Raw genomic sequence first — 503,704 nt, 5'->3', positions numbered from 1 at the left:
GTAAGAGCGTGTCGCTTAGCTTAGGATGATGTCAAAAGCTCACACGACCAGAAGCTTTATTTAATTTATTTTAGTCGACTACAATAATTTTCCAGAGTGTTGGCTATCAAACCACATGAATTTTTTAAATTCATGAATTATTTATTATTCTTGGACCTCCTCTCAGCTCATGTTTTTATTATTTTTATGCAGAAATGAACGTACCTACATATTTACATATATATATGTATATATGATTACAAATATGTTCAAATAAAGGATAAGACTAGAATAGGTATACAACTTGTGGATAACGGATACATTACTTTAGATACACTTTGAAATAACATTTGAGGTTAAGTTGACTTTGGGACCTTAAGTTTCAGTATAAGTTTCGAAAAAGCTGTGGACCGAGTTAGAAAAATGAGACAAGTTTCTTTTTAGCTATCACCTTTCAGCATTTCATTCTTCGAAGTCGACTTAAACTTGCATTTCTCATAAAAAATCTAGGAAGGAACCATAAAGGGAAAGTAAGTTCGTGTAAACGTACTCTACTACAATGAAAATACAATATCTGTCGACGATTCCATTTTTGCCTTTGGAAGGGAAACCGAGCAGTGAAAACAAAGATCGCTTGATCTTCTAATTCGGTAGTCACAGATGCCGCAAAAATGGCAGCCGCGGAAGCAAACGTTTCAAAAGACCACGATATCATACTGCGGTCCGCCTATTAAAGGTTCGCAAGATAGCTGATACAGTAGGCAGTAGACCATAACCGAGAAACCACAGTTTAAACGCAATCTGAAGGATAATAGTTATACAAATGAGAAATTTCTTCTACCAGTTTCCAATTATTTGTATACAGCTGTACGCTTTTATCTCAGTTCAAACGCATAAATAAATAAAATAAAATCAGAACCATTGCAGAATTGCCATTGTCACTTTGCTTTACAGATTTCAGCAACGAGTGGCTCTCAAGCACATTATAGTATTGATTGACGTAAATGGGGATGGAGAAGAGTAATTTGGCGCCCATGAGTCAATGGTAACTCCCAACCTGTTGGCATAAAGAGTAGTTGTGCAAATGTGTATGCATCGTAAAAGTGTGCCGAGAATAAGGAAACCCCCATTTATTCACGCATAACTCACATTCTTACATTTATGCTTACATGTGTGAGAGTATGTGTGTGTAGCAGTTGATGCTGCATACAACGTCGTCACCCAAGCTATGACGTTGGTGTTTTAGATAATAGGTCTTAATATATAGGGTGTTCTTATAAGTCTTATTGTATTGTTTGTATATATTTTTTTATTAAATTAAAGAAGTTTTTTATATGTTATTTGTTTATAAAATGTATATAAATATAACCTGATCAAGGTATATTAAGTTAGCCTTGAAGTCTGTTAAGCTCAGCAAGAAACGTTCGAGATCCTATAAAGTATGTATATACATATGTATGTATATTGTATAAATGATCAGCGTTGCGAGCTGTGTCGATTTAGCAATGTCCGCCTATCTGTATATACTCGTATACGAACTTGTCCTTCAGTTTTTGAGATCTTAAATTTTGCACACGCACTTTTCTTTCCAAGAAGTCGCCCATTTGTCGATATCGGATCACTATAGCATATAGCTGTCATACGAACTGATCAATCGAAAACAATGCGTTACATCCAAAACATTTTTTTTTTGACAAGATATTTTCACGAAATATGATTATTCGATTATTATGCAACCCAACATAACAAACTCCGAACAGATTCAGATTCAGATTGGATCACAATATCATCTGCATATTTATAACTTTTTTGAAGCATAATTAAATTTCAATATCTCAAGAAAATAAATTCTCTGTTATTCCAAATCAAATTTACATTAAAGCTCGAGTTTCACATTGAAACACGCTTTATTTTCTTGCAAATGCAGACTCATAATGTTTATTTACGAGTGTATGTGTAAAAACGGCATATTATATTGATATATACTCGTATATACAAGTATGTACACTGTATATATGTATGTATAAAACTAACGAAGCTAATGAAAATGGTTAGAAGCAGGGTGAAGTACAGATTTGATACCAGTTGTTGTAGCTATTATTATGTTGGAAGCTGTTATCGTGTATTCGTAACCGTTGAGATTGCGTCAGACAGTGGGCAATGTTTGAATTAAAAAATTAAACATAAATTAAGCTAAATAAATAATGAATGAAAAATAGTTTTAAACATCGAGATCAGAGAGTCAATAAAAAAATATTATATGATATGTTTGGGTAAAAAAAAATAAAAAATTTGAAAATAAATATTTAACCCTTATGTTAGTAACCGGGTACCCATCGCGGTGTATTTGTGTGAATAGCTTAAAAAAATTCAGTATTTCATTTTAAGCTCTCAAATCGTCGTTTTTTAACTTAAAATAAAGCTATTTGTGAGTTCATTTTTTTTTTTTTATTCTACGTTGTTATTTTTTGTTTCTTTAAATTGTCACTGACTATTAGTATTTTTAATAAAATAAACAAAATAATAATAATAATACCGTACCCGGTTGCTAAAAGACGTCGGTAAAGTTGGTTACTAACATAAGGGTTAATGAAATTAAATTTCAATTTATTCAAAATGGTATTTTAATTTTTGGCATTTAGTGTTGCATAGCCCATAAATAAATATATGTATATACCATATAATATTTTTTTTTTATTAACAAATTAAAAAAAAAAGTATTGGTACAAATGCATGGTTAAAAAAAATAAAAAAAAGGAAAGTAAATATTTAAACAATTTTTTCTGTATACATGCATACATACACACATATGTAAGTATATGCCTGTTGTTATATTGTATATGTATATTATTTTAATCTGGAAAAAGAAATAATTTTACACTATTTCCTGGGTTTGCTAACACTGAAATATTCTAAGAATGTTGATGAGTTTATTTTCAAGAAATTAAAAGTTATGGAAATGATTGCTTTATATTACAATTAAAACACTATTTTTCGCTGGATGAATGCAACAAAAAACAATAGGTCACTTTAGCTGCACCGAGGAGCATTTTTGATAGCATACAGGGGTATAAAAAGATATTTATCTTGATTTTGTATGTATTTGTCATGTTCGATCAATGAAGGAATGATATTTTTGACAATCTTCCTTTTGCCATTTCGCCATTTTGTCAAAAATTAAAACTTTGGCTTGCCCTTCAGCTATAAAAATATTTTTTTTTTGGGTTTTGGAATTGAAATACTTTTAAACAGAAAAATCGTTCTCTCCGCCAGACATTTTTTTTAGAGGTTTTCTTGTTGATCGGCGGCGATATCAAGGGAATCCAAAACTTTTCAAAATGAATCGCAGATCATTAAAGCACATTTAATTCTATAAATTTACGTTTTTTTTTATTTATTTATCAAATAAAACGCCTCTTAAAAATATCACAAAAATCTTTTTTTCTGACTTGCAAGTGGGTATAAGTAAATACATATGTATGTATGTAACTCCTTAATTTCAAAGTTGAAATGGAACACACAGCGGTTATATCACTTGAATAAAGGATCCACATACTCCCTTGTATTGAATTTATTTAGTAATTTTTTGATCAGAAGGGGGAGCTTAAATTTAGCGAGCAGAGAAGTGGCGAATCGAACACGCGCCATATAAAATTAACATAGTCATAATACGGACATGAGACAGTAATTTTTTCAGAAATATTCCGATACGTTGTATGTACATACATATGTACTTTTCTTAAGGCCTTCAAATGGCAAAAGTAGTTTTCGGTACTTACAAATGCCTTAACTATGTACATACATATTTATTCTTCAAATCAGAGTAACTTTTTTAGTTATTGTATGCTTGTATGCATATTCATATATGTATGTACATATGTATATTTAAGCACGCTTCAAATTCTATACTTTAAATATTGCTCCACATAATACATACATACATATGTATGTACCCATAAGCACGCGTCACTAACATCGAGTCGGCGCTTTAACAGTTCATGAGTTTCCTTATACTATAATTAACTAAATAACAGTTTTACGAAAAAACAAAACTGGTCGAAATCGAGATTTAAGCGTTTTATGATTCACTCATCAACGAACGGAATCGATACCAGTTCCGAAGAAAAAATATTTATTTAATTAAAAGCGTTTGTTTTTCGATAGGAGCATCTACCTACATATTTTTGTTTGTATGTACATAAGTATGTATCTGTGCACATATTATATTTATGTATGTAAGTCATTTTCGCTTTTATAAAAGCAAATAAGACTTTAAATAGAACCACATTTGTACATGCATTTGTATTTACTTATGTACTTATATTCATAGACACACGACTGTTATGCATCTGCAAAACTATGTAAATATGTATTGAATTATGAATTGATATTGTAGCACAATAGTTAAAAGTGAATGTTATACGTTCTTAACAACGGCACAACGGTTAAATACAAACGTACAGGCAAAGCTCATGCTTTCCTAGATGTATACTTCCAGGGCTATTTCACAGGGCCGCTTTATGTGGAAATAAAGGCCAAAAAATTTTGGATATTTTATTTATTATAAAATCTTTATATCTCGGGGGTTATCACACTCATTTTACAATATGATGGCCGTTCTATAGTAAACTAGTAGCTCATTAATAAGTATATACTTGTAGATACTGTCAAAAATATCCATTCGATAGTTGTTGAACTTTGCTACTTGAGGTTACAATCGCAGATACCCGACTAAGTTATGTTAGGGTAAGTTATTATAGTTGATGGAGATATTATAACATAATGAATCTGATAAACTAATTTTAATACTACATAAATTAACCCGACAAGGTGTTACAGCCTATGCCATGCAAAAGTGTAATAGTGTAGAAGGGCCAATTCGATATCACCGGATAATTTTCAGAGCACTTTGACAATAGGAATAAGTCATCATTCTCAAGCATACCGCATGTGTATCAATCGGATGGTGACCAGTCAGATTTTCACTAGATTATTGGAGGAGATCACATGACTGGAGGAGAATTACATAATATAAAATATGACATTATACGACAAATCTGAAAAGGCTTTGTCGTGGTAAATACTATCTTCTGATACTTTTTATTCACTTAGTTTTTAGGGAACTTGGGTTCTACTCTAGGTCAAGGGAAACTTAATAAGAGAGCTGAGCTGTTTTTTTGGATAGCAGTGGATAGTGGTCTCCATTAATTCTGGGCCGGCCCACTTAGTTTTTAGAAAAATTATTTATTAGGTAGAAATAGTGCGTATAGTGTTTAAGTAACAGCAACAAAAGATATGTAAGCGACAAACAAACGAATAAATTTTTAAGGATAGATAAAAAGTTTCACTTTAAATAACAAAAAAACTGAAAATTTCATACACTTGTGTCATAAGTGTGTTACGAACCAAAAACTCTATGAGTTAAGCATTACAAAAGCCTTCTACAACTACAACATCTATTACTGAAATAGAGCATTACCAGTTTTCAGCACCATTAGTGACCGTCACTTGAAACTAAATGATCCATTTCCGAGAAAGGTTCACTGTCACCAACATAAAATCGCACGCATCACCCTTAAGGGATGTATGTATGTATGCACATGCATACCGTGCGTATAAAGAGTCTGCATATGCGTAAGTGTTGGTAAAGTTCGAACTTAATGTACCTTTTATTTTCATAATAGATAATCAATAGACACATACATATATGTATACAAATATTCACTGTAAATCTTTAGTATATATTTTTGTTTAGAGTTCTCATGAGCTGCTGCACTTGGTTTCCACCTATGCAGTTAGTTCCGCACAATTCGTCCAATAAGATGTTGTTTTAGCTTTATTTGTAGTTGGGTTTTTCTGATAAGACTTGCTTGCATTTAACGCTGATTAAAACGCTGCGAACTGCATTCATAGAATTAAGCAAACATACTGCGGTAGATATTTGTACAAATATAAAAGTGTATATATGTATGTTTATATATGTGAGCATTCAACCAACCACTTGTTGTTACAATATCTCTATATTATGTATATTTGTATGTATGTATATTTAGAAGGCACCTGCGCATTTTCGTTGCTCCGCTTTTGCTGAACCGGTCCTACGGGGCTTTTTGCTTTAAATTTCGCTTCAATCACTGAAGTCTTTTCAGTTGATAAACGCTCGTGCTTTAGTTAACTCGAACAGTAGTGGACAACATTGCCGCGAGCTCACTCGTTTTGTTCTGTATAAATAAATTTGTTTAGAAGTATTATAGTGCTAATACGTTTTATTGCAATTTATTGTTGTGCGGCAGTTTTAATTGAATTTGTTGCTCATAAAGTTTACTTAGAATTACAAAGTGTAAAGAAGTGCAAACATCAATATACAAAGTTAAATTGTGGTGAGTGCGCGAAAGGAAAATTTTCATACTTCGATAAAAAAAAAACGAGTAGAAAAACACAGAACTATAATTTTAAATTTACATTTTTAATATACATTTTTTTATTAAAATTTTTTTAAATGAAATATTATAATGTAAAATTGTTTTCCCCACATTTGTTTTTTTTTAATTTTTAATTTAACATTTTTCATGTAAATTTTGTTTTTGAAAATTTTTTTATGTAAGAATTTTTTTTTATTGTTTTAATAAAATTGTTTAAAACAATTTTGTTTGTTAAATAGAACTTATTAGTAATTTTACGCAACAAAAATATGTTACCAAATTCTAGTTTTGTACCTTTCCTAATCATAGTGTGCTACTAATACGTATAGGTACATACAAATTCATAAGTGTATTTTTGAAGTGGTTAGTAAGTGCATGAACACAAATTCTTTTGCTTTGCTACATATGTTATGTTATGCTAACTACATTGCTGTTAGTTAATTTTTAAGCTAAAATATACGTACATATGTATATACACCCTCCCATACCATATACCAGCAACACTTTTTTTTATTAATGCTTGTTCTTTTAATTACCTACCGATTCGATACACAAATAACAAGGCTACCAATATTTCATAGTATAAGCTTTTACAGTGCATTTGCATAAATCGCATAATATACACATAAGCACATACCTGAATGTATGTCTCAAATATTTACATTGAATCTTTGCCAATGGGTTTCGGAGCCATAAGTCAGGGGCGTAACATGAAAAACAATATGCAAAGTGTTTTTATACTCATTTGTTATCAATAATTGAGTTTTTTTTATGAAATACATAAGTATAAATATTCCAACCACTTTCAATTCAAAAACAGCAATTTCAGGGATACACCTACATTCTAAATAAAAAAGTAAAAAAAAATTTAAAATATCATACATACTAAAATTTAAAGATCAGTCAGTCTATCTTTAAAAGCGTTTTTCTCAAAACTTATTTATTATATATTTCTTCGTACAATTACCAACCAGTTTTTCGATTTTATGAGAAATGTAGTTTTGGCGATACAAAAATCTCTAATTTTTAAGCAAAGTTAAAAAAGTAGTTTTGTAATATTATATAGACAATACATTACAGATTTATAGTTGTTTTTATTTTTCAATCACGGTAAAAACCGCAATCACTGCAGCAATTACTCGAGAAATAGCTAATAAATCGATAAATATTAAATTTAATTTTTTTTAATTCCCCTGTTATATTCACTAATTGTGTATATGTAAATATATCCCCTTTAAAACTTGATTGCTTATAATTGAAGATCTTATAAAAATGCATAGAATTGATCTAAAGCTTTGTAGCATGATTAAATATTTTTTATGAACTTATTGTTATCAATTTACTTACCGATCTTCGCAATATCAGCTCTTGGTGTATTAGTCACGTCTGGTAAAGTAAAACTAGCTGTTGTCATTGCCTATTTTTAGGCGTTTAAGCCGACACACTACTGATATAATGAAAATAACTTTAAGAACTCATTAATAATTGTTAAAATAAGGATTACATTTTTTTTTTATTATATTAATTGTATTGCTTATTAAAATTTTAGAAAATATATACGAAAATTATGCAAATATGTTTGTATTTTTTTAATTATTTAGAGTTGGTTAGGGAACCATTATACTTTTAGTAACTATTTTACATACTTACTCACATCATTATTATATAAGCCTTCATTTTTTTTTATCATATAAATTGTTTTATACTTATTTATATATATGAATAAAAATTATGATTATCAGACACCTTAAGCAAAAATAAATATATTTATTATATTTTTTTTTCAAAATTCTTGATTGTTAGTTTACTGTATAATGTGTAATCAATATACATATATTATATTAAATATAACCATATGTATATGTAAGTGTTAAAGAGTGATAGAAACTAGTTGCGAGGTTCTCTTGCGTTAAATAAAAAATAAAAATAATAATAATAATAATGAGTTAATTGTTGCAATCAGCATAGTTGTGAAGTAGTAGCTATGTATCTATATACTTATAAATACCTACATATATGAATAAATTTATAAAAATTACTAACTATTGGAACACCTGCTTATTAACAAACTTTTCATGTCTATTACTGTGGCTGCTTTTACTTAACATATTTCTTCCTCTCCTATTTCTCTACAAAGAAGAAAAAATCACTCAAAATTTATCAAACACTCTTCAATAAAATGAATAATAATTTGGAAAATTTGGTGAAGGGTATTTCTGATATAAATATGGATAAGCTTGACCCTAACGTGTCGGTAAGTTGTAAATATAGTTTTTCAAAATGTGGTTTGTTTTATTATTAAGAAACCATCTTTAACTATAATTATGAAATATAATATATATAATATATATATAATTATGAATTTATGAAAATCTTTGATTTTATTTTTTTAACCCTTAGATCGACATGGAGGCCCCTGAGTTCAAAGATTTTGCTAAATCTATGGTTGATTATATCGCCGATTATTTGGAGAATATACGCGATAGGTAAGCAAAGCAGGGTAAAGAAAGAATTATATGAATATACAGGCTTTGAACTTTTGGCTCCATGCTGAGGAAGAAAATAGACATGTAAGGCATGTCACTCAGATACTACTAATAATATAGATTATTTACCTAAAAACTTGCCTAAGTTTGGCACTATCTGTTGAATGTGCTAACTGATGAAATATTATCTAATCTGTGTCAAGCCACTTACAATTGAATGTAAAGAGCAATAGAAAGCAAATCAGCTGATTTACTTTCCACAATTAGTTGTATAGGTTTATAAATATGCAACGGCAGCAAAATTATGTCTGAGCATAGCTAAATTCTTAATTGTAACTCTTCTGATTATAAATGAAAATTTTAAAATTTCCCAAAAAATGCTTCATTTAATTAGTAATAATTCTGAACCGAAATATCTTGCTGATGGATAATTTTAGCTTGCTCAAACTTCTTTTTATATTAACTTTAAAATGTTTACAGAAAAAACATACATATAAAGTACCGAATAAAAAAAAAATAATATTTCAATGTTGAAACATTTTACTTTCAAACTTTATATACAAAAACTTGTTTTTTACTTAAAAAAATTAACCAAACAAGTTGAGAATTGGTTGCAATTGTTGTATGTACACATGTATATATGTCTGTATATATTGACATTTGTATTTTAACTCAGTTACGTTCCATTCTATCCATAATTCTCACTTTCAAATACCGACATTGAAATGCAAAATAATAACAATAAGCAAAAGCATAAAATCACGAAAAAACATTCGGTACATTTTCTCAGTCACGCCTTAAGGCCAAACCGAATGACTGGTTCCGCACTTTCATTTCTTATTGCAATATAATTAGCATTTAAGTCTTCAGTTACAAAACTAAGAAAAACGACCAGCCTGATGAATGAGTAAAACTGGCAACAAACACAATGAGCAACACGTGTGCTTATTCTTCAATGAAACTCAGTGAATGTACCTATGTACATATTTATAGACTCACTGCGAACCTATGAACATATATAAGTATAACTTAATGTACATACATATGTGCGCTGTTAATCTTAACTTCAAATAATTAGCTAACCTTGTAATTATATAACTAATTAAAAGTGAAATAATAATATGAACGGCATTAGGCTACATTCATTGCATTGTCACGTTTGTAATTGTTTCACAGCTGAATTTTACTATTACGGCATTATTTAATAAAAAAATCCTTGTCTGTAGTTACTATTTTGAATAGATTGGCTAATTTTTGAAAACTTGAACTAAAATGGGGGTGAGAAATTTGCTGGATGTAATTTCTGGTCCAGCTCTATTTGCCGTTTTTAACAGCTGTAATAAACTATCACAAAATGATATTTTGTTTCGGAAGTTTTTCTGAGCTTCTAATTTTCCGCGGTCGTATAAAATTTTGTCGTGCGTAGTCTAGTTGTCGCTTTCGATGGAACGGATATCCGGTCCAACTTTATCTACCGCTTTTGACAACTGAAATATATTAACACAATATGATAACTCGTTTCAAAAGCTTTCCAGATATTCAAATTTTTAAATTTTCCTGGGTGGTGACGAATTTCGTTTTTCGTGTCGATATTAACTTCGATGTCACGGATATCCGGTCTAGTCCTTTTTCAATTTTTTGACTGTTAACAAAATTTTACTTCGCTTAATTTTTTTCATTGTTTCATTTGATCCTCCGTGTTTGATAAAAATTGAGAGTGTTCAGTGATTACATACTTAGGATCCACTGTATTCAGTTGAATGACTTACATTTTTCTTCACATGTGCACACCATCTACATTCCGTAATATAAAACTGAAATATTTAACGTTTTTATATAATTTCAGACGAGTCCTTTCCGATGTAAAACCCGGTTATTTGCGACCACTGATTCCTGATGCTGCACCGGAGACGCCAGAAAGTTGGGAGGATGTTATGAAGGATATCGAACGTGTTATAATGCCTGGCGTCACACACTGGCATAGTCCCAAGTTCCATGCTTATTTTCCAACAGCCAACTCATATCCAGCTATTGTAGCAGATATGTTAAGTGGTGCGATTGCATGCATCGGTTTCTCTTGGGTAGGATCAACGGCAATATTATTCATTTTTAAATGCGACAAATAACAATTTTTCTTTTAAAAGATTGCTAGCCCCGCATGTACTGAGCTGGAAGTAGTCATGTTGGATTGGTTAGGCAAAATGATTGGTTTGCCCAAAGAGCTATTGGCCTGCTCGGGTGGTAAAGGCGGTGGTGTTATACAAGGAACAGCCAGCGAAGCAACTCTAGTGGCACTTTTAGGTGCTAAAGCTAAGAAAATCGAAGAGATTAAGAAACTGCATCCAGACTGGAGTGAAAATACAATCATTTCAAAATTGGTGGGCTACAGCTCTTCACAGGCGCATTCGTCGGTTGAGCGTGCTGGTCTACTTGGTGGTGTTAAATTGCGTGGCGTTCCGGCAGACAAAGACAACCGGCTTCGTGGCGAGGCTTTGGAGGCGGCAATTAAGAAGGATTTGGAGGATGGACTTATACCATTCTATGTACGTATAAACAAAATTCTTGATTATGGAGTTCAAAAATATAATTTTTATTATATTTAATGAAGTTAGTTGTATATTCGAGTAGGTAAATTTGTTACTTTTTTCAATTTATATTTTTTGACATAAGCTATTCTTTTTTTCCATTTTCATATATTTTATTCTGGGTAACTAAAATTTTAGTGTTACCGACTAGAAAACGTGTTTTACAATAATTTTTTTTCAATACAGAAAAGTTGAAGTAGCTTAGAGAGAGCTTATTAAATTACAGTTGCAAAGCGTATTGTTGTACAAAATGTTTGAAATAAATAATTTTGAATTTCTTAATACAGCATTAGATTTCGACACTTACGAATATATCGCCTAATTGTTTTTGTGTTATGATAATTGTGTATATTTTTACTTTTTTTGGGCAAATTTATGTTCATATAACATATGGATATATACGCCTACTTTTTATAAGAATATCTCCGCTCTAATATTTTCAAATATATTTCTACTATATTTTTTATTGCTATTTGTAGGCCGTTGTCACGTTGGGCACTACAAATTCATGTGCTTTCGATTACTTGGACGAATGTGGTCCTGTTGGCAACAAGTACGGCGTTTGGATACATGTGGATGCTGCTTATGCGGGTGCCGCTTTTATTTGCCCCGAATACCGTCATCTAATGAAAGGCATCGAAACGGCAGACTCGTTTAATTTTAATCCACACAAATGGATGTTGGTGAATTTCGATTGCAGTGCTATGTGGCTCAAAGATCCCAGTTGGGTGGTGAATGCTTTCAATGTGGACCCGTTGTATTTGAAGCACGACATGCAGGGTTCAGTACCCGACTACCGACACTGGCAAATTCCATTAGGTCGTCGTTTCCGTGCTTTGAAATTGTGGTTTGTACTACGCTTGTATGGCGTGCAAAATCTACAGGCACACATACGTCGTCACTGTAGCTACGCTACACAGTTTGCTGATCTCTGCAGAGCCGATAATCGTTTTGAAATTGTTGGCGATGTAAATATGGGTTTGGTTTGTTTCCGTTTAAAGGGTGCTAATGATAAGAGTGAGAAACTATTAAAACTTATTAACGGACGCGGTAACATACATATGGTGCCAAGTAAAATAAATGATGTATACTTTTTACGTATGGCGGTTTGCTCCAGATTTACCAAGCCAGAGGACATGGAATATTCTTGGCATGAAGTTAGTGAAGCTGCTAATGACATCTGCAAGGAATAAAAAAAGAGAAAACCATTTGTATTAATAATGAAGACTTAAAACTAAAAGAAAGAAAATGACTTATTTAGGGAACGAACCTGAAGTTGTACTTCAATTGGTTCAATGAAAACGAATGCCTGCTAACATTCTCTCTACCATATATATTCCATTAGTACATAAATGCTTAAATATATTATTGTTGTTGATATTATAGCCAAATACTATTTACTTAATGCTTTTAACAGTTTTGCATTGATGTTGTGTGTTATATGCTAATAAGTAAGCTATTTATAAATTTTAAATCAAAATTCATGTTATTAAAACGTAATTAAAAAAATATCACATTTGTCATTTCATTTCTTCGGCTTTATGAATTAAACAGCCGCGTGTTTGTTGTAGTGATCGATTATGCGTTGCGCCTCTCTAATGCCACTCTTGTGCGCACCATCTACTGTGCCAAATCCTTCTACTATGGTTGCATCGCCAGCAAACAGTAGACTTGACATGGGTCCAAGCGGTTCGGCAAGTGTTAAAACGTCATTTATTGTGCTGCCCGTAGAAAAGTAAGGGCGTCCACCTAAATAGCATGCCAGTGAACTCCAATTAGAACGCAACATCGTACTAGGATAAGGAATATTTTGATTTTTCAACAATGTACGCAGTAGATTTGTTACTTCGGTTAGCATTTCCAGATCTGGTAATTTCTCAATTTTTTCGTAAAATTCACCGCCAATAACTACTTCAACCACTCTATTACTTTTGGGTAATTTCGATATTTCGACTACTTGTTTCGTCCATGCCATATCTGAGTTAGGAGCGCCAGTGTGCCATAATGGCCTCAAACTATTCTTCAGCCAGCTGTCTATATTTCCTTCGTATTCAAAATAAATTTTTACTGGACTTCCAAAACCAAGTTTTTTTATGGAATTTATTTTGTTGCTTGGTAAAGACGGTCTGAACATATTTTCCGAAAATATTTTAAGTACACCCAATGGCACCGTACAAATTATGTGATCTGCGCGAAAAACGTCACCATCTAAGCACGCAACACGTTTTTCACCAATTTCTGGCGGTATATACCAATTGATTTCACCAACCGGCTTGCCAATTCTCAACTGCGTATTGCAGAGATTTTTTGTTAAAACGCTTAAAATGTTGTCTAAGCCAGTTGGTATGTAAATGTAGTTGGCAAAATTTACACCATTTTTCAACTTTGTTATATGTTCAATATTAACATATTCCAGCGAGCAACCTAACAAGCTGCCAAACTCTTTGATCAGTGAATTGAATATTTCATTTGCAGTTTTTCGTTCGTCTCCATTGAAAACGGATGTTAATAATCTTGATTTTTCAGCTTGAAAATATGTGTGTAAATTATTTAAGTCATCCATAGCGCCAGTTCTGTATTTTTCATCCAACTGTATATGTGAACAAAGCCGCTTGTAGAGTCTATCTATTAACTCGGGTAGTTTCCGATCAACTTTTTCTCCAAAGGCATTTACATACATTTTGTCTTTGTTTGGTATTACTTTTTTCGGTAGTCCTCGCATACTTTGTAGTATGTTGTAGACCGTATCATCTTTTGCATTTATGGGCACAAATTTCGCGCCCAACTCGCAATATGCATCACCGAATTGCTTGGATATTATACGTCCACCATATCGATCAGTAGCCTCTAATACTATTGTTTGTTTGAAACCATTTTTAATTAAATGATTTGCAGCCGACAGACCAGCAAGTCCTGCGCCAATAACGACTACGGCTACCTCATTCCTGGGTTTATTCAAAATGTTTGTTGGATATATGGTTTTAAACGAGTTATTAACTAGGTTTGTACCATGTAATTTTCGCCCAACACAACGAATGCTGAAAAATTTGTGTTTAATAAACATTAGAAAAACTAAATACTAGGCTCTAGAAACTAAATGTCAATTGGTCTTACTATCTCATTGCTCTTCCTTTATTTGCCGCAAATTAAAATTTTAAACTTATTATTAAAGAAAACTATTTTCTTGTAGTTTTAAACGGAAATTTATTTTCACTAAAATATTTGACTGGAAATTGTGACCGAAATATTTTCTTATATTTTGTTATGATTTGCTGATATTGCCACATGTTCATTTTCTTAGCATTTTAGGGTATTTGGCAAATATATCAGCTGGGCAAAATGGTGCTGCCACCCTTATCTATGAGGAGGGAAACAGTCACGTCGAAAAAATTGATTATATTTTTTACAAAAGTATGCTATATCAACAACAAAGGATGATAAATAAATAATACATATTAATATATAATATAAAAAATATTTAAAATTAATTTCCAAATTAACCACATATAATATTATTTCATCATCTACACAACTATAATCGATTGTAAAATTGAATTGCTAACTGAAAAGACATTATATTTGAAATTTTCAGTAAAAATAGAACTTTTTACAATATGGTATATACAATATATATATTTGTTTCAATTAAATCCTACTTATATTTCTCAGATGAATTGCATAAATACATATCACCCAAATTTAAAGACTTCCGTTTCCCTAAGGCTTCCAAACAAATTGCATTTATAGCACTTTCGCATTTGGCAATGCCATCTGGTATTTTAAATGTTTCCTGTGTCACGCGCATTTCACTCAGTTCATTTTGAATTTCAGTCCAGGCAAAATCCACGTCTCTATCTTTAGTATCCATTCCACATATAACAAAACGGAGGAAGATCTTTGCGCCATGTATTGATTGCACCATATATATTCTTTTCCTGTCCAATAGTCTTTGCAATAATCGTGTTGTCAATTTGTTTTCACCTCTAACTCTGAAGCAAACAATGCCAAGTGTGCATTTGGCCACCAATTCAAAGCGATTATCAGCTAAAATATATTTTTCGAAACGCGTCGATAGTTTCATATGCTTGCGTAGATTGCTTCGTAAACCTTCAGCACCCACTGTACGGAAAGCGATCCAGACTTTAAGTGCCCGAAAACGTCTGCCTAACGATATTTGCCAATTGCGGAAGTCAGGCAAGTCGTGTTTATTCGTTTTTTCATTGTTTTCCAAATAGATGCGGTTCACTTGAAGAGTTTCCACAAGTTTCCTGGCATCTTTCAGCCACATTACAGCACCATCGTAATTGACCATTAGTAATTTGTGCAGATTTATATTCAAGGAATCAATATCGAGCAAGCCGTCATGCAATTGTGCGTATTCATCCAATGCCAAAGCAGCACCTGCATATGCCGCATCTACATGCAGCCAAATTTGATAACGCTGGCAGATTTTTGCTAGTGCTTTGATGTCATCATAAGCGCAGGTGCCAGTTGTACCAAGCGTAGCTATACACATAGTGGGTATTAGTCCTCGGGATAAATCTTCTTTTATTGCTGCTTCTAACTCTTGTGCGCACAATACATAATCATCTGAAGTTGTGAGCAATTTGATTGGTAAACATGCTAATTTACATGCCTTTTCTATACAACTATTGCTCTGGTCACTTGAATATGCAATCAATTTTCTTCTTATCATACTTTCGCTCATTTCCAAGTGTTTTGCCATGCGTCGCACCATTTGCTCACGCGCAGATATAACAGCAACTAAAATCGCTTCACTTGCTGAACTCTGAATTACACCACCGCCAGGACCTTCCGCAGAGTGTTGAAAATGCAGAGGTAATCTAAGGAATTTGGCAAGCCAATCCAAAACGACCACTTCAAGTTCAACGCAGGCTGGACTGCAATCCTGTGGAGAAAATTTGTTAATTAGCAACTATGCTTATCCAACTATATTACACAATAGACTCACCCAATTTAAACCCAGGACGCCAAGGCCAGCTATGAGTAACTCTCCGACAATAGATCCCATAGATGAGCCTGATGGATAGAAAGCATGAAAATGTGGCGACTGCCAATGTGTCAAAGCTGGCATTAAAATATTTTCAACGTCATTCAAAACACTCTGCCAATTTTCAGCTTGCTCTGGCATTTCATCGGGTAATGCGTGAATTATTGAAAAAGGCTCGACCGATGGCAGTACATCGCTGATTATAAAAATAATGTATGTAAGTAGTTATACATAAATTTATATATTTTTTACTAATTTTTAAAAGCATATTATTTAATGGTTAAAATTACGTTCAAACCTTACAATGACATAAATAGACTATACTAGCAGTCGGATTTGCTAAAATGTGTTCTACAGAATATCTAGGCGGGATAGTACTTAAAGTGCGAGAGAGAGAAAAAGTGTGACACTTTTTTATGGTTACTATACCACAAGTAGACTTTGAAGCACAAAAGCGTTTACTTAGTCTTTGTAAAGAAGATGATGCTTAACTACTACCTGATAGTAGAAAAATATTAGGATAATTAAGGAAAAGCTAAGTTCGGGTTAAATCGAGCATTTTATACATTCACAATTTGAAAAAATCAAAGGCGTGGATATACTTTCAGGTGTTGGCTAAAATTTATATTAAAATAATTTGCGTAAGAATTCAACATTCATTATTCGAAGAAACCGAATGGATTACAATCAAATTTGTCATCTTTTAATCTTATCTTGTATTTATGTTATAATGCGTAGACTCACTTATTTATATATTTATTTTAAAATCAAGTTTCTTAACTCAAATACATATGTGATTTACCAAACTAAACCAAAGAGGCAAAATTGAATATGATATACTCGTATTGAGTATATGGGAAAATAGTCAACGCAATAATCGGAAGTCATTATACTAGGGTATAAGGTTAACGTTAAGGTCTAGAGAAATTTGATTCATATTCAACACTAAAACATATACTTTTAATTTCATTAAAAAGCACTCACATTTGGCAATTAATCTGTAGTATATCCAATTTTATCCGTTCACTTAATTTCACTAAGGCTTATGGATCGATATACTACTGTGATTAAAAAGTATAGTGAATTTGTTTTTAAAATGTAAATTCTTTATTATATATTCATTTTCCAGTATTTGGAGGCTATACCTTCTTCTATTTGGGTTTTATCTCCTCAGTCGTGTCAAAACGACGTCCCAGCATTGCCCTTTTGAGTTTGTTGAATAACCAGAAGTGGCACGGAGTCAAATCAGGCGAATACGGAGATTGCGGAACGATATATGTATGTCGACTTTTTGGCAAAAAAGTCGCGAAAAACCAATGCAGTATGGCATTGCGAATTATAATGAGGATCAAGGAATCAAGAGTTGTTCGTCAAAAATGGCTATGATTATTATTGGGCCGATTGTATCCATTTTAGATACAAAGACACATTGTTTTTAGAGCGAGACGTTATCTTTATTTCTTTAACATAGCTCATATATTGACGGGTATATACCATATAAAGTCAACAAGAAGTTCGGAAAGATTTCTATATATATGGAGGCTAGGAGAAGTATTGAAGCTATATTTGCTGTTTTTGATATATTTCAAGAAAAATATGCTCTCTGACTTTCGTTAACGTTCACAGTATTCGGTACCTGGGGACTTGAAAAGGTCCTCTTTCGACAATTTGTAACTGTGAGATCGCATACCTTAAATATAGAATTTTCGGTTGAAAATTAGGGTGCTTTTTCGATATTAAGTAAAAATAAAGAGTGTTTGAGATATAAAAAGGTAAGTTCACATCGAATTTCCTAAAAACAAAAAATTGTAACAGATAAAAAGCAAAAACCAAAAATTTACATATTTTAATTCTGATGTTATGTGAAAAAAGTGTAAATACAGAAGTGGTAGATCTTTTTATAACCTACAACATTGCTATTTAGGTTTGCCGGAAATTGATATAAGAAGTTTTTAACCTTTAAAAATTCCACCACTCTCTGCTATTCCTCTTCCCGATCTTAGGTAGCCCTTAAATTATTATACTCTCGCAATATGTTGCTACAGAGTATAATAGTTTTGTTCACCTAAGTGTTGTTTGTATCACCTAAAACTAATCGAGTTAGATATAGGGTTATATATATATATAAATGATCAGGATGAAGAGACGAGTTGAAATCCGGGTGACTGTCTGTCCGTCCGTCCGTGCAAGTTGTAACTTGAGTAGAAATTGAGATATCTTTATGAAACTTGATACACATGTTTCCTGGTACCGTAAGACAGTTGGTATTGCAGATGGGCGTAATCGGAACACTGCCACGCCCACAAAACGCCATTAATCAAAAACGAATAAATTGCCATAACTAAGCTCCACAATAAGATACAAGACTGTTATTTGGTATACAGGATCACATTAGGAAGGGGCATCTGCAGTTGACATTTTTTTTTAAAAGTGGGGGTCCCGCTCCCTGATAGGTTTAATGTGCGTATCTCCTAAACCGCTAAAGCTATAATAACGAAATTCACTGAGAATAAATGCTATTATCACCTCTAGCGACAGTGTGAAAAAAGGTGAAATCGGGTGGCAACTCTGCCCACTCCCCATATAACGGTACTGTTAAAAACTATTGAAAGCGAGATAAATCAAGCACTAAGCACGCCAGAGATATTAAATTTTATCTCTGGGATGGTATGAGATGACTTTAAAGTAATCGCATTCAAAATTAGACAGTGGGCGTGGCACCGCCCACTTTTAGCTGAAAACCCATATCTTGGGATCTGCTTAAACCGATTTCAACCAAATTCGGTACATAACATTCTTCTCATATTTCTATGTTATAGTGCAAAAATGGGCGAAGTCGGATTACAACCACGTCTATTTCGCATATAGCACCATTTTAAATTCCATCTTATTCTTTCAGTTTCCACCATGCAAACCAATCAAAATATATAAAGAAATCTCAAACGAGTATACCGTTTGACTTTGCGAGAGTATAAAATGTTCGGTAAGATCCAAACTTGTTTTTCATTTCAGTTATGTCGTAAATTCGTAAAATGCGGAATATAAAAATCTTACGGGTAAAAGCAGTTAGGTATTATATAATTTCCACAATATTACCGTTTTCGAATATCTCGTAAATAGCGTATCACCAGCTCTATTGCACTATTACCAAAATCACGAAACTCATTAAAGTCCATATTAAGTGTTAAAATTTTGATTTACTACAATCTTTTTTTAAATACAATAAAATCACTGCTGAAAACTAGACGACTTAACGGTACAAATAAGTATACGCTACTAAAAATAAGTTCGAAAGCGTGTACGAAATATATGTAGGTCAGTTACTGATATACATTTTATAAATAAATAAGTTGCGAATATAAACATGTGTATTGTTTATTTTATACAAAAACAAATTTTATAAGTATAGTTTTAATATGTGTATGTTTGTATAAATTTACCTACCCAGTAAGGAGTTTCTTAGTAAATTCTATACAGGGTGGTTCGAAAATAATTTGAACTTCTCATCACTCTCAATTAAGATAAATGAACGAAACATTACGTTGGGATGTGTTTCTCTTTTTATTTCACACACTCTTGATTGTTTTTATGTGATATGTTCTGATATGATAGATTATTCTGTAAAATAAAGTTGAATCATTGTGAATAATGTGATTTAAATATAATTTTGACATATTCCAGCGAAAGCCTTCTTACTAGTGCAGAGTTCAGTTCGATACTCTTTACGGTTTTAGGGTAATTAACTATACCTATTCTTATATTGGGTATATGGTGGCAATTTACTATACAAATACTACCCGTATTGACCTAATGTAATACATTTTTGGTGGATATTTTTGGACATATTAATTCATGAAAAAGATGCTCTATAAGTTTCATTAAAAAACTTAAAGTCCGCCGGAAATTTGTAATCTTTATATTGGGCTAATGGGGCTAGGGGTAGTATTGATCTGATTTTATATATTCTTAATATCATTACGCTATATTATTACTAGAAAAACGTATTCTATGAATATTATTGGGAAACCTGACAGATTGACCAATATACACGGTATGAAGTCAGCCAGAAGTTCGAAAATCTTTATATGAGGCTAGAGAAAATATACGCATATTTTACAGGATGGTACATTAATATAAGGAAAAGATTTTCTTTGATTGACCGATATTTTCGTTTAAAAGTCAGCCATGGTCCAAATATTTGGTATCTGGGGGCTTGAACAGTTATGGTTCGATTGTAATCAACATTAGACTTGAAATAACTTATCATAACAGCACTATTTGTGTGAAAATGTTAGGTACCAAATTCCAATTTTTTATCTCAATTTGGAACTTAATTATAGCACTTTACAGGTTTTTGCCTAATGGCATTTTGTGAGCGTGGCGGAAGTTCGACTATGACCATCTGCAATACAAACCTCTCTTGGTTGTGAAAAAACCTTAGTACCAAATTTCCTCAAGATATCTAAATTTTTATTCAAGCAATCGCATATACGGACAGACAGACAGTCACTCGGAGATGAACTCGTCTTGTCAACGTGATCATTTATATACATACATAGCCCTATATCTATCTGGATTGGCTTTAGGTGATACAAGCAAGCGTTAGATGAACAAAACTATTATACTCTGTAACTACATGTTCCGATGGTATAAAAACGATATGTATATTTTAGTTTGTTATATCCCTATTGTTGCTCAATTAGTTCATACTTGGCGTTGTATAGGAAGGAAGACTCACTAAGGCAATAATAAGAAATAAATATTATACAATAACATATATTCATATACAAGTATTATACAAACGATACACAATCAAAAGAACTTTTGTTTAACAGAACAAAGTAATTTCTGCCCGTTAAACCTTAATATGAAGAGATCAGAGAATAAAATAAATAGCGAAATTATTGTAAAATATCATAATACATTATTTACTACCAAAAGTATACATACCCAAACCCTCTTCTTATATGTTGAATACATTTGCATGTATTGTACGTATGTATACATCGAATATCTAGACAATAATTGCCAAACCTTTCATAGATAGTAAGTGATTTGGAAAATTATGGCTCACTCAATGAAGTACCATTTCTGAAACGGCTTGTTACCGCTGATAAAAAGTGGGTCCCTTACGACAAAGTCAAGCGAAAACGGTCGTGGTCGAATCGTGGGTGCCGGCGTAAATAGTGGCCAAGCCAGGAGAGAGGTAAGAACAGGAGTTTGGTGGAATTGGCAGCGAAGTATATATAATACTATGAACTGCCCTCTACGTCGATATCTTAATAAGGACCATCTGAAGAAAGAAAGTGGCCAGAAGCGACCAGCTTTGGCCAATAGGAGATGAATTTTGTTTTATCAAGAACAAGCCAGACCACGCACATCTATAGTGACTTGCAGAAGCTCCGAGAGCTTGGTTGGAGGGTTCTTATGCAATCAACTTATAGTCCGGACCTCGCACGAAGTGGTTACTACCTGTTCTTGTTTATGGCGAATGATTTTGCTCGTTGAAAATGCGCCTCAAAAGAAAGTTGTGAAAGTCGCCTGTCCCAGTTTTTTGCCAAGCAAGGGTTTCTCTGAGAGTGTTCTTATTAAATGGCAACAAGTTATCGAACAAAACGGTGCATATTTGACCTAAATCGGACTATTGTAACTATACTAATATAAATAGTGATAGACCTTATATGAAGAAAAGAAAAATGTACTAATATTCAAAAAAATGTATTTTTTGAGTATTATAATTATATTTTTTAAATTAGAAAGGTAGTTATAGTATATGTAGTTATTTTATATAATTAATGTTATTCTTTGCAATCTTCGAGTCCACGTCAGCTTAACCGTTATTTACTCGCCATGCACATGTATGAATACATACAAATATACATATGTACAAGTTAATATATATCTGTCATCCATAATGTTTTATAATATTCTACTTATATGTAATTAATTGTGATGCAAATTAAAATATAATTTCCTAGGTTAAGCTGCTTAGTAAAACCAAAAATGTGTATATTATTGATTTTGTATAACAGTATTTATGCATACGCGTAAGAGTAATAATAAAGCAATATTTTCGTACTTTTACGTAAGACCACACACACACACACCTACATATACATACATTACCTTCGAAAGTTAGTAAATATTTGTATTTATGCACTCAAGAAGTTATGCGCGTGCATATTTATTTACATACATATGTACACACACATACACGCGTATTTGATGTTGTCAAATATGGGAAAAGAAAATAGTTCATTTTGAAGTGTTTTCACGCAGCCCCTTCGGGTCTCAAGTACTGCCCGTTCGGGGAAGCCTTCCAGTGAGCTGCCGCTTTTCAAATTGCTGAATACACGCTTGCAAAATTTTCAGCTGTCGACGTGCCTTCGATGAATTTGTGTTGCTGATAATGGCCGTTTGACGGTGGTGACGGTGATGTTGTTGTTTTTGTAATTTGCTAGCGAGCAAGTATACGCAACGTCTACTGCGACGGCGCTGGAAGCGTGCGTTTTCCATTGGCTTTGCGCTGGAGTAGTCTGGAGAATCGGAGAGTGACAATGATAAGATAATTTTGTATTGTTGTTGTTGCTGTTATTATTATTTGTTTTACTCAAAATATCAATATGGCATTTATTTTCCCCACTGCCACAAAAGGGGTGGAGTCTAAATATGGAAGGTATTTACAAACTGCACAGACGCACATACATACATATGCATGTAATAAAGGCGTCTGTGTGTATCACTCATTTTTCCCGCCTTTGTGACACAATTTCTACTTGTTCTCTCTCTGCACTTTATTATTTACATAGACTGCACTTATGGTGCGTTGGTCGCTACGATTGCAAACCGGAAAGGTTATAACTTCCGATGACTTGGGAATAAGGTGTCGTGCAGACTTGGCGGATAACGGTTGTCAGTGTATATATTTATGTATTTATTTATATATATGTATATTTACACAAGTGTGTGTTTTTGTATTAGCAAGTTGCAGTGCACATGAAAAAAAGCACTTAAAGTATATACAAACATACATTCACACATCCATTGCTATATAGTACATATATACAAACAAGCATATGCTCATATGAAAATAGTTGCGTATGAAATATCTCATTTGCTTCTTCTTTTCTCCAGTGAATTTCATACATGCATGCGTACTTATGTATGCACATGTATGTTTATGCAGCTGGACGGACATTAATGCTGAAGCAACAGCAGCACCAACAATATCGCATGTCTTATGTAAAACAAAAAGAACTATAATTTGTGCATTAGATGGCACATGCGACAAATAGCGAGATATTTAAACGCTAAAATAATGCGCCGACAAAAAACTAAATCGCTGAAAAAGCTTAAATGCATAAAGCTGGCAAAGTCAGTAACTGTTAGCTTGCACAAAATAAAGTCGCTTTGACGTATTCGTACTTGTCGGACAATTAAAATGCTATGAATTGCGAAAGATTCTTGGTAGGTGCCAAATATAAGGGGCACACAACAACAAGCCCAAGTTGCTTATCATTTGGTTCGCCATTTCTATTAATGAATCTTGTCAAAAGATTTACATGTGAAAAAAACAACAAAGTTGTTTACTTGAATGCATTACAATAGAATTTACGATTACTTTATTAGCATGGTATATTTTTGCTCTGCTGCTATGTATTTTATTTATAACAATTGTTTGCTCGATTCGTTACTCTGCAAGTTTTGACGGATAACGCATTTTTTCTTCTCACAGGTGCTGTAAGTTAATACAAGGCTTTTCAATTTTTATCGAAATTTCAAATATTATATATAAATTTATCAAAACGGAAAACTACTATTTTCGAAATATAACAGTTCTGAAGCAGAAAATTAAAAAAAATTTCTTTTTTTATATAATTCGATACATTTACCTTATAAAAAACATCTCAAATCGTTTTTGAGTTATAGCCTTCTAAATGTAGCCGCTCAGTTCTTTCAAATCCATCAGTTTATCTGTAAATGCCTTTTTTTTCAAAGCTACATTTTTTAAATTTGCTTGAGTGATTATTTGATGGGAACTTTTTTTGCGTGTTAGTATAGTTCTCCATACAATGGCTTGCCAGTTTTTTAGTCTGATCGAAAATCAAGTTTTTGCAGCCAAATCTATCAAAATTTTTGGTAAAATGCAACTTTTTTAACTTCCCGCTAAGAAAATGGAAAATTTTCTAAAAATCGGGAAGATATTGGTTTCACCCCATTTTGCAAAAATCGAGTTCTCAACAGATCTCGACGTTCTGAGGGTCGAGGAGGCTTCCCCGAACATTTCTACGATGATGACCGTATGTCTGTATGTATGTGTGTGTGTGTGGATGTATGTGACCCTCTTATAACTATTAAACTGCTCAACCGATATGAATAAACTAAACGGCATTCCAAAGGGTTTCATTGCACTTGAATTTCGTGTAAGTTTGGACCCAATCGGACCAGTAGATTTCAAGAAATCTCAAAAATAAAAATTTTTAAAAATCGTTTTTTTCGAATTTTTTCCAAACGACTTGACCGATCGACACCAAAAACTAATCAGTTCTAAACCTTGAAGAAACACATCGTTTGCCGCAAACCGGGTCGAAATCGGTTGATTTACTTGCTAGATATCGAAAACGAAAAATTTCGAAGAGCTCAAAAGCAGTGAAAAAAGCGAAATTTGAACGTTAGCGTATGAAATTAGAGGGAAGTTGCAGGGATGGCCCTTGAGGCCAACCGTTTTCCACATTTTTTTAAATGCTGTAATTTTTCTTTTCTTCCGTAGGTCATTGTGCGAACAATATCATCTGATGGAGATATTTTTTAAATTTCATTCACAGAGAAAGCTGAAATTACTACAGCAATGAAGGAACTTTTTTCTTCAGTGCCGTCGGAGATCCCGTGTAATTCGTAAAAAATTTAATGTTTTTCTTCAAAAATTTTAGTTTATTTTTAAAATATGTAATAGTTAATTTTTTTTTTTTTAATTCCCAGAAGTCGATGTTTTTTAGGCTGTCACACTATATGTGCCTCTTAAATGATTAGGCCAATCTCTCCTTAAAAAAGGCTTTATTTTGACGATTTATTCTGTGAGTAAAAAAAGAGAAAGTAAAAAGAAAGCTTAATAAAACATGTATTCGAGTGTATAAAAAATATTTTATTGACATTTCGATACAAATAAAGCAACATTCAGAAATATCTTTCTTAACTGGGAACTCGTGTTTTCTGAAACAAAATAAAAAGTAAGAACCTAATCTACTTGTACATAAGAATTGCTTGTAAAGTATGTCAGCTTTTAGTTTTACAAAATTTTTAAGAAAAAATGGCGGACTTGTGAAAACAAGGTTAAATTTGTGCCAGAAAAAAAGACAACACATTCTTTATTTAAAAAAATTGAAATGGTAACGAAAAAAAATTGGACCTAGTGTACTAAATAATATAAATAAATGGTAAAAAAGTTGAATTATAGCCAAAATTTTGGTCGTTTTTTGCCTGCCAAAATTGTATTTTCATCGGACCGAAAAACAGTTAATATATCTACTATGTACGAAAGTCTCCGAGTACCATCGTCGCCCGAATTGAAAAATGCAGTTTCGAGAACAAAGTCTTTAAATGTTGAAGCTGCCTAAGGCGATTCCTTCGACACTACAGCGGATTCAACAAAGAACTTCTTTTCGCCAATTGAAACATGTTTTAGACCCTAAAATGTACTTGAAGACAAATAAAAACGATTTTGTGAAAATTAAATTCTTAAGTCGAATAACACGTTTAATATCATATTGTAAATGCCAGATCCTAATACTGGACTAGTAGAAAAGAAGCTACGTTAGACTGCTTGCAAAATTGTTAGCACCATGTACATTAAAGGTCAGTTTTTTTAAAAAGTCCATTTTTTCACTTTCTAAAGTAGAATTATTATTATACTCTGGCATAATGTTGCTGCATGATATAATAGTTTTGTTCACCTAACGGTTGTTTGTATCACCTCAAACTAATCGAGTTAGTTGACCGATTTCAACCAAATTTGGTGTGTATAACAAACGTCTAAATTCCGTTTGAATCTTTCACTCTACATTACACAAATCAAACATCAATAATGTCATTATAACAAAATTTTGCACAAATAGCGCCCTCAAGGTATTTCATCTTACGCCCGAAAATCAAACTATAACTTGTGCCAAAAATGGGTAAAATCAGCTCAACACTTCCCTTAACCCCCATGTACCTAACATAAATATTTTCGAACATCCGGTTTATTTTATACCGCTATCAGTCAATGTGTAAGAAATCCTTATGAAATTCAGAAAGAATCTCTTTCTAATAACAATGTATCTTCTTTCCTTAAATGGATAAAATCACGGCGATACTTTCGTTAGTTTGCAAGTTTTTATCCTAGCAAGTTGCAAGACTATAAAATATTCGGTTACACCTGAGCTTAGCTCTTCCTTACTTTTTTTTGTCATTTTAGTGATAGGTTGTAAATATTATACTCTCGCGAAGCAAAGAGACATACGGGATTTTCGTATATATTTTGATTAAAAGTTGAAAGTATTGTAGGGCTTATTTACAATCACAGGCAAGAAGATACACTACTTGTATTATTAGAAATATATTCTTTCGGAATTTTCTTAAGATTTCTTACATGTTTGCCGAAAGATGCGTATAAAATCAATCGAAAGTTCGAAAATATTTATATTAGTTATTTGGGGGCTAAGGAAAGTTCTGACCCGATTTTACCCATTTTTGCCACAAGGGCTTGCTGTAATCACTAAAATGTTCACCCCGAATCTCAATACTAGAATTCATAGAGTTACTGATATGTTCGTTAAAAAATCAGCCATACGCACAGTTGCCCACATATTTGGTGTCTGGGTCCTTGAAAAGTTATAGTCCGATTTCGAAAATTTGTGCAAAGTTTTACCCTAATAACTTCACTGCCAGAATCAGATGCAATTTACAAATTTGTTCAATTTCCTATAGCGTACAATAGAAATAATTGGGTAACCTAACACACCAAATTACGTAGAAATTGGTTAAGTAGTTCCTGAGAAAGAGGAGTAGGCGTTGCAACGCCAATTGTCCAATTTTTGGATTGGCTCTCATTAAGCCCTTCCCCGCCATCCTGGCTGAGATTTAATGCTTGTGGCTCTTTTATTCAGTGAGTTATCGCACTTTTGGTAATTTTTAAAAATAACCGTTATATGGGGAGTGGGGGTGGTTATTATCTGATATTCCGCATTTTCACAGTATAACTAAAGTTTCATTTGAAGTAATACAGTTATACATACCATATATCAATAAGACAACGAGATCATATTTTTATAGAAGACGGAAAATAACTTCGAAAGTAATTCTAATTTGACATTATCTGCGCCATTATTTAATGAACTCAAGTTGTTGCAATCTTATCGCCGATCAACTTCGAATTGGAGCACTTTTATAAACATAGAAGCAGCGAAGCACAGTCGCGTCAACACATTTTATATACAAATTGAATGCAGTTGCGTTCGGACATTTATATTTTAAATACTAAAAATAATTTACCACTAAAAATCAATTTTTTTTTAATATAGATCAAAATGTGTTAAACAAATATTGAGCAAATTTTGGGTAGTATCTAGAAGTTTCAGGTTAATTTCCAACATTCACTTGAAACAGTAGGAAAATATTGTAAAATTTTTGTTTTTTTTTAACTTTACTTTTACTTTTTTAACAAAGTTATTCCGAAACATTTGAAATCTTTAAATAAACTATTCTTTCATAAATTAAAGCATTGTTAGGCGATAATCAGATAAAGACAATAATTGAAATAATTTCAGGAGCCTACCATCCGGGTTGAAATGGAAAATAATTAATTAGTTTTAAAACTGCGTAATAAGTTCCATCACTTTTTTTTTGGAAAAATTTGGACATACCTTATAATTATCACTTAAAACAAGTCGAAAGGCCTGGCATTCGGAAGATAAACCACATATTTCATTTTAAAAATAACTTTTTTGTTATCTTTTGATTTAAAATATTTTTTGTTTGTTTTAAAAAAATTATTTATTAATATTTCAATAGGAAAAAGTAAGGTTTTAAATTATTTTCTTCTTTCCATTTCAATTTCAAAGTTGTTGAAATCATCTTTTCAGAGAGATCAAGTGTTATACTAATTTGTGTAGTATAAACACGAACATATCACTAAATGTTGTTTGGTTGAGAGCAGGAGTGGATCTAGGAAAATTTTCTAACAGTTACTAATGAAAAATATTATTCTATTTTAATTTAATAACAAATTTTTCAAATGTTTGTGATTTGTTTAAAATATGTACATATAGATAATGCTATATTATACATTTTATTCGAAGAAAAAATTTAGTATTTAAGAGAACTCAATTTTATTTTAGACGGTTCTCTGATCCAATTCGGTACTGTTGAAAGCTAAACAATTTTAACGCCAAAAATTAAGAAGGACGCCTTGTGTGAAATTAAAAAACAAATCGAAAAATATTAAATCCATATCTCATAGCATTATTTTACGGAGAATATCTTCAAGTGAGAGTTTTTTTCGGACGGAGTAGGCCGGAATCAATGCAGCGAAGGGGGACCTTTTTTTTGTAGTCGCTGCCGGAGATCGCGTGGACATCAAAAAATATTAAATTTGTTTCTTTAAAAATTTTACCACACATTTTAAATTTTAAAATAACAGACATTCGTTTCTTTTAATTCCCAAAAATCGCTTGTTGTACGCACACTAGATGTGCCTATAACTCTAATGGAACCGGAATTCAAAACATAAATGAAGAACGAGAACTGGGTTCTTATATAAATTCTTTCGACGCCTAACAATTAGGAACTTCGGTTTCTGGGATCCTAATGGAATCGAAATTCAAAACATACCTAATTGTTTAAACGATTTTTATACTGACAAATTTAGTTTTGATAAAAAGAAAAATTCAGTACATACCTGAGTGTATATTTGACTTTTACAAAGTTTTTTGACACATTTCTGAGTTACGGGATGATGATGACCTATTTAGCTTTGATAAAAAAAGTTAGACATTAGTTGCAATAAAATATACTGCTTGGACGTAAGTATTAGGATAGTCACGTGATAAATAATTCCAATCATATTATAAAATATCCGTCTCTACTTTTATCTTACCCACGGTGGTTAATTAGTTTTTAAACACTACCTTAACATTTCGTAAAAACATTACATATTGTTTATACTTGTCGGCATATAATTATCTTTAGTAAATGGCAACTCTCGGGACCCATCTGTAATAAAACAACTGATAATCTTGAATTTGCTTGTTTTATTTTTTATTATACATTATATTAAGTTTGCCACGAAGTTTATAACACGCGGAAGAAAACGTCGGAGACTCTACAAAGTATTGTAGATCATATATGTATATGAATAATCAGCATTACGAGCTGAGTCGGTTTAGATGTGTCGATTTGTTTGTATATATGTATATGCGCGAATTAGTCCTTCATTTTATGAGATATCGATCTGAAACTTTGCACGCATCCGTTTCTTTCTAAAAATACAGCTCATTTGTCGAAATTGCTGATATCGGACTACTATAGGATATAGCTGTCATACAAACTGTTCGAACAAATTTAAGTGCTTATATGGAAACATTTTTTATTTGACAAGATATCTTCTTGAAATTTTGTATGGATTATTGTTTAAGGCAATCTCTGCAGATTTTAACTGTCTTATAAACTGAAGTATTAAAATCATGTCCTTGTATAGAAAACTTTTTATTTGATAAGATATAGTCATTAAATTTTTCATGGTTTATTACTGAAAACAACATTACAGTCTCCAAACATATTGTTCAAACCGGACCACTAAAGCATATAGTTGCCATACAAACTGACCGATTGAAATCAAGATAAGGATCTTTTTATACCCTTTTATGTTATATGAAATGCATCTTTGAAGACTAGTATAGCTTCCTATTTCAATAATTGAGTTTACCTAAACAATTTTTCTTTCGGTGTTAAAAATGTTCTGTCCAGTTTGCGAAACCCTGCATTCATATATTATGTGGCATTGTACTTATATATACTTAGTTATATAAGCACACAAGCATATGTGTAGTTAGCTTAGTGTGCTACACTTGTGCGTATGTTCACAGTTATGTATATACATATATATATATAGCTGATACCTTGTTGCATAGACAACAGCAGGATGGAAGAAAAATACATAAACTGTTAAAACAAAGTCAGCGACAACTACAAATAATCTCACTGCGTTTGTCTTTAAAGCTTACTTGTACGATATTCTACATTGTGCTGCAAATACTTGTAAGTACTATTAGTGGCTCATATGAATGTAAATATGTATGAATATGTGCATATGGACGGGTATACACATGCTTACTAAATATGTTATATATTATTATTTCATACTTACGTGAAATAAGTATACATATTTGTGTGTGTTTATATAAGCGTTCTTGAACTTATATATGGTACATTGTTGCTGGTGTATATTGTAGGTCTGTATGTATGAGAGTATATAAGCAGAAAAACATTTTTGATTACTCTATACGCATATACATACTTGTTCCTATATATATATATATGTGTGTGTATGTATGTATAAACATTGTATATAAAACAATATGCCGAAAAGTGAACAGCATTTATTTGCTTCATCTCTGCCGTTGCCGACAATTACATATTTACTATCCGCCATTTATCGTTTAAACATAGTGCAAATGTATCACACACCCACACATACATAGATATGTACATGTATATTTGTTTGCCATTCGTAATACTGTGCCAATGTGTATACGCTCTGTCGTGGCATATCATTTGTGTCACATTAAGATCAATTGTAAAATATACAAATATGAACTTGCTGACCATCCTGTAAGACATAAATAAAACAACTTTTGACGCCTCTTCAACTTTCTGCCGTCTGTCGTCACCGCCACCATTTCTATGTCCACCACAACCATCCCACCATCAACAACAACATTTTACACCGCTTTATACATTGTACGCTTTCGTAAGTGCGGTGAAAAGCATTGCGCCTTGTCGTCGCATCCGCAAACGCGTTGCATATTCACCCACTCACAGCGCTGCAGCAAACCGTAACCGAATAACCGTACAACCGGAAGCCGACGCAAAAATCGTGTAATTTCTTTCGGCATCATAGTATGTGTTCGACCGTCGGTGAACTCATTGTTGTGTTGTCAAAATATTTGCAGTAGCCAAAAATTCTAAAAAAATAATGAAATTATAGAGTATTCTTAGTGCTGTTCGCGACGAGGCGGCAAATAGTAAATATAATAATGTGGAAGAAATAAATATAATAAATAAATGTTAATAAGTTGTGATTTAAGTGGTTTAATATACTATTTTCTAATAATTGCTTTTGCAATTTTGAAACACGCGACGTAACGCGGATAAACACAACTTTTAATACATAAGCAAGGCATATTCTGGTGCAAATCAAAAAAGTTTGGGTATTTTGTGTTATTTTTGCAATAAAGAAGATCTCCAATGGTACAGGAAGTGCAAAAAAACTTTGGATTCTACATACAGCGGCAGTTTAATTAAATGATAATATAACGAATCCAAACCAAAAAATTAAAAAGCAAGTAATGTCTTTGAACAACTATACCATATTGTCATTTAACTAGACTAAAAAGTTTGTAGCTGTTCTAGGAGATTGCGTCGTTAGAATTCAGTGAATATTTGTTGTAGTTAGACCGCATTATCAGAAGAGGCGTATTTTGAAATAAATATGTATTTTACTGCAAAAATAATATCGAAAAGTTAATAAATAAGGTTATTTAACAATAATACTTAGGGAGTTCGAAAGTAACGCTATTCGTCAATTTCGGGTATTTACGGAAATAACTTTTAGTAGGATTTTGAAAAAAACAAAAATCGATCGATACATACATATGTACATATGGTTATACATATATGTATGGTATATATGGATATGCATACCTATGTATATAAGGACATAACATACTAATTTATAGAGCGAAAATATTTTATTTATTATAATTGTTAATCCATCTATAACAACGTCGATATTAACTTCTGTTTCACGATGAACCAAAACGACCCGATCCGACGTATGATAGGTAGAAATAAAGCTGATGACATTTCTGATGATCATGAACAGGATATATTAACTTTGCCACCAAGGTTGTAACACCCAGAACGAAACGACGGAGACCCTATAAAATACATACTTGTACATATATAAATAATCAACGTGACGTTTTTCCCCTAATAATCTGTTCACTTGTCGGTACCGTCGATATCCGACCGCTATAGTATATAGCTTCCATACGACATGATCGAACAAAACCAAATCTTTAGATGGAAATCTTTTTGATTTGATAAATAACTGCCTTAAAAACTGATCGATCAATATCAAGATTAATATTTTATGCCATAAGAAATGTACCTGTGAAGGGTATTATAGCATCGGTGCAGTCGAATATAACGTTTTGAGAGCAAAATATCAATTGAAGGTTTGACAGTGCGTTTTGAAGTAGCGTGTCGCAAACTTGTTAGCAATAATTTTTGAAATCGTCCAAATTATCTAGGTCAAGATCTTGCGACACGATACGTTCAGATTAGAAAATTAGTAATTGACACGCAAAGTTAATACTTAATTTTTTATATTAGACAGTTATAAGTCTGAGGACAATGAAATTGGGCATGGAGAAGACTTCATAATGAAATTAGCATTACTGTAGTTATAAGCTTTTTGTGTTTATTTAAATTTCAATATTTTCGTACCTTTTACCAATAATATTAATTACTTTATTTAAAGTTTTATTTTGTTTTAAGAAATGAAGAACTACGACTTTTATGAAGATATTTATTATATTAAATTTTTATTGGACTTATTTTGCGTGAATGCTTAAAACACATCGATATGATCCGCGTTAATAGATTTCTACAAAATGTTTTCCTTAACCTTTTGATATAAAAAACGTGATATCTCTGCCTTGCTGCATGTTTATATTGAAAAGTCCACGTCTTTAAATTGGTAAAATCTTTGCACGAATATTGAGGTATGAGAAATTGTGGCAATTGAAAGCTTATTATCCTAAAATTTAAGGTAACAAGGTATTATCCTTGTTAACATTTTTCTATTATCATGTGCAGTTCTTGGCGTTATGAACTGTTTGAGGGATACTGTTAAGATTGGTGGAAAAACTCGTCCATTATATAAAATATATCTTGATTTAATTTTCTAAAAATTGATGAACTAGTCAATTTCGAATGATTATCAAACGGAAGCTACGTGAAGTAGCATTAGATAATATTCTATTGTATTTCTAAATAGTTGTTGATAGATACCAAAATTTATAAAAGCATCAGTTTATCAAACTGTTAACATTATGGCGTTCCAATTTTTTTGCACACACCGGAACGATGAGGACTTTTAAGATTTCTTTTAAAATTATGTTTTGAGCAATTTTGTAGAGTTTCAGCTTCTTATGAATTTTTGTAACCTTGAATGTGTAAACTGACCGGACTAGATAAAAACTTATAATAATCTGTAAGCAAAAAAGGAAACGCGAATGACTATACGTAGTCATTTAAGAAAATTGTTAATATAGCGAACTAATTTCTCAGTATTTGAGATATCGGTCTGAAGTTTTGCACTCGGCCTATTCTTACCAAGAAGCTGCACATTTGTCGGAACCCGTATATCGGACAGCTATAGCATATATCTGCCATACAAACTGTACGATCAAACCCAAGTCCCTGTATTGAAAACTTCTTTGTTTGACAAGGTATCTCCATGGAATTCGGCAGAGATTATTATCCAAGGCATTGCTACAATCTCCGAACAAATTGTTCAAATCGAAAAACTATAGCATTTATCTGCTAACCGATTAAAATCAAGTCCTTGTATGAGAAACTCTTTTATTTGTCAAAGTATCTTCACACAATTTTTCATATTAATTAACCAAGGCATCGCTACAATCTCCGAACATATTGTTTAGATCGGGCCACTATAGCTTATAGATGCCATTTAAACTGACCGATCGAAATCCGAATTAAGATCTTTTTAAAGCGAAGGCGAAGTTCACGTTTTTTTCTGTTAACAAAATATTAACAATTTATTTTATTAATTACACTGGCTTACAAATTAAAATAAAGGTTCCGTCATTTCTAAGGACTTCATATCCTTTTAGATATTTAATAGTAATACCTAAATGCAAACATATGTATATGCACATATTTGTTTAATTATTATTTATTCAGTTAAATATATATATTTTTTGAATGTCAAAATGGTTTTGTAAATTGCATCCGGATCTTGTTTTTATGTTTGTGGTGAATTAAGAATATCTAAAAAAGAAAATCCTATGACAGAATGCATGACTCTAAGCTCTCGGACTGCAGGTGGAAAAGGAACCATCTTACCACGACAATGGCTATTACTTTTATCCCACTAAGCTGGATAAACATTTGGCATTACATTTTAAATATGATTTCTGGCATATGACCGCCACGGCTGGCTCGGATGTAGTCCAATCTGGACGTCTAATTTTCGATGACTTTTTCCAACATTTGTGGCCGTATATCGGCAATAACATGGCGAATGTTGTCTTTTAAATGGTTAAGCGTTTGTGGCTTATGCGCATAGACCAATGACTTTACATAACCCAGGTCCAAAACGTGAAATTAGGCGGTCACCAAACGTGTCTTTCAATAAATCGATTGTGGCACGAGCTGTGTGGCATGTTGCGCCGTCTTGTTGAAACCACAGCTCCTGGACATCATGGTTGTTCAATTCAGGAATGAAAAAGTCAGTAATCATGGCTCTATACCGATCACCACGCATTGGCTGTAACGTTCTGGACATAATCGTTTTTGAAGAAATACGGACCAATGATTCCACCAGCCCACAAAGCGCACCAAACAGTCAGTTTTTCTGGATGTAAAGGTGTTTCGCGTTACGTGTTCGGCACAGAACCATTATTTTCGAAATAAAATTGTACTATTTGCAAGCGTTGTTCAGACGTGAGTCTATTCATGATGAATTGCCAAACCAAACTGAGAATAAATCACTTGACAGCTGTTAACTCGGTCGCCATCTTGAACAGTAATGCCAACATAAAGTTCTATACCTCGAAAAAAACACCCTTTATATAAATGATCATTGTGACAAGCTCAGTCGATTTAGCCATGTCCGTCTATCTGTCTGTATATACACGAACTAGTTGAGGTTTTGAGATATCGATCTGAAATTTTGCACCCGTCCTTTTCTTACCAAGAAGCTGATATCGGACAACTACAAGTATATGTATATACAAAGCTGCCATACAAAATAAACGATCGGAATAAAGTGCTTGTATGGAAAGCCTTTTCATTTGACGAGGTATTTTCACAAAATTTGGCATGGGTTATTACCTAAGGCAATGATGAAATCTCCGAAGAAAAGAAAATCAGATCGGATCACTATAGCATGTAGCTGAGATATAAACTGAACGCTCGGAATCAAGTGCTTGTATGGAAAACTTTTTCATTTGACGATATCTTTATCAAATTTAGAAGAGTTATTGTCCAAGATAACGGTGCAATCTCCGAAGAAATTGTTCAGATCGAGTCCCTACAGCATATAGCTGCCATACAAAATCACCGATCAAAGTTCTTGTAAGAATTCTTTTGTATTTGTGAAGGACATTATAGCTTCGGTGCAACTAAAGTTAACGTTTTTTCTTGTTATAAATTACAGTCGAGTATTTAAGTAAATAAAACTGTGCGTGCAGACTAAATCGATACAATTTTGTTTCCAATATTAAGTTTGCCACGAATGTAACACACAGAAGGCAACGTCGGAGACTACATAAAGTATATACATATGTAAGTGATCAGCGTGACGAGCTGAGTCTGTCTGTCTGTATATGCGCGGACTAGTCCTTCAGTTTTTAGGACATTAATCTGAAATACGTTATTTTTCTCAAGAAGCTACTCATTTGTCAGAACCACCATCCAGTTCTTGTATTTAAAATTGTTTCTTTGATAACATACAACTTGTATCTTTACGTACATAATTTGGCAGCAATTACTTTTTCAATAAATAGGGAACCAATTTTTTCCGAAATGTAATATAGCCTATAAATAGCGAACTGTTTCCGTTTGATGCGAACCGTTGGCCGGTTACGTTTTCAGATTTAGTTATACACATAGTTGCATTAGTGAAGGGTATCATACTTCGGTGCAGCGAAGTTAACGGGTTTTCTTATTTTTAATACCCTTTTATAAGCGTGGGTTGTATGTATGTAGTGGAATCTTAGAGCTCAATTTTCACCGGTTTCCGGAAGTCTGATCAACTTGAAGCTTTGCCAACGTGTCCAGGACCGATGACAATGCAATAATTTGATAACAGTTTCCCATTACTTTAAAGGTGGGCGTAACCCTGCCCCTAAATGGTTTAATGTATATATCTTCCAAGCCGCTAAAGCTAACTCAATCAAATTTGCTGAGAAGAAGTCCTTTTTGGCCCATTTTCATACGCTGTGAAAATGGGAAAAACTAGATAATAACCACGCCCACTCCTCATATAACAGTTATGTTAAAATATACTAAAAGTGTGATAACTGACGAAGTAAATGCGCCATAAGCATTAATTTTCAGAAATAAAATGGTAGGGAAGAGCTTTATAGGAGGAGGTTTAAAACTATAATTTTTTAATGAAATATTACCTTACAAAAAATCGTGAAGATACTTAAAACACAAAAAAGGAAAAAACATTAGTTCATATCTACTAGATTGTTAGGGACATAATTTAACTTAGACTGTATTTAAAGTTTTGCAGTTCATTTTAGTTATCTGAAGCTCTATTTTGTTTAAATTTCGTATTTCGTCTACGCAACGTATATCTTTTCCAATTTTAAACTCGTACAATTTTTTTTACCAATATTCTCAAAAAATACTCTAATTTTTTTTGTACACTTTTACGCACTATCTTCGACTATCAATAGCTGACTGCTACCCAACATACACGCATAAGAATAAGGAGTATGAAAGCTCTTTTTTGTAAGCAACAACCTTTTAATTTCGATACGCATAGTCATCATATTTATAAATAGTAAAAAATCTGTACATACAAACGGCACTTGCATAAGAATGGTAGTATGTACGTAAGTCTGTATATATTTATATTTGTACCATAGATGGGTGTGTGGGTAGGCAATAAAAGGTATTTATCGAGGGGCCACGTTGTTGCACAGACGTAAGCAGGTGATAGGGTCTTCTAAACAACTCGAGCGGCAACTGATATAGAGAACAAACAAACCCAAAGAGGAGCAAAACAGATATTTAGATAGTAGCACTCGAAAGAAGTGGAGAAGGTGTTTTAGAATTGCAAGGTAAACGTGCATGTATGTATGTATGCATGTACATATATGTATGTTTGTATGTATCATATACACAAACGTGTGTACTTATATGTGATTCATATTGGTGTGTATATTTGTAAGTACCCAATAGCAATATCATGAATACCAATTCCAATTCAAGGTGATAAGAAGCGACTACTTTAAATCGTCATATCTTCAAGCATATGTACGAGTATATACATATATACAAACGTATACACGTATATGCATTAATATCTTTTGAATATGAGACAACCTTACTGCCACCACCTCCTCGATAGCGCATCTGGACTTGGGTCGACAGAAAAGCGGTAAACATTGTGGTTTTACCGTAAAAGCTGTGCGGTTGTGCTATTAAACGGTTCGGAGTCTATTAGTGTAAATATACCATATAAGGAATACCATATACATATATGCTTACAAAAGAGTTACTACATATGTATATGTGTATGTGTGTATGTGCAAAGCATTAACGTGCAACGTTTAATTAAATAAATTATTTTGCTTTGAAGCGCTTAATCTGATTCTATATACAACAAAAAATATAAGACCAAATATATTTTATTCTTAAGCAACAATAAATTGTGGTAGGGTGTGCAAAGTGAAGAAATTTTCTAAAGCCAAATTATAGCAATTCGAAGACACGTGCAACTGTAAAAATATTTAAAATTTATTTATTAACTAAAAAAAACCATAAAAAATTAAAAATAAAAAAAAGTAAAAATTAAATGAAACAAACGTTTAAAATAAATAAGATATAAAAATAAATTGAAAAAAAAAAAATAATAATTAAACAAAAATCAATTAATCGAACACGCCTCGAAATACCGTCGGCAATTTCACGTATATATGAGCACACGCAGCACCGTCGGCATATACAGTACATATTCGCCAATTTGTGTGTGCGTGCAGCATTCGAACGCCATTAAAACCAGTGCCAAGTTAGCCTTAAAGGCTACAAATTGAATACATACCTGCATACTTATATACATACACACATACATATGTATATACATAAGTTTTAATCTTATTGCTGATGCTCACTTCCGTGCGCGCGTGCGGGTGTGTGTGTACGTCCGTGTATGTCAATAGATGATTACAAAATTTGTTGATGTTTGTGTGGAGTTGTCTGCATTATATTAGCATTACAATTGTAAACGTGTTGCATTAGCAATGATGCAAACTTTGAAACCGCCACCACCACTATTACAACACCACCATCAACACCAGCCGCCGCCGCAGCCACAGCCGCAGCCTCATTCGTCATTGGCCTCGTCATTGTTTAGTAGCAGCAACATTTCTATTATGAATAATCATATCCATCAGCAGCAACAGCCACAGCCACATCCTTTGCTGCATAATCATCAAAATCCACAAACGATGATGCAACAACCGCAGCCCAGTCACCTAGTACCTCCTTTGCCTACGCTGCCAACTCTGCCTATATTGCCGCCGCTGCCGCCTACACTGACGCCACAGGCTCCCACAATAATGAATAGCAGCATAGGTAAAGCTATTGGTAGTAGGAGTATTCTACAGCATAATCACAATTCCACAAGTCAACAGCAGCGGCAAGACAACAATAACCTGACTGTTGCCGGCGTTCATCTTGAGGATGAACCAAATCCTGAAATGGTGCTCGCTTTGATCTCAAGGAATCGTGCGCTTGAGGGTAAGTCATTCAGTTTGAGCAACTAAATCGCATGAATTAGACCACCTGTCCATCAAATGGATACAAAAGAAACAACACAACACAAAATAACAAAAAACATAAAGTAATTCCATTAAATAGTAATCCTGTAGTTACAGTTGTGCGCACATAAGTTGTAGTGCCGTTGAAACTTGACTAACAAGCAATGAAGTCAAGTGAATTATGGAATTAATGAAAAATTTAATAAAATTATAGCTCTCGGGCAGAAAAGGACGTGTGAAAAATTTCAGATCGATTTCTCAAAAACTCGTGTATGTAAATGGTGGCTAAAACGACTCAGCTCGTCACGCTGATCATTTCTATATATTTATATTTTGTATAGGTTTTCCGACGTTTCTTTCTCTGTGCATACCATAAGCAAGGTACTGACCACGTTGAACATGGCTTAAAAGCCATGGTTGTCAAATAATTTTTCCATCGCCCATATATTTTGTTTGAGATATAGGTTCATGGACTGTTTCAATCAAGACAATCAGTTTTGTAGAGCTTGACCAGCTTCCTAGTATGCTACCGATAGTCTGAAAAGGTCATAGGCCTCGACGATTTATTTTGGGCGAGCATTTTCTTGAGCTCTGAGAACTGAAAAAAGTCGCTGAGGTTCAGTTCTAGAAATAATAAGTAATGCGACATCTATTTAAAGAAATTTCGCCATATTTTTAATATAATTGGAAGCAATGCAATCAGTATGCATTTTAGGGCATCAGAATATATTTAGTTTGCTGCGAAGCTTGTAACACCCAGAAGGAAACGTCGGAGACCCTATAAAATATATATAAATGATCAGCAAGACGCGCTGAGTCCTTTTAGACATGTCCGTTCGTGACCGTCTGTTCGTACGTCTGTCTGCACACGTTATTTTCTCTCTAAGAGGCTCAGTTGCCGGAACTGCCGATATTGGATTAGTATAGCATATATCTGCCATACAAACTGGACGATTGGAATCAAGTACTTGTATGGAAAACTTTTTCATTTCACGAGATATCTTCAAGAATTTTAGCATGGGTTCTTATTCAAGTCAACGGTGCAATCTCCGAAGAAATTGGTCAGATCGGATCACCATAGCATATAGCCTGACCGATCAATATCAAGTTCTATAAGGAAGCTTTTGTATATGTGAAGGGTATTATAGTTTCGGTGCAAGTTAACGTTTTTTCTTATTTTTCCAACAGTCTTCGTCTGATTCAACAAACAAAAAAAAAACAAGGTTCATAAGTTTAGACTATTTTTACTTCTCGACTAAGTACTCGATGGGCTTAAAACCATCATAATTTATGATTTTGCTACACTCCTCAATTAGTTACGTTTGTAGAAAATTGAAAAAACATTAGAAATAAATTTAAAGAGAGGGCTAAGAATTGTTTTAGTTTATCCATTCTGAAATCTCAAAATCATTTTTTTTTTATGTATAACTCTTCTAAGTTCGAAGTCAGTGCAACTTGCATTGCTATTTTTACGAACTCAACTGCAGCTATATAACTTAGGACTGATATAAGAAAATCTTAGGAAGCAAATTTCTTTAATCCATTATTATGGATTCAATAGTATAGCGATACTTATATTGCATAAAATAAATTCTGCTTTAAAAATGCGAAACACAGGGTGATTAAAAAGCTATGTAATGCCAATGAAAACCAGAAATGCATAGCAAAAGTTGTAAGCAGATTAACTTAAGATAGTGATATTATTCATATAAGTAAGTATATATCTTATTTTTCAAGTACTAATTCTATTTTGGTAACACTTATTGGAACTATCAACTGAATTTCCTGCCTTGTCAGCAAGACGTTACTTTTTTCTCGTCCACCACAATATGTTGTACTGGGTGGTCGTTTAGTGAATTACTTGCACGTGCTTGTAATACTAGTATAATAGAACTCTCTACTTCGAGTTGTTTGTTATACAACTGCTTGAGTTAATTGAAGCACTTTATGTTTATTTTATAAAAAATTTTATTTGAAAATATTGTTGTAACTTATCTAAATGAAACTCTTTTATTTATAAGTTTTACATTCGTTTTATAACAGAGGCAAGGATGTTAAATCTGCAGAAATTGCTGATTTCAGGTATACGTTTTGATGCAGTTTAGTTGAGGTAATTCATGTTGCATTCACAGTGTAAAGACTTCATCCGTAGCGCTAGATGATTCATACATTTTCCAGCCTCCAAATGCTCCCTTGTTAGACGTCTAACAGTACTTTTACTAAAGGCTGAAATCGAGTGTTTTATTCACCGTCAAACGGCTTTAAGTCTTTTATACATCCGCAAGATGTGGCTCAGCATATAATAGGTTTGTTCTGCTAACGATTGATTGAAACTGTTAAAACCAATTGAGGGTAGATTTAGGTTATATATTATATGTACATATAATATATTAAAATAATAAAAATGATTACGCAACAGCCCTAAAACTGCTCAGTAAAATGTAAATTTTTAGCTCAAATTTCATATCCAAACACTACTTAAGGATGTATTCCAGTCGAGTACAGCTGATATATTTACTATCCGTTTTTATACTCTCGCAACCTGTTGCTACAGAGTATAATAGTTTTGTTCACCTAACGGTTGTTTGTATCATCTAAAACTAATCGAGTTAGATATAGGGTTATGTATACAAGTATATAAATGATCAGGATGAAGAGACGAGTTGAAATATGGTGACTGTCTGTCCGTCTATCCGTCCGTCCGTCCGTGCAAGCTGTAACTTGAGTAAAAATTGAGATATCTTTATGAAACTTGGTACACATGTTTCTTGATGCCGTCAGACCACTGCCACGCCCACAAAACGCCATTAATCAAAAACAAAAAATTGCCATAACTAAACTCCACAACAAGATATAAGACTTTATTTGGTATACAGGATCACATCAAGGAAGGGCATCTGCAGTTACAATTTTTTTTAAAAGTGGGCGTTGTCCCGCCCCCTAATAAATTTGTGTAATGTGTATATCTCCTATACCACTGAAGCTATAATAACAAAATTGACTAAGAACAAATGTTTTTAGCATCTCTATCGACGGCGTGAAAAATACTAAAAGCGCGATAAACCAAGAACTAAATACGCGAGAGACATTAAACTTTATCTCTAGGATGGTATGAGATGGCTTTATAGGAACCGCGTTCAAAATTAGTCAGTGGGCGTAACACCGCCCACTTTTAGGTGAAAACCCATATCTTGGGATCTGCTTAACCAATTCGGTACATAACATTCTTCTCATATTTCTATAGTGCGAAATTGGGCGAAATCGGATTACAACCACGCCTATTTCCCATATAACACCGTTTTAAATTTCATTTTTCACTAATTTATTAATTTCCTATATATTTTTAAAAATGGTAAAAATTTTCGATAGTTCATAAGATATAGATATTTTAAGAATATTTATACCAAATAAGTAAGTAATTTGAGATCCTTTTAGAAAGATATTTTTGAATATCTAAACTATAGAAATATAAAAAAAAAGAATTTTCGATTTTTTCGAAATTTTAGTATTGTAGTATCTTAAAGGATTTCTTCCAATATTTGTATTATATTCTCATAGAACGTTGAAGTGTTCAGTTCTTTCTCTCGAATACTTATTAAGAGTCACTGGATTACTGTTTAAACTTTAAGCCTTAAATAATCTTTTTCTGATTAATACTTTTGACTGAAAAAATTCACGAACTACATTCAATGGGTCTGAAGAACTATAACATGCTTTACCATTTTGATAAAAATCCAGATCGCTCATTAAATTTACTTAAATAATGCAGTGGTCGAGCTCCAAAAGTATTCATTGTAATTCAAAAATATATGAATCGATGATGTCTCTTGCTAAAAAGGTTGCTTTTTCTGCAAACTTAAATAAATAGAGAAGGACGTTGATGGTTGAGTTGAAGAGTATTGTCACTCTAATTTTTACTTCTTACATGTCCATTCGGAGAAATAAATATTAGAACATATATATGATGGTTATCCCCTGTAGAATCCCTTAAAAAAACTGAAGATTGTTAGCTACACATTTTTGAATTATTCTCAAATGGAAATGTCAGAGACGCTATAAGGTATGTTACATACAAGTAATCAATTTAGCCATGACCGTATGTCTGTCTATACGAGAACCAGTTCGCCAGTTTTTGAAATATCGATTTGAAATTTTGCACACTTTCTTTTGTACCCAACAATCTATTTATTTGCCAGTTTCAAGTCGTTGTATGGAAAACTCTTTTATTTGTCAAGATAGCTTCACAAAATTTGGCGCCCAAAGCAACGCTGCAATCTCCGCATAAATTATTCAGAACAGTCCTTTATAGCATATATTCAATCAAACTGACCGATAAAAGTCAAGATATGGATCTTCATAAAGAAATATATTTTCTTATTCAGTAACCTTTATTCGACTTCAAGGTCTGTCACTGCTTATCTACCACATATTTGTCAAGTTTAACTTTTGCAGTCCGTTATAATTTTTTTTTATAATTTTCTGATATTCTAGCCGAGACGACTTAAGCCTACTGATTGAGACGCCATTTTATCGGAATACCAATTTTTGCTTCATTAGATACTTTCAAAAAAAAAAAATGCTCAACAATAATTATATGGATTTTCTGCTCAGCGTCTTAGTTGAAGTACCGTTGACAAATCACGTGTCTTTACACAAGGGAATACCATGCGATCGCACATAAAAGGTCTCCGAAAATTGATATTTATGAGTATAAATATTGTTTCGGTTGGAAAATGTCATATCCGTGTAACGATTGTGATTACAAGCAAATGAAAACTAAATCAATTTCTAGTTAGCAATTCAATGCTAATGCGGCAAAACTGTAACGCCACGTGATTGGGCGGTAAGTGGTGAAGGCGCGCTCGCACTTCAAAGGCTTAGTTTAAGTTGAAAGACAATTGCAACTTGCAACATTAAACAGTGCCCCTATGTGCACGTGCCGCTTAGTCCACAAACAACAGCTGAGGACACACGCCGTCACTTTTACGCCTTCACCGCAGCGGCGTACACGATACATGTGGGAGCGTACAAGTCCATACGTGGGCATGTAAGTGCGTAGCACGTAGAGAGTGTTGCAGGTTGCACCGTGCATTGAATAGACGACAATCAGTTTGCACAGTACAGCGCATATATTTGGTCACGCTTTTATAAAGTTATATGTATGTATGTAAGTTTTCATTTTATTTTTGTTTTGCTCACTTCGTGTACTACGTACATCGAAAAGATCAACAGGCACGAGGCATTAATATTTCCGTACGCTTTATATTCGCTTGACTTATGTACTATACTATGTGTATATATAAGTATGTGACGAGCCCGTTCCCAGCAGTATATCCTTACAAAATGCATAATCCCAGCGGAGATGACGCACGTTGCGACGCCTGCTCTGTTGTTTTGACTCGTTATGTGTTCGTTTCGCAAAGCGAGCAGAAAAAATTGAATTATTTGCTTGAGGCTTTTGTGTAACCGAAAACCTGTAACCAGAAACAAATATTTTATTAACACAAGTACCTCGTGTCCGCTTGTCCGCATTCAATAAAACTCGACACAACCCCCGGGCAATGGTAACGGTTGCTTCCTTTTACAATTGTGCTTGTACTTATTTATTTGCTCGTGTATGTGAGTGTATAGTTACGATTTCGCTTATAAAATTCACCAGTAGTTGTTGTTGTACTCTCTAGTTGTTGGCATTTGTGGTGGTGTTGCTTCCTGCCGCCGTTCGCAGCCCAAACCGGATCCCACACCCACACCCTTGTTGTTGTTTGCTGATTGAGAGTAATTGTTTGCCCACTGTCAAAAATTGAGTAAATATGTTTGTCATTTCACTTGCTGCACGCACTTAACGAATTTAAACCGCTAGTTGCCTGTGGATACACGCGCGTCGGTCGCGCATCCATAACTTGGCTTTTAGGCATACGTCATTGCGGCCGCGTGCCGTTATATACAATAGAATTATCGCGTCAAACTGTGTGATACATATGTACATACGAGTATACCATATGTGCATACAGATATGTCCGCTATATAAATGTGCAAGTACGTACTCAAAATAGCACTAGGTTGAGCAGCTTTGGCCTTGTGGGTAATATAAGTTGGACCGACATAGATGTATGTATGTAGTGGGTTCAATGTTGATCCTTAATATTCGAGAGCAGACGACACAAACAAAAACTATTTGACACTCCCGACATATTCGCTAACATTCTATAATTTAGAAATAAATCGGGATCGGGACATGAAGTAATATGTAGAGATAGATTTGGATGAAAGTTTAGAAGTGTCGAATAAAAGGATTAGACAAAATAGCCGGTATTGTACTTGAAACTTTAGTACCACATCCACTTCGAAGCGCATATAAAACCACTAACTAACTGATATGAACCAACAACTTATAAATTTCATTAGCCTTCCGGAAGTTGTTGGCTCTAAGTAGTTATATTTGTATCTCGATTGCGGTGATCCTAGCCTCGATCCAAAAAAAAAAAAATAGTCTGAGTTTCGCCGGCAGTTAAATAACATTTGTAAACGAAAAGTAATTTAAGAATATAATATATAATATTAGATCCCTCTTTGATAAAATATTTAATAAAAAATATAGGATCTCTGAGTTATTAGCTCTGTTTCTCCCGCTTACCGGGTTGATGTGTTAATTTGAAGGTAAAACATGTTACTCTTTCAAAAATGCCACAAATCTGTACTTCGTCCATTTGTGTACGGAAAAAAGACTGTGTAGTTATGGAATTCGAATATATAAAAGTGGAATGTTTTTATGCACTTTCTTCTTAGTTTTATTGAGCGAGCAACACTGTGGATGTTTCTTTATGTAAAGCCTTTCTATGACTGAAATATTTTCGCAGTTTTAACTTATTGCCACGAGGTCAGACGGCAAGTTGTGGTCATTGAGGTTATTCTAGCATTTTAGATTATTATACTATTATTTTTAAATTACATTTATACCATATAAGAATTCATTATGGCAAATTCATAGAAACCTTCGTCCTTATTGGCAAAAAACCGGTACAGTCGATTTCACAAGCTTCCTTGAGGCGAACTTTTGATCAGCCAAATAATTTTCTAAAGACAGGAATAGGTAGTAATATATAATATATATTTTTTCAGTATAAAAGTAGTTTGAAATCAGCCTTTTCTTAATTGTCGATAAAAAAATATTTACTCCATCTCTTCTGAAAATATTGCATATTTTTGGGTTTCCGGTCGTACTAGTTATTTTGAGTCCCACGGATCTCGAACCCATATCTAGTATCTTTTTCGCTAAATTTAGAACAATTTTCCTGAATAAAGTCCTCAATTACCTTTACCTAGAACTCTAGTTGCAACTAATCTAAAACATAACGTTGAATTATTGATCACCCTAGTGTTTATACACCCCGCTGCAAATACATCGTAAGCACTCACAAATGAACCAGTGCTCTGTGCATCTATATATATATATTCATAAGTATTTCATGTGTACTTTGCCAAGGGTGGACCGTAATTTGTTTTATGTCAACATTGCATTGTATCCTTATGCGATTTCGACTTTTTTCGCTTTTTTTTTCTACGAACCATTTGGACCAGTCAGCAGGGTTTCTTCTATTTCGAAAAGCTCCGTTACCGCATTACCCACTTTGAATAAATGTTTATATTAGTAGCGGATGCATTTACGCGCGTACCTTCGCCTGCTCATTCGAATGTGTATCGAGTGGTTAGATACTTGAGTTAAGCCAACACGCACTCGAGCATAGGATTTTATTTATTATTAGTATTATTAGAAGTTATTAAATTAAATTAGGATCAATTTCCGCTGAGTGCTTTCGAGTACAACGCCAAGTGCCCTGACTTACGTATGCACTTCAATAGCTAAATACTATAGGTATATATACTTATGTATGCCCGTCTGTTAAGAAATATTGTAAATACAGATGTAATAATTTCTATGTAAGCTGATGTATTTCACTTTCTATTCATCGATGCAAATATTTACTTTTCATATGTACATGGGCATAAGCTTATGTTTGCAAATTTTGGTTTTGGACTTAAAGGGCTGAGTGAGGTAAAGATAAAGATTAAATCACGGGTATAAAGAATTGTGTTACTTATTTTTTGTTGCGGAGGCAATGTATCACTTACTTTTGGTAGATCTATGGAATAGCTTACCGTCAAAAAGGACGTGAGTTGAATATATAGTCTGCTAGTTCCGACCAACTCTCAGATCTATCAGACACCTTGAAAATTAAAAGGAGAACTCTTAGGATCCCTCTCTCCTTTCTGTTTAAAACTATGAACATAACTAAGTGTGTTCCTATTGTTCATAACGGACATTCCATAATTTCCGGTTCCGCTTCATCAGAGAGGTTGCAGTGTTGCCTAAGTTACTTAGTTCCGCAAGTCGTTTTTTGTTGTTTCAGGATTATATTTAAATGTTTTGACAACCACCGCGCAATCTTCTGAGTGCTTTTCCAATGTACATTTGTACATATATTTTCAGTCGAGGTTTTGCTTAAATCACATTCAAGGGAAAGCCTCTGCCCAAAAGTTGTACGATAGCAAATTAACTATTTTATAATTACCTTTTTCTAATACAAAATGCTCTGAGACTTTCGGCTTTATTCTGTTGAAGTGAAAATTATGATTCGTCGAGCTAATTTGTAGTAAGGTCTAGATGTTATCCTACAAAGAATTATGACCGCTATTAAAAAAAATTATTGAAGCAGAGATTGAAACAAGGAAAGTGGTATAAGTCAATACCTCTAATTCACATAAAATTACTAATAAGATCTTCAATATTTATTATGAACTTTACTCTTGTAGCCATGCGTGTTAATTACCATTCGCACAATATGTCGGGAGTAATTTTCAGTGTTGGCCACCGTCTCTTTATATTGTATAAAATTATGAATGAAAAAATCTTTCCTAGAAATTCACCAACTTTTTGAGGAAGTCTAAAAAAGCAGTGTTGTTGTGTTCTATCAAGTTTGCAGTTCTTGAGCCCTTTTAAGCCGACTATCCAGGAAATGGAAAGAGCTTCTATTTGTGTTGTATTCAGAACTCCATCGTTATCGAATCGGCAGAGAGGTCGGATAGCAAGCTTGTATACCCGAATTCCGATATTAATAGAGAAATTCGCCCTAAACGAAACGAAGTGTAAGCACTCAGTTCTTATAATTGAAAAATTATCAACCAAGTTAGCTTTTCTTCTAATAAAATAATTATATTCTTAAACCACGAAACCGGAAAATTAAATACACATCGAAATCTAATCTCTAATTTCACTGTCTTGAATTTTTCTAAATATTCTTCGTATTTAAATCACATTACCATTTACAACAGCAGAGAAATTCAGCATTGATGCGACATAATATTTGTGCCGTAACTTTTTTTTTTGTACAAATTTGCCTCTTCTTCGGCCTTTAGCAGTAACATGCTACAATTCAGCCATATGGATTAGCTGGAAAGTATCCAACCGAATATTTACAGTACGTTCCATAAATGATAGCATGAGTGAGTTACCAGCAGCAGTTATAAGGGTGAAAAGGCAGTATCCCGCGGCGAACTTTATTAAATTATTTTATTTTGACGTTCATTTTCTTGTATGCCATTTATTTATTATATGTAACTGTTATAAATTATTCTGTTTATCTTATGTGTCTCCCCTGCAGCCAAAGAGCTAAAAAGGCTTAGTAACGTAGGAAAACACATAAATTCGAAATATTGCAGCAAATGTTAATGCTGTGCACTGGAAGTATTGTTTGGCATCGTTACAAATCCTTTTGGGGAATTGTACAAACGAAAATAATACATAGGCTTGTGCATACTTGTATAATGCCATTGAAAATATATATGCCTTGAGTTTAAATAAAGATATACTTGTATATACTATTATATATCATGGCTAAGCTGAAATTACACCTTGTTAAATTTCAATAAATTATTTTTTAAAATTTTTTCTGAAGAATTCATAGATTTAATTTCATAAGTTAAAGACACCTAGTAAAAATTAAAAGAAGAGTACATTTAAATAATGAATTTAACTCTTTAAACAAATGTTTCGTTACAAAAGGGCATAGGAACATACAATACTACTACAAAAGTACCCGGTATTTTATTCTACTAATCGACTATATTTTTATACTCTTGCAATATGTTTAATAGGATAGATATCTATACATACATATGTATGTATAAATAACAGGATGAAGAGTTGAATTGAATTCCGGGAGACTGTTACTAGTGTTAGTAAAAATTGAGCAGAATATATTAGTCAATGTGCGAGTTATATCCATAAAATTGCGTGGAAACATATTCTTGAGTATACTTGGGCAAAAGTTAATCCAATCAGTCGAAATCTTGATCTAGCTCCAATATACCCCACACAGATTTCTGACTTTAAACTGTTTATATTGGTCAATATGTGTGATATTTTAATGAAATTAACTGGACAAGTTTTCTTAAAAACACTTGTAATGTGCTTTACCGATGAATATTAATGATAAATGATTTCCGATCCTCTGGCTTACGTATAATATAAAGTATTGCCAATGGCTGAAAGTATTTTGCCGCTATAAGCCTGGCAAATTGCGCGAGTATAAAAGCTTTAATGGCTGTCGAATTTCTTCTCTTATTAATAATTGTCAAAAGAACACTAGCTAAATTAAGGAAATACATACAGAAACAACATGAGTTCGATTATTTTATCGAGTTGAGGGAGGTTGATTAACTATGTGTTGCAAAAAATGAAAGTGCAATTTTGAATAAGTTTTCGAAAATAATTATATATTATGCGGTGCATATTCAAACCAGTTTCTATTGACACACAATATAAATAAATATAATCCAATAACGATTATAGAGTAGTGCAGTCTCGCTACATCTCTTAGATTAGTTTGGGAAGTCATGAACGAAAACTGGAGAAGCCTTTGTTAACAGTTACTAAGAAAGTTAGACCGTTCGTTTCGCTTATGACGTAGAGTGTCGCAATCTTATACCTTGTTTTTTATTTTTTAATTTTTTAATTTAAGAAGTCTTTTATAATCTCCTTTTATGTAATCAACTATTTTAATTAATTAACTGTTTATCAAAATATACTCGAATTCTTTACTTTTATTTTAATTTTCAAACAAGGAGCAATTTATAACTACGTATATAACAAGTAAGGAAGAGCTAAGTTCGGATGTAACCGAACATTTTATACTCTCGCAAAGTCAAATGGTATACTCGTTTGAGATTTCTTTGTGGATTGGCTGATATTTTCGGTAGAAGGTCAACTATAGGCACTGGGGTCCACATATTTAGTACTTAGGGGCTTGAACAGTTTTGGTTCGATTTAGACAATTTTTGGTGACATACTTTAAACGTATTATTCACGCAAAGTTTTACCCCGATATAATCATTGTTGCTTGATATGCATAGTCGAAAGTGAAAGAATCACCATTTTCGCACTATAATATAGAAATGTGAAAATAACGTTATGTACCGAATTCTGTTGAAATTGGTTAAGCAGATCTCAAGATATGGGTTTTCACCTAAAAGTGGGCTGTGCCACGCCCACTGTCTAATTTTGAACGCGGTTCCTATAAAGTTATTTCATACCATCCCAGAGATAAAATTTAATGCCTCTGGCGTGTTTAGTGCTTGATTTATCGCGCTTTTAGTAGTTTTTACCAGTACCGTTATATAGGGAGTGGGCAGAGTTGCCACCCGATTTCAACTATTTTCACACCGTCAATAGAAGTGCTAAAAACATTTGCTTCTAGTGAATTTTGTTATTATAGCATTAGCGGTTTAGGAGATATGCACATTAAACCTATTAGAGGCGATACCACGCCCACTTTTAAAAAAAAATTTTAACTGCAGATGCTCCTCCCTAATGTGATCCTGTGTACCAAATAACAGTCTTGTATCTTATTACGGAGCTTAGTTATGGCAATTTATTTGTTTTTGATTAATGGCGTTTTGTGGGCGTGGCAGTGGTCCGATTACGCCCATCTGCTATACCAACCGTCTCACGGTACCAAGAAACATGTCTACTAAGTTTCATAAAGATATCTCAATTTTTACTCAAGTTACAGCTTGCACGTACGGACGGACAGACAGTCAACCGGATTTCAACTCGTCTCTTCATCCTGATCATTTATATATACATAACCCTATATCTAACTCGATTAGTTTGAGGAGATACAAACAACCGTTAGGTGAACAAAACTATTATACTCTGTAGCAACAGGTTGCGAGAGTATAAAAATTACGTTTCACGTTTTTTCCGGCGTAAACTCCTAAACTACTGAATCGATTTTAGTAAAATTTAGCACACTGTGTTTGATCCAATTTAAAGTATAGAAGGGTGTAATCGAACATTTTACACTCTCACAGCTTGCAACGATCAAAGCCGGGGAAATACCCTCAGGTGTTGGTAAAACTTTCATCGAAAGTATTGCTCTGATTTCATCCTTTTTAGGCAAGAAGATGTACTGTTATTAGAATGAGGTTCTTTCTGAATTTCATTGAGATTTCTTACATATTGACTGATAGATGCGGTATAAAGTCAGCCGAAAGTTCACAAATATTTATATTAGGTATATGGGAGCTAAGGGAGATTGACTGATTTGAGCCATTTTAGTCTGTCATCACAAAAATATTCTCCCTGAATTTCGATACTAAACCTCACAGATTGATTGATATGTTCGGTAAAAAATCGGCACTGGGGTCGACATATTTGTTGTCTAGATCCTTTAAAAGCTATAGTCCGATTTAGGCAATTTTTGATCGTAAGATGAACTACCTTGAGGGCACAAATTGTGCAATGTTTTTTTCTGATACCTTCATTGATATATGTATACCGTAAAGTGAAAGAATCAAATAGAATTTAAAAGTTTGTTATATGAAAACTAGGCGTGATTATAATTCGATATGGCCCATTTTATTTATAGGATTTCACCTAAAGGTGTGCTATGCCACACCCTTTGTCTAATTTTTACACTCTAAATTATAAAGCTCTTCCGTACCATCTTGGTTTCGAAATTTAATGCTTGTGGCGCATTTATTCAGTGAGTCATCGTACTATTAGTAATTTTCAATATAACCAGTATAAGGGGAGTGGGCGTGGCTATTATCTGATGTTATAGCGTATGAAGAAGTGCTAAAGGGACTTCTTCTCAGCAAATTTGGTTGAGTTAGCTTCAGCGGTTTGACAGATATGTACAATAAGCCATTTACAGGGCGGGGCCACGCCCGCTCTGAGAAAGTTTTTTGCCCACAGGTGTCCCACGCTACTGTGATACCCTGTATAAAATTACAGTTTTGTATCTTAATTTAGTGCTTAGTTATAGCACTTTATGTCTTTTATATTAACGGCACATTGTGGGCGTGGCAATGAATCGATTCCAGCCATCTGAAATACAAATTTCTCTTAGGAGGCAAGAAATAAGTGTACGAAGTTTCATCAATATATTTTAATTTTTAATCAAGTTCTCGCTTATAGGGACGGACAGACAGATATTCACTCGGAATTCAACTTGTCTCATCAACCGTTTTACTACTATACCTAATTGTATATATTATAATGACTCAATATTAAGATTTAAGAGATTTTGAAATTTTATCGCCAAAAAATCATATGCCTCAAACTCTCCATTTACTATTTACGAGGATTTCTATTTATATTTCTGGCTTTAAAAAGATTGCGGAGTTGGAGTACCTTTAAAATGGTAAGGAATGTTAGGATTTAAAATTATTTGCGATTGTTTTGGCAGTTCTCGACGGGGAAAGAGATATATGCCGATTCAAATATTATTAAAGGGAGTATTCCAATCTAGAGGCGTGACTATCAGCCATTTTTTTTTTTGCTCGATATTGACATTTACTATCCAAGTTACATAAAAAACGTAGATTTTCAATTAAAATAACATTTTGGCGGGAAGCTTGGAAAAAAGTCTTCCAAAATGGCGGCTACTTTAAACATATGGATTTTTCAGTAATTTAAAAAATACTTGTAGTACCAATTAATTCCCCATATGAAAGAGTAACATAACGAAAATGCTAGCAAAATCTCAACTTTTTAACAACTCCGGTCAAAAAAAAAAAGGTTTTATTTTGGGTTTGTGTTTTCATGCTCAAATTCTAATTTCAGACATTGAAAAACTCTGGAATTTTTATTTTTAGCTCTTAAAGTTTGCATTTTCCTGTTATGTATGGGGCTGATTTGAATATACGAATATAGAAGAAATACGAAAAAAATTCTACAAAAGCACACTTTAATCAAAAAAGATGTTTTTCCCTTATTTTTGGTATAGGAGAAACTGAAATTTAACATGCAGAAGTCGAACCCAAAAATCATACCGACCGGTGCAATTGATTCGACATTTTTTGTGTTGAGAAAAATACGTTCAAAGTTTTATGTTAACTTGCCACGATACTAAAATAACTGTAACTTTTGACATAGTTTGAATTTCGAAGATACCTTAGAGTAGATATTCTTAAATATTTTTTTTTATTATTTTTTTTTTTAATTCAATCAATTCCAAATAATATTTTTAAATAAAGTAATGAAGGAAAATATATAAATAAATTTCGTTAATTTTCGGTATTGACTGGAAAGAAAGAACAATTTTTTATATTTTAGTTGTCAATTATTATTGTTATTACTTTTATTTCTCCATCTTCGTCATTTATGTTGGTCCAAGTTTCTTTAAAGGGATCTCAACAACTCCGCCGTCACAGACTGTCGATGCAGACAAGCCATCATTAAAATCATTATATATGTACGTATACTATAGTCATAACCTAAAAAAAAAAATGTTCCGCTAATTTTTTCGACAGTTGCAATCGGAAAAAATTAAAAAAATCAGCTAGCGAACTCATTCGGTAGCAAAAGCAGTTGCATTATTATTGACACATTTTGATTGGAATGCTTCTGATATGAACACAAAAATTTTGCTGTGTTCGCATTGAAACATTTTAAATGTAAAACAAACGTTCAACCACTATCGAAGAAATTTTTTCACATTATCTGAACATTGTTGGTACCATTCGTTTTTTTGAGACCTACAACTTTTACACAAAGCTCTGACTAATTCTAACTTTTTCAATTTGTTTCCTAAAAGTCACCGTTATGCAAGACATTACATACATGTACATTTATATCGATTCCATGTTTTAATATCTTCTGTAAGTGTAAATTTTCTATCTCAAATATTGTCGTATGCGCGTGAGTTACTAAAACTGTTTTGACATTTTACAATATTCATCGTTATCTTTTAACAATCAGTGCAGTCTTGTACTTTTTATCATTAGAAGCACCCGCAGCAGCATTGAAATGCCTATCTACATCGCCGCCAACAATGTACAAGCCTCCTGACCGAGGCATATTTTTAAACTTAACAATCAGCAATCGATTCATAACATTAGAGGTATTCACGTCAAAATCATCAAATTAGTAAAATGGTTTTTGATAGCTCGGTAAACCGTTGACTTGAAATTTGATGATAAAATTGTTTTGCCAATCACAAACCCTTGTAATGTTGACTATTCCAAAAAGTTTAAGAAGATTTCAATGAAGAACATCCGAACTTTTAAAACTTCAGAGAAGTGAAGGAAATATTGTTAAAGAAACGTAAAAATATTATTAGACGTTAACGATGTAGACATCTCAGTTTTAAATCTACAAGTATTATTATTAAGCATGTCACGAAGTCTGTAACACCCAGAAGGAAACAGCGGATACCCTATTAACTATATATTGGTCAAGTAAAAAGTTCGTTCGTTTTTGTTTTTTATTGATTTTTCAAAAGATGATAACTTTGTGTCAACATTTGTCCGTTTTAAGTCAAATATGCGCCTTGATCGAAGAAAAATTGTAGAATATAGCGAATTTTCTCTTTGCTGGTGTCCATCTTTGACGAGCGCTCACAACGTACTGAGTTAATAGTACTATGGACAATAACGCCATCTCTTAGATAAAAACCGAACGACGTTTTTACTTGACCTAATATTATATATATAAATGATCCACGTCACGAGCAGAATTAGTTTAAGCATATTCGACTGTTCGTGAACTAGTCGCTTAGTTTTTAAAGTATTGATTTAAAATACATCCATATGTATATCCTTTATCACCGCCGATATCGGACCACTATTGAATATAGCTCCCATACAAGCTGATCGATTATTATCAAGTGCTTGTATGAAAAGCTTTTTTATTTGACAAGATAACCTCACCTAATTTGGCATAGATTATTATCCAAGGCAACAATTTCCGACCATATTGTTTAGATCGGACTACTATGGAATATAGCTGCCATACGAACTGATACTTCTAATTCAAGTCCTTGTATGGAAAATATTTTAATTTGATAAAATATCTCGGTACAGATTATTGTCCAAGCCAAAGCTACAATATCCGAACAAATGGTCCTACTATAGAATATATTTAGCTGCCATACATACTGACTGATCAAAATTATAATAAAGATCTTTTTATACAAATACACCTTCGAAGGGTGTTATAGCTTCGGTACAGCTGAAGATAACCTTTCTTCTTATTTTAAAGATTTCGGACACAAAAAGTGAGTCCGAGGGCTTTGATTTAAAAATACTTAATTTTAATGAAAGGAACTTGGACATAATTATCACTCAAAAGCTATTTGGTTTGCGAACAACCAATAGTCACTGGGATGCGGCAGTAATTCAAAGCACAATGCATGCATTTTTTCATTGTTTTGATTGACTTGTGACACGATGCGTTGTCTTGATGAAACAAATTGTTTTTCTTTACTATATGCGGTCGCTTTTTTACAATTTCGGAATTCAAATGTTTCAATAACTTTATATAGTCGTCACTATTGATAGTTTTCCCTTCTCAAGATAGTCGATGAATATTTCACTTTTCCTATCCCAAAATACAGAGGCCATAACCTCTCCAGCTGTTTGTTGTGCTTTCGTTAAGAGTCAGCAAACCAACGTTTCATTGTGGTTTCTGATGTTGCGGAATCCCCATAACACTTTTCAAGCCAGTGCTGCGGCAGTATAAAATTAAAACACAAAATCGTTTATCATTTATTGTTGTTAAAATAACAAAAGTAGCGTCACTCTTAGCACAATAACTCACAACCTATTGAATAGAATGTCATGAAATTTTAACAGCTGTCTTTTGAAGTTTAGTACCAACTGAAAATGAGGTGAATTCAATAAAACTAGCGCTATTTATGTGTGAGGCCCATGTGTTAGATGCTGTATAAGCATTTCGAAGCACAATTCATCAAAGTTCGTCACCGTTTTGATAGCTTTATGGCAAAGTGAATTGGTTGATTTTGAGCTTTCCCATAACCAAATTTTCATGTAAGTTATGTCCAGCCCGTTCTCTTGATCAATTTTAAAGGTTTTCGTTCGTAACAGTCTTCTTTGGACGTCCACTGGGTCAGTAGTTCTCAGTGCTCATATGGCCTGCAGGGAATTTATAAAACCATTTACGAATTTTTGGGAACAGTGATGACAGTTGCTTGGGACCGTACGGATCCCCTAAATTAGGACATTTTTTTTCTAATACACATTTATGTACTTCACGATTATAAAGGTAAACACAAATATCTTTATAACTGTATGGGTTGGCATTAAACAAAACTAATAAAAAATCAGTGCCACCGAACAATAAAAAGATCATCATTATAAAGCAATAGAGTATTCTATATGTCAATATTAATAGTAATAAAGGTGATTATTTACCTTATCACACGGTTGCGATATGACAGTTTGCTCTACTGGAATATACCCAGTAAGAAAATCAAGATATTTGTTTGTGTTTTTTTTTTAAACTCTTTGTTTGTTTATATGCAATATATTTAATATTTTTGTAGATATGTGTATAATTTTACAGCACATTCGGCAAGTTGAATTCAACCAAAATTGTTTATAATCTCCCGTTTTATGGGTTTTCTCTTTACTTTTGTGATTATCAGCGTATATTCAACTGATAACGACTTTTCAGTTAGCTATTTGAAAATATTTAAGTGTTATGCTGTCTTACGAAAATAAGACAGTTTTTATTGCTTAGCAAAGAAACGTTGGACATCTAAAAGCACTTACCATTTGCCGCCTTATTCTAAATATGTACATACCTACATATCTTATATTTACTTTCTGATAAGGTAACGAGTGTGCCGTCGAATATATGTGTAAACAGATATGGTGAGATATATGTATAAAAATATATATGTACATCATTTGTATACATTTATGTATTAGTAAACTTTAGGTATGTATCTACACTTTTGCTCAAAGTTTTTTGGTACAAAATTAAAAATTTCACTAGATAAATTAAGTTTAAATTTTTAAATAACTTAAAAAATGAAATTGAAATACTTTTGTTAAAGTCTTGGGTATGTTTCAAGAATATCTTTTTCAATTAAGTTAGATATGGTAGATAAATAGGCGATCTCTCGAAATACTAATCGTAAAAATTGTATATTGAAAAATAAAATTGAGGTTAACAGGAAACCAGTGCTTTTCTCTAATACGATATGAAATTGTCAACTTTTATGTTTAATTAAAGTTAAAAAAGCATGTTTCGCCTGTAGGTATATTTTTTATACAAATTTAAAATTGAACAAATAAGAAAGGGTGTAACCGAACATTTTATACTTTTGCAGCTTGCAAATAACAAGGGCGAAGTAAAACTTTCAGGTTTTGACAAAACTTTATATCAAACTAAGGATAGTATTACAGTGTTTTCATCTACATATTTAAGAAAAGAGGATACACTGTTGATGTTTGATATGTATATTATGTTTGTTATATAGAAAGTAGGAGTGGTTGTAATTCGATTTTCTCAGTAATGGAAATGTTAGGGTAACCTCACTCACCAAATTTGATTAAAATCAGTCAATTAGTTCCTGAGATATAGGATTTCATCTAAAGGTGGGCGATGGCACGTTCCTTGTCCAATTTTCACATCAGATCCTATAAAGCCCTTCTCTACCATTATGATTGTGAAATTAAATGCTTGTGGCTTATTTACTCAGTGAGCTATGGTACTTATAGTAGTTTTCAATATAACCGTTATATAGGGAGTGGGCGCGGTTTTGGCAGAGTATGAAGAGCTGATAAAACGACTTCTTCTTAGAGAGTTTTGTTGAGATCGTGGCTTGGAAGATATGTACAATAAACCATATAGAGGCGGAACCACGCCCATTTGAAAACATTTTTTATCTTACAAGTATCCCTGCCTACTGCGATCTTCTGTACATAATTACAGTTTTGTATCTTAATTTGCAGCTTAGTTATAGCTCTTTAAAATTTTTCGTTTAATGGCGTTTTGTTGGTGTGACAATGGTCCGATTCCTCCCATTTGCAATACCGACTTCCCTTGGGTGCCAGGGAATATGTGTACCAAGTTTCATCACGATATCTTAATATTTACTCAAGTTATCGCTTGCGCGGACGACCGGAACTCATCTCATTTCGTCTTTTTTTAGTTTTAAATATTATAAACGGAAGGAAGGCGAACAAAATTAGTATACTCTCTGCAATATGTTTCAAGTTATAAAACCAAGAGTATGTCAGATGTAAAACTTGATAGCCTTGCGATCTGATTTAAAGGCTCCAATACTGTGCACTAATAAACTGCCTACATTTCGCACACCAGGCCAATCATGATTGCAGTGAAATTCCTGAATGCACCTGAAAGTATGAAGACAAATATATATATATATATATATATATATATATGTATATACGTATAAAAAAAATTGTTGCTCCTGCTTAGTTTGGAAGTCATCGCTTTCGCAAAAACATTAAACAACAAAAAATAGGAATTGTTTAGCAAGTGCAAAAATACAAAAAAAAACAACAAAAAACGTTAGTTTCGTTTGCACCGAAGCTATAATACCCTTCACGAAAGCATGCAAAAGATTCCTTACTAAAACTTTGATTGGTCAGTTTGTATACAGGTATGTGCTATAGTAATCCGATCTGAACAATTTCTTCGGAGTTTGCACCACTAATTTTGGCAATAATCCATGCCACACTTCGTGAAAATATCTATTCAAATGAAAAAGTTTTCCTTAAAGCACTTGATTCCGATTGGTCGGTTTGTAAGGCAGCAATAAGCTATAGCGGTTCGATATGGGTCGCTCCGACAAATGGGCAGCTTCTAGGTGAGAAAAGCACAACATTTCAGATCGATATCTCAAAAACTGAAGGACTAGTTTGCATATATACAGACAGATGGACGGACATGGCTAAATCGACTTAGCTCGTCCCGCTGATCTTTTATATATATATATTTTATTGACACTCTGACGTTTAGTTTTGGGTGTTACAAAAATATAGGCAAACTTAATATACCCTGTTTAGGGTATAAAAACCATACCGCCGATTGAAAACGCTTCTTTGAACTAACAATTGCACAATGCAAACCGTAAGTCATACAAAGCACTGTACATACATTCATATGTACATACAGATGTCGACTTTTGTGTGATTTTACTGAAACACAACCAAATGAAGGGTTTGAACAAACGCACGCTGAGACCACCTGTTTAAATCCGATCTAAACAATGGACACAGCCGTGCGGAAAATGATCGAAGGCAGATAAAACATACGATGGGCGATGGACGATAGACGGCTGAATGGTGGCAAGTGAAAGCAAAAATTATGGGTATAAGATGTGAAAACAAACACACAAAAAAGCAAATATGTTATTTTGATTTTACGAACATGAGGGGAGGAATTTTAAAGGTATACGTAAAGTATAAAGGTTTAACAAAAAAAAGGATTTATCCTTACCGTTAAATTTAATGTTTCTGACGTTTTTTGTTCGAGAGTTAACGCACTTTTGGTAGTTTCGGACATAACGATTGATGGAGAGTGGGCGTGGTCATTAGCCGATTTTAATCCTTTCGCACTGTATCACGAAATAGCAAAAAGAAATAGTTCGACTGAAACTTTGCTATATGTATATATTTTTCGTGTACTAGATATGTATAACAGCGAATAAATAAACGAAAAAATTTTGTATATGCTATATTATCTTAAAAATGTTTCAGGTTTTCAGCTAATGACTATATGTATATATATAATCCTTTACAGGAATATTATACTTTCAATGTTGTTTGCATCAATTCGAAAACCATGTCCTAGCGAGCCTAAGTGCAGACATTTAGTTTGCTGATAACTATATTATGCGATATTCGTCTTTTACAATGCTTTAAAGTTCAGAAATCATTCCCAGAATAATTTTCTCAAAGATTTCAAGAGCAGTCTTAATCAATTCGCAATAGATTACTTAGCTCACGCATTAGGATGGTGAGAAAAGTTATTCTACATTGAATTTAATGGCGAAGATTGGTATCGGTGGCTTCGAAACTAACGGTAGTTGTTCAACTTTTCTAACTGAGATAATTGTGTTGCTCCACGTACTTTTAAAACCATGTAAGCTTTTCAGCGATCGTTCACCCATAACACCTTAAAAAGAACCTCACAAAAGCGGTCATGATTCATATAAGTAGATAATTCCTTCATGCTCTTAAAGTCGTTGAAATTTATTTAAAAAATTAATAATGACGTTACCAAGATTTTGGTTTTTGATTCAGTGAAAATAAGAGGCAGACTACTATTACATTACTGTTCCACAGTTCTTATTAACGGTATCAACTTATCTTTCTGAAATTATCGGATAAGGCTCATTCCCATTTTTGGAAACAGTAGAAAATTTAATGAATTGAAGTTATTCTCAAATTTTTTAAACAGTTATCCCACCTCCTCACGATCCGTATTAAAATTCTTTACCACTTTTGGATTTTCATTATTTGTTATAATAAATTTATTTATATATTTTAATTTAATTTTGAATATTTAGTCAGCTAGAATGTTCTTCTCCACATAGTATTTGTAAAATTTTGTATAATTTATACAAAAGCACAATTTTCCTGCAATTTTAAAAACGTGACTCGTACGTACTCGAACAACGACGAATAAGAGTATAAAGATCATAACATCAAATCTGTTTGACAAAAAATTACGGTATTTAGTACGTGAGTGCATCAAACGTCTGCATGTTGGCAATAAAGATAGAAAGTAATATAAATATGTGCTGATTATGACTTGTACATGTTGCAATCGTTATTAATAAAAGCCAATAACTAAAGAACAGGATTCGGTTGCATTTCCCGCAAAAATACCAGAATTTTTACGATATATGCAGAAGTACGTGTAAAATTTTTCAAATGCAAGCATGACAAATCTCTGGCAATAAGTGCACATACATATCATACTTAGGTGTCTTTTATTATGAGCATAGTAAATAAATTGTTTGAAATTACAGTTTTTTCGAAAAATTTACTTTGTATATTGGATTTTGGATTAAGAAAAATAATATAACGGGAGGTGGATCGAAAACTTTTAGCTTGAGAGAAGATAAACTGACTTATCCCGTTAGTGGGATTGATCTAAGGGGTGAGACTTTCCTACTCTTTTATTATAAAGCGAAATCTCGAATACAGAAGCAACAACCTGCATAGAAAATAATATTAATTTTATTATTATATAAGTATATTTATCTATTGCTCCATACGATAATATCATTAATTTTTACACTCCTGAAATGGTGTATCAACTCTTTATTTACGATGTCAAATTTTCTTCTAATATGATAGATTTGGGTTTAGTTTGGGTGTAAACTACGAGAAAAATACTTTTAAAATCCGTCGAAATGACGTAAAAGATGAATTTGAGTTCCGTTTGTGACCGATTTGTAGAGAAATTTCTTTTATTTCTCTAGTAGTATAGATTTAGGCACCGTTTCCAGGATATTGTTGTCTACTTAATTAAGTAAAAATTATTTTTAAATTCTTATATGATTAAGTCGTTACCATAACTATTAGGAAGTGGAAAAAATGATTGAGAATTACAAAGTATTATCGGCGACCGTCTCGATGTAGTGCTTAGAGGGGCGCACTACCACCACATAGTACCTTAGTTGGATCTCTGTTCTAGTTAACATCGAAAAGTTTTTCCTAAGTGATTTATCTTTGGCAGTCAATACTATCGTACATTTGACATAAAAAAGCTTCTAAAAATTAGGAATATTCATTCGAAACTTGTACCTTCAATTTGATATCAACATTGTGAAGAGAATATATATATAAAACGTTATTTCAAAAATTTGTGTCTAAAACTAATGCTATCCTACGAAACTAAAGAAACGCTATAAAAAAAATTTCAAATCTTCAGTATGTTACATACAGAGTCCGTCATATTTGAATTATTCACCTTACACACTACGACATAGTAAATCAACCATGGTTAGAAGCCTTACTCTACTACAATATATTTTGTTTTTAGAAAAGTATACATAAGTTCCTATTTATTTTCACCGTCAAATAACCTTCAACGATAATTTTCAAATCGGAGTTTTGGTGAAAACCCTTGAAAAAACTATCTAGGTTTTTTAATATCTAAAAAATTAATATCTGGTCGGCCTTGCAGAATATTTTTGCGCGCTGAAGTTTCTTATTTTCATATGTATGTTTTCTCAAAATACGATAAAAATAAGAAAAAAATGTATATGTTTTATTTCAGAAATTTGATTTCATTGTTTAAAAAAAATTATTAAGTCCAATGTAGCTTAGTTATTAGTAACTAAAACTTTCAGTATACTTACGTCCTCCCACAGATATGAGTATTTAGTGCTTCCCAATATCTAATCCTTGCAAATTTTCACAATCACTGCTGAACCCTCTTAGCCGAGTAGCATCTGCTCACAAGCCCCAAAGGTGCACTCAAGTATATGATTTTATATCACTTGGCCATATGTTGCGAAACTTAGAGACGCGCCCTCTATGGCTACCACAAAGAGTTTACAAAACAATAGGGTACCATTAGCTGCTTAACTTTGTAACGCTAGTTCTACGAATTGTCACAGAGTGGCAAATTGTTTTTTATTATCTCCCATTGTGAAGAGGGTTGAAAACTACCCCCACTGAGGTTGACAATTGCATGTAGTCGCCGTATGGGTATTAGTTACTTCTGAAATTTATACTTTGAACTCACTTTACGTAGTAGACGTGGTAAATGGACAAAACGGTTACGGCTATGACTATTTAATCCCCTATACGGAAATGCATATAAAAAATTTAATGGAACGACAAATCCGGTTGTTAGCGATAATGTAAGTAATTGAGTGCGAAAATGCTGTCGCATTCTCAACATTGGATGTCGAAGAATTTCCTGTGGTTACGAAACGTTTAGGAAATTGAAATGAGTCGGGTGAAATAAGCTCGGCTAATTATTCATACAAGGGGTGTTAATTATTTCATCAATATTTTTAACAACATAATTTGTATAAGTAATATATAATAAAGCTAATAATAACATTATATTACATCTAAAGATAAATTTGAGTGATGCAATTGACCTGCAAGTTGAGAATTAGTAAGTAGTGTTGTTGCTAAAGAATACTAGATAGGATTATAGATTGTTCAAATAAAAGACCGAAGCGTCAAAACTTAAGAAATCTTTAAGATAAATGCAATTGTTCCTAATCAGTATTGCCGCAGCTCTATGTTTAAACTAAGGTTTTTCCGGAAATCTTTCCTAAGTAATTAATGTTTGGCATACATTTTTATACTCTCGCAACCTGTTGCTACAGAGTATAATAGTTTTGTTCACCTAACGGTTGTTTGTATCACCTAAAACTAATCGAGTTAGATATAGGGTTATATATATATAAATGATCAGGATGAAGAGACGAGTTGAATTAGGGGTGACTGTCTGTCCGTCCGTCCGTCTGTCCGTCTGTCCGTCCGTCCGTGCAAGCTCTAACTTGAGTAAAAATTGAGATATCTTTATGAAACTTGGTAGACATGTTTCATGGTACCGTGAGACGGTTGGTATTGCAGATGGGCGTAATCGGACCACTGCCACGCCCACAAAACGCCATTAATCAAAACCAAATAACTTGCCATAACTAAGCTCCGCAATAAGATACAAGACTGTTATTTGGTACACAGGATCACATTAGGGAGGGGCATCTGCAGTTAAAATTTTTTTTTTAAAAGTGGGCGTGGTCCCGCCTCTAATAGGTTTAATGTGCATATCTCCTAAACCGCTAATGCTATAATAACAAAATTCACTGGAAGCAAATGTTTTTAGCACTTCTATTGACGGTGTGAAAATAGTTGAAATCGGGTGGCAACTCCGCCCACTCCCCATATAACGGTACTGTTAAAAACTACTAAAAGCCCGATAAATCAAGCACTAAACACGCCAGAGACATTAACTTTTATCTCTGAGATGGTATAAATTGGCTTTATAGGAACCGCGGTAAAAATTAGTCAGTGGGCGTGGCACAGCCCACTTTTAGGTGAAAACCCATATCTTGAGATCTGCTCAACCGATTTCCAAACCAAATTCGGTGCATAACGTTCTTTTCATGTTTCTATGTCATAGTGCAAAAATGGGCGAAATCGGACTACAACCAAGCCTACTTCCCATGTAACACCATTTTCAATTCCATCTGATTCTTTCACTTTCCACTATGCAAATCAGGTAACAATGATTATATCGGGGTAAAACTTTGTGCGAATAATGCAATTAAAGTATGCCACCTTGCGGCCAAAAATTGTCTAAATCGAACCAAAACTGTTCAAACCCCTAAGTACTAAATATGTGGACCCCAGTGCCTATAGTTGACCCTCTACCGAAAATATCAGTCAATCCACAAAGAAATCTCAAACGAGTATACCATTTGACTTTGCGAGAGTATAAAATGTTCGGTTACATCCGAACTTAGCCCTTCCTTACTTTTTATACTTATGTTGCTTTTTTTTTAAATTTACCTTTTATATATTACATAGACTGAAAGGACTTTCTCGCCTCGTCTCTCTTGTCTAACAGATATTAATATCAAAATTAAGCAGTTGGTACCTTTCTTGATATCGAGAGGGCCCACAACAATGTATAGCCGGAGGCGGTAATTAAAGAGGCTGAGTCTGATGTATTTGAGGTCGAATTAAACCTCAAGCATGTTACTCAAGCATGTTATTCACAGCCTTCCTTACGACAGAACTCTTGTGCACGTGCTATTCGGAAAGCCAATAGGCAAACCCCGCACGGTGTGGTTCTCTTCTCCTCGCTTAATATCATAGTGGTGAACGGACCTATTGAAGGAATTCGTAGACTGCGGAAAATTCTTAAATACCATCTACGAAGTAATACAAAGATACCTTAATTTTGCGACAAAGCGGATGTTCTGGTTCTATGAAATCTCAGATAAGCCAATAATTTTTATGTGGTTGTCGTCTGGGGCCGGCGCCCAGAAATGCCGCCCTCGTTAAGCATGAACGTTTTCAACGATGACTCCTCATCGGAATCTGAGTGACTTAGAACAAAACCAACAATAGCATCCAATAGAATTCAATACGTGGTACCTATAGATTAACTTGTACATACTTAGATGGCAGGTGCTTTGCGGCGAAGGCTTTTAGGCTATTTGACTCAGGGAAGCTGAGTACATAAAGGATCTCTAGCAGTGTTATTCCAGAAACCTTCCATGTTTCGATTGCATCCCTGATAAGTACCTTCTCCTGGAGGTTTCTTCCTAGCAGCTGTGAGAAATATGTGGGCGAGCGAAACCGCTGGAATCGAGGTTCAGTGGGCCCTTGCACGGTTTAATCGAAGCTCGGGCACGTAAGAGGTCTTCTCAACTACTTGCCGCAATTCTAGGTGTTCTGTCTGGATACCGTGAAATAGGCATATAATATTATATGCATGCGTTGAGGCTAAAGTCTTGTTGAATGCTAATTGCGAAAGTTGTATGGAGGAAAGCGAGTTGGAATCATCTAGGTAATTTCTCCTCTACTGCACCGCTGAGGTTGAAAGATCTCGGTAGATATACTTTGAACGAACTCAGTGAATATGCTGAGATTAATATAAGAAATTTCTGGTAGGTTCAAAATGCTTGGTCGAACTATGAGGGTCCAATGATCCAGGTCTAGGAGTTTTGGGCATCACAAATTACCAGCGGTCCCAGTTGTCCAAGTGGGATCATCCCTCTATCATTCGTGCAAGAAACAGCCTACGATCTAACCTAAACTAATAGCTATGTATAGTCTTTGAAAAGTCGTAATTTGGTAGTAAACATTTTTGGTTTCGACCTTTTGACATAAGTAAATGAGAATATAAACAAGTAAGGAAGGGCTAAGTTCGGATGTAACCGAACATTTTATACTCTCGCAAAGTCAAATGGTATACTCGTTTGAGATTTCTTTGTGGATTGACTGATATTTTCGGTAGAGGGTCAACTATAGGCACTGGGGTCCACATATTTAGTACTTAGGGGTTTGAACAGTTTTGGTTCGATTTAGACAATTTTTGGCCGCAAGGTGGCATACTTTAATTGCATTATTCGCACAAAGTTTTACCCCGATATAATCATTGTTACCTGATTTGCATAGTGGAAAGTGAAAGAATCAGATGGAATTGAAAATGGTGTTACATGGGAAGTAGGCTTGGTTGTAGTCCGATTTCGACCATTTTTGCACTATGACATAGAAACATGAAAAGAACGTTATGCACCGAATTTGGTTTGGAAATCGGTTGAGCAGATCTCAAGATATGGGTTTTCACCTAAAAGTGGGCTGTGCCACGCCCACTGACTAATTTTTACCGCGGTTCCTATAAAGCCAATTTATACCATCTCAGAGATAAAAGTTAATGTCTCTGGCGTGTTTAGTGCTTGATTTATCGGGCTTTTAGTAGTTTTTAACAGTACCGTTATATGGGGAGTGGGCGGAGTTGCCACCCGATTTCAACTATTTTCACACCGTCAATAGAAGTGCTAAAAACATTTGCTTCCAGTGAATTTTGTTATTATAGCATTAGCGGTTTAGGAGATATGCACATTAAACCTATTAGAGGCGGGACCACGCCCACTTTTTAAAAAAAAATTTTAACTGCAGATGCCCCTCCCTAATGTGATCCTGTGTACCAAATAACAGTCTTGTATATTATTGCGGAGCTTAGTTATGGCAAGTTATTTGGTTTTGATTAATGGCGTTTTGTGGGCGTGGCAGTGGTCCGATTACGCCCATCTGCAATACCAACCGTCTCACGGTACCATGAAACATGTCTACCAAGTTTCATAAAGATATCTCAATTTTTACTCAAGTTAGAGCTTGCACGGACGGACGGACAGACGGACAGACGGACGGACGGACAGACAGTCACCCCTAATTCAACTCGTCTCTTCATCCTGATCATTTATATATATATAACCAGCAACAGGTTGCGAGAGTATAAAAATTCTGGGTTATTCAAAAGTTGAATTAAAGCTTAAATTTAGTGGTCTAGTCACATCTTGAAGCATATAAGAAAAAAAAAATATATTTGCATTAAACATTTAACATTCTTAAACAACAAACATTACGAATATGGATGCAAAAGAAACGGTGGTGGTAAAATGTTTACTAATGCTGCTTGTCAAGATCTTAATAAAGAAAGTCAAGTCATTGTCTATGAATAATATGCGAGCGTACAACAACCTATACATATACAGACATATCAACTTATATGTATATATGTACAATATATTGAAAGTTTGTGCACTTATTTCTAGAATTTAAGCACGTGGAAGCTGATATTAAGCAAGGAAACCTTTCACTCGTGGAAGCAGATAAAAAAGCGCTGGGGACAAAAGGAAACGGCAACGCATGGTTGGTGCGTTAAACAAATGTAAATGCCAACTCAAGCGTACAGTTGCCAGTCGAAGCTAAAAATTACTAGAGACTGCTCTACTCTGTTCTACTGTTCAAATTAAAAGAATCCACAAAAATTGACGCAAGAAATGAAATGAATTCAAAGGAAAAACATTGATTATGACTCTTTTATACATATTTGCTATGTAAAATCCTTGGTTTAGCTTTGACAGAACAATTGTGGGGGCGGTCTAACTGACTGGCATTTGAATAGAATGTGAATGTATTTGCGCACAGATGTACTTGTATATAGCAATGCTGGTGTTATTATGTAGATATGTATTTTATATGCATGTATGGCTGTATATTTACTAGTCTGCACAGTATTAAGCGTCATACACATTTTCTGTTGGGGATTTTAAGCTGTGAAGCATTCCAAGTATATTTTTGCCATTTCGGCCTAGTTGCGAAAAATCATCGCTATTGTAAGTAAAATAAAAATGGCTTCCGATTTATACCCAAAACAATTGTGCAAAATAGTGTGTAAAACGCTTTGAGTTGCTTGATTGTGAAAAGTGCTTCATGGCAGCCATAACAAGAAAAACTGTAAACTTTAGCTGCACCGAAGCTTACACACCTTTTACAGGTGCATCTCTTATAGCAGGCGTTTACTTCCGAGTGTTATAAACTTTGAGGCACACTTACCCTGTTCATGGTACAAAAAAAAAATTAAGAATACTAGGTAGCGGTAAAATTTCACCAAACAGTTATGAAAGCAATGGTTTCTGTTTATACATTCCCTACCGACATGAGCATCCGTATCCACTTTGGACCATATTAATGTACATATGTAGGTCTGCTGTGGGGCCGCGCAATATCTAGTCTATATGAGTATCTATAAATCGGCAAAATATTCACATATTTTGCTCGAACCAGTTTCTTGGAATACAAACATGTACGATATCGGTACGTGAAGCTCCAAAAATGTATTTATTAACCTCTTAGAACTTTCGAAGGAAAGACTTGTACCATACAAATATACATATCTGAAATGATTCAAAAACTTTCTGGATTATGGAAGCTTTAAGACCAAAGTCAAAACTAAAAGGTCAGGCAATCATTCCTTATACGAGTAGAGAGTGCACAGTTCGCTAAGTAAGCTAATTATAAATAAATTCTTTAAATTCTCAAGACATCACGATGTTAATCTCAGTCATAATAAATTCAAAATCCAATTCTATACTTGCAATGGAGTAGCTCCAGTTAGAGGTGAAAAAATCTATTTTATGCTAACGAAACTATTAAAAATACCGCAATTCATAAAGGGTATAACTATATATATACATACATATGTACCTGTATTTACGTATTTCCTGTTTTTGTGTAAACCGTAATCCTCCTCCCACACCTCATGCATCAATAAGGTTTACAATAGTCAGAACAATAGCAGTCGCTAACAAAAAGGATATGTTTGCATATTTGTTTGTATGCTCTTGTAGCATACACATATACACACATATACATTAACCGAATACCATTGACAAGTCGACCAGTCACCCTCTGAATGAGTTTCTCATAACGATTACAATAAACTTTTGAAGTCAGAGATGAATTCAAAAGGATAACTTTCACATCCGGTGCAAAAAACGTAAAAACAGAAAAAGCAGAAAAAACAAAAAAAAAAAATACTTTTAGTGCAACCATAAAAATGCGGTAGATACCAAGCATTGTAAACGATTTATTTACATACATTCATACATAAATGCATACATACGTACCAAATCTGTAAGTATAAACTATTAAGTTATATGAAAACAATGAATACTTAAAAGTTGTTTTTTTTTTGTTTTTTTTTTTTATTTGTTAGTGTTTGCAATTGTGGCCCCTTTATGATTAGAAAGTGTGGCATATGAAATAAAAAAGGCGCTTTCTAACTATCCAAATGATGTCGCAAATAATTTGTCCAGAAAAAGTTAACCATGCCAACATATTAATTTATATACAGACAACAATTAAAACGACATAAACTCGTTTCTAAATATTATTTTATGGATTTCTATTTACTATCTAAAGCATGTGTCACAAGATATCGCTGGTGAGGTTTATGAAAGTGGTGTGACCAATATTGTAGCGTATGAGTAGCGAAGGTTATTATGTGTCTAAGTCAGCTGGAACTAAATAATTTGGTAGAGTTTTAGAGTATGTGAAACCTCGCTACAATACCGAGAATATTCTACGAAATGGTCATGTGTTGTGTTAGTTTTCATATATCTGTTACATGCCCTCTGAATCATATTTCGGAAAATGTATGTTTTAGCCTACTTACAGATTATTCAAACACATCTTGTTGTGAATTTTGATATAAAGCCAACCGGAAATTTGAAATTCTTATATTAGGCATTCGAAAGCTACGGTTAGTATTGAACTGATTTTATCCATTTTTAGTAGTATGACATAAATTGCCAGGAAAAAATGCTATCTGAATTTCATTAAGATTCCTCTATTTATTGACCAATATATAAAGTATACTGTCAACTGAATGTTAGAAAATCCATATTTAGTTATATTGGAGCTATGGCAAATTCTCATCGGATTTTATTTATTTTATTCAATAAGATACACTGAAAAGATATTCTCTCTGAACTTCATTAAGATAACTCAGTCAACTGGAAGTTCGAAGATCTTTATATTAGGTATATTCTGGCTAAGGGAAGTATTGAACCGATTCCACCCTACTTGGACAGACAGGCATACCATTATCATTAAAGTAATCTCTCTGAGTTTCAATGATATATTTGACAGATTAATCGATATTTTCATTAAAAAGTTAGCCATACTCACTGGATTCCACATGTATCTGGAGGCTTGAACAGTTATTGTCCGATTTTGACAATTTTTAGTCATGAGAAGGCAAACCTTAAAGGCACATTATGTTCAAAGTTTTATCCCCATATATTCGCTGTAGCTTGATTTGTGTACTGTACCATAACGTCAAAGGATCAGATGGAATTTAAGGAATTTAAAATTTTGTTATATGGATTTCGAATATTCTCACACTGTAACATAGGAATGTCAATGTAATATTAGGTACCGAATTCGGTTGAAAGTGGTGGAGTAGGTCCTGAGATGTGGGATTTCATCTAAAGGTGGGCGGTACCATGACAATTGCTTAATTTTGTTTTGCCATATACGATGTGAAATTTAATGCTTCGTGCGTATTTTCAACACAACCTTTATATGGGATGTGGTTGTTGTTATTGTCGGCTTTCATCCATTTTAGGTACTGAAAGGTATCTTCCACAGCAATTTTGATTGATATAGCTTTAGATGTTTTTGAGATATATACAATAAACCTATTAAGGGGCGGAGCTATGCCCACTTTTTAAAAATTTTCAGCCCACATGAGACGCTTACTTCTGGTAAAAAACTCCAGTATTTTGTGAGCGTTGCAATGGTCTGATTATGCCCATCTACATTAGGGTTGCTGACCTGACAATGCGTAGTGTATTAGAGTATGGTATATACATACTTGTATGTATAAGACTACTGTTAGAGTCAGCGGCTACTGGAAATAGACGACACAAGAACAACAAAATCAAGAACTTCTTGTTTTTAATTATTATTATTTAAGAAGTGGGAATTATTCGCTACAAGAAAAAACTTCTACACAAATAAACCTGATTAGGACTTTCCTCTAAATATCACATAATTATGAACTTAAGCGTCAAATATCCTGCCTATTTACTCATACACTACTGATCGAGGGCTTATTCATAAGCTTAGCATCAATATGAGTATATTGAATAGACCAAGGATTTGGTAGTTATTTGAGACTAAATCTAATCTTACTCAGATTGCTGTTAAAAAAGTATTTCAATGAAGCTCCGTATAAATGGAGTACCGCTCATGAATAAATTTTACTTTTTTACTATAAATATACATAAGCAACAATACTTACGTGAGAGTCAGTTTATAGGTGTGCTTCGTCTGTAAAAATTTTGCATTTTACATTTTTCACTCGCTATGTTAAATGGCTTTCAGTTCATAGAAATTCACCCCTTAAGGGTTAATGGCGGCACACCGCCTCCAACAGATGGTCCTTTCGGTAGCGCGCCATTCATCGTTTTTTTTTTTTTGTGTGTTTGCTATGATGTGGAAATATTTGTGCCATCAGTGCGCGCCTTTACGACGGATTGCAATACAATTTCAATGGAGCTCATTGAATTTTGGCCCAAAACAACCACCAATAGTACTCCCACTATCCTCGTTAGACGCCTCTTCAGTTTTGACCATTGCAACAAATGACGGGTTGTCTGACTGTTTGCTCTTCCCTTCTGGTAATGGAGATGCGGCTCTTTACATATTTATTTATATGTCTATCGTATGGTATATGTATACAAGGTATTTTTCCTACCAGTAAATATATTATATTATATTAATCTGAGCAAAAAATTAAAAATCCAAAATTACTGTTTAGAGGAAGACGAATTTTGAGCAAATATAATTTCTCTTATATATGTATATATTTATGTTTTTATTATAGATAAAACGTACTGTTAAATCAATCAGTCTGAATTAATCCTACAGCAGTTACATTGGACTTTACTTTTATGTTTTCAATAATACTCCACTGCAATAACTAGTTCAGTTTTGCTTGATATGCTAACTGAGCTGCTAACTTCAAGAGGCACGCCTGCTTGAAATTCAAATAATTTGAAGCTGACATAATTCCTATAAATCAGCCTATGTCTAAGTCTAAGTTTTTATTAAAACAAGCAAAAATGCTAAAGTAATCTGTGGAGGAAGAATGTTCTCAGAAACAATCTAAATACATATTTTCAGAAAACGTTTTTTTTTTCTCAAAAAGCTTAAACGAAAGGCTTGCTTTATTGCTCAAATTCTTATACATGTATATCTGTCTATGTTTCTCTTTAGTAAATGAAGAACAAATTTTTAAGGCAATCAGCAAAAATCGTTATTTTGTCTCAATAATGTATCAGAACTGTCTTGGAAATGAAAAGCCTAAGCAGATGAGTTCCAATTAATAAGGTTCCTTAGTTTCCCAAAAGACTGTCTATAGCAGTCCAAGTGTGATCCACTTCTAACATAATCAGGTCATATCGTGATCTGAAGATGATTTAAAAATACTGTTATATATATCATGTACGAAGATTTTTAAAAAATTTTGCATACCGGTATACTTATCCAGATCACAATTATAGAATTTACTGGAAGTCACTTAAGTAGACTTTGGAAAAGCGAAATTACCGAAGATATCATAGAGTTAAGATACAATTGATTAAAATTTACGAGTATAATAACCACACTTTGAGTAAATAAGTGTTGTAGATTCATCCTAAAATTCAGATATTTTTTAAAATATAGGTAACGAAGATAATTTATTTCAGATTTCTAGTTTCTGAACTGTTACAGGCAATACGTAAGAAATGTCAATGAAACTATATTCCTTAGTGTTGTTAAGGAATTAAACTAAAACACCAATTATGATACGAATATACGTATATGGAATAATAACCTTTAAGTTTCTAGATTCAACCTAAATTTTACACCTATTTTTAGTTAAGTAAATTCAAGAACAACCTTTTATCAAGTGAAAATCCAAAAGATATTTTATAAAACTTGTAAAATTTCGAACCAACTTAATGCCACACAGAAACGAACGAGTATATATGTAAGTCTATATACACTTGTATTATTTACATCGTGCGCTACAAACCAAAACCACACGACTTTAACCTTCTTTGGCAGGGTTGAAGTTTTATGAGCCTTCGGTCCTATTCCCACCGGTGATTCACTTTGTATTTCATTTTCAATAAGGTGTGGAATTCACCATTTACCTTCGTGTTTTTTTTTCTGGATGGTCGGTAGCAACATGCGTAACGCAAACGGCTGGTTTTTCACGGTAATGTTCAAGTATTAACCAAACTATGAAAGTCAACTTCAGTCAGACCAAATGACGGAGGGATGTTTTTTGAAGAGCCACAAAAGCAAGGATAAATGTGTTTGTATAAATAGATATGTATATACGTATATAGTTGCTCGTATATTTGAATATTTAGAAAACGTTTTTGAAAGTGGTTTAAGTGGATGCAACAGATTGCTAAAAAGATATTTTCGAAGGAATCCGTAGGGTACATTATTTGATTGTGCAACTATTAAACTGAGTCTAAAATGGTGAGTGTATTAGTATATTGATTAAACCTTTCAAACAAGATCCCTTGCGTATAATCATTTACAAATAGCGCAAAACAATAAAATGCCAAAATTTTTTGATGTAAAAGGGAACGTTTGTAATTTTTTTTGTCGCTAAGCGTATGAAAAATATTCTCTTTTACAGAAATTTATACAAAAGTGGATGTGGAAATTATTCAATTCTTTATTTGCTACTTATTTTGGATTGGTCTCAAACTATATAAAATTTGTCAAATCTTTATAATATTCTAGTGTTTCTTTAAGATTTATTGTTCAAATTTTTAACACGGTTAATATTTTTTAATAGTATATTCTAATATATGTATTTTTAATAAGACAATAAATGAAATGTCCGATGTAAGTAAAGTAAATTTATCAGCATCATAAAATAGATTTCCTTTTTCGAACACCCTGTTCAATTGAAAAATTTAATAGTGTCTCTATACAATTTTCTTGAGATATTTAATGCAAAGATGAGGCAAATTCATTTGTCGACGTTACTATAACACTATGTTTTCTATACCCTGGACATGAAGTTTGTAACACCCAGAAGGAAACGTCAGGGGCCATGTAAAATATAATATTGGTCAAGTAAAAAGTTCGTTCGGTTTTTATCTAAGAGATGGCGTTATTGTCCATAGTACTAGTGTTATCATCATGTCATACTATAAGGTGCTGAAAACGTGTTTATTCGCGCAAAAAGTTTGTCTTTGACAGTTTTTCGATTGATTTACTCAGTTCGTTGTGAGCGCTCGTCAAAGATGGACACCAACAAAGAGAAAATTCGCTATATTTTACAATTTTTCTTCGATCAAAGCGAAAAAGCAGCCAAAGCGGCTGAAAACATTAATTTAGTTTATGGGCCCGATACTGTAAACGAACGTGTAGCACAAAAGTGATTTGCTAGGTTCCGTTCCGGTAATTTCGATGTCAAAGATGCACCACGCGTCGGGAGACCTGTCGTCGAAAATTGTGATGAAATCATGGAAATAGTGGAAACAGACCGTCACGTGAGCACTTATTTAATTGCTGAGGAACTAAAGATAAGCCAGAAAACCGTTTGGAACCATTTGCATAACCTTGGATTCAAAAAGGAGCTCGATGTTTGGGTGTCACACGAACTAACGCAAAAAACATGATGGACCGAATTTCCATCTGCAAATCGCTGCAGAATCGCAACAAAATCGACCCGTTTCTGAAGCGGATTGTGACTGGCGATGAAAAATGGGTCACTTACGACAACATCGAGCGCAAACGGTCGTGGTCAAAGCTCGGGGAAGCGGCCCAGATGGTGGCCAAGACCTGATTGACGGCCAGGAAGGTTTTGATGCGTGTTTGGTGGGATTCGCAAGAAATCATTTACTACGAGCTGCTCCCCTATGGCCAAACGCTCAATTGAGCCCTCTACTGCCAACAACAAGACCGCTTGAAGGCAGCACTCATCCAGAAGAGGCCATCTTTGATCAACAGAGGCCGAATTGTGTTCCATCAGGACAACGCCAGGCCACACACGTCTTTGGTGACTCGCCAGAAGCTCCTGGAGCTCGGATGGGAGGTTTTAATGCACCCACCTTATAGTCCGGACCTGGCACCAAGTGATTACCATCTTTTCCTGTCCATGGCGAACGCGCTTAATGGTGAGAAGTATGCCTCAAGAGAGGCCTGTGAAAATTGGCTCTCCGAGTTTTTTGGCAATAGGGACGCAGTCTTCTACGAGAGGGGTTGGCATCTCGTTGGCAACAAGTTTACGAACAAAACGGCGCATATTTGACTTAAATCGGACAAATGTACACAAAGTTATCATCTTTTGAAAAATCAATAAAAAACCGAACGAACTTTTTACTTTACCTAATATATACATGATATTTTTTTAGACATGGGCTTTTCAAGAAGGAATAATAGTCATATAATGTAATGTTATGGCCAAGAACTTAGCTTTATTATAAAGGGGTGTAAAATCGCACGATTAATAGTTTATTTCCTTGGGTGTATGACTCATTCGGGTCTTCTTTGACACTCTGCTCCAATAGCGTCTTCGGTGCGAACTGTACGGCGTTTCTAAATATCCGCATTATCTTCTCGAATTGACGACTCTGCTGGGCGATTATTGTATGTAGACCGAATGTTAGACGCATTCGAATCATTATTTTGGTATTCTCGTATGTTCTAGAAACCGAATACAATTGATGTGATTTAGTTTTTAAAAACCGAATGATTTCTATTAAGGTGTTCTGCAAACCGAATGATTTCATATATATCGAAGTCTTTCTACAATATTTCACATCAAAACAACTGTTTTAAGCAAATTTATTTTCAATTAATATATTATTTTTCCAACATTATAATTTTCTCGAACTCTTTTCTAAAATATTGACTCCAAGTTGCAGAAGATTAGAACAAGGCTTTTTAAAACCATTTGAAATTGCTGTTGTACTGTTTAAATACTTTTATTGATTCCTTTAACTTTGTAGTTAATTTTGAAGCACAATTCCACTTTATCTGCAACAGGGTGCCATGAAAATTCGAAATGTTTCATTAGGAAGAAACACCGTATGGAAAGTACATAGTTGACTAATAGAGCGGACATTGTATTGGAATGAAAGCAGGTCAGATTATTACTTCAGTATTGCAGTGGCTATTGAGTTCAGTTGCACGTTTGTTCGACAACAAGGATGTACCGCGTGAGATCCAATAACACAGTATCCAGTGAGAACTCCTATCATTGTGATAGTGAGGGCAGACACTTCTGCACAGTGAGCGAGCTCAATACTAGTATTATCGCTGTCAGAGTGAATGCTCACCTCCCTGAAAGGTGCTGTACCTCGGAGCAATACATCTTCTGCTACCTTAACTGCATCCACTTCTGCTTGAAAAATAAGACAGTGTTTTGGTATCCTGAAGCTGAAGTTAATGGAGAGCTCTTAACAGAAAACTTCCTTCGCCCATTTATTCCTTATTGGCATGAGAAGAAATCACACGTTATAAATGTTTCGTTTTAAAATTACATTTTAATATGTGAATTGCATTTTCAGAACAAGGCATTTCGTATTGAAGTCACATAAAAAAATTATTCGCTTTCTGGAACAGGCAAATTCGATCCGAATCACTTCGTTTGTATGTGTAAGTGGAATATGAACGATTTGCAAACGTTGTTCCGAAGGAAATCTGTTCATTATGAAATAGCAAACCAAAGTAAAGCAACAGCTATCAAAAAGACTTACTCCGAAAAATGTATTGCCTCATTGATAACCACATGTCTAAAAAAAAACACCCGTTAAATATAAAAAATAGTCAAGTCTGTATATACGCGAATTAGTCCGTCAGTTTTTGAGATACCAAGACATACAAACTGATCTATCAAACTCAAATCCTTGTATAGAAAAGACTTATATTTGACAACATATCTTCACGAAATTGGACAAAGATTATTGTCCAAGTCAATGCTACAATAACCGAACAAATAGCATATAGCTGGCATTTAAACTGGCTGATCAAAACCAAGACAAATATCTTCGAAAAGAATCGGTTTTCCGTATATAAAATCCTTAATTTGACTTGAAGGTTATTTGTATCAAAAAAACTAGCAAAACATTTTCATTTGATGGTTTCGTTTTCAGATTTGGTTATACATATTGTTGCTATAAGAAATACACCCGTGAAAGGTAATATTAGGTGTAGTAAAATCGCCGAGCCCAAACATCGATTACGATTGTCCAGGACCTAAAAATTGCACAAAAACCGTTTGGAACCTTTGAATAAAGCTGGATAGGAAAAGTAATAATTAAAGCATTCAATTTCATGCAAAAATAATGGATTTCTTTTTACTACACCTAATATATGCAGCGCAGCCGATGTTAACGTTTTTTCGTGTTTTTTGTAAAATACTAGCCGTGTTGTTAAAAGAAACAGCGCCTCTAGAACTAAATATAATATATTTTTTTACATTTTGAAGCAAAAACCAATCGTAGTACAAAAATGGTATCGAAAAAGTAAATCGCTGTACCGCCCTCTATAGCAACTATAATAAGAAAAGAAATCAAGTTATGCAAAAAAATGCCTTTCTTTAAAATACTATAAAATTGTTAGCGCAATTGTTATACGATAGCTATCTTCTATTCCTCAAAACATGGAGAGTACAGTCGAGTTCAAAAATAGCGAGCAATGAAATTACATATAAACTATTTACTTATTACCTTTAGACAATTCTTAAGCTATATGTACGCCCTGTTTTACGTTGAAGGGCATCTCGAGGTTAAAAGCCGCAGGAGCAATGATACATGCTGACTGCCTAAATGCACTATAGTTGACTAGTTGAAGAAAAATAAAATATCCATATATACATGAACTGACCGGTTACATTTTTGAAAACTGTAATTCAAAAACTATTTAAGATATCGATTTAAAATTTTTGTTTTTTAAAACATCAACTATCAAAATAATAAATTACAATTTTTTTTTTTAAATTCACACTAAATGTGCCCCTTAACTGATGACTTTTAACTAAACCCCGTTAAAGAAAATGAACGATGAAGTTTTACCAGCAATCTAGAGAGTTTGTTGAGGTATTTACATAGAACTTCCATAAGTCGTAGATTGAAATCAATTGCCAAAGAACCAGTTTTAAAAGTTCGTTGTACGCAAAAAAGGATTTGTTTTCGTACCACAGCGGGACTATAAAAATTACTACTCACTTTGTTTCTACAACAACAATCAAGTGAGACAATGGCTCAGTGTTGCCACCTGCAAAAATCAACTAAACTTTTATAACAACAATATAAAAGAAGATGTGTCTGTTAACCTCATTATAAGTTGTTCAGAAGCTCAACAGGTGTATAAAATCGTGAACCGCGATTGTTTTTGTACACAAGAGGTTACAATGAAAAAATTACTTGATTTTACGGTATTCTTTATATAATTAATTATGGACAATAACGACGACGGAGAACCAGCTGGCTTTTATAGCACTCAACAATGCAGACAGTAGTAACTTTGAACTTAGTCAAATGTATTTATGTGCATATAGTACATATATATTTACTTAAATATATATATATATATCGCTTATATGTTTCATGTATACGTAGATATGTATATTAGGGTCAGCCAATATCAAACTAATATCGAATTTATAAGTTAAAATAACAGAGAAAAAATATTCCAGCAAGGCAAGAATTTTACCTTAATTGTAAAAGGTGATGAGCATTAAATGCTTCCAATATAAATAGCACATACAAAGTAATATTTCATTAAAAATAACTTTTGAACTGTTTAGAATAAAAATTTTTACATCTCTGGTTCTGGTTCTTTATTATTTTTTATATCAAAAACGGGAATGAAAAAGAATCAAAAGCAAAAATATACATATATTAACTGAAATACTATAATTGAAAGTAATTAAACGTTAATACGGCAGAATAAGCTTTCCGTTTCAAAATTGAACTAAAATGGTAGAACACGAAGTACGAAAACGCGAAATAATTTAAAATTCAAAAACCCTATTTTTTAATTTTTATAATTATAAACCTAGGATTTACATTTTTTTATTTTACAATATCATAATATTTGGATTAGGATTAATTTAAATCCGTTTTTTTGTAGTTAGCTTTTTTTATTTATCAATCCAATATTTGGAATTAAAACTTAAAAATGAAGTTACAAAATAAATAAAAAAATTTAATATACATGTGTACTCAATTGTCTTTTTAATGCACTATTTACATTAATATTTTGTAGACCTTAAAATTTCCTAAAAAATCTACCTCTGGGGAATTTTTTTCAATTCAATAACTCGTACATTTAGGTTGGCTCACCCTAATGTATATAAATATTTTATGTTTGTCTAATGCCGAGTCATAACAATTTATATAAGTACTTACTTGTGAGCACCCATCTTGACTGACTTTCTTTCAGACTTTTATTTCACAATACTCGTACAACAACAATGGAATCCAGTAAATGATATTGCAAGACAAGCACACGTTTCTCACATATCCTTATGAGTCTCAGCTTAGCATACCTTAAATGCCCAGGTTTTAGCTACCTACTTTTTTTATACAATACAGTTTTCTATGCGACAGTTTTGTTTTTGCTCTTGTTATTGCTTTTTCCTTTCTTTCTGTTCCACCAACTTTGCATTTGCCAAGTGCGCCATACATCCGCAACTCTGTTACTCGGCACAAAATCTAAAGGTGGGTTAATATTTCATGGCCAACGTTTTTAATTACGCAACACTAAAGTGGCAAAGTGTTCCTTTTTATGGCAACGGCAAGCTCTTTCGGTTAAATGCCTGTTGTACTCATTAACTTAAACGTCTTTTTGTTAGCAGGCAAAGAGCACATCTTCACCTCACCTTTGTGTCGTCTCATTAAGAGTGCGCCGCCCTAAGTTTATGGGTGTGGGCGTATGTGCGGTGACCTCACTTACTTACTCGCCACTAACGAAAAGCACCTGCGCAGGTTCATTCATGTTCACCCACACATACACCCAAACCGGAAGTATGGCCGTGACATTCGGTTCGGAGGCAAGTTAAGGCACAAATGGCAAATGATAAGTAGAAATTGCACTTGTTTAACGCATTTCGCTTAGCCACACAGCGTTGGAAGTGAAGCGTGATACTTACACGACCTACTCATCTTCAGCGGCGACGCGTCGTAATTGGTAGTGGCTTCTTTTTTGCCAGTATTATCGCATTACGATTATTTGCAACGCCACGCAAAGCTGCGCCATGTGTGGAACTCTAAAGGAAGTAGTCGTCGATGATTGGGGTTGAGAAATAATACTTAGCCATTTACATACGCAGGTTTGTTTGTGTGTGTGTGGTGTGTTTGTGCTGACTTGAACGCTTGGTTTCCTCGATATTGAATTACTTGCTAGCAAAGTGTTTGGCACGTGTGCTACTTAATTGCAGCATTTAGTTAAAGTGCTTAACTTAACTAAGTTTATGCACAGAAAGTAAGTATGCAGTGGATAGCCTTTTACGGCTTTTTTAAACACTACGTGTAAGATTACATAAACTCTTGCATATGCATGAAATCAAATCGGTTAGCAATAACGCTTACATACAAGTAAGTACGTGCCGTATAATTCTTTCTTCAACTCCTCCTTGTAGTTCGTCCTCATTACTGTTCATTCCTTTTTAGTTGTTGTTTTAAAGAATAAAGAAGCTTACAACAATCCTGCGGTACTTAGTGAACTTGCTAAGTGGTGTCATATTTGAATATTAGTACGGATTAACCCTTGACACATATACATATATGCATATAAGCCCAATAGTATGGATATCCAATTCATGTTCATTTGTTACAGTATCCTAATTTATGAAGATCCGGTCAATTACATTCACATTCTAGAATTTTTTTCTTCGCCCCTTTTGGATTGCGTCAATCGCTATTATCCGGATAACCAAATATATTCAAAAATTGGGATTATTATCAATTATAAAGAGATATCCTATTTTTCGTTTATTTGTACGGACATTGAAATATTCTGCTTATTTATACAATCTGACCAAATTAATCTGAAAATAAAATTCGCTGAAGGACACTGAAGGCCATTCCAGCCGAGGTTTTTACCAAGAGTATGGGAAATCGGATGCATTGGAATTTGAAGGCGATAAAAAATATTTGTATTAAAGAATTATATTTTTTAGATGGAATGATTGAAAAATTCTATAGAAATGAAGCAAAGACAGGTATCAAAAGAAACATCACTCGATAACGCGACGACTTAAATTTCTCTTTCTCAAATGACATTTTTCTCTTATCGCACGAACATTCCGGTATGAAAGGAATTGTTAATAGCCTAGTAGAGCTGGAACACACAGCTGGACTTGATATATTTATCATAAAAACGAAGGCTTTCAATCACTCCAGCAAAATTGAAATAAGGATTGACAATCACGAGAATTAAGTTCTTCGACAGCTGTTTCCAACTGACTGAGCCAAATCGAATGTCAACTGCACGATAAGCAAAGCGAGGATGGTGGCCGAATAACTTCGGCGATTTTTGGGAATTTTCAATTTTAAGGGTATATTTACACATATTTTAAGAATACAGGTGATCGTAAAAACTCCACTCTCCACTCCGTAGATGAAACATAAAAAAAGCAAAAAAATTCTCTCCTAGACATTGCCAAAATGACGGCGTTTTTAAAAGAAAGTTTTACTAAAGATTTTGATCGTTTCTGGCCTGCCAAAATTTAAGTTTTGATCAGATCAAAAAACTGGTAAGGAGAGCTATATACAGAACATGTAGAAAAAAGACAAGAGGTTGCTGCCAATATTGTCTAACCTCGTTATCAATGACATCGAGTCATTTTGGGATAAGGCTAGTATGGGTGCCAGGCCGCTGCGAAATCGCAAGTAACTTTCAAGCTAAAGAGGTGGCAAGGAAGGGCACACTAAACCTGCTATCAATGGAATGGAAACGGGTCGGTGCTCCACTCTCCTCTTGTATTCTATTACTGGATAGCTGGGCATCACGGGAGTGTAGTCAGCGCTGGGCAACCATCGGTTCATGCAGTGAGCTCTTTGCCCTCAATAAGGCTTAGTTGAAGGGGTTTCAACAGGCCATTATGCTATCGGTGTTTACATTATATGGTTGAGAATCTCACAGGATACCAGCTGCAGAAACTGTATGAGAAAAGACGAGGTGGAAACATCTCAACACTTCATTCTTGATTGTCCCGCGTTTGCGAGACCAAGGCTTAAATACTTGGGAGCTCACACTTTCAGATATCCCACGAAACTAGTGGGTATTTGAAATTAAACGCCTAAGCAAATTTGTATAAGCCACAAGACGTTTTGCCATCTTACATATAAGATCGGATACAGAAGATCTATTTTTATGGCTTCACAAAGGACTGCATATAGTCGTCCAAGTGCGATCCCTGGATCAGCCATCAAACATAACATAGCTTAACCTAATCACTGCAGCAAATTTGGAAAACGTTAATCAGTGGAGCTGTTTGCGTTAAGCGTCAACACTCTAGTGAGCTGTAACTCAAAAAATATTTTTTTTAATTTTAATTTTTACGATCTTATTTTGCTTATGCACACAAAGTCTCACTGCGTTAGGATTAATTGTTATCAATAGACTCAATTTGGGTCCCGAAACACGACAAAATAGATCAATGGTGTCTAGCAGTAAAGCAAGATATAAAATTGCACCAATTAGTGAAAAAATATCTTTTACACATACATATGTATGTATAATCACAATTATTGATTTATGCTAAGGAAGCTGGTAACAATGCCACAGGTTTTCTGCCGCCCTAACGGAAAGCCTACTAAAAGTAAGTTCAACACAAATGCACATATACATAAGTATGTAGGTATTGGCTTAGGCTAAATTGAGTTAGGCCTTTCAATGGATTATTATATTTAACATTAACTTTTTCAATTGAACGTTTAGAATAACTTAATTCCGCCTTTGTGTCGATACTCAAATCACGACTCAAGCCCTAATAATATAACATAAGATTCTCCAACAATAACAATATCACCTACATATACAAAAACAACAAGTGGCATCGCAAAATACAAATAAAAAACAACAAAAACTCAGTATTTCGTCAAAGTGATTTAAGTAAACAAAGCATAAAAGCGAAACGGCGCTCGACCGACACCACCCCATTTCGAATAACTAACGAACCAACATGAACACATACATAAGTATGTATGTACATACGTACCAGCCGTGAGTGCTAAAATTGCTGGTGTGCGCATCTGTTATGAAGCATTTATCAAAATGTCAATGCAGCACTTAAGCCGAATCCATTAAATAACTTACACTCATTCATTGGCCACGATGACAAAAACGACGACGTCGACGAGCATTTACCGTTGCCTGCATTCCTTTTACCAACTGTATGCATGAGTGTATGTATGTATGTAAATGCCCGCTGTTATGCGATTTGGGAAGGACATCGCCGCAGCGAGTGGGTGTGGTGTAGCAGCGCACCCAATGCATTATCGCACCCGTCGCCAGCTCACACCAGCCGCTAGCGTTTTGATGGCTAATGGCATAAGGACACTAAGCACGCAACACAATATTCAACCATGTAATCCTTTAAGTGTATGCAAGTGCAATAATTTGTTTGCAGTTTCCGCTAAGTGCTCTATTTACTTCAAATGAAAGCAACAAATATACAAACACGCATAAACAGTACAACAACAACAACGAAAGCAAAAACCTCTACTAAATGCGGCCAATGTAACAATAGTGCTTAAGGAGTGTACTAACAACAACAACATCAAAACCAACAACAACATAAACATATCGCTGACGTTTCGTTGGTAGAGAAGCGGGGACGGCTTGCCGGCAAACGGTAATAATTCAAAAGGGTGTTAACGTTTTCCCTAACAAAATCATTTCGAAACTTTAAATGTTGTGTGGGGGAAGCAGCGCGTAGGCGTGTAAAACGTGAAATGTAGTGGAGAAAAAAGTCAGAACAACAACAACAATCGACAAAACTAAAGCCTGCAGGGATATTTAGTGACATTATAACAAAATGTGCTACCGGGGTAAATCTACATAGATACACTCATACCTACTTAAGCGAGACATAGGCACGAAAAACGCAGGACAAGCACGATGACGCGTACAATACTTGCGTTTCAACTTGCAGATGGTCGAAATGCGGCGCATTTGACTCAATTTTATTGTCTATAGTGATAAAATCCACAAGTTCCCAGTTTCGACAGCGCATATTTCATTAAGTAGTAAAATTTTTGTCGCAAATCCGTCTGGCAGGCATTAAGTCGTTTTAAGACTATCGATTTTTTTTTTAAACGACGTCGCAATTAAATTGCTCGAAAGATATTGAGTACGGCAATTATGAGGATGGTTTGTATTGCTGTTGTTGTTGAACCGGCAGACAATATCCCTGAAGTAATTTGAAGAAATGCTGTCAAGTTAACAGTCATTGGCCGGATAAAAAGCCGGGTCTGTTCAGTTTACGTTGATACGCCTGTCATGGGTCTATACCTTCAGAAAATAAAATTTTTGTATTCTTCGTACCTTACGGTTATAAGATTTGTCTATGACAGTTCATTTTACTTAATACTGTATGAAAGTTCCCTAAAAGCACTAATTTTCGTAAATACGGCTAGATTTTGTTACCCTTGAACTCGAAAAAGTCAACTTCGTTTGTTCTGATTACATTTTATAATATTTAGCGGACCTTCAGCCTATATTCAATATGAGGGCATGGCGAATGATCGCTTTGGTCTGGTGATTAGAAGTGCGGTTGAATTCGTGCCCTATTCTGTTCAATACAAAAGTTTTTTTATAACCCCTTAGTAAGATTATACAAATCTCTAAAAATATTTCGTAATGGAAAGCATCATATTAAGTTCAGTCGTCGTTGGGGGTCTTTCTTAGTTCCTTCACCCTTTTATCGGAGAGCATCTATGTACACGCAACAATTGTAATAATAATTCGGCCAAGTCTCAACCAAGATGCAGAGGTGATATAATTATAAAGCTATTGGAGTTGATCGAGGGGCTCCCCACCTTATAAGATACTAGGTTCCTCTGATATCCGAACAATTGCAAGCAATCAATCAGGACGCTACGAAATTTTTCAAAAAATCTTAGATTTTAAACACATTTTGAATTGGTGGTGAAAAGTGCTACGGTTTTATATTGTTGTTGTCTCAACTATGGTGTTTATTAAATTCTTTCAGAGGCGATGATGCAGTTATGTTCTGTCGACAAGGTCATATTATGACATCCAGAAGAATATATAACTACATATTATATATGAAGAGTATATCAGATTAGACTAGTTAAGTGTTAATTTAATCTAAAACAACATACAAAATGGGTTTTTTAACCGTTCAACATTCAGTTCTACTGTTAAGAGCTGAATGCAAATGTCATCTTCAGATCGAATCTACGTTAGTAAAATATAGCTGTTGCATACACTTAGGCGCGCATATGTTTTTCAGAGCTTTTGTACCAATGGAGGGATCTACTAAATTTAAGTACCTCAGGTTATTAGACAAACAGTTACTGCACTTTTATGAGTAGTTTTATCATACATGATATTCATTCGGAGACTTTGCCTATCAAAACCCAAAAAACGCTGTTTAAATTTTTTTAGTACTACAAGTATTGAAGAAGAGAAAACACATTATTTAAAAACCTCACTGCTTTGGATGTCGCCACTGATGCTAACTTTTTATTATTCCGACTTAGAGTTTTGTTTTCTTCCTCGCATTATATGGTTTTTTGAGTTTGACAAACATCAGATTTTCAAATAACAATAAAAAAAAGTGAATTTCGGCTGAACCGAAGCTACAATAACCTTCACAAATGCATTTCTTATGGGATAAAAGGGTATTAAAAGATCTTTATCTTGATTTGATCGGTCAATTTGTATAACAGCTGTATACTATAATAGTTCGATCTGAACAATTCCTTTGGGTATATTCGACAATAATCAGTATCAAATATCGTGAAAATAATTTGCAAATAAACAAGTTTTCCGTACAAGAACTTGATTTTGATCGAACATTTCGTATAGCGGCAATATGCTATAGTTATCCGATCTAAACAATGTGTCTGAAAAATACATTTGTCTTCGATAATAATTCATTACAAATTTCGTGAAGATATCTTGTCAAATAAAAAAGTTTTCCATACAAGAACTTGACTTTGATCGTTCAGTTTGTATAACAGCTATATGCTATAGTGGTCCCATAACGGCGGTTCCAACAAATGAATAACTTCTTGGGGAAAAAATACTGTGTGCAAAATTTTAGATGGATCTCTCGAAAACTGAGGGACTAGTTCGCGTATATACCTACAAACATGGCTAAATGGTCTCAGCTTAAAATAATCAGGGTATAAAAACAGTCCCAAAGCTTTATAGTTCCCTGCTGGGTATGTATGATATATTTATGTATACATCTCACTTATATTATTGGTGACTTCATTTGAATTTTTTGTCAGATATTGGGCCTTTATTTACATTTGGTATAAATACTGCATCTACAAACGTACATACGATACGTATATCCATACTCACATACAGGCAAGCGAACATCAGGACATTAGTTGGCGGAAATCCCACTTTTGGTTTCGATGTTTGTATGTCTGCTTATTACCGCGCTCTATTTAATTCATTCACCCTTCATTCACATTAACTGTTATGTAGTCACAAAAAAAAGAAAACAAAAACAACATAAAGTACTTGTGCGATGTAATGCCATTAAGGGCGACCGCCCAGACCGCTACTACCACGACCACGTCGATATTATGCATAGTTTACGAGGAGTCATCGCCGTTGTCCTTGCAATTAATGAATGCCACTCGTAAGTGCTTCTAACTTTTACTCGGATTAGATTCAATCAGGTTGCATAAAGTCAATACATTATTGGAGATTATTATATTTTTGTTATATTCTCTTCGAATCCTATTTTGTTATTGGCAATTAGTAACTTATTTTAAGAAATGATGACTTTGCATGAGTCTTTTTCACTTTTAGCTGGTTTTTCGATATAAATTAAGCAGTAAAGCTAAGCCAACGAATTCCTTCCATCTAGAGCTTCCGGCGTAATGGAAAATATAGCAAATTAATCGCGGTGGATGTGGTCCCGCCCCTTAATAAGTTAATAACCAAATAAATAAGTAAATAATAAGTTAACCATATTCAACATTACACCCACGCCTACTTCCTATCACAATTTTAAATTCCAACAGATTTTTTTCACTTTGCAGTGCATAAAACGAGAGCCAATGATGTTAGTGCTGTCTAAAAATTGTCGAAATCGTACCATATCTTTTCAAGTTCCAAATACGTGAACACCTGTGCTCATGGCCGAATTAAAATAAATACTTAAAAGATCGGCCAATTTGTGAGATACATTGATGAAATACGTACAGAATCTGTTTCTGATAATGTTGTGCTCTTGCGTCAAAAATGTGTAAAATCGGGTCGGGAGTATGTATATATTTACAACTGATCATTTATATATATATTTTATATGGTATCTCACATTTTCTTTTGGGTGTTACAAACATCATATGAAACTTAATATACCCTGTTCGGGGTATAAATATGTGGTTTACGCTGAATAAGAATGAATTGGTCTAGACCTTGGACTAAACGTCATATTCCTGATATAAAAGTTTTGGATCCTCTAGTTGAGTTTTTCCTCATATAAAAAATACATTAAATTTTGTATCTTTGGTTGAGTTTATATCACATATACTTACCATATTTGAGCTAAATATCTGAAACATTAAACAAAATGTAATAATGAAACTAAGTTAGCCTAACTTATACTATAGTTAATAAGATACCATATATACTTGTAATCCTTTCATAATTGGAAAGGATTTGTTGAAACCACCGATATCGGACCACTATAGCATATAGATGCCATACTAATTGAACGATCAGAATCGAGTTCTTGTAAGGAAAACTCTTTTATTTGACAATATATCTTCACAAAATTTCGCAAGCATTATTATATTATATAAGTCATTACTACATAATACCATGTAAATTTTTCAGTCCGAACGGCTATAGCAAAACCAAGTTTTTGAATGGAAACTTTTTTATTTGTGAAGGGTATTCTAGCTTCGTAGTAATAAGAGTATAAAGTGTTTGGTCACACCCGAACTTAGGCCTACCTTACTTGTTTTTTATTTATATTAGTGAATATAATAAACTAGATTAAAACGTATTCAGTGATTATATAATAAAAAGAGCGGTATTCTTGCAAACACGACCATGAAGACAAAGTTGTGAAAATGCCAAAATCGAGATATGACACGTTCATAAACATCTAACCTAAACAACAGATGTGTTCAAAATTAGAATATCTTTATACAGATAAAACCTACAAATGCAGACCAACTGTTAAATGTACAAATATATTATTATGAAAACGCTATGCGAGTGCACCTAAGTGGCCAATAGTGTTTGTAGTACCTCATGGTGAGTGTCGGATAACGTGCAGACCCATCGTTAGTTTGACCACACGCAATGCATTAAACTCCATTTAAAGTTAATTTCAGGTCATTTATTCACGCTTGCACAATATTCGGTCGTTTCTGCGCGCATTGCGTAAGCCCATAACGCACCCTTCAGTGGGCGCAGGTGTGTCAGTGTGTAAGTATAATGAATATTTAAGTAGAAAAATGTTTAGCACGCGCCAGCATTTTGTTAACTCTCATTAAAAAGTCGCTCACTGACCAAAATGAGCAAAATTTAGTTGCCGGGCGCTTATCTCACTTTCATGATATTTGCAATTAAAACAATGCCGACTAACAAAAAGTTTTGCCATTTAGGTTCAAATCGTAATTTCCAAACGGCCTGTTAAAGTTAAAGAGCTTCCTACAAATAAGTGTACATACAAATTAGGAATATATAGAAATGTTTTCGCAAGCAAACGAGGATTTGGTTGTGAACAGATATTAATAAAGGAATTTATTTTTTCGCAAGCTCTTTATTTAACAACAACATATTGCTTTATATTTTTTTGAACGAACTGTCTTTAAATATATTCAAGAGAATACGTTTTAAATTATGTTCTAAAAATTAAGAATTAATTAAATTTCATTTATTACATACTATTAACATAAGAATTAAATAATTTTGTTGGTTTAAGTTGAACTGATTTTTTTGTCTGTAATTTGAAATCAAAAATAAAGGTACAGTTAAATTCTGTCAAAACATTTTTTCTTTTTTATTAGTTTTATACTCAAAATAATATAGTAGTACTTATACTGGGCCCACGTTTATTTCCAACATCACGTCCTGCCTTTTGAGGTTTGCATGCTGAATGTATTGCTTATCCATACTCTTAAAACTGAACTGCCGACGTCCTCCTCAATGATGAAAGTTACAGACAAAATGATTCGCAACTTTTTGGTTAACGAAGTCAACTGATGCTGAGATCTAAGTTCCAGTAGTACGATGCAGCTTGCTATACTCTAAAATCAAATACTCAATTTATTGGTACGAACCTTCGGGGACCGAGCATGTCAAGAAAATAGGCTGCTAATTGATAAAATAGATCATGTTATTTGACTACCTTAGACTACCTTTGGTGTTGTTACGATAGTCTATGCTGATGAAGCTGCAATTTAAACCCACATTTTACGCGTTTTTTTCGAAATAAGGCTGGCTTTACTCGAGGAGTGGTAGAAAATCGGACGGACTGTTCAAACTACAAACGCCATTAAACGTAAGAGGCAAAAATTGGACATTTTAATAATATTTCTGTGTATTATTTCAAATAAAAGATTAAGATCTAAACAATGTTTGTATCTAATCTCATGTGAATCTAACGCAAACAGTTGATTTTTGTTTAATTCTGGGTTGACATGCGTTTAGAAATTAATCTTCATCTTGATTTTGTTGCACCACAATCGTGTTCTTGTGCTTTTTATTCGGTAAACATCATATAAAAATTATATGGTCCTGACAGTCCATGACAATGCTTATGACCAGAAATATAAATAGCAATTTTTGTTTTATTGGTCAGAACAGGGATTGGACTAAGGTCCAGTGTTGTGATGGGAAGCAGGTTGATATCGAAAATGCTAAGACCTGAATGTAGGACCTGAACCTAAACTTACAAAAATGATATAAATATATTAGAGATATCCTTAAATGTTAAAATGAAAAAATTCCTCTCCTATGTGATACTATTGTGATTGAAAGAAACGCTTTTTAATTTTGTATAAGTTCAGATATTTTTTTATTCTAAAATAAAAACAAAATTGAAATAACTTCACAAGAAAATTTGGAAAACGAATAGTAAAATGTGTTTTTTTATAATCTCGCAACCTGGAGCTACAGAGTATAATAGTTTTGTTCCACTAACGGTTGTTTGTATTACCTAAAACTAATCGATTTGAATATAGGGTAAGACGGCTAGTATTGCAGATGGGCGTAATCGGACCACTGCCACGCCCACAAAGCGTCATTAATCAAAAACAAATAAATTGCCATTATTTGGTATACAAGACCACATTAGGGAAGGGTATCTGCAGTTTAAAATATTTTTTTAAAGTGGGCATGGTCCTGCCCTCTAAAGCTATACTAAAAAAATTCACTGGAAACAAATGTTTTTAGCACCCCTATCGACGTGGTGAAAATGGGTGAAATCGGGTGAAAACCCCGCTTACTCCCATATAACGGTACTGTTAAAAACTACTAAAAGCGCGATAAACACGCCAGAGACATTAAATTTTATCCCTGGGTCCCTGGAATGGTCTTTATAGGAACCGCTTTTAAAATTATACAGTGGGTGTCGCACCGCCCACTTTTAGGTGACAAGATCTTGCGATTTGCTTAACTGATTTCAACCAAATTCGATACGAAATCGGATTACAAACACGCCTACTTCCCATAGAACACAATTTTAGATTCTATCTGATTCTTTCACTTTCGACTATGAAAATCAAGCAACAATGATTGTATTGGGGTAAAACTTTGCGCGAATAATGCGTTTAAAGTATGCCACTTTGTGACTAAAAAATGTCTAAGTCGAACCAAAACTGTTCAAGCCAATAGGTACTGAATATGTCGACCCCAGTGCCTATAGTTGACTGTTTACCGAAAATCTCAGTCAATGTGTAAGATATATAATTGAAATTCATATAATAAAATAAATAAATGAAACTCTTGATAATAGTATGAACTTACACTTAATTACTTATTTTATTTTGCCTTCGATGGGAAGCCCTACAAAAATGACATGACTTAACAATCATCACTGTGATTATTCCGTATGTGACGTGCGGTTACCTGTTGCGTTTTTAAACAGTTAAAATCCTTTGTGTGTTTCTTTAAGAACCCCCTTAATGTTCAGATACTTATATTTTAACCATTCTTTATCTAGTCTCCAAAAGAGAATTAAAGTACTTACTAAAAGTATTACAGCTTTTCCTATAAAAATATCTACAAAATGGCAGCAACTGACAAGTTGATATGTCAAAACAACTGAAATAATAATTGACAGTTGAGAGGGATAACAAATAGCAAATATATACTGTTACAAAAGTTTTGTCGCCAAATTATATTTTGGGAAACGAAATTTAGAAAATACGAAATGTTTTCTACGTATGTGTGTAGACTTAAAAACTTTCTACGCATAATTCGAACTACATATATACAAACATATTTTCAAGTACTAGTGCATCCATACAAGTATGTATGTACATCTTATTATACAATATATGAATAAACGGTTGTATGTATTGTATATGTGTATTGGGGTAAATGTCTCACTTATTCCGTATACGAAAGAGAAAAAAATATAATTCCACCCCAAAACAAGCAATGAGTCCACCCACCTTTTTGCAACTACTCATACATAAGTACATACATATTTATTTACATACAAGAAATCGCGACTCCTCTGCACTTGCAGCGTTTACAACCCCTGGACATGCGTCGATATGAAGTCAACTAGTGGGGAGGCATTTGCGGCACGCCCTTTTTACATAAGTGTAAGGATACGATTACTCGGTTGGATTTTTTTTACTTCTCATCCTAGACATTGTTGACTTGTTTACTTTTAACGAATGGTTGCCATTTTATTGTATTTAATGACAATTCATAGGTACTCCCTCGGTGATGTTGTCACCGAGTTTTTGTAGTTTTATAGACACTGTAACAATATGCAACGAATTTATAGTGAGCATATATTATATGTTATGTCAGACACGCTGACTTTTTGTATCCCTAAATTATAGTTTCAAATGCATGAGTGTATATACATAATATATATGTATTTAAATTATTTCAGTACCTACATACTTGCACATACATATATGAATGTAATACTAATATACAGCAATAACCTGCGGTCGGTGTTGTAAAATTCATGACAGAATTCGGAATATGTAGTACATGATGAACTCAAATTAAATGTAAAATTACTACTTCTATATATTGTACATAGTTAGATGTTTGCATTAGTGTGCTGAAGCTCGCCGCAAAAATTATATTATTAAGTCGCATTTTCTTCACGGCGAAACACCTGTATCACAAGGATCTAAAGAGATCAATTAGCATTAACAATTAATAGGAGGATCCTTCATCATCTAACAGTATATAGTTCCACATGCAACGACGTTCTTATTATAGACTAGCATAGTACCACTACCATACAATCGCTATAATTGTCAAATTTAAGTCCTGACTCTATGAACTTTGCGGCAAAGTATACAAACTCTAATTGTAAGTTGAATTGTCACAAAATAGGTTAAATCTTCTATACGGCTGCACCGAAGCTATACCCTTTGCATTTGCATTTCTTAAAGCAACTATAGTAAGTATAACTAAATCTGAAAACATAACCCCCTAACGGTTTGCATCCAACGGAAGATGTTTTGCTAGTTCTTTCTAGCCCATTTAGGGTAGAGGACCTTATATAGACGATGATATGAACCTCGAACTTTTAATATTATTTAAATTCAATTTTGCACACGACCGCTTCGTAGGAAGCCAACTGGGCGTGTGAGCCGCGCTGTACTTTATTTCTTGACAATAACTTCCCTCCCACAAATGACGCCTACATCGCATATTATGTGTCAACCTAGACGAGCGAGGTGAACGGCGATCAAGCGACCAAAGCTTTTACAGAGGAGACATTTCAATTATTTTTATAAATAAAAGAACATTTATTGTGATGTAACTATAACAGTTAGACATAGTACACATTGGAGATAATTATATGTTCTGTAAAGTCGCAGTGTATTATTTTGTTCTATTATCAATATTAATCGCAGCGCACGCGATGTAAGGAATTTTTTAGGTTAGTTTTTTACACATTTGGTTATATTATTGGTGTTCTAGTAAGAATGCCGAACTTAATATATTCAGGGATTCATATGCCGCAGATTAAAGGGGTAATTTGCACCTACAAATTTTATTAGGTAAGATTTAAAAAAAAAGGAAGGTTATCCTTTATTGACATAAAGAAATACTAAATTTATTACCAACAAATAACCCTAATCGCCATACTTCAAGATTTGGCGAATCGAATTCAGCCAAGAAGTAACTATAAGAAGTATAACCAACTAATGAAAGGCTATAATGTTATATGTAAAGAAATCATTATAAGTGGTACAAGCTATTTCTAGAAGAACATCTTATAGGCTAAACACGTTCCAGACGCACCACTATGTCAACAACTAGCGATAACGTTAAAGAAGTAAAGAAGATAGCATTGGGGAGTACTCAAGAAAAAAGTTTATGCCTAAACTACTTAATTTCGATAGGAAGATAATGCTACTGATGACCCTGAATTACTCAAAAAGGTTTTACCTAATCCGAGATCCCAATCATCCCCATGGAAGAATTTAACTGAGCCGAGAGCAAAGAAACCAGGTTTGAGCAAAAACTTTGTTTGTTGTTTTTCGATTACCATGGTGTTGCGCTAATAATTTATCACGACAAACGATTTTTCTTATATCCAAACTGAAGACTTGTATACATTGAGTGGATAAATACTAAAGTATACATCAAATAGAACCTATGCTTTGGATTGTGTCAGAGCAAACGACTAATTTTTAACACTTTTCGTTTATAAAAAATTTCTAAGGAATTCATAATTGAAAATTAATCAATTTAATTTGAAATTGAAAATATAAGAATTAGCACTAAAACATATTGTGGAGTCATAAAATATTTACAATATATCCAAAAATTCTTCAATAAAATTTGTTAAACTTTAAACTTAGTTAAATATTCGGCAGAATTAATAATTTACCAGTTACAGATACACGACAAAGCTTTCCAAAATATTGTAATTGCAACAATAAAAGTATTTAATATGTATATAGAGCTTAGGTATATACATAATAATATAATTACAATCATCACCGTGAAAGGCATATAAAAATGTATGTTTTACAAGTATTAAAGATGATTTACAAAGGAGGCATTTATTATATACATACATATGTACTTACGCAGTATGTGTACATACAGTTATGTTCATATTAATAGCAGCGCTAGTTTGGATATACTTCAATGCACAAAAAAGTGATCTATTTGCAATAGCTTAAAACTTTTCAGATTAAAAATCTGTGTAGAAAATCATTACTTACTTGAGGTAAGCGTAGCCCTATTTTATAAGTACATTTCACCTCGATCGATTTTATGAGTTGTTCATAAAAATGGCAAGACAGCTTTAACCTTTCTAAGTGTGAAAATTAATATAAAATTTACCTACGCTTTAAGCGTCTCACTATGGTTAAGACAACTCAGTTAGAATTATTAAATACAAAAAAAAAATTAAGTAAAATAGAATTTTCCTTTCCAAGCATTATTACCAAAACGTTAAAATTTTTAAAGAAAAAATGCAAGGATATACAAAAAATAAAAAAAAATTTTGTTTGACGAAAACTGTGTCCAGTTTCCTAAAATTGAGAAAAAAATAACAATATTTGGCGAAAAAGGACAAATAAACTTTCCGAAAAGTCATTGAATTAGTTAGAAGGCAGCCAAATATTAGCTCTCAGAAGGTGAAGGATGACTTCAACCATAATGTGAGTATATGAGCAATCAGAAGACCAATTTAAAAGACAGCAACCCACACGCTAACAAAACTTATTTCTGTTTGCAAATATCCACATAAAGTGGTAAAAAGCAAAATAACGAAATATTTTATGAACAGATGAAGGTGAAGTATCACTTCCTAAGCTCTAATCATCAAAACTGATCTGAATATATTTGTATACTTTTTGCACCGAGAAGAATACATAACCTTAAGTTATAGCTAGCTGCTTCTCATAGAGTGGTCGATGGCCTATACATATAGAATTTAAGGCATTGTAGACCAACTGCAATATTTTCGACTTATCGAATACGAAGAAATATCGCATATATTGGCTTTTTAATACGGCGAAAGAGTCGAGAAATACCAGGAGGTCTGCAAAGACTTTTTTAAAGACAACAATAATGACGAAAGAGAGTTGCCAGCTTAATTTTGTGACATCGAAAATGTGTATCATGTAATATGTTTTTGGAAAAATACGGATTAATAAAATACTTTTATATTGCACAGAGTATAATAGTTTTGTCCACATAACTCATCGAACTAGATATGGGGTTATACATATATAAAAGGTGATGAGACCAGTTGAAATTCGTCTGACTGTCTGTCCGTTCGTCTATCTGTCCAAGCGATAACTTGAGTACAAATTAAGTTATATTGATGAAACTTGCTACATATGTTCTTTGGCACCCAAGGCAGGTTCGTACTGCAAATAGGCGTAATCGGGAGCCAACCAACTTAGCCCTTCCTTACTTGTTTTAGTTAACTATTGACATTTTTGGTTTTTTTTCGTGAATTGTAAGTAGTTTGTGGTTTTACTGATAGTTTTATGAATCTACCTTTGAAATAAATATAATGTTATTTATATACATACATATGTTTTCTGGTATTCGTCTATGTAGTAGTATCCGAAAATACGTTGATTTAAATTTGTATTGTACTACTTTTTGAAAACATACTACCTCTTCTCATTCCTAAATATGCACTGATATTTTCGTGCGCATAACTGTATATACTATGTATATATTTGTATTTGGTAAATTGTAATTATAAGTCACTGCATTTACTGTCAAACATTAAAAAATATATGATTTATATATGCACATAGATATGTATGTACATGTACATGTATATATATGATATAAATAATTGATATATATTTACTTACGAATTTATTGTTAAACTTATTTATAGACATCTATATGTATCTATGCATGCACATTAATAACCAATTTAAGGTCACTTTAATGCCTAAACCAAACAGGCATAATAAAGATGACAAAAGTCGTTTTAACTTCAAAGCAGTCGCTCGGTTCGATAGTTATGTACAAAGGTATAAGCTTTAAGTGCTTGATAGACTTATACATACATATACCTATGTACAGAAGCATAGATAAGCATACACATTCACATAGATAGATATATGAGTAAATACGACATATAACGATGTTAAAGTATGTAACTGCAAGCTAAAGCAAATTCAATCCAAACACACTAAATACGCACCCGCGTTTCAACAACTAACAATATATATGTATATGGGTATATATTTACATATCAACATGCAAACGTGCAAATAAATATACACATTTAAAAGACCACTCCCTAAAAATGCGAACCCACAAAACAACCAATCCAGATCAGTTGAAAAGCGCTTCAACGCGCTCTCGCAATAGAAAACATCTCAATAACACACACACACACAAACTCTCTTCGTCGACCCTTCCCCGCCTTTCCAATTGGAGTCTCACAAAGCTGCGTGCTTGAAGCCGCAAAAGCACTTTGTATCCTGGCAAAAGTTGGCACTGCATAGAGCAAGTTGAAAGCACAGAAGGACCAACCCAAGCAGCCCATACACATGCATACATACATGTAGGTATATATATATATGTGTGTGTACGTTGTATGGGTAAAAACGAGCATTCGACCCGACTGACTTTGCTGGAGCTCAGCAACAACTCCAGGAAAATGCAACACTTACCCCGAGCAGTCAAACAGCCAGACAGGCCGCCAGCCAGCCTGTTAGTCAGCTAACCATCCAACGAGTCAGCCATCCATCCGATATAAAGTGTTGAGCGCACAATCCGCTCACGATGTACCGAAAGTCAAACGGGTACGAACAGCATTAAACCGTACCAACAAACCGAATGTACAGAATGTCAGCCAGCCAACCTCACGCCCACCAACCCCAACGTTACCTTGCAAGTTCATAGCAATACACTAACAAAACTAAGTACATTTGTACATATGTATGTGTGTGTATGTCAAATGTGCCCCTTGTGTTCAGTGTGCGCTGGTGGTTGCTCAATAGATTCAGCAAAGCGCTTTCTTCCATTTTCCACTGGAAGCAACAATTTTCAGCTTGATTTTGAGGGTAGGGCCACCGCGCGATTATGTCAGCAACTTTATACAAATCTGACAAGAACAGCAATAACAAGAAAGGAAACAATACCAGCATAAAGTTATCAACTTGGTTTGTATTTAGTTCTTTTTGTTTTTGTTTTTGTATTCGTATTTGTTATTGCATTCGTTTTGCAGTTATTTGCTTGTCGGCGTTGTTGTTGTTATGGTTTTCATAGCTACAACTATTCATTGTATGGATGTGTGTATGTATATTTAGCTGTTTACCGTTTTTACCCCTGAATTACCGAGTGCACTTGCAGAGAGCACACCTAACCTAACCGTCCATCCGTAAAGATGGGCTTGTAGTGCAACGATTCGGTTAGCGTCAGTACGGTACGAGACGCACCTTTCGCGACGACTACTATTCTCTACTATCCACTTAGTGTACGGTGTGGCCGATTTTTGAATGTACTTTACACTCGCGCTGACGTTTCGCCGTTGTTCGAGAGTCGATTTTTACTTGTCCGTTAGAGATCTCGTCAGTGTTTTTGTGTGCCACTTTTTTTGTTTAAGAAAAGGCTAAATTAATTAGAATTATATTACTTTAATTTTGTGTCCTAATGCAATTTTGTATTGTGTAACGGTTGTGCGCGTAAGGCCTAAAAAAGTAGGCATTTTTTAATTGCAATTAATATGGATTATGTGTGAGCGTTGCAAACACCGCACGGTCGTTTTTTAGTGCTGTGCTGTGCCGTGACGCTTCGAAATCAACAGGATGGAACTTTTAAAACTTATGATGTTTAAAAGTGACTTTCTGTGTTCCGGTGGAGGAAAATGTGATGATCGTGTACCACCAATCAATTTGAGTCAATTGCCAGAATTTTTATTGTGTAAGTGTGCCAGACGAAATGCATGTGGTTTAAAAAATGCAAGAAAATATATTTTAATAATTATATTAAATTATAGTGAAAAATAACAATGTTGCCAGCTGTAAAGTTTTGTGAGGTATTATAACAAATATATGGGAACAAAAGGAAAACTCCCAAAAAAATACACACTATTTTTCATTTACCGACAGATCCAGCCTGAATATGTAGAAAACGTCTTTCAAAACAGCTGAACTCGATACTGCAAAATTTGAGACAATGTAAAATATTGTAAAATTTTAATACTACACGTTTTTACTTCTCAAGCGGCGGCAGATAAAAATTTCGGATGCAGCATTTGCAATGCGGCGGTTAATTTTATAGTAATAACTAAATAATGATAATGCTTTAATTTTTGATACGAGCAAATAAAAAAAAATAAAACCTTAACTCCAGCTTCACCGAAGCTATAATACCCTTCACAGTTACATTTTTTATAGCCTAAAAAGGGTATTAAAAGATCCCTATCTTGATTTTGATCGGTCTGTTTCTATGATAGCTATATGTTATGATGGTCGGATCTGAGTAATATGTTCGGATATTGTAGCATTGCCTTAGACGTGTGAAAAGTTTCAGATCGATATCTCAAAACTCTAGTTCATGTATACACAGAAAAACAAACGGACATGGCAAAATCTCGAACGTTTCCTTCTGGGTGTAACAAAGTCAGGCTTATAACATGCCAGCAACAAATATTGAATCCAACTTTGAAATCTAAAAAAACAGTGATATAACATTCTATTATAATTCCGATTGTGAAACTGTAATATAAACAGAATAAATGTGAAAACTATAAAATTCGAGGAAACGTAAGAAAGACATCTAAAGTTCAAATGGTTTTATTTTATATTAATAAGTGATTTTAACATTTCTAATTATTTAATACAAATTATACATTTCAAAATCATCTTTGAATGCACTGAAATCCTAATAAAGGCTTTTTTATAACCGGCATACCGGAAAATATGGATGTAGTGACTCTGGGTACATGCGACGGAAGAAAATAATTGACTATAACCAAAAACCATAAAAATCCACACACATGCCAAGTTTGCCAACGGTAGATTACTTCATAACACAAAAACGGATTATTAAGGAGTCTATATTATCTATATAATTCAATTATTATTTTTTAAAATTTATTAAATTTTATTTAAAATAAAAAGCGGTAATTGACTATTAGCCGAACGTTATTGTAGGAATTCGTAGCAAGAAAAGAATTTCCTACAATAATGGATGTGCAAATAAAATTTTTCCAATTACAAAAAAAATGGTATTTTTTACATGACATTTATGACAAATTAAATATGAAACTTATCAAATAATTCTACGTCAGTCTCTAGTTAACCTCAATTGATAAACATGGTCCATATCTCAAATTAATAGCTACAGGATTGAGGGAGTTATACCTTCGACCGTGTTGATAAAACGAGTTTTGAGAAAAACTTATATAAACCTCTTCATCCATATGTTCACTGTTAAGAACCAAACCGAAGATTCTTATAAACGAAAATATTAATTATTGTTGAATTCTACAGTGGTGTAATCGTTAATGCATATTTATTTTAAAAAAAGTTATCGTTAGATGTTTCCAGACTCTGATTTGTATAAAATTGTTCCACATTAAATAAAAATATTCATTTACTTTCAATGTTTTAGTATTATATTTCGAAATTGTTATTTTTTTGATGTTTATCCCGCTACATTCGCAAAACTTTTTCTATTGGTTTTTAAAAAGCTTTAAGCTTAGAAAAAGTTGATATAATAAAAAATTGTATTAATCATTTTTATACAAAGATATTAAAAATAAGAAAAAACTTAAACTTCCTCAGCATCGAAACTATAATACCCTTCACAGGTGCATTTCATATGGCAATTATGTGTATAACTAAGTCTGGAAAATTAACCGGCAGACGGTTTGAACCCATGGCGGTTGCTAGTTCTTTCTAGTCGCGTTATTTGATGTTAACAAGCTTTAAATCGAATTAAGGACATTCTTTTATGAACATCTTATCTGAATATTTCTACAAAGAAGAAGCATTAAAGAACATACAAATAGGACTTACCCTCGACCTCGCATTCCTGGATATCTAAATCTACAGTTTCGCCGTTAAATCAATGCCGGCGATTTAAAATTATTAGGAAACTGTGGGCGCGCTAAAATGGAAAATAGTTTGAATTGCAAACCGCAACTCATATGCATATATTGAAAATCGAAATATGTAAATAAATAACTAATGCAATAAAAGACATGTTTATTTTTTATTTTGGTTATAATAATAACCCAACGATTACACTGCTTCGCCCAACCGTCGCGAGGAGCACAATCCGCATATGTGAGAAATTAGCCGAGTTAAAAATGGCAAGAGAGTTTTTTTTTAAAACAAGATTAAAAACTGATAGGATTTAAAATTACGTTATAGTTATTATTTATGATTGTATTTATTAAGAGATATTAATATAGTTTTTTTTAAATTTAAAACTAATTCAGATAAATCAAATTTGCAGGAATGAGCTTTTAAATCATGACATATGAGGCGAAATAATTCGTTTAGTTCAAAATTAAATTTGCAAAGTTTTATCAGCAAAGGTCTGAACTGCCTCGATAAGTGGGCCGGGATCTTCAATTTAACTTGAGACCAGAATAATATGCTAAGCATTTTTCTTCGGTTAGTGAGTGTTGGAAGACGAACGACTTAACCTAGAATGGATTTAGTAGCTAGGGTTTTATTCCACAGAGCCATATTCCAATATAGGCCCAACCAAAGTGGTAAAAAAGTGGTAAAAAGAGTTTAAGTATATATATACGGGTCTTAAAATTTTTTGGACCATTGTTTAACTCTAGCTTTCAAAACCATGGTATAAAGGCTCCCAACTTTCCTTAAGCATTTTAACTCCCAAATCTACATATTGAAATATTAGTTCTAAACTATAGTTTTTATTACATAAGGAGAGGTCTGCACTGTTCTACGGGAAAAACACATTGTCTATTAAAAGTAACCAAACTATTTGCAACAGACATATTACATCAACCTGACTGAATGCTTTACTTTATTGAAAGCTTTACTAAAGTCAGTGTGTCTGGCTAATTCGTAACTGGAATCGTGTGAGTTAGTTGAACTTTTGGATCTTGTTCGGTTTTCAAATATAAATAAGTAGCAGCAGCAGATGAATCAGTACAAGAAATGGGCTTTTTTAAAACAAAATAAGGAAACTTAAAGAAATGTAGGCTTTTAGAGAGTTATCGACTTATTAAACTTAACTCTTGTCAACTTTAAGACCAATCAAATTACACTAGCACTTTTTAAGATGTTTTTTATGGCAAATCGGAAAATAATAAGAAATAGAACCATATAAAAAATACCAATCATCAATGTATTAACCTTAGAAAAAATCGTTCTAAGAGACTCAATATTATTAAGTATATATCAAGCAAAAAATCATTCATACACTCCAATACTCTCATCAATATTACAAAAGCCATAATACTCTCCAAGATCGACTATGACTTACCTATCTTTGGCTGTTGCGCCAACACAAACATCAAGCAACTTGAACCCATCTATCACGCCTCAATTCGTCGCAGTATTAACGCTTTCCTTACATCTCCTATAAAATGCATCCTAAATGAGGCTGGGTTTCCGGCATTGCGACAAAGAGTATACGATACCACGATTCAACTCATTCCAAAAGTTATACATTCTCTTAACTATGAACTTCATAAGACTTTAATAGCTGCCTCCAGACACAAAAGAAATTTCCGGCTAAAGTCGACTCTTCGTCGATACATCAGATATTGTCAACTTTTGAAAATCAATGTACCACCGAATTTTAATAAAACCAATACGCAACCTGATTGGCTTATAAGCCAATCCATGATAGATACATCATTTCACATCTTAAAAAAATCAAACACAAGTAACACAACATTTCAACAACGATTTCTGGAACTAGTTGACACTTACAAACAAAGAAACTTTACACCAATTTACACAGACGGCTCCAAAGCAACAAATACTGCCTTTGCAGCCACCTCATCCAATGGAACTATTATAACAGGGGGTATTCTTACGCCTCACTCGTCTGTATTTACGGCCGAAACTTTTGCTATCTACAAAGCATTAACAGCAAAAAGTTGCTTTGCTCTGGGTACCTGGCCACGTCGGATTTCCCGGCAATGAGTAAGCCGATAATGCAGCGAAATATTTCGAATCAACGCCAACCTTTCAATATGAGCCCCAGGACCAAAATGATGTTAAGAAACTGCTTCAAGAACATAGTCGCAATAAAAGTCTTATGGAGTGGAGACGCTTTGAACACCGATACACAAATCTCAATCCTGCTCGGAACAAAGTAATTTACCCCACCAGCATCAGTCGCCTACAATCAACCATCTTCACACGCCTAAGGATAGGTCATACTCAGTTAACACATCAACACATTCTCATCGGGAGGCAGCCACCAAATTGCTCTTTCTACGGGAACAACTTGTCCATCGATCACATTTTCAACAATTGTTTGGCTTTAGAGAGTATTAGGAATAATCACTTTATCACTGATCAGTATCATAAATTATTAACTACACCATCTCATGATAATATTACAAAGATTTATAATTTTCTAGTAGAATGTAACTTGCAAAATAGAATATAAGTTTTACTTTAGCTTTTTCTTTATGTATTAACATTCGGAGCCGATGGCCACCGTTGCTTGTGCTCCTCTATGTAATTCGGTCTAATATTTGTTTATTATTCCTAATAAACAATAATAATAATAATAAAAAATACCAAGTAATACACCTTTTAATGGTTTGAAATTTAATCTGATCTTAATGGATGATTGATATGAAATAACAGCAATACAAATTTATTAAACAATTCATGTATCTGTATTATATTTATATGTTAATAAGTAAATTACTAAACATTAATGCATAGATAAGTCAATAAAATAAAATCAATGGTTATTCAAATATTCGAACTACTTTTTATGAAACTGTATGATTTGAGAAAATATGCATTTTTGATACACCGCCACTAATAATATCACTGCTACTGTTCTATCTATCAAGAAATAGAACTTGCAAAAATCCTTTAAAAAAAGTTTGTTGTTCATAAGAACAGCATTGGGCAAAACATATGCATCAGTAATTACGAACTTGTTTTACAGAAATCCAAATAATATATTTATATGCTACCAAAATCCTTTTACAACAGCTAAGATCGTTCCAGTTGTAGTCGCGGCTCTGATCAAAAGCAGTTTTAAAGCATAGCTGTACAAAACATATGATCCGTGTTTGTTAATTCGTCACGTGTTGTGAATCGCATTAAAATACAAGTTAAAATTTTGTGAAGTTCATGTCGCACGCTTCAGTTACAAGTTTATACGTTTTATTTAAAATAAGACGGCAACAATTAGACAGTTTCTATAAAAAATTTTAAAAATAACGAAAGCACTGAGGAAGAAATCAATTAACAAATACCTCCTTAACTGACTTTTTAAACAATAAAAAAATTAGTATGATTGATTTTCGCATACTCTCTCGGAAAGATATGGCTGAATTTGTGCAAGTGTTACAAAAAAGAATTATGCAGGGTAAAATCATACCTTTAGGTGACAAATTCGCATAATTGCTGCAAGAGATATAATATAACCTTAATAGTCATAGTATGTGAATTGTGTATATAAGCGTGCGGTAAAGCTTATGGCTTGACTACCTAAGGATCATTAATTTTTTAACTCCATATTAGAAAAGTATTAATTACATATATATATATATATACTTGTATATATATAATATTAAAAATCTAACCCAAACAAATTTGTGTATTTTAGTTTTATTATTTTAATATGTATTTGCGAATATTTCTCTTTCCAGCTACTATACCGAAATGCGGAGGCTGTCATGAACTTATACTAGATCGTTTTATATTGAAAGTGTTGGAGCGAACGTGGCATGCGAAATGTTTGCAATGCAGCGAATGTCACACCCAACTAAATGATAAATGCTTCTCGCGGAATGGGCAGCTTTTCTGTAAAGAAGACTTTTTTAAGTAAGTTAAGCTACAAAATTATTATTTAAAAAGTATGCTGTTGTTGTAATATAGTTTTTACTCAGGCACTTTCGTTATTCATATTGACAACGAAATTTGAGTTTAATATATTTCCTATGGGGATAAAATAGTCTCACTGTTTCCAATTTTAAACGTTTCTAAGTGAAAAATAAATTTTTAAAACCTATTAAATCATTGGCTTATTGTAATGGAACAAATTCATTTTCAGTTGAAAAATATTTTTCATTCCGCCGCCAAGCTTCCAGTTTATGCAACTTGATGTCTTAAAAACTGACGGGGGAGTTTGCGTACGAGTATAACAGACAGACAGACATAGTTAATTTGACTCAGCTTGTCACGTTAATCATTTATATACTTTATCGGGTCTCCTTCGTGTCCTTCTAGGTGTTACAAACTTCGTAGCAAATTTTATCTACCATCAAGTAGATAAAGCTTTAAATTTGTAATATATTTAAAAAAAATCGATAAGGCGCCATTTTTATTTTAAAAACTTTAAAGAATCCGTTGTTATTTTATTTTTCCCGCCTCTACTTCAGGGACGCATAACTTTATGAAAATACATTTTTAAAGAATGAATGAAATTCTTGAAATATGAATAAACAAATGGAAAAGAGGATAGTAAACAAGGAAAGAAGTGCTAAGTTCGGTTTCAACCGAACGTTTTATACTAATGCACCATGCATGGATCAAAGCAGGGAAAATACCTTCAGGTGTGGCAAAACTTAAGATTAAACAAGTAAGAAAGGGCTAAGTCCGGGTGTAACCGAACATTTTTTACTATTGTTACTTGCAAGAGTCAGAGGAAATATAAAAAAATGTTACAAATTAATTAAACATCCATTAGTTAATAATGTATAAAAAATCTAAATTGCCAAAGAAAGGCTCGGACCCCTAGACTAGTATACATCCTTAAATCGTCGTAACAGCTCGACGTAATCATGCCTGTAGCTTTCTTAGCCTTAACTAATTAAAAGCGCATTATCAGTGAACTCGAAACTAGTATCGCTACCCTGGTATTGGTTGAATTTCGTTGCGAAGATCAAACCTATCATTTCCTTTATCGTGATCTTACCTATAATTACATATATGATCTAGGCGGTTACTGTAGTTATAAAAGCGATTTCGCTAAGTGAACATGTGGAAGAGACTACGGCAATAAAGGTAAAAAAAATATTCGTTCCTCACAAATCTTAAAATACTCTCAATCAAAAATCGTTCGAGAATTAAACTTATTATCTACTGAATGCATGCTTTTATCAGAAGTTATTCCTCTGAGTGTTCATACTTGTAGTCTGCAATGGCCTAAAGAGAAACCGGTACTTTTCAGCCAGAGGTGCCCTTAGCTATATTTCTTCTAATTTGAGAAATTTTTCAAAATATTTACTAATATCTGACTGGGTGATTAAATAAGGTTATATTATATATACTGTGACCTAGGGTATAATTGTTTGTCCAAAAAAATTTCGAGATTCCGGTTAAACCAAAGCTATAATACCCTTCACAAATACAAAATATTCCTTGCAGCAACTTGATTCCGATCGTTCAGCTCGTATGGCAGCTATATGCTATAGTAGTCTGATCAGAACAATTTCTTCGAAGATTGCACCGTTGCTTTGGACAATATGCCATAAATACAAAAGTTTTCTATATAAGCACTTGACTCCGGTCGTTCAGTTTGTGTGGCAGCTACTATATGAGTCTATGCTAAAGTGGTTCGATAACGCCTGTTCCGACAAATGAGCAGCTTTCAGGGTAGAAAAGGACATGTGCAAAATTTCAGATCGATTTCTCAAAAAGTTAGGGACTAGTTTGCGTATATACAGACAGACAGACGGACATGGCTAAATCGATTCAGCTCATCGTGCTGATCACTTATGTATATATATATATATATATACATATATATTTATAGCGTTTCAGACTTTTCCTTCGCGGTGTTACAAACTTTGTGGTAAACTTAATATACCTGTTCTGGGTATAAAAAAGCAACAAATAGACTTTTTCGATAGCACGACAATAAAAAATTTCTTGTTGAAACTACAGAGATATTTATATCCCCATAATTAATACACCTTTATTTTTTAAGTTATAAATACAAATAGAACAAATAAACTGTACCAAATTAAAATAAGTAGCACTAATTAAAACTTCTGCATTTCCAATGTTCGGGCCTACTAGACGATATGGAACAAAGTGTTCCGCATGTGATATGGGAATTCCACCAACGCAAGTGGTACGGAGAGCGCAAGACAATGTCTACCATTTACAATGTTTTCTATGTACAATATGCTCTCGAACACTAAATACCGGTGATGAATTTTACCTTATGGAAGATAAAAAACTAATATGTAAACGTGATTATGAGGACGCGAAGGCGAAAGGTGGGTGTGTGTTCAATAAACTTAGTATAATCGCCACAAAAAATACATACCCCTCAGAAAATTGGAATAACTTAATAAATCTTTGCGTTTGCCCTACTCATAGGACTCTACTTAGATGGGTCATTGGACGGTGATCAACCAAATAAACGACCTCGTACAACAATTACAGCAAAACAATTAGAAACACTGAAAACAGCCTACAATAATAGCCCTAAGCCTGCACGACATGTACGAGAACAACTATCACAAGATACCGGACTGGACATGCGAGTCGTTCAAGTTTGGTTTCAAAATAGGTAATTTCCAAAAACGAATACCAAAAAGATTTCGTAAAGTTACTATTGCAATATTATTTAAATTCAATAGGAGAGCGAAGGAGAAACGACTGAAGAAGGATGCTGGACGAACGCGATGGAGTCAATATTTCAGATCAATGAAGGGTAACTGTTCTCCGCGTACGGAAAAATTCCTCGATAAGGATGAGTTGAAAGTAGACTACGACAGTTTTAGTCACCATGGTAAGTGCTTAGATATTTATATATATCATATTATTCTACGAACCGTTTGCTTTTAATGGAATAAAATTTATAATATACATATAATTTTAAAAATAAAAAATATTTTTTTCGTTTTTTTTTCTTTCTAGATTTAAGTAACGATAGCTACAGCACGGTCAATCTAGGTTTAGATGAAGGTGCTTCACCACATAGCATAAGAGGATCTTATTTGCACGGTAGTTCCAGTCCACCGCAATATCCTACTAGTCGATCACCACCTCCTGTGGGGCACAATCACTCATTTGGTTCATATCCCGATAATATTGTTTATACAAATATAGGTAAATAATGCACTTAAAAATATGTGCCTAATATGATATGAAAAAAGGATATTGTCTTCAATTCTCTAACCCTTCGAAAGTATAGAATCGAACAAACTACTACCATAAATCGCATAGGTTCGTTTCATGTGATGATAGTTTGTCGATGTACATATACACAAACTCTATTCTATGGAATCAATCTTAATTTATTATATACAAAGTATTAGTATTAATTCAAGATTAAAGGTTACAGGCTTATCTAATTTGGACCGGACTGACAAAAAAACTTTATTATCGTTTTCAAAATAGGCTCCATTCAGAGAATACCAGCATGCCAACACTTGATCCACTTTTCCATGCACTTCTTATAAGCCCCGGCTGGGATGGCCTTCAGTGCCTTCAGCGAATTTTTTTTTTCGGTTTCGCTAGATTATTGAACGACCAGTCCTCAGCTTCATTAACATCCAAAAATTTAATGACCCCTACTCGACGTCGGTTTTGCAAAAGATGCAGACCTTTTTGCGCGAGTCTAGCATTAACACGCTACATAGCCAAAACATTAACCAAAATGTGTAAAATGTGTTAAGTGGATCCATAAGAGATTTTTAAATCCTCTGCTTTCTCTTTGATGAAAAACAGATTTCCATTTATTTTTTATATAAAATAGTACATTCCGATTACAACTCCCACGGGACCAACTCAAACTTATTTTTAAGTCACAAAACATTAATTTGGTTCCAGCTTTAAGAGACATACATACATCCAACACTATGGTAAATTACAAAAACTAATTATCTGCGATCTTAGACCTTCATAGTAATCCACGCCCAGTGATATTCCTCCTTAAACTGAACTTCATTCTAACAGCTTAAAAGCCAAATAATAGAATAAAGATTAATATATTAGTGTATAATACAACTAATAATCAAATATTAGTTTAAACTCATTAAGTAGAGTGAAAACTTCCTGAGAGAGTCGGGTGTATATAACGAAAAGACTTTATATCAACAACTAGCGAAATATAAGAACTTCTTTCAAGAAGTCGAGCGTATTAAATACAATTTGATTGAAATATATTATAATATACTATTTTCTTCTTAGGGTTATAAAGATTGGTTTCCTTTTTTGATTATGGTTTAAGAAGCTTATAATCTCACACTCGTCTCGACTAAACTGTCGTTTAAGGAATTTCTTAATGTCTATTTCCTACAATAAAACCTAATTTCATGTTATTTATTTCAGAAAACCATGTACAATAGTTTTATTGCCCATCAGAAGCTATAACATTTCCTATCTTTCTGACAATTTGTGGGTCACATCCCAGAAGAACTGCTCCAGCTTGGCGGCAAACCAATTTTTGATATCCTATTCTGATATGAACATGTTCGACATATTTGAGCGAAAATAAGAAAATACGGTAACTTCGGTTACACCAAAGCTATAATTTCGTGAAGATACCTCGTCAAATAAAAAAGTTTTCCATGCAAGCACTTTCCTATCGTTGAGTTAATATGGCATCTATATGCTATAGTCATCCGATCTATACAATTTTTTCGAAGATTGCATTATTGCCTTAGACAATAATCCATGCCAAATTTCTTCAAGATACCTCATCAAATGAAAGAGTTTTCCATACAAGCACTTGATTCTGATCGTTCAGTTTATATGACAGCTATATGCTATAGTGGTCGGATATCGGCAGATATTTCAGATCGATAGCTTAAAAAGTTTGGGACTCGTTCGTATATATACAGACAGACGGACAGACAGACATGGCTAAATCAACTCAGCTCATCATGCTGATCATTTATGTATATATTAAGTGTAGTAAAAATAAATTAATTATGTTTGTTTGAAATTGAATGCTTTAATTATTACTTTTCGTATCCAGCCTTATTCAAATGGTTCCAAACGGTTTTTTGTGCAATCTTTAGGTCCTGGCCAACGTAATCGATGTTTGGACTCGGCGATTTCCATCTTTTGATCGATTTTTTTCATAATTGGTCTTCCACTTAGCGTGGTGCAGCTTTGACATCGAAATTACCGGAACGGAATCGACGAAACTAAAATTGCAAATGATTGGCTGTTACAGTATCAGGACCATAAACGCTTCACATTTTCTGCCGCCTGGCTTGCACCAGAAAAACTGTAATATATAGCTATTTTCCCTTTGCTATAGTCCATCTTTGACGCGCGCTCAAACAAAACTGAATCAACCAATCAAAAAAGCTTTTTTAGTACGAAATGTCATCTTTCTAACGCCATCTAGCCGAACCCGATCAGACTTATACAACGCGCGATACAGATAAATAACGCTATCTATTGGAAAAATGATGGATTTCTTTTTACTACACCTAATAATTTATAGGGTCGCTTCCTTCTGGGTGTTACAAACTTCACGGCAAACTTAATATCCCCTGTTCAGGGTATAAAATTATTATTGTGGTTTATGCTTCAATTGAATGACATATACTGAAACAGACGCACAAAGACAGTAGCTTTCTAACGTATGCTCGGAATATTAGAACGATGGACTAATAATCAAGTTACGCCATCTTTTGGCAAACCGCACGAATATAGTTGTAAACCCAATATATCTATAGATTCGACAACACTATACCAAAGTGATAGCTGTTAAGAAAAAGGGAAGAAATTTCAAATCTTTAATTTAAATTGTTTTTCTAAAGTAAGGCTATGTAGATTGTTATGACTTTTACGAATGTTTACAGGGGATCTAATTTTCTCTGTCATTTTAGTGTAGTGGTTAAACCCACAAGACCTCAGTTTGATTCCAAGATCAAACTAAAAGACATTTTTAGAATAACGGATGTCTCGTCGGAAACAATGGCACACTTAAAAGAGTGCTGCCATGAAAAGACATCTCATAAAATTGAAAAGCCATTCAGAGGCAGTTTTAAACTTTTATAAGCTCACATTTTTGCACCATGCGATAAAAAGTTTCTAGAAAAGAAAGCGCCAACTATACTCGTATAAGTATGCTACTGCCTGAAATCCAAAATTATCTTTTAAAATTATTTTTTAACAGTTTGAAATAAAAAAGCGTTTATGAACAATCATTTATGACAAAAAAGAAATCTCACAAACATGTATATTTTTTTTAAATTTACAGAACACAATACATCATCGAATAATGTGAGCGCGTCAAAGGCACATCGAGTACATGGCAGTGCAGTTTCGGATTTGAGCAATGATTCTAGTCCAGAGCAGGGCTATCCTGATTTTCCACCAAGTCCTGACTCCTGGCTGGGCGACTCAGGGAACACATCGAATCCGAATTCGCAAACACCGGGCGTTCATTACTGATACTCGTACACACGCATATTGCTTAAGTACTTGCAAATGCGCAATTACTCGTACTGGCGCGCCAAACAGCATGATCATCAATACAAATACACACACAAAATCCTATAACATTAAATACTAATTGCTATATAAATTAATTAAATACATATATATACATACGTACGTACATATGTATATATATGTGTGTGTATGTATAATTGCGTATTATCGCATTTACGGCAAACTTTATTATAGTTATTTATTTACACAGTGTTTTTGTTTTTTAATATTATATATGTATGTATATGTACATGCATATGTATAAATATGTATATGTAGATGTGTTTTGTATGTAAGTAATGAAACAAAATGTAATTGCTCAAAAAGCCGTAATTTAATTTAAAATCTATTCATGTTAATTTTTTATGTACATATGTATGGTATTTTTCATAAGAAATCAAGTGATTTCGATTTGTTTATGACTAAAAAAAAACTTCAAGGAAAATGTGTTACAATTTGTTCGAAACAATAAAAATCCACGTAATAAATAAATAAATGTAAATATTGTAAATACATATAAGTAAACATTAGGTATTCGTGTAAAATAGAAAGCATTTAAACATAATGAGAATAGACAAATTATTTATTAAAACATATGCTTTATACAAACTAGTAAATATCATTTACGAGAAAGTGATGTCATGTTTATATCTACATGATTACCTAAAAACTATTTGACACACAACAAAAAATAAAGAAAACTGTTAAGAATAATGCATTTTTTCATTTACTTAATTGTCGAAACAATAAAGGTTTGTCATTTTAGGTGCACGGGGGGAAAGTGTGCATAGCAGAAATGTGGATTCAATGTAGCTTCGAAATTATGATATACATAAGTACATATGGTACAAATGTACAGACACACACAGTAAAAAAAAAATTCTTAATATAATAATAATTAATAAATTTTTAAAATATATAAATTATTAATAATAATAAATTTTTTAAATATTTTTTTATAAACTCATTTAAAAGAGTTTAATTAGAGTAATTTAAATTATTAATTAACAATAATTATTATTTAAGTTATGAACATTTTTAAGTAATATTAATTAATATTAATAATCGATTTTTTATATTTTTTTCTAAACACTGCTAATTAAATTTTGAATTTGCCATTAATTTAATAATTATTAGTAATAATTAATGTTTGTTTTATAATTATTAACATTATCTTTAATAAACACTTTTTATTTATACAGTTTTTTATTTAGCTGCACTAACACAAACTAATAATTGGACACTTTTTCATAGACACTTAAAATTATTAATATTTTGCTTCCAACACCAGATTACACAATTTTCGTGTAAAATTTGGCGTATTGTGCGAAACTAACTTTTTCTTCAAATCAAAAATAACGATTTATAAACACCTAAAAATACAACAAAAACACAACTAACCTTTTTGCACTTGAAATTTATAATTCAAATACATTTGTAATAAAGATATCACCAAATAACTGATTCTATTTACGAGAACTGTGATTTCGAAAAGTATGTGTATATTGACATTCGCCATGAAGTTTGTAGTGTGTACAGAAGGAAACGTGGGATTTGTCGGTTTCCCGATATCGGACCACTATAGTTTGTATGTCAGCTCTCATACAAATTGACAGGCGCATTTCGAGTTTTGCGAAGAGAAAGAACGGTTTCAAAATACATATTAGAATATATTACTATTTCTAAGTAAAAAATCTTCAACATTATTAAACAAAATAAACCTTTTTCTAATAACCATAAATAATTAACACAAACTGTATATATAATTGGGGAATTTTTAGCCTTAATTTGTTGTATCATTTATTTCAATTGATGAGCAGATTTTTCAGAAAGAATCTTTTTCCCTGGAAAAGAACCGTTATTTGATAGTATTTCGAAAACGAAAATAGTTTTGATGATTTTCGAACTAGGTCACAAATTATACATGAGTATTGTGATAAGGTTAAAATTTTTTTTTATATTTTGTAAAGCCGCTTACATTTATTTTACATATTTAAAAGTTTTAAAATTGTTAAACAATTGTTATGATTATGTAACTGAAAATTTATTTATACTTTGTTCGTTTATTTATAGTTTAAATATGGTATTTTTTAAATTACAATTTATATATACGATAAATAATAATTTTTGCACATAAATCTGCAGTTTATCTATTCTTATTCTTAATATTTAGTACTAAATGACAAACATTTCGATTTCTCTTCACATTTTTATTTACATAACAAATTTCGAAAGCTAACAAAAAAACTCAAATAATTTTTGAAATTCTAAAACAATCAAAATTTAAAAACTTTAAGCAAATATCATCTCAAATTTCTCTTAATGTTTTTAAAAAATTATTGGAAATATAACGAAAATAACAAGCAAAAAAATTTTTAAACAATCACCATTCCTCACTTGGCATCTCATAACCCAAAAAGTCGAGTTAGTGAGACAAGTGAGATTTTTTCCTCTCTCTCACTTAAATGCTAGACTTCTTGAAATTGTTCCGCAGTTATTTTAACAGACTGTTATTTGAACATTACCAAGTTGAGTATCAAAGTATGATTTTTGATGCAACTATTTTTAAGTATATCTAAAGTCAAATATTATAAAAGTTACCCAATATTAGCTCAAATTAAATTCTTCAGTTTTCCGAAGTGGATTTTTTAGTTTCGAAAACAGAAAACAGAAAAAAGTCACAGGAATCCAAATGTGGCGAATTCGATGGCTGAGCGATGACACTCGTTTCATGTTCACCAAAAAAATCAGACCCAAAACATTAACCAAAATGGTTGGAACACATTTCAAGCAAACTCATTGCTCAATTTTTTTACCATCGTAAAAATTGCCAGACAAACGTTTCACGTTGCAAACTAACAGGTGGCAAACACACACTAATTGACATATAGAGACTTCACAGTTAAAATGGACCAGTCTTAGTCAAGTTTGATTTTGAGTGTAAGCTGGATTAAAAATAAAACGTGACGCATAAGTTGCATATAGTTTTCTTCGATTTTAAAACTGATCAATGTGATTTAACATTCAAATCATAAAAAATTCATTAACTTTTGAATAAACGTCACTCGATTTTTTCAATAAACTTTAATATTTTTATTTTAATTGATGTATGTATAAGGTCCAAGACTCAATTTAAGGCTTTTCAGTTTCGCGTATTTATGAAATATTCAATTTTTATTTTTAATATATTTTTTAATGAATGGATACTCAATAAAAAATAATCCTAGTTCATCTATAAGTGGTAACAACAGGTCATAATATTATCAACTTATGATCAGAATATCGTATTTTTAGAGATTCATTAAAACTTTTACTTAATTATGTACTGGAGTAAAAAAAAAACAATTTTAACATCGTCTGGGAGGTGAACTTTATATCAAAATTGGAATGAATTTCCAGTTAAGTGATTAAGTTGAAAATATTAGTATATACATATGTCAAATAATATGTCAATGTAAACTGTGACATAAGCATTTTTCAAAATTGTTATTTTAAATTTAAAAATATGCACCGGATATTACTCATATGAGAGTTAGACTTAACTTTTGAATTTTCTTATGGCAACTCTTTTCAAACATTTTTTCATCAATCTAACCAGCAATCAAATGTGGCGAACCCACTCTTTGTGTATTAGGGTGCCCGTTATTTCCCAAGATTATTTCTTTGCAGACGCCCCAGAAGTTTCAGTTTTTACCATTAACAATTATTTAACCGAAATAAGTTCTTATTTTCAATTTAATTTGCCCCTGAATTATGTTTCATTTCCCATGTATATAACATGAATTTTTTTGATATTTTGCAGCAAGCAAGTCAACATAGAACTTTGATAAAATTATATTTTAATATATAATTTTCTGCGCTACAAAAAGGTCCTTAAAGGAAATAACGGACACACTAATGCATATATATAGATACTATATTACATCTAGAGCTCTGTAGTCGCTATGCCCCAATATTTTTTCATGCGATCCTCCTGTTCATCGTACTCATCATCTTCCTCGTTGAACGCTGTACGATCTTGTGTAACTGTGAAGTCATATTCCAAATTATATGGCATTAGACGTTGTAATGAACCGAAGTAGGCAGCATTCGGACCACCACTCCACTTCGAGCTGAGGCCAACATTAACCGAATTTTGACTTTTCGATTCAAAGAGGTTATAACGGGATTGCGTTTGAAATGAACGACAGCTGCCGAAATGTTTTGACAGCAAGGATACTTGCTGTTGATGTTTCTGTTGTTGCTGTTGTTGACGCTGCTGCTGACGTTTCTCCTGATGTTTGTGTGCAAATGTTGTTAAGGGTTTTTTAATTTCACTGTACAACAACTGCGGCGAACTATGCGATATAAAGCGATTACCAAAACTTTTTATTAAATTACTTTCTTTATATTCACTTTTATCCAGACTGATATTAAGTTCCGCCGGTAACTCATTATTATGACCTTTCGTTATCGATTTGGATATTGTATTGAGTTCTTTGTCGAAGAGTAGTTGTGTATTTTGTTCCAACATATATTCCCAACATTTGAATTGTTCCTCTGACAGCACTGAATCGGTTTCATGTAAAATTTCCAATTCATCATCGTCCTCTTCAAGTACATGTTCGGTTGCAAAGGCATACTCTTCGCCGTGTACACCTTTATTGAGAAAATTTTGTACTTGATCGCTTTGGCCACTTGGAGAGGAGCGATCACTTTTCAGCACTGCGCCCATTAAGACCTGACGCGGCGAACAGCGACCAATTAAACGTTGACTACCGATTGAGTGCTTATCATCGCAATTTATATTTTGTGTGATGGGATTCTTGCGTACCGTTTGCTTTAGCTCTTTCAAAAGATCATCCACATCGGTGCCAATATATCTGAAACGTACAATTATAATGCTCAGATTCTCATTTGCGCCAAAACTTTGTGCAATATCTTGTAAGCGTTTGGCAGCTAAAACTATATTCTCTTCACGACGTATCTCCTGTGTGACGCGTTCGATATCCATAACACGCCAAATGTTCGCATTACAGATCACTAAGAACTCATCGTCGTTGCTTAAAAATGTTTCGTGTATTGTGGGATCAGTAATAAGCGTATTTGCTGAGTCCTTAAAATTATTAGCTTGCGTCAACGTCGCATTGGAACTGTCACTTGTCAGACAAATTGTTGACGTTTTGCGCACAAGATGCGCCTCAATATTACCAATACTGGCAACGCGTAAAATGAAACGTTTACTACGCTTTGGCCTCATATAATCTTTGAAGCCTGCGTTCTCTTTTGCGATGTGGCACAGCGCAATATGTAGATCTTCACAGCCTTTCTCATTTGCTAAGCGCTGATAGACCGACAATAATGTATATTTCATATATTCTTTAGCTGTTTCTTTGACACTACGCTCGTGTAATAATATTTGTGGCACTAAATTAACGAATGCCGTGTTGAGTGCACCCAAAGTGGCCGATTCGAGCATACCGAAAAGGCCTTCATCTTCTGCAAAATTACACAGACGTATTTGTTTAACTAACAGTTTTCGACATTTACCAGTCGTCTCGGTAAATCCGGTCGTCCAGGGTTGTCGCAATACATTACTGTCTTTCATTTCAGCCAATTTGTTTGTTGGCAAACAAGCGCGATTTTTACCGCTCACATCCACTAAACTCATTTTCTTCAAAGACTGACACATCTGCACTTGTCGCTCATCGAATTGTAATTGTAGGTTGCATGACAGATCCAAGTATTTTATATTCTTTGGCATAATACTCAAGAGATTTACGTGATCCAAATGATTATGTGCCAAATCTAAAACTTTTAAATTCGCTAATTTCGTAAGACTTGGTGTTGTGTGTAGCAGATTCGAATGTAAACGCAAAACTTCCAATTTCGTAAGCACGCAAATATTTTCCGGTAGATTTTGTAGCTTATTCCCCGATAACACGAGCACCTCTAAGTCATTCCAATTTCGTATAACATTTTCAGGTAGTTCACGTATATTATTATAAGCTGCGTGTATGATGCGTAACTGTCTCGCACCCACAAAGGTGGAGAATATATTCTCATTTAGATTATTATTCGATAGATATAACTCTTCCAAGCACCAGTTATCCTTGGTCTCTTGATTATCTCCAACCGCACACAGGTTATTACACGAGACATTTAGCAACCTCAGTGTTTTATGTGTAATTGCAAAGAAGTTGTCTGGTAGCTTTTGCAATTTATTGCAGTGCAGGTATAAATGTGCAACAGCGCCGAAAATTAATGTTGAAACATTCAAGGTTGTTAGCTGATTGTAGGCCAAACTGAATGTATGCAATTTGCGAAATCCGTCTGTAGCGAATATATTATCAATGGTCCAGAGACGATTGTGTTCGACATATAAATTCTCTAAGTTACAACATGCGCCCAACCAATCCGGTAGTTCCTCGAAATCATTATACGAAATGTCAATATTTCCGAGCTGAGTAGGCGCAGAAAGCGTTTTTATTGTAGCGAGCTCTGCAAATGAAGAATAAACTTAGTTATGTAAAACAAACGAGTTCTGCCCACAGCAAAATCTAGCAACAGTCGAATTATAAGAAACAATGTCAAACCTCTCTATCTACGAGTTTTTCAGAGAAAAGGCTGACTGCCACAAGATGCTTAAAAAACATCTCGAATCATCTCTAGCTCTGAAAATAATATTAAAGTGCTAGTCTTCGTTCGTCTAATAGCAATTACGAGGTCACCCCATGAAAACTGCCAACTTTTGCTTCTCGTCTAGTGAGTGTTTTATGAATAATGATCAGTAGCTATTCTTTTTACAGTAGCCCATAGTATATTCTAACACCATCTCAAAAGAAACTTTTAAAATTTTCATACAATATCCGTCCGTAAATTAACATGAACACAGCGGGTGACAGCCTACATATACATACTTGTATGTTTTAAAGGCTACAGTTTTATCAAACTAGACCCTCTTCCTCCCTTGAAGTCCCCGTAACAAGAGAAGCATTGTACATACAAAACTCGATACCTACTGTTTTTAGGTCAGATTATAATGACGGGTGTGTCTCTTTCCATGTTATATTATATTAAATGGACATACGCTGGAACCGAATGCTCTACTCAATGGTTGGCTTCCCTCTCTGCTTATATTTAAGAAATTAATAATACTTACTGTTGTATCTGGCCGTTAATGTTTTTAAACTTTTTCCATTCATTATCAATTCCTTCAATTTGTTATGATTGCAAGTGAGGGTCTCAAGTTGTGCCAAAGAGCTCAAATCAAGTATATCCATGCCATTATCAGTGATTTCCAATTCTTTTAAAAACTAAAAGAAGGACAAGGTTAGAGATTAATTTTGACTAAAATGTTTCTCATTAAAAATTATTTTTGATTGGTCATTATAGGAGATGTGTGCAAGAAATAACAGAAATTATCTTTTTTTGAAAAAAAATATTTATTAATTTGTATACACAAATGTTGTCGCCTTTAATGTAGTTCTCATACGATATTATACTTCTTCCAAATGTCTTCTTCTTCTCTCACTTCTCAAACTGGATTTTTGGGATAGCCTGTGTGGACGTATAGTTAATGTGATACGTATGATAAAACATGTCTTTGAGAGTCATCCAATGGAATCCAAGCAGAAACTTCTACTGTATAAATTGTGGTAGGGAACGTGGGAGTCGGTGGGAGCGGGTGGGAGACGCTTCCGGCTACCAAATTAACTTAATAGGAAAATATTCCGATGCTATTAAGAAAGAGAGGCATTCCCAATTAACCTCGAATCTAAATTCATGGCCATTAAATAACTGATAGTCACTTATGTAAGCTACATATATATCATCATAGATTTTTAACAGAGACTTAAAAGTTAGTCTAACTCTTTCCTAAAGCCCATTACCTTAACTAGAAATATACTGCAGTTATCGACTACATAGCTTAACACTCCTATAGAAAGAAAAATTCTTGAATTGGAGTGACCACATTTTAATCAGCAAAATCTATAGATTTTATATTTATAGCAGAAGTGGTCGGTTATTCTTCTTTGGTTCCCATTAGAACAGTATCTTACAACCTTAAAACCATAAAATAAAATTATGGTTTAGTTTAACCAAAAAATGTCTCTAATATTAATAAAAAAATATAGATTAATTCTGCTTTAAATTGAAGGTTTCATTTAACTAGTTAGAATATCCGATTTGGGTCAAATATGCACCGTTTTGTTCGATAATTAGTTGCAGTTTTGAAGGTAATTTCATAACGGCACTCTTATATAAACCCTGATCCCCATTGGCAAAAAACTGGAACAGTCGATTATATAATTCTTATTGTAAAGGGAATTTTACATCAGCAAAATCATTGGACATAAACGGGAGCAATGCAATAGTAATCTTTTAGTACTAGGTTCGAATCCACCCACCCAACACATAGCAAAACCTTTCTTACGGTTAATCCTGGCTTGGCCACCATTTACACACCACAACTGTTTTCGCTTGACTTTGTCGTAAGCGACTCACTTTTCATTACTAGTAACCATCCGCTTCAGAAATTAGTGGCGGCTCTGCATCTAAACTTTGAGCAGGAGTTTTAATTACTCAAGGGCAATTGTATAAAAGCCAAAGCTTTGTATTTAATGCGGAGTGCTTCGGGTGGTTATCTTGATAATACTGGAAACTCTTTTTTATTCTTATTTAAATGGCCCCAAATGGATTTTAGTTATTTATTCCATTATTTTATAATCGATATTTTCGGAAACTGGGCTTACAGAGTGTGGTACATGTTTGACAACAAAATCACCAGAACAGAATCGACGAAGCCTAAATTGCGCGTAATTGGCTTTTACAGTATCAGGAGCAAAGACACGATTCACATTTTTAGTCGCTTGGCTTGCGTTTTCGCCTTAATCGAAGAAAGACGCGTTCTCAAACAATACTGAATCAATCAATTACAAAACTGTCTATGACTATTTTGTCTATTTTTATTGCGAAATCTTTAGATACATTTAGATTACTAAAGACATGTATTAGAAAAAAAATAGATTTCTTTTTACCGGACTTCTATTTGCCAAGGTGTTCTCGGTATGTACTTCATAATTTAGATTTTCCTAGTCTACTTAACAAAACAACAATAAATTGATTGAAATATCATATAATTTTAATAAATAACTGTTTGCTTTTCCGATTTCAATCAATTTATACTATTTAAGAAAGGACAATGCAATTGCTAACTTCGAGGTCCAAAAAAACACCAGATTTAGCAAGAAAATGCAACAGACCGTGAAATTACTCAATATTCATAAAAGCAGTTTTCTTTTTTTTTTTCAACACTTACATCATAGTTTCCGATTAATATATTTCCCCCAAGCTGAGTTTCGTCGCAGCCTATTTTCTTTTCATTTGAATTTAACTCCTTGACATTCGACTGTTCTAGAGTGTTTGTTCTTATTTTCAACTTTGATCCCGTCATTTCGATGCAAGCCTTCTGCTTAGCAGATTTAATCATTTTCTTTGAGGTACTTTACTGTTTTCGCAACAACTAAATAGCCACGCATCAGCGATTTCGAAATCACACACAATTTACTTTTACTTGAATTTCGATTATTTTTAAAACACAACAATTTTGAACTTAACAAAAAACACTTTTATATTTTGTCTTAAAGATAGGAGAATGTTTATAACTTATTTATTACTTATTTATTACTTATTTATTAATATTTATATTTTTTATACTTTCTGTTTCTTGAAACACTATTTGTGCTTCCAGGTCTTTCAGCTGATCGTACTTTACTGAAAATGTCTAGAGGTAAATAGTTACGCATGGAAGAGCACGCACTTGCATACACCTGTCTTGCCAAGCTAACTTTGATGAACACTTTGTGGTGGAAAACGGAAGGCACAAGCAAAGAAGAAGATGCACTGAAAAAAAACAGGTGTTTTAAAACTTTCCATTTTTACATTTTTCAGTATTTGGGTTCTTAATTTTCCGTTTCTCTTCTTCTTTATTAGCGTTGCAATAACGCCCCGATAAAAAAACCAAGTAGATCCAAGTCACGAAAATATTTTGTTAAATAAAAAAGTTTTCCATACAAAAACTTTATTTTGATCGACAGTTTTGTATGGCAAATATAGGTATGCTGTAGTAGTCGGATATCGGCAGTTTCGACATAAGAGCAACTTCATAAGAAGAAAACGACGTGTGCATAATTCCAAATTGCGTATATACAGATAAACGGACGGACAATCGCTTACAGGGTCTGCCAACAAGAACGACGAGATGTACACAAAATACTAAAATTTGGTCAAAATGGGTTCTGGTTTTTTGTTATGCAGATAATATGTCATTGATGATTTGAACAAAATGTCGGCCAAATAGCCCTCCTGGGGCAAAATTTCGATGACCCGGTGCAGCATCACGTCTATAGTGCGCTGAATGTTGCCTTTGAGTTCCTCGAATGTTGCTGTGTCTAATACCAGGAAAAAAGTCAGTAAACATCGTGTTTTAACGCTCGCTATTGATGGTAACGGGATTTCCTGCCTCATTTCGAAGGAAATAAGGCCCGATGATGCCATACCTCAATCCTCACCAAACGGTCAATTTTGGGTATGCAATTGCGCTTCCTGAACCACAGGTTTTGACTCATCCGAATAGCATTAATTAAAATTTGACACAAATAATAAACATACATGGTCGCCCGAGCTGTCAAATTCACGGCATCCCTATTGATAGACCCTTTATATATATATATACATATTTTAGTTTTCTTCTAGGTTTTCTGGGTGGGTTTTAGTTCGTAACGTTATGAACGAAAGGAGGGGAAGAGTTTGTTAACAAATTATCTATGGAATATTGAGCATGTGTCACAATCTTGCCTATATTACTTTTAATCGACACACAACATACTAATATCGAAGCTACAGGCTTTTTGAGACTCAGGCTAGAACGCTCTAATGGATGATGTAAAGCACATCATCTTGTTATAAAATAAAATTTTGTATTACTTTTCGTTCAATTATCAATAACCCACTTTTATATATTGATTGAAAGAGACTCCTTACGAAGCAAATATTTTTCTTTTCATCTACTGTTTCTATGATCAATGTAACCATAACGAGTCCCATAATTTAAAGCAATTGCACGAATAAGTCAAGGTAACACCATCTTTCGTATTCTTCTACTAAATTTTACTACAAGCAGATCGTCGGCATACGTATAAATACATATACCTATTTATGTGCTAGAGAGAGCTCTCTCTCCTTATTTGTTGCCGTTCATGTGTATCCACGGGTAAAGTAAAAAAAACTGCAACGATAAGTAGTCACAAGTTTGGACTAAACATCAACCTAAAACAATCATCGTCCCTTTTACTAAGACCTACGAACCCATTTCCTTGGTGGTAGAGAGTTAAATGATGACTAATGAGGCCAAATATCTAACTTTGGATTCCACTTTTCGGTGAAACAAGTATATGGATCTACCCATGGTTAAAGCTACAAAAGCACTTATGTGAGGCGTGGATTCGCTTGGCCAGCAAATTTTGGTGCTGCTGCCAAGGATTATCAGTTGGGTATATACCAATCATTAAATGCTTCACATGTCAGCAGAAAGGTATGTAAGAGAGAACGTAATGTCGTCTCAACTATTGAAGGCCTTAAGTGATAAGGCACCACTGGCTCTTCTCCCGAGGGATGGCATTAGCAAAAATTTTAACTCCACAAAGTAGTTTAAAGTTATCCTCGGCTGTAAAGCCGAATGGAGTAACCCCATGCTCGACCTACTACTGAGGAATAGCGCCATTAAGCGATACACTGACGGCTCGAAAATTCTATGAAGAATTATGTAAAATATGTACTTCGAAACAGTAACAAATTTCAAAATAAATAGTTTTAAGTAATATCCGTAAGAAGAAAGTAATGGATGCACCAAAAACTAATAAATGTATTCAGCCGAACTATCATTTATGAATCTTCATTCAGATATGTAACGTATAGAGTAGCATAGCAGTATGAATGTTTAACCACTATACACCATACACATATCTATAGTCGTCATAGTTTAAACTATACTTATGCTATCTTAGAATCTGATCTCAGCGCCAACTACCAGGCGCAACTAAAACTCAAATATACTTTTGAATATCAGACACCAACAACAATTTATAAATAAATAATCAATTGTTGAAACATTATCTAGTTGACCGAATTGTGAATCTAAACCATTCTTAAACCTCCTTGAATACGCACACAAAAGTTCATCCGAATCCGTTTAGGAGTTCAATTACAAACACACCTACAGAAGATTTACACATAATATATAAAGATAAGTAGTAGAAAGAGACTGCGTCAAGTGAACTAAAGCCATCATTTTTGGAATAATCCGTTTGACTTTAAAGCCATTCGCAATTTATAAATTTCTGTTTTTTTTTTACACGGTTCATTCTCTTTTAGTACCTTTCTAATAGAAAATTATCATTTTTGCTATCTATGTTAACTCGTCAGTGAGAGTATTAAAACGAAATATTTCGCACATTTTTATGTAAATTTTCAAATGCGCAGTTTTTAACAGTTTCATGCAATGGGCATCAGCCAACATAAAATCAGCAGTGCACACTGTGCAGTGTTGCCAGTATTTACGGCATTACAGAAAAAGCCCTAAATCTTCAATGCAACTATCGCAATGAAAGTATTGCCATACTCAGCAATAGTCAAGCGGCGCTTTAAGCGATCTCAGCTTACGAGATTAAATCGCTGGTAAACATAATTAAACTGTTTTATGAAGTTTGTATACTGTATCTTACTAATTTGACGTCGCTGATTGCAAATCAACCCTCAGTTTCTTTGTAGCAGCTCTAGTTTTAGTGATACAGGTACTTCTTAAAATAACGTTACGCGGCTTAATTGAATTCATTTGTAGGCCAAACTATTACTAAATTTCATAAATAAACCGCTATGTCTACATTGAGAAGAACTTGTTTACATGATCCGAAGAGTTTTTGTGCTGTTTGTGGTGACTATACACATAGCCAATAAAGTCTGCGTTCACCCGACACTATTTTTTAAGTGAAGTAAAAACACATTGTAAATAGGTAATTCAGTTCAAATTTTCTACATGTATTTCTCTTTATATATTTATTTAATTTCAACATGCAAAAACAAAAATGTATATTCCTATTTTCATTTTTTTGATAACGGGATTTTAGTGTAAGTAAACATAGGCATAATTAAGTCTGCGTTCAGCTTTAAAATTAGTTACAAAAATATTAAAAATGTTAAAGAAAAATTATATACAATATTTTGTTGGATAGCCGCGTTGTCTAAAACCTCTTTACTTTACTTGTTATTGTATGCCGACGAATTCTTTTTTCCAACAGATCCCATAGATGCTTAATAGGATTGAGGTCAGGTGATTGAGGGGGCGTTTTAACTTGTCTAGGAGCATTGTACAAGAGCCAAAGTCTAAGTATTTCCGCAGTATGCTTCGGGTCTTTATCTTGTTGGAACCAAAACGTCGAAGATAATCCAAGATTCTCTGCACTTTGTTTCAAATTGTTTTTTAAAATGTTCAAATAATCCCCATTTATCCATTGTGGATTCAATAAATTCAAGCTGCCCACCCACCAGCCGTCATGCAACCCCACACCATAATTCCGCCACCTCCGTGTTTAACTGTACCAACAAGATTTTGCTTTTCAAGGGCAGTTCCTGATTTGCGCCACACAATTTGTCGACCTTTTAAGCCAAAAATTCAAAATTTGCTGTCATCCGAAAATATTACTTGTCTCCAGAATTTCGGCGACTTATTTATAAAAGTCTGAAAAATGAGTAAAAATTCTATGCGCTTTCGCCTGTTTACAAGTGAAGTATATGGTTTCTTTCGAGCGACTCTACCATAATATCCAGCTTTTCGTAAAATTTTTCTAGCAGTTTCGGCACAAATTGATTTTTTAATGGTTATCTTTACGTTTTCAATAATCTTTGTGGACGTAATTCGAGGGTTAACTTTCACCATATTTATTATTGTCTGTTCTTCCCGCGCTGATAATATTTTCGGACGGCCAGATCGCGGTTTTGACGTTAAAATACCGGTTTACGACGCGCTAAACAGAAGAACACGTTCTTCCAATAGTTTGCCCAATTTTTCAATGATAATTTTTCTTTCCGACAGACTAATTTCTTTTCCTTTGGTTTCCTTTTTTTTATATATTATTAAAACGCGTCACGAGCTCTTTAAACGACTAATAAACACAATAGAATCTACGCAAAAAGAACGAACAAATTCATGAGAAGTAACAGTATTTCCAATTCAAGCTAACTGAACGCAGACTTCATGGTGCCTATGTTTACTTGTTCTTACACTAAAATCCCGTTATCACAATATTGAAAATAGGAATATACATTTTTGTTTTTGCATCTTGAACTTAAGAATATAAAGACAATCAGAAAATTTGTACTGAATTGCCTATTTACATTGTGTTTTTACTTCACTTAAAAAAATGTGTCCTCAAATCAGGGAACTAATAAAAGACCAACATTTTACTGATTGTTTGACAGATAAGCAGAAATCTGCATGGGTTCAATTTATTTGGGTTGTGCATATTTTCTTTGGAATTAAAAAGTCTCCAGACTACATTCAACACACTGAGCAGCTCTTGTTGCACTTCCAGAGACTAGGATGTAACATGAGCATCAAGATACACTTCCTCTGCAGCCATTTACACGGCTTCCCAGAAAATTTAGGCGACTTAAGCAAAGAACAAGGAGAAAGCTTTCATCAGGATATTCGCACTATGGAAGAGCGATACCAGGATTGTTGGAATGCAAAATGATGGCTGACTACTGCTTGTGGTATTTTACATTGGTCACTGCAGGCTCGAGAACCATCCACTAACGTGGGTATGTGGTAGCCTCTTGTGCAAACTGCCGATTTTGCGATACAATAGACCTTAGGTCGCAGTGCAAGCCTATCATAAAGACTTCAAAAAAATCCAGGAGTACAGCTAACAGATAACTTCGATATGTTTCACATGTGGAAAAATGTAGCCCTCATGCGAAGATTGTGTCTAGATGATCGGCCGGTCAATCACTTCTTAGCCGTCAGCAATGTTTCTTTGCGTTTTCCCATGCGTTGGCAGCTAGCGTTTTAAAGATATTGTAGCGACACTGCTCTTTAGTAGTAGTAGTTCTTTCAGGCTATTAATAATTAGAATCGAATTATTAGATCGATTATATACTTATCAGGAATATTGGTCTAAAGAAGCATTTTACACATTATTATCGCCCTCATCAGCGTATGAGGGAAGTGAAATTCCTTTAGGAGCTTGAAGGAGTTTCGAAATAGAAAGCACCACTGAATGGTACAACTTGTTTAATAACTGAGCGGAGAATAATCGGAACGAAACTGGATTTATATCCGATCGAAGGCTGTTCACTCGGCAACTCTTCTCAGTGTTGGCTGTCGCTACAATAACAACATAGATCGTCATTCAATAAAGAACTGAAAAAATAAAATTTTATTTTTTTGTCTTTTTTTCTTTTATCAAAGGAGTTAAGAAAAAAATTTATTTCAAAATAAAACATAATACATGTTTTAGTTCAATGTCCTTTATATTATATTTAATCTTATATATGTACATACAATTTAATAATTAAATTAATTAACCAAGTAATTTATGAATATAAAGTAGACGGCTTAAAATTTCGAAAGTAGGAAATAATATATATCAGTTAAAAGAAGTAGTCAAGAATATTTAGCTTTGTTCGCCTTAACTTTAAGCAGGAGAGCGATTTACATGTACAGGTTAATTGTATTTGTATATGTATGTTGTAGTATATATATATATATTTACTTTCCGACTGCTAAATCTGTGCGAATATGTGTATGAGTATATATATATACTTGTAGTATGTTCTTTGCAAATGCCAATGACAGTAAGTTGCGAGTGTTTGTTCAAAAAATTGGTTTTAACACTACGTACATAAATACAAAGTCCGAATACCAACAATTAGAACAAAATATTATGCTGATATACACTAGAACTTCCTTTGATCCTGCTACTCGAATCGCACTTACTTATGGTACATACATATGCATTTGAAAATCGTATGTTAGCGTATTTACTCAAATTTATTCGCAATATTACGATTTTGCCGTCTTTTCACTTCACTTTTCTACGTTTATTCATATATGTATGTATGTATACAGAAACAGGGATATCTCTAGTCGGCGTTTGTTTACATATTTAGAGAATATCTGTAATTAATATGTATTGGATTAATATACTCATATATGCGTATTTAATATAAATGTTTCTCATTGCTCTCATCATCTCCACCTACTTTCTTTTTTCATAGCTTACTACTTAACTCTTTCATATCCTTCATTTAACAATAATTATTTTTTACTTAAATATACATTTATATATACTACATAGAAGAATGTGACTACTGTAAAACACAAATTATTAATTCCTAATTTGATTCATCTCCATTTTTTTTTTTTGTTATCTGATCCGAACGTACGAGTGTTATTACTACTTTCACGCAGCGATGAAGCTTTCTTAGTGCATGGCACGGAGTATATATACTAATAGGCGTTTTCACGGATTTTATATATATACATATATGCTCACACATCTTTCATGTACAGTTATAGCAATGCGAACACAATATTTCAACAGTCAGTTAACGCACATGCAAAAATGCATACACATACTACAAACTTATAAATCATAAATTATGTATGTGGAGTTATTTAAAAAAAAGAAAATATTATTAAAATTTTTAACATGCAGCGCGAATTCTTATTATATAATTTAGTAGAATATTTTAACGCATCAAATTTACAAAAAAAAAAAAAAATTATAATTTGTTCTAGATGTGTTGGCTTGCAAAGCTAAGCGCGCATAGCTAACGTTTTTAAATGGAAATTTAATTTTACTAAATAAATAAATACAGCTGACCTAATTACATTTTTTTTTCAATTTGCTTACGAATTTACATTGAGAAACATTTTAAGAGTATATAATAATAGTTGCTTATAATAAATTGTCATACTACATAATACATACAGTCCGAATTGAGTGTGTAGTAAAGTGTTTAAATTTACATGGACGTACAAATCGAGTATTTTACCATTATTTGTTCGCATTCCTATATCCGTATAACAAGTTTAGCAAACTTTTTACATTTGTTAAACCTCTATAACTCGATTTCGGATGTTACACGCGATAATTAATTAATTAAGTCTTATTCAACATTGAAATATGTATATATTAATCATTTGTTATTAAAAAGTTTCACTAATTTTAAATCTTATGCGCTAGGAGAAGCGTGAAATTTGATTTCCGCCAATCATAACTGTATAAACCTCTATACTGCAAGCACAGCAAAGAGCTGGCAAGCCTCAACTATTATTACACTATATTTTCAGTTTGTCTTCTCAACCCGCCATAACTTTTTTTTAACTTAACTAACACTTTTCGGGAGTGATAATAGTTAAGTTTGAATAACACATACGAGTTACAGACATGCTGATGATGAGTGAATATGTTTTGTTTCTGTTTTTCAGTTTTCAAACACCGCACTCAAAAATTTGCCAATAATAACTTCACTTTGTGTTCACTGCACTGACGGCGGGCGTGGACGAATGTAGTGTGGTCGCACTCGACTGTGTACCAACTAATGTTGCACCAGTTACTTCCACAGTGTGTTGTTTTTGATGGTGTTGTGGTTGTTGTTGTTGCGGGTGATGTTGTATTTGCAAAGAGTCTGTTATAGCTCCACCACCACCACTGCTACCGCCACTACCAGCACCACCTGCAGCACCACCAGCAGCAGCACAGCCAATACCGCCAATACCGCCAGCGCCTGCACTACCAACGATCGCACTATTCGCACCCGATGACACAGTTGGTGACGCACTCGACGAGCCGGAATAGTCTAATTTATATATGGCGCTGCGGGTAACATCCTCCATGGACGCTTCTTGACAATCGGGCCCGCTGTGACTTTGAGAACCACAGTTGTAGCACGATAAATGTTTATTACTGACAATTGGCGCTGCCTGCGTGCTGTACGGCGTACCACCAGTCAATATCGTAGGACTGGCGACAATAGTTGGATTAGTTTGAAGCGCCTGCGCAGTGGGCTGTTGTTGCTGCACCTGCAGCACACCAGTAACACCCGACGTGACATTCGTATTAGGTGGGGGTGGCAACGCATTAGTCGGACGTAATGCGAGGGGCGGCGCGCCGGGTGGTGCCGCACCTGGTATTTGATAATATGAAAAAATGTGTTCGTTCGGCATAAGTCGCAATTGTGGCGGTGCTGGACCGCCGGTATGACTCATCAAACGCTGATGTTGGGCAGTAGGCGCTGCATGATATGGGTAGGTTGCGTTATATTGCTGTTGATGTGGCGTGGGCAGGATAAGCGGATTCGGTGTCAGATTGGATATAATGCTACCACCACCACTAGCGACACCTGGCGATGGCGAACTCATTAAAACAGGATTAGTTGCTAAATTATTATTACTGGTGCCAATATTTGAAGTTGTATTCACAACTGCAATATTATTGCCAATACCCGCGCCACTATTATTGTTATTGGCCAGTGATGTTTGCATCAAACCAATGCCACCCGCATTGCCACCGGATGCTAAAATAATTTCAGCACCGTACATTGGTTGTGACTGTTGCGTTAGCGCCGGATGTGTATTCATCATTGGTGTGGTATACATGCCACTTGCGGCTGTGCTAACGGAATTTACAACATTCGCCGAAATCATTTTATCTGAGCGACCGTTAAGCCTTGGATTCCCCGTCTGTTTATTATAGCCCAACTGTTGGTGTTTTTGCAGTTGATTTTCACTACCGAGTCGTAACCCCGGCACATTTGTAGTGCCTGAAAGCGTTGGCGTTTCTGGCGGTGAAGCATCACCACACGAACCATTGGAACTACCTGTATCACTGCCACCACTCTTATTCGCGTTCAACGATCCCGGTACTAATGTCGTATCTAAACCAGTACCAGTGCCATCAGACATTGACATATTCTGCATTGAATAAGCTAGGGCAGCGAAATTTGTAACCGGTTGGAAATGTGGATTTACCGCTAATTGTTGTTGCTGCTGATGAATAAGCGGTGTATAATTGCCTGACTTATGCCGGCGTGGATAACCATTGCGAATCAACGCCTGGAGAGGATTACCGGTACCTTCATTGCTTGCTACACCCTACAATGAATAAATATGTAAACCGATTATTAATACCAAATGTTGAAAATAAAGTAGAGTTCATTTAACAAAAAATATTTCAACTTAAATAAAAATGTTAAAGGATATATTGTCTCATAGAGATTTATGCACGCAGCTGTGTCTAGTGATTGATACTTACATCATCTATATTCTTTATGTTGGTTGTCATATTAATGTCATGTATCAGTTGTTGATGCTGCTGTTGTCCCATTGGTGGTGGTGTAGTTTCAGCCGATGGACGCCTAACATTTTTCAATGAGGCACTCATTCTTTGTGGCATATTTCGTGATTGCAACTGCATGCCAGGCAGCATCATATTGCTACCTGGATTCCGATTTGGGCTTGTGGTTCGGCTACTTGATGGAGAGGATTGTTGGCTAAGCATCGGCGATGCCGACTGTGGTGGATGCTAAATAAATTAGGAAAAAATTATATTAATTTCACTAATTAATTTACATTTAATAAAGATATATCAAATATACAAATATTTCCATAAATCAACTCAAAAATGGTGTAATTTCATTTTTTACAAAATTAAAAAGTAATGTAAAAGTAAAATGTTACAAACAATAAGTAATTTAATATTTACCTCAACCGTTTGGGGATACATCCGTTGCCATGTTGGCTGAAAAATTGGATTAGATTCAGTTGGAATGACATTTAATGGAATCATATGGGGATCAACAGGAACAGGATGTTGCATTGTTCCATCTGCCTGAATTATCTGAAATACATACATATGTTTTAGATGTACCTATATATATTATATGCACTTAGGTATTTATTGAGATTAAATACATGTTAGTAACTAATTAATTTATTAAAATCATATGAGATGTTATTTAGGTGGAAATAAATCATAGCCACAAGAGTATGTATGTGATACCTAAAAAAAATTATTTGACGAAGTAAGGCCACTTCAGCAGTATTCCCCAAAATATAAGTGAAAATTTGTATGCTTAAAGAAAAGTAAAAAACCGATTCAAACATTATATGCATTTTTAATTTGTTTATTAAACTAGCCAATTTTTATATTTATTCATTAAAAATAAATTTTTAACTTTAAAAGAACAGGAAAAAACACTTCAACTGAAAAATTCGGTTGATTCATATCGCAAAAGTATTTGCAAAAAAATTATATATTTAAACCAAAATTAATTATATGGCAGCGTATTCATTCATCTTTTTAACTTCTTTTAGTCTATTTGGCATTGAAAAAACTAATTTTTTTGTTCGCTCCGCAATATATAGCCGGTGATCCATTTTATCAGTAATAAACTGCATATTTTCCATCTTTTCGAACTTTAAATATTATTTTTCTTCGAATGTGGTTTCTTTTGATTTTCTTTCCATTTTTTAAACAATTTATCATATTTTTTACAAACAAAAACAAAATGACCGGATTTCACAAAATTTTTTTTCAGACTAACTTGCTACTCACAGCTTAGAACGCCAGCGATAATAACGGAACTTTTGCAAGTTATTTAAGGTAATAAATATCAAAATAAACTTCTTAAAACGATCTTTTGAGTTTTTTTACTAAAATTATATAATTTCCGAATACTTTTGTGAGGCACTGTACATAAATATACATATATGTTTTATAGGGTCTCGGACGTTTAGTTCTTGATCTTACAAACTTCGTGGCTAACTGAATATACCCTAATCAGGTATAATAAAGGTATGGTATTGTCTACATTGTTTAGCGAAATTTCGAACTTAAAATGTTTGCGGATCCTAACCGAACAACATAGAATACATCTCAGAGTATATCTACAGCCCTAATTAATATGATTTTTGTAAAACACTCAACTTTTCGGTACCCCTTTACCTTAACAGCAAGTTTTCAAATTTGTTGCATTGATATGTTTATAACTAGTATAAAACTTTTATTTAAATGAAGTGTCCTGTCATATAATTATTTGCAGATGGAAATCCTAAATGTAGTAAACGTAGGTACAAAAAGCACAAGATAAATAGTTAATTAAATATAAATTATAAGCATTGGATAACTAATACTACCTTATGAAGACCCTGTGGAAATGTCATTGGCATAATGTTGACGGGAGTTAATATTTGTGGATGCGGTTGTCCAGGGATATGCATTGCATGAAGTAACTGTTGTGGAATTTCTTGGTGGGACGGAGGCAAATGTTGACGTGGCTCTTGCTGATGTTGAGTATGAACCAGCGTTGGGTCAATATTCGGCTGTTGAAGAAGCGGCGACTGAAAATCCGCCACCAACTTGTTTTCTTTAATTTTCTCAAAAATTTGAGTACATTTGCATTGCTGATCAAATGAAAAAACCGGATGATTGGCTGCCATGGTATAAACCAATAAAAGCTCCTGCAAAGTATCTGAGTCATTCATATTCAGAAAGTCTCTGTCACCCCAACCATCCAACGTTCGAAATATCTCCGTCACACAGGTACGATTGCAAGCTCGTATTAATGCTAAATAAAGCGCCATTTTCCGCCTTATTTTCTTATCAGTTGGTTCGCCTTTCTGACATGCAACCATATCAGATGCCAAATCTTGGGGATTATTCACTCTCAATTCCATGCCACGCAACTCTTGCGAATCTCGCCGGCCCAACTCTTCCAGGCATGTGCCTAAGAACCGCAACTCAAACGGTAAACACATGTTAAGCAAAGTACACATCGTGTCGATCCTTTTATAACTCTCGAGTTCTTTAAACCATTGGATAACGTCCTTTTTACAAATCATTTCCGCTGATACATTTACTGTCGCGCATCAACCAAGTGAAAATCTGTTACAACGTTCTCTTTTCTCCTTTTTCTTACAAAATTCGTCTTTTTGATGTATATTTGTGTAGTTGCAATACACTGCAATCCTACACTAAATCTAGAGGCGCGTTGTTGCAATGCTGCCTCCGACAGCGTTTAGATCAGCCAACTCAACCAAATATTATTTTTTGCTATTGTTAATAAACTAGATTTTATACTTTAAGCACAATTTTTTAATTTCAATATTTGGCTTAAGATAGCCCGAGGCCAGAAGGTCGCACCACACATTGGCACTTGATTCTACGGTGGCAACTCGTTACTCGTTGAGCTATACTGGGCCTTGCAGCTCGTTATTTTGCACAATATTCTTTTTGATTTGCTTGTGCTGTTGATAGTCGTCGCTGCCGTCACTTTACTTATGGTTTATCTTTCTTTTCCTTTAAACTTTTCTTACGTTGTGCAGATTTGTAATATCTTCTCGCTATAACAACGAAAAGAAAATTCAACACATTTGCCAATGCAAAACGGCATATATAACCTTGCTACTAATGCTTTCACTTTTTAAATATTTATAGAATCGTTTCTTTATATTAAATTACTTTGAAACACAATAACCAAATGTATAGTCAATTTCATTCACGACAAGTAAAAACAGTGTTACCGCACACCGACAACAAAGAACGCACAATATTGCCAGGACTTTTGAAAAAAGTGTTGTTTAAATTAACGTAAGAAATATATTATCTTTTATAATAAGATTTTTAAATTTAAAATTTCTTAAAATACATACTGCAAAACATATTAAATTGTGTGCATAGCACAAAGAAGATACCAGTAAATCTAATCATTTTGCCGAAAATATGTTTGACAGTTCTTATATTTAAAAATGCGTTTTCTGACAATATTCTTGTTTACAAAAGATGTCTGCCTGACAGTTTTTTGTTTACAAAAAATGGCTGCCCCGCAATTTTTTTCTTTTCAGCTATCTCTTATTCCATCAAGAATTTCTATTGCTAGCCTGACGTCTCAAAAAATTAGAATTTATACTTTATACAAATTTATATTTAAAAATTTGTCAAAAAAGATTGAGTAATTTTTCTCAACCAGTTTTACTTTAGGAAATGCTAATGTCCCAGAAGTACATAAACATCGCAAATATATATAGAAGTATGTATGTGTTTAATAAATTTTATTTATTTCGTTGTTTTTCACATTGATTTATAAAATCGTTTACATTTTCCATTACTGGCGGCATATCTTTTAAATATCTATATAATTTTGAGTATTTAGTTCGCAAGGAAAACTACTCAAAAAGAAACGGATTGAGAAGTTTTCGTTATTAATCGAGACTGGAAATTAGGAAAACCTCCTGGTATTCTTATATGTACATTAATTAGAAATTTTTTAGAGCCCAACACATTGACCTAGTCTCCCAACAATGGGGAGCGAACCCGAATTCCGGCCAAGGCTGTCAACTTATGGCATTCCTCAAAACCATGTGAGGCATATTTGCCACCGCTACAAAAACTACATAGTCTATGCTGACCTTTTTCACTTCAGGAAGAGAAACACAATTTTTTATAAGAATTATTTTGGGATTATATTTAAATTGTTGCGCGACAACGCTTTCGGTTTATATACTTTTTTAAAACAAACTTCTTAAAAACCATCTTCATCGTCTTCGGCCATTTCTTTAGCCAATTCTAAGTCCTGTTGTTCACGCTCACGCCGCTCTTCGGCGCTCTCCAGATCTTTACCATATGATTTCGGTGGATAGCGCATAGCTTTTACACTTTGGTTGTGCAAGTCAAGACAAAATGTGATACGTTCATGGAAAGCAAGCTGCGGTTCGCGTGTACTATATACATCTGTACTTTCCTTGCTTCTCATGTAATTTTGTTCTGGATCTAGAGTTGCTTCTATAACTCCATCTCGAATAGCTTTAGACACAATAAATTCAGCATCTTCGGCTGAATCAAGCATTAAACGTTTAGCAATATCGTTTGGTGATATGCGTGAATAAGAAAGTCCAATTGAACGAATTGCAGTTTTTATAACATTGTGTCTTAGACGAATGATCAGAGTGTAAGTATGATCTTGTTGAAATTTCGGTCCAAAGTTTTTTACCACTTCACCAAATCGCTGGAGATTACCTAGACGTACAGCTTGTGTAAGCTGAAAATACGGTGCCAAAGATTTACGCAATGCCGCCTGTCGGAAAATCTGTCGTTCTGGTATGTTTCCCAATAGCAATTCGACAACTATAATCAACTTTTGCACGGTTTGCCTAAATCCAACGGCCGCGTTTTGTGGAGCTTTTCTCAACGCTTGTACCAAATGCTTATGAGCATCACTATATTCAAGCTTTGCTGCCTTTATACGGCCTAAATAATATAAAAATCGTGCCCATTCATTGTTACTTGCTGATACCGGAAATACAGACTTCTTTACTAATTTGTCAGCCTGATCGTAAAGTGAATAATGCAAATAATTCCGTAGTAAGCAATTAATTAGTACAGCTTGACCTTCGAAATCATTTCTCAATGTAGCTGTCCGCAGACGAGCATGAAGAAATCCTCTTATGGTTTCTAAACAGTTGTTAAGCTCAATAACTCGCGAGTAGTAAAAATAAGATTTTGCTCCAATCAAATCTAAAGTGCGACGATTTTGCCCAGCAATTTTGGACATTAGTGCTTCGGAACACACAACTGCACGTTTTATATCTGCTTCATCAATTAGCTTAACCAACAAGAGTAAATAAAAGTATGCATCTACTTCAGCAATTGGAGGTTTTGTGGCTGAACGACTTCTCGGTATTTCAGTTTCTATGACTCCAGCTGGAGTATTCGGAATCAAACTATTTGCAGTTTCGCGATCAGTTCCGGCTGGATATATTGATTGAGCTATATTTCGGAAAATAGCAGCGCTTAGCTTTCTACGCGTATTGGGAAGTGAACGAAGCACCCTTAAAATGAATCTACAATTCAAACATTTAATTAATTATGTACATATATCAAAAAAGAAAACAAAGTTAATAATAGTACCTAGATTCTTTTGATGCTACGGCCCTCTCAATCTGACGTATTTGCTCACGAATTTCCAATATTGTTGAGACACCTTGATCTTTTTTCGTGTCTCCTGCATTTTCACTAGATGGTTCCACCTCCATTTCAACGTCCTGTCCTGAAGTTTCCACAATGTTTGTCATTTTTCGGATTTAATAATAAATTTCACAAATCACAAAATTCACGGTTAACCAAAAATTGTCGAGTAATGCAAAGCAGGGAATATAAATGAAATGTCAAATAAGAAAAACGCAGTGTTACCACACATTTTAAACTTGCATTCGTACTTTTAAAGCATGGCAGTGAGATAGACTAACCATTATAATAGCACTAAGAGATATTTGAAATTACTTGTAATTTTTTATTAAACTTAAATTTTCATAAGAATTATGACATTTTCTTAGTGATTTTATGAGAAGATCAAATATTAGGGTAAATAATATCATATGGACATTTGTTATATCTGTGCGAAATGTAATAAAATATGTGTATCAATTTAAGTCATTTGCTAATAATTTTCTTTATGAAATTAATTATACTTGTAATGTATATTCAAAAATCAAAATATAAATTTTAAATATATGTATAAAGATATCTATTATTTTTAGTTTTCTTCATATTGTGTAGTTCCATTGGCATAAATACAAATTACTGTATCAACACAACTTTTCAGAATAATTAATGTGAGAACCATTGTCAACCTACTTGGCCATATTGCCTCTGATAAGAACATCCACAAGACTACAAAACGTAATTTTACAGCACCATAATAGCACACAAAAACAGCTGATTTCAATTTAGGTTAACTTGAATATTTACTTATTACATATTTCAAATATCGTAATATTAGTTTTTATGTCAAATAACTATATATATATTACAAAAAACATAAAATTAGTTTAATACATTCAAAAAAATGATGAAGAGCATGACATTTATACAGTTATTAAAAATTAATAAGTTTTGCCGACCGGCTTTGATAAGGCCTTTCAGTGATAATAATTCTGATCAACCACATCCAATTAAAAGGACTTTAAAACTTTTGAGGAATGATATGAGAAAAGTTAAAACGTTTTTCACTCCCTTTTTTGAAAAAAGACATGAAGGTGTGGAGAAAAATGTTGAATCTTCAAACAGAATGGATGACAAAGAGTTTCAGACACATTGTGATGTACTCATAATAGGCGGAGAAGGTGTTGGGTCAGCTGCTGCCTATTGGTTGAAGAAAAAAGCTCGTCAAGGCTTAAATGTTGTTGTTATTGAAAAGGATTTTGCGGTAAGAGTATATCTACTATATAAATAATAACGCGTTATTAAATAAAAGTAATTAGTGAATTTAATTAGATTCAGCATTTACTTTAAACAGCATTTAAATACCAGGAATTGCTTAACTTTACCTATGGGAGGCTTGCGGCAGCAATTTCTTTTACCTGAAAATATCGAAATGGCACTTTACGGAGCAGAGTTTATGAGGAATGCAAAGGAAGAACTTGGTGTTGATATTAAGTTTGATCCTCACGGATTCCTTACACTGGCTTCTGCGGAAAATGCGGAGACACTTAAAACGATGTCGAAAATACAAAATGAATTTGGCGCCCACACCGAAATACTAACTCCAGAACGTCTAAAAGTAAAATTTCCATGGCTAAACCTTGAAGATGTAGCAATTGGTTTGTAAATAATTTAAAAAAAAAAATAGACGAATTTGAATAACAAAACAATAATTAAAGTAATATATAATTATTTACAGGTTGCCAAGGACTCGAAAAACATGGATGGTTTGATTCGGCTAATTTGTTATTAGGTCTTAGGAGTAAAGCTATGGAGTATGGCGCACATTTCATACAATCTGAATTGATAGACTTTAAATTTCAAAATCAACCAGATGTTGTCATTGAAGGAGAATCTACAACCAGTACATATAATGCTTTGCAAAAAGCAATAGTCAAAATGCCCAATGGCGAAATACGTTCTATAAAATTTTCGATTTGTGTACTTGCTGCCGGCACAAGTTCAGAGAAAATTGCTAAACTAGCGAAAATAGGGACGAGTTCCGGAATTTTACAAATTCCTCTGCCAATAATCCAACGAAATAATTACGCTTACATGTTCAACAGTGATGATATCAATGCATCAGGTCTTGGTACACCATGTGTGGTAGATTTGAATGGTCTATACTTTCGAAGAGATGGCCTAACTGGTAACTATATAACAGGTTTCAGTACGTCCACAGACACAAAAAATGGGCTAAGCGAAAACAACTTTGAAACTAAGGTTTTGCCTTCTTTAATGCAGAGGATCAAAATGTTGAAGAAACCAAAAGTTATTGACGCTTGGGAGTATTCTTATGAGTATAATGTTTTTGATGAAAATGGTATTATTGGCCCACATGCTTACTACAATAATCTGTATATTGCAAGTGGATTTTCTGGTTTAGGCTTACAGCAATCGCCTGCTGTGGGTAGAGCAATTTCTGAACTAATAATCGATGCACAATTTCGAACTATTGACTTATCTAGACTTGCTTTCGATCGAATTATTGTAGACAGGCCAATTTTTGAACACGCTTTTATGTGAAGAACATACATGCATATGCTGTTATTTGTAAATAAATACTTACATACATATATGTATTGTATATAACATACAACATATATATATATATAATATTTATGCACATAAAGTCTAAACACTTTTTAATTAATAATTCTAATGAATGTATTTTTTTTAAATAAAAAATACACAAAACTGTTATTAATTTTTATGTTTATTTAAATTGTCCCGGCGTGGGTCCAAATAATCCTCCGCCCTGTTTGCTAGCTGCTCTTGAAGGTGCGAAACCTAAAAGCTTTTGAATATTCTGTCTAATAGACATTGTGCAAAGTATATAAAGGAAGATGAAAGAGCAATCGGTGTAATCATCGCCAGACAAATTTCTGTGGCTCAAACCTTGAATCCAAGAAATTGGTGTGAAGGGTAGCTGTGCTACGACGCGACCATCAAAGCTGGTGTGGGATAATAGTAATAATTAGTTTTTAATAACACATATATTTTTAAAGCTGCAACTTACATGCTGTTGAACATACTGAGGAGCGCTGTAAATGCGAAGCCCGTCGCGAACATAGACTTCATTTTTACCAACGACAGATCCCTGTTATTATTTTTCAGTTTCTCTTCATCGCGTTCAATTTTCTTTTTCTGCGATTTATCAAGAGATTCTCCATGGATTTCCTTACGTCTTTCCACTTAAATTTGTTAAAGAAATTATAAATGTCAATGTTATATGTTACATAAGTTTTACAAGTGCTTTTAAATGCCTAACTACTCATAAATTGTCAATAGAATTTTTTTTTTTTTTACAATTTTAATTATATTCCCCTATTTTTAATACATATGTATATACATTGGACTCCAAAATACCAAAGAGCAGCCACACAAACTTGCAGTCATTCTTCCCACAGCTGAAGTGTCTATGGGACAATATTTCCGAGGAAATATTAGAAAATTGTCAAAACGTCTTCGAGCAGTAATCCAGAGCAAAGGCGGGAGCACTAATTATTAAATTTATTTTTAAGATAATTTTTTTACATTTTTTTGCAATTTTATACTTTTATTTTTGGAAAAAGATATATTCATATATAATTTGTTATTTAACAACCATGGAAATATAATAATATTGTATGATTTTTTTACCTACTTATTTTAATAAATCTGCAATGAAAAAACTAATATGAAATTTATACTTTCATTTGATGCGTAGTGTACATATGTATGCACGGTTTTTTTTGAGGGTTTGAACCAATGCTTTGGCAGTAGTTTAATAATGAGGAAACTTATAAATTCATAATTTAATGATGATTCGGCAATTGATTGATGATTTGTTAGCAAAAATAAATATACGCAAAAGGCTTTGGTTAAAATTGGTATCACATTTTGTAAAGCCACACTTCAATCTCATTTGTAATACAATTAACTTTATCTCTTAGTTTTCATTAAAAAATGATGTATCGTTGCTTTTCTTTTAATACTTACATTTTTTGCTCTGTTTCTCAACTTCACCTTTCAACTTTTGATATTTTTCGGTTCTATATACCAATACCCAAGTAAGACCTTAAGTTAAAAACGATAATTTTTACTAATTTACACGAATTATTGAATGAGTTTACAAACCTTCTCCCAAAAGCGCAGTGCAAATGGAAATAAATACTATTAAAATCGTATCACTCCACATAATTACCAGTTTAGTTAAATAGGTTGGAATTGTTGATAAAAAATTATCACGACAATTAGATATGGAAGAGATATATCGATATTCGTGTAACTATATTAAATTTATCGAGTAAGGATGAACTCACCTAGTACAATTCAAGCACTCAATGTTTATGATATACCAGTACTGCTCAGTCGGACTTATCAATAAACTATACTGAAAAATATGGGACTGAGTACCTTTTGTTATATATTTACTAGCTTTTTCCGCTCGCATTGAATCCCTCAAATAAATATCAAAGATTACTAACAAAAAAAACTAAATACAGAATATGTACACGAATACTATACAGCGATTATTTACGCTTTTGATGCATTTTGGTTTTTTTACATTTTGAATTTTATCGGCAATCATTTCTGCCAAATTTTTTTTTTATTTATTTTACAAACAGATATGATCATCCAAATAATTTTTTGCACAATCCGTAAAAAATGTATATATTTTTTATATATTAATAGTAATTATGATATGTCCTTTCTAATACCATAAGGAATGTGTGTAAAAAGTTTCAGTGATTGGTTAAGTGGATTCGGCGTGAAAGCGTAACAAACATACTAACATTCACGTTTATAATATTATTATGGAAGTATGGATAACTTAATTTTTAACCCAAGACGTTTGATTTAAAAATAATCATCTTGGATACAAAATAGAGAAAATATTTTTTAATTTAATTGGAGCAACAAACAAAAAATTATTTTTCAAATTAAGCCGTAATAAAAAGGGATAAAAAAGGGAAAGACTAACTGACACAGTATGATTAAAAGTAATTAAATATAAATAAGACAAAAAGAACTTTTCTTTTCAAAAGATAACCAAAATGAGTAAAATGGAAGTACACAAACGCGAAAAATTGTAATTCCAAAATAATTTCTTTTTTTAATTTTTAATTATAAGCTTGGGACGAATTTTTTTTTCAATTTAATTTTTGTGATTATATCTTGTTTTATTTTTCATTTTAATATATGGATTGAAATATTTCCCATTATTTAGTATAGGATTAAAACTCAAGCCGGTATTTGGTTAAAACAAAATTTTTAATTTGTTTAAATTAAAATATTTGAGATTACAAAATAAAAGAATATTTAATTCAGTTGGTAAATAAAAAAAATTAATTCAATTGGTAATTAAATTATTTTTAGTTAATGTATTAATTTCAACCCTGATAAATACTTACAAATAAAACCCAATATTTTTGAGAGAACTTATTGCCTTTTATTTAAATATTATCATTGAATTGTTTGTGTTAAAAATTCGTGGCCAAATGCCACTTTACTGTTGAAATAGAGTCCTAGCGCCGAGAACACTTGTTGATTTCAACCGGGTTGCTGTTCCTCTCCACTTGAAAGAACTCTCCCAGAAAGGTTTATAACGGATATTCAATTGTATAAATTTTTTTTTAATCGGTTCGTTTCCTATAGTATTGTTTTGCAGCAATTGCAAAAAAGAAATTGAATACCCAATCTAAACTTTTACGGGTATAAGAAATATGAGTTTTTCACGACATAATGAAAACAAAATAAATTATAAATAATCTTGTTAGACCGTTTGAAAATAACGAAATGCTTCAAAAAATAATTTTAAAAAAATTTTAAATGTCACCATTTATCTAAAAAAAAAAAAAAAAAAAATTGATGGGCTTTTGAAAACTACTTTGGCGATGATTTTTTTGTGAACGTAAATTCTTCGAATTAATTTTGTATGTGAAATATCATAAATATCTTCGCCAAAGGCTAAGGGCATCCGGAAACGATTTCTAATATTTTTGCTAGAAATACTTGCCATTTTTTAATTTAAGAACGATGCCAAATGAAATTTATTTTCAGTTTTCGTGCACCATGCATTCTGTTTTGCATGTGTTGAAAAGTAATAAATTTCAAATGCAACGACGTCGACGTAATGATAATTTGGTTATACAATACCAATATTTTTTAGTAACGGCGTCGATCGCGACTACGAGAGCGACGATCACTGGATCTATTGCGTCTTTGATCCCTTTCTTTTTCACGATCCCTTCGTTCATTGATCCGATTCCGTTCTTTCTCTCTTTCCTTCCCCTTTTCCAACTCTCTTTGCTTAATACGCTGCTTATGCTCTTCAAGTCGTTTCTGTCGGAATGCCTCTTTTTCAGCAATCTTAAGAAACAAAAATAAAGATCAAAATTATTATTGTTATAAAAAAATATTTTTTATGATTCTATATTTACTTGTTCGGGCGTTAAAGGTAGCCAGTAAATACATGGCGTACTTTTAGTTTTGCGAAATAGATCATCTAGAAGCCTTAGAGGTGGATCATTTTCCTTTTTCTTGACTTTTCGTGCTGTGAATAATACAATTTTTGATATGAATTGTGGAAATGATGTAATATGTTAAATATTTAAACTTCCAAATTAATTATTTACCTGGTGACCGGCTACTACTTCTCGCCTCAGCTCTTCCTTTCGACCGTGGTCTTCTCTCCTTGCCATTTCGATCGGGTTCCCGATTTCCAAAAGTAATTTCCCTCTCTCTGCTTCGCCGTTTTAGAACTTCCCTGGTCTTATCACGATCTAAACTTTCTTTCTTTCCAACATCCCATTCTCGAACTGGTCTCAATGTCTGAAATATATTACAAGCCGCTAATAACCCGAAATTCTTCTTTGTCTAGCAATGAATTTAAGGTTTTAAAGAAAAAAATTCAATTAAAATGGAGGAAGCGTACGAATATTATATTATTAATAATATCATTTATATATATATATAAATATTTATATAATATAATTTCTGATTTTTTTTTACGAAAATGCAGTTTTGAGGATCTGCCATATTTTTTTAGAATTTTTTTTTCTAAATATATTTATATTGCAAATAAATTCTCTTTTTTAGAAGTTTGTTATATTTTTGCTTTCATGAGAGCATAAAACATTCACTAAATTGCAAGTACTGCCAAGGGTGTCAAGCAAATAGTCTTTGACCGGATATAAATTGCGTTGACCCGGTTATTGTGGAATCAGGAATATGCTTTAATGGGAGAGTTTACTTCAAAAATACTATGAACTGAATACTATACACTGAATAATGAGATTTGACATCAGACGATATGCAGTACCTCATTAGTAACGCTGTACAACACTTTGCTTTTTCAAGAGACAAGTAATTTCTTGGTTTTTCAAAGTTAGCCTCAAAAGCAGAAATATTTGCCTTCAAATTTCGAAATTTAATATTTGACCGTTCATAGCATAGCATTAAAATGATAAGATAACGTGAATGATGCCCCTTTTTTATATTTTTGGAAAATTACATGTTATAATTAATAATTATGGTGTCAGTAATCCCAATTTCAAAATTCGATGGCAAACGTTTCAATCTGCCGCTCTCACGAAAGTCAGGTCTACGTAACCGGAACGGACCCAGATTTTTATCAGGCCAAGGTCAATTCGGTAGCATTCCTCCAAATTATTTCAGACAGGCTTTCTGCCGCTACAACTTTTTAGAAGCTAACTCCGAAAAAGGGGCAGTCTTTTATATTTAGGAATGTAATTGATTGCAACAATATATTTTTTTGAAAAACTTATGTATACTAAATAATTGTTGTAGTTTTTTTTTAAATTTTTCGTCAATAGAAACTTTTTTTTCTTTTAGTTCTAAGCGATATTAGACAGACATAATACTGTTAGCTCCTCATTTTACTTACCCGTTTCTCATCAACACCATTCCTGTCTCTATTCCAACCCATGCCTATGAGTACATTATCTCTGTGATTCTCTTGGCCAAAACTAGTTTGTTCTTCTTTGGTAGATTGAATGGCCCTATCCATATCAGCTCTCTTAGCAAAATCAACTATTAAGCATTTCGGATTTGAAACTGGCCAACGTACTCCATGTAGTGCATGACGGGTTTCAATAGCTTCACTAAAATAAAAAAAGTATAGTTTAATAATTCATATAACTAGCTAGATATAAAAAAAAAACTTACTCTTCTGTTTCATATTGTACATAGCATTTTGATTTGATACGATCAATCCAAAAGCCATCCTCAACAAGTTTGCCTGTACGGGCTAGCAAACCTTTCAGTTGTAATACCGTGAAAGGTCTCACAAGATTTGTTATGAAAAGTACATTACTCGCTTTTTTATTTCTCGGACTCGGGGAACGGTGTTCAACTTTTATATTAACTTTGCTAACAGTTCTTGGGGCAGAAGTTAATTCTATTTGATTACGTATAGGTTTTTCAGTACTATTAGTACTGGTTCTGTGAACTTCTCTTTCTGGAGACGGAGTCTCCTCGCCTTCTTCACGTTCCGAGATTATTTCTTGTATTTCTGGTGAAGACCGTATTTTCTGTTTCGGTACAGAGTGCACATCTTCAGGGATCGATGTTTCAGTAGTTATGACAAGCAATGGACTACGATTTTGAACAGTCCTCTTTGTAATCCACTTACGTTTATTAACAATTTGATCCGTTTTTTCTTCGGTAACAGTTACTTCGTCTGTAGGCGATGGATCCGTCTTTTCATTTACAGCATTTTTGGTAGAGCCTTGCATTTCTTCTTGATCAACTTTATTTAATTCTTCATTTATGCTGTTTTCATCATCTTTTTTCTCTGACCCTACAACATTTTCTAACATTTTTTCATTTTTACTTAACACATCTTGCGTTTGTAACTTTTCTTCCTCATTATCTTCTGCTTGAATTTCCAAAACATCTAATGGTTTCATCATATCAACATTCGTTTTTGGGCTTGATGATACTGCTGCCTCTGTTAAATCTGTATTAGTTTTTTGTGCCTCTTCAACATTTTGATTATCGTCATTTCCAGTTTTATTATCAACTGGACAATCTTCTTTTACGGAGATATTCTCTTCAGGAATAACGTCAATTTTGGGATCATTGGTAATATTTTGAGCTTTGCGTTTGGCGGGACTGCTTCGATCCTTTACCGGTGTTCGATTACGTGAACGACTCTTAGCAGTTTCTACTGCTGGTTCCTCGTTAGTACTTTCTTCCGGGCAATCTGCCTTCGCGATACACTTTTCTGTAACATCATCTTGAGTAGACATTTCAGGATGTGCGCCTTTTTCACTAGCAGTTTCAGATGTTTGGCGAGACCGTCGACTTGTACGACGGGACGCCAGAGCTGGAGACGCTACATCAGTCGACTTCTTTCTTTCACTTCGTCGCCGCATTGCGAAATTAATGCTTATTATTTATCAAAATATTCACGTTTATTTTGCTTAATGCTCGATACCTATTAATGGTAAGGAGTTGTTTCCGTAAAATATCCACGACTTTTGAAAATTCGATACAACAAGCACCACTCTGTAAAGAATGAAAGGGAACCATCTTGTTTTAAGAAGTACGTTCAGTATATGAAATTCAGATGTTGCCAGACTTAGATAACATTATCACTTTATAAGCTCCGTTTACACTGTTCAATATCTAAAAATGAAATATCTTCCATTCGACAAGTTTACTCTCCAGCGAATCGAACAAACTAAACCAGATACTCAAACAAACTGGCAGCAATACTGTTATGATTCTTTCTTTACAGAGAAATTATTTTTTTCGCATTAAAAAAAGTTGCTGTAACCATATATTTTGGTTTTCTTTAAATTCATATAATTTTTTTAAGTCTTATTTATTAAAAATACAAGAAATACAGAAATTTATAATTTCATTTGCCATTTGAACTATTCATCATCAGTAAAAGTGAGCTAAAATATGTAAAGCCAAACTTGGCAGCATTGAAGGTAGAAGTTATACCAGAGAACTTAGAACTATACCACATATCCGCAGCCGCATGTTGTTGTTGCAGCTGCATTATCTCCTGCGCCATTTCAACTCGACAACTTTGTTGTTGCTTTCAGATGTAAACCTTTAGACAAGAAAGCTTAAAAATTACCAATCAAAGACAGCTTATAATGCTTGAATAATATATAAGATCTTGATTAATTATGTAGATATACATTTTATTTGAAAACAAAAATTCATTTTATGTATGTTTATAATGAATTTCAAAACAAAAGCGTTTCGAATATACAAGAATATAAATCTAAAATTATCACATTTGGATTTATTAAATACTTAACAATTTTAATTCGTTACTGATTTGCTTTTTTAAAATAATCCAATACATATTGATTAATAACTTAAATAATCTGAAAATATTCTAATTGAATTATTGGATTATCTATTTATTATTTTTTTTTTATTTGAGCAACTCATTTGGTTTGTTTTCGACTACTGAAACTGAAACTTATCGTTTTTAATACATGTTTAAATTGATTACAAAATAAATGTATGGCTGTTATCGATAAACTGTACCGGCCAAAACCTCGAGGCTTTTTGTTTAGAAAAGTTGCAAAGTATTTGTTTTATGTGAAAAACATTAAAAAATGTTAACTTTATTAAATAGAAGGCTGAGGTTTTGCATAAGATACAACTTAGTTAAGAATTACGTCTTACCGACGAGTACTGACAATACTGTAGACCCAAAGGTTATGTACGAATTAAAGAAACATTTAAGGAATCAACGGCTTAATTTTAAAGATGGTCCAACATGCCTACTTATAGAATGTCATTTATGCAACAACATGTCTGGAAGTGAAGCATTTGTAAATAAACGAACTGGTGTGTAATTCATTTTGTTTCAAAAATATTTTTTATTTTATTAATTTTGCTAGGTCTCTTCCTGTGCCCAAACTGTAACCTCAAGAAAAATGTGACAGACATTCTTCATTTATACGAGAAAAATTGCAAAGGTGATGCGAAGTGCAGAGATGTGGAATATGAAAGTAAATTTACGAACTTACAGCCAGTTTCACAAAGTGTTTGTGACAAGCTTGGAATGAGAGGCCTTCAGTCTTCAGACTTTGTGCACTTAGGAGCACAATATGAACCTAATATAAATTGCTTACGTTTCCCCATAAAAAATGTAGCTAATAAAGTTGTTGGAGAGAAAATTCTTTACTTGTCCGATAGGAGAGAGGAAACAGTAGAAAATTATAACCACTCTGGTTTGCTATTGTCTAATGCTCCACACAAATTTTCGCGAGTGGTTTTAGTGTCTAATCTTATGGACTTCATCATTTTATCGATCCAGCGTTTGAGTAACAGTAGGTAAATTTGACTTGTTTCCAAATGTGATATTACTTAAAACATTTATGTTCATTATAAATATGCAGATTTTTTCTTAATTTCATTTTTTTTCAACTTTTAGCATCAATTGCATGTTTGCCCTATGGTTTGAAATCTCTTCCTCAGGAATGCCTTCCATGCCTTGAAAAATTTAAAGAAGTAGTTTTTTGGTTTAATTTCGAGACAACGGACTGGGATGCTGCAAAGAATTTTGCCAAGAAACTGGAAGAAAAACGTTGTTTTTTTATTAGACCCACTGACACAGAGCCTGCTCCATTTGAAGCTCATAAAAAACGGTTTAATTTACAGCATATTCTAAACAAAGCCACGTCAATGTGCCACAAATCTATAACTACGTTCAGCGCCCTTAAAAATGATATCCTCAGTGAGCTGCAAAACATAGAAAAAGTCAATGGAGTAAAATGGAAACGATATCCCATATTGAATAAAATACTGAAAGGCCACAGAAAGGGAGAATTAACAATCTTAACAGGGCCTACTGGCAGTGGAAAAACAACCTTTATGAGTGAATACTCGTTGGACTTAGCTTTACAAGGAGTTTCAACTTTATGGGGATCTTTTGAGATACGCAACTGTCGTCTAGCAGCTACATTATTACGTCAGTATGTTGGTTATTCGCTTGAGGATAAACTTAACGAGTTTGAATATTGGACTAGTGAATTTGAAAGATATCCCTTATATTTTATGACTTTTCATGGACAACAACCGCTTAAATTAGTAATGGAGGCGGTCGAACATGCCCAGTATATTCATGACATTAGCCATGTTATTATAGATAATCTTCAATTTATGATGGGCATGTCAATCGCACAGAAAAGCGATAAATTCTGGGAACAAGATTCAATTATATCTGCCTTCCGTTCCTTTGCCACGAAGAATAATGTTCATGTAACATTAGTTATGCATCCGCGCAAAGAACGTGCAGACGAAGATCTTACCACAAGTTCGGTGTTTGGAACAGCTAAAGCTACACAAGAAGCGGACAACGTCCTTATTATCCAAGATAAGCGTCTAACATCTCTTCGAGGGAAAAAATATTTGCAAATTGTAAAAAATCGATATAGCGGGGACTTGGGAATTATGCCTCTGGAATTCGATAAAGAATCCCTCAGTTATTCTACGTCAAATAAAAAGAAGAAAACTAGTAATTCTTAACTAAATCTATTAACATTACAAAAATTATGTTAAGCTCTAAATGTACATTTTTTGTAAACATTAAAGCGTGTAATATATACATTTGTTCTAAGTGGAACTTTGTTTATAATTTTTGGTATCGAGCAGCTTTTTTCCACACATGGCACAAATAGCTTTTTTGTAGGCACATGCTTGACAATAATGGGAGCCAATCTGATGAACTTTCTGCCTACATATTCTATGTAAAAAAAAGTTTAATACATTCGAATCAAACATCTTTATTACCACAAACTTATACTAACCTACATGGTGCTAAACTTTTAGCAATGGGATTTTGTCTATCTCTCGCGGTAGACAAAAATTTGTTTTCGTTGATTTTTCTCTTTCCTGCTCCATTTTTCCATGGATCAGGTGTTGCAACTTTGGACAATTTCGCTTCGCACCGATCACAAACCATTCCGGACAGATAATTTGTTTATTTTGACTAAAACTAGTGATGGGAAACTACTACATATGTTCTAATCTCGATTAATGATCAAATTCATTGCCATATCGATTACCATACGTTAATAAACGTATAGAGTATAACATTTGTAATAAATGAAAAAAATTCACCGGAACCAGCAGTGGTGAATGAGACAGATAGAACAACGAATGGTATAGAAAATCTTCAATCTATAAATAATATTGTGGCGGAAAGATGTATTTCATAGCTGCTTTAATTGTTGTGACAATGCTGACAGATTGACTACTTGTATTTATTAATTTCTCTAAACTCATTATCAGAATCATAAGCCGCGGCAAAGTATATGTATCCTCGCAAAGTGGGTCGTTCTTTTCAACACTTGGTGTTTTTTTTCGACAAATATTTTCCGGGCTGTGAAAAGGGCAGGTTGCCATACGAAGGTAAACTTCGTCGTACGTTTATTCTGGTCATCCTGAGTTACCTGAGTGCTAATTTCGCCAACTGTTTTGTTGTAATTTTAAGTTTTCAGTATATTCTGAAAGATTTGGAACATCTCTTCATCTGCCATCTTGTTTATTATTTTATTACTAATTCCATAGATTTGCGAAGTTATGCCAGTTAATTAATGGTGACCCTATCAGTGTTAGCCATAGGGTTGGTTGGTTTAACTGTTTGGTATGGTTATGTTACTATTTAAAAATTATATGAAAGATTTCAATATATTTTATTTCTGAAAACCACTAATTTAACCTTAAATTATACGCTTATACATTCAAGTGGAACATTGCACTTGAACTTCTTATACTTTGTATTCATCGCTCAAATCGGAATTATAAATTATTCATAAGTTTTTTATTTCATAATATTATATATATTATAATTATTATTTAAGACTTTTATCATACAATAAAAATTAAAATAATAGTTTCAAATTCAAAGTTACAGATTCCCTCAAAGAGGAACAGGCTGACAGTCAAATAATGTGTTACCGTTATACATCAAAACTTACAATATTACTTATCAATATTTAAATGGTTTCTGTTTTTAGTTTGCCGCTTCTGTAAAAGTTTTTCTATATGATTTATCTTATGGAAAAATTGGTACCAAATTATGTATTTTTTTCATCCAACAATTTAAACTCAGGTATTTGTTCATTTTGTCTCAACCAAAGCGGACTCACTAATATTTGCGATTTTACAAACTCGGACGCTTTGAAACACTGAGAGCTACAAAACTTTTTACGATCCGTTATATCGTAAACCTTGTTTATAGTTGTCGATATTTGATATTTTTTTGAAGGCACTCTATGTAAAAGTAATACTAATTAATGTAAAAATAGTATTTAGCAAAATTTAAACTTACTTTTCCAATAGATTTCCACATAACGGATACCCACATATTAGAAGAATGTGTCGTTCGTCTACTATGTCGTCGTAATGACATTGATTGATATCTTTCAGCTTGATCAAAAAAAAAAAAAGAATTATGATAATTAAATAATATATTATAAGATATATGTATGTACATTTCGAAAATGTATTTATTTTTGATATAAGCTTTCATCGTTAAGACACTTTTGATAGTTTTTGTGCACTAACCTGAGTCAGGAAATAGTCTCTTGCAATGTTTCTTTCTAAAAACAACTCAACTATTTTCTGGGCCTTTGCATTACATTCTTTTTTCTTCTGTATAGCTTTAAGTAGCTGCTCCTCACTATATACAAAATCTTTAGTTACGTAGATAACTTATTGTTGCTGAATTTGTTTACCTGAGCCGATGACGATTTGACTTCTGCATGCTACTTATTAGAGATGTGGATGTGGTATACCAAATACTAAAAATTAGTCGATGTTATAAATGTATCGGATTATTAGGGAAGCAAAAATAACACAATTTAGGTTTTTTGGTTTAAGGCCATTGTATAATCCTAAAGCAATCCGTACAAGTGGAACATTTTTTTTTTGTTACTTGTAGATTTATACATTGCTGGCTTTGAAAGTATATTAGGTTAGAGGGTCGTTCCTAAGAAGGATCACACTTGGACAGCTTAAACGCCGGTCTGTTGTGGTACCCAAAACTCTTATGAGCCGAATTAAAAGACCCTTGCATGTCGACAAAGCGCTTTGTGCCTATGACTCACTTGTTGAGACGGCCAATATCTGTTTCGGCCAAATCTTCTGGTCCGCTAAAAGTGTGATTGCCGAGATGTTTCAATCTCAACCTAGCAAAAGCCGGACAGTGGAGGAGAAAGTGCCGGGATGTTTCCACTTCACTCTCCTCCATACAGCTTTGACAACTACCGGGTAGTATTCTAAGCCGCACCGCATGAGTTCCCATTGGACAGTGTCCAGTGAGAACTCCTACCATGGCGGCGAGGTGAACTTTGTTCAAGACGAGAAGATCCCCCGGCCTCCTGCGGATCACTCTCCGCCAGAAGGATCGCGCAGGAGCTGGTCGTCGGCCGCTATGCTGTCGGAGTGAATGCTCACCTCTCTAAACGAAGCTGCACTTCGTAACAGTACTTCTACCGCCACCTTGATCGCGACCACTTCCGCCTGAAAAACGCTACAGTGGTCCGGTAGCCTGAAGCAAAGATTGACGGAGAGCTCTACAGAAAACCCCCCTCCAACTTTCCCTCCTAGCTTCGACCCATCCGTGAAAAAGTTCACCGCGCCTCTTCTCCAGCGGCTTCTTCCCCTCCACATCTCCCTCGTCGGAATATGAGCAGAGAAAAAGCCGCCTCGAGTGGCCGCTGTGAGGCAGTGATCCAAATTTTCAGGAATGCAGCTGAAGGAGGAGGGAATTGTGGCGTGTCCTTGTTCGGACCTCTTCAAAAGCCCCGCTTCCCTGAGCCTAATAGCACACCTCGCAGCAATGCACCTACCGGCAATGTCCACAGGTGCTACGTTTAATATAACGTTGAGAGCTATCGTTGGTGTGGTTCGCAGTGCACCGGAGATTCCGATGAGCGCCGCTCTTTGGACTCGCTCAAGCTTTTTGCCTGGGTAGTCTTTTCGAGCGCCCCCCACCAGACGAATACACCATAGTACGATATTGGCTTGACTATGGTTAGGTAGAGCCAGAGCACCACCTTTTCCCTATAGCTCCCCTGCAGCAATATAAAGCGATCGATGCCATTTTGACTCTCTCCTCGATGTTCGGCCTTCAAGAAAGCTTTCTATCAAGGATAAGCCCTTGGTATTTCACCTTATCAACTTGGCACTACCCCACTCCGCTACGACAGTTCTGTCACAAAGAAGACTGAAAATGAGGTGTTTGAGGTTCGATTCCACCTCGAACTTTTCGAGGGCTTGAAAATATATTAGAAAGTTTAAAATTATTATTACTGCAAAGTCCACTTTTTATTAACATATCTAAAATTATTAAAATGCATAATATACATATAATGCATATCGATATGTTTGTACATCGGTGCTTTGTCACTCTGACAAATAACATAATATACATATACACTATGAAATGATGACCCTAAGTAATGTGAAATAAAATACGCTCTTATATTATTATTTATTTAATTTTATTAACTACACCAAATATTTTCAATTTCAATTTGCAATTTATTTAAATCATAACAATATTATTATCGCGTTCGAAGGCCAAATCGACTTCGCGCTTTGCGTCTTCATCTGTCCATTCACCACATTTCGTTAAAACATCAGGTTCAGTACTCGGTGTTGGCTATATAAAAATTTACAAATCACAAGTTACTTAAAACGAAAAACAAATTGATATTATAAATAAAGGTTATTTGTTTATAAGTACCTTTGACTTAAACTATATTTTTCTTTTTCAATTATAGTTTGTCTATTTTACCTGTTTATCAGCTGCAGATAATTTTTTGAACATATTTGCATAAATTTTTCTTTCTTTATCGTTAGCCTCCTTAATTCGTTGTTTGCAAATTTGTATTTGATTTATGGCAGCTTTGTTTGTAGGCTCCAATTCGATTACCTGCATATAATAATTATAGTCCTTTTAATCACAACATTTTTTTTTACTCATTTTTGCACATACCTTTTCAAAATCCTCAAGAGCCTCATTAAATTCATTTATAGCTAGATTACATTGTCCCCGACGGTAAAGTGCTTTTATATTTAGAGGATCTAATGTAAGAGCTTCAATACACTAATAAAATAGGGATACATATGCACATTATTATTTTCTTAAATATTAAAATTTCTAAAAATTATACCGCTTGTTTTCCTTCGAAATAATCATTGGTTTTCTGGTAACACAAAGCTATATTGCTGTTTGAGGCTATCTTCAACTTTTTCGATACATCATTGTCTGCAAATTGATTAAAAATATTAAAGGATTAAAAAATTGTTGGTAGTTTTTTAAATTTTTTCTATACATAGTAACCTATTTACGATTTTATGGGACATACTTATGTATTTATATTAAATTCTTACCAATTTTTGAAATAATATCCACGCAGCTCTTATACATTTTTATAGCCAAAGAAAAGTTTTGTTTAGTGAAATATTTTGTTCCTTTAGATTTATATAATTCAGCTTGTTGCAATCTTTCCTCATCTGACAATTTCCATTCTTCTATTCCCTTAAAGTAAAAAGTAATACCAACAACATTGATAACAACCATGATCTCAAATATAAAAAAAAATATATAAAAACGTACCTTTTCACAATCAATAAGTTTGACGATATATTCGACAGTAGAGTTTGGTGGAATTTTAAACGCATCATTTCCTTTACTTCCAAACGCATATTTTGCTTGAATTTTTATTCTATAAAAATATGTATACAGTCATATTTATGTATTTTTAGGAAGCAAGTTGTTATAACTTTATATATATATATGTAATAGTATAAGAAGAACCTACGAGTTTTTATCATTGTTTATTCAAAACCGCAACCTTCTTTATCATACAATATAAATTTTTGGCGCATTGTGGTTTACACAAAAAATATATTTATACCCTGAACAGGGTATATTAAGTTTGCCACGAAGTTTGTAACACCCAGAAGGAAACGTCGGAGACCCTATAAAATATATATAATAATGATCAGCATGATGAGCTGAGTTGATTTAGCCATGTCCGTCTGTTCGTCCGTCCGTCCGTCTGTATATATGCAAACTAATCCCTCAGTTTTTAAGCTATCGATCTGAAATTTTGCACCTGCCCTTTTATCACCAAGAAGCTGCTCATTTGTCGGAACAGCTGATATCGGACCACTATAGCATATAGCTGCCATACAAACTGAACAATCGAAAGCAAGCTCTTGTATGGGAAACTTTTTTATTTGACGTAATATCTTCACGATATTTGGCATGAGTTATTTTTTAAGGTAACAATATAATTCCCGAAGAAATTGTTTTGATCGGATGACATAGCATATAGCTATCATATAAACTGAACGATCGGAGTAAAGTGCCTGCTTGGAAAAAAAATTTTTTGTTTATTGCCGATTCACGAAATTAGATCTGAATCAAGTTATTGTAAGGAACCTTTGTGCCTGTAATACCCTTTATAGCTTCGGTGCAACCGAAGTTAACGTTTTTTCTTGTTTTTTTATGTTAGAATCCGACAAACTTAATACTTATTAATTTATGAATAACTTTTAATTAAAAATATAAAAATTAAAATTATATCTAATAAATATTAGTTACCTTGACATTTCTCCAACAGCCATTCTCTCCAGTGCTATCTCAACTCCTTCTATAACAGCACAATCACAACCTTCACCATAATCAAATTCTACATCGCGCTCCTCAAAAGTATTTCCATTATATTTTCCAATCAAGTGAACTGTCGAAGGAAATTATTGAAATATATGTTATAACGGAAAAAAATTGGAACATTTACAAAATTTTAAGGAACGCATTACCGATCGGATGCTATAAGGTTCAAATATTAAATTACTAATAAGTTCCCGATGACAGAATTTGTTTTGTTTTCATTACGTAGTTATTAGTTATAATTGTATAAAAATATATATAATATACATACTTATATTTGTATAAATGTATATATAATTTACTTTACCTTTAACAAGAGAACCTTCGGCAGGTGAACGTTTCTTATCACTGCTCTCCATAATAAACCTCTCTATGCTACCATCCTTATTTGGGCTAACATCCTCTCCTTTCCAACCAAGGACTTCCAGCTACATAAAAAAAATCAATTACATTGAATTTATTCGTTATGAATAATCAAACACTAACTTTATATATACAATATATTCATACCTCAAATATTAATGTTGAATTCGGAGGAATGCTCGGAGGACTTCCAGCCGCACCATAAGCATAGTCTGAAGCACATGTTAGTAAGCATTTTTCATTTAATTTCATTGTCGCCACACCCATATCAAAAGCCTTGATAACTTGACCTAAAGGCAAAATATAATTAATTTATGTGCGTTGATAGAAGCTTCTAGAAATTTACCTTTTCCCAAATCGAACTCAAAAGGTTCGCGACCTACACTTGAGTCGAATACAGTTCCATCGACCAATTTTCCCGTATAGTGCAAAGAAACTTTGCAACCATTTAATGGGTATTCTTCACCCTGACCTTCATTTAAAATTTCTTTCAATACGCCACCGTCTCCAGATAAATCAATTTTCTTATTTTCAGACATATTAAATTGTTTATTTCAAAATTAGCTACCCAAACGTTACTATCTGCTGAACAAATGTGATTAAGAAGCTTCTTCTTATTTCAATATAATATTCACAATCCGTGTTGTAATCTTAACCCTACAAAGACGAAACATATAAACGATATTATTTGAGATCTGTGTAATTTTCACTATTTGACAACAGGCGAATTTTATATTTGCCTCTAGAAGACGTTACACATAAACAATCGACAATACGATTACAAGTACGTTACGATCGAAATAGATATCAACGGCCGTTAGTTTATTAATGCCCATTCACATACAACTTTCCTCGCTTTGCTTGACAATTCATACTTTTACAACGAAACGAAGAAATCAAAGAATATGCCAGAATAAACGCTTAGCTTCCAATGTTTTTCTTTAATAAAAATGGCGACTGTTGCTTGGCAAAGCATAAAAAGATCAGAGTTGCCTACATTTTGTTTCGACTTGCTGCGCTTTCGTATTCTTTCAAAAGCATATATCAAATTTTTCTGTCAAAATAAATGTTTGATGCAAAGCGAATGTTCTATGTGAATCGGCCATAAGTCTACCCACTATTACGTGAAAATCACCCTAGGAGAACAGTAACAATAATTTACTAGTAATTTGGCAGTCACAATTAAAAAATTTTATCAGCGTGTACACAAAGTTTTTTTTCAACTATTACTGATCTAAATTTCGGTAAACTATGTACTAATAACAAATTTGAATCTGATGCATCACAATTCATCATTAAATTTTAATGAAAAAGCTTCAGTCAGGAGTCTCACACGTATATTTGCATTTATTATTTAATTTCATTGTTTCTTCAGCAACTTTGGTCCATACAAAAGTACATAGGCACAATGCCAATCTCCACCTCCTGATAGGCGTAGTATATCATCAGTAGTTACGGAAGTAACCACATCGTCATCAAATTTAAACCAGATATCACCGGAGTGTTTTACCCAAGCTACATAATGACCAGAAGAACTTGAACGTCCTTTATGTGTTAATACAGCATGAAGAGTATAGAATCCTGAATTATTGCTGCCTGGATCATTTTCGAACCAATAGTTTTCAGTTTCTACATTTTTTTCTACTTCAGTTGGAATAATTTTATCTTCAGCGATAGCTTTAATATTGCCTTCCAAATTTTTGTCTTCAACTTCTTTAAACTTAGCTCTCATAGGACATAACTTATTTTGCAGTTCCGGGGTACATAATTCAAATGCATCAAATTCGATTGGAAATTTTATGTCTTTCAAAACTTTCGCGTTAATACCCTCTTTTCCTTTGTATTGAAAACGAACAAATTGTATCGTTAAATATGCTGGTAGGCGACTGATTAAAGACTGAAGAAATAAAAGATTTATTAATTGTGAAGAATTCGAACAAAAAAAATTGAAAAAAAATATATATAAAATATATCATAAAGCAGTAAAAATGAGTTCTCTTTTTTTACATACCGTTCTAATATAATTAGCATCTCGTCCCAAAGATTCGGATCGCTTTACCAATTGCTCCTTCATTCGCTAAACATTGAGAATACAATTGTTTAAAATAAAGTTCGGTCATATCTTTAAATTTTAATTATACCGATTTCAAACCGCTATGCATATATTTTACTTCCGTTGATATAAAACAGCTAAGTTGAAGGAATTGCTCTTTAGCTATAGTTGGCTCCTCATCTTCGGTTTCGGCACAGCTCATCTTAACTTCGAAGGAACCACCAAAGTATTGTTCTATAAATGAACTTAAAAAAAATTCAGTAATGGCAATTTTTATACCGACGTGTCAGTTAGGTTGAAAATTTGTTTGACATTAATTCTTACTTGTACTTTTTAACGTCGCTTCCTTCAATTGCTTTGTCATTAGAAGCTGGAATTTTTTGCTGCAACATTTTCAGTAATTCTGACCAACATTCATTGGCATCCTGCTGCCGATAGGTGCCATTCTCACCAACTTGTGAAAATTGTGGCGATGCCCGATGTAACGTTTGTAACAAAATTATTGGCGTCACTGTACTGCCCCGTTCCATTTGCTTAAATAAAAATTTCATAGCTGATGCCATTGCAATTGACATCGAACCGGCATCTTCACTGTCCACTCGGTATTTATCAAGAGCGTCACGTAGCTCAGGCACTGCATGTAGACATTGTACGGTTGCATTCATATAACAAGTATTTCCTAAATTCGTAAGACCAGCAGGCAGTTCCATCTTAAGAATTTTATCACATATTTTATCATTCAATTTTTTTATTTTACTTGATAAGTTACTTACTGCTGTTGCCATTTCTGCATCATTCATATCTTCTATAAATTTTACAGGAGTTACTGGTTCTTCGGGAACCTGCTCTTTAGATCCCAAGAGTAGCACAGTTGCACCCTTTTATATATTCAATTTTTAATATTAGTAATTACTTTATTATATTTCTAATAGAAGAGAAAATATGTTTGCCTACATCTTTCAATTGAAGGTTCCATTCATTATCCTTTAAAATACCTCCTTTACACATTACTTTTTGACGATCGGGATGCACTCCGGTTAATGCAAATAATTGGGCTTTGAATAACAATGGTTCTTCGTCTGTGTTTGCTTCTATGTCCGGAAAAAGTTCACGTCCCCATTTTACTTTTACTGTAGAACATATTATAGAAAAAATTTTTTTTCAGTAATATGATTGCTTTAATATATACTATTTACCTTTATATGCAGGCATTTTCACTTAAACTTTTTAATTATAAATTGTTCAACAATCTCTTCGCTCCGTTACTAGTGGAATTAAAAAACCTAAAAGTCATTTGGCATATATGTGATAATCCAAAAACGTTTAGAGAAAGAAAAACAGGGTAGTTTTGCGTGTTTAGTTTATATTTGGTATACAATTTAGGAACACTGGGTGACATAAAATATTGTATAAAAACGCTATAAAAGATATTGTAAAATATTTCATAAGTTAAAACTGTATTATATGAAATATTTGAGTTTATTTATATATATTTTATATGACATTGAATAATATGACAAAAAATTATAAATCAGCTGATAGATATTCAACAACTCTGACCAACACTATTTTAATGTTATTGGTTATATTAAGTTCGGCAAATGTGTATTGAATGTCTATTTATCTGTAAATTATATTTAGTTCATATGTATCGAGTTAAAATGCTGTAAGTTAATAAAAACCATAATACAACTTCAATCATGTATTTTAATTATACTTTTACAAAAATAGTTACGATTACCACTCTGTCGCAAAAATGTTAACGAGTTTCGAGCGATAACTTTTGCCAGTTTGACGTTTGTAGGAATTGAAAAATATCGAGTTGTATTTATTTATGTATGTAATCACTATAAGTGAAATTACATTTATTAGACGTTTAAGAAAATTTATAAAAAATATAACATGGAATTGCAGCAATCACCTGAAGTCGATGAATTACAAGAAAGGGTCAAACTTAGGCGAGAGGCAAGAAGGAAAAAGATTCTTGAGAATGCCAAAAGTCGGTTAGAAAAATTAAGCTTGAGGCAAGGTGGAGATGGTGACAATGATTTGGTGCATCAACGTTCTGGTAAGCTTGATTACATGTTGTATATATTAACATAGTTATATTTTCATTTTTTTAACTAAATTTTTAGGTCATCAGATACAAGAAACTTGTGAATATTCGGATCCAGAAGTTGAACCCGATATTCCAGAAAGTTTACAAATGCCGTTTCAACAATTTCAACAATTTGAAAACACATTCAAAGGGTTTGAAAGCAGTTTAAATCAAGAAGATATGCAAGAAAGAGAAAAACCGTTCTTAAAATATAAATTGCATGTGGTGTTAGCTGTGACAGTTGCATATATTACATCCATAATACTAAATGAAAGTGAAGGGAAAACGTTCTTTGTGATAATACCAGTTGCCTTGGTTATTTTATCTGATCTTACAATATTTCGGCAACAAAAACAGCGTAATCCAATGATCAATATGTTAGTGATCTTTGGGTTACGATCCAAAGAAATCGTGCATGCATTAGATATTGTCACAAAACTACAAAACATTATGGCAGATTTGTCAATTTTCATTTTTTACTTTTGCTTAGCTACATGTTTTGGTAATCAATTTGTCCACCTAGCTGATATTAAATAAATTTCAAAATAAGTATCAATATTTTATTGTGTGAAACTCAGTGTATATGTATAGATTATATGAGTTGTAACACACGGAAAATTAATGTAAATGATGAAAATAAATATAAATTGATCTTAATAAGGTTTTAAATGTCGCAATATATCTATATACTTGTATAATTACGCTAACGAAAAAGTTTGTGTTTCCTTTTTGACTACCGTTGACATACATACATGGATAAAATTTCTACCGTTGGAAAGGAGCAGACGTGTTATTGTTATTTTTTCGCATGTACGTCAACAGGAACACAGGTAAAAATACGTTGGCGCAAATTTAGCGAACTACAATCTCGGTAGCGCATTTTCATTGGTCGATGTTATTTCTTCTTTACGCGTCACACTTAACACAGTCGTATACAGAAATACATTTCTGCTATTCTGCATAAGTTGTAAATACCTACATATGTATATCGGATAATTGTGTGATGTTTACGGCGGATTTGTGGTTGCGATTTTTTTCACTTTTAATTGTATTTGGACTTTGCGTGTTGCAACACTGAATTCTGTTACAATTACATTTTTAACGCATATTAAATTTCAATTATTGTTTGTGAAAAAAACACATTGAAGTGGAAAAAACCTTTGATATCATTCCATTTATTTTTGTGAGTTAAAATTTTTTGAATTAATTTCAAGTGCATTGTGTGATAGTTAATTTTTTTAAGGTAGTTGGTTGAATCGACAATGTCAACAAGTAAATAGTAAGTGATTGAATTTTTTCCCATTTTCTTTGCATGAGGTTAGTTTGTTGCCACTTTTAAAGAAAATTTAATTGTCAACGTACATTTTATTTTGGTGAGTTAGAAATATTTAGGTTAATTTGAAGTGCATTGTTCGATAGTTAATTTATTTCGAGAGATAATTTCTTCGCGTATTTTGTCGATATCCCATTACTTTCTCTATTATTGGTAATTTTGCACGAGAATAAATTATAAATAAAAAATTTATTTTTGAATTTATTTTTGTAAATTGTTTTCTACAACTTTTTTAGATTGTTAATAATTTTTTTTCTATGGGTAGAATTTCGACCACTGGCGACCCTAGCTCTAATAGCTCCTCGTTTAATTGACTTTTTGTACACATACATCCATATACTATAACTGATACTCGTCAAATAAAAGAGTTTTCCAAAGAAGAACTTGATTCCGATAGTGAGCAGCTTCTAGTGAGAAGAAGGACAGGTGCAAAATTTCAGATCGATAGCTTAAAAACTGAGGGACTAGTTCGTATATATACAGACAGATAGACATGGCTGAATCAACTCAGCTCATCATGCTGATCATTTATGAATATATTTTATAGGGTCTCCGACGTTTGCTTTTGTGTGTTACAAACTTCGTGGCAAACTTAATATACCCTGTTCAGGGTATAAAAAGCCCAAGTAATATATGGTCTACCATGCGTCACCGCGATTGTAGCTTCATATACATGTATGTACATACATACATACACTAGGTTGAAAAAGTATCCGCTCACTGGGTACAAAATCTTTTGAACTAAAATAAAAGTTTGACCAATTGACCAATGAAGAAATTTTTTTTTTGTTATTAAATCATATCTTTTCGCTTTTTTTTCAAATTATTCAATAAACAAAATTCACAGAGTTCATTTTGATTTTAAAAACAATTAACCTAAACAGAAAAAGTCTCCGTTCATCAACCAGAACACAAAAATATCAAGTAATTATAAAAAGTTTAATAGCTGGTGGGGTAGCCACGAAATTTTAGAGCTTCTGCTAGACGTTTAGGCATGGAATGTACTAATTTTCTCGTATCTTGGGCTGACATTTTACTCCATTCGTCCAATATAACGGTATTGAGCATTTCTTTGCTGGTAATCGTATGTGTGCGAATTCTGCGCTCTAATAGAGCCCATAAATGCTCAATTGGATTGAGGTCAAGTGATTGTGGAGATGAATGTAGCTGTTTTGTAGCATTGTAAAAAGGCCAAAGGCGAACAAGTTCCGTTGTATGCCTAGGATCATTGTCCTGTTGGAAACAAAACACGTTTGGCAATCCTAATTTGTCAGCATCTACTCCACTTGCTGCCATGCACCCCCTCAATTGAACTCCACCCCATGCTTTACGGTTGAAGTAAGATTTCGTGCTTCAAAGGCCGTCCCAGTTTTTCGCCACACCATTTGTTTTTCTTTTTTTCCAAATATACTATATTTGGTCTTATCCGTCCATTAAACTGATTCCCAGAAAGATATAGGCTTGGTTATATGTTCGTTTGCGAATGCAATGCGCTTCATGCGGTTATTTAGTGAAATGAATGGCTTTTTGTGTGCCACTCGCCCATGATATCCAACCCTTTTTGATATTTTTCTTGCTGTGTCGCTGCATATTGTTTTTTTAAATGGTATTTTTACATCTTCTGCTATTTGGGAAGAGGTTAAACGCGGATTAACCTTCACAAGAGATACAACTTTGCATGTCTCCCGATCTGTCGGACGTCCAGATCGAGGCTTTGAAGTAATAATTCCCGTTTTTTTGAAAGTCTTGATGACGTATCGCACTGATGACTTCGTTCTGTTGACAACTCGTCCAATTTCACGAAAGCTTTTACCGTCCTCCCTTAATTTTAATTATATTTTCCGCTCATCAACACTTATTTATACTTTTTCTGCTTATTCTCCATTAGTATAATTCAAAAAATGCCGTTAACTATGCAAACACACATAGGAATTCCATGAAATTCGGCGACTGTAATGCTATTAGCATGCGTATATGATATTCTGAAAAGAACTTCAAAAACGCATATATTTTATTAATATTTTTATTGAAACACATTCCACGGATTGGTGAGTGCAGATTTTTTCTACCTATAATATGTCCACATATATGCTATCCATTGCATACGCATATATAATTTTTATCCATACACAAAATAAGTAGGGAGTTTACAAGTCGAATTATAGTTCACCCTTCTATAAACATGTTATGAAGTAATTAATATTATATAATATTATACTTGTATTTCTTTTCGCAAAGTAAATAGGTACATATGTATGTATGTATGTAAATCTGGAATTTTAATGTTGTAATTGCATTTGATAACTGATCAGCTGATTTTGTTTACCTAGACATTAGGTTTGTTAAGCTATCACCAGTTAAGGGAAAGATTAAGAGTTACTCTAACAAGGAGCGAAATAAGGAATAAGTAAAGTAACGGAAAACAAGCAGAAACTATCAAGAAAGTATCAAATTGTTGTTTTCACATCATATCAACATTAAAAATTAATCAATAGAATTTTCGTTTTCACAATTCCAATCAATGAAAATAAACAAAATCAAAGCATATGCGTTAAATATCGTTTCTTCATGCCAACGCTTTTCCAATAACTTTGCTAGCTAGCGATAGTTAGCAGTTAAGATACAAACCTATATTTAGCAATCAATTGCTAAACTTTAGTAATTTTTAGGGATATGACCTATTTGCTTTGATTTTGTTCATTTTAATAGTTTTGAATTGTGAAAATAATGTGTTAATATGATATGATTTTTAAAAAGAACATTTTGGTATTTCCTTACTAATTTTTGCTAGTTTTCCGTGTCTTTACTTTTCCGTTATTTTGCTTATTGTGAGAGTAATTGGTAAATTTTCGCATTCTTTTCTTCCTGATAGCTGCTACTAGCACTTCAAAAACAAACCTATTTTTAATAATTATTAAAATTATGCAAATACGAATATTAAAACAATCATATTTCAAATGTGATCAAATAAGAATTAAAATCATGAAATTTATGAAGTAAATATCGAATCGTTTTACACAAATTATCATTTTAAAATCTGCACTACGACTTTAGAATCACGCAATTTAAATAACAGACTATTAAAGTACGAAAAATTATACGATTCGTGAACTACCTACAAATATCGCAGCAACACCACTGCGCGAAGTAAGCCATTAACTATACACACTCAAAAGAAATAACCAATCAATTTAAGCTGCAGCCATAGCAGAGTTCTGATTGGCTGATTGTGCAAGTGCGTGGAATTATGTTCCGAACACTATTTACAGTTCAAACAGCACAATTTACCTACCCGTGACGTTAGAAGTAAATTGTTTTTTCATTCGTTTAAGAGCGTTTGAACACGAAGGTCGAGAAATAAGCGCAAATATGGACTTCTAAAACAAAAAAAAAAAAAACTCTGCAGTGAAAATTAATTTTGCAAAATTTTACTAAAAGTATATACAAAATTGTGTTAAGTGAAAATAAATGATGGCGCGTTACGATTCCCAAATATGTCGAGATTCACCAAATTGTTACAATAATGAGAATATATATTTTAACGATCTGCGGCTTAACGATGTTTCAATTATTGAACGTACGTGGTGTTAAAATTGTTAATTAAAAAGTAGTGGTTTTTAGTGATTTTTTAAAATTGAATTTGAAATAGTAAAATATTTGTGATAATTTAATTGATTATATACATATGTATTGTATATACATTTCTAAATTTGTATGTATACTAAACAAATTTGGAAAAACGATATTAGTGAAGTGAAAGTGTTTAAACTTTTGAAAAACTATGCTGAAAATATTTATTGCTTATTTGTATAAATTTGCATGCATTTTCTATACAAGAACTTAATATTGATAAGTCAGTTCGTATGGCAGCTATATGCTATAAATTTTGTGATTATATCTTGTCAAATAAAAAAGTTTTCCATACAAGAACTTGGTTTTGATCGTTCAGTTGACATCTATATGCTATAGTAGTCCGATTTAAAAAAATTCAGTCGGAGATTGAGGCATTACCTTAGAGATAGAAATTTCGTGAATATATCTCATCAAATAAAAAAGTTTTGATCCATACAGAAGTTTTGATTTTTCGGTTAGTACGGCAGCTATGTACCATATATGCTATAGTGGTCCGGCGGCGATTCCGACAAATTTTCAGATTATTGGAAATAAAAGGACGTGTGCAAATCTTCAAATCGATATCTCAAAAGCTGAAGGACTAGTTCGCGTATATACTGACGGACAGACAGACGGCTTTGGCTGAATCGACTCAGCTCGTCACGCTGATCATTTATACATATATACACTTTATAGGGTCTCCGATGTATTCTTCTGGGTATTATCAGTTTCACGACAAAGTTGATATACCCTATTCAAGGTATAAAACAATTGTATAATGTGTTTTTTTGAATAGTTACATTATGATTCTACTGTAGGAAAATGCGAAATAAATTAAAATTCAAATGACGATATTGTATTTAACACAGGTTTTTAGTGTACGATATCACATATTATATAAAATATTCAAGCTTATTCAGTTACTTAAACTTAAATAAATTGTGCAAAGTTTTGTTTTGAATAAACTGATTTAATTAAAATTTTCGAAACCCAAAACAATTCGAATCCTCAACTTGTTAAATACCTCTTAAATTCATAGATAACCAAATGCTTTGGTGTTGAAACTTCAAATGTTAATTTTCGATAACATTTTAAATGTAATTGTTACTTCCGCTCACGAACAACCAAATTTAAACATTTCAAACAGAGAAGTGTTGTCTCTACTGCTTCAGACAGCACGGAATAGGACGTTTTTATACCTTGAACAGGGTATATTAAGTTGGCCCTGAAGAAAACGTCGTAGACCCTATAAAATACAAGGTACAATTCAAAAGTTCCAGGACTTTTTAAACAACGCGGCTTCTAGTGGCGCCATCTGTCTGAAATTGTTATCCCTCAATTGTGTATTCTTCAGTGTTGTTGTATAAAATTTATATAACAGCTGACTTATATAACAGCTTAGATATCGCGCTACATGTGACATAACATTTGTAGTGTCGGTCGGAAAATGAGCATCGAACAAAGAGCCAACATTAAGTTTTGTTTTAAACTTGGTAAAACTTTTACCAAAACTTAGCCGTATTCACGAGTGGGTTAAACGTTTTCAAGAGGGACGGGAGGACTTAGAAGACGACGAACGTTCGGGCCGGCCGAAAGATGTTGTAAACGAAAAAAACACGGAAATTGTGCGTGAATTCATTAAAAAAGAGCCGAAATCATCGCTTAAATATATGGAATCGGAATTATCAATATCCGCAGCGTCGATTTATCGTATTTTGACAGAAAATTTGGGCCTCAGAAAGGTTTGTGCTCGATTTGTCCCGCACATTTTGAAACAAGACGAAAAAGACCTCAGAATTCAACATTCAAGACCAAATTTTTAACCAAAAATCGCATTCATATCATCAACCATTCACCCTATTCGCCTGATATGGCACCCTGCGATTTTTATTTGTTCGGAAAACTACATTTGGCAATGAAAGGAAACCGCGATGCTGACGTTGATGCCATCCTCAACGCTATACCGACAAATGACCTAAAAAAGTCATTCGATAACCTTCTTGAACGTGCAAAACGTTGTAATAAAAGTCCTGAAACTTTTGAATTGCATATATATATATATAAATTATCAGCGTGATGAGCTGAGTTGAACTAGTCCTTTAGTTCTTGAGATATTGATGTGAAATTTCGCTCATGGATTTTTCTCTGCAAGAAGCTGTACATTTGTCGGAACCGTCGATATCGGACTGGTATAGCATATAGCTGCTATACAAACTGAACAATGAAAATAAAGTTCTTGTATAGAAAACTTTTTATTTGATAAGATATCTTCATGGAATTTGGCATGGATTATTGTCTTAAATAATGCCGCAATCTCTGAATAAGATTTTTAGATCGAACTACTATAGCATATAGTTGCCATACTAACTGAATGATCAAAATCAAGCAAATTACACGGAGAGGTGTTGTGGGCGATCAATATGGGTTGCAGTTTGAATCTACAATTTAGTCGACGATATCACTGCTGAATATTTTATGTTTTTAAAGCTCTTAAATCCAATTATTAGTTTATGATACTCTAAGCTACAACCATTAAAAACAACAATTCTTGCTTAGTTTTTAAAAATATAATTATTTTTGTACATATGCTACATATGCAAATACGTAGTGAATAATCAGTTTATATGTGTGTACAACATCTATCTCGTGTGTGGGACTTGTATAATTATTCGTTTTTGTAATGATTTTAGAACAATGGAGTGCTTCATATTGTTCTGACTCGAGTAACAATCCAGGCTGCTATATATCAAACGCTTGTTCGGGAGCAAACTTAACTTCCAACTCATTTTATCGGTCGTCACAATGTTGTTCTGAATCATCACCCAAATTTGATGGTAAGAAATACTTTAAGGAAGTAAGTTATGTAAAACCAACATACAGATTTTTATCAGAAAGCACTTCGAAGAGTTTCCTTTCGTCTTTTGTAAATCAGATCCATTTGCTACTTTAGATTTCGAGAATGGAGGAATCCATATTAAAACTTGCCAAATAATTTTTTTGTCGCGTTGAGGAAAATCGCAATGGCAATATCTCCTTTTTAATTAACGTCTGCTCTACAATTTGCCATAAAGACAACTTTCTTAAAGTATGTATATATAATATAAAAACTTTAAAGTGGAGTCTCAATATATGAGAGATCGGCTGCGTTTGGTTAAAAATCGTCTTCACCTAGTCAATATCGCAAAAAGTTTATGAAAAATTGTTTAAATATAGCCAATATTTCATCTCCGATTAGTCAAGTTAATTGTTTTTTAAGTTTTACTGCAAATAGAGTGTAATAAAAATTAATATATCTTTGTTTTTGCATTAAATTGAAAGTTTTATTTGGCGTAATTAGAATTTGAGAAATTAGAGAATGACCAATTTAGGTCAAATATGCACCGTTTGTTATTTTATGCGTAATTTTATAATGTCACTTTTATAAAAACTCTCATCCCTATTGGCAACAAATTGGGATTATCGATTATCACAAGCTTCTCTTAGGCAAATTTTCCACCAGCAAAATCATTCGCCATAGATAGGAATAGTAATAATCACTTGGTGCCAGGTCCGGATTATAAGGCGGATGCATAAGAGCTTCCGAACCAAGTTTTCGGAGCTTCTGACGAGTCACTATCGATGTGTGTGACTTAGCGTTGTCTTAATAGAACATACTTTCTCTCTCTCTTAGGACAATACCCAAAGCGGCCGGGGTTTGCCGATTGCTTACTTCAGAAGTTCCATTGTTGACGGTATATGTAAGTCCGAATTAAGAGTTTGAATGTAGTAGAGCAGATTCCCTGCCAATCCCACCAAACACATAACAAAACTTTAGCCGTTTACGCCGACTCACAGCGATTGACGTTTTCGTAAGCGACCCACTTTTTATTGCCAATAACATTCTGCTTCAAAAATGAATCAATTTTGTCGTGCTTCAACAGCGATTCACAGTTGGAATATTATATTGTCTCCATTATGACAGCTGCTATTTTTACAAGCTTAGCTAAGTTATCTGTGCCAATTCGCTCTCACAAAGGATAGTATTTTTTAGTTACTTTTATAAATGCGGTTAAAGTTTTCTGATAGAGACTGCTCTATTGATCGCGGGATCGCCGGCTTAGCTATGACAGCAGCTCCCAATCCTTTTATCAAATTTGCAAGTGTCCAGAACGATATGTCCCAATATAGCTAAAATATAATGAAAGCAAAAAAAGAAATATATTTATATTTGTAAATTTCCAACACAGTTTCATAATGTACCACGAAAATGTCCTACAGCCATACTAATAAATGAACCTTTTAGAAAATTATATTATATTCATGTAGCAATTTTAATGTGTCACTATTCGTACCGGAAACAATTGACTTTACTCGTATATACATTACAATTATAGTTCTTAATATTTTCTTTATTCCAACATTTATTTCTAGAAACGGGAAAAGACTTTCATGAGATTTTACTCACACCCACTTCAACGAAAGAAGTTACTGCTGTGCCTGCAGTGCGTATAATTAAGAAAAGAAATACGGCCAACAAGAAAGAACGAAGAAGAACACAAAGTATCAACAATGCTTTTACATGTTTACGAGAAAAAATTCCCAATGTACCATCAGATACGAAATTATCCAAGGTAATTATAATACATACTTGCATATAAGTGTCTATACTATATCTTCTAGGACCAACAAAATTATGGAATTAAACTTATTGATGCAAATACGCGTATGTGTATGTGTATTCGCAATTACAATGCAGTGCATTACTACAGCTCTAGATTCGTCTTAAAGTATCCACTTGAAAGAGGCAAACCACTTTTGTTAATATCTACGACTATATACATGCGAGTATATACAATACAAAAATTGTTTACCTGAAAGTAGATCTAATTTGTATATTTCAAAACATGAAAGTGTATATACAATACATATATGGAAGGTCTATAAAATGCACAATCTTATCTACATGTACTTGTATGTATGTACATATCTTTTAGTAGAAACGGAAAAGTGTTATTGAACCCAACCTCGTTCGTACCTATTATTAAAATCGCCATTTTGTATAGAAATTTTTGCATACTAGTTATGTATATCTATAATAACAATTTATATATTATATAACTCCCTCGAAGAATCCAATTTAAGAAGTTTTAATAATTTATTAGTAATTAAAACAAGGAAAACGTTTACTTATGCTGCACCGAAAGATTTTGAGACAATATGTAAGAGTATGTTCGGAGATTGTAAAATTGGAAAATTATCCATGCCAAATTTCGGTAGATAATTTGCCAAATAAAAAAGTTCTCCATACAAGAACTTGATTATGATCGGTCAGTTAGTATGACATTAGCATATGCTATAGGGGCCGGATCTGAAATTTTTTTTCGAAGATTGTAGCGTTGCCATAGACAATAGTCTAAGCTAAATTTCGTGAAGATATCTTGCCAAATAAAAAGTTTTTCATACAAGAACTTGATTTTGATCGAACTGACAAAAGAGCAGGCTTTTGAGAAAAAAAAAACGCATGCAAAATTTCAGTTTGATATCTCAAAAACTAAGGGACTAGTTCGCATATATGTAGGAATTCAGGCAGACAGGCGAATATAGCTAAACCGACTCGTCGCTGGTGGCAGCTGGTCACTTATACATAGGTTTACTTTATAGGGTCTCCGAGGTATGCTTCTAGGTATTACAAACTTTGTGGCATACTTCATCTACTCTCTTCAAGGTATAAAAATTAGTCAATGCAAAAGGATGTAAGCATGTTTTGTATGGTATGTTCGTGATTTGTTCGACATATGTACTCTCTAAGGTGTATTAATTTTAATTTATCGTTATAATATACATATTTTTATTTTAAGATTAAAACGCTGAAATTAGCTATACTGTACATTAAGTACCTTGTTGAAGTGTTGGATGGAGATCAGGATCCGAAAACAGGATTTAGCGCGGATTTAAGGCCACTACACAGAAAAAGTTCCAATGACAAGAGATCTTACTTAAAACATGATTTAAAGGTAAGATTTATTGAAAGTGTGATTTATAGCATGACAAGTCAAGTTATAGAAATATATATACAGAATACACCGATTATAGGGTTCTTGCAACTTATCAACACCATTCTTGTCAGAAGATTTGTGTTTTCTAGTGAGCATTCGTTTGAAGTCTGAGAACAAGTGAAGGTCGCTGAGGGCCAGATCATCCAAAATAATTTTGCAGATTTTTTTTGATGTATTCATCCGTAATAATGCTTTTTATACGTCCACTGGTTGCTAGCTATATCTTCAGTGCTCATATCAATGGCACGGTATTTAGCAAACAACTTACGAATGATGGATTCACCTGAAGCAGAGTCTGTGGTTATCGATCGAACTCTTCTGACTAAAGAAATATCCCATGTTAGCTTTCACTTAGTAAATTAGAATATATCTTTCCTAGGTTAGAGGAACTAATAAATAATAATTTTTTCAAAGTTTCGTTAGAAAGATTTGATTTTGTATTAATAGCTTCTCAAACAGTTTTATGATTACTTGACTCAGTATTATTTGAGAACGTGACAAAGATAGAAACCAGCAAAGAGAAAATACGCTATATCTTATCATTTTTCTTTCATAAAGGGGGCAGAAAATATGAATAGTGTTTATGGTCATACGTAATTTTTGTTACGTCGATTTAGTTCCGATAATTTTGATTTCAAAGATACACCACGTTCTGGAGGGCCAATTGTCGAAAATATTAGTTAAATAATGGAAATTGTGGAGTCCAATCGTCATTTAAGAACCGTTTGGATTACCCAGAAGCTACACATTGCACAAAAACCGTTGAGAATCATTTAAATAAGGCTGGATATAAAAAAAAACTCGATGTATGGATGCCCCACGAGTTTACAAAAAAACTTCGTGGATCGAATTTCTATCTGGATAGTTATTGGCAATAAAAGGAGATTCGCTTACGACGACGTCAAGCGAAAACGGTCATGGTCGAATCGCGATAAACCGGCCGCAAATGGGGGCTATTGGAGGTTACAAAACTTTTACTTTGTGTTTGGTGGGAATGTCAGGTTATCATCTACTATGAACCGCTTCCTAACGACCAAACTCCTAATTCAAACCTGTACTGTCAACAATTGAACCGTCTTAAAGAACCAATCGTCCACAAACGGCTGCTTTCACCAATAGAATAGGAATTGTATTCACCAGGACAAAAAGCAAGGTCACACACATCGATAGTGACTCTCCAAAGGCTTCTGGAATTTGGTTGAGAGGTTGTTATGCATCATCGTATAGTCCGGACTGGCACCAAGTGATTACTATCTGTTTCTGTATATGGCGAATAATTTTGTTAATGAAAATAATGACACAAGTGAAGCTTGTGAAAATCGACTGTTATCGAACAAAACAATGCATATTTGATGGATTTCATTTAACTAGACCTTATATGCAACATTGAACATAAAGCATTTATGGTCTATGGACGATAGTTACCAGTGATAAAAAAAAAGAATTTTATTCAGTACAACCGACTTTATCTCGTAAAACTTTTTACGCTAACTTTATTAGTTTAAAATAGGCGTGGCTTCCATACCTTGTAACAACGAAATGCGAACAGAAAGCTGTACGAACGAGCAAATATTTTGCATAGTTGTATGTATGCGTGTAGAAATGAACATATGAAACGTGTAATGGTGTCAAAAAGTAAATGCATATGTAAATAAAAACATGTAAACACTTATTACACTTGCGCCTCTTAAAACGGTTCTACTCATTTTTATTATTAAGTAATTTAGTTAGTTTGTAATTTCACAACCTTAAATGTCGATAAAGGGCAGTTACTGATTTCTGGAGGGTGTTATGAAGTTAATGTTTATGCTATACATGGTTTGTCCATAAATTCGGCGAATGGCTGGTACATTAATTGCTGCTTCATTACAGTAAAAGCATAAATAGATAAGCTGCACACACTTGACACTTGCCCGGCTTGTTGTCAGCCAGCGGCAGATGCTGTTCCGCATTGCTGCTTCATGGGAGTATGGCGTAGTGAAAGGGGCACGTAACAAGTGCATCTGTGTTTCGTTCGAATTTTTTATACATACCCACATATAAACTTATTTCAGAATAAGTGTTGCGGTTAACTCAATTGTGCACTCCCACAAAATTCAAAAAAAATCGAAAACCAAAATAAAATTTTTATTGATATCATTTTAATGTGTGTGTGCGTACATGTGAATATGTATCTGTAAATGTATATATGTGTCTATTATTGATTATTTTCTTGTTTAGAATTGATATTCAATGCATTATTTGTTCGAAGATTCCAAATTACTTTCAAGAGCTTAATGGATTCATTTCACAACTAAAGCCCTGTATTCAAGTACTTAGATTTGAAATACGAAAGAGAATAGCGAAATTTATAATTAAATTTGATATTGGAATTTATATTAGACAAATTTATGTATTTGTATAATATTATATGAATAATATAGTAAATAGCGAAATCAGTAATTAAAATGAATATTAAATGAATAACAGAATAAAAAAACGTTACTTTGGTTGCACCTGCACAGTTGAAAATGTAACTAATCAAGGGTTTGTATCCAATGGGAAACCTTTCACTGGCTTTTTCTAGCCACGCTGTTTGTTATAAGCAGCTTTAACGTCGAATTATCGTTATGTAATACGGAACGAAGATCTTTATCTTGATTTTGATCGGACAGTTTGAATCTTTGCCAAATGAACAAGTTTTCTACATAAAATTTTGATATTGATATATTATACATATTAGCGGCTATAAGTATAGTGGTCCCATGTCGGTTGTTCTGACAAATGGTCAGCTTCTTGGGGAGAAAAGAACGTGATCAAAATTTCAGATCGATGCCTCAAAAACTGAGCAAGTTGTTCGCATATATATAGACAGACAGAAAGTCATGACTAAATCGACTCGGCTCTTCACGCTGCACATTTATATACATACATACATATATGCTTTACAGAGTCTCCGACGTTCCCTTCTGGGTGTTACAAGCTTCGTGGCAAATTGCATGTGCCTTGTTTATGTGTTAGAAACATATTTGGCAAATGTAAGGGTATCATTCCTAATATATAATAATAAACTTATATAATAATTCTTAAACAATATACCCTTTTAATAAGCAAATATTATGCTCGACATAAAAACTACCAGATAGGCTGAAAAGATATCAAAGTATCAACTCGGATGTATAGTTCATAAGCCGCGATTCAACCAAAACCATTTTTGCTTGACGTTGTCGTAAGTGGCCCACTTTTCATCACCAGTAACCATCCGTTTCAAAAAAAGATCGATTTTGTTGTTGTATCCAGCATAATTTGCCTTCCAGAGCACGGTGCATTTTGAACGCAACCCAAATCCAAATCCAAATTGCGCATAATTTGCTGGCACAGTACTCGTATCAGGACTATAAACACTGTTCACATTTTCAGCTACCCCTGTTGCGTTTTCGCCTTTTTTGAAGAAAAACTGTAAAATATAGAATATAGAGATGCTCTCATCTTCGACGCGCTCTCAAACAATACTGAGAAAAATAATCACAAAACTGTGTGAGAAGTTTTTTTTTTAATACGAAATCTTTTCGTTCTAACGCCATATAGCGTAATCAAATCGCAGTTATACAACCCAACATACAGATTACTGAAGTCATCTAATGGAGATATAAAGGATTTATTTTTAGTAGTCCTTATATTTGAGTATATGAAAGCTCTGTGTAAAGTGGGTGTCGCGCGAAATTATCAACGAGACAAGGCTTCTTGTCTCAAGTCAGTGAAAACGAAAGCAAATTTGTTTCAAATTGCTTCCGGATCCACTGAATTCTCTGGATCTAACCTCTTACAAATTTTGACTGTTTTCAGACTTCAAGAAAACTATCTCTGGAAAGAAATTTAGCGAAAAAAGAATTATGATTTGTACCTCAGATTTTGTGAAGACTTATTTGCTTCATTTTCTTACTTATTGCTACATTTGTCCAATGCAAATCAAGTGATGGAATTTGCAATTCCTTTATATGGGTAATGTGTTTATTACGATCCAAATTTGCTTATTATATTCTGAACAGGATGTATTAAATTTGCCATTATATTTGTAACACCCAAAATGAAACGTTGGAGACCCTATTAAGTATAAAAAAACTGATCAACGTGATGATCTGAGTTGATTTAGCTATGTCTGTCTGTATATACGTCATCAGTTTTTGAGATATCGGACATACGACGTTTGTCGGAACCGCCGATATCGGAAAACTATAGCATATAGCTGCCATACAAAATAACCAATCAAACTCAAGTCCTGTTTGGAAAAGTCTTTAATTTTTCAAGGTATCGTCACGCATTTGGCATAATGCCCCTGTGAAGGATATTATAGCTTTGGTTCAGCCGAAGTTTACGTTTCTTGTTTTCAAACAAGGCTTAGTATATTATGTACCGAATAATGTTCAGATTGGTATGCAAAGTATTGTATTTTTTTAACTTATTGATGGGTCGTGCCACGGTGACAATAATTTTTGTAACTATCCTGTAAATAATCCTCATTATGTCTCCCGCTAAATTGAACGATTTAAGGATTATTGATGAGGAATTTAGAATTTTTTTTTTTTCAAGAATAGCGTTAGCAGCATTAATGTAATGTTTATTTAAATTGAAACGACGTTATAATTCAATATGCTTAGTATACCAGCCTTTGTTCTTATATATACTTGCATATACTTTTTATAGTTAAATTAATAATTTTGAATTTACATGTGTATATCCATTTACAGAATATACAACGCTCAAATAAAGGACGCACCGGTTGGCCCCAAGATGTCTGGGCTTCCGAATTAATTCCTGATCAAGAGTGAATGAACGTTTTGTGATTTCAACCGAACAATTGTATTGCTTGAAGTGCTGTTTGGTGTAATTTTGTTTAATTAGAATAAGTGTAACTTAAATAACAATGTATTTATTTAAAAAAAAATTATTACTTTAAAAGAGTATGTATTATGAATAGTAACCCAAAAAATAGTTGAAAATAAAAAATATTGTGTTTCTGTTTTCATAAATAGCTTAATAAAATATTAGTATATTTAGAACATACGCGTTCTTTCAAGATGACACGGTTTTATTTTTCGGTCACTAAAAAAAATTTCAGAAGTTTTCGCGATGATTTCTTGAGTTATTGCTTCGTCTGACCTTTTTGACGGGGTAATTTCTACAGGCACCCTTAAAATGAAATTTGGCAAACCAGCGCTTAACCGGTAAATATGCTGAGGCTGATTTGACGTAACACTGTTCAAGGTATTGCTCTGCATTAACGGTATTTTTTCCCTATCATGAAACAATGTTTTTTCAAAACATGGTATTCACTTGTTCCATTGTATACAAAAATAGCAGAGATACCGTCACTTTGCGATCAAAAATTTGAGAACGATTGAGTGAAATATCATGGTTCTAGTATATATGTCACTATTTTAGTTAAGGTTAGTACTTTAAGAATAGAGATTTTTGTTTGGCGCGATCTCTCGGTCAGGTCAAATGCTTTTTAGGGCATGAAGTAGATATGTACTTGTGTACATACAAGTAAATAGGTGTCAATATGAATATTGGCACAGGTATTAACAGAGTTTAAATTTGAAATAAACCAATTTATATACTTATGTACATATGTATATATACTTAGATTCATATATATGTACGTGCTTCGAACGTGTTGGAGTATTTTTAAATGTGTTTATTCACTGGTTAAATAGGTTGAAATTTTCAAAAATAAATTTGTTTATTAGAGTATTTCCAATTTTAAGGGTTAGAGCAACTCAATCAAAACAAATCTTTAATTTCAAGTGCTCAAGTGCATGTGAACACGTGTACATAGGAAACAAAATTCATTTAGGGAAAATCATCCTAAAAAAATATAAACACTATAATGCTATTTAAGATTCGTTTGGGAATTGAGTAAATTTTACTATATATACCTACGAGTAATGTGTTTATATGCATTGATATTCATTGTGTTTATATATAAATACTTACATACATACACAAATGATAATACAGAGCCTTACATATATACATACTTATATGTTCTTACTACATGGGCGGAAAAGTCTTTGGTCTGAACGAGAGATCGCACCAAACAAGGAATCTCTCTCCTTGTCTTAGAGTACTAACCTTAACTAGAGTATTGACATACATACTTAAAAGAATCATGACATTTCACCCAATCGTTCTCAAGTTATATGCCTCTAGATGACGGTACCTTTATTTAGCAGGCGTATTTTTGTTAGCAGGCGTAAAATAAAACTGAATCAGTTAATTAACTTCATTTGCTCTCTCTTGCAACCTGCAAGGATCAAAGCCGGGGAAATACTTTCTGGTGTTGACAAAAGTTTATATTAAGAAATCAAGCGAAAAGGTTCAACTTCATTGTTCGACGAAATCGTGAATGCTTACAATCGAATTTGGTATGATATTAACTTATTTTCAAGCAATTTTATAAATATATACCCTAAATAGAAACATATACGGAGTAGTCAGTCGGACGTTTCAAAATAGTAAATATCAGTTATATGGGGGCTAAGGCAAGCTTTCGCCCGATTTATCCATTTTAGGCACAAAGATACACTGTTAATTAAAAAACAGCCTTCTCAATTTGGTATGTGGTATAAAATCAATTGGAAGTTCGAAAATCTTTTATCTTTTATCTATTATCAAAAAAATATTTTCCCCAAGTTTCAATTATATATACAAAAGTCAGCCATAGGCTTTGCGGTCCACATATCCGGTATCTGGGGGCTGAAATACCTGAGATGGAATACCTTAAAGGAATTTTTCGTGAAAATTTATTTTTATTACTTAATTTGTATACTGGAAAGTTATTATGTTGTACTTGTATGAGAACTATGCGTGGTTACTGTCCGATTTCTCCTTTTTTTGATACTGTAACATGGGAATGTCAAAATAATCTTATATACCAAATTTGGTTGCCCCGATTACACCCATCTACATTACCAATCGTCTTACGGTACCAAGAAACATGTGTACTAAGTTTCATCAAGATATTTAAATTTTTGCTTGCATTTGCGCCTTCTCTATTTATTAACATTCTCTTGTCCAACCGAGCAGGCCACTGTAACAATGTTGTTATACTGTTGCAACATGTTGCTACAGAGAATAATAGTTTTGTTCACCTAACGGTTGTTTGTATCACCTAAAACTAATCGACTTAGATATAGGGTTATGTATATGTATACATATAAATGATCAGGATGACGAGACGAATTGAAATCCGGGTGACTGTATGTCCGTCCGTCAGACGGTCCGTGCAAACTGTAACTTCTGTAAAGATTATGATATCTTGATGAATCTTGGTATACGTGTTCCTTGGCAAAAAAGTAACGACGAGTTCGTAGATGGGTGTAATTCGACACAACAAATCACATTAAGGAAGTGCACCTGTGATTTGAAAATATTTAAAAAGTGGGCGTGACTCCGCCCGCAAATTAGTTTAATGTACATACATATATATCTTCCAAACCAATAAAGCTATATAATCTGAATTTACACAGAACAAATATTTTTATCTCTTCTTTCGATAGTGTGAAAATATAATATGTGAAATTGGATGATTTCCGTCCACTCCCCATATAACGGTTTTGTTAAAAGTGTGATAAATCAATAACTAAATACATATGTATGTACGTCAGAGACTTTAATTTTACATCCAGGATGGCACGAGAGGGCTTTATAGGAGCCGGTGTCAAAATTAGACGATGGGCATGGCACCGCCCACTTTTAGGTGAAATCACATATCTCGGAACCTGCTAGACCGATTTCCACCTAATTTGATGCATAACATTCTTCTAATATTCCTATATTACAGTATGTGTGTGTTCTTTCACATTCCAGTATACAAATAAAGCAACAATTAATATAACGGGATCGACCAATATTTGAGAATTACAATAAAAATTAGAGAGCGTGTCTAACAACAGTATATCTTTGTACCTAAAATGGATACAATTATGTGAAAACTTGACCTAGCCCCTATATAATTAATATTAGAAATTTCAAACATCCGACTGAGTTTATTCTATATCTTGTAGATTGGTGATGGTATGTGAGGCACCTTAAAGAAATTTATTAGTACGTGGGATGTTGATAGTACAGAAAAAACCGAGTAAAAATAGGCATTGATCGTTCACATAAATTTGTGATATTTACTCAGACCAGCTTGTATCCACAAATTCCGATCCTCTGGTTGACGTTTTCCACATCAACTTAATATCTACTTCTCTTCGGTTGAGTTGATATCATATACATATATACACTATGTTTTTATAATAACATTAAGTCTAAGTTAATGATCTTCAATATACGTAAGTCAAGAAGATACCAAATTTGATTGTAATTTATTCACGATTTCTTCGAATAGTGGATGCAACAGGGGTCGCACTGCCACATAACTCTTTCAGATATATTTTTATTAATCGAATTTATTTTAAAAACATTTAAATAAGTACGACTTTATGGGTGTTTATGTATATTTTTACGTCAATATTATTATATTACGTAATTAAGCCATAAGTTATCCGAATTTTTCGATTCAAATTAAGTAACATAATAATAGGATATAAATCCTATTCTGTGTATGGTGATATGCCATTGAAGTAGCGGCGAGCTCGCTCGGAGAGTGGGCTGAGTAAAAAATTAAGTTCAGACAAAAAGTTAAAAAATGTGGAAAACGGTTGGCCTCAAGGGCCATCCCTGCAACTTCCCTCTAATTTCATACGCTAACGTTCAAATTTCGCTTTTTTCACTGCTTTTGAGCTCTTCGAAATTTTTCGTTTTCGATATCTAGCAAGTAAATCAACCGATTTCGACCCGGTTTGCGGCAAACGATGTGTTTCTTCAAGGTTTAGAACTGATTAGTTTTTGGTGTCGATCGGTCGACGATTTTTCAAAATTTTTATTTTTGAGATTTCTCGAAATCTACTGGTCCGATTGGGTCCAAACTTACACGAAATTCAAGTGCAATGAAACCCTTTGAAATGCCGTTTAGTTTATTCAAATCGGTTGAGCAGTTTAATAGTTATAAGAGGGTCACATACATCCACACACACACACATACATCCACACATACATACAGACATACGGACATCATCGTAGAAATGTTCGGGGAAGCTTCCTCGACCCTCAGAACGTCGAGATCTGTTGAGAACTCGATTTTTGCAAAATGGGGTGAAACCAATATCTTCCCGATTTTTAGAAAATTTTCCATTTTCTTAGCGGGAAGTTAAAAAAACCAAATAACAACTTTGCCGACAAACAAATGTACATACGAGCTCGCATACATATTAACTTTACCTCTGATATTTACGCTGAGAATTGAGCCTATTCGCAAAGTTGACAAAATTTGTCGACAATCTCGCGACAATGTCGGCTATGTTGACACTTTTGTTAATTTTGCAGTGATTTGTTGTTGAAAAATTACCTATGTTGCTTTTGAAGTGATGCGATTACCGATTGGGCTGCATTTTCATTGCGTCCTATATAGATAAAATGAGCTATATCGAAAAACTAAGAAATAATGATAATAAGTAAACATATAAAAGTACCATAAAAGGGGGAATGATAGGATTTTCAGTGGCTGTTCAATTGTGAAATTGAATTTTTGGCTAATTTCTTCAATTTTATTAAAATCATTCAATTAATTTTATTTCAACTTAATTTTTGTCATTCTCTTGCGTTTTGCGAGAAATAATTTCATATAATAAATATAGTTTAAAACAAGTAAGGAAGGGCTAAGTTCGGATGTAACCGAACATTTTATACTCTCGTAAAGTCAAATGGTATACTCGTTTGAGATTTCTTTGTGGATTGGCTGATATTTTCGGTAGAAGGTCAACTATAGGCACTGGAGGCCACATATTTAGTACTTAGGGGCTTGAACAGTTTTGGTTCGATTTAGACAATTTTTGGTCACAAGGTGGCATACTTTAAACGTATTATTCACGCAAAGTTTTACCCCGATATAATCATTGTTGCTTGATATGCATAGTGGAAAGTGAAAGAATCAGATGGAATTGAAAATGATGTTATATGGGAAATAGGCGTGGTTGTAGTCCGATTTCCCCCATTTTCGCACTATAACATAGAAATATGAAAAGAACGTTATGTATGAATTTGGTTGAAATCGGTTAAGCAGATCCCAAGATATGGGGTTTCACCTAAAAGTGGGCTGTGCCACGCCCACTGTCCAATTTTGAACGCGGTTCCTATAAATTCATCTCATACCATCCCAGAGATAAAATTTAATGTCTCTGGCGTGTTTAGTGCTTGATTTATCGCGCTTTTAGTAGTTTTTAACAGTACCGTTATATGGGGAGTGGGCGGATTTGCCACCCGATTTCAACTATTTTCACACCGTCAATAGAAGTGCTAAAAACATTTGCTTCTAGTGAATTTTGTTATTATAGCATTAGCGGTTTAGGAGATATGCACATTAAACCTATTAGAGGCGGGATGCAGATGCCCCTCCCTAATGTGATCCTGTGTACCAAATAACAGTCTTGTATCTTAATGCGGAGCTTAGTTATGGCAATTTATTTGTTTTTGATTAATGGCGTTTTGTGGGCGTGGCAGTGGTCCGATTACGCCCATCTGCAATACCAACCGTCTCACGGTACCAAGAAACATGTCTACCAAGTTTCATAAAGATATCTCAATTTTTACTCAAGATACAGCTTGCACGGACGGACAGACGGACGGACGGACAGACAGTCACCCGGATTTCAACTCGTCTCTTCATCCTTTACATTTATATATACATAACCCTATATCTAACTCGATTAGTTTTAGGTGATACAAACAACCGTTAGGTGAACAAAACTATTATACTCTGTAGCAAAAGGTTGCGAGAGTATAATAACCAAAACAACACGCTTTTAAAGCACTTCGAACTAAAAAAATTAATAATAATTTCTTATATAAACTGGCAGTAATATTGACCGAAAAATACTAGTAATATTGTGCGAAAAGTGTGGTATGCTCGATATACGAAAAATTTGGCACAAGCCATCACCTAGCGTGGTGAATGTTCCTTCATGACGTGGTGTAATTTCATTTTCGAACTTATCTCATAATAATTTACATATTAGAACAGCTAACATTTGCACCTTCTCTATTCATTAACATTCTCTGATTCTAATGAAAGCATAAATTATATAAAACCAATTTATACCAATTAGTTTGTATATCTGCGAAACTTATGTCGTCACAATTTCAAAAGCACATTAGTGAAATGTTAATTAAGTAATACATAACAAAAACACACCGAAGGTTTGTCGTACGTTCGTCTCAAATAAAGGTTTTCTATTAATATAATATTAAATAATAATAATAATAATAGTACTAAACAAATAAGTAAACGGATATCAGTCTCAACCTAAACGCACCTTAACAGTAAACGTAAAGAACCGATTTCATATTACGCTGCATCTCCGCAAGCAATGTACATACATTTCTAGCCATCTGTCAAATATTGCCATTGAAGTTGGCAATGTTCTTTTGTGGGCATATGCTATCATGAAATAATCATTCTCGAAATGGCATCGCGTAGGTATGTTCGAGCTGATATAGCGCATGTTTGAGCTCTAGAACCGTGTAAATGTATTTGAAAGATTTGAAAAATCTACTTGTTCTACAAATGTATATTTTGAAAAAATAAGATTTTATATTCTAAGACTACTTAAATATTGTTGCCTAAAATTTATTTAATAATTGAATAATTAAGTGTGAGTAATGATATTTACATATGCTAACAATTATCATGAAAATTTATGTATGTATTTAATTGCTATTTTCCATGTGTTGTTAACATTTATGTTATGAGTATGACTTTGCTAAGTTGTAGTTTACGCAACAAAATAAATTGCTAAACATTAGTAATGTACATGGGCAATATTGCTAGCTATTCAGATTTTAGAAATCTTTCATTGCCTGTCGAGACACCCCTTCAATAAATATCGCAACACGAAAAATAACCGGATATATATACTAGAGAAAAGTAATCACAAAACAGAAACGACTAAGAAGTGAGCCATTTTATTAATCGTATACCAAAAGAATTTCTAATTGCGTTTCCTTTGTTAGGAAGACAAATCATTTATGCTAAATCGATTGCAGTGAAAACACAGAAAAATTGTTGGTGAATTTTAACGAAAGAAAACCCGAAATAGAAATATCACATGCATATGTAATTTTACTTTCCTGGTTATATACATATATTTGTTCCTGGTAATGTTGGTGTCAATATTATATGCAAAAATGAGTGATTCAGGTGACTTTGAACATTTATAGAAGAAGTGGAATCGGGAAGAAGGAAAGAGTGCTTATTTTTAATAGGTTTGAGTACTACATATTGGAAAATTTGTATACTAAATCTAAAAACAAATACCTGGTATCAATAGTATACAAACAAGATCCAGTGTACGCCATTTTGAATATTTTGACATTTTACTTGCTTGCGACTTGTTTGGTTTTCGTTCTGAACAATTGAACTCCTACAGTGCTGTTATTCAAATAATAAAATTATATAATACACCTCCGAAAAATATATGTGCGGATCGCTATATAAATAGAATAAAGACATTTTGTTGCCCAAGGTGTAATGTTTACTAAGCAGTGTGATCAAATTAAGTTGTATAACTCAAAAGTAAAGCGCGTTATAGTTAAAAAAAGAATAATTGTTCATCCATCTACGATGTTTAAGAACACAAACATATGTGGAAATCTGATAACGGCAATGATAGTATACCCAAAACAACAATTCAGAATCCGAATTGCTAGCCAACCGGCGAGAATAAGAGTTTGTGTTTAGATTGACCATTGCAAAGTATTTGCGTGAGTCTACAACATAATTAGGCCTATAAGTTATATGCATCGTTAATGTAAAAGATTTCAAAACGGGAAATAAATACGTAAAGCCTTCAGGATCAAAATAAATATACGGAATACGCTATAATTATAACTATTGCAACGGTCAAAATCATCATAACAGTTTTATTAACAAGTTGTGGGGATATTACTAATAGTTTTGCAAAATGAAGTTGTTGGAGAGTTCTCGCTTTGAAGCGATTAATAATGCATTATCTATACAAACTGGTGGGAGTACAATCTTTGGTCGTATTGAAAGCTATTCCTGCAAAATGGTAGCGGCTGATAAAGCTCTGTATAAAAGATTCACCGCTGATACACACGGTGTTGGACCACATGATCTACAAGCACTTTCACCACCACAAACTTTAGCTGACCTTTCACCAAACTTCCATCGCAACAATAGCCAGTCGGGGGACGAAGGAATAATCCTTTGCGATACTATATCTCGCAAGACTCTTTTCTACTTGATTGCTACATTGAATGCTTCATTTGAACCAGATTACGATTTTTCTGATGCCAAGGTAGGATTTATAACAAAAATTAGCATTTCAAAGACAAAAATATTTTAACTATTTCAAATTATATCTATATATATATATTCTTAACTGGGGAACCCCCTGTATCCGCCCATACACATTTTATCCCCGAATTCGTGGGACGGCATTCTAAAGCCCAACCAATATATATAATATTTATTTGTCAAAATATTCTGTTTTTCCATTACAGTCTCACGAATTTAGCAAAGAGCCTTCGCTACAGTGGGTGATGAATTCAGTTCATTCGAATTTATCGGCTTTAGCTGGAGACCAATATCAAGTTTTACGTCAACCCTTATGGACGGCTATAGATGATGAAATTAATTTATCTGATTGTGACATTTACAGCTATAATCCGGACTTGAGTTCAGATCCCTTTGGTGAACCCGGTTGTTTGTGGTCTTTTAATTATTTCTTTTATAATAAAAAGTTAAAACGCATCGTCTTCTTTACATGTCGTGCAGTAAAGTAAGTTATTTTACATCCTTTCGAAATCATAAAAATAAATTTTCTGTTTTTCAGTTCAATTTACGCCGGAGAAACATCTGATTTTTCCATGGAAGATGATGTTTATTAAGGACTATGCAAAATTCTCAAAAATTACGAGAACACAGTTCGAATTTTTCAATTAATAATCTTAACATTTAACTAACATAAATAGTTACAAAATGATTAATGGAAAACACTGCTTGTTAGTTGAATGTAATACTACAATTACTCCATTACTTACAATTATAAAGGATTTACAAGATAATAACTCGTGGGGACTATATGAACCGTAGGCGTATTCAGATCCTGCAAGGTTAAGAATAAATAGTGTATTTAACTGTATGTATCTTTTCAAGTATATTTATTGGCATAAAGGCAGGTGAGAGCTGCGATGTGAGAATTTGTGCCTCTAAATATACACGATGCCAATAGTTTAGTTTAAAACTTCGAATTTCAAACTTAAACATATTCAAGTATTTTACCAGGAAAAATACTTCATTTGAAAAATATCGGAGAATATTGATATTTTATGTAGTATTCAGTATTTGTACACTTTAAATGTTTGGATATGTTTATCCTTGAAGTTCGCACTCCATGCGTTAGCATTCAATAAACGATATGGTTATTGAAGGCAAATAAAATTTGCTATGGATTTTAAATGTATCGTTCTTTTAGTAATAAGATTATATTTGCTAGTATTACTCTATTAAAAAAACAGCATATTCGTTGAAACGTGCGTTTTAGCTCTTAAAATTTAATATTCAATTTGAACTCAAATAAATATGTAATACTAGTATGTAATGAAAAAATAAATAAAACGCAGATTTAAATTGCACGTTTGTGTCTTATTTATTACATGTTTCTTTATTTTGAGAATATTGTGTACACTTTTTCACAATTTCTTCGCTCTTATCCGATGAAGCCAATGATTGTAGATACAAATTGAATAAAGGATGGTTCTTATGTGCCAAGCAAAGCACTCCGTACTGGAATTAAATTATATGTATATGTAATGTTATAGTCTGTCCATTCTTTAAATTAACTAAGTTTGATATAAAATAACTTTAGTTTTAAACAAACTACTACAAACAATTCAACTATTTTTGAATGTTTTCATTAGATTACCTTTACACAAAGTGGGTACCATCTGGCATCTATACGTCCGCCACTCGGAGTAGTAACAGTGAGCACCTTTGCTAGGTTTTTAACATCCCGCTTTAGTAAACAAGTTCTTGCTAAAGACATCTTTGTGCAAATGTCTGCTGATCGCATTCCCCTTATGTTATTTTCTGAGCTACGATGAATAGCTTTCGCGCAAGAATTATTTCGGTCAGCCCATACTGTGTGTTGCGGATTATTTATCACTTCTAATGTTTTTTCAAACACACTTTTAGGAATTTTTATGACATTGTTCGTATTTTTATTCTGTTTGTTTATTTTTCCACTCTTTCTGGCTGATGCAGACATAATTCCGGCCATTTTAGTACAACTCAAAATATTTGGTCGCAATATCGCACTTGTTTACTGAATATTCAATAACAAATAAAAAGAAAAACAAAGATTGACATCAGGAACAAAGTGAAATGAAGAACAGAAATACAGGATGAATTGTATAAAAAAACTATTATTTAGTTTTTACGTTACAGAGTTTAAAGTAATACAAAGTGGTTAACATTACATAAAATATAAACTTTCTTTTTTTATGTAGAAAGAGTATTAAATTTAAAACCGCTTTCGTCATATTATTTTTCTGTTCCCTATGTGAATTGACCAAGATAACTATTTTAATTAAAAAAATTCAAACTGATCCCAAATTTAGTGTTGCGGCTTGTGTATTTCTATTGTAATACTAGAAACAGTCACCGACGTTCCGCCTTGTCGTACTTACCGCCCGGATTAAACGAAATTTGTCAAGTTTGCCCGTAGTGGCATCGTAGAAATCAATTGTTCTCTTTTGTTTTTATTTCACCAATGTTGCCATTGCTCACTTTGTATACATGATTTTGCACAAATTTGGCTTTTAGTTATAATTTTGATAATGTAAAAGCTCAAAACTAAAATCCAACTACTAAAAATGTATTCGACTGTGATTTTGAGTTAGTTTAAGAATATTTTAAAAGTATTCAAGTTTATTTTTTTATTACTACAAAATATCGAGACTGGCAATGCTGCGTTGCAAGAGAGCAATCAGCTCACTCGTTTCTACGGGGAAAATCCAACTTTCGCGGATATCCCACCGTACGGTTTGTAGAAGCGGTGGTGAGTGTTAATTTATATTGCGCTCTCATAAGATAGGTCGTATCAGCTGATTCGGTCTACGGTTTTGCGTCGGTGGCTGTTTCCAGCATAATGCAAGTTGCTTATGATAATTGGATTTTTAAATAGTCACTGTGTGTTTCATTCCACATATTCACATTGACATGAATAAAGAGATCAGCAGTAAACATTATAAGATGAAAACATTTGTTTGTCGATGGTGGAAAATATTTATTTTGTTATCATAAATCTTTTATTCCAATATTAAACAATAGCTAAAGGACGATAAGAAAAATATGTGATTGCGGAAGTTCACATTTGGTATAATACATTGTAAAATAATGAAGCGAAAAATTGTGTTTGATATGTAATTTTTGTATTCCAGCAAATGTATAATAAATAAAACAAAATGTCAAGAGATATCGATCAGGAAGTGTCCGATACTTTGAGTACTCTTTTGAGTTTCGATGAGGATAATTTTCTTAGTCAGGAGGAAGTTGAGGAGAATTTAAGGAACTGTCCAAACATTGAACATGTTTCATCTATGGAAAAAATATTTCAGAATTATAATGATCCAAATACCAGTGTTAGAATAAGTGATACTAATGATGATGAAGTTGGTGTCACCAATAATGTTTGTGAAAAGGAAATTTATTCGCTTACTGAAGACGTAGCTGCTGTGAATAAGGAAATTGTTTCGCAAACATTAAATGAGGAATTCACTGAGGAAGTAGTTACTTGTCTATCTAAATATCCCAATGATTTCCGAATTGAAGCTGTTCATGAATCTAAGGAAATTGGTAAAGACAATTTACAAGCAACCAGTGTCATTGCTACAAAGGATGCATTAAAAAGTTCCATAATGCATCCCAACGACATTAAAATGGAATTTACATGCGAAACCGAACAGATTTCAGAAGAACAAATTGGTGATTATTATATAGAAGAACAGTACAAAGATGATATAAATTTAAATTGTGCTGCACCAGAGGTAGAAATAGGTAGTGTAAATGAGATTACTGATAAAAATGATAACGATAGCAACAATCCATGCAACGAGATACTCGACAACGTAATCCTGGGGCAGAGCTCACATTACACTGCCACTGAAGAATTCAATGTTGATAATGACCGCGACATTTCACATATAATGAACGATCATAATTACACTTCTCAAAGACAATTAAATAATGGCGATAGTTTGCGCAAACTTTTGTTCAATCATATTTTTAGTAGAAAGGCTTCCTCCTCTACTGCCGTAAATCTTGTCAATGATTTTGTAGACAGAACTTTAGAAAGTATTAATACATTTAGTACACAAGAAGATAAAGATAATAAGATTTCAAAGGGTGATACATTAAACTTAATAGATATTTTTGTCGATGGAAAATCTTCAAAAAGCGCAATATTTGATGAGGGTTTGAAATCTTTAGCTCATAAAAATACTATTGAGTCAATGGAAACAGATGAAACTAGTACGAAAAATACACGATTTGATGATGAAACCGATTCAACTGCTTTGTCTAAAACAATAGCTTATAGTAATGAAAATATAACTATGAGTATATCCTCTATACCTTCGCCACTAGAAATTTGTTCAGAACCGTTAGAACATGCCATGCATGGTGATTGTTCACAGAAATCAAGTACTATTACAGATAATGAGTCAAAAAATAAAATTTGTTTTGATAACTTCCATAAAAACAGTCAACGTAACACAACAAATAATGAAACATTACAAAATTTGGAATCGAAAATGGAGGCTGAATTAAAAATTTACTCAGTTGGATCGCCGTCAGAAAAAAATTGTTTGAAAACATTGAATAACATAAAAAGCGAAAGCAATGTGGAAAAGAAAAATACTGTAGCACCTATGAAGCAGATATTGGAAAACACCACAGATCAAATGCGGTTCGCAAAGCCGGCATTATTTTGTGCTGGTTTGGAAAAATTTAATAATCGTTATGCTGAAAATGATGACGTAGATATTGATACCACCACTGAGGAATTTGCTGTTAACGAAAAATCGCCAAAGCAATCGACTACGGATGCCAGCACAACCACAAATGAAGTTAATAAATTACCAACTGAAAGTAAGGAAAATGACAATATCGATTTCAAAACGATTAATATTGCATCCGTACCGTCACCAGTAGAGAATTGTTCGGAACCAATGGAACACTCAACTTTCGATGAAGCATTCGATATTAATTGTAATGAAAAACTGACTGTTATTCATCATTTAGAGACACTGAAGTCGTTTGCTAAAGCTTTGCAAAACGATTGTGACACTTTTACTTCGTCTACAACAACAATCGAAAATAAGCTTCAAAAATATTTACAGGAACAATTCGAAATATTTAAAAGAATAGTAAAGTCCTCTGCTGCCGTTCGTTGTGAGGACAAGTCGATACAGACAGACAGTAGATTATCTAAAAATAAATTACGCAAACTTAATCAAAGCAATAAGCAAATTTTATTAGATGCTACGGACTCAGACAGTTCAAGTGATTCCAGTCAGACGGAAGCTTTGATGAAATTACCAGGAAATAGATTTCGCACAAAATGCTCAACAAAAAGTTCGGAAGTAAGTGCGGCAACGCAAATGCTTAGTGCGCATAAAAAAGAAAGCATTGCAGCTGAATATGACGATGGTGTACCTTTGGCGGAGTATACGCAATCTGAAATATTCGAAACTGAAACATTTTGCAATGAGAGTTTCACTAACATTCGAAATGTAAATAAAAAAAATAACTTAAGTGATAGCGATGAAAGCGACGAACGAGATACTTGGCAACGTAAGAAGAGTAGCACGGATGCAACTTCGGTGCGAAATGGTGCACAAAATGAAAGCGACAAAGAAAATTCAGCGGGAAAAACTTTGAGCAGTAAGAATTCTCAAAATGATGGGGACAAGGAAATTGAACGGTAACAATTAACTGTGAAATTATATTGCTGCTTTAATTAAAGTGTATTTAATTATTTGAAAACTTAGGTTGATTAATTTGAATGGCCTGATAAAGCGAACAAATCTTGGAGCACCAAAATCAGCAGACTTAAATGAAAAAGTTAAAACAAAATCAACTACCAGTAAAAACAAAGATATAGCTGATGATTACATTGATGACGAAATTCAGACAGAAATATTTTCCGACGCGAGCATAAGTGAAGTAAGTAATTTTTTGATAAATAAGGTTAAGGTTTTTTAACTTTGATTGCACCGAAGCTATAATACCCTTCACAAATAAAAAAGCATCCATACAAGAACTTAATTTTGGCAGTTTATATGGCAGTTATACCTATGCTACAGGGGTCCGATCTGAATAATTAGTTCGAAAATTAAATCGTTGCCTTGATCATGCCAAATTTCGGGAAAATCTGTCGTCAAAAAAAAAGTTTTCCATAAAAAAATTGATTTTGATCAGTCAGTTTGTATGGCAGCTATGTATGTATATGCTATAGTGATCCGATTGGTATAATTTGTTCGACGATTTTATCGTTGCCCTGAAGATATCTTTTCAAATAAAAGAGCTTTTTATACAAGAATTTAATTTTAATTGTTCACTTTGTATGGCTGGTCCGACAAATGAGCAAGTTCTTGGGGAGAAAAGGTCGTGTGCAAAATTTCAGATCAATATCTAAACACTGAGCGACTACTTCGCGTATATACAGACAGACAGACGGACATAGATAAATCGACTCAGCTCGTCACGCTGATTATATATATATATATTTTTTATATGGGCTCTGATTGTTACAAACATAATATACCCCTTATTATAATTTCGTGTAACACTGCCTGACACACTTCTTTTTGTATATGTTTGTTTCCGAAGAGTGAGGAAGAGATTATAACGGAAAAACAGTTTTTGAAGCGATGTAATGAGAATGTAAAGCAACAATTGCTCAGTGAATCGGATAGCGATACGTCCGAATCGGATGCCAGTGATAATATAGAGGAGATACTATCTAGCAATGAAGGTAGTAGCTCACCTTTAGTTGAGAGATTTCTGAAGAACTTCAATGTCAATGAAAGCGACGAAGAGACTGAAGTATATGATAAAACGGTGGATACGAAAACACCCGCAGGACAGGAAACTGCTGATGCTAAAAATACAATAATTGATAAAAACAAGACGAATTCATCGGAAAATTCTGACTGCGAAGTACTCGATGAAATGGTGGCGTCTACACAAAAACAAAGTAAACCAAAATCCTTGGAAAAAATGCTATCAGTTGTTGAGAAGAGAAAGAAAATGAATCGACTTTGTGACTCGATAAGTCTTAGTTCGGAAAGTGAAACGTCTGATGTGGAAGCAGTAGATGAGTCTAAATCACGCATAAAACCAATGTTACGTCCGGAGCAGTTAGCAACGGTAACACGTGAAGCACAACGCAACGAAACTGAACGTATACGACGTTTGGAGAGAAAACACAAAGTACTGGCAAAATTACTAAAGGAGCGACCCGATGTACAAGGCGACAACAATTTAATTTTAGATTACAATGATGAAACGAAAACCTTTATTAAAGTACATCCGGATATAGTGAAATATTTGAAACAGCATCAGCGTGACGGTGTGAAATTTATGTACGATTCATGTTATGGCGGTGTTGAGGCGCTTAAAAAAAGCTCTGGCTCTGGTTGTATTTTAGCGCATTGCATGGGTTTGGGAAAAACATTACAGGTAAAGTGTTAATACTAGAAATCGCTGTAATAATAAATAAATAAAATTATGCAACTAATTTTACGTTACAGCTGATTGCGTTACTGCATACAGCTATTTCATATAAGGAATTGAAGACATGTAAAGTACTTGTATTATGCCCTAAAAGCACAGTCATGAATTGGGCCGATGAAATTGATCGCTGGCTGGGCCCATTAAAACCGAAATATTATACATTTCATGATACGTCGTAAGTAAAATTCAACATTACTCTAGAATTTCCAGTTTAATATTATTTATTTATTCACTTATTTTCCAAAATTTTTACAGTGACATCAACGATAAAATCCAAATACTGAAAGATTGGTCTCAGGCAACTCCGAATGCAGCCGGTATATTGCTAATTGGCTACGAGGCTTTTAGAACACTGGTTTTCTATCATTCGTATAAGAATCGCAGTATTGCTCAGTCACGCTTGGAAAGCATACGCAACGATGTCGACAAATATTTGTTAAGTCCAGGTATTTCCGTTTTTTCGATTTTCGATTGTTTTGAAGTAAGTTAATAATTGATATTTATAATAAAATAATCTAATTCAAGGCGCCGATTTAGTGGTTTGCGATGAAGGTCACATTATTAAAAATAGCAAATCAGCAATCAGTTTGGCTGTGTCACAAATTAAAACCCAAAAGCGAATCGTTTTAACGGGCACACCCATACAGAACAATTTAAAAGAGTGTAAGTATAAAATAAAGAATTTTGTGCACGGTGGGGATTTAATGTATAATATGCTGACAATTTCTAACTTAAAATTTTACTTAAAATTCTAAAGTAACATTTGAAAAATTATTTTTTTTTACAAATCAACAAAACAATTTTTTAATTACAAAATATATATTTTTTTTTAATTCTAACGTACAAGTAGTATTTAAAATTTAGAAAAAATTGATGGTTTTTAAATTCTAACGTAATATTTAAAAACTAGTAATTTATTTTTTACAAAAACTTTTGTATTTACTTTATTTTTTTTTACAAAAACAAACCGAAACTTTCACCTTTTTAAAATAAATATAAACTTTTTTAAACTTTGAAAGGGGTGTATTAAGCTTGCCAGAATGTTTGTATATACGCGAACTAGTCCCTCACTTTTTTATCTACACTATATCGATATGAAATTTTCCACTTCTCACCACAAGAAGCAGCTCATTTTTCAAAATCGCCGAAATCCGACTCATCGAAATCAAGTTCTTGTTTGGAAAACTTTCTTATTTGATAAGATGTCTTCACGAAATTTGACAAAAATTATTTTCCGAAAAAGTTGCTCATGTCGAAGCACTGCAGCATTTAGTTGCCATACAAACTGACCGATCCAAAACATTTTCTAGTATGGCCTTTTATATTTGACAATATATCTTCACGAAATTAGGCATAGATTATGGTTCAAGCAACGCTACAATCCCCGACAAATGGTTCGGATCGGATTTAGCATATAGCTGCCGTTCAAGCTGACTGATCAAATCAGAATAAAGATGATATTAGTAATGTACATGTTCAGGATATGAAAGCTTCGGTTCAGCCAAAGTTAATGTTTTTCTTGTTTTTTACTAAAAAAACAGTCGTTTTTTAAATTTATTTGTTCAGAATAATTTGTAGTCCATGGTTAAAAACTGCGTATTTACAATATTGGCTTTTTTTATCTAATCAGCTCTTACGTCCTGCTTGTACAGGAATACATAGAATATATTTTCATACTTATTTCATAATTCATACTTAAATATTTCTACTACTCTACTTATAGATTACAGCATGGTGAATTTCATAAAACCACTATTTCTGGGTACTGAAAAAGAGTTCGCTAACCTATATGCCAATCCAATTAAAAATGGACAGCACAAGGATTCAAGTAAAAGAGACATACAAGTAATGAAACAACGGTCCTTTGTATTACATAAGAAACTTTCTAAGTTTGTGCAGGTGAGAGGAATGCACCAAAATTAATAGTCAATAATTGTTGTACATGTATTATGTAATATTATTTGTATGCTTTGTTACAGAGAAAAGAAGCTGAGCTCCTAAAAACCTTCTTGCCGCAAAAATACGAATACGTGCTGTTCGTGCCAATGACAAAAGTTCAGGTAAGCGTATACTGGTTTGCTGAATTTCGGTGTAATATTTTCAGCACTTTTCTTAAATAAAACGAATTTAATTGAAAACAAGCAAGAAAATACGTAAAAAAGTCCGGGAGTAACCGAACATTTACATACTCTTGCAAATTGGAAGTATCAAAGCTGGCTAAATACCTTTAGGTGTTGACACAACTTTATAAAATTTAGAAAAAATTTTAATTTATTTTTAAAAAAGAGTTCAACTTCATTTTTCGACGAAATCGTGAAAAAAAACAACCTGATTTGGTACTATATTAGGTTTAGTAGAAAGAAATCCATTATTTTTGCATGAAATTGAATGCTTTAATTATTACTTTTCCTATCCAGCCTTATTCAAATGATTCCAAACAGTTTTTGTGCAATGCTTAGGTGCTGGACAATCGTAATCGACGTTTGGACTCGGCGATTCCCATTATTTTATCGATTTTTTCCATAATTGGTCTTCCAGAGCTATTTACATTTTCAGCCGCCTGGCTTGCGTTTTCGCCCTTCCCTTTGCCAGTGTCCCTCTTTGACGCGAACTGAATCAACTTATCTTAACTGTCAGAAAACCTTTTTTTTTAGTACGCAATGTCATCTCTCTAACGCCATCTAGCCGAACCCGATCGGACTTATACAACGCGGGATACAGATAAATAACGCCATCTATTGGAAAAAAAATGGATTTCTACACCTAATACTAATTTATTTTGAAGGTCATAGATTCCCTTAGTCTTAGTACTATATTTTACTTCCCTTCTGCGAAAATTTTACTAAAATCATCCTCAAATGAGATATATGTGATGTAAACTCAACCGAAGAGGCTAAATTTAATATATGGAGTAAATACAGCCGGAGGTTTCAAATTCCTAAATATCAGTTATATGGGGGCTAAGGCAAGATTCGCCCGATTTGATTCATTTTAGGCGCAAAGATACACTGTTATTAGAAAAAGACGCTCTCTCAATTTCATTAAAATAACTCCCATATCTTCAATATACCACACAATTTTGACATAAGCCTTTATTATTATCAAAGAAACATATTGCCCGAACTTCAATAATATACATACCTCACAGTTGATCAGTTATGGTACGATTTTGACAATTTTAAGACTCGAGATGGCACACCACAAAGGAACTATTTGTGCAAAGTTTTATTCGAATATACTCATTATAATTATTCATAGAATTTAAAATTGTGCTATATGGGAAGTAGGTGTGGTTGTAGTCCGCTTGCGCCCATTTTCATTTATTATTATTTATTTTTACTGTCACCTGTTTGCCGATCAAAAAAATTCGTTCGGCGATTGCCCAAATAAAAAGTTTTCATTACAAACTTTCAGTTTGTATGGCAGTTATATGCTATAGTGGTCCGATCAAAGAAAATTGTTCGGCGATTGTATCGATGTCTTAGCCAATAGTCCATGTCAGTATTCGGGAATATATCTTGTCAAATAAAAAAGTTTTTCATACAAGAAGTTGATTTTGACCATGTCAAATGGCTTGAAATCTCGTTGAATAAAAATGTTTTCATACAAGGATTTATTTTGATCGATCAGTTTGTAAGGCAGCTGGTCCCTGTATCGGCGGTTCTGACAAATGCACAGGTGAGAAAAGAACATGTGTAAAATATCAGACGGGCATGGCTAAATCGACTCATCTCGTCACGCTGATCATTTATATATGTATATTCTTTATAAGGTCTCCGATGTTTCCTTCTGATTGTTTCAAACTTCATAAGTTTAGAGTATAATAAATGAAATCATCTACCATAAATACCAAAAAAATTTTACTCACATTTTACAATTGTTCAAATTTGGTTTTACAGACGGTGCTTTATGAACACAGTTTAGCTATAATTTCGAAAAAGGATGATAGAGGCAAAGGTTTGATCACAGATTACACATGTCTACGAAAGGTGAGTAAGTTTGGAGTTTAATTTACCTAAGTTTTCTCATTATTACAAGTTTTTATAGATTTGGACTCATCCAAAAGTCTTGGAGGACGCGTGGAAAAATGCGACAGCTGTGAGTAATGCAATAATCATTTAAAAAGTTTAAAACTTATATAAATTTAACTTTTAGCAAAAGCATAAAAAAGATCCGCGAAAAAATCAAGCTGTCAACTCAGATGACGATCAGCCTGACGATGTATACGACAGTCAAACTGGCGTTATATCTGTGACGAACGATTGGTGGCGTAGCTTACTTACAGAAAAAGATTTAGAAGCCATATTGCCTAGCAATAAGCTGCGCACAATGTTTGAAATACTACGCATGTGCGAAGAGAAGGGCGAGAAATGGCAAGTTGTCTGTCTTAAATTTTAAAACTATATGCGAATTTTTGTTTAAAATGTAACAAATACTTGCAGTTTGATATTTTCGGCTTTTGTAGCAGTATTAAATGTTGTGGAATACTTTTTCAAAAAAATGAATGACAAAGATCCAGATACCTTGAACGAATTAAGTATGTAATAAATATGATATGACATTATGACTATGTAAATATAAATGATATTCCAATTTTTTGATGTAGAAATGTCGCAAGGCTATCAAGTCAAAAACACATGGATACTCGGAAAAGATTACTATCGTTTAGATGGAAAAACGCCGAAGTTGATACGCCATGAAATGATTGAACAATTCAACTCGATGTCGAATAAACGAGCGCGCGTTTTCTTGATATCATCGAGGGCAGGTGGCCAAGGCATTAATTTAACTGGCGCTAATAGAGTGATCATACTCGATACATCATGGAATCCATCGAATGATCAGCAAAATATTTTTCGTGTATTTCGTTTGGGCCAAAAGAAAAATTGCTATATTTATCGGCTACTAGCGATGGTAAGGTTACATTTTTGTATGTCTACAAAAATATTGAATTTTAGCATTATGATTTTCTTTTTAATTTTCCCAGTATTTAATACTCTTCCACTATATATACAAAATTTTTCCATTAAACTGTTAAATTATTATATTTTTTTCAACTATACATAGGGTACAATGGAAGAAAAAGTATACTCGAGATCGGTAACAAAGCAGGCCATGAGTTTCAGAGTTGTAGACGAACAACAAATCGATCGACATTATAGCATGGCTGAGTTAACCGAATTATACAGGTGAACTGTAATTTTCATATAAATCGTGTACATGTATTTTAAACAATCAAATTCTCTCATTCTAGTTTAACACAGCCAGATTACGAAAATAGGCCAATGCCGGATTGCCCGCAAGATAGCATCCTAGCTAGTTTGCTGTTAAATTATCCTACGTTGGTGTATAAGTATCACGAACATGATAGTTTACTCGAAAATAAAGTGGAACAAGAATTAAGTGAACAAGAGAAACAAGATGCTTGGGCCGCATACGAAAGAGATCAGCAATTAAGTACTGGTATGTAAAAATTTATTTAATTTATTATTGTAGTTAAAAGTAAAGCTAATGTCTATATATTTTGCAGAAACTCGCGAATTGCCAAATCCGGATGAGTGAGTAATGAACAAGATTTTTGCACTAATATAAAGAGCTTTTTTTATTGTCCAATACATTGCAAAATTTGTCTTTTATAGCACAGTGGTATAGCCATAGAACTGGTTTTTGTAACATAAAACATTTTTTGTTTTTGTTGAATTTTTTATTCTTAATTATTAAAAAATTTAGCAAATATTTTCTATATTTTTATAAACATTAAATCAGCATGAGAAAACTTTGAAGAAAATTGTCGTCCCAAACGAAACCCAAATATTAAAGTTTCCTCGTAATCATTTAAAGTTTATAAAATAAAAAAATTATAAATATGTAAATATTACATCAGTTTATATATAAATACAAATTTAAATTTATATTTGACAGTCTGCAAAACAATCTCTCAGCACCAAAGTTTCCTTCGTATATGGGTTCTTTAAATGCTTTCAATGTAAGTGGTACTAATGATTTTTGAAAATTTATATATTTTCTTATTGTTTATATAAAATGATTTCACAAATGTCAGTTAATTAGTAAGAAGTTAGGTTAAGTTTAACGGTTTTTTGTTGCGCCTAAAACTAATCGAGATAGATATCGATATATGTTTATATAAATGATCAGGATGACGAGACGCGTTGAATTCCGAGTGACTGTCCGTCCATCCGTCTGTCCGTGCAAGCGATGACTTGAGTAAAAAAAATGTTTGATGAAACTTAGTATACATATTCCTTGACACGCAAATTGGACTACTGCCACGCAACCAAAACGCGTAAACGTAAAACTTTAAAGTGCCATAACTAAGCACTAAATTAAGACGGCAATTTCGTGTAGGAGAACGCAGTAGCAAGGGACACCTGCTGACTAAGAAATTGTTAAAAATGAAAAAAATTGGTCTATGGGCGTGGCACCGTCTACCTTTAGATGAAATCCTATATCGCAGGAACTACTACCGCTTTCAACCAAATTTGATGTGTAAGATTACCGAAACATTCCTATTAGATACTCTAGGAATGGGGAAATTGGATGACAACCACGGATATTACTAAAAAACAAACTTTTAAATTCCATCTGAATCTTTCACTTTTCAGTATATAAATCAAACATAAACGAATATATTGTTTTGAAAATATACATATGTAGGTATGTATGTTGCAAGAATTGCAATTAAAATATCCAAAAATAGCCTTTAAAATAAAAAAATGATCATCCAATATGCATAAAATCTTCTCAGAAACTCAGAAGAAATCACTTTCTAATAACAGTGGAACTTCTTGTCTTTAATGGAAATGACGATACTTTCCCTAGTTTGATATAAAGTTTTGCCAACACCTGAGGGTGTTTCCCAGGCTTTGATCCTTGTATGTTGCAAGAGTATGATATGTTCGGTTACACGCGAACTTAGCTCTGCCTTACTTATTTTCAATTTCAATATTTTGCAGAGGGAGTATGAATTTGCTCTTCACTGATATTTCAAGCTCTTTTTTGTAATTATAAAATACTAATTTTTTTCCACGACTAATACATACATTTAATAGATTTTTTTTACAAAAACTCGCATTACTTACCTAAAAGATTTTTATGACGTTTCTAACAAACGGATTGAAATTGTTAATTGATCAAAATATTTAACTCTAGTACATAACAGTCTGTCCTTCGCTTGGACTGATAAAGACAGTACTTTGTGAAATAAAAAATCCAAGCAATACTTGATTAAGTTTATTATGTATTTACTTTCGTCAATTTTAATTCGCCAATATACTAAATATTCCAAATAATCATTATGCCTCCCTGATTAATATTATTTATTTTCTTTTAGCAAATGTCGGCACTCTTCAATTATGGTAATTATTCGCCTGCGGCGCTTTCATCGTACTTGCCATATCTTTCGCATTTAGGAAATTACACTACCAATCAGCAATATTTGGAAATGCGAAAGAGAATAGCCGAGGGCACATTTGCCTATCCTGACATAAGTACTTCACTTGGCGCTGCAGCATTCGGCACACCATTCGCACAAAATCCACCGAAATCAATTGCCACGAATCCGCTCATACCCGACTTGAATATGCACAGCAATCCATTGCAAACCAATCCGCTCAGTGCGCTCGGCGATTTGAGTATGTTTGGCTTGGGTGCGGTTGGCAATCACATGTCACACAATGTAAACACACCAACATTACCGCCCAGGCAACATAACTCGCCTACCTACCCATCAACAACGCCGCCAACAGCGAGTAGTCTGCAGGCGAATTACGACTATCAAATGTATGAGAATAGTTTGAAAAGCCTAGTCAATTACAGGCATGACTTTTCGGGCAATGGCAATAAATCAAAGGGTGCTACTAACACACCCTTAAACCAGTTTCGTAATCCGCTCTATCCGTCGCCCACCAATCTTAGTTTTGACAAAAATGCTTTAACAAGCTTAAATAGTCCTTCGCCAAAGGCTATGGAGCCGCCAGCACATAAATCACAAACCGATAAAACAACACCAAAAACAGCAACAGATTTGTCGTTGTCCATTTCAGCTAAGAGTAATTTTTCGGTGGCAAATTCGAGCGGCGCTCGTAGCTCACCACTGCCGCAGGTTGCTTCCAAACGTAGTTTTCCCAGTGATGTGGCGCACACAACGCATGCAACGAACCTAATCGACGAACGTTTAACACCCAACCAAAAATCTGCGAAAGAAACGCAACAGCAACAACAAAGCGGCATGCCAACTTTGGCAAGTTTTCAAACATCTTTCAAAACCAGCAGTGCGCCCAGTGGCGCAAGTATTTTTACAAATAAAAATACAAGCGTTAAAATGCCAAGCGATAATAATATGAGCACGAATCCTGAAATGCAAATAATACCAACGACCAGCTCGCCTGGCTCCACGAGCATCCCAAAGCAATTTAGTGATATCTCACCAAGCATTTCACTAACTGCCGTTACAAACACCAATACCAGTAGCGCGCACAACAAGCCGACTTTCAATCAAATCAAGTTGCAAACGAAAAATCCCACCAACAATAAAGTGGCCTCAAGTGCTAACAACACAAGTGAATCGCCCACACCCACACTACCCTATACGGCGAGTAAATTTTTTGAAAACAACAAAAAATCCCTAAATCGTACCATATCGAAGCCCACAAATACAATGACCAAAACGAAGTTAACGCCAAACGCCGAGTCAATATTGAAATCCGCTGCAACGTCTACATCTGCGCAAAGCGCACACAATTCCTTTCAGCCGAGCGCAGCCGAACTTGCAGCGAAATTATTGACGATGAAAAATAAGAATATACTTCAACGCAAACCGCAAAGTGTGCAAATCCAACCAGTAAAATCGTCAACGCCAACAACAACAACTACACAAAACTCACTACCGACAACCCTTGCCACTGTCAAAGCTCTCAATGGTAATCCGAAAACGCCGCCAATTAAAACCAGCATGCAAACGTTGCAAAGTGATGCCCGCAAAGCAGCACTCGCTACGGACAAGCGTTTGCCCACACTCATTACACCAACACAATCTGCTACAAGCGTTCAAGTGCATAAAGCGCCCTTAGGTGCCAGTACACTTAAAATACAGCCCAGTTCTTCGAAGCAATCTTCCTTGTCGTCGTCGTCCAGTGATAACAAGTACATTCTGGAGACTTGTATTAATCAGAAAAAGTTTGTGATTGGGGCTCCAACAAAAGGGTATGTTGTTCACAGGGTTGAGATTTTTTATTTTAAAGAATTTTGGATTAAAAATTAGATTTTCAATTTCTAATTCCAATTTTTAATCCAAATTCCAATTTTTAATCCAAAATATTTAAGAATTTTGGAAAATTTTATTTTCAATTGCAAAGTTGTTATAAAAAATTTTTTAATTAATTTTTAATCCCAAAATCAATACTAAAATTTGATAAAATATAAATCGTTTGAATGTGTAAGTTTACCGATCACTGCTCTAGATTAGTGAAGATGCTGGCACTGTGCGAGTTCTAGTTCAAAGTGGTAGAACACGAAATACACAAGCGTAAAAAAATGCAAATTCAAAAACAATTTTTTTTAATTTTTATTATAAACTTGGGATTAACATTTTTTGTATTTTTCAATTCTGTATTTGGGATTAGAAATTTAAAAATTATTTTAATAATTACTTTTTTATTATAATTTTTAAAATAGGTAAAAAATTATTTAGATGTAAATTCTATTAATGCATTATTTGCAATCCTGGTTGTCCACTTAATTTTAAATTTACTTTAAGCAACTTTTATAAAATAATTGCACCAACGAATATTAATAGGATATTCGTACCATCCGGATTTCATACATGTCAACAGATGGATGCAAACCGTTCTACAACAGATTCTACAGATTTAGTTATGCAATAGTTGTTATAAGAAAAACAACTGTGAAGGGTTAATGGTAAAAAAAACTCCGATTGGGATACTAATTTGGGGTTTTTAAAGATGGAACGTTTTTGGAGCATGTTATTGTTATATTTAGTGACAGTGGGGGCTCAAATTGAAAAATGTGACTTTTTAAATGAAACAAATCTGTATTAAGACCACTTTAATAGAACAACTAGCAGAACGGTTCTAACTGTGGTTCTGCTCTGGGCAGAAAATGACATCCGAAACCAGTTTATTTTCTTTGGTGTCCCTCTGGTTCACTTCTGGAGTGAGGCCAGCTGTGATGCATTTTTTTTAATATATTAAAGCTGTACTGCAAGTAAGAAAGAGTCAGAGAAGTTGAAAGTGTATTGTTGAATTTGCATCAATCTCGTTTCCCTCACGTCATTGCTTAGCGTTTTGTTAAACCGAATTTATACTTCACCTGCAATTGAGCTCAAATTTTTGTTTAATAAAATGTATTAATAATTATTCTGCTTCTTCTTTTAATTACTAGTGGCGGCGGAACGACTGTCACCAGAGTGCAACAACAAGGAAAACGAAAAATGACAGAAATTATGTCCAAAGATATGGGTTCGAATGAATCGAAACGCTCAAAATAAAGAAGTTTGCAATATACAAATGAGTGAATTTTATATCTTAGTTTTTTATTACATAATAAGTATTTATTTGATTAGCTTAAATATTGAAGTTATGAATTTAAATAAATGTTTTTTATCACAAAAATTATAACGGTTAAGTTAATATATACTAATACGATCATTTTATTGAATGTAAATGATTTTTATGCAAAACAAAATATTTAAGTTTTATTTTATTGATAATTACTTAATTAAGAAATACTCTTAAATTATACTTGTCTGTAATAGTTAATTGGAAAAATAAAGTAAATATATATGTGTGTGTACATATGCTAAAGGATATACATATATAAAATAACTTTTATTTGTTGATCAAAAATCATACTCTTGTTTTTAAGCGGAATATGATATAACCCAATTGGCTTGTGTTGCGTCTTACAATAGTGTGTCATTTTATAGGACTTCAAATCGAGAAGAATGAAACTTATAAATAAAATGGTGGTATTCAATAAGATTGTATGAAATATAAGTTTGGGTGCCTCGTTTATGCGGAATTGTTGGAAACTACAAAATCGATGAGCTGGCTAGAAGGGATACGCTTGTCCCAATTACATCGGGTTGGAAACTAACTTGATCGCCTCTTGCGTTCCAGCGCTAGACCTTTAGATCAATCAGCTCCTGTAGGACAGCGAAATCCTTCTGGTCTAAGCAAGAACGCAAGAGATCCACTGAACTGCTTGCTCTTAGCAAGGTTCGTCTTGTCTTGATGGAGGAACTTCAGGTGAAAACATCCAAACACCAGGATATAGCCGAAATTTATATTAGCCACCTTAACAAATTTGAGGAATGTTGTCGAGTTGACCATTCTTAGTGGGTTCAAAATTAGGATCCTTTCCGTTAACGTAGATTCGACTATTGTTAGAACGGCATTGGTGATAGTATATCGAAAAGACTCAATGTTTAGAAAGATCATTAAATACGTGAAACGTTTGCTTACTCCGGACTACAAGCGCAATGGTGTTTGACACTGATTAAGCGCAATGCGAAGTAGTTTTTGTGGCATTTCGTGACCGTCGGAGCTACTATCAAGGAACAGTCGCAATAGTGGGCTTCACCCAGCGAATCTACTCCGAAGAAAGCGCAGGCCAACCTATCAGTCGGAAAGGATATACTTACTGTTTTTGGATTCATAAAGAATAATTTAAAGACAAAACGATCACCGGACTCCGTTTTTATTGTGTCTATTCCACCAAATTGGAGAATACTCGTTTGGCTCGCCAAAGACAAGTTATTAGTTCAGACCTCCTTTGTCGTCACGGCCAAATCCGACAAATTAGACTACGAAATATTGCACATCCACTTTTGAAAGTCACTCGCCCGACAGAAATTTGATTTGATCGATCTTTGGGTCAAGTGAATCGAGCTAAACGGTAACTATATTGAGAAGTAAGTTACAATTTTTCTAAAAGTTTCGTTTTTCTTTTGTAAGCTAAAATTGCTGAAAAGTTTTGGAAAAATTAAAAAGCAAACAAAAAATTTTGTATTTCAAATTGGAATTTTTTAAATAATATTTGCTGGTAATTTATTTCTTAAAAAGTTGTACTTTATACATTTATATGTATGTATGTTAATGCTGAAAAACATACACCTACACTATTCTTAATAGCATTTATTTATTCACAAAAATTTATTGCGATTTCTAAGTAATAAATTTTAAAATAATAAAAAAGAAAATAAATTTTTCAAGTTAAAAAATTCACAGAACTTATTTCACTTAAATTGCAATTTTAAACAAATATGGTTGTTTATAACATGAATATAAATTTAAAATATATTAATAAAAATCTTAACTATTTGCTTCAATATAATCATCATTGAATTGAATGTATAACTCAATTAATACTACCAGACTATTACAATATTTTTGGCAATATATTCGACCACAGAATCTTACATTCGCTTGACATCTATAACATAACTTAACGTAGTAAGGCATCTTGATTTACATAGGCTTAAAAAACTATAAAACTTAAAGTGTTTGCATTTAGTTTTATCCATGGTAATCTCTTGAATATATACTAGTATACAAACTTAATTTAGTAAGTGGTACATGCCTAAGAAGAGTTATATTTTTTATTTATCACAATTATGCCATGGACGTAAAGCCTTATCTCTTTCATGGGTGTAAATTTTGGAGAGAGTAATTGTTGTTCGGAGAATGGTCTATAAATAAAAAATATATCATTTTATTTAGTTGTTACATGTATAAAAAGATGCTAAAAGTTAGTGGAAATTTTAAGCATAATTGGAAATTTAAATACTCCTTGCCACACTACTCAAATAATAAAATAAAAATTCTTATAATTAAATAAAATTAAAATATAAATATTCTCAGCTTAATGAAGATTTTTATTTTTCCCTCAGCAGCGGTAAGAGTCTAAAGGTTCTTCATTGAGTCTATAAACAACCGTGTTAAAAATTAAAAATAAATTTTTATTCCCCATGGCATTGAATGGAAAGTAAAAAAATGTATTCCAAAAATCGGATTAAAATTTAATATTGAATTTTTATGAACCCTAAATATTAGATTGAAAAAAATGTTATCCTAAGTTTTTAATTTAAAATTAAAATATAAATTGTTTTAGAATTTAAGTTTTTCGCGTTTGGGTATTTCGTGTTCTACCATTTCGGTGTTTTTTTTTTTAAAGGAAAGCTTATTTTAAATAAAATATTCACATAGATGACGACTCATTGTCATGTCATTACTTTTAATTATAGTGTTTCTGTTAGAAATATGTAAATCTTTCCTTTTTTATCTCTTTCAGCTTTTATTTGTTACTAAAATCTTTAAATTAAAGAATATTAACTCAATTTTTTATTTCGATTTTGGGATTAAAAATTTGTGAGAGTAACTTGTTAAGTTTTGCAATATTTTTCTTTCTGATAGCTAGTAGCTACAAACCTAATCTACTTATAATTAATTTTCAATATACAATTTTTCTACTTGAAATCATTTTTATTGTTATAGTTTTAGCGGTTATATAACCCTCTTGGGTGGTAAGGGGTCGGACCATAGAGAGAGGTGTTAAATGAGTGGGCTTCATTGAGCATTCAAAGGCAATATTCATGCGGGCACTCGTTGCTCGCAGGACATGTATTTTTCATGTGGGGTTCAATTCTGGATAAGTAGGAGTGTAACCTGCTACAATATTGAGAACGAAGTTGAACAAGATTCACTTGAGATTCTCGAGGCAACTCGAGCTCTTCGTCTGCTATGAAGGGTGATTTCTACGAAAACATACCAACAGAAACGGATTGGTGCTGTGTAATTAATGCCCGTCGGGCCGATTGCCGTGTTTTGTTACTGCTCTGTACTTTGTGAAATAATCGCGGTCGTATGCGGAGTGAAAGAGCACAAGCTGACAAGTGTAACGCTAAAAAGCTTAAGGTTGTTGACAGTGGAATTTTAATCCACTGTGAAATTTAGATCCAGTCTGTACGCCTTCGTCCAGTTCGTGAATATGGTCACTGTAGTTTCAGTGGGGTCTCCTTGCAGACAAGAAGCGAGAAAGATGGGTGAGATAGCTGTTTACGGACCCCGTACTTAATTCTTCTTAACTTAGAATTTTGACCTCGAAATAGTATGGATGATTGTTGACCGCTCAGATAGTTAATGGTCCAACCCTTCAGCCCTAAAGGGAACGTAGATTGTTTGATGTCTTCTAGTACCGTTGTAACATTGACTGTGCCAAAAGCTTTTGATTTTTAATTTAGATCACGAACTATCTAAATGCTGTGGTGGTGCTGTACTGAGTCAAGGTCACGAGTAATAAGGCCTCAAGTGTCTTTACACTTTTAAATTCCCTCACACTCAATTGTCGTGAGAACATTACATATTTATAAATACATATAAGAATTCGTCTTTGAATCCCTAGCTCATTTCTATACATTCTATTGAATAAAACTAGTTTCTTACCCGTGGCATTTATAAAAATTTCAATAGGCCTGTAATTGCAGTCACCGGTGAAATTTGGATTTTGGCTATGCATTGCTAACCGCGGTGTAAATAAAGGCGTGTTTGTATTTGTTACGCCCGTCGGGTAGAGGTGTCTCGCTTGAGCCACGAACTGTGGAATGAATTGTGACTGTAGTTGCAGTTGTTGCTGTGGCTGTGTCTGTGATATTGATACAGCAACTGGCAGTGGTGGTTCTGGCAATGTAAGCCTTTCAAAACTAACGTTATTTTTGTGCTGACTTTGTAGGTTCGCAACATTCACACATCTAATTGCTGGTGAATCTGTAACTGGCAGTGGTGGCTGTTGCGATGCAAGCTTTTCAAAACTAGCGTTATTTGTGTGCTGACTTTGTAGGTTTGCCACAGTCACACATCTAATGGCTTTAGGATTTTTCTGTGTTTCGCACATATTCACATCATTAGCGATGACAATATCATCGTCATTAATTATTTCAATATCACTATCCGTATCAATATCACAGGGTTCTTGCTTAATTACTTTTACTACGCCGAGTGCATCATTAACATTTGATTTCATTATGAGCTTGAATGGCATCACGCTGTCTATAGTTATTTGAGTGTTAGTAGCAATTTGACAGCGTATTCTTAACGCTGCTGTTGGATGACAGTTGGTAAAATGCACATCACATTCTGTGAGTTTAAGTGACTCGTCGCATATTTCACAAAAATATTGCAATGTCAAATGGTGAGCCTTCTTCAAATGTATGGCTAATGCATGCCATGCATTACTGTTTTTATCACAACAAAAGCAAGTGTTTATGGTAGAAAATGTTTTTCTTTGCTGTGCAAATACAATGGCTAACGAAATTTGAGTATTCAACGACGAACGTATTAGCGTCACAATCGGCACATCTCTAAAGCGATGCTCTTGCGATAAATGTGCACGTATTGCTTGTCGATCATGATGATAATATGAGCATACCGAGCATATGTGTATGTTTAGCACATGCATTTTTATGTGATCTATAATGGGGTCCCAGTTGTTGCACGCTACATGAAAATCACATTTGGCACACACAAATTTACTATTATTAACCTGATGACTTTTTCTTAAATGCTCATAAAACAATTCATTATCATACGCTTGGAAGGGACAATGTTGACAAAAGCACTTCCGTTTGATCCGTTCATTAGTTTTGAAACTGGGAAAGTTCTCCAACCACGTCGCGGTCACCGGCACAATCCACTGTGTTTTTAAAGATTCATAGTACAACTTTTCTATATATTTACAACGATTTTGTACCACTTCTTGCAGCTCCAACAAAAGGCTGTATCTCTCCTTTTCTTCTCCCGATTTCAGCAATATATTAAATGATTGATTGAAATAAAGTGCCACCTTTGCTGTTTGTATCGTCGCAGCGTCTGTATTTATATCTTTGTGAGCAACTGATATGTGATCTCTTGTTGCCTGCTCATTAGAGAATGTTTCACCGCAATGGAAACAGCCATATAGATGACAACAGTGTTGTTGGAAGTGCTCTTTGAAATCGACCAATGGCAACTCGGTCTTCTTATCATTGGTACAATGTGGACAAATGCTTAAAAGACAACAATGCCGTAGGTTCATGTGCCTATACCACAAGTCGTAGGATGAGAAAAATCCACCGCATGTAGATTGTGGGCAATGATAGAGTAAATTGGGTGAAATGCCCGTATTTTCGATCAATTTGAGCAAACTCAGTTTGACGCTCTCTTCAGCTGTTCGCACTAATTGCTCTAAATTTGGCTTGGTGTCAAACGCACCCTGATTTTCTGCAGTAACTGTTCTCGTTAACAAAGACCTGTCATTCGTAGAGTTAAAACCGAATTCTGGTTTAACCTTTACATGTCTGATATTTTCAGCTGGTATTGTTGGTAGTGACACAAATGTTATCGTTAAATTTTGTAATAAATCCTCCTGAAAAAATATAAAAGTTTCAATTAAGTAGGAGATTCAAATAAATTAATATATTTAAAAAAAGTAAGAAACGACCAAGATCGAAAGGGGATACTAGAAACATTGTCACATAATTTTGTTACAAATAAATCATTGTAAAACAAATTATTTCTTTAATTCTTAATTATACATACACCTAATTTCAAAAAAAATTATTTTTTTAATTCTTAATTATACATACACCTAATTTCAAAAAAAAAATTTTTTTAATATGGTAGTTGGACTAACTACTAACTAACTACTTTTCATGTTTGGAAGTTTGGTCCTAACATTCTTTAAGTAGTTAGTTGATGGCTATAACCACGACCAACTAAATAGCTAAGTGCTATAGATTAAAACATAAAGACAATATTACCTCTTTTTCTGGAAGCAAAATTCTCTCGCAAACGTAAGGCTGCCGGTCGGGATGGTTCGTAGCCAAATGATTATTGACCTTCTCCAAATTATAAAAATTCATTGTACAATATATACATGCATATTTTTCCAGCCCTGTAATAAATTCACTTTTGATCGGCAAAGAGTGCGTATGCATGAGATGATTTTTCATCCAAATCACGCTCTGGAAACTCTGCACACAATCTATAGTATAAAAATAAGAGTAAAAACAAAATGTTCGTACTATGCCAAAATGAATTTTATAATGAATTTTACCGTTAAGCGGACAAACGAGCGGTTCCACATTTTCTTCCAGCAATTCAGCGATATTTGTTGGTACACTAGTGTCTAAATTGATATCCAACGCACATTTAAACACAAATTGCAACTCTTGTTCTGAGTGCGCATGCTTAAAGTGCTCTGAAACATGACTTGGTGAGATACCGCGATAGCAGCAAAGGGAACATTGAAACTGCGAATGCTGATGATTTTGTTGTATATGTGCAATCAACTCTTCAGGTGTAGAGCAATTCTCTGCATCTAATTGACAGTAAGCGCATAGTAGACAGTCTTCGGGTGGGCATTCGCTGCTCAAATGTTCCTGCAGGTGCTGTAATATTTCCTCTTTAGCATCCGTTGAGAATAGACAATCCATTGCCATGCATTTGTATAAGCCGAAATAAGAAACTTCATTAGGATATTGGCGATACAAAATGTTACTGGAATTTTGCGTTAGTTTCTTACAACTATAATTTTCTTTTTGTATCGGTAATAGGTCCGAGCATTCCGTTTTTATGTACTCCAAACACGGCACAGCACTTGAATTCACAAAATTTTCCACTGATGACATAACTATAGGTCCTTCATCATTCTGTTGCACCATTGTTGGATTTTTATTTAGTACAGAGGAGTATTTGTAGTACTTGGTACTCGGAAGTTCTACCATTGCTAAGCCGTTGCTAATCGAGGCTTTGAAGTCTTGCTGCCTACCAGGCAATTCATTTGCCTCTAACTGCTCTTTTTCCGCTTTTTGGAAATCGGTTATATCTTCTGGTATGGCCTCATTTTTCACCGGTATATCTTCAACATCATCATCTTTCATTAGTAATTCATAGTTTGTATCTAATTCAGCGGATTTCTCGCAAGTCTCCTCATCATTTATAGCTGTGAGTATATATTTTTTTATGCAACTCGAATCATCTTGCCGTTTGTCATGGTGATCACGCAAATGTTTAAATGTATTGGCTTCATTTAATTGCACGAAATTGCATATTTTACAACAATATAAATATATGACGAGCACGTTTGGTGGATATTGGTAGAGTGTTCGTATGGCGGCATTGCGACAGGACTTCGAATGACATTTGTGCGATTGTATGTCAAATTCATAGGGTTTTTCCAACTTGCAAATATCACATTTAAAAGCATATTCCCCGGTATGTATAGAGAAATGCTTGTAAAAACTTATAAACTTATCTTCGATTTCATCCTCACAAAAAGCACATTTAACTTTATACTTTATAACATTCTGTGATGTAGTTTTTGCTAATTTTTGTGCAAATGAAATGTTGTTTTCCAAATATTGTAAGGCGGATCTGCTGAGACGTGCCACATACGATTCGGTTTTGTGTACCCTTTTGTAGTGATTCGTTAAATCGGATGGTTTTGATTTACACAAAACACAAAATTTCGTGTTATTATTGGTCATATTTAGATCGATGTTTTTATATTTAACATTTAGTTTCATCGGTTTCTCCTTGACAAAATGATGCACGGTTTTCTTCGTCCTTTTGACGTCTTCTACTAAAAGTATGTTTATAGTTTTGGACTCGTTTACTAACGGCATTTTCGTGTATTTTGAAATAGTTTCCGCTGAAAGTCTTCTTAACTTTATAATTGGCTCATAAACCAATGGTTGATTCTCTCTTGCTCTCTTACTATTACCAGCTGTTGTAGAGCTGGTTGAAGGCTGTGTTGTTATCGTCGATGCTATGGACGACGATTCCCATTCCGATGTTGTTGACGAAGAAGAGGAAATACTACGTATTCTTTTGAAAGCAGTTTTTGCTTTATTCTCTTTTTCTTTTCGCCGACGCTTATTGCTCTTTTGTGTGTACTTAGAATAAAGCTCGCATTTTGTCTGCTTTTCCAAACTGTTTTGTACATTATTTGCACTTTCGGTATTTTGGTTACTCTCATTAACTGCAGCATCAACAACAGATAATATTTGATGACTTACTGAGGTTGTGTTAGTAGCAGTTTTTTTATCAGTAAGTTCTTGCAAATCGTTGTCTTTTCTAAGGACATGTAGTATTTTGTCACCATATGGTAGAATAGTATTCAAAAGTATACTTCTGAAATCAGTTTGTTGCTCACCAAATAAGTTTAATTGATTGTTTCCATTTGACAATGCAGTGCCTCTGTTCGTTTCTTCCATTTTTCTCAATTCCTTTGTTATTTTGGCTTCTTCTTTACTCCTCACTTCCTCTTTCGTTGCTATCTTCCTTTCCTCTATTCTCTGTAGTTCTTCACCTATTTCCGCTTCCTCTATTCTCTTTAATTCCTCTGCTCTTTTCGCTTCCTCTATGATGATATTTGATATTTCCTTTGATCTTTTGGCTTCTTCTTTACTCCTCACTTCCTCTTTCTTTGCTCTCTTCCTATCCTCTATTCTCTGTAATTTCTCTGCACTTTCCGCTTCTTCTATTCTCTTTAGTTCCTCTGCTCTTTTCGCTTCCTCTATTCTCTTTAATTCCTCTGATCTTTTCGCTTCCTGTAATCTCTTCAGTTCCTCTGCTCTTTCCGCTTCTTCAATTCTCTTTAGTTCCTCTGCTCTTTTCGCTTCTTCTATTCTTCTTAATTCCTCTGATATTTTAGCTTCCTCTATTCTTCTTAATTCTTCGGCTTTCCTCGCTTCTTCTCTTCTCCTCAGTTCCTCAGCCTTTTTCGCTTTCTCCGCTTTTTCCCGTTTATAATCACCATATGTTTTTGGCTCAGATTTCGGCAATTCCGTCGATGTAGTTACGTTTCTTATGGGCATGCCCATTGAAATCATTTGCAAAGTATTACTTTTTTCTAATAATTTAACGATTCGCGGGTCTTTTAAATTTAATCTAAGCGGTGTCTGTGGTGGCAATATAGGAGGTCGTATACTATATATATTTGGTTGTATTACGTTTGAATTCACTACAGGATAAGGAGTCACAGATACACCTGTATTTGTGTAGTGGGTTGAACTAATAAAATCCTCATACGGTGACTTATTTGTGCAATTTGGTGAACTATAAAAATCATCATATGGCAAATTATTTGTATTATTTTCTTTTTCCGTGGAAGTCAAGTTTACACTTTTCAGCAATTGCTCGACATCAATTCCAATTTCCTTTGTTAAATCCTCATAGATATGATTCAACTTATCTGTATGCATGTTCTCCAAATCTAAATCCGCCTTCCGCATGTGGTGCAATTGAACAACCTCAATTGGTTTACCCTTATCTTTGCTCAATTCATTTGGTTGATTCGCATACCTTTGAATAATTGCATCTATTTCATTTTCTTTACTTTCTTCTTTCTCTTCAACACTGTCTATAAAATCTCCCCTCCGCTTAAAAAGTTGCTCCTTCTTGACACATAATTCATCATCGTTTGGAACTGTATCAATCAATACTTCATCGTCATCCGAATCTAAGCATATTGTATAATATGGTTCGTCAATTATGCAAGGTTCTAAAGCGGGCTTGGAAGTCACTTCCTGTTCTTTGGTTTTACTACGAGCTGAGGATGTCTCTTCATCATTGCTTTTAACACATTGATTCGGTTTTTCTGTTGGTGACTGCACTTTATCTTGTTCATTTGGTGATATGGACACGATAATAACATCATCGTCATCCTCTTCAATATCCGATGAGTTTTCAGCGTTATCTTCGTCATCGGAGCACAAATTTACACTAAAGCATTTAACATGCGCATGTGTATTAAAAATATCCATAATATTTTTGGGGACTTTCTGTGAAGTACAATTATAGAAAAGGTGTTACAAAAGATATGTTATAAATGAATTTAAAATAAAATATAATTTTTATATTTTGTATTTATGTGTAAGGAAAATATTTCAAAACCATACAATGGAAGTATACACTAATATTGATTTCGATTTCATAACTTAGGTATGCTCAAATAATTTCATAAATTCCGAATATTGAGAACATATGTATTATCTATCTTTTGTGCTATTATCTGGTATTTACACACAACCTGCATGACGTTGGTCTTAGTAACTTATGATGGTTCATAGTTATATCTCGCTCTGTACTCCATTAATGTGTATTAAAATCACGTAAAAAATTAATTAAAGATTTATTTTTCGAGCTTTGCACTAATTCATCAAAATTTGAGTGGGTTGAAAAATAATATGGTTTTACTAATGCTAAACATTTAAATGGAAATTACTGTATCGTAGAATTAATGGGCACACCTAGTGTGAAATTTTGAAAAAATAAATTGTTTATTTTTTGCATATTTTGATAGTCTACATTGTTTTCTTAAAAAATGTTACTGTGTATAAGACCGGGTTGATTTAAAGGAAGCCAAAAAAAGAAAAAATCGCATATACGGGGAAAAATATAACAATTTCTTCGTCGGTTTTTAAGATATCCGAATGAAATTCAATACGTAAATGCATTATGGTCATTTGTCGGAATTTTATCAGATCGGACAACTATATCACATATCTCCCATACAACCGATTATTTAGTAATTTTACTTTCCGGCTGCCTGTCTTTAATTAAAAAGCTAAGAGCTTGTAATTTTGGAGAATAATTCTCTAACATATACTTAATAATGACAGTGAAAATAAAGAAAATCGGACAATTTTGTCTATCCTGAGATATTCAGGTTATTCCAAGTATGCATGTAATCTGTCAAGATGTTTCCAATCTCACGAGGATTGCATTGGAGCGCTATTCTCTAAATTTTTCTACTGAATGAATTTAACATTTTTATATTGCAATTATCAGACAGTTCTGATTCATCAGATATTTAAATATTTTTACTATTGCTTTTTGTAGATAACTAATCTATGTAATACTAACAAGTGGAAGATTACACTGTTCATGATTTATTAACTCAGGCACATCTTTCAAACTTAATGCCAGAATAAAAATTTGTTTTTCGGAAAATTAATAGCGCCTATTATTTGAAGTTCCTTATAGATTTCTGATATGATTATACTAGTATTCTCTCTTACTGCTTTCGGGATCACTAGTTATAAATATTTTTTCAAACAGCGAATTATTCCTCTTTCCTGTTATTTTTTGCTATCAGAATGTAAGTGACGTTTTGATTTGAATGAGATCGTCGTGCTTCAAGAGAGTTAGCGTGATAATTTCAGCCTGTACATATTGGAAATAAGTGGATCTTTTAACGTTTCGTTTGAAAATTTCATTTTGTTTTCATAGGGCGCGAGTATTTTTGATAAATTCGTTATATGGCAAAGAAAAGAAGTATTTTGATATATGTAAACTGGGTCATATGTATTTAGGTTATTTTTGAGGTGTGAATGCGAAAAGGAACATGTTCCTTAACATACTCAAATTGATTTATGACACACTTTTTATACTCTCGCAACCTGTTGCTACAGAGTATAATAGTTTTGTTCACCTAACGGTTGTTTGTATCACCTAAAATTAATCGAGTTAGATATAGGGTTATATATATATAAATGATCAGGATGAAGAGACGAGTTGAAATTTGGGTGACTGTCTGTCCGTCCGTCCGTCTGTCCGTCCGTCCGTGCAAGCTCTAACTTGAGTAAAAATTGAGATATCTTTATGAAACTTGGTAGACATGTTTCATGGTACCGTGAGACGGTTGGTATTGCAGATGGGCGTAATCGGACCACTGCCACGCCCACAAAACGCCATTAATCAAAAACAAATAACTTGCCATAACTAAGCTCCGCAATAAGATACAAGACTGTTATTTGGTACACAGGATCACATTAGGGAGGGGCATCTGCAGTTAAAATTTTTTTTTAAAAAGTGGGCGTGGTCCCGCCTCTAATAGGTTTAATGTGCATATCTCCTAAACCGCTAATGCTAAAATAACAAAATTCACTGGAAGCAAATGTTTTTAGCACTTCTATTGACGGTGTGAAAATAGTTGAAATCGGGTGGCAACTCCGCCCACTCCCCATATAACGGTACTGTTAAAAACTACTAAAAGCGCGATAAATCAAGCACTAAACACGCCAGAGACATTAAATTTTATCTCTGAGATGGTATAAGATGACTTTATAGGAACCGCGTTCAAAATTAGACAGTGGGCGTGGCACAGCCCACTTTTAGGTGAAAACCCATATCTTGAGATCTGCTTAACCGATTTCAACCAAATTCGGTGCATAACGTTCTTTTCATGTTTCTATGTCATAGTGCGAAAATGGGCGAAATCTGATTACAACCACGCCTATTTCCTATATGACACCATTTTAAATTCCATCTGATTCTTTCACTTTCCACTATGCAAATCAAGCAACAATGATTATATCGGCATAAAACTTTGCGGGAGTAATACGTTTAAAGTATGCCACCTTGCGGCCAAAAATTGTCTAAATCGAACCAAAACTGTTCAAACCCCTAAGTACTAAATATGTGGACCCCAGTGCCTATAGTTGACCTTCTACCGAAAATATCAGTCAATCCACAAAGAAATCTCAAACGAGTATACCATTTGACTTTGCGAGAGTATAAAATGTTCGGTTACATTCGAACTTAGCCCTTCCTTACTTGTTAATCTTAAAGTTGAATATTTATAAAACTATGAGCTGTGGTTTTGCATTAGTTCATAAAACAAAATTATGAAAGCAAAATACAACATGTTAGGATATGATATATATAAGATAAAATAATCGTATTATTTATTTTTTTAATTTTGCAGTTAGAACTTACCCCATCATCCAAAAACAAATTTCTGTACTGCGTTATGATCGACTGCTCAATCTTTTGTAGTACATTCATCGGGTACCTATTTAGTTGAATTAAATTTTATAAAAAGAAAGGGGATAACAAATTAGTTTACTTACCTCTTTCTAGATATTATCCAATGTTGTATATCTTCAAATTTTTTGTATTTAACATTATCTAATTCCAGCAAGTATTTAATGAATGGCACATAGTTGGTCAGACTGTCTAATTTTTCATCGACCTTTTTCTCCATCTTATTCTAAAATAAAAAAAATATATATATATATGTATAAGATTTGTAATATAGTTAAGCTAATTATTAATTAACAAGCTGCTACGAATGCTCGATACTCGAGTCTCTGGCACACGATTGCGACGCGTAACGCTCAGAGCTCGATTCTTTGTATAAGAAAAACACAATACGGGCGACGAAGAATATTGTTCTCGGCGACGCCGTCGGTGATTAGAATACATGATTGTATATGAAGATGAACACAATACGCGACGGCGGCGAATTTCGTCCACCATGATGATTTTTGAGATAGAGCTATTCCAATTTTATCGACAAAAACGGCATCACCATATCAAAGAAAGATTATTTTCAGTAACAACCTTAAGAATTTTCAAAAAAAAATTAAGAAAATGTCTGAGTTGGCAATATTAAGATTGTTTATGTTTGGTTTCATCATTTATTGTGATATTTTTGAGCGCGGAATACACTCTAGCTGCAGCGAAAAGCGTCCGTATTGTGTTTTACACGGCGGCAACACTCGGCGAAAATTCATCGGACGGCGTCGCCCGTATTGTGTTTAAGCTATTACTTGTATATTTCTAATATTATATTTTGCTCTTCGAGCCGATACAAATATTCCGTACTCGACTCTCGCGCGAGTTAACATGGTTTACACGATATGAGTCATTAAAAATATACTTTTGAGCTGCACCGGAATATGTACTCTCTATTGATATTCTTAAGACTGACTTGTTACATACTGCTATTACTGCGTTTACATGGGGACTCTATTGACCCTCATTATCTCTTTTGGTGTCGCTCTGTGGATTCACACGAGCAAAAAGAGTCCAGCAACTCAAATCGAGTTTTTCTGTCATTTCATTTCATAAAATCTTCGCAAATATTTGTGCGGTTCGGCTACGCAACACTTTACAATTTTTCAAAATGTTTCTTTTATTCTATGCATACATATTTTCATAATACATACAAAAATTAGATAACATAATTCAAATTTCTGAAGGAATGGTATATATTTATTTGAAACCGAGCGCTCTTGCAACCATTCAAAGAATTTGAAAGTGAAAAGCAATGCTGAAAAGGGTATCAGCGAGCTGCTACGAACAAGAACACAAAGCGTGCCACCCGAACACGAGTGGTACGAACCCTTCGTCTTTCCTCGTCGTCCCCTCGCCCACAATAAACCAGTTTGGGTTACAAAAGAGTCTGTGTATGAACTGGGACTATTTATACTAACTAGTGTGTTTACTTATTACTAGTTGATAGTTGGTTTACATATAACATATTGTTTGTTTAGTTGCATATCCTTTGCTCTAAGATAAGGAATATTTTGGTGATATCCATAATGTGATAAGAAATACGTTTCTTAAGTTCTCTCTGACTTGCAAAAAGATTTTCAATTTCTAAAGAAGATTCTGCATCACGGCGTCTTTTTGATGCCCTTGCCTGGGAACTATTTCTAGAAAGTTGAGATCTGATTTTTTGGGCATTTTAAAATGAAAATAAAAATTATCAGCTTTTATGCTAAATTATTTTTTTAGCTCTTGAACCTACATAATTATTTAAATACTAATTTTATTAAAACTGAGCTGTTAAGGTGTTTGGATAGTTAAATGTACAATATATATCATATTTACTATCAATTAATACCTACTAAAAAATAATAGAGTTACGTCTGAGGAGAGCTGTTGTTTAGCTTTGAAAATAACTGATTTTTGTTGGGTTTAATTATCTGGTACACAAATTTAAAGCATAAAATATATTCGAGCAAAAATTATTAAATTCCGCACGCGACCGACTTATTGATATTGATTGTTGAAAGATCTTTTCAAATCCGTTCAGTAGTTCCTTAGCCTATTCGATACAAACAAACAATCAAATCTTTCCTCTTTATAATATTAAGTATAGATAATCAGTACATTGATTTAAGTACTTCGTAATTCCGCAGATTTTTTTCTTTTTATTTCTTTATTTTCCGATTCGATTAATAGAGTTGACAAAGTTTTATTTTACTATTGCACTATCACTTTCTTTACTATTAAGAAGCAATTTGTTTACACATGTGTGTAGACGTGTTTTCGGTTGCAATGATCATTTTTATTTACATACATATATTATATAACTGTTTTGATTACATTTCATTAATAATTTTTTTCATTTATTAAATAATTGCTCCTTATACTCGCTTGAATACCTTTTAAGCTCTTGAGAATTCCCGTCAATACTGACATTTATTTTGAAGAACAGCTCACTTTATATAAAAATTGTAAAATTCCAAATACATACATAAGTATGTATATTATATTTATTTGTTTTTCAAATTACAGGTTGTTTGTTTGTTTAAGTTATCAATGCACGACGCGGCGATGCAAGTTCAAACATGTTCTTTTGTTGATGTCAGTTAAAACTTTGTTTACGTTCTTCAATATTACCTGATGCACTGGCTTTAGACGAATTGAATGACATGAAAGAAAGTGTGTGAATATTAACGCCTATTAAAAATTATGCACTGCATACATAAAATAAATACTTATATAAATATAAGTACATAAGTAAGCAACATTTTTACATTCCGGAGATGTCCGATTGACGCCGTTACCATTGAACACTAAACACAAAACTGAGTGTACTTAAAAATTGATTCTTAATATGAAGTTAAACAACCAAAAAACAAAAACAACTCCACTCTTCCGCGCTGACAACTGAATTTTGGTCAAAAATACTCTCACAGCATTTAAAGTCATTACTTTAGTTTGATGAAATTATCATCAATGGAACTATTTGAATACGGAGTCAATTAAACATTTTTGTTTACATTATTAAAGAGCGTTGAAAACTATGTTACTAATTGTCCAAAGTAATTGCAAAATTATTAAGAACTTTTTGTTTATAAATACTGTCAATATGTTATGCTAAGCGCATACTTTACTACACATACTTATCTATATACAGATTTGTGCATAAATGTACAAATGGACATGTGTGCATTCATCCCCTAAGATACATATGTGTGAATGGTATGCCTCTACAAAAAAAACAGTGAGCGTCACGATACGTGAGTATACGATTTGTTATGACCTATTCGATATAAAGAAAATTTGATGAGCCAACATATTTCAGCTCGCATTTATGATTTTTAACATATCTTGAGTTCTTATGCAAGTACATACATATGTATGTGTGGACATAAATACATAAGAGAGGTGCTGATATATAAAGCGGTATTTCATGAGGAGCCAAGTGCACGAACGAGCCGCTCTGCTCTTGTTTGTCAGCATATTTTGACAATTTCCTCATAATTTGGCACTTAATGGTTACCTAGGAAATTTTCGACTATCAACACAAAACTATTACGAGATTCACTTTTCAGAACAGTCATAACTTTGATAAAATCTATATCTTTCAGTAATTGCAATATATAATATTCTATACCTTTTAACTTTTCCATATTAAGTTGAGAAATTTTCTACAAATCTCAATTAAACAATATCCTTCAACGTCCAACGCTTTGACAAATTGTTTTCCTAACTTGATCACGTATTAGATCACTAAGTTCGTTTTGAGAAAACAACGTTGGTGTCTCTCTTATTCACATCCATTCTCTAGGTATTTAGCGACTCATTGTTTCTGAGTGGAAGTGAAAGCGAATTACTTTTGAAAAGAAAGCGAGATATAAAAAATTTTTGTATACGCGAAAAAGGTGCGCAGAATCCTAATCATGACTGAAAAAATAAATTTTATTGCAACCAAGCGGATAAATGATTTAAATATAAGATATGCATTCATTTTAAAAACAAAAGCATATTTAATATTATGAAGAAATTCGTAATCTGGGCATTTGAAAGCATCAAAATTTGTAAAAATAACCAGGGCAAAAATTTTTTGTTTTGTTTTGTAGAGCTTTGTTACATATGTATATATGGTACGTATGTATTCCATTTTTGTTTCGAGTAACATTGACTTCCCTACAACAACATTTTATATTTTATAGTAACACATATAGTGATGTGCAATGAAATAGAGCCAGTACTATATATATCTTTTAAATCAATATATTTCAAGAAATTTGGTTTTTTCAGGTTTTTTTATTGGTAGAAAAGAAACAACGCATGGAGTATATATTAAGATACCAATTAAAAGTTGTAAGTCTAAAATTAAAATTATAAAATTTAAAAACTCATTAGCATATCCCGTTTTGGCTGTGCTTTAAAATAGAGCCAGAAGACCTTATTTAAATTTATTTGTTTCCGGTGATTTGAAATCTGTAATTTTTAATAAAATAATCAATAGAAAAGATAAAGAATAATAACTGTTACATTAATATTTAGTGCAGAATCCATTGTTTTTTATAAATGCTGTGCAAAGTCTGGGCATATAATTCACTAAATTCTGGTACATAACAGCCGGAAGTTTATGGCATGCGGCCTTCACTAGCCTCCAAAGATCCTCTTTATTGGATGGATTTTGGCCTCTCAGAGCCACTTTAATCTTCCGCCATAAATTTTCTATAGGTTTAAGGTCTGGTGATTGCGCGGTCTAGCTTAAAATTGCGATGCCGTTTTGTCTCAACCATTCCTTTGCCCGCTTCGATGTGTGAAGGGGCATATTAAACTTCGCATAAGGTAACCTTCCCAGCAACTTAAGCTTTCAAATTGTTTTTGATCAATAACATTCGAATGGTCAAAGCATTCACATCCAAAGGATATTGCTTCTTAACGGCTGAAGACATCACAAACGGATTTTCTTTCACCTGACTCAGGATTCGCCTTTGCAAAACCGCACTGATTCTGGATTTTTTACCTCTATTTTTTGGTTTTTCTTTATAATTTATTGCATTCTCAACTATTAGCAGCCAACTATTCGAACTATTTCCTTTTGGCTTTTTGATTGTAAACTCAAAAGTTTTTATCAGGACTGTGGTGCTTGGCTCTTTCCATTTTTATACCAAATTTATATAAAACAACAACAACAATTTACATTAAATGTATAAAATTAAAACCCTTTATTACGTTTTGTTGAAAATTGTATCAAATTAAGTTTTTTCGCTTCGCAAAATGTTTAATTTTATCGTTTGGCTCTATTTTAACGCACACGTCATTACACAGTCAATAGCACACTGATTTGCAAATAATGAACTTCACAATAAACTTTTAAACGAAGTAACATCGTCAGCGATTGTGTGGCTTTATTTTATCGCACATTACTGTACGTACATACATACATAGTATAAACAGGGTTGAAGTTTTTTTAATTAAAAAATTCTATGGGGACTGTCCGTCAATAGAGGTGCTAAAAACATTTGCTCCCAGTGAATTTGGTTATTAAAGCTTTAGCGGTTTAGGAGATATGCACATTAAACTTATTAGGGGCGGGACCATGCCCACTTAAAAAAAAACATTTAACTGCAGATGCCCCTCCCTAATGTGATCCTTTGTACCAAATAACAGTCTTGTATCTTATTGCGGAGCTTAGTTATGGCAATTTATTTGTTTTTGATTAATGGCGTTTTGTGGGCGTGGCAGTGGATTACGCCCATCTGCAATACGAACCGTCTTACGGTACCAAGTTTCATAAAGATATCTCAATTTTTACTCAAGTTACAGCTTGCATGGACGGACGGACAGACGGATGGACGGACAGACAGTCACCCGGATTTCAACTCGTCTCTTCATTCTGATCATTTATATATACATAACCCTATATCTAACTCGATTAGTTTTAGGTGATACAAACAACCGTTAGGTGAACAAAACTATTATACTCTGTAGCAACAAGTTGCGAGAGTATAATAATCCCAAACATCTTTGATTAAAAATTAACTTTTTTAACTTAAAAGTTATTTTAATTAAGATTATAATTTTTATTGGCTTATTTCAAAAGCCAAAAAAAACCCAATAAAACATTTTTACCAACAAATGTTTGAATCACTTGTCACTATGCAACAGATAACAATGCCATCAGTGAACCGGGTATGTTCAAAGGAAAAAGTTAATTTTGAATTTTTTTTTAAATATATTTTTACTCATAAATAGATTAGATTAGATGAATTTTGAGGTATGCACCGCGACCTATGATCTATTGTGCCCTCTCCTAAACTATCTAGGCCCAGCATGTTGATAAATTCCAAAATTTTGCTGGGTGCTAGTGAGGCGATACAATCCCTGTGTGGAAACATGGATCCCAGGGCCTTGATTCTGCGTCTGCAGACTGCTGTGCAGTTCATCAGCAGATTTTCAGGGGTTTCCGGCTCTATGTCGCAGAACCGGCAGTTTGCAGAAGAGGCTATACCCATGTTGAAGAGGTGCTTCTTGAACCTGCAGTGGCCGGTGTAGAACGCTACCAGTAGCCGGAATTTGTTCCTTAGGAGATTAATTATGGCTAATCTACTCATAAATATCTATTTTGGCCCCTTCATAGTAATCCCGCTCGGATATAATACACTTGTGCCAACGCTTTTTCCAATCCACGAAGCACTTCTGAAAAGGTGCAGAGAGCCAAATCTGGTAAATATGGTGGTTGAGGCATGATTACGGTTTTGTTTTTGGCCAAAAAATCACGAATAAGCATTAATGTGTGAGCTGGTGCATTATCGTGATGCAGAATCCACGACTTGTTTTTCCACAATTCCGATCGTTTGAGCCGTATTGCTTCACGCAAACGTTGTCTAACTTCCTTGTAGTATTCCTTATTAACTGTACGATTTGGCAGAAACTCATGATGCACCACACCATTGTAATCGAAGAAAACAATGATCAATTCACATTTGATCGAACTTGGCGTGACTTTTTCGGTTTTGGCTCATGTGGCAGCTTCTATTGGGATTATTGGGCCTTGGTTTCGACGTTAAAACCATATACCCACGTTTCGTCGTAAGTTATGACACGTTTGAGCAAACCAGGATCGTTGTTAACGTCACTTAACAACTCCTGAGCGATACTAATGCGACATTGCTTTTGCTCAAAATTTAGCAATTTTGGAACAAAAATCGAAGAGCACACAAAAACTAACTAACCAACCTTTGCTGTTGTCGAAAACCAACTACTAGTCGAAATTGGCTCATGATAAACATATGTGTCCGATTATAACAAAAACAAAATAACAATAATCGAATGTACATAGCCCGCGAAAAATGAAAATTCACCATTTTCTTTGAACACACCTCGTATATCCGGTATTTGGAATTAGAATTTTAAAAACTATTTTAATTTTACTTTTTTACAGTTTTCGGTATAACAAAAAAAAAAAAAAATTTTAACTATTTTTTTAATGCATTATTTGCAACCTTGCATATATGATACACATACACACATATATATATTTATCTATGTACATATATAATATTATATAAAGACAAAAAGCAATGCATTTACATTTACCAAAAATATAATATTTAAATTCCTGGTGCACCCACTTCCGCCACTAAAATTTTAATATCTGTTTTTAGTAAGCATAATAAAATATATGTACATATATATATATATGGTATATAATAAAATACAAATCAGTCGTAATTTCAATAGAATAGATATATTGTACATAAAAACCTTTTTGATAAATTTTAGTTAAACGGAAACTAGGTAAGTTTTCTAGTTACGTATTCAGATGAATGAAAACATATGTATTTTCCATTTATGGTTTAATTTCTCATAGGCTGGACTTTAACAACAACCAAAATTAAAACTAAACTCAATTTAATTTCGAAACAGTTTACTTCCCCATTAAGTCCAAGTTGTTCAGATGGAATTAAGGATGAAAAAGACTAAATCGTCATATAGTTATATTAAAAAGTTGTATTGCAATTCGTTCTTTATTTCAAATTTATTATTTACCGAATATGCTAATTACAAGTATAACAAAGAAAGGAAAATAGTTAATAGAGTATACTTAGTAGTAATTCTGGTTCAGGTTTTTGTTGTCTTCTTGTAATGTCAATTAAAACTTTGTAAACGTTTTTCAATATTACTGATGTACTGACTTTAGACAAATGGAGGAACTTAGAAAACTTAAAAACTAAGCACTGCATATACATACATGTGTATATGGTAAATATACAGAAGCGAGAATTTTACATTTCGGAGATGTCCGATTGACAACGTGTTGCCTTCACACGTCTTGTCTGGAATAATTAGACATGCCTTGTAGTTGGCGAAATTGTCTCTTTCATACTATCGTGGTTGTGACGTGATTTTTATAACTGATCATTTTAAATACTGATTCTCTTATTTCAAATGTAATAATTTCAGAAGTAGAATATTTTTATAACGGCGTCTTAATTCTATGACCGTAAAGTCTTTATATTCGTGGGTCAGACTATACTAACTAGTGAATGATCCAGTAGCTCATGTTCATTAATTGGATAATATTAATTGTCCGCATAGAAATTGTATGTATGCATATGTATATCCGTTCTGCATATAATTTCTAATGGCACAAACAGTCACCGACGCAAAACCGTGGACCGAATCAGCTGATACGACCTATCTTATGAGAGCGCAATATAAATGAACAGGCACCACCGCTTCTACCGTCCGCTTCAACAGACCATACGGTGGGAAAATTTAGTTTTTTCTGTAGAAACGAGTGGGCTGAGAGTGAGAGAGCAGTAAATATAAAACTAAACTTAAATATATTTGAAATATTCTTAAAATAACTCAAAATCACAGTCGAATACACTTATTTATAAATAGGTAAACTATTTTTAATAGTTGGATTTTAGTTTTGAGCTTTTACATTATGAAAAATTATAACTAAAATACTAAATGTGTAAAAAATCGTGTATACAAATAGAACAATGGCAACTTTGGTGAAATGGAAACAAAAGAGAACAACTTATTTCTGCGTTGCAACTACAGGCATAACTTTTGACAAATTTGATTTGTACGATTGGTAAGTATGGAAGGGAAAAATGTCGGTGACTGTTTGTGCTATAATAGTCTACGAGTTAGCGTTTATGTGTTGAATGTATGTATGCGCGTTATTCGATAGCAAGTGCGTTATCTTATGTACATATGTATTTGGTTGTAGGCTCGCTGCTCGTATGTATGTTATCTTTTAGTATGTTCGTATTAGGGTGTCCGTTATGTCCAAAGTTGATTTTTTTTTGCAGACGCTCCCTAAAGTTTCAGTTTTTGCCCTAAAAAAGGATTCAACGTAAATTAACTTTTTATTTACAATTTCAACCGGGTCTAAATCATTTTACTTATTCCATTATTCAACTTGGGATGTTATTTGATCTTTTATAAATAAGTAAACCGAGATGTGGTGACTTTCGATTTTCCAGTCAACCAGATTTATATCGTTTATAATGGTTAATATGTGTGATACTTTAAGTAAAGTAAGTAGACAGTTTTTTTTTTAACGATATATGATTGAAAACGGTTAGACCTTTCTCTGCACTGTTGCAAAACTAAACTTCTTGAATATTGATATTGATATTAAAAACATTAAAGAGTAGCTCGGTTAGGTTGCAGCAAGATAACATCCACAAACACCCTACATTTACGGACAGGAAAAATTGAAATGAGTGCAAAAGCCGATTTTTAATATGTGCATGTTGTGCAAAGTATAATTGCTTTATTCACCGTACGGTCGTTTGAACTAATTCAAATAAAGTGTTATATCAAAAAGGCCAAGATGACGAAACGAATTAATATCTGGATAACTGTCTGAAGCGTTAACTTGAGTAAAAACTGAGGTAACTTGATCAAAGTTGGTACACGTGTACCTTGGCAATCTGTATTTGTATTTGTATTGCAGATGAACAAAATCACACCAACAAACAGCCGTTAAGCGAATTACTATAAAGTGTCTAAACTAAGTCACAAATTAAGCTACAAAACTCAGAAACAGACTTAAAAATTGTTAATCTTGCCTGAGTTAAGGAACGTACATCACTTATGGTACACACAAAGAAAAAACAAAATTGGTAAGTATAACACAACAAACAATAAACGATTAAACATAAAAACAACATTATCCGCCACAAAAAATATTCAAACAAATTAATGGATTCTTGGTCTTTCTTTTCGCGCTCTTTTAAAGAACAAAGTTTGTTCACACATAAAATATTATTTTTATGATTTTTTGTTTGGATTAGTGGTTTAATTGAAATAATTAGGTAAGTATTAAAATGGACAAATGTGTTTGTGATCTGTGCTTGATGTTTTAGTGATTAATCGCGGTTTTTACCCAATTTTCTGTGGAATAAAAGTTGGATGGATTCGACCGGATTCGCCATATTGTTTGGTTTGTTTGTTAATATGATCTATTAGATATGTCAAGTTCAAAAATTAGCTGCTGGTTTTTGCAACTTTTGGATTTTTTAAAAACAATGTCAATTTTGAAACGCACCCTTTTTTTATTTTGGCACAGTGAACCGGTACCAACAAACAAATTTTTGGCGGTTTTCTAATGTTATTGATCCCTCAAAATTTTACGAAGTGCAATACCAACAAATTCAAAAACAATTAAGAAACTTTGCTGGTAAATTGGTGGATAAGTGGGAAACGAGTCACAGGATAATGGCATTGTTTGAAGAGCGAATGGTTAGATGGAGATCAAATTTTTCCTGAAGCAGCCATTGATCAGCGTAAACACAAACCTTTTTCAGAGTGCGCAACTAAGACTCAAACAAAAACATATTTAATCTGTAGTTGATAAAATAACGCACAAGGAGTTAAGGGTAGCAACGCGCGTAAATATTTACAAGGCTAGAAAATAGAAGGAATTTGCAATGTCTTGTTGAGTACACTTTAGCACGTATAATAATAAGGGCCTTTTCACCAGAATTTGAGAGCCTTACTTAAAAACCATGTTTATCATAGAATTTGTCGAGACAAAACATATGTACATAAAAACATATGCATTTACATAAAATACGCAAGAACTCAAAAATGCATATAGAATTATAAACATACATCTTAACGAGATGCATACATATATACATTATAGCATGTGATTACAAGAATTGTTAACTAAATGGGTACGTTCAAAAATATATTAGAAAGACGGCTTTCACACACAGACTCTTTTAACCCTCGTTTTCGGCAAATTCTCTTTTGGTGTCGCTCTGTGCATTCACACGGGCAAAAAGAGTCCAGCAACTCGAGTATAGTTTTTCTGCATTCCTTTTCACAAAATTTTCGTAAATATTTGTGCGGTTCGACTGCGCAACACTTAGAGCGTGTTGTATATTTCATTTGTATGTTGGGATGATGTTCTCACATTTTGCTTGCAATGAATTACCATGAATATGGTAGAACAATATGCATAATACCTACCCGCTTAATAGTTTCAAAGAAATACTTAAGTCGGGAATTCCCTAATCCACCAGAATGTATTGAATACCCGCTACTAATCTTTTTAAGGCCAAATTTATAACAGGAATTTCCTAATCTTCAAGTATTAAAATCCCATAATTTTATTCTAACTAAATTCTTTGCGGTTATGCGGTATGTTATTAAAAATTAAAATTGAATTTTGAGTATCTTAATTTTGTCCTTATTCACAATTTTTCAAAATATTCCTATTATTCTATGCATACATATTTGCATATCACATACAAAAAATAGATAACAGAATTTAAATTTGTGAACGAATTCATTTGAAACCGAGCGCTCTTGCAACCTTTCAAAGAATTTGAAAGTGAAAAGGAATGGTAAAAAGGGTAGCAGCAAGCTGTTACGAACAAGAACACAAAGCGTGCCACCCGAACACGAGTGGCACGGTCCCTTCGTCTTTCCTCGTCGTCCCCTCGCCCACAATAAACCGGTTTGTGTTACAAAAGAGGCTGTGTGTAAAAGCCGTCAAAAGAAACCCATATCAAATATCACATAATAGATAAAATACGAACACACACACACGCACATGGATTGAGTTGAACAATTAAATTTTTTTTCCTTTTGGGCCATTGGTCCGTCACATTGTGAATTAGTCCATTTTGAATGCAATGCTTTAGGAAATTTTCTCTTTTTATTACCGCCACAATCATTTTGGCTCACTTTGAAAACGTACTACTGCAAAGTATCGATACAGTATTTATACATCGTCAGTATACAACGTCAAACAACATTGCAAAATAATGTGTTGTATAATTTGACGTTACAGAACACTTTTACTGTAAAGTTTACTTTCGCAATAAACTGCTTTGTTTTTGCGAGCGTATAAAAATAAAAACCAAATACTTTAATTAAGGAAAAACGTATCGGAAATATATCGGACAAATAATAAAGATTGTTAATTATTTTGGAACCATCGATTTGATTCTATTTTATTGTCAGTAACTGTATATGTTTTGTACTGTGTCGGCATTGTCGACGATAAGCATGTTCAAAAGTATTTGAGCAGCCAAGAGAAATAAAGAATTATATAAAATTACTTTAGGCAAAAAAGATATTTGAACAAGTATGTATGTATAAGGAAGCTGGGGTAATTTGGTGAGCGATTTCACCTATTATGGGCAAAAACTAATGTAAATCCAGTGTTATACATTTACTTAATGTTCGTAAGATGTCTTACATATTTACTGATATGCATGATATATATATATATTATATTATATTATGTATATATATGGGGGCTAGGAGGAAGTATTGACACAATTTTACCCATTTTTGGTATAAAGACAACTCACATATTGGCCGGTATATATACTTGTATGGTATAAAGTCAAAGGGAACTTTGAAAATTTTTATGTTAAGATATGGGCGCTATGGGAACCAATGACCCGATTTTACTCATTTATAACACCAGGAGATATTATTACCAGGAAAAGACGTTCTCTAAGTTTCATTGTTATATCTTAGAGATTGACCGGTTTTGTCGGTAAAAAGTGAGCTATGGGCGTTCAGGTCGACATATTCGTTATCTGGATACTTAATAAGTTTTGATCCGATTTCAACCATTATGAGATATTAAATGTCATATCTTAAGGATACTATTTGTACAGAACTTTCTTCCGATAACTTCATTTAATTTAATCTGATTTGTATACTGTAATATGAAGGAATTAGATGGAATTTAAAAATTTTTCGGTTTTGCGTATTTTCAATCTGTATTATATTCTAACCAAATAAATTTTAGGCACATCTGCTACGAGTATTCTGTGTGCTCTTTCTAAATTGAGTTTATAAGGATCCTAATATACAATGGGGTCAGATAAGTACTTATACAACAAAAAAAAAATTTTTATTTTGAAAATATGTTGATTTATTTCTCAACATAGATCACGACTTGAAAATCTCAGAAAATAGTGTCCACCGGACAGTTAGGAGACTTCGTCTTCTTCGGGGTTGGTTCGCCTAGAAACTATTCCTATATCGACTGCTCCTTTGTTTCTGCGGTGTACCAATGATTTCATGTTTCGCCGACAGTCTCGAAACGACACAAGAAACTCATTCACCGTACTAATTTTTGATTTTGTTCCAAAAATAATAAAATATATCAACAGACGTTTTTGCACTAACCGACAGACACGATTTCAAAACGCGCTAGGCTTTTTCGATAGCAGGATGTTAAAGCATTAATTTTTTGTAAAGTAGTCCAAAAATATGGTTTTCACGGCAAATACTTTAATAACATACCGTGACTTATCGACATCGTTGGTTTCCTGGTTTTTAGTAGCAAGTTATTGAATATATGTGGATCTGCAAGAACACTTGGTATGATGAGCAATGTCATCAGAGAAAATTCGCTGCATATTCTGTTACGTTTTATTAGGTGAAAGGGAAGCATTGTCCAGAATTGGAAAGGAAGAGAAGACAATTAAAAAGAGAAAGAGTTGATAAGATAATCGGATATTAGAGATATGGGGTTTAGACCAATGTCTACACCGAGTCCATTCATATTCAGCGCAAAACCATTTAAACAAAATGTCCACCTGATTCCATTAAATTATCTAATCACCATATCAGATACATTGGGACTAAGGGCAGATCTCGACTGATTGAGACACTGGCCGACATATTCGGCCTATGGCCTGCTAGAATAAAGAAAATAATTTTATATAGTGCATCATTATATTGACCGATTACACATATATGTGGCATTAAACTAGTATATCCAATATTATCCGTTCTCTCAATTTTGTTAAGATATCTTACATATGAGTATATCAATATATACGGTATGAAGTTTAAATTCTTATATTAGGTATGTGGGAGCTGGGGGAAGCGATTTTATCCATTTTAGGCGAAAGGATACACTGTTATTACAAAAAAACGTTCTCTGAGTACCATTAAGATAACTCACATATTGATATATATAAGGCATAAAGGCAACCGGAAGATCAAATATCTATACATGAGATTTATGGGAGGAAGTAAAAGTATTGATATTGTATGATTTTGTCAATTTTTAACAGAAGGACATACTTATCATAAAACAATTCTCTCCGAGTTTGAATAATATATCTCACATATTGGTTATCATCCGATTTCATCCATTTTCACTGTTGGAGGAGGTGTCCTGTCTAAATTTCATTGATATAACTTTAGTGGTTTGTAAGATATTCACATTAAACCTATTACAGGGCGATAGGGTACGGGACCACACCCACTTTAAAAAAAATTTTAGAACTACAGATGGCCTTCCCTAAAGCGATTCCTTGTACCAATTTCATCATTTTAATTTGCAGCTCAGTAATGGCACTTTCTGAGTTTTATAGGCGTGGCAATGTCCGGTTCCGCCCATCTCCTCTCTCCGCTGCGCTCCGGGACGCTCGCTCGCCTACGTCCCCCCCGCCGAGCGCGAGCTAGCTCGCTATTATGTTAGTTGATTCTCGACAGCAGCAGAAAACTTTTATATATAATAGAGAGATAGCCAATAAAGTCTGCGTTCACCCGACACATTTTTTTAAGTGAAGTAAAAACACAATGTAAATACGTAATTCAGTTCAAATTTTCTACATGTATTTCTTCTTTATATTCTTAAGTTCATAATACAAAAACAAAAATATATATTCTTATTTTAATTTTTGTGATAACGGGATTTTAGTGTAAGAACAAGTAAACATAGGCACCATTAAGTCTGCGTTCAGTTAGCTTGAATTGGAAATACCGTTACTTCTCATGAATTTGTTCGTTCTTTTTGCGTAGATTCTATTGTGTTTTAATATAATTAGTCGTTTAAAGAGCTCGTGATGCGTTTTATTAATATATAAAAAAATGGAAACCAAAGGAAAAGAAATTAGTCTGTCGGAAAGAAAAATTATCATTAAGTTGTGGAAAGATGGCGAAAGTCTCAGAAAAATTGGGCAAACTATTGGAAGAACGTGTTCTTCTGTTTAGCGCGTCGTAAACAATTTGAAAAAAACCGGATTTTTACGTCAAAACCTCGATCTGGCCGTCCGAAAATATTATCAGCGCGAGAAGAACGGAAAATAATAAATATGGTAAAAGTTAACCCTCGAATTACGTCCACAAAGATTATTGAAAACGTAAATATAACCATTAAAAAACAATTTGTGCCGAAACTGCTAGAAAAATTTTACGAAAAGCTGGATATCATGGTAGAGTCGCTCGAAAGAAACCATATATTGCACTTGTAAACAGGCGAAAGCGCATTGAATTTGCTCATAATTATATAAATAAGTCGCCGGAATTCTGGAGACAAGTAATATTTTCGGATGAAAGTAAATTTTACATTTTTGGCATAAAAGGTCGACAAATTGTGTGGCGCAAGTCAGGAACTGCCCTTGAAAAGCAAAATCTTATTGGTACAGTTAAACACGGAGGTGGCGGAATTATGGTGTGGGGTTGCATGGCGGTGTGGGTCAGCTTGAATTTATTGAATCCACAATGGATAAATGGGGTTATTTGAACATTTTAAAAAACGATTTGAAATAAAGTGCAGAGAATTTTGGATTATCTTCGACGTTTTGGTTCCAACAAGATAATGACCCGAAGCATACTGCGGAAATAGTTAGACTTTGGCTCTTGTACAATGCTCCTAGACAACTTAAAACGCCCCCTCAATCACCTGAACTAAATCCTATTAAGCATCTATGCGATCTGTTGGAAAAAAGAATTCGTCAGCATACAATAACAAGTAACGAGGCTTTGCGAAGTGTTATAAAAGAAAAATGGTCCCAGATTACAGCTAAGGAAACAGATAAGTTGGTAAGATCAATGCCAAATCGATTGAGCGAGGTTTTAAAGCAACGCGGCTATCCAACAAAATATTGAATTTAATTTTTCTTTATCATTTTTAATACTTTTGTAACTAATTTTAAAGCTGAACGTAGACTTCATGGTGCCTATGTTTACTTCTTCTTACACTAAAATCCCGTTATCACAAAAATGAAAATAGGAATATACATTTTTGTTTTTGTATTTCGAACTTAAAAATATAAAGAAGAAATACATGTACAAAATTTTAACTGAATTACCTATTTACACTGTGTTTTTACTTCATTTAATAAATAGTGTCGGGTGAACGCAGACTTTATTGGCTATGTGTATAAGTTATATTTTTATTAAATTTTACTATTCCTTTATTCGGTAGCGACGGTGTTGTCGAGTACCCACGAACTATTTAAATAATAGTTATTTTTTTATTATCACTACTTTTACTTTATTCGGTAGCGACGGTGTTGTCGACTACCACGGAATTATGTTATTTTAAATAAACACAACTTGAGTTCCGTTCTAAAACTGATTTATTTAAATAACATTTCTCTTATTTATAACCTACTATTACTATCGCCGCTACTGCCATTGACGCTGCTTTTCTAAGTTTCTGCTGACGCCTAAGCTTGTGTAAGGCATTGCGTTACATCCGCCTATCACACGGTCGGTGGCTACTGCAAGGTGTTGAATTGCGGCTGTCGGTCATTCAGAAATCCAAACTGCATAGGTTGCAATTTTGGCAGTTCAAGAGACTGATTTAGTTAACTATTGTTAACTTATATATATAACTCTATATCTATTTCGATTACTTCTAGCTTCCGTTAAAAAGCTCACTGCGCCTCTACTCCAGCGACTCCGCCCCACCCACATATCTATGATATGTGCACGGAGAAGATGCCACTAGGCGTAGGTTCCGCGGCGCAGTGGTCCAAATTATTAGGGATGTAGTCGAAGTGAGAGAGAGTTTCGAAATTCCCCTCTCTGGGATCCTTTATGTTTCTAGTTTCCCAGAATCTAATAGCAACCTTCGCAGCAATGCATCTGCCGGTTATGTCCACGGATGCCACATGTAGAATAGCAATAAGTGTCATCGTTGGTGTTGTACGTAGTGCACCACTGATGCCAATGAGTTCCGCTCGTTGAACACGTTCTAGCAGCTTAGCGGATGTGGCTTTACCAAGCGCCCTCTACCAAACAAATACACCAATATTGGCTTAATTACGGTTTCAAAAACCAAAGCACAACTTTTGGTGAGAGCTTCCTAATAGCTCTTTTACATATAATGTAAGGCAATATAAGGCAACCAATGCTATACACAATATCTTAATATTGCATCTTATTCTAATTAATCTCCACCTTAGCAAATTAGCTTCTCCAGCCCTAATTAACCGCATGGTGACAGAACAGCCTGAATTCGTCCAAATTCAGGAGCCATGAGTTAATAAAGGGCGCGTTTGCGGGCGCAGGGTACCGCACTACAAACTATAAAAGGCTAATTGCGAAGATAAGGATAGGACGTGTATATTGGCTAAGAAAAACCGTAACGCTTTTATGTTAGATATAACAACCAAGACACCACAGCCATAAGCTGGGAGACGGACACATATAAATACCGGCTGGTGTCATGCTATATGCCATACGAAGACGAAGAAGTACCATCGCAACTGATTAAAGAGCTGGTAAAATTTTAGGCATTACGACAGCCTGTGCTTCTTTACTCCTCACACGACCGCGTTAACTGCCAAAGTACAGAGCCGCAACAAAATCCTCAAAACGCTTGCCGTCAGCTCTTGGGGAAAAGACAAAGAAACGTTGCTGGGAACTTACAAGACAATCTGCCGGCCGGTCTTAAACTAATAGAACGAATGCTTCCGGTTGAGGAACATAACGAACTCCTTTCCAAGATGTTTCTGCTGGAATGTTTTCGTAGAAACCACCTTTGAAGTCCTCTGCTTGAAGCGGAACCGCCTCCTAGGAACATCAAGAGATCCTTCCTACGTCGACGACATTGGACAGTACGCCGATCAGACTTCGTACGCAACGAACTTTAGACATGCACTGACTGCCATTCACAGTACAGCCATCAACACCTTCACCGACTCCCTTTCAGTGAATGGCGTAATACGAGTCAAACCACCACCCATTGCAGACACAGAGCTCGAGTTGCCTCGCGAATCTAGAGTGACCCTCGCGCAACTTCCTTCTGGATACTGTAGCAGGTTAAACTCCTACTTATTCAGAATCGTCACCGACATACCAAATATATGTCCTGCATGCAATGAGTCTCCGCATGACACTAACCACCTCTTTGCATGCCCAACGAACCTCACTCATCTAACAGCCATTTCCCTGATGACCTCGACGACAACCAAATTGAAACTTACCTCCTAAGCGGGGATTAGATAACCGTTACAACAACTACAGGTAGCACTGACATTAACGAAAGGAGTGACTTGCTCTTTAATTACTTACTAGGAACTAAGCTTTTGTTGTGCAACAGAGGAAGTATGCCAACATTTATAACAAGAAACCGACAGAAAATATTAGACATAACACTTGTGTCGGAAGAACTGATAAATAAAATGACTTATTGGAAAGTTCTTGAGAAACACTCTTTTTCGGATCACCGCTACATTGAATGTAAATTTAAAGGAAATGTAGGCAGGGTAGAAATTTTCAGGAATAATAGGAAAGCGACCTGGCAAGTGCATCTGCAAGAGCTGAAGATGACTCCCCGATTCTCACCCAAAAACAAAGAGGGCCTAAGCATCTCTGTGATCAATTCACAGTATCGTGTCGGCAAACATTAGAGATGGCTTGCCAATAACTCGTAGAAGGGGAAGAATTACGACCCATGGTGGTCTCCCGCTCTCAAAAAATTTCAGATTGAGAAGATGAGTGGGTAGATATTACAACCTCTTAAGGACATACAAAAAATGGGTTAGGAAAAGGCCAAATTAAAACCGAAAAATGGCTGTTTCGCAGCATGTATATTCTAAAGGAAAATTCACAGAAACAGCACTTAGCTCGGTGGTAATAGAGATTGAAAAACTTTGGACGTTAAAGAATACACCCTAGTAGCATTCTTTGACATAGAAGGCGCTTTCAATAACATCCACCCTACTGACCGCGCTTAAGGATTTGGACATCTTTGAACCTCTCAGAAAGTTTATTGAACAGATACTCACAAGCACGTCAATTATTTCAACGCTGGGAGCATCAGCGATGTGCAGATCTGTCCTAAGAGGTACACCCCAAGGAGGCGTGCTATCCCCACTTCTCTGGATCCTGACAATGAATAAGTTACTGTTGGATCTAGAAGAGAAGGGGGTACATGTTGTGGCTTACGCTGATGATGTGGCGGTTTCGGTTAGAAGTAAATTCCCGAATACCCTTATGCAAACAATATTAATGACAATGGCAAGCTACTTAAAACTAATTTTAGATAGGAATCTGTCATGAAAATGCTAGGGTGACAGTTTTGAAGTATAATAATGGAGAATAAGCAGAAAAAGTATCCGATCACTGCTTATTACATTAGTTTATTGTAGTTTCTACGCATTTAAGACCTGATAATTTTTTGTGCGTTGTTGTTAATAATACAGATTTAGATAATCGAAGGAAAAATCTGCAATTTGTGAGTAAATTTTTCGAATTATTCAGCTTTAATCGAAATTAGTGCAAAAGGCAAAGAAATAAGTGTTGATGAGCGGAAAGTACTATTAAAATTAAGGTAGGAGCTTTCATGAAATTGGACGAGTTGTCAACAGAACGGAGTCATCAGTGCGATACGTCATCCAGACTTTCAAAAAAAAACGGGAATTATTACTTCAAAGCCTCGATCTGGACGTCCGACTGATCGGGAAACATGCAAAGTTGTATCTCTTGTAAAGGTTAATCCGCGTTTAACCGCTTCCCAAATAGCAGAAGATGTAAAAATACGATTTAAAAAAAGAATATGCAGCGACACAGCAATAAAAATATTAAAAAGGGTTGGATATCATGGATGAGTGGCACGCAAAAAGCCATTCATTTCACTAAAAAACCGTATGAAGCGCATTGCATTCGCAAACGAACATTAAACCAAGCCTATATCTTTCTGGGAATCAGTTTAATGGTCGGATAAGACCAAATATAGTATATTTGGAAAAAGAGAAAGACAAATGGTGTGGCGAAAAACTAGTACGGCCTTTGAAGCGCGAAATCTTACTTCAACCGTAAAGCATGGTGGGGGTGGAGTTCAATTGAGGGGGTGGAGTTGATGGCATTGAGTTTATCGAAAATATAATGAATAAATTTGTTTATCTAAATATTTTTAAACGACAAATGAAGCAAAGTGCTGACAAATTAGGATTGCCAAACGTGTTTTGTTTCCAACAGGACAATGATCCTAAGCATACAATGGAACTTGTTTGCCTTTGACTTCTTTACAATGTTACAAAACAGCTACATTCATCTCCACAATCTCCTGACCTCAATCCAATTGAGCATTTATGGGCTCTATTAGAGCGCAGAATTCGCACACATACGATTACCAGCAAAGAAATGCTCAAGACCGTTATATTAGACGAATGGAGTAAAATGTCAGCCCAAGATAGGAGAAAATTAGTACATTCCATGCCTCAACGTCTAGCAGAAGCTCTAAAATTTCGAGGCTACCCCACCAGCTATTAAACTTTTTATAATTACTAGATATTTTTGTGTTCTGGTTGATGATCGGAGACTTTTTCTGTTTAGGTTAATTGTTTTTAAAATGAAAATGAACTCTGTGGCTTTTGTTTATTGAATAATTTGAAAAAAAAACAAATTTTTTAAGCGAAAAGATATGATTTAATAACACAAAAAAAAAATTCTTAATTGGTCAATTGGTCAAACTTTTATTTTAGATTTTGTACCCAGTGAGCGGAGACTTTTCTACCTAGTGTATGTTATATCGGTATGCTGGCCAATATTGGAAAAGAAATACGCGGTAAGGCGTATGGAAAGCATACAAAGTATACAAAAAGCTCTTAGAACAACGCCAAGTCAGACACTAAATGTCATTTTACATTTACTGCATACAGACTTGTTCTGTAAGCAACTGGCAAAGAAGTCAGCTCTAAGATTAAGGGAATCCTTCCAATTGGTCGTTTGTAATAAGGGGCATTCTACGATACTTATTAAGTTCCCATTTCTACCCATTACCACGGATTTTCGAAATCTCACAGAATTTAAACTTAATTCGGTCCCCAATATTGCTTTCCCTTTCAGAGAAGAGTGAGAAAGTGGCGAGGTGGACAAGGATGCAGGAATAAGCATCTATACGGATGGGTCCAAACTGGATAATCAAGTGGGAGGTGGTGTCTTTTCAGCCAAATCAGATACCAAAATCGCATTCCTTTTACCAGACCACTGCAGTGTCTTCCATGCGGAGATCACAGCAATCAAAGAAAGTATTGTTGTTCTGACAAGGAGTGTGCCTTGATCTCTTAGTGGATCTAACATCCTATTTCACGATGAACCTGCAATGGGTTCCAGAACATAGTAACATCCCTAGTAACTGTGAAGCAGATGAACTAGCCAGAACATGCACCACTCATCAATTGGACTCCGGAAAAAAAGGAATACACATGCCTCAAGCTAATTGTAGATATTTAATAGACGAACTTGTTATAAAATTAGCTTAATCTGGGTGGAGTCAATCACTGACTTGCTCCACAAGAATGCAAACGTGGCATGAATTGGACAGGGGCCGCATATGCCGACTATTAAAATTCAAAAGGAATTACATAAGAACTCTAATAGGGATGCTAACAGGTCACTGTCTAATTGGCACACATGCAAGCATACTAGGTGCCCCATACAATGACTATTGCTTGGTAGAAGCTGTCAGGAGGTAGAAGAAGCAAGGCTCTTTACAGGAAAATATTCGCTACTATCGGTCTATGATTTCATTACTACGTTTTAGAGGTTGCACAAATACAAATTTTTGTTCCGATGAACTTCACCAGAAGCGGAAATTCAAAAGGAAGACAATTGAATGAGGGGATATTAGTCAGTCACTATACCTACCTACCTACCTATCGGTCAATGTATGAGATATGTACAGCTGTGTTCATAAAAATAGCAGTGCTCATGAGCTGCAACTTTATACTTAATTTTATATATCAAAAAGTAAATGAATGTTCACAAATTTAATTTTGTTTTAACTTTGTGATTATTTTAAACAAAAACAAGTCAATTTATTATTCGAAATGTTAATTTTTTTTACATTATTAATTTAAACAAAAAAGTGCTGTTTACAGCTGTTCATAAAAATAGCAGTGAGTAATGAAAACAGTGGAATTAGTTGAAAAAAACATTGTTGAACTCTAAAAAAACTATTTTAATTTGTTTGCTTGGGTTAGTACCTAGTCGTGTACCCATTATTTTTTATTACGTCTTGGCATCTGCGAGACATAGAATCCACCAAGGCAGCGCTTGACAGGGATTCGCTCCCATGATTTTTGAACAACCTCCCAAAGCTGTGATCGAGATGTTGGATTTGCATTTGCAACATATCGTTATCTTGTTGAAACGTCCATTTTAGTGGCATTTCCCAATTGGTATAAGGAAACATAACATTTTCTAATATGTTAACATATACAGATCGATCCATGATCCCATCAATCATGAATATAGGCCCCACTCCACTGTAAGAAAAACATGCCCATACCATAATACTCAATCCGCCGTGTTTAACTGTCTTCAAAGTGTACCTAGGATCGTACTCTATGTTAGGTGAACGTCTGACATATTTTCTAGAGCCCTTTCCACCAAATAACACAATTTTACATGCGTCACTCCATAAAATATTTCGCCACTTTGTAATGGGCCAATTAAGGTGACTTTTGGGCGAACTCCAAACGTGCTTTGACATGTCTGGTGGCTAACAGTGGAACTTTTCGTGGATGGAACGCTTTGAGATTTTGTTCTTTAAGACGTCGCCGAATAGTAACGCCACTAACATTCAAGCTTTAGTCATTTTTTATCCTGCTGGACGATGCAAAAGGCTGCGCCCTGCTATATCGCACAATAGATCGGTCCTCATGAGGCGTGGTTTCACGTCGGATACCACGATTTTCGAGCATTTCTTTAAAGTTTAAAGCATTATGAATCATTTTAGCAGAACATCCACATATTTCTTGGATGTCTTTATATGTTTTTCCCAGGTTTCTTAGTAGGAGTACAATGTTTGCCCCTGCCCACTAAGTTAAAAAATATAAATTTATTTTAGTGTTTTCTAATGTTAATAATAGTCACTAACACAAAACCACTTACTTTTTATCAATTAAACGTCTTAACAAAATTTTTTTGGCTTATCAAGATACGCACTGCTATTTTAATGAACAGCCAAAGACTGGTGCTTCTGGCAAAAAGAGTTGTTCATTTGCTTAAATCTCGCAAATCTAACGGGATTTTTTCGTTTCTTCCTTATACACATTCCATTCTACAACAACAATGCGTAGACGTTGGAATAATCGTAACGGAACTTGAAAAAAAAATAACATTACTTGATTGCATTTCTCGCACTGCTATTTTTGTGAACACAGCTGTATATTATCAAAATTCATAAATAATCTCTTCATGGTATTTCCTTATCAAAAATTTATTAAATTGGATCAATACTTTCCTTACTTGAAATTGGTCTAGAATATTGTCTAAGCCCCTTATTCCTAATATAATGATTTCCGTTTCACTAGTTTATTTTTTTCTCATATACCCAAGATATAAAATTTAGCCTCTTTGGTACAGTTCTATATCTTATTTGAGTTAACCAGGTTGATTTTAATATCAATATCTTGGATATGAAGCAAAATAGGGTAATGAGACTAAGTGAGCTGACGTCCTATAATATAAGTTAATAAGATACCAAACATGATTCTAATCCTTTTACCCTTTCGTCGAATAATGAATGTTGAATTCTTTCGCACCATTAATATAAAGTTTTGCCAACAATTGAAACTATTTCCCCGGCTTTAGTCCTTGCGAGAGTATAAAATGTTCGGTTATAGCGGTAGCAAATTTCTTTCTCGGCAGCTAAATTTCGTCTTGCGATGATTTATTCGCTTACTGTATTAGTTTGTCTATACTATCACATTACTTTTCACAGTATAAAGATCCATGAAACAGGCTGTGAGACACTGTACTTTACCATTATGGTAGCCCTTTGGTTGAGCCACGATGAAACAATGAACTTCACGGCGGCGTCGGCATTTTTCCTCCATTTGGTATTAAAACCTACCTGCTTTTATTGTTGGCGTTTAGTTTGAAACTTTCGACGTGTACGACGTACACGCATAGCAGGTTGATGTATCACACTTCTGATTTTTTTTTTTACACTCTTATAATAAGTATGTGGTATGTAAATATGTATGTGTAGATGCTATTATGTGCAAATGAAATATATGAAAGCTATGTTATAATAATGGTATTAAAACAGTCCAAATGATCTTATGACGTGCAACAATAACCAAATAAGAAAAGTTTAATAATCGCCTGAGTTAAACACATGATAAGAGTTTTCATCATAACTAACAGTAACCATTTTTTAACTTAAACTCTTGAGTACATCTATCAACATCTCGTGAGTAGATGGGTGCGTTCGAGATGGCACTGACGACAGCAGTGATGCGAATTTGTCAAAGTATCACGTTCTGTGTGGATTTCTGACAACACTTGCAATAGCATTACGTTCAAATGTCACTTTTTGCGTACATATTATGTAAATAATCGACAACACTAAATTTTTGTCTGCACATCAGCAGAGGATCAGCACATATGCAACACTGTTGCTATACTGCTGTAATTATTACCATGAATAACATGATACGAAACTCTTCGAATCGAGAGAGCGCTGTCAAATTTCACATTTTTTATAACATTTGTGAGTGGTGCCGCTAAGGAAATAAATAAATTTTCAGATTTTTTAATGTATTTCTTGAAAATTTGTTTGTTTTAATCGAAACGCACCCTATATCGCACACTAAATTCAACAGATTACTCGAAAAATGGCAAATGGTCAGGAGCAAAAAAAGTTTCTGTGAAAATTATGGAAATTTTACATACAAATCGTTGTCCATAATGTAGAATATCTTCTTCAAAGAGCGTCTTACTTAAATATTATTGATTTTCTAGTTTTGAAATTGTTTGAGTTGTGACTCTTTTGTATTTAGTGTGCGATATGCTGTTATCCTTTCCATGCTGATGATGTATAAAAACTATAATCAAACTGTATCCGTACATTGCAATAGTACATTTACGAAGTCAACCTCAAAGTGATTCCGCTATGACCAGGCACTCATACAAGACTTCTAAGGAATATGACTCTTAAATTCAAAACACAAATAATTTGTAACCAATGACGTATTGCGGCATTTTTTAATATTTTTCCATAAAAATTTAACGGAAGATTCTTCACATGTCAAAAAATAAAAAAAACTATTGGTTTCTAAAAATAGATTTTAACTGTTTCAAAAATTTTCTTTTTAAATGCGCCTTGTTTAACACGAAGTAGTCCTATTCCCTTTGTCATCTTTTCGCTGTTGCACCTTCTCGTTCGTTTACCCTTAACTTCACGACTAACAAGCATATGGAATCGAAACAATTCAAATCGAATTTACTTCTATCATTCTAGTATACCAACTAGAAGTATGTCAGCCAAGTATGTTCTTAACTTTATAAAACTACGTTATAACCAACTCTAGCAATCAAAAATATCGCTTACAAACTGCCATTATATCTGACCAACTATTGTATTAGTGAATGTATGTATATGCCAATTTTATATACATATGTAGCAATGCACATATGTATGTATGTACATATACATATGCATGATTATACGTCTGTGTATGTGCATAGGTATGAATATACACATAATTTAATGCAAATATTATCGCGTATGTAAATTGAATACGCCTTGTGTTAGATTTCAATACAATTAAAAATATGTAAATATTAGCACTATCAAATAAAATGTACGGTATTTACAATTTATAACTCACTGCACGGGAAACCTCACTGTTTACTGCATATCAGAGGACTGTACTTTGTTCTAACCGCAACAAATAACGAAACCTAATGTAACGTACATAAGTAAATATATAATGTTTTACAAACATACATACAACATAACTGCATAAATAGAATACACATTGTCGTTGTTATTGTGGAACATAACCACTTCTATTACAAAGAGTTGCCATTTTTGCTTATTTCTATGCACTAACAAAATTTTATTAACTAATCAGGGTTGTTGTTGAATACAAGACAGATTTGCTTAGTTGTGAGAAATCAGATTGGATTTTCGTAATTTCGAACATATACAAAAACAATATTCTAATCAGCTGTTTGCTAATGTGACAAAACTTGCAATTAAATAAATTTGGAACCAACCAAAAGATTAAAAGAAAGATTTTAAGAGATCACAGTAATCCACTTGATGTCCGAGAGGAATCCTGAGTCAAATTTAGCTTACATTTACTTGTATGCTTATATGTATTTACTTGCTTACTTTACAGATTTATATTACATTATGGACTGAATAAAGATGCATTTGTTATGGTGTTAAATTACGTTTTGTAAATGCTCTCTTAATATATATGGATTTTTTTCCATATACTCCATAATTATGACATTTTGTGTTTTATTCTTATTTTATCTCCAATAGAAATAGAGATATGTTGATTCGTAATAATCACATACATTTATTTCTTAACTCAAATTTCAAATCTGTCAGCTATAAACTGCTTGCTTTGTTTCTGATAACAAAACCGCTAAAATTAATTTCCGTAATACCCAAAGCCGATACATTGTTTCTTTTGAACATCAAACCAATAATATCTGAATTCATGACACCTATTAAATTTGTTTATCGGTATCAATTCTGATTCCGACAACTATCAGATTCTACAACAACCCTGATATTATTATTATTTTGATTCCAAAATCAATATTCTTTGTGAAAGTTAGAGAATTATTTGGGCTAAGATTTGGCAAATTAACGGTTAGAATGGTGGCAACATCGAAGTTTATAGAGTGGAACGCTTTTATTCACCGCTACAAGGATGACATGATACGAAACCCTTCGATTCAAGGGAGAGCTGTTAAAACCCACATTTTTTATAACATTTGTCAATCATGCCACTGTCGAAAGAAAATGAATTGAGTATTTTAAAAATAACTTTGGGTTATTCTGCATTTCGATAATATTTTGAGCTGCTCGGTTCCCGAGTAGGCTTATATCACGCATATATATCCCCAAAATACGTGTATTCATATTATAAAATTTTTAGAACATCATATGACGTTCTTCATAATCAGGGAAAGAGAATGACAGAAAAATTAGGGAAATATGACGTTCTTCATAATCAGGGAAAGAGAATGACAGAAAAATTGCCGTACACGACATACGAAAGTTTCTATGGGTTCCTCAAGGTCCAGTTAGTTGATAAAACCACCTTAACTCATGTGTACGTGTGATCGTTCAACTCTTTCTTAATGCCAATTCATATAGAACTTTTGCGTCCGACATATGTTTTGACAGAACATTTTATGTACCCTTTTGTATAAGTATTTTCACATAAAAAGTTATTGACGCAATGCCAAGCAAAATGATGGGCAACTCTGATATTTTTCCCCATATTTATTTCAGAAATTTAACGTGGTTTTTGTTTACAATTTTAATACAAATTTGACTTGCATAGGAATTCTCTCTACACTAAATCTTTTTCTTATTTGTTTATTGTAATTTGCACATCACATGTGGTGGTATATAAAAAAAATTTTTTTGATGATAAAAACCGTCACGAACCTTATAATATTTGTAGATGTGTATTATGTGTATACATAAGTACATACAGTTAAGTCCAATATGGTTTCAAATAAAATGCCAATTTAACACAAACACTGCATATCAAGTCGTAAAACGCTTCGTACTTAGCTTAATTCAAAGTTTGTCCGAATTACCGCGAAAACTTACCCTAATATCACTAGGCAACATAATTATTTAACGATATCGGTGCATATATGTACAAACGGCAATATTTTACTAGAAAACAAAAGCCGAAAGTAATTATGGATGGGCGATATTTATTTTTATCGATGTATGCTTTTCCGTGTGGCCACATATATACGTACATATGTTTTTAAAATTGTTTTGAGTTAGCAAATTTATATATTCGTTTTAAAGAAACTACTGAATGTAGTAAGTTAAATTTTCCACTGAAGGTAATTATGTTCAACTGTAATAACAACTTTGTATTTAAGTAAAAACTCAATGCTATAAATTGTATATTGGAAGTCCGGTATATTAACTATCACAAATTCCTCAATATATGCGCGAAGTTATCATTTCTGACAACACTGAATGCAACTCTGACGTAGCAGCACAGAGATAAAAGCAGTGGAAAGTCGTGGAATTTGACAGTTGGAAATTGTTCGTTAAGTGTAGTGTATCATTTGGTGTTCCTGTAGTTTTTGATTGTTTTTGTAAAGTAGAGAAGTGAATTTTACCAAGTTATTTAAATAAAGTTTGTTAAATAAAAGTTCAAAATGCAAATACAAGCAGAAAAGTCATACAAAAGCCAAATACGGACTAGAAATAAACAGTTTTTACAGAAGAAGGCATCCAAAGGCTCAAATACCTCTTCGTTTCGGTGTTTAGCTTCCTCAAGTGGTCTACTAGCTCCAGAGCTATTGCTGGGGTCCACATTGTCGAATGAAAAAAGTGGAAAATCAATGTTTCAACATTTGAATAGCAATTATAGTGCTCCAACTTGTCCCTTTATACACTCAAAAATTCAAAGCCTTCCCATACTTGTACTGTCTTTAATTGTTCTCTTAGAATGCTTTTGTATTGGTAGCTGTGCACAAATCAAAAGTAAAAGTGATTTATTAAGTGGAGCAATATTAACGCCAGTTGACGATGTAGTGCCTAGAATAGTCGAAAACGTTCCTACAGAAAACAAGGGCAATACCACATTTACATACTCTTCCGACTCTACAAAACTTAAGTAAGTACATGCAGTTATATATAAATATGTAGGTACTTAGATATATGCTTAGTTTTAAATATTGATGTTGTTAATAAACTGAAAATAAAACTATCTGATATGCTGAAAAACTTACGGACAATAACTAAGAAATATTATTAAATTTAGTAGCGCGCATGTCGGTTGGCAAATTGCCAAAAAAAAGGTTGTTTTAAGACAAAATGCAGTAGTAGCTCAATGTAAGTATTTCTCGGTTGTTATCAATTAATATGTAATGTGGAGTCAGTAATAATACAACGTCAATGGTATTATTAAAATTAAAGAAAATGTGTTATTAGACGGTTCTTTCGGTCCTAAAATATGTTATTTATAAAGAATACATATGATTTCTAAAGTCTAAATTATTAATTTATATGATTAAATATAAATTACATATACATACAAATGTGTATGTGTAATATACAAGTGCATTATTTATACAGTAAAATATTTATATTAAAGCATTAATGATTTATTTATGAAGAAAATATATTCGTTAAGGATAGTTGTTTTGTTTATATAATGTATGAATTTGGTCCCGATTCCACGACAGTCCTTTATCCGTTCAAGTAAAATCAACTGGGCAGCATTCTAATGGAACTTACAAATATTTTTACGTTACTAAAACGACAATAACTTTACTTAACCTTTTCAGTCATTAGATCGTAGAAATTTTAAGTGTCGGTAAAAATCGTGATTTCTATAGTATTTCAGGCAAATTCATTTATAATATGAAAAAAATACATACAGCAGATAAATTTTATTGAGTCCTACACTTGTATAACCATGTGTACCAGAAAATAAATAAGGTTTTACTTATACTTAATTTTTAATGCAAAGGCATCGCGATGACTCAAAGTTTTTTGTAGCTCCATATATCAGATTTCATTGTTTACATTGACTCGACGTTATTAAAATGCGTACATACATATGTATGTATGTAGTCGCGGGGGGACAATGAATTTGTTTACGAATATACTAAGTAAATTCTTTATACTTCTTATTTTCTGCTGAAACTAAGAAAAATTGCAGATATTGCAGTTGTGAATATTGCAATAATTGAAGTACCATATCTAGATTAGTCAACGATTTATTTTGCAAGTCATTAAAATGAAATTCTTACTTGCTATATGTACTTATCAAATCAAATCTGTCAAATTTTATTTAAGCAATTAAATCACATAACCGCTTTGTGTGCATACAAATTTCTTTAAATAATAATTCAATTATATGTTTAACCCATGTACCCTACCGCCAATTAAGTGTCCAAGTTGCAGAAATTTCAAACTGGTTTCTGCCGGCTTTCTGCGTTAATATCTACAACAATTACATTTTTGTTGTATCTCCAACAAAAACAAAACATAAATATATAATCATGCATACATATGTACATATCTACAAATACACTGGTGGCAGAAATAATAGAGACAAACCTATTGTTTTACTTCAAAACCCAACGTAACTTTTTAGCAACATAGGTTTGAATCACTAATCACTAGGCAACGATGCTTGATAACAGTACTTTGTGGCTATCTCTTTTCTGTCAATTATTTGTAGAATGTCATCATAAATGCTATTATGTTTCAGTTGCCAACGTTTTGAGCTGGCAGAAATAATAGGTCCTGAAAGACCGTAGCTTAACCCTAAATACACAATCAAGACAGTTAAGAATGATAGTGGTTCGATTATGATATGCGGTTTCTCCTCATCATTTGGATAAAGGTTAGAAAGTGCTCAGTAAAATATTTAAACAATTTCAAAACGTTGGTCCTGCAATGTAGGACTTGTAACTGCATCATTCAATTCCATTTTCAAGTCAATGAAAGTTTTAAATGGATTTTTCTGGGCGTAACGTACCAACGTTTAGTTGAAACTGGTTAAGGTTTTGCTTTTCTTTCCTCTAGCTGCCATTTCTGGTTCACGTGGTGAAGAATATTAAATACCATGTGTTTGGTGTAGTCCATGATATTGGCTTTTTCAAAATTGCTTTTCCTTTCTTGTATAGTTTTGCCACCATTTCCTGTTCAAACGGGTTACAAGGCACTATATTTTAGTTTTCTTCCAATAATTTTCAAATTTAAAACCCAGATTTTTGTCTATCAATAATGTATCCATTAAAAAATTATATTTTTCGACTTGTTTTGATTCGATATTTTACTTTTTAAACAAATTTACGTTGAGTGTCCCTAATATTTTTGCCAGCTTAAAACTTTGGCAACTGAAACAAAATAACATTTACACCGACATTCTACAAATAATTGTCAGAAAACGAGATTAGTTCTAAAAAAAAAAGTACTCTTGTCAAGCAACGTTGCCTGATGACTAGTGATTCAAACCTATGCTGCTAAAGAGTTACCTTGGATTTTGAAGTAAGCCAATGGGGTTGTCCTTATTATTTCTGCCACCAGTGTATATATGTCTATGTGCAAATAAAAAAACGAAAATATATACCCATCGATATACTAATATTGCTTTTGTTTCAATTTTTTCGGGGCTTCAGAACGTTTATACATTCTTTATATAATTACCGAAGCTTTTCGAGCTTTCTGTGAATTATAAATGTGCGTATTGTATATTCGTTTGAATTTTAGCAAATGGAATTTTTGAGCTTCTAAAATTGCAGATTATCTTTGAGTTATATATGTACATATTAATAAATATATATACCATATTTATATATACATATATATATATATACCATATATATATATATATATTCTCTATAATATTAAATCCTAATATGAAATTAATCAATAATTTGCTAATTTGACAAAAGATTCAATTTTAACATTTGGTGTTTGGTGCTCTAACGTAAGCATGTATGAACACACAAATGTTTTCGTAGCTATACACATTGTGTACAGGAATATATATATATCTATAAGAAAAACTTTTTTTATAAAAAATATTCGCTATAATATTAAATTATGTGTATATATATATATACATGTACTGGAGTTGATTATAACTACAGAAAAATTTTACTGTGGCTGTGTAGAGTTTATTTTGCTTCAGATTGCTTTGCGATGAATTCTGAAAAAAAATCTCTAAAACAGCCTTCGCTTACTTTTACAGTAGCTTACAGTGGGAGGGGAATTCAATCAGCATTATTTAAATAATTGCGACAAATAATTTTAAATAATTATGTGTGTTTTAAACAATTCACATTTTTCCTACTGTCTACAGGCAACTTATTTGCTTTTTTGTCAATTTATTTTTTAAATTGTTTTCGTCGCCAACCGCATTAGATTTTCAATTAAGAAAATAAACAACTATATATATATAAATATGCATGTATAATGTGTGGTATTTACATATACATATTTGAATACCTACTAGCACTTATCTAGATATATGTACATACATACATATGTATGTTTATAACAATAATCTGCCCATTGGCCACCAGTGCATGCCTTAATCTTTCCTCTGCATGCTTTATTGGCTTATGAGTAAGACTGAGACTGTTTTAAGCACATACATAAATGAAAATACAACAATATTTACAATTTGCAAAGCTGCTATCAAAGTCAAATTTAAAACAAACAAATATGTAAGTATGTTGCCATATCCGGTGATGACAGCCTGGCTGTGATAATTCTCTATACAAAAATACAGTAGAATTTTTATTTCTCACAAATATATGAATCAAAGAATGGCAAATTGTGCCAAGTCGGCACATTTCGTCTATATCACTGCAAATACTTCGTGCTCATACTCACAACTATACATTTGTATGCGAAAACATTTCAAAATACCATACATACCTACTTGTAATCATGAAGAGCATTGAAAGAGCGCAATCAAGTATTAAATGACTCTCCGATGTTCTGATTTGTTTTTATTTATTTTTTATTAGTTATTCATTGCGAATAAGCAAAGCCAACTTGTTATAATAGTAAATAAGAAATAGAAAATTTGCTGAGAGCGGGTAGAAAGCGTACACGTTTACCGGCATAAAACTGCTCTTGTATTTTTACACATACAAGCATCTTATGAACATACATATACATATGTATGTTTACTTAGTAAATGATTTTAAGCACATGAGAGAAATTCAAATATCGTTATTACCGTGAAATCGAGCTAGTCCGGCTTTGGTTGAAATGTGACTCAAATTTTTAGTTAGCGGACCTAGTTAAACATATTAAAGAAATTAATGAAATAAAATGCCCAATGTATATACGTATGGCCACCGCTACTGTGTTAAGAAGACCGTCCAATACGTCCAATTCTACCCCACTTGTTTCATTTTAGCCGGCTTTATCCTTCTAATGACTAGCTAACTTGGTTTCCAATTGGTCAGTTTTCAGCATAGACCACTACGTGAAGTAGTCTAACGGAGACAATCCACATGGGGCCAATCCTCGCCATGCAAACCAGGAATACTTCTGGCATCAAGGATGTTTGTTTATCAAATGTTACGGTGTAAAATAGAGAATCATTTAATACCCTGTAATATTACCTAGCAATAAAGTATATTATGCATCTCACTCTCTGACTGTCGAGTTTACAACTATAATTACTCCGTTGAACCACGCAGTGTTTTGAGTTTAAAAAATCACAACAACTACTAGGACCTAAAAAAGTATCTTAAAAATTAAGTTTTTTTTTGTAAATTCCATCTGATCAATTTTACACCGACTCATATTGTTATGCTCTTTTTATGTTCGTGCGAAGTTTGATCTCCATATATCAATTAGTGCGTGTTTGGCAGCTCTTTGTTTACGACGCGAACAGTTTGTCTGAATTTTTACCATGAAAAAAAAATGTAACATCGAGTTGTGTCTTCACTGGAATCACTGCTACTGAATCGCAAAAAATGTTGCAGTAGTGTTTTTGGAGTCTACTTCTCGCAAACACAAGTATTTGAGTGGTACAAAGCATTCACTGAAAGGCATGAAGTCGTCGAAAACTTGTCTCATGCGAGTCGTTTATCCATCTCTGTTAATGACTATAACATCGAAAAAGTTTAAGAAATAAGGCTGGAAAATCGTCGTGGAGGATTTCAACATACGCTAGGGATCGAATCACATTTTGCTTGATTTTTTGGGTGTGAAGCGTTTCACTGCTAAACTCGTACCAGAAGAACTGAATCTTTTGCAAAACCAACGTCAAGTAGATGAGCAAAAGAGATGCTTGACAACGCAGCTGAGGACCCTACATTCATCAAACGCATCATTACTGATGACGAGACGTGAATTTATGAATGTAATGTCTGAACTATTTAACAATAGCGAATGGCGCTCTAAATATGAGCCGAAACCGAAATAACTAAAATTCGCTAAAGGCAATAAAGTCCATCGCAACCGAGGCTTATTATTTGATTAAGCATTTGTTTCTTGCATTGGCTCAGAAGCCTATTTTGAAGATGATAATAAAAAAAGATTCGTATTAAAATATGTGAAAATTAATTTCTTATTTTGTCAGATCGGTTCATATTTGATCAGCTGGTATTTTAGTCTAACATTTTTTAGCAACACTGTTTCCAAATATAGCACATCGTATGTACCTGTGTGTATGTATATATAATGTACAAACAAACTTTGTCATCTTTGTGATTATAGAAGTTATTAGCAGCTATCTTATGAAGCCACAAGCCTTCAAGAATTCTACAAATGTGAGTACAAGTATATATATTGTATATGAATGATAAATTTTAATTTGCATATAGATGCAATATTATGCATATACCTATGTATACATATGTATGTATATGTAGCTTTATAGAAAGTGTTTGCATTATTGTGACAACAACAATTTATGGCATTGTTGCTGGTTTCTCTGATAACGGCTAAATTTAACAGAATCAAAAATTTCTTTTAGTTAATTAATCAAGACATTTTTCCAATTTTATAGATACTTTCTGTAGCAGGTATAGAAATAAAATAAAAAAGACCTCTTTTCGATGCTAATTGCATTAGAATTACAAACAAATATTTTGTTATAAATTGTTTATCAATGAAAATTCGAATTAAACATATTGTTATGGGACCAACATTATATGATATTTTACTTTACAAAAACTTAAGGTTCAAATAATACGACTTTTATGCTTTGTGTTGTTAGGTATTATAACTAATTCCCAATATGCATATCACATTTTCGCAATCACAATACTTATGATTTAGGATGCCGAAAATATTCTCGTTGCCGAAATATGTATAGCGACGAAGCGTTTTGAACTCATCACAAATTTGTCAAGGTATTTCCTTTCGAATATTTTTCTTGAATGATAAAAGGAGTTCTAAGTACAAACTCTCTAGATCTCTTTCGTTTGACAGAGAACATTGCGAGCGCTGTAGTGCAAGAGTACATCCAAACTCCCACCCGTTCACAGACGACTTAAGTGTTAAGTTAATTCCTTTAAAACAACTGATCACCCTTCTAGTTACCGACAGTTCCGTTAAAAGCAGCCAATTTATAATCTATCTAAAAACTTTATGAAATGTTTTTAGTTATCAGTTACTATAATGACGATACGAAATTCGAACTTTATTATACATAACTATAGGTATATAAGTGACAGTATTGTATTTGCAAATACTGAAGTCCCACTTAACCCCATTGTAAAGTTGGCCTTCTTGCCAAAGGTGTGCTCCTACTGATCTCTAAACATATTGTAAGTATAAATTTCATTACCAGGTTTTTCCTTCTCACTTGTTTTTTGAGATATGTAACCAATACTTAAGTACTTATGCGGACGCTTATAATATTTATGTAGAGTATGCAGGCCTATGGCACAGTGTACTACATCTTTTTTTTAGTAATCACACTCATAAGTATGTTAGCAAACAAGATAAATATATATTTCTATATATGTATATATGTGTTTTGTAAACTGTTTACATTGGCGGGGCACGATAAAATGATTGTTATCAATTTTATATGAAAATTTAAGCCGAATTTCTTATCGAACATACTTTTAAAATACTTGCTCCACAAATTTTTGTATTGATTCGCAAACATATTATGTAAGCATGTTAACACTTTATTTGCGGACATATGGAATATGTTTGCTGAATGAAGGAAAAAGTCTAGCTGTTACATTCTAGCTAATATAAATATTTCGAATCGTGTTTTTCCACTAATTTTACACATCAATATATGTAATAAAACAGTTTTATGAGGTTGTAATTATCATGTTAATTTGCTTTTTGTAATTTGGCATATGTTTTTCGAACATTTTAATAACTCAATAAGAAGGCAATCCTGATAATGATGGTAACTAATTAATAAGTTGATTTATGTATGTAGCCGTAGTACTTCGTCTTTAAAACAGTTTTTTTATACCGTTAACATTGTAAATAACACGGGTCTAATCAATAATTTTTGTAAGATTTGTTCTTGTTTATTTTTAAATCTCACATTTTATTTTACATTACCAAAATCAAAAACATGAAACAAAATAACAAATATATTTATACTCTCGCAACCTGTTGCTACAGAGTATAATAGTTTTGTTCACCTAACGGTTGTTTGTATCACCTAAAACTAATCGAGTTAGATATAGGGTTATGTATATATAAATGATCAGGATGAAGAGACGAGTTGAAATCCGGGTGACTGTCTGTCCGTCCGTCCGTCCGTCTGTCCGTCCGTTTTTGCAAAACCAACGTCAAGTAGATGAGCAAAAGAGATGCTTGACAACGCAGCTGAGGACCCTACATTCATCAAACGCATCATTACTGATGACGAGACGTGAATTTATGAATGTAATGTCTGAACTATTTAACAATAGCGAATGGCGCTCTAAATATGAGCCGAAACCGAAATAACTAAAATTCGCTAAAGGCAATAAAGTCCATCGCAACCGAGGCTTATTATTTGATTAAGCATTTGTTTCTTGCATTGGCTCAGAAGCCTATTTTGAAGATGATAATAAAAAAAGATTCGTATTAAAATATGTGAATATTAATTTCTTATTTTGTCAGATCGGTTCATATTTGATCAGCTGGTATTTTAGTCTAACATTTTTTAGCAACACTGTTTCCAAATATAGCACATCGTATGTACCTGTGTGTATGTATATATAATGTACAAACAAACTTTGTCATCTTTGTGATTATAGAAGTTATTAGCAGCTATCTTATGAAGCCACAAGCCTTCAAGAATTCTACAAATGTGAGTACAAGTATATATATTGTATATGAATGATAAATTTTAATTTGCATATAGATGCAATATTATGCATATACCTATGTATACATATGTATGTATATGTAGCTTTATAGAAAGTGTTTGCATTATTGTGACAACAACAATTTATGGCATTGTTGCTGGTTTCTCTGATAACGGCTAAATTTAACAGAATCAAAAATTTCTTTTAGTTAATTAATCAAGACATTTTTCCAATTTTATAGATACTTTCTGTAGCAGGTATAGAAATAAAATAAAAAAGACCTCTTTTCGATGCTAATTGCATTAGAATTACAAACAAATATTTTGTTATAAATTGTTTATCAATGAAAATTCGAATTAAACATATTGTTATGGGACCAACATTATATGATATTTTACTTTACAAAAACTTAAGGTTCAAATAATACGACTTTTATGCTTTGTGTTGTTAGGTATTATAACTAATTCCCAATATGCATATCACATTTTCGCAATCACAATACTTATGATTTAGGATGCCGAAAATATTCTCGTTGCCGAAATATGTATAGCGACGAAGCGTTTTGAACTCATCACAAATTTGTCAAGGTATTTCCTTTCGAATATTTTTCTTGAATGATAAAAGGAGTTCTAAGTACAAACTCTCTAGATCTCTTTCGTTTGACAGAGAACATTGCGAGCGCTGTAGTGCAAGAGTACATCCAAACTCCCACCCGTTCACAGACGACTTAAGTGTTAAGTTAATTCCTTTAAAACAACTGATCACCCTTCTAGTTACCGACAGTTCCGTTAAAAGCAGCCAATTTATAATCTATCTAAAAACTTTATGAAATGTTTTTAGTTATCAGTTACTATAATGACGATACGAAATTCGAACTTTATTATACATAACTATAGGTATATAAGTGACAGTATTGTATTTGCAAATACTGAAGTCCCACTTAACCCCATTGTAAAGTTGGCCTTCTTTCCAAAGGTGTGCTCCTACTGATCTCTAAACATATTGTAAGTATAAATTTCATTACCAGGTTTTTCCTTCTCACTAGTTTTTTGAGATATGTAACCAATACTTAAGTACTTATGCGGACGCTTATAATATTTATGTAGAGTATGCAGGCCTATGGCACAGTGTACTACATCTTTTTTTTAGTAATCACACTCATAAGTATGTTAGCAAACAAGATAAATATATATTTCTATATATGTATATATGTGTTTTGTAAACTGTTTACATTGGCGGGGCACGATAAAATGATTGTTATCAATTTTATATGAAAATTTAAGCCGAATTTCTTATCGAACATACTTTTAAAATACTTGCTCCACAAATTTTTGTATTGATTCGCAAACATATTATGTAAGCATGTTAACACTTTATTTGCGGACATATGGAATATGTTTGCTGAATGAAGGAAAAAGTCTAGCTGTTACATTCTAGCTAATATAAATATTTCGAATCGTGTTTTTCCACTAATTTTACACATCAATATATGTAATAAAACAGTTTTATGAGGTTGTAATTATCATGTTAATTTGCTTTTTGTAATTTGGCATATGTTTTTCGAACATTTTAATAACTCAATAAGAAGGCAATCCTGATAATGATGGTAACTAATTAATAAGTTGATTTATGTATGTAGCCGTAGTACTTCGTCTTTAAAACAGTTTTTTTATACCGTTAACATTGTAAATAACACGGGTCTAATCAATAATTTTTGTAAGATTTGTTCTTGTTTATTTTTAAATCTCACATTTTATTTTACATTACCAAAATCAAAAACATGAAACAAAATAACAAATATATTTATACTCTCGCAACCTGTTGCTACAGAGTATAATAGTTTTGTTCACCTAACGGTTGTTTGTATCACCTAAAACTAATCGAGTTAGATATAGGGTTATGTATATATAAATGATCAGGATGAAGAGACGAGTTGAAATCCGGGTGACTGTCTGTCCGTCCGTCCGTCCGTCTGTCCGTCCGTCCGTCCGTCCGTCCGTGAAAGCTCTCACTAAAGTAAAAATTGAGATATCTTTATGAAACTTGGTAGACATGTTTCTTGGTACCGTGAGACAGTTGGTATTGCAGATAGGCGTAATCGGACCACTGCCACGCCCACAAATCGCCATTAATCAAAAACAAATAAATTGGTATAACTAAGCTCCCCAATAAGATACAATACTGTTATTTGGTACACAGGATCACATTAGGTGGGGGCATCTGCTGTTAAAATTTGTTTTTTAAAGTGGGCGTGGTCCTGCCTCTAATAGGTTTAATGTGCATATCTCCTAAACCGCTAATGCTATAATAACTAAATTCACTAGAAGCAAATGTTTTTAGCAGTTCTATTGACGGTGTGAAAATAGTTGAAATCGGGTGGGAACTCCGCCCACTCCCCATATAACGGTACTGTTAAAAACTACTAAAAGCGCGATAAATCAAGCACTAAATACGTCAGAGACATTAAATTTTATCTCTGAGATGGTATAAATTGGCTTTATAGGAACCGCGTTCAAAATTAGTCAGTGGGCGTGGCACAGCCCACTTTTAGGTGAAAACCCATATCTTGTTTCTATGTCATAGTGCGAAAATGGGCGAAATCGGACTACAACCACGCTTACTTCCCATGTAACACCATTTTCAATTCCATCTGATTCTTTCACTTTCCACTATGCAAATCAGGTAACAATGATTATATCGGGGTAAAACTTTGCGTGAATAATGCAATTAAAGTCACCTTGCGGCCAAAAATTGTCTAAATCGAACCAAAACTGTTCAAACCCCTAAGTACTAAATATGTGGACCCCAGTGCCTATAGTTGACCTTCTACCGAAAATATCAGTCAATCCACAAAGAAATCTCAAACGAGTATACCATTTGACTTTGCGAGAGTTCGGTTACATCCGAACTTAGCCCTTCCTTACTTGTTTTAATGTCAGTTTTGTTTTGAAAAATAAGGTTACATGGAAGAAATTAAAAAGCAGATGTCGAAAACATATGTTATATTTCAATAACACACTTTTTATGAGCTTACTTTTATAATTTTCCAGTAAAGAATCTCTTTTTAAGAACTAGCAGTTATCTGCAACATGTGACGAACCCATCAACCTCGATAATTTTCTTCCATCACTTTTTGATCCTGGTGGAAGCGCTCTCTTTTTTTCTCACTACAAATCCCTAAGTTATCCGAAAACTTATCCAAGTGATTGCAAAGATAGTCTAACCTGATATTCATATTTGTTCCTACAGTCTGAAAGTCTGCATATTTTCCGCAATTTCTTCATAATTTGGTGCTTTATGGGGTTGCATGGGTTTCGTTGGGTAAAAAAAGGCCTATTTTCAATAATTTTTTTCTGTATAAATATTATTTATTTAATTCAAACTTTTTTTTCTGTCTGTTAAAGATACACATTTAAAGAAGAATTTCTGAGATTTTCAAAATAAAAAAAATTAAAATTCCGCCATTGTAAGGTCATTTCCGGTGACCCCTCGAAAAAAAGTGCGTCCGCGTTGTCAGCATAACTCCTGACAAGATCATCTAAAGTGAAAAAAATAAATGTATTTTAGTTAAGAATCGTGCTTGAACGAAGAAAAAACAGTTTAAATTGGAATTTTGGCAGACCTTTTTCCAACAAAATGAACATTTCGGTCAAATTTGCTCGACATTTTTTTTTTAAATGGTTGTAATCAAAAAAAGAATCCTAATCCTAATTTTCTAACGATGATAAAATTTTTAAAAATAAAAAAATTTCATTGATCCCCTTTACTTTTATGTCATCATCAATGGTGAAAGTCCGTTAGATAGACATACATATGTTTATGGCAGGCAATTTCCATTTACTTACGTAACTTCATTTCAATTTCTAGATATTTCAGGTGAAACCACGACCATTGACTAAATCCATTGCAATGCTGTGGGGCTACGTAGGTTACCTTTTATATACTACGACTATAAAGTCCTGGCAGGTGATGAATCGTGGATTTATGCGTATTAGCCCGTAAGTTAACAGCAGTCTACTTTATGGGTGTTTCCAGATGAGCAGAATCCAACAAAAGTTGTTCGCGTACGAAGTATTTTCAACCAAAGGGTTCCCTTGTTTTTTTTTTTTTTTTTTTTTTTTGAAAAACTGGACATGTTGCGCCCAAACCACTAGAACAACGCAAAACGTTAAGTTCTGAGGGGCACAGAACAATTTATTTGCCATTTGTCTTTTAAAAAATCAGGAAAACCAATAGCCGAAGACGAATCACTCTTCACCACGACAATGTGAGCTCTCACACGTCGATTGAAACAACTGCATTATTGAGCACTCAAAACATTGATTAGATTAGTCATCCACCGTCTTGACTTGGCACCGAATGACCTTTTTTTATTCCCGTACTTAAAAAATAAACTAAGAGGTCAACGTTTTTTGACACCTGAAGAGGCGATTTATACGTTCAGAACGCATGTTTTGAAGATGCCTTAAACGTATGTAAAAATCTATAGATCTTAATGGAGAATATTTTTAAATGCAATAAAGCGATTTTCGTTGATTAAAATATTTTGTTGTTCTCTAATCGCGAAATATGGCAACCTACGTAGAGCAAAAAACTTAAAATTATTTGCGAAAGGGTTTGATGTCTTAACTTGAGACTGTTATGTTTTGTCTATCTACATGTCACAGTGAATCGAGGTTTTTTTTGGTGAGCTTGTGAATAGCCCCTAGAGACGTTTATTTTTTCGATTTTATATGAATACATTTACGATGTTCCACGATTTAACTTTTCGGTGTCCCTTTAAGTTTAAGGTCATCCGGATTATTATTGTTTGCTTATTCCCTGCAAGGAGCCCAAAATTATCCTCTTTATACACAGCAACCATATTTATTAACTGGACGAAAGAATACAGAATGGAATTCAGTACTTTTGTCGGTGATGCTGAAATTCCGACAGTAAACAACCCAAAAAATTTGGATGTTACGTTTGATAGTCTGTACTCCTTCACTCCACATACGGCTGTGATCATTACTAAGTACACAGCCGTAACTAGACGCTCAAGTCCCTAGTCGGTAGCACCTGGGGCAAATGCAGAGAAACATTGCTGGCCACAGAGAAGGTCGGCCGGTCATAAAGTACGCAGCTCCAATATGGTCGCCGATTTCATAAAGGGTCTCCTAAAGACCTAGGTGCTACGTCAGACAGCCACTCTACCTAATATGGTCGCCTGGATGTAGCAGGACACAGTGGAAGTAGCTCCATACATGTCAGAACACCGCACTTCGGATGTCTTTTGATGCCCCTATCACACTCCCCATATAACGGTCATGTTGAAAACTATTAAAAGTGCGATAAATTGATTACACAACAACAAAGATGGTAGGAAAGATGGCGTGGCACCGCCCACCTTTAGGTGAAATCCTATATATCCGGAATTACTTGTCCGATTTTAATTAAATTCTAATAACACACTAAATTCTATCACACACACTGTGAGAACGGGTGATATCGGATGACAAGCACACCTACTTCTTATATAACAAAATTCTGAATTCTATTTGATTCTTTCACTTTACAGTATACATACTTACATCAATGAAGTTATCCGATTAAAATTTTGCGCAAATAGTGCACTCAATGTATGTTATCTTATGCTTCAACTTGTCGAAATAGTGCTATAACATTTCAAGTACCCAGACATCGAATATGTAGACCCCAGTGTATGTGGCTGATTTTTTACCGAACATATCGGTCAATCTGTGAGTTCTAGTTTTGAAATTCGGGAAAAATATTTTTGTAATGACAGCATGCTTTTGTGCCAAAAAAGGGTAATATCGGGTCAATACCTCCATTAGCTCTATATCGCATCTATCGCTCAATATGGAAGAAATCTTAATACAATTCGGAAATAATCTCTTTCTAATAACAGTATATCTTCTTGCCTGTGATTGTAAATAATGAATGAAGTACTTCCAACATTTAATTAAAATGTATATAAAAATGTCTTATATCACTTTACCTTGCGAGAGTACAAAATGTTCGGTTACACCAGAACTTAGGCCTTCCTTACTTGTTTCTTGTTTTTTCTTGTATTTGTCAATTCTTCATCCAAAAAACTTACATATGTCATATTTTCGAAAAAGGAAATTTTCCTCTTAGTGGTTTTGATTTAAATATCTACCTGATATCTAAAAATGCAAACCTAGAAAGAGTTTATAATGCAATTAAATACGAAAAAACAAACATAAAATTTTATTAACAATATACATAAGTAAATAAAAAGACTACGCGCAAAAAACTGGAACTGGCTTTTATCAAAATATCGCCATGCACAGACATTATAAATATTAATCGAAATGTAAACATACACATATGAACAACACATATACAACTGTACATTTATGCGCAAAGTGTGTTGTTTTTCGACTTTCTCAATTGTCTTGTTCTTATCAATCGTTGATAAATAAGACATACATATTTGCCGCATTAAAAATTTGTAACTTGAAGTCTGTTGATATGATACTGAAAAATAAATTATGCAATTTTGACCTTACCTGCTTATGCTTTATTTGGTTAAGCTTATGTACGTACGCATACATATAATATATAGATGTATGTACTTATATTAACTTTTAAACACATTAAACTATTGTGTTCTATGTTTTTACTTTTTAATATATATTTTTTCGATAAGGAAATATTGTGTTTTTGCTGCGTATGTATGTATGCACATATGCATATTTTTTCTTGTACTCAGCAAATAAACACCCATTCGTACATATGTATGTACAATATATATGTACCTACTTACATATGTTTGTATCTATATCTGTGCGCTGCCGCCAGTTTCACGCAGCGTTAATTTTCAACCGAAACCTTACAGTGTCGTTCGCTTGCATACTCACAAATCAATGTGACATCATCGGGTCACTGTGTTAGCTGCCAAATTTTCGGTTCCTAATTTGTTGCCACCACTTTTTAATTTGTATGTACCGCTTATTTGTCTGAGTAGCTTTTAAAATAATTTTATTATATTGCTAATTATTTGCAGTCTTTGAACAAGCTTGTATCAGTATACATACAAGTATATTATAGTTACTCTCAAACTCAGAGAGAATACGTACGCCTTTTTGTCTGCATAAAATTCGTACTAATTTGTCAACACGTGTTTTTTGTATACAGTTAGCTATTACAAGTTTTGATTATATTTACAATATAATTTGACCTATTTTCCTTTTATAAATGTGCATAAGTACATTGGAGAGCAAAATAATAGCAAGCAATGGTACTAATTGAAGTCTGTCATCGAACTGTCAAATTGTTTTTATATATACAAAAAATAACGATAATTTTCGTTTTTTTTTAATTTTTTATTCATTCGTTTACATTAACATAATGTAGTCGCCTTCGAAATAGTGCCCACTCGAGATTATGCACTTATGCCAACGCTTATTCCAATCGTCGAAACACTTTTCAAAGTCGATATTTGGGATAGTCTTTAGCTCTTTCAGCGATTGTCATCTATCTTGTAAAACGGCGGCTCTTTACGGTTCTCTTAATTTTGGAGAATAGGAAAGGTCACACGGAGCCATGTCTGTTGAATATGGAGGCTGGATCATCGTTGCAGTATTGTTTTTGGCCAAGAACTCACGAACAAACACTAAAGTGTGAGCTTTTAACAAACGAAAAAACCGGCTGCTACGGACAAAGTAAGCAAAGAACTCAACTGAAAAAATATATATTAGTTCAAAAAAAGCCTTGAAAATATCGATATATGTATGTACATAAAAATTACGTGTCACGTTTTCTTTGGGTTGAACTCCTAAACTACTGAACCGATTTTATTAAAATTTACACACATGTCCAATTTGTTCCAAATTAAAAGATAGGATAGCTTACTCACTGTCCAGCTTTCGCCAGACTAAGGTTGAAGCATCTCAGTTGCATACTTTTGACGAACCTGGCGAATTGGCTGGAATTGATATTAGCGACCTCAATAAATTTATCAGGCTCTAAGCGTTTTGTCGATATGCGAGGGCCTTTTTGATCCATATCTAGGAGTTCTGCGCATCATAACGCACAAGCGTATCTAGCAGTCCAAGTGGGATTATTCGGGGTTTCACAAGAAATCGGCCTATTTACCTAACCTATGTTAATATCTTAATTATGTTAAAAGTTAAAACAATTGATATTTAAAACAAATATATGCATGTATATGTATTTCTAAACTAGGGTTGCGAATTTTTTTAATTAAAAAATGTTGAATTAAAATTTACATTTCATTTTTTAATCCAATAATAAATTAGTCCAAATTTAAAAAAACCAAAAAAAAAAACAATTCATTTCAGCAAAATGCCAAATGAAAAATTCATTAGTATTTCTATTGACAAATATTTGAATCAATCATTTTCAAAATAAACCTAAATTACAATTCCTAAGATTGTTATATCGGTAATCACGTTTTCGCCTTTATTCGTAAATAATATTTTCACTGAATCGACTAATTTATTATATTAGTTGTATTTAATGTATACCATAGCCACAGCAAGGCGTCCACAAGTACGTAAACCATACATATGTATATTTTTGAGTTTTTGAAAATATTTGTTTTATTATTTCAAGATTCTAGAAATATTATTTGTTTTATTAATATGCATTTATCTGTATACAATTAAAACATATAATTAACTGAATCAAACATAAAAAGAAAGATGAACATAAATATGTTTATGTTTGGGAGATATTTTTTTAATAATTCGCTCAGTTTTACTTTTTCTATTGGTGGCAACTCTTTTTAAAATTGCGATTAAATTGCGTTTTAGCACTTATTTGATAACATTTCGTTCAATGTTACTTTTTTGTAATTGCCAATTATATTTAAATTTCTAACTAAATTGACTTTTAAGCTTCTCAAATTAAATTGAATGAGCTATGTTTGGCATAATTTGGTTTATTTTATGTCAAATGGTGAAAAATATATTGCATAGTACAGTTATTTTTAAGATAATCAGAATATATACCGTTTCATATTCGAATTTTGTTATAACTTCCATCATATTGCTGGCAAATTAAAATTTTGGTTGTTCTGTTACAACATTTAAATTTGGAATCATAAATTATTTTTTAAAGGAAATTATAACATTATGACCCAATTTGAGCACTATCAGCCAAGTAACTTTGGGTACGAGTATGCATATTGCGTCACTATTGATATGCGAAATTCTTATCAAATTTATTTTTTCTCTGACTATAGTGATCTCCTTAAAGATAACACACTTAAAAATGTCCAGCATATTTATATATTTTGCCTTCCACTGTAGGCGCAGTATTTTTGTTTTGTCGCTCATCGACTATAGAACATTTTCTGTTTAGTGGTACTCAACTTGGACAAACTCAATTGTCACCGATAATCAATTTTGATTGTTTGGCTTTCAAATTTTACACTTTTAGGTTGTCAACCCAATGCTTTCTACTCATATCATGGCTTTGCGTTGACTATTTTAATTTTGTCGTTTGATTAGAAATAAATATTTTCATACTTAATGGAAATACGAGTGCAGCAGATTAATTGAGGACGAGGTTATATACAATAAATACCTATGTGCATACATACAAGTTTGTAGTACTTGTATGTACATGTGTGTAATTAGATGGCGGCAATGATAATTTTACTGCGAGTAGCAAATCGTGTTCATGCTCTTATCTACAATTTTAACCCGATAGTTATCGAAGACGTCAAAACCTATGCCAAAGTATTTGTGTAGTTCTTACGTCATCGAAACTTTTAGTTTTAGTATTTTTATACGAAGAAAGTTAAGAGTTATTAATTTTCTTTTCATAATAGTTATTTGTTATTGTTTTTTTGTAAATTTTTCTTATCACTTGTTAGAGGTTCGCCATTATCTGCCGTGTTTTGCGTAAATCACGTGCTGAAGATGACTGAGGTACAGGGTTTAAATTTTGTACAGAAAATTTTAATTTACAAAATTTTTGATTTTCTTTTAACACGAGTATGTACATATTTTTTTTGCTATAGCTGTGGTAGAAAGAGCACTCGGTTTAGGGGGTTCACAAAATCTCATATTGTCATAAAAGACAATTTTCTTTATTTATAGATAGTAATTAACATATTCTGCTATTAATTTGTGTCGAGCTCGCAATATCAAACTTTTTTCTCGCCCTGTGGTTTGCTAAATTTGCCTTTTTATTTAAAATAAATATTGAAATATATAGTTTTAATACTAAATATAAAATTTTAATGGAAAAAAGGTTCGACAGTACTCTGTTTCTAAAAGCAACGGTAGTATGTCAAAATACTATGGGTGGTTCACAAGTACTCAAAAGTTACTTTCATGCACTTAAGGAGTTAGGGGTAGTCAGAGGCACGAAAAAATTAGAATTTTCAGTAATTTTTTTTTGCTATTAAATCATGTTATATTACAAAAGTAGTAACATAGCATTACTATATAATGTTTTGACTTGAATTCACGAAAATTTCAAAAAAAAATTTCAATTTCCAAAGTTATAGCTGCCTGTGTTGACCCAGTTCCCAAAAAAAGGTCCTTGCGGTGACAATCCATGGAGTTTCATCTAAAATCAATCGGATAGAAAAAATTAGTTTTATAAATAGATAATCAAAATGGCGGCCGCAGGAAATTAAAACGGTTGTTAATATAATTTTTATAATAATTTACGCTTACTCATTTTTGACCAAACTGGCGATCTAATAAAAAAAGCCAACTTTATGAATCAATGAAATTGACCGCTTGAATAATTTTAAATATTTGAATAAATTTTCTGGTAGAAACATTGAAGTTCTATTCTTCTTGTCAGTGAATTTGACATAATCACAATCGGTCATTAGATTCTGTCAACTTTTTCTAGCGGAAAATTCCTTAAACAAAAGTAAACTTTATCCAGAAAAAAGGAATTAAATAAACAGAGAGAAAGAGTGCGTGATGAATATTATTTTACTTGAATTTGTATAACCTGAATGCTTTTTTTGCTTAGCCTGAGGGTAAAATTTGTAGATTACAAAAAAAGAAAATTTTTGAAAAACTTTTTAACTTCCCGCTAAGAAAATTGAAAATTTTCTAAAAATCGGGAAGATATTGGTTTCACCCTATTTTGCAAAAATCGAGTTCTCAACAGATCTCGACGTTTTGAGGGTCGAGGAAGCTTCTCCGAACATTTCTACGATGATGTCCGTATGTCTGTATGTATGTGTGTGTGCGTGGATGTATGTGACCCTCTTATAACTTTTAAACGGCTCAACCGATTTGAATAAACTCGAATTTCTTCCAAACGACTTGACCGATCGACACCAAAAACTAATCAGTTCTAAACCTAAAAACACATCGTTTGCCGCAAACCGGGTCAAAATCGGTTGATTTACTTGCGAGATATCGAAAACGAAAAATTTCGAAGAGCTCAAAAGCAGTGAAAAAAGCGAAATTTGAACGTTAGCGTATGAAATTAGAGGGAAGTTGCAGGGATGGCCCTTGAGGCCAACCGTTTTCCACATTTTTTTTTTTAACATCTAGAGGCGGCCAATTTTAAAGCACTTTGAAAGTAAATTTCGAGATGAAATGTTTATTTCGTAAAAAATGTTTAATAAGTATTCTAGAAGCTGTGGAGAGTCCTCTTTCTGCCAATTAAAAGTTATCAACATAAAAAAGTTGTTTGTGGTCATTATTGGAGTTTAAAAAAAAAGTCTCAAACGTAAACATGCTTTCCTTAAGCGTCAAAATATATTTTGAGTCAAAAACCGTCAAATTCGGTATTTTTTATATAAATGTAAATAGTTTAAACCAAAAAAATTGTTTTGTCCAAAAAAAAATTTAACTCCAAATTTACTGTAAAAATTACGATAAAAAAAATTTTTTTTTTTCAAAAATTTTCTTTTTATAATCTACAAATTTTATTATTTTGTCCAAAAAAAATTTTAACTCCAAATTTACTGTAAGGAAGGCTAAGGGAAAAAAAAGTTTTTTTTTCGCTCCACCCTAGTATACATATATTTCTAGTTGAAAATTTTTAAAATATTATATGTTTTCAAGTGGTGTTATTATGTAAAGTTGTACCCAATTACTCTTCCTTTGGCTCAATAATTTTTTTTTTCTTTTTTACTTTAGCTTATGAAGCACTCCTAGTGTAACCGCTTTAAAAAATTAAATTTTACCGAATTTAAACAAAAAAAAACTATTGTACTACAGGAAATTTATTTATACATATTGAATATTTGCATAAAATTTTAACCTTTGATAAGTTTTTCTCAAATTAATTTAAAAAAATGCCTTCTATGGTGCACTGTTTGAGGCCTACACCGTGGTTGAAAACAAATTCAGTATCGAGAAAAGTGGGAATTTATTTTGGTCTATATTTTTTAAGCTGCTAAGTTCTGTAGCAGCTTTCAAACTGAGTTTATAAGCAATTGGTAAGCTCCTTGTGGTTTAAGAAGCTCCGTCCTATACGTTAGAGTTTATGATGGCATCATCTTATTTTCGTTCCCCAAATATTGATGTTATTGTGATTTCTTTTACTCTAAAGCTAATTGAATTTGCAGCTGAACGTGCTGTTCCATACCAGTTGTATTATTTTTTTTATTTTGTGTATACCATCATCACAAACATGAAAACATGCATGCAAACATTTATTATGTATTGTATGTATGTACGTACATATATAGGTATGTGACTGCACAAATGGGCCGTCAATGGAACGATGTCATCGCAAACATATCTACATAGTATACATATATATTATATATATTATTTTCAAATGTTATGGACTGTGTTTGCTAAAAATTTGCATCTATTTGTATATTAACACTTTATAAGTCTATACGCCTATTGAGGCGCCATTTGTTATATACTCGCACATACAGTGTTATGTATTTATGTGCTCAACATACAAAACTTAACTTGAAGTAAAATACACCGTAGTTTAAAAATCGCATGTACTGATAATTTTAATTATATAATAATAATCTTATTCAAAAATAAAAATGTATACACGCTTTTCTGTAATTAAGTGTCTTAGCATAATTCTAATGAAAACCGTGTCAATTCTGAAGTTTCTCTTCATAATTCAGAGGTGTATTATTTCAAACCTCACAAAGTTTTATGTGCTCAGATTCACACAAAAACATTTTCAGGTGTTTTAATACAAATAAAGAGCGATAATAACCTTCAAAATGGGGTCCTTTTGAACCAATACAAGCATGCCAACATTTAATCCAATTTTCGACACACTGGTTATAATCCTAAATTCTGGTTACTACTCATTTTTGAAGTGCCATTCACTAGATTGTTGTACAGTTTCAACGTCATATTTATAAAAATGCACACTAACTGACTTATGGAGATCAAACTTCACAAAAAATTAGGATTGTACAAATTTAGGAAACTTTTCTTTTTATACTCTCGCAACCTGTTGCTACAGAGTATAATAGTTTTGTTCACCTAACGGTTGTTTGTATCACCTAAATCGAGTTAGATATAGGGTTATGTATATATAAATGATCAGGATGAAGAGACGAGTTGAAATTCGGGTGACTGTCTGTCCGTCCGTCCGTGCAAGCTGTAACTTGAGTAAAAATTGAGATATCTTTATGAAACTTGGTAGACATGCAGATGGGCGTAATCGGACCACTGCCACGCCCACAAAACGCCATTAATCAAAAACAAATAAATTGCCATAACTAAGCTCCGCAATAAGATACAAGACTGTTATTTGGTACACAGGATCACGTTAGGGAGGGGCATCTGCAGTTAAAATTTTTTTTAAAAAAGTGGGCGTGGTCCTGCCTCTAATAGGTTTAATGTGCATATCTCCTAAACCGCTAATGCTATAATAACTAAATTCAATCAGGACAAATGGTTTTAGCACTTCTATTGACGGTGTGAAAATAGTTGAAATCGGGTGGCAACTCCGCCCACTCCCCATATAACGGTACTGTTAAAAACTACTAAAAGCGCGATAAATCAAGCATTAAACACGCCAGAGACATTAAATTTTATCTCTGAGATGGTATAAATTGGCTTTATAGGAACCGCGTTCAAAATTAGTCAGTGGGCGTGGCACAGCCCACTTTTAGGTGAAAACCCATATCTTGAGATCTGCTCAACCGATTTCAACCAAATTCGGTGCATATCGTTCTTTTCATGTTTCTATGTCGTAGTGCGAAAATGGGCGAAATCGGACTACAATCACGCTTACTTCCCATGTAACACCATTTTCAATGCCATCTGATTCTTTCACTTTCCACTATGCAAATCAGGTAACAATGATTATATCGGGGTAAAACTTTGCGTGAATAATACGTTTAAAGTATGTCACCTTGTGACCAAAAATTGTTTAAATCGAACCAAAACTGTTCAAGCCCCTAAGTACTAAATATGTGGACCACAGTGCCTATAGTTGACCTTCTACCGAAAATATCTGCCAATCCACAAAGAAATCTCAAACGAGTATACCATTTGACTTTGCGAGAGTATAAAATGTTCGGTTACATCCGAACTTAGCCCTTCCTTACTTGTTCCAATTGGTTTCCGCGCGCAATTTAAATGGCCAAGTGCGAGTAAAATTTGATCAGATGGTATATTCGTGAAAACATATGTTTATCCCATTAGAGAGGTGACAAAATAAAAATAATTCAATCTTTTGAATGCCGTGTACTTTCAATTACCTTGTGTGAGTATATGGTATTAATTTTGATAAGCATTTTAATAGATAAAATTAAAAAAAATTTAAAATTTTAAACTCTGTTCTGTTGTATTTAGAACTTTTCTATCATAATTTTACTATGCCACTCTATTTTAAATATTTCAGTTGTGTCTTCCATTCGCCACTTTCTAAATATTTGGTGAATGGAAGACAGCTATAATAAATCAAGACGACTTAAAAAAGAGAGAAGTAAAATGTGTTCAAGGTTGTGTTACCAGATTTTTCATATTCAGTGAAGCTTTATATTTGTTTCTGTATTTAAAAAAAAATATATAAATAAATAATCCTTAATATTTATTTAATTAGTAGTTACAAAATATTTGAATGTCCAGCTGAAGTTCTTCCTCACATAATCTCGCATGTAGAGGATACTTCATGTATGAATTTATTTAAACGCTTTATACGTAAGGTTAGTAAAATATGGAAAAACCCGCTATTCTTTGTACAAATACTTAAAATTTATTACCCTCCATATTTCATATAAAATTTGTATGTCTTTGCATAAAATGTTTGCGAAATTTTTTTTTAAACAACTAATATATTCAATACTACTTTCATTCAAAAACTCTGGTCTGATTGTCGTTTTTATATTACTTTGAGAGTACTACCATTCTCTGTGTATTAAAACTTGTTTTACACTTTTCTTCTATATTGTACTTAGACATTAGTATTTTTGCCTCAAAATAAATCTCTACACCCATAAGTACAAATAGTTATTATCGGATTTTTCTCCTTTTCTTTCTTTGTTCAAACGCTTAACACAAAGTATACTAAGCTAGAACTTTAGGATTTGTAATTGTATTCGTCTTCTTGTTCGCATGACTCATCGCCACAGGCAGAGATAGTTACTCTCACTGTACGTTAAAGAATTAACAGAAAAGCTATTATTCTCTGGCAGACCAGCCATTTGAATACATACAAATACAACATACCAAATCCATATACACATACAGACATATAAAGGTGTCCTCATCAAGCTTCCTTAACACAGCCTCTAAACATCACACTATCGTCTCCCTAAACAAGTTTAGACAAATTGGTTTTGTCTCTAGTAATTTGGAAAGTAACGCGTTCTTTCAAACTTATACACAAAACTTTTGTTTAATCATCAATATTTAATTTTTGGTGCTCTATATACATTCCTACATATTATATGTACAACTTTCGTTGTAGATTTACGTGAGTACCTGCCGGCGACGGCCTTACCTCACGGTGTTCAAAACACAACGGATCAATACAATGCGTTGATCAGCGCCCCAAACAAAACGAGCTTATGCAAGTATTTATTTGGATACCAGTGGCAGTGTGTCTGGGTCCACACTACCATCTTGGTATGATTCGAGGCCGACCTAAAACCTCTTCCGTTTTCGGGTACGGCACCCAGTTACTTGTGTAACTTCTTTTTTCGAACTGAAAATTCAGTTCTTCCAGCATTTAGGTTTAAACCACAGCCACCACGATACTCCCCAAAGGGCCGAACCCAATGAGCAGATTGAACAGAAGTCCAAGGGCTTTCTGCTCCCCGTGGTACCGGAAAGTCTCCGGTCAGACTGCGTAGCCTAAACTACTGCCAGTTGAGCTCCCCATTACTCAAATGACTGGTGACATTTGTCGCTTGAACTTCAAATGTCTTTTTATTTGCTTTTTCATTTAAAGTGTTTCTAATATCAGTTCAAGCTGAGTATTATAGCACTATCACTCCATATACTATGCTGATATTACTGGGCAAAGAATATAATAACAGTCATAGTGCATATTGGCTTTTAGTCGCCTTTTACGACAGGCATGCCTTGCCGCGGGCATATTCTTTCCCCAAACCCGCAGGGGAAATATTATATGTACACGCTAATATACCAAAAAATATTTGCTTATTGTTATAGAGGCAGTGCTATCAACTTACATTTGGTCAATTTATTGGGAAAGTAGTGCCGAAAGAATACTATACTTAAGCAAATTATTATTATTAAGCTATTGCATAACTTTTATCGCGGGCTTTGAGCGCGGCGACCGAATCAAAAAATTTACTTTTAGAAATAAATTAGTTGTCTTATCGGTAACCACGCTCAAAAAGTGTAATTAATATCAAAGAAAAAACTTAAATTAGTATCAAAGAAAAAAAAATACTGCATAAAGGATTAAATAAGTTATAATTGCAAAAGTTGATAAAAAATGCTACGCAAAAGCTTTACCGCGGCAGTCCCCGAGTACCACACATATTTTTATTTTCAGGTTTGTTCTTTTATAATTTTTACCCTAATTAAGTAATTTAATTTCTTCAAATTGAATCTCACCTTCTTAGACAAATGACATGTGCTGCAGATTTTAAGTCACTTATGACAATTTTATATGAGAAGCTATCTTCTATTATCGGCTGCAAAGTTTTGAGCCACGCACCCAGTAATTTGTGATCAGAGACATTTTGAAAAAGTTTCACTTTTAATGAATATGTTATGTGATTGTTCACTACTATTACTGTGGGAACGCCTACATTTTAACATACATATCATACACCTCACCACGCATGAACCAATATATGTAGAAAATTGCAGTAAATTTTTATTTAATACACGATCCATTTAAAAAGGTTTAACTTGTGAAGCAAGTTTGTAACCACATTTAAAATTTACAACTTATTGTTTATCGAATCAGTGGAAACCCGAGTCATCGCATTGGTACTATTATTAATTTATCGTCATTAATTTGGCATAAGGAAAATCACGCATTACTTGGTATCACCTTAAAATAATAATCGCATAAAGTACAGATATACCTAAAATAGTAATGTTAACCATCGGCAAGCGTATCTAAATGAATGGTAAATATTGATTTTAGAAATGTTTTAACCCCAGCTTCAGGGTAGTTTTTGGTGTGCATATTTTGTTTTTGATGATAAATGTGTGATCCAAAATGAATTCAGACCATGATGTGCATAGTTCCGCAAAGTTTGAACTTCATAATTATAACTCCTAGGTGCAACTCATAAAACAGCAAACAGATTGGTTTAGTGCACTCTTTCAGTCAACAAGTCATAAGGAGGCCTCAAAATTTCATGCAAATCAATTAAGCTTAGTTTAATATTTTCCGTTGTGTTTTGATTTCATAGGACTCAGAACAAGTGTGTATGTATGTTAGTAGTGATCTGTGACATTATTACTTATACGAAGTATTGTATTATTTCACATTTTAAGATCTTTTATCTCTCTAATCAATTGTAAAAATGTACATAAGTACAGAAGAGTGTTGCTTAGTTTATTAGTAGATTTGCAACATATATGCAAAACTCAATGAGAAGCCGAAATGACGCACGAAATGCTACATAAAGTTCTATTTATAATAAGCAATGGCCCCAATCTTTCGCACATTTGGAAAATGTTCGTTAATAAATAAATACGTATTCGACAATCAATTTGCAAAAAATTTTAGGTATATTTTTATGTTTATATCTATGTGTCTATATATAATACAAAAATATATACATCGATATACAAAATTATGATTTGCATTGGTATTAATTTTTTTATATTTATGTTCTCAAAGACTTATTTGAATACGATAACATTGCGTCGCCTACTTTACACACGACCGCATGCGTGTTAGAATTACATACATATATCTATGTGTGTAATGCATTGAGGCCCTTAGTAAAAATTGGCTGATTGCCTGTTCTTGATGCACCTACATGTTTATTTATTAATTTGGAAGATGTGGACAATGCTACAAGTATTTGAATTTCGAGGACAAAAATCGCTTTTATTTTTTCACTTTGACAATAACAGTTGCGTGACGTCAAATTAGCAATGCGCTATGCAAATGCGAGATGAATAAAAATGTGTCTATATTTTTTACAAAAAATTGTATAAGAGCATTTCTAATTAAAACTCTTTATTATGAGACTAGTTTTCATAGTAATTTTTTTAATGCCAACAAAGTGTTGGTGAATTCGAGACCGACTAAAGATCGTCAGCATCAGGCAGTTTGGAAGTTGGGGATATTCATTGAATATAGATTTAAGGGATTATCCACTTTTCAATTTTAAAAAATCTATATATTTCGAATGTACATATGTATATATCCGAAATTTTGAAATTTATTGGACAAATGGTTTCGCAGATATGAGGGCTTTTGTGAGAATTTTTTTTAACTTAGTGTAATCGACTCCCAAAACTTTAAACGCGTTTTTCTCGAAACACTTTTCAGAGTCAGTAAGGGACTTTTTTCAAAAACTTTTGGACCAATCGATTTGAAATTTTCACACGACCTAGATTTTATATACTAATTTAGATTTTTTAAGTCACTTAGTAGTATACATTTTTTCACAAAAACAATTTTATTTTGGGCAGCCACAATTTTGTCCAAAATCTAAATTTTGAATAGTGCTTTGATAATTAGCTGTATTTATCTATAGTATTATTAATTTTTTTTTGTTTCTTGATTTAGAAAATTTTGATTACAAAAATTTTTCTCCCTGGAAGACACTTGGTCCGCTACGTTGTCAATGTACATTTTTATGTATTTCAATGTACATTTTTATGTATTTATCAAATGAAATGTCTCTTAAAAAATAGAAAAAACGCATTTTTCTGACTTGCAAGTGGATATAACCCCTTAACAGTACTTTATAGCTTCTAAGAATACCGTTGTATTGGAGAAATAAGCGGGTTTTTATGACAATGGTAAGAAATAAAATACTTCGGAAGGCTTATTAAAGCCTTAAGATATTTAAAATATATATATTCCACATTGGCCTTATTTATTTTCCCATATCTGTATTTATATAAAGTTGTCACATATTCAAAAGTCAGTAAAAAGCGTTCTTCAAGTAACTATTTTTCTATCTATATACACTTTATGAGCTGATATATATTCGTATCTGCTCGTATAAAGAAGTCTGCTCATTAATATATGATAATAATAATCTCGCTTTACCTACCGTAAGTCTTATCTACTTTGTCATATAACATGGTTAGACAAGAAGATCAGTTAAATGTTGGGCCATAACGCAGTTACACACATGTACATACAGAGGTAATTTCTAAGTATAGAAACGTATCTGACATTTATGTAATCACCTTCAAGTTTAAACTAATTGTTACCAGCATGATCAAGTTTAAAGTAAATATCCTTAAATTTTGTTGATATACATATGTATGCACAGTCCATAAACACCTAAAATTCTTAACTTTTTCTCAATATCTTTTCGTAAAATCTTACAATCTGACTAACAAAAAGTTATCATCATGCAAATGTCTATAAGTGTTTATATAAAATAATATTATCTGTAATACTTTTGTTTTAATTTAATATTTCATAATACATTAGTTTCATTTTTAAAAAATAAAAAAAAAGTTAACTTCAGTTGCACCTAAGCTATGTATAATACTTTGATTTGATTTGATACTTGATTTTTACCGGTCAGTTTGTATGGCAGCAATATGCTATAGTGGTCCGATCTAAGAAATATGTTTGTAAATTGTAGCATTATTTTGGACAATGATCTATGCAAAATTTCGTGAAGATATCTTGTCAAATAAATACGTTTTCCTACAACAACTTGATTTTGATCCGTTTTTTTTATATGACAGCTATATTCTATATTGCTACGATATCGATGGTTCCGGCAAATAAGCAACCTCTTAGGAATAAAAGGATGTTTACATAATTTCACATCGATATCTAAAAAACTGAGGTACTAGTTCGCGTATATATGTAAATATAATATATACGAACTGTCAGAAGGACATGGCTAAATCCAGTTAGCTCATTACGCTGATCATTTACATTTTATAGGCTCTCCGTCGTTTCCTTCTGGGTTTACAGCGCTGAACTTTTGAGAACCATACTGGTCGTCTACACGAAAGCATTTAGTAAAGTTAACCGTTAACATGAAAATAAATTATATAAGTACAAAAAAATTGTACGCCAATACCATAGTTCCTATTTGATTATGAATATATCTCTAAAGTTACAAAAAACACGTTTATACGCATAATACTCTGCATTTGTCCACCAATTTAATCTAAACTATTTAGCGTATCTATCAAACTCAAGTGTCTTGCTGGCAATTTCTTGCGTAGGTTCTTTATTTAATGTTTTCCAATATTCCATACCATGAAAAGTTAAGCTCCCGATACTTCAGTCTAATAATTGCATACATATACCTACAAACATATAAATATAAGATGTTGACAATTATGATAACAGAAGCCTTTGTGCTTACGTGATACTCAAAGTAGTACTTATACTCAAAATTCACCATGTTTTTGTGTGCTATATTTGAAAATTTGTTTAGCATGAATTCCTCAGACAAAAATATATAAAAAATTTTGCAGACAGTCTGCAACATTTTCCATTTCACAAAATTATTAGCAACGAAAATTTAATATGCGTATGTGTGCATGTACCATATACACATATAAGTATAATTCATATGGAAAATTGCCGTTATGCACATTATTCAATATTAAAACAGCCGGTATAAGTAACACACCTTACATGTCGGTGAATTATTATTTTTAAATTTATTTCTGCAATATACAGAACTTATTTTATTCATTTTATGTACATATTTGTGATGTACTCGCATGCAGAAAAAATCGTTTTTTTTTTTTGTGAAGATTAACAAACAAAATAAAAAATTTACATAATTTAATGTACTTTAATAATAGGCGATTCATTTGTTTAAATTTTGGACTTCTTTTTCCCGTAGCGATCTCCAGGAGTACATCTGAAAAAAGGTGTCTGGCGGTGAAGAAGATCTTGCTGCTTAAAATTATCTTGGACTTGTAAAATTGTTATTTCCGGCTTAACAAGAAAAGTAGTTTTTTGTGAAAAAATTTACACTTCAGAGTGGATTTGGAATTATTGTCAAAAATCGTTACTTTCCATCATGACCTAAAAAACATATCTAAGAAAGTCGTGTAAAAAACTTTTACAAATTCGCTCATATCTCCGAAACTGTTTGCCAGAGTAACTTGAAATTCGACCGTTTTTTTTTAATATTTACTTATATTCATTTGTTACGAAACTTTGTGTCGTAAAGTTTTTTTACGTTATTTGCATATTCTTATACACTCATACATATGTATTTTTCATGCGTATAATACACATATATAAATACATAGATATGTATGCATATCATCCGTTTTTTCGTCTGTTGGAAGATGTCCAAATAATTATTTAAAAAATATTTGTCTGCGGATATACTAAGTATTTCTAATTTTGTCAAAGGCAACGTTCTGCGTGTGAAAAATATAGTTGTGAATATAAGTCAGGAAGGTCGAACACTAGATATGGAAATAAATGCATGAATATATATACCATAATACATACATATGTATATTGGAATGTAGTATGAATTTATATCTACACAAATATTACATAAATAAAATATTGTGGCTAATATTTGTATATAAGTAGTTGGCGCATTTCTCCTTTGGCCAACAAAAAGGTTAAGTTAAGTTATGTAATACATAAATATTTTTCACAGGCTTTTTATATATGTGATTATAATTATTCTCATCGCTCAAACTCTTATAAAACTGTCTATCACATTCATTGTGAAGCTTTAAAATTATAGCTTTTTTGACTTTACTATGATTGGTCAAATATAAGCTCATTATATGCAGTCATCAAAAGACCTTAATAGAGAAAAGATACAAGTTTGAAGGCACCTCCAGTAAAGGTTGATTGATTTTACTAGAATTCTTTTAATTACATAAATATATTGGTGTATTTACTATTAACTAATACGGAGAAGACAAAAATAAGTTAAGTTACATAACTTTCTTATTTAGCTGATCCTTGATCACCAGGTTTTATTATAGATTCGTAGCACATTCCCTCTGTTTTGAGACTTCTGTTTATAAGCAAAGGCATGTTCCTAAATTCTCTTCGTTGGATTCAGCAATTCACTGTCGATGTTTACAAGTCGAGTTGACTGTTCAAGCGATAACTTGAGTAAAAATTTATATACAATATCTTTTATGAAACTTAGGATGAATGTTTCTTGGCACACAAAAGACGCTGGTATGGCAGATGGGAGGAATCAGACCATTGCCGCACCCATAAAACGCCGTTAAGCGAAAACTAATAAATGTAGTTTGTGAATCATAGTAGAGAGGGGCATCTGTGGTTTAAAACGTTTTAAAAGTTGACGGTTAACATCTCAGGAACTACTTGACCAATATCAACCAAATTTAGTGTGTAATGTTATCTTAATACTCTTATGTTACGGTGTGAAAACTGGCTAAAAACTACATCTACTTCCCATATTGGTTTTTGTTAATTTTTTATAATTTATAACACTTTCATATTCAGCAAAAACTTGGAATCGGGCTGAAGACGTCCACTGTATTCAGTCATAGAACTAATTTTGTTTTCGTTTCTCATATCTACTGGGGAGTCTCTTAATTATAATAAGCTTTCTATTTAATTTATAATTGTCGTGGATCTGTAGATTCCTGAACTTTGTAGTCGGCTTGTAGTTTCCGTTTATTTGCCATAGAAAGTACCCAGAAGTGACAGATTAATAAATTAAATATTTCCCGATATTTTAAGAACTAAATATATAAAAATATTTAAGCATTTTAGTGCTACATGATAATAAAAACCGCTACTAAAACACTCCACAGATTTATTAATGTCATTTTGTTGTAAAAGTACATAATACTCATATTTATGATTTTTTCTGTTATTTACAGTCATCGTGTTGAACGTGATGTTACGAGTGACGATTTGAAAATCTTCGGTTTTCGCATCGAATCGAGCAACAATGAGATTGAATACCACGATGGCGGCGTGCCGAGTGTGCTTAAAGATAGCGAATTTACAATGCGTATTTTCGGCAAAGGCATTACACCAGATACCGTTATAACATTTACTGCTACATCCAATACATTTGGTGGAAAATGTCAAATACCAGCAACTTTGCTTTACAAACCCATAGAGGGTTCATCGACCAACGAATCTGCTGTCTATCGCATGTCCCTGCCCAAACTGGATGTAGCAATGACCAATGGCAGTGAAACTTTTTATTTGTGTGCCAAAAATGATCCACAAATGGATGTGGTGAGTTAAACGAAATTAAATATAAACTTTTTTTTTTATTAAAAATTGTAATAGGTGCATAACCATTATTCCCATCTTTTATAGCAGAGCTTTTCTTATATTTGTTCCATATAAACCATATTAAAATTAACTGTTCTTTTATTAAACACCCGTTATTCTGTAAAAAATCTTTGCATTGCAACAAAAAGTCATAAGTTTAGGTGCACGTACTTGTACTTGTACAAGCTGGAAAAATAATAGGGACCAATTCAGTTATTTACTATTTTGCACTGAAAAATAGCCAAGATCACATGGAATTTTTTTTTAAATTAAGAGTTTATTTCATGTTGTGTCAAAAACAATTCATATAAAATGGGACACGGCAAGCACTGTACTAAGACCTTAAAAAATCTAGGATGCTGGAGGAATTGATGGATTTAATGTAAAATGGTAAAAAACAGCTATGGGGGGTGCTTAAGAAATCAATCGGCGAACAAAATTGCAAAAATAAATACGAATTATGGAAAAAAGTCCCATAAGCGTGATATTCAATACAAGTCAGTATTTGCACTAACATTATCAACTCCATGCCGCGTAGCTGTCAGGATGTGCTTAAAATTGAAGGAGCATCAAAGAAATGTTAGATTTGAATAAACGAAAAGTAAAAAAAAATATATAGCAAAAAGACGTTTGTCCCTATTTTTATTTCTAAGCTGGAATACAAAATGTATTCGTTTTTACTTTTCAAACGCAAATAAACTCTAAATAACTATACAAAAATTAATTAATGATCTCAGTCAACGATAATATTTTAATTATTTTATTTATATTTTTCCAACCCTGTATATGTTTAATTACTTTTTTGTTTTATAAAAGAAAATTATATGTTTTATTTCTTTCCACAATTTTATAGGGTAGCGCCACGGACACCAAACCGATGGTACATCAAGGTGGAGATGTTTATCTGCAAATGAAAACCTATGAAAACTTACTCCCCATCTGGCTGTCAATTGTCATCATTCTGGTTTGTTTATGCTTCTCATCGTTGTTTTCAGGTCTCAATTTGGGTCTGATGTCACTCGATCGTACTGAATTAAAGGTATATAAATATGTGCTTAAATGCAATAACATGCTGTGCAGATAAGAAAATTATAACAAAGTATAAATGTACATTGTAATTACATTATAAAATACACGCACATTTCAATATGACATTTAATATGCATACATATGTATATCATAATTCTAATTTATATTTTCTATAGATTCTTTGTAATACAGGCTCAATTCGCGAACGTCAATATGCCAGAATTATTCAACCCGTCCGAGAAAAGGGTAATTTCCTACTGTGTAGTATTCTTTTGGGCAATGTGTTGGTGAACTCCACATTTACAATTCTGCTGGACAATTTAACCTCGGGTCTTTTTGCTGTTATTGTTTCCACGCTTGCTATTGTTATATTTGGTGAAATTACGCCCCAGGTAAATCCATATAATTTACTTAATTTAAATTTCGCCTCAATATTCTAATTAACTTAACATTACTTGTGTCGTTATAGGCTGTTTGTTCGCGACACGGTTTGGCCATCGGTGCCAAGACTATTGGTATTACAAAAGTTGTTATGGTGCTCACGTTCCCCATGTCTTTTCCGATTTCGAAAATGTTGGATTGGGCATTGGGTGAAGAAATCGGCAATGTTTACAATCGCGAACGTCTAAAGGAATTAGTGAAGGTTGGTAACGAGGGTTATGGCACTGAGACAAAGAATGCAATAAAATTCTATTCATCTTTCGTTCAATAGGTCACAACAGGTACAAATGATTTGGATAAAAATGAAGTCAACATTATTTCGGGTGCTTTGGAGTTGCGTAAAAAGACTGTTGCTGATGTGATGACACACATCGATGATGCTTTCATGCTATCGCTTGATTCTTTGCTAGACTTTTCAACCGTATCGGAAATAATGAAGTCAGGATACTCACGTATTCCCGTATATGATGGCGATAAGAAAAACATCGTTACTTTGTTGTATATTAAAGATTTGGCATTTGTCGATACCGATGATAATACACCGTTACGTACGTTGTGTGAATTCTATCAGAATCCAGTTCATTTTGTTTTTGAGGATATGACGCTCGATCTTATGTTTAACCAATTCAAAGATGGCACTATCGGTCACATTGCATTTGTACATCGTGTAAACAACGAGGGTGATGGTGATCCGTTCTATGAAACAATTGGTCTTGTGACACTTGAAGATGTTATTGAAGAGTTGATTCAAGCTGAAATTGTTGATGAAACTGACGTATATATTGATAATCGTACAAAGGTGCGTCGCAATCGTAGTAAAAAGCAGGACTTTTCCGCATTCGCCGAACGTCGCGAAAATCAAAAGATACGAATTTCACCACAACTCACCCTGGCCACTTTCCAGTACTTAAGTACATGTATGTATGCTAAGATCTTAAAACAAGCATCAAAACATTTAGTAACTATTATGTAATGTTGTATTAATTTTTTTTTTCACTTCTGCAGCTGTCGATGCCTTTAAAAAGGAACTTGTTTCCGAAAACATCTTACGCCGCCTACTTAATCAAGATATTATTCATGCTATTAAGTGCAAGGGTAAAAATAAGGATGATCCTCGTTTGTTCATTTACCAACAAGGTAAAGCCGTGGACTTCTTCGTACTTATTTTAGAAGGTCGTGTTGAAGTGACCGTCGGCAAAGAGAATTTACTTTTCGAAAGTGGCGCGTTTACATACTTCGGTACTGCAGCTCTTCAACCAAATGTCGTTGTTGGTAAGTAATTTTAAAGTCATTCATTATCAATTGCATTAGTTATTCATGTCAATTTTTTCCATTATTTTGTTAAAGATTCACCCAGTCAACAAATGCGCGGTTCTATTCAGTCATTGAATATGGACTCGAAGATTCGCCAAACATTTATACCTGATTATTCGGTGCGTGCCGTGAATGATGTCGTATACATCGCAATAAAACGTAGCCTTTACTTAACTGCCAAGAAAGCTACACTTTTAGAAAAGACCCGCAAGAGTGGTATTGAGCTGAATAGTGAAATTACTGATGATGAAGTCGAAAGGGTAAGTTTCGAAGCATAAAATAATTAATATTTTTTATTTACATTTGAATCACATAGTTAAGTTCTGGCGCACATACATAACCTAAATATCAAATTTAATTCAAAATTTTCCCCGTACCCTCAGAATCCAATAATATTCAAAATAATTGATTATTTGCTATAAAAAATTTGTTTCTATTCGCTAGTTTATATTGTTATTGTGTTTACTAGGGGAAGCTATTATAGCTTCGGAGCAACCGATGTTAACGTTTTTTCTTGTTTTTAACTAACTCATTGTCATTACGAATAATATAAAATTTCTTTAAATACGCCACTTAATATAAACTTACCACTTTTTTCCAGTTATTACACTCTGTGAACGAGGATGAAATTAGGGCGCATGTCAATCATAAAACAGCTGTAACTGGCAGCAATACAGCTTCACCGTCATTAAATGTGAGTATTTCAAATATTTCACTTGCAATCAAACAAACATGAAATAATGAAAATCGATTCTACTTACAGGACATATCATTACAAAGTCATAGTAATGCACCGCCGGCGCACAATATGCACAGCAGTAGTAGTGGTGAAGTTTTAGATGTGGGCTCATTAAGTAGCCAAGTGACATCGGATCCAGTTAACGATCAATCAGAACATAATGGCGAACGCGAGAATGTCGCTACTACACCACTTTTGCCTAAGCCTAGTGATAGCGCCAATAACAAATAACAACAAGCATAACAGCCAACGCTTTTAACTCAAGAGTTGACATATGCATAAGAGTAGAGAAATAGCAAGTAATATGCATTTTACGTTTATAAAAATCGAAACGCAGTCAAACTTGCATTACCACAAATAACACATTTCGTTTACCAGCGCCGACGCTTATGCAATCACATCAACAACAACAACAACAACATGAAACATAAAACTAAAATGTGTACATACCAAATATGTACTTAATTACAAACATTACCTGCGCATGCGCATTACAATGCTTTAACAATAACGTTGCCAACTAACGCAAGATTACTACTACTACACACACTTACGTATAAAGTTATTTACTTGTTATACTTAATTATTTTTACTCTCTGCAATGTAACTTTTGAACTTTACAAGGTGTTCAGGTTTGTTTAGGTTTTGTGCTGAACACATCGTTGTCACGCTGTAGTTTTCCTTTGCTATTAACTTAGGCGTAAAATCTAAAAAAAAAACAAAGAAACAAAAGAAGAATCATCTAATAAAAAAGATAAATCACTTAATTAATGATAATAATGAGTAAAAACTTCGAGAGATACACAAACAAAATATTGCGTACATACATATTTTTTCAACTAAAAATAAATGGGGCTTGTACATGTGAATATTTTTTAAAAATGTAAAATTTATGTAGTTTATAATACAATAAGCGAAAAGAAGTAGAAAAGTAAAATTACAAGAGATTAACTATGACAAATGCATTTACAGATATTACTGATAATGTTGCGCATTTTAATTGCAGTTATGTCGCTTTATAAACGATAACGTGACTTGCATACGAAAGTCTTAAGTATTAATGGCAAACATTTTTATGTAAACTAACAAAGTTAAAAAAAAAATTTTCTTGTTTTATAGCCACAATTTAACGATTATGATTAATTTTCCAATGGTTTGTCAATATCAATAGCTTTAAGGCTAGTCCAATAACTAATGCTGTGTCTAAATAAGTTAAATATGTATGTATATGAAATTAATTTTGTGAGTGCGTGTTATTTAAATATTATTTTCTCAAATGAAATTATTAAGGAGGAGATTAAAAGTCAACTTTAGATAGTATTTAAATATTTTATAATAATTACTACCATTTATTGCAGAAAATTGGGTTCGTCTACTTTTTTTTATTTATTTTTTGATGCTTTTTATACTTACGCCAAAATATACGCATAATTAACAAGAGCTTGCACACTGCTATCTGCAAATGATTTTGTCATAGAACACAGCAATAACTCTATCGTCATAAACGAGCAATTGACGATAAGTCTATTAAAGTTATATAAAAAAAATTAAAAACAAAAATTTTAAAGCATTAAATAAACTTATGGGTGGGCAAATTGCGTATGTATGTAATAATGTTCGAAAATTATACCTCAGTGCGTACAATTGTGACGTACGCCCAATAATACTTAATGTACTTAAGAGCGATGTGAAACAAAAGCAAAAGATAAACTTAAAAAAAATAACACCATGTGGTAGTATTGTATGTATGTAAGTAGAATGAATTGAAAGTGCAACACACTTTTGCAAACACAAAACAGTTTTGCTGACATCATTACTGATCGCATTATGTTTAAAATACCTGTGTATTATTTTCGATATTGTTAAAGGCCAATAAATAATGTCGATATTTTTCATACATACAGTACATAAATAATAGTTTTGTTTATTGCCACATATGCTGTTTTATATATATATAAACTTAAGAGATTTGTTACTGGCGTTTATATACTATATTTATATATACATATACATACATACATATATGTGTATTTAAGAACAAAGAGCGCTTTTATTTAAATTTAGTTTATATTATTTTTGTACAGGAGTTGTGAACTTCTTTACTTGTTGTCCATTTAATTATGTTAAAATGCGAAATATACTGAAAGTAAATCTAATAAATACAATTTATTGAAATTTTTATAGAAATTCTTACGAATTTAAGTAATTTAAAACAACAAAATATATAAATATATATGCTAAAGTGTTAAAAACCCTTCAAGCGCTTCCCTACTTTCTGGTTTTGAATATTTGCATACATACTATCGTTTAAAAAATACAATAAAATTTAATTATTCTGAAATATGTTGATGTTTTTGATTAATTTGCAATTTTTATGGCACTCAAGTACATTTACAGTGCTGAAGAAAAATAAGCTGAACTCTAGCAAGTATTATTTATTATATAAGATACTACTTTGAAGCTAACACGAAAAAACACCGCAGCTTCTGGTTGTAGAAGTCAGTTGGAGATGACTACTAGCATCCACTTATATCACATAAATACTGCATTTGCTGGAACTTTGGCCTAGCAAGGAAAGAATGATTTTTTTTTAATAAAAAACAAGAAAAAACGATAACTTCGGTTGCACAGGAGTAGTATAACCCTTCATAACTAAAACATCTTTTATACGACTTAAACTTGATTTTAATTTTTGTTCGGTCAGTTTGTATGACAGGTATATGTTATAGTGCTCCGACATGAACAATTATTCGGTGATTGTACCGTTGACTTGGACAATAATAATCTATGGCAAATTGCATGTCAAATAAAAAAGCTTTCCATACAATTTTGTATGGCAGCTATATGCCATGATAATCCGATCCGAAAAATTCGGATATTGTTGCGGTATATCTTGTCAAATAAAAAAAATGATCGTTCAGTTTGTATGACAGCGATAGTGCTCCGATATTGACGATTACGACAAATGAGCACCTTCTTGGAGAGAAAAAGACGTGTGCAAAATTTCAGTTCGTGTAGATACAGATGGGGACATGGCTAAATCGACGTTTCCTTCTGGGTGTTACAAACTGTATTACAAACTTAATGAGCCGGAGCTTTGTCTTGGCGAAAAAGCAACGCGGCAAAGCTTTTTGGTTTGTAAAAACTCGTGAACTATGAATTACGCGTGAATGAAATACTTGCGCGCGGAGCTGTCGTATCGAATGAGGAAAAATGTTGATGTGGCGATCAGGCTCGTAGACGAAAAACGAATGAGAAAAAGTGAAGATCCAATACATTATTGTTGATTGTGTGGTGACATTTCCGTACCACTGGTCTTCAGAAGAGAATGGTATTGTCAAAGGAAAACCAGAAGCATTTGAATCTATTAGCTCTTAAAAATTGTACTAAATTATATATTATATATAAGGCCTCAAAAGCTCTAAAAGATCTTACCAAAGTCAGCGATCTGTAGTTGGCTATTCTGAGGAGGAATCACACTGCTACAATCTATGTACTTGCAACTAAGAGAATCGTATTGTATATTATATCCCCTTTGCTCATAAGTCCTTCGATATTGACGGATCATCTAAGCCCAACTCATCTTCAATGTAAGTCTCTAAGCAAAAATTTATAGAAATATTCAAATGAAATATATAAAACTAGATACCAACCTTTTTTCAATGGCGCAAAATAATTTCAAAGGCATTTCAAATCTACTGATTCTCGTTAGTAGGGCAGTATAGGATTCTCCCTAGATTAGTCTGCTTAGCCTGTCAATACATTTGACCCAGCTATGCTTCAACTTTTTTTCCCGACTGAAAAATACAGTTGCTAGGGCAGCTGTTTGTAGCCTAATTTCAGTAATTTGGCATAGGTTCGTTAATATTTCGTAAAGGCACTTTTTTTCATCAAATAGGGGCATTTTTCGACTTTGTAAATCGGCATAGTAGAGCCTTGTTACCGTTTTGACCTTCCGCAGCCCGATAAAGTTTTCGTCATCTTCGAATCAGGATCGCCGAGCGAAGTCCACTATTTAGACTACATCATTACCAATGGCTTCAAGCTTTGTCGACATGATGCAGAATTTCCTACAGATTGCGCCAAACACTGTTAAGAAGTGCTTTCACGATTGCGCTTGTAGTATAAAATCAGCAAATGTGATACCTATCACTCCGACAGTTTTCTCTGGGTCTGTTGAGACGCCTATTATCTCGGCTATCATACACCAATAGGAGATGGTGAACTTTTTGTCTACCAGGTCGTGCTAAATGTATTCGACAATTTTTGCTTGAGGTTGCAACTGCGTCAAAATAATCAAGAAGCACATATGGATAACGAAATTGCAAAAAACAAGTAAGGAAGGGCTAAGTTCAGGTGTAACCGAGCATTTTATACTCTTGCAACTTGCAAGAATCAAAGACCGGGAAATTCCTTTAGGTGTTGGCAAATTTATATTAAGAAATGTTGAAAAAGAATTAAGCAACCATTATTCGATGAAATTGTGAACAAATTACAACCAAATTTGGTATCTTTTTGACTTATATTGAAGACCATAAACTTATACTCAGTTTTATTGTATATTTTAGTGTGCGGCAGCTAAAATTATATTCATAACACCTTCAAATGAGATATATGTATGTGATATTAACTCGACCGAAAAAGCTAAATTTAATATATGGAGTTGATGTGAAAAACATCAATCAGAGGATGGGAATTCATTATGTTAGGGATATGAGGATTAGACCAAGGTATATATTTTAATTCAGCGCTAAAACACAGAATTTTTAAGAAAAATTGTCCATTTAATTTCATTTAAATATCACATTTTGACCAACATGAACGGTTTAAAGTGAGGTGGACAGACGGAAGTTATTATATGTAATATATTGCTGGCATTGAATGACATATTCGGCATAAAACTTGTTAGAAAAACGAAAATAATTTAATGCAGTGTATAAGAGTTGGGGGTAATATTGACCCGAAATTTTCACCAATACCACAAAGTATTAACATGCCACAGACTAACAAAATTCTCCCAGAGTACCGGCTTCTTTTAGGTACCTCACATACCATCACAAAAAATTCTTATATTAATTATTATATGGAGTAGAGGTCAAGGTTTCGGCCAATTTTATCTATTTTAGGCGCAAAGATACACTCTTATGAGTAAAATACACTGTTTTCATCACATATTGGCTGATACTTCGAAAATTGCTTCTTGAATAATAGGTATACTAAAAAGTTAAGGAATCATATGGTATTTGAAATGTGTTATATGGTAAGTAGGCGTGGTTGTAATCCGATTTTGAACAGTGAAATAAGAATATTAGAGATATGTTATAAAGCGAATTCAGTTGAAATCATTGTCCAATTTTTGTATTGGCTCCTATAAAGCTTATACATTTTTACCATCCTATGTGTAAAATTCAAAGTCCCTAACTTGTTAATTTAATAAGAAATTGTTATATGGGGAGTGGGCGGGGTTATTACATGTTTTGACCCATTTTCACACTGTCGGCATGGGTACTAAATTTGTTTTGAGTGATTTCGGTTATTATAGCTTTAGTGGTTTAGGAGATATGCACATTAAACCTATTATAGAACGGCGCCACGCCCACTTTATCAAAAAATTTCAAACTGCAGATGCCCCTTCTTAATGCGATACGTTGTACCAAATAACAGTCTTGTATCTTATTGTGGAGCTTAGTTATGGCAGTTTATTGGTTTTCGATTAATGGCGTTTTGTGGGCGTGACAGTGGTCCGATTACACCCATTTACAATACCAACTGTCTTACGGTACCAAGAAACATGTGTACTAAGTTTCTTGTCGATATCTAATATTTTACTCAAGTTACAGCTGGCAGTGACGGACGTCTCTTCATCCTGATCATTTATATATATATAACCCTATATCTAACTCGATTAGTTTTGGGTGATGCAAACAACCGTTAGGTGAACATATTATATTATACCCTGTAGCAACATGTTGCAAGAGTATAAAAAGTAACTATTCATGTTTTATAATAAATAAATAGCTTTTATAATAATTTAAATTTAAAAATAATAATATTTATGAATATATGCTGTATGCTATATGAGCTGTCGTTTCTGGAATGCCAAAGTACGTACATATACCATCTGATCAAATTTGACTCGGAGTACTACATTTAAACTGCGAGTGCGAATCCAACCGATAAACAAATTCGTCCTAGATTGGTGAAAATTTTTATGTTCGTGCGAAGTTTGATCTCCATATGTCATTTAGTGTGTGTTTGTTTATCACGCAAAAAGTTTGTATGGTCATAGAAAAAAATTGAAGGAGTTAGCTTGAAATTTTGTGTAGTAGTATGTTTATGGAATCGTTAAAAATGCCGCCGAGATGTTTTGGGGAGTCTACTTTATCACAAACACAAGTACTTGAGTGGCACAAGTCCGGGTCATGTGTGATCAGATTGGTATCATATGTACATATGTAGGTAACAGGCAAGAATTTCTGAAAATGAAAAAAAAACCTTTAATATGTAAATTACTAATATAAATTTATTAGAACATCAAAAAATTTTATTTGTTGTTCTGAGTAGTTAAAAATAAAATACATATTTCTTATTCCAAATGTTTGCTAACATATACTACATTTATTAGCATTGTTGATGATATTGGAAATAACCCTTTACTTGTATAAACAATTCGCCGCAGATGAAAAGTATTTGTATTAACAAGTTATTGGCAATATTGAACAAAATATATATGAAATATTTTTTTTATAAGTGATTGTGTCATAAAATGTAACGCTAATATGATGAAAGAAAATTGAACGAAAAACTTACAGTGCGTAAATAAAACTGTATGCTCTTTTTTGATTTTAAATTGACTACGTATTTAACTTTTCATGACTTAATTGTTATTATTTATTTTTTGATTTTCTTTTTACTGATTTTTTTTTGTTTAAGCGGAAATAGCTGTTGACGTAACGGTGTAGATAAGCCAGTTGTGTAATTTAGTTTTGGCTAAATAATGATTACTCATACTTTATTGAACCAAAATTTTGAGATTTTCTCAATAGTTTTTCAATAAACAGGATTTAAACAAAAAACTCGTAGTTTGTAAATTGTACTCTTGCACTTTTATAGCAACCAATTTGTGCAGCTTTATTGAAAATTTTAAACGAAATCATGACAAATCAATTTTTGTACAAAATGCAATTATGAAATATTTGGCGCATAACATGTTCGTATGTTTGTAGTAAACAGTGGTAGCGTTTCGGCTCTAATGTGCATTCAATCGAAATGAGCTTAAATTTAGTTAAACCTATTCAATAAATCTACTGCTTAAATTGAGTAGCTTATAAAATATTAAAATAATAAAAAAATACAAACGTATGTAGTATGTATGTATGTATGTTGTGTGAACTTTTTGTTTTTTCGCTGTTTTTAGATGTTTTCAGACTTTGTTATTGTTGTTCATTTGTGGTAAATACATTAATTAATGTCTCCATAACAATAAATGAATGAATGAAGTATTTATCCATTTAATGTAATCTCAGAAGTCTTTTCAGTTTACAAGTTATTCATAAAAAGTTTAAACACTCTTCGTCTACTTAAAACGACACACGGCATAATATTCGAATTTTAGGAATTCGTTTGCAACTATTTGGATTTTAATAGCGATTTGATTGAAATGAAGGAGAGGAGTAAATCTTTATAATCATGCACTGCGACCGAGCGAGTGTGTATGCTGCTCAATGTCTATTTGTTTTTTTTACTGTTACTGCCACAACTGATGTCTGCTAATCTCTGCGCGAGCTAGATCGTGATGGTGTTGAATCGCCTCGTCGATTACGTTTTGTTGGTATGTTACGTCTTGGTGACGGTGATACGGAGTCATCGTAACGCCGTTTTGGCGACGGTGAGGCACCACCGGTGCCGCCATTACGTTCGTCCTCACTATATCGATGGTAGGTGCTACCATTCTCTGTCGTGCTACGTCCATTCTCACGTGACTTACTATTGTAGGCGACATCTCGTGACTTGCGTGAACTTTTATTCGCCGAAACTGAACGGCTCCGACTGCGTGATCGGCTTGCCGAAGCAGCACTGCGTGAACGTGATCTGTGATTGCGAGAAGCACTGCGAGATCGACTCCGTGAATTGCTTCTGAAATTATATAATACAACAAACAAAAATAATTTAACTATAATATTTCATAAACTTAGTATAAATTATAAGTTTTAAATAAATTATGTTCTCGCAAAACTATGCTGTTGCAAAAGAGTCGAATTGTTTTGTTCAACATTATAACTTAAGATAGAATAACTATTGCGTATGAAAAATAGTGGTAAGGCGATAGTCGCAGAAAAAATAAATACAAATGAATTTAATGTAAAACGAATTCAATGTAACAATATTGAATTTATTCATTCTACTCTAATCCATTCAGCTAGGACAATTTGCGATGAAGAATCTCACATGTAATTCTACATTGTTACAAAGTGGGCGTGGTCCGTAGACTAGTCTGTAGAATCTTTCAGTTAAAGTATTATCATTGGATATCACAAAGAGATGAATATTATAAATTATTCAATACAGTAAAATTTTATTTATGAATTTAAACGAAAACAATATTTCCGAATTGAAATCACTTCCAAATTTGAAAATGATGAATACCAATTTTCTTTGTTTTGTTTTTAAGCACAAATTAACATAAAATATATAATGTTGATTTTTTTTTTCATTAATTTTATATTCAAGTTTGAGTATATTCAAATGAGTAATTGTTAGTTGATAACATTTGAAATAATGGAAGAGGGTAGATCATTCTTAATTTATTATTTATATAGTTTTTAATTATGAACAATTTAATTCAGCTCTATTCGTATCGTACATTCTGTCAGTATCATTGGAGGACCATTTCTCCATTAAATTTTTTAGTCAAAATGGTTGCTACAATAATATTTCCTGTAATCTTTTTGATTACCAAACGTGTACCGTTGCATAATTGAGTTGTAATGAAATTACTCTGAATACAACAACTGTTGTAACTGGAAACTAATTTCACCAATTTCTACTCTTTTGGCTGCTAATGAACTAAACCGATTACTAATTCGATTACTAAGCTAGTTATGGTCCAAACAAACAATTAATCAAGTTTTTTTTTTGTGATGTACTGCGTATTTGGTTGCAGTTCTATTCTACCATTCCCAATATCTAGAAATTTTATTATTTTTGAGTATCGATCAGTTTGCATTTGTTCGCATATATTTGTGTTTCAATGTTTCACCATAAGAACGATTACTTAAACAGTCGTTAATCCCATTGCGTTAAGATAAGTGGTTAGACGGCAATGGTTAGACAGCACTACCGAAAACTCCATCGTTTCCGTTTAAATCTTGCATTATTCTGTGCAATGCTTCGAGAATATTTGTTAGCCATACCTATGCGTAGCAGTGCAATATTCATGTGAGTATCTGTTGTGATATTAAAAATGTCTTATCGGTTCCACATGGTGCAGAACATATATTGGGTATGTCAGGGTCGATTCTGGATAAGTAGGAGTTTAACCTGCTTCAGTATCCAGAACGAAGTTGCGCCTGGGCCACTCTAGATTCACGAGGCAATTCGAGCTCTACGTCTGCGATGGGTAGTGGTTTGACTCCTAGTACGCCATTCACTAAGAGGGAGTCGATGAAGGTGTTGATGGCTCCACTGTGAATGTTCAGTGCTTGTCTAAAGTTCATTGCGTCCGAAGTCTGGTCGCCGTACTGTCTAATGTTGTCGACATACGTGCTTCACTATGGAGGTGTTCTATTGGGAACATCAAGAGGCATCCCGTGATAGCCCGGAGTGCAGTGTTTTGACAAATCTGAAGCTTCTTCGTCTGCGTTGCACCACATCCAGGCGACCATATTGAAGTTTAAGACCGGCCGGCAGATTGCCTTGTAAGTTGCCAGCAAGTGCCTTCACTACTGGGGGGAAGGAGAGTTATCGGACGATAAGACTCCCTTTTGTTAGCTGGTTTCCCAGGTTTCAGTAGAGGGACCATTCTTCCGACTTTCCAAACATCGGGTATTTGAAGAGTGGTAATCGACAAGTTGAGGTCCTTGGTCAGATAGCTTACTCCCGTCGAGCTTAGGTGTTTTAGCATCAGCATGCTTATTTCGTCAGTGAAAATGGATTTGGACGATTTGGCCTTGTTGATGGCATTCTGAACCTCCCCATCGGTGAAAGTAAGTGGTTCGCGGCATTTTTCGCTGCCGTCAGGTAACACATCATTTGGTCTTGTCAGCCGAAGGGTGCAGTGTAAATTGCCGGCTAAAATAGCTCGCGCACTTCTTCGGGTCCAAGGAGGCGGGGCCATCGAATTGAATTTCAAAGGCTTCAACAGTAGTCCAAAGCTAACTCACACTAGTGGAGAGGTTAGATTTCAGATGCTCTATCCATTTTGTCCGCTTATGCTGATTTACTATTTGCCGAATCTCCAAATTGAGAACCCTTATTCGGGGATCACAGGGATCGGCATGGCGTGAGTGTGAGTCGGTGTAAGTCGCCTAGTATCAAACGGTTTTCACCACGAAGAAGCGCACCTATGTTTGGGTGATGTCCTGTTGGGCAAGATGTAACTGGGGGATGTATATATTAAATATCTCGAGCTCGACATCGCCTGACCGGACAGCTATACCCTGATATTCAATTCATACATATAATATAAACTATTTAATACAGTGAATATATTATTTACGAATAAAGGCTAATTGCCGGTATAAGAATTCAAGATTGTACTTGAGATTTGATATAGAAAATGATTCATAGAAATATTTATCAATGGAAAAAATTATGAATTTTCCATTTAGCATTTTACTGTAAATATTATATATATTTTTTTAATTTTGAAAACATGCTATTGTTTAGATATATATAAGTATATATACTTTTTTTAAATTGTTTTTATATTTTAAAATTGGAGATTTAAACTGTATTACCATTAATGTTGGATCAACCTGAACACAATGTGGTACATTTTTCAGAAATTGGTTCAGTAGTTTAAGAAATAACCCCGGACAAAAAGGATTACGTAATTTTTATATATTATATATAGAAAACATTACATAATTTGCTGCCCGTACTCTATAAAGAATTCACCAAATATTTACCAAACTACGGGTCCATTTTTAAAAAATCAAGTAAAATACGTTTTATTGTACATCTACAATTACTCTTCAAAGAACTATTATATGTACTTATATTTGTATTCTTATAAACAAACACTTGGTACATCTAAAGTTTAACCTAAAAATTAACACTAAAATTAATAAAGCTAATCAGAATCCGGCTCCTTAGTTTTAGCTTTCTTTTTAGCAGGTGGAACCACTGTTTGCTCTTGATCTTGACTTTTATTCTTCTTCTTCTTCTTTTTCTTTTTCTTTTCGGCTCCAGACGCTTCTTCGTCCTTAGCCACCTCTTCTTCGGCTTCTGCTATTGATTCATCTTTGACTTCAGGAGGTGATGATTCCGAGTGCTTACGCTTTTTGACAGACAACGTGCTATCAGCTTCAGGCTGGTAAGTAAACACCTCGCTAAAAAGAATTTAAACATACATTAAAAATTATGTCTATATAAATAAAAATTATTTTTGTAATATAATTTAGTTGCACCATCAGACAGCCAAGGTTTATCGTCATTTCATGTGATCAGATACATGCGAAACCTTTTTGATATCATCATTAAAGTGCCAAAATTATTTTACAATATTTAAGAAAGACGTAATACCTTTTAGCTTGATATTTTTCGAATTTAGCTTTGGCTTTTCCAGTGCCCGACAGCTTTCGTATGTTGCCTTCTTCCAGTAAACGCAGTCGAGCTTCTAGTTTTACTTTATGTGTCGCTCCAAGTTCACAACTTGCCTCTTCCCCAAAAGCGTCAACACGTGTGGCCAGCGATGCCTTTGCAGCGAGTGATCTGGACATTTTACCTTTGTTTTTCAAACTGGCCTGACCCACCAGTTGGGCATGGAATATTAAACCGTATTTTGGTGTATCTTTTTTAGTTTTCAACGCTCGGAATAACGCTTTTTCCGCACCCAAAATTTGTACAGTGGAAGATGGATGTTTAGCCAGATTAATGAGTGATCCAGCGTGCGCGATTAAACGTGCTCCTACAGTTTCACCAACAAGAACTGTTAAATTAGGCGCCATAGCCATCATACGCGTTTTTAAGTAATCGTATAGATGTGTTCTATATTCGTTAATCGAAAGAATTTCATCGCACAGGCATTGTATATTCATAATATCTTCTTCCGAGATTTCAGTTCCCATAGAAATTTCAGCAGCTTCCTTTACCTTCTCTTCTACTTCCTCTGGTAGAATGTCAGAAAGGTCAGTATGTGCCATATTTTCGCGAGTGCCTACTAGTTTAATAGTTTTAACGAATGCAACATTGTCAGTAATAAGCTTTCCGAGTTCTGGAAAATGCCAGCCGTACCATTCACGTGCACGCATCATATAATTATTTAACTCCTTATCCAAATCGTCTAGTAGACATTGTGCTTGTACAATCATTGTGTCGATTTTATCAGGTGAAAATTTCAATTTATAGCGGGACAAGGAGTGCGCTAAGCCTAATGCCATAGCTGTCATCTCGCGTTTTGGTAAACCGCTCAGCAAACTATCAGCCTGTTGACGAATGCATCGCATCAATTCTTGCACACCAGTATTATAAACACATGGCACAGCTAATTTATCTTTGATGGCATTACCTAATTTAGCATCAGCAACCAATAAAGATGATTGTACTTCGTCGCTGAACAATTTTTTCAATGTCTTTTTAAGAGGTTTAGACATTTTGCCCTCCACTGTAGCCGTAGCAGCTGCCAATGCTTCAGTAGTGTCATTGAATTTCTCAAAATGTTTCAATTTTAATAATTTATTGGCTTTTTCGGGAGTTTGAAACTCCAGATATAGGTTATCTACTTCGGAAAGTTTCTTCTCGTCTAATAACTTAAATATCGCGTATCCCGCCGGTGTTTCATATAAAACAAACATTTTTTACTGTGATATGTCAGTACATGCACCAAAAATGTTTCCTCCAATTTAAAACGCTTTATATATTTCAGATTTTGCCACAGTAAATTCCACTCTGAACGACACCGATGAAAAATCAAAATGAAAGAAGAAACGATACTCGTGGAAAACACGTGTGTGCGCCATTGGGTTTGCAGCACCCCTAGCGACTTTTTCGTAAGTCATTCACGATTCACAAACACTTTTTATTCACAATAATCGGTAAGTAAAATATTAGATTCCGCGAAATTGATATATATTTATTTTGAGGATGACAATAATTACTACAATTAAAGTGTATTTCCGAAATCAAATAACACTTTTCCAAAATTAACATAATTTATTTTATTTTCATATACATACAGTGAACCAAAAAGAAAACTTGTACAAAGAAGTGTTTTGACTTTGAAGTGACTTTTCTCTTAAACTATCTCAGCTTTTAAGCTGCAACCAAGAGTAACAATCTGAGAATTACGTATTTTAATACGAATTTTAACAATAAATCATTTTGATTGTAAAAAATTAAAATATCTCACCATTCAACAGCCAAAAAAATAATAAAAACGTGTACAATCGTTGACAATACTTTAAATACATTTACCAAGTAGGTACCGTTATTTTTGTCTCTTAAATGCGTATGGTTAAAATGTATTATTTGGTAAGCTAATTTCATTTGCGCGGTTGTAGTTTTGACAAAAAAAAAGGTGAGTAAAAACATCTGAATATTTGTAGGCTCTGGTAGTCAACTATTGGCAAGAGAACAAAAGAACTCGCGTAATATCAAAAAAATAGAATACACTATTTTTTAGTACATTATTGCTAAATTCAAAAAGACTAGTGGAGTTGGACTTGGATTTGATTTTAATGGAACGCCCAAAAAAATGTACACGCCCCAGACTGAAAGTAAAGTTACTCGGAGTATCAAGGCACACCCCAAAATAACGCCAAGGAGTTGGAGGAAGTTGGTATTGCAAATCTGATCCCTCAAACTGTTCGGAATTTTTCGTTTTCCCCTGATTTGGGAGCGGATACACCACGAAACAAGCCACAATTATCGAAATACTGCGAAAGGTTTACTATATTCCAAAGAGTATATTCACCGCGATAACGAATTTGGGGATTCTGTAATTTTTACAGATGAGTCCAAATTTAATTTATTTAGATCTGATGGTCGTCGATTTGTAGGGCGTAAGCCAATCTAAGCGCTGAAAGTTAAAATTTTTAATTATACTGTCAAGCATGTTGGAGGCTGCATTGTGTGGTAACAAATGGCGTCAGTAACCATGTTTTCATCGAAAGAATTATGAACTACGAGGCAATATTAAAAATAATTTGGCTCCACCAGCAACTAAACTCAATTTAAATTATGGCTACAGCTTTATGAAGTATAACGACCATTCTGCTTTAGTAGTTAAGTAATGAGAGATTTAAGGCTGTTGTACAATTTCAAAAAAGTTTTGCCACATCCTCCCCAGGCCAGACCTCAATCCCATTGAACACCTGTGCGCCTATGTAGAGACGAAGTTACGAGAGGGCAAAATTAGTAGCAAAAGTGAGGTTAAGGCTGCTCTTCAGGAAGTGTGGGCAAATATACCTCCTGAACTTACATAAAATTTGGGGCATTCTATGAACAACAGATTGCAAACCATGATAGAGATCAAAAGTGAACACACAAAGTATTTATTTTCTTTAAAGAGTGTTAAAATTTCCATTTATGCAAACTGTACAAGTATTTTCTTTTTAATAAATTTCAATTACATTATGGAAATTAATAAAACGGCCTCTTTCCCACTTTTTGATGCAAGTCAAGTTTTTATAGTTTAGGAGATAATTCACTTCAAAGACAAACCATCTAGATGCACACAGTTTTTTTGGTTCACTGTATATCTACATATGTACATATATAGAGTTTTAAAAAAAAATATTGCATGAAAATCCTAACTTAGTTCTATGAAACGAAAAATATTAAAAACTGTTTATCTTTCTAAATTTTTAGCAATTATGGTGAAAAGTACCTTACTTCCTAGTTTTAGTCACCTTAAATTGTGAAAACTACCTATGTTAACATATGCATTTATATACAAGCCGTGTTATCACTAGTCTTTTAATATTTTTGATGTAATTTTGAAGATGTAGAGGGTATCGGCCAACGGTCATAAACTACACCGACCTAATATGGTCGCCTGGATGCAGCAGAACAGGATGTCTCCCAACGAGCATATATGTATATAGTTAGGCTCGCATGCTCCCTGTAAAGGAACATAACATACTTCTCTTTCTGCTCGGGTGTTTTCCCAGAAACCATCCCTGCAGTCACTTCATTGAATTCCTCTCAGAAGTTCAAACACCACCTACTGCAGAGTGACCCTAACGCAACTTCGTTCTGGGTACTGCTGCAGGCTAAACTCCTTCTAAACCAAAATAGACCCTGATATACAAAATTTATTTGCAATGAGTCCCGGCATGACACTAATCTCCTCTCTGCATGCCCAACGAAATCTTATCACTTAACTTCACTCTCCCTATGGTCCGAACCCGTTGAAACCACTTCAGACATACATAGTATATAGTTTCTTCCTTGCTTCTTATTTACCATTTATTTAATTAAAAAATTTAAGAAAAAGTGGTAACTGCATGACTATGCGTAAAATATTTTCTAAAATCTATTTACAGATAATCTCTCGACTGATGTTTTGAAGTTTCATATGTACATACAAACGTCATACATTTGCCGTTTATGTAAGTCATAAGAAATCCAGAGTTACCAAAATTTATATCGTACTATCAAGACTTCAAAAAATATAATATAGAAAGGTATTTTGGTTAATTAACCTCATTTAGCTTGATACGAGACTGAACCGAAAAATTAGTACCCTCATGTCTCTAATGACTTCATTGCATGCCCAACGAGTCCCACTTATCTAACACCCCTCCCTCTATGGTCCACCCCGTCAAAACAGCACGTTTCCTTGAACTCCAGTTAGATTGCTTCGAGGACAACCAACTTGAGTCTTACCGCCCAAACGAGGATTAGATAACCATTAAAACAACAACTTAGGTGACTGAAAGCTACAGTAAAATAAACGTTATAAAATTATGTGTATGCAAATAAAAGAGCCTTGGATAGACTGTAATGATTTCATATATTGATATTACTAAGTGCATAATCCCTAACTTAATTCTTCGAATTTGATAGTAACATGTTCAAAGTTTCCACACTTATACCATATATGATATATTATTTGTTTTTCAGAAAGTACAGAATGAAAAGTTAGATATTTGTTTAATTCAATATTCTAAATACTACAATTGCACCTAATTACTGTGTCTTATCGGTAAACCATTTTAATTCTCCAATGGATTTGCAAGTTCTAATCTTGAGCAACGAGAATCTACACGCTTATATTTTGCTCGATTCCTTTTAATTACTCGTTAATAATATTTCAGTAAGAAATAAAATGTTAAATTTAATAATATTAATTCCAGAAATTAAATAAACCTGACACAATAAAGCTTTGTAAAGTATCAATCCAACAAACTTTTATAAATTCTGTGGTTGAAGAAGACTTAATTAATTCATGTCATGAATTTAACTCCAATAGTTAAATAGTTTAACATTAATATAAATTTTGAAATTTATCTCCGCAAGCATTTATAAAAAGCACAGAAATTATATATAATAAACATGTACTCACCGGCGACGGCTACCTCGTCGACTATCACGACGTCGGCATTCTCTAGCATAATGACCTCTTCCTCCACATTCATAGCATTTGTTATCATCTGAATTGTTTCTACGAGAACGATCTCGCATACCGCGTCGATCACCACCTCGACCACTTCCACCACCGGCAAACTTTCCTGTAGATAATTCTACCCTTGCACGGCGACCACAAACTGTCCGTCCATCTAAACCGCGCACAGCATCTGCCGCATCACGGGCGCTTTCGAATTCAACAAATGCAAAGCCTGGCGGGTTGCGAGCAATCCAAACACTTCGTAAAGTTCCATAGGCGCCAAACGCATATTCTAAATCATTTTTCCTGGCGCTATTGCCCAAATCACCCACATATACCTTTCTGTCGCTGGGGTATCGTGACATTTTTTTTGACTGGTGTTCAAAAAAAAATGTATAAAAATCATTGAAAATGGAGTGAATGAAAAATCGATTGCGGGTTAGAATATTAACTAACGCCTACGCAAACCACAAAACATTTGCTTACCATTTTCGTCGCTATGCACTGCTTTGATTAAAAATATTTTATACTTTCCTCCACAATTCTATCTTTAATTATTTTTCAGGAAGTCTCACAAAATTATTTTCAGAACATCGTCCCTGCAAAAAAAGACCGCTTGCAGAAATATAAGTCGATGCAAAACTTGTACATTTATAGTGCTGCCACATTATATTATTACAATGTCATTTTAAATAATTCATATCTGATAGAAAAAAATTACACCATTTATTTGTTTTACAAAAAGTGTACATGTATTTTACGCGTGTTATTTGCAAAAAAGCCCTAGCCACATTGTGAAAATTTTAATTATATGGGTCAGAATTGTTGTTGAATTTAATGAAGTTTTTAGAGTACAAATCATCTGAGAATTTTATTTTCGAATATTAATTTCAAAATGAATTGCGCGAAAGTCATAAATATAATATAAAAATATAAAATTCTATTATAAATTTATATGAAACAGCTTATACCTCGTCCAACCGTTCATACCAGCCTTCAATTAAAAGACTAATGATTATGCTACCTTTGCACAGTTAGAATACTGCGGCCATTTAAACAATTTCAGTGGGCAGGTCAGACTTTAAAAATAACTCAAAAAGACATGTTTTTGTTATTTATTTCTTTTAGATCTATACGTGTAGTATTTATTGTATTTATATATGCTCTTTCTATTTGAATACACATTGTAAGCCGGTGGCAACGATTTAAAATGTGGCTTCAACTTGGCAGCATGCTGTTGTGTGGTGAATTAAACAATAGGTCGGTATTAATTCACGTTCACATTTGTCCGAAAATTATTTCACAGATGTCATTGTAAAATGTCTTAACACTTGTCAAAATTATTAACGTAACTGAAATTCATTAAGCGAATGGCTAAAAGGAATAATGATTGCGACGGTTGTATTTATATAAATTTATAAGTATCAAATATCAAGGATATTGAAAAATGAAGTTTGCAATGGCGAGTTGCAATAACTATTGTGCAAATAATTTTTTTCAGTTTTCCTTCGGATATAAAAGTTTCTAAAATATTGGTAATTTTTTGTAGGCGAAATTAATTTCATAATCATCATAATTATAATTTGAAAATCTTTTCAATATAATTTCACTTAAATACATCAGAACTGGGATGCTGGATATAAATGCTGGAACGGTATAACAGATCTTATTTGCAAATAAATTTTCCCTCCAATTGATTATAAAATATAAACTATTGATCAATAAAAAATAATTAAATCCACCAACGAGGTCGACTCTTCAACTAAAAATCAATAAAAAAATTTTAAATAAACAACTTAGAAAATGTTCTTATTATGTTTTATTTAATATTGTTGCTGTATTACATTGGTGAAACAAACAATCAATTTAAAAAATTATAATTTTTTAATGAATATAACTGAAATTTCAGCTACATACTTACATGTATGTAATTAGTACTATGTATATGTATTTATGGACAAACAATATTAACATAAAATAAAAATTATTTGTTAGTACTGGAGTTGCAAATAATGCAATAAAAAATAATTGTATTAACCTTTGAACTAATTTATTTTATTTTTTATAGCACTGGTCGGCAAATTAACAATGATTAATATTTTTTATTAATAATTGAAAAATTAATGTTAATGTCCCAACATTCTAAAATCGGTCATAAAAATTTAAGTTTTAATTCAAACTTAGATTTTAAATTTTTAATCCAAATCGTTTAATTACAAAATGGTTAGTACTAAAACATTATTAAAAAAAGTATTGTTAAATTTAAAGTCTTTCGAAAAAAAAAATATTAAAAAAAACATTGTAAATCTGTATGAAGGTATGTGTATATCTATGTATATGGATATAATTATATTAAAATTTTGTATTTCAAACCGCCCTACACGCGAAAACGCATTGCTGAAAATGTATTGTATATATTTATTTTAAAGAACAAAATTCATATTGCTACATTAATATGTACGTAAATACAGTTGCTTTGTGAATATTTTAAAATGAAAACGTCCTTTAGAGACAATTTATATATATATATATGTATGTATGTATGTAAGTGTGCTTAATAAAAAAGTTTCTTTAAACATTTAGGGCTCAACGCTTACAAAAAATTATGGTCTCACTACATTGGTTTAGACGTAACAAGATACATACTTATGGTTGTAAACATGTACATACATATGTACATATGTATTTATGCATTGTATGTAGTATGTATGTACATGCAGTCGTTTTGAATAGCGTGTCGGTTGGTTTTGGATTTATTGTTCCTATTTTGTATATTTTTTCTCACTTCATATATTAAAAAACGCTCACGTAAAATTTACTATGACTGCTGCTGTTGTTGTTGTTATTTCTAATTATTCTCTGAACTTATTTGGGGTTTACAAATTGAAAAACGCTTATATCGAATCAATTACTAAACTATACACTGACATACATAATCATTTGTAATGTATTTATGATTTTTACTATTACCATTACCAGTTTCACATACTCTATTTACTGTTATTATTATTTTATTTTTTTCTATTCTTTAATGTTTACTAAATTGTTTATTTTGTATTTTTGTGTTTTTTTTTAAACGTAATCAACAGAACTATATGTTTAGTGAGGTTACATATACATACATGCCAGCGAATATTATTTACTATTTTTTTAAAATTTACTTTTTCTTTTTTTTTGAATTCTAACGTTAATTACTCATCGTGGCTAAACAATTACATATTCAGATGCCGTCATTTGTCATTATTAAACAATATCATTTCAAGTAACCAGAATTCATATACGGATTTATTATATAATACTCAAAGAGCGCATTTTCACCATTTATCATTTAAATCATCAAAAAATTTATTTTTGCATACCACTTGTTGCTTTTATTTTTAACACTCTTTTTTCCTATTACGTCAAAACTTTTTACAATTCAATTATTATATTTAGTAACAATGTCCTTGATAGATATTTTGATTACTTAGGCACTGTGTTCATATTATAATTAAGAATTAATTGAATTATAAGTAATCAACTGACAAACACAATTAGAATTTTTAAACTAAAAATATTTAATATATAGATGTATGTATGTATGTAAGTAGAAGAAGAAGATGGAACAGTGGCTAACACTTCCTTAAAAAAACAGAGTTGAACCGCTATAGCATAAGCATATATTCTTTTGGGAGTTACTTTTAATTTGCTTTTGAAGTTACTACCATATTATATCCTATAATATATATAATTGTATGATAAACTGATGTTAAAGTTGCTTGATATACACATACATAATACATACAAAAACTCTCGATGGCTATACGAGTATGTAGTACAGTTAGCTATAAGAACGGCGGGTGCAATGCTGGGCTCCACTGACCACAACACTGGGGGAAAAACTTAACGATATTTGCCCTAATATTTGTTTTTTTTTATACACACTCATACATACATAATTATTTGTAGATGTATTTTACACATTTTCAGTTTATACAAATTTAGCGTTACAATTGGTTCTCGGGGGAGAGGGCAGCTAAATAAATTTTTAGTTTTCTCATAGCAGTAAATTCTTTAAAAGGTTGAAAGTATATATAAGTTCATACAAAAAAACTTTCAACTGGATGTTTATTATTTTTTAGTTAAGTAAGTTAACGACAATATTAATAATGATCAGGGTTGCAAATAATGCAACACACTTGAATTAATTTTTTGAAATGAAAATATTAAAAATAATTTTTATTCAGAAAAAACAGAAAATTTAATCTCAATCTGGTATGAAAAAACAGTAATCCAAAGACAGGTTGAAAAAAAAGTTTTTAAGAGTAATTTTATAATTAAAAATAAAAAAATTAAAAATTTAGAAAATACATTTTTTTGCGTTCGGCTTCTACCATTGGTTATCTTTTTAAAAGGAAAGCCTAATTTTTCTAAAACATCAACATAGTTTAACTCTTTTTATCTTCTTTGTATTTAATTGCTTTTAATTATAGTGTTTTAGTTAGAAATATGTAAATCTTTTCTTTTTTACCCATTCTCATTCCAGCTTTTCATTTGAAAATTATTTTCCTATTTGTTACTCCAAATTTGAAATTAAAAAATATTTTCTTAATTTTGAATCCAAGATGTTTGGGATTAAAAATTACATTTTCAATGTGCATATATTATTAATTTAAAAAAACTCTAATTTTTAATCCATAATTTTTGGATTAAAAAATTTGCAACCCTGATAGTGATTTCCTTTTTTTTATAAGAGTTGTGATTAGATATTTTCAAATTTTTATTTAGTACATGTGTGTTCCATCTGAATAATAAAATCCTTAGAGACTTCTCTTTCAAATTATTACTTAGAGCCCTTCTGAATAATAGCAGTATTAGTATATCGTGGCTATGAATTCCTCAGCTGAAGTAAGCAGTGAAAAAAGTATGCATGTAATACAAACATACAATTACATTAAGCACATAATAAAACTGTTATGGATATTACCAAAAAGCATAAATAATGCAAGTGGGTTGTTGGGAGTCAGCGTGATCATTAGTTGTAAGTATATGTACCATATATGGAGAATTTTTACTTTCTTGCGAAATTAATAATGAATTCAATGAAACTTTTTATGTACAATTTAAATGATAAACTTTTCATACATTCATCTTAAATCACTGACATATGTCTACGTACATACGAAGTAATTCTTAATTATCCAACAACATATGTACAATGTATTACCAAATTAAGAATTAGTAGCTCAATCTTGTTGAAAAGCAGTAGTTTGTCTGTGTTAATAAATGTGTTTTTTATTTTTTAAGAATTGCGCATAATAATTAATTTTAAGTTATTATTCACTTTTGGAAAATTATGCGTACTTCAAGCCGAACAAATGCAAAGAATAAATGCCGTTAAATAAACATTTTTAAAAGTTGTTGTTCGCCAGCGACAATATGATTAAAAATACATACATATTCGTATGTATGTTTATATGTATGTACATAATCTTTAAATTGTAATGAGTTATGCTAAATTGCCGTCAAACAGTTTTACTGTTACCGACACTACCATACGAACTGCACTTGCTTTTATCATTAACACTATTTTCATTCATATTGGTGGTTGTCAAATTTTTAATAACTAATTTTGGTACGAAATTGTCGAAATGCTTATTTAAAAGAGAATATGAATTATCATAGTATGTTATTCCATTTTATAAGTACATTTATGTATATGTATGCATGCTTGTTATTATAATAGGTATCAATCTTATATCCACTTAACTGTTATTTTAATTGGCTTTTATTTTAATCTTTTGCAGGCGAATAGTCGATATTAATGGCGACGTTAACAACGAGCCCATTGGCTAAAAATTTCGGCTACGTCGGCTTTAACATCGACAAACGGACAGATGGAACGAACGTTTCGTTGTCAACCATCATCTGTTGTTCTCTTGAAGCCACGCGACACTTCAACACTTGGCTGGCTATATGTCATGCTAATCGAAATAAAATTTAAAAACTAAATTGCTAACCATCACTTTTTTGTTGTTGTAATTTACATTTTCACTATGTTATGTACGGTTTACAATTTGCAAACTGATATATTTCTTATTTTTAAACATTATGAACTTTTATGTGGGCTTGTTTTTGTTGTTGCTGGTTATAATAATTTTATTTCTTTTATCTTTTTTGTGGGAAATGCTTCGTTTTGATTACACTTAATTTTTTTTTATATTTTAGTTTAATTATACTCATAGCTATGTGTTTCTGTACATATTTGTGCCTTTAGTAAGTTCTACACAAATATGCGGATTTTTTTTATTATTATCTTTCATTTTATTGATAAAAATCGTACTGCAAATGTTTTATACTCACTAATAACGTGTCATACGCTTTTAAAACCAGCCTATCCTATTTCAATTACACGCTTCTACTGTGAAATTGCCAAAAAACAAGAAAAATCGTTAAATTCGGTTCCAATAAATCGTCATAAAGCAGAAGAAAACATAACTGGGTTTCGATCGCTGTTTGTATAGCATCTATATGCTCTAGTAGTCCGATCGTTGCATTGGACAATAACCTATGCCAAAGTTTGCATAGCATATACTCAAATGAAAAACTTTTGCATACAAGAACTGGATTTGGATTGTTGTTTGTATGGCAACTACATATGTACATATATGCTGATGGTATGTTCCGATATCGTCGATTCCGACAAATGAGCAGCTTCTTGGAGAGAAGAGGACGTGTGAGAGATTTCAGATCGATATCACTGAGGAACTAGTTCACGTATATAAAAACAGACAGACAGGCAGACGGCCATGGCTAAATCGACTCAGCTGGGTATGCTGATCATTTATATACATCTTATAGGGTCTATGACGTTTCCTGGTGTTACAAACTTCGTGGCAAACTTAATATACCCTATTCAGGGTATAAGAATAATAAAATTTTGAACAGTCAAGCACTTTGCTGGTATTCTGCAATGCAGTTATCGAACTTATGATTAAACAGTTGCACACAAGCGTCAAATTATGCAAGCTTGCCTTAAATCTATGTTATTTCGTATTGAAGTAGCTTGTCAAGTCAGTGATTATATGTTATTAGTATACCTATTTTGTATGAATTTCGTATAATGAAAACTGTATGTATTATATATATGTATTCTTGTAACTACTAATGTATACAGCTCGTCGTTTGTAGTACATGCTACACTCTTACAACACTTATGCTTATTACTTTTAATAGTAAATCAGTCAATTCGTTATTAAGTATATGTATGATAAACTGTAATCAGAAACTGTCAAATGCTTAGAAATTGTAATTTCGTCAAACTTTTTTTATTAATCGTATTTAAACTAACGACTTCCCCATCCTAATTTATATTTTTAATTGAAATAGAATAAATCAATAGTTTTGTTACTAACGCTATATTATTTCGTTCGTCGACACATTTGTTGTTCGTTTGTTTCGTAAGCAAACTCTCAATGATATAAAAAGTACAAAATAGCGGTTACAGGATACGTTCATCGGTAATTATGCATGTATATGTATATGAATATCACCTAAAAGTTTGGTTATTTCTGCTGTAATGCGGGCGTCAACATTAAGTTTATTTTTGGTTCAAAACAAATAATAGAGAATCTTTCTTAAACAAACATATTTATCTTAGAGGAATTCCATTTCTTATGCAAAATTTCTACTTCATGTATAATAGAGATTTTAGTATTTATTTGTATATAAAATAACAAATTATGCAGCAATAATACCGCTAATGCTATGTACATACTTATGTATATTGAAATGTAGTTCCGACTTATTGGTACCAGTTACGGTACTTTTATTTCTATATTTCGTGAATACAAATAATTTAAAAATTATTAGAATTAACCGTTGAACGACTTGATACTTGAACTATTTTCTGTTTAATCGTACACCATAAAAATTTATACTACGCACATTCGTTAATTGAAATTTGAAATGAATATACACTGCTGTATAAGTACTGTTAGAATTATGCTTGTATGTGCGTGTGTGTGGATGCAAATAATGGCTTAAAATAATTATTGAATTAACAAATGTTTTCTATTTTGTAATCCCGAAAATCTTAACTGAAACAAATTTTTAATAACTAATGCCGTTTTAAATAAAAAAACCAAAATTGGAAAAAGTATAAATAAAAGTGAAATTTATATAAAAAAAATTTTTTTTTTTTAATTAAAATATTAATAAATTAAAACAATTTATTAAAAAAAATTTATAAAAACTAAAGAAAATCTTGGAGTTTTAATTTAATAGTAAAAGTTTAAAATTGAAAAATGGTAACATCAAGCTTATAATTAAAAATTAAAAAAGAAATTGTTTTAGAATTTACTTTCTCGGCGTTTGCGTGCTTCGTATTGAATCATTTTGTTATCTTTTGAACAGGAAAGCTTATTGTTAATGAAATATCAATATAGTTAAGCTTTTTCTGTCTTACTTATGTATATTAAATTGCTTTTATATTATAGTGTTTCAGTACAAAATATGTAAACCTTTCATTTTTTAACCCTTTTCATTCCAGTTTTTAATTTGAAAAAAAATTTTTTTTTTACTTTGCTGTTCTAATTTTGAAATTAAAAATTTTTTTCTCAATTTCTAATCAAAGATTTTTGGGAATTTTTAATCCAAAATTTTTTAATTGAAAAATTCGGAGTCCTTTGTATGGTATGTAGGTAACAAATGTAAAGAAACAATATATACTTTTTGGTAAAGTTAGACAATTCGCCGCTTTTCACATGTTCTATTTTAGTTTCACTCCATTGATCACCAATAAATATGCTTCATATGTCACGTGCACGCACTTGCAATAATGTGTTATGGGTACAACAGCGTCTGGCTTTTTGAAATTACTTGTATCAAAAGAGAAGCAACCCATGTTTCCTAACAAATAATTTTACTCATTTTGACATTTTGAAATAATTAGCTATTGCTTCCGCCTCATTACTTCCTTAATATATATATGTATATATATAAATATATAATAGTTTGAAAACTTGTAAAGAAAATGATCTTAAAACGCACTTAAATTTTATTAGCAGTAATTCACCTCAATTTATTTTGTTTAATCTGTCAATATTGCTAACTGAATACGAAAGCATAACATTGCAGCAATTATAACAACATACCAAAGATTTGCCTCAAGGCTCATATGTATTACCTATGCTTGCCTCCCGCTTCATTAAACTCATGTTTGGTTAAATAGTATTTCATTTAGTTACGATATTTGATAATAAGTATGTATGCATGTATTTAAATATATATGTATATATTAATACATATGTATGTATATATTTATATATTCAATTAAAATTTAAACTTTAAAATTTATAGTAAATCATAATCATTAAAGAAATTGTTTTACAATTAACAGTCAGTGTGTTGGTTTTGTGTTTAATCCTCTTTTACTTTACGTTACGTTTACTTTAACTTTGCATCAAGTGGTTGCTTGTTTTTGTTTTTTTTTTTTAATTTAGTTTTACGTTAAAATTTTATACTAGCGTACATTAAATTTAGAGTTGTTTCATTTGTAATTGTAATTTAGCATTCGTTCTATCAAATATGTAATCTTATTTTGTTTTGTTAAATTAGTTATCATTATGTTACGATTAATTTTACATAAATTTAAATGTATGTGGTAGATAATAAATTGTATTTTTTCTTTGTTTTTTTTTCTTGTATTCTCCATTTAAATGTAATTTAGTTATGTATGCTTTTAAAGTATGTTTGTGTTTACAGTAATTTATTTTTATATTTAATTTAATAATTACGTCAGGTTTTCTTGTTATAATATAATATTAGCGTTTATTTTTTGCTTTTTTTATTTGTTTGAGGCTCGCATCAGTGATATTTGTGAACACTAGCTACCACCATTTTGTTGCCGTTTAAAATATATTAGAATCTGTATATTTTTTTTATTTAGCTTATACCTTGTAACATCTTTATTCGTAAGCATATTCAATTTAGCTGAACTGGGTCGCGAAGTTAACATAAAAAAGGCATTTACAGTTCACATGAAACGCGGCAAAAAACTTAGAGAAAAAAAGTATAATGAAATAAGTTTCATAGAAAAAATGTATCGCCTAGTAATAATTATTTTAAATTGAGGACATGTTATTACGATGTTTTTTTTTATTGAAATAAAAATGCAGCTTATTTTAAACATCTATACTTTACGCAAGTTAATCTATACTTCCAAAAAAAAAATTTACAGGCATTTAGCATGTTCACTACTATTTATGTTAAGAGATTGTATTACTTTCGCGGACACCGTATTTAAATTGCGTTTGTAATTATCGTAGTAATAGTTATAAACTATATATAGACTACACATCATACACTTGATGAGATATATTATTTCTAAATTAAAACATTCCGTTTGTTTACTCTTATCAACTTCAAATATAATTTTTGTTCTTTTTTTCCATCTTTGTCCTCTTGTTTCATCAAAATTTTGATAAATTATTGTATGTAAACTATGTTTGTAGGTATGTATAATATATATACATATATATGTATCTATATATATTGGCGCTTTAATTCACTATTACTACACATAATTCTTGTTGTTGTATCTTCATAGTTATATATAAAGTGAATATATACGTGTGTGTGTTTACATTTCGTTTTCACCTATTCAATTTTACTCATTTACACACTTCAAAAATTGATATAGCAATGTATATGTTTGTATATTATTTTAAATATTATTGTAATTTACTATTTTTATTATTATAATTTAAGTTGTAACTAAAGATCAAACCATAAGTGTAATTATATAAGGATGTGGATGTGTGTTGGTGTATACAATTTATGCACACAAAATCCAATTTTAATGTAGTTTAACAATACTATTCTCTTGAGATTAAGAAATAAAAGAAATCAACTGGAACTGCCAGCTAAGTTAGACTGTAGTGTAATTAAATGCGGCAAATGTGCAAATGTGCAACGAATTTACAGTTTAACAAACGTCCTAACATATAGAACTAAAAGTAAATATTACTGGGGAGTGAGATATAAAACAACTCCTTATACACTAATAGCTTATTTAAATGATTAGGTACAACTTATAACACGTTAAGTATAAATGTTATTCCCGAAAAATATCCATATAAATTATTGTAGTATTGTGCCTAAAAGCGAGTTATTTTGGGCATTCATTCATCAAATTCATGCAAAAAATAAATAACTCATAATTAATTCAAAATAAGATCGCCATTACATATACCCATTCCTCTACAGTCTCATCATATATCCTTAGCTGTACCAGTTGATTCATTCTAACGAATTTATACTAGATTAATGAACAGTTTACGATTTGTTCGCTAAATATTTTCAAATTATGAATTTACTTTTTGCTTGTAATTTTACGCTACGATTTGTTTAGTCAATGTCTGTGTATAATGGATGGTAGCAGTGTGTTTATGTATGTTTTGTTAAGTGCCTAATGCTCTTCGCTTTATTTTTATGCCTTCACATATGTGTTTTTTTTTGTCCTTTTTCCTCAATATAAGTAATGTATGTATATAAACTTTATATTTAGTATTTGTTTATGTAATATATATATATAGTTAGTAATTAATTTCAACAACTGAACTGAATGAATAGACGCTAAGCTTATAAATTAATCTTGTTTCACTGTACACGACCGAAAGGCAACGTTCACTACTTCGGCGAGGACGCTGCAATTTGGACGTGGAGTGTATCTAGACTAATGCGCCTTAAACTGCCTGCGAGGCAGCGTATGGAGGTTGTGTTGCACTGTCATTTCCATACGTTGAACGTGGTCCGGCGCCATAGTTTGAAGCACCGCCGTCTTGCTTGCCATAGTTGCTGTAGTCATAATCATAACCAGAGCCATAACCGCCGTAGTCATATTCAGAGCCCGATTTTGACGCCGAGTTACCAGGACCAGTCCGGGGCATTCCACCTACTGGACCAGTTGTCGAGGGGCCACCAGCACCCCATGTTTGAGCGCGTGAATACATATCAGTAGCGCTTCCAGCAGCAGCGCCTGGTGCTCCCGTTGGACCTGCCGAATTTGGTGGTATATTCCAAGAGTTCCAGCTACCACCACCTGAAGGACCTGATGGTCCGCCAGTTGAGGTCGAATTGTACATATCATAACCTCCATATCCTTGTGTTTGTTGCGGACCAGCTGCATAGTTTGACCATTGTGGTGGTGGCCCCTGTGGTCCCGGTGGTGCACCCCAACCTTGGTATGAACCAGGGCCGCTGTTTCCATAACCGTAGCCCTGTTGTTGTGGCGAAGTTCCCCAACCTTGATAGCCAGGCATCATATTTGGGGCTCCGATTGGCATATTAAGTGGCGGACCTCCCATTTGACCATTTTGACCCTGCATCATATTAATAGGCGCATGATGTGGGCCCCAATGATTGCATTCATTTCCAAGTTTTCCATAGCCACCACTTACATTGCTATTATTAGCGTTTTGACCGCCAGATCCATCACGTGGCTCCGCTTTTTTGATTTCCACCTATGAATTCATAGACAGTATTTTATAAAGTTGAATTAATTAAATTTCGTATGAATCCTACATATTACAACATATAATGGTAATTCAAAGAAATAAGATATACTATCTTTTTTTCATACTGAGAATTAGTTTGCACAAAACAAATAAATAAACCAAATTTAATAACGGCCTATACATTCAAAAATAAAATTCTTTCACAAAATCTATTGTTTAGAAGATGGATTTGTTGGTGTACGAAATACATACCTGTTTGCCATTAAGATTGATGTAGCGTTCATTGGTGACATGTTCGACAGATGATTCCTCTTCAAAGGATAAAAAGCCGAAACCACGCGATTTTTTCTTTTCTTGGTCGTACATGATAACTACCTCAGTGACTTTGCCATATCGTCCAAAGAATGTACGCAAATCGGTCTCAGTTACATTCGACGGCAAACCACCAAGAAAAACTTTATAGCCGCCACCCTTTTTAGGCTTCTGAAGAGTGCGTGGGTTACATGGTTTCGGATCGATTGTTCGTCCGTCAAGTGTATGCGGACCGCTCTGAAGTACATGGTTCACATTTGCAGGATCTGCAAACGTTACGAAACCAAAACCACGGGAACGACCACTCTCGTTGTTCTTCATTACTACACAATCAATGATCTCTCCGAAACGGCAGAAATAACGCGATAGATTCTCCTGCGTCGTCTCCCATGAAAGACCGCCAACAAAAAGTTTTCCCCTCTCGTCTTCCTCCATGATCTTCTGGGGACTCTTTAAATATATAAATTAATTTATGGTTAGAATATGTGTATTCAAATTTAGCAATTTATATTGATCTTACAGTTGCAGTTGCTGAAATCGTTTTTAGGCCGTTTCTTCTTCTGTTGCTGCTGCAAACTTTTCTGTACTTTTTGCGCTGGTTTTCTAACCGAATATAGTATTTTCAATACCTTAATGAAGTTTAACTAGTAGTTTTTTTAGTTTGTTATCGTTAGTTTTATTTAAGCAAAGTATAGCTAGCTTAAGTGAAGAAACTCGCTCCGACTATTGAAGGGGCTTGAATATGCTATATCCACACTTTGCGGTTGTTTAGCTTAGAAAACTAAAGCCACGACTTCAATACGTAACTTTCTAAATTTGATTTAACAAACGTAAAAAACAACAGCATAAACGGCGATGGATAGCATGAAAATAGAAAAATAATAGATGTTTTAACACTTTGGTAATACACTTTATATATAATATAATAATTTCATCTTTCGGGCATCATCAATAACTCAATTTTAACATAGAATTTATTCACACACTTTTATACCTTATTTTAATCCGTCAAGTGTAATAGACAAGTGTTTGTGACTAAAAAAAATATACAACCTAACAGCTATTATTTAAAACGAAAACAAATACTTTTTGCGCCGTGACGCCTCTATTGATATCTCAAATTATAATGAATGCTATATTTTAAAAACAGTCGTTTAAGTTATTACACACGAGTCTGTTTTGAAGTAAAGCTATTTAACCTAAAGCAATTATACGCCTATCTTGGGAAATTTACGCATTTTCAGTTTGGCAACATCAGGTATACGGAAAACGGACGTACCTGACTATGTTATATTCACCTCTACTATCGTTATTCACCATTAGCGGCATTTCTATCCAAAAACAAAATGGATGTCTCATGAGTGCTTAATCACAAGTATAGCAGGCTAAAAACAAATGTGTAGCATCCAGCTATTTTAATAAACATTTAGCACCTTTATAACGCGAGATAAGCAAATTTAAAAATGTGTTTGATGTTATTTACTTAACGCACTAAAACCGCCACATTTACAACATATAACCTAAAAATTCAATATATACAGCATTAAGCTTTGTCACAAAATGGGGCAAATACATACGAAGTTCCACATAGTGTACATATGTCCCAACCTAATACAAACATAGTTACAGCACAATGAATGGAATGCCTATGTCAATCCATTAAAGATATGATTTACCGGTTGTACATATGTTAATCCCGACATCTTTTTCAGACACAAATATTTATATTTTGTAAAAATATTGCTTCCTGTGCATAATTGTTGAATGTACATATGTATATACCAATATATCTTCAAATGCACATACTTTATTATATACATGCGTAAATGGCCGACTCGGACTCGCGAGTTATTCCGTGTATACACGGTATACATATTTGTAAGTGGAGATGTGTGAATCGTGTGGATATACATAGTATTTTGTATGTATAGAATAAAATAAGGAATTTTTCACTTTTCACGAAAATTTGTAGTACATAGCAAAATAAAAATATGCAATTTTCATGTACTTTAACAAGATAGCAAAGTAAAATATCAAAACATCTACGTATTCATAATTTTCTCCATTGCCTCGTATTAAATACCAGCTTGATTGATGCCGCGATGAACATAAATTATTACAACTATCGCGGTACCCATTCCCACATTAATCGAACCATCCACACTGATTTCTTTTAGGTTTTTAAGGAGCACCAATTTGCGTAAACGCCAACCAATGAGTGGAATCTAGTCAGCGGCAAACAGAACCAGCTTGCTAATTCACGTAAAATTCCGACACCCGAAAGCGTTATATAAAGTCCTTAAATCATAAAAATTTTATTCTCACCGTTTCCGCCAAGTGTTCGTCTGCGAGAATCTCAATTTATTCGCACTGCAAATTCACTAAATTTAAGTTTTTTCCTTAAAAAACTAGCTTATAATTAATTGTATGATTTGATGCATACGATTATAACCTAACTTAAAAAAATGATTTCGACAAACTGAAACGCTGCATGCAGGAGGTGAGTTTTCCCTGTACTGAACTGTGGTGAAACCGTCTACGTCGCAGAGTACAATGACTGCTTGTTCAGTTGAAAGTACTATATATCTATCTCTTTTTTTCATATGCGTTGAGTAGACTCGCAGTATTATGCCACGTTTTATTCTTGAAACATTTTCCCTCCACAAAAGGCTTGTGCATTCCAGCAAAATTATCAATCATTAACCCATATGTAGATACACCATTTTTTGCTAGTACTTCGATTAATTATATAAATATAATCGGATAATTCTAATATCTAGTGATAATAACTATAATTAAAATATGAAATTAAAATTAGTCTACTAAGTTTTTTCACACTCTGAAAGAGAATATATGTTGTACTGTATTTTATGAATATGTATGATGTTAAATATTGTTAAAAAGGACTTTGAGGATGTTTAAGAGCATACTGAGTTAAAGAACGACGTATTATTAACTTTTTTTTTCTATATATAATTAAATTTAATAGGGCTTATTAAATATTTAAAACAAAATATATGTATGTATTGTGTACGGAGTATACATAAAATATTTATTTTCCGATTTTTAGAATTTGAATTCTTTGCAAAATTTAGTACGTACGTAGGTAAAATGCAATTTAAATTTCAACATTACCGTTTATTCATTTAAGCATATACGGACTTCGTTTTTATTGAATTGAATGGGTTTAAAATATTTTTTATGTACATAATGAACGCATCTCTGAGGGATGATATTAACATATCTGGTTAACAAAATTCCTTTGGTCCGAAATTTTAACTGTGAATTACAGCCAACTTCAAGTCATTAATTTAAGTTCAATTTCAGTTTAACCAAACGAATTTGGAATATCTCTTTATTCATTGAATTTCTTGTGATTATTGTTTTCGTTGAAGTTTTTTTACAGAAAGTAAATACGACTTACATAATAGTGGTACATTCGTATCGAACAAATGCTCGAAATGGAAGCATTTCGTAAGCTTCAACCTGACAGAAAAAACGACGCGGATAGTTCTCAGGAACAAATCGAATTAAACTCCAGCGTTGAGATGCATTCACCTTCTCCCGTTTGTCTTATTCAACCTCGGAAACTACGTTTTGCATCACCACAGATCGATGAGGAAGCACAGAAACGGTCAAGTCCGGTACAGACGCGATCGTCAGCAATTGCATCTGTTTCGCCTCCTTACCGCAAGGTACGAGCATTGAGACTTTTCGACACCCCCGCCACACCGAAAACCATTCTGCAAAAATCACGAAACCATCTGTCTGCAGCGGTTGCGGCAGACGTTGCTCGAAAAAGCGAAATAGAGGAACGACCAAGATCGCTGCCATTGCATAGTCGAGTTTTAGATAATTTTCAACAGACCGCAAATGTGAATCCTTTTACCCCTGACAGTAAGATATACGAAACTTTTGCCTATCCTTATATTATATAAATTATATCTTATATTTATTTGTTTTGCAGGTTTTCTGGCTCGAAATAAAAAGCGATGCCGAACTCAATTTGGAAGAGACAATTTGAGCAATCAATCACTACAGATATTTTTAAACACGGAGGCAGATAATATAGCTGATGGAGAAGAAGATGGCAATGTGGAAATACTTCAAGCTCCAAAAAGACTAGCTTTGCAAGATACAAACATTAGCCGTTATCAAAAGGAATTCTTAGAAATATCCCTAATTGGTTAGTACTTACATAATATAATAGCCTTTAATTATTATATATTGTTATATATGTATATATTTATCAATTTGAATTGTTTTTCAGGAATTGGAGAGTTCGGTTTAGTTTATCAGTGTCTTAATCGATTGGATGGTTGTATATATGCCATTAAGAAAAGTATAAAGCCAGTGGCAGGTAGTTTTTTCGAGTGAGTTTGAGAAATAGTGTTTTGAGAATATAGTATTTATTTTTTGAATTATTATTAAATCATACCACTCATACTGAAATTTGTTTTTTAAATTTACATTACAGAAAACGGGCTTTGAACGAAGTATGGGCACATGCGGTATTAGGAAAACATGACAACGTTGTTCGCTATTACTCTGCGTGGGCGGAAGATAATCATATGCTCATACAGAATGAATATTGCAACGGCGGCAGTTTACAATCGCTTATACAAAAACGTTTTCTCGTTGAATCTGAATTGAAAATTTTATTACTTCATGTGGCAGAAGGTCTTCGATATATACATTCAAATGATCTGGTGCATATGGACTTAAAATCGGGCAATATTTTTCTTACGAAAATGCCGTCGCTACATAAGTCCAGTTCAACACCGTTGACAAAAGAATACTATGAAGATGGTATGGATGGTATATATGAAGAGCTTAGTAACACAGAATGTATTACAACATATAAAATTGGTGATCTTGGACATGTGACCTCAGTAAAAGAGCCACACGTTGAAGAAGGCGATTGCCGTTATTTACCATTTGAAATACTACAGGAAGATTTTAGTAATTTGTTCAAAGCAGATATATTTTCACTTGGTATGACATTGTTTGAAGCAGCCGGTGGGGGACCATTACCGAAAAATGGACCTGAATGGCAGAATTTGCGTAACGGCGAATTTCCAAATATATCAACATTAAGTCCAGAATTTAATGAACTCATCAAACTTATGACACATCCTGATCCGGAAAAGCGCCCTTCATCAACATCTATTTTTAATCATCCGTAAGTAATTTTAATAATATAACATATAATGAAATGTATTATGTTAACTCTTTGCCTATTCATAATATACATATGTTTCTTGTTTATTTTTTTTATAAATTTTTTTCATGAAGTATATTGAGTTCATTGGAATCAAAAACTAAATCGCAACTTAATCAAGAGTTGACTATTGAAAAACGAAAGAATGAAATATTACTACGCAAATTACGCGAAGCCAAAAAACTACTCAAACAGTATGAACAAAATGGAGGTAAGCTATATTAAAAATTATTAAATTCAATAACTAAACTGCATACGTGGGATATGTTAATAAAACTACATTATCTTTGTCTACATGTTATATTTATAAAGGGGCTATAAATTCGATTTTTTTAAGTAAATTTTTCCAACATGCACCATAACCATCAAAAAATTCTTTCAATTATTTGATTGCCTTAAAAAATATATAAAAGATTATTTTTTTTACGACGAAGTTTGTAACGCCCTATATAGTCGATTTAGACATGTCCGTCTGTCTGTCCATATATACGCGAACAAGTCGCTCAGTTTTGGAGATATCGAACTTTTCTCTCCAAGAAGCTGCTCATTTGTCAGAACCACCGATATACAGCAACGGTAGCATATAAATATGTTGCTGCCATACAAACTGATCGATAAAAATCAGGTTCTTGTGAGTAAAGCTCTTTTTACACGATATTTGCATGAAATTTGGCATGGATTATTATACAAAGGATTAATTGTTCAGAAGTTACCACTTAGCATATAGCTTCTATACAAACTGACCGATCGAAATCAAGTTCTGGTATGGAAAACTTTTTTATTTCACGAAGTTTTTTGTATAATAGTGATTTCTATAATATAATTTTACTTTTTTTTTAAATAATTTTACATAATTATCAATCTTACAATTATATTTATTATATTTTTTTTAGCAAATCAAACGCCAACAGCTTCTATGGAACAGCGTTGTTTACGCTCATATTCGCGCAAAAAACGCACATGCCACAGTTCTAAATTGGATGGTCTGCGCGATCGTAACAAAAATGTTATTAACAAATTAAATTATAGAATTGAGTAAATGCTGTCAATAGTATTAATTGCGGAAGTTATACAAACGAATTTTACCCATTGTCCTTATTTTATTTTTTAACTATAAACAGACTGTAAATAAGAAAATATATAATATATATGTATGTACGCCAAATGTACGGATATAGCTTTATTTCTCAATTTTTGTATCACTAACGGTGACATTACTGGTTTATGAAAATACTAACTGGTTGTTACTAAACAAACATGTCTACCTGAAGGCAATCAAAATATAATTTGATTTGTATTAAAGCAAATAGAATTATTAGAGTACGCATACAACAGAAGACAACTAATTAGATTCTTACTACAAAAGGAATTACTTACGATATACATACAATGTGTGTGGACATGTGTAAGAATTATGTGGAAAAATACAAATACATTTGTAAAATTTTTGTATCTTGGTGGTTATTTGAATTAAAAAGATGTACAATCATTATATTTGTTTCAATGTTTATCATACCATTTAATATGTTTATTTATATTTGTAAGTTTTAATTAGACTTTTTTACTTTTTATTTTTCATGTAAAATAAAAAAATATAACGTGAATATTTCAACATTTGAAACATCTACATATTGGCATTATTATTTTCATATATGTATTTTTTCCATTATTCCTTTTTTTTAATTGCATTCTTTATTAATTATTATATTTAAACAATTTAATTAGAAAAATCTTTCTCATTATTATATGGATCTACATCATAACAATAAAACCCTTGTTGATACTGTCAGTCAGAATCATTAATGGTTTTTTTCCGTTTCTTGGCTTGTGAAATTTTTTGCTTAGGCCAGTCCTCCTGAAAAAAATAATTAAAATTAATCATTTATATGTATTATATTTTCATCCGTTTCGTTTGACATACTTCACTTGATTCTTCATCTGATGAATAAATCGTTTTAACGGGATCTGAGTTTTTTTTGTTACTCGCATTATGATTATTTGTATCTTTTTTACTAGTCGGTTGTTTTCTGCCACGTCCACTACCACCTCGTCTCCCCACTGCTGTCGTTTCATCTTCAGCGGCCAGCGCAAATAAATCGCTATATTGCTTCTGAAATATGAAAAAATATATATATAATCAGCACATTTGATATATTGTAACAATAGCACATAGAAATTTCGTTGTGATTAAATTATCGAACAAAAAAAAAATATTAACTTTCGTTGTACCGAAGCTAGAATAAACTTCACATAAAAAAATACAGGATCTTGATTTTTATCGTTCAGTTTATATGGCAGCTATATGCTATAGTGGTCCAATATAAAAAACTTATTCGGGTATAGTAGCATTGCCCTGGGCAATAATCCATGCCAAATTTCGTGAAAATATGTCAAATAAAAATGTTTCCCATACAAAATCGCAAGAGATTTTTATCGTTCACTTTGTATGAGTTATACGCTAGTGCCCGAATATTGGCGGTTTATACTAATGAGCAGCTTCTTGGGGAGAAAAAACGTCTGCAAAATTTTCAGATTGATATCTCGAAAACTGAGGGACCAATTTTTGTACGTACAGACAGACGGACATGGCTAAATAAACTCAGCTCATTTACATATATTATTTATAAGGTTTCCGACGTTTCCTTTTGGGTGTTAGAAGTTTCGTGGCAAACTTAATATACCCTGTTTAGGGTGTAAAAATGCAATCTTACTTTTGTGCTCTCGTTACTATGTGTATACGCTGCTTGTAGCGCGCGTTGCATAGTATCATAAACATAAAGCCCTGTGCCTGTACCATGTCTGCAACTCCGTCGATAGTGCTCCAAGTGACTCAGCACCTGAAATAAGTAAGAATAATGCGATTTGTAGTTGTTGTTAATTTATGATTTATATGTCCATGCATGTAATACCTGATCGGCGGAGGGTAAGCTACTCATTGCAGAACTACCTTTGGTTAATCTTTTCCGTTTGTTTGGAGAAGAGCTGGGATACTTTGACGTAAGTAGTGATGCTATGATTTCCGACAGTTTTTCCTCGCCGCGCTGGCACCAGAAACTAGAAATAATTATACATTTGCATACATATTTAACTGTATATATGTTTAAAAAGATAAATATGCGACTAATCATTTTTGAAAGCAAAACAAAACCATAGTGGTTTGAAACCCATTGAAAAAGGAAGATAAAATAACAAAAATGAAATAAATGGATTGAATACAGTGTGTTTGGATCATAAAAAGGTAAGTTTAAAGCAAATTTCTTAAAAAAAAAAATTGTAATAGATAAAAATATAAAACCAAAAACTTGGTTGTTTTAATTTTTCATATAAATTTTAAGTTATTTAAAAAAGGTGTAAATACAAACGTTGTAGATCTTTTTATTACCTACAACTTAAATTTTTTAATTGGGCTCGTAGTTTTGTGGGAATCGTGATAACCCTTTTTTAAACTTTAACAATTCAATTTTAAATATTGAAAATTTGAATTTTTAATCCAAAATTTTTTAATTAAAAAATTCGCTACCCTGATTTTAAGTATGTATGATTAAGCTTACCGTAATGCCGATGTGACAAAAGGATCACCCCGAGATTTTGTCTCTCTACTCAATAATAGGCGTATCAGTTCATTTGTGGGCTCCTCGTTTTTCAGCCATAAAAGCATATAGCTAAGAGCTTCTGGATGACTTGAAGATTCCAGCTCAGGTAAAATATCCTAAAATATAAAAGGTTATATAAATAATCTAAGCTTTATCATTATTAATGTTTCTTGGCGATTCATTCGTTCGCATATTCCGGATCATAATAATTTACCTGTAAGCACTTAAGCGGCACATCATGTGCTTGCACCAACTGCCACAGGCTCAGTTGCTCAAATGTTTCATAAACTAAACTCTCGCGCAGACAGTCGATCAGTCCATCCTGCTTGAAGAGTGTCAATTTACCTTGCGCCACATAGTAAATAAGGTCACGCAAGTTCTTCGCATCAATACATCTCAACGTAATTCGCAGCAATTCGCTATTGTTTATGGCTGTACTTTTGAACTCGCGATAAATATCTGGCAAAAGCCAAAGAAAAATTATCGTACTTTCTTTTTCAAGTAAATCTAAGTCGCGCGCTAAACAATCGTCCACTTTTTCACCACTCGCCTCACATAACAGCCGATAAATTGGCGTTTTGAATTGTGTCGCTTGTTGGCTATTCTTACGCGTTTGTAATTTAACGTGAACTTTCATAAAGTAAAGTAATAAATAACCAATTTCCGGTATTCGTTCGCATATTTCAGCGAGTAAAGTTTGAAATGGTTTTTTACTTTTCTCATCATTTTCGTAGAGAAAACGAAATAGTCCAAAAAGTGGATAACTTATACTTTTTGCCAAATTTTTTTCATCGGTTTTACTATCGGTGAAAATATTTTGTTGTGGCAATGTTTCGCGTAAAATTAAATGCGTATTCGAGATCACATAATTCAATTGTGCTTCATCCAATGCTGAGGCGGGCAATGTTCGAAAATCCAACAAAAATGCTTCCCACGTAAAGGAGTTGCGTTTTGTGACAAATGTTTCGAATGAGTCACTTATAGAGGCGGGTAGATCGATTTTCTCCGGTATGGGTTTCTCTTTTAATCGCACTTTTGATAAAGGCAAATCATCATCGTCGTCGGTTAGCTCTTCACTTTTGACATCTTTTGCAACGTCATCGTCATCTTCGCTGAAAGCTGCTTCGGTTTCAATATCATTACTTTCGGGTGATATAACCGTTAATTTACTATCCTCTTCGATGTTGGTTGTAGTACTAACACCACCACTACCTATTGCACTAGCATCGACACTTTGAGCTTCTGTTAAATCAGACACATTGGTACTGAGTTGAAAATTATTTTGTAGATGCATTTCAGGTTGTTGTGCAGCAAAAAAGGTTTGACCACGGTGTAGTACACGAGGTTCTGCTTCTTTTTTAAATGGTGGCATCGGTACTATTGGTGTTGCAGGATGTTGTGTGGGTGAAACAAATTCACGGAAATTTTCTCGGATTAAATTGCGAAGCTCTCGATCTAATTTCGGTGATTCAAATAAGGGCTGTAAGTTTGGAATGACCTGTAAATGGGGAATTCGTTAATATAATTTATAAAATTGCCATGTGAAAATAGTTCAATACATAAGTACATATTAAAATAATTACAAAATAGCAGATTTGAAAATATAATGAAGTTAAATCGGTTTCCAAAACATTTCTTTCATAATGCTCTGCTTTAATCAGAATTTTTGTATGTTTTTTTTTTTAACTTACAATTATGAATATCATATACTAATATAAAATTATATGTTTAATTTATATAGAAAATATATTATGAACACTTTTCTTATTACTTAATTCCATACCTGCTTTTCGAGTATCTTATTTAATGAATTATATACACCAGTACGTATTTTATCTTCGTGCCGTATATCAAAATTTTTCATTATGCGACAGAGAAAATCCAATAGTGTGCTGCTGACGAATGGATGATTGCGTATTGAATGATACATTACTAAAATGCCCGGTTCGATATTCATTATATTATCCTTGATCGGATCAAAAAATAGCCAATCATAGAAGAGCGAAAGTTTAGCGTTAGCCAATGCAATCGGATTTGTACAAGATGATATCAGCCAACCAATGATGGCCCAACGAGGAATGATATCCGAACACAACATATCATTTGTGGGATGTATGACATTTATAATAAACCTTATTAAATCTGAACGCAAGCTATGCGATTCGGGAGTTGCAAAATATTTATCCTGGAACCAGTCCTGGTAACGTTTCTGATTGCCAAACTTAACAGATGATGCGAGAAATGTCAATTTACGTTCAATTTCTGGCGTTAAACGACTTTGTAGAAATCGTCGGCTTGTTCGTGTTTGCAAAAGTTGCCAAATGCCGGTAAATGTTGGATGTAGACTTTCTGGGCTATGTAAAATATCCCGCCACAACTGTTCAAATTCCGGAACTCTCGCAACATTTTGTAAGAGCCTGTAAGTAAATGTAGCCATTAGTTATAAATATATTGCGTAACTTATGCCATTTATTAATGATTTACTATTTGATAGTAATGTTAATTTCTCTACAATAATGGTGTATACCTTACAAAATCTCTCCCCAATGGTATTATATCTAAGAAACGATCGCGTATTAATGATATTATAAATTTTACTTCTTTTTGTCGAAGAGTAGTCAATGACGGGCTTGCGTGATCTTCTATAAGTCGAACATAGCTATATACCACTGTCTGTACAAGAAATGCTTGTGATTCTAGCCATGCACGATAATCGATGAATATGTCAAGAAGGCCTTCAACCAGAAAGATATTTTTAATGGAAATATCACCACCACCAGCTTGCCTAAGGCAATTCCACACTATATTTTCCACCAAAAGTACTTGATGTTTCACAAGTTCTCGTAGTAACCATATTAGCTGGCGGCGTGCCACTTCAGTTAATTTTCCATATTTTTCGGCTACAAGCATTGTAAGATTTGAAACAACCATATTCATTCCGTCCCTAGCGACAAGTGTTAAATCTCTATAAGCTTTTGGCGCCACGGCAGGGTCTGTTAACATTGTGTATAAAAATCCTATTGAAATATCTTCATGCTGTTTTTCTTTACATACGAGTTGTGACAGAATGTCATGCATGTCCTTCTCATTGAGGCCATTGATTTGCTGTTGTAGGCTTACGTACGCACGTTCAAATCGCTGCAAGTAAAGACATATTATAAAATAAGTTGTAGCACTATATTCTGAAACCATACTATTTTGAAATCAATTTCATTATGTACATAAAGCATTACATTCAAAAAAAATATGACAAAATGTTTTAATCTTTGCAATGACGATGTAAAAATGTTAAACAGACCTCTTCCAATTCGTCTCGAAAATCTACGGCCGTACAAATGAACAATTTCGATTGGTTGTGATTGCTGTGTTGCTCCATTTGAAGAGCTCCCTCCCCGTCGGGAATGTTGCGGTCGTAGTCACAGTCTCTTTGTCGCTTTAGGTACATGCAACTGTTAATTCATAATTTAGGCGCCAATGCCGTTTCCTCACTTAACGTGTTTATTATTCTATGGATTTTAATTTAAAAACTACATCGACAAATAAATAAAATGAAAATTTTGTGTAAATTTGTGAAGTGAGAAAGCCAGCAGTTTTCATCAAACGAGTTAACAGCACAGTGTTGTATTAAATTTCTGAAAGAAATCTTTGTACGTATTAAATGTAGATTACAAGAAACATTATGCCTCGTTTATATTTATGTTACGGATGTTATACTTTAATTGCTCGAATTAATTTGACAAGGTTATATAAAATCTGTTCTTTAACTATTTTCTCATAAATAAATCTAAAAGATGCTAGAATATTTTATAAAAAAAAAATATTCTGCGTTTGTTGAGTTCTACTTTCAAAGTTTTGTTCCCAAAAATTATTTTTTTTAAATTGAAGAAATCACAAACCAAAATAAAATTCTTATGGAGTCGCTATGCCTAATAGCCGAAAAAAGTAAGTTGATTTTATTTTTGTAATAGTTTAAACGATATTCTTATATTTTATAAATCATATTCTATAAAATATTGTGATGCGATATCGAATTCAAATTTGTTTATAATCGCAATCGCCAAATGAATCGATATATTTGTTCGTCATCTCTTATCTTTGTTTAGTATTGAGTTGTCTCATCTATTTCTATTCGCATTGCAATTAAATAAAATTTGGTGAAATTTATTAATAGTCCGATTGTTATTTAAAGATATAAAATTCAAAGTGGATTCGGAAGTGGAAGAAATTAAAATGATGGAGGAAATGATGGAGACGATTGTGCCTCAGGAAGACTTTGATGTATGTAGTAATAGAATTAAATGAATTTTGTAATTACAATGTTACTATATTTTTTGTAGCGTAATGAGCAAAAGTACCTTCGAGAACTGGAATTGGATGGACGTGCAAGTGTAGAAGCAAAATTTGGATATGCCCTTTGTTTGGTCAGATGTGCACACAAACAAGATATCGCTAAGGTATTGTATATAGTTAAAAGTGCATTACTCTAACTACAATCTGTTATCATAGTAGTAATTATGAATCATCGTTTGAGTTTAATCTATAATTGTCCATGTCAATGAAATAGTTATTTGTTAACTTTATAGGGCATTGAGTTGTTGGAAGATTTAATGGAACACCATTCCGAAGGAAGGCGTGATTATCTATATTATTTGGCACTGGGAGAAGCGCGTATGAAAAATTACGACCGTGCACTTCAATATTGTAAGGCTTTCCTAGAAATAGAGGAAAATCCCCAAGTTCGCTCATTAGAGGTATTTAAATTTACATATTACTATATTATTACTATACAAAAAACGTGTATCTAATTTATAAGTTTGTTATATAATATAACAGTAATTGTTATACCCCGAATAGCGTTATTTTAGGTTTCACGAAGTTTGTAACATAATTGTTATACCCCGAATAGGGTATTTTAGGTTTCACGAAGTTTGTAACATCCGAAAGGAAACGTAAAATGTATATATATATGAAGATGTGACGAGCTTTATTGACTTAGCCATGTTCGTCTGTCTGTATATATTCGAACTACTTTCCTGAGTTTTTGAGATATCGCTCTGAAATTTGTACTCGTTTTCTCGCCAAGAAGCTGCACATCTAAACCATTCGTTGATACAAACTGAACGATCAAAATTAAATTTTTGTTGTTACTTGACGAGATATCTTAACGAAATTTGACATGAATTGTTGTCCAAGTGCTATGAAAACGGATTTATCAAAATCCAGTCCTTGTATGGAAAAGTTAATTGCCGAAATATCTTCACGAAATTTGGCACGGCCTACTGTCCAAGGCAACGGTACAATCTCCGAGTAAATTGTTTAGATCGGACAACTATAGCATATATTATATGTAGCTACCATACAAACTGATCGATCAAACTCCAGTCCTTGTATGGGAAGTTTTTTTTTGCGAGATATCTTCTCGGAACTTGGCAGTGTTAAATGTCCAATGCAACGGTGCAACCTCCGAAAAAAATTGTTCAGATCGGATTTCTATAGCATATAGCTGCGTTACAAACTGACCGAACAAAATCAAGATAAAGATATTTTTATACCCTTTTATGCTATAAAAAATACACCTGGGAGGGTATTATAACTTCGGCGCAGCCAAATTTATTATATGCGTCATGCTGGAGTGGTATTTTATTAAATTGCAATTTTTATATATATTTTTTTAGGAGTGCATTCAAAAGCGTTATGACAAAGATTTGAGGAAAGGCATGGCAGTAGCTGGAGGAGCAGTACTTGTGTTAGGCGGTATTTTGGGTCTAGGCATAGCGCTTGCCAAAAAGTAATGCTTACACAAACAAGTAAAATATACACTAATGTTTTAATTACAACATATACAATATTATTATAAACAGAAGCGTGTTATTTTATTTATTTGAAAATTTTATACTACTATAATTTATACAATATCTTACTTAGTATTTGATTTATAAAAAAATATTCAAATTATCTATATTTGTAGTAAAAACAGGCGTGATAAATAAATAACTAGCGAGCGGAAAATACCAGTAAGCTGAAAAAAAGTATATGAAGCCAAATCTTGTTGAAACTAACTGTATGTTTAATGCAATGGGTAGATGTGGATTTAATTCTGGATCTGATTTTTAAAATATCATAGAGTAGTAAAGAGTTCTACACAACACAATAACGAGAGAATAAGGCACAAATGAATGTTCTATTTAAAAGTTTTCGACAAAGATGCTTGTGTCAATCACAACCACTCAGTCTTCTATCATATCGATTGTCTTCGTCACATCAACAAAAATATTTTATTTAAGATTACCGTTTTAAAATTAGATGCTGAAGTATAGATTTTTTCTACAATTGGATTCCATATGTATATAAATCAGTAGAGCTAAGCATATGAACATACTCGTACATACCTCCTAATTGATTGACAGAAGATAATAGTTAATAATGCTATTATTCAAAAATTATAAAAGACAGAAAATACAGCTTGAGAAATGGAATTCATATAATGATTATATATACATACATCATCGGCTTTTTAAATCAATTCAAAAAAGTATCGTCTCTGGCATATGAATTACAATTTTTCATACTAACTGATATGGATATAACAAGAACATAAGAAATTTAAAAGGGTTTATAATATTCCACTTATCAACATTCTATAGTTAAAATTAGAAGTTTACCTTGATTAAAAGAAGAGAGAAGAGTATACAAAAAGGAAAGATATTTTAACAGCATGTTGAATCAGAATAATTATAAATTAAGCTGAAATTTTAAATTTTGTTTAAAAGAAAGTACTTGGTATACTATTTAAATGATTTTTTTTTATGTTTGCTTTGTTTTCTCTTGTACATGTACTCTATAGTTAAAAAGTGATTGTGATAGTGGTGAGCAGTTTGTTTTTATTTTTTATTAAACTTCTAAACTTATTACGTAAAATAATTGCACATGTTACCATTAAAAGTAGATAATCAAATTCGTAAAAATATATGTATAAACAAATATAAATGCATCCGTTTCCAAAATTTAAGCGTCATTAATAAATATCGTTGAAATTTAACGTCGAGTTTCAATAATTCACTAAGTCTTTTATGGCCGCTAGGCAACGATATTTGTCAGGCAAGTAAAATGTTTCATATACATGTGGAAATGGCGTATCCCAGCCGGTAACGCGCTTTACAGGTGCCTCCAAGTGCAAAAAGCATTTGTCTTGTATGGAAGCAGCTAACTCAGCACCAAAACCTTGAGTTAGAGGTGCTTCGTGAGCCACAATAACGCGCCCAGTTTTTTTTACGGACTGAGAAAGGAAAAGAATGTTTATGCGAGAGGTTTGCATTGCATTTTACATATACTTACTTTATACACTGTATCACAGTCCCACGGTAAAATAGATACTAAATCAATCACTTCGCAATCTATTTGATGTTCTTTTTTTGCAATTTCTGCCACCTTGTATATTAAAAAATATTATTTATTGCACAATAGTTTTATTATTTTGAATAATAGTTTTTCATTTTTAATTACCTCCAAGAGTACATGCACTTGTGTACCCCAACCAATCAGAGTGACATCTTTTCCTTTCAGCAACACGTCAGCTTTGCCTAATTCTGACACGTAATCGTTAGTAGGTACCTCCTCAACAGCGGCTCTATAAAGTGTTTTTGGTTCAAATACGATACATGGGTTAGGATCCCGTATGCAAGCTAGAAGTAAACCTTTAGCCTTCACTGGTCCTCTAGGTACTACAATTTTAAGACCAGGTGTATGTGCAAAGTATGCTTCGGGACTTTGAGAATGATAAAGAGCACCATGACCTACAGCTCCACAAGGTGCTCGAAATGTCAGAGAGCCACAATCAAATAGGCCACCGCTGCGATACCGATATTTTGCCGCTTCATTGACAATCTGATCAAATGCAGGAAATATATAGTCTGCAAATTGTATTTCCGCAATAGCTGTGGATCCAACATTAGCAATACCAATGGCGAATCCAGCTATTCCCTGCTCGGTTAGTGGAGTATTAAAAACACGGTCTTTCCCATACTTGTCACGTAGGTTAACTGAACATCGGAAGACACCGCCAAAGCCTACATCTTCGCCGAAAAGTAATGCGGTTGGATCTTTTGCAAGTACCAAATCCATAGCATTGTTGATTGCTTGAACCATATTAATTTTTTCAGTAACATTACCACTGGAAATAACTTCTTTCGGTGACTTGTCAGGATAATAAGTAAAATGAGAGCGATACCATGGAACTGTAGTACGAGATTTCAGTGTGTTCAATAATGGCAAAAAAGATTTCTTCATATTGTTAAAAAATATATACATATGTATTTTGTTGCAAAAAAATTTGGTTTTGGTGTTATGCTTAATGTTATCTTTCTGAGGTTATGTAAGCTAACGATCGTTTTGAGCGATCATATGTTCGCAATTGTTGCCAATGTGCTTACTTTTTGCGAAATGTGAATTTAATAAAAAAAACTATTAATATAATTAATATTTATAATTGGGAAAAGGGATAAGGAAATCTAAACAAGCATTAGTTCTTTTATTGATATATTAACATACATCTTCATACTTATAGGCTCCTCATAAAACATTGCGTCTGTTGTTTTAGTATAAGTTAAATATACTTGCCTTACGGGCACAATACAACAGAATTAAGTGATTTTCTAAACTATGTATATGCTGATTATTTAATTCTTTTTATAAACGATATAATGAGTTGTTTTTAAAAATTTAAATGCAGGGTAAAGTTATGTCAAACGATAACATTTTTCTCTGTGCTGAGATGGAGTGAAACAAATTTTACATTTTGCTATCCCAAATGGAAAGTAAAATTTTGACATTTGAAATTCAAAAAAAAAAAAACGCAATTTCGTCTTGGTAGTTAAATTATTAAATATATTCACAAAATTAATCAAATTAAAAGCAAAAACTATACTTTGCGAATTAAAATATTAATTACATTAATAAATTAACAAATAATTTGAATAAACAGTTTATATTCACAAAAGAATTACATCTTCAAGTATATCTTCCAGCTCGTTAACAAAATTTGTACAAATTTATCTTTTCTGAAAAGTGAAAGTTCAAACTCCCGAAATTTTAGATTTTTTTTCAATTAAGCGTTTATTTCAGAGATCATATTGATTTCAACTTTATTAAATATTTTTTCTTTGCACATTTTATGACATCATACCGTAAAATGTAAAAATGAATGAGAGATGTTTTTTAAATATTTCAATTACAACCCGACGTATGTTTATATAGCTATTCTAAAGCGGACCATAATCTTTTATTGAGACTCGCAACTTATTCATCCTTTAGACAATTGCAATGTTTTTTCGACTTTTCCACAAAAATATACATATTTCTATATAGATCTGCTTATCAACTACAAAAATATTATTTTTTATTCTTATTTAAATAATAAAAATGCAAGAGAAAATAAAAACGTTCCTTATTAGAAGTATAAGTTTTATATTGAATGGAATAAATAAATGCATAATTACGAATAAATCTCATATTTTATTGTTACATGTTTTGTATGCAACGGTCAGAATTTTAGTGCCATACGCTTTGTTTTCTGCGCTTCGTTGTTTCAGTATGAACTGCCACGCAAAGCAAGGAAAGTTGTATGTGAATGGGGCTCAAAGGATCTCCGTCAATGCGTTAACGCAACATATTTCATTACTCGTTGTGACGTATCTATGTTGAGATACTGGGTTGTGTTTCACATTTAAATAATTTGATTGAATGATGTTTGTTTACGTTTTATGATTGAAACTAATTTATCAATCAATACAAATATTTGAAAATACCAAATGGTTTTTGTAGAGCGCGTATTTACATATTACATTATTTTATATTTCGGTGGAAAGACATTTATATAAACTATATTTTTTATTTATTTGAGATGAGTGTTAATACAGATGAAAGAAAAGATTTAGATAGCACTTTAGAAGATGGTGCCTGGTTGGATTCTTTTGACAAGTTATTGGAACCAAGACCGTTCGTATATAAAATTATAAAACGTGTGATACAAATATAACTGTTGTATTTTTATATACATTTAGTGTATTGCGGGAGTTAAATATTTTAAAAAAGGAGGTGCATGCGTCATTCAATCGAGATTCTAGTGTGGAAAACAGTATAAACAGTAAGGGAAATGAATCGGCGCTTTTGAAACCTTCGCAGAAATTACCAAGCGATTTAAAGGAAGATATACAACGAAAACCTAATTCAATTTCTACTCCACTGGTGCATCGTGGGCTTAAGATGGATCCGTTTAAATGCTCATTATCACCAATTGGCGCTTGGCGCCTTTTATATTTTGATAAGGGTAAACATATTAACGAGGACAGTATGTGTGTAGCAAATCAAAAAAGGCATTTAAATTGCACACCTTTAACACCTCGTATACAAATAGTTGGTATGTTGTATATACATTTATAAAATAATGTTAAATAAATTATTTGATATTTCATAGAGTGCGATGAGCCAGTTAAAAATTCTGCTTTAAATGAATCTCAAGACTCAACTCCAACATTGAATAGACAAACAAATCGGTACCAACATGTTACGAGGACGAGTAATACGAGGCACGTTTGTTTTGAGGCAACAAATCGCAGAACAACTCAAAATTCAAAGAAAAAGTCAGAAAACATTGTGATAAATAAGAAAGACGGTAGCAAAGAAGGCATCCGAGTTCCTAGTCTCACTTTGCAGCCAGGAAAGTGGCGAAAATCAATCAGTGCTTGGCGACGCAAACAAGGTATCTCATGAGTGCAAACTAAAAATGTAAAATTTTAAATAATATTTGCAAATTTAGTTGAAAAACGTCCATGTTCTTTGGCAAGACGACAATCAGATAAACGCAACAGTTCTGTGGAATTTATTGGTTTCGTTGGTACTATTGTTGGTAAAAGAAAATCTATATTTTTGAAACCTGAGCGCATTTCGGAAAATCTATTAAGAATAACCACACCTGAAAGTGATGACGTGTGGGAGCGTCGTGTTTTGAATCGTTGCAATCAAACATTTCCTCTACCATTTGAGGAGCTGTATTCTGCAGATAAATTAACGCACTGTGTGAAAATTGGTGAAGGTGCTTATGGTGAGGTATTTTTGAATACTATGAGTAAGCGAAGAATGCCAGATGCGAACAGCACGGTTATGAAAGTCATACCGATTGAAGGAGACATTGATGTCAATGGAGAGAAACAGAAGACATTTGAACAAATATTGCCAGAGGTGGTGATTTCAGTAGAATTGGCAAATTTGCGGAACGGTGTAAATTCTGAAAATTTTACATGCGGATTTGTGAATGTCAGAAAGGTTAGATATTTTTGGTAACTATGTAGGAAAATATATATTTATATAACATATACAAATTTTTTATTAGGTCGTTTGTGTTAAAGGTCAGTATCCTAAACATTTAATAAAGCTTTGGGAAATTTTTAACAAAGACAAAGGCTCCGAAAACGACCATCCCGATATTTTTGATGACACACAAATTTATATAGTACTGGAATTGGAATTTTGCGGTCGGGATTTAGAGAGTTTCCAATTTCAAAATGCCGAGCAAGCGTATGGTGCGCTCCTTCAGGTATATATTATATCTACTGCGTTTTGCACATGGTGAAGAAGTGTGTACGCAGCTTAATATCACAACTGCAGTTATTTAAGCTATTTACTGTTATAAAATTGCATTTGTAGATTGTGCTAACATTAGCTGTAGCAGAACAAGCATTGCAGTTTGAACATCGTGATTTGCATTGGGGAAATATATTATTATTGAGCACAAGTGTGAAAGAGTTGAAATTTACCTTGGACAATCATACGTATACCGTGCCTACAAAAGGTGTTAAAGCTACTATAATTGACTATACACTCTCGCGTATGACTTTTGATAGCTGTTGTCACTATAATGACATTTCCTCTGACGAAGATCTCTTTACCGCCACCGGGGACTACCAATTCGATATTTATCGCATGATGCGGGATATATTAGGGTATGTTTTATTTAATTACTATGTTAGTTTCAATTAATACTGTTTCATTACAGGAATAACTGGGAATCTTTTGAACCTCGTACAAATATATTTTGGATTTCATACATAATTACAAAAATGATTGACGGTGTTAAATATAAAAATACCCGCAGCAAAGCACACTCCACATATTATTCAACGCTAAATAACCTCATTGGCACTGTGATGAATTTTAATAGTGCTTTTGAATTTTCTAAATATTTAATGGATTCACGAGTTTAGCATATTTTATATTAGTTCTTATTTTTTATATATGACAATGAAATTTTTATTTTTTAATCACTCGACAAGAACGCAATTTTAAATATGAATGTTTGCAGGACATTTATTACAAGTATTATTTGAATCAGAAGTTGACAATAGCTTAATAATAGCACTGGTTATATTTTACGACTAATTTTAGTTATGATTATTATGAATTGTTTCTTTTTTATATTTATTTTGTTTTAGAAAGTTGTTTCTCTTTTCAGTTCTTGGAATTAATGAAACACACTTAAATAATTTATTTTGACGAACAGTTTATCACTTTATTATGCCTCAATTTTAAACCAGCTTGTTGTTTCTGTTTTATTTTTGTATCATAGATCTTTTTAAAGCCTGAATTATATTTCTTTAAGATTTTATATTTCAAACACGAAAATAAATACTTGTAGTAATGTATTTTCTGCATGCGCAAATATTTTTAGTGGGTTTAAGAAACGATATAATTGCAATAAAATAGATATATGTTTGTCATTGCTAAGAATAATAGTTGTTGAGTTTTTTTCATTATTAAAATTCTTTTAAGCTATCATTTTTCGAAGGCAATTTGAAATTACCGCGAAATTGTTGTAAATGGATAAGATTGTTGTAACAGCTAAAAACTCTGACGAATGTTGAAAATCAAAAATATGAGACCTTTTCTATAGTGTTATGGAGCTGGCAGAATATGTCGGTCTTACGCTGAGCGATCCCGCAGAATATTTTGTTCCCCGCGAATTAGACACAAGTGATGCAGAAGCCTCCAGAACTGTCAAGTGTCACTATTTGAACCACCATGTATTTGCAAATGGAGATCGGTATTACTACTCTTTACTTCGCTGTTATTGCCCGATAGACTACGAGCTTTTATAAAATAATTGTCATTTTTGTATGTGTGTCCCGATTTCTGTTAGATTCTATAACATAGACCCGTTTTTTTGGTAAGATACTTTTGTTCGCCGTCTGTGTTCAAAGTCGTCAGCTATGACGGGGAAATAATTTTTTTTCTTAATGAAGATAGCAACCAAGAATGATAAATACAATATTGCGCTTAGTTCTAGTTATCGTTTTTGACCATAACTATTTAGTGGCGATTACATTTAAATGTAAAACTTTCTTTAAAATTATATGCATGTACATAAGAGCGGGTTGATTTACAGGGAGCCAAAAAAGTGGAAAAATTGCGTATGACGGAAATATTTTGAGGTTCATTCTGAACAACAATATGGGTCTAAAACCAATTTCAAGCCAGCGAAGTTTAATTTTTAGGGATTATAAAAATTTCTTTGTCAGGTAAATAGTCGTATTTTGACATTCTATTGATCATTTGTCGGAATCGACCCGATCGGATAACTATATCACATATCTCCCATACGACCGATTATTCAGTTATTTTATTTTCCGGTTACCTGCTTTTAATTCAAAAGCTAAGAGCACGTAGTTTTGCAGAACTGTTCTCTAATACATACTCAACAATTTTAACTACAGTTAATTCTATATTACCGGAATTGACCAAGATTTTATACAGCCAAACACTATTATGTCGCTGATCTAACCCCAACTCAAGCATACTCATCTAACACCCATTCCCTTGTGCTTCGATCCTGTTGTTGTTGTTGTTGTTTTTGTAACGGTTACCTAATCCCCGTTTGGGTGATAAGTTTCTGTTTGGTTGTCGTCGAGGTTATCTAACGGGAGGCCCAGGAAACGAGCTGTTTCGACAGGGTCGGATCATAGGGAGAAAAGTGTTGAATAAATGGGGTTAATTGGGCATGCAAAGAGGTTGTTAGTGTCATGCTGGACATATATTTGGTATGTCGGGGTCGATTCTGGATAGATAGAAGTTTAACCTACTACAGTATCCAGACCGAAGATGGGAAAGGGTTACTCTAAATTCTCGTGGCAACTCGAGCTCTTCGTCTGCGACGAGTGATGGTGTGACTCCAAGTACGTCATTCACTGAGAGGTGAGAGGGAGTCGGTGACCGTTCCCACGACAGTCGGGTCTACGTAACCGGAACGGACCCGGGTTTTATTCCGGCCAAGGACATCAACTCGACAGAATTCTGCCGCTACAACAACAACAACAGGGAGTCGGTGAAGGTATGATGGCTCCGCTATGAATGGCGGTCGGTGCATGTCTGACGTTAGTTGCGCCCGAAGTCTGATCGGTGTACTGTCCAATGTCGTCGACGCAATCAAAGAAGGACCTCTTGATGTTCCTGGCAGGCAGTTCCGCTTCAAGCAGACGACTGCAGGGGTGGTTTCTGCGAAAAGTAGCTTTCCTTAACCGGAAGCATACGGCCCTCACTGTGTTTGAGGATTTTGTTCTGTACTTTGGCAGTTATCGCGGTCGTGTGAGGAGTGAAGAAGCACAGGCTGTTGAATGTAATACCTAAAATTTTGGGGTAATTGACTGGAATTTTAATGCCATCGACTGTAATGTTGAGATCCACTCTGTACTCCTTCGTCCAGCTTGTGAATATGATCGCTGTGGATTTAGTGGGGGAGAGTGTTAAGCTCCTTGAAGCGAAGAAGCGAAAATATAGAGAGATAGCCGTTTACTTTTGAGCATCGTTTGGTCTTGTCTGCCGAAGGGTGCAGTGTGAAATAGCTCGCGCACTTCTTCGGGTCCGAGGAGGCATTGGGTGCGTTCGAGATGGCAATCACGACAGCAGTGTTGCAAATTTGTCAAAGTATCACGTTCTGCGTGAATTTTTGGCAACACCTGCAACAGCATCACGTTCTGCTGTCATGTTTTGTACGCAATTTATGCAAATAATCGGCAACACTAAATTTTTGTCTGCACATCAGCAGAGTATCAGCAAATATGCAACACAGTAGCTGTACTGCTGCAATTATTACGTAGTTCGAACGCACCCATTGCTATCGAATTGAATTTTAACCCTGTCGTTATGTTTTCTCGGATTAGACAAGACCTTGATAGTAGTTCAAAGCCTACTCATACCGGTGGAGAGGTTGCAGGACTTCAGATGCTCTACTCATTTTGTCCGCTTATGTTGGTTTACCAATTGCCAAATCTCCAAATCGGGATCCCTTATTCGGGGATCATAAGGATCGGTATGCCTATATAGCTGCTTCGGCTGGGAAATTAGGGCGGAGCTCCACAATTCTTCCAGCCGGTATGAAGCGAGCGGTAGCAGCAGCGATCACCTTGCGGAATTGACGCTCGTCAACGTCCGTAGGAATGGGTAGTGCGGCGAAAGTGCTTTCGGTAAATTCTGTGAGCCGACTCAGCTAGCTTTGTTAAAGTTAACAAAGGTGCGGTTGTCCACAGAAATAAAGTCGGGAGGTTTCTTGATCGAGATAATTATGGTGAAGTGGTCTGATGCGAGAGTTAGCATAGGGTGCCAAGTTATGCTATTTATCAGACCACCGCTAGCGATGGTAATATCTAGCGAGATATTACAGGCGCCCATAACTCTGGAGGGGGCTTCGTCATTAATTGTGCAGAATGTCGAACCGTCTACTGTTCCGCCAGCTTCATCTTCCCACGATCGCTTGACAGGCAGGAATGCCAAAGATCATGGTACGCGTTAAAGTCGCCTAGTACCAAACGGTTTTCACCACGAAGTAGCGCACCTATGTTCAAGTGATGTAGGTTGGGTAAGATGTAACTGGGTGGGATGTATATATTAAATATCTCGAGCTCGACATCGCCTTACCGGACAGCTATACCCTGACATTCAAGTGTAGTGTCCCTGCGGTCGATGTCACCATCGATTAGACGATTTTGCACGGTGTTGTGCAGTATGAAGGCTAGGCCTCTGGAGTCTGTTGCAGTTGAATTGTAAGAGTCGGGTTTGTCTCGGGTGTCTAGTGGTGATCCTGGGGGTGAGGGAGGTACGTGTGGGTGGTGGTTGTTGCAGCTGTAATATCCGCATGGGCTGTTGTCGCACTGTGGTGTTGTTTGGCGACGCCACTAAATGGGATTGCGGGGCAGACTCCTACAGCACGTGCAAGAATTGCACTTGACTGATGTGACGTTCCGGCGTATTATGGTCTGACACACGGAACAGACTGTGGGAGGAACCAGGAGCTGCTGTGTAGTTCTCGCACGAGGATTGGAGCGGACTGAGTCATGGTGCCTTGAGCTCCTTAGGGCCGTAGAGGTACTTTTCCTGGTCACTCAACTGAAGTGGCGGCACAGTGCGCGGACATGGTGCAGATTGCACAGCCGTTGAGGCAGGTGTCGAAGTAGTGCGTTGGCAGCATGGGGCCACGTAACTTGTGGTCCACTCCGTATGGGTGTTATTGCATCTAACCAAGGTGAAGTTTGGATGGAACTTTTTAGCGCATATGCAGCAGAAGAATTTTTCGGGGCCCGGGTTGGTCTCGATGACAGCACGGGTCAAGAGGATACGGAGCAATCCTGCTGCTAGGCACAACTTAAACTAATACTTACCGATCCAAACAGGGTTAGATCGCCAAAATAACAGCCCTTGGCCGGATAAAATCCGGGTCAATTCCGGTAACGTAGAACCGGCTGTTGTGGAAATTGGGTTCAATCCCGTCAAAACAGTTCGCTTCTCTTTCGGGCTTATCCTTAGAGGACCTCTAAGCAGGCTTAAGATAACATTACTCAAATGTGAACAAAAATCAACAACTGTTTTCTACGTTGCCCCTACCGGCATAACTTTTGATAAATTTCGTTTGAAATGCGCGGTTATTCCAGCATCAGAGTGGGAGATACTTTTATGCTCTGCAACTTGTTACTACAGAGTATAATAGCTTTGTTCACCTAACGGTTGTTTGTATCACCTAAAACTAATCGAGATAGATATAGGGTTATATATATATAAATGATCAGGATGACGAGACGAGTTGAAATCCGGATGTCTGCCTGTCCGCCCGTCCGTCTGCCTGTGCAAGTTGTAAATTAAGTAAAAATTTAGATATCGCAATGAAACTTGGTACACGTATTTTGTGGCAAAAAAGTAAGGACGAGTTCGTAGATGGACGTAATAAGTTAAACGAAAATCTAAAAAGTGCCATAACTAAGAAATAAATTAAGATTTAATTTGGCACATGAAATTACAATAGTAAGAGGCACCTGTGGGCTAAAAATATTGAAAAAATGGGCGTGGCCCCGACCTCTAAGAGGTTTAATGTACTTATCTCCTAAACCACTTAAGGTACAACAACCAAATTCGCTCCAGACAAACCCCGTAAGCACCGCTACCGATACTGTAAAAATTAAATTGGGTGATCACACTCCTAATATAACGATTCTGTTAAAAATGCCTAAAAGCGCGATAAATCAATAAATAAATACGCCAGAGACATTTAATTTAACACCTAGGATAATACAAGAGGACTTTATAAGCGCCTTGGTCAAAATTGAACGTTGGGGGTGGAACCGCCGACATTTTGGTGAAAACCCATACCTATGGACCTACTCGACCAAAATTGGTATGAGTTATTATCTTCACATTCCTATGTTTCAGTGCGAAAATTGGCGAAATCGGACTACAACCACGTGTATTTGATTCGTTAATTTTCCAGTATGCAAATCAAGCACCAATGAATGTATATTTTAGCACCCAGATACCGAATATGTGGACCCCAGTTCCTACAGCGAACATTTTACACAAATTACCCAAACTACCATATACTATACATATTGATTTTCGTTGTTCTGATAAATCTTATGTACCTGAAGGTATTTCCCTTGCTTTGTACTTAGCAAGTTGCAAGAGTATAAAATGTTCGGTTACACCCAAACTTAGTCCTTCCTTACTTGTTTCTTATAAAGATAGTATGGTTTGGTGTTAAAAAGAAATCGTAACGGTACACAACTTCACTTAACTCCTATATGACAAATATAATATATTGAATTTGATGATAATTTGGTAAAAGGTTTAAAATGCATATTTCACAAACCAATAAAGTTATTTCAACCCAACTTGCTGTGAAAAAGTCCATCTAGATCCTCTTTACACACCGTGAAAATGGGTGAAATCAGATGGTAACCGGATCCACTACCTATATAACGGCTCACATTTAGGTGAATTCCTATATGTACAACATTTTTTCAACATTTACACGTTACATTGTGAAAATGGAGGAAATCAGACTACAACCACGCCTACTTTTAATGTTATACAATTTTAAATTCCATAAGATAATTTTCCTTTACAGAATATAAATCAAATATCTTTTAAATCGTTGCAATATAAGTTTGCACAAATAATGCCCCTCAATTATGCCATCTCAAATCCAAAAATAGTCGAAATCGGGACAATAACTCAAGTCCACAGATATCGAATATTTGGATATCAGTGCCTATAGCTATTTTGTATACCGAAAACATCAGTAACACTCTAGGTAAAATCGTGCCAACACTTCATCTAGCCACCATATATACGCCTATACTTAATATAAAGATTTTCGAACTTCCGTTTAATTTTATATTATATTATTGATCTTAATTAAATACAGAGAGAGTATTTTTATTATATTTGCCTGGTTTGCCGACACTGGTTATGATAGGGTCAATTCTTGACTTTAAACAATTTATTTATGTCAATTAAATTAAGCGAGAAAATATTGTAGTAATTAGCATTATGTATTTCATTCGGTAATACAAATTATGGCTATCGCTATGTACTTTGCCACGGCAATAATTTCAAGAATATAGAGATTTGTGTTAGTTAGATTGATTTTAATATAGATATATCGGACAAAGTGATTACATGACTCATAGCTTTCGTTAAATTCGAAATATGATAGTGATCCATTCATAATTTCCTCGAATAATGAATATTGAATTCATTTGCAACATTTTTATACGCTGAACAGGGTATATTAAGTTTGCCACGGAGTTTGTAACACCCAGAAAGTACCGTCAGACACCCTATAAGTATGTATATATAAGTAATCAGCGTTAACACACGAACTGAGTCGATTTAGCAATGTCCATCTGTATGTTTGTATGTGCGCCAACTAGTACCTCAGTTTTTTGGATATCGAATTGAAATTTTGCACACGTCCTTTTATCCTCAAGAAGCTGCTCATTTAATGGAACCATCGTTAAGGGGTCACTATGGCATATAGCTGCCATACGAACTGAACGATTAAAATCATGTCTCTATAATTTTGCACACGTCCTTTTATCCTCAAGAAGCTGCTCATTTAATGGAACCATCGTTAAGGGGTCACTATGGCATATAGCTGCCATACGAACTGAACGATTAAAATCATGTCTCTGTATAGAAAACCTTTTATTTTGACGAAATATCTTCACGAATTTTGACATGGATTATTGTATTGTACAAGGCACCACTATAGCATATAGCTGCCATACAAACTGATTCATCAATATCAAGTCCTTGTAAGGAAATCTTTTTTAGTTGACAAGGTATCTTCACGAAACTTGTTACTTATCTTAATAAAAACTTTTACCTGAAAGTATTTTCATAGCTTTCATTTTTGAAATTTGGCGAGGGTATAAAATGTTTGGTTTCACCCGATTTCAGCCCTTCCTGACTTGTTCGAATTAATTTTAATAACTGACATAGTTTTTGATAATTTAACACCATATGCATATATGATACCATACACTTGGCTTCTATGAAATATACATATGTACATACATAATGTAAATGTGTATGTAAATGATGCTTAAATGCTGAATTGTACTAATCTTGGTCATTGTTGCATATTTCCACTATGATTCAACGCACTTGTCTTTTCAGTCAAGGCAGGAAAAGCTTTATTTACAATTTCACACACTCTCTTGTTTTCTGCCGCTCACGGTCTCTCGCAGCTTTGCACATCCTGAGCTTTACATTCTGACGCGATGTTTTAGTCGACGCGAAGGATACCTGGTATTCGCCGTTGCTTGCTTTGACACATATTCATAGCAGTGGAAACTGTTTTGCTGCTTTGTTGTAAATATTAAGAAGAAAACGCAGATTAAATTGCATTTATAAAATGTGCTAAACGTTTTAAATACTTTAACACATAAAGTCTATATCATTTTCGTAGTAAATACAAACAGTCACACATATATACAAACATATGTATATTGTATATTAGTTATACAAATGTTTGGGAAAAAAATAAATTAAGTCTGTACTATAAAAGTGTGGAAGATTGTAAGTGCGTAAGTCAAGTATCGTAATATAGTAATACACGATTTGCTACGTGAAAAAATTAGAAAAAAATTTAAAAAAAGTAAGAAGTGAACTTCAAATTCCTAACATCATACGTTGTACAAAATCGATATCTCGCCAAATCTCGGAAGTGCGTTTTGGACACGTTGAAGCCCAGCGAAGCGGGGAGTGGCAGAGTACTGCATTTATTCAGCTCGTGTGTGTGTGTTTTATCGTGTTACCAGTTATGAATGATTATGTTTATAAATTACAAATGAAATATGAAATATAGGATATGCAGCATAATGCGGAAATCTAGTTGATTGTGTGAATGCCTTGAGTAAATCTAACGGAAGTGAAAACATTTTTTGTTTAATTAAATAAATAAGATGGTCTTTAAGGCCTGAAACTTAACTAAGGTGTACTGTATGTGTGTATGCAAACTTTCAAAAGTGAAAAATTAAAATCAATCGCTGATAACTTAAAGTTTAAGGTAAGCAAAATGTATGTTTTAAATATAATATACTAGTTCATATAGTATTTATAACTGTTTCGTTCAGGCGTGACAATGAACAGTATGACATTTTGTGCATCAACACACATGGCCACACAAACGCGTACTCGTGCATATATCCGATTGAGTTGGCAAAGTTTCTATAATACAAATGTGTTTGTAGTTTACATATATTTAAACACATATGTATGTATGTATGTATACTTGTATTGTTATGATAGTAATATTTCGCTGCCGTAACAAAGACCCAAGCTGTCCACTTTAGAATTAAACAGCAGCACTAGGTTGGGGGTAAATGATTCATAATGTTTTTGTTGTTAAGTTGAAAAGTTGACATTTTCATTTTCGGAATGTACTATATAGCGAGTGTATATATTGCATGTACATAAGTTGGTGGCCTTATAGTGCATTGGAAACAATGAAAAGTTCATATTTCTTCTTCACATCACACATGCAACTGGTAAACTTAAACCGGAGATGTTTTAGTTTTTGCACTGCACTGGAAACTTGCACTAGGCTTATTTTGGAGGAAACAAGAAAAAACGTTAACTTCGGTTACACCGAAGCTATAATACTCTTCACAAATAAAAAAGTTTTTCATACAAGAACTTTTTTGATTTTGATCGCTTAGTTTGTATGACAGCTATGTGCTATAGTGATCCGATCTGAACAATTTATTAGGAGATTGGAACGTTTGCTTAGACAATAATCTTTGCCAAATATCGTGAAAATATATTCTATAGCAGTTCGATGTCAGCGGTTCCGACAAACGAGCAGCATCTTGTGAGAATATACTCTTCTAAAACTTCGATATCTCAAAAACTGAGGACTAACGTACTCGTTGTTTTAAGATCCCTACTGTCTAAGCTTCGTACAACTTCAATCGATTGTTCGCCAATATAAGATTATGGAAGATTATGAATTATTGTCACGTTATAGCTGTTCAATAACCGACCTATAACTACGTTTAAACTAGTTAAACCTATTTTTGACGAACCCCTTTGAAGGAAAAAATTACACAGCATCCTAGTACTCTTCGTGAAATAAGTATCGAATCACCGACCAATATTGTTCTCTTTCAATTTTCCCAAAAATTGAATTGCTAGACCCGCTCCTTACTTTCTCCTGGACCCTTTACGCTGAATGTGAGGATTTCAGTTCTTTCTTTTGAATATATGAGGCCCCGATATATAAGTATAATTTATTAATTTTCGTCCTCCTCTTTTTAACATATATTATATATCGGCCAATTCTAAGTTATCTTAAAAAAAAAACCCAAGTAAAAAATAAAATAAAATTGCTTAGGTACCACCAAGAAACAGAAATGTTTAATCACATTCGAAATAAGGAAAAATGCACGAGCTTATATATGTATATTAAGTATCATCAAAAATAGAGGGGGAAACACTTCTTAGTAGCTAAGAAAGTCAACTACAAATTTGACACGGACTAACAAAAATACATGTTTATATATTTTAATACATATCTTTATTATCACACCTGCAATACACTTCTTATAAGCGGTTTGGAATGACTTTTAATGACTTCAATTAAATCATGGCGAGCTCTCCGAAGCAGATTTTTCAGTTTCAAATGCGGTGGCTGAGCCATAACTTACGTTTCGTGTTTGGTCATACTAGAATGTGACGGCGCACGGCGCAAAAAACATCACCTTGATTTTTGATGCCTTTGATGTGGTTTTTCCCCTGTGCCCGACGTCGCTTTTGCAAAAGAATTAGGTTTTTTGGTACGAGTCTATCATTATCATACTTCATACCTAAAACATTAATCGAAATGTGTTTAGTTGATCCACACGAGAAGTTGAGATCGTATGCTATCTTTTTGACAATTTCCAAGCGCTATTTCTTTAACTTTTTCGATGTTATCGTCATTAACAGAGGTGGATGGACAACTCGCTTCAAGCAAGTTTTCATGACTTTACGACGTTCCCTACTTTAAGTCAGTCAAATACTTGTGTTCGGGATAAAGTAGACTCCACAAAACACTTCTGAAAACAAAAAATTTCAAGCAAACTCGTTGTCCAATATTTTTCCATGGTAGAAAACAAACACACATGAACTTAAAATAAGGTTACCCCAATCTAAATATAAATTTTATTGATTCGGTTCGCTCGCGAAGATTAAATGGACCACCCCGAGTCAAATTTGATCAGATGGTATATACTTTTATGCAATGTTTATTTGTATGTTAACTGGATCTGTTTAACAAGTTCATTAAATAATTTCAAAATTAAAATTACTAAACAATGATTCGTATAGCATGCAGTATTCGATCGGAAGAAATCATATACGCGTATTTGTAGATTTGAATGTCGATGGCCACAGAATACATTATCTGAATTTAGTAACCCAACGTAACAACATCAGCCGAATTTCGGGGTAATTTTATATTAAAGAATGTTTCACATAGATAGCTTGAGAGACTGATGTACATATGTATGATTCAGTTTAAACCAGTAGTAGTAAAATGAGTTCGAACAGAAAGACTGAGGTGCTAGGGTACAATGTTTCCATATATAGCGAAGTCATTAAATTTTCAAATGCTTTGTTGTCCTTCTCAAATTGACTTTGATCCCTCAGCCTCCTCAGGTGCTCAAGGCCAAAAGTTAAACTGTTAATATTGGTAAAAATAGAGGTTACGACAAATTCACCCTGTTTCTTTTCTTAAAGTGCGTTTGATAAAATAGTACATTAGTTTGTAACCTCATTAACCGAAGGAGGAAAATACTTTGCTTACAATAGTTATAAAAAGCTAATAGCGTTACTTGTTGCGATCTTGTCTTTATCATTCTTGATTTTCGAGTTATGATGCTGTTTAATATCTTAAAAAAAATAGTTTTAGTTACTTTTTCCTTCCTTTTCTTCATAGCGAAATGCATTCCGTGGGCATCCATTCGGCTATGGCAATAAAACGCCAACGTAAACGACGCGATGAACAGAAACGTGCACGTGAAAGACGTTACAGTACGCAGAGTTCCGAAAGTGGAGAAACATTTCATTCGCCAAGTGGTTCCTTTCGACGTAAATTTCATCATGCACATAGCGTTGCTAAGCCTGGACCAGGCATGTTGGACAGCCAGGTAAATAAATTATCGGAATACATTTCTTGTATTTGCAAAAGTGATAAGTGAATTTAAAAGAGGACTTTTTTAGGTTGTTACCAGCATCGGTATGTTGCACATTGGCATCGTATTTATAGTATTTGGAATATTCTTATGCGGTGCTGGTATTATACCAGATGAAACTATGTCCTGGAATGTGTTCAGTAAGTAGAAAAATAAATACAAGAAAAAAATTGATTTTGGTTGCACCGAATTTATAATACTCTTCACAAAAACTAAAGCTGAAAATATTATCGGTCAACGGTTTGAATCCAACAGAAAACGTTTTACTAATTCTTTCTGTTTGATATAATATGAAGAAATTTATTTTGATTTTGATTGATCAGTTTAAATGGCAGCGCATGCTATATGATATGCTATAGTGGTCAGATCTGAACATTTTCTTCGAAGATTGTATTATTGCCTTGAACAATAATCTATGCCGGATTTCGTGAAGATGTCAAGGCCTTGATTTTGATCGGTCAGTTTTATGCCAGCTATATCCTATGGTGATCCGATATCGGTGGTACCGATTAATGAGCATCTTCTTGGGAAAAAAATTATGTGTGCAAAATTTCGACCGACATCTTAAAACCTGGGGACTAGACATCGTCTGTCTGTCTGTATACAAGCGAAACGGCTAAATCGACTAAGATCGTCACGCTGATCACTTATACATATACTTTATAGGGTATCTGGCATTTCCTTCTGGATGTTACAAACTTCGTAGCAAACTTATTATCCTAATAATGTTTGAAATGCTACAGTTTTGTAATATAGTTTTTGCGAGAAATAATACACCGATCAGACATCGGCAATGAGGTTCTAATATTCGGTATCAGAGGGCTTGAAGAGGTATCGTTCCAATTCGACTATTTTTAGTAGAGAGGTATCACACATCAAAAACATTAATTGTGCTAAGTTTGATTTCGATATCTTCATTAGTATTTTATTACAAATGAGCAGTGGGCGTTGCTGATGTAATGATTTCAAGAGATTATTATGCACCAAATTTAGTTTAAATTAGTTGCTGAGATATCGGATTTCACATGCACATGGGGTGCCATACCTATTGTTCAATTTTTATACTCGTTGACTGCGACTGTCTGCTTCTGACGTTTTACCTTAGATAATTATCGCAATTTTTGTAGTTTTCTAGATAAACATTGTATGGGATGTGGGCGTGGTTATTATCCAATTATACCCATTTTCCCACTATATAAAGAAATGCTGGTGCATGTTCATTAATTTTGTTTGTTTTTTTTCCGACTTGGCCATCTGGATATTTTTTTAATTTATTTGCTATATTACTTATATCTGTTTAAAAGGCACTAGAAACATAAACAGACTTTGTAGTGCATTATCGAAAATAATTTTGAAGAGCGCCTCCTCCGCAAAATACAAAATAATACTCATTAAAATCAAATTGAAAGAGAATGTACATATCTTATCCATCCTTTATTTTCGACACCTAATTTGATATTCCCTTTGGTAATATCAAAAGTTAATAACAATTGATATATTTTCTTTTCTAGGTAGCAGCTCGGCATGGTGGAATGAAGTTACTTGCACTGGGCTTTTCTCGCTCGGATTAGGACTATTTTTGCTTGTATTGAATTGCTTGATTAGCCGCAAGGAAGAAGAAGATCTTGAGGATTATGTGCAACGACAATTAACTCGCTCACGATCTGGTCATCGTCTGGAGCGTGATGTCGAAACTGGTGTGCTAACCACACGCCACGCACGCAAAGCTGTGGCTTTACAAAAGAACATGCGCAATGGAACTGCCACGGACGTAGCACTAGTGAACAGCGTATCGGCGGAGGAAGTAGCAAATGGTCCGTTAACAGGGCGTAACTGTTAGTCTAACATATTAATCTATTAATGTTATACAAAATTTCAAATAATTATAATGCTATATTAAATTTAATTTTTTTTTTGTAATGTTTTCTGCTGACAGGTTTAACCAATTCCGGTGATATAGTGCTCGAAAAAATCGTGGAAGAAGATAATACGTATATTAATGATCGTAGCGCAGGCATATCTCCGATAGATATTGAGAACGATACAAAGCAATTGCTGAGAAGAGAATCATTAAATGAAACAATCAATATAACACGAATATAAAACGTAATGATGCATCTTCACTTTAATATTTGTAAACAAAAATATGGAATATTTTACTATTTATTATAAAGACTTTTATTTAAACTTAAGCCTTTAAACTATAAGTGAAATATTTAAATTAAAAAAAACAAAACATATACATATATATATAACATAGTTTAATAAAAATCCCATGTGACCATATTTTTTAACAAATGTCTTTTATAAGTATTTTCGTATATGCATGTATACTTAATTAATATGTAAAACTCAAACCATAATAAATATACACACAAAAAAATATGAGTATCGATTTGTCGTGCATAGCCTAAACAAATAATTGTTTCAATTACTTTAATTACAATGAATAGCAGTATAGTAGATTATATACACACACTACTATGTATTGAACCAAAAAGAACTTCTCGAACAACTTTAAATTATGTACTAAACGAATACACACACTTTGCACTTTGAAATTCATATGACTTTAAGAAAAACACAGTTTATTATATGCCGAGTTATATTAAAATATCACAACAGAGTAAATTTGTAAAACGATACATATATACATATAAATGTATAAAATATCATTGATACGTTCACGTAATCATACGAACCATAAACATTTGCAACACTAATCATGTATAAAATTGCTAAAAACTGAAAATATTATAATTCAACTGGAAGTTCGATTTATTACAAATAGTCAAACCAGTAACAAATAATAATTGCACAATTCAAACTCATGTGAAAAGACTTTTAATTATATACTAAATATATATGTATAAAATATAAAAAAAAATTTTAAAAAAAGAATTCAATATAGCTATAACTAAACTATATCCAACGCATAAACTATGCTATATACATACATGTATATATTTTATAACGCTCTAGTTAAAACTCAAATATGTATATACATATATATATATATGTACCAACTAGTTCTACAAATATTTTCTCATTATTTATCAACAGCCTTAGTGCTTTAGCATCATTCGTCATTAAGGGATTGCCTAGCTAATAAAATTGAATTATACATTATGCGCAACATTTATATGCATATAATTTTTTCACTGTAATATAATTTAATTTATAAGTTTTTTTTTATTTTTTAAGCTTAATTAGTCCGTAATCTTTTTCGGAGCATAAGGTTAGTTAAGATACATATATACACTGACACTTATACTATAACTTCAATTAATCATCTAATTATATATATATATATTATATTTAATTTACTTTCAAAAGTTTTGTTAGATAATTATCATATTTACATTTTATACCTTTACGGTTTTTAGTCGTCATTGCTGTGTTCTCGAATTGATGTCGACCTGTCAAAATTGCTCATGCTGTTATTATTAACAATTATCATTGCTTGACATCAAAGAATTTTATTAGCGTTTTTATTGCTAAGGTTTTGCTTGATTAGATTGAAACTGGATAGTTATCATGTGTATATAAAAAATAACTTTAAATAGTAGCGGTCTAAAAATAATGAAACAACATCTGAAAAGCAAAAATAAGGATTCAAGCAATATTACTCCGCTGTTATTATTAATATTATATTAAAGCAGCTTTTATTAAATGAATTTATAGCCATAGTTTTTTTTATAGAATACTAAGTAATATGTATTTTTTTTTCTAATTCAACGTAAAGTTTTATTGCTAACCTTAGTAAAAATTAACCTTGAAGCCACTTAACCATAAATCAAAATTATAAACACTGCCCAGAGCCAATAATAACATGATATTCCCTCAGAATTTTCATTCTTGTTTGTTGCTATAGTACTTTTTTGGGTTTTGTGAAATTGACACACTTTTTTTAAGTCAGGTATAATGCGTTTATACTTAAGAGTTATCTTACTATAATAAATTTTAATTTAGGCGAACTACGTTTAAATAAAAACATGAAAAAAATTTAATTTCGGTTGCATGAAGCTTAATACCCTTCATAAAAAAAAAAAGTTTTCCATACATAGTTTGTATGACAACAAGTGATCCAAACTAACAAATTTCTTTTTATACATTATAGTTATCCAAACTAAACAATTTGTTCTGAGATTGTACCCTTGTCTTGGGCAATAATCAATGTCAAATTTCGTAAAGACATCTCGTCAAATAAAATATCAGCACAGTTTTGATGTCGGCGTCAATGGAAGCTAACACGATGACTAAATAAAAAATAAACTTAGATTCTTGACAGATTATTTTTTTAAATATGTGAATTAGCCAATGAACCCCCTTTGTTTTTTATAAATATTTGTCAGCTACTTGAATCTGTGGATTAGCCTGACTGATGTTAATATTTTATTTAACAAAATGCTTTACTTTTTGAAAAAGATGATAACTTGTATAATCCACTTTAAGATATTGTTTTGATAAGAAAAAAACAAATTGTTGAAAATAACTTTTCTATAAAATAGAACAATCAACAAAAAAATGTACACTTTGTATAAATACTAATTTAACATTTAAAGTAATAAGTAAAATATTTAAATTAAATTATGCGATAGTTCGTGAAATATCCTATATTAGTATACTTTTAATAACGTGTTTTTATAACTATTTTCATATATTCTTATAGATTCTTACAAAAAAAAGCAAACATCCCTAAAATAATTATTAAATGATGTGAGACATAAAATCGCCATTGGAACTACAAAAAAATGTAAACGTATATTACATACATACTGCATGCATACGTACATAACATCTTCTTAAATATCCTAAAGAAAAATAAACAATAATGTCGCACTTTGCCAGTAGGTATGCAAGTATATGATATAATTTCTCAATTTAAATAATATTTATAGAAGGTAAAAGTACGTGAAAGTAAAATAAGTTTAAATGTAAAAAAATGGTTATCTTTAATAGTCTAAGGTATTTATATACAAATCGCAAATCGAAAATTTATTTAACACTGAATGTGCGACGTAATTGCTACAAACATATAAATATTACCTAAATTTACTTCGAAATTTATTTTAATATAGTTTAGCAAGCAAACAATATTTGCACAATTTAAAATCATGTGAAAAGACTTTTTTTTAAATAAAGCTATATGCATAATTAAAAATCAAACTTTATTTATATCTACTGAATGCCTTTGCATTTGTCGTATTAATTAAATTTAATTTACTCTACAAATTGTAGGGAAAATAAAATTGTAAATATGATTGAATATGACGCTACCACTTAAATAAAACTGAAACGACATAACAAACAGAAGCATATACGTAACTTTAACAACTGAGTAGAAAACATATTGTCACCTAAAATGGAAAACAACGTATCATCAAAAAATTCCAAATTGAGTTTATTTTGATTACGTTTCACAAAATCATATTACATATGCAAACTCAAATTTTGTTTCTATTTCGTAGTTTCAACTTTATATCGTTTTTTAAGCGGCTGCTTACTTATTTATTTTGCATTGAAAATATCATAGTTGGTTGCGTTGACGCACCGGAACTTAAAAGGAGTTACTTATGGCCAATTCACATACAACTTTTGTTGATTTGTTTGACAATTCATACTTCAACAACATAGCGAAGAAAGCAAAGGGTATGTCACAATCAATACTTGGATTTCCGTGCTACTCGTTAATAAAAATTACGTCTGTTGCTTGGCAAAATGAAAAAGAGTTGCCGAACATTTTCCTTCGCCGTTCCTTCGCTGCGTTTTGCGTCCATGCAAACGTACTCATGCAAAAAAATGACACCGAAATTTTCTGCCCAAGCAAAAGTCTGAAAAAAGGTGAAGCAACAGTTCTATGTGCATGAGCCATTAATGTACCAACTGTAAAAGTGGTGATGCCAGATCAATAAATCAGTGCTGTTTGAAATAGTGCTTACGCTTTGATTAATTGTGCGACACAAAAATAATGTAGTAAAATTTTGAATATACTTAAATCGATAATTTGAAACATATATTTTCGTACAAATTATATTTGCGGGGCACTACTAAAAATGTATTTTTTATTTTATTTAATAATTTATATAAACATCTTTATTCTTATTTTTTAGATTCATAGTATAGTGACTATATGTAGGCGTTGTACACGTCACAAAAAATAATTTAAGCGCTAAGTGTGGCAACGCTGCTGATAGTTGACAGCGCACAGGTGCCCTTTCTTCGCTTAATTTGCAAATAAAAATATCATATTTTACATTTGTCATGATTGCACTGGGATTAAAATTACAATAATAATTATAGCACATGAACAGCTTCGAAAATTTGTAAAATTTCCATACTCAGTTTGCACATCTAAACACAAATTGGCAGTATGACGAGCCAAATAAATGGAGCGAACCATCAGAACAGTGAAATAAAAATCGATCAACCACAGAAATTGTGTTTTGAGAAATGTAAGATATATTGACATAATTTGTTTAGATATTTTTGGCTATTGTTAATATATTAATTTTGTTTAGGTCCAGAAAGTGGTGAGGAGCAACAAAAACGTTTGAAAATCGAACGTTTATTGAAAGAGCACAATGGCAATATTCCACTTCCAAAGCTGCAGGAGATTTCACGTTCAGACCATGGATTAGTCAATGATGAATTGCGACGGTTGCTGTGGCCCCAATTGGCTGGTGTTGATACATCCTCTTTAGAACCTGCGCCCAGTCTACAAGATTTACAGACACATCCAGAATACCAGCAAGTGGTACTTGATGTCAATAGATCGCTTAAGCGTTTTCCACCCGGCATTCCATATGAGCAACGTATTGCATTACAAGACCAATTGACTGTTTTAATATTGCGTGTGATAAAAAAATATCCGAATTTACGCTACTATCAAGGATATCACGATGTAGCTGTTACATTTTTGTTAGTCGTTGGTGAAGAGGTAGCATTCGCGGTTATGGAGGAATTATCTACCAACCATTTCTCGGAATGTATGCAGGAAACAATGGATGCCACTCAAAAACGATTGATGTTTATATGGCCGCTGGTGGATTTAGAAAATTCACATTTGTTTCAATTTCTACAGCAATCTGCAGTTGGAACACTTTTTGCATTGCCTTGGTATTTGACATGGTTTGGACACAGTTTAAATTCATATAAAGATGTAGTGCGTCTTTATGACTATTTTTTGGCATCGCCAATCTATATGCCAATTTTTGTGACTGCTGCTATCATATTATATCGAGCTGAAGATATACTAAAGGTTGACTGTGACATGGCCTCAGTACATTGTCTTTTATCTAGGGTATATGCGTTCTAAATTAAAAATGCGTTTTTATTCTATAATTTCTACATTTTTAGCTACCTGATGATCTGCCATTTGAAGAGCTTTTAAATATTGCGAGTTTATTATATGATAAATACTCCCTGACGGTAATTGAAAAACATGTCGAGGAACTGGTGCGAAAGGAGTAAGTTTTCTCAATAAGTATTAACATTAAAATTAATGAAATATGTTTTATAGAAAACTGCAAAGGCAATTGGAAGAGAAGCGAATTAAAGAGCGAAGGAAACAACTTGCTCGTAATGCCCGTGCTGACAACAATAACTTGGCAAGGTGGCTTCCACAAATGCTCACACCGAAATCAATGATCGTGACAACAGCTTTCTCCATTCTGGTTGGCATTTGTGCATATTACTATAAAAATCAGTATCTCTCTGCTGGAGTTAGTTGAGTAAGCATATATATGCAGCCTAGCCAAAATCATGCGCTACGGCATGCTACAGCACCTCTTTGGAATTGGATGATCGGCTTTTCATTTTGCTAAATATATGAGTTATAAAATATAATATTATAAAAATATTAACCATTCGTAAACGAGGTTAAAGTTATGTTCACTACATTATAAGTTTTTCATTGCTCCTTCTAAGTTGGTTTTTAAGGATAATTTTTTTTTGATTTATTTTAGCTAATTTATGTAAGTTGATAAGAATATTGTTATTAATAAAATTTGTTGTCCAATAATGACTTATAAATTATAAATAATAAATAATATATAAGTATCCTTAGCATAATACAAGTAATGTTAATTCACTACCACATATACTCGTATAAATCCATTGTATTTATATCACGCAAATATTTTGCAATGTACATTTTAATAGAAGTGAATATAATAAACGGTGTTTAAAATCGTAGATTTTTTCAACAATGTGGTAACAAATTTTTAGAGCTGTATTTACGTATAACCTTTCAACCGCAAAAGAATATGGATAGAAAAGGATTGGCACAAGTATGTTGTTTAGTTTTACATATGCTTTTTGTCGCCTTTATCCACTGCTGCTTCTAAAGCAGCAATAAATTCGTTTAGCTTATTTAAATCCATTTCGAAATGAAGCTTACTATGTTTTCCATTTCCATCGCAACAATTAAAATATATTCTTGTTAGTTCTCGAAAGTTTTGAGCGAAACTGCTATCGCCAAGCACTACACGAGCATCGTAGTCGAAAGACAGTACTAAAGGATTTTCTTGAGCATTATTTAGTTGTAGCATATATTTTTCAATTTCCGATTTACGCGCTTCATACACGGTTGGTACCAATTTTTGAAATTCAGGACTTAAATTGCTAAATTCATAAAGCAATTCTGCCTCTGTGGAATTCTCATTTTCATAATGAGATTTATACGCGCGTGCAATTTTTCGTGTCATCAACATAAAATCGTAAACATTCTGAAATCCATATTTGTGGCAATGTTTTTCCATTTGATGTTCATCGCTATTGCCGAGCAGCACATCAACCGAGTAGTTAAGAATCTACAAAAAGTAAATTCATCAATGTATGTATAAATTAATTATGTATGCATTATGCTCTCACTTCATAAAGTATTTCTTTGTTGTCGATATTTACTAATAGTGCGCAGCCAAGAAACGTATAGCCCAGGGACATATTTTGTTGCTTTACAATAAAAATTGTTTAAAAATATATATATTGAAAAAATACGTTTTCCAAACAACTTCTTGATCAGCTGGTTTTGTTTATTATTCCACAAAACGTACAGTCGCCAACCCTAAATTTGACGGCGTTATAAATGTATCTCTGCGTATACGTTCTCTGCTCTGGCGTCTATTGTTAAGCTGTGTTTATTTGCTCATAATCTGGGAATAGAATTTATTTGCGCTAATGCATTAAGATTACAAGTATTATCAAAGAACGTAAATGAATAGAGAAGGAGCAAATGTTAAATGAAATCTCTTTGAGTACTAATTTGTAATTCCAGATGAGGGAACAATAAAATATAACTTCGAAATGCTATAAATAGACACAACGAATATTCCTAAATGAAAAATCGTTGCGCATACCTACTTATATAGATTTATGTTTTCAATTTCTATGATATGATAAATTTATAATTATGAAAAGCCTTCTGAATTAAAAATCTGTATTATCGGTAAAAACCCCAGAATTCATAATAAAATAAACATTTAATAGGCAATTTTTCCAACTTATGTATGTGCGTTGCTTATTGAGCAAAGGCGGTTCAGATCCTCCCAGTTGAAAAGGTTGGTCATATCCCTCAATTGTGGCAAATGTATACTTTGAATAAGCAAAACATAAAAACGCATACGCATATACAACAAAAGCGCAAACGCAAAAAAAATGAATCAACAAACAAGAATCTATGGTGAAAACTGTAATAAAACGGTGGCTTAGCGGCCGCGTTTCCACTTTTGTGGTGGCTGAGGTCGTAAGCGGGAAGGGTTTTTATTAAATTTTTTATTTTATTAATTGGAATCTAAGCATATCATAATTCAATTTCTTTAATTTTTACTTCCTGATATAATTAAAATATATCAGGAAAATATGTTCATATGTTTAGGTTTATTGAATATTTCCTTATTATGCGTATTTACATAAATGTGATAATCACACATCCATTCTTAAATACACTTACGCTGATGCTTGCTTCTTCTTGCCCCGCACAAGCAATGACTTTTGTTTTCTCTTTTTGCTTTTTGCGAGTTGAACGATCGCAGGCAAGGAGGGATTTGGTCGCACTGCCACATAATTATTTCAGATATATATTTTATTTATCGAATTTAGTTTAAAAACGATTATAAGTATGAATTTATGTGTATTTATATATATATATATATATAATATATATTATGTTACGAAAATAATTCATAAATGCATCAGTATTTTTCAATACAAATTAAGCAACATAATAATATACTAAGAGTTCTAAGTTAGAACGCCTCTGTGTATGGTGGCAAGCCAACGAAATAACGGCGAGTTCGCGCAGACATTGTGTTGTTGAAAAAAGGCAAATGACGACTTTGCCGACAAACATACATATTTACATACATACATACATATGAGCTCGCATGAATTGTGTGAATTGTCGCGGAGTTGACAAAATTTGTTTCAATCGACTTTTGCGACAATGTCGATCGGCTATGTTGTCTCGTTTGTCCTTTTTGCAAGGCTTTGCTGTTGAAAATTGACTTATGCTCTTTTGAAATGCTACGAATATATAGAAGTAGTTAATGATTTCATATGAATGGCAATTTTATATAAATTTTAATATTTAATGCCATAAATAGGGCATAATATGAAAAAAATTTAAATAATATTTCAAATCGCTAAGAGGTCATGTTGCCAATTCTCCTTTCTGAAGGAAACATCAACAAATTCTTCAATTTCTGATTTTTAGCAAATGTTGTGAGGAAGCAGCTTGTGGGCAACATACAAATGCGAGGGGGATGGTAGGATTTTCAGTGATACAAATTGTACAATTGAAATTTTGCTGATTCTTCAATTTTACTGAATACATTCAAATTCAATTTCATTCATTCATTTTATAAACTTAATTTGCGTTATAGCAGAACTTGCTCTATAAGCAGAGAATGTAAACAGAGAATGTTGATGAATGAACGCGAATGTTTGATTTTTTTACAAAACGCATTTTGAGGAATATACAAACATATGTATGTACTTACGTGTACATATATACAAATATATTTAGACATGCGAATGGAGGAAAGGCAATTTCGAGAATATTCACATACAAATTGATTATTTGAAACAAGTAAAAAATGAAATGTTCATACATTAGAACAATTTATTAATAAATTGTTTGTGGTGCTGTTTTTATAGCAGAACTGTGCTATTATTGCAAATTTACATCAAATACTTTGCCTGAGTTCGAATTCAATCACAGATGTAGTTTTATGCTATTTTTAATTTTTATAACCCTTTTTTATTAAATCTATTTTAATTATGGTTGCACACCATAAGTGCTTTCGTAGCTTTAGTTAGGGTCGGGTCCACATGCTGCTTTCATCGTAGAGTGGAATCCAGTGTGAGGCCCAGGTACTTGACCGTGCTGGCCATCTCCACCACACTGCCGTCAAGGGATATATTTCTGAGGCCTGGCAGTGACCTCCGTCTAGTGAAGGGAATGATTGTAGTTTTAGAGAGGTTGATGTTTAAGCCAACACCACTACACCATCCCTTTGGCAGTCCCAGTCCCCTCTGTACGATATCGCAGAGTGTGTTTTCGAATTTACCTCTAGCTAAGTTAACAATGTCATCCGCATATCCCTGAAAGCGGATTCCATTGCTAGTTAGTGCTCATGGAGATCGTCCACAACTAGGCTCCAAAGTAGGGGGGATAGCATTCCACCCTGTGGGTACCCCTTGTTGTGCCAAGACGAATTTTGGTATCTCCTACTGCGGTTTCCGCTACCCACTGGTGCTGCCACACTCCTTTTCTTCAGTGCTCTTGACACGCTTTTATGAGACGTATTGTCAAAGGCACCTTCGATATCAAGGAAGGCGCATAACATCACCTCGCCCCCATCTAACGAATTCTGGATCTCCGAGGTTAGCTGATACAGAGCAGTGTTTGTTGATCTGCCTGCTCTGTATGCATGTTGCTTCGCATGGTCTATGATCTTTTCCATACTCTTAAGCAGGAAGGAAGTAAGACTGATTGGCCTGAAGGATTTCGCCAATGAGTACCTGTTCCCCCTGTTGCAGAAATGCTGGAAGGATCCCATCCGCACCCGGGGACTGATATTTTTCAAAGCAGGCCAAAGCCCACTTGATGGAGTCTGCAGTGAAGAGCTGTTTTGCAACCATCCAGTCCAAGCGTGATGGCCTTCGTTCGACCATAGGTCGGATCTGGCTTCTTGAATCGTCTCCGGGAAATGCGCAAGTAGAAGGGCCGTGGCTCTTTCTTCTGCGCTGGACGTATAGGCCCCATCAGATCTTTTAATCGCTAGTACTGTGTCCGTTTTTCCTCTAGCCAGAGCGCTGCCTCTGGCGTTGAGAAGACGCTTTCACAAAACTTCCTGAAGCTCTTCTGCTTTGCGGTCCTAATCTCCTTATTGTAAGCAGTAAGGCTGCATCTGTAATCCTCCCAGTCTCCGGTGCGCTTAGCCTTATTGAATTGCTTGCGTACCGTTTTTCTTAGTATTGAGAGTCTGCTAGACCACCAGGATCAGTTACGGCTCTTGGTGGTTGTCTTTAGGAGACAGCTGCTGTGATATGCCTCTGTAATGGATTGGTTTAGAGCAAACAGTCTGCTTTCCAATCCAGAAGCAGTTACACTCCCATCCAGCTGCTCCCTGCTACTAACATTTGTATCAAGTGAGTCCGGCCCAGTCCATGTTCCTTGGGATACGCTTAGAAGGGAGTTGTTTGACCTCCATCCCCAGTGCGAATCTTATGATACGGTGATCCGACATGGAGGGTTCCGATGACACCCTCCATTGTGAGATCAGCCCTGCCACAGACTCGTTACTGAGAGTGATGTCCAGCACCTCCCTTCTAACACTAGTTACAAAGGTGGGCTCACACCCCACGTTTGCAATACTTAAATTCTTGCTAACTATAAACTCAATAAGAGACACCCCGTGTGTTGCAGTCCGTGCTGCCCAATTCGATGTGGTGAGCATTAGCGGCACATCCCAGGATGAGGGGCAGCTTATTCCTCCTGCAGTACTTCAGCAGGTTGCCGACTGAATCTGGGGGTGCTGTCGGAGTCTCCCCCGGAAAATAGGACGCTGCCACGACGAAGTTCGCTCCTTCGTCGTTCCTTGCTTGCACAGCGACCAGGTCCTGTGTTAGGAACTCTGAAATGCAAAAGAAATTAATACCGTTCCTAAGTACTATGCAGGTTCTAGGTCTCTCACTAGAGAGATCCCAGATTACCTTATTAGACTCCATTTTGAGGCCACTGACCTCTCCTTTATTGACCCATGGCTCCTGGATCAATAGTATGCCCAGTCCATCTATTGTGAACCTGCTCGCGATAACCGCCGAGGCCGAAGCCGCGTGGTGCAGGTTCACCTGGGCAACTTCTATGTGCGGCCCCATTACAGGAGGTGCTCCATGAGGAACTGGTCCTCATTCTCACCGTCCTCCGCGATGCTCCCCGCTAGGTTCGTGAGCCCCTCCAGAAGCTCCTGAGTGGAGGGTAGCGCCCCCGTTTGCTCGCCCGTCTTCTCGGTAGAGACCTTCACCGTTGTCTCAGCAGTTGCAGCCTGCTTCGACGTACTTGCGCCGGATTGAGTCGCAACCTCATCCCCCTGCATTATTCCTCTTGCATCACCCTCGGTGATCGTTTTCGGCTTGAATGGCCTCAGGACCACCGAGCTGAACCTACAGTTCAGGCGGAAGCTCACCCTCCGGACGAATTTGTACGATTCGTCGTCTATGCAGAGGTTGAGCCTCCACCCTGAATTCTCAGCCTTGCTGCTGAACACCCGCCAGGCCGATGTGCTGAGGCCATCGTTTTGGTTTCGGATGAGCCCGAAGCAAACTCGTACGACTTGCCTGCGCACCTGGGGAGGAATACCGTCATGCTATGCATGGGCGGAATTTCGTCCCCCTTCTTTGTGCAGAGGATGGGGCCATTCCAGCCTGCCAGCTTCGGAGCGATCTCCCTCAGCCAACAAGCCGACCTTTCATCCTTGCAGTCAACCTGCAGCATGCCTCCCTTAAAATATACCCCATGGAAGGAGGCTTTGTATCCAGACCCTCTGAATACCTCCTCCATGAGTAAATCTTGGAGCACGGTGAGCTTCTCCGACCCCAGCACCTCCGCCGGGTAGTTCAGCGGCAGCACAGCCATACGAATGCCTTTGAGGGCATCCGAATACCTGCGCTGTCCCTCCACTGCCCGGAGTGCGGACTAAGTTGCGCCTACTGGGCAGTGGCCTCGATTACTGCCATTACACTTCCTAATGGCCGCGGTATTACCACCCTTTTGCTTTCCTGAAGCAGGGGAGGCACTGTCTCCTCCTACCCTGTTTCGCGCTAGTTTTTCGGCTTCCTCCGGAGTTATTCCCTCCTGGAGGTGCCTCAGGTACCACTTTAGGCTGGCACCGCTCATTCCCTTTCTTCTGGGATCGTCCTGTCCTCCCGGACACCCGGTTGATGGCAGGGGGGTAGTCTGCCTACCCTCTTCCTTCTGCGTTTGCGAGCCCCACCGGTGGACGCCCGTTGCGACTCCTCCGTGGGGAGGAAGCTGAACTTACGCTTAGTCCCTGATTCGCCCTTACCTGCACCGCTGCTTTTGTTGTTGTAATTGTCCAAGTTCGTTTGTTGTTGTTGTTGCCGTGTTCCGTTTGTTGTTGTTGTGTTTTAAAGGGGAACAAAGAGTCCGCCGCGCTAGAGCCCCTTGACGCGGTAAGGCCACCTTTACTTCCCAATGCGGAATGCGGCTCTTTGTTGGGAAGGCTCCGTTAGACTACAGCTGAATTTACCTCCTGGCTGCAAATCATCCAGTGTTCACGGGAGTCGCATAACACCCTGGATTAGGAGGTGGCAGCTCTTGATTGCCGCACGCATGCGGCTTCTGACAACCAGTGTGAGGGTGGAAGCACTACTCACACCAGTTGGGAGATGCCGAGAATGCCTTGCGACTTAAGCCCCTGCACCACGGCAAGGTGCCTGCCATTCGCAGGGGAGTGCGAATGGTGTTAAGTACATGAATTATTTTAAGAAATTTATCAAAATATTTTTAAATTATTACTTACAACTCACAATAAAGTAAAAATTAATTAGCATAAAATCATAAAAAATAAAATAAATAATAGTTCAATAAAAGGGAATATATTTCAAATGGCATATCAATATTCCCAGTTTGGCATACATACTATATTCTCTTCAATATTCCCCGTTTGGTTATGTTAAGAGAACGTATGTGTACAGCATCGTAAAGGGGGAGTAGGAAAGAATCAGCTGATCGATGTAAGCTACAGCTGAGAGGGGTCCATGGAGAAACGTCAAGTCCCCCTAGGGGTTGAGTTTCTATTGACAGCTAAGATGGCCAACTTTTAACCGGAAAATGGTTGCATCTTGCTATTTTCTTTTCTTTGAATTTATGAAAAAGTTGTCCCAAAAACATTGGTTATATGTAAAACTTTAATATGTTTTCAAAATAAAATAAGTTTATTTTAATATATGTTTTATAGGAGCGGCTATTATTGGCAAATTTTAGAGTAATTACGATATATATTTATGCCATTTTTTAACTGTGGTAACTTAATAAATATTCACCACAGAAAAGTGTAAGGTGCTATTAAGCAACCATGTCAAATAACGGGATGCAGAAAATGCTTATTCAACGAAACTGAGGGCAATGTTTAAAAATTTGCAACACAATCTTCGTAAAATAATGTTGAATATTTAATATTCCTCCTGATAAAACTGCTCACACAAGAATTTTTATCAATAAGCAAGTGTGTATTAGTGCGTTTGACTAAAAGTTGTTAATAAATTCAAATGCCAGTATTGCTATTGAGCATTGCCTAACAGTGTTGCGCAAGCTAATTTTAAAATACTTTTTAAAAAAGAAATATATGTACCGTATTTTATACCCGTATACCATGTTTTATACAATAAAGATATTGCAACTTCAACAAATAATTTAGAACTATATAACATTATGGTAATTTATTTATGTAAAGAATTATATGTAAAATATTGTTCATATTAAAATCGCTACATGCTGAAATACAGAGACAGCTACCTGATATGCCTACAGTATTATTATTTTTTGTTTAAAAATTAATATTTATTTATTTATTTATTTATCTAAACGCCAATCGGCAATATACATAGATATAATAAAGAATTAAAGTGTTATACAAAAGTAGCTAGGGTATATTAGTGTAATATCTGGAAAATATTTAAATAATTGTAAGTTAATATGTAATTCAGACTTGAAGATGTCGATAGCAGGATGGTACTTATCTTCCGGGACAAGAGCAACTGCGTGTTCCGGAGAAGAGTCAATGTCACTGAAACAAAGGTCAAGTGTTGAGTTCCAGGCATTTTGAATGTAATTTTGTTGAGTGCAGTTTAATGAGGCAAATCCATCATAAAGTTGCTTTTCACAGTCGACACGAGGCAAGCTGCTAGGAATATTGAAGTCGCCGACAATCATGACGTTGGAGTTTTGGTATTTGTCCATTATAAATGAAACGGTAGCTATGTGGTACTCGAAGATCTCAAGAGTTGATTGAGAAGGTATGTAGATGCAGCCGATGATCATATCGCGAGAAGCTCCCTTGACACGGATGAATATTTGCTCTGCTCGTTGATGAGAGAAACACGGTCTTTACGGTAGATACTATATGTTGAATCAATGACTTCACTATCACATATGGATGATTGAAGCCAGGATTCCGAAATACATACAACGTCGTACTGGTTAGCCGCTAATGCTGTTTGAAATGTTGAGAGTTTTGTACGCAGACCTCTGACGTTCTGGTAGCACAGGTGGACGTAAGATACTTTCTTCTTGCTCGTTGAGCGGACGAAAATTTCTTTTAACGATTCTTGGGACACCATGGATATATTTAATTGTGTTACTATCATCACCACTCTTCACGATTGAATCAAGCTCTTGACGCAAATTTTTCAGATGAAGTTGTTGAGAGGGAGTTAGATCAGTCTTGAAAATAAAACCTGAGTTTTCGTCTGTTGGTATTTGATAATGGAAAGTGCATCGGCTGCTGAGCGGGTGGTAATGTGAAGAGGACGTGTACGTCCAGGTGTAGGACGACCCAGTCTACGTAACTTGAGTTCAGTTTTCGTTCTGACAGTTCAGTGAAAAACTCTTCCTGGCTGGTAGGCAGCCTCATATCTACGTTTAGCTTGTCTTCAACTGATGTAAGTTTGTCATCCAGGGCAGAACATTGATTTGATAGCGATACGTTTTGTTCTGACAGTTTGCTTACCTCTTTTCTTAAGTCCTTGATTTCACTTACAACTGATTTTTAGGTCCCTGAACTCACGTTCATAATTTGTTGTAAAACGTTCAAAGTGTCTCTTGAGTAAGGTTTCAATATCCTTTGACGGTGGCGGATCATCTGATGCCTCCTCATCGGAATCCAATACATCACATGTCTTAACACTAATGTCACTTGCACATGAGTCACAGTTCCAAACTGTTTCTTTTTTCTTAATGCTGTTGGCGATGGATTTAAACTCATCGGATGAAAGGTTGGTGCACTTTGAGTGAAACCAACGTCGCTTTATACTATAAAGACATTGCAGCTTCCAAAAATAATTTATTTTAGAAGTCTATATATTTAAAAACTAAACTAAAAACTATATAATAATATGGTAATTTTGTATGTCAAAAGTTGTAATAAACTATTGAACATATATCCACCGTTAATTGCTAATATATAAAAAGTAAATAAAATTTGTGATTAAATAAATCTATTCTTAAATTAGAGAAAACATCGGCACAGTAACTATTTCTTGATATAAGTGCAATGATAAATTTTGCTTTATTGTTTAAATGAATTATTATCACTTGTATGACAATGAAAAGTTTTGCTTTTTTGATTATATAAATTCTTATTACTTATAATATCAAATTCTGTTACAATAGTTATTTCTTCCCGTCCACTCATAGTTAAATTTAATTTTCAGTTTGTCCATTGATAAGTTATTTAAAATGCTTAAAAATATGCCGCATATTTACCTATATCATGGTGTACAGATTCACCGCTGTAATAAAAGCGAGAAAGTTAATATTTGTTTCTCCTGCGTGTGAGGTGAACTTCCCGATAAAAATTTTACAAACGTTCGCTGTGAAACCTGCACCTTCTCGTTCTTCTAAGTTCTCTGCTCTAACCATGGTATAAGGGAGTAGCGAAAAGGCCCATTCACAGTATTTTCCCCACCTCCGAGGATCTTCAATGATAAAATTGCTTTATTGCTTAAATGAATTATTATGACTTATAAGACAATGATAAGTTTTCCTTTACTGATTATATAAATTATAATGACTTATAATATCAAATTCTGTTACAATAGTTATTTCTTCCCGTCCACTCATAGTTAAATAAAATTTTCAGTTTGTCCATTGATAAGTTAATTAAAATGCTTAAAAATATGCCGCATATCTCAACATGGTACAATATCATGTTTTGTTAACAGCAATAAAAAGCATTCTATAACCAAAATTGAAAATATTTATAAATAATTATTACAGCGTTTATGCATGCGCAACCCGTTTTAACCCCTCGCCTCCTTAACTCACCAGAGGCGGCCATGTTGGTTTTATTGTAGGTGTGCGCTTCTGAGGTGGCAAAAGTACTGTGAATAGGTACTTTCGCTAACAATTCCATGATCTATCTCTGCCATGATCGCTGCTATTGCAACACGCAAGGTTGTGAGATAGAGTGTAGGAAAATTTGGATTTTTCTGAGAAGTAATACGTATTGTCAAACTGAAGAAATAAAGCCATTAGTTAATAACTATGGCTGATCGAAATGTAATTGGAGGAATTGCAGTTGCCGGAGGTGTTGGGCTGCTATGTAACTACCTTTACAACAAGTATTCAGAGAAAGGAGTCCAATTGATTGATAACTATCAACAGTGTGTTAGAGCCGTTGACATATTACGGAAGTGAGTATATATTACATTTCATTAAACATTATTAAAATATTGTATGCAATATTTCAACGGGAAATGTTCACAATAGCGGCTTTGTTTTTTAATGTACTTACATAGTAAATAGAGCGCATACGGATGAAAACAAGAATTTTTGGTTCGGCTTTAGTATACGATCCCACGATTTAGGGCAGGGATAATGGAATGCCCAACTCTTTCCAGTGTGAGAGCGCCTCAAAATTAGCGTTTTTTGCAACATTTTCCAATGTAGCCCGATGGGACAAAATAATAATTTTTGGGAATTTAAATTAAAATACCCATCATTTATTAAGATTAAATATTAATATACATGTATCCGTTAAACATATGCAGAAACTTTTTATACTCTTTTTTTTTTTGTGATTTTGTGATTTATTCAACAATTGATTTTGGAAGTTTCAATACGTAATCAAAAGAATAAATGTATTAGCTCACAATTAATAAATGTTTTTAAAAATTTTCAATTGAAAATCAATACCACTTAGCATGACATCACAAAAGATATTAGACATAAATTTCAATTTCGTGATCTTCAACAGCAGCACAAATCACTCTGTTTACATATTTTTCTGTATGATTTTAATCTGGCCGTCCCTCTTTTTCCAATTGCTAAACGTCAGACCTACTGAACTTTGACAGTTGCTTGAGTTCAGAGGTTTTGACGTTTATCAATTGCGCTCTAATTTTTTTAAATTAATAGTGAGAGGCGAGTTGGGCATCTCTTTATCTCTGATTTAGGGTATGGTTGAATAGAGGAGATTCTCCAGATCAATAATATATTTTACCATTATTATACCCCCGGAAACTTATAGTTTTCGAGATATTTGCATTTTAAGTTGAAAATTTGACAAATCTTATATTGCAATTTCTCGATTTATATGCACTTATTATACACTACCACTTCACTACATTGTTTCTACATATACTATTTTTTTAATATGAATTATTTTCAAGGCTTTTTTAACCCTCAAATCGAGGAATGGTATACTAAAGTTTCTGTTTTGGTCTGATCGGAAGAAAATTGGTATTTTATTTGTCTTTGGTAGTTTGGTTGGTAGGCATAAACTTTTGGTAGGCAATATTATGTTTGTACATACATATGTATATAGAATGAACGTTAATCTCAATATTAATGTGCTTAAATTTGCATACTTTCTTGTTTGCTATTAATACTAACTAAAAAATAGTCATGAATGGAAACCTGCTCCATGTGTGGAAAATTAGACATCTAACTATAATTGAAAGTGTGAAATAAAGTTGGAAATTGTCAAGAATTTGATATATTCGCATCAAATTAAAGAAAAAGGGGTTCATGATCAAGTATATACATTAGTTTTACTTCAAATAATTGTTAATTATACTTGTATTCATGTATAACAAAAAGTATATTCTAAACCACTTAACCATATTTGATGGGAAGAAGTATTTTTAGCATTTTTTTATTCACTGTGAAAATGGGTAAAATCAGATAATAACCACGCCCACTTCTGATATACCGGTTAAGTGCGATATCACACTGAATAAATGCGCCGCAAGCATTAAATTTCACAACCAAGATGGTAGGAAAGGGCTTTAGCCGGTGTAAAAATAGGGCAATGAGCGTGGCACCGCCCACTTTTAGGTAAAAATCTATATCTCGGGAACGACTAGACCAATTTCAACCAAATTTGATGTGTGAGGTTACCCAATTATTACTATTGTATGCTATGAAAATGGTTGACAACCACGCCCTTTTCCCCATAAAACAAACTTTTAAATTCCATATAATTCTTTCTTTTTTCATTGGACAAATAAAACATCAATGAAGTTATTAAAATGCGGGGAGAATATTTATGTGATAACAGCGTGCACTTGTGCCAAAATTGGGTAATATTGGGTCAATACTTCCCTTAGCTCCCACATACCTAATATATTTTCGAACTTTCGGTTGATTTTATACTGTATCTATCGGTCAATATCTAAGAAATCTTAAAAAAATTTCGAAAGAATCTCTTTCTAATAATAGTGTATCGTCTTGTCTGTGATTTTAAACTATAGATGCAATACTTTCTACTTTTAATTAAAATATATTTGAAAATAACGTATGTCACTTTACCCGGCGAAAGTATAAAATGTTCGGTTACATATGAACTTAGACCTTCCCTACTTGTTTATTTTGCAAACGTCCCGTAAAGTTTCAGTTTTTGCCCTAAAAGGATTCAACGTAAACAATTTCTAAATATAATTTATATTATAAATTATAAATTCTGTGTTGCTCATATGACAATATGAATGCGCACCTACTAAGCCTCAATACACTTGAGGCATGACTTGAACTGCGTATATCTTTCAAAGAGGGATTTTATGGCAAAAACCCTTTGTATGTTTACTTGTTAAATGCAAAATATTAAAAATATATATTAAATATATATGTACACCGGGCAAAAAAAGTATGCGTACAAGGTACCAACAAAAATAAGTTGAGAAAAATAGCTTTCTTGACTTTTATATAAAAACCAATTTTTTTTGATATTCATTAAAGGACAGTTTTATGAAAATAAAAGTGATTAAATAGCCGACAGTAACACATAAACAAAACAAAACATACGGACGAAAAGAAAACCCATATGTAAGGTATGTTTTTCGAAAAGTTTAACCATTATTTCCCTTTCAGAGGGGCTTATTTATTTTCATTTAGGCGAGATTCGATATTCTAAATTTGGTAACAAACTGAATAGAACAAATTTTTTTTAAAATTGCTACTCTTACGAAAACAAGTAAAACTTTAACTTTCCGACACTTTTACAATAGTTATTACGTAGGGAATTCCCATTTTATATAAAAGTTATTTTTTAACAAAAGAATATGAGATAAGCGTATACGCAGACCTTTTCTGGCGGGTGTACATGGAAAAAGAAATATGATTTATACACGACTTTAATTTAAAAATAAAGAGCTCTGTTACAAAAACTGAAACTTCAGGCCTTTTGTAAAAAAAAGAACAAGTACGAAAGGGCTAAGGGTGTAACCGAACATTTCATACAATATTGACAAAACTTTATATTAAACAAGAAATGAAGGGCTAAGTTCGGGTGTAACCGAACATTTCATATTCTTGCAACTTGCCGTTCCCGTGGAAATACCATCATAATTTTTAAAAAAGCTTGTTCACTTAATTTCACTAAAATATCACACTTTTTGGCCAACCTAAGCGGTTCAAATGCAAGTGGGAAGTCGGAAATAACTGTATAGGGTATATTGAAGGTTGTACAAACTTTTGACATTACTCAGTTATATTCTAGACCATATTTCAATCAATTTTATAAATATGTATATAACTAACACACTGATCGACATATTTGGCATAAGGTTTGTTAGAATATCAATATATGTAGTGAATGGGAGTTTGGGTAATACGTGGACCAATTTCACATATTTTCGGCATTAAACTATAGTATATTCAATATTATACATATGATCAGTTAATTTGTTATATAATTAATTAATATCTACGTTCAGTTAATATGGCAAAAATATCTTACGTATCGATCAATATATTCGGTATAAAGCCAACCTTGTATTAGGTGTATGGTAATATTGACCTGATTTTATCAATTTTTGGCATTACTACATATTATTAACAGAAAAAGATTCTCTCTGAGTTTCATTAAGGTAACTCATATACCATCACTAATATATAAGATAAGGGACTAGGGCAAGTTTGCACCTGATTTTATCCATTTTAGGCACAAAGATGTACCGTTATTAGAAAACACGCTTCCCCAATTTTATTCAGATAACTCACATATTTGCCGATGTATGGGGTATAAAGTCAGCTGGAAGTTCGAAAATTTTTCTATTAAATAGGTATATGGGGGCTTAGGGAGTTATTGATCCGATTCAACCCATTTTTGACATACAGACATACTATTATCAGAAAAAAATTCTCTTCGAATTTCTTTCTATAATACATCTCGCAGATTGACCGATATTTTCGATGAAAAATTCGCAATATGAACTGGGGTTTAAACATTCGGTATCTGGGGGCTTGAAAAGTTGTAGTTCGATTTGGACAATTTTAGATCAGGCACACTTCAAATGCATCATATTTATTATCCGGATTTGTTGATTGGGTCTTGATTAGTATACTGGGAAGTGAAAGAATCAGATGGAATTTAATACCGTGTTATATGGGAAGGAGGCGTTGGTTTTTTCGCCCATGTAGGAATGTTAGGACAATATTTTTTACCGAGGTATGGGTTTTCATTTCGCCCATCGTCCAATTTTTACACCGGCTAAAGTCCTACTATCTTGGTTGTGAAATTTAATGCTTGTGTTATATGGGGAGTGGGCATGATTATGATCTGGTTTTACCCATTTTCACAGGGTTTATAGAAATTTGTTCTTCCCAGCAAGTTTGGTTATGTGGTTTGGAAGATATATTTTACCATTTAGTTGGCAGGGCCACACCCACTTTAAAAAATTATTTAGCTCCTCTTACTACTATGATAATGTTTTCGTTTAATGGTATTTTGTAGGTGTGGTAGTAGTCCGATTACGTCCATTTGCAATACCAATCCGGACGGACGTACAGACAGTCACTCAGATTTCAACTCGTCTCCTCACCCTGGTCATTTATATATATACAAGAGTATAGGACTAGTTTTAGGTGATACAAACAACCGTTATGTGAACAAGATTTTAAGATAGCTGATTGGCTTGATTGTATTGAGCGGCTACACTTTAGATGGCTGTAATTCAGAAAAAGGTAAAGATAATAAAAATAAACATATATTGATTTTTTTTAATTTCACACTTGGCGTGCCCTTTAAAATGGTATGACCGCTGGATATTCTAAGTCATTCATTACCCATCAATCATATGCATTATCGGTTAAATCATACGTAAGAATCCTATATGAGATTTCTTTAAAGGTTTTTATGGGACTCTTAGGTGGCGAGGCCAGTTAGGTTTGACAAAAAATCTATTTTTTGTTTAAAATGAAGGCGTTTTTCTCGAAAGTACATTTTTCAAATCGGACGACAATGGTACACGGAGAATATCGCAAAAATCTACTTGACAATGTAACTGTGGCTTAACGGTAATATTAACTTGTAAACCGTGTACGATTTTTGTTACTATTGCAACTTTTTCATAAAAGGTGTACTAATATTTTTATCAGTAAAAAATTTAACTTTTTGTACTTAAAGTGTTTGATGAATGACTAAGTAGAAGCAAAAATTTTACCAAGGTTTCGAAACTTGGTAAATCCTAAAACAGTTGTATTCATTTATATATGTAAGTAATCTGTCTTTGTTCATTTCTACTTTCAGGCATTGTAATGACGTGCCAGTAGTCGGCTTTGATTGTGAATGGGTGCACGAAGGCGCAGTGTCCGTATTGCAGTTATGTAGTCACGAGGGATATTGTGCTGTTATAAGGCTATGTAAAATAGAAAACCTCCCCAGGAGCCTGTGCGATCTACTAAAGGATCGCAAGGTGGTTAAAGTTGGTGTTGGCACTGCAAGAGATTGCACATTTTTGGAAGCATGTGGTCTACCGACAAGGTCTGCATTGGATTTGCGTTTTGTGGCAAAACTGACCGGTGAAAATGCGCAAAATTTGGCCGCAATGTATATGGATGTTGTGGGTGGTACCTTAACGAAAAGTTTTTCGCTAAGCTGTTCCGATTGGGAGGCGTACAAGTTGACGCCTCAACAAGTTCAATATGCTGCTGATGATGCTATAGCAGGCATAGAGATCTATAAGACATTAGCCAAGAAAGTGTCAAATGTAAATGTTTTCGAAAAGTATTATGATATGGACTACAAACCTAATATTCACAACGCCTTGGAAAGTGTTGCCTCAAATCAATGTTGCGTTCAGTAAATACAGGCGAAAATAACGTAATCACATTAACAAGACAATGTTTTTTATGCCTAATAATATCGCCGCCTTAAGGTTCAATTTGAGCAAGATTATTATTATTATGTCCAAAAAAAATTGTTTGATTAAATAAAGTGTCTCCACATAAGTATAATATGCGGATTTATTAAAATGTACAATATGTAATAGCATTAATGTTTAATATAAATGAGTTTTAAAGATATTCTGTTATATTATAATATTTAGTCTATAACTATATTCGTCCGATTTGCCAAGAGATGGTGTAACTTGATTAATATCTCATTGTTAAAATACTCCGAACGTGTGTTGGAGAGCTACTGTCCTTGTGCATCTTTTGTGGGGAGTTTTTTCACAGCTGAGGGAACATTTTGGCTTGGAAAACGAAGAACGTCCCGGAAAACAAAAAGGTTAAAAAAGATGAGAAACTGGGAGCATTACGAGATGAAGATTGTTGTCACACACAAGAAGAGCTCACAGAATTGAGAGTCACTTAAGCAGCTATTTAAAAACATTTATAAGCAGCCAGGTACATTCAAAAGCAGGGAAATCGGGTGTCATACGAAGCGAAGAGCCGTTGAGTGACGACTTAGTATGTCAGAAATGGTGCTTGAACACTATAAAAAACGTCGTTTTTGCATGGGATTGTAACTGGTGATGAAAAATGGATGCATTACGACAACCTTAAATACCAAAAATCTTAAATACTACGTGACAGCAGATCTGGATGCTGCAGTCGATATCACCACCACCAGAATCGAAATAAATGGAAAAGTCCTACTCCGGCTCCTTCGTCATAGGATAGAAAATATATGTGGAGTACATTTTTGCACCTAAAATGGCTGATATTAAATCTCAAACCATAGAATTATAGATTTTTCTCGCTCTGGTTAATTTTTCCGCATATATCGGTCAGCTATGTGATATTTCATTTTAATTCGTCAAACATAAATCGAAAAATCCGCTACAACTGATGATATTGTAGAAATTTTTGAAATTGTTATTAAATGTTTGGTAGTAAACTAGCCATTCTCCTTTTTTTTTTTAAACACTTAACCACTATTGTAAAGAGAAATTGACCAATCGAACATCGAATTAAGGTACGAGGTACTGCCCCATGTACCATATTATAAGATTTGGGACAGTACGAATTTTTTTGGTTCCAAACATAGTATAGTATAAAGTAGCACAAATACATTGTCGGCTTTTTCGAGGAAGAGACGTTTCGTTCCCATTTTATTATGCGCATTTGCTATAAATAACCGAAAATTCATATGCCAAATTATTACAAATGCGCCAATAGAAGTGGTCATATACAAATTGCAATTCGCGATAATGTTTATCGATTCGACAATATTGGCAATATAGTTGATAAGCGAAAAATGTATGGTAATTAAATGTTAGTTGAACGAGAATCGAAATATGCACATACATGAATAATTATTCGGTATCAATAAAATAACCGTTAACCGTTGATTATTTATGTATTTTTATGTATTTCGATTTTGTTGTTTAACAAAAGGCGCTATAATTGTTACCACATTAAATATTTTCATAGCCAAACTTTCGTATATCCAATCTACTGTACCTAGAAAAGGTAAAGTACGAAGGGTAAGATTCAACAACCGATTATCATTAATCGGCTAAATTTCCAGAAGTTAATTTGATCGAATCATTGTTATTCATTATTTCATAAACTATGTAAAACACCATATCAAACTTTTGAAGCCTTTTGCCTTATTCTGACTTATTTAGCTTGAGATAATAATAGCAGAATAAAGCGGTGAATACCAAAATGACTGAAAAGTTTAATATGAAATGGTTCTATTAAAAGCAATAGTTGATACATAGTGATGTTCTGAATTGTCGGTATTCAATACATAGAAAGATGGTGTGGTTGTAGTCTGATTTTGACAGTATAATAAAAGATTATCATAATAATGTGTTGAACCAAATTTAATTGAAAGTGGTCAATTACTTTCTGGGATGTGGAATTTTGCTCTGATATTAATAAAAAATTACAGTTTTGTATCTTATTTATAGCCCTTTTTCGCCTAGTGGTACTTCGTTGGCTTGGCAATGGTTCTATTCCGCTTTTCTGAAATAGCAAACTCCTTTTTTCCTTAAGTTATCGTCGACACCATTTCTCGCTTAGTTTTAGGTGTTAGAAATAAGCGTCAAGTGAACAGAATATTATAATCTGTTCGAACGTATTGCGAAAGTATAAAAATTGTAGAAATCGGACTATAATTTTTCTAGCCCCCATAGAAAATATCGGCCAGTTTGTGAGTTTGTAAAACATCTTAAGAACATATTTGTCTAATAATAATGTGGTCTGGCAGTAAAATGGATGGTTCGGTACTTACCCTAACCTCCATATACCCAATATAGTGATTTTCGACATTTTGCCTAACCTTATGCCATATAATGGAAATTGAAGAAATACGTTGCCCTATGCCCTCCCTCCTATCTACTGGCGGTAAACCGCATTATGTTTGAGAGATTTCATTAAAATATCATACAGAAATCAATATATCGGGTATAAAGTCAGCTGGAAGGGTAACCTGGGTAGTTCGTAAACTGATTTCACACATTTTGGCATTGAATTATAGTATATTCAATATTATGAGCTTACCCAATTTTGGTAAGTTATCTAAATATTAACTGATATATAGAATAGAAAGCCAATTTTTATATAAGGTGTACCTAGCTCTAGTGTAGAATTTACCCAATTTTAACCATATTTTGTATATTACTAACAGAAAAGGATGCACTTAGAGTTTCATTAATTTCACAAATTCAAAATAAATGATTAACATTTGATTACGCTTACCCAGTGTGTGATGAGGAGCTTGAAAGACTTGTTCACAGCATGACTTATTTTAGTGGTTTCCGAGATATGTACACTAAACGTATTAAGGGCAATCGCGTCCATTCCTTAAAACATTTTGAATCATACATGCTCTTCATGCTTCATTGCCAAGTTACAAATTACAGTTTTTTGTTTTATTTGTGGATTAGTTATATCTTTTTTATAGTTTTTTGATTGCAGGTACTTTGTGGGCGTGATAATGGTCTGATTCCGCGCAATTCAATTCCTATCTTCTTATAGTGTCCAGAAACCCTTGTACCAAATTTTATCAAGATATCTACCCTGTTGGTATATTTAGTTTGCCACAGAGTTTGTAACACAAAGAAAGAAACGTCGGAGACCCTATAAAATATGTATATTGCGACGAGCTGACTCGACATTTGGTTGCCCGCCTGTCTGTGTACACACGAACTAGTCCCCCTACAAACAGAACGATCAACAAGTAAGGAATGCCTAAGTTCGGGTGTGACGGAAAATTCTTGCACAGACGGACGGACGGACGGACAGTCACCCGGATTTCAACTCGTCCCTTCATCCTGATCATTTATATACGTACATATACAACTTTTTTTTACTCAATTAGTTTCGGGTGATACAAACAACCGTTAGGTGAACAAAACTATTATACTCTTTAGCAACATGTTGCAAGAGTATAAAAAGGATTCTTATATGAAAAACTTTTTTGACAAGATATCTTCACAAATTTGTTTATTATTGTACTTTTATTTTTTAAGAAACACCATAAAGTGTATATAATAATGACATATGTTTTTTGCTTAATATATGGTATGGAGGTATATACCGACTGTAAGAGCACAAAGACGGAGGTCTAAATCAACTAAATATTTTACCGGTTTGGGTAAGCAATTGAACTTTTTGCTGACGTAAATCTGAGTTTGGGGCCGTCCATAAATTACGTCATCGATTTTTTCAGATTTTAGAACCCCCCCCCTTATAATCATCGTATCGTCATTTCTTAAAGACACCGTCTTTACCGACTTTGACTTTACCGTCATCCGCAAATGGTTTTAGCACCTCTATCGACAGTGTGAAAATGGGTGAAATTGGGTGATCCCGCCCACTCCCCATATAACGGTACTGTTAAAAACTGCTGAAAGCGCGATAAATCAAGCACTAAGCACGCCAGAGACATTAAATTTTATCTCTGGGATGGTTTGACATGACTTTATGGGAACCGACTTCAAAATTAGACAGTGGGCGTGTCACCGCTCACTGTTAGGTGAAAACCCATATCTTGGGATCTTCTTAACCGGTTTCAACTAAATTTGGTACATAACATTTTTCTCATATTTCTACTATGTTATAGTGCGAAAATAGGCGAAATCCGATTACAACCACGCCTATTTCCCATATGACACCATTATAAATTTCATTTGATTCTTTCACTTTCCCTATGCAAATCAAAGCAACAATGATTGTATCGGGGTAAAACTTTGCGTGAATAATGTGTTTAAAGTATGCCACCTTGTGATTAAAAATTGTGTAAATCGAACCAAAACTGTTCACGCCCCTAGGTACAGAATATGTGGACCCCAGTGTCTATTGTTGCCCTTCTACCGAAAATATCGGTCAATGTGAAGGATAATATTATAATATAATAAAAGAAATAAATAAAACCCTCGATAATAGTATGTTTTGGGTCAAAAATGGGTTGAATCGAATCAATACTTCCTTTAATATAAAATTTTGCCAACACATGAAGTAATTTCCCGGCTTTGATCCTTGCAAGTTGCGAGATTATAAAATGTTCGGTTACACCCATCCGAATTTAGAACTTCTTTACTTGTTATACATACATATGTATGTAACTCATGTTCGGGTTGAAGATCAGATGAATAATTTTGTCAAAACTCAAACATGTACCGAATATTGGTACAATTTCCTAATTGCCGATCACACATGACAGACATAGCTAAAATTTAAATTTTACCACCAACCGTAAACTAATATTATGTTTTTAATTAATTGATTTTTTCGCTTATTTGAATCACCTGATCGGTCCAAAATATATTGCACACAAAATAAATACGTATAAATTTTCCTGTTTTTTTTTCTTTTCCTGCATTTATGATAAGCAGCAGTTGGCATCCCTGCAACGCAATTAGGAACATATGTTTATTGGTGAAGATATTTTGGAGGGTTCAATTTGTCGATTCCAAGACGTTTCCAAGAATTGGGACTGTCTCAAACCACAACCTGGCGGATTTTGAGAAAGGAGTTTGGCTTGCATCCGTATAAAGTTGTTCTCACTCAGGAACTAGAGCCATTAGACCACCGTAAACGTCGTGAATTTGCTGATTTTGCTTTGGAACAACTGGAAAACGATAACGATTTTTTTAAGAAAATCATCTCCTCCGATGAGGTGCGGTCAATAAACAAAAAAATTTTGGAGCGAAGAAAATCCACATATTATTCATGAACAACTATTAAATTCACCAAAATTGACAGTTTGATGTGGTTTTTGGTCTGACGGGGTCTTGGGTCCGTACTTCTTACGAAGTGAAGCTGGTGACACCTTAACGGTCAAAGGCGTGCCACATAGCACTTGCAACAACCGAATTAATGATAGAAAAGTTTGGAGATTCGATAATTTTAAGAAATTGTGGTACTGAGTGGCCTCCAAGAAGTTGTGATTTAACATCTTTAGACTACTTCTATGGAGGTTATTTGAAGTCAGTGGTCTTTAGCAATAAACCAGACTCTCTTCAAGCTTTAGGAGTTAATATTGAACGTGCTATTCATAACATATGACTTGAGAAACTTAGTGGAAAAAGTACTCGAAAATTGGATTAATCGAATTCGTCCCTGCAAAAAAAGTCATGGAAGCCAATTGAATGATGTTATATTCAGAACTTAATTGTAGCGATTGTACTTTACATTCAATAAAAAACATTTGAATTTCCTTAACAATTAGTGTGTTGTTTTGCAAAAAAAAAAAACATATTACTCTTATTGGAAAACCCGGTAAATATGTACTTAATGACCCCCACTTCGTAGGGGGTTGGGGTTGTAAGGGGTGACACAATTAAGTGTCCTTTTTATGAATTCGAAGGAATTACCCGTCGGTCACCCCTTAAAAAAAAGTTATGGTGGGTGGAAATACAAATATTTTTTTATTAATTAAATGGCTGATTTCGATTATTACAATATAATTATTTTAACTCGAACTCCTTTCCGCACTGGCGGCCTTCGGCCGCGCTTCAAAAAAATAACCCTGGCCGGTCCAAAACCGGGGTGTTCATAATTCAATTGCGTCAAACTCCTTTCTGCACAAACAGCAGCGAAAAGGATTTTGACGCGATTGAATTATGAACACCCCGGTTTTGGACCGACCAGGGTTATTTTTTTGAAGCGCGGCCGAAGGCCGCCAGTGTAGAAAGGCTGGTCGCTTATATAACGCGAGAAAAGATCTCAACCTCGATGATAATTTTCTACACGATACAGAGTATGTGTAATTGTTAATATTATATCACAATAAAAGTGCACTAACATTGATATTTTCATATACATTTTCAGAAAGGTTTATGAAAAAGAGGAGTAAATACACCAAAAAACTTGAACAATATGTGATTTTTCAAAGAAAAAAGTAAAACAATTAATTTAAATGTATCACAATTTTTTACTTTTAATGCATATATATAAAAACAAAAACAAAAAAATAGAAATATTGAAAAAATTCACTTTCCGCTCACGGATGTGTAATCTACTAGTAAAAATAAGACGATTTAAAAAAAAATTTCAATTTTGAGTCCTCCTTAGTTGGGGGACCTAAACTATACAGAGGGGGGGAGGGGGATGTTTGAAGGCAAAGGGGCCTGAATATTAAAAAAATATATTTTACTTCTCAATTTTTGAATATCATATAATTTGGGAATATGCTGTTTTCACGAAATTTTAACCCTTCATATAATTTTTTTGAAGGGTGGCCGACGGCTAAATCCACTGAAATTGTATTTCACAGACTTCCTTCACATACCATCTGCAACCCCAACCCCCTCCGAAGTGGGGGTCATTAAGTACATAATTACCAATTTATTTTTTTTTATAACAATGATCTCTAAATATATAAGTGCATTGTCTTGTTTTTGTTCTTTATATTTTTCCCGCTTAAATTCTCAAAATTCCGAAACTTTTTAAATATATAGAACTATCAACGCTAATAAATTGTTAATATTTCATAATTTATTATCCTCCGTATGCACCAAACGCTTATTCAGTATTTTTGTTTTGCCAAAATTTGGCAAATATATAAATTTACACATACTCGTATTTACGCATTTTTGTTATTGTTTTGATTAGCAACAATGAATGTTCGGCACAATCACAGTGGCCAAAAAGTAGGCAGAGAGTAACAGCCGGCGCGTCGTACATCTACTCACGCACACACACTCAGACACACGACGTTATGTACTACATATATATAAGTACAAATGTTCGCGTACGCCCCGGCAAGTGGAGCTCAAGCTTTGCGCGTGCATACACACGAACAAGAGGGGGCATCACTACAACAGCTAGGCATGTTCGTCAATCCGAATGAGTGCGCCCCAGTAGCGTGCGCGCTTAAATGCTTAAATTTAAATTTTAGTCTTTTGATATACGCCGTATGTGATGCGTCGGTGCAGTTCTCTAAATTGTCTGCTGTCATTTAGTTTGCTAAATAAATTCGCGTAAAATAATTTTGTGTGTGTGTGTTATTGTTTTTATTTGACAATTCGATTTTGTGCGCATAAATAACATATGGTTCTACATATAAAGTATTAACGCACTTAAATGAATAAGCAAATGTTTCGAAATTAAAAATAAAAAGTTATAAAAAATTAAAAATTGAAACCAAAAACAAAATAAAAGTATGTAAACAAATTGTGTTTTTTTTTGTTGCCAATACTATGGTAGTAAATATAATTATTATTTCTAACAGTAATTAACTCACTTAATATGTGCTCATATGTCTCATTCATTAGACGCGGAGTAAAAATAAATTCTGACATACAAACATATACTCGTACTTTGTGTACACTTTGTATCAAGCGTTATCAGTTTGATTGATGGTTTATACCACTCAAAGTACTTATAGTGTTTATAGTGTTAAAGCAATACCGATTACTTTGTATGTTTGTATGTGCTGCATGTGCACAATAAACAGAAACAGCGGAGCACAACAAAATAGTAAAAATTGCGAAAGACTAAAGAATAAGTACATACTTATATACATATGTATATATATGTGCATAAGAATATGTTAAAGAGCAAAGTAACTCGTGTAATATTTATTGTGCTTCTTGTATTTGTTGTACAATGCAATTATATCAAATGATTAAAGTGCGATTAAGAGCATAAGAGGTGGTAAATAGTGGGGGAAGAGCACAAAAAGTGCGTGTGTAGAATAGTAAATAAAATAAGAAATAAAAGTGTGCGAGAACAACAAATAAATATACATTTGTTTGTGTATATAAATAAATATATACTCACAACAATAATAAATATTTATCTAAAAAAAAAAAGATTATTTAAAACAAAAATACATGAATTGCATAGAATATTAGCAGACCTACATATGTATGTGTACTGGGCATAACGGTTTTAATTATTACCTAAAACTAGCTAGTTGGCTTTTGAAAAAAGAAAGCTAGTGAGAGAGAAGGACTCTCTGTTTTTCAAGAAGCGCTTTATAGTTTTTATGTAAATTATTAACAAATTCTTGTGCCAATGAAATTGCAGAAATTTTGTACTCTGTGCTGCTGAACTGCTGTAAATAGTGAATTTAATGCAATTTTAAGTAGTATGTACAGGTTGGTTGAAAAGTTTCTGCGCTCGAAATGAAATAATACTTTTTTTGGTATGAAATATATTTTTTATTCTATATAATCTCTCTTAACTTCAATACAGTTATTCCAATCACCCTCCAATAATTTATGCCATCTCTATAATGACTTTCCGGAAGCTCTGCAAAATACCCGTCAAAACGCTCTCCACGAAGGAATTTTTTCAGCTAATTATCAACAAAATCCTTCTGGATTTCAAAAAAAACTGATGCCATAATCTTCTTTGCTGATCTTTGTGACTTCGCCTGCCTTGGAGCTGGACAACCAGCTTCAGTCCACTGTAAACGTTCTTGTTTCAATTTAGGATCATGGTGGTAGATCCAAGTCTCATCCATAGTTATAAAACGACCAAGAAATCGGTTTTATTCTGCTTAAAACGCTCCATATTATGCTGAGAAATTTGTTCCCGATCCAGTTTTTGTTGAATTGTTAGTGTGTGCAACACTAACTTTCCAAACAGCTTTTTCATGTGTAATTCTCCATGTAAAATATGAAGTACTCGTTCGTCTGAGATGCCTATGGCATTAGCAATTTTGAAAGTGAGAACTCCTTATATACTTCTAACAATTGTTGATAAATTTCCTTTTAAATCTTTCAAAACAAAGAATCTAATTACTGCGCGATATTATACTCGGACACGTCAAGTTCAAATGGCTTGTAAACAAAGAATTAATTGACGGAATAAGTTGTAACCTTTTAGTTAGTAGTGCTATTTCTTGGTGAGACAGACCAACCTGTGTATAAAAAATTACAATTATAAAATGCTTTAAATAAATAAAAATATAAGTTCGGAGCAAAAATAAAAACAGATATCAATCGTTCAGTTTGTATGGCAGCTATATGCTATAGTGATCCAATATCGGCGGTTCCGACAAATGAGCAGCTTTTTAAGAGAAAAAGACGTGTTAAAAATCTCAGATTGATACCTCAAAACTTCGCGTATATACAGACGGACAATACTAAATTGACTCAACTTGTAACGCTGATCAGTTATATATATATAAGTGTACATATACTTTATTGAGTCTCCGAAGTTTTCTTCTCGTTGTTACACACTTCGTGGCAAACTTAATATGGCCTATTCAGGGTATAAAAATAGTAATTATTATATTATTATATTTCAGTGTAAGAAAAAACTAAAATTGTATACATATATTCCGCGGAATTCAATTAAAAATAAAGCTTACAAAAACAAAGCAAAATTTGAGTTTTTTATATTCATTTGATAAGATATCTTCACGAAATTTGCCATGAGTTAATTACTACAACAATGTAATCTCCGACGAAATTGTTCAGATCAGCTCACTATATCTAATGGCTGCCGTACAAACTGAACGATCGGAATCAAGTTCTTGTAAGGAATATTTTTTATTTGTGAAAGGTATTACAGCTTCGGTGCAACCGATGTTTACGTTTTTTAACGTTGTTACTTGTTGCATATTTTTATACAAAAAAATGTATTTTCATTTGGTTTTAAGACTGACTAAACTATTTTTCTGCATATTTCTTTGTAAACTTTATGCTAGATATTTTTCAAAAGATCGTTTAAGTTTTGTGTTAAAAAAGATATGTAGCATTATCGTGAGAAAAATTGCTTTTGATGTTTTGAGTAAAACTAATACTTTTAAAGGTAAATATACCTTCTTAAAGTAAAAATAATAATAATAAAATATCTTTATAAATATCATCATAAACTAAAATTAGCTAATGAATTTGTCATAAATTAAAATAAAAGTTAGGAAATTTGCCAACATATATAGTGCTAATTTTAAATATTGTAATTACAAAAAATAAATTATTAATATGATATTTGTTTTTTGGAAACACATTTTCCCAAAAAGAAACGACTTTGTATTACTACATCATGTATACAATATCTTTTTCCTGAATCCACAAGAAAGAACTTCGCCGCAAAATACAATTCAAGGAGTTGATCCCATCCTAATCGCTTATAACCTTGATTTTTTTCTCTCAAGCGCTTAGCATTCTGCTCCGCAAAAAATTAAAATTAGAAAGTAATTAAAGAGTTGAAAAGAAATTAGGAAAGAAGTCAAAAGTAAAAAGCAGCGAAGTAAAAAGCAAATATTATAAATTCAAAATCGTTCATAAAGGCATACATATTTACATAAGTATGTACCTATGTATGTATATGTATGTACAAAGAAACATAATAATCACATGTATCAGTTTTATACCCTGACAAGATGTTGCACAAGGTATAATAGCTCTGCTCATCTAACGGTTCTTTGTAACTGCCAAAACTAATCCAGATATATGTTTAAGATGACGAGACGAACTGATTTCCGTTGGCTGTATGTCTCTCCATTCACCATATACTCAATCGCTTGATTTTCGTTCTTCTAACTGTGCTTATGTCCCATGTAACGGTCAATACCAATATGATTACCTATTATAGGCCTCTTTAATTATTACAGTATAGCTCAACCGCGCCTGAGCTTAGCTTTTCCTTACATCTTTTTAATATACAGTAGTATATAGTATGTACATACATATATGACATTCTTGAAAAAAAAACATAGAAAAATATTGCTTATCGTTTGAAGCACGAAAGCAATGAAGCATTGTAGCATAAAAAATAAAACAATATATATACACATACATACATACTAGGGTGGAGCGAAAAAAAAGTTTTTTTTGCTTAGCTTGAGGGTAAAATTTGTAGATAAAAAAGAAACTTTTTGAAAAAAAATTTTTTTTCGCTCCACCCTAATACATACATATATGTATTTAATGCTCAAATGTAACTGCGCAGCAAAATTAACAGTAACGAAAACTGGAATAACTGCAAAGCATTTGTGAGAAAAAATCATCTGTATACACACACATACATATCTACATAAGTATATAATGTTTGAAAAGTGTTCCTAAAATGATTTACTAGCTAATTATTGTGAAAGACAATAAATTTAAGTCAAATATAAAAAAAACTAATTGTCAATTTAATGAACTTCCTTAGTGGCGGATGCAATTGTGAACAAAGATGTGAGTAATTATTTTGTAATTAAATAAAAATATCATAACCACAATTATCAAGTTATTTTGTTTAAAATATTATTTTTATAAAGTATTAAGTTTTTCAGTTTTTATCTAAACTGTAATGTAAATGCAAATTATTTTTGTGGTAAAATGTTAAAATAGAATAAGTCGACTTAAGCTATGCTTAAAAGTTTCGTATAAAAATCTAGACATATTTCTTATTCCCGCCGAAAATCCTTATTGATTAAGCCGAAACCACCTAAAGTCTCGAACAAGTTAAAATAACACAAATCCTAACCCATTATTTAGTATAAGCTTAAGTCATTTTGATATGCGATTAGCAGGCCGTACTGTTTCAAAGAAATCATATTTTTCACAAAATTCGATATAATCATTCTGTATACTATATGCCGATTATAGCGACCTTTACATTTTAGATACTATTTTCGTAGTAAGACCAAGACCAGTCTTCAATATAGGCTTCAGTATCGACCTTTTTCCAGCGTCGATTCTTTAAAGATCTGAGCACAGAAATGTGGCTATGCCCAATATTAAGTTGTATGATAAGAAATGTTGACATGTCGATGCCATTATTAGTTCTAAGTTGTTATTAATGAGTCTACTTTAGTGGTTTTGCTTCACTGCATGGATTGGTCTCTTTAAGTCAAAATAATTGTTCATTTTGAAATGGTTCGGGGTGGTTCTTACCAAACTTGATTGAACTGACAGTATTCATAGGAATACAAATCTCCACACTCTTACTATTTGGAATGCTAAAATTCACTGTCTGAACATGCCTGGCGATTTCAACCACCAGAAAAATATAATACTTTCAGATATGTGCAAAATAAATTGGTAGGTCCTTTTCGATAGCTTTCTTCAACACCTGTCATAAATTATTGTAAGCTATTGTTATAACAGAAAGCAAAATTAAAAAGTTAAAATCATGTTCTAGCTCACGACATGTGAAGTGTTCAGTTTGCTTTTTTAACATATCATGAGAAAACGGTACACAGAAGCTGGCAGCTGTTATCACAGATTTTAACACAGCTGTAGTAGGTTAATGACTCATCAAGTGGTTTAGATTACGATTCCCTATACCTATAAATACTGGGTGATTCATTTCGAGGTTCCCTACTATTTTCAAGAAAACAACACAGAAAATTCAAATTAAATGGGGAATGTTTATTATCATTCGAAAGAATATTCTTTGGCATTTATTTTTTAAAGTCTATCTTTTTTAAATGTTGTTCACGGCTACGTCTCAGATCTTCCATTCGTTGAGTCCCATTTTCGATGACTCATTCGAGCATTTCGACTGGTAACTGGCGAATGACACGAGTAATGTTTTGCTTCAAGGCCTGAATCGTAGCCGGATTGTCCGCATAGACTTTAGACTTTAGATATCTCCACAAGAAAAAGTTTAACGGTGTGATATCATATGATCTTCGTGGCCAATCGATCTTAGTGTTCTTTCAATCCATTGATTGATGCGATGTTTGAGCGGTGGCGCCGTCTTATTGAAACCAAATGTCGCCGAGATCACAATCTGCATCAGACATCAAATAGTGGGTTATCATGGCGCGATAATGGTCGCCATTGACGATTACGTTCTCATGAGGATAATTTTTGCAGAAATATGGACCGTTGATTCCATCGGCCTACAAACCACACCAAACCGTTGTTTTTTCTGGACGAAATGCCAGCTCTTGAATCTCTTCAGGTTGCTCTTCGTTCCATTGAGCCAAAAATGGGCATTATCGCTGAACAAAATTTGGCTGTTGTTGTTTTAGCGGCAGAATTCTGCCGAGTTGACCGTTCTTGGCCGGAATAAATCCGGGTCCGTTCCGGTTACGTAGACCCGACTGTCGTGGGAACGGACAAAATTTGGCTCGAAAGCATCGGTTCTTCTTGGAACTTTGCGCTTGGGAAGGTCGAGCGGCTTTAGTTCTTGCATAAGCTGTATTTTGTACGCTTTCAATTTAAGATCTCGACGTAAAATGCGTCGTTCCATACGTCAGCCCAAGTTTCTGCGAACGGCGCCGAATCGACTCTCCACGGTCTTCGTGTACACTCTCAGCTGTGGCCGCTATATTTTCTTCACTGTGTGATTCTGGATGTGGTCTATTCGGTCGAATATTATGGATGATGGTGTTGCGAATAGTACGCTCAGTAGGGCGATAATGTTTACCATAAGTAGCGAAGCGCGCGAAACTCATTTATTAAAGTTGAACGATTCATAAACCTTGTATTTCCATGATGAAATGCCAAACAATACTGAACAAAAATAATATGACGTGTCAAGCTGTCCCTGACTCAAGCGTCAAAAAAAGGCTACTAGAAAAAGTACCTCTACATGGATCCCCAATTATATGTATAGATGAAATATAATATTTTTAAATAAAGTTACTGCTAGATATTTAGTAAGAATTAACCCTTTGTATAACCACTTATGAAAATTGGTTGTTATGCTTATTTCTTGTTTTAGTTGTTGGTTTACTAATTGAACACTTATCAACTAATAAGCCAATAAATTGTCACAATTAAATATCTCTATATGTATTTACTGTTATAAATATTAAATATGTACAAAATATCTAAATATACATATGAGCTATAAAACTGTTAATTTTCTAGGAGAAAATTTCTAGATTACTTCCTCATGTAAAATGTCGCTGCACAGCTTGATATAAGTTAATTATTCTTTTATATATTATTTATGTATGTATAAGTATATACTTGTATATATATGCATATTGTATATACGCAAACATGTGCAAATCGTCTTTTGACAGATAAAATTTAATGGGTAATCCACTAATTAAACTTGACCAAATGTGCCAGGCAGAGACTTGAATTTGGCATATAAAATAAGAAATATTTGTAGATATGTATATGTATATACATGTGTAAATATGTATGATTTATATATTTGGATGTTATTTAAAAATTCTTCAGAAAAATTTCACATTAAACGAAAGCGTAAACTTTCGTAGGTAACTGTACATACATATACAGTGCATACATCTGGAATATATGTATCTAGTCTAGGTCTAGTTAAAAGAAATCTATTAGTTTTCCAATATATGGTTTTGGTAATCTTTATCTTTATGCCGTTCGAAAGATGTTAAAAAAATAAGATTTCGTGCTAAAAAAAATGCTTGAGCCTGCGCAAACGGTGGGCAAGCCAAGGTTGACCGACACGGTAGGTTTTACTATTTTGGTGGAATTGATAGGGAATCATCTAGTATGAGCTATTTCCCTACGATTAAGCTCTTACTTCGAACCTATTGACAATTACTTAAACCGTCTGAAAGAAGCAATCACCAAGGAACTAGTAACTTTGACCAGCATGATAGGAATTGTGTTCCATCAGGACAACGCTAGGCCACACATCGATTGTGACTTCACAGAAGTTCCGGGAGTTTGACTTGGAGGTTCTTTTGTACGTTTCAGTCCAGACCTCAAACCAAGTGATTACTATCTGTTCTGTTGATGGCGAGTGGTGTTCTCAGGGAATGGTATTATGAAATTACCTTCAAAATGACAATCGAACAAAATGGTTCATATTACTTCAATTTAATGAAAATATAATCAATTTCTTAATTAATATAATAGTATGTATTCGTATTAGTCACTATGCCATGACAATTTTAAAAATTTGGAATGTTTTAAATATGCAACATTCGTTTATGCGCAGTTGTATGATTTTTTTTTTTTAACAATTTGATGATTTTTGTGTGAAATTTTAATATTTTATGTTATTTAAAGGTGAGTGTAGCAAAATCTGTTGAAGTGAGGGAGTTATACTGAATTTTTTGAAAAAGTGCCAAAACTATGGCGCTAGGCTCCGATGAAACGCCAAGTTTACATTATGCCAAAGGAGACAAATTCCTTATGAAGTCACTAAGAATATGTTATCTTCTCGACAAATCAAGGATAAATTAGATCTTTCGGTCACTCCCAGGCATGTCGCACGAGCTCCATATCCACAATAAAGTGGACAAAACTTAAGTTAAAACCGCGGTTGACTGATGTTCATAGTTCAAAGGGATCGGAATTTGCCCAAAGACACACGTCCTGGAGTAAAGAATAGCGTAATGTTTCTTTTCGCCTTTTCGTATTTTGGAACAGCGCCAATTTGCTCTATTACAATGAAAATGAACTCCGAAATCTACACAGAGTTATTAGAAGATATGTTGGTGACCTATTATGAAAATTATATTAAGAAAGAATTCATTTTCCAGCAAGATAATGCATCCATACATTTTTCGAGACAATCGAGAGAGCGGTCGAGAGAGCGGCCTGCATGTAGTCATGATTGTAACCCTTTCGAGAATGTACACATAGCCAATAAAGTCTGCGTTCACCCGACAAATTTTTTTAAGTGAAGTAAAAAATTCAAATATTTTACATGTATTTCTTCTTTATATTTTTAAGTTCAAAATGCAAAAAACAAAAATGTATATTCTTATTTTGATTTTTGAGATAACGGGATTTTAGTGTATTAACAAGTAAATATAGGCACCAGAAAGTCTTCTTTCAGCTTTAAAATTAGTTACCAAAGTATTAAGAATGATAAAGAAAAATTAAATTCAATGTAATCCGGGACCAATCTGCCTTCATAACACTTCGTAAAGTCTCTTTACTTGTTATTGTATGCTGATGAATTCTTTTTTCCAACAGATCCCATAGATGCTCAATAGTTCGATTGATCGTTTTAAGTTATCTAAGAGCATTGTACAAGAGCCAAAGTCTAACTATTTCCGCAGTATGCTTCGGGTCTTTATCTTGTTGGATTCTCTGCACTTTGTTTCAAATTGTTTTTTAAAATGTTCAAATAACCTCATTTATTCATTGTGGATGTAATAAACTCAATCTGACCCACACCACCAGCCGCCACCTCCCTGTTTAACTGTACCAACAAGATTTTGCTTTTCAAGGACAGTTCCTGACTTTCGCCACACAATTTGTCGACCTTTTATGCCAAAAATGCAAAATTTACTTTCATCCGAAAATATTACTTGTCTCCAGAATTCAATCAGCTTTCGTCTGTTTATAAGTGAAATATATAGTTTCTTTCGAACGACCATAATATTCAGCTTTTCGTAAAATTTTTCTAGCAGTTTCAGCACAAATTGTTTTTTAAAGGTTATCTTTACGTTTTCAATACATTTTTATATTTACGTTTTTGCTGGAAAAGTCTACTCAAAAGGGAAACAATACAAGAGTGTTCCCGAACTCACAAATGTGATTCGTCAATTTTCAGAAACCTTATAAAGACTAGTTGATTCTATGCCAAATCGAATTTTTTGCGTCATTCAAAATAAAGGAGGCCGCATGAAATACTAAAATTGAAACACAAACTTTTACTTTTTACTGACTTGTTACTTTTACCTATCTAGTTACCTAGAACACATTTTTCGATGAAAAGAAAAAGAAATGGAGATATTTTAATAAATTTTGGTGCTCTTTTAAGTTAAATATGAATAAATACATGATACTCTACTTTCAAAATGAAATACATTATTTTTTTCTATTAATTTAGGCAAAAAGAGGTGTGTATATATGTCTATGTATACGAATGTCTACCACTGTATATGTACTCGTACATACATATTATATATATTGTACTTATATTTCGTATAACTCAATTCTAAATGTGTCACATATATATAATTCTTAATCGTCATGGTTGTAAAACCTGGTGGCAAATGTAGTAGGTGTACAATAAAAATAATTGTAAAAATCATAATGTCTTTCCAGGTATATACAAATGTAATGTGAAAATGCCTCGTTGATTACTGAATTTAAGTAACAATATACACACAAATTTCTTCGATATACTATGGATATTTGTTTTTCAAATGAAACTCACTAATTTCAATATTGAGGTAGTGAAGGTGGTGTAGTTTGAGGTACATAATAATATATACATATGTAGATATCTACAAGGAACACCGAGTACCGCTTGTAAACATGTCAATTAAGTGCAGACATGTTAATTAAAAAATTTCAGCTTTCATACATAATTACCAACTAAGATTTAATCTAATTTACATTTATATTTCTTTGTTTACGCCTTTGGACGCAATTTTTCGCTGTAGTTAGTATGTGTTTCATACTGTATTGTTAACGGAAGTCTATCTAAATGCCATTACTGAGACCTCGTAGCGCAGTGTCTTAATCGGACGAATATTGTACAACTGTAAAGCCACTTTTTCGATTGGTATCCAACTTAATGATGGTTTCTATGGTTAGCTTTTTGGTGTCAGAAATCCATAAACATTACGATTTTATATTATACGATCTTATTACAAAGAATTCCTAACTAAATTTTTAACTGATTGAACTCTGAACGCACTCGGATACGCGATGACTTGGTAGCACTGCTTCTGTCAAAGATAAAAATTTGGTCGTATATGTAAAACAGTTATTGAAAGTAAGGAAATACTAATAAATGAAATAGGTAGGTAGAGTGGCTGTCTGACGACGCACCTAGGCCTGTAGAAGGCCCATTGTGATACCACCGGGACTAATGTTCCCTCCTTGTCTCCTCTCTGAATGAACCCAAATAGTTTTATGTGAGCAACTTCCGAGACGTCGTCCAAAAAACCTCGGCCGATAGTTGCGATTCTTTTCCTATATACAGTCTTACATTCGCATAGTAGATGTTTTACAGTCTTCTCTTCTTCTACATCCTGACAGCTTCTAGAATAGTCATTTATGGTGCACCTAGTCTGCTGGCATGTCTACCAATTAGACATTGACCTGTTAGTACCCCAACTAGAGTTCTTAAGGCATTCCTTTTGAATTTTAATACTCCATTCATGTCACGTTTGATTGTTGGGCAAGTCAGGAATTGACTCCACCGAGACTCAGCTAAATTTATAACATGTTCGTCGATTAAATGTTTACAAGCGGCTAGAGGCATAAAAATTCCCTCTACTTCGGTGTCCAATAAATGAACTAAATTTGTTTAATATCTGAACTTTCAGATTTCCCAACTGAAAGGAAAATAGTTATGTTATGTAGAACAATAACAAAACTTGCGTTACAAATCGATTGAATTGCAAAGCAGGTGTTCAAGGACTAAGAAATTTATGATCGTGTCTTTTGAAAGTTATTTGTGTATCGCTTCCACTGTGTTTGCAGCATTACTATTATTCTTGCATTAATCATACAACGATAAATCCAAAAAAAAAAAAAAATGTCCGAAGCTTCCAAAAATACATAGTACGTATGTATGTACAAATATCAGTACCTTTAAGTAGCTAATAAATAATGAAATTTTATATACAAAATAATAGCTATGTTCCTTTTAAGTGTTTTATTATACCCTGAACAGGTTTATATTAAGTTTGCCACGAAGTTCTCAACACCCAGAAGGAAAAGTCGGAGACCCTATAGAATAACTACATAATATACTATTGGGTCATTCACTAAGTATGTTTAAACAGTCGATAGTAAGGCCCATAGTAAGACTTGTTTGTAAAAAAATTTCTTCAATAGTTTTTGTTTGGTGCCCTATCGGAAATAGAAGAAGAAACAGCATTTTCAGCATATTTTGCTGTTTTATTATCAAAAGGGTAAAAATGCAGTTTAAGCAAAGCGAAAACTATCTAATGTGTACGGAGAAGATGTGTTGACCGAATGCCAATGCCAAAATTGGTTTGTAAAATTTTGTTCCGGCAATTTTGAACTTGAGGATACACCACGTTCTAGAAAGTAGCATTTTTAAGCCAATTTGGATAAATTAAAATAGTAGATCGATGAAAATCTTCGAATAACAACTCAAAAAATTGCTGAAAGGTTAAATTTGTCTAACTCGACCGTTCACCTTACACAATAAAAAAAAAGTGTATAAATTGCATTAAAAAAAAAACAACGAAATTACTTAGTGAACGATCCAATGTAAATATATATGTACATAAATGATCAGCATGAGCTGAGTCGATTTAGCCACGTATATTTGTCTGTCTATATATAGTCCCTAAGTTTTTAAGATAAAGTTATGAAATTTTGCACACGTCCTTTCTCCCAAAAAGTTGCTCGTTTGGCGGAACCGGCTACATCGGACCACTATAGTTGCCATACAAACTGAACGATCGGAATAAAGTGCTTGTATGAAAAGGACAGTGTGACAATCTGTGAAGAAATTGTTCAGATCGAGTCACTATAGCGTATAGCTGCCACACAAACTGTATGTAATATACAATAAATAATACTTGTAAGGATTTTTGGGTATTTGTGAAGGGTACTATAATAGCCTCTGTAACCGAAAGTAACGTTTTTTCTTGTTTTGTAATTTGTATCACTTCCGTTTTCTGAAATATGTATGATATATATGTGCATATAAATATATCAACTAATATAATAATAATACTCTACTTAAGCATTTGTATATAATATAATCGGAATCGCATTACATATGTATGTACATATATATATTTACGTATTTAATTAAATCCAGATATTTTTTAGGCCTAATTTTTTCATTGTGTAAATTGCGGTGGCAGTTTTGACAAAAATAATCTGGTGCAGTACGCGTGTGTGTGAGTGTATTTGTGACCGGACGATCATAATTTATTAATCATATAATTAAATAAACTAAACTACATACACATTTATTAAGTATTATAAAGATTAGTTTAGTATAATATCGCGCTGACGCAACGCAATGCTAGACACGTGGGTTGCTCTCACCGTTTTTGGATCATTAAATCAAATGTTGTTAAAATACGCTTTGACATCTATTTGCACAAATATTCGAAATATTTTGCGTAGTTCAGGAATTTGTGAATAAAAAAAATAGAAATATACATTTTAATGCTTTAATAGCAAAACACTGTCCAAAGTCACTACATCTCATCAATTCTTTCCAAAGCAAAATTACTTGAAAATTAGCCTCTATGAATTTTGCAAGGAATTGCAAACTGTCTAAAGTATTATAAAAATAAATTAATATTAGAAAACATTGGAGAAAAGACATGGAAAATTGTATATTATATTATATTTTTCGAAAAAAATTTATGGTATGTACATATGTACATATGCTTTTGATCAAATATAATTGTACAAATAAATTTAATACAATATAATATTTATTTCATCGATTAATTTTGAATTTTTATCGATTAAACAAGTATTTGAGTGGTAAAAATCATTACGTCTGTTAATGACGATAGCATTGAAAAAGTTAAAGAAACAGTGCTCATAAATCGTCGTTATTGGATCAAAAAGATAACAGAGAATCTTAACATTTCTTATAAATCGACTTCTCAAGTTTTGGTCAATGTATTGGGTATAAGGCGTGGTCGTACCAAAAGCCCTGAATCTTTTGCAAAACCAAGTTCGAGTTCAGATGCTTGTCGCAAAAGAGATGCTCGACAACGTAGCTGACTACCCTAAAAGTACATTTATGAAACACATTATTCCTGGGGGCAAAACATAGGTTTATGAATTTTACGTTGAGACTATCCAACATTCAACACACAACAGACAAAAATGACCGCCTTAAAAAAAAAAAATAAAATAAAATAAACACCCGTTTCCCCGTCGAAAAATTGCACTATGCCTGTTTCATCATCCGTTTATTTTTGCTGATCCTTGGCAACTCCTTCCTTCTTAGCTCTGTTAAGGCCATCGTGCTCCTATATTATGCGGTACTATATTTTCAGGGGTCAGTCGCTTTGCCAGAATATTTTCTACTTCCCCTCTTTCGTCTTTGTACCCGCAGAAAGAACCATTACCTACCGGTTTATCTATCAGCTCTGTTGGCCAATATTCTCGTTAGTTGTCACCTTTACCTTTTTCTACAGGATTTGTTAATGTGATTTTTATAGTTTAGCCTCGCGTCTAACATTACACCCAAATATTTCCAAGACTATTGTTTCGAAATATTGTATGCATAAATGTTGAGCGAAGCAGTCTCTAGCCTTTTCCTACCTGTGATTAGTAACCCTTCGGTTTTTTGGCCTGCTAACTAGAGTTTTTTTTGTTTTTAAGTCATTCATTCATGTCATCACGGCATGTCACAGCTCTAAGGCGATCAGTTGACATCGCATCGGACGGCTGATAACTCGATTATTCAATTTGACTTGTAAGAAACCTATTGCCTCATTAGAAGTTCCCCCTGCGGGTAGGGGTAATAATTTACCCGCGGTAAGGTATGCCTGTTGTAAAAGGCGACTAAAAGCCAAATGCATTATGACTGTTATTTTATTTTGCCCAGAAATATCAGCATAGTAAATGATGTCAGAACTGATATTATAGACTTTAAATGAGACTCCAAATAAAAAGACATTTGAAGTTCAAGCGGCAAATGTCACCAGTCATTGAGTAAGGCGGTGCTCAAATGGCAGTAGTTTCGGCTACACAGTCTTACCGGAGACTCAACTCTGGTACCACGGGGAGCAGAATGCACTTGGACTTCGTTTCAATCTGCTCATTGGGTTCGACCCTTTGGGGAGTATCGTGGTGGCTAGTTGCACAAGCAACGGAAGAGGTTTTAGGTCGGCCTCGAGTCCTACCAGTTCAGTGTGCCAATACACATTGGCCACTGGTAACCAAATTAATACTTGCTAATAGCTCGTATTATTTGGGGCGCTTATCAACGCATTGTTTTGATACGTTGTGCTTTGGAGCACCGTTAGGTAAGGCCGTCGCCGGCAGGTACTCACGTAAAATACACCGGACGTTGCCTCATTAAAAGTATACCCGGTGTAAACAAGCGCTTTCCAGTCTACTCTTTCAATTTTGTTGCCCTACAAATGAAGGCGCTTTGCTAACGATATTTCAAATGGTGTTTCCCACTATCTGCTAGTTTTAAGAACTTTTAAGAATTTCGGTTAAGCAAAGAGCGGTCACTGTGAAAAGAGCATAATATGATATAAAAAACCGGTATAATGACTATCTTGCATATCAACTATTAAATGTAAAACTTATCCGTTCGGTTGCTTTGAGGAGAATTGTTTGTGTGAAAATGTCTGCCCTAACCAAAAGTGGCAGAGTATTTATTTACAAAAAAAGTAAATAGAGGTAAAATTCATAAACAATTCAATAAATTGCAATGGCCAATATCACTACGAATTATAAGTATATGCACATACATACATATCAAGAGTATGCACGAATAATATTTATAGAAAATTGCATTTTTTTCGTATTAGTTTCATTTAAAATTGTTTTCTAAAATTTGCAGCAGTGAAAAAGTGAGATCACGGAATCATTCAAATTAAATTCAAAGCAGTTTAAAAAAGGATAGAATTTCACTTAATATAGAGATCCATATGTAAGTGACCATGATTAAAACACATCGCCACGGAATGGTTTACTGTTACTTAAGTATAACAGCAGCATTATAACTTATTACGACTCTGTCTCCAAGGCGCAGTATCGGTTAGTTGGGCTTTACTGGGATTAAATTACACGCTGTGTTGACGTTGTTGTTGTTAGTTTTATGCGTACGAATATATGTACATATGTATATTTAATTGTCATCGATTTCATCGAACTTTGAATTGAAGAAACGCGTAATTTTGTACAATAGAAAAAAACATAAATATAAGGTCTCTGGTAAAAAGAAAACAATTTACTGCTTTAGATAGATGGTTTATTTAGCATAGTTAGAATGATGAGATTTAGGTCAAAAAGCCACCATATCGATCGATAGCTCCTAGCCATTTTGGATATGAAGTCATAATGCCACTCTCATAGAAACCCTTGCCCCTATTGGCAAAAAAAACTGGGACAGTCGATCTTCACAAACTGAATAGAAGCGAATTTTTCACAAGCAAAATAATTTGCCATAGACAGAGGCAGGTAGTAATTACTTGGTGCCACATCCGGACTATAAGGTGGATGTATAAGAAACCTTCCAACCCAGCTTCCGGAGCTTCTCGCTTCTTCTGGACACCCGCGATTCGATTACGACCGTTTTACGTTGATGTTGTCTTTCATCACTAGTAACCAGCCGCTTCAGAAATGGATCGGATTATGCACTGTTTAGCTCTTGGGCAATCGACGATTCCCATTTTTTGTTGTTTTGGAAACTGATCGATCAAAATAAATTTATAAAGTAAAGTACTTACAAAAGCACTTATGGCTGATTAACAGAAAACTTTACTCGCTTTGCTTGATGGTTTATATTTGAACAAGCACATAGTATGTCAGAATGCTTTGCTTTCCGAAAAATCCCCAACTTTTTGCCACTGGGTAAAAATAAAATGTTAAACTGCCGTTAAAATCATTGCCAAGATCATTCTTTGACTTTTTCGCAGACGCACTCGTGTCTACGCACGTGTAATTGGGTATTCGGATGTAAACAGAAATATATTTACACCTTACACTACGTATGGCATGTGTATTTATAACTGAGTCGCTGCTACATATTCATACATATATTTGGAAACACCTACAGCCGTTAACTCTGAGAAAAGAGAGAATGTTTATGCCAACAGCAGTATCAATGTGCCGAGTATTCTTCGGAAATAACGGCCGGAATTCGGCAAAACAAAAGTCTTTCAACAGCCACTTGATTGCCACTCGGAAAAATCTGCTATGGTTCGATTAATCTGTGGACATAATATAATTACTTATATTTGTACTATAAGTACTTGTGTGCTTACCAAATAAGTCATCACAAATGTAGTTTAATATTTTTTTAACTAAATACAATTTTCTTTTCCATACCCTTATTTATAACAAATTCGTAAAACATCTTGCGAGAATATAAAAATTATTTTAATTTCGTTTTAATTGTAAGAGGCTATAAAATTCAGCTACAAATTATGTTCATTAAAAGAATTTGACTTAAGCTTGAAGTGTTGATGACAAAATAACATTCCAAGCTATTAGCTCTTCTATTTGTTTTACATTCTTTTGTTGGTCGGTGTTTTTAGACTTCGGACTAATTCAGTATACAGATTTGGCTTTGCTTTAGCTATCTTCTTTTCTCTCGTTTAATTAAATTCATTCGACAGAAGTGACTTCTCTCTTCTGGTTTGGAGAGAAAAAATAGTCGCAAGGTCATTCTAAGAAATAAATTCTTGTACCGTTTCTTATAATCTAACGTAGTTTCCTCTCTTCCCTTGGTACTGAAAGTGGTAAACATGTGTTATCGTCATCTCACTATTTTCTACTCAGCTGGTTGGCGCTGCTTAAATATACTTATGCAAATATAAATTTTATTATAATTTGCATTTGTGTACATATGAATATACATATGTGCATATATTAACTTCTTGATTTATTTTAGCTACAAGATATTTGTAGATTTGACTGTTTCTTTGATCCAAGATTAGTATTTTGGGTAGAGTTTAAGTAACCAACTGAGCAAACGAAATTATTTGTTTCAAGAATAAAAAGGAAATAAGAATGTGTGTATAAACACTGTATAATTTTGTCTAAATTTAATTTAATGTTTCTTATTATCTAAATTTTACCCTGAATAGGTTAGATACTGTTAGAGTTTGTAACACCCAGAAGGAAAAGTCGGAGAACATATACATACATACATAATTATATATTGTACATAAGTACATCGTAGCTGTTTTTTGTGCAAGATTTTGCATTCAAAACCACAGTAGAGAGCTTTGATGATGTTTATGAGCTTTTCTGGAATACCTCTTGAATATAACAACTTCCTTATATGAGTGTGTTCTATAATATCAAAAGCGATGCTGAAGTACTTATACAAAAAAGGTGTGGATATTCGCTTGCCACTCGTTGACTTGTTACTCATCGAACTTTTAAGATGGGCCTGTATTCGGTTCTTCACGTCAAATTGCTTCAAAAAGAGGAGTGAAATAGCATGCGGAGACTGCAGAGTAAATTTTAAGGTCTTCGGGAGGAATCATGTTACCACCTAACGCTTTTCAGGGTTTCAGTTGTTTAATAGCAGCCTCTATTTCTTCCACGTTGGGCGAATATTGATGAACAATTGCAGGCAGATGTTAACGCTGAATCTGAACCATCTAGCCAATTGGTCACGATTCGTTGTAATTAAAACGCGCTTAGTTTCTATAATTTACGTTCAAGATAAATATCTTCATAAAAAATCTTTTTTCCTACTTAAGTAACCTAGTTATACATATACATATGTATATGTAGTAGCTATAAGAAATGCACCTGTGAAGGATATTATGGTATAGCTTCTTTGCAGCCGTTGTACTATAATTTTGTAGCTTTAATACATTTGGGCTAGGTTAGGTCGAACTTCAGCTTGATTATGTTAGCCCATAAAACTCGATCGATAAGAATTGGTTCTAAGACTCTTATTTATTTACTCCGGCACAAGGCTTTTCTATTCTATTTTTTTGTTCGAAACTAAATTTTTAAAATTGACATTTTTCAGCAAACAGCCTAGCCACACAAAGTTTGAACAAACTCGCCATAGAAATTCTTTTGTCATTTCGGTTTAAAGTCTAAGTATAAAAAACTGAACGGAAACGAAAGCGTAAGTGTATTAAATATACAAGTATTATTTTCGTGGTTTTGCTACTCACGGTGACAATTTTTGAAAATGTGGTCTTATACAAATACCACACATCCATACAAATAAATATATTCATACATACATAAGTATTTATATAATTATGTTGCACCGTATTAAAAAATTATTTGTGTGAACACAAAAACTCTCTGAAATCAACGAAATTCTAATATAAAAAAATTAAACAATAAAAAATTCAGCAATACCGCGACTAAGAGCGCTAAAAATAAATACGTCAACATAAATTTCAAAATTAATAGAAGCACTGAGCTAAAAAAGTGGGAGCAAATGTATTTTATTTCATGTTTTTTACTTTATTCTCTATTTTTCTTTCGTTGTTGTTTGTGCTGATGCCGTTTTGCCGTTAGTAAATCGCTTACGGATGACATGGTAGACGGACAACTTGTAAATTTGAATTAATGTGAGTAACGGCATTAGCCGAATAACGAAATGCTGAGTAATTAAAATCATGTTAACCGCGTACAGCATTTATACTTATGTTGTTATCGCTCAGATCTTAAAATTCGAAATAATTAAATTGAGTTTTTACATGGAAAAACTCAGTCGATGGAATTTTTGGTGCAACTTTTAGGAGCAATTTAGTAGTAAAAAAAAATGTTGCTTTAAAATAGTCAAACTTCAGCCATTAATATATTTTAAACGGACAGGTTTACAAAAAAATAGACCTTAGACCTTTTTTGAAAAGCATTCAATTTCCTATATCCTCAAAACGGAAGGCGAGACATGAATTTTTTTATCTGATAATAAGAAAAAAATATAAAACCGGTAGGCGGAGGACCTTTCCGTTACAATTGAGGGTTCATACTTGGAGAGCCTTTCTGAGAGGTGTTTATCAACCAATCTTTCAGAGTGCCATGTGAAAAAGACATTATTTTTTTTGACATCCCTAAAATGGTGGCTTTAAAAACGGCGAAAAAGTTGGACAGTGAATTCTCAAAATCACCAGCAAAATAGCTATAGACAGGAACAGGTAGTAATTACTTGATGCCATAAGTGTCTGGCGAGTCTCTATCGATGTGCAGATCAGCCGTTATATTGACGGAACACAATACCTCTCCTATTGGCCAAAGCTGATCGTTTCTGCGCGATTCTCTTTCTTTAGTACAAAATCATATCTTTTTACCGCCCTATAGCGCAACCCGATTGCACTTACACAACGCATGATGGTTTTTCTAAAGCCATTTATCTATTGGAAAAAATTAGATTTTCTTTTTCAGAATTTATCTACTTGTCGCTAGCAACTTAGGTTACATTCCACATATTAGTAAATAGCTTTCTTAAAATCTTGAAATTATTCTACCATAAAACTCGTCTATAAGTGTAATGCTGCCAGTTCTAGTTCTAAGATGGACATTGCTCTGGTTAGACAGGCTCAAAAGCGCCTCTGCATCGACAGTCCAAAAAAATATGTATCAACTGTCATAAACTCGAAGAGTTAATGATATACTATTTTGATAGTAAAAATCTCTCTTCTAAATTATTTTAAACAAGTGATATCCCAAAGCTTGAAGCATACCTATAAAAGTGGTCGGGGTCGGACCGCGCATCGTGAATATGTCCAAAGGAGGACAAGTTGGAGAGCCCTTGCTGCGTTAAATTTTTGGAGTTGGATTTTTTTTTGTAACTTTAATGATAAACTATTGTATAACTGTGTACAACTCAATTGAAGGACCCGGAAAATCGTTTTATTCCCTTACAGTCCGTTTAAAGTTAGGTCGTGGTTAAAACATTTGTCTCATATATCGAGTTAAAACTGTAAGTTGAACTCTTTCGAATTAAGACCACGGCGACCATTGGCTCTTCAAGTGCATTTACCAGTCTAACTACATTGATGTTGTAAGACAACATTCTACTTGATTCATCTTATCCAAGAACAACTTAATTAAACTCAACTGACTTAAGCCAGCGAAGAATTGCTTCAAAAATATATAAAAAGACAGAAATTTTGCAAAGAATAAACAATTTCGATAAGCGAAAGGTGATAAAATTTAATCCCAAACAAGTTTAACCACAAAAAGCGTAATAAAATATTTTTAATTGAAATAAAAATAGCATTTCAATGAATTCACTACATATGTACCTATATACATGCATACATATGTACACATATAATGTGTTTCCCACCTTATCTGACTGACAAAGAGAAAAGCTGATGAGTGCAACTAATCACTTAAGAAAACAGAGAGGCCAGTAGGAACTTATGTATGTATAAATGCATTTCAGAACCACACATCTGTCAACAGAGTATACTTGTAAAGATAATGAAAGCATTTGTAGTATGTTTGAATGTGAGTTTGGCTGAGTTTAAGGTTTAAGGTACTATGTATGTATGTATGTATATATGTAGTAGTACTCATGGAGTCCGGGTCCACTGCAATTAGATAATTTGGTAAATATAGCCAATGAACTTTGGAATCATGTGATCTAGTAATGTATGGTGACTAATTTGTCTGTCATTATAGATTACAATTGACTACAAAAAATATAGGTATAACGGAACTCAGAAGCGAGTCTCATTAGTTAGAGTTATTAGTTAGAGTTGGTTATTAGAGTCATTAACTCTGTAAAACATGGATTTTACCATTGATCCTTAGGTAAAGAAGTTATTGAGTTTGGGCTAATTTTTGTGTACATTTTTCTCACTACCAGGCTTCCGATAAGCTCACTGACAAAAGATTAACCATGATCTTTTTTGCGGGATTTTATTCTTTCTCTCAATAACAATCGTTTAAATTTGCAACAGTTGTAATCCTCATACTCTACAAGTAAATTTTTCTATTGTCTCATATTATTTTTGAAATCAAGTAGCAATATTAAAGCCAAATTTCTGTTACTGCATGTATTAGAAAAATGGAAGTGGAACGAGACGCATTTAAACACTTTTCGTTGGTCTTAACTCCCAACAAACACACAGTTGATTTCGTCAAGTCGAATATTTGTGTTGTTAAACTTTGATTTCAAGTAGCCCTATAGTAAAGTCCACCATTTCTGAAATGGTTCTCTGTCAACCCATATCAGGGAGGCAATCATATGACTACGATCAGATAAAACTATGCTTTAAAATTTACCTTAATGATTATGAAACAAGAAAAAACGTTAACTTTCGTTGCACCGAAGCTATAATACCTTTCATAGATGTATTTCTTATAGCATAGAAGGATAATCTAAAAAGATGTTTATCTTGATTTCGATCGGTTAGTTTGGATGATAATTCATGATAATTTGCGTGAAGATATCTCGTCAAATAACAAAATCGTCCATACAAGAACTTGATGTTGATCGGTCAGTTTGTATGACAGCTATATGCTATAGTGGTCGGATATCAGCGGTTCCGACAAATAAGCAGCACGTAGGAGAAAAAAGGGCGTATGTTTCAGATAGATATTTCAAAAACTGTTTGACTAGTTCCAGTACATATGTATATACAGACAGGCGGACAGACTGACATACATAGCTAAATAAACTCAGCTCGTCACGTTTATAATATATACATACATATGTAGGTATATATAAGTATATTTATATTTTTTTTACGCCTCCTTCTGACGTCTCCGTGTGATTGTTATAAACTTCGTGGCAAATTTAAAATTTCCTGTTATACCCTAAACAACCACCTATTACTGTGTTAGCGCCGGAAGACCAAGTCAAGATTGACTATGTTCCATATCATATTTCAGGTATCAGTATTCTTGGCTCAACTAGGGTTAGGAGTGTAAGCTCTTTTAAAGGTTCGTCTCACTCCAGAAAATGATTAAATAAGCACTTCAGTTCGTATTGACTAGAATTTTGCCAGCAAGAGGAAGGAAACGATAGTACACTGATTTATTTTTCGATTACAGATACTTAGATATTTGTTAATGATAAATATATGAGTTTTATGAGGACAGCGTCCTAGTTTCGTGAATTAGATAGATTTTGATAAGGTTTAGTCGTCTGAACGGATCAAAAAATGTTATGCGCTTCACTCGTAGATTAAGATTTCTTTCCGGATTAGTACTAATATATAGTTCAACAAGGTTGAATTACTCGGACACAGTCGGAAGTTTTTTTTGCAAGGTTAGATGGGAAATACCTTCACGGTTTTTAATATCAGCTGAAGGATGGAATACCGCTAATTTCTAATTTATGAGTTTCATGATGAACTCCCCAGACTCGCGCAAACGATCTTCAGAAAAGTTTGATTGTTATTTTGGGTTAAGTCGTCTGAATAGATCTAAAAGATTTATTTCGTTTATTCGCTAGTGATCGAAGATTAAAAGTGAAGCTTTCGTCATTTAAATGATCTAATACAGAAAATATTTATTGTACTATTCTTGATGTTTTTAATTGCGAAATGCAGATATAATGTATTTTTATAATAAGGCTTTTTTGACTTGCGTAGTCAAAAATAACAGGAATATGTATATATGGATGTTGCCGTCATATTTAAAATTAGTTATGTGTATGAAAGAAAAATTTTATTATATGTTTGAAGTACCTTAGTATGTACATATATACATATGCATTTATGTATTATGAAATCTATTTTTACTAATACTTGTAATGCTGTAATCTACAAAAAATGTGTGTTGCCATTAGAACGTGTTGTTCTGCGCATTCCGATAATAAATCTAGCATGAAAGTATGAAATGGGCGGCAACGGAACGATTTCAAGCTCACATTGTAAATGTTTTTTTTATTGTTTTTTTACTATGAAAAAACAATGTTTATCGCCACAAAATACCTTATGCTGACGGTACTGAAAATTTTTCGAAACGCAGTTGCAGTCTGTACGCCAACTCACCTGACAGTGTTTTGCGACTTCCTGGTACCAATTCGATACGCCGTCTCCGGTTACGCTCTTGACTGGCGTTTTATGAGCATTTGTTATGTCTGAAAAGAAGCAATTCTAAGACGCAAATACTCATATTTGTCAGAGTAAATTTGTGTGCATACTTAAATAGGATGCCATAAAAATGCAATAGAATGTGTTGTTTTGGAAAAATAAAAAATTTACATAACTATGTTTTTACAAAAGTAGAGACGTAATTAATAATGAATGTTTAGTACAACTAATAAACGCGAAAATTGTACACCCACGCAGAACGTGCATATAACGTCATTTTTTTGAATATTTGATATTTGTTGAAATTCGAGACATAAATGCATTGCTATAAGTAGAGATTTCAGAAGTTTATAATGTTATATTATTTTATGGTAGCACTTTTTTACAGATGTGGCAACATGTGGCAATATGTGTAAATTAGAGTCTTTTGATAACTCTGCAGAACACTTTTTGATTAACATAATTTTGATATATCATTTTCCAGCTCTATTTATTTTTAAAGGTGGCAACGCTTTATGTTTGCTATAAATTTGTTAAAGTTAAAGTTAAACTTATAGCTAAAGTTATGAAATGCAATACTAGAAATCCTGGCGATCTTGCGATGTCGATTGTTGAAACTTTTTACGCGTTTTTTTCGAAACAACGTTCTTTCGCTCGGTCCGCATGATAAAAAATTTTCTATCCAACCGATTGGGCTGATATTTGAATATGTTATTTGACTCATCAATAGCTCTCGCTAGCTTCTTTTTTTTATCGCTAAATTTCCATTTTACTGTCCGATTTCTACTTAAAAAATGTAATTGTTTTTTTTAGTCAACCAGTTTTTTTATTTTTCAACGAAATTGTTTAATCAGAATGACAAGCTCCAGAATGACGAGCACACAGAACAACAATCTTTTTGATTTTTCTATTTCAGATGTCTGCAAGTGACCAAATCACCGGTGTCAGCCACCTCCATACTTTTTTTATACACTCTAGAGATACTATTAATGATAACATATGTATATAATATTACAAAATGAAACTGATTGAATTTTATTTTGTCCAAATCAAATATTCCCAAAAAAGTAATAAAAAAATGCAAGTTACCAGACTACCTGTATAAATTTGTGACAGGCTCAAAGCACTTTGTCCAATTGAGATAGTTTATCGCAAGGATCGAACTTTTCACCTCACTTAACATACGTACTATTTATTATGTAAGAAACGTTTTACGCTAAAAAAAAAAATAGTAGTAGCACACTGTTAACTATCTATATATAACACTTATTATTTATTTATTTGCGCTCAAATAATAAGATGCAGTTCCGAAATGCATATCCAAGTATTTATGGAGATAAGTGAGGCGTCGTCTGAGTGCTTTAACACTCTGCTATTTATGATATCTGTAAAATGGGTATGCATGTATGTCTGTATGTAAATATTTACTTCCAAGTGAATTAGCAAATTTCAAATGTAATATTTAACGATAAAAACAATTCTAGTGCTTAACCTACGAGTATTTATGTTATTTGCGTTCTTACAAGCAAGAGCTTACGTACCTTCTTGAGAGAGGTGAGGGCAAGTTTCGGTGTTTTTCGGTAAATACATTAGATTGTCGCCGTATAATAATAATTATTATTATTTTTAAGTGTATTTATGTATATTTTTAATTAACATTAATAATTTAAACTGATAAATATTATAAATGACAAATAAAGAAGTCCGGACTTTATAGACTATATACTAGCATGTACCATATAAATGATTAGTGTGACGAGTTGAGCACGCTATTTTGTCTTTCCGTCTCTATGTACGCGAACTAGTCTCTCAGTTTTTCAGATATAAATCTGAAGTTTAGCATGCGTCCTTTTCTCCCCAAGAATATGCTCGAAATAGCCTATATCGGACCCCTATCGGATAAAGCTTCATCGCGAAACTGTCAATAAAGAAGGGTGCAGTTGATCTTACCTCTGCGTTTTCGAGATAATTTCGGCAAAATTTTTTGCTTTACCACAAGAGCCCACTGCGATATTGGCCAGTCAGTATGTGAAACCCAATGTTACATGAGATGAACGCAAGAGATCTGATCAGATCTGATGCCAGTTCGGTAATATATGTGGAAGGGTTGATGCCTATGTTCCTTAGTTCTCTACGAACGAATCTATCAAATCTTTATTGAAAATTCGAATGGAATCATTTCAGTTAAAAAACTTAAGTTTAGCTGGAAGTCACGCTCTCTATATCTAATTGGAACTTCGTCTGGATTAATTTTCAACGGATAAGCGCCCAATAAGTCTAAATACAATATATTGGTTTCTAAATTGAAAAGGCTAGTTGAATTTGCTACGTTGAAACGTTCTAAGAAAGTATACCAAAGTTGCCATTAGCCCAACTTTTATATCTTTTAGTGCATTGTCGTTCATTTTTAAAAACTCTCAAGATTTCATTGAACAATTGCAATATATTTCATAACTTCTTTAACTTTCATACATTTATTAACATGCTCTGTCTTTATCATTTTAGTTGTTCAAATTTGGATGCTCTGGATTTATAACTACAGTTTAACCAGCTGATCATAAGAAGTTTTCCAAACGCTATGTAAATTCAGGCTTCTTAGTCTACCTACTCTTTTAGTTCCTCGCATTTTTATGAAAGTTAATTAGGAACCCGTGTAGCGATTTCATACTAACCTTATATATAGCGGTTGCTCCATACTCGGTTGCTCCATACTCGATTGATTTAAAGGTAAGTTATTATTAAATATGTCAAATTTCCTTTTGTTATTTTCTTTAGATTTAGTCATGTCCGTCTGTCTGTATATACGCGAACTAGTCCCTCAGTTTTTCAGATATCGAAATTTTGCACACGTCCTTAAGAAGCTGCTCATTTGTTGGAACTGCCGATATCGCATATTTATTTGACGAGGTATCTTCAAGAAATTTGGCATGGTTTATTATCTAAGACAATGAAGCATTCTCCGAAGAAATAATTCAGATTGGATCACTATAGCATATAGCTTCCACACATAGGTATAATCAAGTTGTTCTCTCAAAAACCTTTTCATTTGACTCGATATCTACAAAATTAAAGTTTTTATTTGTTTCTTTTTTTTCATTTTTATGTACGGTATGTGAAAGAAAAGTGGTCTTGCTTTTTCAAAACTTAAGATTAGTCGCTTAGATGGATGGTTGGATTAGCCACACTCAGCTTCCGCAAAGAACCATTTTAAATAGTTTGTATTGCTCGGAACTGGCCAGCCACATGAAATATTTGTATATATATTGCAGACAATATATATAATCTACATAGATATGTATATATCACCTATGTTCATATGCAAATATTAGTGCATATTTGCTGCATAATATAGCGATTTCGCTATGTCGCTATCTGATGTCACTGCTGCCGTTGTGTGAATTAACTGCAGAGAAAGCAAAAAACCGCATGAAATAAGATTCCGAAAACAAATTTACTCAACTTGTTTTTCTGGAAACGCCGAAGGAATGCAACAATATAACAAATAAAAGTTGCGCATAAATTTTATGCAAATGACTATGGAAATAAAGTTTAGAAAAATATTGAAATACGCGCACAAACACTTTGCCGTTTAATCAGTGATCTTTCATTAGAAATGCCGCTTTGCAAGAGCTGGTGGCCAGAGGAAGTGAGTTATAACTGTAAATTTATTGTTTGGTCAGCAAGAATAAACTGGTAGCCCTTACAGCGTAGCCTTTCATCAACATAGTTTATAAAATTTATTTTTATTTTAAATTTAATTTAACTATCGCTGGCAGGAACTATCAAAATCAAAATAAAAGCCAATGAAAGTACGCAATTAGCAATATTAGGAGAGCTGTTCTCATATAATCTTGTTCTCGACCACATATTGGTGTCAAGTGTTTCCAGAATTCGTTGAAAGTACCACTTGCAATTCCTAATCATATTTAAGTTATTTATTCGAAAACCATTCAAGATAATGTAATAAAAATCGTATCGGTCCACATTTTCTTCATCACCTTATAAATGACAACTGATTCAATTCGTCTGATAATTTTCGTTATAACTGATATATTTTTAGTACTCGTAAAATTCTTTCTATAGTTCTGTACCACTCGAATTTAGTTGCTATAAGGAATAGGAGATAATCCTAGTTACTAGCCACATGTTTTAGACTTTTAGTGATTTATCGTATCACCCTCGTTCTACTCTTAAATATTTGAGTAAGTTAAATGGAGTTAGAGCGCCTCTAGTGATCTATAAAATTTTTATACCGAACTGGCATATATAAAAGTTGTGAAATGTCTAAGTAAATGTGCACTCAAAAGGCAATAAAGAATATATATAATATAAACATAAAAACCTTAACTTCGGCTGTATGGGAGCTATAATACCCTTTACAAATGCAAAAGTTTTCCCTGCAAATACTTGATTCCGTTCCCGCCGTTCAGTTTGGTTGGTTATATAGTTATATGCTATAGTGCTCCGATATCGGCGGTGCGCATAATTTCAGATTGATATCTCAAAAACTGAGGGACTAGTACAGACTAGTACAGATAGACTGGCTAAATCTCAGCTCATCGTGCAAATATTTATATATATATCCTATATTATAGGTCTCCATCGTTTTCTTCTGGGAGTTACAAACTTCGAGGCAAGCTTAATATATCCTGTTAAGGGTATAATAAATTGTTAGTTTGTTATAATCTTTACTCTAATCATCTTAAAAAAAGCTTAAAGTTGAATATGTAACATTTTAAAAAGGCTGCTTAAATGTTTTTGTTTAATAAAATCGATAAAGAATATAATATAATATATTAAATATAATAGTTATTTACAATAATTTAATTTTCTAGAAGAGCTGCTACTAAAGTGTAAATAGAAATAAAATATTATATTATATTCTCATCTGATAGCTGTCAAATGTTTATAATCTACCAATTTTACTTCCTATACTCTTTGCAAAATCGATCTGCATTAATGTCGATTATGCCCAATCCTTTATCACACACACCCTTATTTAGCATAATTTTGATTAGCATATATTTCTACTCAAATTACGTATTAAATGAAATCTAACAGTTTTATACGAATTTCCGATTTTTTTTTTTTTTGCTTTGTTACTAAATCAAATGTTTTCATAAACAAAATTACCAAGAACGTAATAAGCAGAACCAATGAAATTCTAACCACAAACCGGGACAACAAAAACGTCAGCAGCATAAAATAAAAATAATTGATAAAAAAAGTTGTGGTAAAAATAAACAAAATATTAAATTTTGTTTACGAATGTGTCTGTACATAATATCTGCATTCCTAGTGAAATACAACGCAAAAAGTGAAAAATATGCAAAATATATTAGACATACGGTAAGCATATAAAGTTTGCCACGAGGTTTGTGACACCCAGAAGGAAGTGTTGGAGACCCTATACAATGTATTGTATATATAAATGATCTGCTGATGAGCTGAGTCGACTAAGACATGTCTATCTGTCTGTATATATGCGACCTAGCATTATTGTGAGAAAAGCGTGGTATGCTCAATATACGAAAAATATGCACATGTAGCAAGTCTCATCAAGATATCTCAATTTATACTCAAGTTATCGCTTGCACAAAACAAAGATACATTCATACAAACATACAGGTGAAGCTAATAAAAGCATTATAAAAAATTCTACGTCGGTTCTTTCCATACGGCAGATAAATTTTACTACTACTGAAATTCAGTCATGTAGGGGTTCTGCTATAAGTTATAAATTGTACAGTCAAGTTTTTCTAAGCACTCTGTTCTACAATTTAAATATGAAGTTCCCTGTTCTAATATCTTTGCATATTTTATGGTAATTGACTGTTGTAGCTGAGTACACTCTACATATATTATATAAAGAGTGTAATTTCAGTTCTGACCGTGGTCCAACGGTAATTAATTTTTTATATTCAAGCTAATAATATTTTGGTGAATACTCTGGATTATAAAAATTAATATACAATATACATAATAGAAAAAAAAATTACTAATCCGCAAATTCATAAGTATACAATTCGTATATACTATTGATTCATCCCGACCTTAACATAACCAACTGCAAAATATTATTTCAACATTCCAATATTAGTACCAAGTCGAAATATCTCTATCTATCCGACTACCATACTCAGCTAGCATCTTCCAAGCCGAAGTACTGAGTATAGAGAAGGCCTATGGTTTTCTATTGAGTAACTACGGGAGGTTACAGACAGCAACCGTATACACGGATAGTCAGGCGGCATTGCTTTAAGCTTACTGGTGGAGGCGGAGATAATACTATGCCCGCTGGGAACAATCAAAAGAGCGCTTTATACGCACTTTGAAGAAATGGCTCAAAGCAGATAAAAATCAATTACCAACTGTAAGATAACGAAGCAGATATGGCCCAAGTATGATAAGACTAGAATTAAGGACTTATTACATAAGTCGAGGAATAGTATTTACAGAATTACAGCTACTATAACGGGGCATTGGTCCTTTGGAGAACATGCACTAAAACTGTGTCTGCCATATAACAATATTTGCCGCACCTGCAAGCTAGAAGGGTATAAGGAAACAGTTTCCACTTTCTCTGTAAGCATCCACCTCTAACACAAGTCAGACATAGAATGCTTGGAACCCATCAAGCTCCAAATCATGAATGGCTGTCCACAAAAAGCATAATTAATATATGGTATGTGGTTTCATTGACAGCATCAAATGGTTTGAGCGTAAAGATGAAACGAAATAGCAAGATTGTAGGGGTCCTACCGTAGTGCATCCATCCCATTGAGCCCAGAGAGGCAACACTCCTCAGTAAACTAGTCGGGAGCTGGTTTACTACTTTTTCATGATAAAAATGGAATTAGTAAAAGAAGCATCAAAAGGAGCCCGATTTCTTGAAATAATTGTTCAGAGCATAGTGACGTTTTTCAAATTAATATTATTTTAGATACTATACTAGATAATTATGAATATGTTCTGACCTAGAAAGTGATATATTTCTAAGCAAAATTTGACAATTTACTGGGCACAGGACATCCACACGTAAAAAAAGCTGTGATTTATATGTAAGTAGTCCGACCACTTAGTTCGTACTAGATGTAAGGTGTTTTATAATTATTTAGTTCAGTTCGAAATTATTACATACTTGAAATGTTATTAAATTAACATCTGAATGTAAAACACTTGAAGACAATGTTTTTTTATTCGACACCTTTATAGTAACCTAAAACTTACAACTCTTTTTTCTCTCCTTGAACTTCCAAACACTTTAAAATTAACGATTTCGCAGCAACAGAAATTATCTTCGAGCGTTGCATAAAAATTTATGATGTTCATGGTTGAATACCCGTTTAATGGGTTTTGCCAAAATAGCAACAAAAACCAAAATAAAAAACAAAACTGGCATTCGTCAGTTGGTTTGACGGCAAAGCAGGTTGCAAAATTTTAGATGCTCACCAATGCGCACATGCTTATTAGCATATATTTACATACACGTGAATAAATACGTGTGTACATATGTATGTATATACATATATAAATGAATTTGAAATTTCGCGTGCGCGCTCACATAAATTTGTAGTATTATATTTAAACCATCTTATCTACTAGATGTGCGCATTAGTCGGGATCAAAAATAAAATTACAAAAAAAATGTTTTTTTTAATATAATTTTTTTTTTTTCAATTTTGAGTTGTTTTTGCAACATGTGAGAAATTTTGTGTAAGTTTTTTTTGAGATCCTCATATTTTAGTTTGAAAATGGGCGAAATCACTTCGAACCTTAAGCATCGCATTTTCAGACTTTTTTGATATAGAGCGATCGTGGCGGAATGGGGCATTGAGAGGGATTACCGGAATGTGAGTGGGGTACCTCACAAAGGGAGTCCTCTCGCCACTTCTCTGTATTATATTGTCAATGGTCTTCTTGAGGATGTTGGCTGCCGGGGGATTGTCTATGCAGACGGTTGAAGGAAAATTCCATGTATGAGCTAACTCAAGGTTATCTCAACTGGGCTGACTCGACATTAGTCTAAGCAAGGCTGAACTGATTTTATTCACTAGGAATAACTAAATTCCACACACAGTATCTAGGGTTCAGCCTAGACAGAAATCTCTCGTGAAAACTCAATATCGAGGAAAGAGTAAGAAAGGCATCGGTTGCCCTATACTGCTCCAGAGGAGTTATTGGTAAAACATGAGGTCTCTCTCCCAGAAGTAGTTCTTTGATTGCATGAAACCATACATGGAATGTGACAGTGAACTTTTTACGGAGACTCGATTTAAGTTGTGGAACATCTACTGTTCCGGAACTCCGCCTCCCTTAGAGTGGGGACTATCCACTCTGATAGTAGAGCGGCGATATTAGCCTTAAGCTCGTTGACTGTACGTTCGAGATTAGTGTAGTGATGTCTAGATTACTTATCATCGAGTTACTTCAAGATTAGACTTTTGGGTACCTGATCACAGGGGTATTGCAGGAAACTGCAAGACTGATGACTCGAATGCTAAAGATCAAGTTTAAAATACCTCAGAACTCATACTTTCAGACATTATGGTGAAATAGCGGAAATAGGTAGAAAAAGAGCACCTACCAGATTTGTACTAACTTCAAGGCGGTTTGTCGAGAGTTAATATGGAACTACTGGAGTTTTATCTGGCTTTACAAAGGCCTGTATATAGCAGTCACATAAAGATATCGGAATAAACCTTATTACAAATAGTGTTTCAATACTCTCGTCTGAAAAATTACTTACTTTGTTTGAAAAATTACTCAATCATGATTTCGACCTTTTACAAAAAAACCTTTATTGATTGATGTATGACGTTAAAAAAGGGGCATTAAAAGCAAACTAGCTTTTGGAAATAACATTTAAGAGTGAGAATATTTGAATCTTATTTCTAACGTTGAATGATTAAGAATATCTTTTTAGAGAGTTCATAATGTTTTTTAACCCATAAAAATAATCATGTATGTATGTGTTTATTTACAAGTATGAGGGTCAATATTCTGCACCCGTTTTCTAAAAGAGTTCAAGCTCAAAAATAATTAGGCATGTTCAAGCACAATTATCCAGAGCCTTATTGAATAAAATATTAATACTTGTTGACAACAATTTTGCCAAGCAAGCGAATTTTCTTTAAAAATATTTTGTTTTCAACCAAATGTCGCATTCGTATTTTGCACTGGCATTTAAGTGAAAACAATGAACTTTTGTTATTCGATACAGGAAAACATAAAGTGCTGCATAAAAGCAATGGCTCAGCAAAAAATGCACTCGAATCTTGCCTTTTTCTCTGTTCGAATCACTGTCTTTATTTTAAAGGCACCTAAAATGTCATAACCAGAGTAAGTGGTTTTATGTAAGTCCGCTATTGAATTTCAATTCGTTGTTTTGAACACTAAAATATTTTTCTATGCATCATTTTAAATATAATATATACAAAGTTTTGATTTAATGCAAAAACTGCACTTCGCCAAAGCTTTAATTCTAAAATAAGTGACGAAAGAACCTGCTTCTTAGCATAATACAAGTACTTGAAACTTTCGTTTCTATCGGGTTTTCCAATGGGGATGATATGATTTCGTTTCGGCCATTTTTAATATGCCAAAGTCTGTAATTGTTTTTTCATTGTATTCAGTAATGTTTACACCTTCATCATGAAAAGATATACTCAAGAACAACGTTCATAAATTATTCAATTTTATTATCAAATTAATCGTTCTCCAATTGCAACTTTTCGTGCGCTTTTGCCATTTTATGGTCGTAATAATCGTCCACCTTTACATTAAATGAAAAAACATTAGAATTTCCTTAACAATTAGTGTGTTTTTTGCTAACATTCTTAGTGGAAAACCCTGTTTAAGTCCATGAGTAGATATTGGGGAGACCACTTTGATGACCATATTCAGATAATTTTCAAAATTTCGAGAGGAAAACAATGAATATTAAACATCACAACTGATAGTGGAACATCAGTAGGCCCGTACCAAGCGCCCAATTAGTAGTAGAATATTTGGCGACAACCCGTGCCAGATGTCAAATTTTCCCGTATGTGTTAATGAAAAACTTAGGATTGGTTACTTGTTGATTTATACTATGGTCTGCAATCAGCAGTTGCCTGAAAGGGTTGATGCGGACGGGGGTCCATTAAACTAATTCTTACTCGATAATTATCATATAATCCCTTTTTTAAATGCCAAATTGTCCAACTATTGTATAATCTAATTGTCACTCAACTGAAATAATAATAATTTTGATACATTCATTTGCATGTGCACATATTCGGTCACACAACACAATGTCATTTTGTGAGTGTCGTTTGGTTGGGGTGGTGCCCATCCGTGATAATGAGCAACAGCAGTAATTATTAAATGCTGAACACATAGACTACGACATGCGACAGGCAACATCTGTCAAATATAAAAATACACACGTTCTTATGAGCATAGTTATTTAGACAACGGCACGACTTCACGGCAGGAGGCTTGCAGTTGTCGCTGTCGTTAAATTATAACCAGTTCTAATTTTAACGACGACAATGGGTAGCTGTAGTGTTGCCACTGATATGTGCAATGTAAAATTATTCAAAACTCTAACAAGTCTAACGTTATTTTACCAAAAGAAGTCTAAAAACTCACTGATATACCATTTGTAATAACAATTGATAATTTAATACAAATAAATCGACCTATTTACTTATTTTTAGCACAAATAATTTCACTTTGAACAAAATATTTCAATTTCATTGAAGTGAAAGGTTTTAGTACGGCAACAACGAAACTGTGTACATCACATCTTTGATATGTCGCTGACGTCTTCAAAATGTTCAGGAAACTGGCTTCAACTCTTCTCTTAACACTTTCAATTTTTATGAACACTTGTGTGCATTAATAATAAAACCTGATAATTACTGATATTTATCAGTTAGTCAAATGCTACAATTCGTATTTATTGATATCTCTTGATTAACATTGTTGCATTTTGCAGTTTTATTATTAGTAATTTGTAAAATGTTTACATATAAATAATCTAATTCAAACGAATTTCATCAATGAATTGATTTCAGTAATCACAATAATCAATCAAGTGAGGTTATGTAACTGAAACATTTACTTAGATTAACATACGTACTATCAATATTGTCGACTTAGCGTGGGTTATGAATGAATGTGTTGTAGTTCTGATGTCTATACAAGTGTAGTAATGCAAAGTATGTATACCTGGGGTAGTAAATATAGATATTTAAAGATATTCAAATAAAAATGCTTAGTATAGGACTGCGAACATTCGTTTTGGAGTTCCTGTAATAAAGGATAAGATAGGAACATAAGTATTTTAATTTATTTCGTTTTCTAAATATATTTACTAGTTAAATATGAAATATATGGTAGTTAATCCTATATTTAGATCTTAACATACGTTTTAAAAATTATTTAGTTTTATCCAAAAAAGCTTCCTCTGACTGCTAACCCAAAAATGTTCAACAAGTTTTAAGCAAGGCCAAAGCAATTTTATGAACTTGGACAGTTGGACGGCTGTTCTTAAGCTGAGTTGAAATATTCAATTTACAAACAAGTTTGCATAGCTTTTTGCTAATATTCGTGACTCAGAAGGGCCAGTAAAGAAGGGCCCGTATGCCATATAAGCAGTTGGAAAATTTCTAAACGCTTTTATGAAAAACTGATCTTCTGTCGCGGTTATCTTTTTCCTATCTATATGAAGAAGTGGATGAAAATTGCAGTAAAAAAGAAATTGAATTCAAAAGAATCACTTTCTATGTCACACTTTACAGTGGTATCTGTAGAATGAAGAAAATATTCGCCACAGTTAGTGACATAAACGATTCGTTCTCATTTCTATGGCAGTTCCATTATATGAATAAAAATAAACTCAACGCAGCTGCAAAAAATTTTGCAAAAAAGTATTTCGTTGATAAAAGGGTAATCTAAAACTAACGCAAGCTTTAAATTTCGATTTAATATCGCGACATGATAACCCAGTTTTTTTTGTCTTAATTGGATTTTGATGTGGCCAATATGTGGTTTCAACAAGACGGTGCTATATGTCATACAGCCCGTGAAACACTTTAATTACTGCATGAGACATTTCCAGGTCGTGTAATCTCTCTCATTATGGTGATCTGAATTGGCCTCCTAGATGGTTTGATTTAACACCATTAGATTTCTTTTTATGGAGTTCTTTAAAAGTACAGGCCAATTGTAGCAAGCCCACAATCAAGCGTTTTTTAAAGGAGGAGATTCAACGTTGCATTAATGAGGTTCAGCAACATTTATGCAGAAGAGTCATGGAAAATTTCGACAAACAATTGCGTAAGTGTATGGAAAGTTGTGGTAAATAACCCTATCCTATGTACTTTATGATTCAATACAGAAATTACAATCGAAAGACTAAAAACTGTGTTTTCTATTTAATTCAAATCGCGCGTAAATTTTTGAACACCCTTTATCTGATAAGATGTCCAATTAATTCACACTATTCACCTCAGACACGTTTACGATGTATATTTTGAAACCCATCTAAAACCATACATTTTATTAAATTCCATCAATGCTCGAAAATTGGGCAGACTTGTCCCAAATATTTGCATCGCTTCGAAAATATTTTGCACTTTACCCGTTTCTGTTTCAAGTGGAGAACATTTGTTTAGTGCTCATGCTCGTCACAGGGCCAGATTTTAGGATTACATACACTGTGCCAAAGACCAGAATTAGCCAAGTTGGATTTCCTGACTATTATCGACGCATTCGCTGCCGCCAATGCTCGGAAAGCATACAACTGGCTGTTCGAAAATGGGATTTTATACTATAACACTTTCAATTACGAAGTTATTTGAAGTTTGAAATGTTTTTACATTCGATTAATAGAAAGTTGACTGTAGTATATAGCTTTCATTTAACTCATTGTTTTATTAAATTCAGTTGTAGTGTTATTTCTTTTCGTTTTTATTAAAATATAGTTAATCTATATAAACTCTATATGTTTTATGAGTATAATTATTAACTATTTTTATTTTTTTAATTCTCCATTTTCAGAAAGCAAAAATAAACTGGCTGATATTTACAACTTTAAACTAGACATTCAAAATACAATTTGATTGTATCCGGAATCGCTATCAATATTTTTATTGTAAACAAGATAAGAAAAAAGACTGATATAAAAATCGGATAAATTTGTTATTGCGCTTGTAAAACAAAATTGCGAAAAAAAAATATTCAGCACTTATGTGCAAACATCAATTGAATGAAAATTTGAAAAGGACACTGAGAAGATACTAAAAAAATTACGAAATAATACAAAATAAATGGAATAAAATAAACACTTTGACAACGTATGCACAAAGTTGAAGTGAAAGCGGTAACAGGACTGCCGATTCAGAATCGATTCGATCAGAAGTTAAGACTGAAAATCGGCTCAAATATGCAGCCAACTACAAGTATTCAATTTTGTTGGTTTGCTGCTCTTGTGCTCTTGTTCGGGCAAATAGTAGCGAGTCAAGGGATGTTGTCTACAGAAGAGTTGCCAAGGACTGCATACAGAAAAAAATATCCACATAACTTTGATTACAACTGTTTTAGGAATGACGGTAATTTTGAAAACTTGATTTACAGTTAGATGTTAATATATTCTTTATTTAAGATTATGTAAGCACCTTGGTAATATGTAAGAAAGTTTTCCCACTTTTATGTAAGTCTATACCAATAATTTTAGAGAGGTTTGGAAACACTGTGAGTCCCGCGGATTACTTAATCATAATAGATTAAAACTATAAATATTTTCACATAATTTAAAGGACTTTTTTATAGTCACTTAAATACTTATAAATTCGCGTAATAAGCTTAAGAGCAAAGTGCTGAAGCACTAAATAGAGGGAATGTGAAAATCGAAGGATGCCTAAGAACTCCGGTATACTACCCATAGTGTAACCGTTAAGAGTTTTCAAACCCTCTAAAGGCGGTATACAGAAGTCTCGTTGAGTGAAGTGAAACAATTTTTAAAGGATTTATTGAGATCGCACAGTCGAATGCCTTTTATACATCACTTGGATCGTAGATTCCCTAACATTTTTGACATTAACTGGCTTTTCTTTTAGAATCAGAACATGTGTAGGACGTAAATAATAAGTAGATAGTATGGATTCTCGATATCAGTTCTTTGTTATAATTATTTCCATGGGGGAATTCAACATAATTATTCGTTTATTTATTTACAGAACTACTACCAAATTTCTCAAATGTGAGAGATGATTCAATTGGCCTGCAAGTTTCCGATCGCGCCTTACACCAAGTAATGAGTCGCATTTTCGCTATCGTTTTACGTGAAAAACTTCATTATCGTAATGTCTCACTAGTGCCGCTTGTAAATAAGGTTAATGCGTCTGTCTATAAATTTGAAGAGATCAATTATCGCAACATATTCGATCAGCTGAGGTAAATAAAAAAAAAACAAAAAAATTAAATCATTTTAATAATAGGTAAATCCAAAATAAAATTGAATATTAAAAAAATGTATTGATTTAAATAATAAGGCAGATTTTAAATAAAATTGAATATTAAAAAAAATATATTTTAATTTCAATGTAAATTTAATTTAATAATTAAATTAAAATTATAATTTAACTTAATCAAATGAAATTATTTTAGAACAATTTTATTTATTTTATTTTAATTATTGTTTTGAATTTATTTAATTTTAATATTCATTAAATTAATATAATATAATTTAGTTTTAATATTTTTTATTTCATTTCATAATAATTTAATTTAATTTTATTTTAATTGTGTAAATGTTTTTCAAATCATAACTGTTCCTTTTTCCTGCAGATACTTGCCTGATGGGATTATGACTATGATCAATGTAGCTGTTTGGATGCCAGCAGTTGTGCGATCCATAGTGTCAGAAACAGTTTTGGAAGCTGGCATATCAATAACACCCGGACGTTTCGGCTGGTTTGTGCCGAAAATACAAGTCGATATGCCGTTAGAGTTGGCCGCCTACAGTCTGCACTACAGCGTATTTCTGAATCAAACGCATGGTGATTATGGACGTTACGTAGTACCGGTAGAGATACTAGATGAACTGCGTGTGGGTAAAAAGTGAGTAAAATATATGCCATATATACTCGTGTTCAAAATATATTCAAGTAGTAAGTATACAATTTTATTAGCTACGAGGAATACATAAGCCCAAATTGCGTGGGAAAAACATGTGTCACACTGTTGGCCGAGCACAAACCCGACACCGCCTTCGTCATGCATCATATAGCCAGTACAAACAGTTTTGTTAACGTGTTATGGTTGGGTGCGGACTTTCGCGAGAAGCTGCGTCAACTGCATGGCAAATACCAGGATAAGCTTAGTGCTGAATTACGTCATAAACGCTTTATTGTGGTGCACTGGACGCCATCCATTGTGATCGATGGCGAAATTGAGTTCTATCAAATCACTTTGCCGCGTTGTGAAGACTTGTCGATATTATATTTAACCGTCTGCAAATATGAGCTCACACCGGTACTCAAGTACTATGAGCAAAGTTTGACCGACGAGCGCTTGGTGTCCGCTCTGCGCGAGTTTCAAATATCCGACCATATGCTTCAGCTACTACAGCTGAGCCCACACTGGCATAGCAGCGATACGAGTATCGAGGACGTCTACAATAAAGTGGCATGCGATTGGCTAAAGTCTAACGAGGAGACATACATGCAATGGATTAGCACAAAGTCACCAATTACATTATATATCGGTGGCATTTTTCCGCTAACGGACTTTAGTCGTGGTCATCAAAATCTCTCGAAAGCCGTTAGGCAAGCTGTTGAAGCTGTAAATCATAGTGGTTTGCTTAAAAATTACAATCTCGATGCGAAGACTCACGACGGTCAGTGTAAAGCGGACGAGGTTATGAAAGTATTCATACATTATTTTTCTAAGCCGCGTGTATTGGGTGTGCTGGGTCCAGCTTGTAGTGAAACCGTCGAACCCATAGCCGGCATATCGAAACATACAAATATGGCGGTTATATCTTACTCGGCGGAGGGCGCCTCATTTATCGATCGTCGTGCTTATCCGTACTTCTTTCGTACGATCGGTTCAAATCGTCAGTATGAGGACGTGTATGTCGAGTTAATGAAATATTTGGGTTGGAGGCGTGTTGCTGCGCTTACGGAGGATGGACAAAAGTATACCGAGTATATATCGCATATGGAGACGGCTATGAAGCAACAAAATTTGGAATTGATTATCAATAAGAAGTTTCTAAGTGATGTGAAGGTTTCGGAAATGAACAAAGTGAGTAGAATAGAACTTAAATTGATTGTCAAATATTAATCTCAACCATTAACATATTTAATTTTAGCATTTGTTGGATCTAAAAGAAAAGCACGCCAAAATCATTATTGCGGATATACACAGCAGGAATGCTGAGCTGGTGCTTTGTGAGGCCTTTAATTTGGGTGTAAGTTGCTACAAATACCAAAATATAATACAGAAAATGGCTTAAAATATCTTAGTGGGTTTTCCGATGGAACTCCTCTTCTTGTTTTAACTTAAATTTTCAACTATTTCTTGTATTTTGCCCCAAGCAAATTTTTCACTGCCATGCTATTTTTCCAAATTTTTTATTTTTTATTAATCGGGTATAGCCCTCGCTGGTACAAATTTCTTTCTGTCGCTTAAAAGAGTCGAGTATTATTAGATTCATTATAGAAAGCTTTGAAAATAATCTTTTAGTAGTTCTGGGTCTCTGCCAGTCAAGCTACGCTTGCGTGCTTTGGATAGCCCACAGCTAAATAGCGTATTCGCCCTGTGCCTTCTTTGATAGCTATGAAAAATCCCATTCCAGTATTTATAAACTACTAGGCAGCGACAGTATTTTATGAAATTCAAGCTTCGGAACCGTAGCAAGTCAAGTGTTTTAAAATAATTTTAACTTTAAATTGTGGGAAAGGATATTTTTGGATAGGTTTAATAGGTTGGACTGTTGAAGGTAATTTTTTTGTGGTGTCAGAAAATTCCTGTAGTTCATTATCGTGTACCGAGAAAGGACTTGAACTCGACCTTAAAATTCAAATATGAACTTTATTTATATTTCTGCTAGTTTACCTGGATGGCTGAAGGTGTGTAGTCTAAGATGTTTCAGTCTTGATCTTTAGCAAAGGTGGGGCAAAAATAATTCATTAGACCTCTTGTAATGTAGTTCGGGCTAGGAGCGCCTTTGGACTGCTGATGCGCAAGTTATTGATCGGTGCTGGGCAGGCTTACGTGAGGCCCAGTCATAAAATAATAAACCACAAGAATACAGTGGAGCTCTGACCCACTGAGACAAATGCTTCCTCGCTTGCTTGCAAGCTTGTCAGTTTTACGATACCCTGTGGTTCTGTTGTGGTCAGATATCAATACTAGTCTTATCATGCAGTAGTTCGATACAATAGCTAGGCTTTTCTTATCAAAAAGATTATATACAAGCTTGCTATAGAAATAAATCACTTCGATAACTGACATACTTAAAATAAATTTTGAATTTACCTCCATAGATGACAGCTTACGACGGCTATGTTTGGTTCTTGCCCTCATGGATATCTAAAGACTGGAGTACTTTGGCTGGTAACCACAACTGTACAAAAGAGCAGTTAAATAAGGTAAAGACGTGAATAGTGTATTTGAAGAGTATAATAGTTAATATAACTGTGTTTCATGACCCTAGGCTACGGAAGGTCACTTCAGCATAATGCATACACCTTTTGGTGATCTGAATGCTACCATGCAGGAAAATATAACCGTACGAGAATGGTTACACTCACATTCCCAAACTAATGATGTGCTCTCCAATTACACCGGTTACGCGTACGATGCTGTTTGGGCTTATGCCTACGCAGTGTCAAAGTTGCTGACGGAGAACGAAGATGCGGTAAATAATTTGCGTAGTAAAAGTGTGGTCACGCGTTTGGTACAGCTCATTTGGCAGACAAATTTCACGGGACTCTCCGGCCGTGTACAGTTCGGTCAGGGCGGTTCGCGCATCACCGATTTAGACATCGTTCAATGGCGCAATACGCAATTTCATTATGTTGGCAAATTTATTCCACGTGTGATAGGCGAGGGCAATCTTATGAGTACCTATGGTGGCCGTTTGCAGTTGAATGAAGCTAAAGTGACATGGCTGGAGAGCGGTGGTCAGCGACCAAGCGATGGTACGTACGACTGTAGCTTTGCACTTTTAGCAAAATTACTCAATAAGGATTGTGAAAGCGCAGCCTTCACGTTCACGGCTGTGGTGTGTCTTTTATTTGTGGCAATTGTATCGTTAACATCTTTCCTCTTCTGGAAGAAACGTTACGACAAGAAACTGAAGCGGTCAGCGAAAATAATGAAAAATTTCGGTATTGACTTGCTGGCGCCGTCGCGCAATAAGAGCAATACGCTTGACAAATGGGAAGTGCCGAAAGAAAATGTGGTGCTAAATCGGCGTTTGGGTAAAGGTGCGTTCGGTATGGTGTATGGTGGTGAGGCGCAGATTGGTGCTAGCGGTTGGACAGCAGTGGCAGTCAAGACACTAAAAGCAGGCGCCTCCACAGAAGATCGTTTGGATTTCTTATCCGAAGCAGAGGCTATGAAACGTTTAAATCACAATAACATAGTTACACTCTTGGGTGTTTGCTTACAAACCGAACCAATTTACACAATCATGGAGTTCATGCTTTATGGCGATTTGAAGACATACTTGCTAGCGCGTCGACATTTGCTCAAAGAGAAGGTAACCGAAGACTCGGATGTCTCGTCGAAACGATTAACTATGTATGCCATGGATGTGGCACGTGGACTCGCCTACCTCGCCAGCGAAAAGTATGTACACCGGGATGTTGCATGCCGCAATTGTCTAGTGAATGCGCAGCGTGTCGTCAAACTCGGCGATTTCGGTATGGCGCGCTCCACCTACGAGAGTGATTACTATCGTTTCAATCGAAAAGGCATGTTACCTGTACGCTGGATGGCGCCAGAATCTTTAACTTTCGGCATGTTCACGTCCGCCTCGGATGTGTGGGCTTTTGGTGTTGTGCTTTACGAGATAATCACCTTCGGTTCTTATCCATATCAAAGCCTAACTAACAATCAGGCTTTTGAATATATTAAAAGTGGCAAAACTTTGCAAATACCTACGGGTGCGAAGCCACAGTTAGAGGGTTTGCTTAAAGCCTGTTGGAGTCACGAGCCCAAAAAGCGTCCAACTGCTTCAGAGGTCATCGATCATATTTCGAATTATCCACGCTTATTGACGCCTTGTCTAGATGTACCGAGCGCTTCGGTGGAAATGCCCGAAATCGAAAGTGATGAAGTGGAACTTTTACCCAAATCACGTAAATGCTCACCGTTCAGGTGTGACTCAACGCTGGATATTTTACCGCAAACCAATATCACGAACCATTTTGAAGACTCTAATGATTTAATCGGTAGTACTGAGTCAGTCGCGCATGCAGACCTTGAAATACCCGTCAGCTATACATTGGATGTGTCTCCAACACAGCGTTTAAATAACAACAACAATAATAATATAATACATAATAAAACGTTCAGTTTGGATGATTTTCAAGCAACTACACCGGATGGTTACAGCGTTATGTCACCGTTATTTACGCATCGTATTAGCGAAAGTTCGGATTCCTCGCAGGCGAGACTGCTGAAGAAGTCCTCTTTGGAAACGCTGCAGCAGACAGAATTCTGATTATATGTAAACATATTCTGTTACAAAAACCAAATCGTTCAAATTTCATGTAGTGAATTATGTAGACTTCGTTCGACTGAAGCTATTGTACAATATTAGTCACTTTACTCGCCAACTTACCTGATGCTTATCGCCATTTTTGTTTAGATACCATGCACACATTTGTAAATATGCATTTATCTATACTATATATACATCCTACCGGCATATATGCATATGTACATAAAAACAAATTATGAAAGTCAATGTTAATGACTTTCATAAACTAATTACATAAGTAGGCTAGATTATTACAAGGACTTGAAGGTCATTAAATGATTATGTAGGCAAAAGAGTGCCATTAATAGATAATAAGTGGTTTCTGCGTAGTATATACTCTTAGTAGCAAACATTTTAAGTCTAACTCTGTAACCACGCCCATTTTTACGTTTAAAAGTTTTTACTACAGATCTCATATATAATTTATGTCTACTGGATCTATAAATATTCTATTACCTATGTATATCAGGAATAGTGAAAAAAACTAATCCCGTTTTCTAATTTTCCAATTTGCCATCAGCGCCAGCGGCTGAACCAGGATTGCAAACTTTTTATTTCAAATTTAATTTTTAATTAGCAAATCGGAATTAACATTTTTTTTTTCTAATCAAAAGCTGGAATGAGATGGGGGTAAAAAGGAGAGATTTTCATATTTCTAAACGAAAAACTATAACTAAAAGTAATTAAGTGTAAATAAGACAAAAAGTGCTAATCTATAGTGAAATTTAATACCTTTTTTATTATTTTAAATTTTACACCCCTGTCCGAAACGGATGACATTTGTAGTAGTCGTTTCTGGTTAGAACCTTATGAACGTTGTCTAATTAAAGGTTTGTTTTGTCAAAAAAATATTACATCAGTTTGTGATATCACATGTCAAAGTTAATGGCTGGCAAATAATATCGATAGAGTAATTCCAAACCTTATACTTCTAGGCAGTTAGACATAATTATATTTTCAAGAATAATAATTATGTATGCCGATATTATCTTTTTCTGCGTGTCACATACACAGCATAAAACCTCCTCTAACGGTACCTAGATCTTTGATTTTCGAGTTTGTCTTGTATGGAATTTTATTTAACTACAGCACTGTTAAATTAGATTTGTATCAGATATTTTCACTAAGCAATAATCTATGTACCTAAAACGCTGTGGTTCCTCTTAGTGTCATGTGACACATATGTATATATTACATACATATGTATGTACAAATAAATATAGTAATCAAGTCTTTACTTGGATGTACCTATTAAAATCATTTACTACACCTACTAAAATAACACTATTGACTAAAATAATTTACAACAATATTTACCTTTGGAAGAAGTACAAGTTTTTATTTTTATTTATCAATATAAAACACAATTTTTACTGCCTTTTGAAAGCCCTATGTATAATAACATAACTACCGTAAACTCAACCTCTTGCTATAAAATTATACTGTTAGTTGACACCGACAGGCATTTATAACATTTACACTCATGTAGTGCCTAGTGCCGAATAGAACAAACATTGTAATCGACGAAAAAGAGATAATCACTTAATGAGGCACTTACATATTCTCTTGTGTTGAATACAACCTCTAAGCATTAAAAATCATAACTCAAATGAGTTGTTACGAAAGCTTGATGAGTAAAGCAAAAAATTCTAGTAATACATAGCATATATTCGCTTAAAAAAATAAAAATTTCAAAAAGGTCGGCTGCCTTCGAGTCCACAATCCGTTAGCTTCAGTTGTAAAAAAATGTAATTCTAAAAGCAAAGTTAGTTTTTGCTTAAGGAGATTTCACCACTTTTCTAGAAATCGCTCATTTTGAGTTATGATAAATTTTTCCTATTTTTAAATATGATTTGTTCTTACATTGAAGAAACTCTGGCAAATATATGGCCTTTGGAAGATATAAATAATTTTGTTGAAATAAACAATTTTTTTTAATACATTTTTTTTGAACATATCGTTTACGATAATTATAATATTATTTAAATATGATATGGAGAGTTAGAGATTGTCTCTTATATATTGTATAAACACATACCTAAATAATACATATAAATAGTTTTTAACTTTACAAAATCAGAACACTAACCATTACTTTCGAGTTAACCATCTTTTAACTTTAATAATACAGGTTGAAATGTTTATGAAGTAAATTCAAAATATTAAGCTTATAGCAACAAAATGATGGTCAACATGTTCCAGAAATTTATTTACTTAAACACACTTATGTAATATTTATACATTTGCAAAACACTAAAATAAGTAGTAAAATAAGTTTGCTAATTTATATGCTTTTATGTATCATGATACGTAAGTACAAATATATGTGTGCTTAAGCATATAAAATTAAGTGCAAATTGTTCATTAAGTTCCTATTGTCTCGAAAAAGAAAAATATCAACATACTATTTACATATATTTACACATAATGGTAAAGTTAATGCTTCACACAATAAAATATTTTTTCTATTATATTTTATTTTAATATAAGATTATATTTTTATATACATAAATATCTATACATCTGTATATATTCAATGGAAATTCTTAACCCGCTTAAACATACATACATCCTTTTTATATATCGACCCAAATTTAATATTGTTCTTCAATAATACTTTAATTTATGTAACAAGAAAAGTATTTGCTATTTTAATTTCATGGATAAACACGAATTCATTTTCATAGTAAGTGGAAGGTGTTTTTATTTGGAGCAAATTTTAAGTTGATATTTTAAAACAGAAGCAAGTATTGTATACACATAGGAAGAACACGCTTCAATAGCGAACGATTAAGGGGTTATGTAAGTAGGTTACCTTTTATATTTCGGGGATTTGGCGACACTAGTGTTGCAATCTTTCACAGATTTCACAACTTTATCGTAAATTTTGACACTTTTGACATACGAGCGCTATTTGTTTTGATTACAGTAAATTAAAATGTCCATCTTTGAATTAAATTGCGAACATTTTCGTGCCTATATTTTTTTGCAACTGTCGACGTGGTTTAACGCAGCAACAGTGCATCAATGAACTTAATTAAATTTGTGACAGCGAACTTCCATCAATAACCAGTGTTTATCGATTGTATGGTGAATTTAATCGAGGTCGTAGATCACTCCCAGACGAATTTTGTGAAAGTCGTCCAAAAATAGTTGTTGTTCCGGAAACTATTGATACTGTGCGCAAACTGAAATTTCAAGATCGTTATGTGATCTATCGTGAAATTAAGATGGTTGCTTGTTTTTTGGAAAATCAGTAAATTCTGAGTGGTACACAACCATTTGTTTGCCAGTTGTTCCTTGAAGAGGTATTTTTTAGAATAAATAAAATATGTACAGAATTTATTGATTTTAATAATCGGTGACACTTGGATGACATCACATATATAGGTATGTTCAAATTTCTCGTGAAAGTCAAATATATAAGCCTTTTAAAGTCAATGAACTTGTCTCCTTCCATTATACTAATTCATCTAATTGTTTTTGAATTCTTGGCTTTGGACTCTATGGCAATATAATATATTACCGCAGGTGTCAGTTTTATTATCTACCTCTGTCTGGTTTTTCCACTGCTAGTTATAGTTCTGCTTTGCTAAGTCGTTCTATAACGCTTGTTGTCTGTTTCAATAGGTTTAGTCAGCTAAATTCCACAAACGTAGGTCTTGTCGGAAACTAATTTAGCTACTTCGTACTATTTCTGGTTTTCATCAGTGTCATAAAGTTCGGACTTTTTTTCAGAGATCATAAGCTTCAATTTCAGACATGTAATAGCGGATTATCATGGTGCGATAATGTTCGCAATTGACGATCACGTTCTCATGAGCATAATTTTTGCAGAAATATGGACCGATGATTCCATCGGCCCAATAACCACACCAACCCGTTGTTTTTTCTGGATGAAATGCCAGCTCTTGGATCTCTTCAGGTTGCTCTTCGTCCCAATTCGCGGCAATTTTGCTTGCTTACATTGAGCCAGTAATGGGCCTCATCGCTGAACAAAATTTGGCTCGAAAACGTTGGATCTTCTTGGAACTTTTCAAGAGCCCATAGAGGGAAGCCATATTGCTTGGGAGGGTCGAGCAGCTTCAGTTCTTGTACAAGCTGTATTTTGTACACTTTCATTTTAAGATATTGACGTAAAATGCGCTAAGTCGTTCCATACGTCAGCCCGAGTTGCAGCTATTGAAACAAGTACCTCTACTTAGACAACCCGTTATAATGTAGTATATGTTCTTGCAACTATTTAATGTAATAAGCTTCCATAGAAAATATAAACAATAATTCTATAGCTGTCAACAACAGTCGAACAAAGTCTGCAGTGATGAAAGCTTGGCGAAAGCTGTACGTTTCTAACCGTAAACACTTAGTCATAACTTTGAAAAATGTATTTGGAATACGACGACATTGTGACAAATGATGCGGAAAATAGGAAGTCATATGCACGCACACAAACAAAGCTAAGCACTGTTGATTATTTGAGCGGCAGAAATTAATAACCCAGTGAGTAAAATGCGTTTGGAAATGATATGTTGAAGAGTAAATAAGTGGGACTAAAGGGGTAAGTACAGAGAGATTTAAAGGGTGCATAATATGAAGCGTCTACCAATAATGATGACGTAATTTGTTTAAAATTTTGTCAGCATGTTCAGTAAGGTTTGACAATTTAACATGTCACGTTTCACTTTGGTACAACACAAATTCACGTCATATGACGAATTACGCAAATTCATTTCATCGAAAAATCATCCTCTCGGATGAGGCCCATTTCTGGCTTAATGGCTTCGTCAAACAAACAAAATTGTCGCTATTGGGGTGAGATTGCGATATGGAGGCATCATCGGGCCTTATTTCTTTCGAAAGGAGACAAAAAATGCCGTTGCCATCAATAGCGAGCGTTATAACACGATGTTGACCGACTTTTCCCAGAATTTGAAAAAATCGACAAGGACGATCTCTAGTTCCAACAAGGCGGTGCGCCGTCTCATGTTTTACGTCTAATCATGGACGCATTGCGTGAAAAGTTTGGCAACTCGTTAATTTCGAGAAATGGCATAGCCAAGTGGTCGCCAAGATCATACGATTTAACGCCTGTCGATAATTTTCTCAGGGGGTATGTTAAATCAAAGGTTTACGGATATCAACCAGCAACGCTCGCGGAGCTCGAAGACAGCATTCAGCGCATCATAACCGAAATGCTGTACCGGGTCATCGAAAATAGGCGTAAATGGGTGAAGATATGCAAACGGAGCCGTGGTGGCCATTTTGTTCAAATCATAAATGGCATAAAATTATCTGCAAAACAAAAAAACAAACTGAACCCATTTTCACCACATTTATCACATGTATAACTTTTTACAGTTATTTTTTACTTAGGAAGTTATTAGACCAAGTCAATTTATAGTCATTGGTAAAAAGGTAATTTTTTCGTTTTTCGAAGTTAACCTCCAAACTGGAAATATTTTGAATAACTGAAATAGTGACAATATTTTAATTGGTATTGGGGAATTTTGACTTAAATTAGATGAAAAAGACAGATGTACGAATAATATTTTTATATGTTACTCTGTAGTTTGTATGATATCGAAAATTTTTGATTATTGATTATTGATAATATACCAGTATTATCCATATATTGGCTTGCTAATGTAGATCGTGATTATCATGGTCCAACTTTATGATCAAAAATAAAATTTGGGTTATAGGTAGATCGTCCGCTCTCTCCGATCTGAACAATTTTTTCGGAGATTGTAGCGTTTCGTTGGCTGATTGTCTATGTCAAATATTTGTCAAATAAAATAGTTTTTCAAAAAAGAAATTTGCGACGTTTAATTCTGGGAGTAATGAACATCGTGACAAACTTAATATAACCTGTTCAGGGTATAAAAATGCAGTATGTATTATATTATATGATAACGGTTTTCAAATAAAATAACTCAAACCTCTTTGTTTAAAAAATCGATCCACAGGCATGTTATTAATAAAATTGTAACCCATCGACTTGCTCTTTAGAAATTGTTTGCTGGGTCAGACTATTTTGCCATAATATTTAGACATATGTAGGTATGTCTATAAATTTGTTACATATTTATTGTGAATAATCGCAATGCTAAGCCAACTAGAAGTATGTGAAAAATGGAAATGTTAACTTATATATGCTTTTAACTCTTACCCTAACACATACATACATACATGTTTGAGTTCTTGACAAGAAGCCGCCGTTGCCTTGTACTCCAGTAGACCAAGGCACACAATTATAAATGCTTTCAGGTATACCTTTTGCGGCATTAGGGTACTTATTAACAGCAACGGTACTTTTATTGAAGAAAAAATGAATGAAATCTCAAACAATTTGTTGTTTTATGGTGCAAATCTTGAAGTACAATAGTTGTTAAGATTTACCAAGTAGGAGGCACCTCCCTACAAGTGGATAGCGTATAGAAAATATACCAATTTTGAACGCACTCTTGTAGTGAATGCAAGATAGTGATGAGGTATTTAAGTATGTGAAGTTTAGATCGACTGAAGAATTTCTTGGAAAGGTTAAGTTTTGGAGAATTTTTTGGCTGATATTTCTGTAAAATTATAAATACAAAGTTAACTTCATAACTTAAACCCTCATATGCTATTGTACAATTTATGTACAAATGTTCAATTTGGCCCTACGCTTCGAACTGAGTGAAAGGAAATACTATTTATACTATATACAAGTATATACATTAGTGTATGGTATACCTAGTTTCCCTTAGCACTTACTAGGGTAAAAAATATATATAAGTCTTATTTTCGACAAAAGAGACAATTTCGACTTGGAAGTTGACTTATCTTATAGGAATAATACTTGTATATTTTGGAATACTCCAACCATGATTACTACATTATTAAAATCCTTTGATTTCGTTATGCGACAGTGCCAATTTGGATACCGGGACGGAGGACAGATGGAGTGGACTTTCGCGCTTTTCCGCTACAAATGTGACAACACGGTGGATCTCCTATTTATTACCGTTGCAATAGGTCGTCTTACTTCATGGTAGGGAGATGCTATCCTCTTGAATCTCCATACAGGTCGATTACCGCATTTCGAACTAGGGTTCCTCACATTGCTTCTTTTAGATTGGTAAAGCCGAGTGCAAACTCAACAGAGGCGTTAATTCTCATGAGATAGTTTGTTAGGGTTAGTACCCATTTATAAATTCAATTATGTATTTGGAGAACCTAGTTCTAGGTAAAGTACTCTAAATCACTGACGGTTTCCAAGGCAATAAGTAACGTAATCCTATGAGTTTTTTATAAAAATGGAGACGTCCTACAAAAAGAATAATAAAGTTGCTGTAGATTTTGTAGAAGTGTAAAACGATTACAAAATTTTATTAGAGAATGCCACTAAGTCGACAGAAATTAGCATGAAATAAATTTGGATACCTGTTTATTACGTAGATTCGATTGTTCAGGGAGCCCCTGAAGTAAAGACTCCAACTAGCTAAATTACAATATATAGCTAAAATTGATCCACATATAATATATAAAGGTCACTATTAAAGGTTTTTTTTTATTGTAAGGGGAAGTACGGAACTTTAATCTACGAAATCTAATAAACTTCTAGCTCGTAACTCTCGAAAAATTATAAAGTTAAATTCGAAACTAATTGTGTATATACATAAGTACATTAATAAAACAGTGTAATCTCTTTCTATTCTACCTATGATTGGATCATTTTGCTGTTTCTTCGAATCGCTGTTCGTGTTTGGACGAATCCAATTTAGCTGATATTTTCTTCCTCAGGCGACTTTATTTTTATTGCATGTATCGGGGTTTCTAATAGGGATGATATGATTTCTATGTGTCGTTTTGGCCATTTTGTCATGGTATGTAATTTTTTTCATTGTATTCAGTAATGTTTACAATTTCATCATGGAAAGATATACGCAATAACAATGTTTACAAATTATTCAATTTTATCGTCGTAATAATCGTCCATCTGTGCTCGCTATTCGACGAATTGTTGAAAATTTCGAGCGTAAATTTTCTTTACATAATGTTCAAGTACCAATTAGACAAAGAACTGCTCGAAGTAATGAAAATATTACTGCCGTTCAGGTAAGTGTTTGCAATTTGCCGATTCCAAGACGTTCTCAAGAATTGGGAGTGTCTTAAACCGCAACCTGGTGGATTTTGAGAAGGGACTTTGGCTTGCATTCGTATAAAACTGTTCTCATTAAAAAATTGAAGCCATTGGCCCACAGTAAACGTCGTTAAGTCGGAAAATCCACCAATTATTCATGAACAACCATTACATTACCCTAAATTGACAATTTGGTGTGGTTTTTGGTCCGGCGGAATCATGGTTCCGTACTTCTTTCGAAATGATGCTGGTGACACCGTTACTGTCAATGGAGAGCGGTATAGATCGATGATAACTAACTTTTTATGGCCGGGGCTACATGCCACACAGCAGGTGCAACAGCCGAATTACGGCCAGAAAAGTTTGGAGATTCGATAATTTCAAGAAATTGTGACATTGAATGGCCTCCAAAAACTTGTGATTTAGCACCATTAGACTACTTCTTGTGCGGTTATTTGAAGTCATTAGTTTTAGCAATAAACCAGACTCTCTTTAAGCTTTAGAAGTCAACATTGAACGTGCTATACATGACATACAACTTGATTCAGTGGAAAAAGTACTCGAAATTTGAGTTCATCGAATTCGTTCCTGTAAAATAAGTCGTGGAAGCCATTTGAATGATGTTATATTCAGAACTCAATTGTATCCATTGTACTTCACATTAATTAAAAAACATTTGAATTTCCTTAATAATGAGTGTGTCACTCATATCGCTCTTAATGGAAAAGCCTGTATAAGGCTAAATAAAAGAGTGTCGCTAGTTCAAGAGAAAAATTTCTTTAACATTCTTTCTAACATATACGTAACATTAATCAGCTGGTACAACAAAACATAAATATTTTACAACCACAAAATGCTTTTACAAAGTTGCTTATACATGGTTGTATGGTATGTATATATGTATGTATGTACATTAAGGTGCCTGTTATTTTCGAAATTAAATTGTTTTTTGGCAGGAAACCCCTGAAGTTTCAGTTTTTGCTCTATGTTTTTCATTTAAACGTGCTTAATCATACTTAGTTGTCCATGTATATAAAAGGTGTTTTTTTAATCTTGTGGTTTTCATTTCATTCAAAATAATGGTTCGGCTCGTGCGACGCGTTGCGCGCTGCGTCCAATTTTAGGTCGACATAATCGGCCGGGAAAGTTTGTAATTAAAGTAACCATGGTAGTTAAAGTAACCATTCCCAGAGAAGACCCGAATGAGTTCATCCGCCATCGCGTGTAACAATTGGAGCTGTGTCCATCCATTTTATGGAATGATCTTGGTTTGCGGGCTTTCAAAATTCAACTCGTGCAAGAACTTAAGTCGAACGACCACAAAGCGTGTCGCACGTTTGGTGAATGACCGCAAAATGATATGGCCACCGATCCCGATTTTCACAAGAAAAATTTGTTCAGCAATGAAGCTCACTTTTGGTTGCATGTGTACGTTAATAAAAAAATTGTCGCATTTGGAGTAAGATAATCCACAATACGTTATTGAGACGCTGATATATTCTTAAAAAGTCTCTTCTTGGTGTCCTCTATGAACAGAGGGAACAAGAGGGTTCATACTTCTTCAAAAATAAAGCCGGCCGGATGTTACAGTCAATGGGGAACGCTATAGAGCCGCGTCTTTCGTGCCTGACATGGAGGATGTTGATATCAAAAATAAAATAAAAACGCTTCATGCCATACAGCTTTTGTGGAGCGGATAATCTTGCGCCTGTGGCGTGATCTCCAAGATCGTGCGATATAGCACCGCTGGATTTTTTTTTGTGGGATTCTGTGAAATCGCTTGTATACGTAGACAAGCCCGATACGGTTGACGCCATGGAAGAAAATATTCGGCGCGTTATTGCTGACATATGACCCCAATTGCTACAAGAAGTGGTCGAAAATTGGGCCTCTCGGTTGGAATTTATTCAAGCCAGCTGCGGCTGTCATAATGGAAAACCAGTATCTCTATAATAAAACTAAACTCTTGGGCATGATATGCGTTTTATTTCTAATTTCTTTAGGACAAACCAATAAGACCTTTTATAAAGAGCGCAAAATTGAATATTAAAATCTACTAGTTTTAAAGTTGTAGATTATTTTAGAACAACTTGGGAAATAACGGATACCCTAATCTATTCATATTCGACAATTGTTGACTTCCCACCAGAAAATGTGAATCTACAGATTTTCCAGTTATTAAACATGAACCGAATTTTCTTGTATACGTGTATACATTACTTGAAATTTGCGTTACCCTTAATCGGAGTAAAGAAAAAAAGAAACAAAGTAAATAACAAAATGAAATAAAAACCAAAAGCTAAAAATAAAATCCAGCACGCTAACAATAGTCAACCTAGTACTCTTAGTGTCCTCCTTGACTCCGTTCATTTAAAAAAGAAGTCCGTAAATAAAACCATTTTTAATCGACGAAAACGCTTGTATTTACGACCCCAAGGGCAATGGTACGGAGTTAAACGAAATAAATACCTGTAAGTGATAGTGAAAAATTCAGTGAAACCCCTGGCCTCTGCCCCTTCGCTGTTGTTAACACTTAAATTGGGCATTTTCAAATATTTGTCACTTCCTTCGTGCCTTTTTTGTTGTAGCTAGCAGCTGGTCGACTGCTGTTCTTTTCACTTTTCTCGTGAATGTGTGTGTGTGCGTGCATGCGTGTGGTGTATGCAAGTGTATAAATTGCGAATACCACAAAGTTTTCATAAAAAAATGGATACAAAATGTTTTATTATATACGCATGCGGCACACACATACACATACAGATATCACCTATACTCATGAATAAAAATCGGTGTAAATGTGCATAAATAAAATTCATAAAAGTGTGAAAACGAAACAACGAAAAGGTTGGGGTCATAAAAGCGAAATAAACGTATTTTGCATATATTTACTACAGAAGCGAGTAGGTATGTGTGGGTGTCTGTATGGCTGTACGTACAATGAAGGAAAATTAGGGATGCTCCGAAAACATAGTTTGAAGCTGATATAGGTAATTGGTTGGTATGAGTACAGTTTCAGCTTTGACATCTCCAAACCCTAGTAATGGATGAAGCGGTATTCTGTGGTACTCTCTTTTTATATCCTGAACAGGGTATATTAAGTGTGCCATGAAGCTGGTAACACCTAAAAGGAAACGTTGGAAACCCTATAAAAAATATAAAAATTTTAACTATAACGAGCTGAGTCGAGTTAGCCATGTCCGTCTATCCGTCCGTTTATCCGCCTGTATATGCGCACTAGTCCCTCAGTTTTTGAGATATCGTTTTGAAATTTTGCACACGTCCTTTTCTCTTCAAGAAGCTGCTCACTTGTGGCATTCTCCAATATAGGACTACTAAAACATATAGCTGTCATACAAACTGAACGATCGGAATCAAATGCTTGTATGAACAGCTTTTTCATTTGAAGAAATATCTTCACATTGGCATGGGTTATGGTCAAAGTATTATAATAATGCAATCTCCGAAAAAATTGTTATTGTTGCTACTACACAAACTGACCGATTAAAATTAAGTTCTTGTAAGGGACATTTTGTGTGAAGAGTTATATAGCTTGTTTTGTTATTTTGTATCTATACGGGGCTTCCGGACTCAATTTTGAGCCTAAAACCAGCTTAATATTTCGTTGAATAAGTTACCTGTGTTCCTATAGTCAAATCAGGGGATCAATTCTGAGAACTCATAATTTAAAGTTCTATGATACGAACTTAGAGTTTATGTATGTTTAAGGAAATTTCGTAATGCCACTTTCATCGGAAACCTTCTTCTTATTGGCACATAACTGGGACAGTTGAACTTGAAATACTTCTCTTGAGGCGAATTTTTTACCTGCATAATCAGTTGCCTAAGATAGGATCAGATAGTTATTTGGTGCCAGGTCCGGACTATAAGATGGATGCATAGAACATTCAAACCTAGCTTCCAGAGCTTCTTGCGTCTTACTATAGTTTTATGTGGTCTAACGTTATCCTGATGAAGTACAATTATTTTCCTATTGACTATATATGACCGCTTTTGAGTGATTGCTTCTTGCCGACGGTCCAATTGTTGACAGTTCAGGCCCGAATTGAGAGTTAGCCGAAAGGCAGCTGCTCGTAATAGATAATTTTTTGCCAGTTCCACCAAACCTGTAATCGTTTTCGCATATCAAACCATAAGCTAAGAGCCATTTGTTTAAAATGCAAATGTGGTTATAGTTTATTTCCCTTTATCACAATATATTGTCTTCATTCAAATTCTTCCAGGGATGCTTTTCTCTTGGCCAGTTCATCAGCTTTCTGGCTACTCTTCTTTCGACAGAAAGCCAGACTAGAAATATTTCGCATAAATCCGCCAACGCACTGTGCAAATTTTGCATTTCTGAGTAGACTTGGAAGTGGTAGTTGGCGAAGGAGCGACTTCCAAGGACGCTTGGAGAACACTGGTTAGGTTGGTTAGACAGAAAGGGAGGGAGGTACTTCGCTATACTTTATTATTCAAGGAATATCCCCGCGTCTATACGTTAGCACATCTCTTAACTATTTATGTCGTTCAGATTTAGAGAACTTTAATAAAGTTTTATGCATTAGTGAGAGCTTATCACTACTATCTTTGCTTTATACAATAAACTTAATAGAGAAGTGAGATCAAACAACAAAGGCCTATGGTCAAATTGTCTGAAAGTAGGCGAGGTAGAAAAATCTTAAGATTTTCTCCATGACTGTCCAGTTTTCTTTAGTGATTCGTCGATACACGAGGTTCTTTAAATCATACCTATGAGTTTTTAGTTTCAGCCTCACGAAAGCCTGGTGTTTCAACCATTAGCCTAAGTGGGATCTCCGAGGTCTGCAGAACCAATTATTTTGATTTGCATAGATGCTATATGTCAATTAATTTTCCATACACTTATTATAAGCTTCGGCTGGATTGGTCTTCAGTGCTTTCAGCAAATATGGTTTTTCGGTTTCGACTGACGTTCGTAGCGCCATTCACTAGATTGTTGTCTACTGTTTCGATTACATATCCATAAAGCCACGTCTCGTCACCAGTAAAGATGTGTTTGATAAATGTGGAGTCCTCAGCTACGTTATCGAGCATTTCTTTTGCGACCTGTACCAGACGTCTTGTTTGCAAACAATTCAAGTCTTTTGGAATGAGTCTAGCGTTGACAGGCTTCATACCCCAAACAATAACCATAATGTGTTCAGCCGTTCTATAATAGATATTGACATCCTCTGCTATCTCTCTGATGCCAACGCGAGAATTTTAAATCACTTTTTCTTTAATATTTTTGATGTTATCGTCAATAATAGAAGTGTATGGCCGACTCACGTAAGACTTCACGGCCTTCGCTGAAAATTTGAATGTATCATTCAAATACTTGCGTTCGTGATAAAATAGGCTCCCCAAAGCACTGTTACATTTTACATATTTTAGTTTAAAATGGAATAGTTTGGATCATATCAGTTGGTAGATTTTAAAAAAAATAAAAGCAGCGTCGATGTTCTGTTCATAAATTTTGATTTGAATAAAATCCGTTACTTCAGTGCTAAGTTCAGATAAATATTCACAGTAAAATATTTAAATTACTTTAAAGTACCAAAAGTGCTATTCAATTAAAGCCGCAAATTAAATGCATGAGTTGTCAGGCAAAAATTAAAAATATATTACCCATATACCCAAACATACATATATTCACATACTTTCACTGTATTTACGCCTTATTATTATTTCACAACACCAGGCTCTACATTTATGCTCTCCCTTAAAACGGTTTTTTGCTGTTGGATATATGCGTATATACGTATTATTTTGTTTCAGAAAAGGCATTAATGCTGAAGTAAATATTCCGGCAAAAATTATAAAATGGAGCTTTCGCCTGTGGGCGCGCAGTCCGCTTCCGTCGGTATTTTTTCCGCTGAATTGCCAACGTACCGTTGTTCGTACTGATACGAGTCGGCAGTCGGCCTCTTGGATGCGCACAATTAACGCCTCATATGCCAACGTTCTTAACCAATTCTATGCCACGTGACGTGTCTCTATGTGTGTGTATGGTTGTTTGTAGAGGTCTGTAGGCAGCGGCAAGCAACTGATCGGTACGTCTGTCGGCTATACTGATGCAGCCTACTCAGTTGACGCACAACGTTGTTCTCTTTCTCCCTGTTGGTGGGTAGTTATGCTTTCTGTGACATTTTCCGTGCCGCATTATACTTTTTCCCATTCTATAGATTTGTGTGTTCATACGAGGGCAGTACAATAAGTTAGTGTAGTTGTTGAAAAGTCTTCTCATCGGGTTTTTTGTATATTGCTGATATAAAAAGAATTAGATAGAAATCCATCGGGCGTTCCGTATTAGTTGAAAACTATTAGGAAATCTCATTCTTAAGGTAGTATTAAAACAGATATCACAAATCTGACAATAGCTTTGCTATATTCTTAGCGGTTAAAGTGAATATTCAGGTCAGTCTTACTCAAGAATCCTAGAGACAAGATTGCGTCCTAAATTATAAGCACTGTCAAACTTTCATAGTGATTGTAAACACATCTTTTAGAGAAAGGCTCTTGGCAACAATAATTAATAACGTTTTGAAATTGTCCTACTCGCTATTTCTACTTATTATTCCTATCCTTATTATAGTAGTTTGAGTTTGAGAACTAATTGGGATTGTAAGAACAGCAACTAAAAAGCTTTCTTCTTCTTTTTCCTTTCTTTAATGTGTCACGAGATTACTTGGACGCGACTATAACCGTAAACCGTAAACCGCGGACCAAAAATGAGTAGCTTGCATTCCTTAAATATACTACTAAGAATGGTCTACTAATGCGCTAAAACTATCAATATTTTAAATTTGCAATACAGTGTCATTCATTATGGTCATATATACACTGATATGTTCGATAAAGGGTATGGTCAATATATTCGAGGTAGCATGTTTTCGAGCCCGCTAAATATTCACTAGCATAGCATAGCGGTATAAACACGGTTAAACAAGCACTGAGGCGCTGGCAAATGCATTCTCATTCAGATCTCTGTGTATTAAGTACCCAAAGCTTATCCATAGGTTAATATATTGCGATCTTCGGAGAACAGTTCTCCAAACTTCTGGCATTCATGGATATTTTCACTATTTTACAGAATTTCTGTCATCTAGAAACAATTGAGTCGTGGACATCTTTGAATGAACGATCGCCAGGGTTTCTCGCTTGGTCACAAATCAGGTAGGAAACGTTTTTCGGAAGATACCTACTGTAATGAAGATGGATTAGGAAAAACGCTGGTGAGGTAACAGAAAGTGCAAAAGAATCATTGCAAATACATAATGTTGCACCGTTGTAAACATTCATAGACAGCTTGGTTATGAGTTCCTTCTATCACTTGAAATATTGTTTTTACCTTATACTGGTCTATGCTATTTTAAAGCATTGAAAACAGTGGATTTCTCTGAAGGAACGTGGCTGATCTGAAGTGCTAAGATTGCCGGCATGACTCTTTAATCTGTTTTTGAATTGTTCTAATGAAATGGCTAATTCACGTATTCTAGCTACGGTGCAACCGAAGTAAACTTTTTTTCGTGTTTTGTTTTCTAATCAATGAGGCACTTCGCCGTATAACCCTCGTACTAATCCTGTTGTAGCGACTTTTCCATGCCTAATTCGCCTCAATGTTGCTTGCTGATTGTTGCTTGCTTGTTGCTGACAGCTTCAGCACTTATTCGCCATGCGCGCAATTATAATCGCTGCAGCATTTTAATTGCTTTCAGTTCAGTTTTTCCTCGAAAATAATTTCAATGGTATAAATTTCAACAATTGTATTTGTATTTGTGTTGCCGCCGCTGTGCATTTGACGTTTTACCCCATTGAATACTGTTGCCCTGCACCGGTCGTCCCTATACAGACTTGTATACTATAATTCGTTCGCATTTCGGTTTCGGCTTTGGGTGAAAGCGTGCAAGCGTGGCAAATGTGTTGAGAAAGCGAGCGCCTGGTAGTGGGAGTGGGAAGTGCAGTGTAGTCATTGTTGTTTTTTGCGCTATTGTTTAACTATTTTAACTTTGCCTTTTAATGCGCTCAGCTGTTGCGTTCATTTTATTTTACGATTCTTGCGAAAAGTTGAACTTTATTGCAAATGCTCTTCTAAGCAACTTAATATTGAATTTAATTTGCACTGACCGAGACTCAAGAGGAAGTTCCAACTTTTTTTTATTGACAAATCAACAAAGGCTATAAAGTCATATGCACGTCACGTTTATCTGAATGACTTTAAGTGAACTCCATTTTCGTATGCTTACTTCGAAGGTTATAACGCTTTAAATGTATTTTGAAACGTGGGTATTATGTTGAAGATTTAGTGTTAGTTAGACTATACACAATGTTGTTGTAATTACGCGATAAAGATTTTATTTCAGCTCTGATGTGTGTATTTGTGGTTCAATACCTAAAGAAATATCTAATAGACCTTTAAGTGCTTCCAGAATAGTTCGATGAAGCAAGATGCCAGGGTCATAGCTCAGCCACCGTATTCGTCAGATTTGGTTTCGTTTGACGAACGCGCAATGAGTCCATTATAAGTCATGCGCTGAAGGTACTGAAGGTCATACCAGTCGAGGCTTACCACAATTATATGGAAAATTAAGCGTTGGTAAGCTTGTATTGACTTAAAATACATTACATACTTAAAAAACATTTTTTTTTCTTAGTTCGGGTCATATTTGATCATGTTATCTTATCTCAGACTCTGCTGAATTGTTCGTGATAAGTAAAATATCTTATTTATAAATCTAAGCTAACCTGATATTTTAAACTTTTTAAGTGCCATAGGTGTCACTTCTCACTTAGCTGGCAAAGCGTTTATGGATGGCCATCACACTAAGAAGTTGACAGGTGAAATAAACTGAATTGCCCAGTTCCCGTTTTAGGAAAATAGAAAGCATCCGTTATCCATGTTTGAAGCCATTTGACTTCAAGTTCAATCTAGGGAAAGAAAGAAGAAAACTTGGTCGTTGTTATGTTGGTACACTCGTCTCGAACATAAGTATATTTACAGTTTCAGCTATATAGCATATTTATTTTGTTTGAAAGAGGCATACGTGTTTTGGGTGTTCGGCGATTTCCGGCTGTCGAAAAAACTGGATCAAAGAATTTGCATTCAATCTTGTGTAAAAAATGGAATTAAATGCTCAAAAATACTTGAAATGTTGACAGGGGCATACGGTAAGTATACTCTGAGTAAAAAAAGTGTTTACAAGTGGTTCAAGCTTTTCAAAGAAGGTCGAGGAGATGTGAACTTCGACGCTCGCTCTTGGCGCCCTAGGACATTAACAATCGATCAAAATGTTGAGAAAGTAAAGAAAATTGTTATAGAGAATCGTCGAATCACAATTTGTGAAGTTGCTGAAGATGTCGGCATATCGTTTGGCTCATGCCATGCAATTTTTTCGGAAATGTTTGGACAGAAAGTGTATGGCAGCGAAGTTCGTTCTAAAATTGCTGAGTTTTGACAAAATAACTGTCGCATGAACACACTCAGGAATTGTTGAATGACGTCAACGACGATCCAGATTTGCTTAAATGGGTTATAACTTGTGACGAATGGTTATGACATCGAAACCAAACTCCAATCGTCTTAATGGAAGTACTCAGGAGAGCCAAGGCCTAAAAACAAATCGCTGAGAGAGCTCAAGGGCATATCAAAGCTGCTTCGGGGATTGGAACGCTGGCATCCGAAGGGGACAAAAAAAAAATTGATGAATAAATAAATATTTTTTGAGAAAAATGAAAATTCACCTTATTTTTAGAACAGACCTCGTAGAGCCCGCGTAAAAGTTTTTAAATTAATATAGAAATGCAATACATTAAGACCTTTGGATTAAGAAGCTACTTTTCAAAGTACCTCAGCAACGAATCCTCCAAAAAACCTAGCCATTTATTCACCATCACTTACTTTATGACGACCGCAGACGAATTGAACAAATCTAAAACAAACTTCTTTGCAAGTACTTAAAGTAGAGTCCGCAACTCCGTTCGAATTTTTAAAGAGTTTTATTTTATTTTTCAGCTGATCCCCTACTTTAGAGTTGGATACCATTCCGCATCATTTACAGTAATGCTTGCAGTCGCGCCATAACCAGTATGCCACTCGACACGCCACCACAACACAATTACATGCAAAATGTGGGAATAGACAAATAAACAAATAGAGCTAGACTTAAGTATAAGCATATATACGAGGATGGCTTGATATGTGAAGGTATTTTTAAATTCAACACTACTCTAATAGGCGTTTAAGGCTCTGATGAATGGATCTCTACATTTTAAACCGCCTCCGAACCGCTTTTGGATCTCATAGAAGACTTTTCATGTACAAAATCATAATGCCGGTTTGACATCCTCTGTTGAGAGGCTTCAAATTTGGTACCCTAGAATTACTTGAAGAATGCTGGGGAATAAATTAGGCTAGTACTTTGAATATTTGGACGTGATTTATGATGCTCTGATGTGGTTTTTCTGTCAGAGCTCAAAGGAACGATGTTTTCTGTGCGTTGCTAGAATAACGATAGAAACCTTTTGCAGTTTTGGATTTGCGGATATAAAGGCAGATGTTTTAGAAATAAATTGATGTCGAAAGCTGCTCTCAGTGAGATCACGATGAACTAAAACGTGTCGATCTAATACAATACCGTAGAAACCAATTAAGCCCACCAATTTCTCGGGTTAATGTGCGCTTAAAATTAATCGTAGTAGATAAAACAAGAAAAAGGATATTTCGAGTGTTCTTGGAATGCTTAAATCGATACTCGCGCCTTTGTTGACAGAACTCAAATTTAAAGAAGGAATACAGATCCACACGATTCGGCTGGAGTGAAGAGGATATCACTGCAGCCAATCCATAATTTCGGAATATATTAAAAGATATGCCGCGTTAAGAGCATCCCAACCAAGGTCTAATGCAACAAACATTATCATACGCATACCCAGTTTTTTGGGCGATTTGAAAACCCTTCTTTGTTGAGATGGCGAAAAGATGAACTAAATTTATCGAGCTTATTAAATCAACCTCGTAAATATGTACATACAAATAACAAGAATGGTTAAAGGTTTCCAGTTACAGACGGTCACTAACAGTAGTTGCAATAAACAATTACAACAACAGTAATGTCAGAATCCACTTAATTCCACAAGCACAAACAACAAACCAAATCAAAATGCAACTCTTCCTCGCCGCTACTGCTTCTGTTGTCGCCGTCGGCATTCGAGTGCATTATTTCGACTTAATTCCGCATTTATTTACTTACGCCATTGTTTTCATTTCGTTTAAAATAATAATTTTTATTTTGTAACTTGCAACTGCTACAATTTCTACCTCAACTTCTATTTGCGCAAAACAACAACAATAAAAATATAGTATATGTACATAAGTAGTAGCAGAAGCAGCAACCGCCGCACGAGCAGCATCAATAGAAACCCAGCCGCGCCAATTGCGGTTTGCAACTGACAGGCAAAAGCTAACGGAAGTGATGTGAAGCGCAGCGGGTAGGCATTGCCGGCCAATGCTATTGTTCTCAGGCAGCAGATATCACATTAGTGTCGAAACTTCCAGTGTTGGGCGCTAGATTGCCATTGCATTTCCTCGTCCTTGTCCGCATCCTCATTGTCATTCAGCGACGCATTCAGCAACCACGCCGAATGCAACACTGCAACGGAAGCTGCTATGGCGGGCTTTATGTCTGTACATATGTCGGCATATTTATGGGAGAATGCGAGTTGGAGTGCTTGCGCTGCTGGCTTTGGAGATTGCAACTGCACACTGAAGTATACTGTTACGGTTTAGACAGTGCGACCGTTAAAATACGTCGGCCGTTTGCGTGCGCGTGAGACTAATGTGTATGCTAGCGTTAGCATTAACGCGCTCGGCAAAATGTAACGAGCCAACGTGCCGCTGTCACTTTGCTAATGCCTTTAGACTACCCAGTGTTCATTATGATTATGGTTATTATGTTTGTTCATATAACGAGCTATTTTCTATTTATGCAATAATGTGGTGATAGCCAATTAAATTGTGTTAATGAAATAAATGGGTACAGTGATTATTTTATATACACTCGAGAGACTGGCTAAGACGATTGGGTTGAAGGTAAGTCTCCAAATCTATTTAAAGAGGGGAAAATTTTCTCACAGAAATCAATTAGGATGTTTGGAGGCATTCAGATGTTATATAATCCTTTTGATATATAATAAACACTTAAGCTGGAGTGGAATCCACATCTAGTTTACAAGAAATTCCTACTAAGACTTCTATAATACTTAATATCTCTGATAAACTCCACAAGTATATTATCGATCATTAACCCGATATTTTCAAACTCATTAAATTTTTCAATGGATTCTTGTATTGTATATTTATCGACTGACAAAGCCGTGTGAATTGATTATTACCAGTGATTATATTATAAAAGCCATAACTTAAGAGAAAGTATAAATGCTTTCCATAGACATCCAAGTCCGTAAAATACCATCGAAGTCAGACTACGAAAAAGTCGAATTTTATGTCCACAAAACCTTCATTCTGCCTGTTTCGTGTTGACTTTGCATAATATTTGGATGTATTCCATGAGCCTTAGTGTATAGTCCTTAATATCCTTAAGGTTCCTTTTAATAAGTAGCTATTTTTTTCAATACTACTTTTACTGACGAACTTCTTCGCAGAAACAGGATTCAACAGATTCCCACTAACAAATAAGTGCTTCATATAGTGGTGATCATATTTTTTATATGTAACATCTGTAAAGGTACGGAAGTTTTATGGCTCTAATATATAATATGTTTGTCGGAGAAGGCCAAGGAATTCACCACAAATTGGAGCGAAAGCTCGAGCAAGATCTAGAATTGAATAATGCTAATCGAACTATATCTTCTTACAGTTCTTTTCATATTCTTATATCATAATACCTATAGAAGCTCTGAGGAAACCCAATGGACATTTGTTTTGAGATAATCTGAGTGAAGCCTTAAACCTACATAGAGTATAAAGTGTCAAAAAGTGCTAAGTTCTACACTACCACAAAACTGTCTGCGGATACGACGTTCTTTTTGCATAAGGCAGAGTGCTACCAAGCTCTATTAGTAAAATTTAGCGTGCTTTACTCAGTCCATAACGTGAAAGTCCCGCTAGTCGTACAATCAACTCTGTGGCTCCATCAACGTCCTGTGGAAGGAGTCATCACTAAACGGAATATTGTATTTTTTGCCATAGTGTGTATCATAATACCTTCGCGTCGCTGAAATGCAACAGCAACAAACATACCAATCCACATTTGCCACAACTTTGGTGTTTAGCTACCTCGACGATGGCAACATAATTGTTTATGTGGAAATGAGTGGTAGACCGCGGAGTTGTTTGTTGTTGTTGGTTGAATGGCATAATTACGCTATGCCGTTGGGTATGATGATAGTCACATTGTTTCTTAATTTAGAAATTCTCTATGCTCACATATGTATATGTATAGAGAAATATGCTTGCCTCGTATGTGGCGCTTCCCCATTAAATGACATATCTAATACCACACTGTCGTTATATATATTATCCTGTTGCCTCTTTCGTTTTCACTTGCTTAAGTAATTGTTGTTGCGCCCAAGCTTCTTTTTTATTTGCGCGTCACTACGAAAAGGCATTGAGCATTGAAATACTATTTATTTAACCGTTGCATATGGACTCCTATACGAAGTGCAGTTATGAAGTTAAGAGGCTCAGGAAATGTATTTTTTTATAGATAATTAGTATGTAGTAATATATATTAGGTATGTAATATCCAATTTTATAATATTAGTAGTAGTTGTGAACTTTCTCCAATGCGATCGATGTAAAAATGTTTCTAAGGTTTTCATCGAAACATCGTGTTTATTCGCGCGGTCCTCGCTTTTCGTAGAGTTTAGGCGCAAGTGGTCATGACCGATATCTCTAAACCTTTACTTTGATTATCAACTATATCAATCAACTTGATTTTAAGGTTATCCAAAATCTTTTTGTGGGTTTTTTGATGTTCTCATCCGTTCTCTTTTGGGCGTCGACTGAGTTCATAGTCTTCAGTGCTCACAAGGCAAAATAGAAAAACTTTGGTGTTTAGGCAAATTACTGAAATAAAAAACAATTTTTCCAATAGATGGATTAGGTAATCGGTAACACCTTGTATAAGTGAGAGTTATGCTATACGACGTAGGAAAGATAAGATTTCGTACTAAAACATCCTCTGAAGCAGTTTTGTGATTGCTTGACTCAGTATTATTTGAGTACGCGTCAAAGATGGACACCAAGAAAGAGAAAATACCCCATATTTAACAGCTTTTCTTCGCTAAAGGAGGAAACTCCTTGTTTATGGTCCGGGCAGACAATCAGGTGCAATTTTAGTTTCCTTGATTCTGTTCAAAAATTTTGATGTCATAGATTCACGACTCCCTAAGATCCTAGTTGTCTTTAAAAACTGATAAAATAATTGAAGTAGTCAACTCCGACCGTCATCTATACACTGTTTTGTGGGATTTGAAATGCATCATCTACTATGAGCTGCTATCCTCCCGCTAAACTCTTAATTCGGAGCTAGATTGTCAACAGTTGGATCGTCTCAAAGAAGCAATCGTCCAGAAGCACTCCCCTTTGGCCAATAAGAAAATAATTGTGTTCCAGCAGCACAACGCCAGGTCACTCATTTCAATAGTGACCCGCCAAAAGTTCCAAGACCTTGGTTGGATGATTCTTATGTATCCATCTTATAGTCCGGACTTGGTACCGAGTAGTTTATACCTGTTCCTGTTTATGGAGAATGATTTTTCTGGTTAAAAATTTACCACAACACCTTCAATTTAATACAATAATATCTTTTTACAGACCTATAGTATTTCGTAGTAGTAAAACCACTCGCCTTGTTTCTTCATACAATATAGGATGAGCAGTATACATAACGCAGCTCAGTCCAGTGCTACCATAATCAGCTGCAGTTGCCAGAAGTTGTATGAACTTTTAAAATAATTTTGTTGAGGAATGTGTTTTTCATCGCTGATTTTAAACCATCTATAGGTTAAAGAAAAGATTTGTCATCGATTTGAAGAGGTTTTTCAGAATTCCCACTTGGGCTTATGTAAGCCCTCAAACTAAGTTTATTCATTATTGCTTAAAGTGGATGGGCACTGCTCCAATTGTTGCGTACGATAGCGGATGGAGTCATTCGGGTCTTTTTCGATACTTTGCTCCATAGCAGCTTGGGTGCCCACAGTACGGCGTCTCTGAGGATGCGTATTCTCCACTAGAGTAAACTTAGTGTGAAACAGATCCATGGTTGCTCGAATTACCCACTCTTCTGAGCAATTATGTCGACCGAATATTGGATGCACCGCACGATGCGTCTTGCGACCGAACCATTATTTTACTAATAAATTTGCACAATTTGCCAAATTTAATTTGAAGTCAGTCTGTTCATTATGAAATGGCAAACCAAACTGAGTATAAATCAAAAATACCAAGTCCCAGAAGGTATAGCCTCATTGAAAACCACACGTCTAAAAATAACTTCTGTTTATTGGAAATTTGTTCATACAACTTGAAAACTTGTTATCTTTATAAATAATCTTCTATTTGGTTCGTTTATCGTATAAGAACTTAACCTATAGCTACACGAAGGCACCTACCTATGTACCTATTTTCGCTTTTCTTTGTAAAAAGGTGACTTAAGTATTATAACATTCAAAATTTAAAAATTTACTCTACCCTTACACCGCTAACCGGTATAAATAGAAGGTGCACCTCGTACATATTCGAATATTATCACGTCACTGCTCCTTTTGAAAGGCGTGCATACCCATGACGCCTTAGCCTTAGTGAATCATATCACTTTGACGCGCTGGAATTATCTGATTTATGAGTGTTAGATCACAACAACTCCATTAAATGCATTTGAATTAGTTCTCATTAAAGACATTCAACTGAAATGGCGGCGTCGGCGCTTCTCTTGTTTGTACATTCTAATAATTGGTACACATGTGGACTTTACGGGTACTTAATTAACCGCTATGGAATGTTTAAGTTCGAATGTACATACTCGTATCTAATCATGTTTATGCACTCAAACAACCCTGTCTTCCATTTATGTAAGCAACCCCATCTTCCCATGGCCATAGCTTAGAAGTATTTCACGCTTAATTATGTTCGGTTTGTCCAAAATTATGCGTACGTCTAAAATAATTAAAATATTCATTAAATAATTGTACTGGATATAATAATGCACATAGTTTTATTGGTATGCAAGGTATTCAATGAATGTCGTTAATTGGGGTTGTGATTTCTTTTCACCTGTCTCCAAAAATAATGACTATCTAAAACCAATAGTTTGAATATATATAATATTTCAGGTGAAGTCGGATGACTCACCTTTGAGTGATGTAAGCTCCAATTTTTTCACCTATTGCCAATCCTTACAGCGAATGAAGAAATGAGATTATTGGGGGTGAAGTTCCATACATTGTTCTCGGATTTATTTGGGTTTAAGTACAGCCTCAAGGACTGAAATTTCCTAAATTCTTTCTGCAAGAATCGAAGAGTTACAGAATCTCAGTTCGATTTAATTTTAGGAGATCGATAAAGTTTTTCAATAGCGGTCGACTCTTAACCATAACAAATGTTCTGGTTTATTTCTGTGTATTATATTCTCTATAGGTTTATAAGTCATTTGGTGGCAACTTAAATCTTGTACGATACCCCATTTTTCAGATAACTACAAAATGTTTCTCTCAAAAAGAGGGAATAACGGAAAGTTCATACTAACAGTTTTTTTCTAAATATCGAGCGACCTAAATGCCAAGTTCCACTTTGAAGAGCAAGAACCTCAGCTATGAACTATGTTTTTATACTCTTGCAATATGCTGCTACTGAGTATAATAGTTTTGTATCACCTCAAATTAATCGAGTTAGATATAGGTGTATATATATATCACTCATCAGGATAAAGAGACGAGTTAAAATTCGGTCTGTGCAAGCTGTAACTTGAGTAAAAATGTGAATATCATGATGAAACTTAGTACACATGCTTCTCGGCACCGTAAAACGGTTATAACGGTTTTGATTAAAACTACTTAAAGTGCGATAACTCATTAAATAAACAAGTTTGTAACTTAAAATTTTACATATAGGATGCTACATGACAGATAATGCGTGAGTCGTGATATGTTATATTTGTTCAGTATTGTTTGGCATTTCATCGTGGAAAGTCTTACGCCTGAACAACGTTTATAAATAGTTCAACTTTATTACGAAAATTCATGTTCTATAAAGAGTGTGTTTCGCGCGCTTCGCTCAACTTATGGTCAACAACATAATCGGCCTACTGAGCGTACTATTCGCAACACCATCACCCATCTTGAGACCCAGTATTCATTATTGCATAATATTGAATTGGATTGGTCCAGTAATCAGTGAAGAAAATATAGCGGCCATAGCTGAAAGTGTACACGAAGACCATGGAGAGTCCATTCGGCGCCGTTCGGAGCAACTCGGACTGACGTATGGAATGGCTTGGCACATTATACGTCGAAATCTTAAATTGAAAGCGTACAAAATATATCTTGTGCAAACCTCTTGGTCTTTCCAGGCGACATCGCTTCGCGCTATGTGCTCTTGAAAATCCGACGTTTTCGAGCCAAGTTTTGTGCAGCGACGAGAGCCATTTGTGGCTCAATTGGCATGTAAACCAGCAAAAATGCCACATTTGAGACGAAGAGCAACCTGAAGAGATTTAAGAGCTGCCATTTCATCCGGAAAAAACAATGGTTTGGTGTGGCTTGTGGGCCGATGGAATCATCTGTCCATATTTCTTCAAAAATGATGCTGGGGAGAACGTAACCGACCGTAATGGCGACCGTTATCACACCATGATAACCGACAATTTAATGCCTGAAATTGCAAATCGTTATCTCGGTGACATTTGGGTTTAACAAGACGGCGCCACTTCCCACACATCGCATCAATCAATGGATTTATTGAGAGAACTCTTCGGTGAGCAGTTAATATCATGTTTTGGGCCGGTCGATTGGCCACCAAGAGCGTGTGACATCACGCTGTTAGACTTTTTCCTGTGGGGATATATAAAGTCTTAAGTATATGTGGACAATCCCACTTCGACAGTCGAAATGCTCGAACGAGTCATTGAAAATTGAACTCAAGAGATGGGCCATCTGAGACGTAGCCGCGGCCAATATTTGAGAAAGATAGTCTTCAAAAAGTAAATGCCAAGAATTTTCTCCCATTCCCCATTCAATTTTCTGTGTTTTTTTTCTTTAAAAAAGTGGGGAAACTCGAAATGGATCACCCTATATAAGCTTTATAGGAGCCAATACAAAAATTGGACATTGATATAATTATTACAATTAACATAACGGGATAAAACTTTGAGCGAATAGAGTCTTTAAAGTATGCCAACTAATGGCCAAAAATTGTGCAAAGCGAATCAAAGCCAGTCAATGTGTGAGACATATAATTGAAATTCAGGCTCATGTTCGTTATATGTCGTTTAATGCAGTCCATATACCCCATATAATGACTTCCGGTTTTCCACCTGACCTTACACCGTTCAGGTTGGTCAAAATGTGATATTTTAATGAAATTAAATGGACAAGTTTTCTTAAAAATTATGTGTTTGCGCTGAATTAAAATATATACCTTGGTCTAATCCTCATATCCCTAACCTCTGGTTGATGTTTTTCACATCAACTCCATATATTAAATTTAACCTTTTCGGTCGAGTTGATATCACAGCCATATGTATATCGCGTTTGAAGGTGTTATGAATATAATTTTAGCTGACGCGAACTAAAATATAACAATAAAACCGAGTCTAAGTTTATGACCTTCAATATATCTTCTTTATACCAAATTTGACTGTAATTTTTTCTCGATTTCATCCACCAATGAATGTTAAACATCTTGCGTTTCACCTTGGGTTAGAGGAAGTTCGCAACCGCATAAGTTTTCACCAGCGCTTGCCAAGTCACGGGAGGTACGTAAATCCAACGCTACAGCGCAAGAAGACAGCGACTCTTTGCCAACCTGATGAAATTATTTGTGTTGTTGTTGTAGCGGTAGAAAACATTCTTGTGGTAATTTCGAGAAATAGAGCCGAGTCGATATTCCTTAGCCGAATAAAAATCTGGATCCGTTCAGGGTCCGTTCCTTAGCCGAATAAAAATCCGGGTCCGTTCAGGTTATTTAGATCCGACTGTCGTGGGAACGGTATGAAGGGTGATGAAACTGGTGCGGTGCCCTCTCTGGCAAGCTTATTGGCCTTGTAACAATAGTACAGTCAAAGCTAAAATAAGTAAGCTGCTTGGAGTATTTTCGAAATAATTCTTCTTTAAATGAAAGGAGAGGATATATTGGTGGATATTGCATTTATTAATACAAATTTAGAGTGAGAGAGAAAGAGTGAAGATGTAAGCTCTGCTGATAGACTAATAGGTTTGGAATTCTGAGTCGAGAGCAAGAAACCCTTCGCAGCAAAGTTAGGCAATTCCTAAACACTCTCACACAGCTAAAAGAAAATGTTTAGAACCATTTGAAGTTTGACATAAGTAGTACAAACTACGAACAATGTGACAGTACATAATAGTTGCATTCAACAAATACAACAACCACTGCAATTTCGTCCATTCCAATCGATGCTTTTAAATTCTTTAAGCTTAGCCTCGAACCGCTAACGGAGCAATACAAATTGTTAGCTACTTAAATTACCACAAAAAGGGTAATGCCGACGAAAATACGGTGTGCAACTCTTGCCGGCAACGGACGGTTCGTTTAATGCGTGCGTAAATACACGTTAGCAGCCACAGCCTATAGCCTGCAGTCGACTGTGAAATAAAGCCGGCTTCAAAAGCTCCATCATACAACACAAATCACAGCAATCCCCCTCACATACACACACAGCCACGCACAGCTTTCACTACAGTTTTCGGGCAGGTAATATTTTCAACCATATATACATACATGCATCCATACATATAGATAAAAATATACATACATATATTAGGGTGGTTAAAAAAAATCATGTTATTTTTCGCTACGTACTCTGAAAAATTGGTTGATACACACCTCTAAAAAGAGCTTGCCAAGTATGAGCAGGAAAGTCCTCCGCCTAACGGTTTACTATTTTTGTTTTCTTATCATCAGATAGAAAAAGTCATATCTTGTATTATTTATATTTAGTTATACAAATTTGGTATCTTCTTGACTTATACTGAAGGCCATACACTTCTTGTTATATTTTAGTTCGCGTCTGCTAAAATTATTGAATATATAAAATATATTAAAATCACCTTCAAATGAGATATATTTGTATGTATGTGATATTAACTCGACCGAAACGGCTAACTTTAATATAGATTGAATTGATGTGGAAATCAACTAGTGTATCGGAAATATATTATATTAGGCTCATAACCCCTAGATTTAAACCAATGTATATAATATCACATTTTGACCAACCTGAACGATTTAAAGTCAGGTGAAAAGACGGTAGTCATTTCATAAGGTATTTGGGGGTATTTAACGACAGACGTTAGAAAAATGAAAATCATTATATGCATTATATAAGAGTTGGGGGTAGTATTGACCCCATTTTATCAATTTTTGCCAATACCACATACTAAATACTAACATGCCACATATTGGTAAAATGCTCCCAGGATTTCATTCAGGTACCTGACATACCATTACCAATCATATGGAGTATGGTCAGCCGAATGTTCGAAAAACCTGATATTGGTTATATGCCTAGTTCAAGTTTTCACTCGCATTTATCTATTTTAGGCACAAGATACACTGTTATGAGTAAAACACGCTCTCTCATTTTCATTGAGATAACTCACATATTGGTCGATAAAGTCACATGGATGTTCGAAAATCTTTATATTACGTATATGGGGGCTAAGGGAAGTATTTACCTAATTCAACCCATTTTTGACATACAGACAAACTAGCATCAGAAAGGCACCCTCGTTGAATTTTTAATAAAAAGTCAACTATATGTACAGAGTCCACATTTTCGGTACCTAGGGGCTTAAACAGTTTTGGTTCGATTTGTACAATTTTTGGGCATTAGATGGCATACTTTAAAGGCACAATTTGTGCAAAGTTTCAGCCGGTTATATCGATTGTGTTATATAGGAGGTAGATGTTGTTGTAATCCAATTTTGCTCATTTCCTGTAACATAAGAATGTCAGAAGAATGTTGTATATTGAATTTGGTTGGAATCGGTCAAATAGATCTCGAGAGATGGGTTTTTACCTAAAAGTGAGCGGTGCCACGCCCATTGTCCAATTTCTGTATTGGCTCCTATAAGGCTTATATGTAGTATCCTATGTGTAAAATTCAAAGTCTCTGACTTGACGTTACATTTTCACATTGTCGTGGGGGTGCTAAAAATTTTTGTCTTGAGTGTATTAAAAGGCGGGCCACGCTCACTTTAAAACATTTTTTAAACTAAAGATCCGCCTTATTAATGCGAATCGTTGTACTAAATAACAGTCTTGTATCTTATTATAGAGCTCACCTATGGCAAGTTATTGGTTTTCGATTAATGGCGTTTTATGGGCAAGGAAGTGATCCGATTACGCCCATCTACAATACTAACCGTCTTACGGTGCCGAGAAACATGTGTATCAAGTTTCATCAAGATATCTCAATTTTTACTTAAGTCACAGCTTGCAGAGTCGGACGGACGAACACACAGTCACCCGAATTTCAGCTCATCTCTTCATCATGCCCATTTATTTATATATAATCCTATATCTAACTCGAATAGTTTGAGTTGATACAAACAATCGTTAGGTAAAAAACTCTAATGCTCTGTAGCAACATGTTGCACGAGTATAAAAGCAAATTTGCCGCAAAATAGTCAAAATTCAACACTTAATATAATTTAAACGGTTAGGCTTTCGAAAAACACATAAGACACCATTTTGTATAGCATTAAATTTCCTATAAAATCTATGAAACGAGATTTTGTTCAGGTTGTTGTGAAACGAGATATGAATTTTTCTATCTGATAGTAAAAAAAAAGAAAACCAGCAGGCGGAGGACCTGGCCAATTTTTTAGAGTATGAAGCGCGAAAAAACATGATTTATTGATTGACCCACCCTAATAACAAATATGGTATATCCGTGCACACGTAAAAGTGCATATGCAGTAGAAGCGGGCATGACCAATGCCGTATAAGTCCCATTAAAGGCAATTGGCATGCGATTAAATGTGAGCACTGCTCTGCTCTATACAAGTACAGTCAATTTTATAGTTGTTATTGTTTGTTGAGTGAAAAGCAGATATTGGTGGCATCGACATTTGCTGCCACTTAATGCCCTGGTTCATTGAAGTATACGCTAATTGCCTGCAGCAGTCACCGAAACTCAATTTCGCTTAAATCCAGCGAGTAATTGCTGAAACGAAATCCTATCAAAGTAAAATGATTATTAATAAAAGAATGCGGAATTTATATACAACTTTATACTATAATGCTTCGCGACAAGCGTCGGTTTTCCATAGTTGAAGGAGTTTAAACTGGTAATGGGCCAATCGGTGTTCACGGTGTGGCATGGAAGAAGGTGAAATAGAATCATCTTAACACTTCCTTTTTCACTGCTTCTCCCCTGCTATTGGTTAACGAGGTTAAAATATTTTGAATTTCACAACTTTAAACATTTAGATGAACTAGCGAGAGTAAAACTAAAACGCCGAAGCAGCTTTGTGATAACTTCAAGGCGTTTTGCCGATACATGAAATTCAAGTATAGAAGTATTTTGTCTTCACAAATGTGTTTAATAGTGCAAGTGTAATATCTATCTTGGGAACTGAATTGACCTTTGTTAACTTTCTAAAAATTAATATATAGTTTTCATATAACCATGTAGTCTTATCCTCATAAGCATCCCCTAAGTACTAATCGTCGCAATACTCAGGCAAGTTTGCAAGTGCGCTAAGCTTATGGAAATTTTTTATTAGACCAAATTTATGCGTTAAACAAAAAAAAAGGTTAATTTGGTTGCACCGAAGCTATAAGCTACATGTCTTAAAGCGACTAACATATGTATATGTATGTATAAATAGATCTGATAGTTAGATAGATAGTTTGCATCCAACGGAAAACTTCTAGTCGAATAAAGGTTATTTAATAAGGAAAAGAGATCTAATATATATATATATATTTATCTTGATTTCGTGCGCAGTAATCCGTGCCAAATACCGTGAAGGTATCCTGCCAAATAAAAGGTTTTCCATAAAAGGATTTGATTTTAATTGATAAGTTTATATGGCAGCTATATGCTCTAGTGATCCGATATCAGCGGTTCCGACTTATGTGCAGCGCCTTGATGAGAAAAGAACGTGTGCAAAATTCTATCTCAAAAACAGAGAGACCAGTTCTCGTATATGCAGACCGACAGACGGTCATGGCCATACTTTATAGGATCTCCGACGTTTCCTTCTGGGTGTTACAAACTCCGTAGCAAACTGTGTTCAGTTTATCTATAATAATATTATAAGCAGCTCTACAAATTACAAATCCATGTTTGTTTATGATCGTTATTTGTTTAGTGAATGATTGATCGGTTTAGATGGCTTCGAACAAATTTTCATTCAACCTGTAATTTTTCGGGTTGAGTGAGTTGGTGAATATCATGATCAGCTTAGGCTTTACCTATCAACAAGTAGTCCTTCTCTGCATTATTATAATATTCTAGTGAAGATCTTTAAAGGTCTTCGATAACAGGCATGCTCACGCTCTTACAATTTTTCTCAACTTGCAGAGCTCTTAGTTTTCAAAACTCTGCATTCAGCTCTACATGAACTGAATAAGCTAATCTTCTAGTTAGAATAGATTTTATTGATGCTCTGTTTTTTACAATTTTATAACATACTTGAAATAAACCTATCTTTTTGAATAGTTCTAAGAATGTAAGAACCCCGAATACCAGTTACAAATTCATTAATGAGAATGTCAATTTTAGTAATTGATGTTTTAGGAAAAAGAGAGCTCTTGAAAGTACTCACAAATACGCTTGAATCGAAAGCCTTTTCTGAAGAGGTTGAACAGTCCACAATAATCATCGAGCTCCATTAGAAAAAAGTAGTTTGGCTGTCGATTTCTTGCAAAGCTTAGAGCGGATGGTTTAAAAAAAACACGAATGCCATATATGTACTTATATGACGATAATATAAGTGACTGATATATAATTTAGGCAATTTTCAACAAACAAACTGTCTGTTTATAAACAATACCACATAATCTATTACTCTTTCTTTCTTTGTCAACTGAATTTGAGCCATAGTTTTTACTCGTTCACTGAAATTAAAACACAACACATTTCGATCCACTCGTTGCCAGCCCAAAACAACAAATCACTGCCACAGAGTTGTGATCACTATCGATTTACGGTCGCTATTTCGCCCACAATCTGAAAATCTCACTCGCGCTCTCGCCCAAAAGCTGTAAAATGCTTACATATCAACCTATATACTGCTTGTAAAGCCGACTCTCGAGGTTGTGCATTTGACTGCCGCGCCTGTTCCTGCTGCTATTACACAATGGAAAGTGGCATTGTTGGCGGGCAAATGCATCGTATGTTCGATTCGTGTATTTGCTCGCAATAAATCAATCGGCCATTCGACGTAGATTACACGTTTACTAGCAGTTTGCTGTTGCCAATACGAGTAGATATAGAATGTATATATATTTATTAGGATGTGCACATATCTTGCGCAACGTCTTTGTGTATTACACGCTGAATCGGAAGTTGGGAGAGTTTTTGAAGGCCAAATACAACAGAGTTGTGAAACCATTCCATGTGGATGGACAAATTAGGAGATTAGTTTCGTGGCAAATATTTATATGAAGTGGTGGGAAGATCAAGAAGTTCTTTCAATACGGGCGAGGAAACAGGATGTAGTCAGACTGGGACTGGACGGTCCCAGCATTGAAATGACGGCCTGTCCTAAATAAGTATTTGATTGTATCGTCTCGTAACTATGAGCCAAACTGATTGCTAGCAAATCAAAGGGCAAATGTTAAACGAACATGTTTCTGGCGTGAATGTAGTCAACAGAAGATTAGACTGACATAGCGTGACTTTTTCGAAAATCATTCAACCATCATACCCTTATTTTATATTCAACTTGAAATCCAGCAAAAACGGTCCTCAATAAGCTTACTTTGAGTGCCGGGTTAGAATACATCGGACCGTGACATCTACTGGAGTAGTCACCGCTATTGAGTGAATGGCACACTGCTTAGTGTGCACGATTCTGTTCTGGAATTAGCTCTATTACGTACGTCAAACAAATGACAACAGGCAGACCTCGCTCAGAGTTTGATTGATGACATGGACTACTTTGTCAGTCGAAAGGAAATGTATATAGATATGATTAAAGCTATTAGAACAAGTTTGGTCCTGTAAGAAATACGCAATGTGTACTGTTTCGAGTCTTTTACTTGAAAATCCTAGCTAGTAATTCATTAAAATATCGAGAAAGTCTGGTGAGTAGCCGACGACGAGAGCACTATTTGGTAAATTGCCTCCAAAGCCTTACAAACATAAATAATGCGTCAAAAATTTTGCTTCACCTGAAAAATGTGTAACAAATAAATAATCGCTCAAAGTGGGATCCACGGAATCGGAAATGACCCGGTCTTATATTGGTTGGCCGTTATTTCCCTTCCGCTTTTTTGTCTTTTGAATTTCGCGGCTATGTACAAAGCGCTACAGAGTTCGTATCTGGCAACACTATACATAATTTGAAAGGTCTTGACATAACCTACAAAACAACGCTATGCATGATTAGTTTGGATATTGCGTTCAACAGTTATAGACGTGTAAACATGGAGTTCACTAACGCCGAAATTCGCGCTATTTTAAAGTTTTCCTTCGTTAAAGGCAAATCCGCTAGAGAAACGTTCCGTGAGATTAATGGTGTTTTGGGGGATGGTACTCTATCACTTCGAACCGCGGAGGAATGGTTTCGACGATTTAGAGCCGGTGAAAACGACACCATGGATAAGCCAGCCGGCGGAAGACCTGTGACGACAAATACCGATCAAATCATGGAATACATCGAGTTAGACCGGCATATGGCATCTCGTGACATCGCCCAGGAGATGGGAGTTAGTCACCAAACCATTTTGAACCATCTGCAGAAGGCTGGATACAAAAAAAAGTTTGATGTTTGGGTGCCGCATAATTTGACGCAAAAAACCTTCTGGACCGAATCAATGCCTGCGATATGCTGCTGAAACGGAACGAACTCGTCCCATTCTTGAAGCGGATGGTGACTGGCGACGAAAAATGGATCACATACGACAATATCAAGCGAAAACGGTCGTGGTCGAAGGCCGGTGAATCGTCCCAAACAGTGGCCAAGCCGGGATTGACGGCCAGGAAGGTTTTGCTGTGTGTTTGGTGGGATTGGAAGGGAATCATCCACTATGAGCTGCTCGCATATGGCCAGACGCTTAATTCTACCATCTACTGCGAACAACTGAACCGCTTGAAGCAGGCGATCGACCAAAAGCGTCCAGAATTGGCCAACAGGAAGGGTGTAGTGTTCCACCAGGACAACGCCAGACCACACACTTCGTTGATAACTCGTCAGAAGCTACGGGATCGCATCCACCATATAGCCCGGACGTAGCGCCAAGTGATTACCACCTTTTCCTGTCCATGGCGAATGCCCTTGGTGGTGTGAAGTTGAACTCAAAAGAGGTTTGTGAAAAGTGGCTGTCCGAATTCTTCGCAAATAAGGGGGGCTTCTACGAGGAAGGTATTATGAAGTTGCCGTCTAGATGGAAACAGATCATCGAACAAAACGGCGCATATTTTAACTAAATCCGATCACTGTAACACTTTTTATTAAGCATTGAATGAAGAGCAAAAAAACGGAAGGGAAATAACGGCCAACCTATATTAAGCCGCGGACTGGTAACTCACTTTTTGACTACAACAAAAATATCAACATTAATAACACCTCTTCACTATGATTCACGGGGTTTTACGTATCAGATAATTAAATTGAGGTAATGAGCATTGGCACAATTTATTAAATTATCCTCAAGTATTATTAAACTAGTTATGTTCCCCAAATAGCTAATTCCCCAAGCTACAGTTAAATATTAAATGTTGGATGAAATATATCGCACCATATGCGTTGAATTTTAGAAATGTTAGCAAAATTGCAATTTCATAAATAAATCGAGTTCGTTTAACAGTATCAATGAAACCCATCAACGTACATTGAATTTAGAAAATTTCGATAAAAATAATTATTTAATTAGCGCTGTGTTGGTGCCGCTTGTCTGTGTTGATGTGATTCAAATTTGAAATTACCATTTATTAATGTATGAGTATAAATACCATATCCCAGGGAGACAGCTTGTGTGTACCGGGCGTACCTGAGATTTCGTAGAAAAAAAAGGCGATATCTCTTTCTATCCGAGGCTTATCTTACGAGCTCAATTTTATTTTATCATGATGGGAAAAACCCTAATTTGAAATTTTAGAGTCTAGAGCTTTACCTGTTATTTAGCCGTTTTTAATTATCGCGAAATACATATGAAATACATAATATATATCTCATAGAAAATGGAAAATAATGTCAACAAACTGATGATGACTTATAGATAAAAGTAGTCCCTTCTGATAACCAAATGGGACAGTTGATTTTCATAAGCTTTTCTTTTGGGTGAATTTTTCACTTGCAAAATCATTCACCATAGATAGAAGTGAAAGTAATCAATGGTGCCAGGTTCGGACTATAATGAGGATGCATAAGATATTACCAACTAAGTTTCCAAAGCTTCTGGCGAGTCATTATTGATGTCGGTGGTCTGGCGTTGTCCTGATGAAACACAATTCATCTCGTATTGACCAAAAATGGCCGCTTAATTTCAGAAGTGAGGCCCAATTTTCTATCACCTTTTGCAGCAACTGGGGCGATATTTCAGCAATAACGCGTCGAATATTCTCTTCCAAGGCGTCACATAACCCCGGAAAAAATAGTCCAGCTGTGTAAAATCGCACGATCGTGGAGGCCATGAAACAGACCCACGACGCGAGATTATGCGCTCACCCATAGTTACCTTCAACTATTGATTGTTTTGTTGACTGTACGGCATGTAGCGCCGTGTTTTCAAACGAGAGAAAATGTCACTAACCATGACTCTATAGCGTATCACGTTGACCCTAACCGGCCTTTTTTTATGAAATATGGACCAATGATTCCCTCTACAGATAGATCATATCAACGGCTATAACTGCGTCTCAACAATGCCTTGTTGATTATCACTACTCCAAATGCGACACTTTTTTTTATTAACGTACCCATTCAACTAAAATTCAGCTTCATCGCTAAACAAAATTTTGTTGTGAAAATCGGTATCGGTGACCATCTCATTTTGGCGCAATCAGCGAACGTGCAATGCGCTTGATGGACGTCCATCTTCAACTCTTGTATAAATTTGATTTTGAATGATAAGCCCGCAAACTGAGAATCTTCCATAAAGTGGATGGGCACAGCTCCAATTGTTGTGCGCGAAAGCGGATGGACTTATATTGGTCTTCTTCGATACTCTGCTCCACAGCAGCATTAGCGTCTTTGGTTCACACTGTATGTCGTCCTGAGGATGCGCATTATCGTGATGCGAAACCGATCCATGGTTACTTGAATTACCGACTCTACTGGGCGATTATGTCAATCGAATATTGCGTGCGGCACGCGAACCGAACCATTATTCCGGTAATAAATTTTGCATGATTTGCCAACGTTGTTCCGGAGTAAGTTTGTTTATTGTGAAATGGCAAACTAAACTGAGCATAAATCAAGCAACAGCCATCAAAAAGACCAACTCCGTAAAATTTATTGCTTCATTGAAACTACACGTATAAAAAAAAGCACTCGTTATCAAACTGTCAGAAATATATGAGTGATCTGATGACTTTAATAGTGATGACGTAGCACATTTCGTGAGAAAAGACAAAGAAATATGGACGTATCTGTTTCAGAAAAAAGCAAACAACTTCGCATAATAGATACTACCTATAAAAAGCTGAACGAAATTTATTAAGGTGATTAATATCAATCTCAGCTACTTCGTTAGTGTGTCTAAGCTGTGTCTACCTAGATATTTCAATCTCAGTCTGTTTTCCTTAAAAATAATATTTTTTAGATACCATGAGTTTAGATACCATAAGTTTTTGTGGATTATCCTTTGAAAGATTGTCTTCATCATCATCTGTTGGCTCTAAAGCTTGTGAGCTTTGGCCTACTGCACATGTGCACCTCTGACATTTCGGTCATTTGCAATTTCTTTCCAATTCTGTATGCCAAGATTCTTCATGTCTTCCTCGAGTGCGTCAATCCCTCGCGTCTTCCCTTTGCTTTAGAGGTAAATGCTGTGGCCTCTAAAACCTCTTTTTCTGCGGTCTTTTGTTGTCCATTCTAGTTACGTGGCCAAGCCATCTTGAAAACTTGTCTTAATGAATGTAAATGCATATATTATTTACATGTTACGTGTTACAGTTTTTAAATCGATTTTAACAACTCGGATATCATATTGAAGTTACCCTGGTTGTTTAGATTCATTTTTGTTACTTCGACGTAAGTATCTAATAGTGCTACTACAGATCGGACTACTGCCATGTTATAAAACGAAAAGTTTACAGCCACAAAGAAGGTTAGTTATGTAAATAAGTAGTTATTTTAGAGATGATTGAAAGGGTTTTCAGAAAAATTTTACTTTTCTAAATTGTTTCCAAAAAAATTTATTTAGTTTACCTAAGTTTTTGCACACATCGTTTTTAACGAAGCTATTCCTTTGTCGGATATAGGGCCACATAGTTATATTACAAACTAATTGATCAAAACCAAGTTCTTGTATGAAAAGCTTTGACCAAATATCTTCACCAAATTTGACATGGGTTATTGTGTACAATGGCAGTGCCGACTTTTGTGAATCTAAAAACTCTGGTCGATTCAAAATTGTTAGTGTGTTTGGTGCTTGTTTCGCGACCATTGCTATGTTATAACTATATTACCTACATTGCACTCTATGAAAGCTTTCATTTCAATAAACATTTAAAATTTAAGCCTCAATTTACTCGCGATCAAAAGCACTTAATTTGCTATAATCAGTGTTGAGCTCTTCAGTAATATTTACTACCGGGATGTATACAGTTATATGTAGGTATGTAACATACATATGTACATATACATATACATATAACGGGTAATTCTCCATGATACTTTGCGGCTGAAAATTGCGATGAAATTGAATTTAAATGCGCAGCACAAGCGATCGATTAGCCATTGGCTCAACTCACGCCCACGATAACTGACCGCATATCCACCCGCAATAAACACACACACACACATTTATGGAAATGCAGCGCGCGTCCAAATGCGCTAAAATAGCAGCGTGTAATTTACGCACTGTTTGGTCGCGGTATACGCAACGCGCATGAAATGCCAGTGCCGTCTGCTGAATGCGGGGTAAACGGGTGGCGGAAATCTTTTGGCGGTCTGCTGGTGTCTGATAACTGTTGTTGGGCGCAAAACAAAATAATGGCAACAACAATAACAGCAAACAGACACAGTTTCAAGTGCACAGCAGCAGCCAAATGAAGGCATGCATTAGCGAAGGGCGTACTTATGTGAGTATGTGTCTGTCTGTTTGTTTGTCTGTGCACGCTCATGAATATCACTTTGCAATTGCGATACGCATTTATTTTGCATTAGTGCGTAAAATTCCAAAACAAGCACACAAATCGCCAATCGTAAAATCCCCAAAAGCAGATAGCACACGCTTACCCCCATAGGGTTGCTAAAGCTAATAGCGCGTATAACAACAGACAGCAAGCGTGGAGATACGAGGGCAACTGAACAGGAGATACGAGGGCGATTCGACAATGATTTAGACCCACTGACCAATGATGTCACTATCGCAAGAGAAGTTTATTGTCCTACAGAGCTTCGATCGGCCTAATCACTTTCGTAGTTTTGTTTTCACCGCCGTAAATTTTTGAAAATTGGAAAACTAGCTAGTTATATTAGTCGGTGATTTGATTATGGTTTTTGTAGAAGTCAATTGTATCAATCTAAACGGTGCTTAAGTTGAAAAATATACCGCCGTTTTTCGCAATATTTAATTTTTTGAAGGCTAAATTCTTATCGGACCGCCCTCATAGTGCTGTTATTGTTGATGTAAGCGGTACAAAATTTCCAATAAATAGCGCTATAAATTGCATCGATTCACGTGATGGCAATGCGCGCAGTATTAAATACACCGAATTAAGGCCAAAAGACCAAACATCAGCGTTGCAGGCATTGTGAGCAAGTGGCTACTGAATGGTAACATGATTTTATTGTAAATGTGCATGAATCCAAAAACCAACAGAATTGGTGAGCGCAACGACGTTTAATTGTATTAATAATATTCAATAAATGCTCGTGTTTAATAATTAACCTTACCTTAATAGCAACTGATTTTGCCAAGGGTTATAGTATAGGCTAGTATATAAAGGCTGCTGGGAAGTAATCGAGGAATAGCGCCACTGAAACCAAACAACTTTGTAGTCTAAATAGTAGTAAGTCTTTAATTCAATACATAAAAGGGTTATCATTATTTAGGTTTCCTCTTACCATCAAAAATAACATTTTATTGAGGGTCACTGAAGTAATTATTTTTATCCAAAAGCCGGTGATAGTTCCAAAGACGTGGACAACTACTTTGAGACCCCAGATGGCACGTCGAGCCATTGTTTCACCTTGATAACGCTTTTACTAGTTTCACTTGTATTTTTATATGTATGTATGCTTGTAACTTGTCACTGAAACTGAATGGCACTGTCAGATGAATCAACAGTTTGATAGGCACTGCAAAAAACCAAAAAAAAATACCTAAAACAGCAGCTAAAAGCTTCAACTATTACTTTTGCAAAAAAAAAATGACCCTAAACCTATGCAGCTAGAAGCATCAACTTTCCATTTTGTCATTTGAATTTTTATTATTTACTAAAGACATTCTTAAATACAGTAATATTCACCGAAAAAAATTGTATTATTGCGAAAAAAGCGTGGGATGGTTTGTGCCATATTTTTCGTTGATCGATTATAACACACTTTTGTCTTAATAATACAAGTTTTTTCATTCAGTATTACTATTGTCAGCTTATGTTATAAATTTTTATCACTTTTTAGTTTTAGATGCCTTAAAAAGGTGTTTTTTTTAAAGTTTTTTAAACAATATTTATTAATAGAGTATTACCAACTCTTTATTGTATTTACTATTGACCGAAATAATGTTTCTACTGTCGCGCTGGCATGAGTGCATAATATCGAATGGGGACTATTTTGAAGCCGACAACATTAATGTAGACAAATGAAGTGTATTTTTTTCATGAAACGAAATAGTTATTTTTTTAGCACACGTAATAAATAAGTTATGGTTTTACACTTCAATGAATTGCGATTAGCAAAAGCATTTTTCAATATTCATAAGTTAAAATTACAAGCGCTTTTAGGAAGCTTTTGTTTTTTAGAAACTAAATAATACAATATGTACATTGTGACCAGAACGTTTCCGGAAATTGTAAATAAAACGAAAAATTTTTAATCTTAATAAATATTTATTTTGTCGCCTTCAAAATATGCTCCTTCTGAAGCGATTCACATATGCCACCTCTTTTTCCATCATCGGAACTGGGATCTGAGATCGCCTTCAGTTCCCTCTGCAAATTTTCTTATATGACCTCAATCGAGTCGAAACGGGTTCCACGGAGTGGTAACTTGAGTTTAGGAACCAAAAAAAGTCGCATGAGGCGATCGATGGTATTGAAAGAGTTTTTGATCTTAAAATCGTTCACAACTATAGCGGTGCTGTCTTTTTACAAAAAATTGATGTTTAGCTTACGTGATATCCCTCTAAAACTCGCATGACGCTTTTCGAGCACGATTTCCTTCACTTTTTTGATGTTTTCGTAGTAGACGTCGAAGAATGACCGGAACGAGGCATGAGGTCGACTGATTTCAACAGTTGCTGCAAACCAACTGGTTGACAGATCGCGCTCATTTTTGGCATAGTAATTAAGGACAGTGCTACCAGCTTAACCAAAAAAAAAAAATGCTGAAAAATACTCCGCGCGGGCAGTTTCAATGACAATTTCAATTTAGACAAAGACAATTTATAAGGTTGTGAAATGTTGTAGATTTAAGTTTTCGCCTGCTTTTTCTAAATTCTCGTAGTTTTCTGGCTTTAGCGTTTACACAAAATCGTAACCTTGTTGCATGTCGGTATAGATTCGAATTGCGTATGCACAATTTTTTTTCAAAACTTTATTTTGGAACCTAAAATACGTCTAGAAAAACAGCTGAGCATATGTTCATATTTTCAATCGCATATTTTCTTAAGGGTGATCCATTTCGAGGTTTCCTATTTAAAAAAAAAAACACAAAAAACTGAAATTTGAATAGGGAACGTTTATTATATTCGAAAGAACCTTTTTTTGGCATTTATGTTTTCGCTAGGGATAGAAGTGCTACAGCTTCAGGACTGCAAAGAAGATTGTATATATATATGATAGACGTATAACAATACAACTGCCCCCTAAAGACGATCACCAACAGGCGTAACTGTTCTTGGTGGTCAAGCAAACTCTCAGATCTTAGGAGAGGTAACCGAAAGCTCTTCAACAAGGTCAAACATTCGGGGAACTGGAAGGATTATAAATGCAACCCAATTTTTTACAACAAAGTGATTTGGTCTGCAAAACAGAAAAGTTTTAGGAAGTTCTGTGAAAACGTCTCCTCTACATCGGAGGCAGCTAGGTTGCACAGTGCTCTGGCCAGAGGTAAGACTGACACAGCATTAGCGATTAAAAAGATGTGACAGTACTTATGCGTCCTGTAAAGAAGGAAAAGCTACGAAACTTCTGCTTGCGCATGCCACAGGGACAAATCTGGTAGAGCTGTGCCAGCAGGTTGTCGAATACAAGTCATCTCGCTTTGATTGGAGTGTCGCAAGACAGCTGTTTACTGCGGACTCGATCAAGTGGACTATCGCTTCGTTGGCGAAATTTAAGTCTGCGGGCCCCACTTTGTTCGGTTGATGAGAGATAGCCTAGCACCGGCGTATATCCCGGAACCGTGGCATACTGGAAAGGTGATCTTCATACCCAAAGTAGGAAAAAAAGGAAAGGTTTCAAGCAAGCGTGGGACCGAAACACAGATAGAGAGTGCTGCGCACTAGGATAGATGAAACCACAGTAGGGGATACTAGGATTCGTCTCGGCACAACAAAAGGCTGCACACAGGGTGGAGTGCTATCTTACCTATTATGGAGCCTAGTTGTGGACGACCTACTTGAGCTGCTTACTAACAATGGAGTTCGCTGTCAGAAATATGCGGATGACATTGTCATTTTTGTCAGGGGCAAATTCGTAGACACTCTCCTCGCAATAGTAATTAATCATGCATCCAAACATATAATGTTTCAAAGAACGAAAGAGTAGGCAGGGAAGGACATTGGCAACAACTTCAAGGCATGCGCCATGCGAGGTTGCTAATGGGTGGTTAAAACCTCAGAAGGTTCAAAATCGTAATCAATCTCCCAAGAAAAAACTTACACAACATGCGTCAGGCCTCTTGTTCAAACCGCCGGTTCTGCGAGATGGAACCGGAAACCCCAGAACACCTGTTAAAATACTGCACAGTAGTCTGCAGACGCAGAATTAAGGCCTTTGGATTCAGGTTTCCGAATAGGGATCACATCACCTTACTAGCACCTAGCAGTATATTGGATTTTATCAATGTGCTGGGTCTATGTGATTTGTTGTAACTTAAAGGAGGGCACAATAAACCTTAGGTCGCGGTTCTGAAATCGATTCTACATAAGTATACAACTAAGTCGAGTTCTTTAACAGAACTCAGCATGTCAAATATTTTAGAACCTGTGAATTGCTTTAAGCCAGTAGAAATACAAGGAATGCTTTATACATTGCATCTCAAGACCTAGTGATGGTCTAGTAAACGGTGATACGCAGTAGCTAATGCAGGTTGATTTCGAATCACATGGGCATGAAAGTTCAATGGTGGCACTATGGATGGTGAACAAGCATATTGAATGTAACGGAGCATATAAGCTGATTTCTTCTGCTGATACTCTATGCTTTGCGGAGACTTTTTGGCGGATGAGTGGATAAACACCGATTATGAACGATGCAAGCTTCCTCTATAAAAACACCACACGTTTTCCAGCAGAGAAAATTTTCGGACAGGGTTCTAAATGCCTACAATAAAAATATTCTTCAATAAATGTCAAATATAGATATTCAATTCATTGTGGATGCCTATGCTTGCTGGAGCTATATTATTAACTACAATATATAAAAAAAAATTTAAATCAAAATTTCTGGGAAAAGCTTTGGAGAAAATAAATCACGGGAATCGATCCATTAAAGAAAGACTGGAGCACTTCGGAAACGATTTAGATCGCAATTATCGGTTCAATAAGCGTGTATAAATGATATAAGCCTCAGTATCACCTCTACTCGGCAAGAACTGGCGCACCCTAATAAGGCCCACTACATACTCATCAATACACCACACAGGACAATACAACACGCCACAACACCGCGCGTGTACATCACCAGCTAACAAAAGGGTTGGTCCGCGCAGCTTTTTCACCTCATTCGACAAGGTAGCGATCCGGCGCGCATCTCACAACATTCAATATGAACGCGACCCAGCGCGCTACCTGCATTCACTACATACAAATCGACAGCTAATTCGATCGACACCGTTCCGCCGCGCCGACTTTCAACGATACTGCGGGATACACGATTCACTTGTAATACAAACTCTTTTCTTATAATTGATGATTTATCAAAAAAAAGATGGTCATTTGTTAACTATTTTAACGTCAATAATGTGGTGTTTACCAAAATAGTAGACACACAAGTAATCCAAGCATTGTAAATACATTAAATCCAAGCGAAAATAATCCAAATAAAGCGAGAAAGAATGATAATTGTATGATCGTACATACGTGCCGAGTGTGCTGGTAACCTACTCCTACTGAATTTAGCTAATACGAAAACATTTTTCTAATAATAATGAAGACCATAATGAAGTAGAAAACAAGGATGACACAACCTCTGCACTTCCAAAATATGGATTTTTAAGCATAAGGTAACAAGCCATAATTTTGCGCTGGAAACTTCACGTTACCATATACCTATAGTAAAGTTGTCGTTCATACTCAACCGAGAACATTGTATCGGGTGCTTTTATTATTCAAGATGGCGACCGATTTAACAGCTGTCAAGTGATTTATTCTCAGTTTGGTTTGGCAATTCATCATGAATAGACTCACGCCTACACAACGCTTGCAAATAGTGCAATTTTTTTGTTGAATATAATGGTTCTGTGCGGGATACGTATCGCGCACTACGTTCATTTTATCGTCGAGCGCACTTCTGGTTGAATGGCTACGTCAACAAACAAAACTGTCGCATTTGGAGTGAACCTAACCCTCAAGTGTGTGTCGAAACACCGTTACATCCAGAAAAACTGACTGTTTGGTGCGCTTTATAGGCTGGTAGAATCATTGGTCCGTACTTCTTCAATAACGATGATGGCCTGAACGTTACAGTCAATGGTGATCGCTATAGAGCCATGATTACTAACTTTTTCATTCCTGAATTGAACAACCATGATGTCCAGGAGATGTGTATCCAACAAGACGGCGCAACATGTCACACAGCTCGTCCCACAATCGATTTATTGAAAGGCACGTTTGATGACTGCCTCATTTCACGTTTTGGACCTGTGAATTGGCCTCCAAGATTTTACTACTGAAGTCACTCTTGGTACGAGTTGCTAACTAATATTCTACTACTAAAACGTCCAAATGTCTCAAACCTGATATAGTGTGTGCATTTTAGCATTTATAGCCGTGTTATGTTTTAAAATTTATAACTTTAAGAATGTTTTTATTACATTTTCAAATATTTTTCGGTTGTTATAATTAAATAATAATGGTTCCAATTTAATCAAAAATATTATTGTATAACGGATTGTAAATTCTATGAATTTCGTGCAACCGTGTGATGTCAAAAGTCGTTTCAACGGACATTTTTTTAAGCTTAAGAAACTTTAAAATTTTTTAATGATTGTATAATTTATTTAATGGTTTAAGTTTTCGTTAAAGTTCAGTGTAAATAATTTCAGTTCAGTTGTTTATAATTTATTAGTTAATCGAGGAGACAGTCGGAGTGAGTAAGTATAATAACATTAATTTATTAAATTTATAATATAATATATAAAAATATAAAATATATAATAATAAAAATATATATTCGAAGCCATAGGTCAACTCCAAGGTATTGCATTGCATCCCTGCCAAATCTTTGGCGACCAAGGATCAAATTTTGTAAATTTTGCTAGGTTAGTAGGAGTATGTAGAGATAGGTCCTATTTCGAAGTGAATGACTCGGAAGTCATCGATTTGATATGAGAATAACTCATATCTTTTCAGATAAGCCTGCAGAATAGGATATATTCGATGTGTAGATAAAGAGAATTGCGAATTCTTGCCAGTTGACCAGTGTGAGTCAGTTTGTAATAGCTCCCTCCAAAGCGCCTGTAACGATGCTTTGATTCAAAAGACCTCTTGGCAAACTTTTCTAGGTTTACCAAGACCTACTAATTCTACCTCATTTCACTTCAGAAAAGCAATATAGTAATTGCCAAATGGTAAAACCACTTATATATTTTCTATCAAAAATCAAAGATATTTATACACAACATTTTGATTCAACTTGCCACAGAATCGGCTTTTCTCAAATATTATTTGAAAAAATGGTGGACGTAGAACCATACTATTGTTGTAAAAATTGTAATTCCGATACTATAAAATATTTATTCATTACAATTAGAACATATTTCCTAGTAAATGCTTTTAACAAAAAAGTGAAACAAAGTGATTTCAAAAACGTTGAGTTTTTGTGTGTTTCACATAAATAGTCATCACTTCCGTTTGTCTTCCTATATGTGTCGGAATTTATATATATGTCTGTCAGTCTGAATTACTTTATAATTGTCAAAATGTTTACCCGAAGGCCGCATTTCCATAGTTACCTGGATCTATGATTTTGAAATGAGAATTTTTGTGATTAGGTTTGTACGCTTATTATTACGTCTTTGTTTACTTATAGGCTTATACAATGACCTAGAACGCCGAGAGCTTTGATATAACTCGCAGTTAAAAAAGGAAGCACCTTGTTGAGGTCTATGCTATTTAAGCATTTTAATGTATAGACGCTCTGATAGTGTCCGATATTATAAAATATTAAAGTTGCAATCAAAACATAATTAATGGACACATGGTATGAGTTGACACTTAATTTGAACCGTACCGATTAAGAAAATATAAATGGGCATTCAAATCCCGGAAGGGCTAAACATGAATAGACCACCATTATGAAATCATTGGTAGTTTAAGCACTGTAAGCCGACGAAAGTATTTTGTTCATGTTTCTCAATTCGAGAGACCACCAAGCCTCTTCAAGTTTGAAGAAAGACTGATGTGAATCGGTGGTAGTGTTCCATAATATATGTAATTCTAATTTTTAAATAAATAAATTTCATAGCTTTTAGAACAATTGCGAAAATAATTTTAAATCGCGTTTCAGATAAAATATTCCAAATAATTTATTGCCTCAAATGAATACGAGTATCAATAAATCAACCGCACTTCTCCACGAATTGGTGGTCTAACTTAGAAGGATCTGTTATCGTATACGATATCAGGACAAGTTAGCCAATATACCCGAAACCTACGCTTGATACCCATGCAACTTTGTCTACCAATTTTCATCAATGACAAAGGAAACCGAGACTTTATATGTATATAGATTACATCATACAGGCAGTGGTATAACTTTAAGGCGTTCTCTGGTATCAATCTTTATAAATGCCTGCTCAGCATATTCACAGTGCCCTGCTTCATTCCACTTCACACGTGACTCCATCGATTTCTACACCGAATGTGTAGATTGCTTCTCTGTGAATGGTACCCGTAATATTCCGTCTAATATGTAGTCTGTTGGATGTCGTCGGCAAATTTAAGAAAGTTTAAAGTTTGCAGAGAGGATTTCTATTAAGAGTATATTTCTCCATTTGGGCATTACGGCCTGAATAGAGCTCAAGCCTCAAGCAACCGGGATGTACTCAAAATCAGTAAAGATGCGGGACAATACCTTTCAGCAGTTGTTAACAAATTTAACTTGTGTAAACCGGATGAAATTCGGGTCGATTTCACTGAGGGCCTGACTTTACCAACCGGAGAGAGATGATTTTTGACTTGCTTTACTGGTATTATCAGGATTCCTACCTTAACGACGTCTGACCGTAAGTAAACAGCCTTCGCCTAGATTGGATGAAGACTGCGAAAATATGTGTTCGATTATGCGTTTTTTTATAGAATAATAAAATTTATGAATTATTGTCCAATAGCCATTAATGATGCATCCTAAATGTATGCAACAAATATAAACAACTTTATGCTATTTAAACCTTAAAAGTAATTAACAATTTTCTTTCTCATATAGCATCTAATTTTTATGATATTTATAATGAAGTCAAGAAAAAGAACCTTTAGTGTGCTGTAAGACGCATTAGAAATAGTATCACAGCCTCTTCCTGTTGCATTTATTAGGAAGGGACACAGAAACGAGCCAAAAAGTAATTTTGCTTAGATTTCACCAAAGTATATTAGAGAAAATGTGGTTGTTGTAACACTTTGGTACAGCCCTGTTTGGAGTAAATTGTAAATTTAATTGCCATTAGATGCACTATAGAAAACAAAATTCCATAACGTGTTTTTGTGGTCTATGCCATTGAAGCAGTTTTTTATAGACGCTAAGCAAGTAGAGTATGGAAACATACCACTTAGAGGAAACACGCTGTTTCAATTGGGTCATACTATAGAGAAAGGGGATTAAATGAGTGGATTTAGCGAGCACGCGAAGAGATGGTTAGTGTGTCATGCGGGCATTTTTTGCATGCAAAACTTAAGTTTAGTATGTCAGGGTCTGTTTAGGATAAGTTGGAATTTAATTTACTATGATATTCAAAACGAAGTTGCGTAAGGGTCCCTCTGGTTTCTCGCGGCAACTCGAGCACACAGGAGGCAATCAATAAAAGTGTTTATAGTTCCACTGTGAATGGCGTTCAGTACACGTCGGAAGTTGGTCGCACGCGAAATAGTAGTACGTCGTCAATGCTCCTTCTGTCTGCAACCAATTAAGTTGAGTTTTAATTGGATCCTGCTGCCCAAATGGGGTCGGTGGAGAAAATGGCCCAATTATATATTATCCATTGGCACTTGTGACTCTGCTACATCCTACATATAAAGCTGATCGCTTACTCTACCCTCTAGATGAACAGCAACTTGTGTGTATGTTCCACCTTGACTTTTATGCATCGTGATGGCTTCAGCTGGTATGACCGGGAACTGTCTACGTTCTATGATTATTTTCTAATTTCGCTTGTATTCGAATGATCAGACCACGCTCATGATTTGTGTTCAATCTGCATTGCGACTGTGAGGCTGCTTGGAACATGCAAAGCTTCTAACTCTTCATTCTGTGAATTTTGCCCATAGTCGCACCACTGAACTTTCAGATCCATATGATTCGGAATCAACCTGCATTAGTTCCCCCGTAGCACAATTGACGAGACCTTATGTTTATGTTGACTGTCACCATATATTTAATCGAAGTCTTGAGCTGCAAAGCATGAAGCATTCCTTGTGTTTTCGATGGCTTAAAAGACTTCACAGCTTCTAAAATGTTTGACCTGCTGCGTTCTGTTAGGAAACTTGACTTAATTGTATTCTTCGCAGTCGAAATAAACTCCTCGGTCATCATGTTCGCCAGTTTTGTTACATTGAAATCATTTGCTCCAGCATTTGAATAAAATAGATGGATGGCTTCGTTCGGTATCTCATTAGAGGGCTTTTCCCTGTTTTTGATTAATTGGATGTCAGCGTGTGTCATATTGCCCTCTGACATGTTATTTAAACCGATGACAAATCTTCATGCTGGCGCATTATTTCAGTGAGTTCAAAGTACCGAAATTGATCCCAAACTGGTGTTCCTGTAATTGTCATTCCTATTCGGTGCAAATTTCCATCGATCTCCTACTGCCAGTAAAGTAAGCGCTGCTCCTGCAAACATCTTTGCTCCAGCCATGAAATTTCGTTAATTATAATAAGCCTTATATCTATGAGATTGGCATGAATAGTGTTTAATGAAGACTTGTTGATGGGGAGTGAAAAAACCGAATGAAGGGTTAGGAATTTAATTTCAAATGCTGCTTTGCTAGTGGGTGCGCAGAGTAATACTTTAGCTGTTTCGGGGTTGGTTCCTGGTACACTATTAGCTCGCAATGTCAACTACTAATATATAGTCGTTATAAGCCTAACTCTTGCCCACTCCTGCACTGTCTCCGACATATTCGCTGTTTCTTCCGCTGTGACATAAAGGTTTTCCAAAATCCGTTCAAGTTCGTTCGCTGAAAATTTGTCATATTTGAGCTTATTCTGCTCAATTTTCTACTTATGTGCATTGCAAACACTCTCTACATCAATATTCAATAGGTCTGTTTCCTCATTTCTCCATGGGTGAAACGGCTCTTGAACTTTCAACGCTAAAACGTTTACAGCGAAAAATAAGGGCTTGCTTCCTTTTCCTTAAAAATCCTGATCCATCCTTTAATGCCATTGGAAGTGCAGCTGTCGTGTCATCCTCGCTTTCTACTTCGTTGTAGTCTTCGTTATTATCAGAAACATTTCTGTTCCATGCTGCAAAATCTGCTAGGCATAGTTCTTACAATTGATTGGGCCTTTGAGAGTAGTGCTCCAGCACACTTGGCACATATATGTCCGTAGAGTCCTCCTGTAAAGATTTATAATTCGTACTCGGTTTTTTGGATATGATGCATTTATAAATATTTTCCCATTACTGGCTTCTGATAGATGTAGTCCCAAAATATTATAAGCGGCTTCTTGAGCCGATATTACCGATCCGTTTACAAATTTGTTTCCAATGTGCTGCAGTTTTCTTTTAATGGAGAAATTCCCTGCATTTATTTCCTTCATGGCTTGTCTCAGTAGTGTTGATACTCCTCTATTGCATTTATTTATATAATCAATGATATATCTGCAGCAAGCGTATGCGTCCAGAATTTATTTTTATTATATTATAAAAATTTTCGAAGCAGTTTAACAGTGTTATTTCATCCTCTGGGAGATTCGTTGGAGTTAATACTTTATCCACCAGTTTCTTCAATATGATCAACAGTTTAGGCCATTTTGTTTCTGCAGCAGATATTGTAATAAAAAATGTTGGCAAACCAAACTGACGGATCATGGCTAAAACTTTCTTCTTCTCAGCCTCCCAATGTGCAGGCGAGGATCGAAGTTCTTTAAGTTCCTTGATCCAGATTTTTTACGCAGGCAAATGGAAATTGCATTTTTAATGCGCACCAATTCGTAGAAGTTATAAATATACAGGAGCACGTCCACGCGCACACAACGCCGATCATAGCATCGTATTGCAGAACGTGCAATTTTACTGTAAGTTGTTGTGAACGTCCTCTTCTTTCCGCAGTAAATCGTTGGATATGACAACTCCTGAGCATCGTTGTCGATTGGAACGTCCCTTAGGCATCCACCTTGGATCTATTTTCAACGGGTTCATTGTCTAGTCTTCTCACCACCTGGATTTAATTCCTCTTTCATTTTAAGCGGTATAGTTTTCTGATGGTCATTAAGCAGGTCTCTTACTTCTGCATCATCTGCAGGATCCGCAATAAATGGCACAGTTTCCTCGTTTCCAATGTTTGCCAGCCAATGACTTGACAATTGTATATTATGCTTGACGTAGAGCTCTGCCTGCAGATAGTTCAGTGCCACCAATATTTTTGCTGGTTGCACTGTCTCCGTCATAAAATTTGGCTCTAGGTTCGAAGACGGAAATTTTGATGATAAGTAAAACACTTTTCCTACATCTTTTGAGCGCGCAAATTTTGTTGAAGTCTGACGTTTTTCTAGTTTTTTCTCTTGGAGAGGGAACCAAGTGCCTCCGCAATACATGCATATTTCAGTGGGTCGTTTCTGTATCAACAATGCGTACATATCAAAGATATTAGCAGCTCGACGTTGACGTTATTTTTCTTCTAGCTGTGCATCAGGAGAAAGTTTACGACATTTTCTTATATTCCTTCTTTCTAACTGACGATTTGCGGGATCTGATCTATGCAATTGTACTCTTTCCAACGTTGACTCCAGCTCGTTTGCAAGTTGTTGTCTGCTTTGTAGGTGTATTTTCGCATATCTCAAGCGGAACAAATCAATTAAAGAGACAGAGCAGGGCGATTCAAAAATTATAATATTTAAGATACAATTTTTTTTAATTGCAAATAAAAATATGGATTTTAGTAAAAATTTAATTAATAAAAATAAATATTCAATAAATTATCAATGAAAATAAATTCCAACTTGGCTGGCGATTTCAACATCAATTTCGCTGATAAGATAATTTAATTTGAAAATGAATACACACAAATCCACAACAAAATATGGGACCCCCATTGACGCAGTATTTTCCAGATATTTAGAGGATATCAAGTCTCAAATTTATGTTTCTTATTTCAGTTACCGTAAACCTATAGTTTCAATGATAGAAATTCCTGAATAACCTCCATGTTTTGTAAGGTGATAAAAACATTTAAAACAACTAGGATTAATATCAAAGAAAAAACATAAATTAATATCAAAAAAAAAAAACTTAAAATAATATCAAAGAAAAAATATAAAATAATTGCATAAGTTGATAAAAAATGCTATGCAATAGCTACACCGCGGCAGGCCCGCCCCAGTGCCAAACGTACTTTTTTTAATTTGTGGAACATTCCGAGCTGTATCGGTGCAATTGATGGCAAGCACGTTGCTTTTAAGTGCTCCGAAAAATTCAATTTGATGTTCTACTATTATAAAAAAAGTTATGATGGCTGCATGTGATGCCATATTTTCGTTCACAGCATTTAGTATTGGCTGCAATGGAAGTCAAAGTGACGGGGGTACAGACTATACAATTGTTTAATATACAAGTACAATGAATTTCCATTTATATTTATATACGAATTTTTGAACTTACTCCATTTGGCCATGCATTTACGCAAAACTCTTTGCGTTTGTCACCTCCTGTACCATTTTCTGACGTGTCACTCGAACTTTTTCCACACTTTTTCGTTGGAGATCCCCGTTACAAAGTAGTTTAATGCGCAAAGCGCATTTTCAACTATCGGCTGTCACGCGCTCGTAGAGTCATAGAAAATTCCTTTGCAATATTGGCTGCTCGATGGAGAAATTTGAGAACGACGATTGAATGAAATCCAGAAATATCTGTTGGCCTTGCATAATTCTATCATGTTAAAGGATCACAATCGTTGGCCGGACAATACTGCCCGAAAAACTATGTTGATCGCGTGGAAGGAGGTAACTTCGTTTAAGTTGGTGATTGGCGTCGCGCGGACGAAAATTACAACTTTTAACGACCTATGTGAACTTCAGTGCGTAGGAGTCGTTTTAATGCGTTTCACTTACGAGAAAGACTCGCCACCTATTTTATTAATCAAGGAGCTTTACCTCACCAGCACAACATAGGTATTAACATAGGTGGACCAAATGTTTAATATTATTAAGAAATTAATAAATAGAAAATATAAATTTCACATTTACTTTTCAATAAAAAGTAATACTAAATACTTCAATATTTAAATTAAATTAATCGCTTTTAAAAAATATAAAAGAAAAAGACCAAACAGCCTAGAAAACTAGGCGATAGAAGTAAACTTTCATGGATCTCGATGGGCTCTTGAAATGAAAATACTTACCCTGGCCAGCAAGTTTTATGAGGTAGAAATATTTCCCCGATAACAGAAGCCACTATTCATTATTCTGGAATTTTTAAAGCTGTTAGGTTAATGAAAACAGATAGTTGATGATTTCGCCTCCATTTATAAAAAATCTATTCATTCACCTAAACATGAAAGTATGGATCATGTTCAGGAAAAGTTCCAATTGGCTTGTAGTATGAAAAATATGAAATGAAAACTCGTGATTGTAAATTATTTAAATATTTTGAGAAAATTGTATCTGTTGTCGTGATTGATCTGGTTGTTGAGTCTTTGGGATTAAAAATCCTTTTTAAATTAAATTTGCTTTCTAAAAATTGTACAAGTGGTTGATCTTCTTCTAAGGCAAAATTGACATTAAAATCACCGCTTGAAATCATTGGCATAGTGTGCAAATCTTCTCTTAATACCACTCTATGTATGAATTTTATTACATTTTCTTGGTTCGAAGTGATGTTGAGAACAATTATTACCACACTCTGTCCGCTTTCTATGACATAGTGTGCAAATCTTCTCTTAATACCACTCTATGTATGAATTTTATTACATTTTCTTGGTTCGAAGTGATGTTGAGAACAATTATTACCACACTCTGTCCGCTTTCTATGACACCTTCGGCCGCGCAAATATCTTCAACTGCAGCAGCATTCACAACCACCCAGTTAATTTGTTGTAAACTCATATTCATATATGGAGTGACAATATTTGTTCTGTCCGTGGAGTTATGGCAGACAGTTACACCAACAGTTCTTACATTGGGACGTTTGAAATGGACGACACAATCGAAGTTCGGCACATCTACAGCTTCTTCATTGTTTATCCATGTTTCCCACAATAATAAAATACTCGCTCGTTGGGCTACTGTGTCCGTCAAGTCTACTGAGTACGTAAGCTTTGGCAATTTAGGGAGAATAATGAGAGAATTAACATTAACATTAACCTTGCCATTAACATTATCCCTAACATTAACATTACTCCGAATCTGTCGCGTTTTCGTTTCTCTCCCATGTCTCCTTCCGTCCACCATCCCCTCTCTTTTCCTGTCGCTTTTTCATTTCATTCGATACTGGAATTGCAGCCCAACGTGCGCAAAGAAGTTTCACTTGAAAAATATTCTTAAGATCTGTTTTAACTCCTGTTGTATGCGAAAACTACTTCCATCATTCGTTGCATAGCACGTGACTGCTTTTCCTTGCTCATTTTGATAATATTGAAACCATTCTTGCGAAGCTAGGTTTCTGTTTTGGTCTTTGTTAGTGGACCACTTATTTTTAAACAATTCAATGGCTTCCATCATTTTTTTATCCACTTCGCTATTATTTTTTCGTCTTTTGCTACCCTTTTGCGTTTGTGAGGGCACTGGCGCAGAACACGATGGCGAAGTCAGTGAGGCTAGAGATGGTGATGGTATTTGGCTAAAATTGGCATACAAGGGTTGCGAGACTGCGCAAGGAGACGATGGGGAAGGCAATGATATAATAATAGGGCTTAGCGTCAACAGGTGATGATGGCGATGTGGACGGAAAAACTGCCTGATGGTGCTGTAGCCTTTCTAACCTCTCTGCTGAATCGATCGCGAAGTGCTAGTCCCCTTCGTCGGCATACCTTTCTTATAGAGTAATAATTATTTATTATTTATACTATAAAAACTCGTAAATAACAAAACCAAACTTACCACTTGTGAGCATCTCCATTCCGATTTCTTCCCACAACCTATCGTTCTTTGATAAAAATCTGTAGTAATCTACTTTTATCATAAAGCACCTTTCGTCGTCCCTATTTTAAAATAAATTTACAAGTATATTCTTCTATTTAATATAAATTCGTATTAAATTTTGAACTTCTTTTGACGTTTGTTTTCATTTCAGTAATTTTGCTATTGCTCAATTTATATACTTGATTTTGCACACATCTAGCTTTTCAGTTATAATTTTTCATAATGTAAAAGATCAAAAGTAAAATCCAAATAATAACAAATAAGGAAGCACTAAGTTCGGGTGTAATCGAACATTTTATACTCTTGCAACTTGCAAGGACCCAAAGACTTCAGGTATTAGCAAAATTGTGTATTAAAAAATGTTGCGAAACAAAACAGCATTCATTATTCGACGAAATCTTTAATGGATCACAAATCATCATCAAATTTGGTATTTTATTAAGTTATATTATAGGTCACAGACTTATGTATTAAAATCATCTTCAAATGAGATATATGGTATATAAACTCAACGGAGAGGTTAAATTTAATACAATGAGTTGATGTGAAAACGTCAACCAGAGGATCACAATTCATTATTTTAGAGATATAAGGTTTGGACCAAAGTTTGGACCAATTTCATTATTATTCCCACACAATATTTAAGAAACTTGTTCATTTAATTTTATTAAAGTATTACACATTTTGTCAGTTGGAAAGTCGGTAATTAGTATACAGGGACAGAGAATGGGATAGGTTTTGAGGATTGGGATTGAGTTAATTTTGATATTGCTGGGGTATACTTGAGAGCATATTTTAAAGCACTTTTATAAATATATAACTAACACATTGTACGACATGTTCGGCATAAGGAAAATCAATATATTTATTATTTATTTGGGAGTTGGGGTAATTCGTAGATTAAATTCACATATTTTCGGCATTAAAATATATTATATCTAATGTTATACGTTCAGTTAATGATATCTTACATAATGGCTGACATACCATTTATGGCATAAGGCCAACCGGAAGTTTGCAAAATTTATATTAGGTATATGAGAGATAGGGTTAGTATTGATCCGATTTTATCTATTTTCGGCAATACAACATACTATTTACAGAATAAAATGCTCCCTGCGTTTCATTAAAGTACTCACATACCGTCACCAACATCTATGAAGTAAAATCAACCGGATGTTTGACAAACGTCGTAAAATTTTGTTTAAAAGAATTTTAACATATGTAGTACCCGTCTTTAGCTCATCTATTTCCACTAAACTACCTACGCCGAGTTTTGGAAAACAACACGAAACGATGACAGAACCGTCTCCATGTTTCACTGTTGATTGTATGCTCTGTGGTTTTAAGCTATCAAAAGATTTACACCACACTCGCTTTAATTTTTTTAATTCCTTAGCTCGAATTTGAACTCGTCAAACCAAAAAACTTTGTTCCAAAATATATTGGCATGTTTAGATATTGTTTTGCGAACTTCAGTCTCTTTTTTCTATTCGCAATGAAAATCATAGGTCGCTTTTTTGCGACGTGGTTTTTTAAACCAAAAGTTCGTAATTTGTATGTATTGTACTAATAGAAACATCCAAATCAAAATTTTCAATCAACCCTCTCGATGAAATTTCAACCAATTCCCACAACAGCCGGTTATACGTTACCGGAATTGACCCGGGTTTTATCCGGCCAAGGGCTGTTATTTCGTCGATCTAACCCTTTTTGGATCGGTAAGTTTTAGTCTAAGTTTGTTGGCCTTAGAGTAATACCTAGCTGCAGTGTTACTCCGTATCTTCCTGACCTGTGCTGGCATCGAGTTAAGCCCGCGCTCCGAGGAATTCTTTTGCGCGAAAAGGCTCCATCCAAACTCCACCTCAGTTAGGTGCAACACATGCAATGGATGGCGCTATCTTAAGACCTGCTCAGGCTAGATAGAAACATACTGCTTAAAAGGAAAGCATGCGAAGAGCTGGTTAGTGTCATGCGGGCACTTTTTGCATGCAAGACTTACGTTTAGTATGTTAAGGTCTATTTTGGATAAATCGGAATTTAATTTACTATGATATTCAAATCGAAGTTGCGAAAGGGTCACTCTGGTTTTTCGCGGCAACTATAGCACGCAGGAGGCAATCAATGAAAGTGTTTTGGCTGACAAAAATATTGAGATTTGGTGAGTCGGTATTCAATTACCCAGTTAGTAAATATGTTTGCTGTATTTATATCAGTGAAGAGACGCGTAAGGTCGACTTCACTTTGATGGAAACAATTTTGTTCTCCTAATTTTAAGCTAAAATAACCAATATTTTGGAGTGAGAGTTAAAATTCTGGCATAGTTCAAAACTAGCTTAGATAATTTCGATTTGAGAGGCTTTCATAGAGTATGATAATCTATGACTGAATGGGCTACGGTTTAATTGTCAGTGAAGTTGCATAGATAACATATAAGGTAGAGCTAAGTTTAGGGGAACATTATATTCTCTCTTAATTTGCAAAAATCAAAGCAGGGGAAACAGCCTACAGGTATTGACAAACATTTATATTAAGAAAAATTGCGAAAGAATTCAAAATTCCTTATTCGACGAAATCGTTAATGGATTTAGGTGAATGTAATTGTCGTTTATGAATAATTTGTGGATTTTCTTCACACCAGGATCGACAGTTTTGTTTATTTACCACACCATTCAGATTAAAGTGAGTCTCATCGGAGAAGATGAGTTTTTTAAAATAAACATTATCGTTTTTAATATGTTTCAAGGCATCAGCATATTCACGACGTTTACGGTGGTCGAATGGCTTGAGTTTGAGAACGATTAATTTGATAATAGAAATTTAATAATTTGTAAACATTGTTCACTTAGAAATCATATCATCCTTATTGGAAAACCCGATATAAGGAGTAAGGTCAACCGGATGTTGGAAAATCCTGATATTAATTTAATGGGTATAGTACAAGATTTCACCTGACTTAATCCATTTCAGGCACCCAGTTGTATCGTTATTAGAAAACACATCCGCTCAATTTTATTAAGATAACTTTCATATTAACCGATATATGCGAAAGAAAGTGAGCCGAAAGTTCTTTATATAAGGTATTTGGGGGCCGTTCCGATTCGTTTTAACTTATTTTTGACAAAGAGATATAATATTTTCATGAAAGGATTCTCTCTGAATTCCAATTACATAACTCATACATTGAACGACAATTTCGGTAAAAAGTCTGCCATCGACACTGGGATCCAGATATTCGGTACATAGGGGGTTGAACAGTTATGGCCCGATTTTGATGGCAGTCTTTTTTCAAAGTTTTAATTATATTCATTAGTGCTTGAGTTGCACTGTGACTTAAGCATGTCAGGATAATGTTACTTACCAAATTTGGTTGAAATCGATCAAGTAGGTAGATCCCGAAATATGAGTTTTCACTTAAAGGTGGGTGGTGCGACGCCCATTGTCCAATTGCTCTTATAAACCCTAATTATGCTATCCTATATATAAAATTCAAAGTCCCTGATTTGTTTATTTAATGAGATATCGTACTTTTAGTAGTTTTAATCAAAACCGTTATATGAAGAGTGAGCGGGTTATCACCCGATTTCACCCATTTTCATACTGTCGGTAGGGGTACTAGAATTTGGTTATTATAGCTTTAGTGGTTTAAGAGATATGCACATTAAACCTATTAAAGGTGGGGCCACGTCCATATTTTTCTTAATTTTTAAACTGCAGAATCCCCTACTTAATAGGATTGTTTTACCAAATAACAGTCTTGTATCTTATTGTGGAGCTAAGTTATGTAAACTTATTGATTTTCGATTAATGGCGTTTTGTGGGCGTGGCAGTGGTCCGCTTATGCCCATCTACAATGCCAATTTTCTTATGGTACCTTGCACCATTAAAGTGAGGTGGAAAGTCGGAAATTACTACAAAGGGTATATTGGGGGAAAGAATGAGTTGATTACATTAATTTGGACAGTGCTCAGGTATACATGGGAACATATTTTTTAAGCAGTTTTATAAATATATAACTCATACACTGACCGGCATATTCGTCATATGATTTGTTAGCAAAACCGAAAATCATTATAAGTAGTATATGGGAATGGTGGTAATTCGTATATATGGTCTAAGGCCAACCGTAAGCTTGAAAATTTTATACTAGGTTTATGGGGTCTAAGAATGTATTTACCCGAAGTAAACCGGAAGTTCGAAAACTTTTGTATTAGGTATATGGCGGCTAAAAGAAGCCTTCATCCATTCGCAAATTTCCATCAATAATTTATAAGTATAGCAGTTGATCCAACTTAATCATTTACACGTGTGAAGTTTGATCTTTCATTCAGTCTTCCATTTGTCAATTAGTCTGTGTTTGGCAGCTGATTGTTAACGCCGCGAAAAGTTTGTCCAGCGATTTTAACATGGAAATTAAACGAGTTTGCTTGTAATGTTGATTCTACACAACGGTTATGTAATCGTTGAAAATGTAATCACGGTTTGAGTGGCACAAAGCTTTCAGTGAAATTTGTGAGGTCATCGAAAACTTGCCTCATGCGAATTGTCCATCACCTCTGTTAATGACGATAACATCGAAAAAGTTAAAGAAACAGAAACTTGCAAATCGCCCTGTTGGCATCAGAGCATGATTGCCAACGTAGCTGAGGACAATACATTCATCAAACATATCATTACTGGAGACGTGATGTGGGTTTTTGAATATAACATTGAAGCTTTCCATAAATTTTGCGGGGAGCGGAGTTTGGATCATATTGGGTAAGATGTTATACATATGGTATCCTCCTGGTATCAAATAGTATTGAACCGGTTACAAACATCTAGCATCCGCTTACTATTGTATAGTAACAAATCAACAATTCAGTCGAAGCTCGAATAAATTTCCAATAGAGGTAAATGTATTTAAGTACAGTATATCTCTGATATCGTTTAGTTAATGATATATATTAGGTCAAGTAAAAAGTTCGTACTAGTGTTACGTGTCCCATCATGTCATACTATACGGCGCTGAAAACGTGTTTATTCGCGCTGCTCCCCTATGGCAAAACACTCAATTGAGCCCTCTACTGCCAACAACTAGACCGCTTGAAGGCAACACTCATCCAGAAGAGGCCATCTATGATCAACAGCGGCCGAATTGTGTTCCATCAGAACAATGCCAGGCCACACACGTCTTTGGTGACGCGCCAGAAGCTCCGGGAGCTCGGATGGGAGGATCTAATGCACCCACCTTATAGTCCGGACCAGGCGCCAAGTGATTATCATCTTTTCCTGTCCAGGGCGAACGCGCCTAATGGTGAGAAGTTGGCCTCAAGAGAGGCCTGTAAAAATTGGCTCTCCGAGTTTTTTGCCAATAGGGACGCAGTCTTCTACGAGAGGGGTATAATGAGGTTGGTATCTCGTTGGCAACAAGTTTACGAACAAAACGGCGCATATTTGACCTAAATCGGACAACTGTACACAAAGTTATCATCTTTTGAAAAATCAATCAAAAAAACCGAACGAACTTTTTACTTTACCTAATACTTTGAGGCGCATAACATTAAAGATATTTTGATAAAAATCCTAAAAGTATGCATTTTGTGCGTCTACTTGACACGTTCGTTTACATAATGTAACCCACAGGGCTAGGGAAATACAAAGTTTTATTAGTGGTTTAATTTATTCAAGAAATTCTTTCATATTTTTTAAGCTCTTATTAAAGCTACTTCATAAGCGAACTGTAGGACAACATGTGCATTTATTGTCTTTAATGTGGAAACCCTAACCACAGAAAACTATTTACTATATATGCATATAAACATATATACATATATGAACGTGTAAAAGCCAAGCCTTGCAGAATTTCTATATGACGACTGTTGATGGCAATTTTCAACTTTATTGGGTGAAGCGCGCAACAAAGAAACCCCCGAGAGCCGTGCAGCACCGTCACCGGATAGCAAAGGGCGACATTTACAAATGTGACGCGAATGAATTCAATATGTTGTATGCAAAAGCAGTTATTGGTGTGAAACAGCTGCGCTATTATCTGTAAATGCTTAAAAGACAGCACAACGGGCTAGACAACCGTGCTGACATACTCTACGATAGTTAAGCGAAGCGTTTGGCAGACCATTGCCCTTGTCGTTGCAGTTTCATATATATTTATGTAGGTATTTATATACATATGTATATGTATGTACTTTTGCTAACATCAGCTAATATTACACAGGACATCCGGTCAGCGTAGGAAGTCATTGTCTGTGTACAAATGTTTATATGTACACATAATATATATAAGTATACATTACTACATTAATTATAAGTATGAGTGCACAAAGTGGTGGTCTTGCAGTTCACTGCATACAAGACTCCAATATCACCGCTGACTGCATACAAATATGTAAATACATGTATGCATATATAGTATTTGGGTAATTTTTTTTGTTCGTCGGAGTGGGAATCTTCAGAAAATACTGCAATGTTGAATACGGTATGCATGATTCGTCCTATTCTCTAAAGATGCACCTCAATCGGTATCATGTCCAGCCAGTTTTCCTGCTATGCGCTACTTACGAAGCAGGACGCCTACATGCTAAATCCTTAAATGCGCCACTAGTAGCTTCTAATTTTTCTTTAGGGAACCGTCGGCTTCAATTCTTGCGCGAGTTGAATTTTGTAAGCCAGGAAACCAAGATATTTCCGCCAAATCTTCTATTATGTGTAAGAGCATAGCTCCGATTCTTGCGCGCCATGGCGGATGGACTCATTCGTGTCTTCTCTGAAATTCATCTCCACAGCAGCAATAGCGTCTTCGGTATTTATCTTACGCATTCAAATGTGATCATTTTGTGGGTACTTCTTGAAAAAAAAGAGAAAGAGTTGAAGTTCACACCTTGTGAGTCAACCAAAGGCGTTCACTTCATTCGGTGTTGCCAAGAAAAGATTGCGATACGAAACGTTATAAAAGAAACGAAATGTCAATTTATTTTAGCAAATGTTTTCTTATTTGTTCCGGAATATATTATATATTTTTAAGGCTTTATCAGAGTAACGAAAAGGAATAAGGTTGTCGGAAAGCCGGTGAGTTTTACCTACTCCTTTGTGATGCAATTTTAACTACCTAATTTTTTCTAAAATCACCCAATTATATTGCAACGGTAGTTTCGAAATTCTGGTTTATATAAGTAGAGTAAATATAAGTAAGTATGGTTTATGTATGTAAGCTAATAAATACAGAGAGTGGAGAGAGTGCTTTCTCTAATATTGGTTTGGTGCTTTGGTTTGTTATACTAAAACGTCATCTCCTTGGAGGCCACAAAGACGCTTTCTGAGTACTCCATCCGCTTGTTGGTGACTAATTTCCAGCAGGGTACGCGCGCAGTGTGCAGATACACTCACAGTTGCGTTGCAGTGCAATGAAACGCCAGCTGCCGAAATAATACCGCAAAAATTGCAAACTCACCAAAATCGACAACGGGCAATATTTTTACTCGAGTTTTTCTTTGTTCTTATTGATGGTTACGTTTGGTACACACGTAGTTACATATGTAAATATATACTTTTTTCTACTGACCTTTTGGTTTGGAAATTTATAGGAATAAAAACTGTTTGTAGTGCATATGGATAACTTATAAGTTTTTTACTCACTTTTTTCGGATATATAAATATGAAGATATACGTGCTTTTGCGTCGGGTATTTAAATGCATTTATAAAATTACTTATAAATAATCTTCGCATCTTATCTGACGATATCTAATAGAGATACATATTTTTATAAACGACTTATGAATTAAGTTAGTGAATTACTTTGCAGCTTGTAATGCAACCCTGCATTGCATTGTGTATATATGTTTGATGTTTTCACTTTTTATATTATTTAGTTTTGTCCAATAATATTTTAAACTCTAAATATTTAAAAAAAAGAGTAGACGTTTGTTTTTATTTTAAGGTTTGGATGGCCCAGTCACACTAAATTCCACTGCGTATAGCAACCTTTCGTTTATAAGTCTCTCGTATATTAACCTCTAGTATATAAGCCTCTCATATATAAAACTCTGCGAGATATTAGGCGATTGGGTGGAGAGAATGTGTAATGTGCTGGACAGATTAATTTTAATCTACTTTGATTTCAATATGAATCTTTGTCTTCGGATATGGGGATTAGGGACTATGTTGGGAACGTGTAAGCCATCTTTTTTGGTATTTAGCTTGTCTTTATTATTATGGATAAAGAAGTTCACTTTCGATCAATGTAAGGTGTTTTATAAATATTCATATCGAAGAAGGTATATTTTTAGGATGTTATGCCTATATATTATAAATTAAAATATTACGTATAACAGGCGACAATTTCCATTGAAGATGTTTAATGGATACGGGACTATTGTCCATTGATCAGCCCAGTTAAAACTTCGAATAATGATACATTTCGCACTTACACATTTTGTACTTTCTACATTTATGTATAACCCTGTTATAGGGGACAGTTTTATCTTACGTGGAATAAACAAATACTTGATACATATATTCGTTGACATCGTTAATGATGCAATTTCGACCTAAGTCTGCTTCAGAAAAATCATGTGGAGTGGAAGGTATATGGTAGCAACACACATCATGTTTCGAGTTGTCTTCAAATTCCAAATTGTGGAGTGGACTTGATAAAAATTTGTAACAAATGTTTTTTTAGAAGACCCGAGTTTTATAGTTGAGTAAAAATTTATTGTTTTTTTTCAATTTCGCCAGATAATTTAGAAAATTTGAAAAATGATTGCTGTGCTACAGATATATCAAGATTTCATTATATGACTATATACCAACGAGCTGAGATAATAGAAATATTTAAATTTGTGAGGAAGATTTGCTGCTATTATTGCATGTTTATTTAAATTTTATTATAAAAATATATATTTTTTAATTATTGTGGTTTTTTTCAGATACGTGCCAGTTTTGCCCTGTGTATGATACCATCGAATATCTTCAGACATTTTAATTCTGGACAATGTCGACTAAATTAAGGCATATCTCGACCGTAATGAGGTTCCTTTTTTGTAATAATGAGAATAATAACAAATGAATGCAATTTTGCGAAGGTAAATATTTTTCAACAATATAATTTGTATTTGTTTTAACATGTTCGAACTGTTATGTATCCATGTAAATTAGGGTGGATCTAAAGAGCAATAAGTAAATTGCTGAAGAAGATTTTGAAAGCCTCAGTTCCCAGCTTGATGCGGCAATAAACGAAATTATTATATTGTATGGCATATGTATATGTATTTATTCCGATTTAAAATGAATAAGAATTAACGTTTAAACCGTAAAGCTTTGATTCCACTATGGAAGCTCCAATAACTATTTTTTTCAGATCGGAATTTATAGTACCGAAATTAAAGAACTCATAGTAAATTTTTAGAATTTCAGATGTTTTAGAGAAAGGTCAGAACCTTTGGCTTCAGTGCGCCATCTCTTAATCATCTTATATCAGCATCTACTCTTTATTCAATAATATTAGCTGCCGTAATATCGAAATTTTGCGGTAGATGATAAAAAATCATCTTTATATTGTTTATACTCAATAAAGTCCGGAACTTTGATCTTCTGCGAGACGCCTTTCGATCATCGTTCAGAAACAAAATTTGTATATAATTTATTTATCATCCTGTAACTGCTCGAGGGGTTGAGACTGAATAACTTCGAATTAATATTTTTAGCACCACCCTAATATATATAAATATATGTATATAATAAAATCGTATCGTGATTGCTATGAAAATAGCGCGTAAATAGCGTAATTATGTCATGTATGAATGCCGAATTGCATCTGTTTCATGTCGCAATTAATGACCTTTCAGTATGCTGATTGTTGCAATGAAGTAGCCGGACATAAAACGCTGGGTATACTTGCGCTGATACTGGACTTTGAGTGGCAGAGAGCATGCCAGAAGCGTGTCACTGACCAGTAGATGTACGCAAAATGGGGTCAAAGTGCATGTGAAACAAGCCAATAGTTATATTTCTATGGGAGTCTAGATGAGTAATGATGTAGGAATGTGTATACATATGCTTGCATGAAACAGTGGGAGATTACATCTGTCCCGTTGTATAGTTATATATTGTTGGAATTTGCGTAGAAAAACAGCAGAGCTTTAGTTAAACTGTAAAACAAAAAAATATATATGTACTTGGAAATTTATATTTTAAGCAATACTAAAAAATCAATAAAACTGGTCAAGGGGATAAAAAAAAAATTTTAGGCCTTTATAGTTTAATTTTAATAACTTTTTTGAAATAGGATATTTTCTAACAAATTCGCACATATAACTGTTTGTTAATCTAATATTTTTCTTTTCTGTGTTGTGAATTTCGAAATACTTTGCTTTAAATCCACATCATTTGAATACTCATTCACTATGGATGTTATTTTCCTTTCTTCCCTAAAAATTTTCAATGGAATATTCTTTGGGAACTTTTTAATACTTTGAGTTTCACGGGTCACTTTAACTGTTTTTTTTGAAAATTCCCTAAAAATTAGAAAAAAATAAAAATATTTCAAACATTTAATTATATTTCAATTACTTAATTTCTGCATTAATTTGTAAAATCTTTTCAGGAAGAAAATTACGCCGATAAGAATTTTATGATAGACTTCTGAAAACAGAACTCCCTCTTATTCTAATTTAAATTAAATTATATTATTTCAGCATGAACGTTTGGTAAGAGCTTAATGCTCTCAGATTTATTGGCATTACATTGTGTTTTAAATCTAAGGTCGGCTCAGAAAAGTCGCTTCTTTGAAACATCCCTTCTTATAGGAATTTTCGTTACTGAATTTGCATTATATTCGTGTAAAAATATCTAGTCAGAAATCATAAATTGCTACACTTCTTCATTTTTTCTGAAGATTAATGATGTAATGAAGTCTTAATACTTACACCTATCTTAACGTCAAACATTGGCGATACAGTAGGAGATACACGAAACATATCGCATGAATATTTATTTTTCCGTTCTTGACGTCGAAACTTATTTGTTGTTGTCGACATCGAGTGTGAAGTCGGTCTCGTGGAAACGTGGGTATAAAGGGATATCTCGATGTACCGGTTACACCAACCTAATGCGATATTGAGAAAGTTTAAATAAATTGTTTGAACTGGTAACATTTGTTAACTTCTTGAAAATAGTACAGCTTTGATGATAAAATATTGAGTTATGTTCCGAGGTATTTTTAAGAGCTGAATCACTGTATCGATGCCATTTGCAATGGGTGATTTCGCGCTTTGTCTTTTTATAAGTTAAATAAAAATACTAAATAAAGGGAACTTAAGTCAATTAAATTCTTTTATTTAAATTCATATTTTACGTTTATTTAGAATATTTTTCAGGATAGTTCTTTTACGTCAGGAAAACGTTTTTCTTGTAAATAGACCGTAATTTTCTTCAAGAAATACTTATATTGGGTAGTTAAGAACTCATTGGACCTGCTTTTATAAACTATGTTTCCCCATTCTAATACTTTTTTGTCCTTATTATAAGGCCTAGTAAAAAGAAATAAATTATTTTTCCAAAAGAATAACCTTTTCAGGCAGTTTTGTGATAGATTGATTCAAATTATTTGAGCGTGCGCCAAAGATGTAGGTCTCCATAAAATTCCAATCTAAAATACGTCATATTTCATAGTTTTCTGCTATAAGGCAAAAACGCAAACCAGGCGCCTGTAAATGTGAATAGTGTTACTAGTCCTGTCCTTTTTGTCAATTTCGTTCCGCTAATTTGAGATCAAAAAGAAACTCGCTGTATGCGAGCCATACGAGATAATACAAAAAGAAGTCTTGGACCGAATTTCAAACTGCGAATCGCATTATAAAGAGCGGTGAGTCGGTGCAAACGACGGCCAACATAGATTTGCTGTGTGTTTGGTGGGATTGGCAAAGGAATCATCTATTATGAGCTTCTCTGCTACAGCTAATTGTTAATTGAGTTCTTATGTTATGAATCCACATTACAGTCTGGACCTGAAACATATCATATTAATACTTGTAAGAGCGGATGACTTTAACTACCAAAAACTACAAACTATTTATATTAATATTTATGATCTGTAAATATGTATATTTACATTCGTATATAAACATGGGTGTGTGTGTAAATCTTATTAGGGCTTATTCACCTACTTTTCCTCTGTCCACTTAATCGTTGAAAATTCTCGCTGCCGCTTTTGTTGTCGTCGTAAGCCGCAACAACTACAACAATTAAGCTTGAAAGCCCGAAAGTTCGAAATCAGGTACATGTATGTATAATGCTATGTACATATGTATGGCAGTGTAAGGCTTACACTGTAAGCAAATTCTCGAATGACGGTATTTGGTTTACACAGCGCCTGACAGAGGTTTTTCGACGGCCGTGAGCGACACAAATCACCAATAAGAGAATTAATTACTGCCACCCGGTGGTTGGTTAAATAGCGTAGAGTACAAAAAAAGTAAGGCTCAATAACAACTGCCCAAAAAACATATTTTTACGTATTTATGTACGTGCATACTTAGGTATAGTTACGTAAATGTATCTGTATGCCCAGTGGTATAAATTTTTATTGTAGGGGATTTCATATATTACTTTTAATTTTTTGCCTAACGGTTCAAGAGAGCTCACCGAGCCCACAGAAGCTAAGTCTATTTAATATTTCCCTGTGTTCTTGAAATTTGGTGGGACACCGTGACTTGTTTTCACAGTATCTCCAAGGCTGCCGCGCTTTTCTGCTTTCTTCCAAAGTCCTTCGTACTTTGTAGAAGAGACATACTCGTATATAATTGCAAATATAGGTCTGGAAATGGGATGCGTGTATTAAAAATGATTGACCTATTGAAAGATGCACTTCGGTTACAAGTTAAACAAAATTTACATTGGCTTCCCCGAATTTATCGGAGACTGACTTATTTCCTATTCGGCAAACTATGATTAGAACGGCTAAGAACGATCTTGTATAATTTTTGTAACAAATAAAGAGTAAGAGATAGCTAGTTAGGGTGAGAAAAAGAGAGTGGGTAAGCAAGAGAGAGAAAAAGAGCTTGAGAGCTGAGCCTTTCATTACCAGACAGAGGTAACAGAACAAAATCGTAATTCAGCCACGATCAAACCAATATCGGTGAAAATCTCTCAGTGAACTCATCCTTATTTAGTTTCAAAAAGCAAAGAAGAAGAAGAGGGGACTAATTATATCAAATATTACCAAGGCTTTTATTTAGTACTACACATTTTTTGATTGGTTCTAGATCGACAAAACTTTATCTATTTTCAATGATATAACTATCGAAACGAACTTAATACTCCGCTCTGATTTACTGATTTCGAAGATATCAGTTCCTTTTTCCGAGCTCGCCTTTTACCTATCAGCTATTTTTACTGCTGGGTAACTGTTCATACGCTTATATTGGAATTCGTATGTATCCTCCAAAAAATGAGGAGATAAATTCGTAGAAAAAACTATTTCTGTGCTGATGTCTGCTGTGGGGATAATTAACTGTCGCGCTTCTTGATGTCGTAGTAAAGGTAGCGGTAAATACTGTGATCCAACAGTGACATTAAATGAACCAATTAAAATAAGAGATACCGGAAACCACAAATACAATCCATTTTGGATTGTCTTAAGTAAATGAATAGTTACTATGGAATGAAATCGCTTTGAAGAAAAAATACATTTCCTTTTTATAATTTTAGATTTCTTGCTATGATTGCAACTGACGTCCATCTAGTGGTCATTATACACTTTGTTGTTCAGATTCTAAAGTGAGTTTTCGCTTACTTGCATTGATTTGAATGGTGCAATTTTTAAAGTTTCTGCTGTATAGGTCTGTCCAAATCTATAGCTATAGGAGTATGTAGACTCTAGAGGCATAGATCGATTGCATCTTATTGGCATCTTTAGCTGGTGCATCTGATAACTTTTGGTTGTTCAATTTGAGAGTGTGAATATCAGCGATAGCTCGGCCGTTCGATTTTACTAAACTATACTCTTTCTCTTGAGAAGTTTGCTAAAGTTATAAATATAGGAGCATGCTCTTAACCATATTCTCCTTTCACTCGATAAACGCTCTGAGGAATTTATGACATCCATAAGGACTTGTGATAACCGTGCTCACCGTGCGGAGAATCTCATAATTTTCATGAGACACGAGTAAAGTATCCCTTTATATTTATGCCTTGCAAAGGCTTGCTTACCGGTTTCGAAAGATAAATTCCCTGTAGATGGATTCAAAATAAGGGCGAAAGTCTAATCAGACTTAATAATTTTCGAGGTGAGATTTGTGATAATCGTTTATAGTTGCTTTAGCTATTTCCCTAATAATCCTTTGGTGTTTTAATATAATACTTTAGCTACTAAGAGATTAAATAAAGTTCTACATTTGATTTCCCCTACATATGGGACATCCCTTTTATAAATATTTGCCAGTTCTCGCACCACTGTACCGTACCGTTCGTGTTGGAAGTGACACTCTTTCGCAGCTGCTGCATTTTAAAAATTGTGGTGAATTATTGTTAAATACCACGACGCTTACGCATATTTGTATATTTAAGTTGCCTCGACGATGCCAACGTACATAACTGAAATTCCATAAAATTATATTTAAAATGACTTGGTAAAAATTAAAATAAAGATGAAAATCCGTTATCATTGTTGTTGTTCAACTTTATGTGATATAATTTTTTGTAGTAGTTCAAGCTTCGGCGCTGTTCAACAAATTTTGGTTGTTATAGGTTAGGACTATACGAGTTCTATTCGTTTGTTCTAGTAGTTATGTTGCAAATAACTAAGTTGAATTATCGAAACCTTGTCGCGTGGCTCAGACCCGTAAGTTAAATTTGCCTAAGTTATAGCTTAGGAACCTCATAATATTTGTAGCACCTGAAGCCCTATAAAATGTATATATAAATGATCAACATGGCGAGCTGGGTTTGGTATACGCTCTTTTCTCTTTCAGAAGCTGCTCATTTATCGGAACCGCCGATATCGCACCACTATATCATATAGCTTTCATACAAACTAAACGATCAGAAGCAAGCGCTTGTATGGAAAATTTTTTAGTTGATGAGATATCTTCAAGAGCTTGGCATGGGCTATGGTCAACTTAAACTAATTAAGACGCCGTCTTTTTTCAAGGTCTGCTTTATATACTTTGTAGCCCAGAAGCGTTATAAGCTTCATCGTAGTCTCTAACAGACGACATATATCAATATATAGGAGAGTTTTGTTATTACAAAGAAACATGCTTTCGGTTACCCGTTTAAGTACTGTTTCAGAGCCTATTTTTGTATCATTTATATCAGAAATGCCTTCTGGCAGTTTATCTGTGTCGAGTCATATTAAAAATATTATTTAAGTTTCTTTATAGCCGGGATTCAAACCATTAGCCGATCATTTTTTCGTCATACCCATTAGCCTCTCGTTACTTTTTCGTCGGACCTTATTGCTACTATTTTCTTCATTATCGCTGGTTTATGAGTGCACTTTTTAAAAAATTGAACAACAGGCTTTCTTCCACCTGGCATCTCCAACGTTCTCTCTGATAGTAATACCCCCCAGCAAGTTAAAATATTCACATTACAATTGTGCCGTAGCTTATTTTCAACAATTTCGCCATTATTTATTTTTAATTTTTTCCTTCAAATGTCATTGCGGATGCGGCCGCTGAGCTCGTAATGGCGGTATGATGATATTGCGGCGTTATTGCGAAAGCTAAAATTTAAGTGCATCATAATTAAGTGAAATTAATGAGAGCACAATCCGTGGCAGGAGCGCTGGTTGCATTCATTGCTATTAACCAAGGCGCTTATTTCCTAGGATACTGTTAAACTTTCTCGCAAATAATTGATTGCATTCCGTAAATGGAAATACTTACAAAAACAAAAAATGCATAAATAATGGAGTGAAAAAAAAATCGATGAAATTGAAGTATTCACTTTTAAAAAGCAAATATAGGCCGCCGTAAGTGCGAGAGTGAGAGGAAGCGCAGCATGCAGTTTTCGTTTTTTGCCTGACGGCTAGTAATTACTCGTCATAAGCGACAGACAGACAGGCAATATTTCCCCCACACCATACTTGTATGTGAGACCATGTGTATGTTTGCGTAAATAGTACACCGTAAAAATAATGTGAATGTGTTGAACGTGCGCGAGGGAAAATAAGCGAACTCTTTAAGCCTCCCGCACGCGATTGAAGTGAGCGATTATGGTTCGTATATTTTATGCGTTCATAAATCTTAATTAAATAATTCCCTTCAACAATTGGCGATATGAATACTACTTTTCTTAATTGACGCTTCATAACGATTGGAGATTTTCACTTTTTATATTCAATTGAAAATCAACAAGTTTCTTTAAGTTACAAGCTTTTTCTCTCTTTATGGTGGGTCTTGATACACATAATGCAAATAAGGAGTATCTAATCTTTAAAAATAATTAAAATGAACTTCTTACAAAAAGTTTCAATATGGAGAAACCATTTTTCAGGAGCTCATGTTATAGAATATCTTTCTGATGGTTCCTAATTTAATGCATGACCAAGCTGCAATGCAGATCCAGTCAGTAAAGCGATAATCTGAAAGCACTGCTGAGTTCATTTATGAATTACTTAGCTCTTCCTTTAAAAGAAAAAAAAAATTTAATAGAAGGAGAAACTCTTCGAAACAAAAATGTATTTAGATTGTTGTCTTTATTGACATTAGGTAAGAAGAATCTACTTAAAAGAAATCCATTTTTTTAGTATGATGCGATTTAGGTGAAATATGCACCGCTTTGCTTCTCTTGAGGCCAAATTTTTACCAGCAAAATCATTTGACATAAACAAGAACAAATAGAGATCACTTGGTGCCAGGTTTGGTTTATAAGGTGAATTCAGAAAACCTTCCCAACCCAGGTCCCGTAGATTCTGACGGGTCACTATGTGGCCTGGTGTTTGATTGATGGAACACAATTCTTCTCCTATTGGCCAAGGGTGGCAGCTTATGGCCGGTGGGTTCCTTCAGACGGTCCACTTGACGTTGTTGTAAGTGACCCACTATTCATAACTAGTTACCATCCATTTTAGAAATGGATGGATTTTGTTGCAATTCAGCAGCGATTCGCGGATGGAAATTCCTGGTCACTCATACGTCAAGCTTTCTTTTGCATTCAGTCTTATTGAAATGATTCCAAACGGTTTTTTGTGAAATGTTTAAAATACAACGATTTCCGTTGTTTTATCGATTTTATGACAATTGACTTTCCACAGCGTGGTACATTTTTGTCATCCTAAGCGGTGAAGCCAAAATTGCGTGTGAATTACTATTACAAACAACAGGACCATAAACACTAATGAGTACTATTACATATAAAAGTGGTTCTGTTTTTAATTATACTAATCCTTTATCCGTTTCCCAATATCCACAGAGAATTTAGTTGTAATAGCAGTTATTAAGTGGCAGCTTTAAGGCACTAGGCTTCTTCATGTGTCGAAACCTGCTAAAGTACATACTACAAGTAAATCAAGGAGATCCTTAGTAGTAGCTTCGCAAAATTGTAAGTGAGTATAAAAATTAAATTCAATTTAAAATTTAGTCAATATTAAGCGTTTTTAAAAAAGAGTCAAAGCTGTGAAGCTGCTCACTTTTTACGAGCGTTCTAGTGATTTATTTTACGTTTGCGTATACGTCACTAGGCTCTGAAAGTATTAAATTATATTCGCATATGTTTTTTCATGAAATATAAGGTTTAATATGTTGCTAAATATTAATCGTTACCGAAAATCGAAAGAAACTTTTTGATCTTAAATACATTTTATGGGTCTCAAAACATTATTAAATTGAGGTAATAGTAAGACATTTTTTTTGAACTATTCAATCCGCGGTAATGCTGGCACGTTCGGATCAGTCAGGTTGCGCACTTAACTTATAAAACGCGTTTTGTGGGAAACTGCATCTCTCAAAGCGGGCAGCGATGTTTGTCGGAGGCTAACGCACATTCCACTTGAAATTTTTATTACATTTTCACCGTAACATATTCAAGTGAACGAATTATGATACTTTGGTTATTATTATAACTTGTTTTATAAATAATTTGCTTCTAATTCTTTCGTTTAATAATTAAGTCTACTTTTACAGGTCCGTCGTTTTGGGAAAAATTGTTGTAACACAAAAAATTTAATTACTTTATTAGAATCAGACAGTTCCACTTACAAAAATCTGCATCACCCGTCGAGATCCTTCTGAAAAATGTGAGTCCAAATTAGCAGCTTCTTGTTAAAAAAACAGCGGGTGCAAAATTTTAGATTGATATCTTGAGATAGACGGCCGACAGATGGACATGGCGAAATCGACTCAGCACATCACCCTGATCGTTTATATATAGTATACTTTATAAGGTCTCTGACTTTTCCTTTCGGGTGTTAGAAACAACGTGGCAAACTTAATATACCCCATTCCGAGTAAAAAGTAAACCGCTCGAATATAGATGTTGACTCATTATTTATCTTTTAGATTTTAAAGTTTTGTATAATTGCGAATTTGATTTTGACTGTAATTTTTCATGGTCCAAAATCTACAAAATAAAAATTTAATAGCATCGATGAAAGCGGTTGTGCCTCTTTAATGAGGTAGCCGAATAGTTTCTTTTATCGCGTGTAGTTCGCTAATTTGGTTCTTGTTTGCACATGTAAATGTTTTGACAAGAGAGCAGCACGAAGATAGCGAGCAGATACTTATATGGTGACTGATGATGGCTATTATCTATACTGTTGTCTAAGTTATTCAAGTATGAGACAGAAGAGCTCTTATAGTCTTGAAATTTTAACTTTGGAATTTATGTCTTGCAAGACTGTGGAGATATCATACTTAATAATATAATTATAATTATTTATGGAGCATCTGTGTTTCTTTTACTTTTACTATATGGCACTATTAAAATGAGCGAAATCCGGTACAACCAAGCCTACTTCTTATATAACAAATTATTAAATTCACTTTACAGTATTAAAATCAAACATCAAGAATAAAACTGTGCACAAATATTGCCCTCAATATATTTCATCTAAGGTCCAAAATTGTCGAAAACGGCCTATAACTTTTCCAAGACCCAGACACCAAGTATGTGGACCCCCGTGCATATAGCTGATTTTTTACCGAACATATCGGTCATTCTGTGAGATCTAGTATTGAAATTTAGAGAGTATATTATAAGTGAGAATATAATGTCATAATGATCTTGTGACAAAGTGGGTAAAAGCGGGCTCGGATTTACGAAATATAAATATTTTTGAACTTCCGGTTGACTTTATACTGCATCTGTTTGACAATATGTAAGAAAACCGTAATGAAATTCAGAAATAATCTCTTTCTAATAACAGTGCATGTTCTTGCCTAAAATAGTTTAAATAAGGACAATTATTTCCCTAGTCTACATGTGTCTAATACTCAGATTTTTATGTCAATATGTGAAGTTTATTAATTTTTAATTGCGAGAGTCCTTCATTACTTGTTCAAATTTAACGGCGTGTCTCAAGCCTTGATAAAACATTTTCTGCACCGTTTCTATGCAAAATGGGGACTACATTGTTCAGCATAAAAAAATTAATAAAAAAAAATAATTATGAAAACATTAAGAACCTTATGCGGCGTTGCCAGATTAATATCATTTTACAATATAAAAAAGGATATGCGCCGAGAAATGTGGACTTCTATAACAAACTTTTAACTTACCTGGTGATAACTCTTTAAATTATGCGCTTATTTAGTCTCCAACCAAAGTTCTAGCAAACACACAAACACATGTTTTTCAATTCTCGTCAATTTTAATATTTATATTTTGTTCTTTTAATTTTATTTGATAAATTGTTGTTGTTTATTCATATTCATTTTAAATGTTTTGTAAATTACTTATTTATTTGTTCATGTCGCTTGTTACATTTGGTTTACTTATGTTAATACTTTTTGTTTTTGTTTTCTTCATATTTTACTTAGCAGTGTATGCATTTATTGTCCTGTATTTCATTTCCAAGTAAACATTTTTTTAATTACATAATCAATATTTATTGTAAGTACTTACTTTATATGCCTTTGTATATAACTATAAGTTGTTAAATATTTAATTAAGTTATACTTTTTTAATTGTTTAAATTTTTAGCGAACTAGATTTAATTATCAATTCAATCAAGTTTTGTCTTTGTTTTTTTGTTTTTTGAAATCGAATTAACATGTTTGTTGTAACAGTTGATATTTTGTTGTATTTATTAAATGCATATGCAACTGCTTATTAAGTACATTGAAGATATTTTATTTAGTATTTTGATTACATGGAATTATTTTGAGTTTCATATACATTTGAGAGCAAAATTTTTGTATTCAAAGTCGAAAAAATTATATATATATTTAAAATAAAATGTGCAAAAATCATTTGGATCCTTTAAAGAGATGGTTGTATCTTTGTTTTTATGGATTTATGTGTGTGTGTGTGTGTATGTATGTACATTTCAAGGACTTTGATTTTTTCCTCAATCATTTGGTTGTTTATATATAATTATGCATATACTATGTGCAAATAGTTAATGATTTTAATTTGTTGTTCTTTGCTTGCTGATAATTATACGCAAAACAAGTTCGCCACATACATGCACATATTTATAGCTGTATATATAGTACATATATACCATATATGTCTGCGCTGGTATTATTGTTAAATATGTACACTCATACATAATAACTTTTATGACTGTATGATATTTGTGTGTATATACGTATTTATATATGCATGCACATATACACATATGCACTCGTTCCTTTGCGGTTTCATAACCTCGACTCTACGTTTTTTACTTTTGCCATAAAATTTGTGGATTTTTCACAAGTTGACGTCGATAATAAGCGATATACATACATACATACAAATATACAGACACAAGAGTAATTTTGAAAATTGTCGTAATATTATATAAGGGCAGGTAACATGGACCACCCGAGTGATTGTTACGGAGATATAATTTTGCCGAAATTAAATTTTCAGTAATGCTGATATTTGTATGTTAAAAATTATAATATTGCTTAAAGTCACGTGGTGAAGGAAGCAGGCTAAAAGTTCCGATTAATACTGATTCCAACTTAAAAATAAAATTACTTAACGATTGTCTTCCTCTCGTCCAAACGACGTGTGGAACTAGCCGAGTGATGAAAGGCAGAGAATTTTTTTTAGCGTCGAGATCTAAAACTACTCGCCTATAGAAACAACAATTGCAACAGCTAAGACTTTAAAATACTTTTTAAAAAATTAATTTATTAAGATAAAATAATATAGAATTTTTAATGTTGACAAGTGATTTAGAAAAAATCAAAATGTGCAGGTATGAGAATTAAAATCTAATAAAATCTTGGCGTGAAGGTTCGTTGGGTTTAAAATTTGTTTTATGATTTTAAACTGCCTCGGTATTAAATTTAACTTCAGACGAGAAAAAAGAACTACAAACTGACCCTTTGAGTGGTTTCCCTAAGGATGGTATGCCAAGTATTTCTTTAAGACTATTAACTCTAGACAGACTTAGAAGTTTTGAACGAAGATTCCATGTAGAATTCCATCGAAAGGCGAAAAGAAAAATTTTGTTTTGAACGAACTTGTCAGAAAGATTTGGTAACTCAGGTTCCATACCATAAAGCCATATTCCATTATAGGGCTAACCAAAGTTGTAAGAAGAGTTTTAGTAGCATACGGATTTCTAAATTATTTAAAGCAACGTTCAACAAAACTTAGAGCAGGATCTGTCTGAAAAGCTCGTCGTCTTACATCTTTTAAGATTCATATAATACATAATATTTCTTCAATATTCAATATTTCTTTGTTGTTTTTAGGGTTTTCAACAATTAGTATTATTTTAGTTCTTTTCATGAATTTATAGACACATTTGAACCTAGAAATGACTACATTTCTTACAAGTTGAGGTAATAATACTCATGTCAGCTTATAGTTTAAGTTTGTTGTTAGATTTCAAACTTCTAGACTGAAACCTTTGATGTACTACCCGTGCTTTATACAAGCTTTATATTTATCATTGTTGTATTGCTTAAACTCTCTTGGAATCTTTTTAAAAATGTTTGTAAAATTTAACGCAAAGACAGAACATAACTTGAATATTTTTCCACTAAATGTGGACGACTCTAATAAAATTCGAATATCTGATATATTTTACTTATGTATTGTATAACGATTTCAGTAATCCTTGACTGGTATATTCTGGCTGCTTACGTTTGGCCACACTTTGGAATATGTCGCATCGAACATTCGATTGGTACAAAAACAATAAATTGGTATAGCGACTATACCTATTTAATATTGTATTCATATAATTTTGAAAATTGAATGCAATCGTGTACTATAGCTTAGCATTCATTTGTTAAAGTTTTTAAGAAGAGATTTGAGCTCAACTGTATCAGGAAAGTGGCGAATCGAAGGCGGTAATTATGTAATACTTTGATTGGGTAGTATGATTACACGTAGAAATTGCAGTTTCTTTGCTCCTAACAATGAATTATGTATTTTAATAGCATTCGGTTATATTTCATCTATGAAAATACCGGAAAATTAGTGATCAAGTAGTTGACCAACTTTTCCTAGCGAGAGAGCTATTTTTATGATATTTAAAATCGATGTCAGTGCAGAAAAATGTAAAGTGTTGAGTATTAAAAAAACACCCGACATTTACTGCTAAAAAATATTATATAATTAAAATATTAACGTTAATTATTATTAAACTTTTGCTGTCTTTCCCGTTTTGGAATCTCAAAAGCAGCCATTCAAGGCAACTGTCGAAGCAATGTAGATGATTTACGCTCTCAATTTCCATGGACAGGAGAACTGTAACACTTTATCTCTCACGAAATTTTTACCGGAAACATGGTTTGTGTTTATACACGAAAATTTTTGTTGCTGATTATCGCGAAATTATCTCTTGGTGTCGCTTATTGTGTTCACACGGGTGACTTGAGTCCGGCTACTCGAAAATTTTCTATATTCCCTTTCATACCATTTTCTCAAATTCTTGTAAGCATCATTCATCATTTACACAAAAATATCTAAATGCTTACTCAGCATTTTCTTAAATTTCTATTATAGTATGCATATTTGTATACATGTTTTATTCAAATATTTAATATAATATATTATATTCCAAAAAAAAAGTGATAAAATTGAAATTTCATACATATTGTAATACCAATATAAAACGAATATCAAGCGCAATTGCAACCATGCATAGAAGAAGCAGTTGGCCGAACAAAAGCAAAACGGCGTCCTTTGTCCTTTCTCGTCGCCTTCTTGCCTAGAAAATACTAGCTTGGGCAAAAAAAGTGTTTATGTGTGAACGCAGTCAAAATGTGAAAATACTTTTTACACTAGAGCGAGTGGAGTACTTTCTTTTTACCGGGGCCTGCACCAAAATCAAAAGAGAGAAATACAAGTGATAGTTAGAAAATGAGGAGAAAAAGGATAAATACAAATAGACAAATTAGAATAAAGAAAAAAAGGAGATATATATTAGCCACACTTATTATATCTATGCGAAGACGCTAATGCGCTATCAACAATTAGAACTGAGCCCATCCACTTTATGGAAGATTTTGCAAAATGATTTTGCTTTGCGGACTTACAAAATCCAACTCGTACAAGAATAGAAGCCTAACCACCATCAAGCGTGTCACACGTGCGGCCAATCGTATTTGGTGTGATACCTATCCACAAGCCATTATTGATGCGCCGTTACATCCTCAAAAAGTTACTGTTTGGTGTGCTTAATGAGCAGAGGGAACTATTGGTCGATATTTCTTCAAAAATGAAGACGGTCATAAGGTTACAGTCAATGGGGAAGGCTATATAGCCATGATTAAAGATCTTTTCGTGCTTGAGTTGGAAGATGTTGAACTGAAATAGTTAATTTATTGAAGGAAACTTTTGGTAAGTGCTTATTTCGCGTGGTGGACCTGTGGCGTGCTTTGAAAAATTCGTTTTATTCTTGGCATATTGCTGTTAAAAGTAGTCGAAAATTGGTAATCTTGGCTGAAATTTATTCGAGCCAGCCGCGGTGTCACTTGCCCGAAAACGTTTTAAAACATAACGGCAAAATGTTTATCTTTATAACAATTTCTTGGCCATAACATTAAATTATATGCGTTTCATTTCTTCATGAAAATCATATCTCTAAAAAAACACCTTTTATTTATACCCTGAACATATTAAGTTTGCCACAACACCCAAAAGAAAAAGTTGAAGACTTTATAAAGTATATACAAGTATACAAATGAGCAGCGTGACCTGCTGAGTTGATTTAGACATGTTCATCTGTCTGTCCGTCTGTCCATCGCGTATATACGCGAATTAGTCCCTCAGTTTTTGAGATATCGATCTGAAATTTTGCACATGTCGGTTTCACTCCAAGAAGCTGCCTATTTATTGGAACCGGCGATATCATACAACTATTCCATGTAGCTGATACCCAAACCGACCGATAAAATTCAAGTCCTTGTATGAAAAACTTTTTTATTTCACTAGTTATCTTCACAAAAGTTGGTAAAAATTGTTATCCAAGGCATCTCTACAATTTTCAAATAAATTGTTCGGATCCGAAAACTATATCATATAGCTGTCATACAAACTGACCGATCAATATCAAATTCCCACACGTAAACTTTTTTTTCGTGAATGGTAATATTGTTATGACGCAACGGAAGTTAACGTTTTATCTTGTTTTCTTTCTTTTTTTTACTTTTGGCTTCGCTTATTTTATATTAGTTTTACAAAAGAAAAAATAACTTTTAAGTCCACTTTTTTGAATATTTTTACATTTATATATTTATTAACTAAGCTTAATCTGTGTATTATGTATAAACCAGTAATCTTAAATCAACTGTCAGTAACTATAATATTTTTATTATTAATTATTTTTAATTTATAATTTATTTTTAATCGAGTTAACTTTACGCTTCAAATTCTGCCAATGATAATTTTTTTTTTGATTCTATACGTTTACCCTCATTTTGGTGTGTAATCGCGTGGCATAATTTATGACGCACCAACTAACAAACATTACATTTTTTTTTGATTTTATGAATGTATGTATGTGCGTGGGTATATTGAAAGTGTATACGCAAGTTTTTTATAGCTAAATTTTATTGATATTTTGTGGTTTTTTTTATGCGAATTAGCTTTTTATATAACTCTTACAATACAATTTAGTGTAAATTCGTTAATTGTTTTGAATTATTATAACTGGGTGTTTTATGATCTCCATATGGTTTATGTTAATACACGAAGCTTTTTATTTATTTACATACATGTGTTTATATGTATGTGTGTATTTACCTTCATTTACGCTGATTACTTTAATTACCTTTATTTACAATTAATACTTTACAAAGCCTAATTTAAAATGACAGACGCAGGCGCACATAGCATAATACAGTTATATTATATAATATAATATTATATTTGTTTATATGCATGTTTCTTTTGTTTTTGCTTATTTGCATGTTTAATCGCAGTTTTTTTGTTTTTATTTGGTTTTTTGCTCCCCTTGAAAATTCAATCAATTTAAACTCGCCCATTATATGCAGATTTGTATGCTGTACTTTTCATTTTTGTGTGTGTATTTACATGTACAGTTAAGTGCATGTAGCTATTATTGTATGTATATATAGTTGTATATGAATTGCTTGCTTATAGTTAGTTGTTATGCTAATATTGTCAAATTTTATGCGTACATTTTTATCCTTATTATTTTTGGCTTAATCGGTATCTACTGAATAGATGAAAAACAAAAACTAAACAAAAAAGCGCAAAAAAAAAACAAAAAAAAAACATACAAAACCAAAGCAGAAAAAATGAAAAAAAAATTTAAATGAATTATATGATTATATTGTTTGCATCATTTTGCGGTTTCCAGCTCGTTAAATCATTTTAAAAAATGATAAAGAGAAAATGCAAAATCGATAATGAGTGTAATCATACAAGGGGAAGAAAATTTATAAAGGAACAAAAAAAATCGTTGCATGATTTGAAAATTTAGAATGAAAGTAGCATAAGCTTGCCATGACCTTCGTTGCTTATGACATGCATGTAGCTTAAGGCGAGAGCAGAATCGTACCTTGTACAAACTGAGAGTATAGTAACTATATACACATATGATATATCAGGCCATTCTTTTAGCAATGGAAATGGGTCGCTGTTGTTAAAATGAGGACGCTTTGGTATATCACATATATAACAGCAAGAGAAGACTTATGTTAAATTTTATGACTTCGATTTACTATTTGTGTTGAAAAGTCTGTGACCTGACCGACAAATTGCGGCACAATCGTTTTTAAATTATTGGTCTCAAAGTAACGCTACCTTCGCAAGTTTTGTTTACAGTAAATAGAAGTGATTTTTGTCTTTCAATTAAACAGTGTTTCCTGATGCGAGAAAGCACCGTTGATGTAAAGTAATGGTTTGATAAATTTGCTCCAGCATATGAATGAAAAACTTGTGTTACCATTAACAAATTGATGGTCTTATTCTAGGAATTTTACTCTTGCCTTTCGCATTCGCTAGATTTCACCCTCAGTGACGATTTTCTCTTTCCCAGAACGATAAAAGGGAGAAAAACGTATATTCTAAAGACCTTGAAGCTTCACACTTTTGAACCGGTATCGAAATGTTGAGCACCATTATAACAAATGCATTACTCTCGATGGAGATATGTCGAAAAATAAAGCCAAATCTGCTTTTCAGTCCATGTGTGCTACCTACTAACATACAGACATTTTCCCAAAAAACAAAATTTATATACATAATTTAACTTTAGATAACGTACCTTACATAACTTTTTCTTTTAATTAAGGGAATATGTTACTGAAGAAATATTAACTTTGTGAGTCTATGGTTAATAATTCTTTCAATCTTACTTCAATTTTACTTCATTATCGGACTCGCTTGGGTGCCTGGTCATAGCGGAATTGTTGGAAACTGCCAAGCCGATGAGCTCCCAAAATGAGGCCACCCTTGTCCCAATTACATCGTATTAAGAACGTGCCGAGTCTCCATTATCCTCTTGCGTTTTAGTTTTGGACTTATGACTTCGCGTAAGCTATGCAAGCGTTGGTCAACAACTAAATCTTGTGCGATTGCGAGATCCGTCTGGCCTAGAGTAGAACGCAGGAGATCCACGGAACTACTTGCTCTTAGCAAGGTTGATCGTGCTACAATCACAAAAGTTCTTACATGTCCAATAGGCATAGATATGGTAAGGATAACAATCTTGTCGGACGCAAGTTTTCAGAGGTTGAAATATTGATATTAGTCGCCTCAACAAATTTGTCACAAACTCAAAGCATATTTACGATTACTACTTTAGTGTAATCACAACAGACCTGCTTTCTCAGTTGTCCAAGCGAGATCCTTATTGGCGTTAGTAACAGGATGGGCCTTTTAGCCTAACCTAACATAACCCGTTATAAATTCATCTTTATGAAATGTGACGAAATTGAATAGCTTGTCACATTTAGTTCTCAGGTCATCTTATAGAGAAGTCTACAATTCAACAAGTAAGGAACAGCTAAGTTCGAATGTAACCGAACATTTTATACGCTCGCTAAGTCAAATGGTGAGAGACTTCTGTATATATTTAGCTTGATTTACATAGTGGAAATGGAAAGAATCAGATAGAATTTAAAATGGCGTTATATGGGAAATAGGCGTGGTTGTAATCCGATTTCGCCCATTTTCGCACTATAACATAGAAATATGAGAAGAATGTTATGTAACGAACATGATATGGGGTTTCACCTTAAAGTGGGCGCTGCCACGCCCACAGTCTAATTTTGAATGCGATTCCTATAAAGTCATCTCCTACCATTCTAGAGATAAAATTTAATGTTTCTGACGTGTTTAGTGCTTGAGTTATCGCGCTTTTAGTAGTCCTTAACAGCACCGTTGTATGGGGAGTGGGTGGGGTTGTCACCCGACTTCACCCATTTTCACACTGTAGATAGAGGTGCTAAAACCATTTGTTCTCATTGAATTTTGTTATTATAGGTTTAGCGACATAGTCTTGCGGTACCAAGAAGCATATGTACCAAGTTTCATAAAGATATCTCAATTTTTACTCAAATTACAGCTTGCACATACGGACGTACAGACAGTCACCCGGATTTCAACAACGTCTCTTCATCCTGATCATTTATATATATATATATAACACTATATCTAACTCGATTAGTTTTAGGTGATACAAACAACCGATAGATGAACACTGTTATGCTCTGTAGCAACATATTGCGAGAGTATAAAAATTTATGGAATGTTATCAGCTGTCAAATTTTAATTGGGTTGTCAGGTATGATAAGATCCATTGGTAACACTAATTCCTTTAGGCAATAGGATTAGAAAAGAGATATATATGTGGTAAATAATATTATTGAAAAATGTCTGAGAAAGTTCTCACAAATAACACAATTTCAGGAAGAGAAGAAGGGCATATACGAGTAAGAATCTCTAATTTTATTAAATAAAAAATTTCCGAAAACTTTTGTCCTTAGGCAAAAAAGTTCGTCTTTCAACTAAATCGGTTCTGTTTAGTCGGAATTCTAGGTCAATTGAAGAACGCAAATTAAGTAACACCAATCTCAGCAGATATGTCAATATATGCTAGAAGCATACGATAACAACTTGGAGCTTGTCTGAAGGCTTTTCCGCATTGTATGAAATACGTATATCTTATGTTTTTCAAAATTCCAGTTGAAAGTGCAATTGGACTGTTTTTATAAGATTTTGGGAAGAATTAGTGAAAATTTGTAACGCTATATATGTATATAAAATGTGAGTTGCTGCAGCTTCATCATTAGAGGGAAAGATGGCGAGCAGAGTTCCAGCGACTTTGAGGGCTCAATCTGTTGTTCGAATGCATATAGATTCCGTTTTTGAGTAGTGTGTGTCTGAGACAGGCAGTGGCTCTATTGGGGTTCTGATTTCACATTCATTTAGAAATTTGGTTATTAAGCATGTACTAAAAAAGAATACAAGTTGATATGTATTTTCGATCAATACTATAAACGCCTATAATGACAATGCTTGAGATCAAGTAAATCAGTTTTAGACGCAAACACAGTGAGTAAGTACATATTTAGTATATATAAGATGATTTAATGGGAATTATGTGTATATATATATGTATATAACTGTAACACAAAAATTTCTATGTAGGATTTATAGTTTAATTATGATTATTTAATTTGAATAATATCATGCTTTTGTGTTGCAAGTGCTAACAATATATTGTTAAACCCCGAGAAATTGATCGCTTCCCAATTAGTGCAAAATATGTAGGAAAATTATATGTAAACAAAAGCAAGTGCTACATATATATTAATTATTAATTTATGTAGCTAATGACTGTTATGGATATTCTTTGTATAAACAAGTACTTCATTTAAATACCATTCCTTTTGTCTTCGTAACAGGGTTTACTCATAAAATAATAATATGTGTAGTAAATTTCGCTTATAATACCTGGAGGTATATATATATATATCCATATATGTATATGTCTATGTATGTTTATATGTTTGCCTGTACATATGAATTTATGCCCGAAAATACCACAGGAGTTAAATAAGGATATCAGGTGGCAATTAATACACCACCGAAAAACTATATTTATTACAACTGCATTGCCAACGACATGTACAACAGCAAGAACAACAACAAAACCAGAAAATGATGCAACAATAAACATGGAAAACAGAAAAGCGCTTTCATAAATACAAGTACGCTGAGCGAGAGATACAACAAGGATACACCACTCAGTAGTAGATGAGTAAGCTCATGCAAGAACGAACCCTGCAGGAATTAATTCTAATTAATTTTAAGGCAATAATTTTATATTATTGAAATAATTTGAACAATTCTTCCAGCTATTGTTCTGTTATTTTTTGCATTTCCATCTCTGGCATATGAGTGATTTTTATGAATTATGGAAGAACT

General features: G+C 33.8%; 35 protein-coding genes, 2 long non-coding RNA genes and 1 other non-coding gene across 61 annotated transcripts; 18 read left to right on the top strand and 20 right to left on the bottom strand.

The window, feature by feature from the left end:
• Positions 1 to 6,120: 6,120 nt before the first annotated feature.
• On the top strand, positions 6,121 to 12,986 carry Ddc (aromatic-L-amino-acid decarboxylase). 3 transcript variants are annotated; one of them, XM_036362016.2, is made up of 6 exons: positions 6,121 to 6,359; positions 8,542 to 8,655; positions 8,802 to 8,887; positions 10,734 to 10,968; positions 11,032 to 11,430; positions 11,952 to 12,986. In XM_036362016.2, the coding sequence occupies exons 2-6, from the start codon at positions 8,581 to 8,583 to the stop codon at positions 12,663 to 12,665; spliced, it is 1,509 nt and encodes a 502-aa protein (XP_036217909.2). In that variant the 5' UTR covers positions 6,121 to 6,359; positions 8,542 to 8,580; the 3' UTR covers positions 12,666 to 12,986. The 3 variants fall into 3 exon arrangements, with proteins under 3 accessions (XP_036217909.2, XP_036217908.2, XP_014088589.3); XM_036362015.2 differs by having other exon boundaries at positions 8,539 to 8,655; XM_014233114.3 differs by lacking the exon at positions 8,542 to 8,655.
• On the bottom strand, positions 11,776 to 14,881 carry LOC106616457 (protein anon-37Cs). Of its 5 annotated transcripts, XR_001330679.3 has the most exons (5): positions 14,587 to 14,881; positions 12,988 to 14,510; positions 12,743 to 12,928; positions 12,564 to 12,652; positions 11,776 to 12,477 (listed from the first exon to the last, which is right to left on the bottom strand). XR_001330679.3 is itself a non-coding variant. In XM_070106850.1 (3 exons), the coding sequence occupies exons 1-2, from the start codon at positions 14,592 to 14,594 to the stop codon at positions 13,019 to 13,021; spliced, it is 1,500 nt and encodes a 499-aa protein (XP_069962951.1). In that variant the 5' UTR covers positions 14,595 to 14,881; the 3' UTR covers positions 11,776 to 12,928; positions 12,988 to 13,018. The 5 variants fall into 5 exon arrangements, 2 of the variants coding, with proteins under 2 accessions (XP_069962951.1, XP_014088597.1); XR_011395456.1 differs by having other exon boundaries at positions 12,564 to 12,928; XR_011395455.1 differs by having other exon boundaries at positions 11,776 to 12,652.
• Positions 14,882 to 15,078: 197 nt separating this feature from the next.
• Positions 15,079 to 19,760, bottom strand: amd (alpha methyl dopa-resistant). 2 transcript variants are annotated; one of them, XM_014233080.3, is made up of 3 exons: positions 19,580 to 19,760; positions 16,445 to 16,679; positions 15,079 to 16,381 (listed from the first exon to the last, which is right to left on the bottom strand). In XM_014233080.3, exons 1-3 carry the CDS (start codon positions 19,657 to 19,659, stop codon positions 15,125 to 15,127), a joined length of 1,572 nt encoding a protein of 523 aa, XP_014088555.3. In that variant the 5' UTR covers positions 19,660 to 19,760; the 3' UTR covers positions 15,079 to 15,124. The 2 variants fall into 2 exon arrangements, with proteins under 2 accessions (XP_014088555.3, XP_069962950.1); XM_070106849.1 differs by lacking the exon at positions 19,580 to 19,760 and adding an exon at positions 16,787 to 17,153.
• An 18,423-nt stretch (positions 19,761 to 38,183) lies between these two features.
• Lim3 (Lim3 homeobox protein) lies at positions 38,184 to 112,589 on the top strand. 3 transcript variants are annotated; one of them, XM_070106848.1, is made up of 7 exons: positions 38,184 to 39,523; positions 105,116 to 105,291; positions 107,482 to 107,692; positions 107,796 to 107,988; positions 108,059 to 108,210; positions 108,339 to 108,530; positions 111,643 to 112,589. In XM_070106848.1, exons 1-7 carry the CDS (start codon positions 39,025 to 39,027, stop codon positions 111,834 to 111,836), a joined length of 1,617 nt encoding a protein of 538 aa, XP_069962949.1. In that variant the 5' UTR covers positions 38,184 to 39,024; the 3' UTR covers positions 111,837 to 112,589. The 3 variants fall into 3 exon arrangements, with proteins under 3 accessions (XP_069962949.1, XP_036217897.1, XP_014088842.1); XM_036362004.2 differs by having other exon boundaries at positions 38,185 to 39,523; positions 105,116 to 105,290; positions 107,490 to 107,692; XM_014233367.3 differs by lacking the exon at positions 38,184 to 39,523 and adding an exon at positions 98,638 to 99,201 and having other exon boundaries at positions 105,116 to 105,290; positions 107,490 to 107,692.
• A 1,965-nt stretch (positions 112,590 to 114,554) lies between these two features.
• Positions 114,555 to 121,538, bottom strand: Phlpp (PH domain leucine-rich repeat protein phosphatase). 2 transcript variants are annotated; one of them, XM_036362001.2, is made up of 4 exons: positions 121,177 to 121,538; positions 119,017 to 119,170; positions 116,271 to 118,355; positions 116,102 to 116,212 (listed from the first exon to the last, which is right to left on the bottom strand). In XM_036362001.2, the coding sequence occupies exons 1-4, from the start codon at positions 121,345 to 121,347 to the stop codon at positions 116,172 to 116,174; spliced, it is 2,451 nt and encodes an 816-aa protein (XP_036217894.2). In that variant the 5' UTR covers positions 121,348 to 121,538; the 3' UTR covers positions 116,102 to 116,171. The 2 variants fall into 2 exon arrangements, with proteins under 2 accessions (XP_014088543.3, XP_036217894.2); XM_014233068.3 differs by having other exon boundaries at positions 114,555 to 118,355.
• A 5,886-nt stretch (positions 121,539 to 127,424) lies between these two features.
• LOC106617510 (uncharacterized) lies at positions 127,425 to 134,503 on the bottom strand. The gene is made up of 4 exons (XM_014234743.3): positions 133,117 to 134,503; positions 131,684 to 131,818; positions 131,234 to 131,503; positions 127,425 to 131,073 (listed from the first exon to the last, which is right to left on the bottom strand). The coding sequence occupies exons 1-4, from the start codon at positions 133,819 to 133,821 to the stop codon at positions 129,448 to 129,450; spliced, it is 2,736 nt and encodes a 911-aa protein (XP_014090218.2). The 5' UTR covers positions 133,822 to 134,503; the 3' UTR covers positions 127,425 to 129,447.
• Positions 134,504 to 135,015: 512 nt separating this feature from the next.
• Rpn3 (regulatory particle non-ATPase 3) lies at positions 135,016 to 137,138 on the bottom strand. The gene is made up of 2 exons (XM_014234172.3): positions 136,886 to 137,138; positions 135,016 to 136,818 (listed from the first exon to the last, which is right to left on the bottom strand). Exons 1-2 carry the CDS (start codon positions 137,047 to 137,049, stop codon positions 135,501 to 135,503), a joined length of 1,482 nt encoding a protein of 493 aa, XP_014089647.1. The 5' UTR covers positions 137,050 to 137,138; the 3' UTR covers positions 135,016 to 135,500.
• A 391-nt stretch (positions 137,139 to 137,529) lies between these two features.
• On the top strand, positions 137,530 to 139,664 carry l(2)37Bb (lethal (2) 37Bb). The gene is made up of 3 exons (XM_014234161.3): positions 137,530 to 138,182; positions 138,273 to 138,576; positions 138,657 to 139,664. Exons 1-3 carry the CDS (start codon positions 137,823 to 137,825, stop codon positions 139,481 to 139,483), a joined length of 1,491 nt encoding a protein of 496 aa, XP_014089636.3. The 5' UTR covers positions 137,530 to 137,822; the 3' UTR covers positions 139,484 to 139,664.
• Positions 139,656 to 141,235, bottom strand: LOC106617162 (calcium load-activated calcium channel). The gene is made up of 4 exons (XM_014234183.3): positions 141,077 to 141,235; positions 140,939 to 141,016; positions 139,977 to 140,151; positions 139,656 to 139,911 (listed from the first exon to the last, which is right to left on the bottom strand). The coding sequence occupies exons 1-4, from the start codon at positions 141,135 to 141,137 to the stop codon at positions 139,674 to 139,676; spliced, it is 552 nt and encodes a 183-aa protein (XP_014089658.1). The 5' UTR covers positions 141,138 to 141,235; the 3' UTR covers positions 139,656 to 139,673.
• A 1,133-nt stretch (positions 141,236 to 142,368) lies between these two features.
• Acn (apoptotic chromatin condensation inducer acinus) lies at positions 142,369 to 146,493 on the bottom strand. 2 transcript variants are annotated; one of them, XM_070106843.1, is made up of 5 exons: positions 145,130 to 146,493; positions 144,849 to 145,065; positions 143,578 to 143,818; positions 143,383 to 143,495; positions 142,369 to 143,311 (listed from the first exon to the last, which is right to left on the bottom strand). In XM_070106843.1, the coding sequence occupies exons 1-5, from the start codon at positions 146,338 to 146,340 to the stop codon at positions 143,108 to 143,110; spliced, it is 1,986 nt and encodes a 661-aa protein (XP_069962944.1). In that variant the 5' UTR covers positions 146,341 to 146,493; the 3' UTR covers positions 142,369 to 143,107. The 2 variants fall into 2 exon arrangements, with proteins under 2 accessions (XP_069962944.1, XP_069962945.1); XM_070106844.1 differs by having other exon boundaries at positions 143,578 to 143,773.
• An 884-nt stretch (positions 146,494 to 147,377) lies between these two features.
• On the top strand, positions 147,378 to 149,564 carry mtDNA-helicase (mitochondrial DNA helicase). Of its 2 annotated transcripts, none has more exons than XM_014235057.3 (3): positions 147,378 to 147,784; positions 147,838 to 148,269; positions 148,374 to 149,564. In XM_014235057.3, exons 1-3 carry the CDS (start codon positions 147,550 to 147,552, stop codon positions 149,465 to 149,467), a joined length of 1,761 nt encoding a protein of 586 aa, XP_014090532.2. In that variant the 5' UTR covers positions 147,378 to 147,549; the 3' UTR covers positions 149,468 to 149,564. The 2 variants fall into 2 exon arrangements, with proteins under 2 accessions (XP_014090532.2, XP_036217895.1); XM_036362002.2 differs by having other exon boundaries at positions 147,660 to 147,768.
• On the bottom strand, positions 149,455 to 150,479 carry LOC106617707 (cysteine-rich PDZ-binding protein). Its single transcript, XM_070106847.1, has 2 exons — positions 149,749 to 150,479; positions 149,455 to 149,684 (listed from the first exon to the last, which is right to left on the bottom strand). Exons 1-2 carry the CDS (start codon positions 149,901 to 149,903, stop codon positions 149,555 to 149,557), a joined length of 285 nt encoding a protein of 94 aa, XP_069962948.1. The 5' UTR covers positions 149,904 to 150,479; the 3' UTR covers positions 149,455 to 149,554.
• Positions 150,480 to 150,742: 263 nt separating this feature from the next.
• On the bottom strand, positions 150,743 to 151,747 carry LOC106617697 (putative RNA polymerase II subunit B1 CTD phosphatase RPAP2 homolog). Its single transcript, XM_014235069.3, has 4 exons — positions 151,681 to 151,747; positions 151,511 to 151,625; positions 151,275 to 151,372; positions 150,743 to 151,216 (listed from the first exon to the last, which is right to left on the bottom strand). The coding sequence occupies exons 1-4, from the start codon at positions 151,707 to 151,709 to the stop codon at positions 151,021 to 151,023; spliced, it is 438 nt and encodes a 145-aa protein (XP_014090544.1). The 5' UTR covers positions 151,710 to 151,747; the 3' UTR covers positions 150,743 to 151,020.
• A 1,681-nt stretch (positions 151,748 to 153,428) lies between these two features.
• On the bottom strand, positions 153,429 to 156,625 carry Fkbp59 (FK506-binding protein 59kD). The gene is made up of 10 exons (XM_036362020.2): positions 156,343 to 156,625; positions 156,144 to 156,286; positions 155,941 to 156,061; positions 155,565 to 155,703; positions 154,572 to 154,680; positions 154,346 to 154,493; positions 154,126 to 154,220; positions 153,948 to 154,058; positions 153,747 to 153,884; positions 153,429 to 153,611 (listed from the first exon to the last, which is right to left on the bottom strand). The coding sequence occupies exons 1-10, from the start codon at positions 156,533 to 156,535 to the stop codon at positions 153,495 to 153,497; spliced, it is 1,314 nt and encodes a 437-aa protein (XP_036217913.2). The 5' UTR covers positions 156,536 to 156,625; the 3' UTR covers positions 153,429 to 153,494.
• A 691-nt stretch (positions 156,626 to 157,316) lies between these two features.
• Positions 157,317 to 159,401, bottom strand: Usp14 (ubiquitin specific protease 14). The gene is made up of 7 exons (XM_014234313.3): positions 159,246 to 159,401; positions 159,004 to 159,179; positions 158,823 to 158,927; positions 158,374 to 158,759; positions 158,138 to 158,294; positions 158,008 to 158,073; positions 157,317 to 157,893 (listed from the first exon to the last, which is right to left on the bottom strand). Exons 1-7 carry the CDS (start codon positions 159,259 to 159,261, stop codon positions 157,357 to 157,359), a joined length of 1,443 nt encoding a protein of 480 aa, XP_014089788.1. The 5' UTR covers positions 159,262 to 159,401; the 3' UTR covers positions 157,317 to 157,356.
• Positions 159,402 to 159,845: 444 nt separating this feature from the next.
• On the top strand, positions 159,846 to 160,861 carry l(2)SH0834 (lethal (2) SH0834). The gene is made up of 2 exons (XM_014234358.3): positions 159,846 to 160,117; positions 160,185 to 160,861. The coding sequence occupies exons 1-2, from the start codon at positions 159,952 to 159,954 to the stop codon at positions 160,682 to 160,684; spliced, it is 666 nt and encodes a 221-aa protein (XP_014089833.3). The 5' UTR covers positions 159,846 to 159,951; the 3' UTR covers positions 160,685 to 160,861.
• Positions 160,862 to 164,730: 3,869 nt separating this feature from the next.
• On the top strand, positions 164,731 to 176,109 carry Hand (heart- and neural crest derivatives-expressed protein). 2 transcript variants are annotated; one of them, XM_014234335.3, is made up of 5 exons: positions 164,795 to 165,057; positions 167,783 to 167,926; positions 169,503 to 169,702; positions 170,930 to 171,085; positions 175,855 to 176,109. In XM_014234335.3, the coding sequence occupies exons 1-5, from the start codon at positions 164,949 to 164,951 to the stop codon at positions 175,933 to 175,935; spliced, it is 690 nt and encodes a 229-aa protein (XP_014089810.2). In that variant the 5' UTR covers positions 164,795 to 164,948; the 3' UTR covers positions 175,936 to 176,109. The 2 variants fall into 2 exon arrangements, with proteins under 2 accessions (XP_036217919.1, XP_014089810.2); XM_036362026.2 differs by lacking the exons at positions 170,930 to 171,085; positions 175,855 to 176,109 and adding an exon at positions 169,752 to 170,128 and having other exon boundaries at positions 164,731 to 165,057.
• A 7,032-nt stretch (positions 176,110 to 183,141) lies between these two features.
• On the top strand, positions 183,142 to 185,869 carry Maf1 (repressor of RNA polymerase III transcription Maf1). Its single transcript, XM_014235034.3, has 3 exons — positions 183,142 to 184,530; positions 184,736 to 185,013; positions 185,068 to 185,869. The coding sequence occupies exons 1-3, from the start codon at positions 184,174 to 184,176 to the stop codon at positions 185,120 to 185,122; spliced, it is 690 nt and encodes a 229-aa protein (XP_014090509.1). The 5' UTR covers positions 183,142 to 184,173; the 3' UTR covers positions 185,123 to 185,869.
• On the bottom strand, positions 185,859 to 186,598 carry udd (under-developed). Its single transcript, XM_014235046.3, has 2 exons — positions 186,160 to 186,598; positions 185,859 to 186,020 (listed from the first exon to the last, which is right to left on the bottom strand). The coding sequence occupies exons 1-2, from the start codon at positions 186,511 to 186,513 to the stop codon at positions 185,880 to 185,882; spliced, it is 495 nt and encodes a 164-aa protein (XP_014090521.1). The 5' UTR covers positions 186,514 to 186,598; the 3' UTR covers positions 185,859 to 185,879.
• A 771-nt stretch (positions 186,599 to 187,369) lies between these two features.
• On the top strand, positions 187,370 to 202,846 carry LOC106617202 (transcriptional regulator ATRX). The gene is made up of 20 exons (XM_014234238.3): positions 187,370 to 187,611; positions 187,676 to 190,218; positions 190,286 to 190,460; positions 191,127 to 191,978; positions 192,050 to 192,207; positions 192,288 to 192,478; positions 192,558 to 192,695; positions 193,756 to 193,931; positions 194,012 to 194,092; positions 195,932 to 196,021; positions 196,080 to 196,130; positions 196,188 to 196,405; positions 196,475 to 196,569; positions 196,639 to 196,946; positions 197,100 to 197,221; positions 197,287 to 197,495; positions 197,563 to 197,590; positions 197,955 to 198,018; positions 199,384 to 201,254; positions 202,452 to 202,846. Exons 2-20 carry the CDS (start codon positions 187,700 to 187,702, stop codon positions 202,555 to 202,557), a joined length of 7,452 nt encoding a protein of 2,483 aa, XP_014089713.3. The 5' UTR covers positions 187,370 to 187,611; positions 187,676 to 187,699; the 3' UTR covers positions 202,558 to 202,846.
• A 1,226-nt stretch (positions 202,847 to 204,072) lies between these two features.
• Positions 204,073 to 244,317, bottom strand: LOC106616882 (uncharacterized). Of its 4 annotated transcripts, none has more exons than XM_014233831.3 (7): positions 244,218 to 244,317; positions 215,962 to 216,101; positions 215,828 to 215,903; positions 209,160 to 212,889; positions 208,864 to 209,087; positions 206,513 to 208,469; positions 204,073 to 204,759 (listed from the first exon to the last, which is right to left on the bottom strand). In XM_014233831.3, exons 1-7 carry the CDS (start codon positions 244,236 to 244,238, stop codon positions 204,713 to 204,715), a joined length of 6,195 nt encoding a protein of 2,064 aa, XP_014089306.3. In that variant the 5' UTR covers positions 244,239 to 244,317; the 3' UTR covers positions 204,073 to 204,712. The 4 variants fall into 4 exon arrangements, with proteins under 4 accessions (XP_014089306.3, XP_069962940.1, XP_069962942.1 ...); XM_070106839.1 differs by having other exon boundaries at positions 244,050 to 244,291; XM_070106841.1 differs by lacking the exon at positions 244,218 to 244,317 and adding an exon at positions 242,242 to 242,315.
• Positions 244,318 to 244,656: 339 nt separating this feature from the next.
• uex (metal transporter uex) lies at positions 244,657 to 283,065 on the top strand. Its single transcript, XM_014233844.3, has 10 exons — positions 244,657 to 245,250; positions 276,796 to 277,162; positions 278,055 to 278,240; positions 278,407 to 278,622; positions 278,700 to 278,873; positions 278,943 to 279,588; positions 279,677 to 279,943; positions 280,019 to 280,245; positions 280,587 to 280,679; positions 280,749 to 283,065. The coding sequence occupies exons 1-10, from the start codon at positions 244,790 to 244,792 to the stop codon at positions 280,953 to 280,955; spliced, it is 2,844 nt and encodes a 947-aa protein (XP_014089319.3). The 5' UTR covers positions 244,657 to 244,789; the 3' UTR covers positions 280,956 to 283,065.
• Positions 283,066 to 287,807: 4,742 nt separating this feature from the next.
• x16 (x16 splicing factor) lies at positions 287,808 to 298,157 on the bottom strand. The gene is made up of 3 exons (XM_014233867.3): positions 297,982 to 298,157; positions 297,454 to 297,869; positions 287,808 to 288,860 (listed from the first exon to the last, which is right to left on the bottom strand). Exons 1-3 carry the CDS (start codon positions 297,982 to 297,984, stop codon positions 288,494 to 288,496), a joined length of 786 nt encoding a protein of 261 aa, XP_014089342.1. The 5' UTR covers positions 297,985 to 298,157; the 3' UTR covers positions 287,808 to 288,493.
• Positions 291,869 to 293,850, bottom strand: nop5 (nop5 ribonucleoprotein). The gene is made up of 2 exons (XM_014233856.3): positions 292,470 to 293,850; positions 291,869 to 292,276 (listed from the first exon to the last, which is right to left on the bottom strand). The coding sequence occupies exons 1-2, from the start codon at positions 293,738 to 293,740 to the stop codon at positions 292,018 to 292,020; spliced, it is 1,530 nt and encodes a 509-aa protein (XP_014089331.2). The 5' UTR covers positions 293,741 to 293,850; the 3' UTR covers positions 291,869 to 292,017.
• Positions 292,353 to 292,429, bottom strand: LOC118680736 (small nucleolar RNA SNORD53/SNORD92). Its single transcript, XR_004976352.1, has one exon. It is a non-coding gene; the product is annotated as a small nucleolar RNA SNORD53/SNORD92 (small nucleolar RNA).
• On the top strand, positions 293,871 to 305,665 carry LOC118680734 (uncharacterized). The gene is made up of 2 exons (XR_004976350.2): positions 293,871 to 293,935; positions 303,282 to 305,665. It is a non-coding gene; the product is annotated as an uncharacterized lncRNA (long non-coding RNA).
• On the top strand, positions 298,429 to 299,303 carry LOC118680733 (uncharacterized). The gene is made up of 2 exons (XR_004976348.2): positions 298,429 to 299,030; positions 299,119 to 299,303. It is a non-coding gene; the product is annotated as an uncharacterized lncRNA (long non-coding RNA).
• An 860-nt stretch (positions 305,666 to 306,525) lies between the features above and the next one.
• On the bottom strand, positions 306,526 to 312,819 carry Hrb27C (Heterogeneous nuclear ribonucleoprotein at 27C). Of its 2 annotated transcripts, none has more exons than XM_014234576.3 (4): positions 312,630 to 312,819; positions 310,825 to 311,114; positions 310,245 to 310,754; positions 306,526 to 309,998 (listed from the first exon to the last, which is right to left on the bottom strand). In XM_014234576.3, exons 3-4 carry the CDS (start codon positions 310,737 to 310,739, stop codon positions 309,222 to 309,224), a joined length of 1,272 nt encoding a protein of 423 aa, XP_014090051.1. In that variant the 5' UTR covers positions 310,740 to 310,754; positions 310,825 to 311,114; positions 312,630 to 312,819; the 3' UTR covers positions 306,526 to 309,221. The 2 variants fall into 2 exon arrangements, with proteins under 2 accessions (XP_014090051.1, XP_014090042.1); XM_014234567.3 differs by lacking the exon at positions 312,630 to 312,819 and adding an exon at positions 311,299 to 311,437.
• A 794-nt stretch (positions 312,820 to 313,613) lies between these two features.
• Wee1 (Wee1 kinase) lies at positions 313,614 to 317,015 on the top strand. Its single transcript, XM_014234543.3, has 6 exons — positions 313,614 to 314,201; positions 314,272 to 314,490; positions 314,575 to 314,677; positions 314,782 to 315,486; positions 315,600 to 315,736; positions 316,419 to 317,015. Exons 1-6 carry the CDS (start codon positions 313,757 to 313,759, stop codon positions 316,562 to 316,564), a joined length of 1,755 nt encoding a protein of 584 aa, XP_014090018.3. The 5' UTR covers positions 313,614 to 313,756; the 3' UTR covers positions 316,565 to 317,015.
• On the bottom strand, positions 316,672 to 322,741 carry IntS3 (integrator complex subunit 3). The gene is made up of 9 exons (XM_014234530.3): positions 322,417 to 322,741; positions 321,646 to 322,256; positions 320,902 to 321,535; positions 319,333 to 320,616; positions 319,077 to 319,234; positions 318,435 to 318,579; positions 318,237 to 318,362; positions 317,447 to 317,635; positions 316,672 to 317,380 (listed from the first exon to the last, which is right to left on the bottom strand). The coding sequence occupies exons 1-9, from the start codon at positions 322,561 to 322,563 to the stop codon at positions 317,312 to 317,314; spliced, it is 3,363 nt and encodes a 1,120-aa protein (XP_014090005.2). The 5' UTR covers positions 322,564 to 322,741; the 3' UTR covers positions 316,672 to 317,311.
• Positions 322,742 to 323,211: 470 nt separating this feature from the next.
• Fis1 (fission 1 protein) lies at positions 323,212 to 326,157 on the top strand. 2 transcript variants are annotated; one of them, XM_014234823.3, is made up of 5 exons: positions 323,212 to 323,396; positions 323,456 to 323,572; positions 323,702 to 323,869; positions 324,794 to 324,925; positions 325,087 to 326,157. In XM_014234823.3, exons 1-4 carry the CDS (start codon positions 323,349 to 323,351, stop codon positions 324,908 to 324,910), a joined length of 450 nt encoding a protein of 149 aa, XP_014090298.1. In that variant the 5' UTR covers positions 323,212 to 323,348; the 3' UTR covers positions 324,911 to 324,925; positions 325,087 to 326,157. The 2 variants fall into 2 exon arrangements, with proteins under 2 accessions (XP_014090298.1, XP_014090290.1); XM_014234815.3 differs by having other exon boundaries at positions 323,213 to 323,396; positions 324,794 to 324,906.
• BckdhB (Branched chain keto acid dehydrogenase E1 subunit beta) lies at positions 325,980 to 327,497 on the bottom strand. The gene is made up of 3 exons (XM_014234802.3): positions 326,622 to 327,497; positions 326,454 to 326,546; positions 325,980 to 326,394 (listed from the first exon to the last, which is right to left on the bottom strand). The coding sequence occupies exons 1-3, from the start codon at positions 327,423 to 327,425 to the stop codon at positions 326,167 to 326,169; spliced, it is 1,125 nt and encodes a 374-aa protein (XP_014090277.2). The 5' UTR covers positions 327,426 to 327,497; the 3' UTR covers positions 325,980 to 326,166.
• Positions 327,498 to 328,917: 1,420 nt separating this feature from the next.
• Positions 328,918 to 331,814, top strand: Haspin (haspin). Its single transcript, XM_014233429.3, has 7 exons — positions 328,918 to 329,111; positions 329,177 to 329,532; positions 329,590 to 329,874; positions 329,932 to 330,437; positions 330,505 to 330,708; positions 330,819 to 331,114; positions 331,168 to 331,814. The coding sequence occupies exons 1-7, from the start codon at positions 329,017 to 329,019 to the stop codon at positions 331,373 to 331,375; spliced, it is 1,950 nt and encodes a 649-aa protein (XP_014088904.2). The 5' UTR covers positions 328,918 to 329,016; the 3' UTR covers positions 331,376 to 331,814.
• Positions 331,815 to 339,236: 7,422 nt separating this feature from the next.
• Positions 339,237 to 348,337, top strand: LOC106616994 (uncharacterized). 2 transcript variants are annotated; one of them, XM_036362025.2, is made up of 5 exons: positions 339,237 to 340,002; positions 342,913 to 343,123; positions 343,197 to 343,308; positions 344,680 to 344,982; positions 345,105 to 348,337. In XM_036362025.2, exons 2-5 carry the CDS (start codon positions 342,917 to 342,919, stop codon positions 345,269 to 345,271), a joined length of 789 nt encoding a protein of 262 aa, XP_036217918.1. In that variant the 5' UTR covers positions 339,237 to 340,002; positions 342,913 to 342,916; the 3' UTR covers positions 345,272 to 348,337. The 2 variants fall into 2 exon arrangements, with proteins under 2 accessions (XP_036217918.1, XP_014089426.1); XM_014233951.3 differs by having other exon boundaries at positions 344,680 to 345,003.
• A 1,048-nt stretch (positions 348,338 to 349,385) lies between these two features.
• On the bottom strand, positions 349,386 to 352,248 carry LOC106617883 (uncharacterized). The gene is made up of 2 exons (XM_014235331.3): positions 352,043 to 352,248; positions 349,386 to 351,981 (listed from the first exon to the last, which is right to left on the bottom strand). Exons 1-2 carry the CDS (start codon positions 352,112 to 352,114, stop codon positions 351,475 to 351,477), a joined length of 579 nt encoding a protein of 192 aa, XP_014090806.1. The 5' UTR covers positions 352,115 to 352,248; the 3' UTR covers positions 349,386 to 351,474.
• On the top strand, positions 349,480 to 351,364 carry LOC106617872 (TBC1 domain family member 20). Its single transcript, XM_014235320.3, has 4 exons — positions 349,480 to 349,623; positions 349,690 to 350,471; positions 350,528 to 350,637; positions 350,691 to 351,364. The coding sequence occupies exons 1-4, from the start codon at positions 349,542 to 349,544 to the stop codon at positions 350,899 to 350,901; spliced, it is 1,185 nt and encodes a 394-aa protein (XP_014090795.1). The 5' UTR covers positions 349,480 to 349,541; the 3' UTR covers positions 350,902 to 351,364.
• Positions 352,249 to 361,794: 9,546 nt separating the features above from the next.
• On the top strand, positions 361,795 to 368,175 carry LOC106616649 (exonuclease 3'-5' domain-containing protein 2). Its single transcript, XM_014233414.3, has 2 exons — positions 361,795 to 362,107; positions 367,444 to 368,175. The coding sequence occupies exons 1-2, from the start codon at positions 361,959 to 361,961 to the stop codon at positions 367,997 to 367,999; spliced, it is 705 nt and encodes a 234-aa protein (XP_014088889.1). The 5' UTR covers positions 361,795 to 361,958; the 3' UTR covers positions 368,000 to 368,175.
• A 7,270-nt stretch (positions 368,176 to 375,445) lies between these two features.
• On the top strand, positions 375,446 to 421,473 carry LOC106616590 (uncharacterized). Of its 5 annotated transcripts, none has more exons than XM_070106835.1 (10): positions 375,446 to 375,661; positions 379,503 to 379,732; positions 401,572 to 401,793; positions 412,117 to 412,667; positions 413,295 to 413,511; positions 413,905 to 414,177; positions 414,249 to 415,365; positions 415,433 to 415,531; positions 416,610 to 416,714; positions 416,780 to 421,473. In XM_070106835.1, the coding sequence occupies exons 4-10, from the start codon at positions 412,415 to 412,417 to the stop codon at positions 418,793 to 418,795; spliced, it is 4,080 nt and encodes a 1,359-aa protein (XP_069962936.1). In that variant the 5' UTR covers positions 375,446 to 375,661; positions 379,503 to 379,732; positions 401,572 to 401,793; positions 412,117 to 412,414; the 3' UTR covers positions 418,796 to 421,473. The 5 variants fall into 5 exon arrangements, with proteins under 5 accessions (XP_069962936.1, XP_014088786.3, XP_069962937.1 ...); XM_014233311.3 differs by having other exon boundaries at positions 375,446 to 375,754; XM_070106837.1 differs by having other exon boundaries at positions 375,454 to 375,574.
• The last annotated feature ends 82,231 nt before the right edge of the window (positions 421,474 to 503,704 follow it).

Source organism: Bactrocera oleae, chromosome 3 (assembly GCF_042242935.1).
Source record: "Bactrocera oleae isolate idBacOlea1 chromosome 3, idBacOlea1, whole genome shotgun sequence".
Lineage (NCBI taxonomy): Eukaryota > Metazoa > Arthropoda > Insecta > Diptera > Tephritidae > Bactrocera > Bactrocera oleae.
Note: the sequence above shows the minus strand (reverse complement) of the source record. Positions and strands in the feature narration are given on the sequence as shown.

Excerpts from the sequence above, each read along its gene's own strand:
- Ddc (XM_036362016.2), top strand. The coding sequence starts at position 8,581 with ATGAATAATAATTTGGAAAATTTGGTGAAGGGTATTTCTGATATAAAT. Across the intron at positions 8,656-8,801 it reads AGCTTGACCCTAACGTGTCG|ATCGACATGGAGGCCCCTGA; the intron begins GTAAGTTGTAAA and ends TTTAACCCTTAG. Across the intron at positions 8,888-10,733 it reads TTGGAGAATATACGCGATAG|ACGAGTCCTTTCCGATGTAA; the intron begins GTAAGCAAAGCA and ends ATATAATTTCAG.
- amd (XM_014233080.3), bottom strand. The coding sequence starts at position 19,659 with ATGGACTTTAATGAGTTTCGTGATTTTGGTAATAGTGCAATAGAGCTG. Across the intron at positions 16,680-19,579 it reads TTACGAGATATTCGAAAACG|CGATGTACTGCCATCGGTCG; the intron begins GTAATATTGTGG and ends TTTTATAATCAG. Across the intron at positions 16,382-16,444 it reads GCGTCCTGGGTTTAAATTGG|GATTGCAGTCCAGCCTGCGT; the intron begins GTGAGTCTATTG and ends TTTTCTCCACAG.
- Lim3 (XM_070106848.1), top strand. The coding sequence starts at position 39,025 with ATGATGCAAACTTTGAAACCGCCACCACCACTATTACAACACCACCAT. Across the intron at positions 39,524-105,115 it reads AAGGAATCGTGCGCTTGAGG|CTACTATACCGAAATGCGGA; the intron begins GTAAGTCATTCA and ends TTCTCTTTCCAG. Across the intron at positions 107,989-108,058 it reads CAAGTTTGGTTTCAAAATAG|GAGAGCGAAGGAGAAACGAC; the intron begins GTAATTTCCAAA and ends TAAATTCAATAG.
- Phlpp (XM_014233068.3), bottom strand. The coding sequence starts at position 121,347 with ATGATTAAATCTGCTAAGCAGAAGGCTTGCATCGAAATGACGGGATCA. Across the intron at positions 119,171-121,176 it reads TATTAATCGGAAACTATGAT|TTTTTAAAAGAATTGGAAAT; the intron begins GTAAGTGTTGAA and ends TCCTTCTTTTAG. Across the intron at positions 118,356-119,016 it reads ATTAACGGCCAGATACAACA|AGCTCGCTACAATAAAAACG; the intron begins GTAAGTATTATT and ends CTTCATTTGCAG.
- LOC106617510 (XM_014234743.3), bottom strand. The coding sequence starts at position 133,821 with ATGATTTGTAAAAAGGACGTTATCCAATGGTTTAAAGAACTCGAGAGT. Across the intron at positions 131,819-133,116 it reads TTCCACAGGGTCTTCATAAG|ATAATTCAGGCAGATGGAAC; the intron begins GTAGTATTAGTT and ends TATGTATTTCAG. Across the intron at positions 131,074-131,233 it reads ACATAAAGAATATAGATGAT|GGTGTAGCAAGCAATGAAGG; the intron begins GTAAGTATCAAT and ends TATTCATTGTAG.
- Rpn3 (XM_014234172.3), bottom strand. The coding sequence starts at position 137,049 with ATGACAAACATTGTGGAAACTTCAGGACAGGACGTTGAAATGGAGGTG. Across the intron at positions 136,819-136,885 it reads GTAGCATCAAAAGAATCTAG|ATTCATTTTAAGGGTGCTTC; the intron begins GTACTATTATTA and ends TTTGAATTGTAG.
- LOC106617162 (XM_014234183.3), bottom strand. The coding sequence starts at position 141,137 with ATGTGGAGTGATACGATTTTAATAGTATTTATTTCCATTTGCACTGCG. Across the intron at positions 141,017-141,076 it reads CACTGCGCTTTTGGGAGAAG|GTCTTACTTGGGTATTGGTA; the intron begins GTTTGTAAACTC and ends TTTTAACTTAAG. Across the intron at positions 140,152-140,938 it reads TGAGAAACAGAGCAAAAAAT|TGGAAAGACGTAAGGAAATC; the intron begins GTAAGTATTAAA and ends AACAAATTTAAG.
- Acn (XM_070106843.1), bottom strand. The coding sequence starts at position 146,340 with ATGCGGCGACGAAGTGAAAGAAAGAAGTCGACTGATGTAGCGTCTCCA. Across the intron at positions 143,496-143,577 it reads AAGTAGTAGCCGGTCACCAG|CACGAAAAGTCAAGAAAAAG; the intron begins GTAAATAATTAA and ends TATTATTCACAG. Across the intron at positions 143,312-143,382 it reads TACCTTTAACGCCCGAACAA|ATTGCTGAAAAAGAGGCATT; the intron begins GTAAATATAGAA and ends TTGTTTCTTAAG.
- mtDNA-helicase (XM_014235057.3), top strand. The coding sequence starts at position 147,550 with ATGTTAACTTTATTAAATAGAAGGCTGAGGTTTTGCATAAGATACAAC. Across the intron at positions 147,785-147,837 it reads ATTTGTAAATAAACGAACTG|GTCTCTTCCTGTGCCCAAAC; the intron begins GTGTGTAATTCA and ends TAATTTTGCTAG. Across the intron at positions 148,270-148,373 it reads GATCCAGCGTTTGAGTAACA|CATCAATTGCATGTTTGCCC; the intron begins GTAGGTAAATTT and ends TTCAACTTTTAG.
- LOC106617707 (XM_070106847.1), bottom strand. The coding sequence starts at position 149,903 with ATGGTTTGTGATCGGTGCGAAGCGAAATTGTCCAAAGTTGCAACACCT. Across the intron at positions 149,685-149,748 it reads AAAAGTTTAGCACCATGTAG|AATATGTAGGCAGAAAGTTC; the intron begins GTTAGTATAAGT and ends TTTTTTACATAG.
- LOC106617697 (XM_014235069.3), bottom strand. The coding sequence starts at position 151,709 with ATGCAGAAGTCAAATCGTCATCGGCTCAG. Across the intron at positions 151,626-151,680 it reads TCAAATCGTCATCGGCTCAG|TGAGGAGCAGCTACTTAAAG; the intron begins GTAAACAAATTC and ends TTTTGTATATAG. Across the intron at positions 151,217-151,274 it reads TGTGGAAATCTATTGGAAAA|AGTGCCTTCAAAAAAATATC; the intron begins GTAAGTTTAAAT and ends ACTTTTACATAG.
- Fkbp59 (XM_036362020.2), bottom strand. The coding sequence starts at position 156,535 with ATGTCTGAAAATAAGAAAATTGATTTATCTGGAGACGGTGGCGTATTG. Across the intron at positions 154,221-154,345 it reads GGATATTATTTCAAAAATTG|ACAATGATGTATCGAAAAAG; the intron begins GTAAGAATTTAA and ends ATCAATTTGCAG. Across the intron at positions 154,059-154,125 it reads ATTTCGAAGGAAAACAAGCG|TGTATTGAAGCTCTTACATT; the intron begins GTATAATTTTTA and ends CTATTTTATTAG.
- Usp14 (XM_014234313.3), bottom strand. Across the intron at positions 158,928-159,003 it reads GGAACCTTCAATTGAAAGAT|GGTGCAACTGTGCTACTCTT; the intron begins GTAGGCAAACAT and ends AATATATAAAAG. Across the intron at positions 157,894-158,007 it reads ATGCTAATTATATTAGAACG|TCTTTAATCAGTCGCCTACC; the intron begins GTATGTAAAAAA and ends TTATTTCTTCAG.
- Hand (XM_014234335.3), top strand. The coding sequence starts at position 164,949 with ATGATGGCGCGTTACGATTCCCAAATATGTCGAGATTCACCAAATTGT. Across the intron at positions 169,703-170,929 it reads CAGATACGAAATTATCCAAG|ATTAAAACGCTGAAATTAGC; the intron begins GTAATTATAATA and ends TTTTATTTTAAG. Across the intron at positions 171,086-175,854 it reads ACTTAAAACATGATTTAAAG|AATATACAACGCTCAAATAA; the intron begins GTAAGATTTATT and ends ATCCATTTACAG.
- Maf1 (XM_014235034.3), top strand. The coding sequence starts at position 184,174 with ATGAAGTTGTTGGAGAGTTCTCGCTTTGAAGCGATTAATAATGCATTA. Across the intron at positions 184,531-184,735 it reads ACGATTTTTCTGATGCCAAG|TCTCACGAATTTAGCAAAGA; the intron begins GTAGGATTTATA and ends TTTCCATTACAG. Across the intron at positions 185,014-185,067 it reads TTTACATGTCGTGCAGTAAA|TTCAATTTACGCCGGAGAAA; the intron begins GTAAGTTATTTT and ends TCTGTTTTTCAG.
- udd (XM_014235046.3), bottom strand. The coding sequence starts at position 186,513 with ATGGCCGGAATTATGTCTGCATCAGCCAGAAAGAGTGGAAAAATAAAC. Across the intron at positions 186,021-186,159 it reads GGTACCCACTTTGTGTAAAG|TACGGAGTGCTTTGCTTGGC; the intron begins GTAATCTAATGA and ends ATTTAATTCCAG.
- LOC106617202 (XM_014234238.3), top strand. The coding sequence starts at position 187,700 with ATGTCAAGAGATATCGATCAGGAAGTGTCCGATACTTTGAGTACTCTT. Across the intron at positions 196,022-196,079 it reads ATTACACATGTCTACGAAAG|ATTTGGACTCATCCAAAAGT; the intron begins GTGAGTAAGTTT and ends AAGTTTTTATAG. Across the intron at positions 198,019-199,383 it reads GTTCTTTAAATGCTTTCAAT|CAAATGTCGGCACTCTTCAA; the intron begins GTAAGTGGTACT and ends ATTTTCTTTTAG.
- LOC106616882 (XM_070106839.1), bottom strand. The coding sequence starts at position 244,094 with ATGTACTTATGTATACACATAATACACATCTACAAATATTATAAG. Across the intron at positions 215,904-215,961 it reads TGGATAATATCTAGAAAGAG|GTACCCGATGAATGTACTAC; the intron begins GTAAGTAAACTA and ends TCAACTAAATAG. Across the intron at positions 212,890-215,827 it reads ATTTGTTTTTGGATGATGGG|AAAGTCCCCAAAAATATTAT; the intron begins GTAAGTTCTAAC and ends TGTACTTCACAG.
- uex (XM_014233844.3), top strand. The coding sequence starts at position 244,790 with ATGCAAATACAAGCAGAAAAGTCATACAAAAGCCAAATACGGACTAGA. Across the intron at positions 245,251-276,795 it reads TCCGACTCTACAAAACTTAA|TCATCGTGTTGAACGTGATG; the intron begins GTAAGTACATGC and ends TGTTATTTACAG. Across the intron at positions 280,680-280,748 it reads CAGCTTCACCGTCATTAAAT|GACATATCATTACAAAGTCA; the intron begins GTGAGTATTTCA and ends TTCTACTTACAG.
- nop5 (XM_014233856.3), bottom strand. The coding sequence starts at position 293,740 with ATGTTTGTTTTATATGAAACACCGGCGGGATACGCGATATTTAAGTTA. Across the intron at positions 292,277-292,469 it reads GAAAAATATCAAGCTAAAAG|CGAGGTGTTTACTTACCAGC; the intron begins GTATTACGTCTT and ends AATTCTTTTTAG.
- x16 (XM_014233867.3), bottom strand. Across the intron at positions 288,861-297,453 it reads CGACGAGGTAGCCGTCGCCG|AAGCAATTCACGGAGTCGAT; the intron begins GTGAGTACATGT and ends ATATAATTTCAG.
- Hrb27C (XM_014234576.3), bottom strand. The coding sequence starts at position 310,739 with ATGGAGGAAGACGAGAGGGGAAAACTTTTTGTTGGCGGTCTTTCATGG. Across the intron at positions 309,999-310,244 it reads TCAATCTTAATGGCAAACAG|GTGGAAATCAAAAAAGCGGA; the intron begins GTATGTATTTCG and ends ATGAATTCATAG.
- Wee1 (XM_014234543.3), top strand. The coding sequence starts at position 313,757 with ATGCTCGAAATGGAAGCATTTCGTAAGCTTCAACCTGACAGAAAAAAC. Across the intron at positions 314,491-314,574 it reads CTTAGAAATATCCCTAATTG|GAATTGGAGAGTTCGGTTTA; the intron begins GTTAGTACTTAC and ends ATTGTTTTTCAG. Across the intron at positions 315,487-315,599 it reads ACATCTATTTTTAATCATCC|TATATTGAGTTCATTGGAAT; the intron begins GTAAGTAATTTT and ends TTTTTCATGAAG.
- IntS3 (XM_014234530.3), bottom strand. The coding sequence starts at position 322,563 with ATGTACCTAAAGCGACAAAGAGACTGTGACTACGACCGCAACATTCCC. Across the intron at positions 322,257-322,416 it reads TTCGAGACGAATTGGAAGAG|CGATTTGAACGTGCGTACGT; the intron begins GTCTGTTTAACA and ends CTTTACTTGCAG. Across the intron at positions 320,617-320,901 it reads ATAAGATACTCGAAAAGCAG|GTCATTCCAAACTTACAGCC; the intron begins GTATGGAATTAA and ends CCCCATTTACAG.
- Fis1 (XM_014234815.3), top strand. The coding sequence starts at position 323,349 with ATGATGGAGGAAATGATGGAGACGATTGTGCCTCAGGAAGACTTTGAT. Across the intron at positions 323,397-323,455 it reads TGCCTCAGGAAGACTTTGAT|CGTAATGAGCAAAAGTACCT; the intron begins GTATGTAGTAAT and ends TATTTTTTGTAG. Across the intron at positions 324,907-325,086 it reads GGCATAGCGCTTGCCAAAAA|TAAAAACAGGCGTGATAAAT; the intron begins GTAATGCTTACA and ends CTATATTTGTAG.
- BckdhB (XM_014234802.3), bottom strand. The coding sequence starts at position 327,425 with ATGTATATATTTTTTAACAATATGAAGAAATCTTTTTTGCCATTATTG. Across the intron at positions 326,547-326,621 it reads AAGTGCATGTACTCTTGGAG|GTGGCAGAAATTGCAAAAAA; the intron begins GTAATTAAAAAT and ends TTAATATACAAG. Across the intron at positions 326,395-326,453 it reads ACTGTGATACAGTGTATAAA|TCCGTAAAAAAAACTGGGCG; the intron begins GTAAGTATATGT and ends TTCCTTTCTCAG.
- Haspin (XM_014233429.3), top strand. The coding sequence starts at position 329,017 with ATGAGTGTTAATACAGATGAAAGAAAAGATTTAGATAGCACTTTAGAA. Across the intron at positions 329,112-329,176 it reads AAGTTATTGGAACCAAGACC|TGTATTGCGGGAGTTAAATA; the intron begins GTTCGTATATAA and ends ATATACATTTAG. Across the intron at positions 330,438-330,504 it reads GATTTGTGAATGTCAGAAAG|GTCGTTTGTGTTAAAGGTCA; the intron begins GTTAGATATTTT and ends ATTTTTTATTAG.
- LOC106616994 (XM_014233951.3), top strand. The coding sequence starts at position 342,917 with ATGCATTCCGTGGGCATCCATTCGGCTATGGCAATAAAACGCCAACGT. Across the intron at positions 343,309-344,679 it reads TATGTCCTGGAATGTGTTCA|GTAGCAGCTCGGCATGGTGG; the intron begins GTAAGTAGAAAA and ends TTTCTTTTCTAG. Across the intron at positions 345,004-345,104 it reads TCCGTTAACAGGGCGTAACT|GTTTAACCAATTCCGGTGAT; the intron begins GTTAGTCTAACA and ends TTCTGCTGACAG.
- LOC106617872 (XM_014235320.3), top strand. The coding sequence starts at position 349,542 with ATGACGAGCCAAATAAATGGAGCGAACCATCAGAACAGTGAAATAAAA. Across the intron at positions 349,624-349,689 it reads GAAATTGTGTTTTGAGAAAT|GTCCAGAAAGTGGTGAGGAG; the intron begins GTAAGATATATT and ends AATTTTGTTTAG. Across the intron at positions 350,638-350,690 it reads GAGGAACTGGTGCGAAAGGA|AAAACTGCAAAGGCAATTGG; the intron begins GTAAGTTTTCTC and ends TATGTTTTATAG.
- LOC106617883 (XM_014235331.3), bottom strand. The coding sequence starts at position 352,114 with ATGTCCCTGGGCTATACGTTTCTTGGCTGCGCACTATTAGTAAATATC. Across the intron at positions 351,982-352,042 it reads ACAAAGAAATACTTTATGAA|ATTCTTAACTACTCGGTTGA; the intron begins GTGAGAGCATAA and ends TACTTTTTGTAG.
- LOC106616649 (XM_014233414.3), top strand. The coding sequence starts at position 361,959 with ATGGCTGATCGAAATGTAATTGGAGGAATTGCAGTTGCCGGAGGTGTT. Across the intron at positions 362,108-367,443 it reads GCCGTTGACATATTACGGAA|GCATTGTAATGACGTGCCAG; the intron begins GTGAGTATATAT and ends TTCTACTTTCAG.
- LOC106616590 (XM_070106835.1), top strand. The coding sequence starts at position 412,415 with ATGCACAAAGTTGAAGTGAAAGCGGTAACAGGACTGCCGATTCAGAAT. Across the intron at positions 414,178-414,248 it reads GAACTGCGTGTGGGTAAAAA|CTACGAGGAATACATAAGCC; the intron begins GTGAGTAAAATA and ends CAATTTTATTAG. Across the intron at positions 415,532-416,609 it reads GTGAGGCCTTTAATTTGGGT|ATGACAGCTTACGACGGCTA; the intron begins GTAAGTTGCTAC and ends TTACCTCCATAG.